The sequence below is a fragment of the Argiope bruennichi genome, chromosome 2 (assembly GCF_947563725.1).
Source record: "Argiope bruennichi chromosome 2, qqArgBrue1.1, whole genome shotgun sequence".
In the NCBI taxonomy this organism is placed as follows: Eukaryota; Metazoa; Arthropoda; class Arachnida; order Araneae; family Araneidae; genus Argiope; species Argiope bruennichi.
In genome coordinates this window covers 137,087,580-137,664,295 of record NC_079152.1, presented here as the reverse complement: position 1 = coordinate 137,664,295, position 576,716 = coordinate 137,087,580, and the positions used below count along the sequence as shown (strand labels likewise).

At 29.7% G+C, this 576,716-nt stretch overlaps 4 protein-coding genes across 7 annotated transcripts; 2 read left to right on the top strand and 2 right to left on the bottom strand.

The window, feature by feature from the left end:
* Positions 1 to 1,918: 1,918 nt before the first annotated feature.
* LOC129961949 (PRKR-interacting protein 1 homolog) lies at positions 1,919 to 15,603 on the bottom strand. Its single transcript, XM_056075597.1, has 7 exons — positions 15,059 to 15,603; positions 14,171 to 14,249; positions 12,906 to 13,006; positions 12,047 to 12,132; positions 6,527 to 6,567; positions 6,230 to 6,400; positions 1,919 to 2,084 (listed from the first exon to the last, which is right to left on the bottom strand). Exons 1-7 carry the CDS (start codon positions 15,311 to 15,313, stop codon positions 2,071 to 2,073), a joined length of 747 nt encoding a protein of 248 aa, XP_055931572.1. The 5' UTR covers positions 15,314 to 15,603; the 3' UTR covers positions 1,919 to 2,070.
* A 104,711-nt stretch (positions 15,604 to 120,314) lies between these two features.
* Positions 120,315 to 428,861, top strand: LOC129962354 (titin-like). Its single transcript, XM_056076101.1, is given in 165 exon segments — positions 120,315 to 120,694; positions 147,746 to 147,868; positions 153,039 to 153,230; positions 154,509 to 154,617; positions 156,225 to 156,484; positions 156,643 to 156,762; positions 161,813 to 162,004; positions 167,681 to 167,845; positions 168,735 to 168,848; positions 169,504 to 169,626; positions 170,253 to 170,444; positions 174,770 to 174,931; positions 175,871 to 176,047; positions 177,434 to 177,559; positions 178,511 to 178,699; positions 178,802 to 178,978; positions 180,503 to 180,652; positions 180,786 to 180,908; positions 181,692 to 181,883; positions 184,938 to 185,121; positions 186,053 to 186,201; positions 187,408 to 187,617; positions 188,374 to 188,554; positions 189,804 to 190,106; positions 190,971 to 191,134; positions 195,235 to 195,386; positions 196,610 to 196,739; positions 197,382 to 197,562; positions 197,794 to 197,821; positions 199,827 to 200,019; positions 200,930 to 201,199; positions 201,306 to 201,489; positions 201,675 to 201,717; positions 203,818 to 203,884; positions 204,208 to 204,520; positions 205,165 to 205,365; positions 206,977 to 207,176; positions 210,065 to 210,223; positions 211,075 to 212,262; positions 230,354 to 230,621; positions 256,471 to 256,501; positions 265,334 to 265,507; positions 265,898 to 266,046; positions 266,267 to 266,469; positions 267,713 to 267,943; positions 268,232 to 268,461; positions 269,407 to 270,092; positions 271,049 to 271,219; positions 271,539 to 271,664; positions 271,782 to 271,851; positions 272,717 to 272,946; positions 273,508 to 273,651; positions 273,986 to 274,243; positions 274,417 to 274,560; positions 275,257 to 275,529; positions 277,053 to 277,196; positions 277,682 to 277,939; positions 278,042 to 278,185; positions 278,601 to 278,855; positions 279,750 to 279,893; positions 280,611 to 280,865; positions 281,442 to 281,585; positions 282,390 to 282,644; positions 283,164 to 283,307; positions 283,413 to 283,488; positions 284,273 to 284,451; positions 284,564 to 284,707; positions 285,523 to 285,777; positions 286,099 to 286,242; positions 286,786 to 287,043; positions 287,211 to 287,354; positions 287,609 to 287,863; positions 288,565 to 288,708; positions 289,297 to 289,548; positions 289,757 to 289,900; positions 290,624 to 290,878; positions 291,219 to 291,362; positions 291,696 to 291,950; positions 292,129 to 292,272; positions 292,645 to 292,899; positions 293,522 to 293,665; positions 294,237 to 294,488; positions 294,760 to 294,903; positions 295,416 to 295,664; positions 296,262 to 296,408; positions 296,777 to 296,874; positions 297,046 to 297,220; positions 297,871 to 298,014; positions 299,266 to 299,532; positions 300,475 to 300,777; positions 301,046 to 301,189; positions 302,069 to 302,329; positions 302,555 to 302,698; positions 303,088 to 303,357; positions 303,793 to 303,936; positions 304,465 to 304,731; positions 304,832 to 304,975; positions 305,551 to 305,820; positions 306,400 to 306,543; positions 306,782 to 307,039; positions 307,730 to 307,873; positions 307,985 to 308,075; positions 308,679 to 308,847; positions 309,587 to 309,773; positions 311,923 to 312,054; positions 312,590 to 312,681; positions 312,821 to 312,906; positions 313,226 to 313,433; positions 313,815 to 313,973; positions 314,263 to 314,392; positions 314,723 to 314,862; positions 315,887 to 316,052; positions 316,256 to 316,402; positions 316,797 to 316,985; positions 317,725 to 317,888; positions 320,558 to 320,704; positions 321,581 to 321,776; positions 326,953 to 327,312; positions 332,934 to 333,227; positions 334,617 to 334,758; positions 335,467 to 335,639; positions 337,001 to 337,309; positions 337,512 to 337,609; positions 337,688 to 337,895; positions 338,595 to 338,847; positions 339,221 to 339,441; positions 339,811 to 339,870; positions 340,864 to 341,160; positions 342,229 to 351,215; positions 352,884 to 353,046; positions 353,177 to 353,361; positions 354,382 to 354,613; positions 355,971 to 356,260; positions 357,642 to 357,771; positions 360,049 to 360,090; positions 369,120 to 382,883; positions 383,708 to 388,054; positions 388,933 to 388,974; positions 389,164 to 389,183; positions 390,205 to 390,448; positions 392,293 to 392,465; positions 396,039 to 396,171; positions 396,832 to 397,013; positions 400,076 to 400,271; positions 400,368 to 400,503; positions 401,502 to 401,668; positions 402,541 to 402,638; positions 402,822 to 402,990; positions 403,824 to 403,940; positions 404,053 to 404,202; positions 404,816 to 405,091; positions 406,062 to 406,328; positions 408,119 to 408,397; positions 409,678 to 409,869; positions 410,704 to 410,817; positions 411,783 to 411,894; positions 413,329 to 413,501; positions 414,129 to 414,413; positions 416,519 to 416,670; positions 418,172 to 418,319; positions 420,972 to 421,277; positions 422,309 to 422,614; positions 423,274 to 423,428; positions 425,239 to 425,389; positions 427,902 to 428,861. Coding segments are annotated over 165 exon segments (57,942 nt in total). The 5' UTR covers positions 120,315 to 120,319; the 3' UTR covers positions 428,090 to 428,861.
* Positions 428,862 to 440,674: 11,813 nt separating this feature from the next.
* Positions 440,675 to 461,749, top strand: LOC129962027 (titin homolog). 2 transcript variants are annotated; one of them, XM_056075704.1, is made up of 15 exons: positions 440,675 to 441,079; positions 441,168 to 441,330; positions 444,934 to 445,227; positions 446,134 to 446,242; positions 447,244 to 447,422; positions 448,403 to 448,690; positions 450,807 to 450,937; positions 451,619 to 453,712; positions 454,343 to 454,463; positions 455,608 to 455,734; positions 455,819 to 455,994; positions 457,827 to 457,935; positions 459,250 to 459,317; positions 460,247 to 460,451; positions 461,574 to 461,749. In XM_056075704.1, exons 1-15 carry the CDS (start codon positions 440,927 to 440,929, stop codon positions 461,662 to 461,664), a joined length of 4,308 nt encoding a protein of 1,435 aa, XP_055931679.1. In that variant the 5' UTR covers positions 440,675 to 440,926; the 3' UTR covers positions 461,665 to 461,749. The 2 variants fall into 2 exon arrangements, with proteins under 2 accessions (XP_055931679.1, XP_055931678.1); XM_056075703.1 differs by having other exon boundaries at positions 460,244 to 460,451.
* Positions 461,750 to 462,602: 853 nt separating this feature from the next.
* LOC129990133 (twitchin-like) lies at positions 462,603 to 573,939 on the bottom strand. Of its 3 annotated transcripts, XM_056098128.1 has the most exons (19): positions 573,908 to 573,939; positions 532,399 to 532,507; positions 531,182 to 531,239; positions 528,022 to 528,195; positions 524,955 to 525,064; positions 521,595 to 523,514; positions 514,715 to 514,818; positions 512,943 to 513,082; positions 510,605 to 510,827; positions 496,859 to 497,024; positions 485,296 to 485,440; positions 483,990 to 484,174; positions 476,392 to 476,473; positions 472,283 to 472,486; positions 471,702 to 471,882; positions 470,247 to 470,407; positions 468,977 to 469,129; positions 465,033 to 465,153; positions 462,603 to 463,575 (listed from the first exon to the last, which is right to left on the bottom strand). In XM_056098128.1, exons 3-19 carry the CDS (start codon positions 531,214 to 531,216, stop codon positions 463,381 to 463,383), a joined length of 4,299 nt encoding a protein of 1,432 aa, XP_055954103.1. In that variant the 5' UTR covers positions 531,217 to 531,239; positions 532,399 to 532,507; positions 573,908 to 573,939; the 3' UTR covers positions 462,603 to 463,380. The 3 variants fall into 3 exon arrangements, with proteins under 3 accessions (XP_055954103.1, XP_055954104.1, XP_055954105.1); XM_056098129.1 differs by lacking the exons at positions 528,022 to 528,195; positions 531,182 to 531,239; positions 532,399 to 532,507; positions 573,908 to 573,939 and adding an exon at positions 525,166 to 525,244; XM_056098130.1 differs by lacking the exons at positions 524,955 to 525,064; positions 528,022 to 528,195; positions 531,182 to 531,239; positions 532,399 to 532,507; positions 573,908 to 573,939 and adding an exon at positions 524,860 to 524,939.
* Positions 573,940 to 576,716: the final 2,777 nt, after the last annotated feature.

Below are 576,716 nucleotides of genomic sequence, written 5' to 3'. Positions count from 1 at the left end.
GTGAATAACTCCGAAGGTAAGAATGTTCTTTTCCCATCTTTCCAATAAAAACTTATTATTCACCCATCAGAGAATTTATCAATGATTTGATGACGCTGATTATTTTGAATCAGTGTATGAATAAAGAGCTCTTTTAGCTGAAGGAACTTCATATACATAGCACAGAGCTCTCATGAAATCAAGGATTTTCTAGCTCTGTTTTACCGAATCTTCAGAGCCTTCTTAATATATGATGTCAGTTCTTTAAAGAATATGAAATTGGCAGTGGAGCCATACATTGATTCCTGGAATAGTTTTTTCAACTTCAAAGGTGAAGTTACTTCTTGAAATGCATCAAATAAATTCTCCGCCTTTGTTGGTCGTAAGTGCTCAGAATTCAGATATCTCATTAGCAGCAAACATTAAAGTCTGAGATTCAAGCCCATTTGAGAAATTTAATTCAAGAATTCATTAAATCCAATCACAAAGTACTCGTATAAAAGCAATTCCTTCTTAAAACTTTCTTTAAAGGAAGGGGCTATCCCCAAATATTAGGAAATATGCCCTTTTATCCTTTCCTAATTGGATACATTTTGTGATTTCACTAGCCTTGAACATTCCAGAAAATAATTTTGCATTTCAACTGACCTCGATGATGGGTTATGGCAAATGCCTGCAGACACCATAAAACTTCAAACATAAAAATATCTTCTTTTAAGATATTTTTTAATTCCTAAAGGAAGAAAATTGTAAGATTGTATGGGACTTGACGGTGGAATATGGCTGTCCTGTGTTCCTGCAAATTCTGGTACAACACTCACATTTGGATTAGCATCATGCTGACTTTAAAAATAAGTTAGGACTTTTGGAGCACTTCCCTTGACGTACAATAGTTCTTGATGACAGATCTGCCTCATATTACTAAACTGTTTTTTTGCTGTACAAAGAACAATAACCTGAATATCTAGCATTAAGTACTTCTTACATACAATTTAAATCTTTTATCCACATACTGTTAAAGAAACATGTCACAATCTTCCATTACCTGGATGAATAAAATATGAAACAAAAGTAAAAGAAGAAATAACTGAAAAAGAGAAAAAATTACAATACTGAAAAATTGAAATATGTGCTTGATAGTTTTTTTTTAAAACCTAAATCATCAGAATTAAACTTAGAAGCAAAATTTAATTGGAGGAAACAAATTTAATTTTAATTCATGGTGGTGTCTATAATCCAAAGATAATATATGTCATGAGATATGTTACTTATGACATCCCAAAATTAATAAACATTGATAAGAGCCGAGTGAATGAAAAGTAATAAATAAAAATAGTAAAAATTGATCTTGATCAAAGTTTCATAAGAGGTGCTATTTACCATATCTATCAACTTATTGCTCGTTTAACTGTAATGAAATTTGAAAAAAGTCACTATATCCTTGAAAGAAAGTTGTCCCTGGTTATCGCTACAATGATCATTTTGAAAACATTCAAATAGAAGCTATTTGAATAGCTTCATTTGCTAAAAAATTTGAAAAATAAAATAAATATTCCCGATAACCATATTGTTTATAATAATGAATTTCCATTCAAATAATAAGACATAGAAAATATTTAAATTGAAAAAAAAAATCTACTTTCTAAATACACTAATAAAAGTGTTTTTTTCAACATTGATTCATATAAATTTAAATTTTCTTTCATCAAGTTTTTAAAGAAAATGTTATGCAATTACAAGCAGGAGACAATGATATGGCAATATTTTCTTTATTGAATAAAAAACACATTATTTAAATTTATACAACAAAAAATATATATTTAAGATTAACAAGTAGATGCCTATGATAATTTAATAAATGGAATACTGTTACAAAGAAATTAAGTTGTTACATTAAGATGTTAACATTGTCGACAACATTTCATTCTGTTATTTAAATAAAAACAGAATATTTTGGTGAGCTTCAAAAGCATGACTTTATAATACATATGGGATGAAGGATGTAGAACTCAATATGAGTTATTTTTTAATGAAATAACTGCATCCATTAAAGAGAATGTAGAAATACAGAGACACACAAAAGGATGAGGATCAGCATTCTTGTTCTATTAAAAAAAAAAAAAAGATTCAACATTAATATACATTATAAATAAAAATATACAAAAAATCAAAAAGAATACTTTAAAATATTTATTTAAGCATATATGCATATATTCATCAATTTTTGTTACAGAATATTTGCATTTGATTATAAATTAATTGTCTTCCATTTTAAAAATTCATTTATAATAATATTACAAGAACTAAAAAAAAATTTCATTAAGAAATAAGTAGCATTCACAGGTCAAAGGTTTAAAGATTAACTTACTCACGATATGATACTTGCATACAGAGTATAAAACAACAAAGATTCCAATTTTATTGACAGGTTACATAAATAAACAGATTACTATTTCATGCTGCTATAAATTTTTGCTTTTCTAAAAAAATTCTCTATCACTTAGCCAATTTCAATATTTTTAAATATATGGTGTTAAAATATTTTCAAAATCTCATTTGTAATGACACTAAAGGATTTTTTAAATCAAAAAATAATTTTAATGTAATTTTATTTAAGAATTCTTAAATCCTCCATGAATATTATATAAGATGATATCTGAACCTTCAATATTTGATCAATCAAAAAAAATTTACATTTGTGACATCTACATTTTTTAAAGAAATATTTATTGTTATTCATAGAAAAAATATTTGCCTGCAAAATTTCATTAATAGTATTTTCAAAATATCTGACAATATTAGCATTTTTTCCATTATTAAATATATCTTGTATCAGCTGAATTGCCATCTGAATTCTCTATAGTTCGTATTCACGAGGAGGTAAAATAAATAAATACATAAATAGTAATAATAATAAAATTTGATATATGAAAAAAAAAAAAAAAAAAAAAAAAAAAAAAAAATGAAAATTTACTAACTGAACGATTTTTTCCCATTATAAAATAATACCCCCCCCCCCACCAAACACACTGATATTTAAAATAATATCAATCTTTAAATTTCAAGTGGGAATTAAGATAGCTGTGTACTCAGTGTTGTTTAAACATTTAACAAGTTCAATCTAAAATATTCCTTCATTTTAGTTATAGCAGCCAGCAAAACACCATCCTTTGCAAGTTCTATTAGTGGAGAGAAACAGCTTTCCCAGACAGCAACCAATTGTGCAAGTCCATCAGTAGTGGATGGATTAACAAGTGTGGCCATGGCACGTTCTGTTTCTGAAACAACAGAACTTGCACAGAAAGAGAACACAGATCCAGGTGCAAATCAAGAATCTCAAGATGTTTCTCAGAAACAATCAACATAATTTAATGGAAAATAACTGCTTTCTACTAGACACTTGAACAGCTATAGCAGCTATACAGTGCTACTTTGTCTTCAATATTAACATAATGGACAACTTCAATGTTTGATTAGTAACTAACATTTTTATTATATACTGCCTAAGTACATGCATACATATGCCATTACCTACAATTGTTATTCAAGATTTTTTTCTTTTACAGTTTTTTAAAATGTGTTATCTATAAGCATCTTTGAAATTATTTAGACTTAAACCTTTGCATTTTTATGCTATTTTCTGTTGATTTAAAGATGTAATGGTTTGATTAAAAATAATATTGTTCAAAAAAATTTCAGACAATAATTTATAACACTGTATTTTTAATACATACAGTTAGAAAAAGAGTTCATAATTCTTAAACAAAAAGAGATAATGAAACCAATTAAAAGATTCTAGCATATAATTTTACAGAAACCTCTGCTGATAAATAGAGCATAATTTTAATTACATTAAGTGAATCAATTGTTGAATTATTAAATGAGGAAACAATTTTAAAACTAAAGTAATTCAATAGCTTTCCTTGTTTGCAACAACATTTAGATAATTACACAAAATCATCTTTTTTATGCAAGGAAAGCATATAAAATATATTAACAACACTAGAAGATACATGGCCATCTAGGCCGATTTTTAGCCAATTAGTCATATCTCAGAATAATTTCTCAAATTTACTCATGAAAAATAAAAAAATATGCACATTGGTAGAGTGCTTAAGAATGAAATGATTTGCTTGCTTCTAGTGGGGTCTCCCATATTCAGACTGTTTATAAACATACCAATCAAAATGGAACAATTTTACTAACACACACACACACACACAAAAAAAAAAAGGGGAAAAAAAAAAAAATTGCACCTAAATAAGAAATTTTTTTTCAATGAAATCAAAATTACATTGACTTTTGCTTAACAACTATAATAATAATAATAATAAAATCACTCGCATGCTGGTCTAATGCTTAACCCACAAAATAGAGGGGGGGGGGAGATGAAAAATTAGTTCTTATTGATTCATATTCATCAAACCATATAAAAAAGCTGTCATCCTTTCTTTAAAAAAATTACAAAAGGCATGTGTATCTATAATGTATCAAGCAAATTAATTTTTCGTATTTATTTTAAAATTTTGTTGAATGTATGAAGAATTTTAAACAAGCACAAAATTAAAAAAAAAAAAAAATGGTAAAAGAAAATATTAGGAATAACATACATTTCATGCCAACTATAACATCCATTTATCTGAAGAATTTAGTAATCCGTGTTCATAATATATATATGTTTAAATATATATATATTAAAATATACATGCTTTATGGAAATAATAGCAATAACGTCTGAAAATTCAACAAAAAGATCCCCTGAGGAAAAAAATAATTACTGTAAAATACTTATTTTATTAAAATGAATTGTTTTATATAGTACTGGGTCAATATTTTAGAACAAGTTTTGAATATTAATACCCAAAATTCATACTTTTTCTCTCGTAACATTCGATATGATCAATTTGACTTTCGAAGAAGGAAAAAGGGGAATAGCTCCATTTATATCTTTTTAAATAAAAGACACCCATTAAAGTTTAAAATCATAACAGTAACAGGAGCTGGGTTTTAGTTGGGTTGCCTTTTTCCATAATATGCAAAACCATCTTCGCTAATTATGTTGATTAACTTGTCATTAAGAAAAAGAGCAAACAAAAACTTTTGATGAAAATATTATATATTTATACACAGATGCAATAAATCTCTTACAGAATCTGTTTTAGATTACCAGCAAAAGTTTGATTTTCATTAGTTGCCAACGATATACTACTACTACCAACAAATTATCAAGTTTGATAAAAATTATCAATTATAAATTTTTTTTCAGTTTTATAATAAATTTCCCTCACTTTATCCAACAATCCGAAATTCCCTGGCAATTCCCGGTTTACCGATTGGCTGACCACCCTGCAACAATTGTAATATTGTTGATATCCTATGGCAACAAATTCCTTTAAAATAAATTATAATAAATAAAAGTGAATTAAACCTAACTTTTATCAGAAAACTAATATATATATATAGCTAGTTCACTAAGTTATCAAATAAACATACATTATATCAAATGGGGGTGGGGAGCATTATAAAGATTATCATATTGCTATAAAAGAATTTTTTTTCCCTATCATATTAGGAAATGCTATTTCACCACCAAAAAGATATAAGTTAGCCAGTTAAACCTGCAGTAAACTTAATGCGCAACAAAAAGCCAGCAAATCAACAGATTAATTAGAATAAAACATCCAAGTTAAAAGAAGACAAAATAAATAAATATGAAAATTATATATCACTCTATTGTAATACAACTCAATAATGGAATTATTAAAACTAGCTGCATGTATAGAATTTTTGGAGATAATAAAAATGGTAAAAGTAGAATAATTGAGGGATGAGAGCACAAAAGTAGAATAATTGAGAGCAAGAAAGTTACACAAAATAGGATTTGGGATTACTATGCAATGTTATTTTACATTTGAAAAGCAACTATTTAATTTCTCTTGAGAAGTTCAGAATTTAATAATGATTGTTTCAAGAAGAACATTGAGGAAGAAGAGAAAATTCAGTAAATATCAATAAGATGTTTATAATTTATCATGTTTACTATTAATAATACAATTGGTATATTACTTTAAAGATTATAATCTAAATATGTGTTGGACACATATTAAAAAGACAAGAATTAATGAAATTGGTAAAAACTCATTTCAGCAATGAATTGCCATCCTGGTCCAAGTGAAATTCTACAAAACAATCGTAAAGTATAAAAATTTTCAAAATTCAGAAAAACTATACAAAAGATATTATATAATACTTTTGGATAATTCTCTCTTTTCATTTTCTCGGTTAGATTCTGATGGTTCAGCTACAGGTTGTTTCTCGGAAGTATCTTTTTCACTTTCACTATTAGAGCTTTCATTTTCAGAAGAATCCTCCTCAGAATTGTTTTCTTTCTCATCTTGTTTGCCTTTCCGTTTAAGAAGACCTATATACAGAAATAGTAACAATAAATTTCTATAACTATTGTAGAAAAATAGTAAATTATTTCTGTATTAATTATATAGCAATATAAATTTGTATTGTATAAAAAAAACTGACAAATGTTACCTACCTTCAGCTTTCAATTTCTTTAGTTTTTCTTTCCTTTTTAATCTAGAAACACATACACAAAATCAGAATTTAGAAATATATATAACAAATAATTTTTTGAGCTAAATGCAATATTAATATTCATTCAAAAATGAAATGTTTTAAATTATTTCTATAAAAGTCCCAAGATTCCAAATATCTGTAATTTGAGTTTTAAATAATTTAAGAATCTCTCCATTTTTAAATTCACAGATTTGTCAAGGCCCAATTAAATAATTAGAATGGCAATTTCTATCCTAATGCTCTTTTGTATGAAGAAAGGTGGAAAGGAGGAGTGCACAAGAATATCTTTCCTCTAGATTAAAAATTAAGTAAATTACTTATTTTGTGAGGAAATATTAACACATATTTGGCAGAAAAATTAAATACATCTTAATTCTTTGAGTTACGGTATTCCACTACATGAAACATCTAACTTCACTTGCTTCTCAAATCATTACATTTTTTATAAATGTGGGGAAAAAAAAAAAGATTCGGATTCATAATAGATGCCAATTTAAATTAAGCAGATTCATAGTTTCTAACTATAGTGTGCTATGTAAAAGTCTGTTATTTCAAGGATTTTTTTTTCCTGCTTCAAAAATAAATGTTGGAAAAAAAAAAAAAAATTTCAATCTTATTTTAGTTGACTGTATTGTAAACTATTTAATCTTTCTCTCTATTTTTTTTTAATGTTTTCAGGAAAAGCATATATAAATACAACTGTTAAATAAAATTAGGTGTTTCATCAGCTAGAACACTGTCCAGATTGTGTTAAGCAGCAGGACAGTATGACAGAAAGAACATCTATGTCTTGTTTCCTGTTCCTTCGTCCACCCCCATAAAAATATGAATTCAAGGAATATTGGGGAGGAGGGTTAGAATTCTAGTAATGACTGACCCTTACTTTGATCAAACATCTTACTTTGATTTGACATACAACTGCATGTTTTTTTATTTTTTTTATTTGAGGTTCTTGATTTTGAATTTTGCTAATGTGCATTTTATATATTTGTGTAAATATTTTTTAACTGTATATATGCATTATAATTTATTTTCTATGTTAAAAGAATTGTAATTTTATTATAAATTAATTACATTATATATATATAGTGGAGAGGTCTACTAATTCGCTCAAAGCACTAAAAATGCTTCAAGAATTACACATGGATAGCATTTATATGGTGTACCACAGGTCATGCCAAATCTGTCACAGAAGTATGAAGTGTTTTTTCATTCATATTCAAAAAATTTACCCATTTTTGTGTTTTATTATAATTCTTGCTTAGTCATAATTTTCAGAGCTTTAGTGGAGTAATATTCCAGGTGACAGAACACACACAGAATCAAAATTGTAAATACAATTCTCATGAAATACTCCTTTAGGCCTGAATAGGCTATTTAAAGTTTAAATTCAGATGAAAAAAAAAAAAGCTGTAAAGGGCAGTGTACCATAAAGGAATGGAACATGGATTCTTTAAAATAAAAATATCAAAAATAAAAAGACAAAATTTTTAACAAAAACATCTATTGCAATACACAAGTACTGAAATTTAAACTTAAAGCTTCTGTTTCAACTCCTCTCCCTCCACCATTAACTACAAAAGTTTTTCAAATTAAATTGCCAATAAAAGTCATTTCTAAGGGTAATTCTTTATGCCTCAGAAATATCCAAGACGAATTGAAACAACATTTATATAACGAATCAAAATAAGAAATATTTTGAAAACGAAACGAAATAGTTTCGGAATTGCAACTAGAAATTATTTCTATTCAAACTATAACCAAAAATGGAACAGGAAAAAAATCATCATAGTATTTAGAGAGCGGAAATGCAGCTACATCTAAAACACAGATGAATTGAGACAAAAGTAATAAAAATCAAGTTAATAGGAAATTCAAATTAAACCAAATAAAAAAAAGAATCCGGGCTGAAGACTTTTTCAAGGGTCACCCTCAGGCAGGGATTAAAAAAAAAAAGGATTTTTTTTTTGTGAAGGAATGCAGACTAAAAAGTCAAATAATGATTCCTCGTGAAACTAGTTGCGATTGTGAAACGAAATAGTTTTGGAATCGCAACTAGAAATTATTTCTATTCAAACTAGAACCAAAAATGGAACAGGAAAAAAATCATCATAGTATTTAGAGAGCGGAAATGCAGCTACATCTAAAACACAGATGAATTGAGACAAAAGTAATAAAAACCAAGTTAATAGGAAATTCAAATTAAACCAAATAAAAAAAAGAATCCGGGCTGAAGACTTTTTCAAGGGTCACCCTCAGGCAGGGATTCAAAAAAAAAAAAAAAAAAAAAAAAAGATTTTTTTTGTGAAGGAATGCAGACTAAAAAGTCAAATAATGATTCCTCGTGAAACTAGTTGCGATTGCGAAACGAAATAGTTTTGGAATCGCAACTAGAAATTATTTCTATTCAAACTATAACCAAAAATGGAGCAGGAAAAAAAAAAAACATCATAGTATTTAGAGAGCGGAAATGCAGCTACATCTAAAAACACAGATGAATTGAGACAAAAGTAATAAATATCAAGTTAATAAGGAAATTCAAATTAAACCAAATAAAAAAAAGAATCTGGGCTGAAGACTTTTTCAAGGGTCACCCTCAGGCAGGAATTCAAAAAAAAAAAAAAAAAAAAAAGGATTTTTTTTGTGAAGGAATGCAGACTAAAAAGTCAAATAATGATTCCTCGTGACCCAAAAATCCCCTGAAATTAGGCCCAATTGATATACCATTTTAACAGAAAGGATAATACAAAACAATAAATTAGAAGAATACATCCACTAATAAGCAAAAATACAATAACAAAAATAACAATAAAACAAAAATACGATATAATAACACTAAATGAAATAAGTAATGAAAGACAAAAAGGAAAGAACATACCAGAAGCAGGCAAAGAAATTTTAAGCTATCGATTGCGATTCCTGCTTTTTTAAAAACCCCAAGCCAACACATTTAAGGTAAAAAACAATTGTCCCAGCGCCATCTATTGAGTGATCTAATATGCAAGGAAAGTTCTATTTTTATTTTAGGTAAAGGATTAATCCCAAATCATATTTTGCTTAATCAAAAAGTTGATATTACAGTAGTTTCTTAGAAATTCATTATTAATTAAATTTTTAATGAGGTTATCTGATGCTTCAAAATAGGAATTTTTATTATTGCAAACCCTTAAGATCCTGTTAAATTGTGAGAAAATTAGATTTTTGAAAATTTTAGAATTTAGATTGGAATGGTAGTTACATAGTTTTGTTATTTTAAAGTTGAATTCATCCCTTTTAGCGTAGATACCAACTATTGTTTTATCATAAGCAATTTCGATTTTTAAATCCAGAAAGGTATCCTTAAGTTGATTTTTATTTGTTACTGTTAGAATTAAATCTTCTAGATAGCAATTAGTAACAATATTAGTATTGTCTAAGTTTATTAAAAGTAGGTCATCAATATACCTCCACTCGTTTATTAAATTATATTTATTTGGTTTAATTTGAATTTCCTATTAACTTAATTTTTATTACTTATATATATATATAAAACAAAACAGAAACCCCCCTCATTCCATTCCATTCAGAAACACAATAAAAAAACATCTATGTTCATAGAATTAAAATCCTGAGGAAATATTTTGAAATTTAAAAATTTCTGCAGAATAAGAATACTGAAATTATTATCTTAGAATAACAATAATAAATTGTGTTCATCTCAACATAAAATGCATGCTATAGAAAAAAAAAAAAAAAAAAAAACTGGCATAGAATTCCCAAAAAGATGCAATTTTACATGAAAAAGACAGCAAAATTTCATAAATGAGTGAAGGAGATCAGTCTACTTCAGAGGTTTTGCTGAAAAACAACTTTAAATAATATTTTTTAAAATTCAAATCATAAGCAGCTCTTATAATCATACATGGATTTAAGAGCCATCAGATGACATATTCTTAAAACAACAATATTTATGTACAGATGATGTAAAAAGAGCTCCATATACAGAATTTAAAAACTTGAAATAAATTCCCAAAACACTGTATAATTTAAGTCATTATGTATAGCATGATATAAATTCTATAATTACAAGGGCAAATAACTTAAATACATAATAAATTATAGGATATTATATATAATTTATTATATTTCACAAGTTAGTTCAATCATTTCATTATACAAAGAAACTCAACCATGCTTTTAGTAATTAACATAAATATCCAATTTTTAAAAAATAGTATTTAAAATACAGCATATTAAAAACACTCCTAAAAAAAAAGGCATTGTAAACAAGATCAAATTCTTCCAAGTATTTATTATAAATAAATAAACATATAATTATAAAATTATCATAAGTAGATAATTAAAATTTGAAGTATCTATCAAAAAAAAATTTTTTTTTTAATTCACTTAAATGAGAAAGAAGCATATCTATACTTATATAAAGCTCAATGTGTGTGTGGGTAGGTGCTCTACAGGCCAGACCGTTCGACCTATAGCTACCAAATTTGGCACATGCATACCTTGGAGGTCGGGAATGTGCATCTGGGGCGCTTTAAAATTTTTAATTAGAATTTTAATTATTAATTAATAACTAACTTTCTCATCAAAAAAATCTTTTCATTTCCCCACCCCCAAATGAGTAAGGTTTCGGTTTTTTCCCCCCACGCTAAAGAGGATAGGCTTAAGAAATTTTCGGCCAATTATTTCAAACGATTCTGTTTATTTTCTTAATGTTTGACGCATTTAAAATTAAACATTGTTAATTAATCGATCTTTCAGATTCATTCTGAAGTACTTTTGAATTAAAATAAAACAGAATAAAGGAAATTAAAAATTTCTAATCTGCATAGCGTTACCCCAACTGGAGTTGAAAATTCACGCATGCGCATTGTGTTCTGATTGTTGACAACTGGATACAGACTTGGTTTTGAAGACTTAATATGTTTTCGACAGATTATTTCAAATGATTGTTTATTTTTATAGTGTTTGATGCATTTAAAACTAAACATTGTTAATTAATCGGTCTGTTTATGATGAATCTGAGAAATTTTTTTTTGAAAACTTCTTAAGATATTATATAAATTAAGAAAAATATTCTTTAGTGCCCATAAGGTTTAAATATTCAGCGACTTTGTATTCAGTACTCATATTCAAAAAAAAAAAAAAAAAAAAAAAAAAAAAAAAGCTTTGTTTCAGTAAAAAAAATATTATTATATTTATTGCAGTTTAATAATTTCCACTTTAAAAGCATAAATTATACGGGAGCTAACAGAAAAGTAGAGAGATACATATTATGTTATGGCTGAAGGCCTTTATAATATTATGAGTGAATTACATGACCATTAAAATTTAAGTTTTAAAATATTTTAAGGAAGGAGCAATTAAAATGAGAGTTCCATAAAAAATTTAATTATTAAAATTTTAACGTGCATTAAGATTGGCGAACCGGCTGGTCGCAAAAGGCACCTAGTAGAAAATAAATTAGAGAATGAAAAGGAACCTTTTTATTCTTTTCTTTGCTGTTTTCTCTTCTATCATTCTTTGATTTTCTTCCATTTTCCTATGGAACTCTTCATCTAATCTTTCCTAAAAAGCATAAGCAAATTCAACATTTGAATAAGAGACGAATTCTATAAAACAAGATAGTATTTGGCAAGGAATTTCAACACAAAATAGTATTTCAAAAGGGAAGGATCCCCAAAAATCATATGTAATATTTGTTCAACTAATCTGGATAAAGTACAAATTATTATTACTAGAAACAAAAGCATTTAAATTTATTACTACAAATAGAATAATATTCAATAAAATTAAAAAAAAAAAAACTGTATGCAGCATGATAGATATAATATTGGTAAATATGAAGCAACATTAATGACTTATTTTAGGACCTGGGAATATCATAACCTGCTGTCTAAAGCAATATATATTTCACATATTATTATTATTTTGTTGTTATAACAATGTTGTAGGATTGTTGCACGATTGTAAATTTGCATTCCATTAAATTTGTCTCAAATATTTTAGCTAGTTTAACTTAATTCACTGTAAAAAGAATCTCCTATGGTATTTAGCATTTTCAATTCTATTGAAAAATGACTTATTTCAATAAATTATTTACTCTTAATGATCTTCTGAGGCACTAAAAGTAAAAAGTTGACAGCAAAGTTTTAAAAAAAATTTACTTTTACTATTTTAAATACTTTTTAAACAAAAATCTGCGAAGAATATAATCAGACCCCAAATAAATAAGTGAGATGGAATAAATTAAGAACAGATAAATATATATATATATTTAGAGGCATTCAAGGTTTAGAAACTATATTAAATTCTTCAGGAGGTTAAAATATTAAACTCACTTTTTCACCTTTTTCTTCGATCATCTTCTGTCTGGTATATTCTTTTCGTCTTAGATGTCTATAAACATGAAACTCGCCACTCCCAGCTCCAGCACTTGAGCCTAATTAAGCAGAGAATAATTTTTACAGAATATTCAAATCTTCACTCTTTAATAAAATACTGTAAAAGTAGGAAAAATATGCAGTTTAATATACATTTTATTTCCTAAACTATCATATCAGAAGAAATTACATAAATTATAAATTTTACTTTCATACGTAGATTTATATATATGCCCTACAAAACTTTATTTCTTTTTATATAGCACTACATAAGTGAATACAATTAGATCTTATCACTTTTACTCACATAAAGTCATAATTTATGTTTAAATGAAATTCTAATAAAGCTTTCATTTACAGTTCCTTATTTTATAATGAAAGCAAAGTTTGAATGCAATGACAACATTCAAACTTATCATACATGATCAAACAAGAAAAATGAAGATAATTTTTGCTTTTTGATAAAAAGAAGAAATTTGCAAACATTAAAATAATGATTTGAAGTAAAATCTGGTCTTATTAAGTAATAAATATTAAATTAAATGTTGAAATATAATTACATAAGTATTTAATGAAGCTACTTAAATAAATAGAATCAATTTTCAACAGACAATTTAGAGAATGCATTATAAAAAAAAGGGTAGATAATTTTCCATTAAAATCAATTTATATTCATAAAAAAAGATATATATTCATTCATCCCACTGTAACAGTATTAATCTTTATATAAAATGCAGGAGAAAATTCAGTTATCTTATTAGAAGGTATTTGATGTACTAGGAAATGTTTTCTTTTCAAAGATAAAAAGATAAGGTTTGTGCCTGTATGCTTTCATTACCAGTTTTCTTGTTTCAGCAATTAAACTACCAAAACAAGAGACATTTGAAGCAAAACAATTAACTAATTAGAGTAAAGAAGTTATAAACAGAATAAATAAAAATGGCAAAGCAATTGTATCAGGCCACAAACAAAGGCATTACTTTTGCAGGTACATTATCTGGATAACTTCTTATAACAAAACGATTAAAAAGTTGCTCTAACTTTGCAGAGAAGTTAAAAATATTATAACAATCACTATTAAAAAATTATGATGTAAATAAACTAAGCCTTTCATTTGGAACATACAGCATGATTTAACAATAAAAATTTCATTTTTTTTATTTATTATAACCCATTTTTAATTTATTTACAAATAATACAAGTAATTGCAGAATTACTCTTACCCATCACATTACGAACAAATTCAGGTACAGTAAAACCTTTTTTCTCCTTTGGCATTTCAGGAATTATCACAGGCTTTTCCTACAAATATCAGGATTTTAATACATTCATCCATTTTACATGATGTATTTAAAACATGGCCATTTTAGAATGAATTATTAAATAACTATACACATTGATTATATGCATAGCTTTTAAAATTTTCTATAACAAATTTCACATATATACTTTGAAACAATCATCCCACTATCTCTTAAAATTATATTTAACTTTGAAAAGTAAAACTTATGATAATAATACCAAACATGAGAATGTTATGTATGCTTATAGACTTTTATACAACATACCATGAGAAATTTTTATCATAATAAATAAAGCTTTATCTTTGTATTATGTAAAACTTGTAAGTTTACTATTATTTTTCCATCAATCGCCAAAATTTTTTTTATCAAATCATTATACAAGTTAATTTCAGAATTAACAAATATGAGCAGAATGAAATAAACAAAATATCTAAACCACAGTTTTATAATTTAAAAAAAAAATAACAATTATTAAAAACTGTTTATTTTGGATTTCCTATTTTTCTTTTTTTTGTTGCTAAACAATACTTATAATAAACTTCCTTCATTTTGCATCGGTTTTGAAATGTTCACATGTAATTCAATACTTTCTCTGCATTATACTACTACAATTAATTTGTTAAATTTCATGAAGTATTATATCAGTTTTATAATAGGGAAAAAGAAACCTCAAAGACAATAACGAATATATATATATATATAAATATAAATTATTCTGATATTTTAAACTACATAACCATATCAATAGTGGTTCAAAAGATTTACGTATGAAAATTTATAACAAATTTATAAACAAAATTTACTTACTGGGTTTGCCATTAATCGTTCCAACTTTAACTTCTGGAAATCTATAGGAGTCTTTGGAACGAATGGTTTTTGTTCGCTATTCATTTTACAAATGTTTTTTTCAATTCGGGCAGTTCTGACTGTTATAAATAAAACACGTGCATAAAAAATAACACAGTTACAGAACAACAAACAACGATATTTCAGTTCCGACAAGAGAGAGGAAGTGACCTCGTCCCATGTAAGCAAGGAGAAAACTCCATAGTAAAATCCCATTAGAAAAAAAAAATCAAAATATGATGCAAATTATTTTCGTAACACTACAGACAGAATCTTTACTTCCACCAATTGGTAATTTCTTAAAAAGGCGGTAATTTGTCAAATTTAAAACTTCACAACAAAAATTCCAGGAATACTTTGAAAATTAAAATTTTTTTATAGATTTCCAACAGACAATCGGGAGAACTTCTTAATGAGTAACAGCACTATGCAAGATTTGAGTAAAATGCAATTCCCTGCTCTAGGTTTTCCTGTTCTTGTAATTTTCCTGTTCTAGGATGTACAACCGGTTTGATTGGCCTTCACTGCAGGATTATTTTATTTTTAGTAAAATGGCATTTTATTTTGAATTCGAAATATAAAAAAATACTGGAAACTTTACAATAAAAATTAGATTCGCTATGATTTTGGTTACTAACTTTTATATTTGAAAAAAAAAAAAAAAAAAAAAACCTGAAATAATAAGTGGTAATTACAAAATACGTGCATTTCGATTTCATTGGTTCTTAGTAGTCACATGCTTATTGGGATTTTTTCCTTGTTGTAACAACTACGGATTCCGGTTCCGGTTGCGAATTATTTTCGACCTGAGCACAACAATGGGATGTAAACAAATGTTAAATTCATTACAACGTGATACTTTTGCAAGTAATTATTTATAATTAAAATTTAAAATTGTTATAGATTTTTGTTGTTAACTGAATGAAAATAATTTGCAGCGATATCGTTTTAATGTGTAATTCAAAAACGAAAAATCCAATTTAAAACTCATTTAAGTAAAAGTCCATTAATGCAATTTAAAAAAACACTCTATCCAGACTTAAAAATTACTATTTATTACTTTTCACGATAATTTTAACTTATTTAATAATTTTAAAATGTAAATTTTATAGCATAATTTTCATGCTGCTGCCATATCACGCTCTGTAGTTACTATAAACAGCTACATTAATTATTTTGCAAAATTTTTTATGTTATTGCAATAACCTATATGTTCTTTAAGTGACATGAACAGATTGCAGCTTGTAATGTTCTGAAAAACTTTTTGAAAGTTTTCAGTTGTAGTTGCTTAAAATAATTCCCCCCCCCCCTTATTTGCAAATGCAATAGCAACTTTAAAATTTTTAATAATCCGTAATATGCTAAGCTGATTTAAATTAACTACTATTTGAAATTAAACAAGATTGAGGGTGAAAAGATTATTTAAGTGGTTTTGAAGTATTGTGTGTTTGGGTATAAACGTATTGACAATTAATATTTATTTTTTGTTGTTGAATTTTTTCTTAGTTTATTGATGCAGTTAGTATTTATTTGCTGCTGAGTTTTGCATCTCTAATTCCAAATTTAAATATTGAAATCTGCTTTACTAATATTTCTTTGGCTTATGAAGATGAAAACATTCTCTTTTTAATTCAAGATAATGTTAATTATTGCTGAGAATACCATGAAATAGTCACATAATTGCAATTTTTATTTTAACCTCCAAATTTTTGATAAATTTTTTTTATATACCGGTATAAAACCATTTAAAGCATTTTTTTTTTTTTTTATAATTTGTGTTTGATTGTTATACCAAACAATGCATGTACCAGAAAATGCATACTAACAGAGTTTCATCAACAGTACATAAGTATTGTTGCTAGAATTAACAGAAATATTCTTTTTATTAATTTATTTTAGAATAAAATTATTTGTTGATTTTTTTGCTTATCTGTATTATATAAATCTAGGAAAAGCATGAGTTGAATTTTAAGTATTTCAACATTTAAATCTGGAAAAAAAAGAAACTAAATATTTGTAAACTATACTTAACATATAATTAGAACATGAAATATTATGTAGATATTTGTATCATTATATAAAAACTGTCATATATGAAATGGGGTCATTTTTGAACTTTTGGTTTAATTGTTTTGTTTCTCCTTAAAGTAAATGATAATTTTTCATTTTATTAAAATAAATTGTAGGAAGCTTTTAAAAAAAATATTCATAAGGAAAAAAAATAATTACCTTAAATTAAAAGAATTAGTGTTTAAGACAATTTATAATGTTTTGTTGTAGTACATTATGTAATTCATAAATACTAACCAGCACAGCTATTTATGTAAATTTTCCAGTTATTAATATTGTTTATTTTATTTATTAGGCTGAAACAGAAACTGAAAAAATTAGTCATTGTTAAGAGATTATTATCTTCAAACTATTACGATGGAGAGCATTGGTAAGGATTGTAGGGAACTGAAACAAAAATATGAGGCATGTTTTAATGCCTGGTACTCTGAAAAGTTCTTGAAAAATGAAGGTGGAGATAGTGTGTGTGAGCCACTATTTCAAGAATATCAAAAATGTTTGAAGGTAAAAAAAAAAAGCAATTATGCTAAATATTTTGTATTAAAAATAGAGTTAATTCTACAATTTCTCATTACCATTAACAAAATACAACAAATAAATAAACAGCTTCTCTGTGTAGGAGGTTGTATTTGTTGTAAACCATTTATTTTTATGCTGCAATTGTAATATAAAGTACAAATGATTAAAAGGATCCATCTATACACAGTCATTTTCTTGGCAAACAATAATACTCTGGCAGGAAGTAATACTTGAGTGAAAATTTATCATGCATAGCACCTTTCATATTATCAATAGTAACATTGAGTGGTGCAGGGTATTGTTATACAGGTACTTTACAGTTAGTCAATGATACAGTTGAAGTTTAGAAGTGCATGATAATCACAATAGCTGCACAGATATATTGTTCATTTTCTTTGTGTTTTATAGAGATAATGTGACCAGTTTTAAGAGTATTTCTGTGGCATATTTCATATTAACATATATAAGAACATGTATTTTTATATGAATTTGCATTTACACAAGAAACATTATTAAATCTTAGAAATTAATGAATTGTCTTTTATCATTGTTATAGAGGAAGACTGGTTATGAAGCAATTATTTGTTCAAGCACTTTATTTGTGATTACATTTTCTTTTCTGTAAAATGCTTTTAGCTTTATCTTGCATACAAAGACATATATATAATCTTTATTTAGTTTGTTATGTCTTTTATTTGGACTTCTGTGTAGCTGTGACTTGCTTTATCTAATTCAGAATTTTATTTTCTGTCTTTTAATTATAATCTTAAACAGCAGTGCCATTTGGGAATTCTGTGCCAACTTCCTTGTTGCATGTCTCTCTTAAAAGTTTTGAATCAATATACATATCCATAATTTTCAGTATATTAATATTATCATACATTCAGGCAGAAGCACACATGCATATAAGTGATGATTTAGATTCTTCCACATTTTCAAAATTATTTTTCTCACCACGTAAAATTAAGTATCAAAATACTTTAGCTTTTGATCTATGTGAGCTTTTGATATTTCTTGTATCTTTTGGCTTCTAATTCCTAGAACTTTAATTGATTGATATTGATCTGCTTCGGTGGATAACATCAGAACCCCATAGAACTGGAAATTCAGCAATTTTCTGTAGTTTTGCTTTTTAAATGACGAACAATTCCCATTTTGAATGCATAAAAGTCTACATCACTTTATCAAATGCTTCTTTTTGTCTTTTTTCATTGAAATTATATCTGTTAGGTTCCTTATGTCTCTTGGTCATGATAGTTTAGTATAATTTCAAAATTGGCATTTATATTAAAATTTTAGTCTAACTGCTAAGAAGAAAATAAAAGTCGATTAAATGAAAAAATTTGCTCCTTAATTATATTCATATTTTTGGGTGTGATGGGTTTTAGTGAATCAATTGGTCCTTTATGATAACTTAATCATTTATTTATAATGAACAAAAATGATTATTGAATTTTTACATACGAAAATTCTATGATTAAGAAGAAATATATGTGACATGAAGAAGGACATGTATGGCTATCCAAAATGAGCTGTTTCCACTATTCTTGTTTCATCTAATCTATCTAATCATTTCTGGTAAGAAATCCTTCTATGCAGAAATTCTTGTTTTGAGTTTCTCTGTGGTTCATCATTCTTCGAAAGCTGCACTCCAATCCTTTTCATCCAATGTGTCATAGTCATGTATTGTTCACTTTAACAGTTTGACATCTTTTAAAGGTGTCTTCTTGTGGAAATCATTTCCTGCATATAAAATCCTGCTTTTACATTAATTTGGAATTATCAAATTACCTGAAAAACTAGTTAAAACGGGAAATTAAACTTTGAAAAATATCAGGCAAGATTTTTTTTCTATTAAAAGAATTTTTTTTTCCCATTTCTTATCTAAAATCTTGCCTTATTTTAGTGTTATAAAATTTTTTTAGCCATTTTAATTATGATGTAAGCTAAATCTTCTCTGAAGAAACTGTTCACGTCCATTTAGGCAACGACATTTGAAAAGCATTTTAAAAAATTAAAATTAATAAATGTATGTTAGCTAAATTTTCTATGAATAGAAACCAATTATAAATTCTGTAAAAACTAGCCAACAGCTAATTTATCAATCCATGTTGTATGTGTTTCATTATGTTCATCTGTTTAGGCTTGAGAAGTATATGGAGAATTTAAATTAGACTGAAGATATATGATATATAAATGGGAATGAGAAACACTAACATTTAAAACAACTTACTATATCCTTTCTCTCAGTCTTTAATCTGAGATAGTTGAAAGAACTTTTTAAAAAGTTTTTCAAAAGATAAGGCTTGTTGAATTTTCTAAGCAGTGGTAATATGGCCTGATGATCTGACATATCTGAGAAGCAAGAGTACATAATGTCTAATAGCCAATTATAAAATCATCAGTTTATTGATTCATTAGAGAGAAACTTCCACTCTCATCAAAACATTTTTTTTATGAATATGTCATTTCAAAAGGACATGATTTTATAATATAATCCATTTATTACTTGAAAAATTGACCAGGGCTTTAGCTTTCTAAGTAGCATTGTTTGATACTAATTATAATCATTAAATAGCATACTCTTGATTTTTTTATAAAAGTAACATCTGTTGCCAAGAAAGCTGATGAAACATTTCCAGGGATTTAATGTAATACAATTATCCTTAAACCATGTCCGTTTTAATATAAATAATTTTTATGCTCTCTACTAACTCTCTCTATTTATGTTCTTGTATTTTTCAGATTTTAAAAGCCTTACAGAATTTAGAAAAAAATATCTGTCTAATAATTTCAGCTGATATTATTAGTTTCAGATTTGAGATTGGGCTTTCTATGATATCTTTTCAGTTGTATTATATTTTTTTATGTATTTTTAACAAAATATTAATATTTTAATTATATCTTCTTAATGATGTAAACATTTTTCTATATTTTTAATTACAATCATTTTTATGACAATTATTTGTTTTCTTATAGTAATAATTTAATGGTATTTATAATGAGACTAAAATAGAAAAGAAAGAACTTTCCTAGTTCCTTTTTATTTCTTTATTTAAAGTTATTATATTTCCTCATACTGCTGTGGCATGCTTTTATTTTAATTATTAGCAGTTCTATTTCATGCCTCTATATCTTAAAATAATATTTAATTATTTTATGTAACATTTCTCTGAAATGGATGTAACCCAAAATATTTTAAATTTTACAATTTGAGTAATAAAATTATTTAATTACAAAATGTACATTTATAACATGTAACAGGATTGGATTTATTAAATTATAATCATTGCATTTTATTCATGATATTAGTAAATGATATTAACTTGTTTGTTAATTACAGGTTGCTTTAAAAAAGAATAATGTTCCTTTGTGGGAGTTGAATGGTGGAATACTAAAAGATGCTGAAAATAAATCAAGTTGTGGCCCTACATGATTTATTTTATTTTTATTCTATAATATTGCTGTCACATTTGCACTGAGCATGATATTATGCAATTTTCAGTGTAGTTTTTCATTTCATTTGCTAAGATGCAAAGACTGATTTTTATGTTTTTGCTGATAGCATATTTATAACTAAATGTACATTGAACTTGTATCAGATGGCACAGTGAAAGGGGACCCCCCCCCACTTTTGATTTATATGATTATTGTGTTGTAAAATTCAGTTATAAACCAAGTATATTTATTATTCAGAAAAGCCATCATTATTCTAGTCTGTTATGTACTCATGTTATGTACTCTCATGTTATGTACACATAATTTATTTCCCCATTTTATCAATATACTGTGAAGTTTCCTTTTCAAAACTGAATTATAATTTCTAACTTAACATAATAGTAGTTGAATATTTAGATTTGCTATGATTGTTACTTAAAAGAAATTTCACTGCATTCTATTTTTTGCAAAAAAGGGAGGAACCTGTTTTTTCTGTTTCTGCCTGTTTTAAAATTTGATCAAAGCTTTATATTTTTTGTTATTTTCAAGAACTGATTAAGAATATTATAAGATTTTGTTACATTTATTGCAGAAATTTATTGTTTCAAGTAAAAAGGAAATATGCATAAAATAGTTTTTAACTGCCAAATAGTTTAAGTTAAATCTTGATTTTAATTATCATTCTTTTCATATGATATTCTTTGTGGTAGCTATATTATATTTTTGATTAAATTTCCAACTTTTGTCATCATGTGAAATTTTTTTTAAAATCTGAAGCTGATATTGTGTTTTTATACTTTTTGAAAAGAAAATTCAATTAAAAGCCTTCCATTTCCATGATTCTGTTTGTCTATTGAATGTTGTTATTTTTACCTATAAATCCTAGACATTTTTTATTTTCTGTTTATTGTATTTATTTTAGTTGATACAGATAAAGTCATTTATCAGACTTATTTCATTTATACTTCTTTTTGAAAGCATTGGGTAAAAAGATTGAGAGATTTAAAAAAAAAATTATATTATTAAATGTTTTTAAAGAAAGTGTCGTAAATAAAACTAAGTAACACACATTTTGTTGCTGGGGAATTTGATTTATGTGTATTTGGTGCATTTTCATTGCTTCATCATTGCTTTTCTTTCTTTACTTGCTTCAAGATAATTGTAAATTCTATTTTTCTTAATATTTATTATTTCCCAGAAATTTGCATTTTGTTATTTTTGTATGTTTCAATGTCCTATCATATTATTTAACAATTTTAAAAACTATAAGCAGTTATGAGAATGGTTTGATTTTTTTTTCAGTAACCAAATGTATATATTAAAATGGTATGTAAATTAATGATAAAAAATAATTTTTATAATACAGTGTTGTCATCGTCTATTCAGAAGGCTCTAAAGCCGGTTCTATGTCTCCAAACAAGTGATGCACTCTACAAAAATCGGAAAATATACAAGGTAGTCAGAATTAAAACACCCCTACTCTGAGCTCTCTATACACCGAGATGCTCAGTGTAAAGGCTCCAAAATCGTTTAGCTTACTATTCAAGACATGGGGAACAGATTGCGCAGGAAAGGGGGGGGGACTTCCAGAAACACAGCTAGGTGGAACTGTACAACAGAAAATATTCTGAAAAGACAGAATACACATTTTTAACTCATTTTATTCGAACGTATCAAACATTCAGTCACAATGACCTTATCGATGCAGAAGAAACTGCTCAATATGTTTTCCCTTCTTCAGCGCGTAAAATCTGCATTCTGTAGGAAGCTTCTTCAACTGCGAATCGTAATTGGTAGATTGTGATGCTTCTTGCATTCAGAGAGATACTGCCTTTCAAATCTGCCAAGGTCACCAAACGTTCTCGATAAACAAGATTTTTTTAAGTATCCCTACAGCCAAAAATCACAGGGATTAAGATCTGGAGAACAAGATGGCCTGGTTGTCGGAACGTTTGACTAATTACTCTATCAATAGTAAACTGTTGCTGAAGAAACTGCTGTACACGAGTCCAGTGTGTGGAGGCGCTCCATCTTGCATAAAAGTAATTGAATGAAGACATTGGCGCTGTTGCATTTGGGGTATAGCAAAATTTATGAACATGTTTTGGTACCTCCTGGCCATCACAGTGCATGTCACCCTCTTCGAAAAAGAAAGGTTCAAGAATAAATGTGGCTGTGAATCCACACCAGATTGTAACTTTCGGTGAGTGAAGTGGAATCTCTTGGAAATTATGAGGGTTTTCTATGTCCCAAATGCGACACTTGTGGGTGCTGCCTGTTTCACTTAAATGGAAATGTGCTTCATTGCTCCATAGAATCTGCCATGGCCACGATGCATTCATTTCAACTCTAGCCAGAAATGTCAATGCAAATATGAGTTGCTTCTGTCGATGAGCAGCAACGGTTGAATTTTGAACGGGTAAAAATACAGCATTTTTTTTAGTACATTCAGCACTGTACTGTTCGAAACACCCAAGTGCCGAGACACTGCACGTGCACTACTGCAGCCTACAACGTTATTCATTGATTGTTCAACAATAGCGGTGATAACATCTTCAACGACATTTGAACGAGTCGAATTGCGTCCTCGACCGGCTGAACTCCATGATCTCCACAGGATGCGTAGCGTCATGAAAAGTGCTTAAATTTGAAAGCCATTTTTAAGCTCCTTAAAAGTGCTTAATTCTTCATAATATATTATATTCTTTCTTTTGCAATTTTTTTAAGTAAGAATTTTTGCTTATAGGTTAAAAAGCAGATTTACATTAAATTTTAGGAACGTTAAACGTTCAATAGAGACTTAATACACTTTAGAAATAAGAGGCGAAAGTCAATTTATTTTTAGTCTGATCATTTGTGAACGTTGCTATTATTTTCTATTAAAAAATATTTAAACTTATTTAGAACATGTCATTGTTCTATCATCCATTTCACGGCTGTTTGACCAGGCGTATGATGATACCCATAGGAATGCTTTAGTGTTTCTAAGATAGCAAATAAAATTACTTTATAGAATGAGTGCTACTTAAAATGATTACTTGAATACTCTTTCCACCCCAGCCATGTTGGGTCTTAATTATTGTTGCTTATATAAAAATCAAATACAAAATTCGTGGTCATGCTGAGTTTCTACATTACTATCGGTATTTTCAGAAACGATGTATCTATCTGATATTTTATTTTAATTTCAAGAAATGTTGAAAAGGCTCTCAGATTTTTATTGTTAATCTTATAAAATTGATTTAATTTTTTTGGAATTAATAGGTGTTTTTTCCATTTTCATTTTTAGGATCATTTCTGTGCTTTTGTCAAATCCAAAAAGGTATAATTTTATTATAGAAAATGTTGTGCAAATATAGAAATAAATATTAAAATTTCAGAAATAAGAATTTAAAATTAATTTTTAAGAATTTTTTTTCAATAAAAACTATGCATTATTATAAAACAGAAAAGAAAAAAGAATACTATGCTTAGAAAATACACAATTTACTTATACAAAGGTGCTTCATTTTGGGGGCTAATGTGCTTAAAAAGTACTTAATTTTTGCAGAAGTTTATCACTACGTGGCCTGCTCCAGTTTTTCAGAGAGTTTTTGGAAGTAATGTGAGTTTCTCCTGAAAGCTTGTGAAAGTAAGGATCCTTTGCGTAAATTCTTATATCGACGAAACTCTATAAGTGCAACTGTAGCATCTGCTTTGCTTTTATAAAACAACTTCACGAGCCATCGCTGATAGGAATGATATTTACCTTTTTTTTATTCCCATTTATGCGTAGAACAGTAGCTGCAAACCAAGGGTTAACTAGACCTCAAAGATAATTCGTACATAAGTATACGGTATTATTGAACCGATCTTATCAAATATAAATGGTATTTTATATGAAATTTATGACATTATTTATATGAAAAATAGGATGCTGAAAAAATTCTGGCCCAACAAAAGAATACTGTTTAGATTTATCAATCAAATCATCAATTAATTTTGTAATAGCTCAAATTTTTAGTTTATATAACTGAAAATGTGGATAATTTTTATCTCCATATCGAAAAGTTTATGAGCAATGTTTTTATTTTTTTTATAAGTTTTAACTTAAAATGTTAGACAACTTATTATTGTCATACTTTCAGAAAATGAGTTTAGGAAAGAATAGCAGTAACGAACCATTAATATATTAAAAAGAATTTCCAAGTTATTAATAATTGCTGAAATCAGAAAGAGTAATATTTTATTTCAATTTTGCGAACTTACTATAAAAAGAGTGCTGCAAAAATTGAATATTTTTAAGTATCTTAACCACAAAATTGAAGCATCTTTGTGGTTCTTGGCATATACGTTTGTCTGTCTAGTAATTATGCGCAGTTTTTATTGAAAGATACATACAACTTAGTTTTAAATGTGCATTTTTTAAGTATTTATTTCTGTATTTTCACAATGGGCTCTGTTGTAAAATAAAAAATATTTCAATTTGCAAAAAAAAAAAAAAAAAAAAAAAAAAAATGCCTTAATTGCTTTACTAAAAAAATTAAGTCAACTTTTATAAGATTAATAATAAAAAAAAAGAAATATCTGACCTTCTCCAAGCTTTTTTTAAAATTAACAAATCATCATGTAAATTGGATTGGGTTGGCATCTTTATAGAAACATAACGTTAATCCAATATATAAAATTCTCGTGTCATGGTGTTTGTGTTCGTACTCTTCCGAAACGGCTCGATCGATTTTTATGAAAGTTTTTATGTGTATTTGGTAGGTATGAGAATAGGCTGTAAAGTATATTTGACAACGCTAGGTAATTAGAGTGTCCCTATCCAGAATTTTAACGATTACATTCAGCGACGCTATGTACAATGAAGCATTGATTACTGTCGAAGATCTTTGCGTTGTCATTGCCAATTAACCACTCAGTCATTTCGGTATGGGTTTGCCAAATCGAAGTGCATCTGATTTAATGGACACCGAAATGAATCGTGAACTGCAGTACGATACTGCAAAAATGGCAGCGATTGTTATTCGCAATGTCCCACTACTGACGCATGAACGAAAAATCATTTACGACGGCATTATGCTGGCAGTTTCGGTGGGGCAAAGTGCATTCATTTTTTTTTTTTTTTTTGGATGCACCAGGTGGAACTGAAAAAAACATTTCTCATTTCGCTAATTCTCGCCGAAATACGATCTAATAATGGCATCGCATTGGCCGTTGCATCATCTGGCATTGCAGCAACTTTATTGGATGGAGGCAGAACAGCTGATTCAGCATTTAACTGTAACTGAATATTCAAAATAACCCAGATGCAGTGTGCAACATAAAAATACAATCGTCCATGGCCACGGGACAGAAAAAATGCAAAATTATCATTTCGGATGAATGCACTATGGCTCACAAACATTCTCTTGAGGCGTTGAACAGAACACACCAAAAATAAATAAATAAATAATAATAATAATAAAAACATATTTGGCGGCACTCTGTTACTCCTTTCAGGTGATTTCAGACAAACACTTCCCGACATTCCACGTTCAACGTGCGCTGATGAGATCAACGCTTGCTTGAAATCATCGCCACTGTGGCGTAATGTTGAAAAAGTCCAGCTAAAAATAAACATGCGCGTCCAAATGCTAAAAGATCCATCTGCTGATACACTCGGACCAATTGTTAGATATCGGCGATGGAAAAGTTGCTGTCTATAAAAATACTGGATGCATAAAATTTCCCACTCATTTCTGCACTATCGTTGATTCGCACAATGCTCTCATTGACTGCATATTTCCCGAAGTATGCACATAATACATAATTCATGCGTGGCTGGCAGAAAAAGCCATTTTGGCAGCAAAAAATGTGGACGTCGACGATTTAAACTTCAAGATACAACAGTCGTTGCCAGACGACTTGGTATCATACAAATCGATCGACACAATTTACGATGATAACGAAGCTGTAAATTATCCAACAGAGTCTTTGAACTCGTTGAATTTGCCAAGCATGTCACCACACCTTCTACGTCTGAAAGTTGGATCTCCGGTTATTTTACTTCGGAGTTTGAACCCACCACAGCTGTGCAATGGCAAGCGATTGGTCATTAAAAATTGATGAAAAACGTTATCGAAGTCACCATTTTGATGGCAAATTCCGAGCCGAAAATGTTTTGCTGCCGCGAAATCCAATGATTCTCACAGACGTGCCAATTGAATTCAAACGCATTCAATTTCCTATTAGATTGGCATTCGCAATGACAATCAATAAGTCGTAAGGCCAAACGATGTCTGTTTGCGGCTTCGATTTGGACACACCATGTTTTTTACACGGACAATTTTACGTGGCATGTTCTCGCGTGGGCAAACCATCGAGCTTATTTGTGTTGGCTAAAGACGTACTGAGAAAAAATATCGTACACTCAATTGCTCTTCGAAATGAATATTGATTTTCTTTATTTCATTTTTATACTTTAGGATATATTACTTTTTTCACTTTACGTTTAACTTTTAAGAGATCAAACAATGTATATGTTCGTTACTTTAATGAAATACATTGTATTGAGAAAATAATCGGTTGACGTTTTTTTTGTTTTTATCGGCGATCATCGTTTACAGCGCTCCATTCCTCTTTCTGTCATAGATCCCATCCCCACACACTTACAATACATTCGTTATTTCTTTAATTAACAATCAAAATATTCACTAGAAATAATTTATATGGCAGAACAACGTTTGCCGGGTCAGCTAGTAAAAAAATAATAATCATGTTCCTATCAAAAATCAGAAAATAAATTTTTGAAAAGATTAATATTATATTTTATCTTGTATTAAAACGTATCGAGAAACTTTATATATAAAACATTATTTTGTTTGTAGCAGAAGGCATTTTTGAAGACATACGCGAGATGTTGTATTTTTAATTTCTTTTTATTCTCTCTCTACCACCATCCAGGAAAGCATAATTATTTACAAGAAGACGCAGCGTGGTACAAAAGCAGAAAGTAAGAAAAAAGGGACGAAACTTGATGGTTGGGTTGACGGGGCACCTAGCCCCGGCAGGGGCTTATCCCCTGTAAGGAGAGACTTCATAGTGTTTTGCTGTCTATACTTTGTCGTGGCCGTAAGAAAAAAGGGGCGAAACAAATGTCTACTAGTCTTATATAACATGGAATTTCCGGCCACGCGCCAATTCAATACATGTGTTGACCGTCAGAAGGGCAACGGAAGTATCAGTTTCGCTCGATACGTAGTACTGATGGTGCATTATTTTTACAAAGGAATGAATTAAACCAAAAGTGGAATTTAATCAAGAAATAAGAGAATGAAATTACTATGGGCTAAATTTAGATAAGACTTTGTAAATTAATTAGAATTGAAATCAGAGTTTAAAATATCATTACAATTTTTCCCCCACAGCAAGACGTGGAAGTGTATCGGGGCCCTCGACACCTCAGTTTCCCTTGCCTTTACATTATATAAACATTAATCAAGATATCCCATTTGTCATTTTATATTAGAAGCATACAGTGACTTAAATAAAAATATTAAATAAAAATCTTAATAATCAACAGTAATAACAAAATATTAATAAATTAAACAGTATATTGCACAAAGTTATTTTGACTATTTTTCTGTAAAAACTGAATTGATGAACTTCATTTAATGAAGACAGTCTATTTTATATTTTCCTATATTATTCTTAAATGCTAGGAAGTTCTTATTAGTTATATTATTCTTAAATGCTAGGAAATAAAGTATTAAATTATTAAATATAATATCAATATTGCTATGATTTCACCCAAATGAAATATCAGAATAGTTATGATTTTAAGTAAAGTATTTTAGTTATAAATAAAACACAAGATTCAAAACTCCAGGTAAAAAACTTGGATATGAAAATAATACTTACAAAATTGAACTACTTCATATTAAACACTTGGAACTGAAACCATAAATATAAGATTCAAAAATATCTAATTAAAATCTTGGAAATAAAAATAATACTTGTAAAATTGAATGGTTTTATATAAAACTTTTGGAAATGTAAATAAATGCAAGATTCATGTACTTCACATAAATCATTTGGAAATGATAATAATAATTGTAATATTCAAAAATATCAAATGAAAAACTTGGAACTAAAAGTAATAAATGCAAAATTCAAAGATTTTAAACAAAACACTTGTAAATGAATAGAACAAACACAAGACTCAAAATACTCATAGGATTAAAAGTTTGGGAAATATATAAAAAATATTTGGTGATTGAAGAGGGGAAAAAAACCCATTTGTATTTTGTAAAAAACAAGTATTTGGACACAGTGATAATAGAAGGCAGCTTAATAACTGCAGGGGGTGTAAAAATTTCCCCTGAGGTATTTATTACCTTAGTCTAATTATCATGTGCCATTAATCATTAAGTATATAAGAATCCTGGCATGTTACTTTTTTCGTTCACAAGGTCTGTATGCATATTTTTTTAAAAAACTTTGAGTTAGATAAATTTAATTAAATTGGGGAAATCATTTTTTCTTAGTTATTAATAGCATGCACATAAATTTCAAATTCAACAAATTGTAATATTATGAATAAATTTTAAATAATAGATATGAAAAATTTTTAAAAGCTAAATATTTTAAACTAAAACTCATGATATTTTGAATAACAATATAAATAGATTATTTGCAATTATATTATAACAGAAAAATGCAATTCAAAACAAAATCAAAAGTTCAAAATATAAATCTTGAATTTCATCCGTTGAGTCAGTTGATGGAGGCTTTTCTTTTTAACACAAATAACTTTTTGATGAATCATGGCACAGGTTGGAACTTCTTGAAGATATAAGTAGCACGCACATGACGAAATTTTGAGTACTGTTTAACTGGAACTTCTCTATGATGACAAGGAGCACAAATATACAAACTGGAATGTCGGATGAGGTCATAGGTTACGGCAAGAATGCAGAGGATATCTCATCGGTTGCGTGGAACGACAAGGCCGTAGGAGAAAACCATCGGTGTAGGAGAACTGCAGCGTAGCGAGAGAAAACGCGGCCGAGACAGCACGGAATCATCTTCAGAGTAACGGCAAATCCATAAGCCGTACCGTAACATCAAATTGCCTCTCATTCCGGAGACTAATTCTTTTCATTCATTTGAAATTTTGTTTTCGCAAGAAACTATCCTTGTCGACTAAATATTATGTAACATTATTTTGTTTGAAGCAGAAGGCATGTTTGAAGACATAGACGAGACGTTGTATTTTTAATTTCGTCTTATTTTTTCTACCACCATCCAAGAAAGCATAATTATTTACAAGAAGACGCAGCGCGGCACAAAAGCAGAAGTAAGAAAAAAAGGGACGAAACAAATGATCACTAGTCTTATATAACATGGGATTTCCGGCCATGCGCCAATTCAATACATGTGTTGACCGTCAGAAGGGCAACGGAAGTATCAGTTTCACTCGATACGTAATACGTCTGCACGACCTTCGTGAAACTACGTGTATTAAACTTCGTGCATTACGATGATCGTGACTGATGGCGCCATAGAGCTGATATATAAATGGAGGGAGCTAGTCGCTTGTTTTTTTTGTCTAAACAAGTGTAAGAAACATGAGTCACTGCATGAGTAAGGTGACCATTTTTTTTAACCTGAAACCAGGACAACATGAATTTTGACCAGCCACGTCCAAATTTTATAAATTTTTATCAAAAATTCACCCAATGGCCAATCTGTATACCTAAGTAAATAAAAAACTTTTAGATATCAAAAAATGTTGCGTTTATTTAAACACAAGAAATGTGAAAACTAAAATATGATTTTACAATATAAAAATAAAACATAATAAACATAACATAACATGATAAGCTATACCTAATATAATAACATAATAAAATATAAGGAGTTATTTAATTTAGTTTGTTTTTTTATATTTTTCTGAAGAATGAATTGCTTTTAACAAATTTTTGTTTTCCTGTATATTTTCATAGAATTTCATACAGGTTGCATTTAAATTATTTTTGACAATCAACAAGGATTTCAAAGTTTCCACTTTCAATTGGGTTTTCTCGCTAGTCCAGATGTTGTTTAATAAAGAAAAATCCCGTTCGGTCGGTGCATTCGTTCCTGGCATACAGAGGCAATACTCTACCAATTTGCCAATATTATTGGACACAACATTTTCTTTAAAGTCTTTAAAAATTTCAATCCACTTATCTCGTGGTGGTCCTGCTCATGCGACACCTGACGATATCACATGAAATTATCAGGGTTGCCAGTTCTAATTTTATTATTTTTATTTTAATGTTTTCTAATCTAAAACCAGTACTTTTCGTGTACTGGTTTTGTTTAATGACTAACCAGGACTTATGCCCTGCAAACCAGTACTGTACTGGTAAAATCAGTACGAATGGTCACCTTATGCATGAGTCAAGAAAACTGCCGCGCAACATTTTGCTTCCCGGCATTGGATCCGGTCGGTTTTCATTTCCGGTTAACATTTCCTAAATAATTTATATATATATATATATATTCATTCTTCGAAAATTAAGCAAACTGGTTTCGAAAATAATGTTTTCTTTTTTTCATAAGTAGCCGAGTTTGTTGATTTAAATTTTGTTTAGTTTTTTACTTTGTTTTTGTGCATTAATTAAAAGTGAGTATTTTTCTTCTTTAAGTAAACATTTTATTTCTTTTCTTTACCTAAAAACATCTTTTAATTTTACATTACATGTTCAAATACTTTTATCATTATCTCATACAGATAAAAAAAACTTTTAATAAAAGCAGATTATAAAAGGGATCTAAATCTCTTTTTCCTGAATATTCTGAATAATATTTATTTTTGGATAAAAAATGCAAAAGATATTAATTAAAACTGTTAAATTATTTTAAATAATTTAGAAAGAAAAAAAATCACTAGCCCAGAATCGAACCCAGGTATCCTGAAAGCTACGCCAATGCCCTAACCACTACACTACTCGAGCGTTCGTTCGAGTAACACATTATTAATATATAAGCTAATTTGAAAGTTTTAAGGTTTACTTTGAGTCTTAATATTTTCATTAATAAATATTCTAAATGTATACTATCATTATACAAAATCTCATGCTGAATTCAGTTTTAAACCTCGTGCCTTCTCCTTGTTAATATCAGTTTTAAATATTTCGCTTCTGGTTTATAGTGTTGGCAATAAATTTGCTTCCAACTTTCGCAGAAACAAAATTAAATCATTTTTGGAATCTTAAATCTGTTGATTTAATACAAAATAATAAGGAAATTCGAAATTTTTACGAAAACGGTGATTTTAGGGTATGTGCATATCGCAAGTTATTAATGAATGTTAACATTCAGACAAAATTTTTATCTGTAAAGATAGCATTTCTTTCTTTAACAGTTTATCTTTAGAATATCCACTAGTTTCTTTTTAGATCTTAATTAAAATTTATAAAAACATGCAATTACTGCTAGCACATTTATGAAATTTTACTATATAACATTTTCAATAAAACATACTTTTTAGTTTCACTATTTCATTCACAATGATTATTTAATATCTTTCACGGTATAATACGATTCGAATATTTATGGTAAAAATGAAACAACACATTAGAAATAATAAGGAACTTTATTTGCACTAAAATTAATACACAATTATTAATCGGGCAATAATGTTTATGTAAACACATGTATTGGCGAGAAAAAATTACTCCAAACTTGCAACCAGGCACTTGCAACACATTCGAGATTAAAATAAAGCAAGTAACAAAATATAATGCAGTTACATCAGTTTAAATGAAGCTTAGTAACAAATTAAATAAATTTAATACAATATCTAAACCAAACTATGAAATATTATTCAGTTATAACACCAAAATCACTGAGTGGTGGAGGTTACGAAATTTTAAATTGATTTAAAATGGATATAAACAGAATATGTTTACTGTACATACCTGTGAAATGATACAGGACAATCCTTAGAAATTTTTTCTTTGCATCCAGTTAACCATGGCTAAAATAAGTTTTCAAATCCAACAGTTAAAAGTGAGAAAAAATCTGCCTTTGAAATATAATGGAGAACGGAGAATGCGGTTACAGTGAACACAAATGCTGTCCCAAGGTCACGTGATTTTTATCTTGTCCTACACCAAAGTAATGTTGCACTCCCTCTATCAGTATCTCAGCTCTATGGATAGCGCATTATTTTTACAAAGGAATTAATTAAACCGAAAGTGGAATTGGATGAAAAAATAAGAGAGTGAAATTACTATGGGCTAAATTAAGACAAAAATTTGTAAATTAATTAGAATTGAAATCAGAGTTTAAAATATCATTACATATATATATTGTTAAAAACCTGTAAAGCTGCTTCCCAGCACGGCTAGCTCTATCATCGGAAAGACTGATTTACAATCATCTGTATTGGATGCTGCTCGGGTACCGAGCTAGCAATCTCAGAGCTTGGCGACGAATTTGGCATCAAAATAGATAATGCTGGAAACTTCGAGAATTTTAACGATCCATCCAGTAGGAACTGAGATACGCCTGATTAACCCAGAAGGTTCTCGACCTGTCTCCCGAGAACTATAAAAGGACGGCTGTCTCAAGCTGCAGTGAATCGCAGTTAGAGTAGTAGTCAAGTATCGAGTCTTCGAAAGGATAGTGAAGCAGTGGCCTTGTGCCAGCGTTCTGTGGAACCCAAGCTGTTGTTGAACTGAGCTATATGCCAAGTCCTTGCGTTTATTGCGGAAGCAGCTTCGTGTCATGTGTGGAGTAGCCAGACGTGTAGAAGTGAATCGGCAGTTGGATACAGCTAAAGTGAGGAGACAGTGGAGAATTTCAGCCGTTTGGAGACACCGTAGAGTGAAGCTCCGAGGATCCCCTCTCCTGTTGAATTCTGTTTGGCCACATTGTATGCTGTGGTCGATTTCTACTTGAGGACTATTGTTGTTGTAGTGTGCTGCTGTGTGTTCGTTTTGGCTGTACATATTTGTAGTCTTTGTATTAGTGATTTCGTGTTAAATAAACGTCGTTGTTGTTTTCTACTGAGGCTTACTGATTGTTTTCACATCATACATCCACTACAAGCGAACCCTGTAATTTTACGGACTTGATCGTAGTAGTGGAATCCGTAACAATATATATACATATATGTGTGTGTGTAATGATATTTTAAAATCCAATTTAAACTTACAGTGCGAAATTACAGTTACAACGACAATTTAAGTTTATTAACTTTTTTTGTCTTTTTTTTTCATTATCTGTAATAGAAATTAAAAAAAGGAAAAATTCCATAGTTCATTTGTTTTTTTTTTGTTTTTTTTGTGACTATTTGTCTTTTTTTTAGCATATTTTCTGTTGCATATCGCCATCTATTAATTTTTCTCGAACTTTGTTTTTTGCGTAATCCGTTTCCCCATTTCTTGAATAGTACGTTCAACTATTTTAAAGCCTTTACACAGAGTAGTTCGCTGTATAAAAAGCTCAGAGTTTTTTTTTTTTTTTTTGTTTTAATTCTGACTACATTATATATATATACTAGCTGACACGGCGAATTTCGTACCGCTTAATAATCAATGAACAGTTTAGTTACACCATTATAACTCAAAAAGGGCCGTTCCGATTTTAATCATATTTGACTTGTTATAATAATATAAGGTAAAAAAAAAAAAAATCAATAAAAACTTCAAAAATGAGTATCACAATGGTTTTTCAGAAAGATATTTTCTTTATTCAATCTATATATACATTCGGGTTTATTTTCTTCAGTCAAGCACCTTCTCATATACATTTTTTGTTTTGTTATCAGGCTCAAGAACAAATAAAGCGGATGGTTTACCAACATGTGAACATGCCACATACAATTGACCATGAGGAAAACATGGGTTTTCTATATTCAGACCACAAATACTCAATGACTGGTCTTGTGACTTGTTAAACGTCATCGTGAATGCAAAACTAATTGGAAATTGAATTCGTTTAAACTCAACGGGCATATCGCTTGGGATCATGGGAATCCTCGGAATGAGAACTTATTCATCTTTGAAATTTCCTTTGAGTATAGTCGCATGAATCACACTGATCATCAGTTTTTTTTTCCCATCACCAAACGCGTTTCATTGCATAGTTTTGGTTGGTTTAGGTTTCGAAGCATCATGACCACCGAGCCAACCTTCATCTGTAAATTGTGCGATGGTAAACCGGCACATCCGAGGAATTTAAAAATTCAGATGGATAGTTGGTGACTTCGTCTTCGTTTGTTACACAGTTAATAGATTTGAATGAATGCAGAGTACTAACGATTTGATTCTGAAATGCGAAGTTTAAGTCATCCACATCTTTGTTCTTAGCCGCCAAAATGGCTCGATCACTCAACCATTTGTGATTTTTGTGGTTATCAAAGATGTTCGGGAACACTTTGTTAATGAGCTCATCTTTCGATGAAACGAAATTGCAAAAATTCCGAGGAAATGAAATCAATCCGCTCGATACGTCGACAGGAACACGGCCATTACCGATAGTCAACAATTGCTTGGAGAAATTTTCAGCAGATGGATCGTTCAGCAATGCAACTCTCTCATTTGTTGTCAGTTGAAGTTTCTTCACGTAGCGCCACAAATTTGATGATTTGAGGCAAGCGTTTATTTCATCGGCAGCAGTCGATCTTGGAATGACTGGCAGTGTTTGGAGGAAATCGCCAGACAGTAAAATCATTGCGCCTCCAAAGCATCTCGAGTCATTGCGCAGATCTTACAATGTGCGGTCAAGTGCTTCCAATGCGCGTTTGTGTACCATCGTGCACTCTTCCCATATGATGATTTTAGATGCTACTACAATTTTGGCCATTGCGGATTGTTTTGAAATGTTACATGTCACTTGTTCAGAATTTTGTAGGTTTAACGGCAACTTTAGCGCTGAATGAGCCGTACGGCATCCTTCCAACAATCTGGCCACTATGCCAAAAGAAGCAACTGCTATCGCAATGTCCGATCTCGCACGAACAGTGGCTAAAAGCAAGGATATGAGGAATCGTGCAATCGTATAGAAACGCTGCTCGATTCAAATCAGCACTTGAAGCATCGTGCCGAATATTATCTCGCTGTTGAAATCTACGTCGAGCTCGACGATTTCTCATTGCCAACCGGGCTGTTTCACGGGCTTCCTCTCTTTGCTCTTCTGTTTGAAAAGTTCGAAGCCGGGCCATACTAACGCGGTGTTCTTCGCGTGCGTTTTCTCGTTCTTCTTTGGTGGATTAATTCGCAATGTTTCGAAGCCTATTTGCATTAAGGGTTTGTTGGGAAAGATGAGATCTTCTGTGTCGCGGCATAATAATATAAAACAAACAAATTGACCGGTAATTTAAATGTTTTTTCTCAACAAATCTCAGACAACATGAAAAAAAAGACACTGTAGTGACGTGTCAACTCGAGCTGAGCTTAGCTCAAATTTACTCGAGTTGAAATCTTAATCTATTAAAATGTTTTTAATATTGTTACGAAACTCAGTCATTAAATTGAAAAAAACAACAACAAAGCAAATAATTTAGTAAGTAGTTTTGACAGTTGTTGCAGTGTTGCCAACTCCTAAAAAATACCCCTAAAATCAAGATTAATTTTGATGCGATTGTAGTTTAACCCCTCCCCCCTGTTTGGCGCACTTTTCAAAAATCGCCAACTCGCCAACCAAGAGCTTAGGCCGTGTTTTCGGAGGAAATGGAAGCACTAATTCAGAGACGAAAACCTATTAGAGCATCTTTTACGCGAATATGCAATGGAATTAAACTTGAAATAGATAAAGAAAACCCGGAAGAAGAATTTGTAAGATAAAAATTAACAACTTTAGAAAGTTTATCGGAAGAACTTCGTTATTATGATATTCAAATTTTAGATTCAGAATATTCTTCTGAAGAGCAGTTTAACAGTGAGTGGGAAAGCGTCGAAGAATACAAAGAAAAATTAGATTTAATTAAAGTTAAATTTGAAATGTTCTTTTCCCGCCAAATTGCGCAATCCGTCGCCAGTGTGTCTCCAAACTTAAACAAACGAAAACTCAAACTGCTTGAAATAGTATGAAATACAATTCGGTGGGGACATTAAGGATTGGTTGCCATTTTGGGGGTAATTCCAACGAATTCATGACGATAAAGAAATTCAGAACGAAGATAAATTTCACTACTTGATCCAAGCTACCATACCTGGTACTAGACCACATGACATTGTAAATAGCTTCCCGGCAACCGCGTAAAATTATCACAAAGTAATAGAAAGCGTGAAAAATAGATTCGGACGAGGAGAGCTTTTAGTGGAATTTTATATCCTAGAATTGTTAGGTCTAATTATTAAAAATGTAACTGAGCAAAGAAAAAGGTGCAGTGTGTCCGAGCTGTACGACAAATTAGAATTCTATTTGCGTTCGTTGGAATTAATTGGAATGACAAGCGACAAATACTCTGCCATGTTATTTCCACTAGTTGAATCATGTATTCCCGAGGAGTTATTAAGAGTTTGGCTGAGAAATCATGCATCAATAATAACAGAAGAAAATACTTATTCCGAAAAATTAAAACAATTATTGCTATTTTTGAGAAATGAAGTTGAGGGAGAGCAGAGAATTTTTCTGGCAAAAGCTGGGTTTAAATTTGATTTTGGTGCACGAAATGAAGTTAGAAGGGATAAAAGGTTCCAAAATGAAGATCCCGTGCCTACTGCGAATGAATTATTCTCGGGCCATAAAAAAACATTTAACCTTGGAAGAAAGAACTCTTGCATTTTTTGTGAGAAACAACATGAAAGCCATAATTGTTTTGTGGCTCAAAAAATGACTTTAACTCAAAAGAATGATGAAATTAAGAAGAGGAATGGATGTTTCATCTGCCTAAAAATTGGACATAGGGCCAAGCAATGTAGATCAACTGTTCGATGCTTGATATGCTTAAGAAGACATTGGGCTGTAATGTGCCCAGACTTACAAACATGTAAAAAGGAAGATGATGATAAAATTAAGGAGGAGGATACAGAAAAGGTATCTTTAGCAAGTACCAGTTTTAGTTATCCAGATGAAGTGTACCTTCAAATTTTATTCGTGAATATCGAATCTAATAAAAGGCAGAAAACGATAAGGACACTTATTGACACTGGGTCACAGCGTTCATACATATTAAAAGAAACGGCTGAAGATATTGGGTGCCATTCAAATGGAACAGAATCTTTGATTCATGCTCTTTATGGAGGAGCAACAACAAAGAGAGAAACCCACAAGCGTTATGAAGTGTCTCTTAGTAGTCTATATGACAATTATTCCAGAAGATTAAACTTTTTAGAACAATTGAAGATTTGTGGACCAGTGACCATTTTGCAGCCTGGACCATGGATAAAAGAAATGAAACAAAAAGGTATCACTGTCTCTGATGTAGGAAGAAAAGATTTGAAAATAGAAATCCTTATTGGAGCAGACGTCGCAGATGTATTGTTAACGGGAAAAGTTCACAAATTAGAAAACTAATCGGTTGCTGTGGAATCTTTGCTCGGATGGACAGTTATGGGTAGAATAAATTATTACGCTTCAGAAAGTAATGTGTCTATGTCCTACTCGATAACGTCCATGTTGGTTCACAGTAGCGACATAGAAAACTTGTGGAAACTAGAGGCATTGGGAATTACAGATTCCAAAGAAAATAGAAGTGATGTCGAATTACAAGAAGCAGTATGGGATCATTTTCACAAGACCCTAAAAAGGACAGGGGATAGATATGAAGTCTCTTTACCTTGGATGAATGAGAAAAACAAGTTTACCAGTAACAGAGAAGTAGCGAAAAAAAGACTAATTTCCATGACAAAGAAACTCATGTCAAAAGATAAAACAAAAGCTTACAATGCAGTGTTCGAAGAATGGGTTAAATCCGGAATAATCGAAGAAGTACCAGAAGAGGAGAAAAGTGTGCACAGCCATTACCTTCCACACAGGCCGATATTCAAAGAGAACTCTACAACATCCATAAGACCAGTTTTTGACGCTTCGTGTAATCAGAAGGAGTTTCTTTCCCTTAATGACTGTCTCGCAAAAGGTGAAAATTTAATTGAATTAATACCAAGCGTGCTTCTTGATTTTAGACTAAGAAAAATAAGAAGTATATCAGATATCAAAAAAGCTTTTCTTCAGATATCTATTCAAAAAATGATCGTGATTTTCTAAGATTCCTATAGTGGAAAGACTCTGAACAAAAGGAAATAAGAGAATTTTGACACTTCAGAGTAGTTTTTGGACTAAAATGCAGTCCATTTTTATTAGGTGCAGTGATTAATTCGTATTTGGATCAGTGATATTTCTCTAAAAGAAACAGCTTCAAAATTGAAATCTTCATTTTATGTTGATAACTGTGTCACCTCAGTCAATTCGAATGAAGAAGCAAAAGATTTTATTATTAAGTCAACTCGATTGATGGCAAGTGGTAATTTCGACTTGAGAGGGTGGGAGCAGACAAAGATCAATATGAAATCGACAATAAGTGAACCACTAAAGGTTCTTGGTCTTATGTGGGATAAGTTTGAAGATTCACTGTTTTGTGACTTACCTAATGTCGACTTAGATGACATCATAGTGACAAGACGAAACGTGTTATCAATTGCACAGAGAATCTTCGACCCAATCGGTTTTAGCTGTCCTTTCACGCTTCGACCAAAGGTATACTTGCAAAATAGTCGGGAAACTAAATTGAGCTGGGATGCAGAGCTACCTGAGGAAATCAAAAGAAAATTCTTGAAATGGGTGAAGGAATTGCCCTTGTTTGTGTTGTTCGTTTCAAAACCGCTTCCGGAAAATTAGTTCGACCAATAAAGAAAATATTCCCCATCGAAATACCTTCATCTATGGAGTCAGATGAGAAAAATGGAACTGAAACACTTGAAAAGGAAAATATAATTTCTGAATCGCCGATGAACAATTCTGTTACAGAATTGTCCCGGAAGTTCAGAACTATCGTGACTAGATCTGGAAGACAAACTAAACTCCCATCCAGATTTATTACTTGAACTCTAATTAAGTAACTTCAAAGTTTTAATACTAAGAATTGAATTTTTAACTATTTAACTTTATATAGCTTTATAATTGTTTCATTAGTCTTTTGATTAATTTAAGTGTCATTAATCAAAAGGTGAGAGGATTGTTAAACAGAGACTGAACTGATAAAAGCAAGCTTGAAACATATCTTATCCTGTCGCGTATTGTAGTATTTTCACTTTTTGAAAGTGGCAACATGTAAAAAATCAGAGTCAAAATAAAAGGATAGAACGACGTTGCTCTCAATTTAGATGTCTGATCATTTTACTTTTTAAAAGCTTTATTAAGAGAAAGGGAAACAGTTTCTTTCTGCAAATCTCAACACTAGGGAATGATTGCACACAGCGTTCTTTAACAGCAGGAGGTTGACCAAAATTATCAATTTGGTCATAAAATAATGGAATAATAAATTGAACTCAAATAATATTAAAATATTGACATAGTTAAGATTTTTTTTGTAAAACAATGGAATATAAAAATAATGAATAGGAGATTCAAATTACTCTTATTATAAACATTAATACTGAAATACATGGTTTAAAAATGCAAATTATTTAAATTTGAAACAAAAACATTTGTCCTACTAGGTAGCTAAATAGCATTTCTAGTGGGTGACACTCAATGGCCTAAAAATTAGGACAGCAAGAAGGGGAGCGTAATTCTTATTCTCTTTCTACTACCATTCAGGGTTATTTGTTTCCAAAGAGGAGAACTGAATATCTAGAGGGAAAATAGAAAGAAATATAAATTAATTGGGAGGTTGACCCCATACTCACTTCTCAATATGACTGCTATGTTTGAATACATGTGATGTGATGGCATCTATCCCAACAACATCAGTATGGAGAAAAAGAAAAAAAAGTAACTCTTATGAGCGGAGACACCGGGGCAACCTAAGTTGGGTTTTATGGCAAATAAAAGGAATTTTTAAAATTATTATTCATGACTTAATTTTAATTTTTCTGGTGGGTAATAGGTTCTTAATTTTGACACATGGACAACATCAGTAGCTTTGTTCATGCATTTGGTTTAATAATTTCATAATTTACATCTGAAAGTTTCGTTACTATTTCATATGGACATGAAAAAAAAATGGAAATAATTTTCTACTATTTGGATAGTTAAATTCCTCATACATCACGGTGTCACCAGGTTTGAATGGAGAATCTATGAATCTAGCATCATACCTTACTTTGTATATTTTGCTAATTTTCTAGCTTCTTCTTCTGGAGGATAGAATCAATTTTCAATTAAGGGAGGAGAATAAGATAAAGTGCCAAATAACATATATCCAGGAGGAAATTTGTAACAGAAAGGGGTGTTAAATTATATTCATTGTTTACTTTTTCTAAAAGTCTAGTCCAAGGAATTTTAGGAAGAAGAATTGTCCTTACACTTTAATTTAGCTACACTTTCCCATTAGTTTGTGGGTGATGTGAGGTGGTTAACAGATGCTTGACACTGTAATTTCTGAGGAAATACTTGAATTCAGATGAGGTAAAAGCACCATTTCTATCAGTTAATAACTTGGAAAGTACTTGAATTTGGATACCTGTTTTATTATATCAATATAAGTTTCAGAATTTTCATTTTTGGAAGGAAAAGCCCAAACTTATCTAGTTGCACGATCTATTACTATAAGAAGAATTTTCTTAGTTGAATTGTAATAATTAAATCCATTGGCAGTATCGACAGAATGGTAGTCAAAAGGACGATCTGTGTGTGTTGGGGACAAGCTGTGCAGAGCCGGCCTTTTCTATGAAAGCGCCCGGGTGCAAGAAGCCATTTGGGGCCTTATTTTTTTGTGAAGTAAAAAAAGAAGGGAAAAAAAAATACGAACACGAACACATATTATTGATGCATGCTTATTTAATGCGTGTTTTTGTTTTTGCTAATACATCAATTACTTCAGAAAAATTGCAATTTTTTGCTATTTCTTTTTCGATGCTTAAGTGCATTTAAGCGTTCTGAACACATGCTTGACCGAAGATAATTCTTTTTTAAAGAGCGCTCAGCACTTGCTGTAGTAGCTGGCAACGTAAAAAAAAAGTTTTAACACAGTTAATACATTTTAACTCATTACAATTATTACTTAGTATATATTGTAATATGTCTTGTGGGTTATTTACATCTCTTTCATTCAAAATTAAATCCCGCAACAAATAAATTTCTTGGATTAGGTTTTCATTTACTTCTGTGTTATAAAACTTTACGAAGTTTTTGGAACATTTCTCTAATTCATATTTTGTGTCTTCTGACAAAGCCTGACGACAGCTACGCAAACACCTTCAATAGCTCTTAATCTCTCACTTAGAATAAATTTCAAATTTTCAGGCGTCTTTGTGGTTTCTAAGGTTTTAAGACTGAAATCATGTATAAAGCTTAAAGGATAAATGCAGGCAAAAGGTATATAAATTACATATATCGTCCTTTTTCAAATTATTAAGTATTTTCATGTATAAAACAGATTCCTAATTAAAGAGGAGTTTAACAGAAAATGAAAAAGGCTACAAAATTCTAATTATATGTAATACATTCCATATTATTAAATTTTAACAAAATGAATGATTGCATTTCACTTCCAAGGTTTTGAGCATTATTTATGCCACTTGAAGCTTCAATTCAATTTCTGGATACTTTTTATAGTAAGACACAGTCATTAAAGGTTCGGTAAGACTTCAGATTAATATCCAGTTACTTGCAAAACATGACAAAATCGTGCCAACTTTCTAAAAACTCGTCACCAGTAAATCAAATAAGATTGGGTTTGACGGTGTGCCTAGCCAGGACTTATAATAGTTAAAAAATATAGTTTATAAATAATAGTTTAAGTATATAGTTTGTACTTATAATAGTTTTTAAAAAATTCGAACTTCATAGTTTGATGAATCAGTACGTTTTAAATCTCCCAGAATCTCAGAAACTTATTTTTTAAAATAAAATCACGCCTATGAGTGAACACAATTATTCAAAAGCATTTTCAGTTTGATGGATGAAATTTTGTATAGGGTCTCTACTTCAGATTTTTTAATTTCTATCAAATTTTGAACGAAGTGCATTCAGAGGAAATTTGTCAGTTCGGTGGTACGGAAGTAATTTAACACGATAGCAACAAAACGAAGAACGCTAAATGAATAATATTTGATATACAGATTTAACATCTGATGATGTCGTGTCCGCGTTACAACGGAAAGAGGGGTCCAATAGCTTCTGAGGATAAAGACCCCTGAACACCCGAGGGCAGAAGCCTGACTTCTTGCTCATATGAAGATGACACTTACACATTCGCTTGCACAATCCCTTTTCACAGGGGGCTCTTTCACACACCTCACAGATAGAACACAAGGGGAAGAACAACCATGCCCGAACCAGGACTCGAACACGGGACGCCCAGATCACGGGGAAGACGCGCCGATTTAACATCTAAAGTATTTCAAATCTAGATTGACCGTCTGTCTATCTGCTCGTTCACAAGCGTGTAAACGCAGTAACAGAGATTTAATATGATAATTGATCTTATCATTAAAATAATTTGGTATGAAATTTTGAGTTTCATTTGGTTGACGAATGAGCGTCCAGAATGCATATTTGATTTTCTTCATTATTCTACGAAGCACTAAACGCTCATGTAAGGGATTTTGAAAATGGGTGCTTCTTGAATTGATGCTTTTTCTGCATTAATTTCGTTTTCATTTTATCTTTCAGTATATTTTTGTTTATTTCTTCTCTTTAACTTTTTTTTACCTTCCACTTCCTTTGTTTAACTAATTACTACACTAATATGAAAAGACAATTTACCTCAAATACAGCATAGGGCAGAAACTTCTTTCTTAACATATTAAGTAAGAAGGAAATTTTTTCTAAAATTTTACTCAACACATTTTTTACAAATTTTAATAAATTTCAATCTCGATCGATAATATTCGTTTTAAATCCCTCATGAAAAATCTAGTTAATATTCGAAAAAACATATAAATTAAAACCCACATAATTTAATTGAATATTAACTCTCCTCTTTGCCCCCCCCCTCTCCTCTAGTTTTATATGCTTGATTATTAGATTTATTCCATTGTTAACTTGATAATAATCATTGTTATATTTCAATTGTTATTGGATGCAGAAGGTTTCAACAATCATTCTTATTATTGTTAGCAGAAATATTACTGTTTAATGTTAAACAAACGCACAAAATGCAAACAATATAATAGATGAAACAATGAATCCACTTTCTGCTGCTCTGTTAAGAATCATTTCTCTTTTTGAAACTGATCGTTTTGTGACTTTTTGTTGCTGAGCTATGCTTGGTGCGTTTTGTGAACATCAATGAGGCTACGGCCATCGTTGGATGGATCGTCCTATGGAAGATCTGGGAACTGTTGAAATATTACATGTTCCCTCACTTACCCTCAATCGGAGATCTGTTTTTCGATCCCGATTTGGATCAAGATGTTGATCCACCATCTGATCCACCTGCGACTAGAGTAGAATCCGTCCCAGTGGTTCGCTCCTACACGGTATTTAGGATTTGCCAGGCTTTAGAACTTCCATCGAAACTGGCTTCATCTGCAATCCAGTCTGATATCCCTGTTGTAGAATCCTATACGATCTACAAGCTGTGTTCTGCTCTGGGTTTGCCTGCACGGATGGCACCTTTCGGAGTGCCAGTAGTAGAATCCTTTGCGATCTACCAGCTCTGCTTAGCCTGCAAAAGGACCAAGTTTAACATCAAAACTGTCGTCGGCTGCCCGATGCAGTTTTCAGATCAGAACTGTCTTCGGATGCAGCGACGGAGGGTGGGTGGTCGGGGAACAAAAGTAGCCCACCTTCACGTGGTGTTCCCTGGGCAACGGTGCAGTTCTTTGGAACTGCATCGGCTAAAAGGCTACTCAAGTATGGAACAAATACAGTATACAACAACAGTATACACAAATACAGTAACAGTATTGTGGAAAACAGTATACAACAAAAACAAAACACGTCTTGCGTTTTTGAACAAATTAATCATCTGCAAAGTTGGGTTTCACCGTTTCGCATTATTTTAAAGTAGTACGTAGTGGAAAATGATCTACCTTCAGCATTTTTAGCAAAAAATCCCTTGTGTTGTACAGGTCCGATTTTAACACAAAACATTCTAAACTTATGTTATAATACTTGGCCATAAACCAGGATCATTTATACTCTCCTGATCGTATTTGTTATTGTCATTTCCGTCTTTATTTTCTGATTCGGTCATATTTGTATAAACACACGGTTCTTCAACAAATTTCACCGTTTCAACATTTTCATTGCAAGACTGTGTAGTTGGAGTAGAAATTTCTTTCCCAGTTGAAGTTTGAATTGTAATTTCTGAAGTTGAAGCAATTTCTTTTCCAGAATTACTTCAAAGCCAAAAAAGTGATCTACTTGTGACTTCTTGTTAAGTTAAGCTTTTCTTCTTTTTTCTTTTCTGATAATTTTCTTTTTTGACACCCAGAGCGATATTTCCTTGGCATGGACATGGTTATATATCTAACAGTATTAAGCAGTTTATTGAATGAATTATCAAATTAATATATGCTATACTATACGCTATTACCTAGTAAGTGAGATAAGTGACTGTAAATCTACTTACCTTATATTAATAATATTTGCACACTTGCACTAAACTATAATATATACTGCAAACTTCGTATATTTCAAAATCCGTCGACTGCTCCATTTAAACTTCTTCCCTAATTCTTCTTATTCCGGTCGTGTCCGGTGAAGAAGTAATGCAGTGTGAATTGCTAGGAGTTGATTGTTTAATTTATCTTCGTTTTACTTTTTGTTTCAACAACTTAATATAAACAAATATGTACAGATGCACACATAAAATATATTACATTAGATGTAGAAAAAAGTAGATAGTTGATGATTTACAAATCCATTTGAACCCAGCCTCATCTTCTAATTCTGGGAGCCGCATGCACCCAGATGTCGCGCCGCTCTGTCTTAACATGTCTGAATGGGATCTCCTTATTCATAAATGAACTCCCCCCTTTTATAGGTATCACTGCGATCGTTACCCAATAATAGCGTAAGTCGAAGCTCAGCCAGCCACGTGGAAACAAACGTATACGTTCAGTATGTGTAAACGCTATTATTGTTCAGAACACTACTTTAATTCTTGATCAATCGCGGGGCCCGGTGCATAGAATCCATTGCACCCCTCAGATGACCGGCCCTGAGCCTGTAAAATGCCAATTAATCAGCCTGTAAATGCTTTTTTTTCTTTTCTTTTTATTTAGTTGACAAACAACACAATATTTGACAAAAAGTGCAATATCTTGAGTAATATGAGACCAAAAATATTGAGGAATAATTACATTAAATTTTTTTAGTGCCTTTGATGCCCACATTGTTCATGAGCATTTTGTAAAACTTTTCTCCTTAGAGAAAAAGATACAACTATTTTAAACAAAATTTTCTTTTTATCTACAAGTACATCATTAATATTTTACCTTCAGTTTTCCTTAGACAGTTAGTATTATCCAAACTGTCTAAATTTTGAAAGTATTTTATCTTATCCAATTCCAATAAATGCACAGAATGCTGGAGATATTGAGCAGTAGGATGCCTTGATAACATATCAGATTCAACATTAGCCATTTCCTTTAGATATTTAACTTCAAAATCAAACATGCTTAAAGACTAACGAAATAATCTCCCCCTTAAATTTTAAACATTTTTAAGCTAAATAAGAGCAGCATGATCATATGAATTATGATTTTTTTCCAATGTAAATAGTAATAAAATTTATCAAGAGCATCTACTTTTGCTAAACATTCCAACTCAGTTATACAATAATTTTTTTTATAAGGGCATAAAGTTCTTGAATGGTAAGGTGCAGGATGTAATTTACCAGAATCGTCAAGCTGTTTCACAAAAGTTCCAATGGCTACCTGAGATGCACCTAGGGATTGCAATACCGGACCAAAATTCAATACCGGTATTCGGTATTTTTTAAATCATAATACCGGGATACCGGTTTTAATACCGGTATTGGAAATTTTGGTAAAAGAAAGAAAACACAGGTGTTTCTTTGTTTTATTTGCCACTTTTGTTAGAGAGTGTAAATATCACAAAAAAATAATTTGTAACTTATAAATTATAACAGTATATAATCACAAAAAAATAAAGAAACATCTTATTTATTTAAATCACAAAAAAAGTGTAAATATCACTATTTAGTCTATGGTACTATTACAAATTTTTGAAATGTGATCTTAAAAAACATAATGCATCAATTGTTCAGTCATGAAGCCTGAAAAGTAATTTTGTGTAAAAATGACCAGCTGTCGAAAACGCTCTTTCGGCATCTACGCTACTTGGTGGTACTGTCAGCAATGCGCGATATACTTTTTCCAAGTATTTACCTCTAAATCCCTCATCTTCAAATAAATCGATTTTTCGTCGGATGGTTTTGGATATAGCTGATTTCTGCATTGTATTTTGGTTCGTTGAAATTTTTTTATTTATTGCTAATTCTAATTTTTGTTCAAGAGACAATTCATTTTCACTATCGACAGTAGTGACATCATAATCTTTGATAATTGAACTGAATTCTTCTGAATGTGGATAGGGTTGTGGGTAAAAAATTTTAAGAAAATTTACTCTAAACTTAATCAGATTTGAATTGGTTATTTTCTTTTCTTCTTTTTCATTTTCATTTTTAAAATCATTATAATTATATAAATACCATAAGACATTTTCTATTTGGGTATGCCTTTCTTCTGTGCAATTTTTCTATGTAATATATAATTCTTCAGATAGTGATGTGTGCTGTTCTTTCAGTGACTGCAGCATGAAATGTATTGTTGCATTAGCTGTTAATAAATTAGAATCTCACCGACATAATGAATCAATAGTCAGTTTTATTGGAAGTAGAGCTGATATAGTTCTGGGTATTAAGTATAATTCACTATCTGAAAAATTAATTTACATGTTTAAGTTGATTATTGCTTTTTGGATTGGATTTCTCAGTTTCAAAAATCGTTCCATCATTAGGAGTAAACTTTTCCAACATGTTTTAGAATCTAATATTAACATATATTCTGTTTTATTTTCAGTTAGTATATATTTTAGTAAAATATCCTTTTTATAGGGGAACGTTTCAATATCTTAACAATTTTTCGAACTTTATAAATTATAGGAAGCATTTCTTGATAGGTTAATATTTCATCCTCATTAGCAATATCTTCTTCAACAATTACATTGTCATTATCTTCATTGTCAATATCACTCTCACTCTTACTCTTTTCGAAGTTGGAATCCGAAGTTTCTATATCCACAGTATTTGGATTCTTCTGTTCTTTATTTTTTTGGTATAATACATCTCTTACTCCTAATTACTCCTCCATGTGCATAGCACAACTGCTGATTTTCACCAATCAACTTTCCAATTTTTTTCATAATTGTTGATCACAATATTTTATGGCTACAATATTTTCTTTCAGAGATAATCCATGTTTCTCTAATTTATATTTAAGCAATTAATTAAGCCTTTAATTAATTAATTAATTTCGCCCGTTAGGGAGACATAAAAACAAAAACGTATGCTATTTTGCTATGTTGGCGATCCCTGAACATATAGTGGAGACAATTTTAAAAATTTCTAGTAAATACCGAAAAACCGGTATTTAAACTTGTGAATACCGGTATTACAAAATTGTACAAATGGCTCAAAATACCGGTATTCGGTATCCCGGTCTACCGGTATTGCAATCCCTAGATGCACCACAAGAAACATGAAGGGGTAAATTAGGGTTATATAGTTGTAACACTAGTTTAGTTATCAATTTATTTTGTAATACTTCAAAAGCTTTTTGACATTCTTCAGTCCACTGCCATGGTGAATCTTTTTTAAGAAGTTTATTTAAAGGTTCTCTAATTTAAACATCAAAATCAATAAGCTTATACGATTTCGTAGTTTTGGCTATGTAATCCAAAAGATAATCGATGTCTTTGCTATGCCTCTATGCCTCTCTTAGCCAGAAATACAGGGTGTTTATAAAGTCCTGGACCCATTTTGATGTTTAATAACTCATAAAATAATAAAGATAGATTTAAATTAATAACATAAATGGTTAAATAGACTCAAAAAGTTTCATGACCCTTGTCAATGACCTTCCACGTGTGCCCACTTCGTCGCACGGAGAATATCAAGTCGATAGTCAATTTCACGCCAGGTAGCGACAAGCATGTCGGCATCCACAGAGCCATTTGCGCACATTATGGCGATTAACAATGCCAGAAACATGAAAGGATGCTTCATCGGAGAACATTATGCTCTTCAGAAAATCAGCAGCATCTTCTATCCTTCTTAGCATATCTGTTGCAAAGGCCATCCTCCTAGGCCTATCGTTCGGTTCCAAAACTTGAACAATTTGAACTTTGTATGCATGCAGTCTTAATTTTTTCTTAATAACCTTGCACACCGTCGAAATTGGCATATCCAATTCTGTTGCCGCTGATCTCACAGATATTCTAGGATTGTGTAAAAATGTCTCTCTGACACGCTCAACATCAAAATCACTTGTGCAAGGACGTCTGGAACGTTTCTTATCTGCGATACTTCCAATTTCTAGAAAATTCTTTTTCCACCCTCAAGATGCTGTTTTTGGATGGAGGATCTTTTTGGTAAATTCTTCTGAAATTTCTCTGTGCTTGCACTATCGATTTCATTTCTATGAACCACCATAAAATCTGTGCTTTCTCTTGTGGTGTATGCATTCTCCTTAATATCCGTACAAAAGTACTACATAGAACAATCACATCAAAAGTAAACATAACAATGCAATAGTTGCCAAAAACAAAAGAGAGAAAAATGCAATTAATAAGCAGACAATATTTAGAAAAGTACAGATATTTAGACTGGAAAATGAAATTATCTGAAATTAACCACACGCGCAGACGATATTTACAAAAGTAAAAATATTCAAACCTGAAAAGGAAAATATATGAGTTATTCCATCAATAAATGCCACAAGTTTGTTTATATCTTTATTATTTTATGAGTTATTAAACATCAAAATGGGTCCGGGACTTTATAAACACCCTGTATAATCTCGTCCATTAAGTCCTTGCTCAATCCTCTCAGAGTCGCTTTCCATGCTTTTTGCCTGTGAGGCGAATCACTCGTTATGAGAAGTGTTTATTAAGAGATGTACGACCCACAGAAGAAAATTTTGTTTCGAATTCAAATTAAAACATTACTAGAGTGCAGATTTTCTCATTTTAATCTCAGTTTTGTTTTATAATTGGTAAGATTAGGTCAAAATATTTTATTCAGGTACGAAGTCAGAAATGTTGTAGAAGAAAATTTTGCTTCGAATCCAAATCAAAACATTGTATGGTATATATTCCCACATTTTTCTACACATATGTGTATACACCTGTTGAACAATAACTTTAATTTTCTTCTGAGCCTTTAAGCCAAAAGTTTCAGATTTGTGAAAATTTTGAAATTTAATTGTACAGTCATGACCAATAACCGAAGAAATGTCTTTCAGTGGACATGCCAAAAATAATAAGATATTCTTAGTAACCCATCAGAGGCTTTAATACTCGAGATGGGATTTTTCCCTCATTTGGAAGCTGAAGCTTCTGAAAACTGTTTAATTTGCTATTTCTCTCGACTAGATCGATGTCAGACAGTTAAAATAACGATAATTAGATTTTAAATGGTGTAGGAAAGAAAAAAAAAATAAACATTCTGAAAATTAGAAGTTAACATGAAAGTATTTTTAAAATTGAGTTTAAGTAGTGGGGAACTAAAGACAATGCGATAAAAATTTTCCAGTAACTTCCTTATACTCGTAATGAACTTTTCCAGGATTACTCTATGATCGTATCTCAAATTTTACCGATACACCGTAATTCTATCTAAACGAATTCCTTTAAAAAACGCCTAAATTAATTTATTACACTTTCACATAGCTTTTTTTAAAAAGTTTCAACACAATTTTTTTTTTATGTAATCATCAAAAAGTTTGTTGATAAGTTTTTATCTAATTCTTGTCTTACCTTTTCTCAAAGTGCAAATCTGAAAAGCAATTTGAATGACATATGTATCGAGCTTTAATTCTTTTGATGTATTTAACAATAATATTTAGATCAAATTTTTTTCACCTTTTTGTCATTTATAGTACGTGAGTATTTTTGAATAATAATAATAATAAATCTTGAAAAATTAACTTCTTGTTGACTTTTTTATTAAATTTCAGGGTTTGTTGAAGCTTGTTTCAAGGATTTTACATGTAGGTATGAATTGTACACTTGAATATGCTTTTTCCTTTTTTTTATTTCTAGCTGTTATAAATATTTTTTTAAATGATTTGAAAGTTAAATATTTTTTTATTTTTCTCTTCTTTCCTCAATTAAATTTTTTTTAAAAGAATGTAATATTCCGAATTATTTCGCTGCTAAAATGCAGGGATATTTTTACGCTTTATACATAAGAAATTATTTGTTTTGTTTTTTTACATAATAATTTTGATAATGTGGCTGGAACTTCAATTAAAAAAAATCCATTGCTTTTTAAACTAATTTTAAAGAGGGTGAAAAAAAACTGTGACAGCAAATAAATCAGTTCGAAGTTTTTATTATCATGTGAGAACATAATGTTACTTTGGTTTGGGGTTTTCGGACCCTCAAAATGCACAGGCAGAAAAACTGGCGTTTTATCGCTTTTGAGACATTAATATTTCGCTATTAAGATTATTAGAAAATGATAAAGAAGGTTCCCCCATGAATCCGTTTCTCTTGTCTGGAAAATAAAGGGCAGGGTCGTAAGAAGTTATCGACCGAAGATGCAGAAAACGGGAATCGACACGAAACAGCAAGGATATATATACAGTGGCTCCCAAAATTGAGTATACACTATACTCTTTTTTCTTTAATTTTATTCTTTTTGATCTTAACGTTTCTATTTATGGCTAATATTTATAAGAACGACAAAATATACATTAACAAAAGTATTAGGCTAAAAAAAAAAAAACCGGCGGAATCAATAATATTTTTATTACAGTCATTTTTATGTCAAAGTTACAAATTCCAAAGTCACAAAATTGAGTATACACCTTATAAAATATGCGACTTGACTACCATTATTTATTTCCAAATGAATAAGTAAAACAGTTTTGTCTTTAATTAGCAATCATTGATTTCCAAGCGAAAACAAACATCTTGGTCATCATAATGAGCTCCAGAAATGAAACAAATGTTGAAATTCGGAAACTTGTTATTCGATTGTCTGAAGATGGTAAATCTCTACGAGAAATTGCAAGGGAAATTAAATGGAGGCACGGATGCGTTCAAAAAATTATCCAGAAGTATAAAATGTATGGGCAAATTGCTAATGAACTTGGAAGAGGAAGAAAAGAAATCTCAGTGCCACGACAAGAGAAGAGTTATTCGAGATTTAGCAAACAATCATAAGGCGAGTGCTACAAAAATTGCTACATCTGCTTCGAGAACAATTGGAATGTATGTTTCTGCAGAAACAATTCGAAGAGTAATCCGAAAAGCAAATTATAATGATCACGTAGCCAGACCAAAACCATTCATTTCAAAAGTAAATCGAGAGAAAAAAATTTCATTTGCTAAAAGTCATATTCAATGACGAAAGTAAGTTCAATGTTTTTGGTAGTGATGATCGATCTTATGTTTGGAGAAAGCCCAATTCTGAATTTCTTTCTAAAAATACCAATCCTTCTGTCAAGCATGGATTGGTTCACTTCTTGTATGGGGCTGTATGTCTGCAAAAGGAGTGGGAAATTTAGTTTTCGTTGATGGAATCATGGACAAAATTAAATATTTGTTGAAGAACAATTTAAAACAAAGTGCCTAGAATTTGGGTTTAGGGTCAGGTTTTCTGTTTCAACAAAATAATGACCCGAAACATACAGCTAAAATAATTAAGTTATGGTTGTTGCATAATTGTAAAATGCAATTACACACCCCTCCTCAATCTCCAGATCTCAATGTGATTGAGAATTTGTGGGCACAATTAGGAAAATCGGTTCAAAAAGACAATATTAGGGGCAAGGAACGCTTAAAAAAGAGTATAACAAGAAGAATGGTCAAAAATATCCGGCGAAACAACTTAAACTCTTGTCAACTCAATGCCACACCGTTTACAAGCTCTTCTAAATGCAAAAGGATATGCAACAAAATATTAATTTATCGTTTTCTCTTTTTGTTGACAGATTTTGCTAGATGTATACTCAATTTGTGATTTTGGAATTTGCAACTTTGCCATAAAAATTACTGTAATAAAAATATTATTGATTCCTCCGTTTTGTTTTTTAGCCTAATACTTTTGTTAATGTATATTTTGTCGTTCTTATAAATATTAGCCATAAATAGGAATGTTAAGATCAAAAAGAATAAAATGAAAGAAGAAAGAGTATAGTGTGTACTCAATTTTGGGAGCCACTGTATATATATATATATATATATATATATATATATATATATATATATATATATATATATATATATATATATATATATATATATATACACAGGGTGATCAAGAAGTAACAGGTGGTGTTCAGAGCCCTGTTGCTTGTTATGTACTGGACGAAATATAACAAAATTTGATCACCATACACATTCAAGTATGCTGTTTCGATTTGTCAAGAAAAAAAAATTAGTACCGAAAAACGCCGATAGGGAAAATTCTGGAGCTGCGATTGAAAACTTCATTCAGTAATTTGAATATAAGGGTACTTTGTAACACGATATCGAGGGTAAAAGGAAGGGTTGCTGAAATTGAAGCCATTCTGGTAGAATTCGCCCGCAGATAGCGTTGTCACAACGTGAATGTGCCTTATTAGTCAAGCTTGTTTTATCAATGAGATGAAAATGCCAGTGCTGCTTTTCGTGAATACCGGCGTTTAAAATAGTTACGTAGAGGACCGATGACCATAACTAACTTACGAAGAATAGTTGAAAGATTTGAAACAACAGGAATTCCTGGTGTATAACCAGGCCGAGGGCGTAAATGTTTCTTCAGGCCGTGGACTATTTCTGGTTGTGGGGCTACTTGAAAGCTTGAAAGGCGTTGTGTATGAAGGACATACTCCTGACATTCCTACTTTAAAAGAACAAATAGCATTACATATCAGACGAATAAATACCAATATGCAGCCAGCCACCGTAGAAAACTTCGTGTACCGCATGCAATTAATTATTGGAACGTCAGGCTGGTGGTCACCTTGAGCCAAATTCGAAAGTTCCTATAGTAAACATTTTTCATTGGTATCTGGTGCGTTGTTATTTACTGTTTCCCTTGGCAGATATGTATTCTTTTTTCTCACTCCCCAAGATTTCCCCTATTGGCATCTTTTGGTACTATTTTTTTTTCCTTGACAAATTGAAACCACATACTTTATGTGTATGGCGGTCAAATTTTGTTATATTTCATCTAGTACATAACACGCTACAGGGATCCGAACACCTCCTGTTATTTCTTGATCACCCTGCATATATATATATATATATATATATATATATATATATATATATATATATATATATATATATATATATATATATATATATATATATATATATATATATATATATATATATATATTGGTACGAAGATGCAAAGAATAACAAGTAACACTATATCAAATTTATCAGCTTTAAGCAACTCGCAACATGCAGGCGAAGAATTGATTCCATTGCTTGTGGAACTCATAATTTATACCTTTACAGAATAATCTAGAATTATAAAGAAGGTTATAGAAAGTTCTTTAAGCTTCTAGAACATTAACGAATGAATAATAAGAAATTCAAATTAAAGTTCAACCTTTAAATAAATACAATTTGGCTGGGATTCGAACCCCCAGCCTTGTACTTTCCAAGCGCGTACTTTACATCTGAGCCATATTGAATATGTGCAGAATTTCTTTTTGAGACAATATATATTAATTTGAATTTGAATTTTTAACTTCGTTTTATTACATTCCGGGAGGCATGATTTATGAACAAGCAGCAGCCACGAGCACAAACACAACACAGAACGACACAGAGCGAAATAAGGAAAAGCTAAAAACATTATAACCCTGTGAATATATTCTGTGAGATTTTAATAGGGATTTCCTACATGTGGTGATCACAGGCAAGGGAATCACAGGGATATTTTAGAAGAAGTCAGCAATATTTTTAGTTTAAGTCAGCAATATTTTATCCCTTCATTCGGAGCTTGGAAATCGCTGACGAAAGCATTTTTACAGAGCTTTTTTAGCATTAATTAAATAGAAAAAGTGGAATGGGATCAAGAAATAAGAGAATGTTTTAGAATGAAGTTAATATGTGCTGAATTGAGCTAAAAATTAGGAAATTAACTAAGTTTAAATTTGATTTTAAAATATCATTACACACACATAATTAGATCTTATAAATCAGTTCAAATGTCTTATCTAACACCTAAAAACTGTGGAACAGAGTGTAAACCTTCCTCCAGCAGTTGCACTGCTATTTATCAATACATTTTTAGAGAAACAAAGCGATGGAAAGAAAATGCATCGCTTTGATAGGAACTTTGTATACTGCAATACAATCATCCCAGCGTTACTTAATAGCATCTCGCAGTGGATTAGGGCATCGCATTGTCACATGATACAGGAATACGTGATTCATTCATAGAATGTGCAATCAGCCATCCATGTCGGCCCCTACCTGAAGTTTTGCTTTCGGTACACTAACTTTTATAGTACGAAACCTGTTCTTTACATCGTTATTATTTTTGCCACTTCCTTTGCATTAAAAGCATCAAACAGATTGGGCGGAAGGATGGATAAAAAAGAAGGGGGGGGGGAATAACAGAATGTATAAAATTTTTCATTAGCTCTCTCACCCAATTTAGGTTGGGACGTTTGCATATTTTGCTCCTTTTTCCAGAATTTTTTTTCTACATAATGCAGGTATTAAACATCTTGAATTATTCATTAATTGAAAGAAAATGATGATTGAATAATTTGGAGGTGGGGGGTGGTTTTTATTGTATTGTGCGCTATTTGAGAAATGGATATTTCGAAGAAGCTTGAACAGGATGATGAGAAAGTAAGTGCAAACATTTTCTTACTTACTCTCGTGCTGATCGTATGAAAAATCTTTAAGGTAAAAAGATGAAAGCAACGTCAATGAATGTCATTTGATGTTATAGCGCGAATCCTTATTAATACAAATCAGCAAGAGTGCCCTTTCGATTTTTCCTTATATTTGTCTATTCAATGTATAATTGTCCTTCCATAATTCTAAAGATAGAATCGAACAGGAATTTTGAGCCTCTTTCTTTACATAGATGGAGCCCACAATCTAATGTAGATCTAAAGTTTTGATGCCAAGATCACATAGCATTTCATTCGTCTCTCTTATTACGTTTATATATATATATATATATATATATATATATATATATATATATATATATATATATATATATATATATATATATATATATATATATATATATATATATAAAAGCGAGTACAGACAGACAATCGGTTTACCAGTTGATCGAAATTAGACACAAAACTGCTGCTTTGATGTTAAAATTATCCATCAGAATTTACCCGTCACGCTTGCTGTGATTTCGAGTTATCACGTTCACATTAGCACAAAAAACCAGATTAAACTCATCTCGGGTTTGCAGCAAAATGTGTTGTGGGTCTTCCATTTTAATAATAACATGTATCAAATTTCATTTCTCCATTATTTTTTTAAGTTACGCTTAGAGACAAACTTCCTGTAACAGGTTTTCGAGCCAAATTTGAAAGGAAGTTACAATTTTGGTGTAAAGTTGGCATACCAAATTCGATTCGTGGAGATGATTTTTTTAAATGGAGCTATTGTTTTCTAACAGATACGATTGCATAAATGAAATAGTCCTTGTGGTTGGAAGTTTCTTGCTTATAACATCTTTCATTCTGATTCAGATTTGCTAAGTTGAAAAATAGTTTTATATTTTATCAGCTAAGTTGACTCCCCCCGAAATTATATTCTTCTATCTAAATGACCGAAGAATTTAGATTCATCGATAAAAACATTAAATTTTAGCATAAAATATCCGAGTTTTTTTTTCTATTATGAATAGACATTGCTATACTCTGCTCATTTTTTCGATGAAATGATAGTTGTTATTTTGCATATTAAATTCATGATTATGTTTCAAGCTGCGCTCTAACTACATTTATCACCTCTTATTTACATGTTATTAAAAGCTATTGTTAATATATACGTACTATTTTATTGAGTGTATGGGCCAAATTCCGAACTTAAATAAGCGCAACTCTTTTTTACTTATTTAGGTTATTTCAAAATATTATAAATTACTTTTAATATATGTAAAAAAGAAGAAGTTTAAATATATTTTGTAAAATTGCATTTATTAAATCATCAAAATATATTTCAAGAGCTTTATTTTTTTTCTGAAGTATGGATATGTATTAACGATTTGTTCTTTTGTTGTACTGAAGTCTTTTTTTTTTTATCAATGTTAGGTTTCGATTACTTTTGTTTTGCTTATTGCAGAAATATGCACTTTATATAAATAGTATATAACATATAATATAAATACATTGTTTTATATAAATACATATAAGTACATTACTGAGCACTCATTAATAAAAAAATTGTTTTCGATTTTTGAAATAGGTACGAAAATAATACTTTAAACGAAATACAAAGTTCAAGCTGTTGCTTAATTTCCCTTAGAATAAGCAATCAGTACTTTATTACGACAATCAGCATATTGATATGACATTCTAGAGTGAAACTATAATTTATTCTACTTATCACATAGATTCAATGAAAACAACACAGAATATGTTATCATTATAGAAATAAAAATTTGCTGATTCGGAAAAAAAGTCATTGTTGGATTTAAATCTTTGAGAACAATATATCACAAATATATCTCGGAAACAAAGCTACCAAAACATGTTAAATAACATTTTCTTTCAAATTTCGACTTCATAATTTCAAAAATTATACGCACTGTTAGCTTTTAGTCATCTAACACTTCTTTTTCTGTTTGTTAAGAATTCAAATTATAATTTAGAAAATTAAACTGAAAAGTTATATGATTTTCTATAGCAGCCTTACTACCGTTGTTAAGAAAATACTTTATTGTTTTCTAAAATAAGCTAACAAAATGAGGAAAAGTCTATAAATTTCTTAATTAGTCAATAAAGAAATATAATTCATAAAATTACTTCTTTCCTTTTAATATTTTTATTTTTGGCAACACCTGAACCTTTTTATTTTCAGGTTTTTGAAGAAAAAAAATCAATCATTTTTATGTTTAATTAATTTAAACTCCTTACTGGAGAAAGCATAATACACATTCTCAAGACGTGTCGAATGCGAAAGAATTTTATTAAAATTGCTCGTTTTGTTATTTGCTTATTTATTTTTATTTATTTAATAAATAAATAATCTTTGGCAACCAGCCGATTCACCAGTATTAATTAAAAATTATTGCTTACACAATAATTTATTTGATAGTGAAGATTGTTGCATGGGTGAAATGACTTGAAGACACACGTTGTCTTTCATGTGGTTTATTGGTAACATCAACCACAAAAGGCACATGATTACGCCATAGTGTAGTAGGCCTCGAGAACTACACATAAAATTTCTCGGCAGAGAGAGAGAGCCGAGATCACACTCCCCCTAGTACAGGAGTTCACGTTCCCTTCTACTGGGAAAAAAAAAAAAAATGTACTAACAACAACAGTAAGACCACGTGATATTTACATGATTGGCAGCTAGCTCCGCCCAGGAAGACCACGTGGTTAACTGAATTCTTAACATTAACGATTGCTAAAATTTTCAATTAAATATTATATGTAACTTGGTCTCTTAATAGCTTTATCTGCAAAATATTTTTAAGCTTCAGATTTTGATAGTTATATAATTCAATCATACTATTGTGTAGGCCTTAAACAGTCCTGTTTATTGTACTACTTAATTCTCTTAATTTTCGGTCAGCGCCCATAAAATTTCAACCTTAAATTAGAGTGGAAATGTTAAACTGCAATTAATATAAAAACGTTTTACACTGAAACCAGCCATGTCTTTTTTTAAATATGAGAATTGAAAGCAGAGTCGTCCGGCATTGAAGTTATATGTGCACTGCAGAGTAATTTTCGCAATTTATATAATATCTTAAAGAATTATTCAATAAAAATTTCTCTGATTCATCGTAAAATTCTGATTTTACTTTTACCTTCAAAACATTTAAATGATGTAAATAAAAATATGTTATTTTATTTCAGTCAATAAAAGTACTTATGAAAAAATTATGAATTTTACACATTTCTTTTGTCCTAAGGAATCATATTCTGTGAAATACTCTTGACACTTCAACTTTTAAATAAATAACGTTTCTATTTTCTGCGAATAAATCTGACTAATTTATGAAATTTAATATATCAATTTTAGAATAATCAACATTTTCATAATCATAGGCCAATCATTGTCGCGAAACTCGGGCAGAAGATTAGCGTATTTTCTTTAAGACGGTCAATGAAGTGGTTTGAAATCGCCAGTTTTTATAGAAGAGTGATATTCAAATTTTATAAATTAATCAGTTTTAGTGATTGATTTAGTTGAATGGAGTTCAACAATTTTTATTTAAAATATTGGTGTCTCAAGAATATTTTTTATAAAAATATGATTTAAAAAGCAGAGTACCTTGGAAAAATTTAAAATGCGTAATTTATCGGAGCATTTATTGACCCAAGTTACATAAAATATAATTATTCAGTTCATTTAGATCATTTTGTTAACAGATGCATGCCCTAAAATAGCTAATGGGCGCTGATTTAAGTGATTATCCTATGTATATTAAACAATGTTTGTCTTAAATTAAACTATTTCATTGAATTAATAATATATATATATATATATATATATATATATATATATATATATATATATATATATATATATATATATATATATATATATATATATATATATATATATATATATATATATATATATATATATATATAAAATAATAGGACACTTTTGTTTGCCTTAATATAAACTGTTTCATTGCATTAATAATATAGATACTGCAAAAGATCATAGAAAATTGTTCCTGCATTTACATTTTAGAAAATGTCATATTTCAAATATTTTTCACTTCATATAGACACGTGCTGAGAACTAAACTTTTATATGCTTAATTTAAAGTAATTGCAATTGATTATTTTTTTTAATTTGAACTTCTGTTAAAGTGATAGATAAAACTCAGAGTTTTTTCTAGCTGGCAAAAAAAGTTTTGGAGTTCAAACGATTTGATATAGGGAGAAAAAAAAAATTTCGCTCTTCTAAAAGACGATGACTGCGTAATGTACTGATCTTGATCACATAATCATTCCAAACCAATTCAAGCAAAAAAAAAAAAAAAAAATCTGGCCTTGAGATAAACGTTTAGAATCCGAACGAAAGGCGGGGAAAAAATCATTTTTTAAATATCGATGCATGCATAATCTAATAGTCAAGTGATTTTTTTACCGGTTTAAACTGGTTAATGACTTAAATTAATTAAGACAAACAATGATTTAAAAAGTAACAACGTTCTCATATGATAACACAGTGTGTTCAATAGGAGATTCCAATTTTTTTTTTTATCAATTTGAAATTGATCTAAATATTAAAAGTTTTGTACAATAACGTCGGAGCGTATTATCACGCAAAAACGTTTTAAACTCTATTATACAAATAAAAAATTAGATATTCAATGGTATCTATTTTATTTCTGTCATATTTTCTTAAATGATTATAAATTTTCAAGATTAAATTTAAATGTTTTTGCTTTATGTAACTTTAATGTGTTTCTTTTCATACTTATTTCATTTCATAGAGACGCGTGTTGGAAATGACACTTTTATATGTTTAATTTGCAATAATATTTGATTTATTTTTTAATTTGAGCTTCTCTCAATATGATGGCGTCACATTAATAAAAGCTCATTTTTTTCCCATTGACTCGTAACTTGCACGTGCAGGTTACATTTTATTTTGGGCGAAATAAATAGTTGAAAAATATAGTTAAAGTATTTTTTAAAAATTCGTTAAAAATAGAAATTTAATTTATATTTTAAAACATTGGTATCACTCGAAAGAAAAATTTTTGAGCTTTAGCTTGATGTAAAGATCATTTTTGTGAGATAATATGTTCGGAAGTTATAGCGGGATAATGCCGAAATTTCGCTTAATATTTAATTAATTAAAATTCTAGTTAAATATTCGAAAAAATCGCTCCGAGGTGCACATTCCCGGTCTGCAAGGTATACACGTGCCAAATTTGGTAGCTGTTGGTCGAACGGTCTGGGCTGTATAGCTTCAGATTTTTGGCCGATTATTTCAAACGATTCTGTTTATTTTCTTAATGTTTGATGCATTTAAAATTAAACATTGCTAATTAATCGATCTTTCAGATTCACTCTGAAGTACTTTTGAATTAAAATAAAACAGAATAAAGGAAATTAAAAATTACTAATCTGCATAGCGTTACCCCAACTGGTGTAGAAAAACTCACGCATTTGCGTTACCGTAACTGGCGTTGAAAATTCACGCATGCACATTGTGTTCTGATTGTTGACAATTATTATCAACGGATGCTGACTGAATTTAAGTTATTTTTAGGTTAGTTGCATGCTTTTGTAATTAAATTGCATTTATGTTAGTTATATATTTTTTGTATATGCTTACATCGTTTTTTAAGTAGTTTTTTTTAACCTGTTTTCAACCGATTATTTTAAACGATTCGTTTTATTTTCTTAGTGTTTGATGCATTTAAAATTAAATATTGTTAATTAATCGATCTGGTCATGATGAATCTGTGAAAATTTCGTTAACAAATTCTTGAAATATTACATAAATTAAGAGATATTCTTTAGTGCCCATAAAGTTTAAACGCTCAGTGATTCTGTTTTCAGTATCATATTACAAAAAAATACTTTGTTTCAGTAAAAAATATTATTATATTAATTGCAGATTAATCCTTCCCACCTTAACTTAAAGTATAAATTCTACGGGAGCTAACAGAAAATTAGAGAGATACATATTACGTTATGACTGAAGGCCTTTATAATATTATGAGTGAATTAATTATATGACTATCAAAATTTGAAGTTTTAAAATATTTTGATGAAGAAGCTATTAAAGTAGGAATTGCATAAAATATTTAATTATTAAAATTTTAATGAACACTAAGATTGGCGAACTGGCTGGTTGCCAAAGGCGGGTAGTTTATAATAAAGATGAATGCACGTTTGTATATTTTTGGCGCTCACCAAACCAGACCGTTGAACTTAGAGCTATCAGACTTGGCAGTATATACTTTATAGAATGGAAATATGCACTTTGGAGCGATTTTTTTTTTGAAATTTCAATTGGAGTTTTAATGAATTAAAAATTAAGTACAATTTTGACATTTTCCCACAATAATTTCAAAAATACAGGGTTCTTATAATTAAAGTTTGCCTATTCAGAATTCTCTAGAGCCAGTTCTGTGGCTTCACACGAAATAAAATTTCACAAATATGTAGTATGAGTGACTCACTCGGCAAAAATCGAAAAAAAAAAAAAAAAGTTAACATTTTTGATAACAGGCGGCGTTGCGTCAACGTCAAAGAGGATTTTTGACAATTTTTTGCAGAACACAAAATAAAGGAAAATTTATTTCGTAGTTGTAAAATTAAATTTCACTAATTCATAAAGTTCTAGAGCCGGATCTATGGCTCTAAACAATTCAGAAAAAATGAAGAAGATTTCATGTGCGGCAATCTGCGTCAACAAAAATAAAACATGTCGCCCAGAAGAGACGAAATCAAGAAAAATGGCATTATGCATGCTCAATGAACTCTCCATTATTTGCAATCACGCATTCCATTCTCAGAGCTGTGTCTTTAGCCGCAGAGTCTTTCAAAAATCCCTACAGCTAAGAATCGCATGGTGCAAGATCAGGAGATCGTAGTGGGCAGAGTATTTGAAAATAACTACTTATCAAAGGTCTTGTATGAAATGGCGTTGTAAGAAGATTCGAAATGTTCAAGTAATATGAGGTGGAACACCGTCTTGCACAAAAACGGTATTTTGAATGCTGACTCGCTTTTGCAACTCGGGAATCACAAGAACTGAAAACATATTGAGATATCTTCTCCCATTTATGGAACATGTAATGGGTCCAATGGGTGTTGATTCCCGGAAAAAAAATATGGCCCCCCTAACATACACGTAGCTGTAAAACCGCACCACACTGTCACTTCAGCTGGGTGCAGTGGAACTTCTGGAATCATATTAGGATTCTCTATCGCTCAAATCCGACAGTTGTGTGTGCTCAGTTCTCCGTTTAAATAAAAATGCTTTTCACCGCTACGCAGAATACTCCAGGGCCAAGAGTCATTCACATTCATTCGTGCAGTAAAATCTAGTACAAATGTTGGCCGCCTTTCTGTATTAGCTGTTGCATCCTCTGAATCTTGTATAGATAGTAGCGGAAAATTTGAAGCACCTCTTTTCTCTCGATTTTATTTACAATAGCTGGTTTACTAAATCTACGGCAACAGTAGCAAATCTTCATCGCTAGAAATGCCCACTTGTTTTCTTCCTCTGCCAGGAAGAATGTCGAGTCTTTCTGCTGCCTGAAATATTTTAATCATCTTGCGAACGCCGCCATCCGACATAGGTCCACATCTAACATTTTTCTTTTTCCGGAATTCTCAAAGAGCTGCAGCTGCGTTGCTGTTATTTTGATAAAATAAATTTACGAGAAGAATCTTTTCTTTCAAAGTTACCATTTTTCTCAAAATGTAGATTCGAATACTTTTCAAAAACAAACTCCTCCAGTATCAAAAGAATCACAGACACAGTTTGTTGCTTTAAATCGTCAGTTGATTTGAAGCGTATTTCGGAGTTTTGAAGTTCTGACATCACTACCATTTCTGCTCAGTTCGTCGTAGATTTGAATATTAATAATCTTCCCTCGTTTGTTAAAATGTTGTAATTTTTGGTGTTTCTTCTGGATTGACCGAAACTGATAGAATGAATCTGCAAAAATTTACTTATACCAACTGTGAAATAAACCTTCTTTTATTTATTTATTTAAAAAAAAAACACGTCTTAGATGTTGGCGCAGCGCTATCTATTAATAAAAATTTGTACTTTTTTTCAGAGCGCATTATTTGTACTACTTACTAGAGAAATTTTATTTCGTGTGGAGTCACAGAACTGGCTCTAAAGCCTTCTGAATAGGCGAACTTTATTTATAACAAACCTGTATTATAGTATAAAAAATATTTTTTCGTCCTCTTAAAATTCAAAAATTATCCTTTCAAAGATACGAGTCTTTTTCGGTTGTTTTTATTTTTAATCAAATATTTAAAAATATTTTAAGTATATATTCTAACAATTTATTTCAGAAAAATAAAATTACAATTTACCTACACGAGCACAATACACGTGCATTGAAAAAATTAGTTTTTATCGACGTGTTATCATCACATTGACAAAAGTTCAAATTGAAAGATTGAAATAAGTCTTACTGCAGATTAAACTTTGAAAGTACGTATGAAATGAAATAAATAAAAAAAAATATGATATTTAAAAAAAAATAAATGCTTGAAAAATGTTTCCATGATCTTTTACGATATCTACATTATTAATTCAATATTATTTAATGTTGTTTTATTTAAGGCAAACCCTGGCTTAATATTACAGGATACCTACTCTAATCAGCGTTGATAGATATTTTGTGAACCTTTATAACAGACATACAGCTGCTAAAAAAATGGCCTAAATGACGTAAATAATTATGTAAGTTGAATGAATAAAGGCACTAATAAATTTAAATTCATTTTAAAATAACTTTAAATTGTTATATCGTAATCGTTATACTGCGAATCGGATTGAACAAAATATTCTTGAAACACTAATATTTTAAATAAAATGAATCGTATTCTAATAAACTAAATTAATCACTAAAACTGACTATTTACAGAAATTTGAATATCACTATTCTATAAAAATAGGTGATTTTAGATCACTTCGTCAACTGTTTGAAAGAAGACATATCATCAGAGCCTAGATTTACTCAAGACTAATTGGCCTAATATTAAGAAAATGTTGATTATTCTAAAATTGTAATAAATTTCAAAAATTACCAGATTTTATCGCGGAAGGTAGAAAACGTTTATTTATTTATTTATAAGTTGTTGTGTCAAGAATATTTCTTAAAATATGATTCCTTAGGACCAAATGATTGTATAACATTTAGACTTCATAGTTTTTTTAAGTATATTTATGGACCGAAAAAAATTATTATTAATGCCATTTAAATCTGTTTGAATATAAACCTAAAAACTGAATTTTACGATGATTCAGAATCATTTTTGTTGAATAATTCTTTGAGATATTACATGAATCATGAAATAAATTATATTACATAAATTATGAGTGCATATAAGACTTCAATGCCGAACGACTCATATTAAAAAAATGCTTGGTTTCAGTAAAAAATGTTTTTATGTTAATTTCAGTTTAATAATTTCCACTTTCATTTAAAGTTGAAATTTTACAGGAACTGATAGAAAATTAGAAAGACAGATAGTGCAATGTATAGAAAGGCTTAAAACTTCCATAACAATTATGTGACTATCAAAATTTGAAGCTTAAAAATATTTCCCTGAAGAAAGTATTAAGAGACCAAGTTAAGTAAAATATTTCATTTTAGCGAGCATCCACTGAATTGGTGAATTGACTGATCGCCAAAGGTGGCTAGCCTACAATATGAAATCTAAGAATGTAAAACAATAAATAAATAGAATGAAATGAAGTTAGATTTAAATATTCTGATGCAAAACATCGTGCCAAGAAAATATTTTAGGCTTGGTTCATCTCTTGACTTCGCCTGGCTTGATAGCATCTACTGTTGCACTCTGTACGTAGAATTTTTTGCATCATGCAGTTAACGAGAAGAATGTTTGTATGTCCTTCTGTCTTAGATTAACTTTTACGTTAAATTGTAGCTTCTTTTCTTTCTTTCAGAGACCGATTTCCGCATCACTCAATTTACAGACTTTGTGTCAGTTATCGTGATTATTAATATTTTTATTTATTTATTCATTTTTATTCTGGGCCAAAGGAGGGCGATGCTTACTGGAAAAAAACTTTGGAGTATAATTTACGTATAAAGCTTGATTATATGATTTGCCTTCTAAATGGTGCCCTATCTTTTCCGACAAAAGTTTTTTTTTTTTTTTTACTTTCTCGAATACGAAGTACACAGAAAATATTCTAATCGTCAAAAAATATGAACTGGAGATTTTGAGGATTCTCGACGTTTTATACTTCTCTGAGTACAAAGAACACATTTTTGGAAAATGGCTGTTTGCGTGTCTGTCTGTCCGATAGTCTGTCGGTCCTTGATAAAGATAACTCAAAAACGCTTTGAGCTAGACGAACGAAACTTGGAATATAGATTTTACACCACATTTGCATATTTCTATCGAAGTTTGAGCAAAATCTGTTTAGTGGGAGTCTGTCTGTCCGGCTGTCACAATATAAATTAAGAAACTGTTACATAAATAATATAAATGAGAAAACTGTTAAACGAATAAAGAAAGATAAATAAAATTCGGCACACGGATTTGACATCTATAGCATAGGTATCTATCAAATTTTGAACCTAATTCAACGATTGTCTGTCAGTCTGTATTTGCAGAAACATGTTAACGTGATAGCTGAAAAATGCAATGATTTAAGTAATTACGTCAAAAAGTCGATTTTTTGCAAAATTGTATTTTTTTTTATTTCTCTTAATGTTTGAACAGTTTCTTTGAATTTTGTTTTTAAGTCTGTTTTGGGGGAAATTACATTGATTTTTATATTTGCATTTACATGTAAATTGATACTATTTTATATCTTCAATTATAAAATAGCATCGATTTCTGTTTTCACAAATTCTAATCTCTGGTAGAATTTTCTTATGTAAAACTTCCTAAATTAAAATATAAGGCATCATTTTGTTCAAATTTGGTATAATAATTTCCCAACATATTCTGCAGTTTCGGAGCTAGAAAATAAGTCATCTACGAGTATACACTTAGAAATATTTTATATTGTTTTAATGCTTGACAATGCTTTCACGTTATTTATCATTTGAACCCGTATATTTAAAGAATGGATATAAATACAGCTTATTTTTTAGTTCAGAAACTAGATAATATATTTCTTAAGCTATCTTCAAAATCTGAAGCGAATACTTTGATAACATCTAAACTTTATATCTCTATATAAACTATATATTTTTGCTTTATATCTCGTATTAGCTAAAAAAAACTTTTTTGCAATATTTTTTTAAATTGTTCTTTAATTTGTATATTTTGGTAGCATAGATTTTTTTTATGCAAAAATTCAAAAATATAACTATTTTAAAGCGTTTTTCAAAAAACTCATTCCGAACGTAGATGCATATTTTAAATATACCAAGTTTTGTGATTGCAAGCGTAATTTTGAGTCAAAATTTTGTTTCAATCGGTAAGAAAAAACACATCCAAAACACAAATGCGATATTCGGATACTATGCCAGGCATTAATAGCCAAAAAATTGCCTAGGATGACTCGATATACCAAGTAAAAAAATGTAAATTCATGTGAAAAATTATTCCCGCTGGTTTTCTGTTTTAAAAATTTACATAACTTACTTATGGTTACTATAATGGCAACTGAAGAATGATACTTATTTTTGAAGTAAGCTTTTCAAAGTTTATACTACGATTTAAAATAAGAAAAATAATTCCGTATTAATTAGAAATGATTTTGATTTTTTTTAACCCCAAGGTGAAAAGTGGAGATACCAAAGAAGCCCCAATAAAATCTTATTTGGAACAACTTTTGACTTTCGTTGCTTTTAAAGAAAGTGTGTGCCTGGTAAGAAACTATTCAAAGAACTATTTTATGTGTTTTATTTAAAATACTTTGAATTTTATATTTTCTAGTAACTCTTGATGAACAATTCGTCAACCGAGAATATCAGTTGTGTTATTTTTTAATTATATCTGCTATATTCAATTTGATAATGGCTGTCTAGGCAAAATAGTTTTGAACTACAAATTGTTATAGACATTCAACCCGTGCTATTTAAGAAACTTTATACCTATTCTTTCCCTTTTCCCCTCCTTAAGTATGGGCCCATAACTCTTCTAAAAACTTGAATTTTAATTAAAAATGATGAAACAATTAATCTAATGGCTTGATAGCTGAATTAAAATGTTCTCTCAACAATGCAGAGAATATCATTCATAAATATAATTATTAATAATTGAAATGATGTATATGCTAAAGCATATGTTTCATAATTTAGTTAATATTTTAAACTTTTTTTTATTACTGACTCAATAAAAAAAATTTCATGCATTACATTAAAGAAGCAAAACTTCTATTTAGCAAAACGTTTGAAAAAAAATAGATTTTTGAAAAAATTTCAGATTACTTTACAAAAGAAAAAATGATATTGATACGTATAAAATAAAAAAAGTTTTCATTATTGCTTACTTCTAAAGTTAAAAGTTAACTCTAGAATCATTTCAAAACTTAAAAAAGGAAATATGAAATCTTAACAGAAATGAAGTTTATAATGAAAGTTCATCGATTCGTTAAAAATTATAGGTAATTAGGATGTTTATGTCGAAGCTAATATCAATGGAAGAAGACGCTCTATTAATTATTTAAAGAAACAAAGAAAATAATTTGAATTTTATTACCACTAAATTAAAGTATTGTGAATTATGAGGTTTTACAGAAAGCAAGTTTTCCGAGCGCCATAAATAGAAAGAAAATTTTATGAAATCATTTAGTGAAACATATACTGTACATTTTCGGATTCGGAAACCTTCCGCGCGTTTGTGCATGCGCCAGGACGCACTTATTTAGTCAAAAAAAAAAAAAAAAATGGTGGGGGTGAGAGGAAAGAAGAAAAGAGGTTTTAGCGATAGGGTGAATTCAGATTATTCTTGGAATTCGGAAGCATAACAGTTACCTCTCCCTATTAGCATAAGATATTGTCTAAGATCTCCACGATGTTATTCGATATTCTGAAAGTGACAAATAGAGTGACAATATTGCAACAATATTGTTGAGAATTTTGTATTAACAGAGATCTTTCTTCGTAATATCCCTTAGCGAAGTGCAGCCATCGAAAAGTAATAGGATCCTGAAATGACCATTACTACAGTCGTTGAGCTACTTTTCAATAAATTCATTGCTGAAATTACTTGACCTGTTATTGGATAAAATTCTACATTCCTGCATTGTAGAAGTCAGCTGCCTAGGACTGAAACCAGAATATGTACAGTGCATGTTAGATTAGTTTGCCTGTTTTAGTTTTTAATACTTTTTGAAAGCATCAATACTTAGCTATATCATACTGCATGCTTCGCAGCATGATAAACTGCACACTTTTTAAATAATATTTTGTTTCAAGTATTATTTTTAGAGCCCTTCCCTACTCATATAAGTCTTGTTAAGTAATTATCTTGATACATCTGATAATTACGTTTCGTGGCTTATATTTAAAAATGTATCATTATTATTGCTAATGCAATATTTTATCAATTTCAGGTAATTAATAAAATCGCTCAAATGAAAAAGGAAATTCAAGTCGATTTTGAAATTGGATATTCTCTTCAAGAATGTGAAGAACTGATGCATCAGCAAAATAATTTAGAATTTCAGTGTGCAGCAAGTATTATTTTTTTTCATGCTATTTTTAGATGGAAACGAACTAATGAAAAATGGTTTGTGATGTTCATCGAGGAGACCAGATATTTGCGTTTACTTTCATTAATGGTAAAATAATGGAGTGTTTTAAAAAGGCAGTATTATCAATAATAAAGTATATGAAAAAGAATCTGAACTAAAAAATTCTAGAAGAAGAAATTAAAAAAATTGAATAAGATGTCAAATTAAAGCTAAAAGATTTGTTTCTTTTCTAAAAATAGAAAATTATGTCCAAAGACTTTACACTTTCTTTTTCACTTATATTATTAGCAAATATTTGACATATTTTTTGTCAACTTTTCCTCATGAACCAGATTTTGGGTTCTTTACCTACGACTTAGAATTATTTGGTTCTTTCTTTGCCCTATGTTTTTTTTAAAGCACCAAGTGTGCTTATTAAACATAAAGTGATGCAAATTTGTAAAATATCATTTCATGCATTAAGTATGTAGTGTCTCAGATATTTCAACTTTTTTTTGCATGTTTAAAGTTAGTTCTATCCTACGTAGATTTAGAAAAATTCCCAATTCAATTCGAATGGCAGTTGTGTTAAAAATTATGTAATTTGTGAATTTTATTTTAATAATAAAGTGAATGGGAATTTAGTTTAATCTTTTCTTCCCCGAATTTTATTTAACATTTTTGTGCCTTCTAGAAAAATTAGAAAAGAACAATTCATTTATCTTTTTAAATGGTGCAATAAATATTAAAATAAATATATTTCATTTTTAAATTTTTTATAAGAATATGAGAAGTAAATTCGCTTCTTTCTTAGTAATTTTATAGTCATCGTTTTTGCAGAATCATAAAAAAATTTCTTCAAACTATTGTGTGCTTTTCTTTAGGATATTTATGGGAAATATTCATCCCTGAAGAACGAGGCATCAGTTGCACTGAAAGAGAAAAATTTCCTCTCGAAACAAATCAGCGAATACAGCAAGATTCTGGACGATTCCTCCCAATCATTAGCTACAGCAATAGGAAGAAGAAGAGATCTCTTATCCGCCTCCACAGAGTTCCATCGCTTACTCTTTGAAGTATATTTTGCATAAACTTTCATTATTTAGAGTAAATTGTAGGCAAAAATCATAGTTAGAAATGCTTACGACAGAAAAATGGCAGTACTTAGTCTTTCTTGACATTTTCTACTTTAAATTTGACTGTTTTCTTTTTATTTATTCTAGTTTCGAGGAAAAGCCCAAGAAATCAGGGATTTCGTCTCTCATTTTGATAACAACCATGGGTTTCAAAGAGAAATGAAATTCTATATCCAGAAAATTCAAGTATTCATTGATGAAATTTGTAAGATGATTGTTCATTTTTCAAATAAATTAAAAATGGCACGACATCAAAATAGTTTAAAAATTCAGTAGAATAACGAAATTCTTCGAATTTGGAGAACAACAGCTGGAGTTTTTTTTTTTTTTTTTTTCTAATTTTAGATATTTTTCCTTCATTTCATTTTTTCACATTATACACGATTCATTTATCCCAGATTTAGATATATACTGAATATCTGAATTCGGAATATCCCATCATTTTTCGGAAAAGAAAAAATAATACAGTGGCTTATTTCAAATCACATAGGACTGCATTTCAGTTTTGAATTATAGTAAGCTTCTCTGAATAGGAAAATTTATCTTTTCTAAAAATTCTTTTCTATAGCAGGATTTTAAAATATTTTGTAGAGAAATGGACAAATTCAAATTTTTTTTAAATAATAATTATAAAACATTTAGATTTAGAAAATATATAAAGATAAGAAAGATATAAAGAAAGAAAATATAAGTATGAACCATTGGGAGTGGTCTCTCCAAAACTTTCTCGTATAATTTCCAACATATGTCTTATCTCCTTCCCCATGAAATGGCGGACCAAGGCCGTGAATGCCTTGAAAGGTACTGGCGAAAAATAGCTACAAGATATAGATATTTAGTGTGAAACTGACATTTTTACTGAATTTACCATGCGACTATTATTATGGACGCTTTTTTCCCTACAAATTGTCATCAATTTAATTCATTGTGTTTCTGAGTTATTGAGTTCACGTGCATGCGAAAGTATAGATGGATAGATTATGCACTTTTCGAAACTTGGTTCAAAATTTAAGAAATTACATTTAAGGACTAAATTTGTGTATCAAATTTAATTTATTTAGCTTTCTATCTTTTGAGATGATCGGATTAACGTTCTTTTAATCAAACAGGCAAATTAATTTTGAATGCATTTCCTTCAAAACTTGACAGAAATATGCTAATTTTTGTCCAAAATTCATACTTCAAATTTTCAATCCTATAGCTCAAAATTTTTTTTTTAAATAATGTGTTCACAGATAGTCAGGCGTAATGCCAAACATGTGTTTTTCGACCTCAAGGAGGTCAAAATCTCATTGATTACTTTACTTTCTCTAAATTTCGTATATAAGAAAGTGAAACGAAAGAAAAAGTTTCTTAACAATGGATTATCTAAGAGCAATTTAGTATGATTGTCCTAATATGAATTTTTTGAACACACTAATATGGAGACAAGCCATTTCAACTCGATAAATAAAAAGAATTGGGATGTAAAATTTGACATACAGTTAAAAATCAAGCCTACTGAATAACTTGAATTTGTTTTTAAAAAGTTTGTGAAGTAGTAAGAATCGATCCCTTTGAGTCATTCTTTGAAGATGAGGCAAGAAGGATTCTAGTTACTGAGGTGTCCCGTTGAATGAGTTCAATGGTATACATGTATACGAGGAACAGCTTATAATAATATCTTTATAAAGACGGAATGTAGATTCAGACTTGATTCTTATTTGCAGGTTACATATCTGTAACGGTGCTTTCCCAGGGACTTCATCTTTTACAAGTTCTCACCAAATTAAATCTATCTGGCACTACCAGAGAAAAGCATCGCCATCATGTTGGTGGTTGGTTGGCCTTTGTTGAAGTGGAGCGGGAATTCAGACTGATGGAACTGAACCGACTCTCTATCAAAATTCATTTGATGTGGCAGTTGCAAAGATGCAATCTCGGCATAAGGCAGGTAAGGAACTCTTGATGTAAGTAAACTCATTGAATAAAAAACTGTTAAATTCACGGTTTTCTAAACATCTGGATAATTAAATCGTAATCTTGAAAGATGTCTGCCCCATGAAAGTTTATTTCGCTGTACTCGATACCATATTTAATAATAAAAAGAATATGTTTTATATTTATAGATGAATCTAAAATCATTGGATTAAAAAATTGTTGAAAATTAATTTTCTTAAAATATAATGGAGTATTTATTTTGGAAGAAATATTATTAATGCTTTTACATGATAGAACGTGTCAAATATTTATTGAAATTCTTATCAATGTCATGATGGGCACTTCATTTATCAAATTATTTCTCAACTTTTTATGATAGATCATGAAATTTTAAATTATTGTAGAAAAAACTTTATTCTGGGCGCATTAAATTTTTATCGAGAGCTAACCGCGTAGAATACTTAGGAAGTTTAGTACAAGATTAACGTGCCATTGAAAAGATATACGAGACCTATTTTGAGATTTCTTGCTTCTGAGCAAGAATTAGTCTCAGTCTTCAGTCAGACGTCTGAAATAGATTTCTTTTCCACTAACTTCCAGGACACACATGCAAGAATACTCATTCTAGGTCACCTAGATAATTTCTGATAATTTAGGAGTTTAAAAAATGCACTGGAATAAAATTGTGAAGAATAATTTTAGATTGCATGCTAAGTTTTAAGTCATCGAATATTTAAGTGTTTTCCTATAAATTAAAAGATAACTGTAATTTTTTTTCCTTTTTAATCCGAATTTTTATTTCGTAATAAAATCTATGCAAAACACAAATAAAAATGCGTACAAAAAGTACCTGGAAGACTGAGCATCGCACGGCAGTTCTTTTCTTTTTGTGAAAAATCGTGCTTCTTCTGGAGAAAATATTTAGATATGAATCACATACTGGTTACATTTGAATATTTTTCCATCTAACCTATATATGAACTGGTCATTTAAATAAAAAAAATCATGAATGTACTTAGTTTAGCATGTTATTTGAAACAATCTGCTATATTACAGTATTCATTTTACAATTTCGCGACCATTTTGGAGAGAGAAAGCTGTCTTCTCTGAATGAAGCCCTTAAAGCAGGATCGAAAATTTAGGCACTTGGGGGTGGAGAAAATGAATTTTATTTGGACGCATCTGTTTGTGTCCGATGTCAGTAGACGTAGGAGCTAATGTAACTGTTGGAAGGGGATTTGTCCCAGAGGATGAAGGGGCAACCTGTTTAAAAGCGGCATCTCCTTGCGAATTGCTCCTGATGAAGTCTCCGTATCGGGAATAGTTGATCTTCATAGTCTCGATCTGGATTTCCTTCAAGAATTCGGCTTTGTTGTGGATCTGAATAGGAGTGTGAAGCGAATAGAAGCCGAGGAATCTCCTGTGTATCCGGACAAATTACGTCGCCGCAGAGGAACTTTTCTCGCAAAGGCAGATCTGCTCTTTGAAGGATTCTGTGTTAAGAACTACGGACAGTTCTCGAGTGACGATAATGAGCCGGGAATAGGCAGAAAATTTCCCGTGAAAGCTCTGGGGACAGCGGCGAAGAATTCCTGGACTTCAAGTAGACACCGAAAGGCCCTTTTGAAGCATCCTGATATTTGGTTGGCTCGATGGAGCAAATTGAAAATGATGAATCGGCTAGCTTGGTTAGAATTTGTCCCGCAGAGGTCTGTTATAACACGATATTTGGTTCCTTGGGTCACCTTGCATCTTAAGAAGCGGAATCAAATCTGGATGTACAATCCAAAACGAAGAGGTCTAAGCTCCAAGCAGTGAGAGGGTTCAGAAGGATCTTTTATTATCGCCAACACAGTGAATGATGTCGTCAGCGCAATGGCGGATGTACGCAAAAGTTCAAAGTGAGGACCAAAGTTTGTTCACATCAGTCGGTGGCCTGTACCAGTTACTGATTGTAGCGGGACTGCCGTCAGTCACTGAAGAGGTAAGCAACGTTACGAATTTGTAACTCGTCTTTCCAACACAGTTCGTTCCATTAAAACTGGGTGATTAGTTTAATGTCTGAACTTTAATAAAACAGCTGAAACTAGACCTGAATATGCCTTCTCTTAGCTAACATTTTTCCACCCAATGATACGGTAACTCGATATTGGTGACAAAATTATTAATTAGTCTAAGACAGACTAATTGATCCTTTTAAAAATACCATCCCAAATTTTTAAAATTTCTTGATAGAAAATGAAAAGCTTTTTAAAAATATGTCTTTAATAAAGAAATGTGTAATTTTGAAAATAATGTGACGATCTGCTTATTAATCCGAATGCTTGAGGTTAAGAAATGTATGAACAAAACTGAATACCAGTAATGTAGATGTTGTTATACAAAGGATTTTTTTTAAAGCTGTAAAATCTGAAAACACAAATTTAGTTAGAAATGTTGACAAAAGATAATGCTGCATGTATTGTTACAATACATTGTCCAAAAAATGCTTATATGTTGTCTTTGGCAAGCACTCATTACAGTCATATCACAGTTGATTCAAAATGCGAACCTTCCTCTGCACGAAAATGATGCAGACGAATAAAGGAATTTTCAGCCATTCACTGAAATGAACGAAAGTCAACGGAAATGGAAGCAAATATCTCGTATATCAATTCTTCAAGCTCATCCAGGAACTCAGAATTGTTCTAAAAAAACCATGTTATCTCTTCCTCAAAAAGTAATTGCAAGGAATAAGACTAGATGAGTATGGTAACCAGTTCATTTCTGTACCAGCAAATGTGAACTTGTTCATAGCAATGACTCTGTTTTCGTACTGAAATCACTGGAGTTACAATATTCTGTTCTGTATAAAGCGCGAAGTTCCTGATCTATCCTGTAATACTTGTAGCGTGGCAATTAATTGCTCCAAAATAGTAACTACCTTTCAGTAGTGATCAATTCTTCCAAGAAATACTTCAGTAGGAATGCTCTTAAGGAATCCGCCTGTCGGCGGTGTATAGTGCAGTCGTAGAAGGAATTTTAAACTAATTTTGAAGATTCTATATCAAATTATTTTTACGGTTTTCAAAATAAACATACTACCATCTTCATTTTTTCTTTCGATTTCTGTTTCCAAAGTATTCGATTTTAGAATGAGGGTCTGCTTTGTTAGAGGAACCTTATATTTGTTCATACATCAGAAAATCAACACAATAAAACTGAAATGGCTTTTAAAAGAATGAGAAACTAGTGATGTTATAAGACCTACATTGTGCAATTAAATAAATAATCTAATATTATATAGGAAATAAGTAGTTTCTATTATAACAATAATGAAAATGTTCTATTTTAGTAAGGAACAAATCACATTAATTAATCACATTTAATAACAATTAATGCAAGCATTTAATTGTTATTAAATGTTTTATTCCAATACTAAAATGATTTATTACATTTTGCTTTTCTAACTGACTGGCTTGATGGCACAGCAAATCTGAGGAAGTCAGGAGGGAATCTTACCCTGGCAAGTGGTATCTATAGAACCTAGAAACGGATTAAGCATTCATTTTCTGGGAAGATGTGGAATTTTGAAGAGTGGGATGTCATCTATGTGTCAGCTTATATATCAAAATTACAAGATATAATGATTATTGGTTGCAAATTCTTTCAAGAGATGATATTTAACAAATAATATCAGTTTTCTAAATGTTGTGTGCATGATGAATTTGCATTTGAACTTTCTTGTTTAAAAGTACGGTATTGTAAAGAAGTATTTCGCAGCATTTTTCAATATTTTTTTTATGTCATTTTCAGGCAATACAGTGGTTGAAAGATTTGATTCAGAGCATGCTAGTTAGAAGTGAAGAAATTGGCGAAACTGCAGAAGAAGCGGACAATTTATTTCTTCTTCACATTCGATTTCAAGAAGCAGGAAAAGTAATAAAATTATTATTATGAATTTTTTTTACATGTGCGTTGAAATAGAAATTTTAATTAGGATATAATAAATTTCACATTTAGAAAATACTTAGGCTTAAATTCATAAATTTATTAGGTTTCAAATGATCAGTTAAAAAATAAAGTGCTTCAGGGACTTTATTTTTGAATATTTTAAGATAAATTTTTGAGAAAGTGATATTGTATGCTGAAAAAAATTGTACAAGTCATCCAATAGCAAATGGAAAAATTTGCTGTTTTGAAATTTAAAATCTTAATTTATTAAATGCTTTAAAAGAACTTTTCTCAGTTTTCAAGAATTTTGTTGTTTAATTACAATGCTAAAAAGGAATTCAGTTGTAGGTAAAATAAACAATTTTCATTCTTTCGAAGGCTTTATAAGTTAAAAAGAAAAGAAAAAAAAAATCGAAAATTTAAAGACGTTTAGTATTTTTTTTAACTGTTGTCTTGTAGAAGTCCGCGCAGTTGGAGTAATTTCACTGAAAAGGACAATATCACTACTGCACGCCGGTTAAATTTTAGACACTGAAAGCTTGAATGTCGGCTTTACTTCTGAACGCATTGTAGGAGAGGAATTCTTGTTCCGATTGTTTTCAAACCATTGTGTGTGTTTTATTTTATTGAGTAAAAAATGTAGAACGATAGCAAACGTCTTGTAACTTCTAAAACAGGAATATGTATAATAAAAAAAAAATCCTGCAAAATAGCGGAATCGTATCGCACTGATACCGGCTACAACCGGAACTCATGTTCACAGATCACCGAGTGGTTGGCGTATATTTCCAGCGTTTGTTTCCGTGATTCAAATCGCGATATCTTTATATAGCTGGTTAGTCTCCACTAAAGTTACTACTAGGAGCGAAAGAGTGAAATAAAATTGCCGTAACTCTCAGGAATCTTTTACATTCTAATAGAAATTACTGATGAAATTTGAATTAAAAAAAATGCACAAATATGATTTTAAGACAAGTTTCTGGATTTTTTTTTGTTTCTCTTTATTTATTTATTTTGTTTAAAAACCAATATGTCACAAAAGTTTTCGATTATTTGTCATTCAATGATTGTGAAAGTTGTAGAAAGAGTGCTTGATAATAATTGCATTGTATCGTCACCATATGTTTAGTAATCTCCAATTCCTTCATGCTGAGATCTTAAAATTACAAGAATGACATTTACAAAAGGAGACACGAAAGAAAAGATTTATGTAAGAATTTATGACCCTTTTTGTCTGTGAAATGAATATTTATTCAGAGGTTCCTTTTATTAATTGCTCCACAAAGGATACTGAAGAATGGCATTATTTTTTTTCTGTCTCCCAATTGAATAGGGGTTGAACTATGGTATTTGAAAAGAAATATTCTTAATTTTGACTTTTTCGGTTCCCTTATTTACTCAGTGAAAACAAAATTTTGACTAAATTAATAAATTTTCGCTATTTCTTTCCTTCCTTTTCCTTATCGTATTTAAAATTTCCTGAATCACTTAGCATGCAATTCTGTATTGTTAAAAATAATGTAATAAACTTAGTTATTTTGCATCAATGAAATTATTTAGTCTCTCCTGCACTGCAATGCTGTTTAGTTTTTCATTCACAGTTCTGAAAAATTGTCATTTATGTGATTATATATAACAGGAAAACTTCGTAAATATGCGCATATTAATAATAATATTTCTTTCCAAAGTTAAAATGAAAAAGCATGCTCTAGGATATCTTTAATTAAAACTATTAATATGAGTTATTATAGTTTGTTAATTAAAACTATCATTAACTATTAATATTTCTAAAAATAAATAAACTGCTTAAAAAGTAAAATAAAAAACACAAAAATACCATTTTTGAAGCAGTATAATCTGTAAATCAATGTTAAAGGGGTTTAAAAAAATTCTTTATGTACATTCAGTAATGATTATGAATGCTGGTCCAAATGTGCCTGTTTAGATATTTCAAAATATCACATACTATGTAATATTCGGCAGATGAACTATGCAGAATTAATTTTAACAAATTGCGCATTTCACATGAGAAAATCCACAGCTCATGTACGTTGACTCTATCGCTGAATGCTATAAAAGTAAGAATTAAGTGCAGGCAGGGCTTCTCTTTGACTTGGGCCGAGAGGTCTAAATAGAATCCTTCCCCTAATATAAAACTTTGTGCGAGAAGAGTTTCGCGTTAGAAGAAATCGGGTTAAGTCTTTTTCCTATTGCGCATGGCATGTTGGTTTCAGGTCACAATTGCCGATTTATGATCTGTCGAAACTTGATAAGTTCCTATCAGCGCAAGATGTTGTACGGAATCTTCTTGATATTATTCAATATCTTGAATGCTGGACAATATTCTTAAGATATCGTACTAACGTATTTAGATATCGTAATGGGCAATGCTTAAGATATTGTAACAATTTTTCCCACTGGGTTTATACTGGACAAATTTTGAGTAGCCTCGAGTGAATAGCTTTTAACCAATACATGACTGCCAGATGTTTTCCATTCATTTCGTTTGCTTTCAATGCTAAATGCGCTCAAGTACTTATTTCTGAAAACATTGTTCAATAATAATTGAATTTATAAATCTGATTATGACAAGAAGTAGCGCGTGCGCCTCAATAGCTTAAGTGCTGTTGAGCGGGGTCTCAGTACACTATCTGTAAATAAAATCACTGTATTTGAATGAAAAATGAATTTCCTCAAAACTAGATTTGATGTATAACTTTCTTCTTTCAATCAAGATAATTCAAGATATTGCGTAAGATTTGAAATTTTATAAACAGTTTCTTCAAAAACTTATATTAAGTGTGCAACTTTGCTTCCACCACTTTTTGATAGATGGCTGTTCTGATCAAAATAGACAGATCAAAAATATCACACAGTAATGTTGGACATATAAACATTACGGTAGCACCACATTAGTGAATTTGTATTTGTATCATAAATTTATTCTCTATCGTAGAAGTCAGTTTTCAGTCAAATTCTCATCATTTGCGAGAGGTTATGATTCTCTGATTCCATTCGAAAAAATCTGCGGCTGAGGCACATCGAGTGCTCTCGCGTGCTTACGTTGAGTCTGCTCTTAGTGAAAATGCATTTTGTGGGTTATTTCAATGCTTCAAGAGTGGTCATTTTGATGTTGAGGACCAGCATAGTGACGAAAAGAGAGAATTTTCGAAGATTCCGAATTGGAGGTATTTCTCGTTAAAGACTCGTACCAAATGTAAGAAGGCATAATCATTGGGAATGACTCAATAAGCCATTTCGATATATTTTGCATCATTGTCTTTCATTTAAAAAAACAATTTTAAATATTTGCCCGAAATCTATTGATAATTGTTTGATTCAATTTAATCCTGATTTTTTAAATAAAATTTTAAAATTATGCAGCCTGAAATATACAGTTTATATATGCATTAATTTTATTTTTAATTCGTATAATAGTTTGATCTCTAACTTATTTAAAATTTTGAAAGCATGTTTAAAGTTGAAAATGTCCACAAAAAAGCAAATTATGAATTTTTATAAAATTATGATGATTTATGTAAGAAATAATATTTTAAAATTAATCACAGGTAATTCTAAACAAGAAAAATTATTGCGGCGTTTTCGTATTTTATATTTTAAAACAAAGGGGCTTCTAACTTTTTCGGATACCTTCATTTAAAATAAGAAACCAAACAAGTCATTTTAATCAGCTTTAAAATTTCGTATAAGCAACACTGACAGTGATATTCACTTGAATCATATTTGCAAAACAGTGTACTTTACAGATTCAAAAATTCCCTAATTACATCATTATTCCATTCCGTAAATTATTCAGAACTGAAGTTTTTCTTAAAAAATGCGGAATGGAAATACATATCTATTTTTTACAATCTCCCTACACAATCAACAACAAACCACTGGGATGAGCCCTCTAGCCGTTTGGAAGTTCTGTCATCCGCTCCAAGCTTTGATGTCAATGACTAAATTTCACTGGAAAAGCTTTGATTCCAAAGTCTGCTGCTGCCAGATCCGTCATATGAAGTACACATATTACAAAAGCTCGATTCCTTCGAGAACCCTGTAAATATTTCTTTTAAAAAATCGATTGTGGATGTATTACAGCAATCTAATTTCTTACGCTGATTGCTGTAATAAAATATACATATAAATTCCATAAATTGCCAGTTCTTCTGGAATCTTCTTGATGACTCTGATTTCTTTAGGAGTAGCTTTATTCGAACACAACTCATTAAAAAAAGGTCCGTGAAATCCTGTTATATATCCGTATAAAAGAATTAAGAATATGAAAAAATGATCTTTACAAAATTTAATTACAAAAAGTAATTTCAATATACTGTAAAGTGTATTTAATAATTTGACAACGATTTTTTTTTTATATTACTGAAAACACTCTTCGTCTTTTCCGATCTAAAATTTTTTTGCTAAGTTGTAAATCCTTCGTATATTTTTATTTCTCGTAAATCATTTAAATCATAAATGCTACAATTTACTATGCTGCTCTTATGTTTCCAAAAATAATAAATGTTTTATCATTTCAATGTGAACGCTCAAGAATTCAAAAACCCATTCATTTCAGAAATTTTATTTGTTTATTTATTATTATTTTTTTTTGGAATAATTGAACATGCTCATCATCTCAAATCGAGAGAAAAGGCTTTTAACCTGTTTAAAAAAGTTAATGGAAGGAAAAAAAGCAATGAAATTGAAATAAAAGTGATTAGTAATGATGAAAGGCTAACCAGTATTAAAATGCGAACAAATCTTAAAATCTGCCAGAAAAATTCAAAAATAAATATGTATTGTAACTTATTTAAAATATGCACAATATATTTTATAACTGGCTGAGATTTTTTAATATTCATCATTTCGGTTCTTTAAAAGGCCCTTTTCTTTCTAGTCATGTTATATCAAAATATTTTTTAAATTGAAATGATTTGAGAGAAATAATTCTTTTAGCTTATTAGATAAATTTAATTTGATTTATTAATTAATCTGGTTAATTAACGATTAAGTAACAAATCAAGACATACCATTCTGTGTGAGATAAGAAACTGAATCATCTATTTTCTGTCTTATGGAAAAATTTGTAAGAACAACCTACATAACTTCACACAAAGATTGATGAATTTGATGTTAAGCATACTTCTCATGGCCCTAGAAAGAGTTAAATAGGAATTTTAGGCGAAGGAAAATGTCAGATAACTTCATTGCAGATTTTTACAAAAACGGAGAGTCAGAAACAAAAACAGGAAGAAAATTATAAAATTTATTAAATAAAATTTTAAAAACTACTTTTAAATTATGGTACGCCATGAATACAGAAATCTGATAAGTATTTTCTAAAGAATTTTTTTTTTTAATATTCTGAAACAAACAAACAAACAAAAAAAACCCCAGAAAGTTGTTTTATTTTGCTGCAATCATTAACGTTTTCCATGTACTATTGAGAATTATTTTTCATTTGCAATTAGTTGCGTTTTATCCGCAAATGATATTTTGATTTTGTTTTTAATATCAAAAAAGCAGTTAATGGAAAACACAAGGTCATTTATCAAAAATTTTATTTAGTCACGTGAGAATATTTGCTATACGTAATAAACGTTAATATAGACATAGTTGCAGTAATCTTACCTGTACAAACAAAATACACTAGATCAATACTAGGCAATGCTTGTTACGGTTCGATTGGCATTTCTACAGCAGCATAAATATAGATATGGCAGTACATAAAAGAAAATGCAATGACAAACATTTTGAAAAAAAAAATCTCGCTCGATAAAATAGCTTTATTTGTACTTTTTACATTAACTTTGATTAATTAACATTTCGAAAGATTTTAAAAAAATTTATAGATATATAAATACACAAAGATTATTAAAGATTAAGTCAAAAAGTACTAATAAAATATTAACAATTTTAATTATCCATTTTTGTTTCATTAACATCTGTTATTAATCTGAAGATTTGTCCTACTGAAAATTAACCCTGTCCTTCTATTTCCTTACCCCTCCCCTCTAAAAAAATTATCGAAAAATAAATTCAAACTAAAAAGTTCTCTTTCAAAACAACGCTAGAAAAGAATTCGCTAATTAATAAATTTTTGAATTTTTCCCCAACTATAAATTATAAAAAATGAGAATTTTTCAATTGAACTTTTTAAGATATAAACTACAAAAGTTTTCTCATTTTTTATTAAATACCCTGAATGAAGTTTTCGTCTTATTTTTCAATAAAGTCTCAATGTATTGAAATAAAAACAAAGAATTCACTTCACCTGAAAACTATCAAATAATTTAAAAACAACGTGCATCTCTTACACCTGAAATATTTACTTTTATTTAAATAAGCAAAAGTAAATCAAACATCTTTTTCTTATCTAAACTTCCATATTATAATTATTGAAGATAATTTTTATTATTATATTCAAAATTTACAAAATAATTCCAAGTTTTACTTCACTTTACATAAAAGTATTTATAAAAATATAATTACAAAACAGTTTCTTTCTAACTTTTATAAATGCTCGTTCTTTTTCTTTCTCAGCGTGAAATGTTTTAAAGTCGATCTTTTGATATGAATTAAATTATTAATTAAATTCTTTTCTCGAATAAGTTGATGCTCATTCCTAAAATTTAATTTTTTTTTTCTAAAGAAATCCTATCAGATTGGTGTGCAATTAACAGAGATTGAAGATGGTCTGTGTAAAAAGCTGGAAATGCCCAAAGAACGGTTATCAAATAGTACCTCACTCCACGTGGAACTGGAGGAAACCGCTAGAGAATTTTGGAAGATATTCCACGGCATCGCTCAAAGACTGGATTTGTGCCAAAACTTCTACAGAAATACAAAAAAAGTACATTAAACTTTTGTTGTTTATTTGCTGTTCTACATCCATAGTAAAGATGTATGCTTTAAGAATAAGAAGTTAAAAAAAGATTAAATTGTTTAAAGTTGAACTAAAAGTAAAACGAATTATTTTTTTATATAATCTTTTTTAAAAGAACTGCGACAAAATCTGTGAATGCTGTTTCATTCTAACTAACGATATTTACAAAGGTTAGAACGATAAGGTCACAAACTATTTATCCTTTAGAAAATTCTAGAAATTGCAAAAAGTTTAAGCAAATCATTTCTTTTTAAATGTAATTTAACGTCTATTGAGGATGAGGGGAAAAGAAATTTTCTGTTATGTATCAGGAAATATAAATTTTAATTAAAATTTATTTGATGTAAAAGTCTTACTTTCAGAGTAGGAGTACTTTTCTACTGAAAAAGTGAAAACGCAGTCATCCGTTTTTTCATTTAAAAACGCCATTTTGTAAAACGGCTGAATCTCGTAAACCCAAGGAAGTAATTATTTAAAGCGTATTTTTTAAAAATAAAACGATTGCTTTATCTAAATTCCATTGAAAACTTTAAAAAAAATCTGTGCAAAGAACGTTTGCCCGATTAAACCACTTACATAACACAACTACGCTTATGACTTCAGCAAGGAATAATTTTCTCATGAGAGTAGAGAAAAATAAAATAATATTGCTAATCTATTAGAGACCGAATTTGAATTAAAATTTGATTCGAGATGTTTCGCATTGTTATCATTTTGAAAAATCAAGAGATATTTATATCTATACTTATATAAAGCTCAATGTGTGTGTGTGTTGGCGCTCTACAGGCCAGGCTATTTGACCTACAGCTACCAAATTTGGTACATGTCTACCTTAGAGTTCGGGAATGTGCACCTGTGGTCCCTTTTTTGAATTTTTAATTAGAATTTTAATTATTAATTAAAAACTAACTTTCCCGCCAAAAACTCTTTTCATTTTCCCCACCGCCAAATGAGTAAGGCTTCAGGTTTTTTCCCCAACAGTAATGAGGCTAGGATTAACATTTTTCGGCCGACTATTTCAAACGATTCTGCTTATTTTCTTAATGTTTTATGCATTTAAAATTAACCATTGTTAATTCATCGATCTTTCAGATTCATTCTGAAGTACTTATGAATTAAAATAACACAGAATAAAGGAAATTAAAAATTTCTAATCTGCATAGCGTTACCCCAACTGGCGTAGAAAAATTCACGCATTTGCGTTACCGTAACTGGAGTTGAAAATTCATGTAAGTGCATTGTGTTCTGATTGTTGACAATAATATCAACGGATGATTCTTGATTTAAATTATTTTTAGGTTAGTTGCATGCTTTTGTAATTAAATTGTATTTATGTTTGTTATATATTTTTTGTATATGCTTATAGTTTTAAATACATCTTTTTTTAAGTAGTTTTTTTTAAACCTGTTTTCGACCGATTATTTTAAACGATTCATTTTATTTTCTTAGTGTTTGATGCATTTAAAATTAAACATTGTTAATTAATCGAACTGTTCATGATGAATCTGAGGAAATTTTGTTGACAAATTCTTGAGATATCACATAAATTAAGAAAGATACTCCTTAGTGCCCATAAAGTTTAAACGCTGAGTGACTCTGTTATCAGTAATCATATTATAGAAAAAATACTTTGTTTCAGTAAAAAATATTATTATATTAATCGCAGATTAATTCTTTCAACTTTAATTTAAAGCATAAATTCTATGGGAGCTAACAGAAAATTATAGATACATATTACGTTATGACTGAAGGCCTTTATAATATTATGAGTGAATTATATGACTATCAAAATGTGAAGTTTTAAAATATTGTGATTCCTATTAAAGTAGGAATTGCGTAAAATATTTAATTATTAAAATTTAAACGAACTTTAAGATTGGCGAACCGGCTGGTCGCCAAAGGCGGCTAGTATATATATATAAAAAAATTATAAAATTAAAAAAGAAATATTTTTGAAAAAATGATGCATAAGCTATGAATATTTTTCTCTGATGCTTTCGCTAATATCATTGATTATTTTGTTTTAGCAATTGGGTGTGATTAAGATTAAAACTAAATCATTGCAAATTATTAAGTTCCCTCTTTCCGCCTTTTCTCTTACCAACCAAAAAGCAGAACCATTCAACTATATTAAAATATATCAAATATTGCTTCCATGAAGATATTCTAATTTACATAGAATTTTTATTTTTATATATTAAGTACTATTTAATAATTTTCCACGTTTTCAGTTGCTAAGAAGATTAGATGAACTGGTGAAATGCATTCAATCCAAATTGAAAGCGTTTGGAGAAATTCGCCGAGATTTCGTTACTCAAAAATACAGAAAGTCTTGGATAGGAATTTATATGGAATTCCAAAAGTGCCGAGAAATTGGAAATCGGCTTTTGGCATCTTTAACCGAACCACTTACTGACCATCATAAGTAAGTAAAAGGAGCAATTGCAATCTGTTTTCCGAATTGTGAAAAAAACATTGCTAAGAAAAAGTTTTAATTAAACATTATAAATATATATACGATATATTAGCTAGAATTAGGCATTCTGCTTTTTAAAATGAAACAAGTAGTTTATATCTCATTATTGCGAATTTAAAATTATAAAATAGATGATTTCTCACCTTTTGTATTGAATATCACGTTTCATGACATCTGTTATGATGCATTTTTATGGATATGTTTATCAAGTCGAAGATAAATTGAAAATGATGTCTGTTTTGACGTGAATATGATTCACTGTTAATTATTAGACATAATTATTAAAAAATACATTATAATATTACATTACTGAACGTGATATTTGTAAAAGAGTGCCTTGTTCAACATGTAATCTTTCTGCTGTTGTATCTGTGCTCTTCTGAATATTGAAACAAAAGTAACAACACACTTTGCCAAATTCATTCACAATTTCTTTGAATAAATTTTGACAAAAAGATTTAAAAGAAAAATATTTTTGGCAAAATATATTCACAGAACTAGGTTTTTTTTTGTTCAATTTATCGAACTTGGAATCTTTTTTTCAGCTTTTTATTTCATTTTATTTCTTAAATTTGTGTTTAGCGTTTAAATGGGAATCAATTTATATGTTCATCAATACAATTTAATTATTAACGATTTAATCCATTCATTTCATTAGAGTTCCGGTATGTGAGTTGGAAAATTCCTTTAAGATTATAAATATAATTGCAATCAGAGGTGGCGTTAGTAAGGAGGCCCCACTCACTACCCATCGGCGAAAAGTTGAGAATTTTGACGGCAAAAGTGTTCACTGCTTAGGAACGATGGTAGAGAATTGGATATTAATGAATATGATAATTAAAAAAAATTTAAAATTAATATATTATAAACAATTGAAAAATCGAATATTTAACAGCATCGATTGTAAACAATCAGAAATTTAAATCGGAAGAATAAATACATTTAAACAAAATACCGACAGATGACAAGTCAATGGAATATCGCATTTTGCCTTTTTTTGACGCATTTGCATTTTGGTTGATCGACTAAGAAATCAATGCGATGGACGATGTCTGTATATCTTTAGATATCTCATTCAAATGTCGTTCATTCAGCTTATAATCTGCACTTTCCTTGGCTGTATAACCGAAAATGTGACAGCTGAATATTATAATCTGCAGAAAATTTTTGATGACCAAATTTGGTAGCCGTAGATTAAACGACCTGGACTATAGAGTGCCAACACACACGCACGCACACGCACGCACACACACACACACACACACACACACACACACACACACACACACACACACACACACACACACACACTCACTCATCTTTATTAATAGAGATGAATAGGCGATAGAGTTGTTTTCCCTGATTTTGAATTCTGACCGTTCATAGATAACATCATATTTATGAAAGAAAAAGTTTTTACTTTCATCCACTGTTTCCATCACTTGTTGGTGAAATTATCAAGAAAACTAAAGCATTTGAATTATACATAAATAATGCGAAGGGTTGTTTTCCCTGACTCAGAATTTACTGAACAGTTCAAGAAAGAATCGCAATTTTATTCTTCAAATGGTTGATTTCTTGGCAATGGATTTGTAAATTTTTCAAACTTATTATAATCATTTATTTATGATAATTCCCGGAATAAAATCTGGTTCATGGTTAAGGTAATTTTTATAAAAACATTCAAATATTGGCGGCACTCTTTTGCAATACGCATACTAAGATTAGTTGTTTTGCTGTTGCCAAATTATGTATATTCACTAAAAATCCATTGAGTCATTGTAAATTAAGTTTTTTAATAGTAAAATATCAGCATTTTGCCATCATTTATTAGACTGCAATTATTATTGACTGTAACTGATGACAAAAAAATAAATATATGTGTTATCTTTAAACTATGCCAAAAGACCTTTTCCGAATATGTCTAAACTTGTTAAATAAATTAGTACCAAATTTGTTCAGGTTTTACATTCAATATTATAATTATGGAATCGGAGATTGTAACTTTATTATTCCATTGTTCTTTCAATTGCTCTTTATGGCAAAAACTATATAATTGAATCATGTTTAGAACATTAAGAAAAGTCAAAACACGCAACTGAAAAAAAATCTTTTGGGAAATATTAGCTTGCAATATCTCTGATTGAAAAAAGTACGCAACGATAAGAGCATGTGCTGAAAAATGAAGATAAAAGAGCTCAAATTCAAGATTTATTTATTTATTTTTTAATAAAATTCAAATTTTAAATCTAAATGTACTCATTTAAATAAGTACATGGGAAATAAAATCTGATTTTAGAAGTTCATTTTTCCAATGTACATTCTTTTTTATGTATTACTATTACATATAAGAATAAGTTTGTAAATATATTTACGAAATATTTTCTCCGCCCTTCTTAAAAAAATGATATCCTCGTATCTTTCTATATTACTCTTGTCCGAATAATATTAAATTTTTATTTATACACGTGAGCATATTCGCCTCAGATCTCAGGAAACACATTTTCATTGCTGCTTGCTGCAATCCTTGTTAAAAAATTCTCTTCGGTAGGTGACTGCGCTAAAAAAATTTTTTTGATTTTTTTGCGAATTGGATATTTTTTAGTAATTATTTCGAATTCCAGAAAAGTTTCTTTTACAAAACTATTCGAATTTAGTTTCCACGTTCATTTTTTATAGCCTCCGTAAAAGCATACATTCGTTCATTTAGCATGAAAGGCTCAATCGATACAAAATTGAATGCATTGTTTGACACTGAATACGCTAAAAGAGTGCGAAGCATCCCAAATGAATAATACAAAATCGAGTAAATCTGGTTTTAGAAATAGGAGTAACAAAAATTAAAAATCCCTGGTAAATTATTTCATTCGATTTTCTTGCCGCGGAGGCTTGGTGGTAAGGTCTCGGCTTTGGAACCGGTGAGTTTCAGGTTCGAGACTCCATTCCATGGAAGAACCGTCGTGTAAGCGGGTATGGTGCACGTTAAATCCATCGCGGCTAGAGTCCTCCCACTGGAATGGTGTGGAAGTTTGGAGAAGGGGGTACCAGCTCAGGTATCTGCTGGTCATCCAACTCATCAAAAATTCCTCGCTTAAGATGATGGAAACGCTAAAATTTTCTCTAGGGTACATGCCAAAGTTAAATGGTTTTTATTCCTTTCTGAATTGGAGGGAGTTTATAAGAATGAACATACGATTTATTTTTGTGTGTGTTTTCTTTTCCATCGGCAGTGTCTTTTGCATTCATTATTTCTATATAATTGTATATTGTAAAAGTATTATTCACTTTCAAGAAAATGAACTGAGAAAAATTTTTGTGATTTTTTTTTATAACATTCATTTCATTTTATTATTATTCACTATCCAATATAAAGCATTTATGAATTACTGTGGCTTTGTTCATTAATTTATTTTTGTTGTAACTGAAATGTTATAAAAGCATTGAAAAAGATCCCGAAGATTAAGAATTTTGTTGAATACGAACCAAATTCAAAGCAGTATTTCCATGATCATGCAACAACAAGTTTAAGTGATTTATTCCTTCAACCTGTATTTCGATCTACACATGAAAATCTAGAAAGAAATATGACTACGTTATTTCCAGAATTAGATCTCAGTCCTATTAAATCTTAACAGACAAATGTTGGCAATCCTTTGATGGTCAATAAAATAACTTTCGCTTATAAATATCCCAGAAACTTTGTAACAATTAGAGAAAAATTTGGTTCAGTATTTGCATAAAAAAAGTTAAAAATGTGAAAAATTTTATTGTACTAATAAATACTTAATTGATTTTAATTGAATGTAAAATTAATTTTTGGTGTTATTTAGAAGCTAAATTAGAGAAATGGGGCTTTCCCTCAGTTGGGATGGTCTTGTCCATCTCCCCGAGTCGGTAAACCAAAACAGATTACAAATGTCCGTCATCTGATTTGTATCACGAATTGAGAATAAAATTCATGATAATGAATCATTTTAGAAAAATAAGTGAATCTAAAATATCTTGCAAAAAAATTATAAAATGAATAGTAAGCGTATGAAGTATCTATTCTATATTGTCATTAATATCATCCATTAAAAAACAGCCCCATAAAAAAAATTCACTGATAATAAATATTTCTATATTTTTTATTAAAAGATTTTAAATTAGGTTTACATATCTCAGAGAAATAATGTCACTATTTCTTTTTAATACTTACTGCTTGAGAACAACTATGGCAATCTTGTAGTGCAGTTTTTTAGACAAATTTAGCACTTCTCATGTGAAATTTCACTTAATGCTTGTTTTCGTCATGTGGTTTTCTTATAACTACATAAATAAAAGCACTTCCTAAAATTGTTATGAAACATTTGTATGTGTAAATTTTATTATCGATTGAAAGGATACTACTTCCTTACTTTTCGTAGTGTTCATGGTATAGAAAGTTAAATAAGATTCGAAATATAAATACTGAATGAAATAAAAATTTGTGATTCAAAATGGAACATCAAAACAAACAAATTTCATCCATTTAAGATAGTTCTAACTAGCATTATTGTGTAGGTAAGATTTTTAATTTTAGGATGATAGAAAAATTATTTTCTTTGGTTACAGTTTCCGAAATGATCGATGGTATAAATCAAAATTTTGAAATAAGAAAACTGCAATAATACATCTGTGAATTAAATTAATAATTTTTAATAATTTCAGACTTTCATGATGGGAGATGTAAAAAATTTGGTTGTACAACACACTGGCAAAATCAATTTTTGAAGGCACGTGATAAATCATATCCGTATTTGGATATAGTATACGAGAAAAGTCAAGAAAAGAACAATCACATCGTTTTCGCTAAAAAACATGGTATGAAGTTCATTTCGACGCCAGTCACTTTTGCGACCAGGAATATTTGATTTTAATGCCCTTACGCACGACCCTTTAACAATATACATATTTTTACTTCCTCGTATACATTGTGTAGAGAAAATACAATAATCGTCAAACAATTCAAAAACGAGATTTTGACGAATCTCCACGTTTTACACCTCCCTGAGTTCGGAAAGCACATTTCTGGAAAATGCCCGTCTGTCTGTGACAAATAAAACTCAAAAATGCTAAAAAACATATTGTGAACACTTTCAATAGCCGTAAGGTTATAAAAAAAGCTAGCTCAATGAAATTCGAGGGTTTCCATGAGAAAGATCGCACATGAACTGAAAATAAGGGACCGATTAGCGCAACAAATAGCAAAAACAGAGCTTGGACTAAAGCTTTACAAGTTCCAAAAAAGTTCAGCTTCTCACTGAAGAAAACAAACTCGTGCGGCACCTAAGACGCCGCAAACTTTTGAAACAGGCCGTAAGTCAACGCTGAGTGAAATTCCTTTACACGAATGAGAAGCTCTTTACCGTCCAAAAGCTCATAACTCCTAGAACCGTACGATCTAGTCTGTAGATGCTCCAAGCACTTCAATAATTGTTGAACACCGCAAAAATCCAAAGTTGGTCATGGTCTGAGGCTGAATTTGCGCAAGCGGCAAAACATCTCTGGTTTTTGTGGATAAGCGCGTTAAAATAAATAAAAAAGTGTACCAACGGCACATTTTAGAAGCTGTTGTATTTTCGTGGGCCAAAATGCACTTCGACAATGTAAAGTGGGAATTTCAACAAGACTCCGCACTTCACAAGGCTAAAAAGACAGAAGAGTGGTTCAAAGCGCATTTTCCAGACGTGATAGCATCCGAAGAGTGGGCACAATACTCACCGAATCTCAATCCCATGATTAAATTGTATGGTACATTTTGGATTCTATTGTTTGCACTAAACGACACAAAAGTTTAAACTTTCTAAAGCAATGGCTTCGGCGGGAATAGGATAGATTAAAGGTAAAAAACTTGTGACCCATTGCTGAAAATTTCAATAAGCGTTTACGCCTCTGCATCACTGCAAAAGGCAGTGCAGAGGCGCTACTTTGAAACAAATTAAATTTATTTATTAGTAAAAGTCCACTCTTAGTATTATTTGTTATATTTTGTTAATTTATTTATTTTTAATCAAATTATATTAAAAACTGTTTGTCCGGGTTTTTCTGCCGCACCCAGCAGATTTTCATCAAATTTTAAAGTAAATCTTTCGTATGCATGCAAACACAATAACTCATAAACGCAGTGATTTAAAGCAATTTAATTCGGCATGTTATCTCGTGCAAATCCCGTGCCAAATTTAGGTTTCAATCGGTGAGAAAAAATGCATCGAAAATACATATTCTCGCGACAAATTCAGTAAAAATGCTAAATTTACACCAAAAATCTAAAAAAATTTTTTAATGCCATGCAAGGATTTGCGGCCTTACACAAAATGTACAATTTTATGCTGGGGAAACGGAAAACAGCTTGAAAAGATGACAGAAAGTTTCGGGAGACCAATCCCGTTGGTTTATTGACAAAAATACGCAATTGATTCTAACACTAAAATCGTGGAGTTCCTTTTATCTGTATTATATGAGCACCTACATTAGGTATATTACAACAAAAATTAAAAATAAAGAGTAAATTTCGTTATATCAGATATATTACTTAACACTCTTTGATATATGAGCCGTTTATTTTGAAAATGGGGCACGTCCATTTTTTGTTATTGCTAGATATTTAAAGGTTTGCGTTTCAATAAATTAAAAAAATATTGGTAAGTATTAATAGATATATTTTTTGTATTTTGTGGTACCAGATAATGTAGGTCTATAATCCAATAGTGTTTACAGTGCTGACTTAAAAAATAAGAGATCCATTACAACTAAATGAACTTGCCTCACTTTCAAAATTGAGCCGTTTATTTTGAAAATGGGGCACGTCCATTTTTTGTTATTGCGAGATATTTAAAGGTTTGCGTTTTAATAAATTTAAAAATATTGGTAAGTATTAATAGATATATTTTTTGTATTTTGTGGAACCAGATAATGTTAGTTTATAATCCAATAGTGTTTACAGTGCTGACTTAAAAAATAAGAGATCCATTACAACTAAATGAACTTGCCTCACTTTCAAAATTGAGCCGTTTATTTTGAAAATGGGGCACGTCCATTTTTTGTTATTGCGAGATATTTAAAGGTTTGCGTTTTAATAAATTTAAAAATATTGGTAAGTATTAATAGATATATTTTTTGTATTTTGTGGAACCAGATAATGTTAGTTTATAATCCAATAGTGTTTACAGTGCTGACTTAAAAAATAAGAGATCCATTACAACTAAATGAACTTGCCTCACTTTCAAAATTGAGCCGTTTATTTTGAAAATGGGGCACGTCCATTTTTTGTTATTGCGAGATATTTAAAGGTTTGCGTTTTAATAAATTTAAAAATATTGGTAAGTATTAATAGATATATTTTTTGTATTTTGTGGAACCAGATAATGTTAGTTTATAATCCAATAGTGTTTACAGTGCTGACTTAAAAAATAAGAGATCCATTACAACTAAATGAACTTGCCTCACTTTCAAAATTGAGCCGTTTATTTTGAAAATGGGGCACGTCCATTTTTTGTTATTGCGAGATATTTAAAGGTTTGCGTTTTAATAAATTTAAAAATATTGGTAAGTATTAATAGATATATTTTTTGTATTTTGTGGAACCAGATAATGTTAGTTTATAATCCAATAGTGTTTACAGTGCTGACTTAAAAAATAAGAGATCCATTACAACTAAATGAACTTGCCTCACTTTCAAAATTGAGCCGTTTATTTTGAAAATGGGGCAAGTCCATTTTTTGTTATTGCGAGATATTTAAAGGTTTGCGTTTTAATAAATTTAAAAATATTGGTAAGTATTAATAGATAGATTTTTTGTATTTTGTGGAACCAGATAAAGTAAGTTTATAATCCAATAGTGTTTACAGTGCTGACTAAAAAAAGAGTTCCATTATAAATAAATGAACTTGCTTCACGTTCAAAATTAAAGAATTATTGCAATCATTCATTTAATTGGGAAATAATATTTCAGTTGCATCAGGCTTTTTTAAGAACAAAAACAAAATACTACTCAATTTTTTATAAATATTCATTTGATAAAAAGGGAATCAAAACCAAGAATATTCTAGTAGAAAATATAACATAACAACAAACAATTCAGTTTTATTAAGAATTTTAATGAAATTATATATTTCAGCTTATACGTAGGTATAATCAATTTGAATTTTATTCAAGATTTAACATTTTAAAAAATTAACGATGAACGAGAGGTATATATGGTAATAAATCCATCATATCCTTGTATTTTTCAGATGTAATAAATCTCCTTTTTTTCTTACGTAAAAGATAATTTTATATTTCTGAAATTACTTATTATTATGAATTATTTACCTTCCTTGTTGTGTTGACAAATCGATAATTTTAAATTCAAAATCTCGTTCTATTGAAGTTTTGTTGAACATTTTGTATGGTGCATCCCTTGTAAATCTGATCCAGCATATAGTTAATCAATTCACGGTTTTTCCATCGGAATTTTTCTTTCTTTTTAAAACCGCTTTTTCCAGAGGTTGGGTTGAAAATAAATTTCCATGTTTAATTTCATGTACTAAAAATTTATTATGTTTTCGACAATTTTGTATTACTTTATAGTAATCCTGGGGAATAGGCAAGGAACTGGTTTCTGGATTGAATAGTTACTCGATAGTTCCATTCCAAAATCACGATCGTTCGGTAGAAATGAACGCCCTGACAATAAAAATTTGTGATCAATGATATTTATTTCGTTGTCACTGGACTGAATAATCGGTGACGGAAGTAAACATTATTATCGACACACCAAATTAAGATATAATTTATATTATTTATAAAATACTTTACAACCACCGTTTTTCAATATCAAAAATAGATAAATAGAAACACCCTATATTTCAGACATGATGTCAAACGGCCACATTTGCTTCACCATAGAGCAACCGGAGCTGAATTTTGGTGTAATATATTCGGTCAAATATAATTTCAATCTAAGATGGACTTGCACCACTTTCAAAATAAACAGATTTTCAATACTGTTAAGAGCTAAAACTGCCATCTCCAAAATACTAGAATCTAAATATTTTTTTACTATAAATTTTTGTAAACATGTGTAAAGATCATGACAAGTTTTATCTATAACTGCCATTATCTCCATTTTTTTCAAAAATGGACTTGTTTCACTTTCAAAATAAACGGTTCATATCTATTAAGCAATACTTAATACTTCTTGATATATCTACTAAGCAATATGGGATATATTATTTAAAAATTATTGTCGAATCGTGTTACTAGATCTCACAAATATTTTGATGGAATAAAACAGATATAAAAATTCATTTCGACAGTATAAAATGTTACGCAGAAATAAACTCAATCTTCATTCCTTAGCTTTCAATAATCGAAGAAAAATAGACTATAAAATGCTTACAGGTACGATGAAAAATGTTGCTACAAGTTAAATATAAAAAAATATTTTTAAAAAGTGTCAAAAATCTGTAATTTTTTTTAATGAATGAAAAATTGAATGTTTAGGTAGTGTGAAAGTTGTTGTTTTTTTAGATAATATTTCTGGAAATTATCGACGAAAAGCTTTCAAATTTGGGATTGAATGATTGGGATTTTTCATTAATAAAAATTCTAATAAAAATTCTCAAAAAATTGCCTGTGACGTATACATTTTCAGCAGAGGGTCAACAAACAGACACAGAGCCATATTATTATTAGTAAAGAATTTTGGAGAGCATTATACTATTTAAGTATTTCCAATGAATAATTCATTCATTATTTAAGTGCTGATGCTAAGCGTTCGAGCCTGTTAGCATAGTGCTTTTAAAAATAAAAGATGCAAACGAACTTTGGACAGTTTTTCTAAACAATCAAATCCTCTTAAGTGGCGTTGCACCTTGTTATGAACGTGTCCGACCCTGTTCCATGGATTGATTCCATGTTTTGAACGCCACGTGGCTGTTACAGATGTAAAAAATCCACCAGTTGTCTGCCGGGCTTCATTAAAATACCGTTTTCTATGAGGGAAAAGAGGGGGGGGCAGTGTGTCTTGGAGTGCAGCCCAAGATAGAAACAACGTCTGGCAGCTATCATTCTTGCTTCCGCTGCCTCACCACGCTGCTCCCTTGCTTTTATAATCGGTGTTCATCCCCAGGATGAAGCTTTGAAGAAGTAAGTACACCGGTCTTTTGAATATATAACCTCATCTAATAATACATGCCTATGAATGCAAGCTTTTTCATCTTTTTTCACTGAAAAAGCCCCCTTTTTTTTTCTTCTTTAGCAAGTGCAAATTTTACAATTTGTCAGTCCCTCTGTCTTCTGATCAGTTAAATCTTTGAAACTTAATGATTAAAAACTATAATATTGGAGTATTATTTTAAAGCTACTTTTACAACCCTTTCAGTATTTAGCAACCAATTTTTATTCAAATGCGATTTTCCCTAAACTTTTTGATGTCTTTTGAGTGAATTTTTTTATTGAATTTCAGAATGTTTTAATGTCAAAATGTTTTTTATGTTAGTTACATATATTTATAGATTTTAAGATGATATTTTATTTTTGAATTACGAATTCATATATTTTCTGATTTTGGAATCAATAAGTAGTTTTATCGAATTTATCTTTGTGCCAAACATTTCTCTTTTTTTATTTCATTGTCATTCTCTATAAACGTGCTGACCCATAGGTTGAGAATACAAATTTTGATATAAGCTTATTCATTATTTAAGTAATTAAGTATTTGCGAAATTCAAACATTTCTGTCAAAAAATGAATCGATTAATCCTAGAATGCATGACTTATTATTATTTTACTTTAAAAAATATGTTTTGAATAACTGGATATAATACAGAAAAATTATTAAAAAATTTTTTTAATTTTTTTTTTGAAATTAAAATACGCAAAATGGCTGCATTATGAATTAAATATCTCAGTGGCACAAATCGCATTATAACAATTGTGAAAAAAATAAATAAAATCCCCTTTTCAATAATGTTTCCTTTCAATGCAAAGCATATTTTGATAGTATTTTTTATGTAAGGATTATTTATACAACAGCCATCTTGGTATTTTCCCAAGTTCCAATTTAAATCTAATTCTAGACTTCTATTACTACATATCGGTCTTTTTTACATACATTTATCAAAAAGTATTTAAAAAAGGATTTCTAAAACAAATTGTAGCCCTTTGAAACAGTCATGTCAAGCTTATAAATGGAAATAAAAATGTGTAACCAAATAGCTCTATGGTGTACTGTGACCACTGGCTATAACAATTCTTTGAGTAGGCATTAGCATTTGCATTATTAAAAAGTGTGACAATGGTACGAAAATTTCCGCTAAAAAATATTATTAAATTATGCTGATATGTCTGGAAATAAAATTACCAATTGCTGCACATTATTTGAGCTATTTAACCTCCAAAGCATTCACATTTTTTATTTTTTGAAAAAAATTAACTATTTTTATTACTTTTTAACTTACTTTTTATTGCATTTTAATTGATTTATTTCAGTCCTTGAAAAGTTATTGAAATTCTTTAAAAAACTGCCTTAAATTAAAAATTACCAAAAATTTTTTTTGCCTGTTTAAATTTTTTTTTCTCTATTTAAGTATAATTTTCGTTTAATATATATGTATTTGCTATATATATTGATCCTAAACTTAATTATGTGTTCACAAAAATTCAAAATGATAGAAACAAAATTAACAATAGAAGCAAATATTGTGTTCATATCATAATTATTGTTATTTTGAAAACGAAACAAAAATTAATCGTAGATAATTTCGTAATCGTAGAAAACATATTGTTAGCGATATATAACCTATTATACTAACAATTGTATATATTTATCTGCTTGAAAAATGGAATTTCTTCTGTGACAAAATCTTTCTCAAATTCTGCTTTTCACTTCTACATTGCGGATCAGACTTGAGACAGTGTTATTTAGAATGAATTTTGCTCTAATCACAGATTCGCATTATTTCTATATGTTGAGCTAACGACTTATGAAATCATTCATAATCAATCGCATTCAAATTTTTATTTTCAATAATTAATAATTCGTTTAACATAATTAATCCCTGCGATTGTATAGCTTGTATTCAATATCAATCAATCCTAATTTAATGTATCCAAACACCAAGCCTATTTGCAATTTAATTTTTCTGCTGTAAATTTTTAAGTACCTTATATTGTAAGGAATATAAGACAAAACTTTGTTTACTTTTTCAATCGCATTTTAAGAACTGAAATGTACTTATTTTCATCTGTTTAATGATGCCGATTAATACGATTTTCTTGAAGCTCAATTCAATAAGAAAAACAAACGGTTAACCACTTTAATTGAAATTCAGCAGTGATACACTTTTTAGAATTATACGGCAGTTTTTCATTGATTTCACTCTTTCATAAATATTTGAACAACTGTTTTGACAAATTAAAATTCAGATATTCGGTGAGAGGGGGGGGGGATGCTGAGTAATAGATAAAAAGGAAAGAAAAAAATCGGAAAATGCAAATTTGGTAAAAGAATTTTTCTCGTAGATGATAATCAAACGCTTAATCAAAATACTAAAATCGTAATTCATTAATATTTTGTTTATCAGAGAAAGGTTTGGGTGAAATGTAACACAATTTTATATGTAAGAATGCCCTGATTATGCTCAAGTTTGTGTTCGGTTTAATCAGGAGAGGAAGTTTTCTATACTTAAAACGTTGCTTTGAGGTGACGTCATCTAGTATCGTAGTTTGGCCTTCGATTTGATCGGTATTTGTTTATCTTATCTTATACTTAAAACGTTCAAATCAATAGTTAAACAAGATTTAAAAAGACCGAAAATTATGATTAAATATATTTAGTTAAATAAGTTAGAACAAAAATATTTTCAGTTAATATTCGATCATCAGAACAACACATTCTTTGCAAATTTTCGAATGTAAATTGGAGATGATATAATTTTTGAATTTTAATTTCCTTTCATTGTTTGAAAGTAAAAACCATTTAGTAATTAGTTGTTAAAAGTCATTAAATTATTAAATTATAACTAGTCCTTCTCGTATTTTTGTGAATTTACAAATAAATTAATCAAAATATGAGAAATGTTGCGTTTGAGCTGTGCCGTAATGAAAACAATTAATTGATCAGTTTTCTTAAGCAAGTATTGAAGAATTATTGTGGCAGTCTTACCTGAATTATGCCTGTATGATTTGATACATAAAAACTTGCATGGAGCCAGACTATCATCAGTAATTTTTTGTATCTCAACCAAGTAAATACAGTAATATACAATGACTAAGGTAAGAGATTGAAAGTGCTCTTCTTTGTCATTGAAACCTTTTCATTTCTCCCTTGCTTTATCACAGGTTGAATTTAAAGCACTGAAGAAGATAATTTTAATTTTGATTTTCAATACATTCCAAAACTGAAAAAAAAAACACAGAGATAAATGGCGCAAGGTTTATAAATACAATGCATGCATGTTCTTTGCACAATTCAAAACCTAAATATATATTAAATTACATATTTTTTTTTATTTGTTTAACTTTTCGAAACTTTCGAATATTTTTTTTTATGTGTTGAGTTGAAGTGTTACAGCGCATGACATATCTTTCCTCAACAATTTTCAGTTTATTTCATATTCTCCATCTTTTTCATAATATCGATTAATGAGTGAAGCGCGAATGATAATGCGTGTGCTCGAATGCATTTGTGCTTAAATTAAACTTTTTGAGCAGATAAAACTTTTGAGATAATGAAATATTCTTTTCAAAATTGGCCAGCTGCCTAATGGCTTAAAAAAACGAGAGATAGATAAAGAACTCTAAGAGAGTCTTGATTTCTATTATTAACCATTTTAGTAATGATCAAAATGTTTGCTTTTTAAGTCATAAACCGATTCAGTACTTCAGTACTCGTCAGTACTTTAGATAAAAGAAAAGAGATAAGAATATTGCCATGTATAAATAAATGAACATTTGTTAAGTTTATTACTATTAAATAATTTGATGGTTCTTTTTTAAACATTATAATAAATTACTTTTTTAACATGACATAATTTTTACATAATAATAAATGACAACTGAATTTTTGAAATACTAATTTTAATTTACTTGCATATTTGAAAAACATACAGTAAATTATTACCAATATATATTTTTAAATTACAAGACAAAATAAGTGTATTTAAGAAATTCAGATTGAATGCTTAATATCAGCAATTTCATCTATGGTCCATATTTTTCATGAGGTAAACGTCGAATAAATTAGGTGAGTATATACAAAAATGCTATAGCAGAAAGTAAATAAAAAGTCATAAAGCATACGAATTTTCTCATATCTTTTGGGTTATATTTTTTTAAAAACTGTATGTGTAACAAGCGCGAAATTCTAATCGGATAATACATTGTGTAAAAATAGCAGTACACTCTTTAGATAAATTATCATTGTTATCTAAAAAATTCAAATGCTTATTAAATACTTGATCAGAATGATCAATATTTAGAGAAAAATTATACCTATTTTTACATTGATCAGAGAGAAATTATACCTATTTGCTACATTGACGGTTCGTCAACTTAGAAATTAACAGTGCTGCAACAATTATCTATCAAGATTTAACAATTTCAAAAAAGTAGTTTACCCATAAGTATGTTAAAATTTTTAATTTCAAATCCATATACTAATTTTATTGCAGTTCAAGTATATGCAGTGATCGTAGTTTTGGCAAAAGAAAATGATGAGAATGTTGAAGTAATAATTCAACAGATAAATGTATTAGAACCTTCCTTCCTACATACTTCCATTTTCGCCCTGTCAGTTCGATAATATTCGTCCAAAAATGAATATCAAATGCGATCTGTAAGAAATGATTTAGAACATTCATCGTTTTTCAAGTGTAATAATTAATAATAATCAATCTCTCATAAAAATTTTCATCCAAATAACCTTTAGAAAAGTATACATGCACTTTTCCGAAGAGGACAAGAACAACAAAGGAAAATGAACATTTAATGAATAGATGTGTTGTTGTCAAAGTAACAAGAAACAAAAACTCATAAACATTTAATGAAAGATATTAGGGGGAAAAAATCATGCGCTCCAAACCTAGTTTGCTTCTGATTGCAGCTCCAGTGTCTCTAAATTCGAAGAGAAAAAAGGGGTGCATTTTATATCAATTAATCTGCTGTATGTGCAGTGGGCTTTCATAGACTGCCCAATAAATCGCTCCGACCAGTGTTTCACTTGCTCTGTTCCCTCATTTCTTGTCTTATTTTTAATTTTTAAATATTCGATAAAAAGAAAATTTAACTCTTGAAAATAAACTCAAGGAGTGCTAAAGCTCTGCAGTCCTAATGGACGAGAAGCCACTAAGGATAATAAAATTAATTCCTCGGTTTCGACATTCATTTTAGTAATTTTCTTCTATGAATTAATTTATTCGTTATATTCACTATTTTGCATTGACTGTTAATAAACAAATATTTCTTCATTTAATTCCAGGCATTGTTTAAACATGTGTTTCAGCTAAAAAACTTTTAACATGTACATAGTAGGGAAAAGAATGAAAAACACTATTTTTTTAGTATTTAAAAAGTAAAATGTTCGAAATAAAAAAAAGCATTTTAAATAATAGAAATGATATATATATATATATGTATACGTTTTCTGTTTTAGGATTAATTTATTATCTAAGAGTGCTGTGATTCAAATTGCACGAACCATGTCTCAGACTGACAAGACTGTCCAACAAGTACAGAGCGCTTATTTCAATGAGGAAGCTCCTTCTGCAACTGAATCTGCATCCGAATACGTTTCAGCTCGTTCTCCAGAAACTTGGAGAAGTACGAGCATATCTGGTGTCGAGGATTGGTGCTCTATAGGCTCGGAAGGAACTACATTAGATGATTTCAAATCTCTTGATGATGACCTGGCCGAAGAATATTGCTCTGATGACAATGTAGAGGAACTGCCTTTCAATGATCAGCCAGGAGTGACAGAAACTGCCACATCCACATCCCGACGTGGTAGTGGCACAAAAGAATATACTGCCGTCAGTGGTGTTCAGGAAAGTAAAGGTAAAAAATTCACTTCTCACATTCAACCTGCAGCTGGCCGTGAAAAAGTTGATGTGCATTCTGGTGTGCAAGCAACACCCAGCTCTACCTTCCACAGTGGTGCTCATAAAGCAGGGCCATCTTCAGAAAAAGTATCGAAGGATTCCACAGAAAAAGATTCAATAGTCGCTATTTCACCTAAATCGTCGGTGTGTTTCGAACCTCCCAAATACTCAACCCTTATTTCCAAAACGCATACTGAAGACGTTAAAACCGAAGTTAAAAAATCATATGAGATAAAAACGGAAATCAAATCTGGTGGAGCTAGTGAAACTTTTACTTCATACAAAAGTGAAGCTATGCAATCAGGTCAACCTGATACCAAAGTTGAAAAAATTCATAAAATTGAAATTGCTGATGATACTCAACGAGCTTATCCCAAAGTATCTGTTACAGATAATTTTCCGAAAGGTTCCGCTCTCGGATCGTCTAAAGCGGAATTATTTTCTGAATTAGAAGGTTTGAAAACAAAATGCTTCAAAGAACCACCTGGTTCTGCATCTTCTTCTGGAATTAAGACGGAAAATGTCAGTTATGGGTTTTCATCCTTTTCTGGTGGTCAGCCACCTTCTGATGAAAGCGGCAGGGCAAAAACTGATGTTTCCAAAGTCCTTTATTCCAAAGAAGTCACTGAATCACACAGCTTTACGAGCATATCGTATCAACAGCAATCTTTCGGTGCCACACGTTCAGAAAAATGGCAGAGTGTTACTCCTCAAGAGCAAGAACCCCTTAAAAGCATAGAAGCACCACCGGGAATGGATGTGATATCCGAAAAATTCAAAAAGTTGGAAGAAGAGATAAAAAAAGTATGTTGCATTTTGATTAATTTTTGATATTTAGTAATATATTTATATTTATGGCTTGATAATTTATATTTTCAATGCTTTCACATTATTAGAGTTCACAATTTTCGTCAGGAAATAGGATTTCATTGCTTGATAACTAAAGCGTTTTGAAAGTACAATTTTAAAATGTTAAGAAACAACAACAACAACAAAAAAAGATATTATGTTTTACTATTTATGAGTCATTTAAAAAATGATGTTGATGCGAACAAACTTCGACCTTGATGTCGAACTTCAAGGTCTCTTCCGAACGCTGTTGTTAGGATTATATGATTATTTGGAATTTTCTATCTACATGATGCGAACATTTTTGTTTTTCCGTATTTATAGATTTTTTATTTTCAGTATAGTGTTTTTTTCCCTTAGAAATCTTGAGACTTCAGTATAACATTAGGTATGAGGTTTATTCCTTTTTTTAACTGACGTGCTGAATGTTATATAGTTTAATTTTTTTTTTTGTGTGGCTCAGGATTCGGCGTTTAATTTTTGTTTTAAAACGATAGACAATGGTTGTATGTACTGTAACCGTAATTGCTTTGACAACGCTCTCCCTTTTTTCATTGTTGTGCAGTACTCCAGCATATAAACTTAAATTGGTTCTTGTGAATCATAAATTTACTGAACTTGATTCGAGAAATTATGGTGAGAATAAAGTAATTGTAGCAATCACAATAAAATAATTCTTACCTGCCATTGCCAAAATTATATTGAAAATTGGAAAGTATTTTTAAAATTAATTAATCTGCTATATTATGTACTCTATACTTACTTCTTTTACTGTTGTTATTTATGATACGGCAATATTGCAACTAAAGAATTTTGAATTTTCAACAATTGAAAAAAACTAGTATGAGAACGCCCACTTTTATACATTTCTATTTGATCAGCGTAGTGAAAGGCATTATATGGCCTTGGAAAGTATGCGTAGCGTGCAGAAAAAGACAATGATAAATATCACCCATTTCCCTCACGCGAAATGTCATCGTGCATGAAGTTAGGTTCTTAGAATCTTGTGGGAAAATTAATTTAAATGTTTTATTTTGATGTCGCGTTCTGTCCTTTTGTATATTTCCCTTTTCGTTTCAGTTTCGTCTTATTCTCGTGTCTTCGAATACCGGACCTATTCGTAATTTTTCACTGAGTCAATCAGTTATAGCTATGCGTTAAAAAAAACGAACTTGCTTACTGTATTTTTCGAAATTTTGTCATTGAAATCCTGTCATGTTTTGCTCTACTTTTCTTCTCACACTCACGAAATATTTATATCAAGAATTTCGTTCGCATTCGTTGATTATTAACTTGCCAGAAGCTCGTATAAAGAAAATTTATTTTATGACTTTATTTAAGCAGGTTTTTGAAATTTGAATGAGAGCCTTAATACAGTGATAATTTTTTCAAAGAAATTTAAAATTTAAACTTATGATTTTTAATTTTCATGAAATATTCTACTTATGGTGGTATTTTAGTGATTCAGATATAATATCACGTCTTCTACTACCAGCTTTTTTTCAGATCCTCACAATAATTTGTGATGCAAATGATTTGATTAGTCTGGATTCTTGCACTGGCAAATTTTTATTTTTTAGGAGAGCAATTAATGCTAGCATTGGAAAAAAGGCTTATGTTGTAATATAATGATTTTTTTTGGTTAGTAAAATTCTAATAATGTTCTAATTAAAAATCTAATAATATTCTATTTAACATTCAGAAATTCCCCCTCCCCATTTTTCCGAAGGGATCTCTCGAATTTTAAGCATTTCCTTATGAATATTTTTTTTATAGTAAAATTTCTTTTTAGTTTGAAGTTATTTTTAATTTATCAAATTCTCAATTGATGTTTAGAGGATAAAATTATTTTTAATTTAAGAGTTTTTTTTAAAATTTATTATTATTAATTGCATTACTATTAGTATGAAACTGCCTTTAAATTTAGAAAATATTTGGCTTGCATTTTAAAATTCGAAACACGTTTATATAAACACTAATAAGTGGATTTCAAGTTCTAAAATGTGAACAGTACAGAAATACATATTTTTTGCACTAACATTTAAATAATTCAAAACAATGTACGCAACAGACCATACTTGTTGATATTTACGGCCTTCGGTACATTAGTACTTGGCAATTTTCAGACTCAAGCCAAACTCCGTTTTACACAAGATTTCGCCAAAATTATGGCTTCAATTTGTTGACGAATTATCGCCGACGATTTCAGTGGGCGTTGTTTTTAATTTGTTGACCATATGTTGTAGGAACAGTAATTATCAACCAGTATACTATAGACTATTCGCAATGCAATAATATTTTAGAAAAATGGAATATTATAATTTTTTTCCATAATGTTTTTTTTACAAAAACCATTAAATAAAATCTCCTTTATCCGATTATAATGGGATTCCGATGCTGGCGGAATAAAAATTTTGAATTATAAGAAATTAACAGGATCGCATTCTTTCCATGTAAAATATTCTGTACCTAAGTATTAAAAACAAAAGCTTTCACAATGGTCTGCATTTCAAGATAAAACTAGTATCAGCTTCAAATCATCTAGGCTTATAACATCAACAATCTATAAAGACAAAAAAAAAGAAAAAAAAAAGTGATATCTCTCTCTTGATTTGTGATCATAAGTTGCTTCCATGCAAGTCGAAGATTTATAGCCTCTATACGGCATCATTTTATGAATAACCATGTCTTTCATATTTGCAGTTTCTTTTAGATATTCGGTTGAGTTTTCTCGTTGATATTACAAATCAGCTTCGAAAATGTTTAGTTCATCCATATGTTTCGTTTTAACTTCACTAAACTCATTCAGCTGATTTTCAAGCTCTTTCCAGTCATCGTTTAAAAAAAATATATCAAGTTTCGTTCCTTTCGCACTGTTTATCAGTCCTGCTGCTTCTCGCATCGAAGAATATATTCGAGCAAAAATGAATGGAATGGAATTCTAGCTGTTTAAAACAAATGTTATTAATTACATTTAAATGTACCGGATGCTATCTACTAACAAACATATGATAAGCCATAACTGTTAAATAGTACATGTAGCAATGATCTATCGAGTGAGTATATCTATGTTCTTTGAGAGGGAAACCTGTATAGTTCTGAGTAATTAAAGCTTTCATTAGGCATTTTAAGAGTAGAGAGAAAAAAAATCAGTGGGCTGGCGAATAAGTAGTAGGTGAGAAACGCGATCGGTGACCGGCATGGTTTTCAAAGCAATGTTAAATGAGCATTGTATTTGACATATCCTTTTTGCAGAAAAGAAACTCCAGACAGATGTAGATGGGTGGTCATGTTACAGTAAGGCGAAGGTGAAGAAGATTTTTTTCCGATCGTGGGAATAGCTTTCTCTACGGATGTATCACCTTCCACATGGAATAATTACGAATGAAATGCAGTCGATAGTAATTCGTTTATTGTATAAGTAGCTGCCATTGGTGACCAAGCTGTTTGGCAGGTATATTAGTTGTTTTACTTTCAATTAAATCATTTATGCTTAACTTAAAAGTTATTGATTCGCCCAAGGAAATATTTTTAAGCATCATATTGTGACAGACATTAAAATTGGATTAGTTTAACAGCCCCGCATATGTTCTGTTCATTGTACATATAAATCATCCTAATAAAGTCATTTCCTATGATATCTTAGCACTTAAAAGCTTAATTGTCTGGTTCATCTACCTGCTAATTTTCGCAGTACTTAACTTGCTTATTCGTATATAAACTGCTCAAATATTAGACAGAATCCGACATCTTTAAATTCTATTGATGGAAGAAAACCCCGCGATTCGACATTTAGTAAAACAATGAAAATAGTACGAATTTTAATGCAACAAATGTAATTTGTGGTTGAAAATTGGGCAAAAATCATTTATTAAAATTCAGAAATTTTTTTGTGTGACCTTTAAAGTGGTATGAACTCTAAATTAAGTGGCATGACAACTCATGTGGGACAAGGCCTACAGTGGCCATATCTGCTTTCTTGACCTAGGGCCCTGGGGTGCAAGGCATATGTCCCGGTTAGGTAGTCAGCCTAACGCGGAGCCCCCAGCGTTTAGTTCCCAAGCATGCTTGGTCCTCAGTTTATCGACCCACTGAAGGGATGAAAGGCTCAGTCGACCTTTCCCAGCCAGAGGATCGAACTTCGGACCTGTGCGTTGGAAGCTCTACCACTACACCACCGGGCTTCTTTAAAGTTGGTATAGATTGAATGATAATTTTTTGATGGGTTTTAAGATGCCACTAAAATTTTATTGTAATATAATACTTTTGTGAATCACAAAGGGAAACCGTAAAAGTTTCACTTAATAATTATAAATTCTATTTAAAATATAAAAAAAAGCGTTCCAAGATTCACATTTATAACTTTCAAAGTATACCCGTGCCAAATTTGGTATTCTAAGTTTGTCGTGTAGAACGCTAACCTGTAGACGCACACTCGCCTTCATTATGAACCAACTTTTTTGGCAACCTCTGGAAGTATTGGCTATGTAAAATTTCAGTTGAATCTTTTTTATTTGATTAACTCGTAATGGTTGCCCCATAAAATTATTTTTAAACTTCAGATTTTAACGGTCATGTCATTTGTACTATTTCAGAAGGCTTACACCATTCTGTTCAAAGTGTTATGTAACTTTAATTTTCTGTTATCTCAGATAAAATTTGTACTTTAAGTTGAAAAAGAAAATGATGGCGTTTCAATTAATCCAATGTCATACTTGCTTAATTGAAATCGTTCGTAAAAAAATATTAAAACAAAAAGAAGAAACAGTCATTGAAGATTTGTGTATTCTATAAAATATATTTCAAGATTGAAGTAATATATCAGAGGATTTATCAAATAAAAATCTGCCTAATTTAATAAACAATATTCCGTGAACTATAATAAGAATGCAAAACCAAATTAAAAGAGCAATTCACCAAAAATATCTAAAAATACTCATAAACCAAAATAAAACCAACATATACTCATTTCCACACACACACGCATCTTTATTATTATTGTAAATAGAGTTGAATACAGTTACTTTTAGAGATTAATTTGTAAACAATAATTAATAATAACAATTTAAAATAATTTCCTTTGTTGTTTGATAAAATTAGCAATAATAAATTTAATGAAATTTGAAATTTATGTGAAAATAAAGTACTGACTTCTAAGAGTACTTCGAAATGAAGCATCTCAGTATGGACTGACTTTATTGAGCTAAATACCTAATCAAGACTAAATTAAATAGTAAAAAATGAATAGGGGGAAAAAGTTGTTAAATACCTAAGTCATCATTTATATTGGATGAAAGAAGATAATTATAATGATTATAATAACCGAAAAGTGAAATAAACACACATACACACATCTTTATTATTAGTAGAAATAAATAACATTAAAACAACAAATATCTCTATTAAAGATAAATTCGTGTATATGCAAATGTGTAGAGTGGCTCAAACAATTGTGAGTACATCTTACTTTTACTTGATAAATCTGACTTTCAATATAAAATAACACATTACCAAAAAAATGCAAACATGTTTTTATTTTTATACATCACAAATGGTTTAATTTAAAGTAGAAATAAAGAACAATCAGTAAAAAATTTCTAAATTGAAAAGTTTCAGAAACATTTTAAATTAACATATGCAGATTTCTGCCTCAAAAAAATGAGGATAAAGAAATTTTTGAAATACCTCATATGCGAAAACAGTGCCAATATTTAGTTCCATGTCTTTTGGCTTTTATAATGGCTTCTATACGTAGTGGTACTGAATCGAGTAATTTTTTGTGATATCTGAAGATATTTTACCCCGTTCTTCTTGCACCACTTGATTTAAATAGATTTTGTTTCTAATTTTGTGTTTTAGGACTGTTGATTTGAGTATGGCCCTCAGATTATCAATGACAATGATGTCAGGGGACTGTGGTGGTGTGTGTAACTGCTGTTTACAATGAAAAAGACACCACATTTTGAAATTAAGTGCAATATGTTTGGGGTCATTGTCCTGCTGGAAAATTAAATTTTCATCTAAACTAAATATTTAGCACCACCCTTCAGATTGCCGCGAAGTATATAAAGGAAACCATATGGTTCATAATGCCATCTATAAAAACAAATTTTCTTACCCCAAATGAAGCCATACAATCCCAAACCATGACGGAGTCCCCACCATGTTTAACTGTAGGACGTAAATTTTTAGGATTCAAAGCAGTATTGGGCTTTCTCCATACGGTGCGACGGCTGTCACTGCCAAAAATGTTGAATATATTTTTATCACAAATATAACTTTCTTCCAAAAGTTATTGGTTTTCAATTAATGAATTTTCGCAAACTCCAAACGCTTTTTCTGATTTTGCAAACTGATGAACGATTTCTTTCAAACAACTCGATTTTTATATCCATAATTGTCTAATAACATTTGCACAGTTGCAGCTCTTGCACTTCTTCATATGATTTAAGAAATTTCTGCAGGTTTGACGAACCATACGGTTTACTAGGATATACTTTGCAGCAATCTGAAGGGTGGTGCTAAATATTTGGTTTAGATGGAAATTTAACTTTCCAGCAGAACAATGACCCCAAACATACTGCACGTAATTTCAAAATGTGGTGTCTTTTTCATTGTAAACAGCAGTTACACACACCAACCACAGTCCCTTGACATCAGTGTCATTGATAATCTGAGGGCCATACTCAAATCAACAGTCCTAAAACACAAAATTAGAAACAAAATCTATTTAAATCAAGTGGTGCAAGAAGAACGGGGTAAAATATCTTCAGATATCACAAAAAATTACTCGATTCGGTACCACTACGTATAGAAGCCATTATAAAAGCCAAAAGACATGGAACTAAATATTGGCACTATTTTCGCATGTAAGATATTTCAAAAATTTCTTTGGTGTATCCTCAATTTTTTGAGGCAGAAATCTGCATATGTTAATTTAAAATGCTTCTGAAATTTTTCAATTTAGAAATTTTTTATTGATTGTTTTTTATTTCTACTTTAAATTAAACCATTTGTGATGTGTAAAAATAAAAACATGTTTGCATTTTTTTGGTAATGTGTTATTTTATATTGAAAGTCAGATTTATCAAGTAAAATTAAGGAGTACTCTCAATTGTTTGAGCCACTGTATGTGTTTTTGTCTGTCCTTTTGTGTGTTGGCGCTCTATATTCCAGGCCGTTTGATCTGAAGCTATATAACTTAACACATACAGTGGCTCAAAAAATTGAGAGTACACCTTACTTTTACTTGATAAATCCGACTTTCAATATAAATAACACATTACCGAGAAGAGCAAACATGTTTTTAGTTTTACTCATAACGAACGGTTTAATTTAGAGTAAAAATAAAGAAAAATCGACGAAAAATTTCTAAATTGAAATATTTGAGAAGCATTTTAAATAAACATACTCATATTTTTGCCTCAAAAAATTGAGAATACACCAATGAAATTTTTGTAATATCTCGCATAGAAACAAAGTGTCACTATTAAGTTGCATGTCTTTTGGCTCCTATAATCGTCTCTAAACGTCATTGTATCAATTCGACCAATTTCTGGCTGTATCTGAAGATATTTTATCCTATTCTTCTTGCAACACTTGTTTTAAATAGGTTTTGCTTTTAATTTTGCGTTTTCGTGCCACTTTTTTGAGTATGGGCCACGAATATTTGATGGCATTGATGTCGGGGTACTGTGGAAGTGTGTGTAATTGCTGTTTACGATGAAAAAGGCACCATATTTTGACGTAACAAGCATTCTGTTTGGGATCGCTGTCCTGCTGGAAAAGGGAATTTCCGTCTAAACCCAAATTCATAATACTTTCCTTTAGATTGCTGCGACCATATGGTTCTTCCAACTTGCTGCAGAAACTTCTCAAATCATAGGCAAAAGTGTAAGTGCTGAAACTGTACGAAATGCCATTAGGCAAGCTGGATATAAAAGTCGCATTGTTAGAGAGCAACCGTTCATCAGCTTGCAAATTCAGATAAAGCATTTAAAGTTTTCAAAAACTCATTAATTGAAGACCAATTGCTTTTGGAAGAAAGTTATATTTAGTAATGAAAGAAAACTCAACATTTCTGGCTGTGACAGCCATCGTACTGTATGGAGAAAGCCTAATACTGCTTTGGATCCAAAAAATTTACATCCTACAGGTAAACATAGTGGTGACTAAGTCATGAATTCAAGTTGCATGGCTTCATCCGGGGTAGGAAATTTAATTCTTATAGATGGCATTATAAATCATATGGTTTACTTGGATACACTTCGCAGCAATCTAAAGGAAAGTGCTAAAATTTTGGGTTTAGATGGGAATTTCATTTTCCAATAGGATAACGACCCCAAACAGAATGTTCCTATCGTCAAAATGTGGTGTCTTTTTCATTGTAAACAGCAGTTACACACACTACCTCAGTACCCGACATGAATGCCATCAAATATTCGTGGGCCATACTCGGAAAAGTGGCTCAAAAACACAAAATTAAAAGCAAAACCTATTTAAACAAGTGTTGCAAAAAAATGTGATAAAATATCTTCAGATACCGCCAAAAATGGGTCGAATCGGTACCATGACGTTTAGAGGCCATTATAGGAGCCAAAAGACATGCAACTTAACACTGGCACTTTGTTTCTTTGCGAGATATTGCAAAAATTTCATTCGTGTACTCTCAATTTTTTGAAGCAAAAATAAGAGTATGTTTTTTTAAAATGCTTCTGAAACTTTTCAATTTAGAAGTTTTGCGTTGATTTTTCTTTAGTTTTACTCTAAATTAAACCATTTGTTATGGGTAAAAATAAAAATATGTTTGCCCTTCTTGGTAATGTGTTATTTATGTTGAAATCAAATAAAAGTAAGTAATAAAATTTATCAAATAAAAGTAAGCTGTACTCTCAATTTTTTGAGCCACTGTATATATTCTGAAAAATGAGAATTTGAATATCGGGGGAGAATTTTTTTTTCTTTTCTTTTCTTTTTTTTTGAAATTTTAATTAAAAATGAAGGGAATCTTCTTCCCATAACTTCCAAAAATATTACAGCACAGAAATTATTTTTTCATCATCGTAAAATAAAAAAAAATTATCTATTTAATGAACTAATTTGATAGACGTGCAAAAGTTTTCGTAATTTTGGCAGTTTTTTTAAGGATTTTTTGCTTAATTTTCAACTACAGATCACACTTTTGCTTAGAAATTCAAACCGCTTTCACTGCTTCACCAAATAATGAATGTCGTGATTTCCTTCCTATGATTAAAGGTTAAAGAGGAAGGACTCTCTTATATATAAGTTTATAAGATGAATAAAAAAAGTGAGATTGCAATATTGCGAAAGTTAGACGATGGATCCATTGGACATTTATGTTTTTAATAGAACTATAACGACATAGGACTGCTTCCGATTAGAAAGGTCCATGTATTCAATGAAAAAAACATTTAGAAGACAATATAATACGGTTTTAATGTCTGACAATTTGGAGGAATGATAGATATAAAAATGTTTAAACTATTTAACTTGAATTTAATGTAACCAATATCGCCGGCAAACCAGTTGGGTGTTGAAAACGATTAGTTTAAAAATAAAATACCAACAGGCTTCATACAAAATTTTTATCATTGAAAAGCTTTGAAGAAAATGCCAAAAGATTATATCAATCATTATCGTTTGCATTTTAAACATATTTGTAGAAATGAACTATCGTTTTCAAAAATTCTTCTTTCAATTAAATGTAGAGGTTAACGTTTTGTGATATAAGCTAAGAATTTATCGTTTGATTTTTCAATTATATTGCGTGGGGAATATGGCTTGCTATGTTAAAATTAATATTGGAATTAGAATTGTATGAGTTGAATTCTTCAATTATAACGCATTTTTGAATATAATTCAATTATAATTATTAATTGGAATAAAAGGAAATACATCATCAGCTTTTTAAAGATATTTGTGTTAAGGCTATAACAGTCGTCATTTTTTTTTTCATATATGATACTTTAATGCGGCAGAAATCAGATTAGAGGACCGTCAGATTAATAAAACCTCCGGATCAACGAAGTTCATTTCAAATATACATTCAAATAACAAAATATAGGTTTAGTGAACAAAATATACAAAAATAGAGAAAATGTTTCCAAATGTAATACTTATTACAAAATAGAATTCAAAAGCTGAGGAGTAGTTTATTTTACATCTTGGAAAAGTAACCGATATCTGTTTCGTTAATTGGTTGGCCACTGTAAAAATCAGTTTCGTGGAAAGATTTTTTTTTTTTTGCAGAGCAAGTTATTAAATTTTTCAGAAAGTATTTAATTAAATTTTAAAAAGTAGTCAACTACTCAAGAAATAGATACCTGAGTAATTTCAATTGTCTAGTTCTAATAGAAGGAGGTTTTTGCTTTTAAACGTATTGCTACGAAAAAAAATTACAATTTCAGAAAATAATTTTGTTTATTTTAAAGAGTAAGATAAAATCAAAATGAATACGCGCACGTTCTCGCTCATATAAAATATCGTTTATATCTCGTCATTATAAAATACATTCGAAAGAGCCTTCTACGTATTTTAATCTTTTGATATCTAATTATTTAATTTCAATATTAGAAACAAATTTTATAGGTTAATATTTTATAGGCGCCAATTTTTAGGAAATTAATACATACTTCATTCGTGAAAATTTAATGTAATGAGCCTTCATGCCTAACAATAATTTATTAAATTATTTTTCATAATTGTATAAGTTTATACAGTATATTACAAATGTTTATATTTTATGTCATTCGTAAAATAAACGTATACCACGGCAGAAGTTTCTTTTAAATATACCTTTTCCTTGCATGAGAGTAGATTCATTTTACTTAGATGTTTTATCCTGATCATATTTTTAATTATTCACTGAAAATTCACTATAATTCGAATAACATAACAGAATTATAAATTAAATGTTTTCAACTGCTCTCTTGACAACGTAAATTTTAAGACAAGTTAATTCAAAATTTAATCTAAATCTAAAGATAATTACTGCATCCCACTTTTTTTTAAATATTGTTCTTATACATTTAAAAATATGTAGAGAAGAAAATTACTTATTTCTGCATCATAATACAAATCACATGAACAAAAATAAGACTTTTAAAATAAATTATCTTGCATTGTAAATAATTGTTTGAATTTTCATATAAAGTTTCAAATGCAGCCTTTTATAAAAATAATAAGTTTAATACTTACAGATTTCTTATATCATTATTTTACAAATCAGCATCATCTCCGTACCTTTTAAGCATTCCATCATACTTTTACGCGTGTTGCCAACGCATATTTTTCAAATATAGTACTATAGAAAAAGTTTTAATTCGCGCCCATGAATTATCAAAGTCGGGAGCACACGTGACATCCGTTTCATTGATTGCATAGAAAGAAAAAATGTGTAAATTTTTGTTTATATAGTATAGAAGAAAATATTCTGTAACTTCAATAAGCAACAGAAATGCAAAGAAAGAGATTTTTCGCTTAATATACATAATTTTTTTAAAAACTAAAGATGCATCTTGTACTATAAATTGACAACATCAAAATGCTCTTCGTTATTCTGGCATGTTACACTGTTGCAACACTTTGACATTTAAAAGGGAACAATACTGTGTAAAAGTCACAAGATATTTAAACCTTAGAAATTTCTGTGATTTTTGACATCATAAATAAATTTACAATCTTAAAAATAGAACGTTTATAAACTGTTGAATTTTTTTTGCAATTATATTGATGTTAAATAGTTTTCATTGATATTTTCTTACTTAAAAAATAAACTGACATAGAAATTCCGAGTTTCCTTTCATTTACACAGATTATTTAATATTTTTTCAAATACTAAAGTTGATTTTTTTTTTTTTTTTACTATTGATTTCATCTATGCATTTGATGAAGATATTCTAAGTTTGAAATCTTAAACATATTAAACTAGTATTAAAGTAGCGACGGTAAATTGAAAATCCTAATTTTTATTTGTTATGAAAATTAATTAGAATTTATTAAAATGAAAACAGATATAAAAAAGGTGAAATTTTATGAATTAACTGAAGAAAATTATGGCAAATGATAATGATTTTCTTACATAAATATAAAAAAGTAATTAATATTTATATTAATTGCTTATTAATAAAATATTATTGCATATTTTATTTCAGTGATCTCTGGTTTATAAAACACTATTATAAATTATTACACGAAAGATTTTGTCTGAACCCTTTTTTCATTTTTAATAACTAATTTCAAAGCGGTATATTTTGCATTAAAATATCAAACAAGCTTTTTAAAGGCAGTATTGGAAAACTTTTTTCACATCGGATTATGCGATGGGCTTTTAAAGTTTAGTTTTTCTGGCACACAAACACACATCATTTAGTACGGAGAAAACTCAATTTCATTTAAGCGATGTATAGTTTTACATAATTACATAACATTAGGTGTATATTTTTACCACCGCTATTTTTTCCCAAGTTTTTAGGCTTTATTCTTAAAAGCGATTACATATTCATAATTCAAAATGCTGTCTTTCGCGAACTGCTACTTTCATCCATCTTCTTGCAATTATCGAATACCATCTCAAAAAAAAAAAAAAAAAAAAAAAAACGATGCATTTTTTGAAGTGGTGCAGTGATTTTTTAACTTCTTCAAAAAAGTAAAAATGCTAATTTTCTTGGCTGTTTTCCTCCATCGAAATAAATGGTAATCGGAAGAAGCAATGCCTGGAGAGTACACCGGGCAGACACCGGATGAGACCTCCCATTTCAGTGTTTCCAAGTATGTCTTGACCGTTTTTGAGACATGTGACCGGACATTGTTATACTGGAGAATAATTTTGTAGTATTTTTATTGGTGCTGTCACTGTATCTGCTTCACTGCCTCGATTGGAATGCACCAGTTAAGTTTGATACCCATCCTCTGTGATCGTTTCACTCGGTTTCAACAGCTTATAATGTATCACATCTGGTTTCATCGACTGCTGAGCATAACCTGGTCTTAGTGAACCTTCGGTCTAGCCGTCGAAGTGGAGGTATGTTTGGGCATTCTCCATGATTTCCGTAGTGGATCCATTTTTAATGCAGGAACCTCTTCCGGCTTTATCTTTGAAACCACAATCAAAGAAACGCCGTTCATCTCATACAAAATCCAGTTTTTTTTCTTTCCCAATGATTACACCGATTCTTCTCGCATTTGGCTCAAGTATTCATCAAGTAAGGCCTTTAATTTTTCATGTCGGTCTTCGATGTTAAATTCTCCGCTCTTGAAGCGTTGAAACAAATCACGTCATTTTCTTCACTAAGAGCCGATTCACCATAAGTATTCTTGAGAGCAGCTTACTATACAGCCGCAAGTTTCTTCAAATGGAAGCAAGAAATCAAAACCTCCTGCAAATGACGAGCATTTGACTCGAAAACTGACATCTTCGATTGATAATAAATTTATGATGTAAACACATATTCACTGATGTTATGCTGTCGTAATGTTGACAGATGTCTAAGCTTACTGAGCGATATTTTTTATCTGCTCATTTCAGTCAGCAGTTACCGCTGCCGCTATCTCTCAAAGAACGGCGAACGCAAAGTTTTACACCTAATAGGTAAAATGAGTCAATATCTGAGATGATTTATCAATACTATTCATGAGTTTCGAAAATATTGTTTGATGATACAGGTCAATACTGATTCTGACTTTTTCATAATGATATTCTGTTGATGTTGAATGTATCCTCTTGGATTTAAAATGACATTCGTTTTGCCCTATAATATGACAAATTCATATTTTGACTATTCATAGTAATAAAACAAAATAAAAAAAAACTATCATCTGTTAAGCATAAAGCAAATTTTGCTTGAAAGTAAATAAACTATCTAAGGTAGTTCATTTTTAATCATTTAATTATTTAAATGTTATATAATAAATGGAAATATTGTTATTAGACATGCACAGGGATAATTCTGAAATTATCGAAGAAATATAAACAAACTTAAGTATCAAAATGAACTGAATAGGCTCTATCAACCAATGATCAGCAGAATTTGTGATTTTAGCGAAAGGGTCTTTTCTATTTGATGCTATATATTAGTGTGTTTATTCTGCAGTTGGAAAGAAGTATTTGAATGGTCTAAACACGTTTTGTTATAATCTTGTTCATATTTGCAAACATTTATTGATTGAAAAATAAATCCTAAATATAACCTCATTTCCTAACAATGATTTTAGGAGTGAAACTGGGGAATCTAAAAAAATCGTCAAATTGTATATTATTTGTTTTTCAAAATGAAAGAAAATGGTCACTAGAAATAAAAGGAATTTCGATTTTCGATTTTTAATGCTATGAGAGCAAATTTAAGCTTTTCTCTGTCTTAAGACATGCACATCACTAGTCCCCTCTTTTAATAAAATAATCAATTTAATTTCACATTTAAACACATTATTGCAATATTAAGGATTTATTTTAGATGAACTTTATTTTATTTTATTTATTGTAGCTTTATAAACATGTTTTTGTTCTTATTAATCTAACATGGCTCCAGATGGGTCGTTGTTCATGTTTGTGCTAATCATTATTGAAGCAGGCAGTTCGGTTTTATAATTATTCTAATAATTAAATAAACCGACGAAACATATAGGAATTTGACCAATCATTCTTGATAAAGCGTTAATGTTATCCAAATATTTTATCATTCATAGAATTTGTATTTTTTCCAAATCATTTATTCAACAACTATGAAAATGATAAAACTGCTTGCGGTTCTCTCTCAGACTAGGGGCCTAAGGTAGTGAGTTGCCTGATTTGCCTAGCAAGAAATCCGCCATTGAATGCGAATCATGTTTCCTCAGGTGCAGAGCTTAAAAAGACATTTTCTTTTCATTGATTTAAGCAAGAGAAGTTTAAAAGCTCTTAAATCATTCTTATATCTCTATTTATAGAACTTCTTTCTGTCCATTTTAAAGACGCACGCGGAGGTAGGGGCAATGGACAAAGCAGTGAATTCTTCGATGTTCAATGGAGTCTTGCATCACCACATCAAAATGAAAAACTTTTACATTTCAATAGAAGTTTTAGTTTTATATATGCACAGGAGAGAGAACACGGAGAGTTCATTTTTACTAAAAAGGATCTTGGATTTTGAGAGAGGAAGAGAAAGAGGTCTAAGAAATGCAATAGTTTGTAAAAATAAAGTATTCAGTCAATGCAAGGACAACACAAATTATAGAAACGTTCAATGGATGATTTACAACTATTTGAAAATGCACATTGTTAGAACTATAAAGAGGTTTCTGTGAATGCTTTTTTAGCATTTTGGACGGTAAAGATGAAAAGATCTGCTGGTCAGTGCGAGAATATAGGTCAGTTCAAACATAGACTGATTTCAAATATTAAGATTTTTTTAAAAATGTTCTTTCATTTACTTAAAGCGGCACAGATTCTGTTGACTGAACTGGAAATATATGAGTAATTTTGTTTTAAAATCTATATGTTCCAGTAGATATTAAAGTTATGCGTTTAATACTTTAATATTTCATATTCTGATATATGAAAATAAATCTTAGTAATATCCACAACACCCCTATGGATTTTTATTTGTTGAAATTATTATTCATCATAATGAAGAGTTACATTAATGTATGTTTTTCAAAATTTAACTGCAAAATGTATGTAGCTATTTTTTGATTTATTTGATTTTTGAGCCTGAACTGTCTTTCAGAAACACATTGCTTAGTTTAAATTTTAGAGACCGTTATTGCTCTTAATATCCAACTATATGTGTTTCTAAGGTGAACCAAATTTTTTTATAATTTATTGTTTTCTCTAACAATGTGCAAAATTGAAAGAATGTTTTAGAATTTTTATTACCATATTATCCATTACCGTGAGTCTTATTTGGTTCACGAGAAGAATCACTTACAATCTTTCTTCTACTTTCTCTTAAGATTATGCCTTTAAGTTAACTATTCTGCGAAACATATTTGCAAAGTTTTGTTCTCCCCCTTACCCACAATACATCAAAGACTCCCTCTGCATTTGCAGCAACAACAACACTTTTTTTTTTCTTTTACAGATGAGATTACTTAATTTTTTGAAATTTCAAAGCCTAAAATTTTGTAAAAATCCTATTTTTTATTCTTACCATAAAATATTTCTTCACTGATAAGGCATATCACTAACTTGTAAACTGTATCTCGAATTTGATTTTTTAAGGGACTCTTTGTTATGTCTTCTTAGTAAAGTAGTTTTCTTACCGTAACACTATATTAATATCTTGAATAATAGCCAACTACATGTTTTATTTCAAGTCAAGGTTTTTAAATAATGGCTGTGATTCCATATGAGAAGGCGGTTACGATTTTGAATTCATAGAAAGTCTTACAAGAAATGTTTTGTTATATTCCTCCATATCAAGATACAAATATGACGAAGAAAATTATTTTAACAGAAAACTAAAGAACTTATTTACGCAATAGTTATAAAAATTAAATTTGTATTAATAGAACCACTGATTAGTGCTTTTTTAAACGTATTTTCCTTTCCTATATGTGTGTTCTTTTTTATTTATTAGAATGGTGGAGCAAAAATCAGCTGTGATCGAAAAGGAATTTATGAAAACGGTTTACAATGGAATAGGAAAGGGAGGGATAGGCGGAGAATTAAAAAAAAAAAAAAAAAAACTTTCAGTAAACTATAAGCCATTTGCACCTGAAAATTCTTTCTTCGAAACATTTCTTTTTGTTTGTCCCTCTCACAATCAATGAAATCTTTTTTTACTTCCTTTAATTGCTTCATAGGAAAACTACAAATGAATTGATTTATGTACTGTCGTCAAATCATAAAAGAGTTCTTTTCTTAAGCTTTATTATTACTATCATCATCGGTGACGCATTTCAAAGATATGCTTCGTAACTACCCGAGCTCATCATTCTTAAACAGTCATGGAATGTATGGTTTTTTGAAGGTCAGACACCCTTCCTCCCTCTTTACTCTTCTAACAAATCCCCCCCCCCCTTTTTTTTTAAATCTCGGAAGCTCGATAACACCCCTGCGCCGAGTCGCCTATGAATAGCTCCTATTTTTGTGGGCGACAAGGAACGGGGGAGCCCATCCAGGCATCCCGTGAGGAGAAGAGGCATCCTGAGGAGGTGCAGCACAGCAGACGATTTTCTTTTGCTTTTTTCCCTCTTCTTCCTCCACACCACCTTCCCGCGAGCGGCGCTCCTTTCCCCCATCTGACCTGCTTTAAATCTGCTCCCAGCAGTCGTTTGCCTGCTCTCCTCGCGTGGGGCATGGCGGCTTACTCCTCGAGCCCCGAAATCGTCTGCCGTGATGGGCTGGGCGATTTGGTGCCCGGGTCCGGCACACCCGCGACCACCACCATTAGCACCATAGCGGTACAGTCCGGCAACACGAGGATTGTAATAGCCCTCCTACAAGTAAGTTATTGTTGCCTCATTCAGCTGCACGGGAATCCGTGTGTAGACATATTCGAGCAACTTTCTTTCCCTAAATGTTTTCCCTGTAGGGAAACGTATGCGCACGCGCTGTCGTGTGTTGGTATTCGCTGGTGCATTTGACAACCATGTGGGAGGCACGGCGCATCAACAGTTTTTTTAGATGTATAATTAGGATTGTTCGGATGAAAAATATTTGCCATTTGATATTGTTGCACGTTGATGATATGCTGTTAATTAAAAATTTTATTTTCAAAATGTGATTGATAGGCGGAAGGGGAATTTTCCAGTTGAAGAAGCTGGATGAATTTAAGTTTTTGTTTACTTCTTTTTTTTTTGCTGCTTAGTATTGGCACTGATTAATTGCGTAAATCTCATCTTTCATCAAAGAGATAAAAAAATATTGATGAATGCACCTTTCAGTAAGAGATGTAAACATTAGATACATAAATGATAAATATATAGAAATATAAAACTTTTCCCATTACGTGTGTCCTTTCTTTTTTTCAATTTTATTTGATTACTTCGAATATTTTTGATATTTTAAGTATAGTTTTCGGAAAAGATTAATAGTAATAAACATTTTCCACTCATAGTAACATGTTTGATAACATAATTGCTATGACTTATCAGAAATGTTTTATCATTTTATTGTCAATTTGTTTATGTTTGCAAACTTATGGGAATATACTGGAGAAAAGAATTCACTCATTTTTTAAAAACATTTTAATCAGTTTTGATCGTAAAGAAAAAATTTTTCGTGCCCTAATGGCTTTATATTCTATCAAAGTAAATAAAATATATTCATTATAAAATCTTTCTTCTTTATTAATAATCAAAATCAATACTCATTTTACCTTCCCAAAATTGTATTACTCATTTCCTATTCATTTTATGAAATTGAATCCAAAAATATCCATTTGTCACTTATAAATTTCTTTCTATTTGTAATAAAGAATCTAATAAAAAGCACAGAATTTAATGAAAAATAAATTTTACATAACTTTACAATCTTAGTCATTCACAATATATCATTTTATTATTCTAATGAACATAGATAATCGGTTGAAAATATTTTCAACTATCATAAGATGAACAATAAAATGATATTGGAATTTATAATGAAAAAGTTTCAATAAATGAAACATTTGTTTATACATATATGAAAAGGGAAGAAGTTAATAATCTGTTATCTATCTAGAATATATTTTTTGCAGATTTATCGTTTTTCATACTTTATTTCTTGTGAGATTGGTTAGTCTTGTTTAAATTATTTTATTTATCAGCTAAGAAATTATTTTAAAAGGTACAAATGCATTTTGTTTTATTGATAGGCATTTGAAAACTGCAGAAACCATAATATTTTTTTACGAAAACTGTAACCTTTCTCGTAAAAAGTATAATTTTTTGTTTTTGGCGAAACATAATTGAAAAAATTATTATCTTTTATGACGATGTTGTGAAAAATGTAGATTTTGATTATTTTAAAATGATACTTTGGACGAGGATAACAGAATAAACCGTAGGCCCCTTACGGAATGTGTAGTATTTATCTTTGTCTTTGTGGCTTAAGAAAATCAGAATGAATTGTTTTTAGGATTCATTGAATGATGCGAGATTTTCTTGTAGAAATGACAATTGTTTTAAGAAATAAATATTTAAAAAAATATTTTATATTTTTTCATAACTATTAAAATGAAAGAGTTTTTTTTTTATCTTTGCATTTTTTGTATCGTCTTTAATATTGATTGGAACGGATTCAATGTTAGGTTAAATCACCACTGCGGCGGTATTAATACACGGCTGATTTTGCATTGAATTATCAAGATTTGTTAGGAGAAATGAGATTAAAAATTACTTTTGAATATCTCGCTATTTTAAATTACTTCCATTAGTTTTGCTTGAACAAAGTTGAATTTTTAAAAGTAGTTCAGTAAGGCATGTCATCTTAGTAAGCATAAAAATAAAACTGTGTGCTTGGACACTAGAATTCCACCGGAGTAGGCTGGCAATATGATGTTCTATGCTTCTCCTTCCCCATTCTAAATGATGGCTTGCTAACTCCGCCAAATTGGCCTACCTTCCTTTAATATCTTCTGAGAAAAACCAAGTCTACCTTGTCAGTCGTCTACCATTAAGTTGCCCCAAATTTATGCTTGTAAACAGCTTTCCTTCTTTTCTTTCTCCGTTTCAAGGATATTTGACCTCGTGAACTTAGTTTAACGAAATCACTTGACGTTAGAGTCCCATGGGTAACATGACAGCACGTGTCTTCTGTTATCTAGAGAAATGTTTTCTAACGGTTTGTTGTGAACAGCAAGTCCTTACTCCTTCAAAATTAAACTGAGGCGTGTCATGTGAATCTGAATGGATACCATTTTTTCAACTAATTCAATAAAAAAAAAATTTAAAATTAAAAAAAAAAGCAATTTGCTTTAAAATATCAAGATAATATTTTCCTAAATATTTTAACTTAACTAAAAAGCTTTTGAGCTTTTACTCAACATTTTCGCATAATTCATCTAAGAATTTAAAAAAAAAAATTAAGGTGGGAATTTTAACCAAAAATTCGTTTCAAATAATCAGACACTTTTAATATTCGCAGTCATGTTCTTAACCTCTATAATGTCGTAATTTCCGTTACAGAAGAGTAGGAATAAAATATTCTCCTTGCTTTATTCATTCGACGTTTATAGCTGAAATTTCGAAACTTTATGTGTATTGTCTTCAGTCTTGTCTGCTTCTTTCAAAATTTTACTCGAAGGAATAGACGAAAGTTTATCTACAGTTTCACTTTTGCTTCTGTACTTTTTAGAAAACGTTTTAAGGTTTGTTTTGATTGGAAAACACTCGAAGTAAACCGACGGTTGGTATCGAGAAAACCTTTTTTTTTTTTTTTTTTTTCGCTATGTCTATTCTAAGCAAACAAAAACTTCCAAACCTGAGCAATAACTGTTTTTTCTTACCTTATATGTGAAAGCTAGGAAAAGATTCAATTATTCCTTGCTTGCATTCAGTAGGGGATTAAAATGGTTCGCATATTTAATGTGAATTTTAACAACTTTTCATTTGCAACGATTCTAAGTATTTGTTTAGCTGTAGTAAATAATGCAAACTTAATTTTAAGTTACAGGCATTTGTTGAAATATATATGATTGAATTTTATCTCCTTACAATGTCAATCAAATTTGCAAATATTTTTGATATTTGCTAGAGACTACTAGACCCATTCAGATTCATTATAAGAATAAAATTTAAAGTCTCGATTTTAGTGATGATTCTTCTTAAAACTGCGACGTCCGACTGTCTTGATATTGGTGAACTTCGAAGTTTCAAGAGTGGAGTGACACACGAAATATCGATTGATTATGAGTTGATGTTCAAAATGATTTTGTTTCCCCTTGGATTGCTCTTGTGTGATTTTAAGCGATACGCTAATTTAGCAAATTAATTAACTGCAGTCTGCAAGCAATAGAAGCAAATTAATTAAAAGCAAAAGACTACATTAAAAGCAATCTGCACGAGTCATTTATATAAATAAAAAATGTCTTTCATTAGTATATAATTGCCAAAATTTTAAATTATTCCTACGTGATTTTGTAATAATATTTCTTTTTTTACTCCCCCCCCCCTTTATTTTTATCAAATGTCTTCAATCCAGAATTAACAAATCATTTCATTACAGAGGAAGAAAATAATTCGCTGGTTTATTGTCGAATTGCATTATTTCAGGTAAAGACTGCATTTATTTGAAATAGGTATGGTTCTATAATATTCAGCAGTTTTCTACTCTATTTATGCCAGTATTTATATTCTTCTCTAATAATAGAAAGATAATTGCGGTTTAATTTTAATTTAACCTTTCAATAAATACAGTACATTTCTTTAAAGAAAATATACATAATGTTGAGTAATATTAAGTCGATGAATTTTCTTTCAGTGCTGAAAAAGTATTAATTATACTGATACTTTTACTGAAAGAAACATTACAAAAACTCTTCGTGATTTTTCATTGGGGTTTTTCTATATATGAACATTTTGCTTTCTGCAAATGGTGCGATCTATACGTCATTGATTATCTAAAAATACTTTGGTGCTGATACTAACACTGACTAACTGTAGACCAGCAGTGGTGTAGAAATAGCATCATCTGTGCCTTTGTATTGGATTCTATTAATTTTTAATGTCCAAACGAGCAGCAGTGATTTCCTCGGAACTTTCCCATACACTCTCTAAGAAATGTACTTGTATATTATCAACCGCGTGTAGTATTTAATATAGAGTCTAATGGCCCTCGATCTGTGGTGATTATTTTAGCGATTCATCTCTGGAATGCGGCGATTATCCAAGCACCGGAATCCAGATGTTTATTTTGCATTTCTTTTATCCGACCGATTGAAACCAATATTTGACACAGATCAACACAATTGTAGCTGCAAAATCATGAACCATTTTTTTACGTTTTAGTCAACATGTTTTTGAATGATCGCGTTTACATGCTTGTGGAAAAATAGATCTATAGACGATCAATCCCTTGAGGAATTTTATTCCAAATTTGATAGGCATTTGCATTTTAGGTGTTAGATCTGAGTACTAAATTTTATCCAAATAACTCTCTTCGTTTTGTTGTTAGCGTGCCAAATTATATTCGGTCAGACTTCTCCTAAATGAATTTCGCTGTAAGTTCGATGGAAAACCATTCATCTGGTGTAAAGATCACAGCCGTCTAGATCAGAGCATTTCTGAGGCTATCGTACTTACAGACAGACATAATATCAAAAATACCATTTTCAGACTTGGGAAGGTATGAAGAACATTTTGATTTAAATTTTTTAACGATTCCCTGTTTGTGTTCTTCGTATACGAGAAAGGAAAAGCGATATTCATCGACTTGAAATGACTTTAGCTTGGAAATATCTTAGCATTTATGTTACCTTTTCTGGTCCTGTGAAATAATAAATTTTAAGCTTCTGAAGTAGTACAAAAAATTACTCACTTGAAAAAGGACTATATTTTAACTTATTTACATTTAAGACAGCTTCATTTTTTTACCATTCTTTGTTTAAACAAATTTAACTTAATGTTTTAGAAATAGATGGATTTTCAAGTAATTTCCTCCAATAAGTATTTATAAGAAAATTTTAAATACTTCCAAATAAGTATTTATTTCCACATATTGTATTTAATTAAGTATTTATTTCCATACATGGAAGTAAATACTTACAGTCTGTGCATTTGCAATCATATTTACTTTCGACCGTTTTAGAAGTCTTTTCCCGTGAGAGCATGAAGTCTTTTATTCAGATGTACGTCTAGCATTCAAGGGTTAATGAGTCGCTGTCCTTGTTAAAAAAAGAACTCGGGGCGTGTAAATTCTGTCAACTGAAGCAGACGCGGTCTACAGTGAGACACCACGCGATTTCATTCATTTTCTTCGAGCTGCGTGAAAGGTCGCTTTCATCGTCCATTATTAAAGGAACCGAATAACACCTTTTTCTACAGCTCCGAACAGTTTTATTGTTACCGCATATGAACTGAATCTTGAGTGTTTTCTAGAAAAATCAAAATATTAAATTATTTTAGAGGATTCTATTTCGTATTGAATTGTTTTCATTAAATGAAGTATTTAAATTTTGTGTAAATGGTATTTGAGCTTTAAATGTTTAAACATTATTTAAAAAAAAAAAACAATGTGAAGGTCTGAAATACACACTATACGTCCGTTAAATTCATTTTTGAACCTGTTACATTTGGATCTATCTGATCAGTCATCCATTCTTACGAGTATTATTTTGAAATATCTTGATTTCTATAGTTAAAAAAAAAAAAAAAATCTGTTAAGTAGATGCAAGAAGACGAGATGGATTGTTTTCAGTAGATGTAAAAAGATACAGACTAGTTTTCAGGGGGAAAAAATCAACTTATATAATAATATTTTTTTACTGCTTTAAGCAATGAAATGAACTCTGGTATTCTATGATTAATTGTGCATCTGACTGCTTTTCTGAATGCAAAGGGTTTAATCGGTGGTAAAAGTTATTAGAAATGAAATGCTCTTTCTATTACCCTATAACTCTTTTTTAGTTGAATTAATCGAAACATTGAAAATTAAAGCAGCAACTAATATTAATATCGCATTTTAATAATTCGTTTGTTTTGATCTGCTAGGTTAATGTTAAAAGTGCTTGTAGAAACATCTGGGAAAATATTGTCTAAAAGTAAAATATTACAAATATTTGAATACTGAAATATATCAGACTAATTGCAAATACTGGATCAGATCAAATCTTATAGGTGTTTGCATACTGTGTGGGTTTCGGACCTACATACTCCCATTTTGAAACAATCATTTTCCTTTTATCAGTTTTAATTTACTATTTATATAAGCAGCTTTTTAGCAACTGTATATGTAGAGATTAAACTAAACTACTCTTATGCCTGGACAAATTGAAATAATTAGATATTTACGCATTGGTTACTTTAAGAGAATATTTTTCCAATATTTCGCACACATAGAATTAAAATTCAAAAGTAGTTTTAAAAGAAATATTTAAAAAAATGGTACAAAGTTTTTTAGTATAATATAAATATTTTAATAGTAGTATGTATAATAGTTATGTTAACTTGTGAATCTTTCAAATACAAAGGAAATTGGACCAAACCGAACTGCAAGTGGATTGAAATAAAACATAATGCGTATGCAGGCCTCATGTGTCTACTCATCATAATTAATAACCGATAGTCTACTTATCCTAATTAATAAAGGGTAAAAACGAAAATGAGTTCACAACTGATCCTTTTCACGAGACTTAAAACACTAAGACAAAAGAAGAAATCTGACATTACTAAACTTGAGTTTAAAATTCTTTGTTTGATGTCTGCAAGTTCAGTGCCCTTCCGACTGTTTATAAATTTTCCTCATGCTCATACGTTTCTTAATACATTACCATCAGATACTGAAAACTGTGCGAAAGATACGAGGAAAAATAATTATTATGCCTTTCACAGTCAGATAGGTAAAATAAAGATAAGAATCACTAGCTCATCAAGAATAGGAAATGTAAGAATAAAAGCTTTCCTTTCTGTTTCCTAGTTCACATTTTCTTCTTTTTATTTTTATGATTCCACAAAATATTATAAAAATATTTATTATGTGAAAATTTTAGTAAACCTCGTTGCATATAATAAATGCAGAATTTCATTTATAATGAAAATTGTCCGTGTTAATAATGAGATATTATTTACGAAAGTTTTATCTCTTCTTTATTTAATTTTTTGTACTGCATAAATTCAGACATAGATCTATTGTTTATCGAAATAATTAATATTACTACACCAAAAAATAGTATGAATAGAAAAAAAAATCAGTTTGATTCCTAATTATCAATATCTTCTCATGATTTTATAAAGAAGCAGAATTAAACTCAAAATTAATCAAGGGTTACAAATAAAGAATTTTTCCAGTCATATTTCTTTAAAAGTACCTTAAAAATACCCATTCTAAAAATTAATAGTTCCAGGTAAAAGATGCATTGGAAGAAAAATTACAAAATACGCTTTTATTCTCAAAATTAAAACACACACACACAACAAAAATTGTTTTATTATTTTCTTTCATTATAATAGATTTTACAGATTTTATAGAGGATGTATGTTTCATTTTCTCATTCAGAAGTTTTTAAAATAATTTCCTGTTCTTTCTTTCTACGAAGAATAGAATATCTGTGGTATGTTTTTATTTATTTATATTTAAAATAAGAGATTGGAATCCTCATACGTTTTCATTGCAAGTTATGCGAGGGGAAAAACTCTTACGTATGAGTGACGTATGAATTTGCTAATAACAGAGCCATTAAAATTTGTGACTCGGAGCTTCTTTTTTTTATGAATTATAAATGTCCAATTGGTAAAAATCTTCAAATGAATATGCGATGCAGGAAAGGTGAAAAATGCATATTTATTGTAGATGAAATATAACATGATCTCACTTTGTTGTAAATGTTGCTTCACCTGCGCTCTCATTTTGTGAGAACGAATGTTTTATTGCTCTCAATTAAAAAGCGAACAAAGCTTTCTTTCACTGATCGCGCTTCATTTTGTTTCGTTTCCCGTCAACGCCGCGCTGCATCGAATATTTTCCCTACCGTTTCCCCTGTGCGTGGAAGCAACTGGTCTTCTGTGACGTCATGGCAAGTCACTTTCTCTGTCTGTCCATGTATGGAGAGCAGCCGCCCTCCTCCCCTCTCCGAGGAAGTAGCTTGTGGGTGTGAGTTTACGAATCACGCTCGTCTCACCGTCTGTTTTGTTTATTTCTCGAGTGCCGACAGTTAAGCTAAATCGAGCCTACGTTTTGTGAGAACTGCCTTCCGTAACGATCGAATGTTTGGGATTTGTCTTAGTTTTCGGAAATCGCTGAAAATGTTTTCCTGTTTGTTCTTTTGAAATTATTCTGAATGATTTTTTTAATAGAAATTTTGAAATATTGAAATTTACACACACACATATATATATATCAATATATTTCATAATCAATATAAATAGTTAAAATTCGGAAATTAAGTTGCAAATAAAATAAAATATTCTAAAATTCTTCTTAGATGAAAATTTAATAAAGAAAATAATTCTAAATTTTCAAAATTTTCTGTTGTCTTAAAAGTAACATTATTTTGCTCCATGAAATTTCATATATATATATATATATATATATATATATATATATATATATAATATGTATTAAGGTGTCTTCATAATATAAATGTTTCTCATAAATTTAATAAGAAAAAAAAAATCTAAAATTTTTTCTGAAAACAAATTTTCTATGCTGAAAACATTTAACATTGTGTTGTGAATGTTAAAAAATATTCACATTTCATTTCTTTTATTTATAATCCACATGGCAATTTCAAATACCCTAATTAATATTTTTAAAGTTGATTTTTTAAGCTGTTTAAACAAAACGATTTTTTAAATGACACTTATGTTTCATTATGTTAATATATGTTATTCTTATAGGATATTTTTTTTTCATATTTTTTTCATCTGATAGAATATTTGTTAATCTTCCTTCAATTTTTATGACAAGAAATGGTGTCGGAAAAAAAAGAAAGTTGCTTATTATCATGAAATATTTTATTTTCTGGTTATTGGGAACATTTTTATGAGATTTTTTTTATAGTTGATAAAAATAAATAAATCTTTAAAAAAAAATGGAGTTAACCAGCTAAAGTATGAACAATTTTTTACACAATATATATATATATAAATTGACAGATTTACTTCGAATCAGTATAAAATCACTAAACATTGCAAAAAATACACACGAGGGCGCTATGTGATTAATGGAAAAAATAGATGAGCAAATTAATTTACTTTTCTCTGTAATTTTAATTATTTAGTAATAAAAAAGATCGCGTCTATTGTCATGAATTAGTTTGTCAATCAAGTTTTCTTCTTTACATTTTACCAAATATTTTTCCTTTTATCGTTTTCTAGAATTCTTGAATGTATAAATTCTAACCGTCATTTTCTCAGCAAGGTTGAGAAACAATTTCTGACAAAACTTATTCCACCAAATTTATTGCTTTTGTGCTATTGTTGTAAATTTCCCAGACACAATGCAAACTAGAAACATTACCATCAAAGCTCGATTCGACTTCCCCTTACTATTCTCTACATTCTGCCTTCGCCTTGATGCGCCCGCGATGTTTTGGCGAACATCTTAATGCCATGCAGCTGCCGACATGTACTTCGAAAAAACTAGTTCTCGTACCGGTGTTTCCGGTAGGTTTCTGTTTGGTTTTCATGAATGGCGTTGCGAAATGCCTCACCTCTTGCATTAATAAGAATGATCGAATGAGCAATTTACCTTCTTGTGTTGCCACTTTCATACTGTAGTTGTAATAATCGTAAAATTCGGGGTTTTTTTTTTTGACAGATTCTACCGGTTTATTTCTTTGAACCAGCACATATTTGCTAATTTGAAAATTGTAATCATTAACCCAAAAAGATTCGTAGCACGATAAAAAAAAAAAAAAAAAAATCCAAAATTGCTTTATTATTTTTTTACAAAAATTTTGTCCAAATATTTTTTTCCTTGAAATAAAAACAAGGTATCTAAGCATAATTAATATTCTAATTATATCTTGTGAAATAAAAAAAATTTCAAAAGTATATATATAACATTATGAGATTGACCGCAATTGATATCATTTTTGATTCCAGTTAGAAACACAAACAGTGAGAACATAAGTTTCTGCATCTTCTTGAAAGCTGATTATTAAAAAAAAAAATAATTCATTCTCTATTTGAGGTATTTCAATGATTTTACCCTACGTATGTATTTAAATTGGATTTCTTTAACCGTTCATTTTTTAACTGTTATTAAGAATTATTATCGATTATTGCATTAAATTATAATGATGTTATTAATAACTAACGTATTATTAATTACTGTTGTAAGACTTATAATTAATGTTAATTTTTAACTATAATGAATGTTTTTAACAATGATTAATAGTTATTGTATTCTTTTCAAATCAATGTTTTATTGATGCTATCCTTTGAAATAATTTCCCAATTCTCAACCGAAAAAAAAACCCGTTTCGGTTAAAAAAAAAAAACTTACAACGATAAAACCCACTCAAATTTTCTTTCTTTGTATTTCTTGTTCATACTTGGAACGGAAACAATACAGTAGGTCACTACGGCGAAACTGGTAGGAATAAAGAAAAGTGAAAACTCAATAAAACTGCGGCCGCATCAATCTTATAAAACACTTATATGTGTCAGCCGCTTATCTGGCTGTCTTTAACTCAACCCCACGCAGTTGACCACGAAAAAGAGATAATTTCTCTTTTTCTGCGAAAGGAATTCCGCCAACGCATTTGTCAACGAGTTTATTTTCACTGCATTTTGCTTTTTCTTTTTAGTGATTTGATGCGTCGTTAAAAATAATGACTCGTTATTATTTCTGACCGAAACTGGAGGGTGTCTGTATTGAGATGTAAACTCTCGTTTTTGAAAATGACCGGATGTTTTGAATGAGAGGATAAATCCCTATTCTTGTCCTGAAATGCTAAAATTTCCAAGCTTTGTCCCGATTTTAATTAAAATAATCCATATAGACGCTTTTTTACTTATAATTAAACGAATCATATTAAATTTAGAATACCCGAATTTAATTTTATTTGAATCCAGAAATGATGCTTTACTTTTGAACTTTTCCCGCCATACTGTGGTTTTAATGTTTAGTTTAATAGTATAGTTATGCAAAATGCATATGCATTTTGGAATATGCATATTTCCACTGGCTAATTAGGTACAGAATTTGCATTAGGTACACACCTGCAATCGGCCAAGGTAGCATACCCAATTTCAATTTCTTGATTGTTATATTCTTGAGTTATTTTGCTCACGTGCACATGGGCTGATAATCAAATACAGAATCCACCCTCTGTTATGACCCCATTGTCATCATACAAGAATTGACAATCAATCCGTACCATATACATGGGTAGACAATCCATTTTTACTATGCACACGAATAGACAATCAATATGTACCATATACCCGAATAGGCAGGCAGTCCGTTTACGGATTTGATACAAATTATCAATTCAACAATTTCATAGTTATCTTTTAATTCTATTTTAACCTAGAACTACCAAGGACGTTTCATTTTTAAGTTATCGTGTTAACATACGTAAAGATAGATGGACAGGCTTCCCGTTGGCGGACATAATTCAAAATTAGATAGAAATTTTTAATTTTGATGTTAAGACCTTATACTAATCTGTCGAATTTATTTCATGTTCTTATAATCGCGATACAGACAGATATAATTCTAAAAATTGTTTTTTTTTTCCAAAGAGGTCTAAAGTGTAGGGATTCATCAAAATCTGGATGTGTCATTTTTCTACAATTAAAATACTTCTTATTCGTATTCGTATTTTTTCCCAATTTTTATTCAACACTTTTGGCGATCATCTGGTTCGTCCATATAATTAGTAATAAAATTCTAAAATTGTTTTCAGTAGTCCTTATTGTACTTTGCACCAATAATTTGAAATTAAAATGATCCGGCGAAAGTAATTTTCAATGTATATAATATAATATAAATATATTTACTAAACCACTGATAACGATTAAGACGTGTAAAACATGTTATGTCCTGACTGTTTCTTTCTTTCGCTACGCCACTCGGTTTCTAGCTCAATTTGCAGAAAAGGTGGATTCGGTTTATAATTTGAAACGAAACTAAAGATTTGATATGAAATCTCACAAAAAGCCACATGTTATGAAGTTTGATATCATTATCAGATCAATAAAGAAATTCAATTTTCATTTAAAAAAACTATGTTGTGATAGTAAATGAACCACCGAATGGGCCTTCATCTCTCATCTTCTGTGTATTTTTTTTTTTTTTCCCTTTTGCATTTCGTGTGGAGTAGCGTAAAACTTTCTCTTTGAATGACCTGGCTCATTAAAACAAAATATTGAAATGCTTAAAACATCTTGAAATACTTAAGTCAGTAGAAAGAAAAAATATTTGTACTTAAAATAGTATGAAACTGATTTTAAAAATAATTTTTAATAATTTACTTTAAAATGGTATAAGTGCTATAATTCTGCGATACGCATTCCCACCATCCAATTTAATATCTATCTGTGCCAAATTCGGAAGCAGTAGGTTCAGCAGGCTACTCTGTAGATTTCCAACAGACGTTCGGACTTATTAGTTTTGGAAAAGAAAGTACAGGTACACGAGGCTAGAATATTAAATAGGCAATTATCTAGGAGTCCCCTCCAACTTTGAAAAGCTGGACATTTTTAAAAAAAAAATGTTTTAATTTTTGTGCTTTTAATGGATTTACTAGCTCCGTGTACTCGATTTTATTCATTCAATATCAATAAGTGTTTAAATTTAATCACTGAACATAATTTTAAAGATTTTTTTAAACAAATGTTCCTAATATAAATTTACAATTTTTCAGAACTATTGAAACAAACTAAAATATCTGTCATTAAATAATTTATTTTTTAACTTATTAAAAAATATATAGATTATAAATATAGTTTAGAAGTTAATACATATTTCTGACATTCGTTACATAATATTAGAAATTCTAATTATCTGAGTAACGTTTCAATTATTAATCATATCTTTCCTTGCTTTTTATTTCTATGCAAGCTTTCCGCCTTCCTCTTTAAGAAAGAATCTGAATTAAAAAAAAAAATATTGACCTAATTACCTCGTAACCTTTCGGAAATACCGTTCCATGTCCAACCTCCGAATTCCTTCTACGGTAATGAAACAGCTGCGGATAGACTGTTGCTTCATTTCTTTTCATTAATATTACAAATGTATGGTTTCTTTTCTGTATGGTTTTTGAATTTATTTGAAATTTATTGAAAAAATATTCATGACGATGGAATAATTTAAATAAAATCACTACATCGAATAAATTTTTATGCAATTACTTTTCAGCTTTGGAGAGCAGCTGGTTCGCCGATTTTGATTATATTTAGTTTCAGTTTAATCGCTTAAAATAATTTCAAGTCCATGATTCCGTTAAATTGTCAAACATTGGAGCCGCGTTATTTTAATTGTTTTATATACGTTCTGCTCATTGTGAACCTTTGTAATGGAGATGAGTCTCCTGACATCACAGCACTATTGAAAACGTTCATGTCCGGTTCATCTATTTTCTAACTTTCGTGGTCTTACAACTTCACTCGTTTATTTGTCTTGTAATATGCGTAGATATTAAACAGAATCATTATTCTTTAGCTTTCCACTATGGAAGACAATTTCAAGATTAAATATTTGATGAAACTATGAAAACGGTTTGAATTTCAAGTTGATAATGTAATTGATTGTTGGAGAATAGGTAAAAAATTTATTTTAAAAAAGTGCCAAAATTCAGGAAAAATTTGCAAGGCAATTAAATAAATGTCATTAAAAAGACAAATTTTTAAATTCTGAAATGGTGTAAAATTCATTTTTGTTCAATAATGTTTTTCGTTTGTTTCCGTGGGGAAACGCTAAAATTCAGCATAATTTTTATTCATTAAAATTCCAATCGAAATTTCAACAATATCGCTTCGAGACACACACTTTATTCTCCAAGGAATAGATAGCCTAAATTCAAACGCTCGGACTTTAAGATCGCAACACGCACATGTTATACATACGGGCAACCAATGTATAACCAAGGTTTTCTGCTAGTAAAACCACAAACCGAATTTCATGCATCTAACTTGTTTCGTTTTTTGACTTATCGTGTTTCCATCTTAGAAACTGACATACAAATATTATATTGAAAGATGTTGTCTAAAATAGAGTTTGATGGAAGGTTTATATACTCGCAGAACTTATGAGCTATATAATTCTTTCGGACTCATGGTAACCCGAAACTTATATATTCAATTGAATATAAGTTCTTCTTTATTATAACTCTTTCGTTTTTTTGTTGCATGAAAAAATAAAAAGCTAATTAAACCTGGGTAAATATAAATCATTATAGGTGCTAAAATTCTGTTGGATAGGTCATAATGAATAGTCTCATTTAAAAGATTTTTAAAAAAATTCCCTTTGCATGGATACGATGGACGTTAAGAATGTGACATTAATGGCATTTTGGTTTTAATCTCTTATTGACGAATACAGTTATGGTTAGTACTAAAAAAAAAAATCAGATTTATTTTCAGGGAACAAAAGAGTTTATGTAAATTGCACGCACGCACGCACACACACACGCACGCACACACGCACACGCACATACACACACACACACACACACACACACACGCACACAATTGCTTGCTGTTTATTTATTATTTTTATGCTTTAACACCATACTCATTTCTCTTCATTTCAAAAAGTACAAAAGGAAATAATGATAAATCGATCAGTAATATTTTTATGACATTCCACGCGCATGAAATTTTTAGTAACTCGATTAAAGCTTTTTAAAATATATATTATTTTTATTTGTATCAACAGAATTCCTGAATAAAAGTGCAACTATTGTATATGTTGAAAATTTTGCGAATATCCGAAAAATATTTAGACCTATAAAATTTCAAATAATCGTAGTTTTAATTTCAGTCATACGTAACTGGCAAATTACATGCACTGAAAAGATATCAGAAACAAGAAATATATGTTTTGTTTTAAAGTTATAAACACTTTGGAACAATGTAATATCTTCATAACCTTTGTAACTTTTCAAATGAATTAAAATTTGTAATGCATCCAAACGAATTTATAAACATTTTTTTTAAGAACGTTATTCTAAAAATATAAGTAAAATCTCGATTTAAAAAAAGAAATTGAAAAATCGTTTTAATTTTGAATTGTATCTTTTAATTAAAGTTTTCAGTAGTTAAGATACATTTTAAATTTTTCAGGAATTTTATCATTGCTTATTATGTTAATTCGAATTCATTCCAGAAGACTATCCAAAGCTTCAGCTTAAGCTTTATCAAAGAAACGCTTCTTTAGAAAAGTAAGTCCATTGTATCCTTAAAACTTTAATTGGCGAAAGTGATGGATGATAAGTTCTTTGACGTTCATGTCATGTATATATTTTTCTCCCTTTCTATCTATCGTCTGCTTACTCACGCAAATCACAAGAGACCCCCTAATCTATGAAGCAGACGAACAACGATACCATCTGTGTGGTTTCGGATTACAACAGGAACCCTGCCACCATCTCGCTGCGTGCCTATTAGGTTGAAGCCTTACTCCGTGCTGTCAATTCAATTTCACCGACATGTAATGGAGAGTAGGAAAGGGGCAAAAAAATTAGAAAAATAAAAAGTTCGTGACGCCACGTTTCTTGATTCAATTACTGAAGTCACGGTTCATTCATGAGTCTGCAACTGTGAAATATATATATATATATATATATATATATATATATATATATATATATATGTGTGTGTGTGTGTGTACTTTACGTGACATTAATTTGGATTTTTAATTATGGTATCCACTTTTTAGTTTATTTCGCTAAAAGCATAGAATTACCGCTATCTTGCAGAAAGGATGGTTTCGGTTGATACAGATAAGATGATATCAGCAGTTATAAAGTTGTTTTGTTGTATGATTAGAGGATCAAGGGCATTTCAGAAAGGGGAAATGCAACAGAAGAAATATCGATTTGAAAATTCCAATGATTGAGATTAACAGTTCAAGCATCATTAGAATTTTATCACATTGAAACTTAATTAATCGAATTAGGAATTACTGTTAGTTCAGCTGTTGGAGATAGAATTAATTATATTTCAATATATTTTCAAAGAGAGCTTTTCGTGAGATATCTCAGACAATTCTATTTTTTTTTAACAATTATTTGAAGCAGCGTTATGATAGATTTTAGTCATTACATGAACACATGAAAAAATTCAAGAATAGCCAAGAGAATTTCTTGAGTAAAGTCGGATCATATGCTTTCTTTAGTGGACTATGTCAGCTTTGTTCATGACAAACTTAAGTTTTTCACACGTCTGAAGTGTCAAAGTGGAATATTCGTATTTTAAAACTTATAAAATGAAATTAATCCACGAAATTCTCATGGTCTCTTAGTTGAATGACTGTGATAGTATATTGCTGAAACAATAGTATATTCCTGTATTCGGATACATGAATACAGAGAAGTTAAAAAAGTTAATGCGATTTTTTAATAATTTAATTTAATTTAATTTTTGGTTTTAATTCTTAATTAATTTTTAGATTTTAATTCTATTTGCAATTTATCCTTTATAAACTAGAGATTTCATGAAAAAGGATGCACGCAGTCACAAAGCAGGCCCATTCCACGGTAATGTATGTGACAATCGGACTAAAAGATATGCATAAATATCTGATAAATTTATGTACAAATGTAGTGAAAGTCAAAAATTTAATTTTGTTAGACAATTAAAAAAGAGTTTTAATAAATGGTAATGAAAAATATATTTGTATTTAAATTTTGAGAGACCTTTTAAAATTTTTTTTAGATAGTCACGTATGTGACAAAAATTGGAACTGTGATTTGATAACACCAACTTTCTTTAAAAAAATCAGTGAATTATATGCATGAAACGTGCTTAAAAAAAGTTTCCCATAAGAAAAAGGTTTAATGAAGACAAACTAATAAATGCATTAAATATTTCTTTAATTTTTCAATTAAAAAAAAAATGTAACTTTACAGGTCATGTATGTGACAAGTAGTCATGTATGTGACATCGTTCAATTTCACATAACTGCATTTTGAAATATTACAGTATTGCGACCGTTAATTATAGGTGTTGGCAATACTCTAATTATGTCATCCCGCTGAATAACTCCTATATCATTCTCTTGATAAATGAAGTTGCATACGGATACCTGCTTTAGGAAAATAACATTGATTTCGGTGTTATCTAATGCAGACACCTGTGCTACATAAGGCTTCCAGGACTTTTTTCCAAACACTTTTACAAGTAAAAACTTGCCAAGTGAAATATATGCAGAAGTGTGATTTTGTGCAAGTAATGGAGTTCTTTTCAAACACTGTTCTGTATTTTTACAAAAGCATAGCTCTTGCACAGTTGTATCCAAATTTTGCTGACTTGTAAATAAACAAATGTGTTCATCCAAACATTTAATTATGTGGGCTTTTTTAATTCCTGGAACATCCTTAGCTAAATTCCAATCAATTTGAGTTTTATCTATATCCTTTTGCAGCATAGGAATGACAGTGATATTTTGTACTACTTTTGCAGCAACTGTAGCAAAATCAACTGCATTCTGTACTATAGCTCTTCTTGCCTTTACTTCCGCATAGACTCGGGACTTTGCAGTACCTCCTATCCCATCAACAACTCCCTTTCCATGGGAAGTTGCTGAATATTTCCATTCGAAACTAGAAAAATGCTTTTGTGTTTTGAATAAAATAAAGAGGAAGTAACAAATAAATTTGTTTTTAAACTCGCTGGATGGTCCATCGCTCCAAATTATTAATTTTGGTTTATTTGCCTGAAATTTAATAATTTCCAAAAGCTTCAAAATGAAAGCAGACACAGATAGCTTAGATTTATCTTTAGTATCACTTACAATAAGATAACTCTGTGTTTTATGATTCTTTTCAAATAATGCAGCTGTAAACAAAGTTACGTTTTCCCGGCTCCATAGTGCAGACTGTATTTCACTTTGCCACTCACATGAATAACTCATAGCAAAATCTACTTGCAATACAACAGTATTGCTTTGCTTTATATCAGATTGAAAGGCAGCAGCTTGGATTCGTTTAATTTTTACATGCTGCTTAAAACTTTGAAAATTTTCTAAAACATTATCAGTTAATTCAGCTATGCAACCTTCATTGGTTTCTTTATAGAAGCGCTTATTTTCTGACTTAACCCATTGGTGCCATTGTACATTAGAAGCATTATTTAATCCTTTTTTGCCAATAAAATCTAAAAGCAATTTTCCAGCATTACATTTATCACATTTTGTTTCCCAACACTTTGATTCCAAGTCTGAATTGCACAGCACTTCTTTCCAAAAATCATTGTTATAATCAATATTTAATCCTTTTAACAAAAGAATGAAATTCTCATGACTCTTGCATTTACACTGATCACTAGGTGTGTCTTTAAGAAGAAGAACATTTTTAGGTCTTAAACTGCAAAATTTTGAATATCCAATATTAATGCTTGGATTTTCTTCCTTAAACAAAGCATGTGCTTCTTTCATATACATTGTAAGAAAATGTTTACGAACACGTTTTTTAATGCCATTTTCCCAAATTATCATTTCATCATGCATTCCTGGAGCAGTGTAGACTATGTCTGCTCGGCACAAGAAGTCTGCCACAAGTTCTTTGTTTTGATTATTATCACTGATATTGGACTCTCTTTCCTTTTGCAGTTTTAAACCTACCTTTTCCACTAAATTGCTGACTACAGCCATTCGTTTTCGAGGTGAGGTTGGTAAGGCTTTCAAAGTTTTTTTAACTGCTTTGCCAAGTGTCTGGGGAACTGTATAAGGAGAACATTCTGGGGTAGTCGCAATAGAAGAATTCAAACTTGAAATTTTTGTAGAATTACTTATCTTTTTGGCTGCTCTGCATTTCCTCTGCCTTTCTCTAGCTGCTTGCTTTTGTTTCTTTTTCTCCTTTTTTGTCATAGTTGCTGCTTTTAAATCTCTTATTTTTTTCTGCCTTAGCTTTTCTTTCTCTTTAAAATCAGGATCATTTCTTTTTTTCTCATAATATCTCTTTTGTTTAGTAGCATTTTTTATTCTTTGTTCATCATCCATATTTTAAGCTTAAAATAGCAAAATAAGACTAAGATGCTTAAAGATAGCAAAATCTGACTTGCAGCATACTTCAAACACAGTGTGCTGTGAACCTTTGCTTAAAAACAAACATTAGGTTATAGCTGGAGAAGTAAAGGAATGTACTGCCATCTGGTGAGATGAATTTAAAATAACTGCTTTGGATTTTATAATTCAATGTCACATACATAACTGCTTGAAGTCACATACCTGACCATTGAAAATTATAAATTAATTATAATATTTTTTAAATTTTTAAATGCAGTTTCATCAAATAGTATGATTATATTTAGAAAATAAAAATTTAGAACTTTCTATTAATTTAATGATGCAAAAAATAAAAAAAAAGTTTTAATGGTCATGTATGTGACACTCCACAATCTTCATTAGCTTTGATTGTTAAAACAAAGCCAAAATAGACATTAATTTGTAATTTTTTGATATAGTATTACTAAAAACATATTAACAATTGAAAATTAAAATTCTATAGGCACCTTATGAAAGGTGAAATAATTATAGAAACCTTTAAAAAATATAATAATGAAACAGGCCATTTACAAATTCTCAGCCAAGGTTTTAAAAAATGCAATTTTTGATGAGATCTAATATTTTTACACAAAAATCAAGTCAACAACAAGCAAAATCAGATATTTTTCATTAAAATTATGTGTTATAACCATGATAATAGATTAAAAAAAAATTTGCCCCTTGGTTTCAAAATCCATGGAATGGGCCAGCAGGTGTGCACTTTAATATATTTCAAGTCATAGTTTTGCAATTTCCAAAAAATGCGACACGAAATTTATTCTGGAGGATATTAGTTATTGTTTTGAGTTATAATTTTAAATATAACTAGCAATTAGCACAATCTTCATTATTTTTATTTTTAAACTTATTTTATTTTCTATCAATATAATTTATATAATAATTTATGCGTTTTTAGAGTTTGCAATTTCGTTAGCTTCTTAGAAGGTTGAAACGATAAGTTTACTTATATTTTAAAGAACTTTTTGGATATTTTGAATTACTTTTCACAAATCGAGCACTTATATTTTTAATTATTCACCAATGAAAGAGCTTTCAAAATATGAAAGATTTAGATATAAAATTCTATTAAAAAAAACAAATCTCTTGGGAAAATTGCTAAAATAGTCGGGAGAAATTCATTTTCGATTTTTAAAACGTTGAAAATGGAAGAGAGTATTCGAAGCAGCCAAGAGCAAGACAATTATTCGTATTCTCGAATTGACAGATTCGGATGTTTGTAAAGTATGAAAAGTTAAAGAAAATAACGCCAATGAGCATGCAAAAATTAGCATCTTGTGTAAAAGCAAATTTTCAAAATCATGCAGTCTTGACACAATTCTTCATGAATTACGAAAGGCAGGTTTTCATAAGCAAACACCATTCGTAAGGAAAATTTCTAGCATTAAAAGAATGCTTTGGGAAGCAATGTGAAAAGAATTGCTAATGTTGGAATTATGCGCCTTTTTTCGTATGAAATCAATGGACTGATTTTTGATGAATTTTTGTTTTTCAGATGAACATAAAAAATTTGGAAAAAAGCAAACAACGGCAGAGTTGGAAACAATGATGAGGAATTGCTCAGTATTATTTTTTGGGGTTGTGTAGCAGCTTCTGGAGAATTTAATTGTAATTGAAAAAAGGAATAGATACAGCATTTTGAATATTTTGAAAAGTAATTTTTCGTCAAAGCACCTTCATGTATAGTCTTGGTCAATAGAGCAATATCCAACCTATCCTTTACTATTCATCATCATTTCCTCACATTCTTTCTTCATCGGACTGGATCTAAGATAAATTAAGAGCTGTGCAATGAACTTTACTGGGAAACTTCCTTAATTTGGATGCCCCTCAAAAGTTTCAAGCACCATTGGAAAGATTAGACAAGTGTTTATGAACAAAAATATCCTCACTATACTTAATACTTGAAATGTTTTCAAGAAGTGATCATTTTTTTTTCACGTGCGTCATCATGTGCTAAAGACGTCTTTGTAAATCAAATGTAATGAGCCTATATTCGATAGTTAAAATTCTTAACACTTTTGTTTGGTTGTATGCCAAAAATGAGGTTTCGTTTACTTGACACAAGAAAACGGCGCGCGTAACAAGATAAGAGATATTCATCCCAAGAAAAGATCCGTTTATATCTAACTATTCGAAATCTAAATTAGTCTTTTTTTAAATATTATTAGTTTTTAAAAGTTTGGGTCCGCTGCCACAGGCGGGGGTGGCACCATGAAGGAAGGGTGACAGTTTTATGACCACATCTGTGAAGATCATCCGGTCGTTAGACTGGTCTTAGACAATAAACTCACTTTTAGAAGTCATATTAACAATAGTAAAATGGAGCTCTGGACTAAAGTTCACCTCATTATCCCAATCATTGGCACTTCACTCCCGCCGTAGTTTTACAGTTTCTTATCTTTCATTTATTTATTTAGTTTTTGCATTCTACATCGTATGAGGGAAAAAAACATTAAAGACGCCTGACATTGTTTTTAAAGTATCAACAAATTATTTTCCATTTCCCTCTTAAGAACGTGTCCTAAATAAAGGGTATCTCAAAATTAATACAAGATTTGATTTTGCCATCAATTGTGCAGTAAAGCGTAGGGAACCCTATTAAAAACCATTTTACAGTTGATAGTTTAGGGTTAGTAAAAATGGAGCGTTACCCGATAGAACAATGTGTTAACGAACGATTCAAATTAAATTTTTAAAAAACACATACAGTTTTTTTATTTAAATTTTTATATTTTATTGAATTGTAAAGTACACAGGATAGGGTTACGTATGGAATAGCACATAGGGCAAATGGTCACCACGGCTTTGGTGCGCATACGCATTTATATGTCGAAATTTCCCATTTCCATTTTGTATAAATGCGGCTGAATTTCGTTGATACAGCGTTGAATTTCCTCCTTCTATGCGTACATGCTTGTGGGCTTGTTGGCATAGACCTATGATTTCAAATAACCCCATAAAAAGAAATCCAATGAAGTTAAATCACACGATCAAGGGGGCCAATTCTCAAATTTTCGAACTGTGGCCGCCAGACTTTCATTATTCTTGAAATATTGTTCAATAATGAAAACATGTTTTTCTATCTTGTAACTCTCCATTTTTACTAATTATAAACTATTAGCTATCAAATGATATTTTTTTAATAGGGTTGCCAACAATTTACTGCACGAATGGTGGCAAATTGAAATCTTGCGTTAATTTTGGGGCACCCTTTACAAGTGGAAGTCTGTTTATGATACTTTTTATAGCCCTTTTAGAAACCAAATATAGTCCTTTAAATATTTTTAAACATATCCATTCAAAAGAAATATCAAGTTTCCTTCATAAACCCTTCTTCATTCTACTCAAAACAGATTCTTTCAGCAATCCGGTCACACCCATAACAACAGCAGCAGAAAACAACGTTTTGATCCAGCGGAGCAACGTACCTTATGCAACAATGAGAAACAACCCGGCTCTCTATTACACCGAGATGCGGTTTTGGAAAAGGATCTCGAGGTTTATTTATAGCCGAGATGATCGAGACCGGCGGCTGCGAGGATGTAGTCGTACTGAGGGAACGACATGCATAAAAGTGGCAGCAGACTAAATGTGCTAGGTAGGCGAAAAACCCCTCTGCTACTTCCGCCTGAAAGAGTGGAGGTTAAATTTAGAAGGGAGACCCGTTAAGGCACCAGCGACGACAGACAGTCATTACACTCCTTTCATTCAGTTGGATTATCGTTTTCGAGTGTTTTATTGGACAGTGTAAATAGGATGGAGCTAATGAAGCGGCATCTTTGATTGGCTCGCTCTTGAACTCAGTAAGCCTGACGTAGGGTGAAATCAAATTGAAAGAAATACCATTTAAAGAAAACTTGGACTTAATGAGGAATACAGCCCTGTCTATTTCGTATTAATTTTGCATGTGGATAAATTAAAAAATAAATAAATAAAAGAATACAACAAGGTTCGGCTTAATTAGATGGTTGTAAAGTAATTCATTTCAATTAGATGGCTGTAAAGCATAGAGCTCAATGTCTGTGTTTGCTAAAATTCTACTTTTTAAAAGTTGTACCGAATCTTAAGTCAACTAAGCGCGTTTTAAAAGATAAAAGTAGTTCCTTGTTACAAATGAGCTACAAGATAAACACGTTGATATTTTTAATTTTGGAATCTTTTTAAATGACTCCTGGCATTTTATTAATCTGCATTGACAGAATTTGGAGACAAAACTATTGTCAAGCATTTTTATAAACAACCAATATTTAACATTTGGATTCATTTATCTTCCTGAATTCCGTCTTAACTTTTGGATGTAATGATGGATTTTGGTAGTAGGAAGCTACAACGCAAAATTGTTTTGAGACCTCTCTTCCTGTTTAATGTATAAATTCTTCCATTCATTCATTATAAATTCGAATTCCATTCATTCATTCAGTATAAGTTCATTGATTTAGTATTACAATGTACGTTTAATACATTTTGGTGCCCTTTATCAGGATATCGAAGTACAAAGGGAGAACCTTTTAAACTCTTGCAATAAACGGCCACTGTTACAAATAAGAACATATAGTCGGCTAATGAGATAAAAATATCCTAAGATTAAATTTCTTAATCTTACGCGAGTACAGTTAAAAATTTGATTGCAATGTTAAATATAAAAAACTCTCATATAAAGAGAGCGTTTCTTGATGTACAACTCCTCTGTTCTACTACGATTTCAAAAGCCTTTAAAATTGTTTATTGTAAAAAAAAGATTTTTTTTTCTTTTTTGTGTACTAATTATGAGAAAAAGTGTTGTAATTGTTAAAAATTTCGATCTAGATTCTTTGATTAATCCCCACGTTTAATATTTCATAGAGCTCGAAAACCACAATCTTGTAATGATATTTGTGTGCATGTGTTTTTTTTGTGTGTGTATATCCACTGTTTATAATCTAATTCAAAACCAAAACATGTTGAGAGGTGAAATTTATAATGTGGTCTTAACAAAATAAATAAATAAAATTTCAAGTTTGTGTCAAATTTCAAATTAAATCTGTCAAAGGCATTGCAATTTTAACAAAATTTCATTGCCATTCATTTGCCAGAGGAAAATATTAAATACATTTTTATTTATTATACTTAGTTGAACGCATCTTTCAATTCGTATTCGGTGAAATATTATTTACATTTCTAATTATTGCTTTGTTCCCACATTTGCTTGAAAATACTATCCTGTAATACTCCTTTGGTATCGCTTCGGAGATAATGGGTGACATACGCTTTATACATAACATATATAACATATAAAAACATATATAATATATTTTCTTACACAAACAATGTGCACGGGAATTGACTGCGATCGCAAATACTCATTTCGGCTGTCAATCAAAGTAGTTATTTGTCTTTTAAGGAATTGAACTGCCGAATGCGAATTAGAAAAACCTTATAAATAATTAAACAGCTTTTGGTTATTTATAAGGAAGCCAAAGTGCGTTAAAAATGAAATGCGTTTATTTTTGTGAGCAGCGTTGTAAGTATAATTTAAAAAATTCGGAAATTTGCAATCCGTCAAGTTTTTTTTTTCACACAAAAATTCTTCGGTAATAAATTAAAGTATGATTTTTCTCAAATATTCTAATATGGAGTGAATTCCATTGATTACCTTTCATCCAAAAAATATTTTAAGTTACGAAATAAAAACAGCAGTGACAAATCATCAGTGTATGTGCTATCTTCGATTCTTTTTGAGGATTTTTTTTTTCTGATTTTTCTACAGAGAACACTTTGCTTCATGATACACCGTTACTGTGATTTCAAAATGTAAGTTATAAATGGCCCCTTTAAGTAAAACTGTTAGAAAAATTGGAGGCAGAGAGGACTTCGATAAGTTCTTAACGCGATACTTGTCTTTTATGCTGCTGTAACAATAAAGATGTAGCTTTCATTATAAATACATTGTTATTTTTATGAAACTATGGAGCTATTTTTTGAAAACATTCTCAATAAGAGGTCCGCCATTTGTAGGTAGTATTATTCCCTTTCATTTTGAGTTTTGAATTTATTTAAAAATGCATTTGGATTTGTTTGTTTTATTTACGTCTCATTTTGAAACGACACAAGGATTATATCAGGATCCATTCCGAAATTTTTAATTGTTGAAATGTCATTTAAAGGGTGCATTCAGTATGATTTGCTTAATTTTATTTAACTGTAAATACATGCATAAGCTTTTTATTGAGATATTTTTTTAGAGAAATTTTAACAAAGCATTCCCCCCCCCCCAAAAAAAAAAACTTGAGATACCAACGTGATAGGATATAATAAATAGATCATATGAGATAGAATTTTCAAAAAAAAAAACAAACAAAAACAATTAAGTTGAGTATTGAATAACTCCTTTAAAAAGAATTTATGGAGTTAACTTAAATTCATTCTCAAATTTCAAACATGCCATTACGTATGATTCAGAAACTGAATGAAGTTTGATAAAAATATGTGAAATATGAGCAAACTTATAAAGTATTGAAAAAGCGTAGTTCATTCATTTTAGTATTTTCAAACACCTGAAGAAGACAAACATTTTGTTCCAAACTGAAAGAAAATCTAAACTAGGTGTACTTTTATTTTAAGATAAAAGTAGAAGTTTTAAAATAATAATGAATTCATTCCGATTAGAAATTAAAATCGGATATTAATTTTTAATATGCCAATAAAAATTGAACTTTGATTACATATGTGCTTAATTGTAAGACACGCATAGGTCTTGTTTTTTATATCCACATTTTGATATTTCTATTGCATTTTTGTATATAATGTATATATTTTTAAATTTATAGTATTCTAAATTTTGTTTGGAATTATTTACGTTTTTTTAAAATTGTGATAAGTTTAAGTTTTAAAAATATGAAATGGATTTGAAAATCAGGTAGTTGCACTTCAAGGTTATAAATAAATGCATAAATAAAACTCTAGTTCAGTTTAAAACGAATATTGCATAGCTTTCAGTTCTTTATTAATTTCATATAATTATGAGGTGAGTTCTTCTTTATTGATAATTTAGATCCAAATCCAAATTTCCTTCATTCCAAAATTCAACTTTCATGCAAAAAGAAATGATCATCAAAAAAATAATCTACATGGACTCAAAATCGGGGTGGTTGATCTTTGTTAACATGCGTAACATGAATTCATTAACTGCCCCATTCTTCATTTAAGGATTTTGGAATTTTTCGTACATCACTCGACATCGAAAATATATTTGGTAAGCTTGAGAGTTTAGTTTCCTTCTGTATATATCAGCCAATATTGTGTGTAGTGAAAAGTGTATATTCTGTGCTTCGTTTCTGTACAACAAGCAAACAAATTTGAAATTCTGTATAATGTACGAAACCGAATTGCCATATTTGAAGCATTATATTCTTGGTTTCTTTTTTTAATTTTATAATGAAATACCGTACATAAATATCTAACCAAGAGATTTTAGTTACGGTCTGTTTCTTATTTAGTATTATATTTTCTATTGATCATTTTATAACAATATTCTTTTTCAAAAGAATATATATAATTTATCCAGCCAAAAATTTCAAAAAGCAGTTAATGGGTTATGGGCAGTTTGTCTCTTTCAAGAAAAATAGCATAATTTTATTTTGATATGAAAACTAGTTTTAGAAGGTATTTCACTGAGTTATGTTGAAATATTTTATTTCTAGAGTAAAGAATGGATCCAGTTGAAAATTCAAGAAATGTATCCCGCCATGACAGATATTGGTACCAACCTTCGAGAAGTGACAGATCTGTATCAGCAACACGAAAAAGTACTAGAAAAATTGCAGGTAAGATTTTAATGAGAAAAATATTTTTAAAAATTTCAAAATTATGATGCAAATAAAAGCATAAGATGAATGTTTCTAAATGGCTGAGTGATTGACAAGAAAATGAAAATTTGTATTTTTGGGGAAAATACAATTATTTGTTTATGTTATGCGTATTAATGCACCGGCATAAAAATGCTTCGATTTTAACCCCTTTACACAATCTGGGCGACATAATTTATTTCATGTTCATTGCCTTCTAGGAGACGTCAAGAACTTTCTACGGCGAATGCCGAGAATCGTATATTAATATTATATATACATTGCCCATTTTAGATGCACTGTCCGTCAACTTTATAACATCAACCTGATTAAAGTTATATAACAATGCAAATTTCAGAAATAAAAATCTTGTTCCTAAGCCTTCAGATGTTCAGTTGAGCAAAATTAAGTAGTACTTTTCGGACGTACAAAATTTGGTTCTATTTGTATCTCAAAGGGTTTACTGTAAAACTTATATATCTGTATAACAATCATAATTTAAACATTGTTCAAGATTTCACAACCTAAGTTGCGATTTAAATATCCAAAAACTCTTTTTCTTAAAAAGAAAAAATCTTTATTTGATATAAAATAGCTCAAAATACACTTTTGAATGATATTTAAATAACAATATATTATTAATAATGCTATCAGACAGATAAGCCGTTATTGCTTTAGGTAAAAGAAGGGCTATTAAAAGATAAAGAGTGGCTAATCAGGATACATCATTTTCAGTTGCTCCGGATGTTGAAATATTCAATTAAATATGTCTATGTATAACAAATGATGATTGGATTAGATACATTGTGAAACCGTTTTATGCAAGACAGAGATTAGAATTAAGACAAAGTCAATTGTATAATATATATATATATATATTGTTACAAACCTGTAATTTTGCTTCCCAGCAAGACGAATAGTGTCATCCTAAGAAAGACCGTTGTACGATCTATCCTGTGTGTGCTGAGCGGGTGCCGTGTCAATGAACTCAGAGGTTGGCGATTAACTTGGCGATCATTTGGCGACTTGGCGTTGAATTTGGCGAGTTAGGCGACTAAATGGATAATACCAGAAAGTTCGAGAAGCTTCACGATCCATCCAGTAATAACGAGGATACATTCAGATACGCCCTGATTGGTCTGAAGATTTAGCCCCGCCTCCCGAAGCTATAAAAGACGGGCACTCGGAAACTGCAGGGAAGAAGTTGTGGTGTAGATCGTCAGAGAAGTTGGTGGATCGGAAAAAGTTGTGTGTGTGTGAGAGGAGTCGGAGTCGCCGACAACTAAGAGAAATTAGAGGACGAGACAGCAAGAAAGTTGCTGAACTATAGCAATTAAATGTGCTGTGCTATTACAATTGATTAGCGGTATTTGTTGTAGAAGAAAATAATTTTGTAACAATATATATATATATATATATATATATATATATATATATATATATATATATATATATATATATATATATATATATATATATATATATATATATATATATATATATATATATATATATATATATATATATATATATATATATAAGAAACTGTTCATGGCAAAATTTTACAGAAGCGAAAATTTTCTTAGAGTCCGAGCGATAGATATTAATAATTCTTTCAAAATCTTGGAGTGGAAAGGCGTGCCACACATGACGAGATGCTTTTGTCAGAGAACTGCCAACAGCGTGCCACACGCATCATCAGGCTATTTTCACAGAAGTAAAAAGGATGTTCGCGACCGGTCGACTGAGACTGTTTGCTGAAGCACAGTCTTTGGTTGAGAATTAATTCATTTAGAAGATATAAATCTTTTTCCAATTTTATCGGTACTTTGTGTGACTTCGCTGCGACTGTTTTGGCACGCGCACCTGTGAATTTCTTGCCACCCCAAGTGGTTAAAAAGATAGTTTATAACTCTTATGACAACAGTCGCTGACTCGAATATATTAAAATGTTGTTCTGAAAATTGAACCTAAAATCTGCCTTTGGGACTTACATCAAAGAAATATAGCAATTTTGCGCGTATCTTTCCAATCACATCTTTGCTTCCTAAATGGCTGTTCGTGGCATCTTTCGGGTTTTAATCCAAGAAAATTAGAAAATACATCGAAATTAAGTTCCATATATAACTCGTTTGTAAAATATTCAATAACTAATGGACTAAGAAAAGCATACTTTTTTTCATAACATAAAATGTGCATTCATTACTATATATTTATGGACCATTTCTGAATACTCCTTGAAGACTGAAGACTCTCACTATAGCGATTGCATAAGCAATTGTAAAAAGTGGTCACAACGGAAAATCAAGATTTTGTGATCACTAAATTTATTACAAATCTTTCTGACATATATAATTCCGCATGTAGTATCTGCAAATTATTAGTAAAGACAATCAGCTTAGAAAGTGTTCTGAAAAATGAGGATATCTTCCTTCATTTCAATTTGGGATCTCCTAATTAACTAAATTCTTTAAATTTTAATCTGTTGTACAGCTGTCATATATTTGTTTTGATATTGAAAAAGTATTTATGTAGGATTTTTTATCTGTGCTATTTCTAGTCCCCCGCCCCCCCCCCCAAAAAAAAGCTTATTTTCATTCTTTTAAAAATAAAGTTTGTTAAATGCTGCAGAGTTGGAACGCTTATTGAATTGTATCAATCGTATTGCACTTGTAATTATTTCATCTCCTTTTCCGTCTGTTTCTGGATACTTCTGATGTGAGTACTGGAGTTATGAAAATTAATATAAAAATATCACATTAAAAAGACTTCACATTTGTTTCTCGAATTCTTCATGCACTATTGGGTAGTAGATTAACATATCAACTATAGAATATCTGGACTTGATTTTTAAATTTGATATGATGACGAGAAACTAAGAATTATGAAAAATTTGGTGCCAAGTTCCAAACTTTAGCTCTTTTTTAATTAGCAATGTTTTCCTCATAATCTTAAGAATTCAAACGTTTGTATTTAGCTCAGAAGTTCAGAAGAAAGATTAAAAACAGTTATAGGCGATGCGAATTTCAACTCAAATGTGTAAGCTAATAATTTATAATAACATGAAGGTCGAAGCTTCTGTTTTCTTAATTCGCAGAAAGATTCCTTCTGTTCAGAACTACTTTGCACCGAACTAAGTAATTGAAATATGTGTTTTCTTTGTATTTGGATACAGTGCCACTTAGCAGCGGAAGAAGATTAAAATTTTTCATTACACCGAAGAAATGAAAGAACAGATTTTTGGGTGGAGCAGGTCGTTCTATTTTTTTTATGGGGTTATCATTCATTCCATTTTTCTCTTCTTCTTTATATAACGTGTTATTACAAGTCCAATGGAGGAGTTTGATCTCCAAACAAACAGACAAACAAAAAACAGAAGCATAAAATTGAAATGTTCTTGGCTACTTAAGTGGAGTAACAAGCTATTGCTAGTGGATTGTTTCCACTTCTATCAGCTTCGTTAAGTGCTTGTTGTTCTGTACCACTAGACTCATTTGAGAAAGGTCCTTGAAAGGAATTATATCATTCGTTTACACCTCATTAGGGAAGGAAGGATTAGATGCAATTTCTTTTAACTGCAGCGGCGGAAAGAGCAGCTGAACAAAGCCTTCTTTTTTAAAGTTCACGCTTACGAAAGGGAAGAGATAAACTATTTAGATGAAAAATGATATTATGGTTTTTCTTATTTGATAAAAATAAAATTAGCCTCTTGGTGAATTAGAATTTTCTATAACTGTGATTATTTTCATATCATAATGACGATTATGATAGAGATCTTGAAAATGTGATACCGAAAATAATAACAAAAAAGCTTAAATCAATGAGAACGGAATACTTGAATTCAGTAGGTTAAACGTTCATGCACTATCGCAATTCATATTGTTTTTTTTATTATTGTTCATTACAAAAACAATTTATTTTACAAACATTTACTATTTATCCTTATTTGCATACGAAATGTGTAAACAGTAAGTCAATTTATTTAACTTCGAGATTAAGAAGTATTTTTTAATAATTTGCCTGTATGTTAACATAATAATTCAAAAGTGGAAAACAGATGGCCGAATAAAATTTAATACGCGGCCACTTCACTAAAGTTTTAGATAGTTATAAAAATTTAGATGAAATGTGTCAACAGCTACCAGGCTTGTCTGTCCAACCACATACTTATGAATACGATTTCTACAAAACGCTGATTACTAGACCAATGGAATTTGGCATATTGTTTTGTCACCAAAAATGATTAACTTCAACTCATTTTTAGCAAAATCCGTCACTTGTCTGTCAGTTTGTCTATTTCTGAGTATGTGACTCAAAAACGTAATAGCTGAAATAAATGAGATCTTAATGCAAAATTATATGTTTCTTTAGTCGTTATATTTCATTTTTAATATTTAATTATTACAGTTTTGCAATATATTTGATGACTTTCCAATTCTAAATTATTTTTTAACATTTTTTTTTTCATTTTATAACTGAGTAAGATTTGTTTAATATGCAATCCATGCCTGCGTTGTATCATAGTCCTTATATATATATAAACACTTATTAACTGAAACATGCTGCGACTAGTTATACAGCATGTCGTTGCATTTAACAATATATTTATAATATATATATGTATATATATATATATATAAACACTTATTAACTGAAACATGCTGCGACTAGTTATACAGCATGTCGTTGCATTTAACAATATATTTATAATATATATATGTATATATATATATTTAATTTATCCGTTTTTTTTTCTAAATTATAACCAATTTGGACCTTTAGGTTGAATTATTTTGAGAATAGCATTAACAGCAGGTCATGATTTTATAGGCATTTGGGGTATACCATGCCTTTATTTTTATTTAAGATTTCAGTACTTAACTATATAACAAAAAAATTTTGTTGGACCGAAAATTGTAAATCTGTAAATTCATTTCCCAAAGTAGTACGGCATTTTGTCGTGCTGTAAATCAGTTGAATGAATCGATGACCTTGGTAGCTTTCAAATGAGAATACATTTTAATAGAAGAGAAAATGTTTCTATCTATTGCTTTATTTTGATTTGTTTCTATTGTTTCGATGTTTTATTCAATTTTAATGCAGAAAATATGAGAAAAATTGACAACATTTGATCCATTTTTTTTTGCAGACAAAACAGAGTCCTGTAGAGGAACTCCTACGACAAGCAGACGACTTGATTTCCACCCAGAAACCGAGGGGGGAAGTCTACTCTGCGATGGCCGAAAATTTAGGATTGGCATGGAAAGATCTTAATGCTCAGTTGGAACAAAGGAGGCAAATATTAGAACAAGCAGTGGCATTCTATACCAAAGCAGAAGAGGTAAGATAAGTTACACTTTCAAATTATTGTATACCACAACTAAGACTGTAATTGATATTTATTTTGACTGCAAGGTACGAATGTATTTCCCTAAGATGTTGAATGGATACAGGAACGTCTCCACTGAAGTATCAAGACGTACGCTTGTACTAACGCACAAGAGTCTCCTTCCTCAATTGAGCTTGAAGTCATATGATACTTTGAGGGTTTGTAAAAATTACAGCCGTCCTAGATACATAATCATCGATGTTTCGTTTCCATCATAAACAAGCCCAAAATACATCTTGCACTGATAATGGTAGTTCGTCTTATATTATGTCATTCGCTTTGCGATGTTTCTGCGATGATTGTCGTATGAACGCTGTACCTTGAGGGTCATAATTCCTTCAGTGGAATACTATAGGTAGAGCACTGATATCATGGAAAATAAAAGTTTCGACAATTTATTAACCTAGTGTATCGAGTTCCAATTTCATTATATAATCAAATTCAGTTAATTTTTGTCAAATATCCATTATTAAATCTTTATAGATCATGAATCCAAGAAGCAGCAAGTTTTTCCCCTCCCTTTCACTATTAATTGTAATATTAATAGTAAATCAGTATATACTGCTGTGTTATGACTTTCGACTTTTAATGTATTGTCTTGCGGTGTATGTGCCGCACATTTAATGTTACGTTGATTCCATATGAAAAGAGTGTCTTTGTGTTTAAAAAAAATCTATTTACAGGTTTATAAGATTAATTAAGATAATTCTAATCATCATTTTGGAAAAAAGAAAAGAGAAATATCTGATATTTTCCATATTAATTCGTAATTAATAGAAATTAAAATATATAAATATTTATAAATTAACAAATATGATTTCCATAAATCATTATCATATATACCATTTTTGATTCAAAACAGTTGTAGTATTTATATATGACATTAGAGATATGTCTTTGTGACAAATAGGTAAAATGCAAAAGTATTTAAAATTGCACTTTCTTTTAGGATAAATTTGCAAGCATTTATTTTAACTACAAATACAAATTTGACTGTGCTCAGAGAGATGCGAATTTCTATGTAATGGCTTCATTAAAAAATAAGATATTTTAAACACTTTGTTTTCCGATGTTTTAGTCTTTAAGCTAGAATGAATTAAGTCTTTTAAAATTCTTAAATTTCTTCTAGTCTCTAAATTCTTCTCTTAATCAATTAAATCGTTTGAAATTCTAGAATCAAATATGAGAATTTTATGATGATATCTAATGGTTTACATATTATTTTTTCAGTTTTCGGATGCCTTAGAAGTTGTCAAGAAAAGTGTCACAGAAACATTCCTGCCCAACACTGTTGAATCGACGACATCCATCTTAAATCGAATAGTCGAAGAAAGAAAAAGTGCGTCACTTTGAAATTATATACCTTTTTTGTTGCTAATTTAGTTTTCTTTTCAAACGGTGATATCTTGAAATTTATTACGAATGACTGCATGCTTACGTCATTTCTCTTAGAAGAAGAAACAAATATAAAAATGGAATCATAAGAAAGAAATTGAATAGAACTGAAAAGAAATAGTTTAAATTAACATAACGATAAAAGATAAAAAATTAAAAAGGGTAAATTTGTTCTTAAAATCCCAGAAAGTAATAATGTGAATGAATGTCCAACTATTTAAGTCAAAGTAGAAATTTTAAATTTCATGATTAAAACAGTTGTAGTTTCTAAAAAAATCAAAATCCTGATTATGCTCTGATCTCAAATGAAAATGATATTTAATCTAAGATCATTAGTATTAATGTTGTACAATTCTCAAAGGATTTGTACAGAGAGAGGGAAACGGTCTGAAACCAATCTTCTTCAAGTTGAAAAAAACTTGGCATGATTGTTTATTTATATGCATGTGTATTTACTTTTTGATTTCTGGCAACCCATCCACATCTAAGTTTCTTAAAAAGAAAGTATGCATTTCCGTTCTTCGAAAGGAACACTTCCAGATTTAACTTATTGACAAAAAATACTGGAGTGTCTTTTTTTTTTTTGTAATGTACGTGCAACCATTGTTTGAAAGCGTGTCTAAACGCTTACTGAAAATAATAGCTCGTAACAAAGATCTCCAAACATAATTTTTAAACAGGTCATTAGGAAAGGACAAAACTTATATTGCATTTATCTTCTTAAAATAGTAATTCTGAATATGTAACCTTTCTTATCTGAAGTTAAATTCACATTCGCTATTAAGATGCTTGTATTTATTTCCACAATTCGTCTGAGAATTTATTCGATGAAAAACTATGTAGCCACACTTTTATTTCTGAAACCTCTTTATATAGCAAATTGATGGTGGGATAGCATTTATATTGTAAATATTTTGCGTAACAAAGGCCTCATGTGAGCATGGGTTATTTAAAAAATGTATACATTTTGATTAAATCCGCATCATGGACTCCATTTATATATATAAAAAATCTGTTTATAGTTTTATATATTTGTTCTATATGTTCATAAATTTAGGGAAAATGTATAATGAGTTCGCTATTTTTTTATGTAATGCATTTACTTTGAATTACTATATGCCTCACAGACATTGGAGCATGGTGATGACATGTGAGATCTGGCTATGTATCGTATTCATCTGAAAGAAAGAAAATTCAACAGAATCGTAAAGCTCTTACTGCCCGTAACCTCAGGCATGAGTAATTCATAGTAGTATAGTGGATAAATTTACTTCTAACGAATCTTATCAGAAGACCTTTGCGAATCTACTAGCAGTTCCGATCTAATGCTTTTAAAAGCCATAGATCTCAAATTGATTTTCTATCAAAAAGTTTTTTGTGGGGATGGCTGGTAAGATAGCTACTCATCGAAGATTGTTAAGCAAATTAGGAACGGGGTGACAGATGGAAGAACTTTATTCTTTTCTTCAGTATAACCATAAAAGCAATAATCGGAAGTTTAGTTTTAAAAATAGGGAACAAGCATAACGAATCAAATCTTTCGTTTTCCAGATGTCCTGTCTTCCTCTATGCGCCTTTTAACAGAGGGTCAGTTATTGCTGGAGCGGTTATGCGAAGTGGCTACTCACAGCATGGGAGATTCCAGGCCTCAGCACATGCAACACGCTGCCCGGCAGACGGCCTCCGCCGTCGAAATCCACATGGAATCCCTGCAGGACAGATGGAGGCAGCTCGAGAGTCTGTGGAACCAGAGGAAGTTGCTGCTGGAGCAATGTCTGCAGAGGTGTCGGTTAGAACTGCAAATGAGAGAGGTTAAAAAATATCCATTTTTATATTTATGATTATTTAAATGTGGAAAGTTTTATTTTTCCTTTAACTTTGTTTCACATCGAGGGAAAAGGGTACATCTGATTTTAAAAAGTCTCATTTCTTTTGTTTTCCCAAGACATTTTTTTTTCTTTATTTGCAGGTTGAGAATTGGCTTCACACAAGAGGTACCGAATTCGTCAATGAACACAATCTCGGCGATTCCTTAGCATGTTCAGAGATCCTTTCCCACGAACACCAAAAGGTTGAAAACGAATGTAAGGTAAGAAAAGTTTCACAACGAAAAATTTGATCTCTTTTATCCTTCGGAAAATATTAAGTATTTCATTCTAAGTGTAAGTAGGCCTTTACTTTACCTTTCAGCACTTAAATAATTATTGCTGATTAACATTCTTTTCTTCTTATTTATTCCTTCAAAGGGAAATAAATGTATCTGAAATTCGATGCAACTTTTGAGAGAAAAATGCAATGCGGAATCATGCTCAAACCCATGCTTCCTATGCTCAAAATAAAATATAACTATGTTGACTTTATTGATTTAAAGAGAATAAATAATTATGAAACAAATAAAATTGGAAATGTGTGAAATTTGTGGATTCATTTAAGAAAAAAATTATCAGATCTTTATAAATTAAATTTAGTTTAAAGATAGTGAAAATTGTCTCCGCGACGCTTGTGTATTGTTAACCGCATGACAATAGTGAACAAAGCTACGAAAGAGCCTATTAGTCTTGAAATCATTTTCCAGACAAATTGAAACAATTTGTCATAGAGCTACAATGACAGTCACAAAATCACTTGCCGAATTTCATATATTTAGATAATTGCGTTTTTGAGATACCTGGTTGTGAAAGTACAGACCGATTTATGGCCAATCCAAATTTCGTTCCGAATTCGATAGGTATTTACACTTTAGATGTTAACTCTGTGTACCAAATTTTATCTACTTAGCTCTCGTTGTCATTTAGTTGTCGCGTTAACATATTCGGACACTCAGAAGGATATATTTCTTCGGAATGGATTTCATTCAAAGCGTGATGAACATCTCCAAATTTAGAGTATGCTATACCAAATTTCATCCGTCTAGCTCAAAGCGCGTTTGAGTTATTGTGTTCACAGATAGACAGACAAAATTCTAAAAATGTGATTATGAATTCTGTGAAATAAAATTCTTTTTAGATTCGAAGAGATTTAAAACTTGTAGATACGTCAGAATTTTGAGTTTGACGATTCATTTTTGACCATTTCAATCATTTTTCCTTTTAATCTTCATATACGCGAAAGTAAAAATATAATTATAGAACTAAGAAGATATAGAAAAAAAAAGTCCGAATAATGGAATGACTTAAAGCAGCTGTGGAAATATGAGAACTGTAACAACCAAAATTTAATAAATTATATGCCGATTGTACAAAATTTGTGTTGTTCGACAATGATAACTGATAGATAGAAAAACCTCAAAAGTTTGATTACTCTTTCAATATTATTTTTTAATTGAAACTTCTTTTCAAGAGTTTTGAATTATAAACACTTCTAATGAAAATCAAACAGAAATGCTACTTGCAAATGACACTTGCGAAACTAGTTATTTTAATAGAGTTGCGTTAGATGGCAGATGGAGAGAGAGAATTCGATGTGAAATAAGGATCTCAAAAACATGCAAAGCAATGATTTTGAATGACCGCAGTTGATAAATCTTTGAAAATATGAGAACTTAAAAACTAAAATTCATTATTTATACTTTTGTATAATACTCTTAATAATTGTGTACATCTGGTATTAATATTAATTACATTTTGCATCTGTAAAATAGTCAAAACCTGGGACAGAGGGGGTAAGGACCATTTAGAAACTGTATATAAAATTCTGGAAATTAATAAAACAAGAATTGGAAAAAAAAAAAATCCGTATTCAAAAATATTGGCTAAGATGTAAAAAAAAATCAAAAGCATTTTTTGAATAAATTTTACTTTTTTTATTGCAAATAATTTGTAAATTTCAAATGATTTTGATTAAACTATTTCAAAATGTAAACATTTTTCGAGCAGGGTTACTTTTCACGTGAGTTCCACTTTGATCACGCGTTAGTATGAGTAAAATATTCCCTGATTTTTTTTTCTTTACTTAAAAGGGTATTTTACTGTGTCATTTTTATCTTCACTTTATCCAGAATTATCTGTGACGAAATACTGCACCAGAAACGAAAAGTCCAATATCTGAATCCCCGATCCCCGAGTGCAATATCGCTATTGCCATTGGATATTTTAATAACTGTTATTTCCTGTTAAACTTTCAGTTACGTGGACATTAAATATTCCTGAGTCGGCGTAAAAAAAAGATATCTATCTTTTTAAAAAAATTTAAATTATATTCCTTCCTTGAATGCATATGCAAACCTTTACTCCTAAACACAGCAGATTAATTGTGTTTTGTTTATATCAAAGAACCGAATGGATGGAAAACGTGCCGTGTTAACAAAATCTTTAAGATAAATGGTCTCTTTAATGGTTTCCAATAATAAGCGTGACTAATGATTCAGTTCACCAGTCTTGTGACTCAAAACAGCTTCAAGTAGGAGGTGCATATTAACCTTCAGATCAGACGATCTTGATTCTCGTGACCTACTAGAGAAGGAGATTTCGAAATAGTTTGGGGAAGAAAACCTGTTAGAAAATCATTCTAGCCCTTGAAATTTAGGTTCTGTCATTTATATAGAAATGAATACAACTGTTCATTTTTTTAGGTGGGCCTTTATTTGTGAGATGTATAAGATGTTTGTCTGTATAAAAAAGCATAAAATTCTCATATTCTGTGTAATATTCCTTAGAATAGTATTTTTCACCATTTCAATTTTATTTATCCATTGGATTGTTTATTCTGAAATTCAAAATTAAACTTTAATGTAAAAAATTAAAATTGAAATATATCAATATATGTATTTAAAAAAAATCTTAGAAAATCCAATTTTGTTTCAGCGAGTCAATTCATTACAAACGGGTTATCTATCTAGCTTTCCATATTTTGTAGTTATCAAGTTATCTCGTGCTAGAATAATCGGAAACTTCTTCTCAATAGAATTCGTGTAGAAATTTACGAATTCGGTCTAAATTTCATCCACCTAGTTCAAAACGTTTTCGAGTTATGTTTACTGACAGACAGACGTGTTGCAAAAATATGCCTTTGGAACTCAAAGAGACCTGAAACATGGAGATTCGTCAAAGTTTTGACTCCGAATCTTTTAACGATTATACAAGACTTTCTCTATACTGCGTATATGAGATTAAAAAATCCTATCAGTAGCTGTGCTATTTCACATAAAGTCTTTCAAAACGTGGGAATTTTCATATGAATTGTTTATCTATAAAATATAAATTCGAAATCTATGCACACTGCCAGACCTGAAATGAATAATTGCATTTGAATTGTTTGTCTAAACAGATATGTTTAAAAGAAAATGAGTAAAATATTTTACTCGTGCATCTTTTTAATTTCACAACTAAATAGGATATATTGTTGAATATAACAACCCATTGTTCAATAATTTGCTCTCCGAAACTGTCCTTCTTTTTGAAATTTCTAAATATATACATTTTTTGTATCTCATTTGAAGCATGGGAGTCAGTCGTGAATTCAACGATCGGAATGATCTTGACATTTTTTAAAAGATGCATCGAATTTAATATATTATAGAAGTAGAATCGGTTAAATTATATATATATATATTTTATGTTAGTTGGGTAAGTTTGTGAATTACAGTATCGATTCATTTTCATTTAATTCTACCAAATCTTCGATTTCTTAATTAAATATTTTTATTATTTAGTGACGTTCTTTTCAATCAATTATTATAATTACCATTTGTTTAGTAGAAAAATAACCAAGCCGTTCCTGTATTAAATTTTATTTTCCTCGTGATTCTCTTCTTTGGAATTCTTATTTTTGAGCACTCTCAGATCCTTCCTAAATGCCTCGAAGATTTTAACTCATTTACTTTTTACATACAGAAGTGATTTTATGCTGCTGCATTTTTTAGAATATAAATATGTATTAAATGAAAACATACTTTTCTCTATACAATTTAATGAAATTTTTGAGTTTTTCTTGAATGAACAGGCTAAAATTTCGTTATATAGAAACTACGTAAACTTAATGAAATCATAAAAACTTAATAAAAAAATGTGGAGTTGATGATTCTTTTTTTTTTAAATTCTAATTATTTCTTATTGTACTATGCTTGTCCCATTTTCATTATCATGGATCAAAGTTTCCCAGAAATCCTCAAAAGTCAGTTCTTTAGCCGCCTCATCGTTTTGCATTTTACTGTGAATACATCCAATGATACCCCCGGATGACTATTTTGCTTTTCATGACCAGAAAGATATCACAGGTTGCTAAGTTAGTGAATAAGAAGAAGAGTGAAATGAGTGAATAAAACACGATCAAATATTTGTGCGACAGTTTTTATTGAATGACTGACACTTTAGACAATTTTTGCAACATTTTTTCTTTACTCCAAATGTTTTGCTAGAATCGTGTGTTCGGATAACCCTCCACCCCTCAATACTCCATTAATAAATTTCCAAAGAGTGAAGTGGCGATCTTAAAGCAAGAAAACCGCATAGATTCAAAAGTTCATCATCACACAAGGTCAACATTCATGTTGCCCTCTAGTGTTCATGTTACGCATTAAAATGTTTAAACCATTTGAGAGAGCTGTTTCTGAAAAGAAATGGCTTCGGGGCGTTATTACCGTATGCAACCCTCAAAATGTCGTTCATTTCTTGAGAGTCTTTCCCCAAAACTTTATCAAAAAATGGATGTTGAAATGTTATCCATCACTCTCCATCGACAAGAGAGGTAAAAATGTCGCAAAAAATATCCTGCTTTCTGTTGTAACCTTACTTCGATGATCTCATGGTTATTGATATTCTGGTGGATACCTCAGCTACAGAGCAGAAAATCAGAATGAACAAGAAGCTCATAAAGGTCATTGTAGTCAAATTTAGATTTCATGAGACTCTAAGCTATTTGAGATAAAGGGGATCGTTATAAATCCATTTTAGTAGCACCTTTAATATACTATATGACGCTCACTGGGAGGATTTTTAAAGGTTCCTTATACTATAATTTTTGTAGTTTATATACAAATCCAGCATTGACTCTAGAGGTATGATTTATTTATTTATTGAAAAGACTGCATATTTATGTAGAAAAAATGTTTTATTGTGTTTAACGGTTTACAAATAACTTTGTGCTACAAATAATATACTTGCTATTAAATAAAATATAAGTATATATTTCTTGTTTTATAGGAAAAGCAAGAAATTTGCTTGAGGATCGTTAAATCCGCAGAAGATTTGCTGCAAAAAGGAAACTATGCAGGAGAAGAATTGCGAAACCGATCCTATATTTTGTTGTCCGAATGCGCCGATCTTCTGTCGGCGCTCGAGCAAAGAAGACAACTGTTGACGGATGCAATCCACTTCTTTACCAGAGCTCAAACGGTATGTTGCATTTGACATCGATTTATCGTTATATCTATCTAAATTATCTCTCTGCGTCACTCGTGACTAGAATGGAAATAGTCTCTATCAAATTATTATAAAAATATCCGTAATCGAAGATAATGCTTTTAAAGTGCAACTTATTCCTTGCCTGAAATAATTTTGTACTGTTCCTAAAGTCTTACATTTACATGAAAAAGAAAAAAAGAATAATACCAAAAGTAAATGATTTTTTTTAATATAAAAATATTTTATACAGTATTTTTTAATAAATATTTGCGAAATGCCTTAACTAAGATAATGTTCATAATTATATTTGAATCCTGATATTGAAAAATGGGAAAGAAGGACGCAGTGCCAAAAATTTCTTAGTTTTAAAACTAATCCCTTTTGGTCATTTTCACAAGTTTGTTGGTATTAACAAATAATAATAATATAATACTCAGTTTATCCAGTGCAGATTTATTTCGAAAATTTTAATGCTATAAGATCTTATAGATTTTCTATCTATGTTATTCTAATTGCCAGCTTGTTGTCCAGTTATAGCGACTGCTTTTAATTAAAATTGTAATTATTATACATAATTTGCTATTCATTACACCTTAACCAAATATTTCTGTGATTCAAATTTGCGATAGAATATTGATGTGTTACTGTTGCAGCTTTCCTTTTATTCGGTTTATTGTGTTCATTAATATCCCTAATGAAGCCAGGTCATTTGTAACAATCCGCATTGTCTGATTTTTATCTGCACATTGTCAGCACCAACTTCGTTTCCTTATTCCTCATGCAAAATGCGCAGTTAATTCCAAAAATAAAATGATATAACGTACTTGACATCCATAATATCATAAAAAGGAAACGTGTTGATGAAGAAAATAGGAATATGAAACGGCAAACATAATTATTTAGCTTGAATGAAATATTTCTAAAAATATTTAATATCTTAGAAGGCTTCATTTACAAAACCAGCATGGAAATTCATGAAATAAAAAAGAATTACTATTATAATTTTATTAAAAATATGAAAAATAAGCTGTATCTTCATTCCTTAGCTATAAACTATGAAAGAGAAGTACACAATTAAATATTTATAATAATAATGAAAACGATTTGAATTTCAGTACAACAATGAAAATTATTGTTGCACATTATTTAAAAAAAAATCTTAAAATTAAGTTGGGAGAAATAAAAATCAACTAAATTTATAATATTGAGAAGATTTCTTCTTCTTCTTTTTTTTTTTTTTTTTTTTTTTTTTTTTTTTTCGTTTTAAGGTATAAAGAAGACTCGGGCAATAATAATTTTGAAAGTTATCATCAAACAAAGCCCAGTTTTTAATTGTTACTGAACTAAAAGTTGTATTAAAATTTTGAAAAAAAAATTCGTTAGGATGTGTACATTCGCCTTTTCAAATAATATCTGTGTCAAATTTAGTAACATTAGACCAAATGGCTTTTCTCTAGTGTACCAATAGACAGGTAGACAGACACAGTATTAAGAGAAGAAATAAATTTTGTATTCCTCCATTTTTTAATATTTTAAGTATGGATTTTAGCACTTAACTGGTAATGTCCTACAACTAAAAATAAATAAACAAAACTTTGATTGTCCTTCCTCCTTTCGGCTATCCAGTTTCTCTTTGCAATTCTGAGCCATGTGAAAAGAATGAAACCCTTTCTTATTTCGAAGTTTTGTTAAAAGAATATATTTTACCTCGCTTTACGTTTAAGGAAGTATTACTTCACGATGTTGACATTATCTCAATGGTTTCCTCATTAATACACTACTACGATTTTTTCTAATAAGGAAATGCGGTTACATCTATGCATGTATATGCTGTTGTAGATCATAATGATGTCTAAAATCTCTTAATATGAGATATACTCTTTTGTCCTCTCTAGATAATTTAAAATGGAAACACAATTGCTTTTGTTGCATCGTTTTCAATTACATCTAAAAAAGGAAAAAGTCGAAAAATTGCGCCTGAAGTTATTTTTTATCAGTATTTTTATATGCTACTATATAATTTAAAAAAGCTTCTAGTTTATTTTTTAAATTATATAGTTATTCTTATATGCTAATATATAATTTTTAATAATTATATACTTTAAATTATTAGCTTTAATTTGCATTCACGTTAATTAAAAATAACCGAATAGAATATCTATATATTTTTTTAAATAAGTAAACAATTTTAAGCTAACTTTAGATAAAATGTCAGAGTAGTTTGAATGAACCATAAAACTTATCTCTAGCATTCTAATTTAATATTTTTTAATTCATCTATGAATCCTGTGTGTTCAGCATCCATACGCTGTGGTCTTTTGCTTAAATACCCAATGTGTGGTTTTGTTTTGTAATCCCGTGTATTTGTTGAGCATGCCAATATTTGCGGCTATTTGACTTTGTGGCAATTGGTTATGATTTTATTTGTCTTTAAATTTCACAAAGAATTCTGCTTTTTGACTGCATATATGGCTATTCAATCGATTTAGCGGTTTTGTTTCAATTTTATTGACAGTTTAAATAATTCATTAAATTTCTGAGAAAATTATCATTATGTGCCATTAGCATCAGACTTGTTTATATGATGCCACAAATCACTGATGCATTCTTTAACCATATACCTTTCAGTATTTTTCAGATAAAAGATTACATTAAAATTTTTATTATTATTATTATTATTATTATTATTTTTGCAAAAATAGAAATTTTTAAAATTTAGTTTTCTTAATGTTCTAACAGTGTTCTTTATAAAACCATTTGAATTTTGTTTCTAAATTCCTTTTCTGGGAAGTTACAGTGATTTTAAGTATGCATTTATATACATTTTACTATTATTTTACATCTTTAAAAGCTATTTTCTCAAGTTCTTATCTTTGGTAGAATTTTCTTACGGAAAATAGTTACTTTTATGCTTCACAATGCGAAAAAAATTGAAAATTTCTTGTTATTCATTAGTTAAATTTTAATTTTTTTAAAGAGTGAATTGAAATATAGATAAAAAGATTTTTGCTTTATACCTCTTCTTAGGAAAAAAAAAAAGCCTTCTTTTTTAATTTTTTAGAAACTTTTCTCATTTATTTTGGTATATTCTCGCTTTTTTTAATCTTTTTTATACAAAAATTCAAGTAAATAACTATTTTACTTCATTTTTCAAAAAATTAATCTCGAACGCATACCTTAAACGCTTATTATCACTTTTAGTATATTTGCCTGACTTTTGCCTTCTTAGACGCGTAAGATATGTATGTTTTCTAACTGAAAATAATTTGTTAAGCCGAAAATCGAAGTAAATTGCAAACATTTTTTTAGAATTATGAATTTACTTTTATAGCATTAAATAAATTAAATACAAGCTTAAATATTTAGTAAAATATTTTTATTTCATGGATGCATTAAATTACATCTGCATTATGACAGTTAATTTTGTTTGAAATGAAATTTTTTTCATTTAATAAAACTAAGTTCTTAAGAACAGAAAAAAAGATGCGAGAGATCCCATTTAAAGAATTATATAATTTTTCAATATTCTTTCCTAGAGTTCATGCTTTCATATAAATTCTTTTTTTTTTTAAATTGAAAAGTATTTTGTGATGTTTGAATTTCTGCAGCCTTTTATAATTCAAGGAGGAAGATTTTTTTTTAGTTGTAACACAGATTTTTCAGTTGAATTGTAGTTATCTTAAAAATTAATGCAATACCTTTTAATAAACGGTTAACGTTATTACAAGTTCTAACTTCTCCAGTATAGTGGCGTACTGAGTAGGCAAATGTGCACTCAAAGAGAAAAGTCAATATATATTTTTAAAAACATTTCAATAATGCAGGGTATTTCTGAACTTCATGTACTAACTTGCAGGGGAGATAGAGAACATCAATAAAAACTAAAATCACATAGGGAAACATGTCCCGAATACCGAGTGACATAAAGACAAAAGCAGGGACACAATAAAGAAAACAATATCAAGCTGTTTATTACGCACGCACAAAATAATGCATTAGTTAGAAATATCAGAGGAAGTGTTCAAAATGCGGGATTCATGCACGACTGATTACTTCGCTTCTTGGATAGGCGAATATTTCCAAAAAAATAAAAAATAAAAAATGAATTAGCTAACTCGGCGTAAATGAAAGATTTATATCACCTCACTCGCATTCTGTAATGAGAGACCCTGATGACCTCGAGACCTCGCTTGCAGCGCCACCTGTAACTCGACTGTTCATTTGGAACTGTTTTCCAATGCGATTCTAATTCATATTGATGTTTTCTATATCCCTTACAATTTGCACGTGGAGTTCAGATGCACTCTGTATATACAAATTATTACTTCTGAATTTTTATATATTCCCTTATCATTAATAAATTCCTTATTTTATTTCCTGAACAACTACATTTCGCTTTCAGTATACTTAATAGTTTAAAATACTAGATGTACCATGTTTTTCTGTTAAAAACCAGGCAACGTGATCAATATGCTTTCGAATCCGTATGCTGTAAAGATGTCTCCCTCTCCTGTTAAGTTAGCGAATGACAATAAAAAAGTGCGATTCGGATAATCGAGTGTGCCTATTTACCAAATAATGGAAGTCTTTAAAATCAGTAGGGTAATCTGCAGTGCCTTAATTTGGTAAAGGGGGCTTGCTTTTGAAAGTTTTAATGTCTTTGAATTGTTTTTATCATTTGATTTCTATATTGTAATTTTTGACTCGCTATTTCGGAAGAACAATCATTTTCGTATATTTTAATGTTGTCATGTTTTGGAATCTTCAATTTTATAACTGGACAACTATTTATATAATTTTTTCAAATAATTATATTGTAACTGTATATAATACATTTTATTATGCAGAACTAAGTAAATAAGCAGTCCCGATGTTAGGTGTTTGAACTATGAAACCACCCTTTCACCCCACTGATACAGGTCGAATAGATATAGTGTTTCATTTTTTTAAAATTTATTTATTTACTGCACCTTTGGGTACTATCACTTCCCAAAGGAGCTGCAAAAAAATGCGTCCCACCGTTCTATATTGGACTTTTATATTAGGCCTATTTTATTGTTTGGATGCGCTGAATCAAAAAGAGTTATAAAATGTACATTTTTGAATACATTTAAAGAAGTCCTACTTCTTTTTTCTACTAATTTGGTTTTTTTGGAGTATTGATACAAAAACCGTTTGATAGCTGTACTGCGTCTGACTAAATGTCACATTATTGTTTGTTTGAATTTTAAAAAAATTCAAAATAAACAAATTGAAAAAAATGTCAAAAAGATTCTGTAATGATGTTTAAAAATGGTAAAAAAATTACTATTTAAATTAGAGCTTAAAATTCAATAAAAAAGGAAAAAGGTGATTGCATGATATATATTACTAGTTACTGCGGATAGTTTATGGAAGCTTTTGAAAGAAAAGCAAGCATTGTGATAGGAGCAATAAATTTTCTATTAGAATATGAAATGCAGATGCAGTTATAGTGCGGGTACAAGAGTCAATATTGCATTATAGTGCGGGAGCAAGAGCCTATTGCTTACTGTATCAATACCTGGTACTTTCAAATGGATTCTTTGGAATTTCCTATGTGGCATACCCATTTTAAGTAATCCCCTCGTGTCATTTCTGCAAAAAAACAGTCTTGATCATAATGTTGCCTCATTTTATTTTCTCCAGGCTGAAACAAAGCTCGATCAGTTGGAAATCCAGCTGTCGACCAGCGATTCCACTTCACTGTGGTCCACCGTGGAAGACGTTGTTAATTCTGCCATCCAGAGCGGTCGGCAGATTCTGAGTGCGACTGGAATGACCGAGCCTGGAGCACAAGGAGTGGCGCGAAAAGTAAAACTCTTTTCACATAGACTTTGAGAAATAAAATTCTAGCTAAGACTTTTAAATTCATTTCAGTCAAAAATTTCATGTCTAATCTTTGTAAGGTAGAAAATGATTTTATTATAATTTCGCTACGAATTATTATCAGTGTATTTAAATATAAAGTGATTATATTTATTGTTCTATTCAAAACATACTAGATTTAAAATTTTAAAGTTTTAAATACCAAAGAGAATTTTTCCATTCATCATAGAGAAAACTATGTTGAACACAAAATTTACAGATTTACACACACACACACAAAAGTTTCATTAAAAATGTAATGAATTAAGGCCTCATTAAATTAAAGGGGCCCTTAGTTCATTAAAAAGGCCTCAATAATTTAATAACATTAAATATATAATAACTTAACTACGTAAATCTCAAATGAAATTTTTAAAAATTCATTTTAATCTGAGCTTTCATTAGCTCACCCATGGAATGTATCATAAGGGACGTCGAGGATCTGATAACGATATTACTGACAACGGAAAATACAGAGGTGCAACGTCACTGTTGTTAACACAGTATTTAAAAATTTCCCGGATTCTTTAGTGCTGATTTTCAGCATTTTAATTAATTGACGATAATTGAGTTTATAGAATGCAAAAATTCAAATAATTGGGTAATAAATTTAATTTTTTGTGTTATTTTTATAAATAAAACATAATATTTTTTCTTGTAAAACAAAAATATTGATAATATTATTTTTCCCTTCTTTTTCACGCTTTCTTTACAAGTACAGTAACAGGTAAAAAAAAAATCAATCTACTTTAGTGGCCAAATAGTATGAAATTTATATAGTTTCAAAATAAAGAATATATATATATTATTCTAATAATATTTGATATTCTTGTAGGTGGATGAACTGGAAAGAAAAAAGAGAAAACTTGCGGATGTCTGCAAAGCTAAAGAATCAGCTGCTTCTGAAAAAAGCGTGGCATTTAGAAAATTCTGTGAGCAATATGATGAGGTAATATAAAAAAAAAAAAAAAAAATTGAAGAAATTTTTTTATGTAAGAAATTTTCCAAATATTTTGCTGATTTTTATGTTCTAAAATTTTAGATATCTGATATATTTTCAGAAATACAAATGTGTTACCTATGAGTTCCGTAATTGAAATTTTACCTGCATTAACTCTGTTTGTTTCGAACTTTTAATTCAGTTCCATAAATGGTAATACAGAGTTATTATATAAGCATTACAAAACATATAATCAAAGAACAATATAAAGCTTTCAAACGGATGTATGCATTTCCTAACCGAAGTCTTAAAATCAAGGAATCGATTCTACAAACAAATAGCGATGATCATAAATAATTTTTTTCATAAATAATAATATTTATAAATTAGAAATAAAAAATCATGGCATGTATTGCCTTATTGTATTTATTTGCGTATAACAATTTGGAATTTAATATTCATTCGTCTAAAATAAATTTACATATTGATGATGAGTTAATAACATATAGACATATATAGTATTTCTTATGTCTTCTGCCAATGCCGTCATTCTCTGTTTTGTTGAGCCTAAATTTTTCAATAAATTAAATGGAATGCTAGAAAAAGAGTCAATTTATAAGTAATATTAATTTTGTATCGTAATGAATTTCGTTTTGTTACGTAGCTTATGAAATGGCTTACCAACAACGCCCAGTTTTTTGTACAGAGGACGAGAGATATGGGAACAACGCAAACTGCTGCGAAAGCCTTCTTGGATCAACACGAGTCATTGCAAAATGACTTAAGGGTAAGTTTATTATGGCTTGCGTTTCCTTTATGACTGCTGTAAATAGCATCAGTAATTTATTAATAATATCCTCATGAGAAAATAGCAATTTGTTCAATAACTCTCAACTATATTTCTTGTTGCTGCACTATTCAAGATGCATTCCTTTATTTTATGCATAATGAAGTTAATTCATACGAATCAAATGCTTTGTACCAGTTTAATATTAGAATCCATTGCGCATCTTGCAGAAAGAAAAAGGATTTGAGTCACAGTACTACATAAAACAACGTGTACTTGGATAAAATACAACCCATTTCCCCATTTAACTATAACGTTATATCATTTGACTCTTTTGGCGCTGTGAATAGAAGAGTTGTTTAAACTTGCTAAAGTTATTAAATGTAGTTTTAAAATAAACTATAAGCGAGAAATTTCAATATATTAATTTCAAATATTTATACATAACTAATTTTCCTTTACAGAATTGCGATAATAGTCTAATCCTTAAATTATCCTCTCTTATAATGTCGTTAAGTATTTACAAAATGTGGAATTCGGGAAATCCGGATATAATTTAAAAGAATTCTATAGTTGAAATAGTAAAAATATTTTCTTACAAAAAAAGTGTCATTTTCCATTCTCAGATGAAAGGCATGGAAATGGAAGCCTTACTGAGGACTGTCCCTAATCTTGTTCGCGCCGGCGGTGAAGAGGCGGAAGTTGTTCACAGCAAATCAGAGAATCTGAAGCAACACTTCTCTGAGCTTCGAACTATTCTTGATAAAAGAATATTCATCGCCCAGCGATATCTAGCTTTCCTTAAATTGTCCACGAAAGTAAGTATTCAATAAATATTTATATATTTATTGAATCTCTCTTATATATATATACTAGCCGCCTTTGGCCACCAGCCGGTTCGCCAATCTTAATGTTCGTTAAAATTTTAATAATTAAATATTTTATGCAATTCCTACTTTAATAGCTTCTTCATCAAAATATTTTAAAACTTCAAATTTTGATAGTCATATAGTCACTCTCATAATATTATAAACGCCTTCAGTCATAACGTAATATGTATCTCTCTAATTTTCTGTTAGTTCCCGTAGATTTTATACTATAAATTAAAGTGGCAAGGATTAATCTGCAATTAATATAATAATATTTTTTACTGAAACAAAGTATTTTTTTGTAATATGATTACTGAAAACAGTCACTGAGCGTTTAAACTTTATGGGCACTAAAGAATATCTTTCCTAATTTATGTAATATTTCAAGAATTTGTCAACAAAATATTCTCAGATTCATTATGACCAGAACGATTAATTAACAATGTTTAATTTTAAATGCATCAAACACTAAGAAAATAAAACGAACCGTATAAAATAATCGGTTGAAAACAGGTTAACAAAAACTAAAAAAACGATGTACTTAAAACTATAAGCATATACAAAAAATATATAACTAACATAAATACAATTTAATTACAAAAACATGCAACTAACCTAAAAATAATTTAAATCATCCGTTGATAATGGTTGTCATGTCAACAATCAGAACACAATGTGCATGCGTGAATTTTCAACGCCAGTTACGGTAACGAAAATGTGTGAGTTTTCCTACGCCAGTTGGGGTAACGCTATGCAGATTAGAAATTTTTAATTTCCTTTATTCTGTTTTATTTTAATTCAAAAGTACTTAAGAATGAATCTGAAAGATCGATTCATTAACAATGTTTAATTTTAAATGCATCAAACATTAAGAAAATAAATAGAATCGTTTCAAATAATCAGCCGAAAAATCTTAAGCCTAGCCTCATGACTGTTGGGGAAAAAACTGAAGCCGTACTCATTTGGCGGTGGGGAAAATGAAAAGATTTCTTTGTCGGGAAAGTTAGTTTTTTATTAATAATTAAAAATTCAAAAAAAGGTATATCCTATCTTTTAAGTTAGATCAAACTGCACACTGTGTGGAAATTTGATTAAAATCGGTTAAGTAGTTTAGGAGTCCATCGCGGACAAACAACGTGACACGTAATTTATATATATATATATATATAATAAGAGATGCATTTCTAATATTTGCAGAAAAGATAAAGTAATCCTGGCATCAACCTAAGTACTTTTTTTATAAATATTTCCTGCTTACTAGAAAAATTGATTCTGATATTTGGTCTATTTTATGACATTCTTTGCGCTTTATTTCTATTGAATACTAAGTACGGAACAATTAGGTAATTGCAGCTTTTATGGTAGCAAACGATATCCCACTTAGCATAAGAGAATTTTCAAATGTTCTGTTGTTTTACCTCATTTCACAAAACTGTTTTCGTGTATGTATTCACTACTCTGCATCAACTACATAAATAAATTCAACAAAGCGCCCTAAGCAGTGAATATGAGTTGTAATACATTGCATTCCTTTTTTATGTGATTTAGATATATAAAGGGTTAAAATTTCAAAAAAGACATTTTCGAAAATTCGAAAAATTCGAAAGTTTCGAAATTTCGAAAATAAAAAGGAATGCAATGCATTTAGCAACGGAGGACATTTTTTTATGGCTGAGAAATGGCATATGTTTAATAAATTAAATTATTTGGCTCAAACAGTGTGTATTCTTTTGTTTTTCTTTGATCATTAATTCTTAAATTTCAATGATTGCTCTGTACGGGTCGGAAATTAGAAACAATTCCATTAAAAAGTTCTGCAGTGTGTTTACTGAATTTGCAATCAGAAAAATAAAGTAGCCGTTTTAAGATTTCTCAAAAAATTATTTGCTGTGTTCGATTAATGTGATATTTTGAAGATTTGACAACTTTTGGGGAAAATCTCGCGGGCACATGACGCAACCAAATGCTATTCGATGTTAAAAGCACCTGCCGAATGATACAGTAAGACTGATTTAACATGTATTATACCAACATTTTAATAGATGTTAGATTTCATTCTTCAACTTTATAAAATTTTCATCATCGACTATATTACATTTTTACCATACAACAACTGCCTTTCAAAATGGCGCAATAAATAGCCTCAAATTATTATTTTTTTCGTATTTGATAAAAATGAAATTACGATCCGATTCATTTCTACTTAATCAGATTTTGAACTAGCTACTTTATAATTTTAAACCCGAAATGGTACCTCCAGGTCACTATGGTTCCAAAAAATAGCAAGGGTTATGTATTAAAATAATAAATAATAATAGAAATAATGCAAAAAGTAATTTATTTAGCTTTTTATTTTTATCTCCTTTTTATTTTTAATTTGTACTGATAAAATAATGTAAATTTCATATCAGTCAAGAATCTGACATATTTGTTAGATATTTTATATATATACTAGCCGCCTTTGGCGACCAGCCGGTTCGCCAATCTTAGTGTTCGTTAAATTTTAATAATTAAATATTTTATGCAATTCCAACTTCTTCAGCAAAATATTTTATTCTTCAGCAAAATATTTTAAAACTTCAAATTTTGATAGTCATATAATTCACTCATAATATTATAAAGGCCTTCAGTCATAACGTGATATGTATCTCTCTAATTTTCTGTTAACCCTCGTAGAATTTATGCTTTAAATTAAAGTGTAAAGGATTAATCTGCAATTAATATAACAATATTTTTTACTGAAACAAAGCATTTTTTTAATAATATGATTACTGATAATAGAGTTACTGAGCGTTTAAACTTTATGGGCACTAAAGAATATCTTTCTTAATTTATGTAATATCTCAAGCATTTGTCAACAAAATTTTCTCAGATTCATCATGAATGGATCGATTCATTAACAATGTTTCATTTTAAATGCATCAAACACTCAGAAAATAAAATGAATCGTTTAAAATAATCTGTCGAAAACAGGTTTAAAAAAACTACTTAAAAAACGATGTACTTAAAACTATAAGCATATATAAAAAATATATATAACTAACATAAATACAATTTAATTACAAAAGCATGTAACTAACCTAAAAATAATTTAAATCATTGAAAACAGGTTAAAAAAAACTACTTAAAAAACGACGTACTTAAAACTATAAGCATATATAAAAATATATATATATAACTAACATAAATACAATTTAATTACAAAAGCATGCAACTAACCTAAAAATAATTTAAATCATTGTAAACAGGTTAAAAAAACTACTTAAAAAACGATGTACTTAAAACTATAAGCATATACAAAAAATATATAACATAAATACAATTTACTTACAAAAGCATACAACTAACCTAAAAGTAATTTAAATCGTCCGTTGATAATGGTTGCCATGCCAACGATCAGAACACATGCGTGAATTTTCTTCGCCTTTTACGTAACGCAAATGCGTGAATTTTTCTACGCCAGTTGGGGTAACGCTATGAAGATTAGACATTTTTAATTTCCTTTATTCTGTGCTATTTTAATTCAAAAGTACTTCAGAATGAATCTGAAACATGGATTAATTAACAATGTTTAATTTTAAATGCATAAAACATTAAGAAAATAAACAGAATCGTTTGAAATAATCCGCCGAAAAATCTTAACCCTAGCCTCATTACTGTTGGGAGAAAAAAAGAACTAAAGCCTAAATCATTTGGCGTTGGGGAAAATTGAAGATTTTTTTGGCGGAAAAGTTGGCGGTGGGGAAAATGGAAGATTTTTTTGGCGGGAAAGTTAGTTTTTAATTAATAATTGACTACCCCTAACATTTAGGGGGATGAAAAATAGATGTTGGCCGATTCTCATAGATACCGGATAAGCACAAAAAATTTCATCAAAATCGGTCAAGCCGTTTCGGAGGAGTATGGCAACGAAAACTGTGACACGAGAATTTTATATATTAGATTTTTCTAATGTAGCTTGTTCAGATTGATATTCTAGTCTATAATAAATTTAGAAGAAAATAATTATAAAATGCATCGCAAAATTATTCCACAGTATAGAAAAATTATTGATCCATGCATTGACCATAATGTAAAATTCTATTTAACGCACTTCACTTTTAACTAGACTTTCATTTGATGCATTTATTAACATATGAAAGCTGCCGTCTACTTTTATCTCATCGAAAAGTACTCTACAGAATTTAATTTTTACGAGAATTGTTCTTTAATATTTGCCTTTGGTTGATTTGATGCAGTTATTTTGAAAGAATCTCAATTCTTATATACTTCAGGTATCGAAAGAAATGGATGAGCTGGAAGCACTCGTGAAGCAAACCGTGGAGTCGCCAGACCCGGGAAAAATTCGCCAAACTGAAGAAAAACAGCTGGCGCTTCGTCAAGAGATTCTGCAAGTCAATAACAACGGGAAAAATTTCTTGGAGGATGCTCGGAAAGTGAGCGTGAATAATTATTTTTAGAAGTTTTCATTTTTCGTGTCTGAGGAAGGATACCTTTTTAATTTCTGTGCATTTTATTTGGGACTAGGGAATATTTCAATGTAAATTAATCAGCCTTACGCAGGAAGAAAATAATTATGAAAATGGATTGAAGATTGTGAGATGAATGCCTTTCTTTTGTATATATAGTTTTTGAACTAAGACCAGCAAAGTAATATGTCTCATCACATCCAGATCTAAAAACGAGAGGTTTAGTCAAAACTAACCTCAAGTTTTTTTAAACTAGAGGTTAGTTTGGTGTTTTTTCTAGTTTTTTAAACTAGAACTTTTAGTTTTCTAGTTTTTTAAAACTAGAACTTTAGTCAAAGTTCAACAAAGTAATTTTGCTTGGGAAAAGTCTTTTTCTCATCCTCAAGTTCATTGTTCCGTCATACAAGGAGAGATTTCCTGTTTGCTGCAATTAGTTATTGTTGGAACCTCTCTCCAAGCGGATGTGTACTTATGCCTTATCAGAACGGAGGGGAGTGCCTTCAAAACTTTCAACTAATCTTTTCAAAATTTCAAAACTTTAACTAAAACTTCACATTTTATTTTTCATTGCAAAAAGAATATTAGCGATTTTTGCTTGTATTCCTCTGTTCAGTTTTATCTTTTGGACTAAAATGTGCATGTACCAGTAATTGGAATCACTATTCCTATTCTTTAATAGAAAATAATTAATTTCTGCATTTAAGAAATGGTTTTAAAGTGTTCGAAATTTGAGGAAGATTTTCTCTTTTTATACTAAAAAATACAAATAGATTATATAAAAAAAATCTCCTGAATTTCATAAAAATTTCTGGCATTTGAAATTCTTTTGCATATTAATATCATTGCTTTTTTATAAGTGATTAAATTAAAAATCAAAATGTTTTATTTTTGAATTCTCGTTTGTAGGTGGATGATATGCATCTGAATATGACCCAATCTTGCATGACTGTGGAAGACATCTTGAGCCGACTTGAGCTCCGAAACGTTTCCTTGACCACACAATGGCTGAATTTCCAAAATGAGATCACTGCTACAAAAGAAACCCTCCTGCAATGGGAGCATCTCATGAAAGATGCCAATAGGGTAAGCGAAACTTTCTACCAGTTTCTGATATTTTTGTAAAGGTTTTTATTGATGTCACTTTTGGCCACCAGTTTAGTTTTGTTATCCTGCGCATGATTTTATTGTATCACTTTTTTCTAACTTTATTTTGGCAAATTTATATACATTTTTCCTTTATTTGAGTATTTGAGTAATTGAGGCCGAAAACTTTTACAGTATTCTTTAAAATATAGATATCATTTGTTTTTTCTCAATATATAAGTAAATTAAATAGTATCCACTACAATGGCACAATCGCTAATTTCGATATCGTAAAATAGGCATGTACATTCAATTTTTTTTAATTGTTCTAAATGATATAAAGAATTATGTTTTATGCTGCTTGATTCTATACGTTTTTTGATGATAGAATTACGGTTTAATTTCTTATCCAATTCCTCAGTTCTATTAATCTTATTAGAAAATTATTTTTGCCACATTTAGTATTTTAAACAAAGAATCCCGCTTTTCTGCTGCTGAAATTGTCTGAATTATGAAGATAAGAATATTGCTATCGACAATTTTAGACAAATTAAATGGCCACCTCAAGGAAGATCTACCAATGAATGCAAGATGGCCCTTGATTATTCTCAAATAATGAAATTCAAAGCTGCCTAACTCGATGAGTTTTGATTGCAAAATAATATCTTCTTTTTGAATAAAATATTAATGCACCGAAAATATTTTATTAAATATGACTCATAAGACTGAGATAGAAGACTGCATGAAGACTTAGGGTTTACAGTTTTTTCAGAAGTCACTTTATTCACTCAAATAGCATATAATCTAACATTTTGTGTCACTTAGAGTGTTCTTCAACTGAAAGTTCATGCCTACCTCTAGCGTTTTAAAAATTAACTGTGGTTCTCGGTTAGAGAAGATATCCTGTATATAAAAGGAGAAAAGGAATTCAAATCTTGTCCGATGCAAGTTAATCAATTCTTGACTTTTTTTTTTTTTTTTTTTTTGTCTTTTACCTTTTGAAGAATGCATCAATCTCTAATCCAAAATAGTTACCCTAATATCTGGAATATTTTCTATTTCTTATCAAAGGATAAAACTCATTATTAACAACTCTGTAACAATAACAATATTTTTAAGTATTATTTAGTTGTATGATCAGGAATTTTATTATTTATTTAGTCTAGGCAAGGATCTGAAAATGTTATTTTTTACCATTTACTGTGAATAAAAAATAAAAAATATTATTATCCAATAAATATTTCAGATTGATTTATTAATGGGAAATAACAACTCTATGAAATTAAAAGTGATTTGAAAAATCTAATTATTTGTGAAGTTTTATATTCTTTTCTGATTTCGATATAACTATATTGTTAATGCCGATTTTCATTCTTTTAATTCTAGGTTCTGAAAAGTGCTCATGGCATAGAAAATAAATTGTACCCTGTCATCCCTCAAGAATTAAATAGAATAGAATCAATTATATCTTATCTAGAGAAAAGGATGTCTGATATCTTACCTCAAATTAAAGTAATTTGGTTTCTCTATACATAAAAATAAGAAGATTATAAAAAGAAGTTTTAATAACAATATGCATCCAGTATAGCTTTTAGCTCATTATTTTGATAATACTGTCTTTCATTAAACTAATGGTACTGATTTTGATTTTTGTCCTGGCTCATTTTTTTATAGATTCCATGGAAGTTTTCCAACATATTTATCATTAATTAGTAATGTTTGATGATAAAGCAATTTTATATTCCTTATATATTTAAGAAGTGTACAAATTGCTGATAAAAATTACCAGAATAATTTTATTCATTTTTTAAACAAAAAATGTAAATTAAAATTCCTGAAAACGCATTCCTTATTCCTGAAAAAAGAAGCTTTTATAATTTTTTAAATTGATAAAAGGTTTTCTGAGCTTGAATTTGTATACCAGCCATGCAGTTTTTTGATTAGAAAATAAACCATTGTTCATTATTTTAAGTTTAATTAGAAAATAATTTGTGTTAAAAATAATATTTATGATCACCACAATAATTTTTTTGTAAATAATAGTATAATCAGGGAATTTAAGCCTCCACAGTGCGCTTACAATAAAACATTTTCTTTTATTTAAAAAAAAACAACGTTTTAATTCTTTGACAGGAACTTGTTTATTTTCTAGATATTTTTATTAAGACTTGCTAAAAAGAATTTCTATTAATATTTAAATTTTTGAAGATCTTGAATTTAAATATTTATAAAATAATAATAAAATTTATGTGAAAAAAATTGTAACTATACTCCGAACTTGTATACTATGTAATTATTTAATCCTCTTTCTTATATACAAATTTAATGACATACGAAATGAAGTTGAAATCTACAGAACTTGAATGCGTTTGATTCTAAAGAGTTGTGTAACGAATAAGATTCAACTTATTATTCAGTTGTTGTTTGAATGAATTTAATTTGCATCATAGCATTCTTTTGCAGTCCATTCAAGATGAAATTTCAAACATTCTGAAAAAGTCAGAGGTAGCTCCGCCGAAAGATAACACACGTGCTGAAGATACACAAGTTCTTCGAAATCTTCGAGATATGAACCAGACAATTCAGAAACGACTTACTGATTATCAAATACTGATTCCGATGATGATCACCTTTTTCAAGAACTATGATGAGGTATCATCATATTAATTATAGGTATTATCAATTTACGTTAGATCGTTAACTTGAGGTTGTTGCTATATCTTCCTTTTTTTTTTTTTTTTTTTTTTTTTTTAGCTTGAAAAATTGGTGGACATGCAAGAATCTCAATTCCGAATGACATCATTGCCAAACGACGTGGCAAAAATGGAAGCATTAATTCACGATCACGAAACTTCCAAGCCTACCGTCATGGAACTTTTCAAATTCAGCAACACAGAAGCGCAGCAACTCATCCAGAAAATAAATGAAGCTGTATGTTGTGATTTCTTTGGTTTTTATGAACTGTATTCTTAGATAGAAATATGCTATTTTTAATTTGTAATTTAATGACTCTGTTCCAGCGAAAGAAGTATCTTTTAAAATTTCTGTTAAACAATTAATGGATATGAAAATGCAGAAGAATTGGTAAAAAATGAGCACAATAACGATAAAACAAAGCAAAAAATTCTTTGAAATAAATCAGTGAGGGCAAATATAAAATTATGCAGGAATTAGATTGAACTATTTTTACTTTTTCATATGCAAAGAAAAATGTGGTTTGAATATACAGTACACTCCCGATTATCCGCGGAATTGGGTGGCGCGGCCACCGCGGATAACAAAAATCGCGGATAATCCGAAAAAAGCTAAAAACGGGTATAGCGAAAGAGAAAATAGTCATTCCAACTTTGAAAAATCGTTTTATGTACAATAAAACGTAAAATAAACAGCAGGAAATGTTTAACTAACGCTTAATATTTTAGTATATCACTCAAAACTAACCTAAAATGCATTTTGTTAATGAAAACAGAAAAGTGCTTAGTACTTACGAGAGGCGTCAAGGATACACAGAATAATTAATACATATGTACTGTTTTAATACTGTAATGTATTATGTAATTACAAAAGCATAACTGTAAAACTACATCTTTTTGAAGAAATCAGTCATTTGAGTTTGCTTCATGCTTTGGAAGCATTTTCTCTTTACTTGGAAGCAAAAAATAAATAAATAAAAAATACTTAGTGCGGCAGGCGCGGATAACCCGCCCGCGGATAATCGGGAGTCTACTGTATATATTGATGTTGAATTCTGAAGAATTTAATTTTTTTTTAAATCTCTCCGAGTCACATGCGCCCGAAGATGTGAACTCGTCACTGAGAAACGCAATAGGATAGATAGAGGAAATTACTGGCATATAGTTTGATTACTAAAAATTGCAGTTTTGTATCAAATTCTTGCCTGTATGTGTGCTGACATGATAATTAGAAAAACTAGATAAATTAAATGTGATATGTAGTCTTGTATCTAAAATTTTAGGTTAATACCAAATTTTAGATACAATCTGCCCGTATGAAGAGGTTCAAAATGCATATTTTGTTCAAATTATTATATATCAAATCTGAACTCAAAACATATATTGTTAAAGCATTCGTGGAAATAGTGGAGAGAACGTTCTCTATGGTTTCTTTTTCGGATCAGCAAATTAGGATATAGATTTCAAAGAGCTGCGTTTTAGAAAACGAAACATAGATGCAATCTTATCTGACTTTGAAAATAAAATTTTCTAATAACAGTTTTAAGGGAAAACATGTTAATTATTCTGTTTAATCCTAACTATTTGGTCTCGAAAATAATAAAGTAATCTGTATTTTTATTTGATTTTTTTAATTACATTTCTTTTTAATTTTCTTCAGACAACAAAAATATCTAAATGTACATAACAAAGATATCACGGAGCTTCGAATACTCGAAATTTTATTTTAAGAGTATAAACTTATTTACGAAATATATTTCAGGAACCCCCAGAAGCAGCCATCAAGGATCGGGAAAAAGTATCATCCCTTCACAAGACGAGGAAATCCTCTTTCGAGAAAGCGTGGGATGAATTCAAGTACAAGCTGGAGCAACACAACCAGCTTTGCATCTTCTTCAGAGACATGCACTTGGTAAAGAATGATGCTCTTTCATTTAGTTTCACCTGTCTGATGATAATTTCTAAATCTGCTCAGTTGTGATAAATGGCTTTTATTTCAGAGAAGCTACTGCTGTATTTTAATGGGTAAACATTTGTTTTTGTAGATCAACAAACAAATTGAAGACCTGAATTCACAACTTGCTTCCATTCGGCAGAGTTATGGAGACTCCTTACCATCAGCTATGCACACTTCACAAGCTTTCTTGCAGTTCGAAAAAACAATCGAGGTAAGGGTGTTGCCAGGGGAGTAATTATTATTGAAAGGAAATTACCTATGAAAATTATTCAATTTTTTTCCCTGTTGCAATAAATTATTAGGGAAGAAGATTCTACAAAAAGGAAATCATAACTTCATTAATTTTGAATATTATTCATTATTAATTGAGAATTCTCTAAAAAGACCAAAACCACAAAGTATTAAAATCAAGTTAATAGGAAAATCAAAAAAACTAAAAATATATATAAAAAAGAATCCGGCCTGAAGACTTTTTCAAGGGTCACCCTCAGGCAGGGATTCAAAGAAAGGGATTTTTTCTGTGAAAGGAAATGCAGACATTTGTCTAATAATGATTCCTAATAATATTGATTGATAATCTAATAATGATTATATATATATATATATATATATATATATATATATATATAATCGACTTTCTGAAAACTTCATTTCAAAAAAAAAAGAAAAAAATTATTATTTACAAAAAAATTATTATTATTATTATTTAGTGATTGCTTTGAAACTGCCAATAATATAATATAATGTTATATGATGTTTAAATATATAATGTTTAATATAATATATAATGTTTAACTTTCAATATAATTTGAAATTTAAACATTAATAATAAAAATTTCCTATTTTATTCTGTCTAAAAAAATTGATTGCATTTCTTTTTTGATATCTAAAGTGAGCATTTCTTTCTTGATATCTAAGTGAGCGATTTTCGATCAATTTTCATATTTCATTTTTGAATAAATAGTTTCCTAATTTTTCACTTTTTCCCGTTCAGATTCTGCAGATCCGAATCTACGAGTTCGTGAGCACCGCAGAGAGACTGATGCGTGACCAGAGAGTGGACTCGAAGCAGATTCCCACCGAAATAGAGACCATGCAGAAGAAGTGGTCCACCTTCAGGACAGAAGTGAACAGGAATCGAAGGCTGATCGATGTTGCCATAGAATACTATAAAACAATCGAAGAGGTATTTGCTAAAGTTCAATTTACTTCCTCTTGTCTTTAAGCCCTTTCGAAAATAACTCAGTTTATATGCAATTAGCTGATATGTTTTAAATAAAAAGCAATAAAAAATGTAATGAATTATACGTTATGTGGCGATGAATATCATGAGCACTAATATAAAATTAAATAGTTTCAACAAATTAAAACGACAAAGAGGAAGAACTGATGGAGTTTCCTATATTTTCGCTATCTGGAGCTTTATTTAGGCGCGTAACTACTTTAGATCAATTTGATTGCCACATTTATAAACCTAATATTTCTTTTTCTGTTTGTCTGCTAAAAGGGCTAATTGCAGTTTTCAACATTAGTTTTAATATAATTCAGGTAAAAAAAAAAAGCATTTTCTGATAATTTTTAGCGTCATAAATACTCATAGGGTCAATTAAATCACGCGGTTATGATTGTTTAATCTAATTTTTTTAAATCTCATTTTGTGATCTGAGTTACATTTTATTTGGTATAAACTTATTGTTTAATTGTCATGAGCCAGTTTACACACCAATGACATATACCTGTTTCAATTTCAGTGCCTTTCTGAGCCCAATATAAATACATTAGAATTGAATACTTTAAATATATTAATATTTAGAATTTATACTTTTCATCAGATTTCTCTGTTTCTTCACGATAGCATAGAACCTTTGCAACTGTTCAGAGAGTGGAACTTTCATTGGGAAAAAAAAGCTAAAAACTGTTTATTTCTTAATATACTTCTTTTTACTTTTTAGTATACGAAGTATAGAGAAAATATTTGAATCGTTGAAAAATTTGAATTCGAGAGTTTGACGAATTTTCATGTTTGAAACCCCCAAATTTAAAAAACATACACACGTTTTTGTCTGTATTTGAACATAATAAATGGTAAAATGCTTTAAGCTAGACGGATGAAATTTGTTTACGAGCTTTAGGTCAAATTTGTAAATCTCTATTAGATTTTGCACGAAATCTCTTTAGCGAAAATCCGTCTGTCTGCTTATTCGAGTACAGGAGAATTCGGTAACTACACAATATAAAGAACTAGGTAGAAAACAAAAAAAAGCTGCACAGATTAACACATAGATTCTTATCGAATTTTGATCCACATCTATCAATAGGTTGATTGTCTCTCGGTCTGTATTTTCGCATGCTTGTAAACGCAGAAACTTAACTCAATGAAAATTCTATTTGTGATTTTGCGAATTTTGTTAAATTTTTTTCTGAATGAGAAAGAGAAAAAAAGGCGCTTAAAATATATATTCACTTTATAAATTCATTAAAAATGATAGAGTTCACACCAGAGATCTTTATTTCGTGAATACTGATCGCCGATGCTACGCAAGGCATTTAGGCCTTATCCAAAGTCCATAATTTTATGCGGGGATAAGACCTTTATCGGAGAATATGTGAGAAAATTTCAGGGAGACTACTTCCCTGGTGGTATATAATTTTCAAATTAAATGTAATTTATAGAAAAATATAACTAAACTTTTTTCCTTCTCAGCTTGTTAAAAATTTATCAAGAATATTTAAGAGATCTCAAGAATGAATGAACATCATTCTAAATTTTTTTTCAATTAATCTCTCAAGTGAAATATTTCATTTGAAGACTGAATTTTTTTATCTCAAAATATGCTTTTAAAAATCTTTCTTGTCATATATTTTCACAAATAGTTGAAAGTAAATGCAGTAATGCGTCTGGGATTTGATAGAAATGTGCAATAAGAAATTTTAATAAGTTTGATATGTGCATAGTGTTTGATCAAATAAACACCATTTTAATACAAAAAAAAACCCAAATAAAGATAATTTTTTTTTTCTAATCACATTCATCCCCGGAGAAAGATTACTTTATTCAGGGTTGTTGTAAATAGAACTTATCAAATCTTTACGGCCTACTGGCCTTTTTCCTTAAAGATAAGCTTCACCAAAACAGCTTAAAAAAAGAATGAGCTAGAAATAGAAAATTGAATTGAAACTATTTTAATCGAATTTTGTGTTTAATCAGACAGTGATGTTTAATTTAAAATTTTGAGGAAAATCGTAGTTAAATTCTATATCACAAAATACGTTTAATACCTAATGTTTTATTTCTATGCTGACACATAATTATGACTTTAAATTTTGTAAAATGACGGCAAGTTTGTATATCTTCGTTTTATTTTAATTATTAAAGTAATCAATAAAATAGCATCATTTCAGAAAAAACTTTTCTCTTGATTGTCTTGAATTTAAATATTTAATTAATTTTCTTAAATATTCAATTTTCATTAGTTTTGATTAGAAAAAGATAGTTTGATAAGATACTAAAAATTATAAAAAAAATTTTTTTTGATAATATACATAAAACCATTCCATATATTTTTGAAAAGAGAAAAAACGACAATTAATCTAAAAATTCGTAATAGAATTTCAATAATAACTGCTTACCGAATGCTCCTTAGAATTGTATTATATTCTAAATATAAAGGTTTTTACATTCTTTATAAATGAATCAACAATTTAAAGAAGAGAATGTGTCAAAAATTGGTTTTCCTGGAAAATAAAAGAAAAAGTCATTAATTTTTTTTTGTTTAATATCTTTTCTTACTAGAATTGTATACGTGATTCCTTACTTTAGATGCTTTAGTTAGTAGTTTCCATTCTATATTCACAAATTATAATGATATATATATATATAATATTGTGCGAAAAGCGAAAAAAGTTCTTATTTTTTAACACCTAATCCTTTTTGTAAACTGTTGGTTCAATAGCAAACCGTTAAATCCCAGTTCTTATTGCTTAGTAAATAAAGATATTCGAAACTATGCGATTCAATCTTTTGATTACTTTAAACCCACGGCGATTTTCTTATTATTTCGTTTTCGAGCAGATATTGTTCCCATATTCCTTCAATTTCCCATATCCACTTTATAAAATACTACTTGAAGACATTATTTATGCTCTTCTCTTCATCTAAAGTAAAATATTCAATTATTTTTATAGAATCCTTGAGATAAAAATGAATTTAAATACATTCCCTTTTCATTTGATCTTTCAGGCTGAGGAATGGCTGAGTGAGGGCAGCCGAATGCTGATTTCAGTGGCTCGGAAATCGTCATCTTGCAACAAGGAGTCTGACGCCGAAGGACTTAGAAGAGAGATCAGGGATTTTTTGAACAAAGGAAAAAGCCAACAAGAAGAAAGACTACGAAAAATAGCGACTCTATCTCAAGAACTTTATGGTAAAGCATTATATTAGTTGCATATTCAAAAGAATTTCTCTTTCACAGTAATAGAATGGTAAAAAAGAGTATTCTTTTGAGTTTTATATTTTATTATTTAATAAAAATTTTGTTATATAAACCGGAGAAAAGAAGTCTGGACCGACGGAGGATTTCGGAACTAATAAGTCCTAAAATCAGATTGCTTTGGGGGAGGCTTTAATTTTGTGCTAGGGAAATATATGTGTAGAAGACTTGGACATTTATAAATAACTATTTTCTTCTATTAATTAGCGAGTATTTCTTTGTTTTCATTGATAACACAGCAGTTGGCAGATTGTATGAGACCTCATTTGTATTTCCTATATAAATAGATCTAACATTTTAAGAAAGTTATTGTTTACCTATTTATTAAGAATGAATGTTTTCTCCTTTTAAATGTTAATTATTTGATTTTTGGAGAATTTAAATTTAAAAAAAAATTCTGAAGTGACGATAATCTTTGAGATATTTTGATATATTAAGAAACTTTCGCTTGCAGCAGTCTCTATTTTGCAAAGCCCGTAGAATCACAAATCTACTCTTCTTTTTACCTTACTCATATTTTACTCATCAGCATATTTTTTATTATTACTGCAACTAAATTTTTAACTCTTTGAGAGAAAAAAATTTTAATTTCAAAATTCATTTCAAAATATTTTATTTCTGCATTAAACATCATAGATTTGGTTTTCCTTATTTTTTAAATTATGAATTCAGTTTCATTTAATATTTGTGAAATAAAGCCTAAATTGTTATAGTAGAACAATGTGAAATGTTTGATATTCATGTTTAATAGAAATCGTTTGTTGGTTTTTCAATTTGCTTTAGTTTTTTTATGGTCTTTGTGTATTTCTTAAACTCAGGCTTTACGTTTATTTAATGTAAACGCGTGTTTCTTTTTTTGAAACAGGAAATCAGCCGCATCCTTCTTTGAATTTAGTCACAAACAAGAACAAAGATATGATAGATTCGTTCACCGTCATAACTTCTGAGCTCGAAACGCTGACAAAAAATATCAGAATTTCTCAGCAGACGAAAAAGATGGAAGAAAAAGGAAAGGTATAATCCTTTTTTTATTTGCGGTAATATTTAAATTTATGTTTCTAGATATTTGCAATAAAAAATTAAAATATAAATTATTCTAAAAATTTGTTTAGCATGCCATTGCAGTCTACAAAACATGCAAAATTTTAACATTTTTATAAAATATCCGTCCTAATAAGAAGGGGGGGGAAAGAAAGAAAGAAAGGAAGTTAACAAATCGAGAGGAATAATATAAAATATGTTTTTTACGATCTCAAGGATCACAAATAATTTTTTTTTTTTATTATTTAATCTTGAGTATTGATTTATGGGAAAATAATTTTTTTATCCTTTATTTTGATTTTTCTATCTTATTGAATTATACAACGCAAAGTAATGCTATACATTTTATGAGCAGCACATTACGTATTTATAGATAAATAATATAATAAAAATTAAGAATATTGTTAGTATACATCAAGGACAAAAATTTTGATTGAAGGCAATAAAACAATCGATAAAAATTAGAAAAATATGTATGAAATAAATATGCCAAAAATTGAAATTTAGTAGAAAAAGTAAAAAACAAAAGCTGAAATTTAAAAGAAAAATTTAATTGAAAAACTAAAAATATCATCACAAATTAAAAATAATTTTTAAAAAAATTTGATGAAGCTGAAAAATGAACGGAGCTTTATGAACAAGTCAAACTGTGATCTGAGCACTAAGAAAAAGGTACATTTGATGATATGCTGAAATTTTGTTTTTAATTGTTCCATTTCACGATTTTCATCGATTGAACGTCATTTGCAACACCATATTCTATTAAAGTTTTATTTTTCTTGATATATGTTAAAATTCCTTTGAGTTTGCTGGAATATCTACAGAGATGGACTTTGGATTGAGTGGAGCTAGTTATCCTAGAAAATGTAACAACTGAATTCATGTATTAATTTATCAAATGTATTAAAGCAATTTTTCATCGACTTTTATTTTAGGATAACATTGTTTGTTCGTTTTTACTTTCTCTTATAGAAGAGAAAATATTATAATCTTCGAAAAATTCGAACTGGAGATTTTGACGAATCTCCACATTTTAGGCTATTTGAGTCCCCCCCCCCGAAAAAAAATGAAATTCCTTTCTGTCTGCGAAGACGATAATTTAGTATTAATTAGTATTAAAAAAAGTATATTTAGTATTAAAAAAAAGATCGTTAAAACTTATACATTTTTTGTCCTCAGGCGGAACTAGACGCCATGCTTCACGCCGCTCAAGCAGAAGCAGAAGCAGCTAAGGCTGCTGCTGCCGCTGCTCAACAAGCTGCAAAAGCAGCTGAAGCTGCCGCCAAACAGAGACCGCCTCGATTCGTGAGGAATTTAATGGACGCCGAGGTATCTGAAGGCACAAAGTTCACATTTGAATGTGAAGTAGAGGGAGAACCTAAGCCACAAGTAAACACTTTTTTTATGTTCTCCATTTTTCAAAATTTAATTAGTGTATTTTTTTTATATTTTTGCAAGTACAAGCATTTTTTCGCTTTTAACAATTGAATATTTAAGAAAATCATGCGATTTAATATTATAAAGTTGGAACATTGATGGCTGAACCCTAGGGAAAGCATTCTCTAGATAAACACAATTCCTATTAAATTTGAGGCTTGGAAGTTTGCATTTGAAGATTCTCTCTTCTAACATAATTGAAAAAAAGTATACCGAATGTATCCTTAAAATTAATTACCATACTTCGAATAATTTTCTTAGCCTTACACAGTAGCAACACGAGATAAATTCTTTTGTGAAGTTACATACGGAAGTATTTCCTTTCTTTCCTGAAAGAACTATGCTTATTTTCTCATATCTCTTCTTAAATAACCACCGTTTCTATGATGTAGAAAGAAAAGTAAAAAGTATTGTTATGCTATAAATAAATTTAATAATAAAAGATACATAAGATCAGCTGAACTTGATGTAAAAGATATATTCAAGGAATTCTCGCAAAAAGCATTATAATGATGGAAAGGTTAACTTATAAAATAGGATAAAACTCTTATGATATTTGTGTTGATATTCACCTTTCCAAATAAATAAATAATTGAATTGGATATCTTCTCTAGTTTTGATTATGTGTGTTTATAATTATGTTATTCTTTTGACCAGTAACTTCTTTTATCTTTTAAAACTAACCAAAGATACTTAATCATTTTGCAGGTCCAATGGTTTAAAGATGGCATTCTAGTCGAAAATAATCCTGATTATCAGACATGTATGGAAAAAGGAATTTGTAAACTAACAATCGAAGAAACTTTTTCCGAGGATACTGCTAAATTTACTTGTAGAGCTACAAACCCTGGTGGAACTGCTGAAACACAGTGTCAACTGGTTGTAAAAGGTTGCTTAGAATTCTATATATCTCTTTATTTCAAGATTACATTAAAAAAATTTGTTTGATAATGTTTCTAGACTTACCTCATTCTCATCTATCTGCATTCTTAAGAAAATCCATGTTTTTAAATGGATTCTTTCATATTGTTTGAATAATTTCTTTAATAAACCCTAAATTTAAAAATCAATTAGTAATTATGTGCTTGCACACATTTCTTTGATATGATATTTTAGAGAAGATGAAAGTGCATGATAATCTTTAAGTCGCAGAATATAATGGCACGATATTTACAAATTTTACAAACATGATCTGATAAGTTTTTGATTGGCAGACTTTTTCCGAACTCTAGTGTCACTAGCGACTTTTTAAAAAATTATACTTCGAAGAAAAATTTCAAAATTTTCCCTTCTTATTTCTTATATATACTGCTTTAAAAAATGGATATACTTTAAATCTTTTTAATGCGTGACGTTGTTTATCTTATTTATTTGGTAGCCTTTATTTATTAATGCATATACGGAATAGATTTTTAAAAATCTTGATCTATAATAAGTGAGACTGATTCAATGTTTGCTTCATCAGTTAATTGTTTCTATTTCCCACAGGAGTTTAATGTGCTTAAATGCTCCTTTCCATTTAAAAAAAATTTATTTTAACTATGTTAAGACATATAAATTCGTAGTTTTTCTTATTGTATGTCGGTCGATATAACCGTTTCTCTGAGTAATGGGAAGGCTCCCTAATTTCAGTCGATGTCTTTGAATGTGTCTGAGTCTTTAGTATCTAAGTTGAATCTTTCACTTTCCTTTTCTAGGAAATTCAGTCTTTGTCGGTTACAGAGATAGTTTACTTTTACTGAAATGATATATCTTATCTATAATGTTATTTTTTTTAAAGTTCTCTTTGAAATTTAACATCTGCTAAATGAAATGATTTTTGAAAATTTTTATTTCTTTGACTGGAAAGATCATGATTAGTGGAAATAAACTATTTATTTCATAAACAACTATTTGTGAAAAAAAAATATTTGAACTTAAAAAAAAAGAAAAAAAATTACCGTAGATTTCAGCTTTTTAAATTTAAAAAAAAAGAAAGAAAAAAAAAAGAAACTTCATATGATGTATTTCTTTTAGTTATTTCCTATAAGTAATTAATCACCACCAATGTCCTTATGGAATGGATTGGAAATACATTATATATATTTTGTATCAATCATTTTTTAAATTCATTTATAAATATTCCTTATCTTCTGCAGAATCACGCACTGCTAATGAACTTGTGCCTCCACATTTTGTTCAAGAACCTTCGGATGCAACCATTCTAGAAGGTACGAAACACCAAATCGAATGCCAAGTTTTCGGAAATCCATTGCCTTTGGTGTCCTGGTTCAAAGATGATGTCTGCATTGATTATTCCACCGATTATTCCACCATCTATAACAACGGTTATTGCTCCTTGCGAATTGATGAGGCCACTCCCGATCATCAAGGGCAGTACACATGCCGGGCTGTCAATCAAGTCGGGCAAGCGGCTTGTAGTGCCAATCTTAAAGTTCAAAGTAAGTTCTAATTTATGTAAGTGCATTCCTATAACAGATAAAATTGCGTTAGTATACATAAGTGGATAATTTAGACAGTCATTCTGGTGATGCATCATTTGAAATTAACCAATATAATATAGGATTATAATTACATATCTGGAATCACTTGCATTGCTATTCTTATTTTTTGACTTTTTGAACTCGGAAAAATTGAATACTCTGTACACGTCAAAAGTTTTTAAAAGGTGATCATTGATATGCTTTGAATTTGTTAAATGCAACATTTATTGGATCCTTTTATAATATTTGTTATAGTCTCCAATAGGTAAGTAAGAGTTGATATGTGATTGAACCGTTTAAGAAACTAAGCTGACAAAATTGTCATTATCGTGGATTGGAAAACGCTTTAAGTTAAAAAAAATAATAAGGTTTTAAAATTATAATAATCTTTTTTTAGATCCAAAATTCCGAGCTTAACTATTTTTTTCTCCACTATAGGTCCGATACTGGTTACAATGTATCGCTGTTTAGTCTGAAGGAAAGCTGTTATTATATATAAGCATTTTTATTTCAAGATCTATTCATAAAATACATGCATAAAAGAAGAATAAAGCAGGATAATATAAAAAATTAAGAACTATGCAAAAATTAAAGTAAAAAATAGTAAAGGCAGTATGCACAAAGAAAAATTAAAGTGAAATACAGATGAGCTTAAAAGATCTCAAAAGCATTTGTCTTAACTTAGAGGAGAAACACAGAGGAGTAGATGACAATGGTTTTATTTTATTTCTTTATTAAGGTGCTGATGTTTCCTTCTGAGACACCTTTCTTAAAATATATCTAGAGCACACCTTTTTTTAATATTTAATTTTCATTTTATAGCGATTACACCTTCCGAACGACCGAGATTCATTTCTCCACTTTCAAATGTCATGGCTCGAGCTGGTCAAAAATTGAGGCTGGAGTGTTCTGTTACCGGTCAGCCGCAGCCTGATGTAACTTGGCTGCATAATTCCAAATCCCTTAAAGAAACTAGGGATACAAAGGTAATTTCTTTCTTCAATGATTAGTCAAGGATTCTCTCTTAAAATATTTTGATACTGAGAAATAACTCTAATAATGATTCGATTTATTGTAAACTTAAATACATCTTCGATGGACCTATATTCTTTCAACAGGAAAGATATTACTGGCCGTACGAACCATACGTCATTGTACAGTTTGTCCTAACATACTGTTGCAATGTAATTTAGTAAATAAAAAATCTATTTATATGTATATAGAATTTTATCCACCATCAAATTCAGTGATAAGAATGTATGGTATGTATGGTAATATAATTTTTTAAAGAATCATGCATGCATCAGTTCTTTTTAGAGTGAAAATGTGTTTTTAATTGTTAAGACTCACGTTCTTTTGTTTTTATACCCAACATGCTATATCAGATAAAGTTATCGTCAAATCTCTTCTTCAATTGTACTGAAATATTTTAAAACTATTTCTTTTGAAACTTGCAGTAATTTCTGAATCGAAGTTAAATGTATGAGCTAATCTAATCGGGTTTCCTTCATCCAATACCTCTAATGAAAGTAAACGAAAGACCTCAGGTCGTTTTGAAATCTATTAATTTATAAAATGAACTGATATAAAATAAATGATGAATAGAATTTTCATTTCAATACGATACTGATATTTTGGAAATCTAATTTGTCAGAATTTCTATGGTGACCGTCTCAGAACGCACCCATTTCGCTTTTGTTAGCTGACATTAAATATTGTTTATGCCTTTACAGTTTTTGTGAAGAATATCTTTAAAATCTTTAGTTTTATTGACAATATTCAAAATTATTATATCGTTTAAAAATTATACTGCTTAACATAAAAAACACATTTAAGATACAGCTACGACAAGAAATAAGAAACAACTTAGAAGTAATTTAGATGGTCAGTAATATGCATATTTCTAACTTATCCTATGTTTTAAGATTGAGATGTTACGTTTGACAGAGAATTTTATATCGCTTCCTAATATTTCAAGAACGCTTGAACGAAATTTTATTTTTAAACATTATATTTGCTTGAACGAAATTTAAGAACTCTTTTACTCAAATCAGTAATATATTTCCAACAAAGTACTTGAAAACAATTATAAAAAAAAGCATTATAATACAGCTGATGCCAGTGCTTTATCTTTTTTTGATTACATTAAATCAGTTTTAGAACTATTGAAACTGATATACTGAACTATAGATGAACGACAAGTTTAGTGTGGCTTGTGAAATACTGCAAATCTTTATTTTTAGCTTCTTTTAAATTTAATGTTATTGCCGTTCTCTCTGAATATTCTGCTAAACCTGTCTACTTATGGCACTGCACAGTTTAATATATTTCCTTTTATGACTTTATTTTGTTTTAATTATAAAATTTGTTAAAAATTAACATGTGTTCGTTTAAAATCTGTAATTGATCAAGATGTCAATTACATTTGAATAAACTTCCTGAATTCATTACCATATACCTAAATACAGGGTATCATCACACAATAAAGTAGAGCGATAATTTAGTTCCTTAAATGCTTCAATCAAGCATACACTTCCTGTTGCAAAGTTTCATTAAATTAGGTAATTAGGTATTAGGTAAATTAGGTATGAAATTATGCAACCACTTTAGCTTCTGAAGAGGCTGATAACAGCATTATAGCTTAATAAAAGAATACAGTATTTACAAAAATTAAATTTTATGCATCCTCTATAGTAGCATATAATATAAATTGCATTTTTATCCTCTCATGCTCTTCCTTAAGATGATAAAACTTCATTAGTGTATCTGCAAAATTTGCTGAAATATTAAAAGGCAAATTTATTGACTTAGGTCACTTTTTTTTTACCTTTGATTGATGTTTTAACAAGTTTTCATTATACATTTCAGAGATAGTAAAACACATATTACAGTAGGTTATTAAAAGGATGAAAGAAGCAAAGGCAGAAAATAAGAATGCATTTATTAATCCTTATAAACTTTTAAAAAATATGGTCAAATAATTCATTAATCAAATTGTTCACAAAACTTGTTCAGCGAAGCAGCACCTTCAATATCTATACAAACTTGCATTCTTCTAACAATACTTGCATACACGCAATCCATTCCATTACTTGTGCCTTGAATAACAAGCCTTTTGAATTCATCACCTAAGATCTGTTGTACTATTGAAGACGTACAGAACAACCAACGAATTCCTGAAAATGCCAAAACACATATTTATAGAAAATTGCCTCCGATGATAAATTTTTCATTCGAAAAATGGATATTTATCATTTAATAATAATCGGTTTGACAACTGATGCTTCTAGCACGATTAAAAGTGTTATATTTCCCATGGAAAAAAAAAAAAGAGAGAGAAAAGAGTTTTGTTTTACGTGAAGGGGGAGAGGACCATTGAGAATTTCTAATAATCGGTCATGATTTGATTATATCCTATTAGCACAACTTATTGTTCGATATCTTGACGATATTCAAAATGTTGGCAATATCTTGAAAATATCGTAGCAGCGTCGTTGGACATTTCGTTCTAATGATACAATGACAAGCAGGCATTCCATGTTCATGAAGTTCACAAATACTGCACGGTTGCCAGTTTTACGTTGAAATATTCTCTGTAACGTTGTTGAATGATGGGTTCTGAACTTATTGTTCGTGCACTCGCACGAGGATAATTTGAAAAATAAGACAAAATGTTAATTATTATTTCTCTAGCATAACTCATCATATTCACCATTCTTCCCTTGGGAAATAAAGATTCTGTAATTTGCACTTGCTGAATCATTCTGTAAATACTCTTCCTAATTGGATGTAGGAAATTTGGGAAAAAATATTCGCATTCTTTTATATCTTGTTCAGTATTACCGATTCATATAACATCATAATTTCAAAATGTTCTTTGTTATTAAAACATAACTTTTTTTTTTTTGAAAAGCTTAATATTACGTGCACAGTTGCAAACAAAGAATTTTCCAGACAAATACTCATCTTTGTTTTTCGAAGAGATAGAAACAAACTTTGTGTGTGAATAAATGAATATAAGTAATTATAAATGTAAATGGTAAATGGCATATTTGCTAGCATTAATGAGTTTTTTTTTTTTTTTTTTTTTTAATTTTTGACGATTTGACTAAAAGTTCAGTTATTGTTGTCTTATGACTTGCAATGACTTCTTTTCTCTAGAATACTGGTAGTTTTCCTTTTCTTTTCAAACGGATGTAAGATGCCTTAATCTTTATTTTCACTGAAGCTGAAACTGGACTAATTAATTTGAGATATATAGAGATAATCTTTGACTTAATGGCCCCAAATATTCTTTTTCACTTCTTTATAAGAAAAAGATAGAGAAAAAAAGTGAGGTTGTCAATTTGTTATCAGTTTGAAATTTTGTTATTTCAATATATTTGTGAGTAGATATGATTAATTCTCAAATAATACTGTGTAATATAATCAGACGCAAATCTAAGGACCTGTGTAAAATCCCTTGCTAATATAAAGTTCGTTTTTATCTAATTGCCCTTGAAAACAACTCTACGATTTTGTGACTTTTGTATTTTTAATTTTTTTTTACCATCATTTTAGCTGTAGGGCTTTTTAACTTTTTGTCCTATGAGGAGAATTTTGATTATTCCTACATCGAGATCCGATTTCGGAACTCTTTTACTCACAGTAGAGGAAAAAAAGCTTGCAGTTTCTATTTAATTATTATTTCGTTGTTGTACGATGAAGCTAATACCACAGGTGATTCGATAATCTTATATTCATCATACATGCTAGTTCATTATAGTGATTTACAAAACGAATCGAAGTGAAACTGTAATGTTTTTATTTAGTTCGCGCGCATTTTCAATTCATTTTTGGTTCGGCACCCAGGAGACAACAGCCTTTGTCGCTAAATCCCGCACTGTTTATGTTGAATTTACTTTTTATCAATTTGAATTAAAGCAATAGATGTGCACATATATTTAAATTCACACTTTATACTTGCGTTTTTATCTCACATGTTTATCTATAATTAAGATGTATAATACATTCTTTAATAAGTAAATTTCGTATTTGCGATTATAATCATGTCTTTCATCATCTTTAATAGTTAGTGTATTTTCAGCTGCATTTTGATGGAACCAATGCTACTCTTATCATTACCGAAGCTTTTCCAAAAGACGCCGGAACTTACACTGTTATTGCTCGAAATAAGTCCGGTGAAGCTGTGTCTAATTGCAATGTGTCTGTTAAAGGACGTTTACCCTTGGAAACATCGTAAGTATTTTTCATAAATATTGTCGAATAATGTGTGTGCTTTTCCCTAAAATTAATAATTAGCTCCTTTATCGACAGTTATTATAATGTAGCAGTTTTATCAAACTAGTATTGAGAATATACTGAAATCAGAAAACAGGATTACTAAAACAATTATAATAAATGACAACAAATATAATCTAAATCTGTAAGAATATTAGAAAGAGAGTTTACCTTTAATTGATTGGACCTCAGTAGAATACTATCCATTAATGACTCAGTTTAGGGTAAAGCAGGTAAGTCATGTGACAAACGATGAAAAATTAAGTTTAATAATATAAGATAGCCACTTTTCAATTCCTACTATTAGTTCACACTCTCCCTATATATATATTTATATATCTTATTCAAATTTTCAATCGTTAATAAGATACTTTTTATTCATCCACTCAAATTCAAATACATTTTTTTAAAATTTGTAGTGGCTGACACTTGATGTTAATACAGTTTTTTCAAATATTAATTCATTAACGAAATTTAAGTAATTTTAATACTTTATATACAGTTTTAGCAGTTTGTAATGAAAATTGAAATTAACAGGCAGCAGCTCAATCGGTAAAATGCAAGGATTTCATTATTTTTCACGTGAAGGTGAAGAATGCGAGTTCAATTCTTGCAAAAATCAATAATTTTTAATTCTTAATAATTTTTTTAATAATAATTTAATAAAAAGCAACTAAAATAAAAATTTTCTTTGTTGACCTAAGTAGGAAATGAATTAATTTTTTTTTGTATTACTTGTTATTTTTTACTAAAAATGTTTAAAATGAAAGTATTGTAATCATCCAAAGATTTTATCCTAAGATTTTGATGATTGAACCATACTCCACATATATCTCTGAACCAGACTCCACATATATCTAAGTCAAATTTTGCTTTAAAAGGAATATTAGATGTGCTATTGTAAAATAACAATATTTATGCTGATAATAATAAGCATTTTTATTATTAGTTTTGCTTACGGTACTTTCCCATTTCTTCGTTGTAAATCTCGTCGAACAGACTTTCTTGGCAATTACACACAGAATATACATACAAAAAAATTGTTAATAGTGCTGTTGCCAGTGAGAATATTCCATTTGGTATCGGTTGTATAATTTTTGTGACTTGAACTGGTGAGATGGAAAAGTACTTTGTTTTATTTTCTTGATTAATGTTTGTAAAATTCTTTAAAATATTTTTAGTGATTCTGAAATTGCATCAGACATAGAACCAGCAAAACCTCAAGTAAAACAACATTTAGAAGATCAAACTGTAGTTGAAGGAAATAAAGTACGAATGGATTGTATTATTGTTGGACAACCAGAGCCAGAGGTATTTTGAAATGTTTATAAAGAACTTTTTCATGAAGCAAATTTAAATAACTGCCACAACCACAATTGTAATATAAAATTTTTAGTGTTTGACTATAAATTTAATTAATTAAATTTATTATAATTAATAAATCTAATTACTTAAATTTTTTTGTAATCAATAAAGATTAATGTTTTAACGAAGTGAATTAAGTTTTAACAGAAAAATTAACATCTTTTTATATCACATTGCTCGTCTTAATCTTCCTCCCTCCCAGTTCTTGTTTACTATGAATTTAACATTGTTTTTAAGCTGTTCTTTCTTAGTTCAGAATATATATATATATATATATATATATATATAGTTACTAATCTGAGAATTAGAAATATAGTTATTAGCATCAATATCATATTTTGTATTAAAAGCATGAATGATGAGTATTAAGACTCTTTACATTAATTTTTTTTTATTAATGTGTTCAAACTTCCATTTTTTAATATATAAGAATTCAAAACAACTTTTCAAATCTTTTTTTAATTAAATGCTATATTTATTTTAATTAACTCATAAATATTTAAATTACATTAATGAATTACTTATTTGGGAACTCAAGTCATGTTTATGAGCATATTTTATTATGATTATTTTTAACATTTTGCTTAGGTGATTTGGTACCACAATGGGAAGCCTGTCAAGGAATCAGATGATTTTCAACTGCTGTTTGAGGGTGATCGCTGTACACTCATTATTGAACATGCTTATTTAGAAGATTCTGGAACATATAAATGTGTTGCAATAAACTCTGGTGGTGAAGCTTCCAGTATTTGCCAATTAAAAGTTGAGCGTAAGTACTATTTAAAATTATTTTAATCAGTAATTGAACCTAAGAATGTATACAATTTGGGAAATTCCTTTATATATTAATATTATGTTAAATAATATTGATTAATTTATTGAAGTTTAGTAATTTTATTAATTATAATATAGATTTCAAAAAGGAAAGAGTTAATAAAAGATATTTTGAACCTGATTGAATTTTGTTGTATACATTTTAATCATTATTTTCTTATTCCAGCTGTTGTATCAGAAGTTATTCAGAAGAGGTAAGTTGAATATATTTTTACTTCTTAGATGTATTGAATCTAAAGCTTAATCTAGTTTTTTTTTTTTTTTTTTTTTTTTTAAACATATGTTTAAAAATAGTAAGAACATAGATTAAATAACATTGAAAAATTTTATTGTGATCTTTACTATTTCTAATCTTGTATTTTGGTGTTTTGTTTAATAGCATGTTTCAAATAATTATGAAAAGATTTACTTTTGAATTAAATGCTTTCTTGAGCATTATAAATATTGCTTTATATTTTACTTTTAATACTTAATCTGAAATAATGTAATGTTAATAATAATATTTAAAATCTATTGTATAAACATTTTTGATTATGAACTATTACTGAATTAAATACTTTAAAGTTTAAAAAATATAGTTAGTAAATATTCCATTTTAAGTAGATGCTAAAAAATTATCTGAAATCAAAGAACTTTTGAATTCAGAAGGTTTGATGATAACCATTAACAATATGTCTATGATATGTATTTAAAATGTTGGATTAATAATACTAAATTAATAATTTTCACCTCATTAAAATGTTGAATTTTGTGTTAATAGAACTCAGTATTTTTGGGAAATATTTCTTGTATTACTTCATTATTTTATTCTGATGAAAATTGCTATATTTTCTGGTGGAATTTAATGATGATTATGTTCTATCACATGAAATGAGCACAAAAATATTCCAATTATTTATTAAGTAAAGTCTGCATTTGAAAATAGTAGTTTTTGATGCATGGATGAAAAAATGAAGAAAAATGAAATGAATAAAAAAAAAAAAAATGAGAACATGAACTGATAGCATTATTGTATAAAAATATGTGCCAGGCACCAATAATATTGATTACCTAACCTTGCATTTCACCATATCTGCTTGCAATGGACAAATTTCAAAAGAAGAGAATCTCATATGGATTAAAGCATTTAAATTTAAAATGCTAAAAAAAAAAAAAAAAAAAAATATTGTGAATTGTTGCTTAAAAAGAAAAGAAAAAAAGCATAGCATTTTTATAGAAAATAATGATAAAAATGAGTTAAAACAAAAATTGGCTGATTAATACAATCCTAAATTACTTAAAATATGGATGCATTCAGAAAATTAGGTTCATCTATACTGTTATGGAGTATTAATGGAATTATTCTAAATCTGATAGGGGTCAAAATGCCATAGTCTATTATGAACTTTTTCAACTCATCAAACAATTCGTGGTGGACGTTACAATTATCTTTCAACTTTGCAACTTTGTACCAATAGTAATTATTACAAGTAATAATTAATAAATTTGAACTTAGATATAGGCAAACAACACTTCTAGAATATACCTAAATATATGACTAATTGTTTTTAAATCTGATTATGTTCAGTTACATATTGCAAAACCAGTCAAGAAAAGTTTAAAAAATACTTTTTTGAGTATGTGTTGGACTTTTTAGGTACTATTTGTGTAAGAATCAGTATTTAGATATTCCTTTACTATTGATTCTTACAGATTACTTTCTGGGGACCAGCTCATTTTTTATGTAGTAATTCAGGTATTGACATAATGATTAAATTTCTTGAAAGCAAAAACTTCTCTTTTGTCGTGTTGATAATTTTTCATTTTTTCTCAACCATTCTTTTAAACTGAAAAATGAGGGAATGGGATAATTTCTTTAATTGCTTTTCTTTATTTGAAACAGGATTGATTCATACTTATAATTCCAATAGATTGATTTTAAGATCTATATATTCAAAAAATTATCACTCCCCATTTAAATTGGTAAAAAGAAAAGTATAATCACCTAAATATACTGCTTTATTTTTAAACATTAATTTAAAATAGAATAATTTTTTAAAAAAAATTTGAAATGTTTAAACTGCATTTCACTATTTTTTACTCTTGCAATCATTATTTATATGCCTGAAAAATTTTATGTTAGCAAACACATTATATTACATTATTGTTTAATTTGTTACTAAAAATATTGTTTTCAAATATGTATTATTGATTTTATAGTGAATTTATGCAAAAGGATATCATATTGAGTGTTGAAAAATTTGAGTCACCCAGGTTTTTGAAGCTTCTAGAAAGTATGGCTCTCATTGAAGGCCAAGAGCTGGTACTTGAGTGTCAAGCTGTAGGAGAGCCCAGTCCTAATATATCTTGGTTCAAAGATGGGCAGCAATTATTCAGCACTCCTGAATGTCAAGTAAGTATAAATGATAGTGAAAGAATCTTCTCTTATGCGATCTTAGCAATATATTGATGCTGATTTTAAATATGATGTGCAAATATGGAATTTATTATGTATACGGGATAAAAATGTAAGAAAAAGGACAGTGAAAAGATAAACAAATAATTATTTTATTAAAACAATGATAAGAGAAAAAAAATACATAAACACATAAAAACAATCTCATTACTGTGACAAATAACGACTGAAACAACTCTGCAAGTTGACTTTTAAATTATATTACTTGATAATGCTGAATTTGAAATTTTAAGATAATCAAATTTAATCTCAATGATATATACACAGTATTTTTCCAAATAATCCAATTTATTTTATATTAATTCCTTATTTTAGTGAAGTTTTAATTAACTATAGATTCACAATTTGAACCTGCTTGTGTTTATTGATTTGTTGCTGTCTTCAAACTTATTATATCATTATTTATGTTAATTATGGTTGATCTTTATTGTAATGCCATTAATCTGTTACACATTGTACATAATTTCTATAAAATTATTTTATAACATGCAATTAATATAAATGACACTGTAAATTAACCAAAAAGTGAAAAAAGGTCATTTAGAAAAAGCAAAAAAAGAGGGGAGGCATTTCAAAAGCCCATTTCTATGTAGCTTTTTATAATAATGATTAATATAATAATAAAGTATTATAAATTTGAAATATTATTACTGGCTCTAGAAATTCACTTGTGTTAATATAAATGAATAATTAGTTTTTTTTTGGTTATTGTGCAAATCAATCTTAAGAAATTAAATTTTAAGTATCTTTTATAGAATCAAAAAGACCTGATGTTTTAATTCCAGTAAAAGCTTTTATTTTAAAATATGGCTTGAAATTTGAATTCATGCATCTTGTTTGCCTCTAGATATTTACTGACACAACAGGTGTTTCAAGATTAACAATTCCAAGTGTAAAGCCTTCAGATCGTGGCACATATTCAGTGAAAGCTCAGAACAAGGGTGGTGATGCACAGAGTATTTGCTCAATTTCTGTATCTTCTACAGCACCTATTAAATTTGGGCAGATGCCACAAGAAGTGCCACCATCTTTCTTACAACATGTAGCTAATCAGACTTTATTGCCTGGAAATACAGCTCGATTTGAAGTTACTGTTGATGGTTCACCTAAACCTTCAGTAAGTGAATAATGATAATATTAGCATTTAAATGAATATTCTTATATTAATCATCCCCTTTTATGTAAATAGAAAATAAAGGAGATTAAAATGTTTTATTTTTCAGGTTAGATGGAATTATCAAGGTAAACCTGTTCCAAAAGATCAGTACCATGAAATTGGCAGTGATGGCAACAAGAAATACTGGTTGTTAATTCATAATATCCAGAGTAATAATTCTGGGCGATATTCAGCAATTGCTGAGAATAATGCTGGAATTGCTACTTCATCTGCTTTGCTGTCAGTCGAAGGTAGATTATATAACTTCAAACCATTCTTTTAGATTTTTTTTTTTTTTTTTTTGTTCTCAAAGTTTCTACCTTTGCTTATAAAATATCAGCATTGCTTTATCAGAAACAGTTGAAGAATTTTATAAAGAAGTGAATTTAATTAAATAAGTATTTTAATAAATTGATGTAATTTTCTTTTATTTCAGATTATTCTTTAAGTAAAATGGAACCTAGTTGTGAAGAATATAAGTAAGTTACAAATTTATGAATTTGCTTAGATAGTCAATATTATTTTGGAGGCCTTAGTGAGAATTTTGTTGTTAAGATACATTTTTATCTTAATTAAGAGTTAAAAAAAAATATAGAAAAAAAATCTGAGGACAAAAATATTTAGTATTGTGTTAAAGCTCTTTTAATTGCATGTTTTACAAATATAGTGCTCTGTAAACTACAACATGCACATTTATACATTTGCTTCTATGATTCATCCAGTAATTTGGGTCTTCTGTTATTTGGCAATAGAAGTAAGAAGCTCTTAACTATAGTTGGGAAGAAATAATCTAATTAGATATGAGGTGTAGCAATAAATGGGGTTAAAGTTACTTGAAGCACAATCTTAGAGAGTGCTATGGAGACAAAACATTAGTACATACATGTCACTTTTTAAAAAAAAATGTGATGAAGGAGGGGGAAAAAATGACCCCATCCTTAGGTGCAGTGTATACTTGCAAAATCACTTATGGTAACTAGGAGCAATATATAGCAGATGCTATTTATTTCTACTACAATTCTCATTAAAAAGTAAGTGGCATTACATCCATGATTCAGATGTTAATGACAATTACTGTGTTAAAAATTCAGTTTATAAAGGACAGTTTGCTTAATTGCAGAAGATGTACAAAAATGTAAATAAGATTAATAAATAAGATTTAAAATGTAAATAAGATTATTGACGGTGCTGGTAGTATAATGGGTTATCTTAATACTAAAAGGCTTGATATGTTTGAAAAATTCATTTTGTCTGTTTTTATTTTTAAAGACTTGGGTATTGCAATGGTAACATGAAAATTGAAGATTTTAACTCTGCATAATTTTATTACTTCAAAATAATCTTACTACCTTACTAAAAATATTATAAGATAAATAATCTCTTAGTTAATTTAGTTAAGAATTTTCCAATTTCACTTAAGTCAGAAATATTCAATATCTTGCATTGAATAGAAGTTTTTAAGTATTTGTATTCCAATCTTTGAGAAACAAATGTTGACTCTGTATTCATTTCTAGCTTGTGAAGCAATTTAAAAAATATATTTCTGTTATTATTATTATTTTTGCCAAGCTTTTGATATGATTTTCAAAATTTGAATATCAATTAGAACTGTATACATCTTTACAACAAATCAAAATAATTATACATCAGAAAAAATTACTTTAGCAATCCATAATAAGATTTCTCTTATATTAAAAAGCACTGATGTTCTTAATTGTTAATATGTTTTTTTTTAAAAAAAACATTGTCACTTCTTGCCACAATTGACAAATACATTTTGTTAATTGCATACAGAATTAACTAAATTTTGCAGTGTCTTTGATTTATAAATATGGTATATTTATATTTCTAGTTTCCCTTCTCTGATTTTAAAAATGTGTCATTATTAAATTCAAAAAAGAAATTTACAACTTCTTCACAAATAACATTTTTTTTTTTTTCAAATTTGAGAATTGAAGGAAAATTATGTAGATTGTCGAAAAACCATCTATTATAATTTAAGATTAGGTTGATTGTAAGGCATTTGTATGTGTCCATGATGCTGTCTTTATTTCCTATATTTAAAATTGTTTAAAAGTATTTAAAGATCACTGTAGTGCTTAAAAAATTTTGTACTTGTCGCATTTACAGTCAAAACGTAACAGAAAAAAATTATTAAATAATACAAAAACATGTTAGCAGTTAATGTTTTAGATATAATTTAAAGACTCTAAATTTATTTTAAAGCTTTGAAATCCTTTAAAATGCTCATAAAAAAACAGACATGACACATTTCAGTGGAAATGCAGATTTCAGCTTTTCTAGAATCCATTAGTTAAATTAATTTCCTTTTTGTAATAATACTGCATATTTTTTAGCAGTTGAAGCATTTTTTGTACAAATTTATTCATTTTATTGTGCAATTATTCATATTTTACTTCTCAGTATGCTTTGCACAATATATCATTTCATGTAGCTTAACTTTTTTTGTTTCAAGCTTATGTCATGTCTGAAAAATTGAAAATTTTTAGAAAGTTTTTGTTGTGCGAGTTTTTTCTTCCTTACATTTGTTAAAAATTCTTGACTTTGATTCTTTATAGGGCACAATCTATGATAATGACCAGAAAAGCTATTGTACAAACAAGTACATTAAGTTCTATGTCTGAGGTAAGAGATTATTTGGCTTTATCTATTTCTCTGACTCAAATAAAATAAAAATGAAAAATAGAAATGTTTATAGAATGAAAATGTACATTTCTCAGAATGTGCAGAATAAGAAGGTACATTCCTAGTCAAGTAATAAATAAATTGTATGGTTTGATTGCTTCCAGAAAATAAGAAATAGGCAGTTTTGAAAAATATTTATTTCTATTTAAAGTTGCCAAATTATTACAGTTTTTTTTTTATATATTTTTTACAACTTGTGTATACTATTCAATTTTTTCTTAATTATCATTTATTTTTTTCTGATCCATCATTTCTCTATTTAGGTAAGTGATGTGGATTATCAGCCACCAGAATTCCCCTCCTTCTCTTCCTTGCAAAGTCAACAATTAGTCAAAAGGGAAGAATCAACCTTCAATCAGTATTCAGTTGCAAAGTCAGCTCAACCACAACCGCTTGTGATTGAAACTCCCAAACAACCTACTGTCCAGTTTCCTATAATGCAGGTTCCTGTTATTCCACCACTTCCTGTAGAACAGCCTCTATCAGAAAATATAGTACCACCTAAATTCATCAAACCAGTATCCACTGCAGTTGTTACTGAAGGAGAAAAGTTATTATTAGAAGCTATATATGAAGGTATTTTTCTTTTGTAGAAGTTTAGTTGTTTTAATCATATTAAATTATATTTGTTTGGAGTAATGTTTAGCATTTTAACTGTTGGAATTTAGAATTTTATTATTATTTCCAGCTTAATAAATTAAAAAAGAAAAAGAGATAATATTATGATTGAACCATCCCTTCTTTATATGTTTCTTAGATATATAAAAGATATATTTTGTATTTCTGAGTGTTAATATTAGCAAGTTAAGAATATATCAGTTGGATTGACTTTCAAGTTAATGTTTTTTTTTATTCTTTTATTTATTCTTAATATTTATTCGGATAAATTTTTTATTTCGGTAATAAAATAATAACTAAAAAGGACATTATTTTTATGAACTTTTTGCAGGAATACTTTAGTTAAAAACTGACTCTTCTTTTGAATTCAAAATGAATTATTAGTTGTATTCAGAAAATCTTTATTGCATTAAAAGAAGCAGAAGGAATTTTTTTAAAAAATTTAAAAATTAAAATTTTTATAAAATTTTTAATTAAATTATATAATTTCTGTGATGATCGATCAAATAATATAAGTATGATTGAAAGTTATTCTTTTATACATTTTTAGAACATTTTTAAAAATTGATAAATTCTTACTTAAAAAGATTAAAAACTTTTAGGAGTTCCTGAACCTACCATCCAATGGTTTAAGGATGATAAAGAGTTGAAGAATAAACCTGGTCTGCAAATAACATGTTCTGGTGGTAGAAATACATCTCTTTTTATTTTGAAAAGTGCAGAAGCAGACAGTGGTCGCTATTCGTGTGTAGCTTCCAATACTGGAGGAAAAGCCACTAGTATTGCAGATGTGAGAGTAAAACGTAAGTATCTAGTTTTGAAATACAAGATCAATTTGATTTGTAAAACTAAATTTATGCAGCAAGATTTGCATTTCAACTTCTGTTAATGAAAGACAACTTTGCAATATTTAAAAATATAAATTCTGTTAATTTCCCTGCTAATATGAAATTGTAAAATTTTTTGTATTAATATTTATAGATTTGGCCGTATCTGCTATGTGAATTTTTTCATTACCTTTGTATGAAATAATAATAATAGAAAAGAAATTTATTAACGGTACATATTCTATCAACAATGCTTTAAAACAGCCAAATACATGATAATTATAATTTTTCATTATTTTCCGCTTTATTTATTTTTGCTGAATTATTGTGTAAAGTGAATAGGATAGATATGTTGAAATTGGCTTATATAAAACTGATTTTACTGCACTCCTATAAAATAATTTATATGTATTTTAAGATATTTTTTAACTGCAGCCAAATGTTACAGAATTATAAATGACTACTAGAATGAGTGAGAAACATTTCATTATGATATTTAAAACTGTTGATGAATACTCAGTAGATTGACAGTTTATTGCTATAGCTTGACTGCAAATAAAAATATACATATGCATCCTAAAATATTGTGTGGAAGTTTTGTGTTTTGGTCCTCGGATCATGATGAATAATATTTAAGTTATGTTCAAATATGACATGATACAGTATCATGAATCACAGACAATAAAAGTAAACTTTTAAGTGATATTAAACATGACTGTATTAACGCTCTAAACACACTAATGCATTTTATAGAGAAAAGAAAAATCAAAGACAAAACATTAAAAAATGTTTTTATATGCCTTAATACTAGCTTTACGATTCCAATGCAGGGGTTTTCTTAGTAATCTGAGAGACCAAAATGTAAAGTTAAAAAAAAAAAAAAAATCATTTTAGACATCATGTATATAATTAAAGGCATGTTTAAAACCATTTTCATTTATATTAAATTGGTAAGGTGTATTTATTACATAAAATGTTTTTCATGTCTTTCACTCCCTTTCTCTTACTTTCTCAGAAAGGCATTTTATATGCAAATAATATTTTTGATTATATGTTTCTAATGGTTTTTGTCTTTTTAGATAACTTTAATTATCATTTGATAAAGAAAAAGATAAAATATCAGATATTATTGTGAGATATTGCAAGGAAATTAATGAATTATATCATGTGTAGTAGTTAACTGTACAGGTATCTTAAATTTCTGCAAACAGTTCTTATTTATTTTATAAGTTAATTGCTCAAAATTTGTGATCAGTTGCATATATTATTTGAAATTCAAAAAAACAAAGTATTTATTCTTCCCTTTCCCATTTTTTTAAAAGTTCCATTAGTTTCTTAATGTAAATTTTAAAAATGTACTTTTTTAATAAAATACCTTAAGCTTGAAGAGATTCAGATTTTTGTAGTAATAAATATGAGGAACATCCATTTTATAATCCTGTCCATGATTCTAATAAGACCACAATCTTTACAACTTATTGTAGTTCATATTAATTTTGGATGGAGATTTTTATTTGTCTGTGTAAGGTGTAATTCAGCTGTATCATTTTAATATATGGCTATAAAAGATTTATCTTTTAATTAAAGCATATCGTGAAGCTCCAAAATTCAAAAAGAAGTTCCAGGCTGCTATGGTAAAATCTGGTAGCAGGCTTGTATTGGAAGTTACTGTTACTGGAGTACCTAACCCTGATGTCAAATGGTATCGCAATGGGAACCTCTTGCAAAATTCTCCTGATTTTCGAATATCATCAAATGGTAATGAGCACTCATTAGTGATTCCAGAGGTAAATTACTTTATTTTTCCTTATTTAACCCATTAACGCCCAACTTAATTTAAAATTTAAATTTTGTTAAAAACTTTTAAAATTATGTTCTAAACACTTAAATATAATATGCAATTAAACTCCACACCATTAATTTAGGATCCGAGATAATTACTGTCCTATAAATAGGATGCTGGGCGAATATGGAAGTTTTTGAACTCTTAGTACTTCTCCTTTGTTTTTAGTTACTTGATTACGTTTCTGTTCCCAAACAATTAAACTTTAATATTTAATGCAAAATAAAATGAAACACAAATAAATTTGACATTTTTTATTAAGTTTAAACATATTCACATTATTTATGGTAATTTGGAAAACATTTGGTACATAGGAAAACATTTGGTACATTACATTTCATTCAAAATGTAAGAGGTTTTCCCGAACAATTTTGCATTTGTCTTTGTTTTTCTCTTTTACCTATTATATGGCCAACTCCATCACGTCTAACAGTGTCTATTTCTTTCACTTGAGATAAAATTGTATAACTTGGTTTACCGATTTGTTTTTGTCCTGTGTTGCCTTTTTTTAGATAGGCTAGTGGAATATGTCTCCTTATTTCTTTGATACTCTTTTTCTATGCATTTACCATGTTGTAAATAACGCAGGTATTTACAACAGCCATGTCTACAATTCGGGTAAAAATTGGCCAATATCTTTTTTTTCCCACGGATCTTTATGGTATGTTTCTCTAAAAGCCAATTATGAGAATCAACACCACTCAGGTTTTTGTTATAATTATTTACGAGACATGGCTGTTCGATTTTATTTTTTTTCAGCTTTTCCTTTTAACACGCCTTGAAACAGATGTTAGTGGCTCAATTATGTCAAAATTTGTCGCAAGTGTAGCGCATTTGTTATCATTCCATTTTACCACAGTAATTTTATTTTTCACATCAAAGTAGAAATCATGTGAACCACGGCTAGTCTTTTTGAAAGTAGAGTCAATTTCAAGGGGACAATGCTGTATTCTGTCACTTCTTATTGTACCTGTTGCTCGAAATCCACTCTTTCTTAGGTCAACTAACACATTTTAGGAATTAAAAAAAAATATCAAAATAAACTATATGACTCTTGGTATCAGTAACTGGCTGAAGAATTTTTTTTACAACTCGAGTTCCCAAGGACTCTTTTGAAAGAACCACGGTAGAAGCAGCACCGGCAACTTCCTTGCCGCAATACAAATCAAAATTATAGCAGTAACCATTGTTCCCACATAATGCCCACATCTCATACCCGAGTTTCAGTGTCATCAAAACCTTCTTCATCTGTTAATTCATCTACTTCAGGTGGTAAAGCAATCATTTCGGACTCTAATTCCTCCGAAAATAGATATTCTACAACTTCCTTGGCAGTTTAAAAAAAAAATTCCGCGACATCTTGAGCACCTATGAAATAAACTACATATCAGAAAATTGAACGAATCCGCCCAGCATCCTATTTTTAGGACAGTAGTTTAAATTTGTAATTAAAACTAATAAAAGTAAAAATAATTTTAAAACGTTATATCTGATAATAGAATATCTGAAATATAAATTCTGAAAAAATATTTAAATTTTCCTTTAAAACCTTTTCGTACAATTACATTGAAATTCAGCAAAAAAAAAAAAATCATGAAAATGGCAAATTTTACGTGTCTGCAGCTGGCGGAAATTGCTTCCATCTGGTCCAAATCGGTTTAAGTAGGGTGAAACCCTTACTCTTCAGGAGGCAGAAAAAGAATAGACGAAACTTAGAATAGCTTTATTTATAATGGTGAAAATGAACTGTCCTATAAATATGACGCTGGGCGGAAACGGGTTAATGTTTGTATGTCCAAATATATTTACACTGCTCCCCTATTATATAGTTCAATCAATATCAAATGAAAAGAAATTAAATGCAAAAAATCTTCTAACTATTTGAAAATAAATCATTTTATTTTTGGAAGATTTCATGACAATTTTTGACACTCTTTATAGCATTTCTTAAATTGAATGATGGGAAATATTCAACAGCAAAGAAAAGAAAAGAAATGTCCTATTTTCTACTTTTAAATATATGTACCTTGCCTGAATAAATCAATATTTAGTTAACTATTTAATAAACCATTTTTCTAATTTAATTTTTATAATAATATAAAATATCTGGGAATTATTTAGTTCATTTCTGGATTCCTGTTCTGGTTCAATTGAAATGTTATACATTTTTTTTTCTATTATGTATAGGTTAGAAAAAAATTGCTGTATATTTTTAAATCAAACTCATTTAATAATTAATATAAATTATATAATATTACATAATTTTATTTATTTAGAATAAGTTTTAGAGGATAGGAAACATTTTACAAATATATATATAATATAATATTTTTTTCTAATTTTAATATCACAATCACTCACTTGCTTCATTGTATTTTCTCATTCTTCTTAAAAACTTAATTTATATAAAATTTTTCAGATATTTCACAAATTATACATATTATATGCTTTTGGGAAGCAACTTTTGGATATTTTACACTGTCTTGCTTTAAGCAATCATTAGATTGCACTTTTTAAATTATCCAATGGCTTAGTTATATTTTAACAAATTTTATATATTTAAATTGCTTTTTAGTTTACAAACAATAAAATATTTAGGATATCATATTGGTAATTATTCTTACTTGATCAAATTTACAAAAATGTCTATGTTTTTAAAATGCACTGTTAAAAGAAGATATTTTGTGTCTTAATGTAGAGGTTTGCATAAATTTTCTGTATGTATAATATTGAAATTTGAATTTTTGGTGTCATGTATTTTACAGAATATACTATTAAAACTATCATCATATTTCAATGAAACTGAAAGTAAACTTTTCATCCATATTTTAGGTGTTCCCAGATGATTCAGGTACTTTCATGGTTGTTGCAAGTAATTTGGCTGGTGAAGCTAGATGTATAGCTGATCTTGTTGTTGAGGAAGATCGCAGTCCAGAAGTAGAGAAGAAAATAACTTACCAAGAGTTTTCAAGCCATCAACAAAGTACACAAGTAAGTGAATGCTTACTATTTCTATTTTTGTATAAGATTTATAAAATGGATGCTGCAAGTATTGATTAAAAAGATGTTACCAAATATCATGATTTACAAATTTTCTTCTCATTTCTTATTTCGAACTAAATTTTTTGCATTTCTTTCCATTTATTTATAAAAGCTTTTTTTATTGAAAAGACAAGTGTTTATTGTTTGAAATTATTATGAATTTTTATTCTTTATTGAATATTGTTTGAAGCTGTTGTAATCTAACTAATCCATTATTTCATATATTTCTTAAACATATAAATCTATATTTTTAATATCTGTGTACAAAATATTTTAGTTTTATCACTTTGGAAAAGAAAACGATGTTTTTATAGATATTGCTTCACCACATCTTTGGGAATGTTAACTTATTTAAGTGTATTGCAATTTTTTTAGTTAAAATGTTTGCTTTAAAATCAACATCTCCCTTGTTAAATCAGCATGTTTGTTTTTATTTATAATTTATTCAAAAATGGTGATTAATTAAATCTTTTAACATCCCAAGTGGCTAAGTATGGAAATTATTTAAGGAATTATCTATGTGAATAGGTTATATTGCAATATAATAATAATAAATAACTACTTAAAGTATTTTTATTAATGAATTAAATATTCTATGTTAAATTCAATGATTTTTTTGAAAAATTAAAATTAATTTTGTTATGCTAAACAAAAATTCTGTTTAAAATCTTACATTAGTTTCAACATTAACATCTTTTGAAAACTGAACTGAATTAAGTTTTAATAATAAAAATAGGAAAAAAGATTGATGTTATATTATCTCTATCAAATATTTTTTTTAACAATTCTGTATATTTTAGATGTTTACCAAAATTTCTTCTGGCAAACCAATTGCTCTTGAACCTTACCAACCTGTATCTGAAGTCAAAGCAATAGAGCCTGCACCACCAAAAACACCATCACCTCCTCCAATGTCTGCTGCATCTGTTAAAGTATGGACACAGCCTAAACCTGAGCCAATAACTCCAGCAATCACAGAAATTCAGGAACCCATTCCTGTGCCACCTTCAGAGATTCAAGAAGTCATACCAGAAGAAATAATTACGCAAATTACTGAAACAAACAGACCGTCTTCTGATTTTCCATCTTTTTCTGAAATGAGTAGGGTTGAAACTTTGACTAGTACAGGGCCAATGATTTCAGCTATGTCTGAAAGCTTTGTTAAACAATCGATTATGAAGTTTTCTAAACCTGATACTACTGAGCAAGACAAGACCAAAGAATCCAAGGTTAAGCCAGTTTTTAAGTCTCCAGTTTTGCAAAATGGTTTTGATAAGGAATTGAAATCTTCTGAATCTTTTGCAACTGTTAGCAGTCAGAGTACTGTCATATCTGAAACAAAGGCAGTATCAGCTGTCCAAACAGTTCCTAAATTTGTTCCGAAACCCATAACTCCTTTCAAATCAGAAACAGAAAAATCTATACCAACTCCTGTGTGGCAGCCGAAAATAAAATCTGAAAAAGAACAATCCATACCTTCTCCAGTATGGCAACCTAAGATTAGATCAGAATTTCAAAGTTCTGAACAAAAGATGACATCTTCAACTAACATTTCTGATAAATTCCAGTCTAATAAATTGGAGAGTAAAATTCCATCCAAAATACCATCTTATGTTACAGGAGACAAAGGAACTATTACAGATCTGAAAAGTACTTCCACTGCTTCTTGCCAGACATCAACTCCAACAGTTTACTCTACTGAATCATCCACTACAACAAGGACTTCTTATTCTACAGAAGAAATATCTATTACTAAAAAGTATGAAATGGTCGTGGAACGTTCATCAGAAATTGTTCAACATCCAGTTGATTCTCCTAAGGTTGTACCCAAGCCAATTATCAAAAAAGAAATTCAGGATGGACCCAAAGTTACACACAAGAAAGAAGTTGTGATTGAAGAAGAGCCAGTGGTTGGTGCTGAGGTGAAGCCACCACATTTTTCTAAGGTGAGGGGAGCTGAATCATTACGGAAGATATACACTGATATTTAGAATTTGTTGCACTTCTAGACCAGTGGTTGCCAACCTTATAATTTTTGGATTTGTTTGTTTTCATTGTTCTTAATTTGACTACAGTTTTTTTGAGGGATTATGAAATAAAAGTCAGATCCTGCTTCATTTCTGGTTGTAGTTTATTAGTTGTGTATTCAAGCACATTATAAAAAATAGTTAAAGAAGAATTTAATTCTTACATTTAAAAATTACATTTATTAGCTCTAAGTCTATTTGTGAAAGTATATTTAATTTTATTTACAGTAATTAATGCTCTTGTTAATTGTTTGTTTCTTAAAAAAACTTCGAAAAATTTGGAAAAAAAAAAAAAGCTATATTTAGGAACTTTTAAAATTTTTGAAATGGGTCTTATTTAATTCATAAATGATTTTACTATTATAATAATTTTCATAGTTCTTTCTTAGTAATTTTGATTTAAAAATAGTATTAATCTTGTATTTAAACTATTGTTTCTCTTTTTTAAATTGAAAAAAAATATTTTAATTAATACATTAATTTTGCATTAATTCATTGTTTATTATTACAATGTTCCATTTCTAAAATATAATTAAGAAATATTAAAAACTGATAAGTAATATTTTCTTATTTTTCTAAGGTTAAATTAAGCCCTGTTGATTTTAAATGCATGTTATGTGTCAATATCTGAATATAAAAAAATAATTCAATAAAATATCTGAAGTAAATGAAAAAAAAAAATAATAACTTTCTATTTTTTTTCTCTCTCATGTCAATATTCAGTAGCATGTTTTTATTGCAAATTTTAACACTTTCCTGTATAATATTGTTTGTTCACAAAAAAAAAAAAAAAAAAAAATGCATGTCGGAAAATGTTGTCATAAATTTTTGCCAAATAATGGGAATAAAATATGTAAGTATCAACTGAGCATTTTTTGTTTTTCCTCTTGATAAAATTTAACATAAGTAATGAGCATGGGAATTTATCTTCTGTTTCAAAATTAATGTTTTGCATGTTTTTTTTTAATTTGCTTATTAATGTTTTATTTTTGATTTTAATAATGGTTTTAACACTAATATAAGCATACTGTAATCTGATATCTAAATTAAAAGACTTGAAATGAGATGCAACAAATAAAAATGGTATTCTTTTATGAATTTATATATTAAATCATTATTTTTTAAAAAAGTGCAATATGCTTAATTTTAAGATGTTCTTATAAACATTTGTAAGAAACTGAGCTTTTTAGGATTATTTTACACTTAGATCTTAAAGATAACTTTACTCTAACATAAGTTTTAAAATATTGTTAAGCTCTAATTCAATAGTAATTAATTCTTTTCAATGTATGTAGGTTTTTATTTTAGATTATATTTTATTTAAAATATATCATAACATTTTTACTTTTTAAATCATACTCCTGTATAATTATTAATTTTTGTAGATAATATTTCCAATTTTTTTTTGGTGCATGTAAGATATGGGTGATAGATTAATTGCTCAACTAAAAATGGTTTTCTGTGCTTCTATCATGATTATTGTATTCATTCTGAAAAATCTGCTATTTTTATTTTATATTTGGTTGGGAATCACTGATCTAGACTTCTGAAACTACCTGAACTTCTGTTATTCTAATATTGTTTATGTAATACCTTTCTTCTTTCTTTGCTTTGAGATTACTGTTTAAGAAATAGGTGGCTTAAAATATTTCATTACTAATTTCTTCTTCTCATTTTCAAATACATTTCTGGAAAAAAGTTGTCTAATCATATAATTTGCCTCTAAATTTTTCACGAGTCTCAATATTTTATAGTTTGAAATTATCCGACTCCACTGATAATTTTGGAAATTTTAAAATCATTTATTAAAGACAAGTTAAATCATCATTCAAATTATATTTTATGTATCTAAATGATTGAGAGTTATATTGTAATGCACTCTGCATATCAAGTTTTTAAAAAAATGTTTTTAAATGCAGTTTTTAGATGGTTTACAAATTACATTAGTGAAAATGTGCACATTAACAATATTGGAAAATCCTTAAGCTGAAAGTAAAACTCTTTAGTAATCAGGAATAATAAAATTTCTAGGAAATATGGATTTATTGGAAAGTGTGTCAGAATTTTAACAACAGATTTTCTAGGGGGGTGTTATACACATCAAGATAAATAATTTTTGCAGGCTTGCAAATTCATAAGGTAGCCACTTCAAGACTGTGTGTTAGGGAATTGAGGAAAAGAGATGAGTACAGCAGAGATTTGATGGAATGAACAGTATCAAAATTTCTAGAACAGCAAAATAAAAGGGCATACGCAGCATGACAGATACAATGACAATTAGAAAACCGTATCAATAAAATACCATTGGCGTAATATAAAGTAAGTATTCAAACGATTTGCTGATCGAAGCGACTCATATTTCGTCTGCTGTTATTTGTACAATTATGTTGTATTATCGAGAATTTATATTCCATTAAAATTGTATATTTTATATGATATATAAGTTGTATACTCAATGCATTGAGTTCCCTGTAGTAGCCGACCTTTGCTTTAATAACCTTGTGTTTTACTGCAAAAGTTGTTTATATTTACGTGTACCATCGCCCCTAGAGGTTCTGTTAACCACCTTTATATTTCTGAGCACATCCGTCTTTCCTATCGCTGCCTCAACTTTAAGAAAGTTTTTGCTATCGTTGGAATAAAAAGAAAGAAAGAAAAAGTCAACTTTTAAATTAAAACTCGATAATAGAGGCTCAAAAATAACGAATATTTTTATTTATTTACTTATAAGTTTGTGATTGAACTCAAAAGCGTCTACAAATTATATCCTGTATTTAATTGTTATTTAGAAAGTGGGAGAGATATTTTTTTGTCATATTTTAAATTCATTAATCTCATTTGTTTCATTTTAATTCTGTTTTAAAGTAATTAAGTAAAATTCTTTTGACAGTTAAAAACCCTTTGAATGTGTTTGCAACTGCTATTTTCAGGATGTGTGTGCTGGAATGACTTGCTTTGAAGTTTCGTTAGAGCAGTGCTCACAGGGCATAATGCATGAAATTTTTTTCGTTCATTGGATTTTTAATCGTTTAGCTTACAGAAGTTATATAACGAAAATTTAAAACTCATTTTTTTTTCTATTACATTTTATAATTTTTTTCTTAAATTTTTTCACATTTGTCAAGATAAATTCTTTAATTTTAAAGTTGAGAAAGTATTAATGAACTCGTACTACTGTTTTTGATGGATTAAAACGATATTAAATTGGCAAATAGATTTTCAGACATCTGTTCACAAAATTACTTCTCTTAAATCTAATAAAAATAGGAATGAGGACATTAGAATGTAACAAGGTTCGATAATAATTCTGTACTAATTGGAAACAATTTCAGTATTATATTATAAATAGTTCTTTAAATATAGCTGTTTTTTACTATATTTATTAACTTATTTGAAAGTGTCTTCTTTTTCCTTTTACACTTAGGCGCAAAATTTTGATGTTATCATGTTCCGTATGAAATACGATCTTAGTGCATATACCGTTGTTTTGCTATTTGTAACTTATTTTATAATAGAATACATTTGCTTTTAGAGATTTAAAATATTAATAATTAAGATTTTGTTTTATTATGATGTCTGTCATCTCTTAAATATCATATGAGAATGAATTAGTTTTCCTTTTTAAACTTCCTTTAAAAATATTACTTTGTTTTTTTGTAAAAAGGATTTAATGCCATTTAATTTCAAAATAAATTTAATTTCAATTAGAAATAATTTCTGTTGTGAATACGAAACAGAGTTACATTTTTTACTGACGCTTCGAAATATTCCTGTTGCAGTTTGAAAATAACTATTTATGATATAACAGCTTTTAAACATCTAATAGTTTTACATACAAAATGGTAACATTTCGTCGCACATCATCACGAGATTGATTCACAAATAAAATTATATGAAAGCTGGAAAAAATTTCATAGATCATGTTTTATATATCGCTGTAATGCAGAAAACAACTTCAACAACTTTCACAAATGAAAACTGCACTTTATATATATATACACTGTTATATATGTTGATGAATTTGTTTAATTTTATGTGAAAAATTAGGCAACACTTAGATCGCAATAAAGTTTTGCTGTTTATTTACTATAATGATATATAAGAAAGACTATAAAAGAATTCGTACCTTAAATTTAATAAAAAATTTCTAATAATACTTGCTAATTAATCGAAGTTGAATAAAATTGTATATATTTTGGAAAGTATTAGAAATTAATGTTAACTTTGGAGCAGAAATTTTCTTTCTCATATTTAAAAAAAAAAAAAAAAAAAGCAAGCTTATATATAAATGGTGCTAATCAAAATCGGTAATCCATTTAAATAATCAAGTCGGTGTTATTCCGATTTTAAAGCAAAATTTCAGTGTAACTAAGGTTCTTGAATTTTACAGTTAAGAGCAAAATTCTAAAGTGAGATTATTTTTATAATTTGAAGTACTAATCGGCGTGAGAAGTTATTTACTCTCAAGAAAGAAGATAAATCAACGAGATCCAAAATTACTGGCATTCATTCTCGTGAGGTTTATGACAGGATCGTTGCGAACAAAACAGTAGGAAAGGTGATAGCAGAGAAGCAATGCCAAATGTCACGTTAATTTTATCATTTCTACTCCCTCCTTTTCTTATTATGTTTTTCCAAACTAAAGAATGTTTTTATAAACCTGTAGGGCACATGTGGAATTATACCTTCTAAGTTTTTGAGTTCAATGTATTAGATTCATCTGAATTGAATATTGAGCAAAAATGATATTTCCAAATATGCTCGAGAATTTCGCAATTAGTTCCAGCCTAAATGCAAGCTTATACAAATACTCAATGTATTGCAGTTCTTCATACTTTTTTTGGAGCTTAGTCTAAGATTAAAAATTTTGGCTTTTACTTGAGCAAATTATCTTGTTTTTCGTTACAGCAAACTTGAAAATTTCGTTGTGGATATGTATGAGTTAGGATGAATTATATCCGCTTTGATCTCTTAATTATATTCGAGATTTTAGCATGGCTTGAGCCAACTGCGTTTAATAGTTGGGCGGAAAGCCAGTGAGAAAATATTTTTACGTTAAGACTCCGTTAAACCGTTACTTGACATACTTGTTAAAAAGAAAGTCTTGTAAACGCTGCTAGAAACGTTACTCACATTTCAAACGTTATTCAAATTTCATGAAATAAAATTATGGAGTTATTGAAGATAATTTAGCCTTCCGAAATGGCTCTCAAATGCGGAACATATTTATTTTTCTTTTCTTAATTTCATCGTATTTAAAGCCATCGTGACGCAATAATGAATAATGAATTTCTATGAAATCTGGGATTGCAATGCTTCAAAAATATTAGAGAGGATTAGTTAACATAGTGATAAGAGGTGTTATTTGTATGATGCAGTTCATTTCTAAGTACAGTAAAGTTTTAAGCGGAAAGCGCAACCAATTCTAGGATTCAGCCAAATTGCTGATGGAATTGCCTGTATATTTAAATGGAAATAGTTTTACTAGAATTTAGTTTAATGTAATAAAATTTACATTTGAATTTATCTCACTTTAAATATTTATAATCATAAAGTAGTTAAAGGTTTTTTTTTTTTTTTTTTTTTTTTTTTTTTTATGTATAGAGAATGCCCCGTGAAAAGGATTTAAATCGTTGTCTGTTTTACAAAATTTAAGATCGTGATACTGCTTTGCTATTTACATCATTTTGAGAACGGAAAAATAAAAGGTTTACATAAGGTACGTTATGTAAATGACTGTTAAATCTATTATTTAATTTAAGATTTCTATAGGTATAGGCAGGATCTGTCATACTGTCTGTAGCCGATTGGACTAGTCGCTTCTATTTCATCCCTGTAAGTTCTAGAATGTCTCTTATTTTTTGTTCAATTCGTAGGCATAATTAGATGTAGGGATGCTTTGGCTGTCATTATTAGCCAAAGCATACCTACATCTAATTGGAAAATGAAGTTTAAAAATTTATTATTGTTACTTAAAAAAAAATTCCTGTAGATGAAGTATGCAGAGGGAAAATAACGCAATTATCAGGAAATCCGGTCTCGAGATTTTGTAGAATAAGCACATTTGGGGAGTAGACCGTTAGATATTTTTAAGCACTGAATTAAAAAAAGACATTTTTTAATTAATTAATTTTTTTAAGAATTATGTTGATCTGCTTGCCTTTCTATGTACCGTATCTCAAAGACGCAAACACTTTGATGAATGTGGTTTGCTACGTGATCTTAAATTTCTGTTAAATTTTGGATGAGAAACTAAGAATAGGAAGGTCTAAATTTATTATATGGTTTTATCAACATATTTATATATCTGTATCAAATTTTGGACTATATTCATCCGAGAGTTGACTGTCTGTTGGTCTATTTATTCGTAAGTATATAGACATTATAATTCATAAACATAATAACGTGTTAAATAATTGAAATTTGGAACACGGTTTTGTCACAAAAATTATAGAAGCAATCAAATTTTGATTCCAATCGGAAAAGGGGGGGGATTCTCCATTTGATTTGTTTATCATTTAACCTACAAAATGTGGAATATTGCATTAATTATAGGAGAAGGTCAAAAACAGATCCTTCTGATTTATTTTTTACCTGTTTGTTTTGACAGAGGATCCCTTAGCCTGTTAATCAAATAATTGTCTTTTATCATTTTTTATTTTATATTTATAAGTAATTTTCTATAATTCTAATAATCTGCATCACATTTAAATATTAAAGAAGGATTTTATTTGATCAAAGATTTTTTTTACTTTTTGCATCAAACCTGGTCTTCATTACTTAGAAAATGCATTATCTTTGAGATTCCTTTTGCTAGATGAAGCAAAGATACCAGCTATTTTTGTTCTTTGCTTTGTTTTCGCTTCAAATGAAAAAGAAAAAAATAATTAGAAATGTAAGGATGGCTATTAAAAATACATTGCTGTGCATTTACTATAAAACAATATACATATTTAACTTTCCTGTGTATGAAGTATAGAGAAAGTATTGTAATCGATTAAAAAAAAACAACCCTTGAACTCGGGATTTCGACGAATTTCCACGTTTTAGATCACCCCGAGTTAAAAAAACACAACATATTTTTGAAAAATGTCTGTCTGTCACAAAGATAACTCAAAAGCGCTATGAGCGACAGATGAAATTCGGCAAAGAGTTCTGTGCGCCAAATTTATAGATTTCTGTCAGATTTTCAGCAAAATCCTTTTTGAGGAAGCCCTGCCTGTCCGATTGTTTAAATATTAGTTAACACGATAGCAACAAAACGAAGGGAGCGAGATAGATAAAAATCGGTATACTCTCATGAAGATACTTATAAAAAATTGAGCCATATTCAAGAAAAGATGGATCGCTTGTCATTCTTTGCTTTCCGAAGCATATAAATGCGATATTTCAAAAATGTAACGATTTAATATATCGAATTTGGTATGATATTTCGTGACTAAAAGTATAGTTTTGAGCAAACTTTTGTATCAATCGGTTGGGAAGAACGCATCTGAAACCCAAATTCGGTTTTTGGATACTATTAATTGCATACTAGGGATTAATCGCCAAATAATTCGCCAAGGATCACTCGATATATTCAGTAAAAATGCTAAATTCCCGCCAAAAGTTAATATTTCATAACTATTGTTGCAAAGCGTTGTCTGAGATGAATCTTTATTAGAGAGTATGCGAGAAAGTTTTGGGAAGACCACTCCCGCTGGCTCAGTACTGCATTTTGTGTACTTAACACCATTTCTCAACATTTGGTTCTTGAACTATTATGGTTCTTGTTTCAGGTTATTGTACATATAATATAATCATTTTGAATAACTTTTTTCTAGAATCTATACGCCTTTTTTTTTTTTCATCCCCAGGTCACCTTGAAATCAATAAACGATTTAATTATACTTATGAAAGGAAGTACTTGTATATGTGTCTAAGTACCTAGACAATTCTGTAACATTTATAGCCATGAAATTTGTCACATAGATAGTTGCAATTGTAAGTCAATGCATTTCGAAGCCCGAATTTAAAATTTATTGTTGAAAATTTGGATCTATGACATAATTTAGTAGATTTTAAGAACATTTTAATGAGTCACTTTTCCCGAAAAAAAAATTATGCTAAAATTCTCGCATGCAACATTATATTTTTAACAATTTTGAGGTCAATTTTGAAAAGTTTTTCTGTAATTTAAAGCAAGAATAATCAAAATATAATTATTGATTTATATTTAATGAATTGTTTTTAAAATAAATTCAAATTTTTTTTTCGCCGACGTTTTATTTTTTTATTGATTTCACAAAATGTCAAATTAGAAAACCGAGAATCATGAATATTATTTTTATAGCACTTTTTATTTTTAGTGCATCTTCATTTAGTTTTTTTTTTTTTTTTTAACATTTTATCATCTGTAGTTTGCTAAACGCAAATAAATGAAAATAATCTCACAAAATCCAATATTATCTTTTATTTTACTTCGTTTTCATAGTTTTATTTTAGATTAATGCGGTTTTGATTTCGCTTACATTCATCATGTCAAGAACAAAGACACGCAAGTTCTGCTAGGAAATGAAATTTAAATCATTTTAATCATCATAACAATTTAATCATCTTAATTAATCTCTTTCCACTCAAGCATTAGTGTTGTTCTGGAATTCATTCTTTGAAGAGAGAACTGTCCCAATTAAACTGGTATAATAAATAGAATCAGAAAAAGAGTTCTTGATAATTAATTTAAATTTAATTTTGTTTAACAATTATTAATTGAATGCTTTAAAACTGCGCATTGAAATTACCTGGTGTCATCATATCTCATATTAATCTGAGAATTTGTATTTGCACATTTTATTTCGTTTCTTCGTGAATTTCTTATACCGGGTCCTATTTTTTTAATCAAAAAAGTAAGATCGTGGATTTTTTTAATATCAAACTATTACTTTCTATCCTCAAAGTGTCTTGTCTTAAATTGTCACATTGGAAATTTTATCTTTTTATTATCAAAATGATGACAGACAGTAATGCATAAATAAACAGTAAGTGAAACGGAATTTTTATTTATTCTATTTAAACAAAGAATTAAAAACAGAATCAATTCTATTTTTATTTCAAGAATATGAATTTTTATGAGTATCATGTTTGATATTATGAAAGAGAGAGAGAGAAACCGTTAGTGTGAAATGTTTTCTGATGTACAGAGTGTCCGTCAAATGAATGAAGTGAAACGAAATGTAACAAAACTCGGTACGCTTGCACAGTGGGACGTGTGATTTGATTTCTAAATAATAAATAATATTAATATCGCCGCCAGTGATAAATTCTGCTTTTTTTATACCTTAATAAATAAGCATAACACTTTCGTACTGAAGTACCATGAAGCTGAAAGGAAAGGAAGAAAGTTGTTAGAATTCTCAGACTTCAGAACTGCCATTCGATGGCATTTACTTCATGTGACTATACTTTTTTTTTTTTTTTTTTTTGTCTGTCTAAATATCTAAAATGCATTATGAATCAGGGGTTGTATTCCTGATATCGCAGTTTTGAAAAATCTACACCAATCCTTTAAATATAATGAAAATTTATTAATCATTATATTTAATAATTATGATCCTCTTAAATATAATGTCCTGTTGTCAAGGTCGAATTTTTTGATGACTGCAACCCTAAAAGTTCTTTGTTCCTATTTCTTGAAGCCGTCTAAGATAGTAACTTTTTGGCGAATTTTTTGCATGGTTAATATAATTTTATCGTGCTTGCCGAGAAACTAGACATTTATCTTACCTTTTACGAATTTCCTGTAGAACAGTGTGATATTGTTCAATATAATACTAATTAATCAGGTTAATACATCTAGTCGCATTGGCTTAAAAGCATGGTTGAACTTTTAGCTTCTATTGTTTTCTGTAAAACATTTCTTAAGATAAGTCTGTGAATATGCCAAAAAAAAATAAATAAGAATAAAAGCAAAGAGAAAAATCACGTTCATACTGCGAATTTGCGTTTCACTTTGTTTGGTGGCATTCGAGATCTTCATAATTATACTTTCATTATTTTCTGCGATGTACACGCCATGGTTGGTTCATGTGTCGAACCAACCTCAATGAATGAAAGAAATTGAACAGCAAAAATATTACTTAATTCCTAATAACAAGAAAAACTATTAACTACAATGAATCTAAGGTTTTAAATTAAATTATAGAGTGCAATTCGTTCATTTAAAACCCACCCAAAATATTTTTGTTTTGTTTTTTTATACAAACTATAACTATTAGTAATTCACTGCCACTTTTAAAGGAGACATCAAACTTTGTGCACACTTTAAAGGTAAAATGTATATCATTACGAATTTTTAATATTTCTTCCCAGCGCAGTAAGTTTTTTGGTAAGAAAGATAATTTCACAAGTATAATAATGGCCGCTGAATGGATGCAGAGTCAGTGATTCCTGACATTGCGACCATTTGGCGACAACAGTGAAGGGCATAGAATATTGGAGAATTTTGGTTCTCTGTTCAGTAAGTCTCCTGTTAAGGAAGATAGTAATGACTGCTGATTGGATGTCTACTTATTAGATTAATGATCCCCGACTTTGATGACAAACTCCATTGAGACTCGAATACCGCCATTCGTTCTATAACATTCCATGCCCTTTCAGGGGAGCTATAAAAAACAAAGAGGAGTGAATAATCAGTAATCGAGTATGTGAGTGAAGTTTCTTTTGTTAATGTTGATTTACAGCGAGTTCTCTCCAAATGGCATATGTTATTGTGGTTTTCTATTAATAATCTGCTGCTTGCGAGTTGTTGACTTCTGGAAGTGTTTTTTTTATATGCTTCATCAGTGTTGTGTTGCTTGTGTTTCGCGTTTTCGTACATAATAGGACGTCACTATTCTTTACCGATACTGTTGAATTTTTTATCGTACACCCACAGAACGAACTTTTCTGTAACAATATAATATATATATTTTTAAATTCATACGATTTACATAACTTTTGTTCATATTATAACTACGTGTACTAGCTACTAATCGAAATAATTTCGTTGCCGTTTCTTTTAAATTAACCATCGAATTCTACCAGCAATGCAAATTATTTTTTTAGTGGTAGGGGTTTATTGTTAACTCCAATCTTATCTCTTATTGCTAGCAAGCAATACTTAAAGTTAATTACGAAAATATGCAACTTCAGAAACTTGTTACATGCTCTCCTTCTTTTGCAATTTGGATTCCTAATGCTTATAATATTTTAAGACAATCTGTATTATATTTAGTACCATAGCTCATTCTTTTAACGTTCTTTTTCACGATTTACGTTTTTTTGTTACGATTTTATTCTGCAATCTTTTATTTTCCTCTAAGATGATAAGAAAAAAAATTTATGATTAATATTGCTAGACTGAAATTTTTAAATTGCTTCAAAATATTTTTGAAAATCATGCTGGAATGAGAAAATCAAGCTAAACTATTAGTTCATAAATTTCTAAAACAATTACAATTTATTTTTTGAATAATTTTTTGACTAATAATAGATATAATTGTATCTTATATAAATTCTTAATTTACATAAACATTTATTTTTCCAAAGCAGTTGGATTTTATACTAAAGAATCTAATAATTGAATTTAGTACATCGAAATTAATTGGGAATCCAAGTTAGTGAACTTCCTAGTAAGCTGTTTTCTAAGAAAATAAAGTCAAAGTTCGAAAAAAAAAAAAAAAAAAAGCTTATTTCTTTGTTAAAAAAAATTATATGTAAAACCGAATAATCTCAGCTGCTTTAGCTACGATATTGCGAGTATATGAGCTAGTTTTAACATAATACTGTTTATAGGCTGAAATACTATCTATTAAATGTGGCAGGAATAGATGCTTTCTAAGAAAGTGCTTTTCAGAATTTTAATTAAAATTGAATCAAAATTTTAACTGTTACTTTAATAATCTTAGAGCATATGAACACACAACTCTTTAAAATCGGGAAATAAGCTTTTCAATGGTATCAATTTGATTTAAGTACATTCTTTTAAATGTTAAATTAAAAAAAATTATGTATATTCTTCGAAATACTTTTAATTACTTTAGTCACCTAATTTATATTCAGTCGCATTGCGGCCATGTTAATTTCTTTGTATACTCGTTTTCGATACTATATTATTAAGAGCAAATTTTAAATAAAAGAGATAAAAATCAATTTTAAAATTTTATAAAACTGCATACTGACAGAAATATAATAAAAAAATTTTTTTTAGTAATTTTCGTGTCATAAACTAAATTTTAATAGTGTCTATAAATTAAGCATTTAATTTTCTTTTGGAATGCGGAGGCAAAAAAAAGGGGGGGGGGTATCCTAAAATAAAACAATAACATGAAAGCTTCTCCAATACATTTAGGAAGGATTTGAAATGTAGCAAGAGTTTTAGTCGTTACTTCTTTTCAGTGAGCGGTTTGTAAGCATTTATGCTGATGGATTGAACGTGCTATTTAAGGTAGTTTTTTTCTACACGTTATTTATAGCTACTGAATCCAATGGTCGTTTACTTCTTTAAAAAAGTTTTTATTTTCAACAAACCGTCTCCGTTTTTTTATAACACAACTCTTTTTTTAAACTTAATCTACCTTCTCTAGGAATTTCAATCGCTAAATCAGCTTATTCCTTAAAAAAAAAAAAAAAAAAAAAAAAAAAAAATGCTTAGATTTTAGAATAATGAAAGTGATTGGACATTTTGAAAAGTAATTAAATTTTGCGATTATTTTCATTCAGAAATAATACTTGAAATGGAATGAATTTTAAGCAGAACATTTTAGACGTTTGCTCGTTGAAACATGTATAACTTTTTTTTGTTGCATATTTATAGAAAAATTATTCTAGAAAATATAATTTTAAGCAAAAATTAACTTTTCATTAAATTTTTTTTCGTTTGTTCTTTATAGCATAGTAAAAATTTGTTTAAAAATAGATTAATATCGATAGTTATTTAAATTATTATTATTTTCAAAGAAATTTGTACAATTTTAACTATTTATAAAAGTGTGTGTGCTTGAAAGAAAAGAAAGAAAGAAAGGAAAAAAAAATAGAAATGCACTTTTCTAAATACAATAAATTCAGATAAGCTTACAAAATGTTTGGAAATGAAATATTTTTGTACTTTGAAAATAAGGTTTTGCAGGACAGTAGAAAAATGAACTCTTCATTTTTTTTTCTTTTTCTACAAAGCATTAAAGAAGAAGACAATACCATGAAACAAATACAGAATATTTATGGAAACATCATCATAATTTTATTTTCTTGATAACAGACGGTAAAAAATCCTGTATAATTATATTTCAATGTGTTTGAGGATAAACATGGACTGCCCTGATTATAATTAATTCTAACATGATCATTGCAAGTTGTCATACTATCTACAGATTGCTATTTATAGGATAGAAAAATTCTTTAAAACATCGCAGATCATTCCTATCAAATTTGATATGTTGCTACGTCATTTGTATTAGATGTTTACAAAGGAAAAGTTTTTCAAATTTTGATTATTTTTTTTAGTTAAAAACTAATCCAAGTTTTAAAATTTTTTCCTCGACTTTGGAGTTGGACTTACAAAAACTATTTTTACCCATTTTAAACAGGTAGTTTGACATCATACAGAACGTAATATAAAATATATACAATATAATTTAGGTAAAATATTTATTATTAAATTGTTCACTTTTACACGAATTCGATTCGAATAATCTCTTGAATACCGTTTTCTTTATTCATACTTCATGATAATCCCTGACGCCGTCCAGAAATCTTTCATCAGTTTATTAAAATCATCTTTTAGTCTGATTAATCAACGATGTATTCGCAGATATCATTTTTTTATTTAATTACAAATAAATTTTACTACTAAATAGCCATCAATGGTTCGTCAGAAGTCGTGTTGGATAAAATTTTCAATTGGACATTCGTGTTACTTGGTCTCTGAATAGCTTCTTCAGCAAAATATTTTTAAGCTTCACATTTCGATAGTCACGTAACTCCTATTATTACAGAACGATACTTTGTCGCGAGATTTTGTTCATCGTGTTATATATTTCCCTAATTTGCTATCAGCTACCGTAAGAGTTGAATTTGAATCTGAGATGGAAGAGATTAAACTTCAGTAAATAGGAAAACGCTTTTGCTGAAACTAAACATATTTTTAAAAATATGACTACAGAAAATCGAATCCTTTCAGTATTATATAATCCTTCAGTAATATTATGTGTTCTACAGAATATATTTTTAATAATTTATGTAATATTTCAACGAATGATTCGATAAACATTTCTTTGATTCACCATAAAATTCAATTTTATCTTCAAAAAGATTTAAATGCGGTAAATAATATTTTATTTTATTTCAATCGATAAATGTACTTCTGAAAACAATTTTGTAGTCTAAATTTTATACAATCCTTCAATCCTATAAATCAGTAAATTTATTCAGTAAAGTTATCTTGACAATTTAACGTTTCAATCTTCTACAATCAAGCCTGGTCGAATTATAAAGCTTTGAATATCATTATTTTAGAACCATCAACAATTTCCTTCTTCTAGATAATCAGTATGCGCTGATTGGCATATTTTCTTCGAGACTGTTCGATGGAGGGATATAAAGTGCTTTTTTATTGAATAGACGAATTCAAGTTTTCATAATTCAATAAATTTTAATTGCAAAAGAATGGAACGTTTTTATTTAAAATATTGATGTCTCAAGAATATTTTATTAAATATGACTCACAGAACAGAGGAATTTTATAAAAAAAATGACATCAAAACATTTATTGATTCAGATTACATAAAATATAATTATTTATTTCATTTAAACAATGTTTTATTAGATACATAAGATAAGTTTTAGAAATTAACTATTGATCTCTGATTAGAGTGGATCATTAGAGTGTGATTAGAACCTTGATTAGAGTATATATTAAACGTGTATGCCTTACTTAAAACTGAATTAATAATATAGCAATTTTAAATCGCCACAGAAAACGTTTTTTCGTATTTTTTTTTATTTAAGAAAATATTACATTTCATATTTATTCCATTTCATCGAAACACGTGCTGAAAATGACACTTTTCTAAGTTTAAATTATAGTAAAAGTTAATTAATATTTTAATTTGAGTTTTTGTTAATAGGATGACAACACGTTGATAAAAGCTAATTTTTCCCCTTATACACGTAACGCGTAGATTAAGTTTAATTTTTATTTTGTGCGAAACCAATTGTTGGAAAATATGGCTCAAATATATATTTTTTAAATTCCTTAAAAATAGAAACTTAATTTATAGGTTAAGGCATTGATATCATTTAAAAGATAATTTTTTTGAACTTCAAGATGATTTTAAAAACCATATTTGTGTTGGAATATACATTACCATATTTATTTGGAAGTTATCGTGGAAAGATGCCGAAATTTCGCTGAATTTTTAATTAATGAAAATTCTAATTAAAATTTTTAAAAAATCGAACCGAGGTGTGCATTTCCACCATCACGGTCTGGCATGTACAGCGCCAGCACTATCTCACTCTCTCTCTCTCTCTCTCTCTCTCTCACACACACACACACACACACACACATGCACTCACGCATGTATCTTTATTATAAGTAATGATTAGATAAATAATTTCCGTTATTGACAGTGAAAAATATCAGTATGGCTTTTGGCTCTGAGATTTTATTCAGATTGATCTAATGATTGTTGCGCCCATGGGGGGGAATTATCATTTTAATTGTTAGAAAACATGCATGCTTTTTAAAAAATAAAGCATTTAAATTTACTGCTTACATAATATATTTAAAAGTTATCTGGAAATAAATCTTAATTTATTGGTAGTTATTAGATTAATAAAATAGCATATTAATTTGTTCATATTTTCATTTTATTTGAATGCTGAATATACTAAGTAATATCGCTGATATGTAATATCATAGTAAATCTAACAGAATTCGCGAGTTTTTTTTTTTTTTTAACAAAAGCTGAAAATTTAAAAAATAGTTATTCCAACTTGGTTTCTTTTAAATACCTTATAATTTGCAATATATAAAAGCCAACTTCTCTAAATTAATCTTTTTTATATATTGAAAAATTTCTGTGAGTAGGTTGCCATAATGAATAATTTTTGATAGTAAAAGTATACATAAATCAAGTACCTTACGTATTTTTGCTTTTAATTTATTATTACTATTATTATTTGCTATTAATTTATTATTAAATATATTGTAACACAAAGTAGATTTTAAAAACAAAAAGCATGAATAGTTAATATTTCTTTAAAGAAATAATTTTTAAATTTTTATGTCATTAATTTTGTAGCATGTGCAATACTTTTCTAATTGAAAGGATAGTATTTACCATTAAAAAGAATTTTTTAAAAATTAAATTTACTTAAAATGTCCAATGAAAAGTGATTTATTTATATTTATTTTACATGCATTTTACTGGGTATTTTTTGCATTTCCAAGAGGAAAAAAGTACTGGAATCGCTTTCAAAGTTTACATATCTAAAGGAAAATAAAATATAGAATTTCCTGGAAGTAACTCCCGATTATCCGCGGAATTGGGTGGCGCGGCCGCCGCGGATAACAAAAATCGCGGATAATCCGAAAAAAGCTAAAAACGGGTATAGCAAAAAAGAAAACAGTCATTCCAACTTTGAAAAATCGTTTTATGTACAATAAAACGTAAAATAAACAGCAGGAAATGTTTAACTAACGCTTCATATTTTAGTATATCACTCAAAACTAACCTAAAATGCATTTTGTTAATGAAAACTGAAAAGTGCTTAGTATTTACGAGAGGCGTCAAGGATACACAGAAAAATTAATACATATGTACTGTTTTAATACTGTAATGTATTATGTAATTACAAAAGCATAACTGTAAAACTGCACCTTTTTAAAAAAATCAGTAAAAAAAAAAAAAAAAGAACTTTGTGCGGCAGGCGCGGATAACCCGCCCGCGGATAATCGGGAGTCTACTGTATTTATTTTGCATGGTAATGTTATAAAATTACGAAAACTCTCAAAACTTTTCATGTATTTTTTGGAAACAACTGAAGCCACTTTTGGATGTTCCATTCTGTTTTGCAACATATGTTATGTAGCATTGTATAACTATCCCATGGTTACATATCATGTACAAAAATAAAGAGTTTTGTTTCTTAACCATCTACTGACCAAAAAGTCATGTGTTTCTGGAAAAGTGAATTCCAAACAATTTTTTATATAGATAATTATATTTTTGATATAAAAGATCTATTCCATACATTTCATGATTAAATCCTTATCATCATGCAAATGATTAATTTTCTTTATACTTTTACAATTTTTCTAATATCGATTAATATTTATTTCTCTGATATTGTTTACAATAAGTCGAAATGGAAATGCTATTTAAACAAAAGCAGAAGAGTTATATTCAAAATTGTATCATTCCTAATATATTATGATGCTGACTCTCACAAAAGCATGCGGGCAGATTAATATCATCATAATGCGCGCGTGTAAAACGCAGCAATGAAAAGCATTATTGGAAAATCCCATTAAAATATATCTGAAAAATTTGTTAAAGTTAGAGAAAAAAATTACTCGCTAATAAAATTGACATGATTGGCGAGCTATTTTTTTAAATTTTAAAGTAATGTAAAAACAGCTTTTATTTAATAATATGCTCTAAATTCAACGAGGAAAAAAAATTTAAGATTTAAATTAATTTTTAATTAGAAATCCACGTTAAATTTTGAAAAAAATATATATCTTAAAGTCATCGAAAAGCAATTATTTTCTCATATTTTTAGAGCGAAAAGTATCACGATGTATTCAATCGTATATACTGAGTCTATAATCTGTTCAGAAAAATGCTGTATGAGTTTTTTTTTCTTAATTTGATTAAATATACAAACGTAAAATATATATATAGTTTCTTGAGAAAATTATAAAACTTTTTTAACAAATATTTTTTCTTATAAATGGGCTAAAATGAACATTGATTATTATCTTTGTACGGATTTATTAAAAATCAATTTCTTTTAATGTCTGTATTTCTAGCCACTTGAAGACATCGAAGCCGATGAAAAGGACTCTGTCCAGTTTGAATGCATAGTGGAAGGGACACCGCAACCTGCCATTCGCTGGTTCAAGGACCACAACATGATCGCCGCTTCCGAAGACTACCAGATGTCCTATTCCAAGGGAGTGTGCATCCTTTGCATTCCAGAAGCTTACCCGGAAGACTCCGGAAAATACACCTGCACCGCCACAAATATCGCAGGCTGCAAAACGACGTCCGCCTACCTCGCAGTCAAGCCGGAAGAAGGTGAGAGGATTTTAGTTTCTGAATGTTTCTTGCTATTGATAGTGGGTGTGCAGAGAAAATAGTTTTACAGTTTTCTGAAAAGGCCTTGTTCTGAAGAATTTGAGACGAAGTAAAATAAGAGAACTATCGTTTCAGTTTTTAGAAATATTAATAAATAAATTACTGACATGTTGAAAGATAAACGCTGAATACCAGAAAGAAAGAGAAGAAGTACTAAAATTTATTTTGCTTAGTTGCAGATATTACAATTTTTTACTTTAATGGCACAATTCTAAACTTTAAATTAAAATTGTTTCTAATTAGATGCTGCTAAAATAAAAGTAATAAAAATTATTATTTTATAAATACTGAATCCTCTTATGAAGTGATAAATCATTAAAATCTAAAACATACTTGTGTTTTATGATGCAAGCATAAATTATAAAACTGTGTATCTCAATAAATAAAGCACAAAATAATAAACATGAGGTAAAATAACCAAGAAGTTTTTTTTTTTTTTTTCGGGAATTAATTTTTATAACTAGGTTAAGTTAAAGAAATTTCTTGCAGTAAAATATAAAATAATTAAATTACTTGGACGTTGAAATGTTTGAGTGATCTGAACAGAAAAGATTTAACGAAAGGAGGATATGGCATTTTACGAAATATGTGTATTGTAAAACAGATCGGTACTTGGATCGTCTATGAAAAGAATTGCATTGCTATTTTACAATATAATTGTTTATCATTGATTTATTTATCGAATAACTAATTGAAATATTTATTTTTATGTTTTTAATGTTTTTATTATTTTACTTAAAAAAATGTTAGTAATTTTAAGAAATGATTAAATTACGCAGTTTAAGCATAAACGCATTAAAATATAATTATTATTATAAATTAAAATTATTTCGAGATGTTTGCAAAAGCGTATGAAAATATGAATAAAAATTGCTCATAATTGTTGAAACTGGGATAAAAAATCAGAGCGGATAAGCATTCAGATCTTATTTCGGAAAATACAATATCTATTGCTATCTTATAAATGGAACAGAGATTTTATTCCAGTTTTTTGGCAGATTTTATAATGATGTTAATTAATAAAACTGGATTAAAATTTACAAAAAAAATTTCAGGGTTGGTTTAGAAAGAAGTTTATAAAAGATTTTATGCCGTGAAATCAAAGTGAAAAATACTTTATAAACAAATAAATACATGAAGAATGCATTGCAGCATTTCAACGAATGTTTTTTAAACCAATTATAATAGTACATTTATATTTATTATTCATTTCATACAGTTATTTTTGCTTAAAAAATATTCTCTTGTTCAAGCGAAATAAAACTACGATAGAAAATTAATCACCTTTCTACTTTAAAAATAAAGATAATTTATTTTTACACAAATTAAAACAAATAAAAAATTGGAAATATAACTTTTTTACTTGACAATTTTGCTTTTTATCCTCTGTCTTTTCTTTTCCAAAAATAATTAATCTTAAAACAGAAGTCAGTAACCTAAAAAAAAAGTTCACATTTTCTATGTTTTTACCAATTAAAACCGCTCCTTCATAATTCAACCTGCCTTTTACTAATAGACAAATTTAGACTACTTAATGATAAAAAAAAATGCTTAAATTCTGATATATCGTATATCGCATTATCGCTCACTTTAAAAATCATCAGTATCCCTTCTAATTTTTGTTATATAATAAAAAGAGCTTTATAAGGAGATTCCTACCTTTTTCTCGGCGTTATATAAGCTGTTCTTCCTTTTCTCAGTGTATCGCTTTCTTTTTCATTATTTTCTTCCTGAGTAAATTTTTACGTAAACCACCGAGGGGAAAGTCTGCTCTGCGGTAGACGGCCAGAGGAGAGGATATTTTTGGAATGGTATATCTTCCTCCCACTTCTCGGGTGATTCATGCCATGCCTCATGGAATTCAGAATGACACAGATTCAAGCAGAAATAACTGATAAAAAAAACATCTTATTATCCTTTGTCTCTAGTCTCCTAATTATCTTTTAGATCTTTATTACGTTAAAAATAGTATGCATATTAAATGCATTGTATTCATCTTATCATTGTTATTTATCCGAATGTTTTCGGAGGGTGAACGTGAAACTATTGTGAACAGAGGGTGTGGTATTATGCTTAATGAGGACAATCAAAGACAGAGAATGCTCGTTTCAATTCATTTGGGTAGTAAAAAATAATCACCACATAATATACAGTTTCGAACAGTTTGTGATTTTTTTTTAACATATGCTTGCAGAGAAAGCTATAGAACGATAATGATTCATCTGAGTCAACACAACGAAGCTTTTTATTATCTCAGATATTGATTATACTATGTAATATTTCAAAGACTATTTTGAAATACTTGAAAAAGCTAAGCGATTTTTTAAAATTACTTTTCCGCTAGAAATGCGTTGAAAGTAAAAAAAGTGACAAATGTATTGAAATTTTTTATGAACCCAAAAATATTCTAGGAAAAGCAATATTTGATTTAAATTGCTCTTGAATAAATTTGAATTTTCAAATCATTCACCTCTTCCATTTAACCTTCTATTTTAATACACGATATTCAGTTTTTTTTTTTTTTTTTTTTTTTTGTATACAGAAAGCGACAACTTATGTTTTGAAGACAGATGCATTTATGAAATGACAGTAAATGCTTTAAATATTAGTGGTTAATCCTGAATTTTAAAAGTGCGCAGAAATAATAATATATTAAGAATAAATATGGTGTTATAATGTATATGAATGGGATGTAAGTGAAAAGCTTTATTTTGCACTGAAATCTTCAAAGACTCTTAAGATAAGTTTTTCTTGAACTTTCGTATGCATATAAAGATCAAAGAACATCAAAGATAGAATGAAGACATCATGACACACCGTGCTTACTAGAAAATCATTTTTTATTAGATTCTTTTTACAATTCCACTTTTATAGAAAAACATTGAAATATTTCAAAAATTTTTTTAAATGATTCATTGCTTCTTATTATAGCAATTTCAAGCGGATTCTTCTGGAATAATTAGGTAAAGCTTCAAAAGTATTGCTCAAGATCGGTTATTTCTTTGTGGAATTGTACTATAACAGGACAATTATTTTTATATTGGGAAAATTAATTACATAAGTCATTGGTAATAGATCCTTTCAAAAGGACAAAAAGTAGAATTAAATAAGGCATTAACAAGAGATAAATATGCTTGCCATATATTGTTTTTCTAACTTTTATAATTAACTAAGATTATCCCCCGGAAAATGTTGTTGAAGGATACCCATATGATTGGAAAATCTCTGTATAACTTCTGTTACTAAATATTGTAGAGCATTTAAAGAACGGAAGAACATTGATACGCTTTTATAATTTTGGAAGAGGTCTATTACATTAAAAGAAATAATTTTTTATTAAGAGTAATTCATTTAATTGGTTCGAAATATTTATATATGCGCGTGTATATATACAGCATTAAAGTTTGATGAAAAATTCAACTATGTAAAATTTCTTTTCGTCAAACTTAGGTTTTCCGTTTAAATTTTATCAAAAAGCAGATTATGCTGCATCTAAATGTTTTTTTCTTAATCTGTGTTGTGTACCGATAAAAATTCTGGAAATTTCGTGCATCCTAACTGCTATGTTTATAAAGAATCGATCATTCAGTTTGTGAAATGCGTGGCGAATCTCTTGTATCGAATGAATTTGTATCTTGTTAACGCAGCTGCCATTCCAACAAAAATAGCCATTTATTTTGAAAGATGTTTGCGCTTCCTGTTTAGTCATAAATAGTTAAGCTTAGAAATTTTAACGATGATTTGAAACAAGTGAAAAAGTCTGTTCATCATTTTGTGCTTTTGCTAACGAGTTTTATTTTTAATTAGAAACTACTACTCGAACAAATATTTTTCTTCGAAGCCCGTTCTTTATTAACATCCAGTGAAAAGTTAAAAGTTTCCTTTGTTGGAACCTGACCAGATTATCTTAAAAAGCATAAAATCCTTTCGAGCTTTCCGTCACACATCTTTTTCCATACCATGTATAGATTAAGGACAATTTATCTAAAGTGGGGAGAGAGAATAGAAATAATTGAGTGTTGCAAATGCTTTACCTGCTTGCATAATACTTGAAGCCTAGCTTCGTACAAAAAGATCTGCCTTATAAAAACCAGAGATCATTTTGCATAGAATGATGGAAAGAGTTTCTTATCGAAATACTGTTTATTGAATATTATTTTTTATTATTTAAGAACGAAGTGAAAAAAGGATTCTGCATGCCAAATATAATTTTTGGCCAAATTTCCCCGATTATATTGAGCATTTAACTCAAAATTATCCCGAAATTACCAAAAACATGTTTTTATCGATAAGCTTTAGAAATAGTATCATTTTCTTGTAAAAATATAATTTATAGCGACTATTGAATTGAAAAGAAAAAGATTGAACACTTTTTTTTTATTTCGAATGGCAAATTATATATTAATGCATGTTTTCAATTTAATTATTGCTTTTTCAATCACATATAAACCATGAATACAAATAAACAGAGCCAAATACAAAGAACAAATTCATAAATACAAAGAACCAACATGTTAATATAATAAAGTTTAGTTTAATGTTGATGAAATGATTTCTTTCTATATAACATTGTGCCATTAAAAAAATGTAATACCTATAGTTTTAAATTTCTCCCAATAATTATTGAACGAAATTTATTTTTACTCAAGATTTTTTGTTCAAAAAACTTTAAAATTTGTATAAAGAATCATATTCTGAGTTTTATCAAGATAATAATCATCCTTTTAAATAAAAAAAAGAATGGAAAGACTTCTTTGAAAAGAGAGTTAATATTTTAGTAAATAAAGTGTGATTAAAATGAAATTTTCTGATTTCGTATTGCTTCTTTAAAAGTCATTTTAGTGCAACAGATTTTCGTTTAGAATACAATAAATCCACATTAAAAAAATTTCCCTTATACCAGGGTGCGTAGCGTCATGAAAAGTGCGTACATTTGAAAATCATTTTTAAGCACCTTAAAAGTGCTTAATTTTTAATAAATGTCCTTAAAAAGTGTTTAATTTTCTCGAGAAGTGCAAAGAAAACTTTTGAGGTGTGCCAGCACATATTAAAATAAAATGAAACAACTTTTTTCCCCATCCCCCTCTTTCATCAACAATGTGCATTGTTGTTTATTGAAATATTGGGAAGTTTATCCCGAAGGGGCAATAGAAAGTGCGTACTATGTTATACTTGTTGCAACTTCGAAAAAAGTTCTATCTTCAGCAGAATTCAAAGAGGGTGACGTATTGCTTTTTTTATGCTTGATATATGTATGCTTAACCTTTTTATATATTATTAAAGAAAAATAGACAGATTTGTCCAACAGACAGAAAATATGAATACAACAAGATGGTGCCCCAAAGAGATCTAAAAACGCTTTCAGTGACGCCTGCTTAGTTCCTTACACATTTGATCATTGTTCTCGTTAATATTTCGTTTTGGAGCAATGCCTTGTACAACTTATTAAAGGGATTTACTATACAATGTATATTGAGTTCTTAATCATTGCGTTAGTCGTTGCGTAAAATCCGAATAGGGTGAGATTTTAACTTGAAGCCATAGATTTTCAATGATCGTGATTTCTTTCATGGTGTTTTCTAAATGTCCTCGTCCATTTGAAAATCGTTATTTGTTGGACTAATCTCGACAAATTTCAGTTTTTAACTGTATAAAAAGTCTATTAGATCTGGTGCTTAAAATTTCAATCAAGAATTTACAAGAAAAAAAAGATTTTAAAAACTTTTATGCTTTAGGATTCAGATTCTATTATATTTAACAATTTTTTTTGTAACTCATATAAATGTATATATATTGCTTCCGATTGAAATCTCTACTCTTAGGGGTTTATCCTGATTGACAAATTATTGAAGTTAGGAACGTGAAATATGGCAGGAAGTTGCTTCTGGTATATTAGAAACTCACTAAGAACGTATTTTTTGAAATTTTAATTAGAAGTTTAATCAAAAAATAAAAACAGGATTTATTTCCACCATATCATCAAAGCATACTATTGAATATAAAATATTTTAAACCCGTTTTAAAGGTTTAAAAAGGTTACTTGAATTCCAATTTCGCTTGAGTGAATGCTACTTCTTTCTTTCTTTATTTTTTTAAATTTTTGGAAAATTAATCTTGAACTTAATTTTAACGATGAATTTTTGAAATAAAATTCAAAATAATGTCATTTCTTCATTGAATTATGTAGTCACATTAAGAGTTTAATGTTATGATTTTAAAAAATGCGTTCCTTGCTTTTCAAATTCAATAAAAAATTTTGAAACACAATTCAAAACTTTAAAGCAATTTATTGAATAAAATTCTTCACTTGAAATGTGTTGTGAAATTTTAAGTCAATGCAGTATTTATTCTCGCACTAGCTTCAAAAATTACTATTTAAAAAATGCATTAACTATCATTTTTTAAATTTTCATTTAAATTGTAACTACCGAGCTGTTTTTTATCTTCGTGAATTTGTTTCCATTATGAAAAATAAGAATTGTGAAATCATTTTCATTTCTACCTAAAATATGTAATTACATTTTTATTATCTTATTTTTTTAAAGCTAAAATAATTAAATTTTATTTATTTTTGCATAGAGGTTAAAAAGCAGATTTTTCTTAAATTTGCGAAATGAGAAACATTAAAAAAAAGTCTTTTACTAAGCATCAGAAATAAGAAGTGATAAAACAATTTTTTATTTTTATTTTCTATTACATTTCTATTATTATTTCTGCTATTTGTATTATTTTATCAGTATTTTCTATTAAAAAATTTGAGCTGAAAAATTCATTTAGAACATTGCATTGTTCTATCGTCAATTTCTGGCAGTTTTGCCAATCTTATGATGGTAGCTGTCCTGGTATATTTTAGCTCTTAGCTTTATAAGGCAGCAAATAAAATGTTCTAAACTGCTAAATATGGTGAGTTAGAGCAGGAGGAAATTTTAATTTATATCCCAACCATATCAAAATTTCATTTGTTGCAGCATGTATAAAGTCAAATTCAAAATTTTCTGTCATGCTATGCATCTTTATCAATGCCAAAGTAAATTCAGAAATGATATATCCATCCAAATTAACTGGTAATTTGTTAATTTAAAAAAATGTTGAAAAGGAAGTCAGATTTTTATTGTTAATCTTATAAAAGAGTAAAAAATTTAACTGATTGATTAAATCTTGATTTAATTTTTTGTTAATGATAAAACTATGATCACTTCTGTTTTTGTCAAAACCAACTATGTTTTACATTAGACGTCTCTGCAGTGTTGCAGAAATAATTATAAAAATTACAATGTTATTGCAGAAATAACTTAAAATTTCAAAAATACACATTTAAAATTAATTTAAAAAATTTCAATAAAAACAAAGCTTTATTATAAAACAGAAAACATCCTATGCTTAGAAAATAAGCAGGCTCTCGTATGCATGAATGTAAAAAGGTGCTTCATTTTTTGGGGTAAGGTGCTTAAAAAGTACTTAAAAGTGTTTCATTTTTGAAACATTTTCTCACTACGCACCCTGTATACACAAAATAATTGAATCTTTATGAATTCGGAGAGGGAAATGAATGCCAATATCAATTTAAATTTGTGTTACAAATTTCTTAAACATTTCTTTAATTCTTTTCTGGGATTTAGTAATAAACATTTTTTAACGTCACGATCGATGTTTTTTCTGATATATGTGATGCAAGGCTTACATCCTGTTGTTATATTTAAAAAAAATGATATATAAAATTGAAGGGGATTTCTGACCATGAGTTGCAAATTTACCAATGCAAAGAACATGCTAATGATCTTGTATTATAATCTATCTTTACGCCATACGATTTTTAAAGATCTGAAATTTTAATTTGTTTTCTTGCTTACGAAAACCCGATAAGGTTATCTTTCACAGATGTTAATGGTTTGATTGATTATATAGTAGTAATAAATTCTGCCTAAACTTTTTAAAATTACCTTCTGAAATGATTTCCAAAATTTTACAAAACTGACAAAAAAAATAATAATAATAATTTTTTTTAACAACAATATTGTCATATGTACATTCAGTTTCATGATATAAACTACTTTCTAAATATGTTTTCAGTAGTTTTAATTTAAATGAATTTTGAAAATCGAAATAGCTTTTTTTTATTGAATATGTATTTTGTATTCTTTAAATATTATTTGCATTGATGAGTTGTTAACGATTATCTTATCATTTCAATTTAGGCACAAGTACGTTTTTTTTTCTTCTGTTATTTTCATTCGTCATAATACTGTCTGAAATATTCAGAAATGTGGCAACAGAGTTGCAGTGTATAGATACTTGACTACATGTTTACTATATTATTTGTTATTGCACGGGTAAATGCAAATGTTATTCTCATTATCTGAATCAAAGTCTATAATGAACAGTGCCCCTGTCATCCGCCTGTGTCATCGATGTGCTGTCTTAATCGTTCCTGATTCAGCCCGTTAGTGTTAAATATAGGCCGCATCTGCCAAACATAACTAAAGTGATCCCATGCGTATCAGAGACACATGCGAAGACATCGTTCATCCCAATCTCTATCTCAACGACGCAATCTAAAATCTTTTGCCAAGATTCACGCTAGCCAAGAAACCGCCCCCGACCAAGCCCCTGATAAAACCGCAGCGCAATAATTTTTGTTAAGTGCTAAAGTCTCCTGACGTGTCACTCGCTGAGTCCAAGCAACGTGGAAGACCCTAGAAATAGTCTTTTTCCTCTCTTAAAATGAGTAGTATTTTCACGGTTGAACAGATTTAGTGATATGAGTTGAAATACGGGATTCACAATGCGTCCATTTCGAATCCGAAAAGCGAAAAGAACCAGATCCTGGGAGCAGTTTTAGTCTTAAAATAAGAACACACCTATGCCACTTTCTTATTTTAGTTTTTTTAGGCTGAATTTCTCTTTTTTGGCACAGTTATACTATTTTTTTCCCTCGTCCTTTTTACTCATGATAACTTAGCAATTCTTGTTTAGATTTTAAACTGCCACTAATCTTCTTTTTTGTGGAATGTGGTGGTGTCTAAAAAAAAATAAAAACTCCTCATTTAAGTTTGTTATTGATTGAAATTTGTATTTTTAATACCTTTAGAGATTTTCACTGATATGTTAGTTGAAAAAATATTTTCCAAACCTCTAGTCCGAAACATCACAATGCGTCAATATTTTAGACTTGATTAATCTGACTCATCTTCATCTGACTTTAGAGCATTCTCCATATATTTCTGTTTATTTCTGCTATTATTTGACGCAATTTACATGAAACGTATCTGCCCTTTCGATTGTCTATGCCTTATAGCAAGTCATTAAATAACTCATTTCTTTCTTTTTTCCTTTAACGTTTTCAACTTTAATACAGTCATGTTTTTCACATTTACAAATAATATTTCTGTCTAAAGAAGCTTCTCATTTATATATATTTAAAACCTGCATGTGACAATGGAGAACAATTGGTGTGTCAGTTAGTTATAGGATACTTGGATTTAATTGATTTTTTCTGGCTCAAGATCTCTACTTTTTACTACGCTGCGCTAAACCAGAGGCAAAATCATATCAGTGTAAGTTATAGGATGGTAAACTGATCTGCAGAAATATACCGCAGTGAAATATATAAAATGCTCTTTAAACCGTGAAAAATATTTTTTATTAAAATATAAAAAGGTTTTTTTTTTAAAGAAAATTTTGTTTGGTAAATGAAACTGCACAGGAGTATCATTTGCTCATTTCACTCAGCAAATTAGAATTTTGTGTAATATCCCTGATTTGAGGATGATTCTTATAGGAAGTGTTGCCTTTCTCATAAAAGCATTTTTTATATGTCACTACTGGTTAAATAGTGTTGCATTTAGTGAAAGGACGAATTATCTATTATTTAGGACTATCTAATTATCTAGATTGAGAAATGCTAGTCGACTTTTACGAGTGGATCTGTTCAGTAAAATCAGACAGTACACAGAGCGAATTAGAAAAATAAAGGACACGTTCTGAAGGGACGCATTAATGAAGGAGGGTAGCCCCGACCTCATTTAGGAACTGTGGCCTCTAATACAAAATAGTTCTCTTGTAGAAGGGATGCCAGAGCATCAGTAAACGTTTGCTTATATTTCTTCCCATTAAGTTCGAAAATAATGTAACCCATCTATTAAAAAGAAAGAAATTATTATGAATATTTATGATGGTTGATGTGTGTTAGGAAATTCAATAGTATTTTTTTCAGAAGTAGTCTTTTCTGGTTTTCAAACTGGAATTCATTTATGACAATTTATAATCGGTATCTAGATGCGATTTTCCAAGAAATTCGAAATGAATTAGCGGTGATTTCACAAAATTTTACATTTTTGACTATTATTAGGCAATAATAGTCAATTCGTAAAAGATTTTCATTTATTACACTGCCATGCAAGGAATAAAAATAAAATTCTATACCTATACACATACACTTTTATGCAGTATTATATTAGGTCGTAGGTTTTCCAAAATGGTTTAGGAACATGCGAGTACATTTTTTAAGAAGTACAAGTGAAGTATGAAAATATTGGCATTCATTAGAATACATAAACTTCTGAAACAAGATAAAAAATTGAAATTTAATGAATTTAATTAAAAATTTGAAATCTGAAATATAGCAGTAATCATAGAAGAGTTAAATAAAATTTATTTCCAGTAAAATAAAGCTACATAAGAGGCCTTAACCTACTTATATTACCAGTAGATATCTGACAAGGCGAAATTTTGATGAAGAGCATCCGAAAGAGAAGCATTGTATTCCAGACTGGGGACTTAGTGTGTGTGCTTTAGATTTGGCTTTAATCCATAGTGCTTTTCAGTTTTTGACTCACATTTGAAACTTAGTGTTAAGACAGGTTGGATGGCAAGCATCTCATTATTCTGTGTAAACACGTAAATGTACAAAGCATTTACTAAAGAGTGAATCACATGTTTATCCAGACATTACAGTCATTCTTTTTATGCTCTTATAAAATTTTCTAAGTATTAGTAATTTATCTGTGGTCACTGTAATATATTTAGAATAACATAAAGTCATGTTGTGGCCAATTATTGTGCAGCATATATATGAATGTAATATTTTAAAACATGTCCATATCTGCAAAATTTGTAATTATAATAATAAAAAAAAAAATTAAAGCTTTTGTAACCCTATATTGCTTGTGTGTGTTTATTTATATATTGACGTTCTACAGGGAAGACCATTGGACATAGATGTACTTAATTTGATCCAGTGTTTGGTGCTTTGAAGGCTGACCATGTGCATATCTAGGATAATGTTTCCAAATTTTAAATTGGCCTTTTAATTAAATAAAGAAGTAATCGAAATTATTATAAAAAGAACAATATTGCCAACGAAGGCAATTTTTATACCATAAATTTTATTATAAAATTCAGAGAATCAATTTTTTATTGTTACCAATGCAATATTTCCCTTGGTTTTAACAATTTAAAAAGAATCTCTTTAAATATATTTTCGAAAATAATCTTTATTGTTGTAATAAAATTTAATTTATTTTCATCACTTCTGTATATATCTAATGACGTGCTTCTCTCAAACAGTGGTGGATTTCTTACTAAGAAAACTAGGTAGCTACCTAGGGCTGTTTGATTAGTAAGAAAACACATGTAAATTAATTTGAATCCATTGCTATGTGCTTAAATGCTAAATGAATCGATAAAAAATACAAATTCTATGATTTGAAAATATAAGGCTAATTGTAAACTTTGTCAAATGTGCTCAAACTCTGAACTTGTACAAGTTTCTATCTATTTCATTACATTCATTTATTTATTAGAGCGCTTATAAACATCTTGTGTCTACTTAAATATGTGCATGTTATTCAGTCATGATTCCTAATGAAATAAATAAAAACATAAGCATTTTTTCAAAGAAACCTAAAATGAATAATTAATATTTTTAAGTAAACATTTGAGAAGTGTGAAAGAAAAAGGATCAACAAAGAGAAACCTCATAACACGCACTGACTAGGATCGAATAAATCTAAATACGCCTCTGTTCTCAATTATGTGAAAGCTAAGTTATAAAAATATAACATATTTTCTGCAAACTAAACTGATTTCAATGCCAGTTATCGTTTCATTGAAGTTTCAATTAGCTTTTTTGTTAAGTATTGACAGTTAAGATTTAATTGAAGAAGAGAGATATGATTAGCATTTTTTTTTGTGTCTTATATCTAAGCATTATTCGTATTTTCTCTCATACAGTGTGTGTCTTACAGTAATACATTTCTTTTCCGAGATCAATGCCTGTTTCGTGATTCAGTTAACGAAAATGATTAAAATTTGGTATATCGGAATATATTTCCTGTCGAAAGACAAACTTGTAGCAGTCAAGATACTACCTTAGAAGGAATAAATGACAGTTAAATGTAATCTTTTGAAGTTATGAAATGTTTCATGTTAAATTTAATCAAAAGATATTGCAGAATAGCCAAGAAACGAATAAATTTGTAACTCTATTAATCTGCAATAAACCATCATTTAACATTGAACGTATTATATCTCGTCAAAATGACTGGTTGTAGACTTGGATAGAAAATACTCATAAACATTATACTTTTTGCGCACTTCGCAACTTTCCGTATTAAACAGATATAATGAATTTAAAAAACAATTCCCTTTTCTTCTTTATTATTCTGATAAAGATGGGTGGTCCACCGTTATTTACCGCGATAGGACACTTTTGACCGCGAGAAAAATTAAATTCTTTATAATATTTTTAGATAAAAAAATACGTACATGTATTCATTTTAAATAAACCTCTGCCTGTCTTTGAAGTTGATAACTGAAGTTTGAATTTCTACTCCGAAACTATGCAACATCATAATGTGTTAGATTTGATTTGTTTCAATATCGGTAAGAGCTCACATAATGATTCTTTTCTGTCCATGGAGACGATAACTTTACAGAAATAAATGAATATGTTTTTTTTTGTTGAATGATTACTATAAAGTTACTTATGAGTTACATTATTTTACTTTAAAAAATGACTATTTCCTTATTAAAACCAGTTTTTTTTTTAAAAAATTCAGCCAGGTAGAATAAAGTTTTTGCCCCAAAATGTGGACCGATTATTTTAGTTGCAGTTTCGAAAAGTGTCTTACGTTTAATTCTAAGACGTTTTGAAATATTTGAAGCTTTAAATGAAAACGAACAGCTCTTTAATCGAATCAAAATATTATCTATATAAATAAGTAACTTTTATACATCAAAATATATAAGCCTTTATATGATATACAAAAATATATTATACAGAAACGCTTAACATACTGTATATCCGTACGGTATACAAAAGTAATCTGTATAAGATATAAAAGATATACAGCTGCATGAAATTTATTGAACTAGCATATTACTTTAATGGAGTATGTCATTTATTAGAATCATAGTCTTTTATAGTCTTTTTTGCATCTGAATTTTCGGCTGTTTTTAGCAAATTAATTTTTATGATTCATTTGCTCATCCTTTTTCAAACCTTTAAATGATTTTCCGTGTTTTCTTATATATATATTTTTAACGAAGAACGTTACTTAATTGATCTATGAATAATATGAATAGACCATTAAAAAATTCTAAAACTCAAAACGAGTATCTTGCAGACTGTACATGTTCACCAGGAATTTCATACCAATTATGTTGTTAATGTAAATATTAGGCCAATCGAAGTACAAATTGAAAGAACATAATTGCAATTTTTTATATTCTTTTTAAATTCTTAATAGGATTCTGCTAAGGAAAAATAAAAATAATAAATAATTTTTTTCTATCATCAGTTTCTTCACATTTTTTTATTTCTTTAGAGAAGAATCATTATTCAATGAAAATATATTGATCTTTAGTTGCATCTTCTCACTTAGAATTTTTCTTTACTATTTTCTTTTCATAATTAGGACTTAGTTTATTTAAAAAAGATTAAAATCACAACTAAAGATGCTTTGACGGAAGTACGGAGCCAAAGATATGAACTAAAGAGAAATCTTTGAAAGAACCCTTGGATTGTATGAATGAGAATGAATTCTGTTCCACGAAATGCTTGTAAGATAAGTTCAAGATCAATGAATATTTATGTAAATTTAATTTATATTAATTCATATTTAAAAATTAACGAACATTTACTAGTATCAATATTAAAGCTGGATTAATTGTATTTTTATTTCCAATAGGGTTTTCTGTATATAAAATTATTAATATTTTGCTTTAAATCATTTCGTAGTCTGCATAAGAGTAGTTGTATCGTTATCTTACTTTTGTCTCCTTACATTTTAAAACCTTGATTAGTTTTCCCTCTTTGTTCTGTTATTCATGTTTAAATGATTTCTGGAAGAGGATAGTGAAGTTTCCGGAAGCAGCTTTTGTTTCAAACCAGAGATCAAAAGTTTAGATTTTCATGCATAATTTCTAACAAACTTCCATTTTTATAATAGCTTATAAAATTTTCAACATAGGAGTAGTTTTGTTTCTTTTTCAATAATCAAATCGTCATTAATATTTCTTTTTAATGAATGTGAAAAATAATTAGTATTTTGAAGACAAACACCTTTTTGTCGTAAGAACTTTAATGAAATAATTATTAAATCTTTAAGTAATCAACTTTTTAATACTAATTTTGTTTACAAATGTATTATTTGTGTTTTTATCCTATATATTTAATCTTTATCCATTTTATTTAATGGAAAATTATTAATTCGTTTTCCCATTCTGTGTCGAAATATATTGAATAATAAAATTATTACAATTTTCCCAACCAATTTTTAGCACTGTTCAAGTCTTTCTACATCAATAAAATAAAAGAATTTACTGACAATTCAATTTTTTGATTTCATATGATTTTATGAAGAAAAAAAGTGACGAGTTAATTTTTTTATTAAAATAATGCTATGCTAAAAAATGAAGTATTCAGTTCTGGAATATAGATTAGAAATTTTTATATTCATGTTACATTGCCATCTTAATTCGCACAATACATTTTAATATATCACCATCACATTTTGTAGTTTTACAGAAACATAAGCATCGATAAAACACTGCATCTTATAAGAATAGTGAAAAGTGACTGATATTGAGAAATAATTGTAGTTTTTCCATCTAAATTCTAAAGAATTCCGAAATTTATGTAACTTATATATTGCCATTGTAATTATTTAAAAAAAAATATCAAATTTTTGAGCATTAGCATCTGATTTACAGGGAAAACAGTAAAAATGTAAGAATTTAAAAATTAACTATCTACTCTGAGGCACCAGAAATGGCGTGGAAGTTTCGCAAACTACATTTTTATTTCTCATTCGTGTGATTAGCATTAAAAAATTTTTTTTTACCCAATGTTGGCGTCAGGAAATTTCCTTTTAGTGATTTCATCGATTTCCTAAATTTCTTGCACTTTTGTGATTGCGTAAACGTGCCTACTCACGAGGGGTGGAAGGGGGAGGGCTCTTGCTCCAAAAATGGCTCTGGATACCCGATCTAGAATCATCCTCTGACTAGTAGGCAGTCTAAAAATAAATTAGTTGCGAGAAGAGCGCACAGTTGGGATAGTTGGATCAGTGGGAACTGCGAAGGAAAGCTCTCTTAGCTGCCCGTATTCGAAAAAAGTAGAGCATAGTTTTGCACCGCGCGATTTTTTCCGGAAATATTTTGTACATAGTGCCGACAACAAGTGATATTTGGTTTTTTTCATATATTTTTGCTGTATTGATGCTAAATAATAGGTAAGTGGTCAGTTTCACAGATATTTAATTAGCATATTGTGCATATAAAATAAGGTCACGTTTAACTTAGTCTTTAAAAAATATTAATTTTTGTTTTCTAGGTATAATTTTACTTTCAAAACCTAGTAATTCTAGAAAGCTTAATGCAAGAAAGTTTTTAGATGAATTTATTTTGACACTTTAATGAAAAATTGAGAATAAATAAAATTTAACATTCGTTTGAATTTTTTTCTAAAAAAAAAACTTTTATGTGCTTAATATTTTTTTTAATTTTAACTGTTTCGCATATTTTGTTATTACACTAAAATTATAAATATTTTGTGTCTGAAAAAAAATTAAAGCAAAAGTTTACTGAAATGAAATTTTGGCAAGAGTTGATTATAAATGCGAATTTATTTGTTTATTTTGTTTTATTTGCCTTTGATATGAATGAAATGTCTCTATTTTATACTAAAATTCTATTGAAAATTTCATGTGCCTTTATAATTTTTAATAGTTTATATATTTAAAAGATGAACAGCCAACTTATAAGTTTGTATCATTGTTCTGCCATTTCACTGCAGAGCATGTCACTCATTTTCTATAATGCAGTGTTGTTATATAAATTTCAATTATCTTCTTTTTACGTATATTTCAAATATAGTTATCAGAACATTAAAAAATTGACCAAATTCTTAATTTAATAATTTAGTTATGATATTAATTACAAATCCTTCTTCATTTTAAACTTGCTGAACTGTCCACTTTCATTCAATGGTACAGCTTTAATTATGTTCCGGTGTTTGAACCTCAGTTTGATACTTAAGTGCTAAAAATAGAAGCACTAAAATAGAAATCTGATTTTTTCGTGAGTCGATCTTTTATACCCTTCTTATTGGTAAATATCATAAGCTAAAATTAAGCATTTCCCTAACAAGCAGCGTCTGTAAAATTTCATTACAATTTTATTTTTTTCTTATATTTTTTTTTAAAAAACATTCTTAAATAATAGTAAATATCTGTAATATAATTGTAATACGTATATGTTTATAATTTAATGAATTTATTGGATGAATGATAGTTTATAGACCTAAATAATTCTATTAACATCAAAAAAATTTATTTGCATCGATTTAAAAGTATTGTTTATTTACTTATCATGTTTCTTCGCTCAAAGTAAAAGCTTGCTTCCTTTAAAGCAGCTTGAAATGTGAATGAGTTTTTTTAAAAACTTCTAAAGAATTCTTCATTAAAAAAAATATTTGATTGAGACTGACGAACTAGAGAGTTTTTGGTTTTTTTTTTGTTTGCTGAGGACTTCTAATAGTTTCTGTGGAGTTTCTAAATGTGTATGGTTCATGGTGCAGTTTTATATCAAGTTTTCACTGCTTTTTAAGAATGGTTTCTTTAAAAAGGCGCTGTATTAGTTGAAACATTGATTTCAAGTTTGGCCTTGTTTAAATATTAGTCTTTTATAGGAATTGTATTCTTTTCTAAATAACTGTCAAGTGCGAATATCCTACCGTAGAAGAACTTAAATGAATATATTTTTGATCTAAAGGTCTCAATGGAACTGCAATACATATTTTCAAATCGTAAATAATTGATAAATTCGTTACATAGTTATAAAATTTCATTCTTTATTGAATTTGTGTGTTTCTATTAACAATAAGTTTAGAAGCAAGTGATATGCGTGCAAGACATAATTTTTAATTGTTGAAAAACGTTTTGTGACATATAGTTAAACATCGTTATGTTACTAGATAAGTGAAAATTCATCAATCCAAATGTTATAAATTTTTTTCTATAAAATGCAGAATATATTCTTATAAATAAAAATTTGTTAGACATTTTTTTTGTTGTTGTTATGAGTGATGATTGTAAATTTATTTCATCCTGAATATTTGAAAGTACGATTTGCTCTTCTGATATTTTCTATAATCTGAATTAAAATGCATATTTGCATGATGTGAAAGATGATAAGAAGTTTCAGTATTAGTTACAAATTATCTGTTCTTTGTTTCTTTTATAGAACGAAGTAGATGATTTTTTATAATGATTTTTAATAATTTAATTTTTATCAAATGCTTGTGTGGTTAGTATGGGGTATAAAAATTATAAAACTTTTTTTTTTTAATCTGCTGTCGCAAATTTCAAGTTATCATATGAAGCATTATTTTTTTAAGTAACGTGGTGTCAACCCGACAGAAAAACATCATGTTCTCATATGACTAATATTTCACAATCACCAACGTTTAGAAAAGCGATGGTTTTTGGCCATCTCAAAATCAATTGAGTTCTAAAATTTTTTTCTCCAGGTCAGAATTTTTTTTCATGAAAAACCAGTTTAAACTGATTTTAAACAATCATGTGACTATCATATTACGCATGCGTTTTTTTTTCCCCATCACAAAATTGTTCCAGATCCAAAACTTTTTTTGCTAGTTAGAAAAATTATATATATATATATATATATATATATATATATATATATATTTCTTATAACCAAAAAATTGATGCCTCAAAATCGATTAATCGCCAATTTTGTCCGTGAATTTTGAGTCTTTAAAAACTCCAAACCAAAACAACGTCATATTCTCACATGATAGTAGTATAGTTTTACTGTAATGGAGCACTAAAATAATATAGTTAAATTTGTAAAAAGAGAGAGAGAGAGAGAGAAAGAAAAGACAACACGAAGTTTCATCTGACATGCTTAATTTTAAATTTAAATTGAGAACAGTTATATTTAGACCTAAAGGAATCACCATTCGTAAAGATGCTTTTTCTCACCCAAAAAAGTGCGAGCCTGGTTCGTGAAAATTATTAAAGCGGATACGTATATCATTTCAAGAAGAAAATTTCGGTACGCTAGAGCTTTTCTTCCATCTGAGTCACTAAATGAATCTTTCATAAATTGAATGTAATGTATTGCTATGACAACTAGTTATTGAACTGAATTTGCTTTAATTAAATCGCTTTCGTGGTTATTTTTCACAAAATATTATTAGTTTTTTTAAGGAAAATATTTTTTATGTAGACTTAATATTACAAATTATTGATTTTTGAAATTTATACTTTGATGTATGTATTGATTTTGAAAATGTACGTACCTTATATTCTCAACAATTTTTGCAATAATACGAAGAAAATTCGAAGCTTCTAAGAAATTATTTATGTCTGGGTTTTTCGGCTTGCTATATAAAATATTCTTCCATCCGTTTATTTGAAATAAGCTCAATTTTTGATTGACGAAGTAATTGCCAATCATAATAAAATAAACAATGGTATTAAAACCTAAGATAAACACAAATAAACAGAAATATCTTTGGAATTTCAAAAATAAATTTCAAATCCTTCTAACGAATAGCATGTCATTCTTAGATTGCTGTTTAATGATCTGAAATTAAATAAATCTATCTATAATATTTTATATATAATACATAAATTGTTCTTCAATAATATTAGTTATCCAAAGCAATAAATTTAATGATGAAATTTGACACATATAGATGATTTTTTTACCACACCTTAACGCTTATTTTAATTATTTCGTTATGTATTAACAATGATTGAAAGCAAGATTTTATCGTATCATTTTCCTGTCAACGACATTTATTAAAACATTTCAATTTCTAAAAACACTATTTAAAGTAATAATCAGCTGAGATTATTTTATTGGATTAACAACATCACTACATTTGATATTTTATAAATAATATAGATAACATGAGCTTATTTTTTTTACTGCAATAATAATTTTCTGGAGAAAAAAATGATCGATGGGCTCTCTAATGGTGTGATGTGATTGGCAATCACAATTTTAATCTACAGTAGCTACGATAATTGCAATGAAATTGTTATTCAAATGCCAAATCTCATCATTATTCGAAAACAATGATATTCTCTTATTGCTTCATTATTATGGCATTTTATTAACAGAATATCAGTTTATTTAATAACACCTGGATAATGGATCTCTAAATAATTTAAAAATTGAAAATTTCATATTTATTAACAGATTACTTTTTAATCACTATCAAAATATAGCAAATTGAGTTTTGATGAATCCTTTCTTCAAAGATAAGCGGAATACCTTAATTTTTAATATTTATTAAAAAATATTTCTTTCTTTCAATTCAGTATTCACTACTTCCGAAAACATAAAAAAGTTATTTTATTATGTGTCATCTCAAAATGTTTCGGAAATGAAATTCTATATTATTATAATTATTTTAATCTACAGTTAAAAAGTAAGTTAATCCGAGTTTAAAATATAAGTTAATCCGATATCAAGGAAATTTCTCTTTTGAGTAAACAGCTAAAATCGAATTACTTTTCCACAATTCTCTACGTTCCACTTTTCATAAGCCTATTTATGATATGTGGGCTTTATGCAGTACCTTTTGTTTTCATCCTTCACATCTTGATCTTTTCACATAATATTTTTTTCTAGGTTTTGGAAAACAAACATTAAAAAAAAACATGCTAATTTTCTTTTTGTATCTTTATGCAGTGATATTACACACGAAGAAAGGTTGAAAAAGTAGTACCTATTTGTAACCATTAAAGGCCATGCGCTATCCTATGACATGGCAATCCCAACACTTGTAGTGACGATTTGTCGATTTGTTTACTTTACGGAGTTTTGCTCAATAAAGTATAACAGATTTTTTTTTTTTTTTTTTTTTTACAAAATTATAGAGTATCACTGATTTTACCTAAAATGATCCTTTGATTACAATGACAACTTAAAAGTAAAAAAGCTACAACAATTTCAAAGAAGTATGATATTTTAAGATGGATGGAATTTAATGAATGAAATGAACATTTTTATAAGTAATTTCAGCAACAGCAGGGTATTAAATAAAAGAAAATTATAAAATAATGTTTTTTAATTATTCTGTATAATAATTAAAGTAATCTGTTGTTGGCAATAATTTACGATTTCTACTTAAGTTTTTGGTGTGTATATAAGCTCATTTTTTTTACTAAATAAAATAGGTAAAGCTATTTAATTTTAATATGTTTTTTTTTATCTCTATCTGTCAGGGATTTTGAGAAATAATGTAAATCAAATCAAATGACCTAATAATAAGCCTGGCCACCTCTACTATAGAGGAAGATTACTTTCTGCTTTCTTTGTTGAAGTATTAGATTTACTCGGCGAAGAACTGTCAAACCTAATGTGTTTACAATTTGTATGGATCTTGTGATATGCTTTCACCGTCTTAATCTTTTTATGGTCTTTATTATAGTAGTCTCTTACTAAATGTTAATCTTTTGATGGTATGCGAAGTTTAGCGAGACTATCAAAAAATGAAAAGTATTTGTCTGAGATTTTTCAATCAGAAAGTTAATTTTTTCGAAGTGATGTCATTATATCTTTCATAAGATAAATGTAGGGGCAATGATATGACGAAATTTACAATGCCGGTGTATAGTGGTCTTTTTATTTCAGTTTGCTTGAACTAATCAGTGTAATATAGCCTATATTTTGAAATACAATTACGCCTTTATTCAGGAAATTAAGTAGGGGTAAAAGTAAAGAAAGTGATTCCATGCCATCGAATAGATAAATTTTGAAGGGAAGTGAGCAAGTTAATGGATGATACGCAGGTAGAAAGCACAATTGGTATAGCTCAAAGATTCGTCTTCCTCCCAGCTAATTGTGAACGGAATCCTCCCTTTCCAGTTAATCCCAAGATTGTGAATGGAAATATCCAAGTCAAAGAAAAGCTTTAAATTGTAAATATAATGTTTTATATAAGAGATTTTCATTGTAACAGTAACCTTGTATGATATACTATTCATTGTGATATGTAGGACAAGTTCAGAAAGATAATAAAATCCAGTTTGTTACAGTTTCTCTTTAGGTATTAAAATTCTTTAACATATTTGAAAATAAAATCCCTAACTAATTATATAAATTCATGGCTCTTTTGAGCCCCAACGAAAGTTCAAACTGCGGTCACAGTTCACGGGATGTTGTGCGTAAAAACAAATCAATAAACCTTTTTCCACCCTTGTCCACAATTCATTATTCTTGCTGAATTGCCACTCAATCTTTTCCCAAACAATCCTTCCCCTCCTCCCGTATTTTATATCTTCTCGAGAAAGGGGTGGAGAATTGCCAGATGAGCTTGCCAAATTACCTACAACGACTCGGTTTGTTTAATGTGATTCGACCGTGACAGGCTGAATTATTTTTAAACACCTTAAGGCTGCACTGGATTTTAATTTTTGTTATCTGAAAGCTGAAGATTTGTTTGAACAGATGTTGTCAAAGAATTCATGCGAATTTGTTTGTTTTTTTCCATCACAATTAGCATATTTTTGGAATGACTTATCAACTTGTGGATGTTGATTTTTATTTCAAAAATTCCTGTAGCATTTGTTTTTATCAAGCCATTGAATGTGTCAGAGGGATTTGAAAATATAATTATTTTGCTAAAAATAAAAAAATCTTAAAATGGCATTAAGATTACATGACGGATGAAAAGAGTGCGAGTGACTGCTCTCGAAAAGGCTTTGAGTAATTTATGCACATTATAATGAATAAAATGTGCAACAAAACTAAACGGAAAGGTATCATTTTTATTTCTTGCCTAACCGTGAAAGAAAAATTAAAAATTTAAAGAAATTAAACGAAAGTCGCATTATTTCTTTTAGCCAGCGTTTTTGTATAAAGATAACAATATATTATATTTGTTAATAATTACATTCTATTTTCAAAATATGATAGGTTGAGAACAACTTAAATATATTTTCATAGCCGAATTCCAAATGTTTGAATTCATAGATGGGTTTAATGAAAGTAATTTAATATAACACTGCAGTAAAATTTTAATCATGTCGTTGCTACTTTCCACTAAGACTTTGTATGATCAAAGGGGAAAAAATCCCATTTTACTTCAGGTTATTCATTTTTCTTGTAAAACTTAGACTTAACAATTTCAGTTATAATATTTTTTAATTCTTCTTGAGCTGGCTGAATAAGTATTATTTAGTGAGAGCACGAAATAATATCCCTTGTGAACTTGTACTTCTTAAATACACTGAATTTTTTCATCGTAATGTTCGGTGATCTTAAAATTATTAAACTTTTCGCATGATTTATGATAGAGATTTTATAACCTTCATAATACTGTGATGCTAAAACTAATATACTACTTAAAAAATGTAACACAAATAAATGTTCATTTCAAATCTATATTTTAAAAAATTGAGCCGAAACCTCAACTCATCAGATCCAAATATTTACTTTTTTATTTCCATTTATAAGTTTCTTTGTTATGATACCATCTAAAAAATTAGGCTAAATAATAATATGAGAAGTAATAAATAGTAAGACGTCGATACAGATGCAAACGATCAAATGAGAAAAATGCCGTTTTTCAATGACACTCTCTAAGAGTTTCTTCAGAAAGACGAGTATGGGAGTAACTGTATGAGCCGCAATTTTCATTACAAAATAAGTAAAAAAAAAATAGCAATTTCAATCTATTGAAAACTCATAGTCTATTATTGATATTCCATAGCTAAATTAAAAGTAATTTTTGCAGTCTATAAATTGCATTTATATCGACAATAGAATGGATGTTTTCCAATATAAAGACTATTTTACGCGTTTGCTTAAATAATTTATTTTTTTATTTTTTTAAAACAATCGTTAGGTTATTAGTTCGGTCAGAGGGCAAAAATAGGGAAATGTAGAAAAAGCAATTTTTATTGACATAAGTTATTAAGGTAGGTATCCAACACAGGTCTGGAATTTATTAAGCTTCAATGATGTTACCGGATGAGGGAATGTGGTGGAAGTAAGAAAAAATGTGAATTCAGAATTGTAGACATTATAAAGACTTGTAAAGTTTAATGAAAACGTAATTATATCAGGAGTAAATTTAAAATAGCAAAATTTTGAAAAAAATATTTTTTTATTCATTTTTTTAAAATTTGTGCGAAATTTTAGAAATGACACTTAAGTACGTGTGATATAGAAGACAATGACTGGTAAAAAAGTTAAGATCGATGTCTCCATGGACTTTTTTTTTTTGAAAAATTCGTCTTTGTTATAAAAAAGGCAGGGTTGTCGAAAAATGCCTATAAGTACTTTTCTATGTCTATCAGTCGATCTTATTTCAAAATATCTATAAGTAGATTTTGAAAATAAAAAGTGAAAATTAAATTTAAGAAAGAAAAACTCTTTATGTAGAGTGATTTTCGGAAAAATATTAAAAAGGAGTATGCACGCCGAGCATAATAGTCATTATAATATGAATTCAGTATTAAAATTTATTAACTTCATCAATAATAACGAACTGTTAGCTTATTTAAATATGTTAACTTCAAATTTCATTTTCACCACTTTTTTTTTTCGAAAATCGATCCATATGACACCATTTGAAAATATAGAATAATGATAAAAAGTGCATTCATGCGTTTTTTGATGATTCTGTATTATTTTTTCTTTCTTTCAACAAAAAATACTGCAGATTTCTGTCAGAAATTTTTACCTGTTATTCTCTTCCCCATAACACGCTTTTAAGTGGAATTTCAAAAGTTTCACTCTAATAATTTTTTTAAAGTAAAATATTTCCCAAATTTTCACTCATTTTAAATTTTCCCTTGATATAATAGAATTATCGTTACGTTTTCCAACTAATTTTATATTATCTACTACTTTTTAATTTACTTTTTCCCTTTAAGATGTTTCATTTGCACACGGAAAACTGGTGTTATACTTCCACAGCCTCATTCTCTGATCTGGTAATAACTTAGAGGCAAGATTTAAATAGCCAATTCAACAACTTAAAACTATAAAATTGCTATTATGCATTCTTTTTGGGAATGTTTCTTTTTTATTTTCTGTCATGAATTGCAATTTGATATTTCGATTTCATAATGACAAGTTCTTTGATATTTCCTTTACTTTGTTACATGCCGCAACATCTTGATTAAATAAGTAATCATTCGTGTGAGAGAGAATTTCCATATTTACAAACGAGTAAGAATGTTTACAAAAACATATCACCATATAATTTTATTGTAAAATATAACAAATTAATATTTCTAAACGTTTTAATTGCTGTTTTAGACAGTATTTCTTCAGAAACATATAAGGACTGGTGTTCAAGTATTCATCTCATCAGATTCATATTTTTGGCACATATTCATTTTTGTACCACAAGAGCAATCATTTTAAATAATTAAAAAGTTTGGATTGATATTTACTCCTGAGCTATTGAAAATCTTTTTTAATTGTATTTCTATTGTTATTTTACATTTTATATTAGGGTTTTCTTTACCCATTCTTTAATCTTTAAAGCTTAACTTTTTCAAACGATTGAAATTCGAAATATTAATTGGATAAAAGGATCAGCGTAAAATTTTATTAATAGATTTATTGCATTAAAATTTTTTTGAATAAGTTATGAAATACTGCAAATCATGTATTGCCTTGCTGTATAACATCCATTTTTAACTTCAAGCTAAAAGATATAAGGCTAGGCTGTCAGTAAAATTTTCCTCAATTTGGAAACACTTTAAGTTGATATGACTGTATTTCTAATATGAATGAGATGAAATTATACTATTTTTGTATAAGTCGGGAAAAAATAGAAAATTTTCTGCCTATTCATTTTGTACCTTTTGTATTTGTGCCGTGATATTTGAATGTGCTGACTGTATTCAGTGTTTCATATTATCTTGATTGAGCCAATTCATGTTTACTGATCTATCTCAGAATCTTAGAAGAAGGAAACAAATAGGACTAATGCTTTTCGAAAAATTTCTACAAATGAAACATTAAAATTGATTGCATAGCATATATATATATATATATATATATATATATATATATATATATATATGCATTCCGCAATTAAATATAAAATGGTATGATAAATATAAAAATGCCTCCATTTAACAATTTTGAAATAGGAAGCGATTGTTAGTAGTAATATGCATGTATATTGATTGCCATTATTTTAATGTTCTTTTTTATTTCTTCTTTCTTATTCTTATTCTCTCTTCGTTCTTATTTTAATGTTCTTTTTCTTTTTTTTTTTTTTCAGATGAAAATATGGTGATACAACCGCCTTCTCCGTAAGTTTGTTTTCCTTTCAACCTAACTTTCTTGTTTTGATATATTTATAAATTTTAATTTTATGCCTATAAGTCATAGTAATATGCATTTTTTTATGAGTAAACAAGTTCTAAGCTATTTTTTATTCCACTCTGAGATTTATTCACACACACACAAAAAAAAAATAATAATAATTAACCTTTTTTTTTGGAATCTTAAATGTTTTGTAAAAATTGTATTTCAGTCTTTTCTGTCAATTATCATTGAATAAAAAATTTTATTCGATAGAATAAAAAAAAAATCATACTTTTTTTATACAAAAAAAAAAAAAACTTTTGCTAAACGCACTCTAAGCAAAAAAAAAAAAAAAAAAAAAAAAAAATCCATGCAATTTTAAAAAATATATTTTTTATTGCTTATATTAACGATAATAAAAAATAAATAAATCTGTCATTTGTCTAACAGCTTCATGACGATTACTAAGAATTCAGTCGTATTTCGGAAATAAATTGTTTTCAAAGGATATTGTTATCATTTTCAAGTCATTTCTGTTTAAATAGGGCACATTTTTACTATTACCTTCAAAAAAAGTATTGTATAAGTATTTCGAAACATGTTTATCTTACATTTTTTTTGTCTCGTTATGAAAGACTTTACACTTATATGTTTTTGAATTTCTTCTTAGGAGCAATCCTCTTACATATTTTCTGACAAATGATTTTGGGTGAAATGCACGTATTTTTTTTCTTTCTCATCTACGAAATATGCAAAGAGAGACTACTGTCATCATCTTTAAAATTCAGACTCGACATCTTCAAGTTTCAGACCTCCCTGACACCAAAAAAAAAAAAAGCTTTTGAAACTGTGTCTATTTGTCTGGGAACACGGTAATTAAAAAATGTTGTGGGTGAGATGGATGAAATGTGATATATGATCTTTATAGCAGATGTGTAGATTTTTTAAAAATCAAACTTCGAATGAAATCTATTCGGAAATCGGGTTGGCCGTCTGTTGATCTGTATTTTCACAAGCATGTAAGCGCCGATCACTCGAACAGGCAATGAATTAAATAATGACTTAATTAACTTAATTTTGTGAATACGTTTGTAGTTCTGTGTGAAATTTTGGTTTCAATGGGTCGGGAAAAAACACCTCCAAAATTCATGCTCGGTTTTTTTGTTGTTTGTGTATCCATTTCTTGAGATTGTATGCTAATAGTCTTTTCCGTAACTATTTTTCGACAATGGTATGCGGATCATAACTTAAAAGTGCATTCATTAGTGAGTGTGCGTGAAAGTTTCAACCCCGCAGGTTTAGTTTTATAAAAATAAATCTTTAATAGGTCATTATAAAAAGGATTGTCTTTTTCATTTCACCTCTATCCGTAAAGAATTCATATTCCAATTCACAAATCGGTATTCTTTTTTCACGTAAAATTCAGAAATATAGTAAAAAATTTAGATAGATTTTAATTTTTACGACCATCCCCCCCCCAAAAAAAAAGCATTTTTATGGAAATAAAAAGATGAAGTGATGCATTTACGACTGATATTTAAAGAATAAGAAATGTAATTCTCGCATCGATGATGGCTCCATTTTTGCAGACAGGAGCCGTAGGAAGTCTAAACACGAAGGTGTAGTGTTAAGATATTTAAGATTGAAGATATTAAGACTGAAATATTAGAAATGATAGAAAAGTGAAACGATGACATAATAAGGTAAAGGCGAAACATTAAAAAAAATGAATGGTTAAAAATAAAATAATGAATGGTTCATTCTATTATAGCGAAATTTTCAAATGAATTGAAATTCCAATGGATTTAAATTTTGAAAAAGATAAAATTTCGCTTTCAACAATAATTAAGTATTCGTAAATAATCTAAAGGTGTTTTCATATTAATTCCAAATTTCATCGGAAATGCAGCTGACTTAATTGAAAAGGTAATAACTTTTATAAGGGGAATTTTTTAAAATTATTTTTAAGCAACTAAGTCGCCATATAACGAAGTCTCATCGTCGTTTCACAGAATAGCTGTCTTATAAAGAGAATTTCCTAAATACTAATTAGTAAATTAAGTTAAAAACAGGAGAAATACAGGGGCTGAACTTTTCTCTTTATCGAATGTTACACAAAATTCTTGTAAAAGGTTTGTAATCTTTCTTTGGGTAGATTTATTACAATTTTTATGTAGAGATTTAAGGAAATAATCAGTCATATTTTTTTATGAAACTATAGTCAGCTTCGCATTGTATCAAAGCTGATATCATTGACTTTTTTTGCCGAATGAGTGATTGTGATACATAGTAAAAAAGAAGATGGAAAAAAAATGGCTTAGTCAAAAAAGTTTTATTGGATACAAATTATCTTTCCTTATATGGAGATTAAATAACACGCAGATGTCGTTCAAATTCAACTATCCGATGAAAGCTCATTTTTAATGGAAAACTACTATTGTTAAATAGTAGTTGGAATGGAGACTGAATGTAGTTTAAAACTGATTCAGAAAATTAAAAACCTCTGCATTAACAAGGAAGAAAAACTGCCACTGTCCGTTACAGTTCATTTTTCTTAATTTCTAAAGCATTTACTTATTTTGACATATACAGTTGACACATACTGTGCAACGTGAGTTTCTGCAGTATGAGTTTCCATTATGCGTCAGAGGTTTGAGCAACTTCATACAACGCGATAACTCGCTGATTAGTAAATTAATGAAATTTTTTTTCATTTACACATGAATGAAAGAAAAATTAAATGTTGTTTGCAAGTTAATATAATGCACCGCATAATAACCGCGTTATTCGTAAGTCTGATAATTGGGACTTGTAGAATCTGAATCAATTCATTTCAGCTTTATTTTCTATCAGACTAAAGGATCAAAGGAAATAACATTTTATAGAATTTTTTTGAGTGTTTTCTACAATAATGACATGAAAAGGAAATATCGTGTTATTTGTCGTCAGTTTTTGAAATTGTGCTACCCCTTTCCCCAATTAATTCGAAGATTTGTTATCATTCTTGTATTCCAATATTTATTTTCGATTAGAATCTTTTAAATGGTCTCTTTTTGAGTGTCTATCAAAAGCTTATAAAGAAATCAAATAAAAATTAAGCGATAAACTCCACTCATTTTAAGACGATAATATTTGTTGGTACAACATACTTCTTTAAATTGTGAAATGTGGAATGCCAAATGTATGGTTAAAAATCATGCAAAACGCCAGACGCAGACCAGAAAGTTAGATCCGGAGCTACGATGTTTGGCAAGTATTTACTTGTTCGGTCGGAGACGCCCAATCAGAAAGTTTTTTAAAATTTCGACAGATTTTTAACTAAAAAGTTTTTCTTCAATAACTTCGAAGCCTATTAGAGCACAAAAATCATTTTTGCGCAGTTTTAAAATTAAAAAAAAAATACTTGTCTGTAGTATAAATTTTATTTCCGTATAATTTTTATCTCATTTTAATAAATTTATCAAAATATTTTAAGTATATTTTGAAATAACACTTTTTATTACTTTAGTTATTGAATTTAGGCACAGGCGTGTTGTAACGATTTTAAATATATATTTGTATATTTTTGTGCGTACGTAATTATTGTTATAATTAAATGTAATTTTAAAAATATTAAGTTTAAAGAATTAATATAAAAATATTCTCTGTTACGACGTTCGAAAAATTATTTTGATTCGTTTGATGCATTCTTTAAAGAGATATAAAAACGTATTAAAATACAATTTTTTAACAGTATAGTAGGGTATCTTCTGATAAAATAAACTGAAATCATAATGCAGTAATAATCTTGAAACTTAATGCTAAATATAGCAATATTATGAAATCTGAAAGAAATATTTTAGAAGTGTTATATTTGAACTTCGAAATTCGGGCATTTCATCTTTTATGATGTTTTTCTATATTTTCAGATTCATTATTCTTTATTTTGAATAAAAAAAAGAACTTATTTTTATTTAATATAAATAGAGATTTCGTAATCGTACAATTTTCATGGTATGGAGCTTTGGTCTTACCAATGATACATTTTACGCAAATATATGCTAACTTTATAACGCAATTTTAACCAAATCAAAGATATTTTTCAAATTGTTAAAATCGGATCATTTGCATATGATTGCACATTTTTAGCTATAGGTTTGTTTCAAAATCAAATTAAATTTAAAAAATGGTTTGCGTAAGCTATGATCCGAATAAAAACAGGTCGCGATTTCTTCAATATTCAATATTCTTTTTTCTGAAAAAGAAAAATGTTTTTGATGGCCTTTGCAAAACGCATGTTATAAAATCACGCTCTCATCCAGTACAGTGTATCAAACTATCCGCATGTTTTTCTCTTCGTTATATAAACGCAGATCTTTATTTATCGAAAGGGTGAACAGCTTTTTCTCAGTTGCAAATAAGCTTAAAATATCATTTGCCGTTTCTACTGAATCAAGATTCAGCATCAGAGGCACCACTGCAGAATTTGCGACTGCAGTGCTGCATGTTGCATATCTGCAATTAGGTCGAATAAATGTCGAATCTTTTTATCTTGCCGACAGTACAGATTCCTTTCTATGAAAAAGAAAAGAAACTTTGCAATAGAAAAAGCTGACGCATTGTGAGCCCACTTGGCAATCATTCTACTGGGGCGTATTGTTCCAATATTTTTTTTAACCTTCCCAGTGTTGATGAGTCAAATGAATGGAAAAGAACAAAAACAAAATCCTCACTTCCGCTGATTTGTACGACCTTGCTTTATCCACGTGTGTGATGTTGAATTCTGCTGTCCCCTCATGGATGGCTGAAATCCACATTATTTGTTTCAATTATTGACTAATCTAACACCTGAGAGAATTATTGCTCCAACTTTTCCCGTTAAAAAAATTATTCCTAAACTAAAAAGTATTGTGATGTGATATATATATATAATATAAAGTATGATATATATATATATATATAGTAAAACATTATTAATTTACCATTTTATTATAAATATTAAGAAAAATATGAGAAAATAATAACTGTATACTTAATTTTTTGTGCAAAATTAAAGGTTTGTTAAAATAAGGTTTTAAATATGCAATAATAATAAAATTTCCACTTTAGAATCCTTGAATTTAATACATTAATTGTTGCAATTGAAGTGATGCTTGTAAATTTTTTCTGCATGAAAAATTTTAACAAATTATTCTCGGTTTTATAAAGGGATGGTTTTGCAGAAAACATTTTCTGCTTTTTAGCCAACGAATTTCATATATTAACCTAAATATTCCAAATGAGAATACAAAAATGTTTTATATGGAATAAAGGTCCTTGCTCTGAAGAACTGAATTGAAAATATTTTCTTATCTGCTATTCAGATCTAAAATTCTCAATTAAGAAATGTCAGATTTAATTGTGCTCTAATTTAAACCCCCGACGAATTTAGATGGACACCTGAGCCAGAATAAGAGTACCCATACAAATTTTTAAAAATTATTTTTCTCTCTAAGCATACCATTTGATTTAATTTTAAATAACCATCTGCAGTATATTAATACTCCAACATCATATTTAGGAAAATAAAAATAAAATTCGTGAGTATTGGGGTTCTTTTTACAGTGTCCTTATTGAAAATATCCTTTGATCGTAAAAATAGATTTATCAGTTCAAAGAAATTAAATTTGACATACTGATAAAATTGTAATTTAGATCTCATTTCAAAATATATTTCTACTCTTTCACCAAATCTATAATTTAAATTTATTTTATTTAAATCTAAATTTTTAAATTAAAAAAAGTTCGCTTTAATTGTTTGTTATTATTTTTATATTGCCTGAATTTTCAGCCTCAACTTTGTGTGGGGAGTGATTGGACCAGCCCATTCTTCTTTCTCCTTTGCAAATTATTATTTTTTTTCTTCTGTGCAGATCCTTAAATTTTTATTCTCCTAATTTACAAATCATTACTAAATTTAATGCGTCATCTAATTAATTCCTAGTTTATATGTGAAGTGAATTTTGAAGAAGGTTGGCCATGAGGGTTGTTCAAAAATTTGTAATTTCAGTAATAACATATTTTCTTAAAACCAGCGGATGTATTTAATATGTTGTTTGGCGGATGTCTAACCTTCTCATCCTTGAACTGAACAATCATTTATTTGTTGGCTGGGGGTGCAGTTTTATGCCTTTTTTACATTCAATCTCTGAACACTCATACATATGAATTGTAAATGCAATATTTCGAATGATTAGATTTACCTGTGGTTTATGTGAGATACTACAGGCGTCATCTTTATGCTTTGACAGACAATTTTTATCAGATGACAGGCATTAAAAGTTCATGGAATGTTAAACAAATTCTATTAAAACATATTTTTTTCTAATTCTGCTCAAAATCTTTGACAGAAATAAAATGTGCAGTAAAAAAATTGGATACCAAAAATTTCTATTTTCAGAGTTGAAAGAGGCGCTTTTTCTAAATACTCTCTAGTGTTTCTAGTTAATTTTAATTGCTTTCTATTTTCATTCTTTTAACCTAATAGTGCGAGGCATTTCAAAATTACCTATATGCAAATTAGGAATTATATTCATTCATCATTTCTTTTCGAGTTCCTGACTCAAAACTGCAACTGATAGTGCAGACAGATGGAAGTGGAAGTTGTAGTTGTTTTGTTTCTGTGGATCTATTTTTGAGACGACGTGCGAGGCTTTGGAGTTCGTCACCGGGATCCTTGGCAGCTCCTTCTCCTGTCCTATTTGGGAGTGCGTTAGGCTTATTCTCTAAATATTGCCTTCACTTTTTGCTTTTGCTCCACTGAATAAACATCGCAGTTGTGGAAAAATTGGGGCTCTCTTTTTAGAATGATTTTAAAAAGTAGCAATGAAGAAGCGTGACGATTTATGGACCGATGCATCATGTATTTAGACGGGGAGAAGATGAGGTGTCTGAAAAGTGACACATGAAGAATGCTTCCTTTTTCCTGTTCTTCGTTTTCAAAGCTAAATAAGAATTATAGAACAGCTGGATGGGGGACTTGAGGATTCAACTGCATGAAATTTTGGGTACTGATAAACCAACTATGCTCATTAATTTTGATGTATGGTTTGAGTGATAAAGCCTTTCAAGTCGCCAATATATTTTTAAATTTAATGTTGTTATAAAAATTCACATGACACGTTGTTTGGACAAATGACTCCGAATATTGATTTGACTTGCTTAAAGAAAGGAAAAATCACAATAGTTTCCAAAATCAATAGTAATGTAGTTTCTGCGCTTAAATTTCGAAATTTTTAATTAACTGATTATAAATTAATTAATTAAATAAATTATGTAAGGAACTATTATGACTTCGAAGGCATTGAAAGTATTCATTGTATTTTTTGAATACCAGTCAAAACGCGAAGACTTCTTTTTAACGCTAAAGCGAAATTAATTGTTAAGAATTAAACTTTTGATTTTCAGAAATGAGAACATTAGTTTTTATTTTTCGGTATACCATACAAAATTTTGCTTGATGCCGAGTTCCGTGTTTGCTGTTTCATAAAACTGATGATCGTTTGATATATCATTTGGTTTCATCTCCAAGAAAATCAAAGAACCTTGATAAATCAACTAATCTTATTTATTTTCCTTTAATTTTTACAAAAATTTTCTTCGGCTATTCTTAATATTATTAAGCAATTTTCAATTAAAAAGGTTAAATAAAAGAAAACGAATTATATTTTTTTCAGATTTTTTTGTTAGAACACATAGTTGCACATATAGGTATTACAAGATGTATTACACAAATATATTTTTAGAATAGGTATTTAGTTGACAAGATAAATCATTTTTAATTTTGCATATAATTTTAACTATGAAATTATCAGATGTTATGCACTAGTTTATAAGACGAGTCTGTTGAAATTTTATCATTTTTGTCCAATTTTTTATTTTAAAAAAACTGGAAATCATATTAAAGTATAACATTGATAGGCATTTTACTGAGCATTTACAACACAAAGTGTAACAATTGCATATAAACGCATATCTTGATGCAGACTTTGGAATAAACTGATTGAGAAAGAAAGAAAAAAAAAAACTGTATTCTAAAATGTTTTTTTTTTTATTTTTTTTTTACGAAAATATTTTCGTACATGGTCACATATTTTTTAACTGTAACTTTTCAAAACACTAAATGTTCAAAGAAAGTGTCTAAATTTTGTTAGATCTATCAAAATACTGATAAAATACGCAAATTCATAAATAGATTTTTTTTTATGTATCAAAATTTTTCAGAACGCATTTTAGTGCGTGCAATGCTAATCCATTAAAATTCCGTTTTTTTTTCTCCCAAATATTAGTGGTTATTTTTTTTCAAAAATTGAAGGATTTTTTTAGAACAAAATCTGCTATGAAATATGATATCAAAAGGATAACCTCATTAATAAAAAGTTGGATAGAATAAAAACAGTTAATTAATATGATAAAATCATTCTCGAATTCGTTTACAAATATTGTTCTTTTTTTTCTAGACTTATTATTACGCATTAAAATGCATGGATTTTAAATCAATTCGTTTACAAATATTGTTCTTTATTTTTTTTAATTTTCTAGACTTATTATTATGCATTACAATGCATGGATTTTAAGTCAAAGAGAAATTCCAATTCATAACCTCTTAGTTAACTTACACATTTTATAATTTGAATTGAAATATCGAGTTGATATTCAAAAATATTTAACTATGGGAGATGATTTTCAATTAACTCTCTGTATTTATAATCAATAAATCGGGTTTTGTTGGTAATTATAAGAATTTTTGATTGTTTAAAGAAAATGATTTCTTTTATTAAATATCTCAATTTTATATAAAAAAAAATTGTCTTTTTTAGTCAACTTCAGGGACATCGCCCCTTGAATGCCACTCCACCGATATTCGAGAAGCCCCCGACGATTGGCCGGTTCATCGACGGAGGCAATGCTCACTTCGAATGCAGAGTCACAGGAAATCCCCCTCCAGAAGTTGTCTGGTCAAGAAGGGGGATGCCTATCAAGAATGATAATAGGTTTGTGTTTTATGCGCTTCATTTTGAGAGGCTTGATACGGTGGAAAAAATTTTACCCTTTTATTAGAAGCTCCCTATGAAAACTGCCTTCTAATCATTTAAAAAAAATGTCCACTATTATCTTGATTAAATATTTTTTTTCTTGAGGCTTGCTTTTATATTTTTTGAACTGTAGATCTTAATGATTTGAAATTATTAATGCAACTTATTACATTTTAATCAACGTCACGTCAGCACAGAAAAAACAGTTTTGAAGCCAGTTTTATTGGATTCTTTGTATGATAATCTTTAAATGCTTATTTGCTATATATTCTTCTAAATCATAATGTATATGTATATTTATTTTGTTGATCTGAGTAAGACATTGGTTTTTTCCTTTCCTTTTCGCAGGCGAAATGTAACATATAACCCAACCACAGGGATGTGTATTTTTGATATTAAAGGACTCACAGCCGATGATGATGGAGAATACACTTGCACAGCAGTTAACTGTGCTGGAGAAGCATCTCTTACTGTTGCCATTAATAGAGATGTGAAAGGTATGCAGTATTGATAATTTAGCAAGAATTATCCAGATTTACTAGCCATAATTTTTACTTTACAAGAGACAATAGAGACAGCATATTAGCTAATCAATTTGCTATTAAATATTTGTCTTTAAATTTTTTTTTATTTCAAAAATGTATTAATTTCAAATATTATCATATCGATCTTTCATCCTATAAATAATAACTAAAGTAAATTTCTTTTTTTATTCAGGAAAACTTGTGTCACAAGACACTTTCCGACAGGTTCAGGCACCTATGACTCACATACAAAGTACTCAAATAGGCCAACAAGTGAGTGGTACTTATGTCCAATCTTATGTACAGCAACAACACATTGACGGTATGTACCAGAGGACCACTTCAGCAGATTATGATGTCGACCCTAGCTGTCCCATGTACTACAGTGGTACTGAAGTAAGTTTATAAAATTTAAGCATCCCAAACTTCTTTAAATGTATGTAAATTCATTGAATTCATTTGAATTCTTTCGATAGAAGAAAAAACAATAATAATAAAAAGATGAATGTATGTAAAACTTAAAGAAAGTGTCAAAAATTAATATTTGTGTATCATTTTAATATTTTTTTTATAAAATGAACTACTATTCTTGTATTATATGTTAAAGATGGCAATGATAAGCACATTTATAGTATAGCAGTTGTTACTTTTCTTCCTCTTTTAATCATCAGTGTCTATTTATGTTAAAAGCATTTAAAATCTCTTATTCATTTGAATTCTTTCGATAGAAGAAAAAACGATAATAATAAAAAGATAAAAGGGCAAGCTTTTACTATCTATATAAGTTTATATTTTATTAATTTATAATGATAAAAAATTGTAAAAGGCAATTTTGTAAATGTAAAACTAACAAAAAATTATAGATGGAATGTATTTTGTATCAACCTTTATAATTAAAAAAATATTAGATAAAACTTTTTATTGGAATAAAATAGCTAAGATGAAACATATGCAATAGCGGATTTTCGACTACGCAAACAAGGCAGTTACTTATGCCAGTCGGCAGAAAGGTCTCATAGAGAGGTCTTTGGAAACTGTAAATAACTTTATCAAATAAATAAATTTGTTAAATATACGTTTTTTTTTAAATTATAAATTTTTAGGACTGCAATTAATTTTTACAATGAATTATAATAATCATTCATTAAAATATAATTAATTATTTATTTCTGTTGCAAAATATTTTTTGTAACATTTGATTGAAGTTTATTATTTATTTTTTAATCTATCTTAATAATAAAATGTTTTTAATTTTAAGTAAATTAATCATTAACTATTAACTGTGTAAAAAGAGTGTTTAAAAGAAAAATGGAAATGTGTAAAAAGAATAAAGAAATGTTTTTTAGAATTTTATTTTTTTAGTGTATTAAAAGAGATAAATAAAAACATTTTTATATAATTATTAAAATGAAATAAAATAAATCATTAAGGTGTGTGAATTAAATTCAAAATGAGTTTAAATGTGAAATTAAATTGGTCAGGAATAAAAGAAGGCATCGTAACATGTACTGCCTATGGCCCAGATTCACTTTTGAATAAATTCTAAAATATATTCTAATATATTTTGCTGTCATCAATATGCTCCTGTAATAATTTTGCAATTTGACGACTCTCTTATTTTAATCGTTTTCTATTCCAGAGTTTCCGGGTTGACACATTTGAATACCGGTTGCTTCGAGAAGTCGAATTTCGTGAATCCTTGTTCAGAAAACTACCAGGTGAAGACGTTACAGCTGAGAAACCTGCACCACTAGACAAAGCACATCCTCCCAGTGCTCCACAAATCATAGCCAGACCTCGCAATAGTAAACTATTGGAAGGTTCCGAAGCTACATTCCAAGCCAAGATATCTGGAAATCCTAAACCAAAAGTAAGACTCGCCTGTGCTTCTTTCAGAAAATAAAATATTTAAATGAGCTTAAATGCTGAATGTTATTCATTTAAATCCTAATTGTAGAAATGAAAATATTTTTATTAGTTCAATTAACTAAAAATGAATTGGCATTTATATGAACGTCTTTACTTCTGTTAAGCTTGCTTAGTGATTTTGATGTGCGTCATAATGGATCATTATCATATTTTAAATCTTCAGATTTTTTTTTTTACATGAAGAACATTTAATTCGAAATAATAATCATGAACACGTTTTCCCCCTCAGATTACATGGTTTAAGAATGGTCAGAGGATCATTGCCTCTCAGCGTTTTAAGATGACATACACAGATGATGTGGCTACTCTTCACATTCACATGGCACTGCCTGAAGATGCAGGCTACTACACATTGCTGGCCGAAAACACGAATGGACGAATTGCTTGCTCAGCCCATCTAGTCATTGAAGGTGTGGGCACGCCAACAAGTTTCCAACAGCAACTTCAAACACAGAGGAGGTAAAATATCGTGCTTCATACATTTGGAAGATTATTATATCTTTATATAGTTAGATTTTTTTTTGTCAGATTCGTTTTTCCTGCAAAATAAAATTAAACTATCCCCATAATTAAAAAAAATACAAATACGTAAAATTTTCAGATTGGTTTTTTTTCTTCTTTTATTTATTTTAATTTTTTATGCATTTTTTTTTCTGATTGCCACATGCAATTTTCGTAATTTATTTCACCTATGCTTTTGTCTTATTACCAGTAAAAGGTGATTCGATGATTAATGAACAAAATAAGAGAATGTCTATTTAAAGTGGGAATTATAAACTCAAGGAAAAATTATAAATAATGATCGCTGATTAAACATATTTTTAAAAAAAAAACTTAGTAAAATAATCTATTTATTACTTGTTAAATTTAAAAATGTCAAGAAATAATATTTTCAAAATAAGGTTTTAAATGTGAAATTAAAATTGTATGTTTCGTTAATGAAATGCCTGATAAGAAAGGTGAAATTAAATTTTAGAATGGCAATTTTCATTTTTTATTGTCATGAAAAATGTTTTTTCAATGTGCTTCTAATGCTTTTTGGCGAAGAACTTTCTAGTTAGGAATTTGCTTTGCTCTTTCTTCTCATGCTTGAAAGTAACATCAATGAAATGATGACTTTTCTCATGGATTTTATGAAATATTAATTATCATTATGAACTTAGAAGCGCTTCTTAGTTTGGATACTTGTTTATTTTTTTCAGTAATAGGGCTTTTAACTTTCTGTTTTATGGAGTTATTTATTAAAATCTAATCAGTCGTTATGTAGCAGAATGAAGAATGTACATTTGAGAATTCATCATTTATTTGCTTGCATTTTTTGCTTATATATGTTTAGAATAGTATTTAATTTGAACTTTCTTTCTTTCTCTTTGCCTCTGCCTTTTATCTTTTTTTAATTCGCAGCTATGCCCCCGTAACACCTTCCTCACCCTTACCAAAAAGTACTCAGTTCGGCTTTCAATCTGAACAGCAGCAACAACTAACATATTCGAAAAAAGTTTCGCAAACCCACATTCAGTCCCAACAAATGGTGTCCACTACTAACCTCTATTCACAACAGCAGCAACTGCATTTGCAACAACAACAGCAGCAGCAGCAACAACAACAAGTATATCAGCAACAACAACAGTTATACCAGCAACAGCAGCAGCAATATGCCACTAATAATATTAACCAAACACAATTCATAACATCTCAACCCACTTCCTTTACCCTCAGTGATGGTGCTGCTACTACTACTACCACCACTGTGAGGACAGTCCAAGAGAACGACGTGGACACAAGCTCAACAGGTGCCAGCCGAGCCCTAAAGCCCAACTTTGTCAAAGTTCCAGGCGATCGGGAAGTCACTGAAGGAAAAATGGTCAGATTTGATCTCAGAGTGAGCGGCCGGCCTTTCCCTGATGTTAGTTGGTATCTCAACGGTAAACAAGTTATTGATGATGCCACCCACAAACTTTTAGTAAACGAAGGTGGTGTTCACGCCCTCATGATAACGACAGCAAGCCGAACAGATGCCGGCACATACACTTGTGTTGCCAAGAATAAAAGTGGAGAAGTTTCTTTCAATGTCAACTTACACGTGATAGGTAAAATATTAAAGAATTTTAAACAATGGTTTTAAAAGAAATATAGTGTAGTTTTGAAAGAATCTATTGCAAAACTAATATGTTATTTGTTCAAAAATTTATATTTCACTATTTACTACACAGTTTTTAATAAACTTAACACATTTGTTGGCATTTTAATGCAATGTGTAATACAAAAAATATACATATAATTTAATTTTAAAAAATGATGTATTTCGTAATAATATATTTATTATTTCTTTTCTACATGTTTATGACTGTCAATACTACACTTTTTCTTAAATTGAAGGCGTTATTGTATTGTCGTTTTAATTACGTTGTATTCATTAAGGTTTTAAAATACGTATCTTTTTAACGCTTTCATTTAAGTAACTTCTAAATATATAGATAATAAATAAGTTTTCTTGTTATTTTTTTACTAATACTTTTGTAAATGATATTTATCAGATTTAGTTTCCACTTTAGAAATATTTAATGCTATGTTAAAAGTTGCTATTTTAGTAACACGAATAAAAAAAGTGTCTCAACATTTTATTTAAATTTTAGAAAAAGATTTGCTTAGAACGATAAATCATGAGATTTTGTTTTTGTGAACAAGCTAATTAGAATAATAACTTATTTTGAAATTAATTATTTATAAAAATTTCTTTTATTTAACTGGAGATTTATTAGTAATAAATATTTTCTAGCATACTAAACTTTTGACCCAAATGCAAGTATTGAAATAATTTGTATGTTGTGAATTAATATTGTCACAAAAATATTGCAACGTATTTTAAATCAATGATAATATGAACTGGCATCTTCAAACTGAATGAATGTTATTAATTTTCATTAGAAATGTATGTCTATATTTTAAAAAAAGAGCAAATTTATAATTTGAAAGAGCACTTGATAGGGTGTTTATAATATAAATAGTCTATGACTTTAATATATTTGATTTAAAACATTTTCAGAAAAAGAACAAATAGTGGCTCCAAAATTTGTCGAACGTTTCCAAAGCCAGCATATTCGAGAGGGAGAACCTGTGACGCTGCATTGCAGAGCAATCGGCACTCCGATCCCAAATATCACTTGGCAAAAAGATGGAGTTCAGCTACACTCCCAACCTCCTAACGTTATTATCGGTTAGTAATTAAAATAAATTTTATCTCTATTACATATTTATTACTCTTTTATAATGTACAACATTTGCTTCTTAACTAATAATCTTTGCGTTTTTAACTCTTACATATTTATCTGTTCGTTCATTAAAGCAAACTATTTCTTAAAAAGGGTCTTAAATTCTTTTTTTCATTTCTTCATTAACCTTTTTATTAATATCAAGTTGAGTGTGGCCACTGGGTGCTTCTAAAATTATTTTTTATAATTTATTAAAAAAATTGTGTGTTTTTTAAAACCTTACTTGAATGAAATTGTAATAAACTCTTGAAATTATTTTACTAGAAACCAGCGAGGGAGCTTCAACGATTTATTTCAATAAAGTGACTATGTTGGATTCAGCTTGGTATCAATGCACTGCTCAAAATCAAGCTGGTAGTACTGCTACTCGTGCTCGCCTTTATGTTGAAAGTACGTAAAAGTTTGATGTTCAAAATCGGTCGAAGATGTTAGGCTACTTCATAAACAAACTTTCCAATTTTGTTGGCTAAGTTTCTTAAATGATTTTTTTTTAAATTTTTGTTGTAGGTGAAAGTGCTCCTGCAGCAGAACCATGGCGACTTCATTTACCAAGACCCCAAAAAGTTATTTGCCCAGAGTAAGATATCTTGAATTTTTGTCTAGAATTTTTTTTTACACTTAAGAACTTATATGTTATTAACATTTCATTTTTTTAAAATGAAGCTTAAAATAAATTATTTACTTTTACGAAGATTCTTTAACTGTGTTCAAAAATTTATGAAAATAGTAACTTCGTCTAAATTTTGATTTTATCACAAGGAATGTATAAGATTTTAAGTTTTATGCTGTATTTCTTTTACTTTTTTAAAGAATAATTCGAGAATTCAGATATTATACAAATGTTGATATGTATTTAATTATACTGAATGTTCATTTTTTTTAATAAATATTTTAATTATTTGAGTAATGATAAATTTAAATATTTTGAGCCCCTCTTTCAACAAATTGATCAACTGATTTCAAAACATTTTTAACTTTATCATCATATCGATTATTTATTTTAGGCTAATTTTTTATTTTAAGAACTTAGTGAAAATGTCGGTATTTATTGTGATTCATGACATCCACATTTATACAAATATTATTTAAACAGACACTCGGTGTTCTTAATTGCTGTAATAACGAAGTGAAGGCAATTAAATAGATAAAACATAACCAGTTATATTTGGTGACCGTTAATATAATTCGTATTTGCGACAGATTTATTTCCTTTACTATTAAGTAAATAGCATTTTTTGAATCAACATGACTAAGATTAATATTTTAAAATGCTAAGATTTGAATTTTCAGCTAAGAATTTCCACTGGTAGAATAAAATAGCCATAAATTTTCTTCATCTTTGTTATTAAGTTTTCCTCCTCAAAATAGTCTATTAGCAACCATGAATCCGAAAAAAGTTTCGTCATTGAAAATTTGACAATGCACCTGCTTTTGTTTTGCAGAGGCTCTCCGCCTCGCGAAGTGGTGTGGTTGAAGCCAGTGGAAAGGGCAGCTCCGAGAGCCAGAGCTCCTGAAGAAGAGAGGCCACCTCAGAAACCTGCCTTCACCACACACATCCGGGACTTGACTCTCCAGGAAGGAGACCGGGCTCACTTTGACGCCAGGCTCATACCCATTGGTGACCCCACAATGGTTATTGAGTGGTACGTGAATGGGAAGCCAGTCGAAGCAAGTGAGTATCTCTGAGATTTGGCAGGTTTTGAATTACGAACAGTTGATCACGAACTTTTGTTAATAAATATTTGTTGCTGCAGTGTATTTCTTATTTCAAAACTATGGAATTTTTTTTCATTTTCGGTTTTTATATAGTACTATTAAATTTCATTTGAACAGTAAAGACAAAAATCATTAAAATGTTTTGCTAAAAAAATTCAATCTATTTTCTAAAGTTAAAATATAATTATAAATAATAATCTTTATATTAGAAAGATTATAAAATTTAATAATCTTTCATGTGATATGCTATGGTGTTTTGTTTTTTCGTATGAATTTTTCTATTCTGATTAAACTGAAACAATAAATCAGATAAATTATTGTAAAATTTTAGATTTTCATAAAAGAAAGGGCTGCGTATATCACTTAATTTTTCATTATTTAAATGTTGGCGAATATTTTTAAAAGTATTTTGACTTTTTTTCTTTCAAAACTGATATTATAATATACAAAATTTTTTTCTTCGTTTTTATTATTTATTATCATAATTTTGCTGAAAAATTGTTCTTTTCTCTTTAAGGTTCTCGGGTGATGACAACGTACAATTTCGGATATGTAGCCCTTACCCTGCTTCATGTTTATGCTGAAGATTCTGGTGTTTACATGTGTAGGGCTGTTAATGAGGCTGGAGAAGCTACTACCACAGCTACTCTGCGATGTGTTCGTAAGTATAATGCTCTTTTTTCACACATCCTTTTCAACATTTAAAAGCTATTTTTGTTTTCCAAGAGTTTTATGCCTCAATAGTTAAAACTTCTGGATTGATACATTAAATTAATTTTATTTGCATAATCTAAAAAAAAAAAAAATAAAAAAAAAAGACCTTTGATTGTTGACAAACCAATATATTGTTTTTTATTTTATTTTGTTTTTTTAAATCAGAACAGAGAATTTATTGGCGGTGAATTACGTGTTTTGAATTAGATAAGACAATGATTCTGATATTATCGATAATTTGTTAGCTATTTAGTTAAAATAAATGAAATTTTTCTTTACAGCACGAGCAAAAATTGAGCGGGCCCCGCAACATCCTGAAAGCATGGACGCTATTAGACATCTTGAAGATTATGAAAAATATCAACGTCAAGAATCCATCGAGGAGATCGTTTCACAAATTCCTGTTTTTGTGAGGCCTCTCCATTCTTTGGAAAACATTATGGAAGGAGGCTTTGCTCATTTCGAAGGTCAAATTACGCCAGTAAGTGATCCTACGATGAAGATAGAATGGCTGTTCAATGGAAAACAACTAACAGCGGGTAAGTGTAGCTTGATTTCTTTATAATGTTTTTATATTATTACTTCATTTCGAAATAAATACATATAGCAATGATCCCATTTAAAATGCATGAAATTCTTGTTCTTAAATATATCAAGAAAATAAATTATATTTATTTTCTGGTATGCGATTTATTTTATTTATCATATTTAGGAACTCGTATTAGTACTACCTTCAGCTTTGGCTACGTCGCTCTGAATATATCTAATGTCAGAGCAGAGGACTCAGGCGTATACATGTGCAAAGCTACGAATCAAAAAGGCGAAGCAATATCAACTGCAACTCTGAAAGTGAAAGGTAATTTGATGATTTCATTTCTTTTCAAATATTTATTTCGTTGACTAGTTGCAATTTAATAGAATGCATTCACGATTAGATGCAGATTTTAATAGATACATTCGTTATTATTTGTCCATCTGTTTAAATTTCAGTTCTTCAAACTCACGCAAGAATTTAACGGTAGAAATTAAGAGAATTTTATTTTACTTGACTATTAAATGCTGTTTTATAATTTTTTTTATTATTATCTGTTATATATTCCCTATTCGAATATTTAATAACATTTAGTATTATTTTACTCTTTATTGTTTATATATTTCATGTTATTTCGTATTATAAAGAGTATGTAAATAAAATGGCACTACTATTTTATATTCAAGTCTACACTTTTTGGAAATAACGTTTTATTTAACTATGAATGTCTTAAATTTAAAACCAATTAGGAAAATTCCCTCATTTTTAATATATCAATTTTATTATCAATGTAGTTATTATTTCATAATTTTACAGTGAAAAAATTTTATTTAGAATAACTCGCACTTTAAAGATGTAAAAAGTTTGATAATATCGTATCGAAAAAAAAAATATATATATTGTTTTGCGAATTTTAGGGAAAAAAATTATGTTTCGAAGTTTATCTATCTTTTAATTTACCATAATATAAATAGTGTTTAGAAATCTTCTATAACATATTAATATCTTCCTTATTTGCAGTGACTGAACAAGTGACAGGAAGCTTAGGTATTCCTGAACAAGAAAGCTACATCCAAAAGACGCAAGAGCTTGAAGCGTACCAAATGCTTCAGCGCCAAACATTTGTTGAAGTGGATGAGACAGTAAAACAAAAGCCTTACTTCAAAACACAGCTCATACAGAAATTAGAACTAAATGAAGGCAAGACAGCTCATTTTGAAGCACGACTCGAACCTTCAGGCGATTCAACAATGCGAGTGGAGTGGCTGAAGGATGGAAGACCCGTAGAAGCAAGTAAGTAATTAATTTTAGATCTCATTGATCACAAACATGTCGTATTTGGTGATCAGTTAGTTTGCTTTGAGCATTGATTTTTATTTTTCTGTTAAATTTCTTGTGTGTAACTGGATGTCCTTGAATACCTTAACAAAACATTTTTAAGCATAATGGGTGAAAGACATTCAAATCATACTTTGTTAGATAATATTATTGACCTTTTCCTTGTTCTGTTTATGACTTCCCTGAATTTTCTGATGGAATTATACCCCATGACATCATACTGCTATTAGAAATGTAACTGCTGGTTTATCTGTTTTCTCATTGCATAATGTCTAATGCAATAAGTTCATTTTCGTATTCCTAAAATAAAATAAGCAGATAAATTCTTCCTTCATTTTCAAAAAATGGAGGAAAACAATGATATTAAATATTTATTGAAACAATGAAAATTATTTGATTTTCATTGAAATAATAAGAGTATAATTTTAAATTATGCAAAAAAAAAAAAATGTTTGAAAAATTATGAAAATTAAGAGAAAAATTGTATGATATCATATAAAGGATAATTTTTGGAATTTTAAAAGGTGTACAAATAATTTTTGTGCATTTATGTTTTTGGAAGTTATCATGGAAAAACATCCAAATGTCGCTTGATTTTTAATTAAATGAAAAATGAGAATAAAACTGAAGTTGAAAAAAAATTGCTTAAAGTTTCTCATTTCCAGGCTTCAAAATATACTTATGTTCTATGTCGATCCGTCTGACTTGTAGAGTGGCAGCAGATGCACACAGACACAGATTCTCTTTTGTTGGTAGTAGTTACAGTCTAAAGCTGACATTTCTGGTTCTATTTACAACCAGTGGGATTATTTAATTCTGATAAAGCCTTTATACAATATTTTTGTTTAACAAAATGAGCAGCTTGAATATACTCTTTTAGTATGATTTGAGTGAACATAAAATTTATTTTAAATCAATAAAGATTATTTGCAACGAATTCAGAATTTGTTTCTTTAAAATTACAGAATTTATTCTGAATGAAACACCCATGCTAAGATAGTAAATGACATTATTTATATTTAAGTATTTGTTCTCTACATATTCATTCTTTAATCTCTTTGCTAATACTTTAATTTTTTGTATTACAATTTTGAAATATTTTTTTTATATTTCTGAATTAAATTGTGCTAACTGTGTTCAGAGGCATTGATTTAGCTTAATTGTGCTAAATGAATGCCTCTGAACAATGATTTACATATACTTACATATTTCTTAATACATCTTTTTTAGTACATAATGAAGTCTAAATCACAACTTTGAGGTGTTAAAAAAAACTCATCCGTTTATATCCAGAAATCCACGTTTATAGCAGTATATTTCATTTGCTGCGAATCCGTTTTTCGGAAACGCAAATTCAAACTTAAAGATATCGATAATTTTTTTCAAATGTTATTTAATATTGGTACTCATCGGAGTGAAACCTTGCTGTAGCTATTGTGTAATTAGATTATTCTTAATGTCACAATTTTATTTTATAGGTTCTAGAATTACAACTTTCTTTAATTTCGGATACGTGTCACTTACTATTCGAGGTGTGGATACTAGAGATACGGGAACTTATACTTGTGTTGCAACCAATACCATGGGAACTGCACAAACATCTTCAAGTTTAATTTGCATAAGTGAGTATCATGTTATGTAGTTTTAATAAGCCTAACCTCTGATTTAACTATATCTGAGGTACAGCTATACAGAGGTAATTTAATTGTGAACTTTAATGAATTGATGATTTTATACTTATTTAAAATACTATTTTTGTGTTGAGTTAAAGAAGGGGAAAAAGAATTTTTCTAAAGTACATACAATAAATTTAATCTTATTCATATTGTTCATTAATTTGGTAGAACATATTATTATGCTAAATTTTTAGAATACAGTATATATTGTGAAAACTAATTGCTGAAAGAAAATTATTAGCATCTAGAAATTTAAAATTTTTTTCTAAAGGAAAATTAAATTCGGTTTTTAATTGTGATTTTTGTTGTTAAAACTGTTTTAATTCTTTTTCAAATAATTCCAAAATTGATTTTGCAAATAATGACTATGAAATAATTTTTATAAATAGACCAAAACATTTATGGCCATTAAACTTAATGTTTTTTCCCAGGCAAAAAGAGTATCGTCGTAGAATCTCAGCATCCTGAAGGCCTCGAAAAAATTCAACATCTCGAAGATTATTCTCACTATAAGAGAGATGAAAGAGAAGATATCATTTGCACTCAAAAACCCACTTTCACTTCAGAGCTTATTGGAAAGAATCAGCTTGTTGAGGGACAGAGCTCTCATTTTGAAACCAGACTGGAGCCCATGGGAGATCCTACTATGACTGTCGAATGGTACTTCAACGGACGCCCGCTTACAACTGGTGTGTGCTTATTCACAGTGATTCGAAATTTTGTGCAATCGAGATATTCGCATTTTATGATGTGGAAATGTAAAACTTAATAAATGCTACTTTTATTTTCAGGTCATAGATTTAAGACGTATTTTGATTTTGGATATGTTGCCTTGGATATTTTATATGTATTCCCTGAGGATACGGGAACTTTTACTGTTGTAGCCAAAAACGCTTTAGGACAAGCACAGCTGAGCAAACAAATACAAGTTCAAGGTAATTTCAATTGCCCTTTAGTCTATCTAGTATATACATTTAAATGATTTTTATTATGAATATCAACAATTCACAATTGTTTTTAATTTCTACTTACTACATCGTTAAAAATTTTGGCGGAAAATTGACTTAAAATCATGTTGTTTAATATTTGTTGTGCTTTTATAATAAGTTATATCTTTTGCTTTGGAATCTGATTTCTGTAGTATTTTGAAACAGCTAACTAAGTTGCGCTATTAATGAATAAAAAAACTGTAATATATCTGTTTTCATAATATGATTGCATTGTATTCTATTTTTTTAAAAAAGATTTTTATTATTATAAGAATAATCGTTTGACTTTAAATTAAATAATATTTATTTTCATTTAAGATTTGTAAGATTTATTAATGTCGTTTGTTTCATCGAATTGCAGCTAAGAGCTCTGTCGATACATCAACCATTCATGAAATTGATGAAAAAATTAGCTATCTCGAAAGGCCTGCTCACGTGGACCAAGATCGCTTCATTGAAGAAATCTCCAAAAGTAAGCCATTCTTCCCCATTCCTCTGCACAGCCCTAAGCCCCTCAGAGAAGGAGAGCGGGTGCATTTGGAATGCCGAGTCGAACCTGTTGGAGATCCTACTTTGAAGATCGAATGGTTTTTCAATGGAAGAGCGCTGCCTACAGGTAGTTAATTTTATTTGATAAACTCGTGAATTTGATTTTCATTTGCGATAACTGAAAATGTGGGAATATGTATATTTGTGTAATGATAGCTGCTTTTATCAAATCTATCGAGAATGTAAGCAATTTAATTTTTGCTGGATAAACAAATTTTTTTCCTGCATTTATTTTTAAAAATTAGTAAATTATTTGCTTTAGCAAATAAAGAAGCCAATAATGAATGCTTTTGATATAATACTCTATGTGAAAATTTAAATCTATAGAATCCTACTCTAATAGCACAGTTTTATAAATAGTTTACAGTTCACCAAGTCTTCAAATTTATTTTCTGAAACATTTTATTTTGTTTTGTTTGTGAGACTTAATGATACTTCTTATAAGAAAGGCATAATCTGTGCAAGATAAGAATTGTTTATCCTTTAGAATTAAAAATCATATAAAGCTTTTATTTTAGGAAATAAATTCTTAACATTTATAAAACATTTTTTTTTTTTTTTTTTTGCATAAACTTATCCAAAATAAATTTCAATCAATATATTAAAATCGATAACAATTATAAAGTCTTCATCACTCATTATTAAATCTATAGATTTCTAAAAAAATTTAAAATGTATTTTTTCATTTCACAATTTTGTAATGTATTCAATGCTATTTGTTATATAAATATTATATTGCAATATTTTTTTAACAAATAATTTTATTTTTCTAGGTGTTAAATGTGTTTTAATTTTTAATAATATGCGAAATATTTCCCTTAAATCGATAAATTTTTGTATGATTTGCTTGTAAAAGAATTCAAATACGTTTATTATATATATATATGGCTATTTTTGTATGATTTGCTTGTAAAAGAATTTAAATACGTTTTAATTATGTACATATATGGCTTTTATACAGGTTCTCGCTTCCGGACAAAACATGAATTTGGTCTTATTATTTTGGACATCACCACTGCTTATCCTGAGGACACTGGTGAATATACAGTGAGAGCTACAAACCACCTCGGATCCTCACATACAAGTGCATGCATTACAGTCATTGGTAAGATGAAGTAGATGTTGCTATTTTTAATCAAAGGTTAATAGTAAAAGAACGTGTGCATATATTAAACATTTTTGTTTTGTAAATAGATTTAATTTTGCTTTTAAAAACTATTTTAAAATTATAAATCAAGATGTTTCAAATCAAGAATGAAAAAATAAATGTGGGAATTATGGGGAAAAGGGAAAACTTAATGGAAGGGAAAAAAATTAATTATATTTTTGTGCTTTTTAAAAATTAATAGAGAAATGTTGATTTACAGGCTTGTAAACTATTAATCAATGAATATAACGATGGAAATAATATATATGAGAAATGTTACATGTTGAGATATTATTAATTTATACATATCAAGATATTAGTAATATGAAATATCAACTCATTAAAAATGTCAACGAATTCATCTAAATAATTTTAAATTTATTTATTATAATCTGCTTTTATTTTATTATGTAAGAAAGTTTCCTTACGTGCTTAACTTGTATTATTATTTCATCTTTATAAACTTTTAATGATAAATATGGCTTGTTGAATTAATATTCGAGAACTCTTTTGAATATAAATATGTATAATCTCTTTTGAGGTACCAATGGTAAAATTTTCATAGAATATTTTATGGTATTTGCTTTTACCGGAATTAGAATATATGCTCATATTTTAAATATTAATCGGTAAAGTGAAGTATTTGTTAACCACAGAATTTTTTCACTTGTATAGGCAAAAGTGGTGTTGTTACTGAAACTCAACATCCTGAAGGTCTGGAGAAAATACAACATTTGGAAGATTCAAGTCGCTATAAGAGAGACCAGTTTGAAGAAACCATCATCACGCAGGTTCCCACTTTCACAAAACCCCTGCACAATATTGAAACGATTGAGGGCACCAACATCCACTTGGAGTGTCGTCTTTCTCCTGTAGGCGATCCTACCATGAAAATTGAGTGGTTAGTCAATGGTGCACCCCTCAAAGTTGGTGAGTAAATCTTTTTTCTAACTTTTTTTTTTTTTTACTCCTGAGTTTATCCTTTTTATCCGTTATAACAAGAATTGCATAATTTAAACAGAAAGCCAGAATGGATTTTTGTTTAAAAAAGTCATAATAAAATATAGATGATGCTGTAGTATATGTTGTACTAAATATATTATCTACATTACCATTATTATTTGGGGAAATGAAAAAAAAGGTTCTTTTTTAATAATAAATTTATCAAACATTGTGATTTTGTCTTCGATATTTTGGGGATATATTTATATTTATTGATACAATTTTTGAAATGGCGATGAATCCTTTCTATTGTAGTTTTATTTTTATTTTTTAAGATAAAATCAATTCAATAAGTTTTGTACTGTTCCTTTATATTGGAATATTATTAATGTAACTGTTTATATATATGTATCTATCTAATAAAATTGAATCATAGGACTTATGAATTTGATTTTTTTTTTTTTTGTTTGTACTAGAAAACTGAATCGACTTTTTCTGTATAATTTATTCATTTAAATTTTTTAAAGTTTTCTTATTTACATGTTTCTTGTAATTATTCAACAGGACATCGATTCCGACCCGCATTCGAATTCGACTATGTCGCTTTAGACATATTAAGTGTGTACCCAGAAGACAGTGGTGTTTACACTTGCAAAGCTATTAGCAGTCTTGGACAAGCTGTGACTTCATGCACAGTAAAATGTAGTGGTAAGTAATCGTATCTAAAATAAAGACTGATATAATATAATATAAGAATTAATATGAAGTCCAAATATATATAATGTCTAGTTATACATATGCATGTTTATATGTTTTTAGAATGTAATTATATTAATTATTCTTTCCCCAAAAATGGGCTTTAAAAATTGGAAAAAATTTTGCATTATCAGCAGTCAGCTTTTCTTTTGAAATAAATAAATAATATATAGATAATGATATGGGATGTTTTTAGATGATGTTTTCTGTGTTATTTCAAATTTTTACGACTTAATTTTAATGATTCTTTATTGATTTGAAATTTATCAATTTTATGTCTGCTATAAATGATATTTAACTAAACATTTAAAAAATAAAATTCGAAAAGTTTTAATATCTATTACTTAAATTAAATTTTTTTCATTTTTGAAAGCAGAATTTATGTTATTCATGATATTTCAGTTCATAAGATGCACATAATGAATTATTAAAGCCTAATACTATTTAATAGTATCTTCAAACGTAACAACTTATTTTAAAGAGTGATTAATACTCATTTTACACTGCACTTTTTTTATTTATATTTCATAATTGTATCTGTGTCCACGGAATGTGTTTGTTTGGTTCAATGTTATAACATTGCCTTGAAATTCTTAAATTTATTATAATTTGGAATATTCTGGGGCATTTTTACATATTCTAGAAATGATTAGCTGTTTTCCTTGAAACAATGAAGCATAATTATGGAAAGGAACAACTTTTCTTTATTGACGTGTGACGTGCGATGTCTTTTTATTTATGATTCGACTTTTTCAGGTCGAAGCGAAATTATTTTGGAATCACAGCATCCAGAAGGACTGCAACAAATTCAGTATTTAGAAGATCAAAGTCGTCACCACAAAGAAACTTGGATTGAAGAAGCTGTTAAAATTCCACCTAAATTCTTGACTAAACTAAATAACTTGACTCTAAATGAAGGCCAACTTGCACATTTTGAATGCAGGCTAGAGCCTGTAAATGATTCTTCTCTTAGAGTGGAATGGTTTAGGAATGGAAAATCTTTACCTGTTGGTAAGTGATATCTTCTTGACTTATTTCCTCTCTTCATTGCATTAAAGTTTTTATAATTTTTACATTTTGGAACTTTTAATCTTTTTTAAGTGTTTCATTGTTTTCATTTCATGAATGTGCATGCCATTTTAATTTTTATTGCAGAGCATATGCATTATTTCATGTAATTTTTCTCTTACATGCATAAACTAAATTAGATTTCATTTTAATAAAATAAGTTATGTGATATTTTCAAAACATTCCATTTTCCTTTTTATATTTAAATTAAAAAACTTTCCGATGTAAACTGAAAATAATGATTAATAATGTAATTAGGAGGGCTGTTCCTTTTCTTCTCTATTTCAGTTCTGGAAATAAATTATATAATGATAATAGATTTGCTGTTTTTGAATGCAAAATGCTGACATATCATTTAATTTCTTCTGGATATTCATTTTTAAAATTGAAGAAGTTCTATGTTCTATTTTACTAATCAATTAAATGTTCAAATATTGAGTTTGCTTAATATTTTCCTTTTAGGACATCGTTATCGTCCATTCCATGATTTTGGATATGTGGCCTTGAACATTTTATCTGTGGTGCCTGAAGATTCTGGAACTTATACTTGCAGAGCTGTTAATACAATGGGATCAGCTGAAATTCAGGCAACACTGACTTGTTCAGGTAATAGGAATTTAATATGGAACCTTTATTTATGTTGGTTCTTTAATTAATTAAATAAAATTATATTTTTGGAGTTGAATAAAATAATCCATTTCATTTTTTTAGGAAAATCCGCAATCATGTCAGAAACCCAACATCCAGAAGGATTACAAAAGATCCAGATGCTGGAAGATTATTCAAGGTTCGGAATTTTTTTAGTTTCTTTACACGAGATTTTGTGCTGCGATTTATAAACTGTTATTAAAAAATATAATTTGTTCAAAACAATACATGAAGTATAATTTTTATATTATAAAATTATTAGTTATATAAATTATTAGTTAGTATAAAATTATTAGTTATTTTACTTGAAATAGCATTTATCTAACACTTGGGAGGTGTTTTAACTCGTTTGAAGTATTCTAAAAAGCATGTACCATATTTATTCACTTGATTGATAGCTTTATCTAAATTAATTGGTAAAATTTTTTACGACATTGAACTTTTCTTAACTATGAGTCAATGTGCGAAGTCATAAACGCTTCCCTTATTAGTACAAGATGTTTTACGATATTCTGAATGGCCACCAATGCTACGAAAATATCGAAACAATGTTGTAGATATTTTGTGCTAGTAGGGCCTTTAAACAGCTTGGTTTGTATTTTAAATATTATCAGTGCTGCCCTTATTAGTAATTTTTCATTAATATTTTCAAATAGATTATAAAAGCTGTTTTCTGTCTGAAGTAAAAATAATCTTTCTTCATTACTTTTGCTGGTCAAATAAATTGCATTTTTTTGAAAGATGAATTAAGATCTTTTATACATACCATCTAAAGTAAGTTTATTATTTTGAAAGCTTGTTTTAAGTTCGAAATAATTTTGTTATAATAGGAAAAAGTTATACAGTTATTTTATCTGTACAATTAAACTGAATGTACTGTAATGGTTTAATTATTTGTAACTGTAAATTACTGCCATTTTTAGATATAATCGGGAAGTCTTCCAAGAAGAATTGACTAGTCAAGCACCAATATTTACCAAGGCACCACAAAATGTTGAGATCAAAGAAGGCCAAAGAGTTCATTTTGAATGTCGCCTTATCCCAGTTGGAGATCCAAAACTCAAGGTTGAGTGGTATCATAATGGAAGACCTGTTAAACAAGGTTTGAATATTATTTCTTCGAAATTCATGTTTTTGAATCCCACAGTATACCATGTTTGTTTTATATTCTATTAAAAATTCTATAATTAACAGAATTTTTTATTCTATTATAGGTACTCGTTTTGTACGAACCTTTAACTTTGGCTATGTTGCTTTGGATATCATGTATGCATATCCTGAAGATTCTGGAACATACACATGCAAAGCTGTCAATACGTTGGGAGAGGCTGTGACTTCTGCCACTCTGAAGTGCATTAGTAAGTTTATGTTTAGAATTTCTCTCATTTTACTTTCACGTTCATTTTCATTTGCAATAACTTGAACAAGCAAATTAAATTTACATTGATCTGATTTTAAATCTATTTGCGATCCAGATGTTATCTTGTTAAAATTCTTGCTAATGTGAAGCTTTTGAGGAAAAATTGAATGAAACAATTTTTAATTGTTTTCATTGAAAAAGAAAAGAAATTTAAGATGTGCTACTAATTTAAAAAAAGAAATATCTAATTTCTACTATAGAATACGAATCTCTTCTGTCAAGAATTTGAAAATTTATCATTTATTGTTATATCCCTTTAATGCATAAATATAAAAATAAATAAAGTTATGATAACTTGATGGTCGAACACGATGCCTCAGAAACTGATCGGACTAAACAATTGAAATTTTGTGTGGCATCTTTTTATCAAATTGCACAAGTTTCATATTTTAGACAAAATCGATCAAAAAGTGAAGTATCGCTTTATTCGTTCATATATGAACAATAAGATATAACAAATTCAAAAACAGAACAAAGTAAATAATTGAAATTAGGTTAATAGTTTCATCACAAGAATAGTAACGCCACATTAAAACAAAATCCGTGGTTGTTTTCTAATTATTGAATGCTTCTTATTGGTAGGCTGTGTCTGTGTGGAGAAATAAAAACAATAATATTTTTACGTTTATGAAAATTTATAAATTTTTAAAGCAAAATATAATTGTTAAATGGCTCTTTTAATATATTTATTAAATGGCAAAACCTATTCATTCATTCTAACATTGAAGAATGACTCTTTTTGATTCGACACAGGCAAGAGCAGCCTTATTTTGGAATCCCAGCAACCAGAAAGTCTTGAGAAAATTCAACAGCTAGAGGACATGAGTCGCTATCAAAGAACCAGTTATATTGAGGAGGCCACTACACAGGCACCTGTATTCACACAGCCAATGAAGAACTTGCAGCTAATGGAGAACCAGAGCGCGCATTTTGAGTGTAGGCTGATACCTGTTGGAGATACAAAACTGAAAGTGGAATGGTTCCATAATGGAGTTGCCATTATGCCTGGTAAGCAGTTTCTAATTGTTTTTAGAAAAAAATGAATCATTGCAACTTCAAACGATTTAAGATAAATTTTCTTGTCTGCTTTATAGAAGCATTTTTTTTAAACACGAAGTAAAAATTTGCTATAGTGCAATTTCATATTATTTTTATAGACATTTCAAGACGAGATTTTTGAATCTGCCTCTATAGAACCATCATTTTTCTTATATTATTTTCCAATAGTTTTTAAATAGAAATTTTTTTCTAATTGCAATTTGATAATTTAAATGATATATTATTAAGAAATAATGAATAGTAATTAATGTATAAATCATAACTTTGCAGCTTCAAGAGTGACACTGACTCACGACTTCGGATTTGTTGCATTGGACTTAGCATACGTGAAACCTGAAGACAGTGGAACATACACATGCAAAGCAACAAATGAGCTTGGGCAAGCTGTCTGCTCTGCAACTTTGGCAGTCAGAGGTATATGACACTTTTTTTTTATTTACAAATGTTTTATTTAAAATCTAACTGCTATACCTTTACTTTTAAACAAATTTATTAGCTGATAATGATCTGTTCAATTGTAAGTAAACAAAATCTTTTTCACATCTAATGTAAAATTAAAATAATGATGGATGAATTTTCCATGAATTATTTTTTCTTAACATTTAAAATATCTGACTGAATTTTTTTAGTTTTTATATATGAACATCTTCTATGTTTTTTTTTTCAGGATATTGTTATGCCATTGTGCATAGATTATCAAAAAATTTTATATTTTAGTAAATTTTCAAAGTTTGAATTATGATTTATTATTGTGTTAGGAAATTTTAAATTTGATAGAACAATAACCAGTAAAATTGATAGTTTTGTTTTAAGTTAATCTATTAGTAAAATATAATTGACTAAAAAATTTTTTAAAAATGGTAATTGAAATTATCTTTATTACCAAACAGATAAAAATATATCAAACTATTTAAAAGTATACTTGATATTAGACATTTTTTTCTTTTAACCATGCAGGCAGCCATTCCCTTCTGTTGGAGACTCAACATCCTGAAGGTTTGAAAAAGATCCAATATCTTGAAGATACTAGTCGCCATCAGCAACAGGCATTTGAAGATGTCAAAATTACCTCTGGGCCTATCTTTGTGACGCCATTATCCGGTCCAAACCAGTTAGTAGAGGGGAAGAGTAGCCATTTGGAATGCAGGATTGAGCCATATCCTGACCCAACTATGAAGATCGAATGGTTCTTCAATGGAAAACCTTTGCCTTCAGGTGAGTATTTTGCGGTTGTTTTTTAAAAGTGGGGTTTTAATGTTTTGAATTATATATAACTGTATGAATATGTTTGGATTTTCTGACACCTATACCATTATTTTATATCTTTCTGTCAAAAAGTAATTTGAATTGCTTTTGATACCAATGCTTCATACTTTTTACAGGCTCACGATATCGCACCATGTTTGATTTCGGTTTTGCTGCCTTGGATATATTGACTGTATATCCTGAAGACTCTGGCGAATATACCATCAAAGCTACTAACAGTCTTGGAACAGCCTCCTCATCTGCTCGAATCAATGTCTCAGGTTGAATATAGTTTCTAATTAATATATTTGAATTTATTACTTGTGCTTTATCGTAGCAGATTCCATTTTAAAATTCTTTTTTATTTGTAAAATTTATTTGTATTTGAGATTTTCAAAGATATTTCAAATGTCTTATTTATTCAATTATTTTTATGTTAATAACATTTTTGTCATAAAACAGAAAATGACTTTGAGTTATTTCCGTCTTTCTGTATATTATTAGTTTCAAGAAATTAATTTTGATTACTTTTTAGCCAAGAAGAGTTTGATTTTGGAATCCCAACAACCCGACAGCTTACAAAAAATTAAATTACTTGAAGATCACAGCCGTTTTGCAAGACCCGAAGAGCCCGAACAGATATTTGAGAAACCTAATTTCGGAAGGCCTCTTTATAATTTGGACAATTTAATAGAAGGCCAAAGTGCGCACTTAGAGGCAACCCTTACACCAGTTAATGATCCTACAATGAAAGTTGAATGGTTCCATAATGGTGTTCCCATCAAACAAGGTGGGTATTTTTTAAAACGTAACTTTACTTCTCGAAATGAAAAGGATTTATAATATAATTGTGTGCAAATAGGAAATATATGTAATGATTGTACTTTTTATGTAAATTAATTTTTTTGTTAAGGTTAAAAAACAAAAGTATGTTTTAAAAATTAACTTTTTTTTTTCAGATTTGTGTGTAAAAGTTTTAATTGATGACATTACAGGAGTTTGATAAGTTTTTTTTAAGTAGGAAACTACTCAGTATGTATAGGAATTGACCCTTTTGAGCTAGAGTTATTGTTTGTGAAAATAATGCAAATATAAAAGGATTTAACTTCTAATATTTCAGTTATGTGCATAGTATTTGGGACAGAAATCCAATGTTCCAGATATTTGTTTTTAGTTTGGAGGGTTTTAGATCATTAATTCTATCAAACTACGAGGAGTTTTTCAATTTCATCAATTATTTTTTAAAATTATACATTTAAATGTTATTAATTAACTGAAAATGATCAAATAATTTATATATTAGTTTGAAGTTTCATTATATGCTATTATTTTTACATCATATAATGCGACTTATATATTTCATCCTTTTTATGTAAATTAATCTATATTTCAGCCCTACTCCTTTTCAAAGCTTATTATTAAATGTAAAAAAAAAATGTTGAATAAAATTGCATATCATTTTATCTTTGTATTCTTCCTTTCTTTCCTAAGCTCATCGTTACAAGACCACTTTTGACTTTGGATATGTTGCATTGGATATTCTATATGTGTTCCCGGAAGATAATGGAACATACATGTGCAAAGCAACTAATAGAGCTGGGGAAGCCATTACAACATGCTCAATCAAAGTACAAGGTAAAATTTCTTTTCGGAATTTACTGAGAAAAGTTATATGTTCTGTAAATTTGTTTTCTGTTCTTTGCTATAATTTTTTACTTCCTTACTTTTAAATAATATGAAAATATATTGTTTTATTCATACTTCTGTCTTATTATTTTCTTTGTAAACTTCTAAAAAAAAGGCCTTGATTGCTGGGTTTTTTCTTTCTCGTTTACTTGAACAATTTATGAATTAATAAAAAGAATATAATTAAGATCTATTGCATTTAAATTTGTAATAAAGTTAAACAACTAAATGAAATAATTGCATACGATAATGATGAATTTCTTATACATTGAAGTATGTTAAATTATAAGTGTTGTAAATATTACGAATACATTTCTTTGGAATTTTCTGGATTTTGAGCGTAATGACCTTGATAGATATAACTAGCATTTTAAAAAAATGTTTAACAATTGAGAGTGTAGGAATCCATTTCTTCCCAAAAGGAATGCATCGACTGATATTTTCATTTTTTTTTCTTCTTTTGTGTATTATGATTTCCTGAAATGAATTTTCTATTTTTCCGATTTTTTTCTGACTCTTGATGAATTTGCTTTTCAGCCAAAGGTTCTATCTATACTGACACTCTACATGAAGAAGGTCTTCAGAAGATTCGCGCTCTGGAAGAACAATATCGTCCAGCACCTGAAGAGACAGTCATACCAGTCACAAGACCTATTTTCATAACTCCTCTCAGAAGTCAAGAAAATATCATAGAAGGACAGCCCGTGCATCTGGAATGCAAATTAGAGCCTGTGAATGATCCCAAACTTCGCGTGGAGTGGTATGTCAATGGAATCGAAATTAAAGCAGGTAAGATGCTCAACCAATGAATAGGGCTTTTGATATTAGTGAAATTTATTTTATAATGTAAAATTTTAAGCGAATTCGTATCCACAAAAGTGGATCCTAAATTGTTAATTTGTTGGTTAGAAAGTATTTTTTAAGTATTATTTGAATATTTTAAACAAATCGTACAATTTCATAGGGCATATAAATATTTTGAAATTTTTTTTTATAGGGCATAGATTCAGAACCATTCACGATTTCGGTTATGTGGCCTTGGATATTTTGTACAGTTACGCTGAAGACAGTGGTACATACATGTGTAAAGCTGTTAATGAGCTTGGAGAAGCCGTTACAACATGCTCTGTTAAGGTTGACGGTAAGTTCTATTTATTCCTTATTACAACTTTTATTTAATCCTAATATCTAATATTGGAATGCAAGGAATATAATAACTTCAAAGTTATGAAATTTTTTCTTTTAATTTTAGCTGCAATTGAAAAGTAGACTTTATTGTTGCGTGCTTAAAATATATTTTTTAAATCCTATGAATTTTATTGACAAATGGTTTATTTAAGAAATCAAATTAATTTGTTATTAAAATAATTAATCATGTTAATTTTAATTTAAAAATCCGGAAAAGTTTATTCTTACTTTTTAAATAAGCGTAAAGAATAGTGTATTTAAATAGAACGAAACATGTTCTGTAGTTTGGTAAAGTTAATTTATTTGAACTTTTTTCCATTTTAATAATGCTGCAAGTTTTCTGAGATATAAATTAGAATATTATATATTATATATCAAAACGATTACTGTATTAATTAGCATTTTATCTTATTATAGAATTTCGCAAAATAAATTTTGAAAAAGTACCCTTTATAAAGCCTGTATATTTTTGTAATGACAACTTCGTTTGAGACGTAGAAAATATTTTTCATGACCATTTAAATTTATGCGATGCGTTTTTGCATTCGATTATTTTAAAATTATGGCATAGTAATTATACTTTAGCTCATTGTTACTGAAGGAAAAATCTTTATACGTTGTATCAAGAAGTACTATTTCAATATAAATTTACATTTTGAAATTATCATTTTATTAGCTCGAAGAAACATCTATTATGACACTCAACACCCAGAAGGCTTGGAAAAGATTCGTGAACTTGAATGCCGAGCCAAATATCAGCCGATTGAGGTTGATGAAAAACCAATTTGCAAGCCTTATTTCGTTTCTGAATTGCGTGGCATTACAGAATACATGGAGGGCGAGAGTGCTCACTTTGAATGTCGCGTGGAGCCTGCACACGATTCAGAGTTGAAGATAGAATTCTTCCATAATGGCAAGCCACTTCCTGCTGGTAAGTGAATAAATAATGACGTAATTATTTGAAGTTCCTTTGTGTCTTCATGTGTGTTTTATCATTTCGAAAAGTTTTTGAACATTTTCCATTTTACCAGCTTACATTTCTTATTTAATAATTTCTGATATGGAGTTTTAAGTTTCATTTTTGTTATAATTTTTAAGAAAATACGAAACCTATCATGAAGTAATTTTATTTATATTTTCTAATCAGAAAATGAAATTTTAAAATAATTGATGGATTTTAATTACTACTATTATGTGTATATATTGAGATAGAAGTATATATATTTGGAAAACTATGAATTTTCATATAATTGTTTCTCTTGCTTTCATAGCCTCTAGATTCCATGTCACTGTGGATTTTGGTTATGTTGCCTTAGACATAAGTCATATGTATCCTAAAGATGCTGGTCAGTACACTGCAAAGGTTTCAAATAAATTAGGAGAAGCAACAAGCAGCATCAATGTTACGGTTAAGAGTAAGTTCTGGTGGTTCTAATTTGTAACTATAATATTTTTCGAAGCAATGATTTTTTTTTATTGTTTTAATTTTAATGCATATATTATTCATTTACAAAAAAATATTAATATATTTTAAGGGCATTTCCATTTTTGAAACAAATGCTGATAGTTAATTGTTTCATCAAAAAAATTCTATGAGTGTCTTGTTCTATATTCAAAAAATAAGAATCTTGCTTCGATTAATATTTTTTCCTAATTTTTTTCAGGAATACTTTTATATGATTTTACTTTTTTGATTTTTAATTGGAACTTTCTTTAAATCGCACTTACTAATCGTTGAACATTCACAGGTAAATCAGGTGTCATAACTGATACCCAACATCCTGAAGGACTTGCTAAAATTCAACAACTGGAAGACGAATCCAGACGACAAGCTCCGGAATACGTTGAACAAAGAACTTTCCAACGACCTGTTTTCACAGCTCCATTGCAAAACCTGGAACTTGTGGAAGGAGAAAGTGCTCATATGGAATGTAGACTTATTCCAGTCGGTGATCCAAAACTTGTTGTTGAATGGTTCTTCAATGAAAAACCTTTGCCACCAAGTAAGAGAATATTTTGTTTTATGTATTTTAATTTGATTCAGTGTATATTCTTAATTTTTTTGATGACGTTTGATTTTTTTTTTGGTTTTTGATTATTTATTTTTATTTACTTTCATTTTTATTTAACTTTCAGATAACATCTATTAAATACAATAATGTTTTTTTATTTCATTCTTAGGTTCCAGAGTACAAACTACTCATGATTTTGGATACGTGGCCTTAGACATCCAGTATTGTCGTCCAGATGATATTGGTATTTATACTTGCAGAGCAAGAAACGATCTTGGTGAAGCAGTGACCACTGCTTCTATTAAAGTGCAAAGTAAGTTTTTTTTAAAGAAACATTGGTTTTAAAAGTAAATCGGAACATTTTTCTTAAACTTATCAAACTAAAATCAAGCAAATAATATATATCTGAAAATGTATATAATTTTTCACCCATTATAAGTTTTTTAATTGAATTTCAAAGTTTTTACATTAAAATATATTTGTTGGCATATGGATATAGTATAATTTTACAGAGCTCTTACGCAGAATTGTAAATTAAATTTACTTATTTTGACGATGTGATTAAAGTTGTGTATGGCGCAGTATTAATTTTAATTGCTTTATCTTTAGTGTGCTTTTTAGATATTTATATCATCAATTTTTTTTTTTTTTTGCTTTTCTTAAATTTTTTTCCGTTGTACAATAGCTAAAGCCTTCATTGAGCTTCAGAGCCACCATCCAGAAGGCTATGAAAAGATCCAAGAATTAGAGAACTACAAGCAAGCTCCTTCGATGGAAGAGCCAGAAAAAGTATTTGAGAAACCCGTATTCACCATGCCTCTCTACGGACCTGCGGAAGTTGTTGAAGGCATGCCTGCTCATTTCGAATGCAGAGTTATACCTGTTGGAGATCCAGATCTGAAGATTCAGTGGTTTGTGAATGGAGTGGCTCTTAAACCAGGTAAGGTGTTCGATCAGAATTTTTAATAAGTTGCAAATTTAAAATAATGATTGTAAATAATCTTAATTATATATGATTGTTAAGTGAATTTTCTTTAAAAGATATATATCATTATTAGTTTGGACTTCATTGTAAAGGAGGAATACAATGAGAATAATATAAGTGCATAATTTGAATATTGTTATTAAAATAGTCGATATTGTTCATTGCTTTTCTAATATAGACTTTATAACATGCTATTAATATTAGTATTTGTCATTATTTCGTATGTGGTTCAAACTGAGATAGTCTTTTTTATTATAAAAGTCAATTTCTCAATTTTAGCAAAACCTTTCACGTGAGCTTTCAAATTAATATTTTAATGAACTTACATGGCATATTATTAATAGTACAACTGTGCATTTATACATTAGGTTAAATTTTTAGTTGCTGTCGTTCTATTTTGTCCAGTGTTATTATGGCTATCAAATAAGCTGTATAAAATTACTATAAAAGTTACTATAAAATTACTATAAAAGTTACTATAAAATTACTATAAAAGTTACTATAAAATTACTATAAAAGTTAATATAAAATTACTATAAAAATGCGTTTCTTTACTTATGTCATGAGTTATTTTCAGCTTCCCGCTTCCGAGACATTCATGATTTCGGAATGGTATCTTTGGATATAACATCCACAATTCCAGAAGATGCTGGCGTGTACATGTGTAAGGCTGTTAACAAAGCTGGTGAAGCTGTTACCTCTACATCTATGATAGTGAGACGTAAGTTTTAACATGAATATGTATACATGCACTCATTATTTGGTGTGCTTTATCATTAAATTATTTTAAAAAGTTAATAGTATATTTAAAAAAAAGTTTATTTGAATATTTATAGAGATCATCGAAAAAATCAAAACAAGATTAAAACTCATAATAAAACTATTCCAATTTGTCTCTGTCATTTTTTCGGGATGACTTTTTTTGAAATTAAGTTTTATTTTAAAATAAAGTAAAATTTTATAAATTTTTATATTTAATGAAAATAGATAATCTTATTAGTCAAGTAGTAAACAGTTATAAACTTACAACATTTAGACAGAAAAATTGCAATAGCTAAATATTATTCTATAAATTAGCCTATTAGAATATTGATTTCTCTTGTCTTGGATATTTTAAGACTTATTTGAATATACAAGTTAATTTCATTTGAACACAGTTAATTCACCGTTTTTAGCAAATGAGGCTTTGATATTTAAGATTGTGGGATGGAACTGCTTAACAACATTCTTCCATTTTTGATAAATTTAAAGTATAAATTTTTTAAATCTATCGTTTTCTCCTTTCCTTAAAGCTCGAGGTGGTGTATTGGGTGAAAGCCAGCACCCTGAAGCTTATATTCAGCTGCAGAAACTTGAGATGGGTGCTCCCCCACCAGCTGAACCTGAACCTGCAGCTCCAAGAGCTCCATTCTTTACAGAACATCTTGTGAATCATGATAAACTCATTGAGGGACAATATGTGCACTTGGAAGCTCGTGTTGAACCTGCTAATGACGAGAAACTGAGAATTGAGTGGTACAAGAACGGCAAGACATTGGTTTGTGGTAAGTTAGACTTTTCTCAATAAAACATTACTGCTTCAGTAAAGAAGAATTTTTTTTTTCAATTGCCCCTGTCTTAAAAATTACTCGTTTTTTATGGTTTTCAACTTTCTTCTTTGAAATTAAATTTTAAATGTATAAATTTTATTTATTTTTCTGCTAAAGCAATAATTTAATTCAAAAATCTTAGGCATTTGTTTTTGTGTATTTATTTTGTTATTTACAGTACTACAAGAAGCATTTTGAGCGATATTTGAAAAAAAAATTTTTTCAGGTACTCGCATTCGCACAACATGCGATTTTGGCTTGGTATCTTTGGATATTGTCACCGTTCGTCCTGATGATTCTGGCATATATACTTGCCGTGCAGTAAATGAAGTTGGAGAAGCAATTACTACATGCTCAATGAAAGTTGAAGGTAATAAATCATAATACATTTCTCGACTGTAAGCAGTTTTACAAAGTAAATCGATATATTTTTTGTTAGTTTATGCTGCTGAGAAATATACAAGATCTTATAAAAAAAATGTGTTATTATTTTGAAAAATCATTGGAAATTAAATCAATTTTTTTAAATAACTCATTGATAATATAACGATAGTATCCAATGTCAATTCAATGATAGTATTTAATATTAATAGGAAAGCTCTAAAGACTTTAAAAAAAGATATATGCTATAAATCACCCTTATTAAAAAAATTGCTGCACTTAAAAATTGAAAATTGCTTAAATAATTTCTTTCTCAATATAATTAACCGCCATGCTTTAAAAATATATGAAGGGAATATTTTCTTACTCATTGTATACAACAAAATCTAGAATCATGAAATCATCTCCATAAACAATATCATTACAATTATTGTTTTCATGTAGACTGCTATATGAAAAACTGAAGGAAATTGAAATAAAATACCTATTTTGTTTTCACAGATCGCGAAAGCATTATTTATCGATCTCAACATCCAGAAAGCTTGCCTAGAATTCAAGAACTGGAATCTATGCAGCCAACAAGTGTGGAACAAAAAGATATTGCATATGATAAACCTATTTTCCTTTCTCATTTGAACAACATAGAATTAAAGGAGGGTGAACCTGCTCACTTTGAGTGTCGTGTAGAATCTTACAGAGATCCTACATTGAAAATTGAGTTCCTACTTAATGGAAAACCATTGCCAGCTGGTAAGTAGTATCACATTTTCATTGAGTAACAAACTATTCAAAATAAATGAATTTTGTGATAATTGTGCTTCTTATGTAATGTTGAATTTTATAAAGTATTTCTTTAAAAAAAAAAAAACATCGTTACCACTTCCCCCCTCCTCCAATGCTGTCACATTTAATAGCTGATTTACGTTTAAAATAAGAGAATCGCCGAATATTAAACTATGTAGTTACACATTATCTTTAGTAGAGATAAAAGTTCAAAAATAACAGTTTAGAATTCAGTGTCTAATTCTTAAACAATAACTGCTACTACTTCTACTTTCTCTTGAGTTAAAATTTTTCAATAATTTTACCAACTGTAGCAAATTTATATGGCTGATTTCACGAAAACTTTTTTGTTAAGATTTTTTTTTCTTTCAGTTTCAATTTCACAGGATTTTATGCTTGGACTTAATATTAATTAACTTACTTTTAGATTTATATCTTTCCATCATAATCAGAGTAGTTTTGACTGATTACAGTGTTGTACTTTATGAAGTAACCGAATTCTTATGCTTACTCATAAAGTAATATTTAGTTGATGAAAAAGGATTTTAATCTTTTCTTTTACAGCTACTCGGTTTACTGCAAGCAAGGACTTTGGATATCTTACTTTGGACATTTCACACACTTTGGCTGAAGATGCAGGCATTTACACATGTAAAGCAACAAACAAGAAGGGAGAAGCAGTTACAACTGGATCTTTGAAAATTATTGATGGTAATTTTTTTTCTAAGTGAATGATATTTCTTTGTAATAGATAAACTAAAATTTTACTAAGTTATTACCTTTCCGAGGTAATAATAGTTTCCAAGTTGAGGATTGAAAAGGTTCTAATTAGATTAGATTTTTTTTTTTTTTTTACTCTTACTAATTATTGTATTTAAAATGTTAAACATGATTTTCACCGTATGCCTTTCATAATAATTTAATTTGTGCATTTCCTAAATTGTTATGAAAACTGTATTGTGAACTGTCTATAATCCACTTTATATGTAAGTTAAAATTTTTATGTAATTAAAATAAAAAAGATAACTTATTGTTTCAAAAATATACTTTTCTAAATTTGACATCATTTTCAATTTTAGATAAGGAATACGTCATTGAAAGAACTACTCATCCAATGGGTCAGGAGGGTCTTTCTAAGGTTCGTGAAGTTGAGCAGATGTATCTCTCTAAGTACCAGGTGAGGCTTTTTAAAATTTTTATTCTGAAATCTCTATATTGTGTATACATTTCTTTGACATTTTTCATTTTCTTTATTCCATGCCTTTCATGAAATATATTTTTGCATAATGTTTTCATATTTGTATGTAACATTGTATAATGATTTTATATATATATATTTTTTATGAAGACTCACATTGAAGATAAAGAGATGCAATATCCAAAGCCTTACTTTGTTGTACCTTTGCAAGAAAAATATACAGTCAACGAAAGTGAAAGTTTGCGATTGGATTGCAGAGTGGAACCTGCAGCTGATCCAAAACTGTGCATTGAATGGTTTTTCAATGGAAAGCCTCTTAGTCTGGGTAAGAATATATATATGTATATCTGTAGATTCTCAGAAAATATTAGCCAATATAAATCAGACGTTCAAATCCTTCTTTATATTTTTAAACTACTAATATTTTAGATGAAATTAGTTTTTTTATTTGATTCCTTACAAAGCTTTAACATATGAAATTTTATAAACAATTTTTAACCAAGCGATTGTTATTGCATTTTTTATACTCCATCTACAGACATATTTGCCATTTTCTTACTTAAGTGGCTTCCTTTTTACACTTTAACTTTTACATTAATAAAAAATATATAAATAATATTCAATTAAATTTCTTAATAATATTTTTCAAGTTCTAGAGATTATTTTCTATAAAACAAATCTTGTATAAAAGTACTTACTCTGCTGTTAAACTGTCATTCCTCCCGTCATTCGGAATGAAAGAATTGATGTCATTTTAAAATGAAAAAAATGTTCTTATGAATTCTTTTAAAAATTTTATATACTAATAATGAAATTGCAAAAATGTTTTTATACGTCATTGTTTGATTGAGAATGTAAATTGAAAAAAAGGAGAAGCTAAATTTAAGGATAAAGGAAGCTAAATTTAAATAAATTTCTATACACTTTGAATAGAAATTTATTTACATATAATTTATTTATATATTCTTTTTACAGGCACTCGATTCCAACTCACAAATGATTTTGGTCAAGTTGTTCTGGCATCTACTGATATGTGGGGTAGAGACAGTGGCGTTTATACATGTCGAGCATATAATGCAATGGGCGAAGCTTTTACTTCTACTACGATCCATTGCATAGGTATGTTTGACTATAGCTTCTTTAAAAAAAAAAAAAAAAAAAAAAAACTTATATAGAGCTGATGATTTTATTGAATCGTTAAGAATAAATAAATTTTGAAGTTTCAAAGATTAATGATACTTTATTTCTTGCTACTTTTAGATATACTTTAGTTAATTTATTATAAAATGTATTTATAATGAGTTATTCTTGTTTGTTTATCACTAACACTAATGATGTCATTCTACCATTTTCAAATACCTTGAAAAATTTGAATGTATAGTATTTTTTCCAATTATATTTGAAAAGGTAAAAATCTTATTGTGTTAATATAAACTAGAAATTTTACAGTTTATAAAAATAACTATTTGAAGTGAAGAGAGCATAGAAAACTTGATTACCGGGAGAGCAAGCTATCGATACTCCGAGGAAAATTTGACAAGTCACCATGGTGACAAAAAATTATGTGTTATGCCTGCCATCATTTACTCTCACTGAACTGCTGATCAGAAAAGGGACGAAATGATCGTATAATGTCCTAAGCTAGATTTGTCGTCGCTATGCCACTGTTCTCTTTTTTTACAACTCATCGTCAATTTCGATGCTATAAATTGAAATAAATTTATTATGACAATGTCTTTTCAGTTTCTTCAACTCTAATACTCAAAGAAACTATTATATTCTTCCCCAGTACTTCTTCCTCTTCTCCATTGCTATATACTGCGCATAGAATCAAGTCCTTGAAGTAGTTAATGTGGGTAACTTTAAGCTTCAAAGAGTTGAGTGGGTTGTGCTGGGTAATAAATGAAATACTTAGAATGGTTGCTCTTATTAAAAATGTGTCTTAAAAATTGTTTTATGTGAATTATTTTACATCTAAAATCTTTTAATACTTTAAAGTAAATTGTCTAAAGATACAATTTAAAAAAAATATGCTTTACATGATAGTTGTTTGAAATTGAAATAGTAAAAAATATAACAAAAAAAATATGTTATTAAAGAAATCAAATAGAAATTTCTTTGGTATAAAAAATAACTAACTTTAAAATATATAGATTGAACATTCTTCTTTTTATTTACAAATTTAAAATGCTTCTAAATATAGAAACATCCATATTTTTTTTTTTTATTTCTCTCTTCACATCATTTATTGAAGCAAAAAAGTTATTCATTTAATATTTCGATTTATAAATTATTGAAACAAACTGTATAAATATATGGCTACTTTCCTTGCGAAAAGATGTTGTGCTTAACCTCATATTTCTATTCCAGCCAAAGGATCCATCTATGAAGGAACTCTCCATCCAGAAGGAGAGAAAGGTTTGGAGAGTATCCAGACCCTCGAGGAATCCCTCTTGAGACCAACCGATCAAGCTGAGACTGAAGAGAAGGGACACCCACCTGTATTTACATCACGCTTCCAGAACTTGATCAATTTGACCGAGGGTGACATTGCGCACTTTGAAGCCACACTTGCTCCTGCTGGCGATCAGACTATGGTAGTAGAATGGTTTTTCAATGGAAAAGTTCTTAAAGCAGGTAAGGTATCCTTTTCTCCCCTTATCCTTTCATTTTTTGAAGAGAAGATCTTTATAAAAATATTAAATACACAAAATGCCCGTAAATCACAATTATAGTATAAGGACATCCGTCATATTAAGATGTTCGCTGATCTTTAATTTTAAGTATGAGAATTAATTATTAAATTTTAAAAATCTTCTACAAGTTAAAAAGTTTTTTTTCTCAATCAAATTCTTAATATATATAACAATAAACATAATTAGGACTTAATTTTTAGAAATATAACTCTGAAAGCTATCAAGTTGTATTTAATAGTATAATAGCCACAGAGGTTTATTGGGTTGCCATACAAGGCGAATGCATGAGAGTTTTTGACTGTCTAGAGAAGCAAGCAGAGTGGCTGGGGCTTCTCTTACAGATCGTTATCGCTTTTTGTTGATAGACAGTAGGAAAAAAAGCCGAAATGGAAATTCAAGGGGGCGACATAAAGAAGGGAAATGTGATCCTAGGTGCTTGACTAAAATCGATAGACTTCTTATATAAGGAATTAAAAATGCAATTTGTGTATTGTGTTCCCTTCTTCTTTTTTTTTTTTTTTAAAGTTTATAACTTATAACCTTTTTTCAGAGAGAAGCTCTGAAAGTTCTTTGATGTGTTCCGAATTTTGAACATTGACACTTTTGTAACTTATTGAGTTACTTTATTTTATAAGTGCATGTATAAAGCAATATATTTTTACCAGGCAGATAATTTATTATAGTATCTAAAATCAAAATAACACGAAATAAATTATCGAATGATTTATTCTCTTATATGCTCAATGAATCATCTGAAAAATAGTAAAAGAATTAGTTTAAAGCATGAAACATAAACATCTTTTAAGAGAGTGCAAAACTGGCTGCATAGAAGCAGCATCAAATCAAATAATAACACATTTATGTATTGCTTTTTTCCAAACAGGTCATCGTATTCGAACTGTGCATGCTTTTGGAATGGTAGTGCTTGAGATTCTGGGTGTTGTTATTGAAGACACTGGTGAATACACATGCAGAGCTACAAATAAGTGGGGAAGAGCTGAAATAACTGTGAAATTAGAATGTGTTGATAAGTTGCAAGGACAGAAACCTAAATTTACAACACAACTTCGAAGCCTCACTGGTCTGAAAGAAGGTGAGAGTGCTCACTTTGAATGCCACCTCATACCTGTTGGTGATCCAGCGATGAAGATTGAATGGTTCCATAACGGAGTGCCTATGAGGCATAGTAAGTATGATTCTATTTTTGATTCATTATTTTAATTTGAAACAACTGCAAGCTGATGGGAAAAATTTATATATATATATATATTTTTTTTGGGGGGGGGGACCTTTGTTGTGTTTTAGAAATTGTCTTTAAATTTATTTTATTTTAAAATAGTTAAAGTTAAGTTTCATAAAAAATAATTCGTAAAACTTTAATTTTCTGTATTATTTAAATATCCGATTACAGGTTTGAAATGGCTAACATCTGATTCTTTAACATTGAATTACAGGTTCACGTATTAAGACCTTAAGCGACTTCGGCTATGTAGTTATGGATATTTCATTTGTCCATGTTGAAGACTCTGGAGAATATGTCTGCATAGCCACTAACAAATTTGGCTCTGACACAACACGCTGTACTATTGAATGTACAGGTATGTGAATATCCTATTTTTTCCCCATTCCATATGTTCAAGTATTAAATTTTAAAACCATGCATTAATTATAAAAATTATATATATATATATTTCCCGGTAGGGTGAAATGTAGAAAAAAGGACTAACGAATACCAATTATTTTTATAAAGGGGAGAATCAGTATATGAATCATTTAAGAATATTAAAAATTTAAGATACTCTAATGTGCAGAGTATAGAACTAACTTTTATACTTATTTCCTAGAATAAATTGCCACAACTATAAAGGATTATAAATTTTCATCAAAAAGAATATTTCACTTTTATATATATATATATATATATATATATATATATATATATATATATATATATATATATATATATATATATATATATATATATATATATATATATATATATATATATATATATATATATATATATATATTTAAAAAATACCTTTTTGAGGTGGTGCAAAAAAGAATCTTCTTAAAATGTCTTGAATTTTTTTTTTCATCTCATTTATTGCTAATTTTAATTCTCTAAATCTTTAGTCACTTCTTAATTTTTTATATTTCTCTGTGTTTACAAAAGTTACGATCTGGAAATAAATTAAATATCGCTTCAATGTCGAAGTCTTATATATACGAAATTCTTAGGAAATAAAAATCTAAGCATAATCGTAAAATAGCATTAGTTTCCATTAGTATTCCAATAGCATTAGTATTAGTTTCCAAACTTTTTTTTCATAGTTTTTCACTCATCAAATAATGATAGGAACATTTTGTATTCATTTTCTAGAAGAATATTCATAATTTTTATATTTGTAGAGTGAAATTTAGCTTTTCACTTTTTATTTTTGCTTTATTTTACTTACTTATTTTTGTAATTTTAGGTCATGGTAAGATCTTCCGAGATACTTTGCAACCCCAGAGTTTGGAGAAGATTGCCGAGTTGGAAGGATCTCAGGCTCTTTACAAATCTCAAATATCTTTGGACTCTAAAGTGCGCGATGCTCCTAAGTTCACCCAGCATACTAAAGATATCTCCAATCTGGTTGAAGGACAAAGTGCTCATTTTGAGGCTTATTTGGTGCCAATTAATGACCCCAACCTTAAAGTTGAATGGTATTTTAACGGAAAACTTCTAAGTGCAGGTAAATGGATTTTTGTGAGATTTTGAGTACAGTATTTTAAAGTTAGACTGCTTAATGTATACTATTATTTATCATAATTTAAATCATTATTAAATTAGACATCTGCACTTAAGTTTAAATAATTAAAATGATTAATTAAAGATTTTCAAACTATATTTCATATTTGAAGTTTGACAATTCTAGTGGTACTGTAGAAATTGATAACAACTTCTAATTTTCTTTCAGGACATCGTTTCAGAACTTTCCATGACTTTGGTATTGTCATTCTTGATATCCTGTATTGCTACGGCGAAGACAGCGGTGAATACACATGCAAAGCTACAAATAAGTATGGTACTGACATCACAAAGGCAACCTTATCATGCCGATGTAAGTGTATATTCATATTATAAATTAGTTATGTACATTTTTACACTATGCAAAACGATTATATGTTAAACATTTTAAAGTAACTTTTTAATAATGAATGAATTTATTTATGATTAATATCACAAATGAAACAGTATAAAGTAACTTTTTAATTAATCTTAGTTTTTATTGTTACTGTAACAAAAACTAATTCGGTATAGCAAATGCAATTCTCCAGACGGTATCAGTTATTTAAAAATAATGTTTTTAAAGTCATATAATAATCGTTACCCTATTTTTTAATGAATTTTTCAAATTGTTAATCAATGAATTTTGTTGCCTCCAACGACTTTCTCAGCTGTCTATTTATTATTGCACATTTTCTGAAAGAACATTCATGTCATTTTCAGCCAAAGCATCCATCATTCTGGATCCCCAACTTCCAAAAGAAATGGCAGATAGCAATCGCCGTATTATGGAGCTTGAGGAACATTTGTACCGATCTCGTGCCGAATACACCGAGGAAGTACATTTGGAAGCTCCTCGCTTCACGGTGCCTTTGGAAAATGTCACTGATCTGCGAGAAGGAGAGAATGCTCACTTGGAAGCTCGTCTCATACCAACTGATGATCCGGATCTTAGGGTTGAGTGGTATAAGAACAGCAAAGCTCTCAAAGCAGGTAGAAGTTCTTTCCTTTTTTCCTTTATTTTAAGATCACACTGTATTAACACAAAATATCCAACAGCATTAATTCAAATATCGTTACGACATAGACCCACTTTCAGACTATCGATTCATACAATATCTTAGATATCGTACAATACCTTATGCTAATAGCGTAGAAATGAATTTATACTTTCAAAGAACTTTTAACTTTTATCGAATTCAGAAAAGATTTTAATTTATTCATGTTCTAGATTTAAGTTCGTTCATAAACAACTGATTATTACATGAATTTATTGTATGCTTATTTGAAATTTATTATTTGTATTTTTACGATTTTTAAAGCTGTATTATTTTTTTAACTTCTGATTTCCTCATAAGTAAATTATAAGTACTTGTGCTAAAAGGACTCATTATTCTCAGAAATTAATTTGTTTTCTGATTTTTTTAGGCACTCGAATTCGAACTATCAATGATTTTGGTTTTGTGGTATTGGAAATCAGTCCAATCTATCCAGAAGACAGTGGACTTTATTCTTGCAGAGCTATTAATAAAGTTGGGGAAGCTGTTACTACTTGCACATTGAAATGTTCTGGTAATTATAATTATTATCGATGCTTAAAATTTAATCATGCTTTTAAAATGTTTTTTGATTGATTCCAGTTTTAAATTTTAGGTTCATAGGGTTAACGATTTCATAGATTTTCTAAACAATTGTAGAGGTTATTACAGTTATTCAAATGTACAAATTTCGAATTCAGTGTGGATTTTAATGACATTTATAAAATTCCAATAAATTGGCATTAATTATTTATATTAATTAAAAATATTTATTTTCTTTTACTCAATACGTCTCTTAGTATTTAAGAAATAAAAATTCTTGTCACTATATGTTGTTTCTGCAAATTTTCATAAAGTCTTAACTTTGTATGTTTATGCCAAAATTGTCTTCATTTTGTATATAGCTAATTATATAGCAAACTATAATGATTTTCAATTTTATTTTATATTGATACATGAATATCTCTAATTATTCATATATCCATTAAAATATTAGGTCGAAATAAAATTCTCATGTTATCAAAGCACTCTGAAAACAAATTATTGCATATTTATACTGTAGGAAAACGCAGTATTATTATGGACACTCAGTTACCATCAGGAATGGAAAGTATGGAGAAGATAGCACGATTTGAAGATATTTCTTCTGCTCGTATTGCTGAACAATGGATGGATGTGGAAGTGCAGCAACCACCCAAATTCCTCACCAAACCACAGGATCTGGCATTATCTGAAAACACTCTCGCTCATTTCGAATGCAGACTCACACCAGCTAACGATCCCACAATGAAAGTTGAATGGTATCATAATGGCAAATCACTCATTACGGGTAAGTTTATAATTTAATTTATTCCCATATTGATTGTTGATAGTGCGAAAAAATTACATAAAATTCTTTACAATAATCGTGTATTTGTTTTTCCAACTAGGAACCCGTGTAAAAACCATTAGTGACTTTGGTTATGTTATTCTGGAAGTGGCTGGAGTATTCTCTAGAGATGCAGGAGTGTACATGTGTAAAGCTACAAATGCTTATGGAGAAGCTAGTGTTAGTTGCAAACTTTCAGTCAAAGGTAACATAGTTTTCATAGTTAATGGCTTGTTTGTTATATCGATTTATTCTATTGTACTATTTGTAACATATTTTTGAATTTTTTAAAAAAATATTTCCTTCGGTTTAAAAATTTGTAAACCTATGATAGCATTATTAAGTATTATTTAATTATTAACTTTAAAGTTTTATTTAAAGAAATAGTATTAAAATATTATTTAAATTATAATTACATATAATGAATATAATAAATTAAATGTTTTTTTTCCTTTAAAAAACTTATTTGGGCCCTTGATGAAGTTTTGACATCATAATTATTTTCCAATTAAAATTCCATTTGTATTCTTTTATAGTAGATTATAATTCTCTTGCTATATATATATATATATAGATGTTACAGTACATGTGATTGATTGGGTAATTACATATAATTACCGAGTATTATTTATGATTTCCTTTAAACGCATTGGTGATTATGGATAATCACCGGTAATTGTACATAATTACTAATTTATTATATTTACCGCAACACATAATATATCTGATTTATTTAATGATTTGCTTTATCTAAAATCCATTTCTTGTTAATGTTTTTAGCCAAAGGTTCAATCATCATGGAACCACAATTGCCCACTGAATGGCGATCTGGCACAGAGAGCCTCCAGAGGCTGGAGGAAGCCATGCACCGAACAGAAGAAATCATTATCGATGACGATCGCAAATTGCCACCCAAATTTATTACGCAGATTCAGAATCTGGAGAACAAGGTTGAAGGAGAATCTGCTCACTTTGAATGCCGACTGGAACCTGTGGGCGACCCAACAATGAAAGTAGAGTGGTTCTTGAATGGAAAACCCTTAACGTCAGGTATGTAGATATTAAATTATAATTTTAGAAGAATTTTTATACTGTTCTGTTTCTAATTTCTTTTTAAAAAATGCATGTTTTTTGTGTGATCTGTACCCATAAACGATTTTTAATTCATTGTAGTTATTATAACAATTTATGTAAGAACATATAAAAATTTTAATGAATGCAATAAAATTTTGATTTTAAGCTAATAACAGAATTCTTTATTTGTTTTTCAATTTGAGTTGCGACTGGAGATGGTAAGAATCGCTAATGCTCATGTCCTGGTATTGTCTGAAAAATTAATTTATGATCCTGTTCGTCATGTTTGCTTTCCAGGTGGATAAGTCATGTATCAAAATCTTGGTAACATGACTACCGGCGAAAGCATTGTCCATATAAGTTGAAGTATAATAAATGACAATAATGTTCAGACGTCTTGCAAAGAGCATAACGTCACGTAATAAGTCAATTTTTCTGATAACTTTTGGCCTCATTTGAATTAAGTCATTTTTTAAATGATGTTTCAAATGTTCGGTAAAACATAGTATATCATTTATGAACAAACGCTAATGACATGGCATTTCTTGATTTCAGGAACCAGGGTTCACACAGTTGATGACTTTGGCTTTGTAGTGCTGGATATTGATTGGTTATTCCCTAGGGATGCTGGTGAATACATGTGCAGAGCCACTAACAAATGGGGCCAAGATACCACAAGGGCAGTTCTGAAAATCAAAAGTACGTTGAAACAATTTATATTTCATTCTATTTCAATTTTTATCTTTAAAAAATCATTCCAATGCTAATCTTTTTTTTAAAATTAGTTTGAAATCCGATATAAGTTTGGTAAAAAAAAGTGTTGTTTTATAGCTATTACATAAGCATAGTAGGGTGCATTAGCTTTTTATGATGTTTCTGTATATCTCAGTTTGTTAAACTTTAATGAATTACAAATTAATAATTTTTTTCCCCGTAGGCAAGCGTGATATCATAATGGACACCCAATTGCCAGAGGGTATGTCTGCCGACAAACTCAGAGAACTGGACTTTCCACCTCAGCAAGAGGTTCCACGGGAAGAATTCGTTCCAATGCCACCTAAATTCATTACTCAAATCCAACCTCAGGAAAATCTGCAGGAAGGAGACAGTGCGCATTTCGAGTGCAAACTGGAGCCTGTCAATGACCCCAAGCTCAGAGTGGAATGGTACCACAATGGAAAGCCTCTGAAATCAGGTGAATGGAAATTCTGATCTAGCTTTATTTTGCATTTGAACTATAAGAACAGAAAATTTAATGATAAATTTAAGTTTCATTGTTTTCAAGACAGCTAGTCTTTTAACATAAGATGACTTCAATTAATTAATTCAATTTAATCAATGAATGTTATTAAATTGTATTAATTAACAACAGTTCACGCAATGAAATAGGAAGTTTAATTTTGGGAAGTAACTAATGCAATGATAAATTCTGTTTTGTATTAAAAAAGCAAAATGCTATTAAAGATTTGAATCTTAGATTTATATCACAAGCATATAAAACATTTTGTTAATTGATGATAAGTATATGAAATTAATAGGTAAAATAGCTGCTCTTAAAAGTTAGATCATTAAAAATATTGGCCAAAAATAATAAAATCGAAATTTATATATAACATCTCAGAAATTAAAAAAAATATGTAGTAAAGTTATTTATCAACCATTCCTCTTTTTAATAAAAAGTTATTTTGTTTGTTTATTACCCTTTATGGTGACTATATTATTCAGGTATAATTTTTTACAGAAAAGCAATAGTAAAACTTTTTTTTACCAGTCCGATTTGTGTCTCTAGACATTTTAAATACGATTAATTTGTGCTAATTTTCTTTTTGTTAAAAAAATTTTAAGAATTTTTTTTTATTATTTTTTTCCTTGTTAAATCAATTAGGCCATCGTTTCAAGACAACTCATGACTTTGGTTTTGTTGCTTTGGACGTTTTATATATATATGCCGAAGATTCTGGTGAATATACTGCCCGGGCTGTCAATGATTACGGCGAAGATATTACTAAGTCGACCCTTAAAGTCAAAGGTATGTATAATATCTAAGCAATTAAAGATATCCATATCTAAATTACCCATAAGGATTCCATATTTTTATTTCCTATGAAAATATGCTCATTTCTTTATTAAATATTTTCAGCTCAAAGACTTCTGGAATATAAAACACAACTTCCAAAATCCATGGAAGCTGGTGTTCAGAAGATAGCTGAAATGGAAGCATCTTGGCAGAGGTATGCGTTACTTACTTTCAAAATTCAATATTACATTTCATAACCATTAAGCAGTTTGACAATTAGAGTTTATTTATTATAAAGTTCTGAATGAAAATTACTTCTTTTAAAGCAAAAGAATGAGAAAAAAAATATAGAGATCTGTGCTTCAAAAATAATAAATAAATGTTTTAAAATTTTAATTTAAAACTCTAATTTCGAATCATTATTTGTTTACTGATATTTTTTAATAGTGCATAGTCTGTTTGTTTGCACTGATTATTTTCTAAATTTGTGTTATATTAGAAAAAAGGGGGAAATATAAAATTTTTCTCTTTTTCAAATTTTAGCAGTGGAAATTCTTTTTTGTAAATTTTAGCAAAGGAAATATCCAATATTACTTAATTTTCAGCTTTATTCATTGATTTGGTAACTTTTAGACCATAGTGTAAGATTTTGAAACTATTGTTTTGAGCATATTCAAGTAATAATATTTTTATATATCATTTCTACATTTTATGAAAGTACAAATTAAGTAATACGGAAATTGAATGAAATTTATTAATAAAAAATAAGTAATAAAAATTAGCAAAATTTATATATTTTTTAAATATTTTTCTGCAGAGTGATAACAGAAGAAGAAGTACCACCTGAGAAATGTCGCCCAATGTTTGTTATGAAACCTGAACCTCAAGTAGTCACTGAGGGAGAATGGGCCAAGTTCTGCTGCAGAGTCATTGGAAATCCGAGGCCGAGACTTATGTGGATTCTAAACGGAAAAACAATAGGACCTGTAAGATGTCATCATTTATTCTTTAGTTCAACAGCAAGAAAGAAATATAATTGTATATGCTCAGCTTTTTTACGTGTTTGAGCATCTTGTGTTTAAATACATTACCATACAAAAACCTTGCTAAAAATTGGTAAACCTTATTGATAGCATTCTTTATAACATTCTAATTAATTCATACTTAGCATTTGAAAAACTAAAAAAAAAAATTATTCGATCCTCTACTTGTTTGCATCAGTATTTATAATATATCAAAATTAATATTTCCAGATAATATATTTTCATGTTTTCATTCTGCCAAAATAGCATAAGCTTTTGTTGCAGTTAATAAAATTGCTATGATATTTTTGAATAAAATCGGACAGATGACAATATTATTTTTTGAATGTAGCTCGGAATTTGAAATCTAAACTTTATTACTGCATATTTTAAAGTATCGGCTTAGGATGTAAGAATATTACTCAAAATGCTAATCCTGTCAACATGAAGCAGTTATGAGTCTGCTTTGGTAATTTTAAATAATACTTACTACTACAAATAATATAAATTAATTTATCGAGAATTAATCTAGAGCTTGAAGCATCAAAATCCTGTATATATTTCATAGATCATGTATGTTAAACTATATTAGTTCAAATCAATTTTTTCCTCATTATATGATATGAATTTTGTGCAATTTTATTGTTTTATTTTACATCTGAAATACAAACAACAATCTTACAAATCGAAACCTTGTCTCTAGGGATCTCGTTATAAATTGACCTATGATGGCATTTACCACTTAGACATTCCCAAATCAAGGCAATACGATCAAGGTAAAGTCGAAGTATTTGCCCGTAATGGAATGGGCGAAGCGTACTGTTGGACCACATTAGAAGTGAGACCAAGGCACGATGACTACAGAGTTGTTCTTAAAAACTCTCCGAGGCGTAAGTTTTTTGTCTTTTTCTGTATAGTATTTAATACAGAAAAATGAACAGCAAAATATATTTATGTTGCTATGGAAAAAGAGTTTAAAAACATTTTTTTTAGTTTATTTGAAATTTTAGCATGATAGTTAATATCTGCAATGAATTTTTCGGAATTTGTTACTTTTAAATATCTAATAAATATATGATTTATACTATTGTATATAATCATTAATCTAAAAACCAGTTTTAAATTAATTCTTTCTGCCAAATCCTCAAAGCATTTTTCTCTTCAGTTCTCTAATAGAATTCTTATTTAAAATTTTAAAAAAGTGCTAATAAAATTTAATATGCTACTAATTCTTGCTTTTTAGTTGCTTTTAACTGACTTATTATAATTGATTAATTCTGATTTGTGTATATCACACATTATAAACAGATATCTAATATGAATTAACATATACTTAATTATCATTCTTATAATTAACATATGCTTTATATTTAAGCTTTTGTTTTCATTATCAGACCTGTAGCAAACTTTATAATCAAAGCATGAAAAATTTACTTTCACTTCTGAAACAACAACACTAATGCTTTATCGTAATGCTTAGAAAATACTTTACACTAACGCCAAAACTATTCAAATGAAGTTATTCGTGTGCGTTAATTAAATAAATAAACACCAAAGTTTACATCAAAAAACTTCGCAATACTCAATTGATGATGCTGGAAGATATATGCTTCATAGTTCCATTCCTTGAAGAGAGGCAGCCTGCTGAAAGGGAAAGCGTCGCCTAACAATAGGTATGGTCTATCTGCTTTAACTGCTTTTAATAACAAATGAATACACATTGTTTAAGTCATATTCAGTTTCCTTTTTACAGAATCTAAGAGTTATCGAATTAAAGAAATTATGAATAAAGACATGATAATTTGGATTTTTTTTTATTATTATTTGTGAATCCATTATTGGAATGATTGAAATGATCTTATATTGTCAATTATGAATGGATTTCGGAATATGAAACTTATTCAGAACAATGTGTCTTTGTTTGTTTTGCATGGCTTTGCATGATTAAACTTTTAACTGATTTAACTAATTCTTCTTTACATTAATTCTAAAGAAAAAACTATATGTTTGAAGTTCTATACTTCAGTAAATTGTATTACTTATTTTTACTTAAATTTTATTACTTAAAATTTGTTTTTGCTAATTTTATAAGTGTTTTAAGTATACTTCATGAATAGATAAATGATGAATTCTTTACTGAAAAGAATTTTCTGAAGGCATTCTTTCCTTGACTTCACTCTTTTTTTTTTTTTTTTTTTTTTTTTTTTTTTTTTGTATATGGCAAAGCCCCAAAACTTATATAAAAGATGAAATGCTTTTTTTCCCCACTTCCTTCAACTGTTGGATTTATTTATTACTGAATCAGCAAATAATTTTTTAATTCTATATTTTAATCTTTTAGATGAAGTAGAATATAATAATTTGTTTTAGAATGTATTAATATTATATTGATTTATAAATTATTATATTATTATAAATATTTTGTGAACTTATTTAAAATTTGCACATATAAATGATGGAAGAACTTTGAGTATCAGAATTACTGCTGCCAGCCATTGCAATATACCTTGGTTATTGTTTTTTTTTTTTTCATTAACAGTATTAATATTATATTGTTGATTAAAAATACTTCAGGCCATGTGATAAAATTTCATAGTAATTGGTCACCTTAATGTTTATGAGCTGATTACTCTATAAATGATTTTTTTAAGCTTTTATTGTTACATTTTTTTATATTTTCTTGTTTTAATACGCCATATTTTAATATTCTATAGCTAATTCTGCAATAAATTTTTTTCTTTTGCTTTTCTGAATATTTTTCTTTATTGCACACTTTTTCTTTTTTTTTTTTAGAAAACCTTCTATAAAAATAAATTTACAAAAATCCATTTTAATATCAAACTACACAAATTCTGTTTATAAAAATTTAAGCTTTTTATTTCCATTTCCCTTTTTGCCGATTTATTTTATGTTCTTTTGAAAATTACAGCTTTCACGAAGTAATTCTGAAACACATATATGGAATAAGAAGATGCAGGTTAAGCTTCTAATGTTTTTTTTTTTCCTATTTAATATATATCTTATAAATTATAATTTTAGCTTGGTATGATGCTGAAATCAAATCCTATCAGAAAGTTAGAACAGAATGCGAACTGGAGAAAGTATTTGAAGAAAAACTTACTCCAGGTGGTACTCGCATAAATGTATGGCAAACAAAAGAAGATGAAGAAGGTACGCAATTTCTTATCGATTATCTAACTATATTAATGTAATTAATAGGCAATTAATTGATAAATTAAATTTAAGTTATCGTTACTTTACTCAATATTCCAGCAAATAAACATTATAATTGAAATACCTTTGATCTATTTGTTTTTCCCCCTTTATTACTTGGCAATGAAGTGCTCATAAATTTCTAATATATTTTGTTCTCCTAAAATTTCCAAAAAAAAAAAAAAATGATATTTTGGTGATTATTTAAGCTTTTTAAATATATTTTAGTGTTTTTTCTATTAGTTATATGAATGTATCTACTTTATTTTTAACAATATAGGAACAAATAACAGAAATAATATAAATAAAATTCATGTTTCAAAAAATACATAAAAATTAGCAAATTAAAGAAAAGATAATTATACGATGCAAATACCTGATATAAATACTATATTTCAATCACAATGCGTTAATTCGCAATACTTTTTTTTTTGTTATCAAACTGGTGATAGAAAACCTTTCTGACGTTTCTTTTCATTATTAAATTCTTTAGGAGATCATGTAAAAGAAATCAAAAGGCTAGAGGAAGAAGACACGAAAAAACTTATTCCTGAAGTCAAACGGTACAAAAGTGAAGCTATGTATGTAAGTACACATCATTATAAGGTATTTTACAACATAATTCCTTATTAATTTGTGAGAAAATTTATCATTTTCTATCATAACGATTTTAAATGGCTGTGAGTTTAATTTCTAAATCTTTTTTTTTTTTCCTCTCTTGAAGATTGACCCAGTTACTGGAGAAAAGCGAACTGAAGAACAATCACAAGTCTTATATTTGGCTAAAACTTATCAGGAACAAGCAGAAATGTATGTATCAATCAATGCTTTTGTGATATTTTTTTCTGATTCAAGCCATATGTATCTATACATGTATAGTGGTATTGAAAAGTGTTTTCTTAATAAATATCTATATTTTAATCTTTCGAAATTTAAAATACAATTTCTGTTTTTTGGTGTTCTGGATTTCTATTAGCCAAGTAATATGTAACTCTGTACCAAACTTATTGAAAAATACCGATTTTAATGCCTTAAGTGCAATTGTTATTATTATTTAGTTTGTATATAGAAAATGTCTGAGGGCTCCCCTCTGGGACTGTTATTTATTTATTTATTAATACATTTGTAGTGACAGCCAGAAGGTGAAAGTTCCTCGTTTGCCATCTTCCCCACAAGAAAGCTCTGTCTACGGCAAAGAAGTTCACGTCTCAAAACAAAAGCAAACTCAAAAAGAACACAAAGGAGATTTAGAAATAACTCGTCATAAAACTGTGACCGAAACAAGGGAACAAGAGCACAAGGCTGTCACAAAGGAAAGAAAAGTCATCGGTGTTGTAGTGAGTGTCTGATTTGCATTTTTATTTATTTTATAATAATTTATGAAATTAAAACTGCGTCTATTTGTTAATGGTACTGCCATGTTCATAATGGACAAGGCATAATTTTTAAGGTAAATATATGATTGATTGTAATTATTATAAATCGATTCATTAATATAATCTAATTGAATATAATTAATCTATGAAAAACTAAAACTATGGTAATAACATAAAAATAGAGTAGAAAATATATTAAAAAATTCTGATATTCACTTTGTTATGATAAAGTTAAAAGTTTTTCCCTTTTGATTTAGTGTGTTTCTAATATTAATGTTCCTTTTGATGGCTTTTTTTAATTAATAATAAACGAATTTTTCTCTTTACTCCTCTCTACTCTAGCCTGAAACAAAACCGCCCATGTTCACTAAGAAAATTGAGCCATGCCGTGCATTTGAAGGCGAATCTGGAAAATTCGAGTGCGTTTTTACAGGATCTCCAGCACCCCAGATCACATGGTTTAGAGAAAACTTTCCCATTAAAGATTCCCAGGACTTCCAGGTTATTACATTTCTTTTGCATATAGATTACTTTTCTGAGTACCTGCCAATTATTTCATTATTTTGAATGCATCTTTTCTCCTGGTTACAATATGGAATGCATTGCAGTTGTTGCAGGCACACATATTCAAATTTTTTTCTTAAAAAAAAAGTTTTATTTCTACAAAATATATCTGTGTGTATTTGTGGGAGGGAAAAGACTGTGAAATTGCTTTAAGAAAAGTTTTAAAAAATTTACTTAAATGCTTTTAATTAATCACTAAATTGAGAATTCTAAATGTCTTTTACAGATAACAACAACTGATACAACATCCACTCTTATCATCAGAGAAGTATATCTGGAAGACAGCGGAGTATTCAGTGTAAAAGCTGAAAACAGAGGGGGATCAGCGAAGAGCTCTGCCAATTTAGTTGTTGAAGGTAAAATTTTCCCATGTAATACTATTTTTAAATTATTCCACTGACAAATTGAAATTAACAAATTATACATTCTCATAATGAATAATGAATGATGATAACTTAACCATAAATCACAAAGCATATATATTTTTTATTTACCCATTTCTTTAGACCAATTAGACGATTTTTATGTACTCAATAAACGTATCATTATAGTTACCAATATCAGATAAAATGATACTTTTTATTGGTCTTTTTTTCCGATTTATTTTTATCCATAAATGGAGTCTATTATAATTAATCTCACTAGATATGCATTTTGTTTTAATACTTTGAAATATTCCACTGCAGAACGCAAAGAAGAAGTCCGAGGAACTATTCCTCCCAGCTTTGTGAGGACTATCCAAGATACAACAGCCAAAGTTGGACAGCTCGTCAGGTTAGACGCTATAATTGCAGGATCAAAACCACTAGATGTTTACTGGCTCAAAGTAAATTTTTTTTCTTTTTTTTTCAAAAAAAGTACATTGAATACTTTTAAAATGATTAAATGAGTTCCATTAATTTCTTCAAATATTAAATGTACTGTGCAGTTACCAATTAATGTAATGCATGTTACTATTTCATGAAAAATTTTAATAAATGTAAAACGTATATTTCCTATATGAACATAAGGACCACTGTGTTTCCTTGTACATGTTTTATTTTTCTATGAATTCTTGATAATAATATTTGATATTCATTCTGAAAATAAACAGATCAGAGTTTTCAAGCATTCATTATAGATAAGATATACTCCGCCAGTTTATGAGTTATTTAATATAAAATTGATTAAATGTGCTTCAAAATGCATGTTCTAACTATCTTTAAAATGAAACAAAATTTCCAAAAAATAGACATAAAAATTATGATTTTCTAACAAAATTTTATTTTTAAAGAAAAGTTTTCAGATTTTAACATATTTAATCAAACAAAAATGAAAACCACAGTACATTCTAGCATTAATTTACTTATTAAATATAAACGAACTCGTATTCATTCTTCTTATTACAGTGAAATTTCTACCCTTTTTATGAATATCTCAGTTAATAAAAGTTACAATTTTAACAAGATATTGTTGTAATTATCTTTACGAATTATTGTTAGCCGGTTGATCATTTACAAACAATAAAACTCTCGGAGAAATTATTACTTCTGGGAAATTCTTGTGGAGTAAAGAGAATTATATTGTAATAATCAAAATTATTGTTACATTGCTTTATATTTTCTCCAATTTTTTTTTATTGCTAGATTTTTAATCACCAATATTTAAACATTTTTATCGAGGAGAAGATTATAATTTTGTTTTACAAGTGAAACTTAAATTTTTATCTACTTAAAAACTGTTACATCACTTAAAGTTATGTATATAATAGAAACTGCCAAGTTTTCTCATATTAAAAAACTTGATGATCTCATTGAAATGAATGAAAGGTTTGTTTTGAAATTTATATATAATGGTGATTCGTTTTTCAGAATGGCAAGAAAATCGTTCAAGATATCACACATAAAACTTTAGAAGAAGAAGATAAATATACTTTGATGATTTTGGAAGCAACTACCGAAGATGGTGGATCATACGAATGCGTCGCTATAAATAAAGTTGGAGAAGCTCGTTGCCAAGCCAGTGTGCAAGTTCAAGGTGAATCTGACTATGCAAAATATAATTAAATCGTTGTATTAATTTAATATAATATTATAATAGCTGCTGAACAATTTAAATATAAATTACAATTTAAATTAAAATCTATTTTAAATAAATTAATCATATTTTAAAAAGATACAAGTACAAAGTCGGAATTCAGAATTGAATATTTATTGTATTTTTTTTTCTTATATGTTTAGCTGCTCCATCTGCTAAAGCTAAGGCTGCTACTCCCAAAAAGACAGATAAAAATGTAAAAGCACCCGAATGTGTTGAGCCTTTAAAAGATGCTACTGTAAAAGAAAGCCAGCCAGCTGTGTTCCGTTGCAGATTCTCTGGCTCTCCAGGTATTTTATATTTCTACTTTAATTCGCAAACCTTATTTCCTCTTTGTTCTGTGTGTATTCGGAGAATGAGGTTAAAAAGTCTGTCAATGTCTTTTGCTTTTTTGGCTATTTGTCTTTACTTGGCATAACTATATTTTTCAATTGGATATTTAACAAATTAAATGCATCGCTTTCTTTAAATTACCTTTTTCAAAAACTTTTACTTTTCCTTCAATAAATGAATATTCCAAATTTAATAATGCAGATAGTGTAATAAATGTCATTTTAATGTTTTATTAAAACAATTTCTTTAAAAATAAAATGAATTATTTTTTTAACATGCTATCTTTAGTGAGAAATAATATTTTTTTGTAAGAACTTATTTTTCAAAGGCCTTTTATTTTAATGTTTTTAGCACCTCAAGTCAAATGGTTCCGAGGTGAAATCTTAGTAAAACAATCGCGATATTTCCGAATGTCTGCGGAGAATGATGTCTACACCCTTCGCATATCGGAAGCTTTCCCTGAAGATGAGGGTCAATACAAATGTGTAGCCACCAATTCTGCAGGAACAGCTTCTACAAGTGCCAACCTTCGAGTTATTGGTGAGAATCCTTTTACAATAATTTTATATAAGCATTGTCAAGTATTTGGGAGAAAATTGGAAGAAAATATCATATATAGTTTAAGCTATCAAGATTTCTTTCAAAATATAAAATGAAATTATTTTTAGTTCATCATATCAAGTTGTCTTTCTGAATAGGAGTCAAAACTTTCAAAGTAAAATGCTAATAGTAAATAATGTAACTAAAGGTGAAATAGTAGTTTTGTAAACTTTATCTCTTGTAATGTCTTGCCATATCTTATCATGTCTTATAATTTTAATTTAATGGAAATAAATTACAGAAACAAGAGAAGAGGAATAATATCAGAAAATGTTGTCTGAAAGTTGAAATGGGTTTTTCAAGTGAGGTCTTTGGATCCAAATTTTTTTCAAGTTAGGTCTTTTACAAAATTTTTTTTTGGATCCAAATAACTTTTTTCAAATATTTTCAATTTTCAAAACATTTTATGCCATTTTCACTTGCATTGCTGAATTATTCCATCTTTAATCTAAATGCTACTTATAATGTGAAGTTAAGAAAGATATCTATAAACATATAGCTTCTTTTTTTTAAAAAAAATTATTATTATTATTGGTGTTCTAAGTATGTTGCTAGAGAAACTGTTACCAAATTACCTTTAATCGCATAAAATGCTTGAACTTATTGTCTTTTTTACTGTGCAATAATTATTAAATATAATTCAAATGTGTAATTAATTTTGTCTGTATTTTATTAACAGTTCCAGAAGTAACTGAAGTTCCTCCTGCTTTGAGTCCTTTGGCTGATCTAACAGTACCAGAAGGCTCACCAGCACGTTTTGTAACTGCGGTTACAGGAACTCCTACACCTAAAATCACCTGGTACAGAGAAGGAACTGTAGTGAAGCCAAGCCATGACTTTCAGGTAATTAATTTTTTCCAAATTTTTTAAATATTCTTAAATTGAATAACATTAAAAATTTTATCGTTTCAGAAATAATTAATAAAAAATGTAAATATTGTGTTTCTAATTTACTATTAGCTTTACTTAAATTTTTAATATTAAAGTTCTAAATTAATTATTAAAAAAGAAAGTACTTTTCTATAATGCTTCTTTCTGATTAGGAAATTCTAAAGCAGAATTTCATGGATCTTGTGAAATTATATAAGATGAAGGAAATACATTAAAATTCGCCTTATGAAATTCGGGAAAGTCATAGATAAATTGGTTTTTGTTATTATAATATTTTCTGTACAAGATTACCTCAAAAACACTTGTTTTATAAACACAGCTGCATAAGAATATATTTATCGAAAATTAATAGCAGCTCATAATTTCTTTATACCTATACACATCATAAGATTTGATGTTATGAACTATATTAATATATTAATATTAAATGTAATTAAATGCTATTTGTGGTTTTTTTTTCTTTTTTTTTACTTTGGTTTTAAATTTATACATTAATGTATTGAATTTCTATTCAAAATTAATATTTGAGCTTAAACAAAATATATTATTTCAAAAATTAAATAGCCTAACTGAATTTCATATGTTTTTTGTGACAAAATTGAAATAAAACATGAAACAGATAATTTTAATTTTAATGGTTTGTGATGTGATTGTACTTAAAATTTTTACCTAGCATACCTTTTTTTGAAGCTGTTTATTAAAAAAGAAAAGAATAAAGATAAGAGATCCAAAGTCATATTCTGATGATTTTTTTATGCCTTGTGAAATAAATAATGTGATATTTTCTGACAAAAATACTGTCTCATACTGGATGAAATAAGAAAAAGCAAATGCATTATATTACTTGAAACTATTTTGGAAACAGATGGCTGGATATTTCTGAAGAAAACTGAAAAATATTTTATAAGCATATAGTTACATTTATAGAAAATATATTCTTTCCTGTGATTTATTGTAATTGATTTTAACAATTGGCTGAGTTTGGCATACAGATTTAAATTGATTACATTAAAAAAATACATTTTGAATATGATAATTACTTATAGGCTGAATGTAGGCAAAATTTCTACTAAAAGTTACATTCAAAAGTTGTTTTAAAAAATTATTTGATCAAATGACAAACAGAGCTTAAAGAACCAAAACGTTTCGACCGGCTACTGTTCCTGTAACGATGAGCCTATAGTACATATTCAAATATTGTTAATTAATAATAAGTTTTAAAACTGTGCAAGTGATAATGAGTCTTTTAAAAAAAAGTATACAATTCCTGGAAAATGATAATTTGATGTGGATTTTAAGAATTTGAATGCACATTTTATGTGAATATTGAACTTATGATTTTAAAATATATAATCTTGTCAGCAATAATTAATATTAATCACACTATATGTAACAGATGCAGATGACAGATTTACAATGGGACTTACATTTAGTTGTTTGTTGATAGCAGCTTAGAATTTTTCTTTTTTATTTCTATATAGTTTAGCCTTTCTTAATGCGATTTCAAGAAACATAAAACTCTTGATTTAGCTCGATAAAACAGGAATCCCAAATCATCTAATGAAATTTAAATATCTGCTGGAATCTGAAATTCACACGGATTCATCTCACATTGATTAGAAGCTTTGCAAGGATTTGGGACTCAATATGTAAAATTGAATTGATGTCAGATGACGAGACGAACTATCAAGTCAATTTTCAAGCATCCATGACATAACCATGAGACAGGGCCTGATCAAGCCTTCCAGGGGCCCTTAGGCGATGTAAATCTCTGGCTGTTTTCCTTCCGAATTATCAAAATCAACTAAGTATTTTATCGATTTTAATTAATTCCTATATATCTTTCCTATATATCTGACAGCAATAACAAAATGCTTCACGGCAAATCACCTTCTAAAAAGTTGATTTCAGCAATGAAAAGTAAAACGAGTCTTGTTTAAAAATAATTTTAAACAAATTAGTAAAAAAAAATTATAAAATTTATTTTTAACAAAATCTAAATAATATGTTGTAACAAGATTAGACTTTTCTTAAAATTATAGAACACCGCATTTTTTTTTAAAAAATTTATAAAATGACATAATATTGAACTTGCAAATGGTAATTAATCAGGAATGTTATTAGATTAAGATTACAAAATTAATATAAAAAATACTTGATTTTACTTTGAATAAGTCCAATTGTGCTCCACTATCATAAAAGGAAAGCACAAAATGAAATAAATTTCGAAAAGTCGCTGAAAATCTCGAGAGCGTGGGCATTCCTAAAGCTTTAACAGCCCTAGGCAATTGTCTATTTTGCTTGTTTTATAATGCAGCTTTTCAGTGACGGAAAATGATATTTCACTTGAATAGACTTTAAGTATAAAAGACCCACATAATGAATCTTTAAGGGAATCCTCCGGTTCTGAAATCGAATCGCTGCCATCGAAATGCTGACATCTACAGAATTTTTTTTTACAGACATCCATATCTAAGAGAAAAGAGTTATATATGCACATGTGTATCATCATACATGACATATTTTCATAGATGTAAAAAAAAAAATCTAAAATTTAATTTTATAAAAAAAACACACACCCTATTATTTGAATAGTCAAAAGCTTCGAAATCTCCTTTCAGATGTTCCAAGACGGTGGCTCATGCTCCTTAGTCATCAGACAAACTTATCCGGAAGACGAAGGAGTCTACACTTGCAAAGCCACCAACACCAGTGGTCAGGCTGAAACTTCTGCTCGCCTGACTGTTGAAAGTAAGCGCTAGACAGCAGTTTGGTCGATTTTTCATTCAATGCTTGCTTAATTTAAAGAAAATCAAAATTTCTCTTATACTGTGTACATATCTGTGTGGCCATTTTTGTCTATTTCATCAAGTGTTACGAATGCATGTGTGTATAAAAACTGTCAACGATCTTATAGCTTCCTAGGTCTAGATAAAGGAAATCGTTTTTTATGTGTGTGATAATTTTTGTAAAATAAGCGCATGTCTTAGAAATCATTTTATTTATCATTATTATTTAATCTGGCATTAAAGATAGATGAAGATGTATTGTTTTACTGAGAATGAAATGATTATTAAATAAAGATTTCACAGATTGAATTTTGAATCACAATTTTACGATCGTGTGAAAATTTCATACTATGTAATTTGTTATTTTAAATTAATTATATAAATTAATATCATAATTAATTTAATCTTTTCTCCAAATTTGAAAACCATGCTATTTTGTATATAATGCCAAATATATATTAATAATCCTTTAACTTCATTTATTGAAGAAATTTCTTGAAGAGACTAATGTCAAATTAAAATATCTGTTTCAATTTCAAGATAACTTTTATAATGTTTCTTTTTATAAAATAAATAGAAATATTTTGCATATATAATCTACATCTATTTTTATTATTAATTTTTTTCTATAAAAATATTTATTAGTATTCAATATATATTTCATTCTCAGTAAAAGAGAGTTGAACTATCTCTGAAACGCTCGACAAAAATGTTTAGTGTTTTTGTTTCCTGTTACCTGAGATTCTCTGCTATAGAAAGTTACAGCAGAATCCATAAGGATAATCAAAACAGACTTCAAGAAAATGTATATCTCATCAGATAGTTGATAAGTTCCTGATTATTTGTGCTTCGAAGAACATATTTCTCGAGATGGCATTTGGACCAACTTATACGTCATATGAAGAAGCAAATTATGTGCCATTATGTCTTAGCCAGAGAAAGAAAGTTGGAATTGGTGATTACTGTTTGAAAAAAATAAGAATCGCTGCTGCCTCATTCATCAAAGCAATGAAGCTGCTCGAAAGACGTACTCCAGATCTTTCCAGGGAACGTGCAAATCTCCTGCGAGTCTGCTTGCTAAATTTAGATGCTGGGTGTGAGCCAATTTTGGACTTCGCCTGAAAAGACATGGTTTCGAATTTCTTTATGGCTCCTCTTTTGCTGATGTCCAGGATCTTCGAAGCATTGTCTGCTATGAAATTGTTGATGCCAAAGATTTTATTTTGTTAACCTGCCTTCTGCTATTATGTAATGTGAAATGCAAATTAAAATTTCAATTTTTTAGAACCAAATTAAGATTTTGTCATTATTTCTAATTCGTCTTTTTAGTTATATTTTATGTTATTTAAAAGAGAGAGAGAGAAAGAGGGAATAATTTAGTAGCAGAAAAAAATTGAAATGCAGGATAGGGTTTTATTACTTCTAAAAATAAAATGATTTTTTACTTTCAATATTATTAACGAGGTGAAATATGTGTAAAGTTTAAACTTTAATATTGAAATTGTTAATAGATCTAAAACGCACATTTAACACACATTTAAATCTGCGTCATTATTATTTTTTATGGTTAAGAAGTCTTGAGGATTTATTATAATGCAGCAGGCTCTCGTGAAAGAAACGGCAATTCAGAATGCTTTTAACATAAAATATATATAAAACATGCTTTTTACCTAGTTTTTTTCATGACTGTTATGCTTTTTCTTTTGGTATTGAAAATAATTGAATATGTCCTATTTCATTTGAACTACGCATTCTCATTTGAGTTACTCATTTTCTTTGAAACTATTCATTTCTTTTTCACTTCTATTTTAAGGCAAAAAAAATTTGTCTTTGTTCTGAATATATTAATATATTGGTCTAATTTTCTTTTCTTTTGTGGCAATGATGTTTTCTTTTCCTACTTTTATTGATAATTTAATTTTTTCTTACTAATATTCTTTGAATTTAATAGTTTTCTATCATTTATGAAATGGACATGACGGCTTTTTTTAAAAAATATACTAATCTGATTTCTGTTTATATGTGTGACAATGGTGCTTCTTTTCCTATTTTTATCGAAAGAAATTTGATTGATTCATATTCTTTGAAATTCCTATTTTTTTCTCATTTTGAAAGGCTTTAAATTTGATGGAAAAAAAATTAATATATTCAGTTATAAACTAGGCTTATTTTTTAAAAATCTTTATTATTAAACTGGCATTGAACTTGCAGTTGATAAATCAGAATTATTATTCTGTTTTCTCAATAATTTGTCTGATACCATAATGTTGAAATTGATAGATTCTATTAACTGTGTTTATTGAAAAGATACAAAAAATACACAAATAAGAAAAATTCCTTTATTTATTTTTGATCGATATTACACAGAAAAATATAACAATTTAATAACAATATTATGGTATATAAAGATAATTCCACATAAAATATAATAAATACCATTATAACAAATATTTAAAAAAATTTGTATTTCTAAAAATTAGAAAAAATAAGTTACTAAATGAGTACCAGATGATAAAAAATATGAATCAGATAGAAGTGATTTTTCTATACAATCTATGTAACTGAAAAAAAAATGAAGATTAATTTCACAATATTTACTTTAAATTGAATATGATTTTAAAAGGAAAGGGAAAAATATTGAACAAATCCTTTTCAATGAATTTAGATTACTGAAATAATTTTATACTGAATGTCATTTTTTTTGGTTGATTTGCATAATTTATTGAGAAAAAAAATCACTTCATTAAAAATATGCCTTATTTTTTAATTAATCAATATTTAAAACTATTAAAGCATTATTATAAATTTTCAATATTCAATGAAAAATATGAGTTCAAATTCCCAAATATTCCAGGTCGAATAATTTGAAAAGTTTTAATTTTAAATACCTTTTTTGTAAGGAAGCTAAATTTTATTTAATATTTTGTTTCATTAATGTTCATATTCTATATTAACTTTTTAAAATTGGATTGTTGTAATATATTCTTTCACTATTCGGTTGTTGCGAAACTAGCTTAAATTTCAAATCGTTTTTCTTCCAATTATAAAAAGAGAAAAATTTAGTTGGCCAGTCATTAGTTGAATCTCAAAATTACGAAAAAAGGTTAAACAAATTATCTTAACATTTAAAATTTAAAGAAATTATGCTTTGTGACACGTTCTATAATTTTTATTATTCCAACTGGTAGGGATATTTTAAAAAACTAATCAGAATGGGCATCGTTCTAAATTTATGGATTATACTGGATACTTACCTTCTAATTTTAAAACTCGTTAAAAGTTTGTTTTTTCTTACTTTTCATTTTTACCACTTTTCTTTTGTTCAGGTTCCTTCTTCTTCATCCATTCCTGTAAATAAATAAAATCTTTAATATGTTCTTATATAATGTCTCATGCGCTATTAAAAATTAATTGTTATTAAAAAAATTCAAGCTGTTTTTTTAGTCTTGAAATTATACTTATAATTTTGAAATTGGATCCGGACTATGAATAGAATATTTTCACTTAAAAAGAATATTGCAGCGAACTAATTTTAGGTTATCTAGATTTGCGACTTCTTGCAGTTGACATCATTTGTCTGGTAGTTACGAGGAACTCCCTCACTTGTTTAGTTTTATTTTTCTTAGCGGTGAATCACTTTGGAAAGAATTTTGGAGGAGTTCTTGCCTCTTGGCATGCTTCTAATGAATTGTAGCTATTTTTTTTTTAATTTTGTGTGAGTCATTACTGTGAGTAAGAAATGTTATTATAGTTTCTTATGTCTTCCTCTAATTCTTTCTCTCTAAATGGAGGTGGTTTCGGTTCACTTCTTTTTGTCTTTAGAGCAACTGGTGTTGCTTTCACGGCCTCTGATTAATGAAAAAGAATTTCGACATTTTTTTTTATATACTTAGACTTTAAATATTTTATATTGTTTCAATCGATGTTACTTCCTCATTTTTTCTTTGTTTTTATCGATAATAGATAACCTAAGTCAATAAATATATTATTAAATTAGTCCATAAAAAAGGCATTATCTTTGATATTAGAAGTAATTGTCTTCGGTTACATTTGAATTCGATATAATTATTTTTAATTTTTATGAATATTTTAGTTTTTGATTTTATCAATAAAAGGATTTTAAAAATCTCCTCCTGCATTTAAGTTGTTTCTGCTATAATCATCTCTCTTTCGAAAAAAAAAGTAAATATTTATGTAGCGTTATATAGTTTCGGATTTTTTCTTTTATAAAGCAACTGAAACTAAGCAAAAAAAAAGTTTCTAGCTATATATCTTGAGCGTTTCTCTTATCTCCCCTATCAGCTTGTGAACTGACTGTGTTGAAAATAGTTTTATTGTGCCTCTTGTAAGTGATTTTAATGAATGTTGCTGAAAGCGAAGATGATTTTGAATTTTCAGCTAATGAAGTTTAGTTGTACATTGCTTAAAACCTTTTGTTATACTATTGCTGCTGTTTGAGCATAGAAAAGTGAAAACATGAATGCATTTCGCTATTAAGTATAATATACCTGCTTGATAGAAGTTGAGCGTTGTTGCTAAAAGTCGATAGACATTTGTGAAATATCAAAAAGTCTGACTTAAAGGGAAATTCATGCTAAAATTTGGCGCACTAATTTCTAATTATATGTATATATAAATTCTACGAAAAAAATTATTACATATGTGCAGCATTTATAAAGACAGAAATTTAAACTGTAACTCTAAATCCTCTTTAAAATTTTTTTTTCTCATATATAAGAAAAAAACGGGAATGATGGAAAATTTAATCAGCTTTGAAGTAAATGCAATTTTTGTTAAATAACATTATGATTTAAATTTGATTTCTAACCTGACACTCCATGAACCAAAAATAAGTGATGTTGAATGTTTATCGAATTTATGATAATTGCGTGAAATGAGAATAGCAAGAATTTCAAGCAGGAAAGAACTTTGTCTAATCTAGATCAACATGTTTCCTTTTGCTGTGTCTTCGACTGTCCATAACATGGTTTCGAAAAAGAACAATTACTTCATTAAGATTCTCGATTAAACCGTGAAGATAGATGTTGTCTTTTTGATTAAAAGCCAACTCCAAAAATACCTGTAGTTGCTCCCTTTGATGCTGTCACACGTGTTACAGAAGACAGATACACCTGTCCTAGTTTCATTACCTGTTTTCATCACTGGCAAGAGGAACCAATTATTTTGTCACGCACAGTCCAAACACACAAAAAATAACGCTGTTCCATGTTATCACTCTTAGATCTTTGAAACTTTTGCCAAATAAATATTTCAAGCATAAATATTCTGCTTTCATCCGAATATTTTAAGGTGTTCGAGAATCATGCAATATCTTTAGCGATCATTACTCATTTTGAGACTAATTATTTTGTAACAATTTTGCAATAACAGATTTTTAAATAAAAACTATCCCCTTCTTATCATTAGAGTATTATGTTAAATAGTTATGAAAGATTTATTCTACCTTATATATTTCTATTCTAAAATATATTAAACGCATCGATAATATACTTTTGATTGCATTTACAATTCCAAAAAAAGAAGGCTCGTCTTTAAACCGTGAAGATAATATAATTTCCATGTAATTCGAAAAACCAAGATATAAAATGTAGATAGCTAATATATAATATAAAATTTATATATTTTTTACGCTAAAAGCTAAGAATTTTTTTAAAAATATAAATAAAGATGCGATGATTATAAGGGCTAAATTATTCACTTATTACCTGTAAGAAAATGCTCTCTAAGCAAAAATGAATTTTAAAAATCTGACAAATGAAAATTTAAAATGTTTCTGTGAATTAGCTGAAGATATGTAACGTGAAGGGAAAAAAATACTTAAAAATCTGGTGACAATTTATAAACAAAAAATTTTTAAAGAGATCCTTGCAATATAAGCATTAACATCTAATGGAATAAATAAATAAAATTAATTTTGGAAGCATCTTAAAATATTCGCTTTATATTCATTTCAAATATAACAGTTTTGGCTTCTACAAATAAATAATAAAATTGAAAGTTTTCAAAAGAGTAATGGTTAAACAATCATGAAATATATGCATTGTTAGACAAATATAAAGAAAGTTTCCTTAATAAGTAAAATGCATGAAATTAAAATAAATTTATCAAGTTATGAAATAGGAGTTATTGATTTCTTATTTGAATATGAAAAATTTTGTTATCAAATATATTCTTTTCCATGACCATGCAACTTATACCTATTTCAGAAAAAATCCCTTTGCAAGAAGTCGTGCCTTCCAAAGAGAAAGGGGCGAAGAAGCCAAAGCCGAAACCAGCGGAGGAAAAACCTACTCCACCTAAATTCACTAAGCAGCCAAAGCCTCAAACAGTTAAAGAAAAAGAGAAGGTAGTTTTAGAATGCAAAGCAGTTGGTTACCCAACTCCTAAACTTACCTGGTATAAAGATAATGTCCCCATCCAGTCTTCGAGAATATACAAGATCACAACAAAGGACAACACCAGCACCTTAGAGATACCAAATGGTCAGCTCACTTCCTGTGTTTACACATGCAAAGCAGAAAATTCGGTGGGGCAAGCTGTCACTTCGGCCACTATTAATGTGCAAGGTACGTTCTTTGGTCCTTTTTTTAGATGTTTTATCTTTTAGAAGTCGAAAGAAATGTCCACCCAAATAAGTATTTTGAAGTTGTATCTTTAATGACGGTAAAGTCTTCTTTCACAGATCACAGAATGATACTATATGCGAAATCAGAAATTTATTCATAATGACGATTTTCCTGTAATTTTGTAGTAGTTCAGTTCAGGGATTTCTCTACTGTTTCATAATTTGTTTTATTCGATGTCTAATTAAATGTTAATCGTTGAAATTTAAAAGCTACAACGTTGCTTTATGAACACAAAAGTCTGAATTTACAATAATCTTGCTCAAATAACATTAACAATTGCTTTTTAAAGAATTACAATATTTGTCTTTCAGTTCATATTGTTATGGTGAAGAAATTGTTTCCTTTTTCCATCTAATTTTCTCAAACTGAATTATGCAATTTCTACTTGATGATGATTACAGATTTCAGAATCGCACATCACTATTTAGCAAAAGCACTTCACATCAGAAGATTTAAATGAAACCACTACAGTTCAATAAAAGTAACTTACAGTATTTCTTTCGCAAAATGCATCCTCGGCACTAGGAAAACTCGTCGCTATGCAGTCTTCTAGAAAACTCTATGCGTTGTGTTGGAGAATGTTAGATAAACTTGTTAAAGCTCGATGTACTTCCTTATAATCCATCCAATCCCTTCAAAAAATGTGAACAGTCTTCAGAGCACAATATAGTTTCACAGTATCATTATTACGATGATTTCCAAATCTTTCTTCTTCGGATGAACTGTTACAGAACTCAGCAGAAGTAAAGTTTTGCACCATTAGAATGTAACTACTGATTCTGAGACAAAATGAGCTGTAATGTTCAAAATGCGATTTCGAACGTCGCGCGGTTAGAGTACCCACAGGTTAGGAATAGTTCCAGAAAGACAGCGATTGGACTGCTCACGAAGAGGAAAAATTTTCCAACTCTCCGGGCGCGCCCTCCTTCCCATCAGGGGAGAAAATGACAATTTTCATGACCATATCTGGTGAGATCCAAAAATAAAAATCTCCTGCCCTGATTCACGTCATCCCCTGCTCCCTAGAGACAGAAATAGTGCCGAGATCCGAGAACTATCTTTAACTTTCAGCTTCTCCTTTCTGTGACTCAGTTTTTGCTGTAATCGAGTGATTTATTTTGCCGGGAAGAAGGAATGATATTCTGTACGACATTTTTTTTTCATTGCATTTAAGGTGAGGCAGAGTTACTTTAACCGTTACTTCATCCGTCTTCATTGCTCCAACGCTTTTCGTCAAGGTTGACTTGAAACTTTACGATTCCGATCATGGCACACTTTTTTAGGTGATGTTGCTTTTAGAAAATTACTCACATGCAAAAAAAAAAAAAAAAAAAAAAAATCATTTGTGCATTTAGTTTCACCTAAGAAAAATATTGCAGTTATTATAATATTCTTTCCTTTTATTATTATCTTTGGATCTTTTCCTTTTCATTTTAGTACTTTCTATCCTCTTCATTTTAGTATCTTTTTAAAACAAAAGCATTTTCTTCTCCGATAAAGTATTTTGACCAACTTGTCTTTGAGATTTTATAATTTACTTCAAAATTATCATTAAGTGATACAATCTGCCCAATTCCTTGATTTGTCTGACTTCAAAACTCCTTCACACCATGGGAAAACATATAATATATAATTTTAAAAATTTGTCTTTAAAAATATTAAGCATCTTTTTTCATATTTAGAATTTTTTTTAGTATTTTAGAATCTTTTTTCATTTCATTTTACTTAGTATTTCATACAGTAAAGACTTATAACATTTAGCAACTGTCTGCTGTCAGCTGCATGCTAGTTGGATGCAATGAAAATGAGTTTCTGTTTCGTTTTAAATGATCTTTATATTGTTCTGTCGCTTTATTGAAATTCTGAATTTGTCAGTAAGTATTGGAATACTAGTAAGAATGTTTAGAAATAAAGTGTAACTTACATCTTTTTCTTCCTCGATTATAATTTTAGTAGAGTAGCTTTGGTACAATCGAGGACTTTCGACCTTCATTTAAACTTTGTTTCTGTATTGGCTCTAATTAAAATTTCATTACGTGTTTCTGTAATTTTTGGTGGGCTTGGCGTAGTATTAGATCATCATTTACTGATTTTCAGTATATTTTCGGAAGCATGAGTCGACCTTTCAAATTTTCTTCTATTAGATCATGGCATTCGCATGCAGTTAGTTGCCAGTATGTTTAGTCACTTAATAGCGCAGTCTACTGTCCTCATTTTTATACTTCCCATAAATTCATTCGCTTCACTTAATTCACATACTCGGGGAAAGAATACGTGGACTATTCAGGTCGGGTATTTAGATGATTAGAACATTTAAAAATTTGGCAATAGTCCGCTTGTGTTTTACAAAAGCAAGAATCGAATGATAGTCTCGGCATGAATCTAGCATTACGAAATAATAATGCCGAAGCACCTTCCGAATCGAACAAATGATTATTTTTTTTATATATATTTAATTGGTTTTACATCAAAAATTTACAATAAGAATATGCATGCCGAAGAATTATATTCTCATTTTATATGGATGTGTTTAATTGTGTCACCGTTTCTCCGTACATTCATTTCTCTATTTCGATTCCTTGTAAATTGGACAAGCTATGAGCTACCGCGATATTTATTCGCCTCTTACACAAGAAACTAGCATTACAATATTTTACCAAGTTTTTCTTTTATATAATTGCATTTCGGGAAATGAGTCACTATAGAGACGTGTTGGAGTTAGAAATTTTGAAATCTACAGCAGCTTAGCAAGTTTCGATATTACTTTCTGCAATTACTTCTCCTAAATAAGCCGCTAGAGAGAAAAGAAAATGAAATAGCCATATTTGTTGCATACTCTTATATGTCTAACTATTATGTTGATATTTGAAATCGATTTTTAAAAAAAGTCACAGAGGACATTTATAACCACTATAGTATCATAAATGAAGAACAGACTTAATTAAAGGAATGGATTCTTCCAGCATGTAGATAAAGCAGAGGGTCTCAGAGCAATTTAAACTCTAAATGTACACCTGAAGTGTAGTAAAAATTATATGCTAAGTATTTATATTTCTTTCTGCAATTTGTTTCATAGAAATAAAATTTTTTGAAAGGAAAAAAAAAATTAAATATATATATATTTTTAAATTGATAAAAAAAAATTGTGTTTTTCTGAATTAATCATTTTTAATTCTTTCTTCTCTTTCACCGTACATTACTTAAAAACTATTTAATTATAAAGCTTTGGGACACAAGAAAATGCAGCTAGGACTGTTTAGCTTCATTTTTACACAAGTGACTTAGAAAGAGATAACTTGAGAAACAGAGCTCTTTTTGAAATCAAACAAATTTTCATATAGTTTAGTTAATCACATTACAATTTCCTTTGCTTGAAAAACTTTACATGAAGTAAAAAATTGTATGATTACTGATTATTATCTGTGAAGTAAGCTATTTACAATGGGTTTTTTTAAAAAAATAATTACTATAAATTACAGATTTTAGTTAGATTTATGCACTGTTACACATGAGCTACCTATACACATAATTATGATTATTTTTGTCAGATGATATAGATATTAGATATGTAGATTATTATTTTGTATTTTTGTCAGATGATATAGATAAATCAGAACTCCATTCTCCTAACTTGTTCCGCCAACTATTTTGAAGCTACTAGATAACCTACCTCCACTTTCACCGAAATGCATCCCATAAATAGGAAAGAAAGACTTCTGGTTGATTCTCTCCATCCTGGTGTGATTCATTACCTTCCGCTAATGACGGGACGTGTTTCCTGAGAGGGAAGGGTTAAACTGTGACCGACGATGGCTCGGATTCAACCATGATTCCCACCAATACTGTTATAGTGTCCAAATAATTCAGTTATTTCGTGTACCTTAGGGCGGTCGGAAATAGCTAGTTTATGGTTATCCCTTCTTACTACAGATTTAATATGTGCCGCTTAAAATGTGCAACGGGTTTTAGTGGAATCTGGTCTTGAACCTGTGAGCTTTCGACTTCGAAGGCGAGACACTCGCAAAGCGCGACTTTGGGTTACGTCATTTCATAGAAAAGAACTCTCCGCTTTTAAAAAAGCCACAATTGTACCTAATTTTATACTATTTAATTTTAAATGTATCTAAATTTTAAGTCAGACACGCTGAAAAACTATGTCTCTATTGTGGAGTTTTTTTTAAATTTCAGAATTACTAATTTGTAGCATTTAGATGGATAAATAACCCGTGTTCATCGCTTAATTAATCTAAATTTAGAAGTTACTTCTTGTCTTTCCCTAGGTTTTCAGTTTGTCCAGAAACAATCGGAGCTTGCGCTGCTTTTTTTTTTTCTGCGGTCCTTTCCTGTCCGCATTCTAAATCTTAGAGTTCATCTCAAAATAACTTGCTTACAATAGCACAAACTTGCTGCATCTTTGTGTTGAACCGTGTTTTTTTTTTTTATTGCTGTCTTTAAAATAAGCAAATAAATGCATCGATGAATATTTTTTTAGAATGTCAAGGTAACATAGCGATACTGAAAATGAGAAAATGAAATTGTAGTGAATTTTAATGTTGAGTAATAAGTTTTACTCTTAATTGTATGTTTTACTGTAGATTGCAAATAGTCCAAAAAATATTAGAATTATCATTGAGATTATGAATAATTTTTTTCAACTTTAAAACAAGTAAATAAAGGTTTCCACCGTTTCATTTCAAAAAAGAAAAAATGGTAAAGTTTTTCAAAAGAATATCATCATTATTTTTCAAGTACTGAAATCAATGGGAAAACAGATTTCCGGCTCTCTGTATAGTGGCTTTCCGTGTTATGTCAGTACTAAAGCAAAGAAGCAACATTTACAGAGACTAAAAGCTTCGTATTCAATTCCACCTTCCAGTCATCTAGTAACTTTTTTCAAAGTTAACTTAGGAAAAAAATAATCAATTAATCATTATACGCCGATTTATTAAAACAATGCACAAATGAATTCAAGAAATTTATATAAAAAATCGCTTAGTTAATTTTCTTCATTCGTTATTTACTCTATAATTACTATCAAATGCCATTAAAATTATTTTCTATACTATTCAAAGCCAACAATATTTAAAATTCATTCCATCGAATTCTATAGTGCTGCTTTTTAATAGTAAGAGTGTTGTACTTTTTTGATCTAGTAAAAAAGGTTTTGTCATATGCTCCAAATAAAAAAATGTGAATTCTTATTCGAATCAGTCGCTGAAACTTAATATTATTAAACACACAAACTGTTTAAGAAAAAAAAAAAATAAATTCACAGCCTGTGTTTTACAATTTCTTAAGGATTTTTTTTAAAAATTCCTTACTTAGTTCTAATTTCTTTTTCATAACATGATATTCCGATATGATATAATGATGATAATCCGTATTGTTTTTAAATACTTATTTTAAGATGGTGAATCTTAGCTAATTATTTTTTTTTTCACGGGACGCAATTTACCTTGAAGAAAATCCCTTCTTACCGTTCAAAAATGAAGCGAGATCCCTGCTTCATTCTTCAACTTGTTGCATTGACGACATTTACTTAAAATAACCTTTCCTTCCAGAAAGCGGGAAACCGCCGCAATTCACCGAGCCCCTCCTACCTGTCACTGCTGTCGAAGGCACGAAATTGGTGCTGAAATGCACGGTCACAGGCTCACCCGTGCCGGACATCAAGTGGTACAGGGAAGGCCGAGAACTGAGGCCTACCAGGGACTTCCGGCCCACTTACGACGACCAGACTGGGGAAGCAACTTTGACCATACCGGAAGTGTTTCCCGACGACCAGGGAACCTTCACGTGCACTGCCATAAACAAATATGGCAAAGATGCCACGACGGCACCACTGACTGTCACAGGTAACTTTACTGTGTTATGATTCGAGTATTTCTTAGTTTTAGTTGGAATAAGGTAGTTTCGAATTTTATGTTATGTTTAATGTTAGAGATAGGAATGGTTCATCCATTCATTTTTGCATACTCTGATTTAACTTGAACTTTTTTACACTTTTAAAGGTGAAATTTGTCGCTTCTTGCTGTACTAGAGTTTCTAAGTTTCTCACATTTGTATATTCTGTATAACAGTTCAATATCTTAATATTTTTATTACGTAATTGTCCTTTGATAGATTAAATTAATTAGAGTTTGTTTCGATACAAGTAGCTCCACTCATTAATAATTTTGTGATTCTACTCCAAAATTTCACAATATTTGTAATAACGGATTATAAATGAAAGATTGCAAATGAAAAATAGTTTTAATAAAGAAATTAATTATTAATACAATATTAATAATGTGTTTTTAAAAATTGTATTTTAAAAAAATTATTGTGTTATGTTTATTTATTATTTTTTGTTTCATTTTATTTAATCGTGTTTCAAATTTTTTCCTAACAAAAATTTTGAATTTCAAAAGTTTATAATTAAATTAATTGACTGATTGTATTTTATTGTATATATATATATATATGTATTGTATATATATATGTGTGTGTGTGTTTGTGTGTTTAAAAACTTTTATATATTTTTAAACTTTAAAAAGATTTTTTTTAATTTTTAAAAAATATGAATTTAAAAAAAAACTATATTTTTTGGCGTTGATTTCGAAATGATTTTTGATTAGTCTCTATGTAAATCCTGGATTACGCACAAATATAACATGATAAAATTTTTGAATTTTTTTTTTTTAAATTTGTGATTAAGTAAATGGAAATGTAACCGAAAGTAGTAATATAACCATACTAATTCTTAATTATTATTGTTTGCTTCTAAAGAAAAAATTGGAAATAAGCAATAAGTATTGAATGTGATAGTGAAACTTTTTTCAATACAATCATGAATGAATAAGAATGTTCTATAAGAACTTCTTTGAATTAACATGTTGACTGTTTCGCTGCATTTATTACAGTGTAATTTATATGGGTCCCCCTGTCACCGGTGACCCCACGGCAGTGAAGGTGTTAAGGAGAAATGATTAAACTGAAATTCAGAAATTATGTGATTACAGGATAAGTAACCCCGAATGAAACCATCAATTTTATTTTGTAATTCAAAAAGAAAAATTCTTTTTTTCCGTCAATGAGGAATTATTTAAAATTCTGAAAACATTGATCATCCTCAATATTATTGAATATAAGAATAATAAAAAATGGAATTGACTCTTTGTTGTTCTAAATTCTAAAAAAAACAAAAACAAAAACAAAAAAAAAACATTAATTTTTTTTACATTTATCTAATGTTTTTTTTTCAGAGGATATCGTAATGATTGAGAAATCCGATTTATACGAGGCTCCTAAATTCATTAAACCTCTGTTGCCTGTCAGTGCTCCGGAAGGTGAACCTTTGGAAATGACCGTTGAAGCCACTGGTACTCCTATTCCTACACTACAATGGTTAGTAGTTTTTTTTTTTTAATTTTAAAAATCCTTTTCTTAGATTTATTATTAGGTTTATTTAAATCAAGGGATTCTGAATTTTAATAGTCTGTGGTGAAAAATGTTATGATTTTGTACAAATAATAGCTTGTAATGGTATGAAAATTATTGAAGGGTTATATGTTTCGAAAACTCAATTAGAAAGTTAGGAATTTAAATTATATCTTATTGGAGTAAATTACAGCAAAAAAGGATATTAAAATAAGTGATAGCGCATGAAAGTTTATATATATATATGCATTCAAGAAGTTTCCAAATAATGGGCAAAATTTCTTACATGACAAAATGATACATGTAAAATGGCAAATGTTTTGCTTGTTTCCATCACCTTTTTTCATTATTTAGCGAATAGTGATCATGATGAATCGTCATTTACCATTCAAAGAGATAATAGGCACACGTTTCCCCTTTTTTAGCCTTTTAAATAAAATTGTTTTATATGCTTCAGAATTTAATTAAGAACAACATATAAGAAATTAACATATGACGGAAAAATACTCTCAATGTATATTGTTGAAATGAAGATCTAATATCTGACTTTCAGTGCAAAAGTTTTAGTGTAACAAATAAAAGTTGATGTTTTTATAACAGTGTTTTTTTTTCAGACAATATGTTCACTATTTCATTGCTATTATAAATGTTGAAAATATTGGAATAATTTTCTAGGTTTCACAATAACCAAGAATTAAAACCATCAAGAGACTTTAAAGTAACAACTGAGGGTGGAAAATCGTCTCTCTTTATCACCGAGGTATTTCCAGATGATGCTGGTTTATATACTGTGAAAGCTACCAATAAAGCTGGCCAGGCCTCTACAACTGCTACGTTAAATGTTATTAGTAAGTTTTCAGAAAGTTAAAAAATTATAAAAATTTGTTTATAAAATCCTTAGCTATCAATTTTATAATGCTTTGAAAGTTAGTTTATCATCATAAGTTTCTGATATCATTGCTTATAATGGCTAAACTTTCATTGCTCTTTTTATTTTCTGATGTTATATTTATTGGCACTGATTTGAAATGTGTAAAGTGTAAGCAAGGATTTGAATTTTATTGAGACAAATATAAAATTTTCTCGCTAATCCTTCTTTCATTTTCCTTTTCTTTTTTAAATCAAATTTAGTTTAAATTTTTAAATTATATTTTTAAAAAGTGAACATATTCTTATTAAAACTTCAAATTATAATTTACTCTATTCATAATTTTATCGACTTTCAGGGGCCATTTCTTAATTCTTAAAATATTTATTAATAATATAAAATAATAAAGAATAAATTACTTTTCTCGAGAATTTCTTGTAATTGTTCTTTTTGAGGTAGTTTTTTTTAGGAAGAATACAGTGAACATTTCCCTTAATACAAATATCTTACCTTCTTTGAAATGTAAAATATAAAAAAGGTAGATAAATTCCTGTTCAAATTTCAGACAACAATGTTATTTTAGCGCAATCTGGATAAAAATCTTTCTGTTCGATCATTTTTGAATGAGAAGGTACTTTTACGAAGAAAATAAAACAATTATTTTGTTACATTTACTTCCTTTTGTCGTCTAATAATAAATAAATAAACAGTTTTTGAGAAATGCCATAATTTGCTTCAACATGAATTGGTATATTACAATGTTTGCCTTGCTCAATTTAAAAGCTTCATCATTCAGAGTAATTTATATTATTGTCATGGATTGAATTTTAATCATTTGGTTTTAAGGACATACCTAAAATATTTTTAACTTTATAATTGCTTGCTGCAGACAAGCTTTATTATCTGATGATTCTGAATGGTAAATAAAGAAAAACTCTAAGCTGAATAAAATAAAATTTATCTTTTTTTATATTTTAAATTAATTACTATAAAACGGTTTGTGGAATATTTAGAAACTGAAGAAACAATGAATTTATTTTCTCCTTGCATTTTTATTCTGTCTTCTGATCTTGGTTTCTAGAATATATGTTACACTGTTATTAATTTAGCAGATTAATTAATAGCTGATTTTTCTGCTATATCCTGAGCTTCTACAAATTCTCCCACATAAGCATAGTTCTTTTCTGCTTATTTTTACAAAATGAAATTTGACCTATTATTACAAAACTGAAAAGTAAATGTTATTCTTTGATCTAGAAACTCCAGACTATAATTCAGAGTGAATGTTGAGTTTAAATATTTTTTCGTATCAACAGTAACGTATTCTTATTCTTTTCGCAGGTGAAGTAGAATCTCCAAAACCCGAACCCATTCCTCCAATCTTCATCAAACCTCTTATCTCTCAACTGGTTCCGGAGGGAGAACCGGTCAGGATGGAAGTAGAGGTTATGGCTTGTCCAGACGCCACCTTCACTTGGACATTCAAGAAACGCCCCATCAAATCCTCTCGAGACTTCCAAATCACGAGCGATAATAATAAGTCGGTTCTTCTCATCTGCGAAGCGTTTGCTGACGATTCGGGAGCTTACACATGCAAAGCGCAGAATGAAGCTGGAACAGCTACTACCACTGCAACTTTGACGATTGAAAGTGAGTCGATGGTTTGATTAAAAAGAATGAAAACTTAGCCTTTTTTTTTAACTGTGAGAATCGCTAGAAACAGTTTTCAAGAGAGTTACTATCTGTCTGAAACAATACTTTTATAATGAATAAGAATTAATCTCAAATGAATGAACTGGACATATCAGCGACTTCAAACAAATTATCATAATAAATTGTGGTGTTTTGCCAGGTCCTCCTGAAGATGAAGTGACAGATGCTCCCAAGTTCACAACTCCATTAACGCCTGTCAAAGTAATGGACGGCGAGGAAGCCAAACTCTCTTGTGTTGTAAGTATTCGCCAAGTTCGAGTTCTCTTTTTTCACTCACTCTTGTGAATAGTCGAAGTTATAAGTGCTTTGTTCTAGGTCACTGGTGAGCCCATGCCGAAAGTCACTTGGTTTCACAATAACAGAGAGGTCCGAGAAAATTCAGAAGTTTGGACAACGTATCGCAAAGACGGCTACTGTGAGCTGTTTCTTTCGGAAGTTTTTCCAGAGGACCAGGGTGATTACGTCTGCAAGGCTGTCAACAAAGCGGGAGAGGCCATCACTCGAGCAACTCTTTCCGTTGAATGTACGTTCTCGATTTATGTGGCGGAAAGTTAACAAAACAGCTCTAATAGGCGGACAGGCGGAAGAGTCTAAAACAGCTCGCCCTAATGTGGCGGAAGGGTAACAAAACAGCCGGATAGGCCGGAGTTCTATGAACTCATTTCTTTGCCCACTAATAAAAAGAAAAAAGTTTTATACCAAAACTCACTGTTATAACACTCATTTTCTCACTTCTTATTGAGCACTAAACCCTGTATTTATCTGAAACCAAGTAGAATGTGAACACGGCCCTGTGAATCATAGAAGCACTTTCCAGTTTTTGCTGTTACACCAGAGTCTAATCGCTGTATAGCGTGTAATTTCTCTTCCATAGTCACTACAATTTTCTTTTGGTTATCACCCATTTTGAAATCTTCACTGTGGTACGCTTAAAAAAACATTAAGCGTACCCCAAGAACAGTGCACGAATACTGTACGTACTATGCAGCTATAATCAGGAAGAGCGGCAACAACTGAAGGCCGTTACACACTGACGAAACAGTGAACAACGAGCAGAACGCTGCTCTTTCCTGTCATAACTTTTATTATAATCCTTTTAGTTTACCAAAGGTGCAGTCATCACTATTTGCAGTATGATTTTCTAATAAGTAATCGGGAATTATTATCTTTTTTATATGTATTTTTTTAATATTTGATTCTCATTCTTTTTCCAAAATTGCAGCTTACGAATATGTCCCCGACTCTGAAATAGCTACTCTGAGCATGGACAAGACAACTTCTGCAGATGCCACCCTGCGCAGTCTTTCAGAAGAGTCGAGTGCAGAGGAATTTGTCACCATTCCCGAACTTCCCGAAGAGGAAGTAGCCCCAGATTCACCGGCAAAGAAAACACCTCCTAAACAAGATGTCGGAACGGCACCACAATTTATAGTTCCTCTGAAAGATGTTGAAGCAAAGCCCGGGACTACAATTCGGTTAGTTGATTCTTTTGCACATAATGATTCCACTGCACGTCCCTTTCATATGTAAATGCTTCATTTATTAAGCAGGGGCAAGCTGATAAACTGGCATGCGTACGAAAAATCGAGCAATATCTAGAAACACCAGAAGGACTTTTTTAACGAGAAAAAATTGAAGTATAAAATCTACTTAAGAATGTTTTTAATGCTAATAAATTGAATTAATTCCAAACATTTTGAATTCTTCTTTTTCAGGAATATGTTGATAATGTCTGGCAAACATTTTGAAAATTCCTTTTTTCATTCTTATTTTCACTTTCATAATATTTTTGTGATACTCAACGCTGGAAAACAATTTATTCATTTTTGTTTTGTTTTGTTTTTCTAGAATGCAATGCAAAGTTACTGGAATTCCCAAACCAAAAATAACATGGTATAAGTCAGGTAAAGTACTGAAGCACAATCCTCAGTACCAAATATTTTACGAACCAACCGGGACGTGCAGCCTGACAATAACAAGATGCACGGAGGAAGATACTACTGAATTCAGTTGCGAAGCACAGAATAGAAATGGTGTCGATCTCACCACTTCGAAAGTTACGGTCGCAGGTTGGCATATAAATTTGAAATTTTTAAAGAAGTGTACTTACCTTAAAAAATTATATATCCATTCATTCATTTCTTTTTCTAGCTTCTGTTTCATTCACGATATCGATTTTTTTTTGGTTTCTAGGTTGGCTTCATTATTATTACACAAACACAAAACCATTCATTTTATATTAACTATATAGGTTGTTTTATTATCACATGCATTTATGTTTCAAATACCGAATTTTGCTACAGGTCTGATCGCTTTATATACTCATATATAAATATTATTTTATGCAGATTATAGTAGTTATATGAATATTATTTACTTTTAAAACGATATTGCATTTCGTTTTAATTTTACTTGTTTGTTTCTAAATGTTTCTACAGAATACAAACCTAGGAAACCCGATTGGGCTGTGGAGATGGAAGCTAAACAAAAAATTGAAGGTGAAGGTTTATTATTTTATTTCATTTTCTCGTTGTACTCTCATGCTGCTCATGTTTAACACTTAAGTGCTTCAGGTAATGCTTCGAATGGCAAATAATTTCAGTTGTTGCTTTTTTTGTGTGTGAAGACGTTTTTTGTGTGTGAACAACGTTTGAATATTAAATTATTACATTCATTTTTTATGAAACATATGTCACTCTGCTTGATAACCTTAATAATATGCAAAAGTCAATACTTTCACAGTCTACTTACCTATTGTACTTATTTTAATATGATTCGGATAAAATGACAAATTCAGATATCAGAAGAAAAAAAAGATGACTCAGAAATATTAGATTTGTCTAACAAATATAGTATTCATTATAATCAAGTAATATTGCTCATTCTAGAATGTTTTTAATATTGATGCAATATGTTTTATAGAGCTGTCTAGAAATGATGCATTCTTTTAAAAAAATTTCTCAAGTAGTATTAGCAAAATAACATTGCAAAGTCGTAATAGTTGTTTAGTGTAAATAATACTATGCTTTGTTTAAAAAAATTTTTTTTCTGTGTACTAGACATTGTTCTTTAATATTAAATCTTAGAACTGGTGATATTGAATGTATGATCCTTTTGTGACTTTTCTATACAAATATTATTAATTTATGTAGGAGTGTTTTATTTTATTATAATTCTTTCCTATTTAGCAAATAAAATTATTTGGTCTTACAATTTTAGTGTCTTTTTATTTTCATTACTCGGTTGCAATTTCGTTTACCACTGAAGTTAAATTTCCTATTTTACTATCGCAGCTATTTTTAATTTACTGAATTTTTTGAAAGTGCTTTATTATTAATAATAAAATATTATAGCATCTTTATGAAATCAAATATTATTAATTAATTAGTAAATTACATAATATTTTAGTCATGAAATTTAAAAATATTTTTATCACAATATTCTCTTTGTAATACAATTCAAGCAAACAAACATGCTGCTTCATTTTGCAGATGAAAGACCTAAATCTCCTAAATTTGAAAAAGTTCTTGAAGATATATTTGTGAAAACACCGGGTAAAAAAACCACCTTGGAGTGCATCATTAAAGGCGTCCCAGAACCAGAAGTTACATGGTATCACAATGAAAAAGCCGTGGACGTTACAACTGGATACTATTTGGTGACTCGTGAAGGAAATCGATCTATTTTAATCATTTTGAAAGTCACAAAGGAGACAGAGGGAAAATACACCTGCAAAGCTGTCAACGAATTGGGAGAGGCAATCTCAACAGCTTACCTCTATGTTGGGGGTATGTATGCAAGTTTTTAAATCTGGCTGAGGTAACTTGAGTGGAAAGTAAAAGGCAGGAAAGAGTTTTGTTTTGCAATTATAATATCATTTCAGGAAGCATCAGACATCATTTTTACAAAACATTCTTCGCTTTTCTTACATAAATTATTTTACACAAATTTTAATAACCGCCAAAGGAAATTTCTTTAGTACTATGTGCAAATACACAGGTGCTTATTAAAAATAAGCACAAATTAAGAATAATTTTTATTATACTAAATACTTGATTTATAAAGCCGGATAAAAAGTTACTAGAAATTTCAGTTTTGATCGATGAAGAAAGTTATTGGATGTAGGATTTCTGAATACATTGTCTATATCAATTTTAATAAGGCTTATTTATTTTTAATAGCGCTTACATAAACACATATCAGTTATCATCAATCTAGATTTTCCTCACATCATATTATAAGACACATACTGTCCAATCTGCTTCATATTTTAAGACAGGAATCTGTATAATCTGCATCATAGTTTTTGCATCAACAAATTACATATGCTAAAATTGTAATATAAAACAAGTTTATATTATAATGTCTATCGCAGTGAAAGTTTTCTGTGATACCAAGAATTATTAAAAATATTTGATAATTTCAAGCGATGAATTACTGAATAAAATAATAAATATATTCAAAAACAAAGCCCAAACATAACGTCTACCATGAATAAAGTTTAAATTTAAAATCAAGGCAATACTATCATTCAGAAATTCTGTTTATTTTTACTAAAAATTTATTTTTAAAAATTTTAGAATGAATCTTAAATTAGAAATGTGGAATATTATGAATGAAAAATCCTTTCTTTTCTACATTCGCATAAGGTATTTATTAAAAATCAAAACATTGTAGTATTGACAAAATTAAATTTTAGTTTTCTAAAAAGAGTTAAATTTAAAGTTAGTTATTATTATAAGCATTTTTTTTTATTAAAGAATGAGAAAATCGCAATGATTTTACATAATATTTTAAGATTTTTGATATTTTTATGGAAATGAAATAAAATTTTAAACAATATTCTCTACTTGTAGTAACTAAAGAAGAACACGAAGCAGAAATTCGAGAGAAGGAAAAGAAGCCTAAAAGGCCCACAGTTAAAAAAGCGGTTGAGAAGATAGCTCCACTGCAGCGTACCAGAGAACTGAGACCGACCAAAAGCGTCGAAGAACAGGCAGAGACATCTCTCTGGACACAAGAGCACATTTTAGTGCAACAGGTCACTCCTCAAGAACAGCCTTCAGAAGCCGTGCCTTCTCCAAGACCACAACCGGAAAAAGCCGAGGTAATGAAAAGTATCGATGTTCGTGATCATTCTGTAAGTATAAAACAGGTCCCCATTGAAGATATCCCTGAACAGGTGTCTTTACAGAGAGATGTTAAATCGTATCAGTCTGTGACTATGAGAGCAGAACAAGTGAAAACTCAGAGTACGATGATTTCACAAATAAGACCCATGAGAGGGTTCCAGCAACAAGATATTTCCATGCAAACTGTTTCTAAGCAAGGAATTCAGCAAATCTCTCAGCATACAGAAACTATTATAAGGGAGAGGACAGAGCCAGAGGATATTAAAGGAATAGAAGTGACTCTTTTACCTAGAGAAGGGAAACAAGAAATTACTTTTGATAGCCGAATGTATCCAAAGCAGCCCAGAGAAAGGGAAACTATCGTAATGGACACGCGACAGAAACCACAAGATGTTACTTCTTTTGGTTCATCCATGACTGTTTCGTATAGCCAGCAAAGGACAATAGTGTCACAGCAACCTCAACCACAACAACCTCTTTTAATGTCTCAGCCTGAAATGCCAAGCATCACTCCAGGCATACAAACTTTGAGAAAAGAGCAAGCTAAGCAAATTGTCGAGAAAAAAATCGAGGAAGCAATGCAAAAAGATAAGCCACAAGTTGTTGAAATTACTGCTTTGCCTTTGAAACCAAAACAGGAAATTATATATGAAAGTAAGTTAGTTCCAAAACCAGTTTCTGAAAGAGAATCTGTAGTTGTTGGTGTATCTAAAAAAGGAGAGGAAGTTTTTCAGCTTGAGGAGCAGACAACACAACAAGAACAAACATTCTATGATTCAACATCTATGCTAACATTGAAGCAACAACAACGGCAGCAAAAAATATTCCCAAAACCATATGAACCACAGATGCCTCTACCAGAAGCACCAAAAATCGTGTCTGATGTACAAACTTGGAGAAAAGAAATTGCTAAGCAAACAGTAGAAAAGAAACTTGAAGAAACAATGACGAAAGAACCAATAATTGAAATCACTGCTTTGCCAATGAAGCCTAAACAAGCGATAACATATGAAAGCAAAGAAATTCCTAAAACAAAAAGGGAAAGAGAACAAGTCGTAGTTGATGTGCATAAGAAACCTGAAGAAGTGGTTACTACGTCTGAGTTAACTTTTAAACCTCAACCAAAGGAGAAGGAAGAGCCCAAAAGGCATGAACCAAAACTGGCTAAGCCAGTTGAACCACAATTTAAAAAACCAGAAATGGAAATTGATTTTACAACCAAAGAAAAGAAAGAAATTGCGAAACAAGTAATAAGCGACCGTTTGACTAAAGTTGATCACACCCAGGAAGAAGATTATGTGGTTGAAATAACTGCATATCAACATAAGCCCAAGCAAGAAATCACTCTTGAAAGTATCGAAAAACCCGAACCGATTAGATTCAAAGAAACAACTATCATGCAGAAACCAACACCAGAAATTCAAAAAGTAACAGACACAAGTGTTTCATCTTCCACTACACTTATAACGACACAGAAATTTAAGAAACCAACAGAAATTAAGGAATTTACGCCAAAACCAGAGGTTCAGCAACCAGAATATGAATCAGATTTTGATATAATCACCAAAAGTAAACCTAAAGCAAGAGAAACCATTGTTAAAAAATTAAGTAAAACTGTAAAAGACGAAGAAGAACAGATTGAAATTATACCTGGTGTATATAAACCAAAACAAGAAATCACTCTTGAAAGTATTGAAAAACCTGAAACGGTTAGATTCAAAGAAACAACTGTCATGCATAAACCTACGCCAGAAATTCAAAAAGTAACAGACACAACTGTTTCATCTTCCACTACACTTGTAACGACACAGATAATCAAGAAACCGACTTTAATTGAAGAAGTGAAGCCAAAACCAGAACAGCAGCAACCAGAATATAAATCAGATTTTGATGTAGTCACCAAAGGTAAGCCTAAAGCAAGGGAAACCATTGTTAAAAAATTAAGTAAAACAGTAAAAGATGAAGAAAAGCAGATTGAAATTATACCTGGTGAATATAAACCAAAAAAAGAAATTACTTTCGAAAGCATTGAAACTCCAAAAGTAACCAAACACAAGGAAACAATCGTTGTTCATAAAACTACTTCAGTTCCAGAAGAATTGCCGAAAGAAGAAGATATCCCGAAGAAACCATCATTTGAAATTATTAAGCATGATAAAAAAGTTGCGAAAATAATTGGACCCAAACCGTTTCAAACTACACCAGTAGAATTATCTTCAACAGATACTAAACCAATGCAAGCTGTTGTGTCGCAAACAATCACACAGTCTACAGTAATTTCACAAGCATCACAAATAGTTCAAAAGGAAACTCATATTGTGCAGTCTACCTTTGAGACTAAAGAGACAAAGCCACAAACATCCCAGGTTGGTTTACAACAAGTGACTTTCGACAAAAAGAAACCTGAAGAAATCAAGCCTGAATTTGTGGATTACAAATTGAAAAAATTGACTTTTGGTCAAGAACCTAAAACATCACAGGCTGAAATATCAGACTTTACTCAAGTACGGTTACAACAAATTACATTAGAACAGCGAAAACCTGAAGAAATCAAACCAGAATTTGTGGATTATTCCCTAAAAAAGTTTACTGTAGATGAACATCCTAGAACTTCACAAGCAGAAATATCAGACGTGCAGAAATTAAAGCCCAAAAAAGTAGTAAGTGAAGAAAAGGTTGTGGAAGATCAAACACACATTACAACAACAAAATTTGGCCTGAAGAAAACTGATAAAAGTTTCATAAAACCCAAAAAACTTGAAGAACAACCAGTTGCAATCTTGAAACCTAAAGATATTTCCATAAAAACCACAACGACTCAAGTCATTGAAACAACTACAATGAAAAAAGATGGGCCAAAGAAAGTCGACGACAAAATTGAAATCGAGGTTTCTTCTTTGAAACCTAAACAAGAAATAACTTTGGAATCGATTGAGAAGCCTACAGTTTCTTCTGAGAGTAAAAAGATAGTATATGAAGATATTTCGCATACTGTTAAAACAGCTGAAATGATTAAATTGCAGCCTTCAAAGTTTGAGAAGAAAGAAATTGTCCCAGAACGACCACTCTTTGCTCAGATACAACTCCAACCCGCTAGAATAGAAAAAAGAAAACCAGAAGAATTTAAACCTGAATTTGTGGATTATCAATTGAAAAGCTTCACTCTTGAGGAACTTCCTAGGCCTCTTCAGGCACAAATATCAGAGTTACCTAAAGTACATTTGCAACCTGCTAAGATAGAGAAGAGGAAACCAGAAGAAATTAAACCAGAATTTATCGATTACAATCTGAAAAGTTTTACTCTTGCAGAACACCCTAAACCTCTTCAAGCACAAATATCAGAACTGCCTAAAGTACAACTTCAACCTACTAAAATAGAAAAGAGAAAACCAGAAGAAATTAAACCGGAATTTATCGATTACAATTTAAAAAGTTACACTTTACAAGATTTGCCTAAGCCACTTCAAGCAGAAGTTTCAGATTTACCTAAAGTTCAACTTCAGCCATCTAGGATAGAGAAGAGAAAGCCTGAAGATATCAAACCTGAATTTGTTGATTACAAACTGAAAAGCTTTACTTTACAAGAAATGCCTAAACCTCTTCAAGCACAAGTATCTGATATATCAAAATTGAAGCCTAAAAAAGTAGTACAAAAGGAAGTAAAAAAAGAAGAAACAGTTGTCACATCTTCAACTACGATTGGAATGAAAAAACCCGAGAGACCATCTGAAAAAGAAACGAAGCCTCAAGAAACAACAATTACTAAAGAAGTATGTCAAGAAGATGTGTCTTTTGATTTAATTACCAAGAGAACAGAAACTCAAGTAGAGAAGATCCAGAAATTAAAGGAAGAAAAGACAGTTGATCAAAAGATAGAAATTGATGTGTCTTCTCAGAAAGGTAAGCAGGAGATTGTTACGAAATCTTTTAAAACGCCTAAATCCTCTACAACTTTGAAAGTTGAGAAAAGACAATTAAAGGTCAAACGGGTCAAAGATGAAGAAGAAGAAGAGGAGGAAACTCCTGTTGTCAGTACTGTTACTATGTTGGAATATAAACCACAAAAAGTAGTCACAATCGAGAAAAAACCTGAAAAGGCCATAGTTCAGGAAATAGAATTTATTGATAAAACTCAATTTAAACCTGAAATAACACTAAAAAGTGAAGCAAAAATTAAACCAGAAGTAGTAAGTAGGCAAGAAATTCAAACAGAATTTGAAATATCTTCCAGGCGTAGAATTTTTGAAGACGAAAAAGTAATTGAAGTTAAAAAGATTGAATTTACTCCATTGCAACCTCAAATACATGAAAGAACTATCCATGTATCTTCAACAGCTGTAGAAACACCAGAAATTGATGTGACGCAAATCAAGAAACAAGAAATTATTGTAGAAAGTAAAGAAAGACCTAGAATGCAAACCGAAAAGGAATTTGATATATCTACATCAGAAAGAGCTACAGCGAAAATTACGATGGACAAAAAGGTTTCTAAAACTGCTAAAGTGACTAAAGAAGCGAAAATTACAAAAGATTCAGAACAAGAAATTCAATTATCTACAAAAAAGATGGGAAAATCTAAAATGGAAATAAAACAAGTAATCGAAGCTGAAGAAACAGAAAAATCATCTAAGCGTTTTATTATCCCTGAAAAAGCTCATGTTGAAGAAATCTCTAGCACTACTGAAGAAGTGACAAGCATTATTAAACCTCGTGTCAAAAAAGAAGAAGCAATTTACAAGATGTCTCCTCGTCAATCTCTTATTATTTCTGAAGTAAGAGATGAACAAAGTCCAACTGAAATCATTGTTTCAAAACCCAAAGATGTCCATGCAATTGTTAATTATCGTGTTCAAGAACCTCTTGATGTAGGAGCTGTATTGCCTGAAGAAAAGCCTAAAGAATTCTTACCTGGAACAGTACCAGGACAGGTTAAAGCGAAAACTACAATAAAAACAAAGGAATCAATTTCAGTATCTCAAGTTCGCACAGAAATGACATCCACAGAATTGCATTTGGAAGAAACACCGAGTGAAAAACAGGCTGCTTTAGATATGACTTCAAGAGAAACATTTCAGGTATCTCAAGTATTACCTGAAGAAAGGCCTGGTAGCTTTGCACCTGGAAAATTGCCTGGAGAAGTTCAAGCAGGTGTTCAATGGACTACAAATAAATCTCTTACCGTATCTGAAACTTCAGTACAACAAGCAGCATCCCTTTTACCAGAAGCAATAAAACCATCTTCTGAAAAAGCCCACGTAGATGTTTCAAAACAAGAGTATATTCAAGTAAGTCAAACTACGTTTGAAGAAAAACCTGGCCAATTTGCTCCTGGTAAACTGCCTGGTGAAGTTCAAGCTGGTATAAAATTAACAACAACAGAATCAATTTCTGTATCGGAAATATCGACAGAACAAAAGTCTGAAGATCTTCTATTGCAAAAGAAGCCTGCAAAAGTCCAAGCGCAGCTTGAAATTTCTCAACAAGAATCAGTGGAAGTATCTCAGGCTGTCACTGAAGAAGCCCCTGGAAAATTTGCTGCTGGTAAATTACCAGGTGAAGTTCAGGCAGGTATTAAGTGGACTACCAACAAACCTTTATCTATTTCTGAAGTATCCACGGTACAAAGTTCAGAATCATTAAGTAAAGAAGAAAAGCCGCTGGAAGCTCAAGCTAAATTAGGACTTTCACAGTTAGAATCGCTGGAGATTTTACAGACTTTAACTAGTGAAAAACATGGACAATTCGAAGCAGGTAGACTACCAGGCGAAGTACAAGCTGGAGTGAAAATAACCACAAAGGAATCGTTAGAAGTATCTCAAACGTTATCAGAAGAAAAACCTGGGCATTTTGCCGCCGGTAAATTGCCAGGTGAAATTCAAGCAGATGTCAGATGGACAACTAAAAAGCCTCTCTCTGTGATGGAAGTAGCCGCTGAGCAGCATTCAGAAAAACTGGAAGAATCAAAGCGTCCTCTTGAAATGCAGGCTTTAGTGGAAGTAACTCAACAAGAACCAATACAAATTTCAGAAATGATGCCTGATGAGAAACCTGAGCATTTCCCTGCTGGTAAATTACCTGGAGAAATGCATGCTGGTATAAAAATAACTACCAAGGAATCTTTATCAGTTTCGGAAGTTTCTACTGAACAAATGTCAGAAATACTACCATCTGAAAAGAAACCCGTATCAGCTCAAGCACATTTTGATTTATCTCAACAAGAATCTGTCCAAGTATCTGAAATGCTTCCTGAAGAGAAACCTGGACAATTCGCTGCTGGAAGGCACCCTGGTGAACTTCAGGCTGGAGTCAAATTCGTAACTAAAAAGCCCCTTTCGATATCAGAAGTAGAAATACAGCATAAATCAGAAGAAATTGAAGTTCAAAAGAAACCTTCTGAAGTAAAAGCGACTGTTGGTGTATCGCAATTAGAGTCTTTGGAAGTACTACATGCCTTAGCAGAAGAAAAACCGGGAGAGTTTAGTGCTGGGAGACTTCCAGGTGAAGTTCAAGCAGGAATTAAATGGACAACTAAAAGTTCTGTTTCAGTTTCTGAAGTTTCTACGGAACAAAGTTCTGAAGATTTGCCATCTTCAAAGAAACCTACTGAAGTTCATGCATATTTTGGGATCTCTCAACAAGAAGGATTAGAAATATCTCAAACATTAGCTGAAGAAAAGCCTGGTCAGTTTGCTCCGGGTAAATTACCTGGTGAAGTTAAAGCTGGAATTAAATTACCTATAAAAGAATCGTTATCAGTTTTAGAGATAGCAACTCAGCAAGAGTCTGGTGATTTAGCAGATCAAAAGAAACCTGCTACTGAATCAGCAGTTATTGGAGTTTCTCACCAAGAATCTGTTCAAGTATCACAGCCCGCATTAGAAGAACAACCTGGACAGTTCGAAGCAGGAAGATTACCCGGAGAAATACAAGCTGGAGTAAAATTAACCACAGAATCTCATGTTTCCGTTCTTGAAGTATCTACTCATCAAGAATCCGAGCAGCTAGAATTGAGAAAGAAACCTACTTCTGTAACAGCTTTAGTTGATATTCCCTTCCAAGAGAGTATTGAGGTTCAACAAACAACTGCAGAAGAGTTACCTGAAAAATTTGCTGCTGGTAAATTACCCGGTGAAGTTCAATTAGATGTCAAATGGACCACAAAGAAACCATTAACTATTTTAGAAACATCATCTCAGCAGACGGCTGAAAGTTTAGAGCCTGATAAAAAGCCATTACAGGTGCAAGCGCTGGTTGGAATTCCACATCAAGAAAGTGTTGAAGTATCGCAAACCTTAGCTGAAGAAAGACCTGGCCAATTTGCTCCTGGTAAATTGCCAGGAGAAGTGCAGGCTGGAATAAAATTTACTACTAAAAAACCTCTATCAGTTTCTGAAGTATCTGTAGAACAAACTCCTGAACAATTAATTGAAAAACCAAAACCTTCAGGAATACAGGCATCTGTAGAGCTTGCTCACTTGGAAAGCGTGCAAGTTTCTCACACTCTTTCAGAAGAAAGACCAGGGCAATTTGCACCCGGTAGACTCCCTGGAGAAGTTCAGGCTGATATTAAGTTCACGACTAAAAAGCCATTGACTGTTTCAGAAATTTCAAGCGAACAAACTCCATCTGATATTGTAATAGAGAAACCACAAGAAACAAAGGCTGGGGTGGAATTAATGCTAAAAGAAACTGTTGCAATTTCAGAAGTTCTTTCAGAGCTGAAGCCTGATGAATTTGAATCGAAAAAATTACCATCTGGAGTAAATGCCGAAAGCAGATTTGTTGCCAAACAAACAGTTTCAGTTGAAGAAGTTGTTTCTGAATTAACTACTGGCGATCTGAAAGCCATGAAAGCACCAATTACTAAGAAGTTGGAGTTTGAAGTTATGAGTACCGATTCTATATGTGTGTCCGAAACAGTTGTGGGTGATCAGCCAAAAGATCTTGTGCACAAAAAGCTACCTGCTGGTGAGACAGCTGATGTTAATATTCCTTGCTTAGAATCAGTTGCAGTTTCAGAAATTACTTCTGCAGATTTCCCATCTGAATTGAGTTTAGCCAAAAAACCTGCAGAGTTCACTGCGCTAGCAAACTTTTTGCCGAAAGATTCTTTAGACGTATCAGAGGTGACAACTGGAACCACAGCTGCTGAGCTTGTACCAGATAAATCACCAGAAAGTGCATCTGCATTTGTAAGTTACACACAGAAACAATCATTTACAATACAAGAAACTAGTGCAGAAGAAACTTTCGATGAATTACCTGAAGATCAAAAGCCTGTAGAGAAAAAGGCACAGTTTGCTCTGGCAAAGAATACTCATATCAATGTCTCACAAATATTTTCAGAAACGCACACTGAAGAATTATTGGTTGAGAAATTACCCAAAAGTAAGAAAGCTAATATGTCATTAACAGCCATTGAACATGTTTCAGTATCAGAGATTACTCCAGAGACCAAAACTGAAGAACTGAGCGCTGCAGAAAAAGCCATTACTGGAGTTGCTAAAGTGGCTTTATCACCTCATGAAACCTTTATTGTGTCCGAAGTGATTGAGGAAAATAGAGCTGCATCGTTAGAACGAGATCAGTTACCAGCAGAAACAAGTGCCAAAGTAAAATTCATTCCAGAAGAGCATGTTGCCGTATCTGATGTAGAAACACAATCCATTACTGCTGAACTTGTGGAGGATAAAAAACCGGAAGGCCAACAGGTAAGATGAGGTTTGAATGACCTCGAGCTTCACAATGGATGACTGTGTGACTGCTGTAACTCGAGCTTCTTTTAACGCAAATCTAACCATGAAGATTGGACAATAAAGTCACTGATCCTGCTGCTAATGATTCAAACGCTTGCTCTATTGTGAAATAATGCATTAATTTTTATGTCATTTTATATAATTCACTGACTCAGCTTTTTAACACTGTAGGCCTCTAACTCATTACTACTATATAAAATTGTGTTTAGCACTAATGTACTCTTTATTTTCAGCTCCATTGAATTGTTTTATGTGGAATTTTATGTGCTATAATATACATATTATCTTTCATATCTTAATATTTATTAATCAGTAACGATAAGAGGCTTCTTTTTGATATTTATTTTGGTTGAAATATTTGTTATTATAACCTATTTTTAAATACAACTAATATGTAGAATATCTAGACAATAGACTCGGTTTTCTTTCAAATTCAATCTCCTATCAATTGATTTTTCTAGACTTCTATTACCCCTTCAGGAACTGAAGAAAAAAAAATTATTTTCGACTATAATTTATAGCATGTAACTTTAGATGCTCTTTATACTATTTGAAAATTTAATGAAATTAATTAAGAAAATGAAGCTATCATTCAGATCGAATTTTTCACATTAGATATGTTTCATTAGTGATAATTCGTAAAATCAAACATTAAACAACGATACAACTAAAAAAAAAAGTGATGCGGCTACCTTAGACAACTAGACCTTTTTCTCTAGTAATGTATTTCAAAGAGGTTTCCTTTCCATCAATTTTTCGATATTTATGCTTACAAAATATATTTTAGGGACCTTATTTGATGGGCTTTTATCTTATTGTATACAAATGATCTTTCGGGAAAGTATTCATTCTGATCTCCCGAATGCCTTTAATAGTATTTCTTAACTACACGCAATCGTCTCTTATTCTTTGATATTCAACAATAATGAAACTGTTTGCTACAACGAGTAATCTACATGAACTTAGCATTTTCCTCGCAACCTTTTTGTGGGTTTATGAAATTACTTTAGAACGAGTCTATTGTAAAGATTTTTACTGTGAAATCTAACTTATATTTGTGTATCATGATTTTAATATCCTAGTCATTTTTAACTCGTCCTTTATGTAACTAATTTATGTTGATTTTTATTCAATTTGATCAATTCTTAATTGAATTATTTCTTTAAAACCTTCTTTTAGTTAATAAAAGATAAGAACTAAAGAAAAGATAAGGCAAATGTATTATGCAACATTTCTTAATTCTAAATTTTGCATTTTCATATTTTTGTTATATATTATAATATCTTAAAACTGAGATTAAAAATGTATAGCATTCTTGAAATTGAATTGAATCATGATGAGAATTATTTTCCATAATTGAAATAGAAATCATGGAAATTCTATCATGTAGAAAAATAATTATCTTTAGTAAATATTTGAATTCAACAAATGGTTTTTTTAAAAAATCTATCGTAATAGAAAAAATATGTTATCGTAATATGTGTGCAGAAATCATTCTCTTTTTTTTCTGTCATAGAAGCGAACTTCCAGCATTTATCATTTCACCTAATGCTTCTAATTAACAATTTCAATGTCCGATATTAAGTCTTCGTGTTCCTAATGTGTGTCATCTATGTCCTCCAGGTGGATTTCGTTGTATCATCGCAACATACCCTGAGTATATCAGAGATTCAAGTTCAAGAAAAAGAAAAAGAATTTAAACCTCATGAACTTCCTGGCTCTAAACAATTGGACTTCGAAATTCCATCAGATGTTGTAGCTGAAGTATCAGAAGTTATAACTCAGGGTATTAATGTCTAGTTGTTTTTATCTTCTTAATAGCTCTTTAGTGCACCCCTCTCTCATTCATTTGTGTTAATTTTTGCAATGAAATTTCAATGTTCTATTTTTGTTTATTTGTTTGATTTTTCCGTCAGATTCTCTAAAAGAATTGGAGAAAGGAGAATTACCGACAGAAGTCGCTGATGTATCAATTCCTTTCGATTTGGCCATGCAAGTTCTGGAAGTGCTCGAAAATAGTTCTTTTAGCGATATGAAGCCAGATGAAATACCTGGGGCCAAGAAAGCCGATTTCTCTATTCCATCAGAACTGGCTACCCAAGTAAGAATGAATTGGCAGTTGACAGATTTAAGAAAACCACCTTGCATCAATTTATTTCATTCCTATTAGCACAAAATGCCGAACAACATTATTATGATAACTTCCTGACATTGACTAGCATTCAGAGAACATCGTGAGAATATCGTACGATATCTTGTGCTAATAGGGATGTTTACTGAGTATGAAATACTTGTAAAAGGAATGCAAAATGCAAAATCTCTAAAATTATTTCAGATGTAAACTAAATTAAAAATTTTCTTTTTCCCTATTTTTTTTTTTTTTAATAATCAAATCAAAACAAAGATGCTTAAAAATACTTCCCAAATATTTTTAACTTCTTAATGGATATTCAATTTTTTTTATTGTATTTTGATACATACGTTTTTTTTTTTTTTTTTTTTTTTTACTTTGTTTCGATACATTATTTTTTCCAATTGCATTCCTTCAGTTTCTTTTTTTGATCAGTTTTTTTAAAGTTTTGGTATTTTTATTTATTAAATTTATGATTTAATTATTAAATTTTCTTTGTCACATCGATGTGTTTACTTTATTTTTTACCATATGTATTGTACAGTTTAGCCAAGAATAGTTCTTGCGCCAATTGAAACTCCTACCAAACCAATCTTTAAAAATTTTACCATTCTTTTATTTACAAAAAAAAAAAAAAAAATCTTTTTAAAAATCAAGGTAGATAGATATTCAAGAATGAATCGATCTAATTTTTGTTGTCCTTTCTATTGGCATAATGAAAAGTGAATAAGAACAAATAGATACATGTTTCGAACAACGTAAAAAGAATTACAAAAATCAGCGTATCACGTTCGTTTCACATTTTTTACCAGATAAAACTGGAATGGTACTAAAAAATTTACCATGATCCCGGAAACACTTGATATCGCTATATTATTGATACCTAAGTAACTTGTAACTTGTGTTTTATCTTACTTATTTAAATTACTGACTACAGATAATGAAAATTTCTAGGGTATTTTTTAAAATGTGCTTTCTCAATGAATATAGGTATTTGAAGTGCTGGCAAATAGTTCCATTGGAGATCTAGCAATAGCTGAGAGACCAGGTTCCAGGCAAGCTGGTGTAGAAATCGCACCAGATATTGCTGCCGAGGTTTCTCTTGTCACGCCTCACAGCTCTGTGATGGATTTCAAACCTGGCGAATTACCCGGGACACAAGAACTTGCTTTTTCAGTGCCTTCTGATGTTGCGATGCAAGTGGTGGAAGTGACTACCCAAGGTAAAGTGAATTCCACTTTCAAAAAGAAAAATGCCGATAACGGGGTGATTAAGCATTTGAAATTATTTCAGAAAGTTGATATTATATAAAATTGGCTATTTGATTCTGAAATTCAGGTAAATTTACTTTAGGAAGAATTTTATATAAAACATTTTGAGAGACGTAGAGACTCTTTTGTAACTCTTTTAAAAATTATATAAAGAAAATGTTGATTTTCAATAGAATATTCATAATCAATAAATTTATCAATTGGAAATATGCATCTACTAATTTTGAACAAAGTTACTTGTAAAGCTTGCTTTTTAAATCAAATTAACTTGATAATATCTTCAGAACTCAATTATGAAATTTTCGATGCGACTTTATCAAAAAAATGTCACGTTTCTTGTTAACAATTATGATACGAATATCTTTATGGCGAAATAAAATGAAGAATGAAATAATTAGGCAAAATCTTGGATTTGAAACTGTAAAATAAATTATTTAAAATAGGATGTGCAATTTTTCTTGAAATTGTTTAACATTTTTCTTTGTTAACAAAAGTTGAATTTCAGTAATAATTATCAATCATGATAGTGCAAAAGATAATTCACGCTACCGAAAAAATCTAATTTATATCATTTTTTTCATTCAGAACTATTTAGCGCTGTATTTATTGATTTTGCCAAGTTCAATGGATATAACTTTTTATTAGTTTATCCAATTTTCTATTTTATAATCTTATTTTTTATACAGTTTTTTATTTTATGGTTTGTCTTCTTCAAAGGATAAATTTCTCTCATCATTTAAAAAAAAATACTAAACTATTATTAGTTTACTTAACTGTAGCGAAAATTCTGATAGTTCTGACTGCTCAAATTATTTTCATCGAAAGACGAAGAAGCTCTGCTTCGGGCACTTCATTAGCTTTGAAGGGAGGTAGAAATCCCCAGTAAGTGATCAGTTCATACAGGGAACTAATTATCTAAAAGGCAACATGTGAAAGTATCATGCTGGAGGTTTTACGACCTCAAACTGCAGAAAATAGCATGGGGAAATCCATTTCATACCTCACGTTTTTGCTTTGAAGACTTAACGAGGATTTAATATCGACCTCACTCCGCTAGTGAAGAGTTACTACAAAATTTCTCTTCAGTGTATTATATTTGTGTCGTATATAGTATTGCCTCCTTTTTTTTATGTATAAAAAAACTAATTTTTACATTAAAAAGTTGCCATCTTTTCTTCCATTCTCATTCAGACTTTTCTAATGCAGTGGTTTTAAAAAAGGCATGCATCGGAAAGAAACGATGTCATGATTTTCCATCTCTCACTAAAATAAGTTCGCATGTGCCTAAAGTTTCTGTTTTCCCCTTAGGGTCATTACAAGAGTTGGCCGAGGAACGTCCTAAAGAAGCAACTGCAAATGTCAGCTTACCATCTGAACTGGCCACACAAGTCTTGGAAATATTAAGTGCCAATACCGTAGCAGCTCTAACTGCAGATTCCATGCCGGGTGCTAGGAAAGTAGATGTCATACTGCCTTCAGAGATAGCTATGCAGGTGTATGAAACGCTGGCTCACAGCTCTCTGTCTGATATGAAGCCTCAAGAAACGCCTTCTTCTGCCACGGCTGCTCTCGGTGTAGTTGAAAAAGTTCCTGTGCAGGTAGAATTAGAAGTTCAATTTTCCAATGACATTTGCTATGGTTCCCTCAATTTTTATATTAGCCACTATTTTACTGCACAGACTTGTTTGCGAATGATAAAGAATAATTACAACATCGCTTTTGCGAAGGGTGTTCTTTTAGTGAAAAAGTAAAATTGTGCAAAATTATTTATGATTCTTGAATATTACCCATACGTTAATATTTTCGAAAAATAAATTTAAAGTTGAAAAGTTTAATTTATTTGAAATATATAACTTCACTTGCATTTTAAACTACATATTACTATGCTTATAAAGAATTATGTACGACAAAATCTATGAACAATTTTGAAAATTATCCCATATTACTTTTATACATGATTAAATAAATTTGAATTTATAAGATCATTAAATTTTTATATTGTTTTAAGTAATAACATTTAATTACATTATATATACAGTTATTGATTGCAAAATTCAATCCAAAATTGATATACTACTATTTTATCTATTTTTGTGATGGGATACATTCTGCTTTATAGAAAAATGTTAATGTGATCAGATTCTTATCAACATTTGCCATCACACCATTTTGTATATTATAAATTTTGTTTTTAGTATACTTATATGCGTACTAAAGTATTTAAATGAATATCGTTTGGCGTGTGTTAGTGTATTTCCTGTGATTTTAGAGACCCAAGTACTTCTGCTTAAAGATAGAAAAATTTGATTTCTTTAGAAAAAAAAAATAGAAAATTTAAATAGCTTTATAATTAAAAATTAAACTTGATTAAAATAAATAAATCAACAATCATAGCTTGAAACAAAAGTAAGCAGATAAAAATATTACATATTCAGTATCTAGGCCTTTTTCATAAGTGATATAAACCAGCAATAAGCTTGAAAAATAATCACATAAAAAGAATTTAAGATTCTAAAAATAACTATTCTTAGGACTGAATTTTCCTCCTTTTTCATTGAATACTCATTTTGTTATTCCTTAAAGAAAGAGAGAAACATACTTGAAAATGGCCTATTAAACCGTTCGACTAAGTGAAATGTATTATAACTTTTTTTTAAATATTGGCGCTCGTTATTTTTTTATTCTGAAATATTGACATAAAAATATGAGAAATCTAAAAGTAGCAACTTCTGCATAAATATCCTAGATTTTTTCTAACGGTATGATTTAGAGTTTTAAGAAAGTAATTACAGCCGTTTTCGATTTGCTTCTGTTCATTATAATTCCATTTCTGAATTAAATTTATCATAAAACTTTGGTTTAATTTTGAACTATGCATTGATTCCATTATGGACTGAATTGTATAGCAACAGTCTTAATCGTATATTATATTTAACCCGAGGCAATGGACAATGCAAACTATGTTTTTGTTTTTTTTAGGTAAGTCAAGTAACTCCTGACCAAGGTTTGGGAGACGTCACATTTGATCGACCTCTGGAAGTCAAGGCCAAAGAAACTGCCAGGCCAGAACTGCCCACAGCCCAGACTTCTGAAACCATCCAAGTTTTAGGTATGTGTTTCTTACTCTCAGCTATGATTAAATATTTTCTTAATCTTTTTTTTATTTACAGCTCAGCTACTTCAATATTTGCTAAAATGCAGTTTTAAAAAACTCATTTCTTCATTCGTCATAATAAGATACTCTTTTTAAATATCGCTAACGTATAAAAAATGATACAAATAAAATCACGATCCTCTTATAGGAAATTATAAATATCAGACTGTCTGATAAGGCGCAATGACCTAACGGACTCAGAAATATCAACATATTCAAATTATTTCGAAGAATTGCTAATAAAATAAGTCCAAGGATAAAATGAAAAGTAACTGATAATTCTGCATTTTATGCAGTAAGTATATGGATTTGCTGTTATTTGTATGTAAAATGTAATGTAATGTTGTACGTATTTTAAATTCAGCGAACTTCGCTCAAGCCCTCTATTTGATGTATTGCCGAGTTATAAGTATTCCAAGAGTATTCATTCAAGTGTTCGGTGACATATTTTGCAATCGAATGAAACAGAATGCAAAAATCCGATGTTAAAAAAAATGGCTTCAGGTTTTCAGAATTAGAATGATATTAATGTTATATTAAAATTACTTTCTTCAAAATATATATCAATAAATGTTAAAATTTAAAAAAACCATTTAAATGAATTTTAGAATGGGGAATACGTAAAAATCTTTAAAAAACAATTAAACAAAAAACAATCTTCTGATGACAACTTACAGAGTGGGATGGCTACAGCTGTAACTTGCTTTACCTTATACTAATTGTACAAACGCTTATAAACTAAGAGCATATTCATCATTAATTATATTTAGAAATACAAAAGCAAAAAGAATATTCAAATATTTCTTATTAAAATTCCATTATTATTAATCCTGATTTGTAAATTTTTATGATGATCTGATCATAAATAAAAATAGGAATCGAAGGCATATGAATTCAAAAAGTTAATGAAAAAGAATCAGTAAAGTGTCTTTTTGATACTAATTACTATAAAGTTTAATCTGATAATTAATAAATATTCTTTTTGCTTTTAAGAAAGATTTTATGAACCATCTCTAATTGAGTATTCAAAATAATTTATTTAACTTTTGCTGCTTTACATTAAAACTAATGCTATTATTATATGCATACAATGTATTTCAAAACAATATTTATATAACTTCTGTATAATGCTTCTAAAAATTAATTTTTAACATGAATTATCTCATTTATAAACATTAATTATAATTCTTTTGTATTTTAATTATCATAGATGTTAACTTTAAATTTTCATGTTAAATATTAGCTTTTTTCATATAATCTACATGCTATTATTTTTAATTTACTACTGTGATTCATGTGAGAAAAGCAAATCTAATCCTGGAAACTACATAAATAAAATGTAATATTTTTAAAATTCCAAATCAATTTTTGCTTTTGCTGATAAATATTAGTAACTTTTGTCTTCTGTGACGAATGTTTTTAATACATTTTACTTCTATGTGTGTCTATGTATTGCATGTTTTATGTGGCTATGATTAATGTTCAATCCCACTCTGCATGATTTCTTTCCGTGTTCCTCCGTGTCTTTTCTATGTGACATTTGTTGAAATTTTTAAAGATTATTTATTTTTACATAGAATTAATAACAATTTCCATGTGAATTAGCAACAATAGCTTATCCAGAAATATTTTAGCACAATCAGTATTAGAATTTTATTAAAAAATTACTAGTATGTTTATTCAAAAAAATTAAAGAAAATCAAATTTAATTGAAATCATCATGAAGTTAGTACAGATAGAGGAAGCTACAAGAATATATTTCATTGGTAAGTATGCTCATATTCTTTAGTTTCATTTAGTTTTTCTGTGATTTTAATTATTTTCAGTCATATAGAAGTTTTTTAATTGCATTTTAAAACTAAAGTGATATTTTGAAAATATTGATTTTTAAGAACTTTTTATGAATAACAAGTTCCTTGTATTTAAAAATTTGCCATGAAAGACTTTTTCTAAGATTCAATCATTATTTAATACAATCTTGTTCTTTTTTGACATATCTTAATTGTAAAAATGTGCAATCATTTATACTTTTTAAAAATTTTATTTTCTTGTTTAATATAAAACAAATCTTTTTGTTACTAAAAAAATTGATGAAGAATGAATCAAAACTTGGTGTGATCTTTCTTTTCAAGAATTATAAATACTTTATTTTCAATGCTATTTTAATTTATTTTGAAATGTCATTTTTTATATTTTTTCAAATATGTTAAGTATTGTTTTTACATTCTACAGTCATGGAAAGGGACGAAAAAACCGCTGTAAAGAGGACAAAAGGTTCGAGAAACAGTACCTGTCATTTTATTTTAGCTTATTAGCTAACATGGGTTTTAAATTAAACAGTTAAAGCTTTGATTCTCAGTGTGAGAAGAGCAATTCTAACTAGTCATTAACTATCACTACTCTCGAAACTAATAAGTAATTTTCTTTCATTACCAACTGGTGTTTCGGAGTGGGAAGAGATTAATGCAGTTCTCATCTTTAACATAATACATTTTAAACAAAAATAGTCACTGGTTTATTCGAATTGCATAAAAAATATTTTGCTTTATTGTTTTAAGTTTTCTTTATTTCCTCTGATTTTTTTTTAAAAACAAAAGTTTTTAAAAATATATTTTTGAAATTTTTTCACCAGATTTGTTTTTTGGAGAAATGAATGCATTTTTATCTAATCAATTGCTCTGATGATTATTTTACAGTACTTTTTTTAAGTTTCAAAGGCAATAAACTTTCTGATCACATTTTTTTTTTTTTTTTTTTTTTTGCTTTTATTGTAGAAATTAACAGTCAACATACAAGTGAAAAAATGCCATATGAACATTTAAAGCAAATACATTTTACAATTAATAGCAAATTAAAGTATCACAATTTGAAGATAACATTAATGAATATGCATACATACTGTTTGAAATTAAGTAGCTTATAAACACTTTTAGCTTCTCTTTTCAACTATTTAGGAACTTCAAATGAACTAAGGAATATGATTTATATTTTAAAATTTTTTAATTATGCTTTAAATAAATTTATGCAATGGAATACACCAGTGATTATTTTAGCATAACAAAGCAAATTAATGCTCATATAATGCTATTATTTTAATGTAATATTACAAAAGCTCTGTTTTCATTAAGTAAACTACTTAATCATGCTTAATATTACATAAACAAAGCGTTTAAATACTCTAATGCAATTTTAATAATAAAAGATCTCACGCTTTTTTTATCAGAAGCTTTACTGGCCGTATCATCTGGTTGTGTTCAAGAGAAACTTCTAATCTGGCTCTGCTTCTAGTGTCTGTGGATGGAAGAAAACTACTTCAACTTCGACTTACAAGACTCACTCAATCTAATATAACTGGAGTGTAGATAATAATCCTTCAGATACTTTTAATAATTACAGCTTCGTTTCAGCTAATATAAAAATTAATCAGAAGCTAGCTTTTGTTTTAATACGTCATATCGGCATCTCGCAAGAAACACCTGAATTTCAACAAATGGCTTTTCGTTCTCTTTTTTTAAAATTTATTACGAATAAATCGCTGAAGCTTTTTATAGCTGGCAATTTTAACCATTTGGATTAACAAATTAAAAATGTGTGCTCTCTTTGCACTAAGTAGGGATGGCAAACTATTCTGTAAATAAAGTAATCATTTCAATTTAGGAAAAGGTAAAAAGAAAATTCAGCACAGTTTTGGTATTGATATGGTTTTAAATTATTTCTAAACAACACTGGAACATTTTTAACCAGCTTCTCACTAACTAATTAGTTATATCAATTTTTACTTTCTTCAAACTATAATAATGTGCTAATATTTTCAATCTCTTGCAAACCTCTAATAATCACTTTTTGTCCCTCAAAAAAAATTAATTATGTATCTTTCATTGTAACTCATAACACTTTATTCATTAAAACTGTTAATCTTTTATATTGATACAAGTCTTATTTATGCAATAAATTAAAGATAGCTTAATTAACCAAAGAATATGTAATTTTATTCTTAAAGGTATGGTTTACATATTTCAGCAGACTGTGAAATATGCATGTTAAAAGAAGTAAGTTATAATAATTAAGTTCACGTAAACGAAGACCGAGTATTGGTGGAAATACTTGGGCATTTTACCTGCACCCACCAACTCTAATAAATTTTGATTAGGTTCCAAATAACGTGACTTCAACTGAAAAAAGAATAAATTAATTTTAATTTAAATATTTTTTTAATTTCTGCCTAATTGCTGCCAGTGATGCCTAAGATTAAAAAGGATTTATAAATATAATTTCTTTTTATACTTGAAATTAATTATTTTTTTCCTACTCTAATATTTGAATGACATAAAAAAGTATCTGTAAATATTGCAGAATAGTATGCCATCTTGTTAACTTCTCGAATTAACCAGATTTTTTTAACAGTTAACAAACTATTTTTGTATATTGAATATTTCCTTGACTGCCTCCTCTGATGTGAAATATTTATGTATTTATTTTAAAATTATATATATATATATATATATATCATTAAAAGAATTAGGAAAGAAGGTTATTAATGAAAGATTTTTTATTCAGTAGATTAATTTTAGTTTAATTTATTTTTGTATTGTGGACCAACTTTATAAAATTTAAAAAATATTTAGTACCTTATGTTTTATGACATAAAATATAAACTACTTTTATAGTTTCAGTTCACAATTTTATGGATATATGATTGCATTTACCATCCTTTAACAAAGTGCATTCCTTACTTTGTTTTTAAGAGACCAAGCACTCACATGAAATAAGTTAATACTTAAGTGAAAAAATATCAATGGAGTGCTCAATCTCTAAAATAATTTAAATTTTAATATCATGCATTGATTTTATTTTATTCCTATACCACTATTTATGAAATAAAGTAAATAAAAAAATTTTTATTGTGTTAAATTATACGCTTTAAATTGTTATTATATGCTTTAAATCGCCAGAAAAGGATTTTATTTCTCTTTTACTCTTCGTTTTTAAAAGTAAACCAAGGATTAACTCCTCTTTGGAAGAAAATCAACTCTTAAATTGACAAGTTTGAATCAAATTTCTACAACTAATGTTTTCGGCAGTAAAAGGGAAATTCATTTCTCTTAATTTTATACCTTTTGATCAGAATTTTTAAAAATTTTGGTTAACAGCGAAAAAAAATTTTTTTTTAATATTTTTTTTACATTTAAATAAAAAGGAAGTTCTGATGAAGGAATACGTATAATTTTAAAATAAAAATAATTAAAGTTTAATTCATAGTTTCTAAATAAGTTAAGGTTTTTTATAAATGCATCTAAGATAATTTTGGAATTATATAGAAAAAATATTTCCTTCGAAAAAAAAAAAATTAAAAAAAAAAACATTTTATAAATTGCTGATGAAGCATCAATGAATTCCTTCTCATATGAAGCACGTTAATAATCTGATAAGGTTAACAGGAAAGCGGAAGTACGGTTTTTATCAGAAAAATTGAAACGTTGCAAATAAAAGACACGCATCATTTTAAATAAATCAAGTGATCAGTTTTACGATTTTATTGTGTTTCAATTTTATATTGCATCCTGAAGAAATGTCGCTTTTGTTCCAATGTTAGTTGAAATTGAAATCGTCGAATCATTGCACGGCTAATCATTGTTATTAAATGCCAGTGCGGGAATTTTTTTGACTCACGACCACTCTTATTTTAGATCTAAGGCAATCTTTCCATAATGCAGTTCATTTTAAAATATATTTCTATTTTTTGTATTAATCAATTTATTTATTTTATATGTATGTATTATAATTATACACATTGCTTTAATATTTTGAATAAGTTATAATGTTTTGTACATATAAAATATTATTTAAAGAATATTAGAAATTCTCTTATTCGTCCAAAACATAGCATTTTCATTCATTATTTGCTATAGCAAATTTATATATATGGTTTACGCTATATCATAGTTTAGAGAGATTTATTTTTGAGAACAGCAACAACGAAATCTTTATTACTTCCTTTTTACAGGAAAAATTGCAAAGTCTAGTTCAGAAGAAATGTTGTACGATATTGACCGAGTAATTAATATTAATGGTGTAATAATTTATAAGTGCCCTAAAATTAATCACTTGACAAACAGATATAAAAAAAATTGAAGAAACATTCATATTGTGGTCTGCGCATTATTAAATGTTCCACGATATTACAAAAATTACTTTCTTACTGGATAATTTCTTCATTTAAAAAGTAAATATCTTCTACTGTTGCAATATATGAAAATAAAAAATATATATTAATCTAATGATTTTATACTTTTTAAAACTACAGTCGAGTCTTTATTTAACAGGGTTCCATCGTTCCATATGAAAACTTCATTATAAAGAAAATTCATTCAATAAACATTTGGGATGTAAGTTGTAAAAGCGAGGGGGGGGGATGAACTGAAACTTAATCCTCCCTTTATTTTATTGATTTTTACACGTATCCAAAGCTTTAAAAGCTTAGTTCTTATCTTCTTGACTTGAAAAAGCTTAGTTTTTCTTAGTTTTAATTTAGCTCTGCATTATACACATCAATTATAAAAACGCATTTTTCATAAAAATTTTCACATTTTCCAGGTTTAAGGTTTAAATGCATCATCCATAACATTTTATTGAAGCTTTTTTCTCCTCATGACACTGTATCAAATTTTTTTATAACTTCTTATGAAACATCTTTTAACAGTTTTTTCGTTACTGCCATTATATTTCGTAATGCTCTACAAAATAACATGTTCCGTTGAATAACTAAGTAATCACAAGTCATTAATTAATACTTATTATACAACTCTTATTTTCAAATCCTTTTTTTTTTTTTTTCAGATGTTGCTATTTTTTGCGAGAACTGATTAAGTGGATTTTATGAAATGAGAAATCGTGAAATGTTATAATGAAAAATAGACGACAAATTTAGTAGGAAAAACTTTATTAAATAGAAACTATCGTTCATTATATGGAGAAAAAATGACACATAAACAAGTAATAAATCAAGAATTCTGTTGAAAAATTTTATTTTTTTTAATATAGTGTATTGTTTATGGGCAGCCTTTGTTTGTTATTATGAAGGATTTCTATTTAAAAATTTTAATTAACTGTTAAACCAGTGTAACATAATAAGTAATTTTAAATAAAATAAAAATTTAGGCGTTCATTTCTTAGAAATTTAGTAAAATCCTTAGTTCATTTGCTATTTGAATCGAAAGTGTTTGAATATTAGAGAGTTTAGTACACCATTTAAGCATTCATTTTTCTTATATCTTTGTTACAAGTATACGTTAGATTTAAACCAATTGATGCGTGTTAATTCATAAAGTAATACGAACAGCTAGGGTTGGAAAAATCGCTTTTAGTAAAGCAGAGAATTAATTCATATGTCTCATAATATAAAATGTGACCAATTTTGGTCAATTTTCGAGATTTTTTTTAAATTTTATCCTGTATGATATATGACTATAGTTGATTTACTTTATTGTTATTAAAAAAAATTCTCTGCATTAATGTTACACCTGCAGCTTCATTGTGATTTCGATTGCTTCGTTAATTTTTAAAAATTATCGATTATTGAAAACAGTTTTTATATTTAAGGTGTGCCTTATAGCACATCAAAGTATATGTTAACATTTGTTTTAATAAATCAGATATTTGCAGCTGTTATTTCTAGGATTTTTTTCCTGACAAATTTTTTTTATCTGCATATTGCGTACCTCATCAATTAATAGTATACAAAGCAAAATATACGTTTTAACTTGCATTCGGCGATAAGTAACTATATTTCATAATATTAATATTTATATATAAAGTAACATATTTTTTCCTTTAATTACAAAAAAAAAAAAAAAAAAAAAAAAAAAAAAAAAACTGACTCGTTGCTATCACATTTTACATAAAATGCGATTATAATCTATTTATTCATAAATGTGATTTTCTTTTGGGGTTTTAATATGTTTATATAATTTTAACTAACCTTTCAAACATTAGAAAATTTTTGTTATTTATTTATTTCTGTGTTTGAGAATTTAAGTTACAGCTTTATTTGTTGCTACATTATAAATTTGAAAAGCTGTTGCTTGTGAAGGTGATTTTATTTTATTTACATTGTTTATTTACTATTTTTATAGTTTTAATTCGGTGGACCTCAGTTAACTTTTTATTACGATTTTGATTATTACGAGCCTTTATTTATTTTTGCATAAGGTTTTTAGACATTTAGCTTTTATAAACTAGTTTTGGTCTTATTGTTAAGATGCAATTAAAGATTCAGTAGTAAATTCTATTTTCCCCCCTATAGTTTAATGCAGAATTTATTATTTTTTAGTATTTTAATATCAGAAAACGCACTATTCTTTTTATCATTCCATTTTCATATATATAGCTGTTAATCGTACTTTTTATTTGTTATTTATTTAATTTTGCATTATTGCAATTTTTTTTTATTTCCATTGTTTGAAGTAATATGTTTTTAGTAACTATCTTGAAACAATTGATTGAATGGATTTATAGTAATATGAGATGAAAGCTTGCATAAAAAGTGTTTATATTTACTGTAAAAATACTTTTTTCAGCAGTTAGTTTTTTTTTTTTTTGATAAATAATGAATTACTGATTTCTTTACTTTTAGTTTGAAATTCCAAATTCATGATGATGCTAATTTCTCGTGAACTATGCTGCTGCAAAGACATTCTTTTAATGTTAGCTAAGGGGAAAATGAGATGATATACGACTTTTTATTACAGTTTAATTCTTTATTGAAAATTAATGTGTGTAAAAATTCTTTTAAAATAACAGCTCCTCTCTCCTTCCCCAGTGAAAGCGAATATTGATCGGCTTTTTTTTTAAATAATATTTGTTGACTTTTCCTTATTCGAAATCCGTTTATTTCATTGGAATTTAGAATATTTTTTTTGTTGTTGTTGTTAAATCCATTGAAAAACGACTTTTTCATTGAATTAATCCATATCATTCCATAAAAGCTCAATACAATAGAAAAGTAAGAAGAAAAAAAACTTTTTTATTTTTGTGCTAGAAGAAAATCCCTAAAACATCTACAGCATCGTTTCGAGGAATAAAAATCGGAGGTAAAATAATGTGTGCAGTACTGGCAAAATAAAAATGAAAAAAACGCGTTTGCGCTTTTTACGTGTAGGACATTATACATTTAAATTGTGCAAATGCTATTTTGAAAAGAAACTACTTTAATCGTTTTTCATTTGGAACATATAATTGCATCCTAGATTCATCCTAACAAAATCTAGAGCGATGTATTTTAATTGCCAATATTGTGTAAAACGAGAAAGTGATGTATATTTCGGTCATTTTTAATTTTTCAAACAATGAAATGTTTGGTATTAAGCCCACAAATTCTTTTTTTTTTAAATTTAAACTCCTAACTCTTTTCATAAGGGAACATTTACGAATTAATATAAAAGAGAATTGCCGAATCAGGAGCCAGTTCTGGTATGGTATCCTTAATTCTATTAAGCTTTTTAATTTCGACATCCGTTGGAGGTGTTTCTTCAATACATTCATTCTTGTGGGAATCTCCAGCATTTATTACTTGACCTAGCTCACAAAAAATTCATACGATTTTTTTTTTAATTTACAAAGACTGTTATAAAGATTTTAGATAAACTTCCATACCTGTTAGGAATTTCAATTTTGTATTTATCATTCGAATTAGTTCTTTTATTTTACCCATTTTGCCTTAATAATTCGATTGTATTAAGCAGTGGTTTATGAATGTTCAACAAATTTCAAGCTAGGTCTTGCAGCGTAGATATCCATTTAAATCAATCCATTCCTTTCTAGACTAGATAAAGTAACGTGAGCCTCAAGGCATGAAGAAATTAGCCCTAGATGTTTTCTTACAAGTGGAGCAAGAAATTCCTTGAACATCAATTAATATCCTTCGATTCACTACTTAAAACTTAATAACATTAAACGATGTAATGATTACACTAAATAGATAGTTTTGTACAACTGAATTTCGGATTCAGTTTACATTAATTTTCTGATAATGTAAAGCGAATGATGACATTAACCGCATTCACACTAAGCGGCAGCTATTGTATAGTGAAAAAACGCAATGAATGAAATTATTGGTGGACTAAACATAGATTATACTGGGATATTTTTAAATGATTCCATTTCACGGGTAATGACATTTTCATTTGGAGATACTGCCCATCTTGAGCAATTAATTCATAGAAAAATCTCCAGAGATGATTATACAAAATTTCTTAGGACAGTAACATTAATTATAATTATTTTATGTTCATTAACATTTTAATATATATTCTAAGAAATTCAAATCTGTTGAAATATTAAAAATACACATTTTATATATTTTATACAAAAAAATTATTTTACGCTAAATACAAAATGTGCAAATTAAGAAAAATAAAAATCATTGCAATTTAAAACAAATACTAACAAAAAATTAAAATTAACAAATGGATATGCAAAATTAATATTTATTTTATTTAAATTAATAAAATTTAATATATTTATTAAACATATAATTTTAAATAAAAAAATATAAAAGAATAAAAATAGCTCCTTATTTCGAATGTAATTGACCAATGAGCAAACTATTCACTAAATTATAAACCAACTACTTTTGGAAGTTAAATTGTTAGAGACTTATACATATAATCGTTATTTATTGTTTTAAGTTTTATGACAACTTCTTTATAAATGGAATGAAAAAAAAATTGTTGTTGTACAAATGTTGTTGAAAGCAGTTTTTCAATGCTTTAATTAAATGAAGGCATGCTTCGTTCCATATATTGCATTTCAAACTCGCACTCATTACAATGGCACGTCTTTGCAAATTGTAAATCATATTCAGTAAGATTTTAATAAAAATTGCTTTCGAAAAAATGCGTATATTGCAGTACTGATCGATTTTTTTATTGGAAATTTGAATATTGAAAAACAGAAAGTGTATACTTAAAGCCAATTTTTTCTTTAAAATTATATAAATTAATGTACAACTAGAATATTTTTATCATACGTTTCACTCTTAAGGATATCTGGATATTCTAGAGTAAATGCATAATTGATCCACTTTTTATGCAAGCTATATTTTATATATCAATCTGAATTACCAAATAGGCTCTACATGATGAGTAGAGAAAACTAATAAGCGTTGTTAAGCAGATGCAGGTGCATTTTTGTATGTGTATGTTAAAAATTGGACTATACTATTATTTTCTCAAATTCCATTTAGAGGAGGCAGTCAAACGTCGCGTTGAATTTTTATTTATGTCAAGAAATATCTTTTATTGCAGAGGAGGAATCTAGGGATGAAGTTGTTCTGCGAAAGAAAGGAGTTAAAACAAAAGTGTCGAAAGGCAAAAGTGTAGAACAAAAAGAATTAGACGTCGATATCCAAGCAATAACTCGCGATTCTGTTGGGGAACTAAGGACGGTCGATACACAGACAGACACAGAGTTAGACATTGAGGTTTCATCTAAAAAGATCATGCCCATTCATTTAGATTCGACGAAGGTCGATAAACCTGATTATTCATCGAAACTTATTGTAAAGAAAGAGAAAATAGATGATACAGAATTAGTGACTGAGTTAGTAAAAGATACTAGTGTCGCTGAAAATGATTCTAATGCCATGTCTAGTCTAGAATTAACCAGAGAAACACCAAAAGATACCGAAGATGTTCAAATCGATATTGAAATGACTCGCAAAGAAACCATTCCTATTGAATTAGATTCTAAAAAAATCGACAAACCTGAATTTTCAACAAAAATCGTTACTCAAAAGAAAAAAGCTAAGAAAGTTCCAGAATTGGTAACAAAGTTAGTCGAGGATACTGAAGAGACCCAGGAAGATTCAACATCAGTTTTGACTCTTGTTAAAGATAAACGTGATATTGAAGTAGATATTGAAGTTAAAGAAATGCCGCGAGATATAAAAGTAAGTAGCAAGAAAACTACGCAAGAATTCATTGAAGAAGTTCAGATTGAGACTGTGCCGGAAGAGAAACCGAAGGAATTTCAGGAGAGTATTGAGATTAAAAAGAAGAAGAAACCCAAGCGTGAAGATAAAATTTTAGACATTAAAACGCACTCAGAAGTTGAAACCGTGGATCATGAGCAAACTTCACTCGTAGTAAGCAAAGTAAAAGAAGAAAAACAACCAGATGATGAAACTTTTGAAGATTCAATTACAGTTACTAAACGAAAGAAACCAAAAAAAGAATCCGAAAGTCTGACTGTCGTCAAAAAGGAAATTGAGGAAAAATTTGAAGATGAATTAAAAACCGCCGAGGATTCAATTAGCATAACTAAACGAAAAAGGCCAGAAAAGGAAACCGAAAGCGTTGTCATTGAAACAACTCAAGAAACTGAGACAGAAATTCAAATGAGTATTAAAGGACAGAAAAAATCTGAAAAATCAATGCTTAAAATACTTAAAAAGCCAAAAAAAGAATATGAAAGCGAAGCTCAGTTGGATTTTAAACCGGAAGAGGAAACTCTTTCTCCCGAAGAAGTGGCCGATATAGAGGAACAGGAGGAAGTCGATAAAACAGAGGTTACTCTTAAACGTAAAGTTAAAAAGCCTAAAGATGAAAAAATTGATATTTCTGTTGAAAAGAAACCTTCAGACGATTTAAATGTAACGTTAACATCTAAGAAAACGGAAACAACATCAATTGAGGCTCTTAAAAGATCTAAAAAGAAACCAGAAAAAACAAAAGCTTTTATTTCGAAGAAAGGTATCGATTTAGAAAATAAAGAAAGAAGTGAAATTGAATTATTTCAAGGTGAGGTTGTGGAAAGTGTTCCTGAAGAAATTCATCCAGAGAAAGATATCGCTCAGGTTTCATTTGTTACGCACAGACCACTTTGTGTAAGTTCCGTGACAGCTGAAGGTAGGGAAGAGATTACCTCTCCTTCTGTCCATGAATCGATAGTTGCTAAGAGCCGTCTAGCTCCACAGGAAGCTTTAATAATAACCGTGCCTGATTCGAATACTAAAGAGGGGTTGCTTACTGTAGAACAAGAAGTAACCCAAAAAGCACGTATGGAAATGCTGACAAAACATTCAGTTTTAGTTACAGAAACAGAATCGACAGACATGGAGGGAAAACTTGCTGAAGTTCCTGTTGTAAAAGTTCTTGCAAGACAATCAATTTTACCAACAAAACCTGTTGTTGTAGAAGAAGTAAGCATTCAAGATACAGTTTCTAAATTTAAATCTTCAGAAGTTGTGAAACATGAAGGGGTTATTAGCTATCAAACTCATCATCCTATATCTGTGGAAGAAGTTATTTCTGAAGCGAAGGAATCCAGGTTATCACCTGACAGATTCCAAACGCAAAAGATTACCTCTGATATAAAACCTTTATCATATATTCAAGTCTCTGAAATATATTCAAAAGATACCTCTGAAGAATTAAAACAAACTGAAACTGTTTCAACTACTGCAACTTCTGAAATAACCACCCAAGAAGCTGTAATTATTGAAGAGGTCGATGCTTCTGGAGCTGGGAAAACAATTGATATTGAGAAGCCAAAGAAAGGTAAAGCATCGGAGAGAATGATTTTAGGACAGGAATTATCAGTGACTGAGATAATATCCGAAGATAAAGAGGAAGTATTTAGAACGGAGATTATACCGAAATCGACAACAGCTATAGAGGTCTTACCTAAAGATATCTCAATTGAAGTAAGTGACACTGTTATTCTTGGAGCTACTAAAGAAATTGCAGAAAAAATACCGTTTAGCAAAACGGCATCTGTAACTTTCGAAGCCAGAGAAAATATATGCATAACTGAAACTACCCCTGCTCACCTCGAAGATAAGCTGGATGCCAGTCTTGCGATGCCTCAGGTATATCCAAACTTATCTGTCTCCCCAAGCCAAACAATTCAGATCTCAGAGATCCAAGTTCATGATAAAGAATCAGCTTATACTCCAGATACTTTAACAAAGCACACCGCAAAGCCTCAAATGATTCATAATGAATCTATTAATGTTACGGAAATTTTGATTGGGGATCGAGAAGAAAATTTGATTTTACCTGAAAGTAAACCTGCAAGGTTTCCAGAAGCTTCTCTGCCATTATCTGAAGCCATTATAGTATCTGAAAATAAATGTATTGCTAAAGAAGATGAGCTTAGCATTGTTGAAGCACCAAAGGCATCGCATGCTTCATTTGTGCACTCGTCAAATTTTGCTCTTTCTGTTATAGAAACTGAGGCGTCTGAAACCGGTGCTTTACTTCACGAAGATAAAGTGCCTCAAGAAAATGTTAAAAGAACTTTTGTTCCAGAAGAAGCTCTTAGTATTGTCGAAGTAAGCCCAGTAGATAAGGAAGGTGTTGTGAAAACTGATTTTCAACCTATAAGTAAAACTCTCACTGCATCTTTTGTCCCTGAAAAGGCTTTGCAAGTAGCAGTAGATGACACTTTTGATAAAGAGAGCTCATTCGAGGAAAGAAAGTCTAAAACTTATCAGGCTGAAGAAACTCTCCAAACAACATCTGAAGCTCTTGAAGTCAAATCTGGAGAATTTACTAAAGAAGAAAAACTTGGAGTTGTTGCTGAAACCTTAAAATCCTTTGCAATACCTGAATATACACCGTACCAAGCTGTTTCCATTTCGGAAACGGGAGCAGAGGTGAGTGAAGAACCTTTGTCGCCAGATTCGCAAGCTGTCGAAAAGATTTCTGCGACCGAACGTATTTCAACTCAGAAATCCGCTATTGAAATTTCAGAAACACATACTGTGGATCAAGAAGGAGCATGGTCGAAGGATTGGAAACCTGAAGGCAGATATGCTGAAACAAATTTACAGACAGAAGAAGCATGCACTGTATCAGTTATGGAGACCAATTTAGCGGAAGAAAGTTTAACGTTAGAAACAGCTCCAATATGTAGTAAACCTCGATTTGATGTTATTACTCAGCAAGCTATGACAATATCTGAAATCACGTCGCACATAAAAGAAGGAGGTGTTCAATTAGAATCGATTCCGAATAGTATGAAAGCCACCAAAGCTATAGTTGAAGAAATTGCTGTTGAAATTTCAGAAAATGAGCTGGTATCTAAAGAAGAGGAATATAAACCTCTTCCTTTACCAAGTGGCAAGAAACTCACTATCCGACATGAATATAAGCCAGAGAAAGCTGTAACCGTATATGAAATGCAAACTAATGTAATGGAAGGGACTCTAAAGCCTGAATCATTGAAATATGATAAAGTAAATGTTTTGTTAGAAGAAAATGCTGCCTTAGATGTTAAAGTCGTGACAGATTCAGGAGAAGTTAAAGAAATGATAGAAATAAAACCAGATTTCAAAACTGCTGCTGTAGAAATTTCTCCCACAGAAGCCATACAAATAACAGAAGTAAAGAGCAAGGACAAAGAAAATATTTTGGAAATGGATAAGAAACCAACGCTTCAGACAGCAAATTTAAATGTTACCACTAAATCTGCGGTGTCTGTTACTGAAGTTGAATCATCTGTTAAAGAGGAAGAAATAACTGAAGTTTCCCATCCACATTTTAAAAAGGCTCAACCCACTTTAGATGTCGAAGAAGCTTTAACAGTTGAAGAAATAGAAACTGGTGTAAGTGAGATGATGTTGAAAGAAAAAGTGCATCCAATACCTTTCCATGCGGATTTCAGTGTCATGGAAGAAAAAGCGATAGAAATCTTACGAGTTCAACCAAATTATTCTTTCAGTGATTTACCAACACCTGAATCTTATCCCGATACTAAGAAAGCTTCTAAATTGGTAGAAACTAGTGAAATGCTAATTATTGATGAGGTTACTTTGGCTGGAACTACAGAGGAATATGAGGGTCTTTCAATAACTCCTGATTCTAAATGGGCTTCTGTAAGTCTTGAGCAACAGCAAACATTTTCTGTTTTGCAAGTGGAATCAAATTTTAAGGAAACTCAAATGAATGACTTCGTCCTACCTCTTCAAAGCCAGATTACGCCATCTTTGCAAGTCACGGAATCTCTTGAAATCAGTTCTGTAGAAACTACTGAAAAAGAGTCAAAGCTGAAGTTGTCTCCCATTCCTGCCAGTAACCGAGCAGAAATATCTATTCCAGAATCGGTCGCATTTGCGTTAAGTGATATACAGACTAGTGGCATAACTAGTGATATTGTAACTATTCCCGACCATACCACCGTTGAGGGAACAGTTAGTGTTGTGTGTCATCATCCGATCAACATAACTGAAATTGAAAGCATTCCTCAAGAATCGCCTCTTGATGTTGGTGGGCTAAAGAAACCAGTCTTAGCACAAACTACATATAGCACTCCTCATATATCACTCACGGTAACAGATACACTTTTAAAATCTAATACAGAAGTTTTACGGCAGGCCATGCCTCATACCGAAAATGTACAACCGAATGTTATATTTGATGAATCAGTACAAATTTCCGAAGTCAGAACATTAGAAGAAACAAATATTGTTGACATAATCGACACACCTCACGAAGTGGAAGCGTCATTGTCAGTTGTTCCTCAACAGGCATATGATGTTTCCTCGAATGAAACCTTAATGTCCGAAATCAAATTTAGACCTGAAATTGAAGCTACAAAAACTGTATCAACTTCCTTAATTCCCCACAAAGCAGTTCAGATAAATATTGCTAAATCTATTGTTAGTGAATCCGAATTTTCACCTGAAGTTTTGCCAGATAATAAAGTTGCCCAACAGATACTTTCGCCTTTCGACCATATTCAAATAGAGGAAACTCTTGTACACCAAACTTCTGGACCATACGCTGAGAAGGAGAAACCTGAAACTAAAGAAGCAGATTCAAGTCTTGTATGCCTGAAACAGTTGGCTGTTATACAACAACATACGTCAGGTACCTGTGAAAGTGAGCTGATTTTGGAAGAAATTCCATCATCTCATTCCGCGGATGTTCAGATAATGTCAACACAGCCCATTGAAGTTTCTCTTACACAACCAGAGACGAAAGAATCGGATTTCGTGGAAAGAGTTCCTGTTGTATCTAAGACTGCATCATCCTCATTCCCAACAACTGAAGCTTTGGTGATGGAAGAAGTAACCATAGTTAACCAGCTTGGAGAATATGAAATTAAACAACCTTCGACCCGTAAAGCCGAAGTTGGTATCTCAAGCCTAGAACATCCTTCTGTTGCAGAAATTGAAACTGGCGAAGTAGAGTCCGAACTCGAATTACCAGTTCAACCAAGCACCCACAAACCTCATGTTAATGTAGCACCACAAGAAGTTCCGATAGTTTCTCAAATTCAGGTAGGCGATGTGGAAGATATTTTGCAGGAAACTGTTATTCCACAGACTCACAAAACTAAAGCTGTCTTTACAACTCTCGACTCTTGTATTATCGAAGAAACGAATGTGTCAGGAAGTGAAAGAGATTTGGCTGTTATTGATCAACCTCGAATGAAAGCTTTTGAAACCTACAACCCTCATGAAGTTGTTTCAGTTTCCGAAATAGTTTCAGAATTTAAGGAAGGCTTTCTAACGGCGGAAAGTCGGGTGCCTGAAAAATCAGCTACAGCATCATTTGCTGGGCAACATAGTGTTCAAGTTTCCGATACTATCGTAAATGAGCAGGAAGCTCCTTTAAGCGATTTAATTATGCCACAGGCTCAACAAGCAGACAGCCAAATTCTTTCGCAAATAGCTGTTAGTATTAAAGAAAACACACCCCATGACTCAACAATTCCTGTTGAAGTGTCTGATACAAGTAATCTAGAAAAGATACCTGACATTCAAATGATAACTAATTATCCAGTTTCTGTTTCAGAAACGGCTTCAGAGCTTCGAGAAGTTGACATTCTTTCAGAGGAGGCTGCGATGTCTAAGAAAGCAACTGTATCAATTCTTGGTAAAATCACAGCTTCTGTTGAACATGTGTCGATATGTGATACTTCAGACACCTTGAGACTTGATATCTTGCCGACACCTCACAAAGCAGATACTGCACTTACTCCACAGCAATCAATCATCGTTCAAGAAACCAGATGGGATCAGAAAGAAGAAGCATTTGAACAAGAAAAATTCCCCCTACACGATGCCAATACAGATATATCCTTAATGAGAGCTCTCGAAATTTCGGAATGCACGCCCGGTACGAAAGAACAAATTCTTCCCCAAGAAATTCTGCCAGACACACACGAGGCTCTAGTGGATATACCTGCGGAGGAGGCTTTGTCCATAATAGAAGTCAACATCGATGATATAACACGAAAATTGTCTTTACAGACTGCTCCAAAAGAAGATTTTGCTACTTTACAGATGACCTTGCATGAAACAGTTCTAATTGAACAGCAAAGCCAAGCTGAGAAAGAAAGTGATATGAAAGTAAAATCATTGCCAAAATCTATTACAGCAGCTTCATCTCTTCCGACGGTGAAACATCTAAATGTATCCGAAGTAACAACTGCTACATCATGCGATAAATTACGTCCTGATGAGATTCCTTTTGAAACAACCGCTGATTTCTCCATAGATACCCAGAAAAGTCTGATTGTTTCTGAAGCCACTTTTGGAACTAAAGAAGATATCTTTATTCAACCTGTGGCACCTAAAGAGCATGTGGTTCAACCTGAATTTGTACCTATTGAGCCAGTTTATGTCTCTGTCGTCGACAGTGAAACTAAAGAAGATGAAATGGTTGCTGAAAAGAAACCATCCGAAAGTCAAGCTAATCTCAATATTAGCTCTACAGAGAGCGTACAAGTATCAGAGGTCCAAAGCCACTTGAAAGAGGGAGTTTTTGTTACCTCAGCACTTGCTCCGGAAATAAAAGCCCCTTTTTCATTAACAACTGAAGAATGTGTCGTGATTTCAGAAGTGGAAGTTGCTTCCAAAGAAGGCGACTTAAGTTTAAAAGAGAGACCAAAGCAAGTTACAGCAGATTTCTCATTTTCATCTAAAAAGCATGTAACAGTTTGTGAAATTGAAACACAGTTTAAGGAGGATACATTGATTCCTTCGAAAATGCCTTCTACCGTAAATGCTAATTTGACGCTACCAGAAGAAGAACATGTTTTGGTTACAGAGGCTAACGTCGATATGAAAGAAGGAATTTTCAAACCGGAGAAATTACCCTCAGATACATTTGCCCAAGTATACATTCCTACTGAACAACATGTAGTTGTAAGTGACGTAGTATCTGAAATGAAAGAAGGGTTGTTAAATGTTGAGAAAACCCCACTTTTGGAATCAGCAAAATTTACTGTTCCTACGGAAGAACATATTAGTGTATCCAAAGTTATTACGTCTCATAAAGAAGGGGAGCTTAAAGAAATGAAAAATCCAGATTCAATAACGGCACCATTTTCGATACTGACCGAGAAACACGTAACTGTTTCACTTACAGAATCTTCGATAAGAGAAGGAGAATTGGTACAACCAAAATTGCCAGAAACTACAACTGCATCGTTTTCTATACCGACGGAATCGCATGTTGTGGTTGTAGACACTTCTTCAGGTGAAATGGAAGAAAACTTGGATGTTCAAAAGATTCCACGAGAACATCAAGCCGACTTTTCTATTCCAACTGAAGAGCATGTGATAATTAGCGAAATTCTCGCACCAATATCTGAAGATACTCTCTCTCCTGACAAGAAACCTTTAGAATATTCTGCAGAAACTAGTTTAGTTTCAGGTGAGCATATTTTAGTATCTGAAATTGAAACAGCCACCAAGGAAGCTGCTCTTGAAGAAATGAAAAAACCCAAATATGATACAGCTGACATATCTGTTGACATGGAGCAGCATCTCCTTGTTTCTGTGGTACAGTCAAATGTAGGAGAGAAGGAATATATACCAGATAAGAAACCAGTGGAACAGAATGTTAAAATCAGTATTCCAGCCGAGAAACACTTGACAGTGTTTCAAGTTACATCTAATACTGCAGAAGAATTCTTACCAGAAAAAGCAAAACCATTAACGGCTTTGGCTGACTTAAGTGTTCTAACAAAAGAACATGTTTTAACCTCTACTGTCGAAACGGTTGTGAAGGAAAGCACTTTAGAGAAGGATAAATTTCCTGAGATGGCTACTGCAAAAACAACACTCCCTGCTGAAGAACATGTCATTGTTTCTTGTACTGATATAAAAGATAAGGAAGCGGAATTGAAACCATTGAAAATGCCTGCAGAAGTTCAGTTAGGCTTCTCTTTCCGTACACTAGAGCATGTCGTAATCGGTGAAACTCAAAGTCAGGCATCTGAAGAAGAACTTCTTCCTGACAAAGCGCCTAAAAGCTTTGTTGCCGACCTGTCTGTTCTTAAAGAAGATCATGTTACAGTTTCCGAAATTTTGCCGGATGTCAAAGAAGGTGAAATGTCAGATTTCAAAACTCCTGCTGGTATAACAATAGATTTCTCTCTTGGAACTGAGGAGCATGTTATAGTTGATAAAATAGATGTTCAATCTAAGGAGAGAGAATTTCTACCTACAAAGGCGCCTCTTTCTACTGTTGCTGATTTCAAAGTTTCAGAACAAGAGCATTTAGAAATAACAGAAGTTCCTGTTCAAATTAAAGAAACTGACCTTGTACCTGATAAACTACCTGAAACAGTGCAAGCAAAGGTTACTATACCATCACACGAATATGTGTCAGTTTCAGATGTCCAAGAAACAATCGAATCCGAAGAACTAAAGACTGAACCTACTCCTAAAGTTGCTGAAGCTGATGTTAACGTACCTTCTCAAACTCATGTGATTATTTCGGAAATGGTTGTAACACAGAAAGAAGGATTAGTAGCTGAAATGAAGAAACCGCAGGAGTTGCAAGCTGAGTTAACTATTCCTGCAGCTGAGCATGTTATTATATCTAAAGTAATAACTGGTAATCGGGAAGGTGAATTCGTCAAAGAAAAATTACCTTTGCAAGAAACCGCCGATTTCACTGTACCAAGCATGAAACATGTAATTGTTTCAGAAGTAGAAACGGTGTCCTCTGAAAAAGAGTTCAGACCTGACTCCAAACCTGTATCCCTAAAAGCGGATGTTACTTTGCCAACTGTAGAACATGTGGTTGTTTCTGAAGCAAAGTCAATTATAAAAGAAACGGAAATGAAAACTTTCGAAAAGCCTAAGGAATCAAAAGTAGATGTTACTGTACCATCAAAGGAACATATTGAGATCAGCATGGTTGAAACTGTCACAAAAGAGAGTGATCTTGCTCCTGATAAGTTTCCAACAACTGTTCAGGCTTCTTTCACTGTACCGACGGACGAGCATGTTGTTATTTCTGAAATATCCAGTCACCAAAAAGAAGATATTTTGCAAACCCCGCGACGACCATCTGGAGTTAGTTTAGATTTTAGTGTTTCTTCTGAAAGTCATGTACTCGTTTCAGAAATACAGACAGTAACAAAAGAGGAAGAGTTTATTAACAAGGATGTCCCGAAACAAATTAAGGCAGATTTTACTATTCCTGCTGAAGAATATATAATCGTTAGCGAAACTCAGATCCAAACTCGCGAGGGTACTTTGAAACCTGATAAGACTCCTTCAACCGTGATTGCGGATTACAGCGTTCCGACTGCAGAACATTTGGAAATATCGCAAGTCCAATTTGAAACTCAGGAATCAGAATTAGTGCTACCGACAGCTCCTAGAGAAGAAACAGCTGGTCTAACAATACCTACAAAGCATCATGTTCAAATTTCTGAGGTTGAATCAGAAATAAAGACCGGGGAAGTAAGCGTAGAAAAAACACCGAGGTTGGCAAAAGCAGATGTAACTGTACCAGCAACCGAGCACATTATTATCAGTGAAACCGAGAGTAATTTGCAAGCAAAAGAATTTTCAGCTATTTTACCTAAACCAGATAAAGCTAAGCAAACATTAGCTGTTAAAGAACCAATAAAAATCGATGAAATTCCCGGGGAAGTAAGCATTGAACAGCAAATTACGCTGTCACACAAAAAAGAAAAACCAATAAAGAAAGAAAAGGAAAAGTTAGATTTCATTGACGTAGTATTTGAAGAAGCGGCTGAATTTCAAATTAAAAAACCTGAAGAGGAAACAGTTAGACTTACTGAAGAAACATCTTCTTCAGTCAGTGTTGTGCAAGAAATTTCTAAGCCTCGAAAAGTCACAGAAGGAAAGGCCCCCGAAGAATTTTCGCCATTTATTGTAACATTACCGGAAGACGAAGAAATAACAGAAGAAACTAGTGAAGCTTCTTTGACTAAGAAACGTACAGTAAAAGTTGTTCATAAGAAAATGAAAGATGGTAGAATTGCTGAAGTCAAAGAAATTGTTGAAACATTTGCATCTATTCCTAGCAGAGATTCTAAACCAACTATTGAAGATGTTACGGAAACCGATTACGTAGTTTTCGAGACTGAAACTGGTAAACAGCCTATCATAGAAGAATACGAAGATCAGCCTTTGAAACCAGAAGAATCAGAACAACCTGAAGAACTTCAAGCTATTGTTCAAGAAGAAACTCTGCAGGAAAAAGATGAAGTTGATGTCATCTTGAAGAAAAAACCGAAAATTAAAAAACAAATTACACCTATAGTGAAAACAGAGAGTACAGATGAGGAAACTGAGGAGACAAAGATCACTCTAAAAAAGAAAACAATTGTTGAAGAAATAGATGTAATACCTGCAGTAAAAGATGATGCAACCACGGAACAAGAAGAACAAATTATATCGATACCTCGAGTCGAAAAGTTTACTGATGATGTAGAAATCCTTATTGAAGGTGCTGAAGACATTGTGCCAAAAGCGGAAGCTAAAGTTCGAAGAGAAGGCCCTGAAGTGTTCATATCTGAAGTTCATGAAACTAAAACTGAGCAACCAATTGACGAAAAGAAATCTAAACCTAAGACAAAGATTTCTGAGGAAACAACTAAAGTTACTATAAAGAAACAAAAGAAACCTAAGGCAGATACTACATTAGAAAGGCCTGAAGGTGAAGCGCCTGAAACCATTGCAATCGTCAGTCTTAAAAAACCAGAGGAAGTTTCAATCGAAAAACCTTTTGAGGAAACAAAAATTGAAGAGAAGAAAATAGAATCTATTAAGGAAGAAAAGAGACCTGATGAGATAATTGAGATCACTGATGAAAAGAAAGAAAAACCAGAAAACGTTGACGAAACTGTTCTTAAGATTAAAAAGAAACCAAAGAAAGAGGTAAAACCTGAAGAAATTACTGAGATTTCAATTAAAAAGGAAGAGAAGCCAAAAGAAGAAGAAAAGCCTGAAGAAGTAAAAGTAGAATTCAAGCCTGTAAAGCAGGAAAAGAAACCTGAAGAGCTCACTGAGGTCTCTCTAGAAATGAAAGAAAGACCGAAAGAGGAAAAACCAGAAGAAATTGATAAAGCTATACTTAAAATTAAAAGGAAGTCTAAAGAAAAACCTGAGGAAATCACTAAGATTACAATTAAAAAAGAAGAGACACCAAAAGAAGAAGAAAAACCAGAAGAAGTGAAAGTAGAATTAAAGTCTGTAGAGCAGGAAAAGAAACCCGAAGAGATTACTGAAGTTACTATTGAACAGAAAGACAAACCTAAAGAGGAAAATACAGAAGTAGTTAAGATTAAAAAGAAGCCAAGGAAAGATGAGACACCAGAAGAGATAACTGATATAACAATCAAAAAGAAGAAAAAACCAAAAGAGGAGGAAAAATTAGAGGAGATACAAGTAGAATTAAAACCCGTAAAAGAAGAAAAGAAAACTGAAGAGATTACTGAAATCACTGTTGAAAAGAAGGAAAAACCAGAAGAAATTGATAAATCTGTTCTTAAGATTAAAAAGAAACCAAAGAAAGAGGAAAAACCCGAAGAAATTACTGAGATTACAATTAAAAAGGGAAAGAAGCCGAAAGAAGAAGAAAAACCTGAAGAAGTGAAAGTAGAATTAAAGCCGGTTGAGCAGGAAAAGAAACCTGAAGTGATAACTGAGGTCTCTCTTGAAATGAAAGAAAGACCAAAAGAGAAAAAACCAGAAGAAGTTGATAAAACTGTTCTAACGATTAAAAAGAAACCAAAGAAGGAGGAAAAACCTGAAGAAATTACTGAGATTACAATTAAAAAGGAGGAAAAGCCGAAAGAAGAAGAAAAACGTGAAGAAGTGAAAGTAGAATTCAAACCTGTAGAGCAGGAAAAGAAACCTGAAGAGATAACTGAGGTCTCTCTTGAAATGAAAGAAAGACCAAAAGAGGAAAAACCAGAAGAAGTTGATAAAACTGTTCTTAAGATTAAAAAGAAACCAAAGAAAGAGGAAAAACCCGAAGAAATTACTGAGATTACAATTAAAAAGAAAGAGAAGCCAAAAGAAGAAGAAAAACCTGAAGAAGTGAGAGTAGAATTCAAACCTGTAGAGCAGGAAAAGAAACCTGAAGAGATAACTGAGGTCTCTTTTGAAATGAAAGAAAGACCAAAAGAGGAAAAACCAGAAGAAGTTGATAAAACTGTTCTTAAGATTAAAAAGAAACCAAAGAAAGAGGAAAAACCCGAAGAAATTACTGAGATTACAATTAAAAAGAAAGAGAAGCCAAAAGAAGAAGAAAAACCTGAAGAAGTGAAAGTAGAATTAAAACCTGTAAAGCAGGAAAAGAAACCTGAAGAGATCACTGAAGTTTCTCTTGAAACGAAAGAGAGACCAACAGAGCAAAAGCCAGAAGAAGCGAAAATCACAATTAAAAAGAAACCGAAAGAGGATGAAAAACCAGAGGAGGTAAAAATAGAAATGAAACCTTCCAAAGATGAGGAAAAACCGGAGGAGATTGCTGTGTTCACTGTAGAAAAGAAAGAAAAACCAAAAGAAGAAGAGATAGTTTTTGTAAGAAAACCGTCAATTAAAGAAGAAGAAAAGACTGAAGAAACAGTTGTGAAGTTAAAAAAGAAATCGAAAGATGAAAAAACAGAAGAAATATTGGTAGAAAGAAAATCTTCATTGAAAGAAAGTAAAATACAAGAAACTATCGAAGAAACAACTTTTGTCCTGAAAAAGAAAGCAGAGGTGGTCGAAGCAACAACTGATATCCCCAAATTACCTTCAATTTCTGACATTCCAAAACAAGAGAAAGCTTTAATTTCCGGTAAGTATTATAGTATACTTCTTCTAATGATTTATTTGTAACATTTTCTATTTATTTTTAGTAGATAGTTTTCTTTTCATAGAAATGCACTTTAGTGACTTTTCTTTGTTATAATATTAACTATTTATTTGTTTTGCAGACTTTAACAAGTACTTACATTTTCTGTCGTCTGACGAAAACAAGCTGGCTGTGTACTACTTCATAATGCTTTGGATACTCATCAATTAACACTATTTTTTAAAAATACACTTGTAATTATCTAATGCATAATTAACAAAATTACGAACAATATTGATTTTATTTTTAATGGATGCTTAAATAATATTTTTTTATAAGAAATATGTAATTTTACTCATGAAATCGAGATTCCTTTACTTACAAATATTGTTAGTCTTTCATGCTTTTTATTTAATTATGTGCAACTAAAACTTTAATACTAGTAACGGTATTTATATATGTAGAATATTCTACTAAGGTAAGTTTAAATAACATTAAAATTGTGACCAACGTAAAATTGCTTAAATTTTGTATTCTTTGAGGCGATGAAAATAATATAATCTAAGACATTACTACAAAAATGTGCATGAAATTTTTTTTAACTTTTCGTTTTCTACTAATGAAATCATTTTTATTTATTGTGTCTTCATCCCTTGTTGTGATGTTTACTTGTTTATCTGTGTGGTTAATTTTATTCCTGTGTTTCCATTCTAAATATTTCTTACACCTACTTTATCGTTTGTTCTTTGTACATTTTGTAACGGAAGATTTTTTATTAGGTATCTTCTTAAATCTGATGTTAATATCTCCATTGAAATTCATTGCAGAAATACCCGAAGAACCTGAAAAACCTGTTGCTGAAGAAACAGTTGAAAAGGCAGTAGTCAAACTGAAGAAAAAGTCAAAAGAAGAAGAGAAGCCCGTGGAAATCACTGTTGAAAGAAAACTATCTCTTGATGAAGTAAGTAAGACGGAAGAAGTTACTGAACAGTCGATTGTAAAGTTGAAAAAGAAACCAAAGGAAGAAAAACCGTCTGAAGTCGTTTTGGAAAGAAAACCTTCACTTCAGGAAGAAAACTCTGAAGAAATTGTTGAAAAAGCTGTCTTAAAACTGAAAAAGAAGCCGAAGGAAGAAGAAAAACCTGTAGAAGTTACTGCTGAAAGAAAACCATCCATTAAAGAAGAGGAAAAACCGGAGGAAGTCTCTGAACAAGCTGTCTTGAAAATAAAAAAGAAACCTAAAATCAAAGAAGAGAAAGAAGAAACTGTAACTAGAAAGCTTTCTTTGAAAAAAGAAGAAACAGAAACAACTGAAGAAGCAGTAGTTACCATAAAGAGAAAGTCCTCGATAAAAACTGTGGAGCATGTAGAATCGGTTGTGACAGTGTCCGAGGAAGCTCCTTTGAGACCTATTCAAACTGTAACTGAGACTACTACTGTCACAATTGTACAGAAAGAAGAACCAAAGACAGCAGACATCAAGAGGAAACCATCAATTAAGGAAGCAATAGAAGGTGATGTAGAGACTGAAGATGCAACTCAATTTGCAACTGAACCTATTACTTCTGATAAAGCAAAGGAAGAATTCGTGGAACAGACGCTGGAAAAAGCTGAATTACATCCTGAAGTAAAAGTTTTGAAATCCGAAGAGAAAGTAGAGAAAATTAAATTGAAAAAGAAGCCAGTTATAAAAGATGAGACTCCGATTGAAAAGTTCGAAATACCATTAAAATTAGAAGAAACAGAAAAGCCAAAGGAAGAAACAGAATCATTTTCTGTTGTTTTGGAACAAAAGCCTAAAGAAGAGATACCTGCTGAAGAAGCTCAAATAGTAATTCAGCAACCAGAAGAAATAAAATATACTGTTGAAGAACAAACAGTCGACTTAACTGTTAAAAAGAAAGTAGTGATTGAAGAACCTGAGAAACATTTACCTGAAGTATCAGAAGTCCCTGAAACTCAAGAAAAAGTAATACTGAAGCGGAAACCGAAAAAGAAAGAAGAACCAGTGTCGGAGGAAATAACAGTCGTAAAGAAACCCGAAGAAAAAACGGAGGAACCTGAAGAAGTAACGGAAATAGTTAAGTTAACTCCTAAAGCAGAGAGAAAGATTGACATCACTGAAGAAACAAGCTTTAAACTGACTACTTCTGAGATAAAAGAAACTAAATTCGAGGTGCATGAAGAAAAGGCTGAAATTACTGTGAAGAAAGCTGTAATTGAAGAAAGTAAACCTGAAGAAGAAAAGCCTTCTGAAAAGACCGAACCAGTCGTAGAAAAAGTGAAATTAAAGCGTAAACCGAAAGTTGTAGAAGAGCCAGCTGTTGAGAGCGTGCATATTCCACAGCCTGCCAAATTGGAAAAACCAGAAGAAGTGGAAGATGTTCAACAAGAATTTAAAATCGAGTTACCAACGAAACCTGTTAAGCAGGAGGATGTTGAAGAAACAACTGCAGAATTGTCTGTACCAGAAAAACCTGAAAAATTCATAGTTCAAGAGGAAACAGCTGAAATTACAGTAAAGAAAGAAGTGAAGCCAGTTGAAAAGGAAGAAATCGAAACTACAGTTGTAAGGAAGAAGAAAGTTAAGAAAGTTGAACCAGAGAAGCTTGATGTTGTGGAATTCAAAATAAAGCCTCAAGAACCAGAAGAAGCACCTAAAGAACCAGAATCTGTTGAAGAAGTATTCGAAGTAAAGATGAAACCGAAAGAAAAAGAAAAACCGGAAGTTCAAGAAGAAACTGCTGAAGTTGTCGTTCTTGAGGAAGAGAAACCCAAAACATATGCAGTTGAGGAAGAAAAGGCTGAAATCACTGTGAAGAAAAAAGTCGAGGTTGAAGAAGTAACCGAGAAAAAGATTCTTAAGAAAAAGAAAACTCCTAAGGTCCAAGAACCCACAGAAGCTGACTTCAAAATAACATTAGACGAAAAGAAACCAGAAGAAGTGGGACCGGAAACCGTAGAAGAAAAATTCACAATTAAACCTAAGAAAGTTGATAAACCTGAAATTATTGAAGAAGTCCAAGAAGTTCTAAAATTAGAGCCACAACCTGAAAAGCAAAAATATACTGTATCCGAAGAAGCTGCTGAAATAACTGTTAAAAAGAAAGTTATCGAAGAAGATGTGGGCGAGGTAAAAATTACTCCCAAAAAGAAAAAGCCGAAAGAAGCGGAAGAAGATAAACCTGTGACTTTTAAAATTCCTGTTGAAAAAGAAAAGCCAGAAGAAAAACCAGAGGACATAGAAGAAAAGTTTGCTTTAAAAATTTCGAAGAAAGAAACTTCTCAAGTGACTGAAACAGTGGAAGATGTGGTTACTATAAAAGAAGAAATACCAGTACGGGAAGAAGTAGAGGAAGCGGAAATTACTGTTAAGAAAGAAGTTATAATTGAAGAAAAACCTGAAACTGCCGTGATTAAAAAGAAAGCTAAACCTAAGCCTAAACCAGAAAAACCAGAATCTCCTGTTAAGGAAACGTTCGCTGTGCCTTTACCTCAAAAGAAAGAGTCTTCTCCAGAAGACACTTCCGTAGAAGAGAAAATCACTTTAGGCATTCAGAAAAAACCAAAAGAAATAAAGGAAGTCGTTGAAGAATCCGTGAAACTCACTATCGAAAAGGAAGAAGTTAAAGAATACAAACGAGAAGAAGCTGAAGCTGAAGTTACAATTAAGAAAGAGGTCATCAAAGAAGAATCACCAAAGAAAGAAGATATTGAAGTTACAAAGAAATTGAAGTTGAAAAAGAAACCCGAACCTAAAGAACCTGAAGAACCCGTTGAAGAAACTTACAAAATTCCATTGAAAGAAGAAAAACCAAAAGAACCTCAAGAAGAAGCTCCTGTGGAAGAAGCATTCTCGGTTAAATTAAAACAGAAAGAAAAAACAACCATAGTTGAGACTGAGGAGGAATCTTTTAAACTCACTTTTCAGAAAGAAGAAATTAAAGAATATAAGCGTGAGGATGCTGAAGCTGAAATCACTGTCAAAAAAGAAGCAATCAAAGAAGAATCACCAAAAAAAGAAGATATTGAAGTCACAAAGAAGCTGAAACTAAAAAAGAAACCAGAAGCTAAAGTTCCGGAAAAACCTGTAGAAGAAACTTTTGCTGTTCCACTGAAAGAAGAAAAACCAAAAGAACCTGAAGAAGAAGCTCCTGTGGAAGAAGCATTTTCAGTAAAATTGCAACCAAAGGAAAAACCAAAAGAAGTGAAGACGGAAGAAGAATCATTTAAACTTGTGGTGCAAGAGGATAAACCGAAACCGAAGATAGATGTAGCAGCAGACGAAGCAACTGTTGTTCTGAAACCAAAAGAGGAGGAGAAGCCTAAGTCTTCTGCTACTGAAGAGGAGCAAAAGACGACACTAAAACTGAAACCGAAAAAGAAAGAAGATAAAAAGCCCCAGGAAGATATTAAGGAAACTTTTGCTGTTCCGCTGAAGGAGAAACCGATTGAAGAAAAACCCGTTGAAGAAACGTTTGAGGTTTCTGTTCCAAAGAAAAAGAAACCCGTTCAGGAAACAACAGAAGAAGCTAAAGTAGTCCTTCCAGTCGAGAAAAAAGAAGAGTATAAGATCACAGAAGAAAAAGCTGAAGTCACAGTAAAGAAGGTGGTAGAAGAAAAAGAAGAAAGGGTTTCCATCAAGAAACGTAAAGAAGAGAAGAAAAAACAAGAAGAAGTGTCTGAAGTATTTAGTATCTCTAAGAAACCAGAAGAAGTTAAAGAAGACACCGAACCTTCAGAATTCAAAGTTGACTTACCAAAGAAGTCCAAACCGAAACTTAAAGAAACACCAGAAGAAGAAGAATCCTTTAAGCTTACTATTCCTGGGGAAGAACGAAAGCCTGAAATCACTGAGGAACATGCAGAGATAACAGTGCGTAAAAAAGTTCCTGTAGATGAAAAAGTAAAAACTGAAGATGAACAACGCATTTCTATTAAGAAACCTAAGAAGAAACCGGAAGTCGAAAAGCCTTCAGAAGAGACTTTCACTGTTCGTCGAAAGGAATCGGTTGATGAAAGGATTACCAGCCAAGCTGAAGACGTTGAAGAATCGTTTGCTATAAAAACAAAACCAAAGAAAAAGGCACCACAGGTACCATCAGATGAAGAGGAATCCCTTAGCATTTCTCTCCCATCCGAAAAGCCGGAATACAAAGTTGAAGAAGTGGCAGGTAAATCATAGTTCTATATTTCTTCGAAAATATAGGAAAACTCTGCTTTGATGAAATTCCCTTGGATGGAAATTTAATTATTCAACACATACACAATTTTTTTAGGCCTCCCTGCATTGATAAATTCTGAAACTTCAGTGCAGTAAATATCCCATTGCACTGAAGTTTCGGCTTTTTGGTTATGCTTTTCTTTTACTTAATATTTTACAAGGAAAAATAATAATAGCAAAAATACTACCAACAAAATCTATTTTATATGAAAAAAATGCGAATTTTCTGGTAACAAGATTTTTTTTAAAAGATAACAAATTGCTTTATCATCATTGTTCAACTCTTTTATCTACAGCTGCTTATGACTTCGGATTACAAAATATGCTAAGAGATTTTTTTCGATCTTTTTAACCAGAAAGATTGATTGAAAACAATTTGAATAAGCTTTAAAGATGTTCTTAATAAAACTACTTATGTCTCAGGACATCTCTCCTTTTCTAATAGCTGGCATCATATCCTCCCCTGTTTTGTAGCATTTAAATATAAATTACTTACTTGCAAATATTTTTAAGACATAATAACTTTTCTCGCGAATAAATTTTGGAAATTTTTCTTTAAAATTGTCCTATGAAATTGTTATTCAAATTATGTTCGACTTACCAAATGTGAAAATTATTAAGATATTCAACAATGCAGCAATTTATCAGCAAATATGAGAAAAAATTTCTTCCACGCACAGTATGGATACATTTTTCAAGCATACCATTTTTTACAAGTAGAAAAGTAAAACTGTTTTTCTTCTCTTTTCGTATAAAAGAAATATAAAAATAAATATATAGACAAATTTATATATAATTTTATTCTAATAATTACTTATTTTATTCCAGATGAAACAAAGATAACATTGGAAAAGACTGTAGAAAAAGAAAGTAAGTATCGCATTAATGGATTTAGATTTTTTTAAAATGTTGAATATGTTGTGCTAATATCCTACTAAATTGATTAAATTTTTTTAATTAAATATTTAATACTCTTAATAATGAAAGTGTTAAAAAAATTTGAATGTTTAAATGCAAATACATAAGTAAAACTAATATTTACTTTTTTTTTCTTTGCAGCTGAAGTTGAGGAGGTTGTGGTAAGTATATATATATATATATGATGTCATTCTGAACGTGCAACTATATCTAAACTCGCCACCATAAATTCGGCACTGATTGACCAAAATAGTAAGAAGATCTGCAGTTAAAATTTTCATTCGTGTACATTTATGTGTTTCATACATCCGATGAAAAAAAATTTTTTTCTTTGTCATTAATATAATTTAAAATTGCAGTTCACTTGTTTGTAGGGAAAACAAGAGATCTGGTCGTTCCTTCAAGGAAAACAAGAGATCTGAGTGACTTTCAGGTTCTAGCCCTCATAATCGTCCTGATTATGAAGGCTAGAAATGGTTCGGTATTTGCTGAACAACTTATCTCCGCGTATTTTGTCATGCAACACTATTCCTGATCTTTAAAAAGTTAAGCCACGCTAAAATAATTCAAGAAAAAAGTTTAATATTGAATGAAAATGCTTCTGAAAGAAAGATTCCAGTCGCGGAGATGAAGCAGTAGAAGAATTACAATACAACAAATTGCAGCGCAATCCGACGCAGAGTCATAATAAAGCATATCTGTACACATTGCACAACCAATTTAGAACGAATTCATTTTTACAGCCATGATCAAAAGAAACTCCTTTAATGTGGCATTTACGTTAAAAAAATGTGGCTTTAGTAGGTTAAATAGCACTGCATCGCATATTTAATGAGCAGGAAAAGATTTTCTGGTCTAAAAGTCGAGATTTTATCTCGCTAGTACATTTCACGCTCTCTAAAGCCATATGTTTTTTAATAAAGTAGGTAAAATTTTCAAAGCTCTATAAATCCATTCCCTCAAGTAAATCATTTATGTGAGGGAATTAAAAGTTTCCTTTTTCTTAGTATGAACTAATATTACTTCGATTCAGTTTCATCAGTTTAGCGAATTCATGCCTAAAAACTAATATCAAATCTATTAAACTCGATCTTGGCACTCTATATAGTATTTTCCTACTATTTTGGTCATTCAGTGTATTTCGTGCATTTTAATTTACCAAACTATTAATTTCCTACTTAGGAGACAGTTGAATATGTGGCCATCTCATCTTATGTTTCCGAAAAGACGGATTCTCTCACTCTGGTCGAAGGAGAGCGTGTGCAGGTGATTGAAAAGACTTCCCAGGACTTCTGGTTTGTTAAGAAAGTGGTGACCAACGAGAAAGGATATGTGCCTCCCAGTGTCCTCCAGGACTCAGATAAATACACGCATTACATGAAGGATACGTTGAGTAAGAAAATGGAAAAATTGCCAGTTCTGCGTTGTAAGTAATAATAATTTTTTATTTACTTTAAAACAATATATTTTTTTATCTTATTATTTGTTGAATGGAGACAGGAGGAGCTTCAGTACAGCATATGCAATCTTCTAAGATGGGATAATTACTCTCATCAGAATCATACTGCAACTCAATGTCGGCAACACATCGCGATACACTGGTCAGATAACACAAAAAATAAATACTCTGCATTTTATTAATAGCATTACATTTGGCAGGTCGCAGTAAGTGTTTGCAATTGTTCCGGCAAGATGAAACACATACCTTGGTCTGAACATGGAATTCAAGACATTCTGGATTTATAGCGTATGTTAGAAAATTGAATTAGCTGCAGAGATGCGTGTCGCAAAAAAATTCAGTTTGCCCAGATGAATGTATTTCATCAAATCGTTCAGGTGACTCCTAAAAAAAGAATAGATGTAATATAAGCCTGCTATGGTATCGACATTAGAAGAGAAAAAAAATCTATTCCACCTTTGTCTAAATGCCACAATCATTTGACGATTATCCTGGCTGAAATAAATGAAAGCACCTATGTGCTGGAATCAAATTTTCACGGCGAAGTCCTGCTGGACCTGCTGTTCAGTTTACAGTTCCTCCAAAATTTTCAGTAACTCCAGTTGATCAGGCTTGAGATGTGGATCTATTAAATGGTCTACAGTAGTGCCAGACAAACATTTACCACAGAATAGTGCAAGGATTTTTATTATCTGCTGCATAAAGAAAACGATTTCCAATTCTGCATGGATAAATAATTCCACAATTTGCCTTTGAACAATCTATTTTCTTAGAATTGAATGAAGCTGTAGTGAAATGCTCTTCTGTAACTTCTGTAACAAATATTTGAAAATGTTCTAGATTATGTAGACAAAATGGTAATGTAAAATGTCAGATAAAATGTTAATTCATGTCATTCTTTTACAAACATCATTTATATTAATATTTACACTAACAGAACTAATCATAAACTGAAAATTTCAATTTCACTTATTGGCCTATTAATCAAAATTTTATTTTGAATTCATTATAATTTTCTTGTATTAAATCAACGAATAAAGAAATCAAGAACATGTAAAAGTCATGGCAAGATTATTTTCAATTTTTTTTCCATTAATCGTCGACTCAATTTTTAGGTAAATCACTAAATGCACAATTTTATTTTGTTTTATAGAATAAAACATAAGATTTGATTTCATTTCTTTATTACTTCATTGAAATTTTGAGACATAATTTACAAAATATCAAAAAATATTCAGAATTGAATATTAAACTATAATTCATAAAATTTTATTAAAGTGTAATTCATGAAATTTTATTAAATTATAATTCATGAAATTTTATTAAAGTATAATTCGAAAAGTTTTAAAAGTATATTACATTTAAAAAATTTCAGCATAAAGGATTTGACTGCGATTATTTCTGTTTTAACTCGAAATACGATACATTAAAAAGCAATGGCTTTCTTGGAGCTTATCTAAATGTGCATTATTTTGATATAATCTTCTAAATAAATGAGTTAGTCAGATGATCCTGCTGTTAGTAACTCATGGAAAAATTTTAAATCATTGTTCAAAACACACACACAAAAAAAAGGAAATATTTGATATAGCTATAAATACCATACATTCAAAATATGTGAAATGGAAATATTTTCTTTTTAAGATGACAAAGAGAGAAAGCAATACTATAGTATCTTTAAGAAATAAAACATAAATTAATATTTAAAAAAGTACTTAATTATTTTCGATAGATTGTTTGATTGAAATTTATTAAGTATATAAATAAATAAAATTACATACCAGCTATATAAGGCTTTGCATCTTTTTCAGTGCCTAAACCTGGCGAGAAACTACAGGCACCTAAGATAGTAAAAAAATTGTCCATGGTTAAGGTGTTGGATGGACAAACGGTGGAATTATCTTGTCAAGTCACCGGAAATCCAAGACCAACAATCACTTGGTTCAAGCAAACTCAAATTATCAAACCTTCTATGGAATTCCAGGTGAGATCATTGTTAGCGCATTGCATAGTTTTTTGTTTGTTTTTTTTTACCCAAAATTGTCTTTCTCGAAAAAATAGTAAATAATTATTAATTTCACTACGAACTTTTTATTGAATTAGCTGCTGGCAAGACAATTTATTCTACAATCAAAGGCCCACCTGCAAAAGTTACAACATTAAGAAATATATATTATAAAATTAAGTATTAAATTAATAATATTTTTTATTAATTTACTAAAAAGCACGACTCATTTTGACGACTTTTTTATTTTTATAATATAATAATCGATCTCTAATATAATATAGCATATTATTTTAAATAATTCTACGTTGAATTTTATGTATAATTCATTTCATAAACTGACATTTTTATTTCTCTCAGTCACCATAAACTAATTCAGTTCTTCAAACTGAAACAGTTAATCCTTTCAGTAGCTCTTTTAATTTGTAAATATCATAAATATCTGACTGCCCAATAAAATATACATTTTGATAATTTTATTTATTTTTGTTTTCCGATTATGACTTTAGTAGAAGGAATCATATCTGTTTGCGGCATCAAAGTATTTATTTTTAAGTAAAATTACTGATACTGTTAAAATATAAAAGTAAAAATTTGATTAAATATTGAATTACTACTTCAAAAATTTTATATATATATATATATATATATATATATATATATATATATATATATATATATATATATAGTAACCAATCTAAAGTAAGAAATATTTTGAAAACGAAACGAAATAATTCCGGAATCGCAACTAAAAATTATTTCTTATTCAAACTAAAACCAAAAAAGGAACAGGAAAAACTTCATAGTATTTAGAGAGCGCAAATGCAGCTACTTCTATAACACAGATGAATTGAGACAAAAGTATTAAAATCAAGTTAATTGGAAAATCAAATAAACCAAATAAAAAAGAATCCGGCCTGAAGACTTTTTCAAGGGTCACCCTCAGGCAGGGATTCAAAAAAAGGGATTTTTTTCTATGAGGGAATGCAGACAAAAAGTCTAATAATGAATCCTAGTGACCCGAAAATCCCCTGAAATTAGGCCTAAGAGATATACCATTTTAACAGAAAGGACAATACAAAACAACAAATTAGAAGAAAATAACACTAACTCTATATCTATATATATATAGCTGACCCGGAAAACGTTGTTCTGCCATATAAATTATTTCTAGTGAATATTTTAGTTGTTAATTAAAAAATAACGAATGTATTGTAAGTGTGTAGGGATGGAATCTGTCACAGAAAGAGGAATGGAGCGCTGTAGACAATGATCACCGATTAAAAAAAAAAAAAACATTCATTTTCTTAATGCAATGTATTTCATTAATGTTGTTGGATTTATTAAAAGTTAAACGTAAAGGGAAAAAAGTAATATATTTTTTGTCCTAAAGTATAAAAATGTAATAAAGAAAATCAATATTCATTTCGAAGAGCAATTGAGTGTACGATATTTTTTGTCAATCCGCTTTTAGCCACAAATAAGCTCAATGGTGAAAAACATGTGTGTCCAAATCCAAGCCGCAAACATTGCGAATGCCAATCTAATAGGAAATTGAACGCGTTTGAATTCAATTGGCACGTCTGTGAGAATCATTGGAATTCGTGACAGCAAAACATTTTCGACTAGGAATTTCACACTCAAAATGGTGGCTTCGATAACGTTTTTCATCAATTTTTTAATGCCCAATCGCGTGCCATTGCACAGCCGGGGTGGGTTCAAATTCTGAAGTAAAATAACCGGAGAACCAACTTTTAGTCGTAGAAGGTGTGTTGACATGCCTGGCAAATCCGGTGAGTTCAGAAACTCTGTTGGATAATTTACAACTTCGTTAACATTGCAAACTGTATCGATCGATTTGTATGATACCATGTCGCCTGGCAACGACTGCTGTATCTTGAAGTTTAAATCTTCGACGTTCACATTTTTTGCTGCCAAAATGGCTTTTTCTGCCAGCCACGCACGATTTATGTATTATGTGTCTACATCGGGAAATATGCGGTCAATGAGAGCATTGTACAAATCAACGATAGTGCAGAAATGAGTGGGCAATTTTATGCATCCAATATTTTCATAGACAGCAACTTTTCCATCGCCGATATCTAACAATTGGTCCGAGAAGGTGTCAGCATATGGATCTTGTAGCATTTAGACGCACATGTTTATTTTTAGCTGGACTTTTTCACCATTACGCCACAATGGCGATGATTTCAAGCAAGCGTTGATCACCTCATCGTACGGTGAACGTGGATAGGAACAAACCAATTACCTAGCGTTATGAAATATATTTTACGACCTATATATATATATATATATATATATATATATATATATATATATATATATATAAAATAATCGATGACCAGAATGTAAAATTGTATAATCTGGGTAATCAACGTTCTCAACAAATGAACAACAACAACACTTACATCTTAGAATCGATTATTGACCTTTATCCAAATAACTGTCAAATCTAGTTTCGCTAGAATATTTCCGTCACGCTCGTTAAAATACAAGCCCGCTGTTCGAATATTTTAATGAAAACGGATAATTGGTGATTTTGTCAAATAGCATGGTTCAGTAGATAGATAAGAATTATATGGTTTAATTTTCAACTGTTGCTGGCATTGAAAAAAATTAGTTAAAAGTTTCTAGGAAACGAAGAAATGTGGCATTTAACAATTTAATTTCCTTTTTTTTCCTAGAAAAAACAGTACCTTTTTTTAAATTTGAAAATTAGAATTTGCATATTTTATGAACTGAAAGTAATTTTGTAAGCTTGGTTTCTGAAACTTTTTGTGAAGAAAGGTTCAAAACTTTTGTTAAAATTTTTGTTGATTATTCTGATTTGAAACGCTTATAGCAAAGGAGATAGAATTATAAATCTATAAACCTGCTATCTATAAATTCCCCTTTATCGGTTTATAGAAATTATGCTCTAGTTTAAAATTCAACTTTAGTATGATATTACATAAAAGAATTCATATGGCCCACAATATAAAAAAATAATGCTCATAATAACAAAGATCTCAACTTTCTTATTATTTTCGTTTCGAGTTGTATAGTGTTTGGAAGTTTATAGAAAACAAAAATTTGTTTATCATACTTCTATAAATTAAATTGCTTCTCAGAAACTCTATAAATATACTTTATTTACATGTGGCAATGGGGCTACTAGTTGGGACGTTTTCACATTAAATTTACATAAAAATACTTGCTGAACTCACATCAAAGCTATTCGATCTTTTTACAATATGTTTTCGAAGAAACTGGTGTTTCTGATTAGCTGAGCAAATACACAAAAACATATTTCCAGAAAACAAAAGTCTAAATAAGTTTATGTATAAACCTGACACATGTCTGAGTGCAAATTATTGTCTTTTTTTTCCGAATCGCATTTGGAACTCAATCAGATTCCTTTATCAGCAACGATTTATTGAGTAATGCTCGGACGTTGATAAGAGCTAAGAAGAGCTGAAAAATTAACTTTTCACTTTTAGACTATCGCCTTTCATCCTTTCAAAGAAATGATGATCACTTTTTCTCCTTTAGATTTTCTATGACGATGACAATGTAACAACTCTCATCATTCGTGAAGTGTTCCCTGAAGATGCAGGGACGTATACCGTCGTCGCTAAGAATGCTGCTGGTTTTTCATCAACATCGGCTGAACTTGTTGTAGAAGGTAAACGAATTCACACTTCCTTCGACGTGTGACGTTCGAAGTGAATAAAAATTTTTCTGTTATATTTCGAAGTCTAGAGAATGAAATCGTCTAAAATTTAAAATATTAATTTCGTAATTTTTTTAATGACAGACAAGCTGTTAAAAGAGTAACCTTGTTTTTTCTCACTTTGACACACTTTTTTCTCATCATATATAAAGTTAATCTTTTATTATGTTACATTTTTTCTTATTTATAGCGTTTTAAACGAAATCTAGGCATTCTTTCAGTTTGATTTTTAATTTTTGCTCTGTCGTATTTCAGATTGATTTTGAAAGATTATTGTAAGTATTTAAGAATCATGCTAATTCTGTATATATGAAAAGAAATGTAAACATTTTCTTAAAATTTGTGATATATTTAATGCGCAACATTTTACTGAACTTATTTGCTTTCTTAGGCAATGTTATTTTTAAAAGTATTTTTTCGTAATAAAATTTTAAATGATAGGATGTATTGAAATTTAAAAGTTTCAACAATCAATCGCGATCCATCCAAATGCTGTTAAAATGGCTAACAAATTTTCATGACGGACTTCATCGTTATCTTACAGGCATCTGTATATTTGTTTTAAAGCGTTCATTTTTAGTTTCTTAAAAAAACCAATGCATTTTGTTTCAGCGGCTGATCACGGCACGGACACCTATCCATCCTCTCGCCTCAGTCTGTCTCGGCAATCCTCTCTGACGGACATCTTAGAGGGAGTTCCACCGGTCTTCTCAGAGAAGCCCAAGGATAAAGATGTGGACGAAGGAAAGCCCGTGGAACTGGTCTGCAAAGTCACCGGCATTCCTGAACCAAAGGTGAGTACTCATTTCCCTTATGCTTAATTGGGGTTTATTCTAGTCTTTTTCCTGTTGCTAAAGAACGTGTTAACTTTTTTCTATAACTATTGACATCGCTTCAGCCCCAACAAAACATCTGATGATCAACTTGCAATTGAAGTTGACATTGTCGGGATTAGTTCCCCTTAACCCCAGATGATAACTGTCTTGAAAATTATACAAAAAAGAGTTTTTTTTTTTTTGTTTTTTTTTTTTGTTTCACAGTCAAGAAAAGGAGACGTTCACCTGGAGTTTGAGCGATCAATAGCTCGCGAGGAAAAGCAGAGCAAATTTATTTTAACGATCACGCGGAAACCTAGAGAGTTTCTCGTGAAATTAATATTTTATGATGAAAATAATTTTTATTCTCTTTAAGAAATATTCGCAATCGTGATATGAAATTGTTTATCGGAAATGGTATAAAATAAGGTGCGGCTCGCTGTGAATAAATGGATGACTCAGCAAGAAAATTGTTTCCTGGTTTTGGGTTAATTTTTTGCAAACAGGAGCACAGGGTATGTGCTCACGAACAGTGCAAAAATACTTAGTTAAGGAAATGCCCCCTATATTCGACAGACATTTTATAACTATGTACTCTTTATATAACTATATTCTACATCTCCTGCACTCATTGGAAGGTTAAAATATCTTGCTGCCTTTGACAATGCACATTATGGAACCCTTCTTTAAATAAATTGATTCGTTTAATTTATATTTTAAGACTTTTTTAGCATAAACAATACACTAATAACTTATTTTAGATTAATTATTTGTGTTAATATTTTTATGGAAATGTATATGCTTTTAATTATTTATTAATTTACTATCAGTCATCAATACGACGCACCCATGACTGATGACAGTTTGTGCGCAATATTATTTAAGCATATATTAGATGTTTATATATACAGTAATAGCTAAGTGAATATAATGAAATAGAAAGAGGTCTGGCTAGTTATATTTGACCAAGAATTAATATTTTCCTAATGCTTTAGGACTGATAGAAAATATATTTTTCTCAAATTTATTTATTTGGAAATTATGGAAATAATATTTTTCAATCAGTCTATAACTGCCCTTCTCTCGACACAGCGACTCTAGGCAACTGCGTAGTCTCTTTAACCAGCAATCCACTATGGTACAATCAAATTGAGTTGTCAATTTGCTGAGAGGCTGATCAAAACAAGGGAAGAGGAGTAGGCTAACGGCGAAGAGAGAAGATGTAGTCGCAGAATTTAAAGAAAAGAGTTCTGTTATCATGAAAGAGAGAAAATATTCTATTCAGATCACTATCTACCGCACCTTACATAAAATGAAAGGAGTAAAAATGAAACAATTTAAGCAGAAACAAATGAGTGCTTTATATTTTTAAAAAAAAAGACTAATGAATCATTTCATATAATATAATTTAGAAATAAGTGAACACTGAAGAACTTAGTCCATTGTCGACGTGATTTATATCTAAAACTTTTGAAGCTAATGAATATTTTTAAATTTTATTCTTTTTAACAATACGCTACTTACGCGCTGAGTAGCCAAATAAACAATTAGAAGAGTGCAAAAGACGAATTTCAATTTTCATTTACATTTTAATCATGCAGCATATACTAATGTTTATAGAATATACTTATGCAATTGTATGCTACAAAACTGACAGAAATTTGATTTATGAATCATATAACTAGACTGATTAAAAAATATTCAATAGAATTGCTTCACAAATTTTGACCTTCTGACCACCCAATTATTTTGATCAAGTAAACAAAGAAACTGAACTTTTTGCGCTTAATCATACCTCTGAAACCCTAATAGTATTTTTTTTCATAAATAAATTACATACATATTGTAAGTACAAACTATCTGATTTTGAAATGAATATAAAATTCCGATTCTATCGCTTAGAGAGTTAATATAATGCTCCAAATCATTACTAAAATTTCGTGTAAAAAAGTTTTCTTATGTATGTTTTATCTGAATGTAAGATCTCATCAACAATTTGAGAAAATAGTGCAAAAAAATGTACAAGTTCAATATCCAGACATTTGTAGAAAACGAGTCAGTTAATTAAAATGCATAATTTATTCTGATAAAGCTTAAACTCTAATAAAATAACTCAATCTTCATTTTATTCTTAAAATTTTAATAAATTAAAGATGCATTTCAAAATGGCAGATTAGTTAAATCAATTAAATATAGTATATAAGGAATGAAAGAAGTTTATTAGTTTACAAAATATGTATCAAAAATGAATGACAAGAAATACAACTCTAATCATTAATTTTTTTATTCAAATATTGCTGGCGGATTTATTTATTTTTTCATTCTCAAAAATGATATGAAGCAGAATTTCTACTGGAAGAAACTGAAAATTTCATTATGAACGTTTTATTAAAATATAATACTAGATTTTTCATTATTCACTAGACCCAAAGCAAGTGAAGTATTTTTATTTTTGATGAAATAAAAATATTTCACTTGCTTTGGGAATATCGGTGATATCATGAAAGCTCTCATTATCATTTCCAAAACATTACTTTGAATGGTGATATAAGGATTGATGTGCCGGCGTCTTAGCAGAGGGGTAGCGCGTCTTCCCTGTGATCTATCTGGCTGTCCTTGGTTCGGGCATGGTTGTTCTTCTTCTGTGTTCTATCTGAGAGGAGTGTGAATGTGCCCCCCCCCCCCTGTAAAAAGGGGTTGTGCAAGCGAAAAAAACAAGAGACACTCGCTCGGCTTAAATCGCTGACAGATAACTGTCAGCGTGGTTGTAAAGTGCCATAAGTCACAACAAAAACGATTGATGTTGACGATATAGTTTACTTTTTTGTTTAATTTATGGAGAAATTTACTGAATTAGTATTTTTTCAAAAACAGTAAATAATTAACTTTTAGGGAATTTATTATTTATTTTAAAATGTATTTAAAAATCGGTATAATATTTTTTATGTGAAGATTTATATTTTTATGTGACCTACGTTTTATGAATATTTGCATGAAACAAACATTATTTTACTACTTTTTTTTTATTATTTAAATTATAGATAACCTGGTTGAGAAATCAGAAGCCTTTGAAAGAATCGGAGCGCATCGAAATCACAACCACCAGCCAAGATCTCGAAGTGACCAAAGGAACAGTGACCATCAAGAAAGTCAAGCCGGAGGATGCTGGCACTTACGAAATCATAGCTGAAAACACGGAAGGGAAATCGGTCACTTCTCTCATCCTGAATGTTAGAGGTAACTTTCGTTTCACTCATTTCAATGCCTGCTACTTAGTGATGTTCAGATAAAAGTCGAGCTATAAACATATTTTTTAAATATTTCTTTTCGTAGGCAAACCTCAGAAGCCAGTTGAAGAACCTCCTACTTTCACCCAGACTTATAGTGATATTACTTGCACTGAAAAAGAAACAGTTACTTTGACAGTGAAAGTGCAGGGTAACCCTCCTCCAGAAGTAACTTGGTACAAGTGAGTATTCGATAAATAAATGGCCTTTTTTTCATTGTGTGTTCGTTTCATTGGAAGCAAATTATGTTTAATCAACTCTCCATCTTCATAATGTTATTGAAAAATTGTATAACCTTTTTCTTCAAATGAATCAACCAACAATTGTAACGTCAAAACCGAAAATTAGAAATATTTGTACTTGGAATATAAAGTTGCTCGAAATTTTCACTGGTTTCTAATCCCTCACTATTGAATATGGAAATATTTAAATCAGTAGACGTACTCTACTCTCTTCTTTTCATTTTATATGCGAGTAATAAGCAATGACTTGATGGTAAAACAAGTTTCGAAATAATAATTGAGAAAAAGTCAAGAGCTATGTGATTTATCTTATTTCTTCCGCATATCATTTTTATATTCTTACTCTCTCTCGTATATTCGTATCAAGGCTGAAATTTTTTTTAAAAAAATATTAATATGAATTGTTTTATTGTTCAGAATTGCCAACAAGGAACTCATTTCAGTTTCTCCTCTTTTAAACAACAGCTAATTGAAAATATCGAGTGCATCCGCAATAAGAATTAAACGAAGATTTTAAAAATAATTTGAATGAAAAAAATAAGCTGGCTGCATTTACTATATAATATTATTTGTTAATAATATTTTATGTCATTAAATTGCACACACTATTTTAAAAATAGCATTACTTTTTAAATCTTAGAAAGAAAATGGAATAATGAAAGTTAACTCACCTGAAGCGGAACGCTGCTGGTGTAAACTTTTAATTACATGATTTTCATCTGCTGTTTGCAGAATTGGAGAAAAAGAAAAAACGATAATATTTTTTAAAGATAAATGTTTTAAGATTTATTATTAAAGATTCTAAAATGTATTTCAATGTAAAATGTGTCTTTCTTAATATGCTCTTTCTTAAAAATTGTGTCATAGTGTTAGATGTCTGTGTTTTTTTAATTTCCTTTAACAAAAGTTTAAAAGAATCTTTTTAACTTCTTTTTTAGGAACGGAAAAGAAATTAAGCCATCGAAGAACGTGAAGCCATCGGTGAACAAAAATGTACACACACTTGTTCTCTCGGACACGAAGAAACCTGACTCTGGCGATTACAAATGTGTTGCCAAAAATCCAAAGGGAACCGTCGAACATGTTGCTAAAGTAACTGTGCAAAGTAGGTCTCGAAATATTTCACTTATTCACTAAATTAATTATTATTATTATTTGTGGCGATATAAATTTACATCCCCCCCCCTCTCATTCGGGTTTGCGATTCATTATTCTCCCTCGGTCCCAATTAGCTGTTTATTTCGCTTTTTAAAAATCTGGAAATTCATCCTTTATTTTGAAAAATTTAGAAACTAAATTTATTTATATATTATTGCATTTTAAGGTTAATAATTAAAGATAAGGATTGCAAGTCGCGTCTTAAAAATGAAGAACAAGCCACAAAATACTGTTGACAGTTTTATTCTAAATTGTCTTTTGCTATTGATACGAAATGAAGTCGATTATTTGCATCCGTTCTACTATATGTTGTTGGTGAGTTATAAATGATTTGTCAGCATCTTTTATTCACATAGGGGCATAGTTAAATTTGAAAACAAACTAAATTTTTAAAATATTTCAAAACTTGGTCCAAATAAAACTTGTAAATCAACTAAGTTGGAAAACGAGAACGGAAAATCTAATATGACGTTCTAAAATGTCATTTTATATTTGGAGAATTGGCAGGTTAATGTAGATATGTTTAATAAATGTATTGTTCAACAATCGAAGCTAAATATTCTTTTCTGAATTTGTGATTAATTTCAATGATCAGTGACACAATTGAAACAGATGATGGGGTTATAATATAACCACTATTTTTCAGTCGTATAGATAAACTGCGACAATTTCTTGGTTAGTAAAGAATAGCGTTTCCATAAGATTTAACTGCAGATTATAATGGTTAAATATGACCAAATAATATGATCCAACAAATACTGTGAATTTTATATCATTCTAAAATATCTTTATTTAAATAAATTTGATATTGTTCTGTAGAAACTGGAGTGGAATTTACGGAGAAACTGTACGATGTGGAAGTGAAAGAAAGGGAACCAGCAGTATTTTCTGTGGAGGTATCTCAACCAGATGCACAGGTAAATTTACACAAAACTTTCAAGTTAGTTATCACACATTTGTGTAAAAACTCACTCTTTTCTTTGTAAATTAGGAAACTAAATGACTGTATATCATTCTGAATTTATCTTATGTATTCGTAGGCTAAAGGTAATTTGTGTTTCAGAATATCTAGTTATTAATGCAATATTTTTGTTTTGTAGGTGACATGGCATAAGGACGGTGAACTCGTAAAACCAACGGACAGAATAAAAATTGTTGAAGATGGATGCACTAGGAAGCTTATTATTGAAGATTCTATCGTCAATGACGAAGGAGAATATACTTGTGTACTGGGAGAAAAGGAATGTACTGCAGAATTAGTGGTTATTGGTACGATTCATTTCATTTCTTTTTTGATTGAATTAATTCCAACTTTTTTTTATCTCCTTAATTAGCTTGATATATTTCTAATTTGTAACAGTTCGTAGCATTTTTATTTTATAATAATTATTTATTTATACCTAAAGCCATTTTTTTTGTGTGAATAGTAAACTGTAAGTAAAATTTATTCTTTTGAATTTTTGCGATACATTAATGTAAATAAATTCATTAAAATTCTTAAAAATCAGTCATTTACTGAAAATCGCCTTTATTTAGTCAAAAATTTAATAATAATTGTATATTAACCAAGTATTTAATTATTCAAAATAATTGAAAAGTATTTAATTCATGGTATGCAGAAATCGTCATGGGAAGGCATCCTTGGTGATTTAGTATGACCTGTCGCTATTGAAAACAATCAAAATATAATCAGTATTATTTATGCAAATAGAACTCTTTTCTAATCTGAGTTACACTACATTACAATAATCTGAAAATTGCAAATTACGTCAGGAAACTGCTCATATTTCAATATATAACTTAAATGCATTTTTTATATTAGATTATATGTGATTACGATACCATTTTGTTTCATAGGCAACATAAGATACGGTCATAAACATATTACATTATGATAAACTATACATGGTTGTAAGTTACCAAACATATATGAGATTGTTAGGCTTATCTTTCAGATTTTTATGCATGGAATTTTTTTCCATAATAATCAGCCGATTACAAGATAACTTTATTGTGTATCAACAGAAATGGAAATTTCCGTTTTATTGCAATTGATATAATTCTCTTCATTATGAAAGGTGACAAATCTTTTGTTCTTTCAGAGTTGCCTCCTGACTTCAAGGGTGACATGCAAGATGTAACCGTAGCAACGGAACAGGTTGCAGCCTTCCAAGTAGAACTTACTAAAGGCGACGCCCGTGCCCGGTGGTTTAAAGATGGTATGGAATCTTGCTCTTTTGTTACTTTCACTAATAATGATGTATAGTGATTTTTTTTTAATTTCTCCACGTTATTGTATATGTTTCAAGCGTTTAAAAAATTCCATTTCAGATAAGGAGATTGAATACAGTGAACATGTAATGCTGAAGATTGACGGCAAGCGACAGAAACTCATCATATACAATGCAAGCTTCCAAGATGCAGGAACATACACCTGCGTTGTTGGCAATAAAAAGAAGTGTGCGAAATTGAAAGTTGAAGGTATTTGCATTTTTTTTATCTACTAGGCATGATATTATTAAACAATTTTTAGCTATAAAAATATATAGTAATGAAAACAAAAAGGAAAGATTTTTTTAAAAAATTCTGAAGTAAATTTCAATTCAAATTAAATTAATTTAAAATGTGTGGATGCATACGAATTTTAAAAATTAAATTCTGAGCCACTCCACATAGTTAACAGCTACGTATATAAGGTTGGTTGAAAAACAATAATTGAAATGTTTGACGAATCCTCCAATAGTATATGATGTTTCTTTTGTCGGAGAAAGTATTCTATCTGGATCCTATAGCTATAACCGATTTAGAAATCAATAGGTCGAATGGTTTCTTTATTTTCCCCTCTCTAAAGAAGTATGAGCTCTTTGACACCCTAGATATTTTCTGAATGAGACCTCAGTAATTTTGCACAAACAATAGTATTAATGCTTTTAATTTTTTCAACGAATTATCGTATTGAACTATGAAGTGAGTAAAATTTTAGATTCTTGGATATCTTTTTATATTCACTTTTATGATTGTGAGTCCCGATATTTATGCTGCAAAGGGGTTGCTTTAATTCTTTTTAATAATTCCTCTGTATTTGTTTCATCAGCGCCAACCGTCGAATTCACTGCCAGGCTTCCTGAAAAGATGACCGTTCCGCAAGACACCGACGTGAGCTTTACCGTTGAGCTCTCCCGTCCAGATGTGCCCGTGAAATGGCTGAAGAACGGCGAACCTGTACCAGAAAAAGAGAAGGACAAATTCCAATTTGTTAAAGACAGGAATGTGTACAAAATGGTCGTCCGAAGGGCACAAAAAGACGACGCTGCCGAGTACAGCTGTGTGGCTGGAAATGTTAAAACAACGACCAAATTACAAGTTCAAGGTAACCCTATGGAAATTTTTTCCCTTGCAAGGCTTTATTTTTAAAGGAAATTTTCAAATATTACTAACTGATATTCGTAAAATTTTTACGGTTTAGTTTGATTATATTAGTGTTACATTTTGAAGAGACGCTAGGGCAATTTTAGGATAGACCTCGAAATTTTGAACAACTGTTAAATGACGAGATTGACATCTGAGTTGAAATCCCTTCTCCAAACTTCCATTAATCACATCATCGAGAGAACACCGGTCCCAATAAATTTAACATACACCATACCGCTTACCGAGAAGTTTTTCGGTGAAGTCGGGTTCGCATTTGAAATCTTCCATCACGAAAGCCGAAGATTTATCATCAAGCTACCCTGGTCCGTGGAATTGTACTTAATTTTACATTCTTATGTTCAATTTTGTGTATGCAAGTTATAAATTGCATTCATCATGACATAAAGAATATTTAGATTGAATAAAAATTATTGTTCGTTAGTGTTTTTCTATTATGTTTTTGGATTCAAGAAGTATTTCATTTACTGCTAATTTAGTAAAAAGAGTTGCAGTAGTATTTTTTTATTAATTTCTAGAATGAATCGAATTTCTACCACTCAGCTGAAAAGAATTTTTTAACTATATTATAAGAACTACAAAGAACCCGTTTGCTTAACAGAATTGCGGCAATTTCAAATTCAGCTTACATGGTTTTGAGTTTCAAATCAGAACGATATAAACTGTATGTACCTGATATTTCAAAACTTAATGTATGGTTATTTGAGTTGGACTATTGTAATACGGTAATTAAAAGAAATGTTATTGATTCTTCTGGTATATGTATTTATTTATTTTACTAGTTTAGAAACAAGTGTAGTGTTTAGATTTATGCACAATCAATAACTTTGATTTATCTTGATTTTTAAGTACTGATAACTATTTAAAAGACTTTTCCGTTCTCTTTCGTTTAACAAGTTATTGCATTGCAGAGGCCCATGCCGAGTTCACTCTGAAACTGCGTGACGTGATCGTCCGGGAGAGCGACACGGCCACCCTCCTGGTAGAAGTGACCCGCGAGACCTTCGAGGTCCGCTGGATGAAGGACGGTCAGACCCTCAAACCCACCGATCGAGTCGTCATGGAGAAGGAGGGATGCCGAAGGAGGCTTATCATAAAGGACACCTCGCTGGACGATAGAGGCATGTACACCTGCGTCCTGGAGGAGAAGACCTGCTCGTCCACTCTCACTGTCGAAGGTATGGGTGCTTAGCTGAGATCATTTAGAAAAGTTTTCATTGAAAGCTCGATACTAGAATTTTGATTATAACAGCAGATTTATTTGAATTATTCGGCACTATCCGCCTTTGATGACTAGTTGGTTCCCCAGGATCAGTGAAATAGTTCTTTCAACAAAATATTTTTTTTTTCAAATTTTGATCGATTTTCCCTGTTTTATCATGCTATCTTAGAAGCCTTATGTCTTTCTATTCATGGTGCTGTGCATTTTTATTACATTTATATCCATAGGTCTAGCCATAGATCAAACGATCTGATCTTTAAAGTGCCAACACACAGATACATGAAAAACACATATTCTCCTTTATTATTAACAGAGATATGTGTTCTCTTGATAGCTACACGGTATTTCAACATGTATAGATTCAAGCGAACTATAAGAATTTTTTAATTAAAAATAAGTCGATGTATAAAAAAGGAAAGATACAAACAAGTCGCTTAAAATGATTAAAAGGAGTAGGATTGTAATTTAATAAGAGCAACGACTATGTATTGTGCATTGATATATATTCAGCAGGGTCTGGAATAAAAATAATGGAATTAATAACAAAAGTTTCTTCACATCATGAATTTTACAGCCATGTCTTGAAAACCATTCTCTTCTTTTCGGTGTTTCCAAGCTTGAGGAGCAAAACATCATCTACTGTTTCTTCTTTTTCAGTGAGAACGGGTCTTTATAATTTTCAATGACCTTATTCACTTATGATTTCAAAATTTATGCACCGTGTCTCATAAGAATTAGATTAATATCAATGGATTGCCGTGGGCCCTTATTAAAACATGTATTCGTACGAGTTAAAAGCGGAAGTAAAAATTTGGTTTGAATTTTAGATTCAAAGAAGCAATATTTTTATCGTATCATTTTATCAATAGCCAAAATAAGTAAGTTAATAGTATTAAAATATGGGGAAATGAAAAAAACGCTTTAAATTTAATTAAAAAATTAGAAAATTTTGTTGAAATTTGTGCTTAAAATTAATTTTGAAACGTTTTTATAGTTAAGGAAGAATTGAATTGTCGTTCAACTTTGTATAGTCAAAAGGATAAATATTTACTTTTTAAAAGAATATGTCACTTTCATACGAGAAATTATTGATGAAAAACACAAAAGTTTGATTTAAGTTTTGTTATTTAATTATATATTTCGTTAATAATAACGCTTTTGATAACTGAAAATTGCGCAGAATACTTAGTGAGGGAGAATGGGGAATGCAGATTGCATGCCGCTGATGACCATCATTTCGGAAGATGAGAAAAAGGAGATATATCCATTTTTTGCTTTATGTATCTGGAGTAATGAATTTGGATTGCCTTTTTTTTTTTTTTTTTTTTTTTTTTTTTTTTTTTTTTAATAAAGTCTGGCAAATAAATTCGGAAAACTAAAATTATAACTATCAAGTACGTATCAAAACATTTTTAAAAAAAAAGAAAATAAGGACTTCTGACAAAATTTTTGAAAATAAATTATTTTTAATTTACTGTGATTAAAATGTTACTTATAGAAATTTCGCCCGCTTTCTTACTTGTAGGTATTCAAAGATGTAAAAAAAACTTATAGTTTGTGAAGTAAAAATGAAATACATCGAAAAATTCGTTTTAAATCTCGAATTTGTTAAAATTTAATTCAAATGTTTGCGACTTCTCAAGCTAATAAGACAGCGAATGTACGTTTATGGATTCTCCTCAGAAAATGTGAACCCTTTCGTTGCATACGCGTTTATTTTATACTAAATAAATCTTCATTTTTCAGCAACACCCCGGGTTGTTTCCGAAAAACGGCACTTCAAAGGAAAACGTGGTGGCAACGTTGCGGTGGATGTTGAATTCGTTGCTCAACCCCCGCCAAAGATAGAATGGCTATACAAAGGAAAAACCATCAGTCCGGACAAAAAGCGTACCATCGAAAATTACGGGAACAAAACAGTTCTCACCATCAAGAAGCTGGAAGATGCAGATGTGGAGAACTATACTCTCAAACTGACCAACAAATGCGGAGAGTGCAAGACGGACTTTAAAGTGTCCATCATTGGTAGGCATTTTTCTTTTTTTTTGTATATGTTTTTATTTAATGAGATAAAAAAATTTCTTTTTCGGTTTTGTAATACTTTAATTTTTTTAAAGGAAATGTAGAGTAAATTAGTGTGGTTGGAGAAATCTTAGATCGGATTACTTAATTCAAATGTTCTTAATTTTTTGAAAAAAGACAGAGGTTGTTTTATTTTGTCGCGTATTTATTTTTATAAAAAAATATTTTTTGCTTCATTACAAGTGTGCATGATTATGACCCAGGTAAAATGAAAAATGCTACTATAAATTGCAGATAAGATTAATGATAAAATATAATTGGGTGATAATTTTTTTTATCTACTGTAATCTTATTTTTTTTTTTTTTTTTACTATTTTGCTTGTTAATGCTGAGGAATCCCACAGAAACAAATTTTACAATTTTTTTACAATATCAGTAATTTTTTTTTTGTGACCCAAGCTGAAATTCGATATCCGTAGTAATAGAAGATATATTAAGAACAATGAATCCAGTGAACACCACAATTAAAATGTTCTAATCAGAATGATAATTTATTAAAACTCCTTGTGTTGGATGGGGTTGGGAATATGAAAATCCCAGTTTTAAATGTAATTCGATTATTTAAAAAGACTTATCTCTATAGTTTACTATTCATGTTTTGAATTTTTGGAATATAAACACATTCTTAAATGGCAAATCGGCTCCTATTTTTTTATCTCTTTATAATGGCTTTTTTAACATGTAACGTAATTAATCTTAAAACATTATAAATTTTCATATAAAAAATTCAAATGTTTAATAATCTGATGTTGTTTTGTATTCTGATTATTTAGTTTTTTTTTCTTTCTTATTTAGATGCATTTTGATGTCACAAAAGGTTTTTTTTTTTTTTTAATTTAGGTGCATTTCGGTTTTTTTTAAGTATATTTTTCTCACATACTGAAAATAAAAAACCCATAAAATTATATCGATAATATTTATAGTGAATTAAATGGTATTAATAAACATTTATCTAATAAATGAATATATATATATAATTTTATTATAAGTTTTGTTTTACCGATTATTATAAAATTTTATTGTTTTCTTATTTATAATTATCTGTTCTTTTCATGATATAATAATTATCTGTTCTATTAATTCCTTCATTCTTCTAAAACAATGTAATTTTTTATTATATTCAAAAATTATTTTAAACATCTTTTGTATCGTTGTGAAAATTGAATTTTTAAATTTTTCCATGTTATTAATGGAAATCTGTCTTTTTTTCCCCCTTTTTTTAGATAAACCAAAACCCCCGGGTACGCCAACGGCATCCGAAATCGGCAACGATTCATTGACATTGAGCTGGAAACTTCCGGAGAGTGATGGTGGCTCTCCCATCACAAATTACATCATAGAATTCCACGACAGAAACACGCTCAGGTGGTCCACATACAACGAAAAGTTCACGATAGAACAACCTTTCACTAAAGGTGAGTGAATGACTTTGTTAAACTTACATATGAAATAAAAATTTCAAAAAGATAATAATGTTAAAAAATACTTCATTTCTTTATAGAAGTTCCTGCATAGTTTTTACAAACTGCAAAGAAACCATTTGATTCTGTGAAACCTTTTGATTCATCACAGAAGTTCAATAAATTTTAATATCAAAGCTAATAATTGTTTTTGGAAAAAAATATTATCCAGTTACATTTATTTAAATAAAATTACAAAGAAAAACTGTCTTTCAAAATGGTTACAATTTTTGTAATAATCTTCAGGAATATCAAATATTCGAAGAAGGAAATTTAAATTTTTATTTTAATTATTATTTTTATAAATTTCGTTAATATCCGTAGCTAAAAAAGAGTTTCCTGGTGATCATTTTTTGTTCAAGTAATGTCTTAAATTCATTCATAATTAAATTAACCTTTTTTATTTGTCTATTATCATATCTGTTCATTATTAATATTATAAATGACTATGTTTAGTATCCCATTTCTTTGCATACATTTTAATACATTATTAAAATATTATATGCTTTTCTTTATGCTTCTAAAAATAAATAAATCGTCTCATTGGCCATGTCTCATTTTTTCGGTTTCTTGAGAACTGTAAAACGGTTTCTTGAAATATTTATATAAAAACTGGAGATAATCAAAAAGATATCCACATAAATTTAAAAATAAATGTCTTGATGGGACAAATATTAGTAGTTAAATATACTGAAATTTAACATTAATTTTAATTCAAGTGCTATTTTATTGCCATTGTATGAAATAAATTAGACAGAAATTTACATTTTTTTTTTTTTTTAAATTTAGTGACCAACCTGAAACAGGGCGAGGGATATATGTTCCGCGTCATAGCTGTCAATGAAGTGGGGAAAAGCGATCCCTCTCCTGGCACCAAATACATTCCTGTACAGGAGCCCAAAGGTACGTCCCTGAATGGTGTCAACCAGTTTTATGGTTCAGTGATGGTTTCTAAACAGCAAAAACTTCAAATCTTATTTGAGTTTTTTTCAGTGCAAATTAGAAAAATTTTAAGATTTTATTTTTTTTATCATGGAATAATTTTCAGTTGATAGTCTAATTCCATAAAATATCACATGTGCAATATCTATTGCTAAAAGAAGAATTTTTAAAATGTAGCATACGGATACAAAATAGACGATCATAGGTTTAGGATTCATTAAATAGCTCAATCAGTGCAATATTTAATAGGTTTACATCCCATACGGATAAATTAACTATATTAACTCCATAGCAGGGAGATATTATAGATTTCGATAGCAGTGTATTGATTTCTCGTTTACTAAATATTCACAATTGCCGGGGCCACCAAGAAAGAGCACTTTTCTATAAATTTTTTATTGCTCAGTCTTTCCGCGGATATACCATAATTAAAAGTCACAAGAATAATTAGAAACATTCCCTCTGATTTTAGTCTTTTGCATTTTTAATTAGATATGGGTTGAATGGTTAGGACTGTTTTCATATTTTTTTTTTCTAACTGGAAATAATTTTCCGTTTATTAATTCAAAAATTAATAAAATTTTGTTAGGAAAATTTTATTTTCTGTTTATACACGTCAGTTTCTTGCATGAATTAATAAGTTTCCATCGAATTCGATAGGAATCTTTAAAATGCTTTTTTATATAAACGTTGAATCTACTTTTCTAACAATGAATTAAACAAAAGAATATGCTTCCAACAATTTAAAATTTTAACGCAGTATTCAGAAATGTTATAGAATGCGATTCACTGTATTTTAATTAAAGTTAATGCATAAAAATGTTAAACGTTTTTGAAAAGAAATGGATTTCTCGTTTAAGTTTTGATTTGTGCTTCATCTATTTTCATACTTAATAAATCTCTGTTGTGTCCTTTCTTTTTCACAGCTGGTGAACCACCTGCAGTTGTGGAACATCTGCAGCCTGTAACTTCTGGTCTGAAGAAGCCGACCAAGATGACTTGTAGAATCAGTGGCCAACCACCGCCTACAATCAAATGGTAATTGAGGATACTTTTTTGAAGAAAAAAAATATCAAGATTTAGGGGAATTTCTCTGAAGACTTAAATTTTTCACAGTCTGCAGCTTCAGCATTTTTTCAACATAAAGTTTTTTTTTTTTTTTTTTTTTTTAATTTTAATCATTAAGTTTTGCTCTTGAACTCGAATCGGTAAACTGAGACTCTTTGGTTTTGTATGTGTTGTTTTGAAGTATAATTAAAAATGGAAATTCAACTATCATAGCTACACTTATGACATTTTTTAAAGATATTTTTAAATGAATGCTTTCATTTATATTATATCTAACAGAATAGTGAGATTACATACCGCTTACCTGTTTTGTAATTTTATAATTGCCATCGAAACAAATTTATTCAAATGGAAAACACATTGTGCTCAAAACAGTTCCTTCTGAACCACACTACGTAATCTCTCACTACAAAATATTCTCGCTCAGTTCGTGTTCTCAGTATTATTGGGCCTACATTATGCGCAGTAGTGTGATGACGTGAGTTTCATGAAACCTAAATTTAATAACTTTGAAGACTTAAAATTGTCTCAATATGAAAGCTAGTTATTAATCGGATATGCAAGAAACTTGTGAGAAAAGGCAAGTGCATCATTTAAACCTGAAGAAATTTTTCAGGGGGTATTATTCTTTAATGATATATTTGATGTAATAGATCTTCTTTATTTTCTTTTATTTTAATAATGATATATTTGATGTAATAGATTTAAATTTTCTGATTTGTGAAAAATTATTAACAATTTTCGAATAATTTTTAAAATCAGTGAAGAGTTTGTCATAGGTAAAATTTACTGACTCCTTCTTTAGAATTTTGAAATTCCAAATAGAGATCACATTCAAAATACTCTTAGAAAAGCATGTGTTAAAATTCACTGTATTTTAAATGCATTTAGATTGTCCGTGGCTGTATTTTCTTAAATTTATAATTTTTTTACATGTAATGGTCGGTAGAGCATACATTAATGTCATTAAATATTGTTACTTTTCCAGAACAAATTTGCTTTTTTTAATATGAGCCCCATATTAAATTATTTTAATAATCATTAGACTGGTTTTTCGTGAATTTAAATTTGTGTCGATACAATATACAACCATTTAAGAATTTTCAGCACATCACTTTTATATTCTCGATTTTTTTTTTTTTATATTGTACGAATACCGTTCAAAATAGTGTAATGAGAGTCAGTTTTGAATACATGCATTCGTTGTTTTTACATATATTCTGAAACATTGAGTAAACTAATATTTGATTCAAAAAAATTATCGTGGAATTCTGTATATGAGTTGTTGTTTTTTTCCGCTTGTAAAACTCTTTTCTTTTTAGTTATATGGGCATTATGTTTTTATTTTAATTTCCCATATAATGCATTATGAATTTATGCAAAATATGTTTGTATTGAACGCAGGTTCAAAAATGGAAAGGAATTGATAGTTATGAAGAATATGAAAACGACTTACGAGAATCAGGTGGCCACATTGGAAATTAATGAAACAACGGAAAAGTCTGCTGGCACGTACACATGCAAGGCTTCAAATAACTTGGGAACAGCTGAAACTACAAATGAACTGAAGATACAAGGTAAGTTTTAATGAACTTACTTTACTAAACTAACAGACAATGGAAAATAATAGAAAAATCTCTAAAAATAAATCTTTGAAGTGTGCAGAATTGTATTCTCTATTTATATTATTTTTCTGGAAAACACTAGCAATGCAGGAAAGGAAGATAGCTGTTTTCCTTTTATGGAATTATGAGTGTTTATGACATATTAGAAAAGTTTTTGAGATATCTTTGCAATGAACATTAAACTTCCTTCATTTTTTTAAACAGAATAAATTATAAAAAATAATTAGAGTTAATGAAGCTTGAATGTTTTTAAGTTTGTAAGAATTATTTATTTTCTTTCCTAAAGATTAAAAATTTTAAGTGAGAATGATAAAATGAAAAATGATGTGGAATGAATGAAAATTAAAATTTCGTTCATTTAATTGAAACGGATGTAAATGATGCTTTTATGTAAATGTTTTTATGTAAAATATTATTTTTTTCATTATATAAAAAAAGTGAATTAGCAGTTGTGAAATTATATCCGCATGATACGATGAGTTGCAGCTATTTTTATTGCGTAAATATTATTTAATTGTAAAATTAATTATATACAATTATATATAAATTCACTTTGTTTCCTTTTTTCAAACCTTTCAGAACCACCATCCGTTAAATATGACGAAAAGATGAAGAATGTTCGTCTAAAATCCTACAGCGAGTACATTCTGGATGTAAAAGTCTTTGGCTATCCTGCGCCGGAATTGGTGTGGCTAAAGAACGGAAAGGTTTTAGAATCCACTAAACACACCTTGGTACAGACGAGGGAAGATTCCACGACGATCACCATTCGATCTGTGGAAAACACTGATAGCGCTACATATACTCTGCAGCTCACCAATCCTGCTGGCACAGTCAAGCATGACTTCAAGTTATTTGTACTCGGTACGTATATCAATAAAGTAATCGCCAGATTGTCAGTTCTCATGCACGGAAACCTTGAATCGTTTTGCGTTTGCGCCAGAAAGTTTTGATTTCTCGAAAATAGTGGTGGGTTAAAAGATGAAAGAGAAAGAGATATTTACATTTAAGACTGAAGTGAACTCAGAGTATACATGGAATTTAGAAACGTAGTAACCGAGGATATTCGCAATATTGTCGATAAAGGATACGAACGAACACGAAAATATTTTAGAATAATTTTTACTTACTGTGAGTGACTTAAACATGAAATGATGCCTCGATAAATAATAGCATTTTGTACTTAAAATCTGTTCCTGTATTTCTTTACAAAATAAAACACACTTAACGTTAAAATGTCCTTTTTTTCGAAATGGAGGCAATTTAATCAAGAATTTTTCCCTTAACATAAGAATTATGCACAGTTGGTCTGATAATGCTGCATTCAACTCATCAATAGATGATTTTTCAGAAATATCATTTTTACCTTTTTAGGTGAAACAGAATTTGGATTAAGCTACTCTCCTATTTCTAGGCAAATCTTTTAAATAACGTTGATAGATTGACTAGCACGATTTGTTGAATGTGTGAGTGGAATATTTAATTCCCGGTTTTTTTTTTCTTCCACTTACACTATTTTATATTATATAAAATATACTTAGCACAACTCTTGAAAGATTTATTGTTACTTGAACTAGCCATATGAGTAAAAAAAAAAATATGTGTCGAGTTAAAAGGAAATAATACGATTGAAAGGGGGAAAAAAGTGAAAGAAAATGCATTCAAAAGGATGGAAACCTAGCAAAGAATTCTGGAAATGCGCTCATTTCACCATATACCATGATAACGCCTAAAAGTGGAACGAAGAATAAAAAAGTTGGGCCTCTTCTGCTCTGCCCATGAAAGTTAAATAAAAATCAGCATAGGCCCATACAGAATTAACTGCATCGTGAGTATCCCTTGAAGTAAGAAGAAGGCGTGTCATTCACTGGAGTAGATTGAAACAGAATTTGCGTTTTGAATATCGTCATGCTTTCTTGTTTTTAATGCTGCTGCCCAACTAACCATAGATAAAGCTATAAGTTCGTGCCTTCAAAAGGGTTTTCAACAATACATTATGAACTTTTTAATATTTTTTTATATATGATACGGTTTATATATATTTTATTTAATATGACGTATAATAATTTCTTATTATACACTGTAAATTTGTAAAATAGTAATAAAAAATACGATTAAAATTATTTTTAGAATGCTTAGTGAATATTGGTTAAACGAGTTATTGAGTACGATATAATGCTGCATTTTTTCTGCCTCGATTCTTAACTAAAGTTTTTAATAAATAAGTAAATTTTGCACATTTTTATTTGCCTACACTACATATCATTAGTAAATTATACTTCATAATATTTCATAACCTTTGCATTTTAAATGTTTTGATAATGAAAATTGACTTTTTTTTTAGAAAAAAAAGAAAAGAAAAAGAAGGAATTTCAGGAAGATTAATGTAAATTTAATATTTTCATGTATAGATTAAGGAATATAAAATAACCATCTTCTTGAAAAGCTGTTGTCTATATAGAGTATCCCTCTTACTTGGTAGCATTCCTTTATATACAAGACCGATTTCCTTTGTTCTTATTCAGACGAATTAAAAGGGTTCTTTTCGCTATTTAATTCTTGCATATAAAGATCTAATAGTTGTACAAATAAATGCCGCCAAATATTTTATATCGTCCTCTTCAAAGTTAAGTTTTTTATTTGATTATGATTTGCAGAAAAGTATAACCCGAAGAAAATTTATGAAATGACTGCAATATTGGAAATAAGTAATTTTAAAAAAGAACTTCTTTATATGGATTTATTAGATTTATTACCTATTTCTCTTTTCTGTATAATTAATCATGTAAAATTCATTGTTGCGTATCACTGAATATGAAAATTTTCGTTTTTATTGTGTAAAATCCACAAGTCCAATTTCCATTTTCGTTTTTTTCAAAATCTGCAAATATATTTATTACACAAACTTGTATGTGTGATTTCATTTAATAGTATGCTTCATTTTTACTAAGGATCCTTCTGCGTTTCAGACAAACCCCTTCCACCCGAAGGGCCCATTGCATTCCACAAAATCGACAAGAACTCCATCACCATCGGCTGGCAGCCGCCGAGCATCGGCGCCTCCGAGGTGCAGTCTTACGTTATCGAAAAATGCGAAGTCAGGAGGAAGATATGGATGGAGGTAATGCATTCTTCTACTAAGTATGTGTGCGATCTTACAGGAAGTTTTTGCTCGTAATCGTGGGATAATGCTGTTGCCATTCAATGAAAATCGACTATATATTCTACCTTTAAATATAATTTTTAAAGAACTTACACTTTTACCCTGTAAACATTTTGACTTATCAATAAACGTTTAAAAAAGCAAGAGAGAAAGTGCCACATAATAATAAAAATAATAAATTCAGAATGGAGAATGGATTCAGAAAATAAATGAATCATTTCTCCCATTCTGCTTATCTTTTTCATGTATTGCTCATTATAATCAGAGTATGTATTGCTTAAAAATTTTATGTTTTAAATATTAAATTAATATAATTGTGTAAAGGAAATGCTTGATGTTTAAAGGTGTTTATCGCCGATATCAAAAGAATGGATCCATCCTATTTTCTATTTCCAGCTGACCAAGAGCATAATTATCATTTGTCTTCATCATTAAAATTTAATTAGCAATGCTTAATGATTGCTTTTAAATTTAAAAACAATTATGATCATCTGAAAGTGCCATTGATACTTTCTTGTGTTTCTGCTAACGAAACAGGTCTTTGTATGGGAAATGTAAATCATCAAATATTAAGCAATTTTGCATTACATGACATTATTTTAAAGACAAAAAAATTACTCTAACAATTTTTCCTTTGTTAAATTGTTACGCTGAATACCAGGGTGGACCAACACACAATTTTCATTAAACTGAATGAGGCATCGTACTGTATAATCATTCAAAGAGAATTACTTGACAGTATCTGATATATGGTAGCTCATTTTATAGCACTAGCTTTCCATTTTAGTATGATGCCAAGCTGAATGTATCAAAAACTGAGGACTAGGTTACTCTGATTCTCAACGTCTTCATTCCATTTTTCATCATCATTTTTTTCCGCTCATTTTAAAATATTAATTGTCTAGAATAGAAGCACTTATTAAGCTCGAAATTCTTTTAATAACGTATTCTAGATATGTAATCTTTGTTTTTGAAACTTTTAAAAATGAAACGAATTATCTTTCAAATATTATAAGTCCTTTAGATTTGAGCAATGATAGCCATGAAATAATTCTTTTATTAATACTTCCGAAAAAAATAAAATCTTGCAATCGCAGATATTTTCAAAATCTAGCTTCTTTACGAATGTACAGTTACAAATAACTAAACAATTAAATAAATAACTATGAAAATATAGAATTTGGGGGCGTTCTTTTAATTATTTATGCATAGTATGGGACTGAATCTATTTTAGTTAAAGTTATTGTTACTTAAATTAATCGCTGATTATTTCAGCAATTTTTTAAATCTTGAAAAATGTAGCGATTCATTATCTTTTAAACTGTATTTTTTTTTTTTTTTTTTTTTTTTTTTTTTGTAAATTCTATTCAATGATGTCATCTCTTTCTAAGAAATTTATTGTAATAAATAATATTCAAATCCTATGTCAAAGAATTCATTACTCTTTTCACCCTTTCAGGTGACAACAGTGAATTCCGATGTCCTGACTCAAGAGATCCAGGATCTCAGCGAGGGTATTGAATATGCATTCCGTGTTATCGCCACCAACGAGTACGGCCGAAGTGATCCTTTGACCTCGGACCCAGTCACACCAAAGAGCTTATTTGGTAAGTCGCTGCATTGAGGAGGAATATACTTTTAATCAACATAATTTAAGAGAATAATTGCAATTTATTAAATTTTATAAGATAGTCAGCAAAATAGATCCATGAAAAATAAAAAGATATGTAAATGTTTATAATTTTAAATAAAATTCATCTTTAAAATGATATAATAATACCTTATTTCAAATATTCTTCTTTATTACATATTGACTTCCTTATTCTTTAGAATTTCAATTAACTGTTGTAAAATGTAAGCACAGAAAATCAACTATATACAAAAATAATTAAACCATTTATGTTATGCATAGTAGTATGTGGTTATAATTAAATACATATGTTTTCTATAAAGTATATAGTATTCTTAAAAAAGAGGGAACATTTTAAAAAATGCACTGAAAAGACTAAGTATAAGAATGTATGATTTTTAGTTGCCAAATTTTAAATGAAGTCTAGATAGTGCTTTTTTTATAAGAAATAATCACTTCTAATACATAAAATGAGTATCGCATGAATCGAGGATTTATTTTTAAAAAAACTTTTAATCACTTGGTAAGGTGATGTATCAGTGCAATATATCGTTAATTTCTTTCGGCATTTCTCAGTTTAAAATAAAATCATTTAAATGGAAAAAGATAGGTACAATGAAAATATCTATTGAGTTCTGGTTTGGAGACTTAAATGCTCAGAGCTTGTAAATACAGGGTGATCAAGAAATAACAGGAGGTGTTCGGAGCCCTGTAGCGTGTTATGTACTGGATGAAATATAATAAAATTTGGTCGCCATACACATTAAAGTATGCGGTTTCGATTTGTCAAAAAAATAGTGCCAAATAACACCGATAGGAGAAATCCTAGTGCTGCAAGCGCTTAATGTGTGAAAAAAGAATACATAACTGCCATTGGAAACACTAAATAACAACATACCAAATACCAATAAAAAACGTTCCACGAGGTTAAACTTTAAAATGCGGTACACGAAGTTTTCGATAGTGGCTCGCAGCATATAGGCATTTATTTGTCTAACATGTAACATTATTTGATCTTTTCAGATGAAATTGAACTTCATCGCTCCATAATATCCACCAAGGTCATTCGTCATCCACTTCCAATCGAGCCAAAAATCTCAAAGCAAATTCAAATCCGGTATTTCTGTCCCCTGAGAGAAATTTTTGAATGAGTGTTATCTTATACGGATAAAATTTCAGGATCTTACGCAATATCTTCTGCCTAGTTGAGAACGGGGTATCTGCTTGTCGTGATATTGAACGTGCACTGCTGGTACCCTACTTCTTAACTATCGCCTGATCCATAACGGCAGTTGCAACTTCTTCCTGCTTGAAACCTTTACATCCTCAGCGCGGTTGCACATCAGGAATTCCTATTGTTTCAAATTTTTCAACCATTCTTCGTAAATTAGTTATGGTCAGGCCGGCGTCCTGGCATAGGGGTAGCGCGCCTTCCCCGTGATCTGGGCGTCCCGGGTTCGAGTCCCGGTTTGGGCATGGTTGTTCTTCTGTTGTTCTATCTGTGAGATGTGTGAATGTGCCCTCCTGTAAAAAGGGGTTGTGCAAGCGAATGAATGATGCGTGAGTGGCAAAGTCGTACTCTTGGCCCTAGTTGGCGCTGCTATAAAAATAAGAGACGTCCCCCCTCAGGCTTAAATCGCTGTCTTCGTAACAGCGGGCTTGTCAGTGGCAAGTGCCATAAGAAACAAACAAACAAACAGTTATGGTCAGTGATTCTCTACCTAACTGTTTTAACCGCCAATATTCACGAAAAGCAGCACCCGCTGAAACAACTTGACGAATAAGGCACGTTCACGTAGTGACAACGCCATCGACGGACGAGTTCTTGCTGAATGACTTGAATCCCTGCAAGCCTTCCTTTTATCCTCGACATCGTGTTATAAAGTACCTGTATATGCAAAATAGATATTGAAGTTTTAGATCGCAGCGCCAGAATTTTCCCTATCGACGTTTTTTGGTACTAATTTTTTTTTCTTTATAAATCGAAACCCCATACTTTAATGTGTATGGTGGCCAAATTTTGTTTTATATCGTCCAGTACATAACACGCTACAGGGATCCAAATACCTCCTGTTATTTCTTGATCACCCTTATTTAAAGATTTTGAGTGTTATCATCACTCTCAACGAGATAAATTCTACATAATAATAAAAGAATGTTTTTTATATACTCTTTACCTTTATTCTTAACATCTACACGTTTCTGTATCATCTGCATTGATGTGAATTCAGGAGACCGACTCCACACATAAAGAAACCAGGCTCACATTAAGTGATGCTATTTTATCGAAATACTACAAGATGCAATGCATCGAAATACTACAAGATGCAATGCATCGAAATACTACAAGATGCAAGGTACAAGATGCAATTTCAGCTCTTTTCTTTATAATCTAAAAACCTTTATACGATTAAGAGTTTAGAAAATCTCATAGAATTAGGCTTTACTTTGTTCCTCGATGATATAACAAAGATTTATACGTAGAGTAGAAGATTCTTATTTTTCAGTATTTTTTTTAAATCTGAAATTTTTTTAACGTTTATTTTCCGAATATCCGATCATTCATTTAAAAAAATGAAAGTTATAGCCATATATTTTCGCCCTTCTTACACCTGCTCTTTTCCTTTAGACAAGCCACATGCTCCCAAGGGACCGTTCACCACATCCAACATGACGGAGAGCTCGTTCACTCTAAGCTGGCTCGCTCCGGACAACGACGGCGGCAGTCCCATCATCGAGTACATCGTCGAGAGGAAGGAAGCTAGCCGAAAAGCCTGGCAGAGGGTGGGCACGACGGACGCGAAGTCCCTCTCTATGGAAGTCATGGGGCTCAAGAAAGAAACACCCTACCACTTCAGGGTTTGCTGCAGGAACGAAGTCGGCCACAGTCCATACTTTGCACCAGAAGAGACAATTACAGCTGGCTTGCGAATAGGTGGGTAAAAGGATAAGTCATCCGAACTTAGTAATCGTTTTATGGTGGGTTTGGAATTTAGATGCCCCTCAGAGGACGCAGGCAAAATGTGATATATTTTTTCAAAAAATGTTATCTCAAGAAGCTAATAATTTTTTTTAATTTTCAATTTAATGCTCTTTAAGTTTGTAAGGTAAACTTTGTGATTATTTATTAATTGAAGAAGGCGAAAGTGAATTGAAGGGGGAGGGATGGGCCAGCTTTTAAGAATTGATTTTCTAGATTTGATTAAATTAAATATTTCGTTTCTTAAAATTTTAGGAATTTGAATTTCATTTATATTTTATTTTCAGTCATTGTAGTTAAATTTGTTATTTCTTAACCCCTGGATTTCCACATTTTTTTAATTGGATGACAAATGTCATTTGGGAGTTTTCATTCTTTTTTCACCCTCGTAAGATTGGAAAGAATATCATGTAAGAATGTTAGCGTGTTTAAGTGATTTTTGTCTTCTAAATTAAATACTACTTTAATTTAAATACATATTTAAATGTTAAATATTTCGTTATTTGATGTGAGCAACATTTCATCCCAAAAGTTTATCCAAAATTCAGTTACAAATAATTTCTCAAATGACCAGACTGTTAAATTTTTAAATCAAATTTCTGAAATCCTTAGCTGCAAAATTTTAAGAAAATGACATCTAATGAAGAATTGACTATTTTTTATTGAACTTGAAAAGCAGAAAAACTTCTTCGCCTTCTAAATTATCCGTTTAATTTGTATAAACTTGTTAGATTTAAAGTAATCTTTTATTTGAAAAGTTTATGATAATTTTTCTTCTTTAAGCAAATATAAACAATAAAATCCTCATTAGTTCCTCATTTTTAGGCGTGAATCTTAGTCACTGGATTTTTTTATCGTCTCTCCATTTTAAAAATAGCGAAATGTTCGTTTCCTTTTCGCTGCTTAATGCTGAGTATATTTAAAAAGGAAAATAATACTGACTCTTTCTTAAAATCTGTGAATAATTTTTTTTTTCTTTTGAGTAGCTCCTCCATCTTCACCCGTGGGTCCACTCATCGTGTCGAACATGACCAACAAGACGCTGACACTCAGCTGGAAGCCTCCCGCGGACAATGGTGGCGCAGAACTCACCGCCTATATTGTAGAGAAAAGGGAATCCAACAAGAAGGCCTGGAACCGCTTAGAGACACTCCAGCCGCACATCAGGAGCTATACTGTCCACAATCTGACGCACACCAAAGAATATCACTTCAGGGTGTTTGCCGAAAATCCGGCTGGACTCAGCGCGCCCCTGGAGACGGACAAGCCTATCAAACTCACTTCCACTGCAGGTAAACATACGAATCGATGCATTTTTATTCGAACTTATTTTTACATTATTTATGTTAATGTATCCTTCACTTATTTCATTTTCTGCCACTTCAAATATAACTCACAGATGTGCATTCAAATCATTGAAACGATGTGAAAAAAAAGGACGGTTTTCAATTGTGATAGAATGCTGAAATTATGTATCTGAAACTCGTGCAGATGAATATGAAAATTGACGCTTGGCGTGATCGATACAGTGGACCTATACTAATTCCACAGTGATTAGCTTCTTAAATATAGAACATCCCACGAATGAGTTTTCCACCAAGCTAGTATTCCACCAAGAAGTTACTATAGGCTAAATTAAGATAAAACTTTGGAAATTAATTAAATTGAAATTAAAGTTTAAAATATCATTATATATATATATATATATATATATATATATATATATATATATATATATATATATATATATATGCATGGATTATAATATGTAGTATCCACTTAGTAATTCTGCAAGCCTTTGTTTTCATATATCCTTTGTGAAATAAGATTATCCATTAGGGATAATAAAACGATGTTCCATGCATCCAATTACAGACACGAATGCAGACAAACGTCCCAATATTTATTTTTTTTCTCATGCGAGAGATAATTTTTTCCTTGTCTCTCTTAGTGCGTCCATCTCCACCTACGGGCCCCTTGGAAAAGGTGATCACTGGCCCCAGCTCTGTCCTCCTGGCTTGGGGCAGACCAGAAAAGGATGGTGGATCTCCTATCCTGGGGTACACGGTGGCTATGAGGAATGTCAGGCGGATCATGTGGATGGAGGTGAGTGGTTCTTTAACAGATGGTGGAAAGATTTTGATTGCATCTCTTAGGTAACTGTAATTTTTCCAGAATTATGAGTTGCCATTCTGTAAATATGGATGAAACTTTACATCTTTTGATTGTTGTATATCAATTAAGTGTTTCAGTATTTAAATCTTAACTGTTGGAAAACTTATTATAAACATATTATTAAGTTTACCTAAAACATCTTAGAATATACAAGCAATTTCTGCCAATTTTCTAAAATAGAATTTATTCTGTTTTGCACTAAGATATATTCAGTATTAAAAAAGAAATGTGAATTTAAGAATAAGATCAGAATTTTGATTCGTCAACATTCGTTTTCTGAAGCACGAACAATATTGAATTGTTGCATAATTCATAGTACAGTTATGCATGCTGTCGAGTTATGCATGCTTATGAAGAAGAGGAAGCTCTAACGATCTGTTGTCCATCTACTCAAAATTTTGCATGTAAATGAGGGTATTCACATGGAGCATCTTTCCCTACATCACTCTGGACATGATTAACAACTGCTCCTCTTGTGCGATTGCGTCCTAATCTGTTCTTGTTTCTACAAACTGAACTGCTTTTCTCAAACAGCTTGCTGTTATTTTTTCCTTGCCTTTACTTAATATGGTTCGATGGCAAGGTGATGAGAAACGAGTCAATAAATGTTAATATTGTTTCTTGTTTCCATTTTGGTCGTTTATTGAGTTAAAATTAATGTTTTTCAGGAAAAAGCGCCCGCTGGTGGACATCTTTAAACTATTTTTTTTTCTTTTTTCGAAATTCTTTGAGCGCATCTTGTGTATAGTCTAAATACCGAATTTCTTTGCAATCCGTTCACCCGTTTGCGTTGTAGGATGCTGTTTATAGGGGAAGTTTAATTATAACCACTCTGTATATTGGAAAATGTAATTTTAATATGATAATGTTTTTAGATTAATATACTTTCTGTAAAGTATGTGTTGAATGTTGCAATAATCATTCAAAACGTTCTGAAGGGCAGATTGTTTGACATAAAGTTATCATATATGGTACATAGTTACCTCTTAGTAAGGATTTTCAAAATTGTATTTAGATTTTTAATTATTTTAAAATTTATCAGAATGTAGACTTTTTCTCAATAACTTTGGAGTATATTATCTCCGATGCCATGAACCATGCATGTGATTCGGACCACTATCTAATGAGATGCTTACTTCTTTACTGTCTCTTAATAAGAGAAGAGAATATCTAATTATATAATAGATGTGAATAATACACATCTATTATACTATGCACACGGTCAACACTAGGATAAAGCATGGATATATTATGCGAACATAGGATCTACTCACATCAAATTATATACTGAATGAGAACTCTTGCTGCTACGAGAATATGGATGGCATGGCACTCAACTTGTTAAAATTCAAACAGTTAGCTTTGCAATGTTTTTAATTTCACTTCATGCAATGTTTTTAATTTTTATAAATTTTTCCAGATATGAAATACATGATGTAAAATTTGTTACGTACATAGAAATCAAGTCAAAGATTATCATGTTACAATGTTCAGGACTAGATATTCAATTCTTTTTTTTTCTTTTTATCTTTTCTAGGAAAAGATTATCTGTATCATTTTTGAATTATTAAATATTTTATTATAGTCATTTCTGTTATTCTAGAAATATGAATTGAGTATCCTATTCATATTCTGTTACTCGCTTTATTAAATACATTTTATAGAAAGAATGAAACGTTATAATGCTGCAGAAGATTGAACTAATGGCTATGTACCCTGTTGCTTCTTTTTTCACCCCCAGGTTGGTCAGACAGACGGCGAAACACAGAGGATCCAGATCAAAGATCTCCAAGAAGGTGCTGAGTACATGGTCCGAATCATGGCGCGAAATGAAGTCGGAATCAGTGATCCACTGGAACCCGAAGAGCCCGTGCGCGTCATTCGACCAGCAGGTGAGTTTATTTGTTCTACAACTTCATATTGCGAAGCTCTGCTGTATTCTATAATGTAATTGTTGCCAAATTATCTAGAACAGTATTATGAATCATATATTCTCTAGAATTTTATACAGGAATAAATAAATTGTAAAAGCTAAGCAGTGGTAACAGTAACGATACCGAGACCAAAATTATTTTTAAAGTATTATTTGGCACTTCTTTTCATTTCAGAATAAAGTCGTTTAACTTTTGTATAAGTTTAGATTTGTTCAACAATTGCCTCAATACTGCATTTATCTCTTTACGTATATACGACTAAAAACAAGCCCTAAAAGTGCAAGATACTAGGCATTACTGTGATAAATATGGAACAAAAAATTAAATCACAGGAATTCTGTACTGAAATTATATCAATTCGTCTTTTTATTTGTTAAGACTGCTCTAGATTTGTCTTAAAATATAACGTAAATATTTTTAATCACTTAACTGTTTTATTTTCTTTACTATCTAATAAGATGACACCTTCTATATTGAGAATATTTTCTTATTTTTATTCTCATGGAAATCCATTGAATACTTGACTTATCTAAGTATTCGAAGTAATTTTAATATTGAATTATAATCGTTATGGATGATTTATTTTTGGCTTACAACTATCAAAATTCGATAAATCGATGCACTCGGGGAAAGCAGTTAAGCGATTAATACATTCTTCCATTCCAAACAAAAATAACAATTTATTATGAAAACGCCTCTTTTCTAATTATATATAATTAATTGCAATCATAAATAACTCTCGAATAGTAGAAGTTGCTTTCTAAATGCTGTATAAAAAATCACTATTTCTAGTTAATTTGGCAATACATCATAATTGAGAATTCAGTTGCTTCTTTTCACATAATTTCTCAAAAACTCATGCTTGAAATTTAAAATATGTAATAAATATAAGAGCACATATAATAATTTTCGAGTATTATTTAAATATTTAGAAATTTGTCAGTTTTCCCAGACTGTATTTAGCCCTTAGAAATCTTGTTTATTTATGTTATCTTGGACAGAATAGTAAAAAAAAAAAAAAAAACACCTTTTATTTATCTATTTTTGTTTTTTATTTAAAACTAAGTAATTTTTAAGTGAATTCTGATTAGTCCTTTGTTAGGTTTTTATTTATTTATTTATTTTTTGTTATTTACAAATAACCAATTATTTTAAGTAGTTAAATAATGAGCATTTCAGTAAACAAAGTTCATTCATTTTCCAATACAAGAGCTAAAAAATTGCTCCATGTATTATAATAATTTTGCTATCTTTAGTAATAAATACATTTTTAAAATTTTTTCTCATTACATGGAATTTCTAACATGCGACATAATTTATAACATACTTAAAATAAATGTCAAATTTTGCTACACTTTTCTAGGTTCCAGAATTGCTAAAATAAATGTATCATAAAACAGTAGAAATTTGCTTGCTTTGCTGCTATGGGCTTTAAATGTTGATTCATTGCTTTTTATATTTTTGTTTGCTTTCTTATCTTTGATTATAGACTCTTTTGCTTATAATAGCTTTCTGATTTTTATGCTGCTTGTATTTTGTGCAAAATTAAGATGGAAATTGTAATTTCTCGGCTTTTTGCCGCATAATATGAAACTTAGAAGTTTCAAAACTTATAAGCTGCTTATTTATATCTGATAATTACGTATAAACGCTCATGCGGTAGAATAAGCTCTGTGAGTACACGAAAGCTTGAAAACATAAACTCTTAAAGTGCAGGTAACACTTCAAATAAGATATTAATGTTCTTTTTTTTAAAAAAAAATGTATACTGTGTAATTATAAAATAAATTTTTCTCTGAGCAGATTTTACTTACTTAAATTATTTCTCGTCCTAAAATAAAATTTAGTTTCTTGTTCAGAATCTGCTTAGTATTTGATTATAGTCAATACACATTCGAATCTAATGTTGATAATTCAAAAAAAATGTTGATAATTCGAAAAAAAAATGTTGATAATGAAAATAATTTAAAAGCTTAATGAAAATAATTTTAAAGCTTTAAAAGCTTAAAGATGATGAAAATAATTTAAAGCTTTAAATAATTAAAAGAAAATATATTACTTAAACCTCTTTCTAAGAAAAAATTATTTTTTACTTAATATTATTGTTTGTCGGGTTTAATGATTTTGCAATGTTAGAAAGACTCCCCCCCCCCCTCCCCGTTTCGAAGTAGGGAATAGCAGACGCTAGAACATTTGATTTTTTTGTCTACATCGTGCGATTTCCATCCATAATTTTGCCATAATAATGCAGTTTTTAGTGGTGTGTTCAGGCCCGCCACATTTAAATATTCAACCCAGAAGAGCATTTTTTCTAATTGCTTCTTTCTGGCTTTGTGCCACTTCGAAAAGACTAGATTAAGTTTCTGCCAAATGGACCCAAATCTGGAAGTCTTGCTAATGTGGCGGGCCTGGATCTGTTCGCACTTGTTTGCTTGCGAATCCATGATAACAGCCCCTGTCTCTCCAACAGGATTCAAAGAATCCGACATCGAGGTGGACGACAAGACCATCTCTGTCAGCTTCAGCACCACCTCATCCTCTTGGATCCGCGAAGCTAACGTCGAACCTCTGCTGCGTAGTTACACGAAACACATACTGGCCGGCAGGAATGAATACTTCTTCCGCATATGGCACTTGGCAGAGACTCTGTCCAAATAGACGCTCTTGTGATACGGCGGGCGACTTCGAAATCTGGGATGGCAACGTCGAACGAAACATTTGCAAAATCTTCTAAGAAAATGAGAGATATTTCTAAAAGGCAATTTTTTACTACAAATGAAGTATGGTTGCTTTTAATTACATTTGATCATAAATAAACAAGTATTTCTCAGGGCTGGGAATATATCATTTTCCTGCCGAGTTTTCTTTATCAGGAGACACTGCATGTCAATCCTTAATCACACATGTGATTTGCCGAAATGAAATTTTCGTGTGCATAACTGTTTACAATATTTCATTGTAGCTATTTTGAATATTTCGGATAAAAAAATTTGAGTTGTATGCAACTCCAACCCTAAGCTTTAAAAATATCCATCCCAGATTTTGAATTTGCTCATAACTTTTGTGCTTGGGTAGCTCTGGTAGTGGCCCGAGCTTGTACAAATATATAAAGTGTAAAATATTTTTATTATAAGCTTTTTGAAGCTTTGATTATTTTTACCAAAGTCAGGACTTTATAAGCGTTTAGGTACCACTGATAGCGTACCTATGAACGAACTCTACTATTCTCAAGTGAAGTATGTCTTCTGTGTACACACTGTACTTAAACGATGTTTTTGTTTTTATGTTCCTCTGCATCCACCCGGATGCTTCTGGATGCTTTATATTTGTTTGTAGAATGTCTGTAGATCCTACGAAAATGTGATATATGGTTGTGTTATGTTGCTGTTTAATGTTTATGTCTATGTGCAATAAATTAGTTGATCCCTTAGACAGAGCATTTGTTCAATATTTCTTTATTTTGAATACATTTCGTTCATTGATACATGAGTAATCTTCTGCATGTTGATAAATTCCTTCAATCGTAAAAAAATAAATATTTTGATCATAATTATTCATTTTCATCTTAAGAACATATATTACTTATTTAAAAATAAACTTTTAAATGAGTTGTTAGCATAATTGGCCTTAAGAAATTTTCAAAAGTTTTTAAATAGTTGAACAAGAAAAACTGGACATAAGTATATGTGAAAATAAAGATGGATTATAAGCAAAATGTTAATGTGGATAGGCCAAATAAATGAAGAGATATGTTGTAACTTTAAAACCGATTTATGTTGAAAATTAAAGGGGAAAAACTCATTCACTTTATGCTTCAAGTAAAGTAAACATTTGATTTTTATGCTTTTCATAATTATTTTTGAAATGACCAGCTGTGAGTGTCATTGTAATCAAAATTTTGTCAATAACTGCAATCGGATTATATCTCATTTATGCTGTGCCGTATGGATGGTAAGTGGCGCCTGCATAGTGGTTTTTTTCCCCCAGTCGTCAACATTGATTTAGAAGTGCAAAATGGCTTCCGAGTCCTTATGTTATTTTCTTATCATCTCATCCTATTTTGCTTTAAAATATTATATGAATGCACTATTATCTTGCTTCCGTAATCCAACCTAAGACTTGCGCATGGGACATTTGTGCCCTTCTAAGCTACTGCATTGAAGTTCATCGTTGTTCGAATATCTTAATAGAAATATGTCGCAGTTAACTCTAAATGAAAGCAAATAGAACTAAAATGATGGCGTTGCGTTTCTTGTGATGCAGTGCAGGACAGAATTATCAAATAGACAATGTAGGCAACAGCTTAGAGGTCAGCAACTTCTGGAGACCCCAGGGTCCCAAGAGTTTTCTTCAATATCGTCAAGGTAATTCGACTTTTTACTTTCATTTGATTAAAGAGAGCTATGAACTCGAACATATTTAAGTCAAAATCAATTATAATTTAAATTTGGGAACATTATTCACAAGATTTTTTTAAATTGTTTGATTGTTTCGAATGAACAACCTGGACAAATTCTTCTACCATTTTGTTTAAAATTATTTTTTAAATATTAACTTTATTTTTTTATACAGAAGATACTGAAACCCACTCTTAAACGTGATGTACATTTAATTCTTTTTCTATTTTAGTCTGTCGCAATTTTTTTACTTAAACACCACTTATATCGATATTATATTAAAATCGATTTTAGAAAGTATGGATTTGGAAAAAGGGGAAAGGAAAGCCCTAAAATCTGTATTGTCTAATGTCCTTTATAAAGCTAAATTCGGCCCTGGTGCTACAACATTTCCAACAATTGTTTCAATTTTCTTTTCTTTTGATAAAATAAGTCAAATTATTCTTACAGAGAATTAAATTATTTGATGAAAAGTCGTTAATCGTAACTGTAACCAGATATTAGGTACGAGCATTTTATTGTGCTACTATACATGCCTCTCCGATTCCAACTCGAAATCGTGTACAAAATCGCATGGCGCGGGTGATAAAATGATATGTAAATAATGTAAATGATATACAAATATCATTTTGACATCCTGTATTGGCTGCACCTCTTACATGTCATAGGGATAGTATGCTAATCGGTGGGAATCGCTATTTAATAGTTTTTTTCCACCGATCTCCTGAGAAGAAAACATCAAAGAAGGAAATAAAAATTGTTTCTGTAGAAGAAAATTGCTATGTATTATATTATCTTAACCCTGTTTCCAGTCGTTCATTAAGAATGGTTATCAATTGACATGAATCTTTCGAATAATCATGATCACTAAATAAATTTTTATTAAAAAAATTGCTCATTTTTGAGTTGAAAAGATAAAACTGATTCCACAGAATAGAATTTACTCATACTTAAAAAATTGTTATTCATTTTTTTTTCTGTTGGGAAATTCATTTTTAAAAACTATATTGAAGAAATTTTTTGGTGGAAAATATTCCCTTGCAGTGGAACATGATTAAATGCATGAAAAGAAATCAATTTGATCAGTGAAACAACAGAAAATAAATTCAATTTTTTGTAACATTGTGCTGTGTACCTATGAAGATTTACTTAGAATTATGGCAATTAAATGTTTTTATTTGTAAAGAGATTTCTTAAAAGTCGTTGTATTAATACTATACATTAACTCTCCAAACGCGTATCTCGCGATTTCCGCGGTTTGGCAATCAGTCCATTTTCTGTTGCATCCCGCGTTTTTCTCAGTTTAGAGTGATTATTTTTACGATTATAGATTTTTATTATATTATTATAGTGTAACATATAGTATCAGTTCACTTTCTTTGAAAAATATTTGAACTTATTTGCAAACATCATATCTAAATGATAATTTCAAAGAATTGCGTAGCCAGAGGGTTAAAATAAGTTGAGTTACATCAAATTTTATTCAATGTTCTAATGGATAAACGTTATTCATCATTCTAATGGATGGAACAAATAAATTGGGTTGAAAATTTCTTACGCAAATATTACATAACAGTAATTTATAGAGTTATAAAATGTGTTTATTTTCTAAAATTCCACTAAACAAGTATTTATTTTTGTGATATGAGTTTTATAATTTATATTATCCATAGAAACTGTCCAGTTGTGACCAAAATTCGAAAGTTTCCAAAAGAATTTTTTTATCTCTTCCGGGCTACTAATTTGATAAAATCAGTTTACATATTTTTCTTGCTTAATTTATATATATAGACAAAATATACAAAATAAAACCAGTACTTAAGAAACGAAGGAAAATCTTTGTTAATAACGGTGGAAACAGGAAGGAATATCATATTTCCCTCGTTAATTATATTTGCTACATGGAATGGAAGCATAGAGTTTCATGCTTAATAACTACTTATCACCAATCTTATTTATAATTGTTATGAATATTTGATAAAGCAACGTACTTGAGCTAGAAACTGTCACTGTCAACTAGTTAAATATTTGTTTGAGTAATTGAGTGATTTTTTTATTTATTTTAAACAAGAAAGAAATTATACAATTTAATAAATAATATTTTCATCGTTACTTTTTACAACTTTCCCTAATCGGTTGATATGTTTTCCTGTACCTTATCAACAGAAAAATTCACACAAAAATCCTTCAATCAACGCTTCAATTCTACTTTATCAATTATTTGTTTTTCAATTTTATGTTTTACAGGCACAACTTATTAGAAATATATAACAAAATTTGGAGCACAAGAAATATTCCTACTGAATAGCAAACGGCTGAAAGCATTCCTACCCTGAAACTTGGGAAGGATAACACCAACGTCCAAACCTACCGCCCAGTTTCTCTTATTCCTGTTCTATGCAAAATTTTTGAAAGGTTATTTATACGAAAAGTTATTAATTTCCAACACGGTAAGGAGATTTCATCCTAATCATGTTGGATTCTTGCGTCACAGGGACTACAACTGTCTTCTGCCCATCTTACAACCCAAAATTATTAAAGCAAAAAATTACAAATAATTATTTTACTGCCATGAAACTAGATATGGCGTCAGCATATGACTCAGTTTGGAGGATTGGGTTCATCTACAATGTCTCCATTTAGATATCAGAGATACGGTGGCAAAATGGCTTCAGAACTATTTTAACATTAGGCACTTTTTCAGTTTTTGAAGAAACTCTAATTTGAACATAAAGCTTTTTTTTTTTTTATGATATTCAGAAAATCAGAGTGATAAGTCGATTTCTCTTTTCAGTCTATATAATGGACATTTTATAAGTTATTCAGCCTCAAACTGAGTGTCTCTTCGGCTCTAAAGTTTTGCAGCAGTTCAAGTCTCTTATCAGCTCTAAGGAAGTTTGATTTTAACAAAATAATTCATTGGTGTACCACTTGAAAACTACAAGTCCAACAGAAAAATTCGGAATAATGTCAAACCTAATCATCGCCCACTTCCCTGTAATAGAAAAAAGAAGGCACGTTTTCGAACTAAAATCTTCCCAGCCAAAGCGAAGCGTTTCGTCATCACCTCATTTCTTCTCCACTGTGCTCTACTTGCAGGCAACATGAAGATCTGATACACATCAGTTTTCAGTGCAGAAAATAAGAACACAGAAACATTCTAAGAAAACAGTTTAGAGGCATTCCACTCTCTTTTAATTGAATTTTGAACTCCTTAGTCGAAGCAATACAAAATTAAGTATTTTCATGAAATTTCTTCGTTGCAACCTCTGTTAAATTTGTTCACCTTTCCTAATTTTAATGCCTTATCTAATTTTTTTCTAAAATTTCCTTTAAAAGAAAAGTTATTCCGAATGCACTTTTAGAATGTCTTGACAACATACCGGTGGATAATTTGCGTTAAAGCAACTGAAGTGAGTATTTTCTCAAAAAGCTTTCAAACTAAACTGAAACTATACTCGGACAGCTACATTGAACGTTTATAAAACTGTACTGAATTCAATGCTGCACTTAGGTAATTAATGAAACTGAAAAACTTAAATGGTTCTAGAGTTGCTTCGCCGCGTCACCAAAAAGTACATTCAATCAGAGAAAAGAAGATACAGAAGTCAAGAAGGAGGTTTCAAACAGAAAGTTTATTTGATCGCCAAAGTAGGCTTAACCGTTGCCAAATAGATAATCGTTATGACTTGCCTATGAGAAATGATGTTCCAAAACAATTATCTTTACAAAATTGTCTTTGTATTATATTAAGCACAAAAAATTAACTTTTCATGTTATCTATATAATAATTTCATGATATCTATATTTTCATGATAAACTATCTGTAAAAATATTTATAAATGCTAGGATAGTAGGGTTTTCACTTCCGTTTCATTTCGTAATATGTCTTATGCTTTTTAGTTTGCAGTAAACTGATTCAATCGAGTTCACTTCCTTCAGTGGTATCAAATAACAGAATGAAATGTTTTTTAAATGCATTTCACATTAATCATTCAACAGCCTAAAAAGTCAATAATGTGGGAAAACAAACTGATCACTTGTATTTTATTTCATTATTGTATTTTCTTACGAATTAATTTGTTTAGCAACTATGAGAATAGATTCTTTAGGCGATGCCTAGCCCTAAGCAGCTCCTTAGTTATAATTCCGTTACTAGACCCATATAAGTTTAATGTTACGAAGCATATGTACACAGAAGTCTCGCTCCTTCAATTTTTCAATTCCTAATTTCATTCAAAACAGCGGGCGGTTGATTCTTCAGATAATAAATTTTTTTTCTATAAATTTAACACTCTGTGAACGTTGATAATAATCCGAATTTTACCGAAATCTTCAAATGCTCTATTTTTCTGGGCTTGCTGTTAAAAAGAAAATACTACTAAAGAACCTTTAAAACATAAGTTACATATAGAGGGTGTTGCCAAATTCAACCGACAAATTCAGAGGGGTGATAGTAGGCATCAAGAGGATAAAGAATCTCCATACAACATACGGTTCCAAACGACGTTTATGAGGTGAAAATCGCAGAAATATAGGGAGTCGGAGAATTGTTGGAAACAGTAAAAAATTAATAAAAAAAATAACAAATCGTGTTCAACTATGAATTTTTTTAAAGTGAAAGCACATTCTTAAAGGCTATTTTTCATGTAAGTAACATGCCGATTTGATGAACTAGGGCGTCGTAAATTATTGAAAGCGAAAAAGTAGTTTAGAGCCCTTATCTGCAAAAATATTAAAACTTTAAGAAAAATAAAAGCTTGAAAAGATAAGGAATTTTATATTCTTTAATTTGATATAAGTCCATAGGGTGAAAACTGAAGAGGTTTTAGGATATTCAAGAAAAACTAAAATGTTTGCCAGGAAACGTAGCTGCAACATTGGTACCAATGTTTACAGAGGGTGTTGCCAAATTCGAAAGATAAATTTAGAGAAGTAATAGTAGGCATTAAGGAGATGAAAGATTATCATAAAACATGGGATCGCAAGAGATGTTTATTCTGTGAAAATTGCAGAAACAAACATCGAAGAGACATTTAGCCTGACGAAGAGAATGACCCTATGAATGCGAGAATTTGGAACAAGGTAGTCGAGAAGAAGAAGTTTTCTCGTTGTAAATTTTCCATGCGTTCGAGGAATATAAAAGCAGCGAGCATTGCAGAATTGATCGTTCGAGGAGTATAAAAACAGCTTGCATTCATTAAAGATCAGTGCAAAATTGATAGTCGATAAGTTACATTCGCAAAAAACGTGTCAGATATCACGACTGACAAATATGCGAATATGCATTTAATTTACGGATGAGCGGATGGTAATGGACGCCTAGCACAAAGAATATACCACGAGCAATATCCAAGTAGGCGTTGTCCACACCACAGCACCTTTGCACATATTGATCGGCGGTTGCGAGAGACAGGATCCTTAAAAATAACGAAGCCAAATGCAGGGCAAAAACGCAGTGTGCGCACACCTGAAACAGTAAACCGAGTTTTGCAGCGCTTTGCCGATACCCCATCGACAAGCAATAGATCAGTTGCTGCTGAATCGAGTATTCGACACAAAATGGTGTGTAAAGTTATGCGTGCTGAAAACATGTACTCCTTCCATTTGCAGGAAGTCCAACTCCTATGTGATGACGATTTCCCACGTCAGATGGAATTCGCACGCTGGATGCTTGGTGCCACACAAGAAGATGCACTCTTTCTTGCAAGAATTTTATTCTCAGATGAAGCCTGCTTCACTATAGAAGGCGTCTTCAACACGCACAAAATTCCCCATATCACTATCTCGTCGAACGTGCAACACAAATTTAGTATTAACATCTGGGCAGGAATTCTCGGAGATCATCTGATGGGACCGTATCTTATGCCCGAACGCCCCAGTGGCACAAAGTACCTTGTTTCCTTGCAGCACGTCCTTTCGGATTTACTGCAGGGAATACTGGCCATTGCACGCCAGAACATATGGTTAATGCATGATAGTGTACCAACACATTTTTCGAATTCTGAGCGTAGCTACCTAGATGATGAATTGGACGCGGTGGACCTGTTGATTGACCTCCACGTTTTCCAGACCTCAATTCCTTGGATTTCTTTTTCTGGGGCCACATGAAATTTCTTGTTTATCAGAGACCTTTGGATAAAATGGAAGATCTCGTAGCATGGATCGTCATCGCTACTGGAGAAATCGCAATCACAGCTGGTATGTTTGAGCGCGTCCGGTGGTCCTTTAAACGTCGGTGTCGGTTGTGTAATGACCTTCGCGGCCGCAACATTGAGCAGATTTTATAAAAGTTTCTCATTGTCTCCCTTCTTAGGTTAAAATGCCTGTGCTGTAAATGTATTCTGTATCTGTATTCCACCAAATAAATTTTCAACGTCGTTTGCGACTTTATATTTCTTTGGAAATTATTATCTCCTTGATGCCTACTATCACTTCTCAGAATTTTTCGGTAGAATTTTGCTATACCTTCAGTAAACATCAGTGCCGATGTTGCAGCGATGTTTCCAATCAAAAATTTTAGTTTTTCTTGAATATCTTTAAACCTCCTTAGTTTTCATGCTACATACTTATATCAAATTAAATAGTATAAAATGTCTTATATTTTCAAGCTTTTATTTTTCTTAAAGTTTTAATATTTCTGCAGATAAGGGTTCTAAACTACTTTTTCGTTTTCAATAATTTACGACGCCCTGGTTCATCAAATCGGAGAATATGCTTTCACTTTTAAAAAATTCGTAGTTGAAACACGATTTGTTATTTTTTTATTAATTTTTTACAGTTTCCAACAATTCTCCGACTCCCTATATTTTTTACGATTTTCACCCCCTAAATGTCTTTTGGGGCACCGTGTTATATGGAGATTCTTTATCCTCTTGATGCCTACTACCACCCCTCTGAATTTGCCGATCAAATTCGGCAACACCCTCTAGACCAGAGGTTCCCAAACTTTTTTTTCTCGTGAACCACTTTTAAAGTTTTACTATTTTCGGTAGACCCCCTGTTGCTACATTTCTACTGTATTCCCAAAACTCCTAAAAAATATCACCCTAAATTGGGGGTGTTAAGAAGGAAAAAAAAGTAGCGCATTTTCTTGTGTCCTATTTATTAAAATAATACTTGTGGTTATACAAAATTATAAACATTTATTATTACAAACAATCAACAATTGACAAAAAATCAACAATGAACTCTGAAATGTAAATCAACAATAAAAAATAGTTATACTTTTAATGAGACGGATGTACTTGACGAATTGACAGCAAATTATCAATATTTGGCTTCAGTTTTGTAAGAAGTAATCTCAAATCTCCCCGTTATGTGATGTTCAATCTGCTCCTTTTTCTTTTTTTTTTTTTTTTTTTTTTGTTAACAGGTTGGTAACGGCACTAAAAACTTCTTTCGACGAGATATGACGAGGGAAACGCTATCAAAAATTTTCTCGCAATTTCCCACAGCCCAGGATATTTTTCGGGGTTTCTGCCTGCAGCCAGAACTGATAGCCTCTTTTAAATTTCACCTTCAGTTCCTCGTTGATGCTGAGCTCAAATAGCTCCTCTTGTAATACCACATTCGCCTCTTCCGTTTCATCAAATGGGATTATGATCCATGGTGGTATTTCCAGAATATCTTCGTCAGAATATCTTCAAATCTATTTTTGAAGTCATCATGCAGGGTATTTAAATGTTGAGCGTATGTCTGAATATCCTCATCAAGACATTCTATCTGTGACAAGTGCGGAAACTGGGAGAATTCGCGCCGACTAATATTTAGCTTCATTAATTTCAATTTACCAAGAAAAGACGAAATTACACCCTTTGTTTTGATTAAATTAAGGCTGTCCCCTTGTAACTGCAAGTTAACGTCATTGAATTTTATGAACAAATCTGTTAAGTACGCAATGTCCGCTTTATATTTGATTTCTTCTTCAGATATCTTTCTTCTGATATCAGATTTTCTTTTGAATCTGGTGCTTTAGTTTCCAGACACTATCACTGATTCGAAAAATGAATAAAATCTCGATAAGCATGCACCTTTCGACAACCAGCGTACTTTCAGTATGTAAGAGCAGTCGTTGCAAATCTTCATCACTTTCATCGCACAATAGTGCCAAAATTTTTGTTCTTTATTATGAAAACCAGAAAATTTTTCGTGGACCCCCACTTATAACTTATGAACCCCTGTTTTCTTTTCACGTCTACGTGGACCCCCGTATGGTCTCCTATAAACCCCTGGGGGTCCACCTGGACCACTTTGGGAACCTATGCTGTAGACTGTTCTCAAGTAAAACTTCAGTCACGCCTTTTGGAATTACAAACTGTTATATTAATTCGGAGTGCCGGAATTCTAAGTGACATTCTTTTCTTTAACAAAGAAAAAGTTGCCAAAATATTTTTCAACACGTTTTTTAATGTTACCTTTTTCTTTTCAAATCAATTCTAGTATTTTGGCTCTGACGATATCCCTCCATCGTTTAGGCCACAATAGAAAGGCAGAAACAAAACATTTCTGCATTTCTCTACGAATTTCTGCCCGCATTGAACAAAAGCATTGTATGAATTTAAATTACACACACACACACACACACACACATATATATATATATATATATATATATATATATATATATATATATATATATATATATATATATATATATATATATATATATATATATATATATATATATATATTATTTCTGAATGTATGTACGTATAGCTGAATGAATTTATGTACAGGGTGACCATAAAATAACTTTTCCCGTTTGTAGGCTTCTACAGATAAAACGAATGAAAGAAATGAAATCACATTTCATATACAGACTTGGTAGGTATGGGAAGATGAATTCCGCAGAAGAAAAAAAGAATAGTATTAAAAGCTGCCGATAGGGGAAATATTGGAGTACTGTCAAGAGAAGATTTTCATATTGAGATGGATTATGTAAATTTCCTAGTGCTTGCATGGTAGCAGTTCCATGAATTCCTTGTAAAAATGGAAAAGCAAAAGACTTGTTAGCAGCTCCTTCTTGACTATTGATGTGTTCTAGACTCTTGTTCGTGATTGACTGTAATGTGTCCTGTATGGAGCTCTAACATGTCGAATGCTGGATACTTCAGCATGCTTTACTGGTAAAACTGTTCTGCACTAGACAGTGTAATTCCGTGACTGCTCTTAAACAAACCTGCATGTCTTATGTACAGAACATAAGACGGGCTGTTAAGAACATCAAAACTGACAGTTTACTTTCAGCAGTGGAGTACACCATACACTGTATGCAATAGGTTGTGTACAGGGAAGGTAAAAATATTGAAAATGTTCCACAGCGTCCAGGGGACCCAAATGTTTATGAATAAAAGATAACTTTCTGTGAGCATCATGAATTCGTTCATAATTGTACTCCCATAGCGCTAGTATTTTCCCAGTCGGCAAATTTTTGTCCTTTTTTTTTTTTTTTTTTTTTTTTTGCGAAATTTATTTTCCCGTACTTTCCACAATTTGCATATGAAATGTGGCTTCGTTTCGTTCATTCGTTTTATCTACAGATGTCGCCAAACAGGAAAAGTTAATTTATAGCTACCCTGTACATATAGCTATAGATTTATGTACCTATGCCTTTATATGCCTGAATTTAAGTACCTATAGTTGAAAGTAAATTTTTAAAAGTTATTATACGAATTACAGAAAATAATTTCTTGCTTATCAGAATGACATCACTGGATGGGGCAGTTTTTTGAAATGTTTTCTTGGAATCAATGGCCCTCTTTCGTTTGTAGATTCAGAAACTAATCGTCCGAAAACATCAAAAATACGAAATCCAAAAAATAATGAGTAGTCATTAATGGAAAGCATAATTTTGCATAATTATAGAATAATTTTTATTAACACCCTTCGAAATCATTTAATTGTAGAGCACACAACTACGATTTTATGAAAAATTCGAGGCAAATCCCGATTTTACATCGTTTAATTTTTAATACATGTGTGATACATATATGATATGTAAAAGAAAAATTTTCTTAAATAATTTTTACAGAATTTTTAAAGTTCAAAATTAAATTTTGTAGGTTTTTTTTTTTTTGCTAACTTTTAAATATATATATATATATATATATATATATATATATATATATTTGTTGAAGGATAAAAAGAACATTCTAAATAGAGTTATAGAAAAGGAGGTCCTTTATTCTTCTAAATGGATTTTTGATTTCAGTATTGCTTAGTTGTCCTTGCTTAGTTTAATCATAATTTGGAGCAATGGAGGTTCACTTGATCTAAAATATATCTGACAATCAATAGCGAATATCTATGTATTTGAAAAGCTAACATATATGGCACAGAAATCGCTGTTATTGTCGATGGCAAACAACCAAAGGCAAACAAATTATCGTACGTATTTTAGACTGCTTCATTGAATACGTTTACATTTGCAATGAACTGCACGCTTAAATTATGAATTATTTATTACTGCAATGAATGGAGTTGCAAAATGAATTATTTGAAGGATTGGCCGTTTTCACCAACAAAACCCCCCATTCAATTAAAAGAAAGATACTATAAAAGAAGTCTGAAAATAAGCTTCAAACATAAGATTTAATAGAACTCAAAAGTAAACTTAACCATCACCAGATAGCGACTTGTTTATTGAAATGGATGTTCATATCTTCCAAAACATATATCTTATAAAAATTGTTTTTTTTTATCCTTTTAAGTTACCTGTTAAAAAATGACCTGTTTTTAGTAAAATAAATTTCCTATATATTTTTTTTAATTTTAATAATATTGTATAATTTCATACATAATGTTTTTAAATGTTTACTGCAATTCAAACTCATCCATCAAAACATTCAGTCGCTTGCTTTTGTCAATCATTCATTCCATGACAGGACTTCCTCTTCCCCTTTTATTTCTTTTGAAATCCCGCTTTTCATTTGTATGAAATGACAAGGCGAATTTAAATAATACATTCCATACCAATTCTTTACAGCTTTAAAAGTCAATAATTGAAGAGAATAAACGGGTCGCCAAAGATGGTTCATGTGAGGAAAAAGATTAAATCCTGTTTTAATATTATAAGCACGTTTTATTTTTCAAAGGTATGATATCGGAGCCTAGTCGACCAGAAGGACCACTACTTATCAGCAACATAGAAGCCAACTCTGTTCATTTGTCGTGGAAACCACCCCTGGAAGACAACGGTGGACCCATCCTGGGATATGTCATTGAAGCAAAAGATGTTCTCCACATGGATGTAAGTTGATCTCTCTTCTGTTATATCCCCTCTTCTATATATATATCAAAATTATATGCATCAGAATCAATCGTAATTCTGTCTTCAGGTGCGGAAGACGTATGTGTGGTCAGAAGGACCTGGAACAGAATGCCTCGTTCCTGATTTAGAAACGGGTCACATTTACCAGTTTCGAGTTTACGCTCAAAATGAAGCTGGAAGAAGTGAAGGTCTGCTGAACAAAAGTCTGGTACGGATCAAAGCTAAAAGCAGTAAGTAAAAATAAATGGGAAATTATATGAAAATTATACATTTAACGACTTGTGACTTTTTAACGTATTGATCGCCGTAGGATTTTATATAAAATGGTTCGAAAACGAATATTGATTTTCAGGCTTATTTTGTGGATAGTATTTTATTATTTTAGTTCATTTTTAGCATGGCGATATTATTTCTTTTTGGACCGCGGCCTCCACAGAGGTTCTCTATGTTTAAGTTCAGCTTACATACAAGATGTTTACTGTGTTTTAATGAAATCCATTAAAATATTTTGACAAGAATTTAGGATTAATTTATTAATATATTATAATTTAGTTTTGTTTATATCGTATTTTATATTGTTAGTCACCAGCATTTACCATTTACAATCATAAAATTTAACATGAGTCCCCAGTGACTGACGCGGCACGAACGGACACTTCAGTGTCATTTCCCGGTGACACCTGAAGTGGCACATAACGTATTAACAAAGTTTAACGACATGTTTTTATGTGTGATGACCGGCGGTGTGAATACTTGTGTGTGGAATAATTTGATTATAAATGAGAATGACTTACGTTTCTATCAAATCATACTCTCAAGCTATTTCAAAGAATATGCAGAAGGATCACATCTGTCTCTTTATACAGAGAAATATAAAATGGCTACCCTAATGTGTAGCCTTTTTATCTGCAATCAAGCAATGTTCTGTCCGTATAACAGAACATTGCTTGATTGCAGATAAGTTTTACAAAGTAATTTTCATAGAATTTCAGGTGTAAAAGAAACAATGGAAAAACTTGATAATCTTAAATTTAATGAACTAAACAGGCTTTACACTTTTATTTATAAAATGAAAACATTGGCAATTCTAGAAATCGGTTCGTTCAAAACATATATTTATAATATTTATTAATGATGCGTCACAAATTTGTGGTACTTAATTAATAAACATAAAAGATCTTTGCAAAATAAATTAAAGATAATTAGAGGTAAGACGAAGATAATAAAGACTTTTCAAGATAATTAAAAAGAAAAAAGCTATCTTTTATCAAAATATGAGGCAGGGTTCAACAAATAAAAGTTGACCAAGACTGTACTGTATGATCAAACATTGCAATAGTAGCTTTTTGCATTAGACAATGCATTGTTTACAACCAAACATGTTACTTAAGATTGCACACATTATCTGATTTCAATTCCAAATAGATAAATTGGGTAGAGTAAACTCGGCATTTGGTTGTCAAATGCTTCAGATCTCTCATGCCTCTTTTCCCCCTTGCAAATATCTGAAAAGCGTTGTTTAAGAAGCGATCATTAAATTTTTAAAAAAATTCTTTTCACTGGAATTTGCGCTATTTCTGCAGAAGTACCTGACATATCGTAGTATTTTAATTGACGATTATTTATACAAACATTTCTGGTAAATACTAAAAATAATTAACATAACAAGTAAAGTGAAATGATGTATTAAACGCATCTAATACCAAATACACTGCTTAATATAATCATCTTACAAATAGAAATAAATTTATTTACACATGTAATATGTTCATAAAAATAATAAATTATTTTATTAAGATATGTTAAATTATAAGTTGTTCATTTATTGAAGAAGATATATCAACATCCGACTTTTCTGTAGAAAATGCAGGAAATGGCATCCTACGGATGTGATGATATTTTTACTCAGGGTCACACGCAACATTTTACAGAATGGAAAATAAAACTAGAGTTAGAAGACTTATAGATTTCCAGTTGCAAATGCTAAATTAAAAATAGAATACAAGATCCTCAGAAGATACATTTTAAAATAAAAATCATTTCGAACAGTGTATAACTTTCTGTAAAACATATTTGTTTGCAAAGCTGGATATAAAAAGATTTTTTGCATAAATAAGTAGGAAATTTTTCATACATATTCCTATGTTTAAAAATTCATTGCAAATTCAATGGTACATTCTTGTGAGGTATTTGAATTTCTTTTTCTTTCACATTTAATGAATCCGACTACGTTCGGAGACCTCTTTTTAAATAATGATATTTCAAGCAATATTTTTCTATTTGCAAATGACATTTATTCAAAAATGTAATACACCACGTGAAAATACTATATATATATATATATATATATATATATATATATATATATATATATATATATATATATATATATATATATATATATATATATATATATATATATATATATATATATATATATATATATATATTATTTCATTTTGAAGAAGCAGGCATATGTACAAGCGATGAGCACACAGAAAAGGAATGAGGAAAAAGCCTTTGGACATTTTATCCCTGGTCTTATATAACCTATGAGTTTGATAGGAAAAACATTTCTTCATAGTGCTAATATATTACGAGATTTCGATAGGGATTTTCGTTACACGCGCGGAGAAGGTAGGGGAAACACAGGGAGATTTTAAAAAAGAATTTGCCTCATCAACGGTATTTTGCCTCTTCACGCGGAGTGTGGAAAAATTAGACTTTTAGCTGATTCAACAATTTAACAAAGCTTCTCTTTAATTAATTAAGTAGAGAAAGTGGAATTGGATCCCGAAATAAGAGAATATTTTTAGAATGAAGTTACTATGGGCTAAATTAAGATATTTATTTATATATATATAAATGGTGGCCTCAAATTGAAATTTTTTCAAACGCTCAGAGTCAAAAATAAATGACCGGAATGATCGGCATAGTTCTGTGTATATATATGTATGATCATTGATGATACTGGCTAAGAACTAAAGCAAGAGTTTATAAAGAAATTTTTGCATGATTGCATGAGTTGTAATGTAAAATCATGATTATTTTTTTAATTTGATCTTTTTTCAAAGCGTAAAAGGCGCATCACTTCGCAACAGTTCATCATTGATTGGACGTATAATTTGATTCATTCACTTGATATATACTAAATGACTGAAAAAATTCAGAGTAATAGCATTTTAATAATCGTGTTTAAAAAATGAAAATGTTTGGAAAAATCACATTTCGGAAAGAACGAATTTAGAGTCTTTGTTTTTAATTTTCAAGGATATGAAAATGAAATTTTTGTGAAAACTTTCTGTATATGTAGACTATTTCTTATTTTTCTAGAAGGTAATTCATCTTTTTTTTTTAAAGTTGGTTTCGAAATATATCTTTTTCTCCACTCTAATGAGTACGTAGCTATTAAAATAAAAATGGTTTTTAGAAGGTGAAAGAACATGATTTTTAGATAAAACATTTTAAATTTCATTTTTATTCAAAAGCGTGTTTTCAACGTATGCGAATACCTTCAGCTCAATTGAATCATAACACAATGTATAAGAGTGAAAACAACGTTGCACATCATACCCCAGAATTTCAGGATGCATTTATTTTAATTCTGATAATTTTATTATAAAACTTAGATTCCTTTGAACACTGTATTATAACAAATGACAAATTTTAAAAAGGAATAGAAAAACAAAAATATTTAACTTTACTTTCTTAACGTTTTGAAAAACAAATAACAAAACTCCGAAGGGATATTCTTCTTCAGAAGCCTTCATTTTCTTTTTTAACTTAAACATCATTTATTTTTAACTGAATGCTTTTGCTTCGTTTGATTTCAGAGAAACCACCCAAACCCTCCAAGCCTTCAGCTGAAATACTGGGCGAGGACAGTGTTCTTTTGCAATGGACAGTTCCAGAAGGCGGTGGGAATTTAAACTATCTGATTGAAAGATACGAACCGAAAAGCGATTTGTGGTTTCAGTGCAACCGCGAAATGGTGATTGCGACGTCCTACTTGGTCACTGGTCTGAACCTGGACAGAGAATACATTTTCCGAGTGAGCAGTGAGAATACGCATGGCGTCAGTTTGCCGAGCGAAGCTTCAGATCCAGTCAAGTATAGAAGTGACGAAGGTGGGTTTGAAAAAAAATGAAGGTTATAAAATGATGAAGACTGTAATAAACTAAACAGCCGCCACTGGCAGTCAATTGATACATCAAGAATGAATGGTTGCTACAAATTTAAACGTTTTGTATGACTTGGTTCTTAATGGCTTCCCAGGTAATATGTTTTTAAACTTCAAATTATCGGAGGCCTATACCTCATGCCATTGTTCTACTCAATGTGCTATGCATTTCCATATTTTTTTTTGTTCATATTGTTGTACAACCAACACAACATCAATATAAAGAGCAGTAGCGTTTCAAAATAGGCGTATTTTTAAAAAAATTCACCATTGCTTGATTCTGAAATTAAATCGTAATTGCAAATACAATAAAATTTCAAGACCCTCATTAAAAAAGTATCTTATACCAAAACCTTCTCAACACAGAAAAATCAGCCAAATATTCGTATCTTGATCACAAACAATAGAAAAAGAATCTAGAATGAAATTTCAGTAGAAAATCGAAAACGATTTGACTTTCATTTAAACTATGAAATATATTGCTTTAGAATATTTTTAAATAATTATAAAGAAAAAGAAGACCGTACAACAAAAAAGTTTTTTAAAGGAATAATTTTTTGACTTTACGATGATGTATTAATCATTTTTGGGTCGTAATATTCTCGGAAGTTATAGTAGGAAAACGTCAGAGTTTTACTTAATTATTAATTAATTAAAATAAATAGAACTTAATTTTTTAAAATTCGTCACATGGGGCCAGTGGGATCCTTTAAAGTATATATTTGTGTAACGTTTGGTAAATGTAGGTCTCATTTTACAGCCTGTAGAGCGCCAATAAACGCACTCACGTTCATCTATAGAGATTTATTTAATTAAGTCTCTTTTTTAATTGTGTGTATGTTGTATATTTCAGGTGAAGCACCATTTGTGATAGTTCCTCTAGAAGACTGTTTTATCAGGGCGTGTCAAAAGGCTTTCTTTAAATGTGAATATTCTGGAACTCGGCCAATCCAAGTAAATTGGTAAATAAAAATGTTTCTTAAATACTAGAAGTGTTGATAAGTTTTAAGAAAACAATAGCATTAAATTAATATTAAATTCTAATAGAAGTCTTAAAAGATTATTGTATCAAATGATTTTAAATGATCTCCACTATAGTTTTACATTTTTGTTATCTAGTTAGTTCTATATACGTGAATAAATGTGTGTGTTTTTGAAAATTTAAAATGCTTTAGAATAAATTTTATTTATAAATCATTTGACTGCGGTTATTTTTAAAGGATGAAAGTTAGTATAATAATTTAGACCATTGCTTTTTGAATTTTAGTCAGATATTACTCACAGCTCAACATGAATAAAAAATCAACAAATAGGTTTAACTTCTGAATTACATTTTTAATTCATGCACTGCAGTCCCTTGACACCTGATCATCTTGAAAATATCAAAATGTGAGGAAATTAAACACTGTTTGATTGGTTTAAGTGAGTGAGTTTGGTATCCACAACAGACCACTGTGTTTGATTCCAATTATTAGAATGGATCATATTGGATAAGAGGAGAGGGAATGACTAAGTTGTAACATCGATTTTTCGCGTTTAAATGAAAGATTATTAATCTGATGAAAATATATAAATAAAAACGGTGTAGGTGTTAAAATGCCCTTTGCATTGTGCCGTCTAATGTTAAGATGGCTTCATTAGGTCAAAAATAAATTTAAAAGACATATATTTGGAAAAATATCTTTAATTTCTTTTTGCACTTTTAGCGAAACTTTTGTAACTAGCCGCCTTTGACGATAAGCTTATTCAACCAGTTTATTGACTTTTTGGTCTGTTAAATGATATTATATATCTGCATATACAAAACAACTTTAATGATATTAAACACGCAGAAGACTGATTATTTTTGGATTGGAAACCGATGGATTATTAGTATGTTTTTAGTGTCATTTTATTGGGTATAGGAAACTTAGTATTTAATTTTTGAATGTTTTGAAACACACTTTCACATTGTATTTTTAAGGACTAAAGATGATATTCGAATTCGTGAGGGAGTCGGTTCTGTCGTTACACTTGATGACAGCGGGAAATCTGAGCTCACCTTGAACGAAGTGGATTCCGATGACGAGGATTGCGAAGTGCAATGTTCATTACAGAATGCCTTCGGAAGGACAACCTCAGAAGCTTCCATTAGAATATTGAGTAAAATATTTTATTATTTTTATTATTTACATACTAAGATATTTTTGAAAAGTATATTCATTATGTTTGTAATATTCTCGAAATATAAGTAACAAATTAGGAGCAAAATATAACTTGTTAGTAGAAATGCTGGTTGTTTTTCTAAAAACAAACTTTCCGCAAAACCAAAACATTTCAATGAGAAAACAAAACCTACTTGTACTTATCATTAAAAATACAATTTATAAATACTTCTTAGATAGGATGTAATCCATTTTCGTAAGCTAGGTAATACTTTACACCGAGGTTAAACTATAGTTTAAACGTTACTTGATTACAACTTTATCAGATCCTAAAATGAATCTCTTAATATAGTGACATCGTAAAAAGTAAATTCGACATTTTTTTATGTTTGAAAAAAAGGTATACATTGCTTTATTTTATTTAATCCTGTCATTGTTTTCTAACTTTCAAAAGGAGATTCATATTATTTTATTGTATTATAACTTATGCATACTATAATTATTAAACTTGCGTTTTAAATTTAAGATTAAAACAACGAAATGATATTGGCTTGATGACAAGGAAATTTGTAACATTTTCGAATATTCCTTTGCTTAAGTATTTCTTCCCTTTTTCATTTAATGAAGCTCAGTCTATCTTTTAATGCATGTTTTCAGTATGCATAACTTATCAAAAATTTCTTTATTTCAGTATGAATCATTGAATTGGCAAAAAGTATTTATTGTGTTTAAAATTGGGTGTCTTGTTTTTGATTTAGTTGTTTTTCCCTTTTTAGCCATAGTAATGGCGATGGTCCTATTAATATACATTAGCAAAACTAATAGGATAATTTCTTTATGATTCATCTTATTTCATAGAGAAATTCTGAGATATTGAAAAAAAATTAGGAAAAAGGGCATTAAATTTCATTAAATAAAACCCTGATAGAAATAGTCCAGTAGGCTATGAAAACAAAATCACTCTTGGGTTTCTTTTAGGCATGCCTCAACTTGGATATCCTTCCTCCTACAAAGAAGACCTAACATTTGATTGCGGTGATGCCGTGCGACTGAGGGTCACTTTTTCTGGAAAGCCTCCGCCCACCATCAAATGGTTCTTCAACGGCCAAGACCCACCCTTAAATGACAGAGTATTAGTAACCCAGCTCTCTGATTCATTGGAAATTCGCATCCAGGACTTGACAGCTGAGGATTCTGGTGTTTACACATTCGTTGCAAGCAACGTGATGGGAGAGGACTCTATTGATGTGAGAGTCGTCATTACAGGTAAAGGAATTTTAACGAAATCTTTTGAGTTCATCACCCAGATACTTAACAATATTTGTCCATAAAATATACTGATTCATAAGTCTCATCGCTTTATTGAAAATGCAATTATAGGAAGCAGTCATTCATTTATACTCTTCATACATACTTTACTGATTCAAGTTTAACCACGTTCATTATTTCTTAATCAAGTTTAGTAGATAATATTAATGAATATTCTGTATTCCACTTGAGACGAATATGCACTTTAGCAGAATTAATTAGCTTGTTGTTGTTCAGATTGCACCAATCATTAAAGAGACAAACAGGCACTTGTCAGCCACAAAATGATATTTCTATCTTATATCTACCGTTAAATTTAATCTTCTCATGGCAGTACCCAGTTGGTGTATCTATTAAATAAGATCTATATCATAATTAAATATATGTGTTAATATTTTTGTCATATATATATATTGATATAAACATTTTGAATCCACACTTCTTTTAACTACAGGGTGGTTATAATTAAACTTCCCCTATAAACAACATCTTAAACGCAAACGAATGAACGGATTGCAACGAAATTTTGTGTATATACTATACACGAGATGCACTCACGGAATTTTGAAAAAAAATTCCACCAAAGGGCGCATTTTCCTGGAAAACATTAAATTTAACACGATAAACGACCAAAACGGAATGCAGAAACAATATTAACATTTATTGACTAGTTTCTGATCACCTTGCCATCGAACCACATTAAGAAAAAATAATAGTACGCTGTTTGAGGAAGGAAAAAACAAAACACAGTTCAGATTATAGAAATAAGATGCTGTGGCTTGTCCTTGGGTATGTTGGATCTTGTATGGGAAATAGTGCATTATATTTCTGAGCATTTTTCGGATGATAATGCAAGAATATCCCGTCTGTCGAGAAATTGCACGTGCGCTACTGCCTCCAAACTATGATGACTGTGTCTGTGCGGCAACAGCTGTCTTGACGGCATCAACAAATACCGGAGTGATAGGTTTACGCCTCTTCCAGGTTGAACTCTTACTGTCCCCGTCACTTCAAATCTCTTAATCATGGCCCGGATACCTTTAGTAGATATTGTTCCACGCCGTAAGCTCTTTACACGACGAAATTCACGAATTGCAGCAGAAACATTCCTCTTTTTTTCATAAAACAGCTTCATCAATAACGCACGTTCAGTTAAAGATACCGTCATCATTACAGCAGGAAACATCGACATAAAACATGAAAGTATCTGCAAACGTTTCACACCCTAACATGTTTCGCATAAAGTTTCCTATTCGTCGCAAGCATGCAAATCTGGACATTATTTTCTTAGAACTGACAGCTTTCCCGGTTTTACATTTCGTTCTCATAATTCTTGTTCTGGATTGTTAATATTGTTTCTGCATTCCTTTTAGATTTTTTTTTTTGTATTTATGTGTTAAATTTAATGTTTTTCAGGAAAAGGCACCCTCTGGTGGACATTTTGGAATATTTTTTTTTTCAATATTCCGTGAGCGCATCTCGTGTATTGTATATATACCAAATATACAATCCGTTCACCCGTTTGCGTTGTAGGATGCTGTTTATAGGGGAAGTTTAATTATAACCATCTTGTACTTTGAATTATCGATCCATTTGTTTCCACTGAAACAAATACTGTAATGGATTTCTCAGGCTACTGAAAATAAAAGAAAACTTAAAAGATGTCCCTGCAAATGCAGCTATTAAAATATGTGAGTTGAGGATCTTGTGACATAAATAACAACAATATTAAAATCATTACTACTTTGAATCCGAGAAAATGGTATAATATAAAAAATATTTATTTTACTAAAATTAATGCAATAGTTAAGAAATTTTTTACATTTTTTTACAATTTGGAGTAAATACAGAGGATAATTTAATTATCCTTTGATTTTTCTCCATTAATTTTATTTACTACGATTATTTTTAATAATTAATGAAATGATGATTCAATTAACTGATTTTTTTATGAAGATGAAATTTTTTTTTTACTTTTAAAGTGTACAGGAAAAGTGGCATTTTTTGTGTATTTTTGTAATATTTCTTTTCGCCAAAATGTTTTTGTATCATCTTGTAATATCTTCGTTTATAGGTCCACCAGATCCTCCAAGCGGGCACCTTAAATTTGAGATTGGAGAAGATGATGAAATTGTCCTGGAATGGGCTAAGCCTTTATGCGATGGTGGCAGTGAAATCTTCAACTATATCGTGGAAAAAAGAATGGTAAAAATTTCATGATGCAGTGCTTGTTTTCTATTGCTCCAACAAAATTGTTTTCGTTTCATAATGTTAATCATATAATGTACTTGATTAAACAAGAAGAATCTTTGCTTTAAATAGCGATATGCAACTAAATTGAATAAATAGATATCAGTTTTACTTTTTGATTTGTAGTACTATGAATCATTTGAAAGCTTAATGATCAGAAAGAGCGCATTTCTTCTCGATTTTTTACAATATTGATTATAAATAAAGTATACTTTAAAAAGGGAAATTAGATACTACGTCTTTTTCTTTATTAAATGAAAATCCGTATTGATAACTAAAATATTATTATTACCTTTTCGTTGAAATCGGAACTCCGAAATAAATTTCTATTTATCTATTTTGGAACTTGAAATTTAAATGCTCAGCAAATACAAGTCAATTCCATCAAATTCAAATACTGAACAACAAATTATTGTTAAAGTTCCTTCTAAAACCAATTTGTATAGATATTGGTCTTTGTATTTAAAATAATTATCTCTTATTTGTAATCATTAACCACTTTGAGCATTTTTAATTTGCAATTATTTTATTATCTCTAATTGTATGCTTTGTATCAATTTTTTCTTCTAAATTTTGTGCCATTGTATTATGCCATATTTCACATTGAAATAGTTGATTATGAATGTTATTTTGCAGTCGGAAAAGGAATTATGGGTAAGATATGAAACTACTCATAAAACAAGTCTGAATCTTGGTAATTCCAACGAAATTGAAGGCTGCGTGTTTCGAGTGAGAGCCACCAACATCTACGGAACCAGCGAACCTAGTGAGGAATGTAAATTTCAGAAATCCGGCTTAGATGAGGACGTAAGTGAAGAGTCTGCGAAATCTCTCAACAACCAACAGCAAAAAGATATTCTGAGCTTAATGCAGCAATGTAGTGACGAAAAACAAGAAGAATTCGTAATTAAATCCGAATTACAACATGAAGATTTAGAAATTGATATTCTTGAATACGAAGAAGAAGATTTGGCTGAAATATCCTCAAATGCTCGGCACATTGATTTAATAATTCCACAATTTAGTTACTTCTGCAACACATGCACTGAAATCTTTTGTCAGGCACCTAATTTCGCAAGCGAAATAGCTCTGCCGGCTTATTGTCCGGTTTTCGACCTTCACTGTGATTTTTTTTACCAGGTATGTTTCTCAAACATATTTTTTGAAACAGTAAGTACTTTATCTGAAAATGAATATTTTGCTTCAAATTGCCTTTGTTCATGGATGTTTCATGAGAATTTTCTGGAAGTATATAAGCCTCTTTGTTTCTTGGATATTTCGAAACAAACAGACTTATTCGATTCTTCCTTACGAAATAAATGCCAATGGGAATCTGATGATAGTGATACGTTTCGGTATTTCGCAGTACAAAATGAGGAAAATCATTCCACTTATTTTCAGGAGACTTCTATTCCATGTGAACTTCATCAATCCTCCAGTTCAGTAATAATATTATGTCCTCCTCTGACTTTTGAAGTTCTGTCATTATTCGAAGTACAACAGCCGATGAAGCAACAATGCAGGGAATCATTCATCTGTTATAAATCAATTCGAAATGTTGTCATTAATTCGCTTGAAACATTTCAGAATTTAGAGTGCTTCTGTCTTTCAGAAAAGGCTACAATTAGATACCAGTCTTTTGAGGATTTCGAAGATATTATAAGCTTATGCTCAACACCCATTCGAACTTGGAAACCTGCTATGAGTGTCCTTCCAATTAAGCGTCAAATAGCGACTACTGATTTATCAAGCGAGTCATATCCGAAAACGAAAGATTCCAAACCTTTTGATAATTATCAAGAAATTTCTGATGGCAGACAGACTGAAATTGAATCATTTTCTGTATGTGAGAAAAATTTTCCGGAGGAGACAAAAGAACAACTTTTTAGTTTCAGTGTTCTAAAATCAAATACATATGAAACTGATACGTCAAATGAAACAGATACTGAATTTTGGAACAACACAAATTTTTTCCCAATGAATGAACAAGAAATTGAGTTACCAATTAAAATAATCGATGATTCAGCAAATCTTAAGACTGCGTCGAAAAGTGTGAAAGATAACAAAATATTTGACATTTCTACTGAAGATTCCAATGAAAATCCACAGATAAATAAAAGGGAAATTCCAGATTGGCTTATCTACGTGTCTCCCTATATTTTTCCAAGTACAGAAATTAATTTAAAGGAGAGTAATTTGAAGCTTGAAGATGAAATAAAGACAAATGAAATAAAACCTACTTCGGACAATTCCTTTAAACTTAATCTCAAAGAAAAAAGTGTAGAAGAGTTGCTACAACTTGCCGAAGAAGTGGAGAGAAGCTTCAGCCAAAAAGCGGAACAATTTGAATCTTTGGAATCTATTCTGCAAGTTGAACTTACCTCACTAGAGAAAGATCTGGAAGCAGTCAGTGATATTCATAAAATTTTGGATGATCCTTTTCTTGATTCTTACCCTTGTGACGAATTAAACAAGCATTCGGCAACAGAACAGAATGCTGTGGAAGAAAACCTCATTGAATTCACCGATGTTCCCTGCAAGTATCCAGGGGACCTACAAACGTCTGGTTACCCTCCAGAGGTTGTGATGCATTTGCAGAACAGAGTAATACAAAGTGGATGTCGGACGAGACTTTATTGCTCAATTATGGGAGATCCAGACCCAGAGATTGTATGGATGAAAAACAGAAAGCCCGTTCCAGAGAGTTCTAGATACATTTTCAGCAATTTGGTGAGTCCAAAAGCAATTAATAATGATTTAGAAATACTCTAATATACTACTCTTTATGTTAAAAATGCAGTGTTTTTATTTATTTCATATCCATACAATGCCAACAAAAAGTATTCATGCAATTTCAGTATACATCTTTATTTCTTTTGCATAGTATTTTCTGTTTGCATTCTCATACTGTCTATTCTTCTTGATTGTGTCATGGATGTCACTTTTTCAGTATTAATTTGAATACAGATAGGTATTAATTATGTTAAAAAGCAACAAAATTGAAAGCAAATGTTCGTTCTTTGTAGTTACTAGTTATTGCTTTTAAAAGTTAGCTCTTCGCAAAGATAAAATAAGTGAGGGTTTTTTTTTCCGAATTTCTTCTATCATTTTTGATAAAATTCTATTTTCAATCTTTATTTTATTTCTATTAGAAGGAAATAATAATGGTTGAGGTGAGAAATTTAATACTAAAAATAAGATTTCGTGATTAAGTTATTTAATTTTAAGATGTTATATTTTATGACGCAATATTTGTATTAATATTAAAAGGTTTCATGTTAAGGTTAAAACGTTTCATTGTTTAATCCTATTTAGCTGTAAACTGTGCATTTTAGTTAAAATTAGATACTTCTTTCGCAGGTCGAGTTCGGTGTGTATATGGACATCTTCAACGCAAAATCTACTGACAGTGGAGAATATACTTGCATAGCTACCAATTGTTATGGGTCGGCGCGAACTCAATCTTATTTACAAGTGGTTGGTAAGTGTATGCAAAAATTCATAATCAATATACAACAAATAAAATTAAAAATGAAATTATTTTTACATTAAAATCTAATTTAAAGCCAGCCTCTTGATGAGAAAACAATCCATGAGATGTATCAAGAATGTATTCTAACATTTCACCTTATTTTTAGATATGACTGAAAAACTTGAATTCAATGGAATCAGATTTTTTGTAGTTAAAAATTGTTCATAATACGAAATAAAAGAGGAAAGGAAAATTCTATTACAGAGTTGAATGTTTTGATTGCTGAGTTTGAATTTCATCATAGCATTTCAAAACTTTGTTACATACAAAATAAGAAATCCAATTAAAAATATGAATGAAAGTTCAGAATTGCCGACTGCTTGACGCAATTTTCAATATCTCGCATCCGGTTTCCAGGAATTTGATTATCCAAATGACGGCTATCAGGAAACGCGCCAAGTAGGGGATTCTGCACTATCATCAAAATATTATCAAAATTAAAAAAATCTATGAAAATGAAATTAATATCATTAAAAAAGTAATTTATTTTTATTCTTAAGACAACAGAAAGACTTTTTTTTATAAGATAATTGTTTTGGAACGCATGAATATTAATTTCAATAGGCAGTTCATAACGATTACCCATCTGGCGACATTTCATTTTTGAGAATTTTCAACTAAATTTTCTGTAAGAGGTACATTTCTAAATTTTTTTTAAATATTTTCTTTTCTTTGACTGAATGTACTTCACGAATAAAGGCGAACCGTCTCCAGAAAATCTTTAATTATATTTTGCAACTCCGTCAATTAACCACGCTAAGCGTTGATGTTTCTTACTAAGCTTATTTCTTATTGTCATTCGATAATAAGAAACTAGAGCAATTTCTGTGACACGTACGTTAATGTTTTATATATATAGATTTTTTTCAACTATTGTGTCATTTTCTTGTGTAGAATAATTCAGAAGTTTTGAAGGCGGCATAACCTCTAAGCCTTCAATCGCAACACTGCTCTTTAGACCACACTACAAACTGCCTGCCATTCTTCTTTGAATACTTAATATTTGATAGTTTAGTTAGTATGCGTTATTTTTGAATCGCACCCTTGTAAGTTGATTTCAACTTAATTAACTTTTATTTCTTTAAAAACATAGGTAATCGTGAAGTTAGTCCTGAAGAACCAAAATTCTTGAAATCACCTGAAGACATATCATGCAGTCCGGGAGAATCTGTCGTCATGGAATGGAGAATAACTGGAACACCAATGCCTCATGTCATATGGTGAGTACCGTACTTCAAATTTTAATTCTAGCCCCATCCAAAGTAATTCTATGTTTCTCTGAACGAAACTTTTATTTGCTGTAGGTTCAAAAACGCCGAAAGAGTTGAAACAAGCTTGCGGATGGATGCTTTCAGTAATCATAGAGGCTGCTGCCGCTTATTTATACGCGACGTCGATGTCACCGACAATGCCATATATACATGTTACTTGGAAAATGAAACTGGCTCTGCCATATCAACTGTCCAGCTCTCCGTCGAAGGTACTGAAAATATTATTCGCTTCAACAGTATCGAAATATGGGCCTTTACTCATACACTCCTGGTGTGTTATCTTAAATGCGCGATATCTGGAAGGCTAAGTTTCGCTCTGCAGTTATTTTTTAAAATCGTGTTTATTTCGGAGAAAATATTTAGATACGAATTACATACTGATTATATATGAATATTCTTCAATCTTATTTACATATGAACTTGTTATGGAAATAAAAAAGTCACGAATACACATCACAGTTTAACATGTTATTCGAATTGGTTAACACAATAATTGCATTGTTGCTATTGGATGTGGGCCGAACGTATTCTTATTCGGATAATGTCATATAATGCCATCTCACAAACTTTTGAGATACCAGTAGGTTATCATCCTATGACAACAATGGAAGTACCACCTAAAATTTATGGCGCTCTATAATATTGTCAGCATGAGAACTGACAGAAAAAATCTTTAATGGTTAGTTATAACAAAAATGGTTTTTTTTTTTGTTTTGTTTTGTTTGTGTGTGTAAAATAACGTTTTTTCAGGAAAGGCTGTAAGATAAATTTAAAAGTAAAACCTTATCAAAATAACGGTTTGGATCAAATTTTATATTTGATCCAAATCGTTAGAGCCGTTTCCGAGATACACAAAATAAATTTTATATACTATATTTAAGAATTGCTTGCTGAAAGTTGTAAGATGATGTTTTTTGTTTCAAGCTGTGAAATTTTTAAGCACTTCTAACTTGCACTTAAACTTGTTTCTCGTTATTAAGTACGGAACTTTGTAATCTATTTCTGCTAGAAGTTTCTACTACATTTTCAAATTTCAAACAGTTGGAGATGCACTGTTTCAGCATTTTCAGATTTAATTAAATTTTTCGATTCATAAGAAAAGCGCTACCTGGTAGTGGTTTTTTTTTAATTATTTCTAGATCCCATAACATGCATAATAATGAATTTTAAATTCAAGACTAAAAAGAAGGAAAATAATGAAATAAAAAAATTTCACTTTTTAGTAAGCTAATTTAAATGTGTTCTTAAGAGCTAATTAAGAGCTCTTAGAGCTTTACTAAATTTATTGTAATTGTCGTTTTGATATAAATGCGTAAGTAAATTAAATGGCATACTCTTTTGGAATATATACACATGTAAAAAGGAATATAATAAAATGACTCATTCATTTGTAAAAGAAAATTAAATAAACATTGACACGAAATGCTTACAACTTATGGAGCATAGAACAAAGAGAATAAAAATAGTTTCTTCGAAAAGAAGTGTAGAGTGTCATAATATATCCACTCTATATTCATGAAAAGGATATTGTGTAATGACTTGATCCTGGTCGATCAAGTAAGAGGGGGGCGTTTTTAGACAATTTCTTTATTTACAGCCTTCTATGTACACAAGAAATAAAAAATATTTTATACAGTTTTTATTTGCTAATTTAACGTATCACTTCTAAGCTTTGGAAGGGCACTCTCACATTAATATGATGAAATGAAGCATGTAGCATTTTTACTTATTTCTCTTTTTCTTTACGTCTTCTGGGAAGAGTGCGGAAGGATTGCTTTTAAGGTCCATCGAGACTATTATTGGCAATAAAAATAAACAATTAAAACGTTGTTATTTTAACACGTTGGAAATTCAAGTGAAAGATTTTCCCATCCATTTTTTTCAATTCAAAAAGCAATTAGTTTGCTCAAAAATGGATCTTCAACTTTATATAAATTAAACGCTATTGTTATGACATGACTATTACGTTCCACGGTGTTGTGTTTTTTTTTTTCATATCAAAGTTCATTTCTATCTAAGCTAACTCTGCTTTTTGTTGTAGATCCAGAGAGCACAGGCAGTTTCCAAAAGAGTTGCAAGAACCAACTGTTGGCTGGTGAAGAATCGGTTCCACCTAAAATATCATCGTCTCCTTTATCTGTGGAAGAAAGGTTTACTTTCTCCTTATCTCTTTAAAAAAAAATTTTCCTTAAAAAGTAGAAATCATATATTTATTGCTTATAGAATTTTTGAAAAGTTTCTACACATTTTTGACATGGAAAAACAACATTCATATTGAATAACTCAATTTTCTCATGCTATAATCTTATTCGAAGCAATACAAATGTAATTCTCATATTGTAATATTCTAGTCTTTTCGCAGTCGAAACCCACAAAATGGACAGACCCATCCAGTTCAGCTCAGATAATTGGTTAGAACCATGAAGATATTTCCTTGGTATAAAAACATTCATTACAAGATGAAATACTTCTTAGTGTCCTTGATTGTAAATTTGCTGTTAGAGTTTGTAATTATACCTCGAAAAATTTAATTACAGTGCTGTAGAAAATAATTGATTTAATGATCACATGAATGAGTATTAATGCGGACATGAGTACTAAAACTGTAACGAGTGTAGTTCTTGTTTGTTTGGTGACGATTTTCAATGCTATAATGTCAGGAAAAGCATGATAGCTTAACTAGATAGAAAGATAGAAAAGCTTTTCAGTTGGAACTTCAGTTTCAATTGATTGAATGATGAATAAGAAAGTGTTCCTTCTCTGCTGCAGCCATAAAACAAATTGGTCTGTCCACTGGCAATAAATAATAAGTTACGGTTAAGTGGTTTATTCTCAAAAAAATTAATTACTTTATTTTGAACAGTGTGTATCAGACTTCTTTTACAATGATGCGTGACTTTTAATAACGTATGACTGATATTCCTCAAACTGTGACTGTTAAATTTCAGTTAAGAATACACTTATGTGTAGTGGCTGATGACGATACAGATTCAGCAATAGGCATTCAATTTCCTCTAGTGACAATCAGTTGCTCCCTTCTAAATCGTTTCGATGTAGGGTTTTCTGAAAGGTTAATAGTAGCTTTTTTTGTATTTTTATAAACACTCTCCTGATCACTGTACCATCAAGGGGCTCCTACCAAATATAGAAAGCGACATAATCTACTTCATAATCGTCTAGGGACGAAAGTGATAAACAAAAGGCGCTAGTGCACTTTCTGTTTTTAGCATTCCCTCCGCAAGATCTGGGCAATCTAGCATCTAAGATTTTTATTGATCTTTTATTTCCCATCTTGATTTTCTTTGTACACAAATAAGGATAAAAGTGTAAATGAAATGTTGATGAAAAACATTAAATCTTTGTCAATAATTTGTATTAAATTTCTTTGTTTGTTTTTTTCGATCAATATAGCATAGTAATATTCAGTGCCCTGCATTTTTCTAACTCTCATTCGTGTTTTTCAGAGACTGCGGCGCAATAAGAGTGAAGCGGAAGGCTTATTCATACGAGAAACACTGCCGAAGAAATGAACGTATGATATAAAAATTTGGTTTTATTTTAATTTTAAATTTATTTTATTTCATATTCCCTAATGGAGTCGATTCAAATTCACATAATAAGTGTTCTGTGCTAAATCAGATTTATAATTCAATACGCATTATTCAATTGTTGTTCACGACATTAAAAACAACACTTTTATCATATGCTTTAAATTTATTGCATATCCGGCTAGTTTAATTTTTTTTAATTATTTCTTTTTTATTTTCTCTTATTTAACTATTAAATTTATTCATCAGAGAATTCGTACATCCTTTTTTTTCATTTAGGGGACATAAAATAATAAACTTCGAATTTTTTTACTCTATATTATTAATAATGAATCATTATTAGATGGAAACTTGGCTAATACGATAACACCCATCACTTTTTTTGTTTGTTTTTTGCATTATAATGAATGCTAAAACTCAAATAACATCGTTTTTTTCATTTGAAAACTCTACTTGAAATACAAACAGAGCATCATAGCCGAACGAAGGCAAACATGATGTTTCCTTATAGAAATCGGGAAAAGATTTTTGTAATGAATTAACGACCCGAGACCGTGCTTCTGCAAACAAACTCAGTGAGCATCATTTTTTTTACCACTGAAAGTGGTTAAAAACATCTGCATAGAGCTTTCCACCAGTTTCATTATAATTCATTTGAGTCTGCAATTTACAAAGTTATCTGTCATTTTGTCATTATAAATATATGTAATTAATTTTACTTAGAGAAATATATACAAATACAAAATTTAAAGAAAACTTAAGCAATCATAATGAAAGGATTCACAAGTCGAAGTTTCAAATAATGGTGGTTATTCTAAAACTTTAAAAGGCAGCAAAATATTTAAAAATTGAATTATATCTTCACATTTCAAAGCCAAGACGATCAACTTATAGAATTGTTTTTGGATAGCAGATGAGAATCCTGTAGGATCTGTTGCTGCACCCCATGTGCTGAGTTCAGGACAGACGTGGACGATTTTGACATGGTCACCACCTTTGGAAGGAAGAGGCAGATACGAGTACTTGATTGAGAAGCGCCTTTTAAATTCAGACCACTGGACCGAAGTCGGTCGAACATATAACACTTTATACACCGTGCATGGACTCAAGAGGGGGCGGTAAGTTTCACCTACTAGGAATAAAGCACCGTAATAGTTCGCTTTGAAAATATGTGGCTCAGATTGTAAAGATCCGAGAGTGATTGTAGTCTGGATTTATTTGGAACTCCATAAATTTACACTTTTTCAAATCTGGAATGTCCGCTTATTTTTAAGGATACTCTTTCTCACAGAACAAATATGTCATTAAGACACTGCAGAATATAAAACTTTTCGATTATATCCAGTTTATCGAAGACGGCAAGCTTCTTACTGGAACTAGTGCAAATACGCATGTTCAATGTTCATATATGTATCTGAAACACATTAACATTCCAGATTATTTGAAAATGTCGGACATTTGCACCCCGATAGTTTTGGGGTGTTTAGAAATGGAAAAATAATTAGCTATTTAGTAGAAAGGTTTATATCGTAATACATCCCTTTATAGTGAACATGTGGCCTGAAGTTCAATGGATAGATCGCATAAAAAACATTTTCATGGTCATATTAAGAAACATCTAAGAAATTTTAGATTCTAAATAAATATATATTTATTTTTACATTGTTAGATATTTTACCCCTTAACTAATACGAATACCAGTTAGCAAGATGATCCATTCTGGAAAAAACATGCATATAACGAGAGATTTTCGTTTCATGCAATATTTACAATTCTCGGTATTAAATCTAATGGTATGATGCTCCCATCCGACAACTTAACATTTTTTCAAAAAATTATTTAGTTTTTGTACTTTTGTGTATCGTTTTCAAATCTCGAATTTTACATAATCTCCAAATAAAATATTAATATCTTAAATATTTCATTGAAATTTTCAATGACTATTAATCCCGGCCAAATAGCTCGTCGCCAAAGATGGCCATTATGAAATAAAACGCTGCAATACGCTAGAACCCTTTTTATTTACTTTTGTAATTCGTTTTCTGTATTAGTATTGAATGCAATTTCCTTTTAGTTTATATAACTTTTCTACAATTTAATATTCGTTTGAGGAAACAATTATTCATATTAGTGTAATTTGTTCAGTTTTTTTATTGCTATTCTGCGAAAAATTGTGCCCCATGCGTTTAAAATAAAACGTCTGTAACTACACATTAAAATATAATTTCTTTTCCTCACAGATCCTACGTATTCCGAGTGTCGGCGGGGAACAGCAGGGGCTGGAGTTTACCTGCCACTGTATCCCAACCGGTGCACACCCTGCCAAGGTGACTCGCACGTTCCACCATTTGGGACCCATTTTCATATGCAGGATCCAACACTTTTGTACAATTGTTTAATAAAATTTACTAAATTACACTATTGCCTTCTTGTACGGATGTCGGGCATAATATCCACAACCTCATTTTCCATCATCACCCTGCTTTTCAGTATTATTTATCGTTTAAAATAATCTTCTCTTTTGACTTTCAGGCAAGGATTCTTTAAATTCGTACATAACTGAAGCGAATTACATCATTTAAAGTAAATTATGATATTAGTAACGTTTATAGCTCTCAAATATAATAATTTTGTTTTCAAATAAGAAGTGGATAAGTTTTCGGTATGTAAAGTAAAACCTGAATTCGCAATTACTAAGAAGAGACTCGCAACAACTGAGAAATAAGACGAAACATTAAAATTTTGCATTTCAAAGAAAGGCATGCTCAGAAAAATAGTTAAAAAAATAAAGAAGTTACAAATTAATAACTAAAAAAATTTTATTTTGACATACAATATATTTAATTATGTGAGAAGTCACTGAATTTAGCAATTACATAAATAGTTTTATTTACATCGGGCAACGTAAATAAATGTTAATGCAAAAAGAATAATAAATTAAAGACAAATCTTATGATCGTCTGATGCTAAAATTGTTGAATTCTAAACGTAATTAGAAAATATAGATGTAAAATAATAAGTGTGCATAGTTGAGATATTCATTTTTATCGAACTATCAAGATAACGTGGGTTAATTTTAACATTAAAACGGTCTTGAAATACTATTATTTATTATTTTAAGCAGTTATGTAAAGGAATGAAGTCTTATTTGTCAAATCTTTCAAGATATTAAGGATCATAAGTTTGTGCAAATGCTTCAGAAATATATATAATACTTCAAGATGAAAGTTACTATTACTGTACTTTACAACACAGTATTAAAACAGACAAGCGTTCAAAAATCTTTTATGGTTGAATACAAATGAAACAGTCTCGGCTAGCGCCATCAAATTTCACAAGCATGTATGTACACATGTAGAATAGCGACATATGTATTCGAAATCTCTCTCAAAAATACAACTCGGCACTGAAACTAACAAAGAAATTCATTTTAAGATCGCCCAAATATTTTCTGACTGTAATAAACATATAAGTAATTTATGTTCCATTCCAATTTGAGAACTATCTCGTTCTGTTCCTTTTCAAGAAGGACTCGAGAAAAAAAAATGTAGAAAAACGTGAAAATTTAATGCTATTATTTTTATTTCAATTCAGAGAAATTAATAAAAGTGATTTCGTTTCCGTTTAAGAAAACATAGGTAGTTCTAGGATGCCTTAGAGAAATAACTTTTGATATTTTTGAATTCGAATGGTACTGAAATAGTAGGATAATCTCTGAAATGTCCCATCACTCAATCCTCTATATGTATGAACTAAATCTGTGTCAGAAGAGTAGGAATTGCTCCAAAAAAAGATTTTTTTAAGGCGAAAAAGGAAATTATTCTTTCATTTATGGACAGATTTCATTTATAGATTTTACAGAGAGGTCACGAATTCCAATGTTTCCCAGGCGATCGAGGAGTAAATATGAATTCCGCTTGAAAAAGGTCTCAGTGCCAGTTGTCGATTTCAAAAAGAAGCAATAATCTCTTCACAATCCCCATTTTCCTGGACATTTTTCCTTTCTGATTCTAACGACTTTAAGAAGAGTTCTCAACAATCGGCCGGTCACCTGGAGAGATCCTGAAACACATCACTCTCTGCAGACTCGGTGGTCTCACTTCGCGAGATAATGGATGACCTCGATCGGGACCGCGAGCTTGTAGGCGAGCCCAGAGGAGAATAGGAGTCGCAACTGCTGCCGAGGGAAGAACGAGACAGAGACACCATACGGCCGAGAGCTCGAATAGCCGTACCAGATTTCTGTTGGCAAGAAACATCCAGAGTTAGTTTAGAATGAAACATTCACAAACTTCAAAACGATGAAATAATTTCATTTTAAATAATCTAGCAGTAATATTTTTTTCAATTCATTTGCCGAAATTCGTGTAATACCTATGAGCAATTCAGTAGCTTCAAAAGAAAAAATATCGACTTAAATCGTTTTATGCTAACTATGTCTTTCATTAAAATGCATTATTTTTGTAAACTAGAGGAAGGCAAATAATTGTTTTTGTTTCATGTAGAAGTTAGTGAGCAACTTCCCAAAATACAATTTGTAATAAAATTGAATAATATTTGAAATATTCAAACTTCCGATAATATTTTCAATTTAGTAACTACTTTAATTTCAGCACATAGTTACTCAAGATTCGGATATCTATATAGAAACTCAGTAAATTTGCATGCACGCGTATAAATAATGCGAAGAATTCTGGCAATTCGTTTTGTCAAAGGTTGCCAACATAAATTAGAAGATTAAATTCACTTCTTGAATAATTATGAGAATCATCAGTTTTGTTTACGGCTTATAAAAATTTTTCATCAATGGATCAACTGCACTATCCTTTTTCTCGAAAGAGATAAAAAGCAATGAAATTAAATCCTAATTTTGTGAAAATTAAAAGGTTTTTTTTACAGCTATCTTATTCTTGAATATTTTTGAGAATATTTTAGATTTAATTTAGATCTGACCTTTCATGGAAATAAAATTCAAGATACAAGAAGAAAAAAAAAAAAAATAGGTCTAAAACAAAAACGTACCTTTTCCTTTTTACTCTTTATGTTATATTTTAAACAATAGGTTTTAAATATCAGACATTAGCTCCTAAATATTTGTTTTCCTACTAAATATTTTTAAATTAAAAATTTTCAAGTATACGAAATGAAATATGAATAAATACAACCTTTTTAAATTTTTATTTCAAGTTTCACGTTTTAGTAACAAATATAATTTGGGATAATTTTTCAAAATTATTCAATTTATATACTTATTTTCTTAGATACAATTTACTGTATTTATTATTAAAAATGAAAATATAGTTACAGAAACAAACTTTTTATTAAAGAAAATATTTTAAATTTTATTTTCCAAGGAAGAAAATACATTTCTGCAATTTCGGGATTTGAATATTATACACCAATATATACTCATAAAACTAGGTACAATTAAGCTCAAGCCACAATAAAGTATTTTGTAAAAAAATTCATAGTATTTTGAAAAGATAAGAAACCGTCGCCAGAATTCCCGTTTGTAAATATTCATAGATCCATTATGCCCACAAGCAAAATTTGAAACAAAACGGCCTTCGTTTCCGTCGAGTGCCCCTCAGCTATCTTAATCTCGTCACTCACTGTCACTTTCCAAACCATCAACTGCCTCGCGGCAGATCGCATTTACTGAGGACTGTTTTGAGTCATAAGAAAAATGGAGCACTTACTTGCCACTTTCGGCGGATAATAAAGCGCTTCAGTTTCTCCGTGGAGAGCGGCCGCTTCTGCGAGAGGCCTGCCGTCGCCAGCCAAGGGTGCTTCAAGCACTGCTCGGAACTCATGCGATTTCTGAAAATGCAGGAGAAAAAAAGGGATTACCTTTAAAATATAAATTTTAAAACGGTAGAAGTGTCTAGCGACGATGCAGTTAATTAGGTGCAGTTATACACTATCAGAATCCAACTAGCATTTTAGGAATAACGGGAGTTTTACCGAAAATTGTTCTACATGTGGGTACTCTGCAGTTTAAATTTTTAGTTAATTTCAAGAAATAACTAACAATGCAGGAGAGAGTTTTGAAATATATACATTACAGTTTGTTTAATGTCTTGAGGAAGTAGCTATTTCTCAAAATATATATTTTGAAATGAGTCCCTTCTACCATAATTGTATCCAATTGCAAGTCATGTTACCATTACTAAGAATTCACATTTTGTTAAGACATCAAATATGATAGTTAGAAAAGTAATGAATAGACATATAAGGATTTAAAATATTATTACGTCCGCATTTTAAGATTGAACTTTCAATTAATTTATCACATTCGACAGTCGATTTTTAATAATGCAGGCAATATGAGAATCGTTGTGGCAAACATTTTGAATTTTTTCTTCTCCAGATGAGGAGTTCTTCGAATTCATTTTATTTGACACTATTATTATTTTGAAATAAATTTTCCATGCCCTATTTTTGACAAATTTTTCAACTTCTATTAGAAGAAACATTTGTTATCCGCTGCCTTCATTATTAAGTTTTTTAGTACTATAAAATACATAGATATCCGCCTACGTTAAAAATCGATTTTAGGCCAAATTTTAAAGAAACTTTTTTTTTCTCGTTTTATTTGAAAGTCCATACTTTTAAGGATTTATCTCTAATATAACTAGAAAGAAAATTAGGGCATTTTATGTAAAGGTCGAAACCAGAAGTTCCTTTAAATTTGACGGAAGTGAAACGATTGCAAAGAAATTTTCAGTATTAAGGGAATAAATGAATATTCGATTAATTTTTTTTTATTTCAATTATTTTATTAGAAGACAGATGTAGAAAACTTATAAGTTTTCTACATCAATCTTTTTAACTTTAAATACTAAAGTTTGGGAGGAAATTGAAGTTTAGTTATATTAACGTTCCATTTTAAAGCAACACTAGCGCTATTTTGGGCTGGACTTCTTAATGTTGAACCGCGGTCAAATGACGAGAACGACATCTGAACTGGCACTCCCCTCTCCAAACTTCCACACTACATCAGCGGGAGGGCGTTTGGCCCCGACGGATTTAACGTGCACCAGACCCGCTTACACGACGGTTCTTCAGTGGAATATGGCCTCGAACCTGAAACCCTCCTGTTCCGAAGTCTAGACCTTACCACTAGACTACGGCGTCCTAAAGTTTGGGAAGAAAGAGAAAGCTCACAGACAATTTCATATAAAAACTTTGAAACTACTATGGGATAGTCAAAATAAACAACACAAATGACATTAAATTCAATCGAAAACTCTGAATAAGACGTACGTTTCATACGTTTGCTTTCATACATCTGAACTAATTTGTGGACAAAGGTACTGATAGTTGGTACAAGTATCAGGTATAAAACACCAAGATAAACCCAAAAGGTTGCCAAAAATCATAATGAATATCAAAGATTTTATACATCAAATGATCTATGTGATTGTGAATTTTTTTTTTTTTTTTTGATATTCAAAATGAATGCAGAATTAAAACGAAGAATCCAATAAACTCTTTTGAAAATAAATTCCGACAAAAAAGTTGATGAAATTGCAAACTTAGACCTTGGGTTTCTAAAATGGCAGTTACAGAGCTTAGCAAAGGTTTTAGTAGATTTAAAACTTTAATTTCAGAATTAGATATGACAAAAAACTGCTATTGGGTATACTGTTCTTGATCAGGAGGGAATGAATGAATAAAAGCGTCCCTTCGTTGCCTGCAATAAAATGGCTCGGGAAAAAAAATGGACTAAAAAGTGCAAAATCAAACGGAGGAGAATGAAGAAGGTGAAATATGTAAATGTGATGCATTTCAAATGAATTTTTCCATAACTTTATATTAAAAACATATTTTTTGTATTTATGATACATTTTTATCCAAATCGATTATTTCATAAAACTCCCGTACCCATGTCATGATTTTTCAAACTCTTTCTGTATTACAACTTCCAAACTTGGCAAGTAGTTTTACATATCCTTCTCTTGGGAATATACTAGAATAATTACAATTTCATCACAATTTTGAATTTTATGGCCCATTATTACGATAACAGCTGTGCAAATAGTAAGAAATTTCTATATTATTCACTTCAAAAATTTATAAAAATTTACTTTTGAGAATTTATGTAAGATTCCAGTACATCTTCTAGACAAACGTGTTTAAAGTATCTCAACATTCTTTATTTGCAGTTTTATTCTTTTCATTTTGTTTTATTGTGTCGTGAGTTTTTGTCAGATTTTACAATAAAATTATTTATAAAAACATGTGAAAGTTAAAATAGTTTTTATTGCTTCCATTGGGATTTTTTATGCAATAATGACTATAAAATGCAATTAAAATGTTTATTCTAATGATATTTCTCAAAATGATCTCTGAACGTATGCGGATACCTTAAATCTACCGAAGTGACGGAAACACAAATTTATAAATATATTTTAATTTCAATGGCTCGAATGTAGAAAATTATTTATGAAACTCAATAAAAGTTGTGATTTACATGATTCCCAAAGGAAGTGCAAGGATGGGAAAATTTAGTTTGCATATTAGTAGCATAATTTTGGAACGCTTGTTCATTAAGATTCTAACGCACAATAATCAGTCGATTCTACATTGCAGGAAACGCTGTGAATTTGCATTTCGTGCAAACATTAGATCCTGGAACCATGTCTCCTTCAGATGAATCAAATTGGGGAGTGTTGAGGGCATTTGTCGTAATGTATTTGAAAAACTTCCAGAAACCATTGTTGGAAGGAAACAAGGAGACAGTATGACGGTCTGACACATGGTGTTTTTTTGCATGCTATAGGTTAATTAATTTATGTGGAAGGCACCCTCAACAGCTGTGCATACTTATACATTACTGCCGATCAGGTGCATATTTACTTGGCAACTGTATATCCTGCGAATGATGACGTGTTTAATAATGCTACGTGCCATGTGTTCAAAAGCGACTTTTTAAAAATAAAGCTGAACTTTTATGTTTTTCCTTTATACCATCCCAAACGTAATTGCCCAAAATAAATTTTATATTGTTTCAAAATTTGAAAAAAATGATCCTTTTAGTGATATTAATTTAAAAGTCATTCAAATTTTTGTTGAATTTTGACAATTATTAAAAAAATATTTTCTCTCAATTTCCAACAATATATTACATTGCTGCCCTGAAATTCAAATCATTTTCAAATATTTATTCGCGTGATGTCCTTCGATTGCTTCATTACTAAAGAAATATTCTATTTAATATCTGCATAGATGATTAGAAAAAGTGAAGTGATAATATTGCGAAACTTAGAAAATATATGAACCGGATATTTACGTTTTTGAAGTCAATGCCTGTATGATGTATGATGTCATGGACAGGTCGCGATTAGAAAGATCCATGTACGCAAGGAATATATACAAAACAATTAACATAACAAGGTTTTAACATCTGGTAATTTCACAGAATCATGTCCATGCAGTTATATCTAAACTATTTAAGTGAAATATAACCACTATTTCTGGCGAACTACGTGGTCACCAAAGGTGACTAGGAAGCATTAAGATATACTCAATAACGTCATTCTCAGAAGCAGTTCAACCCGCGAAAGTTAACCTGTCTTTAATAATGAATATTTATAAATGAAAAACTGATTAAATCCGAGAAAAAGTTGAAATACAATACCTGACATTTTTAACCAACAATTTTGAAATGAAGTCCTTGGCGTCGTCTGAAATCTCATCAAAAGCTTCGTCGTCAAAATCCATCTCTCCACGAGTAATATTAGCGAATGTTTCGGTGTCGTTATCACCCATGAATGGCGATAAACCTGAGAGACTGCAATGAAGGAGGGAAAAGAAACATTTTCACACAAAATAGTAAGCTCATTTAATACATTTCTAAGTCCACATTTTTTTGCAGAAATTAATACCTACTGCGCTACTTTGAAGTATACTTTCCTTTTATTATAATGCTATGACTATAGTTTATTAAATTAGGATCGTATCATTGCACATCATATAGGTCAGAATTACAGCACATAAAGCGCGTTTCTTCATTCTAGCAAGTTATTTCATTTTGACACGGTACGGTTTACGGTAGATTTGATTTGGTTCAGTTTGATTAATATCCAGTTTTGAAGCTTTGAAAGAATTACTAAGACAATGGCTTAGGATGAGTAATCAGCGCCCAAGTAATAAGTTATTTTGCGCGTGTGTATGCACAGTCGTTATTTAGGAATTGCAAAAGGCGCCTGGGGCATTTTTTTATGATATTTCATTTTAAAGAGTAGTAAAAACATATTAATATTTTCTCTGTCTGGGGCCTCCGTATATCTGATGACCGGGGCATCTATACCTTTCTTGCCTCGACGGTTGCTGCGTTACTGTATTGAAGGTAGATTCGATATATCATTTGCTTGTGGAATGACAACTCTGTAACAGAATATATATTCCATTTTACCAACCCTTTATACTTGATAAGTAAGTTGACCAGATTTTGATTTCAAACCAGAGTAGAAAACTATGCTATTTAGAAAAATAAAATAAATATTTTTAAAAATTACATTTTTTCCTTTTTTTTTTTTTTTTTTTTTTTTTTTTTTTTTACTTTCCATACTTTTTATAAGAGTATTTTAAATCCCATCTATGGTGGAAGTATCGGGACGGATTTTTGAAAGCTTCTTTGCATTTCCATATCTTCCGAAAATACGTCGTATGCAACTATTTTATTATAAATAATTGAGCAATAAAAATGCTATTCGTTGAGGCATTTCACGAGCACCTAGTTGCCAGATTTCTTCTTAATGATTTGTTTAGTTTATGAAGTCAAAGAAAATCCTTTTTTTCCTTCGTACTTAAGGTCTTTGTTAATATGTTAAGTTACGAGCTTCTGCGACACTTTCTTACTTAAATAAGTTTTACGAGTTGTAAGGCAATTACAGAAGATGACTTACAGGACATAACAAATGACGCCAACACTCCACATGTCGCTGGCAGGACAGACGGGCTCGTAGTTGATAACTTCAGGAGCCACGAATTCGGGTGTACCAAATAAAATTCGTAGGCTATCATCCTGTTGGTAAATTCTTGCGAGTCCAAAATCAATTATTTTGATCTAAAAAATACAATTATAAAATGATGATATTATAAAAACATGTTTTAATAACGTAATAATTGGCAAGATGTCTTTATGGCATATTTTTATAATGAAATTTAATAGCAATATTTCCATAGGTTCATAAATACGCTCATCATAAATACGCTCAACTATTTATATGCATCATTTCGATGCCGCTTGATTTCTCATATGTTGTAGGAATTTTTAAAAATGGATATACAAAAAAAGCAGCAGAAAGCCTCATTAAATTTTACATATCAGAATAGACATAGATAATATCTTACCGCAATTGTTAATAAAACATTATAAAATTTATGAAAACTATTATAAGAGCATTCTACACGCAGGATATTTAAAAAAATTAAAGTACATTATTTTAATCGTTTGATAAACACTTTCGATCATTTTTTTACACTTAGAATGCCACATATATAACTGTCTATATTGCATATTTTTCTAATAATGTCTTCTCTATTCTTAAAATATATTGTGTGAATAAGTTCTTGATGCAAAAGCTACTTTTAATACGCTACACTCATGGTTTTAAATGATTTGTATGCAATCTACAATTTATAAAACTGGAATATGATATGAGTATGAAATCCAAGTGCCTAATAAATTATATTAAAACAGAAAAAAACACAAAAATCAAATTTTGAGCTCCTTCTGTAACTCATATTTTTTCATATTTCTTCATGCATTTTTTTAAAATTACGTTCATGCATTTGATTAATAACCAGCTTTGAAGCTACCTGATGGCTATTGAGGATGCACATTGTAATTCTTAAACACAGTCAGACGAAAAGGGCGAACATCTGAATCGTATTCATTATTCATAACACAATGTCTTTTTTTCCCTTAAATTCAATAAATTTAGCGAAATAAATTCAAATTAAAGTTTTAAAATAACTTCCTAAATAATAAAACGTAATCCTGCTTTGAATCTAAATGAAAACCTTAGAAGAATAATTGAATATTTATAGCAAGAAAAGTCGCAAATAGTTTCATAGCAAGTAAAAATAAAGCTTAAATTTTAAAAATACAATGTTTGATAATCAATCAATTATTAATTACAGTTGCACGAAATTAAAAAAAAATATATTATCCAGTTGTGGTGAGAGAGGCGGCGTACTAGCAGAATTTACTAAGTTGATGATTCTGAAAAGAAATGCCAGAAGAAAATCAGCTGAAAACATTCATTGAATTAAAACAAATACTTTTCAAACAAAATAAAAGAAAATATAAATATAATAACTATAATAGTTAGAACCATAATGGAGCTCTCAAGTACCTTATGTGAAGTGCGCGTTTTGCACAGAATGTTTTCTGGTTTCAAATCTAAATGGAGGACATTATTCCTGTGCATATAAGCCACTCCATCACAGATCTGACGCATAAACAGAATACAGTCCTGTTCAGTCAGCACAAAATCGTCTGCGATCACTCTTTCAAACAGTTCCCCACCAGAAATGCTAGAATAAATTTTAAAAAAAATGTCAAATAATGGTTCACTTAGCCTTAATTTTTTAAGATAATTTAATTTAGATTTCTTCAGTATGTAATATGAAAAATAATAAATGTAACTTATTATTATGTGAAATAAAAGTAAATCAACATGTATGTACCATGTCATACAAAGAATTATTCTTAGTTTTTAATTGCATTTTTACATTCCTATGGAAACGATTTTGAGATGATGCTCATGAAATAAGTTCATAATGAGCTAATTTAAGATTTTGCACACAACTATTGAATGAAGTCATGACAATTTGTGACTCGGCCATATATTCATTCATAAAATCAATTTATTACAAATAGTTTAAAGATATACAATTCTTTTATAGTATAAAACGTAACACCATTGTGGCTTACTATTCCATGACCATGATCATGTTTCTTCCGCTCTCGAATGCTGCCAGCACCTGCATTAGCTTAGGGTGATGGAGTCTGCTCATGATTTCGATCTCCTGCCTAACTTTTTCCTTGTCTTTGACCTTTAAACATCGAATCACTTTTGCGGCTCTCGGACGACTGCACGACCTCTCCACACAGCGATACACAGTTCCAAAGCGGCCCCTATTGAGAAGAGAAAATTGCACACACTTTAGAAATTTTCTTCACAAGAATATTAGAATTTTATCTTTAGATGTTGTAAAGAGATGCCTTTGTAGATATCGATCTCACTAAATATTCATACATAATGAGAATAAAAATGCTGTTTTAATAGAATTCATTGGATGTCTTGAGACATTTTCTAAATTCAAAAATTCCTATCCGTTTTTAAAGAAAGATCATTAAATGCATAGCTTTTCTTCACATTTCAAATCCAGTGCACAGTTTCTGTTGCATTCATTCAGATAATTAAAATTTTACAGTTGTCAGAAACGATATACTTGTAATCATCTAGATATAAAATACGTTTTACATAAAATATAAACCATTCAATAAATACCGGACTCTACTCAGAGGACATGCCGGAAACTTGATAGGGCCACTGAATAGCAACCCCGTCCATCACGAAGGAACAAACGACCTTGATGATATGGGGAATTTGCAAACAAAGGACCCTCTAGATAGAAACACATATCGGTCCAGAAAAAAGCAGAAACATTACATTTTTACATTACATATTAAATATTATGACATTAAGAATGCAATAAATACATTTAAAGTAGTTAACGTCTTACATTAGGAGAGAACTAAAGACAAGAGCTTTGATAAAATGTCCTGAATAGAAGATCTAATGAAATTTAAGAGTTCTTCGACGTCAAGGGCCATGCCATTTCTTAGGCATTTGAATCTATGTTCTTGTCGTAGTACATAGGCTTTGATCACGTGATTGACACAGCCTTCTTCGGTGCTACACTGGCAAGTAGAACTTTCGACAAAGAAACGACTTTGATGTACAGAAAATACATCATGTTCAGTATCTATTTGGTTAAAATAAAAATCATTCTCCATTCTGTTAATAAAAACGTTTTTAAAATATTGATAAATAGTTCGTCCCTTGATGGACTTATTCCATGTCTCCTGCCATTTCTTAATAATTAAAGGTTTTGGCTTCATTTCTGAATTGGATTTTGGACTCATGAAAAGCTATTTATTAGGTTTCTCAGTTTAAAGCCCCCTTGGCTAGTGTATCCGCCTTTTTTTCCAATATACTCCTGATGTGCTCTGATCCAGATCATTTTAACACCATGTTCAGCAACTTTTTCTTTTATATCCAATTATTAATTTTTTTGTTTCGCCAACGGAATCAAGAACCCTTAAAGCCGATCTTGATTCAGAAATGATTTTTGCCCCTTTTAAATTGTGTTGAGCGACAAACTCCGGAGCATTTCTGACTATCACCACTTCTGCCATAATGACAGTTGCATTGTCATTCAAGCTAAATGTTCTAGGTTCTTTTTCTTGCTCTTTTTCATACCGTACAAAAGCACAATTCATTTCCCTCCCCCCATTTTTGATCCATCTGTATAAATACAATTACCTTTGGCCATAACATCCACAGAGTAGCTCCATGAAATTCTTTTGACTTTCCATGGTGATATAAATACTTCAAAATCAAAGTTCCGCCTATTGTCTGAATATTATACAGTCTTTTCTTCTCTAATTTAGCCGCCTCCCTTTCTCTTTTAATAATTATATCGACAGGGGAACAACCACTGAGAATTTGAAGTGCCCCTGTGGATGCCGTGCTATAGGCATCTACAGTTAAGATTCTAGTTATGGCAAGCAGTGGAATACATTGTAGCTGTTGAAGTTTATTTATTTGCCCAACTTTTCTAATAAACCAAATATCAGACCCATACGTTATCCTTTTTTCAAATACATTTTTACATATTTTCTTAGCTGTAAGGGGAGTAGAACTCCAAGTTGTCTTGGTCAGTTTATTATTATTATTATTATTATTTAAGTTGTCCTATTTCGTTCAAGTGTGGAATAAGGGATAGAAAGAAAAATTGATTCCCAAGTACTCTAAGTTTTTGGTGTATGGTATTCTCTTCCCATTTAATCTAATTTCTAGAAAATGACTTCTTTCTTTTCTATATTAAACTTGATATATTTGCATATATTTGTGCAAAACTTTTATACATATTTTTTTACTTAATCTTCCATTATTTTCATTATAACTTTGCATATATAGGCAAAATGAAAAGATGCTTTATTTCTTATCATATGCAAAAGCTTGTACTCTAAATTCAGGATTATCCTCAAATGCACAAAGACTCGTTCATAATTAACAACCAAGAATCTGGACCGTAATTTGAGACCTAAGGAACTCCCCGATTATGTTAAGTGAAAATTAAAACTTATAACATCATGCGAGGTTCTAAAAAAATAGAAAAATAAGGGGGAAACTTAATAGCACGTAGCGAACAATTAATTTTTATAGTTCAGTTAAATAGTAGCTGGCTGCTAATTTTTCAGTTATAAGAAAATATAAATCAAATTAGCTTACTTTTCTTTGCAAATTATTGATTTCATGCATTTTTGTTAATGTACCGAAAACTGCAGTGCGTTTCTCCGATCAGTTGGGTCAACTGTTTGCTAACATCTCCGAAATACAATTTCCTAATAACAAGCATTTTGAAGCTTAATGTACATTTTCTTGTAAGTCTGCAACTACTCATTTTTTGCCTTCTAACACTGATGCTCAAAAGGGCAAATTAATTGGGAATTGTTTTCTCCCGAATATTTTAATTGCTCCCTCTATTACTCTTCATTCTTTTAATTTTTTTTATAATTAACGGCTCTAAGAAATTTTAAAAACGATGACACAATTGAAGAAATCTTACTGAAGTAATAAATAAAACTTCTATGTGAGTAAATCATTATGCATTCGAAAGATTGAGCTTAAAACTTCTACAAGTTTCAGTCTCTATTTTCCTGAGAATTCTTCTCATTAAGATCGATAAAAAAAAGCATTTAATGAAATTGACTTCAAGGTATTCTACAGATAACTAACGTTCAGTGCCATTCATTCATTCTATACATTATGCGAATTTTACATCCACAGAAACGAAGAAAATTTGTTTTACCAGGATCATTTCGCGACAAAACAAAACAAAAATTGAATAAATAATAAAATCCTACAGACACGGAGATACTTTAAATAAATAGAGACATGAACTAATAAATGATAAAATTTTCAAGCATTTAAAGTATTTCATAAGAAATGGAAATATATGGCAATGCAATAGCCTCCTCTCGAATAAATTCAGACCACTTGAGAGAGCAGTGGATGCGCGAGACATATTTTTACGTCCTTTTTTCGCTGGGAAGCCAACGTAAAGCAACCGTCGACGAGAAATGGGAGAGGAGAGGAATGTTATTTGATCAGCCTTCGGAACCTCTCCTCTACGCCTACGCGGGTCATCCCTCGCACACACCACTTAACAGATACCGCTTGGAACAGCTGTCTCAGAAAAGAACACTTTGCATATAAAAAAATTATTTTTCTCAGAAAACTTCGCATGTGGAGTACGTGTAAACAGGGATATATATATATACTCATTCTTCAGCCTTTATTGCTTGAATTATCCAATTCTCAATATATATTAAATACAGGTGATAGTTTCGCTATATGAATTGTCGCAGAAAAGCTCAGTTTACTAATCTTTATAAATAATAAAGAAACAAATATTGTCATTTCAAGAGAGAGCAGTTCAGCGATAGAACCATTTCCCATATCAAAAGTCTTCGAAATGTCATAAATCTAAAAGAGAATTTTGAAAGTTTTTTTGCTGTTATTATTGTTTTATCAGTATGAGGCAACAGATTGTGATTAAAGAAATGTATTAAGTAAAAAATTTAATATTTTTTTAAGGTGACACCAGAAATGTCGAATCATCGGGCCTATTACTATTTTCTAACTTAGAAGTCTCTGGTGGTGTTAATGTGAATGAACTTAAAAATGATTCTTACAGACTTTTAAATTTTAAGCTATAAAGAAGAAATAAAGCATTATTAAAACTTACTTTCCCACTTCTTCTTTGAGATCGAAACGTTCTGTGAAATTGTTTCCGCTTTCTATTGTAATTGGAGCAGACAACTCTTCAGCTGAAAATAAAAGGCCTGGTTTTATTTTTTGGGAAAAAAAAACTGAATAAAAATTCAATAAATCTGAAAGAAAATGATATATGATAAATAATAAGGATATGCAAATGATTATGAAAAGAAAAATTTCATTCATTTTATATTAAAAAACTATTCCTTATCAGTTAAGGCATTTAAAAAAAGGTTGTCTATTTAGATTGTTCTGAAATACTCCAATGAAATAAAAAAAAAACATCATTATAAAAAGTAATAATAAAGTGAATATTTCCCTTTTGCAAACAAAAGAGGACTACAACACATTATGACACAAAATGACCTTGGTATGTGCGTGTTGCTGAATCTCTCGTGCTTTACCCCAATGTTTAATAGTTTGAATTGCTCAAGAATGAAAAACGCGTTTTATTCTGAAACCGGAAAAAGCAATAATGGACACGAAATAACGCAATGAATCAAGTCACCGTTCGTTTCTGAAAGATGATTGTGACTAAACAGTTTTAACTCTTAAAACAATAAATAAAAAAAAGCCTTTATCAATCTTTTAAAATAGGAAAACATTTACCACAAATCTGGAGATAAAACCTAAATGCTATATTGCAATTGCAATCACATTTATAATGGATTTTATATAGTAAAATGTCTTTAAAAAATTTTTTTTCATGACTTTATATTCTTTTTGCTTTCTGCTCTTCACGCTTTCAAGTTTTCTATTTTGGCCCAACAAAAGCCAGAAAGAAAAAAAACTATTTTTATTTTTTAGAGAAATGATAGAAAAGTTTTTAAAGATTTTATATTCATTACTAGCTGACCCGGCAAACGTTGCTCTGCCATATAAATGATTTCTAGTGAATAATTTAGTTGTCAATTAAAAAATAACGAATGTATTGTTAAATGTGTGGGGATGGGTTTTAAGGTTTGGGTTAATTATATTAACGTCCCGTTTGAAGCAACACTTGCGCTATTTTGGGACGGACCGCGTCTTTTTGAACCGAGGTCAGCTGACGAGGAGGACACTTGAGCTGGCACCCCCTCTCCACACCACACCAGTAGGAGGACGTTTGATCAGGACGGATTTAACGTGTAACAGAAACATCTCATTCAGCGCACGTTGAACGTCGATAGGGATACCCTAATTACCTAGCGTTATGAAGTATACTTTACGACCTATTCTCATACCTACCAAATACACATAAAAAATTTCAGAAAAATCGATCGATCCGTTTCGGAGGATTACGAACACAAACACCGTGACACGATTTTTATATATTAGATTTATCCATCTTTTATCTTGACACCAAAATAGTTATTACCAAAATTAGTGAAACTTATCCTTTTTTGATCTACAGGACTGTAGTAGCACTATTTTCCACTTTAAAAAATATTTAGCTGGGAACCAAATTCGAGTCACTATGACAATATATCAAATGATACAAATCTACAAAAAAAATTGAATCCCTTCCATGGTATTGGCAAACCATAATTATGAAACATAGATCTTTGGCTCGAATCTCGCGATCTTACGAAATTTATCGTGCACACCTGAGGATTTTTTTTTTTTTTGCAATGCCACGAGATTAAGAGTACCCCAGAATCAACTTTGAGCTTTGGATGTGGGTTTTCCAATCAATTGAGTTACCACCAAACTTCATATAATATATATACAATTTACCGCGTTTACATGCTTATGAAAGCATATACTGATAGACGGGCATTCCCTTGTCGGATCTGGTATCAAATTTGATAAGTGCCTCCACTTTAGAGAAGTTAAATGTGTACATAATGCAGTTCTCTTGGTTATCATGTTAACCCATATTTGGATACCCGGATAGACAGACGTCATCAGAATGGATCGTATGCAAATTTTGATAGAAATCAACAACTTTGATGAAAAATCCATCTCTAATAAATTTCATCAGTTCAAACTCAAAGCGTTTTTGAGTGATCGCGTTCATAAATAGACAAAGAACCAAATATGACGTCACAAATGTGTTTTTCGATCTCAGTGAGGTCTAAACATGAAGATTCGTCAAAATCCTAAATTCGAATTTTTTGACTATTTCAATACTTTGTATAGAAGAAATGAAAAAACACATTTAACAGTTAACTTAATTCTCTTTTCGTATTAATAATATGAAATTTCATAAATATCGTTTTCATATTTCTTCTGAAACAGCTTCAATTTTTGGAAATGCTTTGTTGTACTTTAAGTAAGGTGAATGGTAATGAGAACTTTAACCCTATTCACTCTTATATCTCCTAACAGACACCATTCAAGACAGTAGATAATTTTGATGTCTTATTTATTTGTTTTTTAATTTTGATAGTTAAAAATACCTACAAAATGCTTAGAAAATGTGGATTATTTTTCTTAATTTTTTCAAAAGAATAAAAAAATATTAAATACTTAAGTTTTCTATCGGAATTTTATCGGTACTTTATTATTAAGTTCTTTATCGGATACTTTAAGTTTATAATTTAAAATTAAACTATTTGTAACATGAAACAAAAATTATTAGAATACCTCTTTCATGGACTAGTAGCAGAATAAAAAACGGCAAAACGTTTTCAAAATAAGAGATTTTTCTAATTACACGATACGCAAAATTCAATAATGGATTAAATATTTCAGCACGAATTCTGTTAATTTCCGTCATTTTCTTCATGTAACGTCCACAAGAAGAACTGAAATAAAAGTTCGAAGAATACAATTATTCGAAAAAGTCAGCTTTATTTTAAAATGTAGGGTTTGTTCGAAAATGAATCCGAACATTTCAATTTTGAAACTCTCTAAAAAAATAATTAACAATGCAATGTACAAAAAAAAAGATAAACGTCTGCTTTCTGTATGTAACATAAAAGAAATTAGTGATCAATTGTAAAATCATGGATTTCAGTTTATTTTAAGATTAAAAGTCAATTTCTCTCTCGATAGCTATCAGAATTGAAAATATTGCTTTCAGTATTTTCCAGCACAAATGAGTAAAACTAGATGAAAGTTATAAGATATTCAGTAATAAATAACAAATAGTGTCATTCCATGTTTTGTACGTGCAATTCTTCGTTCGGTTAAAGTAGAGGTAATTTTTCGAAATGTACTGTTCTTCGAATCACTCTAAAATTGAAAATCATGAAAATCAAAGCATGTGGCATGTACGAGTATGATTAAAATATCACAGCAATTAAAACACTGAAAGACAGTGAAATGGTAATGGAAAGTGTTTGCACTGAGCAACAGAAAAAGAGTGTTCCATATTACACAAAAAATGGCTGTTTTTTAAAAACATTTCTCTTTGTTGTGATGGTAGTAACACATTTGTAGCATGCCAGAATTATTTCAAACCTGTCACAGAACCATTAATCTAGTTCATTCAAAGAAAAAGAAACTAAGAATAAAAGCATCCATATAAAATATTTCTTTAAAAGAATGCACATAAATTTCACAAGAAATGAATGACTTATTCTTATTCAAAATGCGATATATGAGAAACAATATACAACTGAAACTTTCTAATACTGATTCTCCAGCGGGAAATCGCAGGAATAAAAACATGAAGACCTTGATAACCACTTATAGCGAAAACACATTGATGATTTTATTATAATTTAACATCTTTATTCCTTTAAAACTAAATTTTGCTTTCACATAAAACCTAATCTTTGTAAAAGCTACGATACATGTTAAAAATAATTTTAATTAAAGTTTAACCTTTGCCCATTACCTACAAATAAATATTCTAATTCCAACGCTGCTGGTATTTTATTTTGAAACGAAAAATGAGACATTTGAAACAGCGTGAACAAACGGTAAGTCTTGATAAACTTACCGAGGCATCAGTTTTAATTAAGAAGCATGTTTTCTTTTCTTTTTTTTTAAAAAAAGAGATTTTTAGTTTGGCTGTCTCATTTTTGATAGCAACAGTTAACAAAAGGTTCGCTTTAATTCCCTAATCTTTGCACCTCCGCGTCACACGAGCATCGAATTATAGCTTCTCAAATGTATAAGATGAAATTAAGTCACTCAAAAATTCACCCAATCTATTTGATACAAAAATCACGTATAATCCGCAAGCACATCAAATATTGTTTGGACTCTTAATAGAATCAGTAAGACAACGCATTCCAGAAACGGAAGGTGTGATTTAGTTAAATTATTAAAAAAGCAATGCAGTTCAAGAGTCACTTTAGATACTATTGTCTATTAGAATCGTGCAAAAAATTTCAGATTTATATTTTCTCTATTGCACAAGGAATGTGCGATTAGTGCATGCTTCAATAACAAGACAAAAATATCTGAAATATGACATGTTTTGATCTTGAAAAGCATCCAAATATTTTTTAATGGAGAATCTCACTGCTTTTTTAGTATTTTTTTTTAAGTTTCCCTATTGTATTGTTTCATATTCTATAATACAAATGTCTGCTACATAAAAAATTATATAATTTGAAAATGTCTTCAAAATGTGCAAATTCCTTAAAATTTACGAAAAAAATGCAATATTTTGACGATTTGAAAGCTTTGATTTATTTCAGCGTTTCATAGTTTTTATGATTAAAATGAGGTCGAAACAGGTTGAATAACTGAAGTCTCTTAACATGTTCGTTACTTCGACTTTCCTTCCATTAAGCACCTCCAATTCAAGTCATTCATGTAATGGAGAAAATTCCTTTGATATATCATAACTGTAATAGCAAAGATGCCATTCAAATTATAAAATAGGTATGAATCACAAGCGATTCATATGGCAGCCAAAGTGTTTAAATTATCAAATATATTTAATAACGTGTTTATAATTTAGTTCACTGGCATTATTTTTCAAAACTTTACTTGTAGGAATAATCTCATTTATGGACACCATTGGCACTGGAAACACCCCTCCCCTCGAAATTCTCACCAATAGGCCCACAAAGTAATCTTTAAGTCAGCTATTGTCCCATCCAAATGCTGAAGAACAGAAGAAGGTGACAGAAGAGTAAATTAATTGAAGTAAACAGACAGCCCACTGCAATGATTATCCGCCATCTCCTTTCCATCCATTAATCCATCCATCTCCACTCTAATATTAATATTGTTACCATCATAGTCATCGACGTCTAAGTAAAATTCATTTTTCATGTAGGAAGCATAATATATTATATTAATGAGTCTGGCAGATATGGAATTCGGAGACACAAGATCATCACAAACCGAACCAGGATCTTTGATGACAGAACGATGTTGCTTCTTCATTGTTCGGCGAAATTGTCTTGATCCATTCCATTTTGCAACGAAATTGCTATCTTTTTTCCGTCAAACCAAATAAATCACTTCTATCTGTAACTCTTTTCATTCCTAATTTTATAACAATGAACACATTTGGTATTATTCATTTTAGTTACTAAACCAATGTCTTGAATCATACTCAGTGCTGTAGCAGATGCTATATGTTCCAAGATTCCATTGCGATCACTATTTTATGCTACAGCTCTTAGCTTTATTCTCACTTGCTATAGAGATTTCTTCGTCAAATAGGTTGCCTTTTCATCAATAGGTTTCATTCATAGGTTTTCACCAATAACTACAGGATCGAGCTCGTCCCTATCGACCCTTACGGCTAGAATGGGTTTAAGAACTCCCCACTTTGAAACGTAGCTTTTTCTTTCCTCCTTTTGTTGTGTCCTTTGTATCTAAAGTACCATTTTTTTCTAACCCATGCTTCTCCAATAAAGGTAAATAAATATTTGCCCGGTGAGGGGAATTTTGTTAAGTTTCTTATATGCACAATTAATACAAATGAGACACTCGCAGAGGTCTACGATCTCTTTACAAAAGCAATCCATTTCATTTTAAATTTACCTGCAAAGATGTTAAAAAGCCTGTTTGGATTTCAAACCCAATCCTTTTTTTTATTTTTTATGGATTGGTTTCTTTTTATCTCCATGGTAAGACTGCCCAAGATAATAATATTTAAGACAGATAATACCGACGAACTGGTCAAACGTATAAAAAGAAACTGTAAAATTTGATGCCTTATGAAAAATAGTTTCTACTTATTTTAAACACTAAATAATTAACAACTGAAATGCTATTTTTTCCTTTGTTTTTCACCATTCTTGCTATTTTCAAAACAACATTGGAGCACATTTTCGCATGTAAGAAGTTTCTTTGGAAGCTGATCGTTTCCAAATGTAGAACATTAAAAAGAATGTGTCATAATTTTTTGGACATTGACGAATGCATTCGCAAACGAACTGAGTAGAATAGATCAATCAATATCAAACGTTATTGAGAAATTCTAATGATAAACATAACGTACAGGGAATTCATTCATAAAACGGTGATTGATTCTCAGACATTTAAAAGACAAACACAATAGACAACTATTGCAAGATAGAGGTGTCAGTGAGGCGTTAGACACCAGAATAAGTTGCATGAACAAACGGGAGTTGCGCGCGCAGTTGCCAGTTGAGCGGCGGGTAATGAATTCAAAACAAATGCAAGGCTTATTCTGACGCATCAATGCTGCTCTATTTTTAAAATTGCTTAGATGTTGTTTGATTACCTTTGTGGTTATTGAGGATCCTTAAAGACTGAGATAAATTTGTTTTTAAATTTTATAAAATGTGTTGTAATAAATGTAAAATGTTAGCAAACTTTTGTGTTTTGAAAGGGAGTTGCGCGATAGGAAGATATTCTTTAAAACGATTTTCCTTTTTCACGTAGTCGTACTCAATGCAATTGTTTTCAAAATAGCATTAAAAAATGCAGAAGCAAAACTTTAAAACTACTAAAAAACAATGAAGGAATGAAATCTCCTTTTTTTGTGAATATTTGGACGCTTTGTGCAATTGACGTATATTATCAGATTTTAATATATTTTTTTCCTTTTGTTATTTAAATACGTATAGTCGTCAACAACAAAAAAAAACATCTAACTTTATTATTTATAATAGCATCTTCATAAAATTAGTGGAAATGAATTAAAGGGGCAGGTTTCTGATTATGAACTAATTTACAGACTATGAAACTGATTAACCTAGTTTATTAACTACCATCTCAAAATTTTTCCCATGACGGAAATTTTTCATTCATTCGATTCAGCAGCTCTTTTTTATGTGTATGTACCTCATTTCTTTCCGAAATTTATAATAAATCTTCAGGCATATTTAATTTCGTTTCCTGAAAACTCCACCAAAATAGAGGCAACCCACCTGGCACTATATATTAAATAAACCACTACATATTAATAGAAAAAGACTTTTCAAGTTTTTATCGCAAGAATAACAGAGCAGCAAACAACTTATTATTTTTTTATGCAATCCATCTCCATGTCATAAAAAAAAATGTTTTTTTAATAAGTTGTAAAATATTATTCATTATAACTATTTATGAAGTTTATGAATAATTTTTTGTGCAGTTTCTTTTGTGCGATCTCCATTTACCGCACAAAAACAATTTTGACTATTCTTAGTGTAAAAGATTTAAAGTAACGAAACAAAGAATATTTAGCACATCACAAAAAATTAAACTAAATCTCGAACTCACCCGGTTCTTCTTCTTCTGACGACTCATCATTAAGGAAGTCATCAAGGCGGATAATTTTAGATTCCTTGCTGGGGTGGCTGGTACCATACCTGTTTTCGGCACGCACCCGAAAGATATAGCGCTGACCTTTAGACAACCCAGGAACCGAACAGCTGGTATTGACCGAAGAGGCCACTTTATGCCATCTACAAAAGTAAAATAGAAAGTGAGTTTCACGAATTTTTCACAACTCATGTCTTTCGTAACGATCATGACGACCGATTTTAATTCCTTAACAGCCCAGCTCCATGTAGCAATTTTTTAAAAGTTAGGTAATAAAAATATCATAACAATGAAATGATTGTTATTGGATTTTAATGACTAGATTTAAATCCAGTAGTAAAATTATATGATTCCGTTGCTGGTTAAAATACAGAGACACTTCGTTTATCAAATCTTTGCACAATTTAAAATTCATGTCATTGTCCATATGTTTTGTATTTGCCAGTGCAGTATGAATGAGATTCATATTGCTAAAAATTTCATGTTTATTTTATTCACTTATATCTAATTTTTGAATTCTTTTTCTATATATGAGGTCAGTGGTTTCGTAGGCATTTCCAGAACATGAATTGAAAGCAAAAATTTGAATCCTGTATTAAAGATTTACCACTTTATTCCTCTGAAGTAATAAGAAAAAAAATATATAAGTTTATTTTGTTTCATCAATGATATTCTACCCAAATTGAGTGTATATTAAAGATTATTTGTAGAGATCAAACCATCCTTAATAGATCAGAAATTTTCAAAACTTTTGAAATTTATTTTGCAGACAAAATATCTCTATATTATTTTCCACTTTCAATTGGATTTCTATATGAAAGCCAAGTTACAGAAATAAACTTAAATCAGAGATTCAAATTCCAGAAACATTCTTGTATCCTAATCTTCATTTCATTGCGGAATGAAAAATGGTTCAAGACTTTTAGAATAGAAGTTTTGATGATTTAAAAAAAAAAAAGAGTTTTCAGAATTATTCAATTTCAACAAGAATTTAACCATCTTATTATATGAAAAAGTGAGTTACAAACAAGATAAATTTAGTAACAGATAAACTGTAAATATGTATGTTTTTAAAAATTATAAAATATTTATCAATATCTGATTATGCTGATTCGATCAAATGAATTTAACTGATAATATGAATGAATTAATTTCAAGCAATTTACACAATCCCATAACCGTTCCCGTAAGTTATCTTCTGGGATTTCAAGTTCAGCACATCCAGTTCATGTTACGCAATGCATATAATTAGGAAATGTCATACTTTTTATCGGGTAGCGTACACATCTCCACAACATATCCCGTGACCACGCTGCCACCATCATACATGGAGCCATACCAGCTGAGAACAAGAGAATGGTCGGTGACTTCACTGGCTGTTGGTTCTCCTCCGGGTGGTTCGGGAAAACCTGACGAAGCAAAGAGAGCCATGAATTATATCTCAAGGGAAAAAAGTGACTGTTTAATTGTTGCATTAAGTTTGAAATGTAATTCTTGCCAAATTTTGTGCAGCATGTCTGTATGCGAATTTTTCCTATGAAGATTCCGTAAAAGATCGTATTTATGTGCCTCCAGGTCCAGCGAGCATGACTGATTTGAAAGCCCGTATCACAGCTGCTACCGCCAGCATCGATATAGACATGCAACATAAAGTCTGGCAAGAATTATATGTCAGACTTGATGTACGCAGTATAACAACACACACATATCGAGCATTTGTGAGGCGTACATTCAAAACGTGCTTATATTACCTCTGCATGTATGTACATTTTCAATGAATGCATTTATTTTGACTTATCTCGTTTATTGACTAAATACAGAATCATACCATGACTTGCAAGCAGTATACAATCAAGAATTAAACATTACTTGCAAGGCTATTACCAAACATAAAAGTTACTATTTTTGTGTCATTTCACGTTAAGAATTTTATCACAGCATAATATTTATTTTAAAGAGAACTCAAGCAACTGTAATTAAGTCATGAACTTCTACAATTAAGTTAAATTTATTCTATACCGGAAAATTGAGCCATTGAATTGCGAAACGCGAGTACAATTTTGCATGCATTATAATTATCAAATTAATACGTTTTAAAACTTTACCATTGGTAAATAAACAATGTATATTAAAAATAAAAAATGTTCGAATCCGTTCCAGAGTGGACAAAGTAATAGTAATTGGACCGAATACAATATTATAATGTGTTAACATGCCGCCGACAAGATTGCAACTGCCGGCCGCTGACATGAACCGCTTCAAATTAGAACAGTTAGCTCTCAGTGCATTAATATAAATTATAACTACTTAATTAACTATAACTAATGTCTTAATAACTTTTATAACTCCTTATTTCCTAGAACAGTACTTATTTCCTTAATGAGACATTTTAACTTTTCAGTTAGGTATGTTCCCTAAAAACTTTTTGGTTAATCTTTGAATGAAATATAATGATATGAAATGTTTTTTCTTGTTTTTGTTTTTCATTTGAATGAAATGTTTTTATGGAATGGTTTGGATCAGAAACTTATGTAAAAGAAACTTCTCAGTTATACAGATTTCCAAGCGAAGTTATAAATTCTATCAATTACTTGCAACCATCATATTTTATTTACTTTTATTTAATTTGTCTTGTTTCACACTTGTCGAAAAAGAGATTCAGTGGCCGACTTTTTATCTTATTTCTTAATATCTAAGGTTTTTGAAATTTTGCGCTCTTCGAATTCTTCAAGACAAGATAACACTGGAAATTTTTTTCAGAGCTTAACTGCGTGCTAATTGCTTCATTAATTGAATCTTGTTTCTTATACAGTAAGATTCAAGATGGCACAAACTTTAGTAAATTTAAAAATAAATCCATGTCAACATGTTTTTTAAATGAATAAAAGAATTCAAGATATGAAAAGTAAGAAATTGTATAAAAACATATGCTTTTTAGTATATTGAAAAGTTCGTGCGTTTAAAAGCTTTTTTTATAAATTTATTTTCCGTTATGCTTTGAAAAATATGATACATTTACTTCGATTTTTTTCTTTTAATTGTAGTATTTTTAATTATTTATAACAATTTTTATGCATTACTGAAGTTGTGTTTCCTACCATTCATTACAGTAATTTCTACAAACATCCTGAAGATTTATGAATAATTCAGGGATTTTTTTCTTTCGTATTTTAAAAATTGGAAAGCACATTATTATTTATTCATATGATAGCATAAATGAGCTCAGTAACACATTTCGTACAGCAGAAATAGGCATTTTGATAAGCAACACATCGCCATTTTTTTTTTCAAGTGGTAAACAATATGGATTGAAACAGAAAAGTGTTATGACACGATTCGAATAATGCGTAAAGAATTATTATTATTTTTATGTCTCTCCCAATTTTATGACCGTCTGATTCTAATGGTAGACATAAGTAATAAATACAAAATAAATCAATTTTCTTAAATAATATTTTTCTTATTTCATTGATTATATATCAGAGTTGCTTTTGATTAAACGGCGAAGAAAAATATCGAACATTGAAGAAAATTAATGATTAATATCAATATAAAAAATATGCTGAATTGCATATTTTGATGAAATTTCAAAAATAGAATCTGAACACAATTTAAAATATCATTGGAATATCCAAAAGAGACGCTAATTAACGGGCATGCCCATCTTTAATTTCATTTCAAAATGTTGTTTTTGTTGTTGTTGTTGTTTACTTGTGAAGAATGCACTGCACATATAAATTCGTTTTGCGAGATGAATAAAAGATTAAAATATACAAAAAAATCATATTTCCAAAGAAATATGCTGAATTAAAAATGAAACGTTACACGTGTCAGAACACCAAAAATTCGATATGACTACTCGAACTTCACAATACAAGTATATCTTTAAAGGTATGATGATATTTCATTTAGATTTAATGCCACAGCAGTACGTTAAATAACAAGAAAACTTGAATGCCTCATCTGTTCTCCCAATACCGTTATTTAATTGGATGGTACCTTCCGATTCGGGAATATTCAGGTCCACTGATTCAATTGAGTATCCGAACAGTACTCGAGGTGATATTGTGATTTTTGCATCGAATTACAGCGTCTTTGAGTGGGAAAGTCTTGAGAATTCATAAAGAAGTAATTCTATGCCTCTAAGAAGCACAAGCATGATGGTTATGGAATAAAGACATAAATGTGAAGTTAAAGCAGATTTCCTACAGACTAATTTGAGTTTTTTGGTTCACTAGAAGAACTGATCTATTTCAAGAGCAGCAAAATAAGGCAGGAATAGCAGTTTGGCCTGATTATTTTGATGAATAGATTAGTTTGATGCTATCTGTCGATGATCCAGTATTATCCGATGAAATCATCAGTTGGTCTAATTAAATAGATCAGGAAATTAATCTCAATATGGAATATGAAATACCTCAAATAATCTGATATGAAATCATTTGAATTTAAATGCATGATCCGATGTTATCCCCAGATAAAGTGAAATTAAATTTGAGAAAAGAACATTAAGTAAAATTTCATCAACTGTTTGGATTCATTCACTTTAAAAGTTGTAAGTTAGTAAATCTATGTTTTCTTTCAAGAAATAATATTTTATAATATATATTATTTATTATTATTTGTAATTCATTTATATATTATTTATAATATATTTTATTGGAATATTTTATATGAAATTAACAAGAATGGCGAGCATAGATGATATGACACCAAAAATTCCCTTCATATTTGCATCTCAATGCATAAAATCTGCTTATTTTTTAAATAAGGAAAGTGCATCATGATTTTGTATTACTTTTTGACTTCATTTTTCGAGGTGAAAACTCGGACGATATTTTTTACAAGAAATTCTGTTCTACGCTTTTTATGTTATGCCATTTGTTTTTTAAAGGAATGAAAATCATGAAGATCCCTTAAAAAAAGGTGCATATTCATGTATTATAATTTTAGGAATTAGATTTTAAAAAAAGAATCAGTTATGCACTTTCATAATTGGTATGCTATTGAAAAAAAAATCCTTATCCGTCCCTCTAATATTTTTTCAAACTAAACTTTTTGTATAAAATGACGCGTGCGATGGTCATTGTTCTGAGTAATACTAAGAAATAATTGAGATGCACGTTGCAATTGCTATTTTTGAGTGGTAAATTATGCAACAAGTAATCTTTTTTCTTTTTTTTTCAAATGACACGCAGTTGTAATGAAAACAAAATACGTCAAAAGTGGAGATTCACTCTGTAGTTGGATAAAATATCATATACAGGTGTAAAGATATTTGTATAATTTTTTATTTGATTTCTCTTCCTTGTGATAACTTCATGCTTTCCTATTCATAAATCTCTTTGTCAATAAAGTAATCTATTGACTTGTCCATTTTATAGCGTAAGTGAAACGAGTTATCAACTATAATTACTTCCGTGTTTCTTGGTATTGACCTAGCATTTGTTTACATTTATGCAGAGGGTGCATACTTGATAAGCAGGAATCAGCGTCGAGACTGCGTTTCTTTTAAATTTAATATTATTTATAAATAAATAGTTTTCGATTTCATTATTTATCTTGACGTGTAAGTGTGAGAAACTGAAAGAATTTTTTTTGCTTGCAGTATTATGCCATATATCTTATCCGCACTCTCTTGATCCTTGAATTTCCTAAAAGGGAAATTCAGGAGATATACTGAAACGGATATATGTACAAATACTATTAAATATATTTTAATCTTAAAAAAAAATAGTGTTCATTATTCTACTAGATCAATATTTTATGAAAGGTATCAGGAAATGATACCTTTTTTAAACTTCCAAAATGTTTTAAAATAACATTTATGATAAACAGCTCAGAATAATAAAAAATAAAAAAAAAGAAATGATTCGTTTTATTGACACCTTTTTGTTTTTAATATATTTAGTTTTGTAATTATGCATACTTGACAAGTTGAATTTATGATAGCATACTAAAAATGCCCTATCATTCGGAGTATGACAATCCACGCATCATTAATGTTTCAACGTTTTAAGGACTGCTTTTATATTTGTTACTAGCAGCTTTTAGCAATGGATCGTGCAAAGGAAATGAATCGATTTGGACTTACTTTTTTAAGAAAATCAATCAAGCTGAGTGTAACTCAGGAAGGAAATATTGATTTTGGAAGTATCCAGTTCGAAATCATATTTCATTACTAACAAAGTTAGCTCATTATTAACACCTATCAAAGACCAAAATTGTGATTCAAATTTGAAACTTATGTCTCGTACACAATAATATTATTATTATTATTTTGAAATTTTTAATTTAATCAGTTAGAAAGTAGGAATTGTAGTGGAAATCGGAATAACGGTTTATTTAATTTTTCAATTTATTTCAATAACTGTATGTAAAAATCCTCCAAATAAATTTAAAGGCGATTCGAACCTCTAGTTTGAAATATTATAATACCATATTGTTTTAGAGGTTTATTTCATCTATTTTATTTTTTAAATTTAATCTTAATTATATAAATGTTGAATGTTCACAAAAAACGATATATTTAATATTGTCTCAGCACGTGTATGTATATATGGTGTTACTAAAACAATGCATACTGTTTTTATAAAATAAAACTTCCAAATATTTTTAAACACACACACACACAAAAAAAAAAAAATTAGAGAAAATTTTTGAATGGAAATGAAGTCGCCCGAGCAGTGTTGAGAAGGTGTTTAGCAAATGCATATCCCGATTTACAAACATCGTATGAATACACATGAAGATGAATCCAAATTCACTTACAAAAGAAAGCTGCAAAAACAGAAATAACGAAATAGGGAAAAGGGAGTGGGGGATTTTTGGAATTCAGCTTCACGGTCACAGCTTTTCTTCCTCCCCCGACCACTTCACGACTATGGATAAAGTTCACACCCCTTCGCTTAGAAAATTACGGTACAGACAACCTTGACCTTGAATTTCCAGACGACTGATTCTGGAGAAAATGTAAATGGGGACCAACCTGCGAATTAAAATGACAATCCTATCATTTTCAGGAAATGTTTTTTTTTTCCTCAGAACAAGTTTAATCGAACTTGTAGATTGGAAAATGATTTATCGTTGCCTTTTGAACGCAATTTTAACATTTTTCACTTCGAAAGGTAATGAGTTTTAGTACATATATGTGAGTATAAAAATTCTCTTTAGTGCTTAGAAATCTCGGAAATATTTGTAGGTTTGTTATAATTCCTAAAAATGAATGCGAAAGTCTTTGCTATTCTATGGCTTTTATAATAATCATTCAACAAAAATGTGGAAACGATGCATCAGGCCTGCCAGATTGGGTATATGAATAATAAAGTTTAAATCAGTGGTTCTTAACCTTTTTAAGCCGCGACCCAAATTTGAGTAAAAGTCAAAATTTTTTCATTGCTTTATTTTAGATCGTATTTTTAAAAAATCTTCAATCCTACGATGATAATTTTTTTAACTTACAAATTTTTTATTTATTTTTTTAATAATAAAGATAAACAAAAGTACTTTTCGATCCAAGGAAAATTTAATTAATAATCAAGTGTTTTTAATAATTTTTATTGACCAAATTAAAATATATTTATAACTTTTTGAAAATAATTGACATTTTAATTTATTCCTAAAAAAAAAAAAAAAAGGAATATGAATACATAGGTTGTCTTTTAAATTTTAAATGCAAGTCATACAGTTTTAATGAGAACCTTGTGCTTGAATACATTTTGAAAGATCTTCAAACCTCGGTTGAATGCTTGTCAAGGAGCACCTTATATCTATTTCAGGATTTAACTTGTTCCGGTAATTGTTTTTGATTACACACAGAGCCGAAAAACCAGCCTCACACATATATTGTTGCAAAGGGCAATAATATTTTTAGGGCTTCTTTAACAATTATTGGCTTTTCGGTTTTAATTTTAACCAGAAAGCACATAAAGATTCAGTGTTTTTGTAGAAATTGTATCGAAGTGCTTGGTCACTTTGTATTTCTATTAATTGTTCTTGAAATTGATTAATATTAACAAATTCCTCATGCAAATCACTTACATCAAAATTAAATGGCATTCGAACCCAATTATATTTGAAAACATCGTCTGCAGGGAAATATCGATCCAAGTCTGCTATTAGTTTTTCTAAATGATTAATAATAATTTTCTGTATTTCAAAATCTGTGATATCAATATTATTGTCTTCAACAAGTAAATTAAGAGTCGGGAATGAAGCAAGTATCTTTACTTCAACCTTATTTCTCCATAATTTGAGTTTATTTTTAAAACATGTAATTTTTTCAGTTAATTCAATAATAGTATGATTACGTCTTTGCATAGACGTATTTAGATTATTTATTTCAAATAAAATATCTGACAAATAAGCTACTTGAGTAATCCACTTCAACTCGGAGAATTTAGATGCTAATGGGTGTTTCTTTTCTCTAAAAAATAATTCGACTTCTGTCCGTAATGATAATACTCTTTGAACAACTTTGCCCCGGGACAGCCATCTAACTTCAGAATAATATAATAAATGTTCGTATTCTGCACCAAATTCGAAACACAGTTCGCGGAAAATTCTACAGTTAAGAGTTCTTGATTTGATAAAATTGACTCCATTTAGTTCTCACCGTTATTATCATCACACGTACTTTTTTTGCTCTCGCTTTTTAATCAGCTGATATTTTTTGATCTTGTTAATCGCATTCATTTTCGATTGTATATTTATTCAAGTCGTCATTTCTAAAATGTCTGAAATTTGGTGTATTACTAACTTTTTTGGTTCGACTCAGCGCGACCCAAGAAATATGCTTCGCGACCCAATTTTGGGTCGCGACCCAATTTTGGGTCGCGACCCATAGGTTAAGAACCGCTGGTTTAAATCAACAAAAAATTGAGATGCGATTTCTTTGGAAACACTCAATAATAATGCAGCCTGTAAACTAAATTTTCATAGAAACTGAATTTATTTATTTCTAACTCTTGATTAAATCTCTCAAACATGGATTAAACCAAGAGTTGCTTATTAAATAAAAAATAATGAATGAAAAATTTTTAAGATTCGTGGAATTTTTTTCTTTTATGATAATTTATTCTGATTGAACAATGACAGGGATTTTTTTTATCAGTCTCCGCGTTAACAGTTTACAAAATAGATGCACGTCTAAAAAAAGTTAACTCTTTAAAAATTGTTTTGTATAAAAGTAATAAATAAAAATATATTATCATCAAACATACATAAATATGTTTTTCTAAATAGCTTGCAATTGAAAGTCTAGAAATTAATTATTTATAAATAACCGACATTTATAACGCGCACAGTCACATCCAAAAGAAGTTGTTAAAATCTATCGTGTTTGCAAATAACTTTTTGCAAAATAATATGCTTTCTGAAGTTTTCAAAGGTAATGCATAAGAGAAATCAAATTATGGCAGGTTGTACTTGCTATGAAAGAAAAAAAACTTAGTTCTTTTAAGCATCAATTGAAAATGGCCATTTCAGTAGGTCTTATTCATAAATGCTACTTTTAGGTTTCAATTATTGCTTTACTTATATACATTTTTAAGAGCTAAAACATATTTTCCTTTTAAGTCATGGTTCTTTCAATTTCGTGGGTTTTTTTTCCTTCCGTTAACATTTTTGCGACACACCCCAAAACGCTCTCAGTTTATTATCATAAAGAGAGCTCCATTATTATATTCTAATCTGAATTTATTTCATATTTTAGACGATTTTATGGACGACCTACTTTCGCGCTGAGTTTATTCATCGTTTCAGTCTCTACTCATTGATAAAGAGTAAGTAGAACGAAAAATTGTTGCGGCAAATACATGCATATGCATCTTCTGTTTGAAAAAAACAAATATGTTTATCTGTGAAAAGAAAGTGGAAAAAGAAATTTGACTGGAATTTTTTCCGTCCATTATTTCAGAATAGTTTCTTTCACTTTATGAATTTATAAATATTCGAATGTGGTGACGATTACAATACTTCTTTATTTCAAATGAAATTTTATAATTCTGTTTCAAACTTAAGTATTTGACTCTGTCTGATTTTCTGTTTGTTAGGATAAATAACATTCCACTGTAAATGACTTAGTCATTTCCTTCATCTTATTGGTAATGATTTTTATTTAGTTGTAACAAATTTTCTTTTCGTAATATTTTTTTTAAATCATTGTGACGTTGTTTCGTGTATATAAAATACAACGAAATCTAATCTCTGAGGAGGTATGATATGGAAAAAAATTCAAATGTGATATTTTCAGTTAAGAATTTCATATAAAATATGTCTAAGAAGTTCTAAATGGATTTAAAACATTTGGATGAGTGTAATCCCGTTTTGGAAATGCATGGATTATATTCAGTTGAAATCCTATTCATACAAATATCTCAGTGGATTATTTCAAATGACATTTATAAGTTTGTTTCTAATCTCATAAATCAGATCAACATACAATGTCTCATTTCAATTAAGAGAAGTCAGAGCTCTACTTCTAGCTAAAAAAACATTTATCTATTATTTGCCATTTCATTTTGCCTGTATACGCTATATCTAATTAAAGAATAATATTATATATATCCTGATTCTTAACATAATCTATACAAAATTGAAATTTGAGGAATTTAAAACATTTGCCACACATGCGTTAAAAATGAGAAAACTATCAACAAGGTGCAAGAAAAGAATTGTTGTAAAAACAGACTTGTTTTAGAAACACTATCTGAACAACATGGGCATGAAAATCCAAAACACATGATGAGATTAGAATGTAAACCTAGATGTTATTATACATTCCATGCCTATAGGAATGAGGAAGTTTAAGCCATCAAATCTTTGTGGCAGTTTATTTTATTCAAACGAGGTTATAAATTCTCAAAAGAGAAGCATTCTTTAAAGAAAACGGGATCCTTCAGCGATAATATTTCATTAGTTTATGACATTGAGTTCGAAATATTCATGCTTCTCGCACTCGTTTAACATGCGAGTTATCCAGTTTTTATAAATATTTATTAAAACTATAACATTTTACGAATGAAAAGCTCATTTTGCTGCATATATTTCTGAAATTGTGTGCAAGATAAAAAAAAAAAGTGCTTTTGATTTTTCTTAACAGTACAAAAACCTTTCAGATATTCTATTAGACAAATATATTTATAAGCAAAGAAAATCACTTTATCGTCTTACAACAAATACAAAAAAAATATCTCCTTTATTCTTCGATCCTGGGAGATAAATGATGTTTTTTTATACTGAAAATAGTTTTGGGATCTGTTTATTTAGTCTTTATTCAAAATGAATTGAATTTCTCTAACAGGCGAGACAAGAATTCATCTAATATTCAAAGAAATATCTGCAGAATATAATTCAAATTTTATCTTAAATGCTTCAGATTTATTATTTTACAAGATCTCTATAAATACAACGTCAACTTATTTTTTATTATCTTATTCCAAGTTAATTTCAAAATCATTTTAATTGCTATAATACAATAATATAGTTTTAAAAATATATGTGTATATATATTTTTGGTTTACATGTGCAATGAAGAAAATATTTTCTCCTCCTTAAAATCGATTCTTTTAATATTAATAATTGAAACAATGATAAAAATATTAATATTTCATAGTGCATAATCCCTTTTTTTATAGCAGAATCCATTTTGTAATGTCCTCTTCGACGAAGTGCATCAAAAATGGGGAAACAATTTTGCGGAACATCTCAAACAGAAAAAAAAAAGAAGTTTGTAATTGACTTCTAGTTATTGTAAAAGAAAAAATGCAAGGTTTCAACACATTCTTTTAGAGCAGACATTTTTAACAGCTGAAGTGAAGCTATAGTCTACACATAATGAAACTTATTTCCCTTCTCCCAAAAACTGAATAACTTTTGAAAATATTACATCACAATTGTATTTCAAATGCCTATGAGGCAGTTTTTTTTCTGAGATGATTGTTAGTTTTTATTTCAATAGCTTTGACTTGAAATCTGTTTATTCAACACCTAGGAGAGCCAGTTTGTTGTTGAAATGATCACTAACGTCTCCATCAAAACCCCTTTCCTAATTAATGAACGTCCTCTTTTTGCCATAACATGAGAATTGAGAGTAGATGTCGAGTTAAATATCATCCCTTTTTCATTTGATCATAAATTAAAATTTAGTTGTCTATTCCTAAATGGATCATGCAAAATTTCGGAGAAAAAAAAGTTAGTCAAATAACTAGAAGAATTCGCCTCCTTGTTCCTCGTTCAGAAAAAAGATCGAGTACACTCTTCACAAAATTAGCATAACGATTAAAAACATGTCATTTTTTTAAGTACATAAGTTTTTTAAAAAAATGTATAATTAATAGGAACATTAATGTTTCAACTAAAAGAAATTGCTTCTTGGCCAGTAAAAAAAGGGCCTTCAATTGGATGCACGAATATTAGTTGAATTAACTGTCTTAAAAGAATAATAGTTTTGTTTTTAATACTTCTTTTGCATATAAATTGCATTTTTCTACAATAAATACTTATTTTGAATTGGGAATTTTGTTACATACATCATACTTCTTTCTATTTATAAGATTCTGTCATTACAGCATTTTAACGGACATCTGCAATGATAGGTTACTTCAGATAGATTTTTAGTTTCACAATTCATTATACTAAAAAAATAATTTTCATTTTAATTACTTTGAATGTAAGAAACCGAGAAAAAGAAAACTTTTAAATTATAAAGGATGATATTAATTTTTATATACGGATTGATAGACAAAATCATTCCTTCGTCTCTTTGAAATAAAAAAAGAAACTTACAAATTATTCTTCACAAACAATAATGAAATTATGACACTTACCGACCACAGCTACGGAAGCAAAGCAGGAATCCCCACCTCCTTGATTTTCGACGCTCACCACGTATTTGCCGCTATCATCGGCCGTCACATCGTTGACCGTCACCACCGACATCTCTCTCCCATCCAGGATGGACAGTCGGCCGCCTTCGTCCGACAGCACCCGGCCCTGCGGCAGGGAAAATGACAGGGAATTAGCGGGAACACTTTTTCCCTTTTCGTCACTTCTACCCTCTTGACAGGAGCAATGAAGGAGTCTCTCAATTAATTGGATTCTCCGGGTTTGAAAGATCCGTCAAAGATAATAAGCGACGGAAACAAAATAACAGCTAAAGATTAGAGTGAAAGCTTTGTTCTGGCAACTTAATATCCTGATGTTTTTAAGAATCGCGCCGCAGTGCAAAACTTGTTACCTCGTGCAATGAATGAGCAAAATGTCGATCAGTTTTTAATTAAATTACTTTTTACTTTTATTCTATAATCGGAAAATTTTTTCTTGCTACATTTATTTTCACTAGAATTTTAATCCTTTTATTTTCAGACTTGATATTTCGTTTGTGTAGGAATGAATGCAAAATATTTTATTTAAATTTTTTTAGATAAAATAAATTTAGGTATCTATGTTTTTCAGAAAAATTCTATTTCGTTTCAAACAAAGAAAAAGAAATAATTATAAACACAGAAAATTTTAATGCTAATGTTTAAATTGTGCTGTGACTTGTCATTACTTGTAATAAGCATGTTCTTTATTTCAGTGTATCTGAAATAAAGGACTACACCGGCCACTGGCCTATTTTCATTCGTAGATAATAACAAATTGATTCAAGAAATTGTTTGAGAATTTCCGAAAACAATGCTATTCATGGATGCCGATTTGGAAATGGGATCCGGAATTCAATCATACTATTGGTGTCAAGATATGTTCATTAATAAATGCTTCTTCTAAAGCTTCACAGTAACTTTTACAAACAATGCTAAGTTTAAAAATGTTATAAGTATTGGATTCTTGATTCGAAAGTATCCCATTACAATCTTCTATCATTTACCCTATCATTTCTCTTAATTGCATATTTCTCTTAATTGCATTAATTGCATAATTTTAGCATAATGATTGAGACTTCGTTATTTAAATTCGCTTCAGAAAAAGATTAACATTTTTAAATTGCTTAATGAACAATCATATGATATCACAGACTAGATAAACTGATCTTTATATGTTATTACGTCGGTTTGAAAATGTTGTTTTTTTAAATGAAAGTATCAAAAATTCATTTAAAAACTGAAAATTGTACATATCAATATAGATCACAATAATAAATAAGTCTTTCATTGTTTAAAATGAAACCATCTGAAAAATGCTCAAGATATACCAGCAAAACACGTTTACATCTAATGATTTAAATTGCAGCATTACAGAAAAAATATTATATAAAACTTATAATAGGGCTTTTTATTGATATTCATAGTATCCAAAATTCAATCATACATATTACGTATAATCACTTAAGGAAATCAACAAAATAGAGCCAGTAAAATGCGTTGAACAACAAAATTAATTACGTTTACTAAAATAATAGAGAATCCGTGATTTTATTTACTGCCGAATATATACTCTCAAACACTCTTAAAAAAGGTGCACCATTTTGACATTTATTTATTTTTATCGTTAATATTACCGTTGAGAATACTTACTGAGTAGTAAGAAGATAAAGATAAATTTTTGGGGAAAAACAACTATATATATTTACTTTTCAGGCCCCTTGACTAGTCCTTGCATTACGTGAATGTTTATAAATGGAAACCCTTTCCGAAATGCAAAGGGTTATTATTATAACGATTCTAACAATATTTCCTGATCAAGCAAAAAGTACTTGATCTAAATATTTTTTATTTTTTCCTAAAAAATATTAATATATCTTGTTCTTTTAATCCAAATTGTCTCATATACAATTTTGATATACCTACTTTTAAAAAAATGCCTACAGCATGGAAATGCGAGAAATAAAGGACGTGCAACTGGCAAATTCACTGATTGCCCACGTGGCTCATGAAAGTTGTAAATGCGATCGTTGTACTACAACGATCAACAATCGTAATTTCAATTTAAAAAAATAAAATTTTGCATTTGGCTGTGTTGTCTTGAAGATGCAAAAATCACAGAATAGCTTTTAATTTATTTTATTTGAAATAAATATGCTATTTATTTGTTTTGATTTTATTGTAATTCTTGATACAATTGTTAATTGCCTCAGGATTTGAGACAATCAATGTAAAATTATAAATAAATAATATGATATTTTATTTCTTGGAATACTATTTTAATCCATCTTTTCTTAGTTGAACTGAATTTTACAGGAAAATGTTAATTACTAAAAGTGATTGTAACTGTCACAATCGAAGAAAAGGGGGACGGTACTTTTATTAATTAGAGACTTTTTTTTATATAATAATGTAAGTAAACATATAAAAGAGCTGCAAAAATATTTTGAATTATTTAGATGCGAACTATCATCTAAAGCAGAATATAAGCTGTAATATATTGAATTATTATAAAAAGGACGTGATTTTTGTTCTCATAGGATGTTTTTGTTTACTTAAGATATTTGGTGTGAATTTTGTGAAGGATTAGAGCATCGAACTTCACCTAGTTTCTATCACTTCAGCATTTTCTGAAACAACTCCGAAAATAATAGAACAGCGGTGAAGAACAGCCATTTATTTTTGATTTTCTAAGAATTAACAAGTGTGAATTCTAAAAAAAATTGAATGTTAATATGTAAACAAATCACACTTATGTCACATTTCAGTTTAATTATTTTCCTTCACTTTATTTGAGAAGTATGAAAATCTGTATCATTCTATTAATGAAAAAAATTTGAATAAAATCTTTATTTATTGAAAGATTGATAGATTCTTTAAACCCTATTTTTGAAAATGGCGAAAACCAATGCGAGTGACCTTCTCAAGTCTTTTTTGCATACTTTCTAAAAAACAGATGTTATCTCCCCCTTATAAAATTATAATCTTTGGTTCAGATAGGCCGAAAAATGGCATTGCATAGCATTGGCGAACAATATCTATGAAATATTGATCTTTGGTGTGAATCCAGCAGTTTTACTGAATCTGCCGTGTGAACTTCGGTGGTTCATCTCTGGCGTGCGGTTTACAGTACCCGAAAATCGAATTAATATTTGGGAAACCTCTTTTTCGACTGATTGAAACCACAATTTGACAAAGAACTGCAATTGTAATCAGATCACATAACAGATTTCATTTATTTCAGTCATTGCGTTATTGAGTTACAGTATTTACGTGCATGCAAAACTAGTGACAGGCAGACGATCAACCCTTTGAGAGATTTGGTTTAAAATTTAATAAGGATCAACATTTTAGATGTTAAGCATGTGAGCAAATTTTAGTGATCTAGCTCTTTACATTTGAAAATTATCTTATTCACAAGTACTCAGACATCAGGACAGTTTAGTTATATTAACGTCCCGTTTTAAAGTAACACTAGGGCTATTTTGGGAAGGACATTATCATTTTAAATTGTGGTCAGATGACCAGGACGACACCCGAGCTGGCACTGCCCCTATCCAAATTTCCACACCACACAAACGGGAGGACGTTTGGCCCCGACGGATTTAATGTGCACCAAACCCGCTTACACAACAGTTTTTCTTTGGAATCGGGTCTCGAACCTAAAACCCTCTGATTCCGAAGCCGAGACCTTATTAGCAGGCCACCGCAGTCCCAGACATCAGGACAGATAGACGTCATCTGAGTGGATTTCATTCAAAACTTCACAGATATCGATAAATATGATGTAACATCTACATACCAAATTTCATACGTCTAGCTCAAAAAGTTTATGCACAATCGCGTTCATATAGACAGTTGAATAGACATCATTCCAAAAATGCGTTTTCTATTCTTAAGAAGATCTGAAAGTAGAGGTTCGTTAAAATCTCTCATTTGAATTTTTTAGTGATTACAATATTTTTCTTTACACACTTCGTATACAAGAAAGTATAAACACTTCGAGTATCGAGTGAATTTTTCCCAGGGAAATAAGCATTGTTACTAATTAAAAGGCGTTTTATGGTAGTTTGGATTCATTTAATACCCCAAAGTACAGTTGTAGGTGATTGATGATCTACATAGTACGAAATCAAATCCTCCAGAAAAAATGATCCATTATTGTTCGGTTGGCAAAGTTCACGACTACTTATTAAGACTAAATTCCACCTAATTGGTTGAACGGCACATATCTTGCTCACACCCAAAAAAAATGCACGTCAGTGACCTCAGAGTTCATGTAGTGATCCTTATTGCTAAAAATTCTCACAGTGAATGTCGATTTACGATGATGATGCCCTCGACCACCTCAATATACCATATCAACTCCTACTTTCCGCATAAATATTGCTTTTTTTTTATCCCTTTACAAACTAATTTTTGATCATTTTGAATTACATCTGTAGTTCAAAAGATTGAGTAAAAAAAAGTCAATCATTTTTGTTGTTAGTAGTTTTTTTTAAAGTCTGACGACTATTAACTACCGTCATTATAATATTTAAAAATTTTGGAAGCCCTGACAGCTGTCTGAGAATTATTCGATTTCTTTCCATGGGGAAGATCACATTCTGTGGTTAACTAAAAATCACATCGAAGAATATTTCAGAAACTTTTTGGAAAATTAAATCCAGTTAAAATATTGTGGTATGAACTGGAATAATGTGGAAAGGAATAACTGGAAAAACCAGAAAGACGGAATAATGTCATTTCTTTAATAAAAATTTAAGATATAACTTTAAATCTGGTACACTCTTCAGCAAAAAAATGAGAAAACTCTGTAACTTTTTTATTTATAATCGCATCTTCACAAATTTGGTGTCAATGGAAATGACTCGAGGGACAGATTTGTTGAGATAAACAAACTGTTTAACTGGCTTAATAAACAGGGTTAATTAACTACTGTCTCGAAATTTTTCTATTACACGATTTTCTAATAATTTGATTGAGCAGATCTTTATATGTATGTGTATCAAATTTCGCTCCAAAATTCGCAGTAGTTCTCGAAATATACTTCATTTTGTTTCCTGAAAATTCCGTCCAAAAAGAGCCAACCCACTGGGGACCCTATATGAAGGAACTCTCAGCTTTTTGATAACTTCCAGTATTGGTAAAAAATTAATTAAATATTTTTACTGTCAATCTGTCCTGCAATCAAATTTTATATCGTCTGAGTAGAAAGAAAAACATTCGTTTCTTTAAAAAAAATTATATAAAATTACTGAAAATAAATTTATTACGGTCTGATCTGAAATTAAATTTATCATTTAACTAAAATACGATATTATATTGTCGTTAAAGCTTGCGCTTTATGTAGAGTAGATTTATAAATACAAATAAATTTAATATACTGTCCCTTAAAAAGTGGGCGTTGCAAATCCATTGTGGGAATTTGACAATTTTTGTGAATATTTCGAATATATATTTTGAGATATGCGCATAATCTTTCGAATTCCGGCATTTTAGCATATCAGCTTTGCTCCCATGTAAAAATTTTACTATGTTATAATTCATTTTTTTCCACGTTCATGTTTAAAAATACATAAAAAAACATTAAATTTGTGTTATTTCTGCATTTATTACAAGACTTTATGAAATATAAACATTTATTTTGGGTAAGCAAAAAAAAAAAAAAAAAGAAATATATAATAGTTTCTGAGATATCGCAGAAAGTTTAACATGGGAAGCGTCCTTTTTCAAATCCCTATAACTCTCGAAATTATCGTCAGAATTCCATAATATATGATTGAGAAGTTAATATCATTATGGCTGATCGATTCAGGAAAAAAATTGACAGCCGTAGTAGAAAAATTTGGAGAGAGTAGTTAATTAACCCGGTTAATCAGTTTGTCAATTTCAACAAACCTGTTCCCTCGAGTCATTTCCATCGCACCAAATTTGTGAAAATGCGATTATAAATAAAAAATTACAAATGTGTCTTTTTTTTTTTTTTTTTTTTTTTTGACGACTGTACAAAAAAAATTGAAAATTTGAGATTATACAAGCTAAGTCGGATCACCTAATCAGCTTAAACGTATATAAAAAGTTAGAAATTTATGAATCTTTTAAAAAATGAAATGATATTTGTGTACTTTAATATTACTTAAATTTACTAATAGATAAAATTCAAGACAATTCAGATTATTTAGCCCTCTGACTGAGCAATTTTAAAAATAAATATTTAGATGCAACGTTTTCAAAAAAGTCAAATATTTTTCAAACAAAGCGGACTGCTTTGTATGCTACCCGATAATAGTACGATAGGATGAATATCAGCAATCGTAAAATATGAACACACTAAACCGCGAAAAACGCGGAATGCAATAGAAAATAGATTGATTGAACAGATCCTAGGATTTCCGCGGGAGGGCTAATGCAAAACCGAAACTATATCAGTATGAGAAAGAGAGCCAAAATTCAAATTGTACCGGATTCTCCAAATTTGGAACATCTAATTTTCTCACTTAAACAATTAAATTCTAAGAAGATTTTTTTCTCAAACATATACCGTTTTCTCAGACACTATTTAAAGTCAAACGAGCAAATGATCTTGTGAATCATTTGCATTTTTTACGAGAATGATCATTGTTTATTTATTGATGATTGGGGATTAACTGGCGACTTTGGGTGAGGAAACAACCGTCCCTTTGGTAATCGCCCCCATCTCCTGAATCGACGATTGAAAGAATACTCATCAAAATTCTTCACCTTCTCGAAAGGCAGGTGTTGAAAATTGAATATCAAAAAACTTGATAATTTAAATGACAGTTTAAAATTAAGATAGTTAACAATCAAAATAAGCGAATTTTATTTGTATTTAGCGATTTGGTTAGTAACTATCAAGTCAGTATAATATTTGACATCGAATTGAGCTGTTCATCCTGTAATTTGCGCAACATTAGGCAGAAAACCGGCATGCGATAGCTCATTGAATTCTTATTCTTCCTATTGAAAAACGAATTATAAAACGAAGAAGAACTTATATCGATCGTTGTTTTCAATGACTATATCGGTAACTTGTCGATGAAAATTTTAGGAAAAATGAAAGTATCAGTGTATTTCAAGAAGGGTCGTTAAGATAATGCAAATAAAGTGCTTTTCGAATTCTTTTTTCTGTTTAAACCTTTACTAAACGCTTAAGAAGAGAAGCGACATTCTATTAATCAAATTATTTCTTTTTCGCCGCAACAAATTTGCAAGATTTTCTAATTTATTATATTCTATTTCATTATGATAATGCCTTGTTTGTTAAATGGTTAAAATCAGTCAAGTAAGAAAATAAGCGTATAAAAAGAATATAAACAGATACTAAGATTGTGATAAACTACGAGATGTGTATTTGTACTGTAGATTTGTATAACATAAATATTTATAAATGGATAATTCACAGAAATATTGGATTATATGTATAGTTGTTTCTGCTCTTTATATTTTAGTGTTAACGATTTGGCCTAAACGGGTCATCTTTTCACAACTTTTTTATATTTCTGTTTTAAAAAATTAATGTGCGTTTCTTGAACAAGATACCAAATATTCTTTTAATTAAAAAATGTTTCATTACGATTTGAGATAATTTTTGTGTCATCACGCATAGTAAAATCGTGGAAAAGGGAATTTTTCTCAATAAAATACCAAACCGCATGCTAGAAATCCCTACAAAATCTCTCACAAATGCAGCTGCGCAAATAATTGGAATGCATCGTGACTTCTCTCCGTTTTTTTAGATTCTCAAATGGCAATGTATTTTTTCTCCGCTATTCTAAAAGGAGCCAAAATATGTTTGAAGTATGAATTAGGATCGGTTATAATTATTTTAGGAGATTGAGATCTTAATATAGTCAGTCTGTATCGTGTATCGAGGACATTCTACAAAACTCAAAGTCTTAGTATTTGCAATTCTGCTGCAAATATAAAATAATAAACGTTTTGCCGATTCAAAACAAATGTTAATGTAATGAAAATATTGTATTTTCTAAAAACATATAGCACAGAATGCATCGAATTTTCTACTTCATTCAATATAGCAGTCCTACAAGATAATAAAACAAAAGATATGTTATTGAGAAAAAAAATAATTATAAAAAAATGACAAAAACATTTACTCTTAATAATTATAAGGTAAAGTATGTTTTAAATTAATTGAAACAAATACTTTAGTTCAGAAATAATTTTAATAAGAATGAAAATGTTCGTAGATGGGTTGTTCGATGGCAAAGATTCAATATCCAGTTTTCAAACAAACATATAGTAAGGATACTGATATAAAATCTAATAAAATTATTTTGTGTACATTCACAGCTTTATTAAAATCATGTAAATTTTCAAATATATAAATCAAGATTAAATTTCAGTCTTTGTTTCATCTCTAAGAAACTTCATTTGTAATGTTTTAAGGGAACATTTTGCAATAATATTTGCATTCTTCCTTATTTTTCTTCATTTACAGATTAAATCCAGTAAATCCTGTTTAAAATAATTTCCATTAAGGAAAGTAAATGTCTTAAAAATAGTAAATCTTGTAATACAATTATTTTTATTTCATATGTCATCATGCTTACAATATACACTGCAGTAAGTCATAGCCCGGCTACCCCGACCCGCCCGAAGGCATACGGAAAAACTTGACTGACCGGACCGCCGCGAGAGCAACTCTGGCTAAAACTGTGGTTGAGTCCTATGGGCCATCGCCGGTCACGGTACAACCCTTCCCTGAGGAAATAAGTCCCGTCATCGAAGGAGGTAGCCACCCCCACCAGTTCGCGTACCCTCAAGGGTGGCGAGAACCAACCACCATACTAGAAGTTTCTCATCCTCAATTACGATGTGCCCTTCCCGAAGGATTATGCACTGCAGTAAATTTACCTTCCTATTTTTCGATTGATGATTTTTATACATATCTCCTTATTACCAAGAAAAAAAATACAAAAAAACTCAAATTTATTACAAAAAATTATTAATAAATTTTTTTTAACTAAATGTTGGTATTCATGAAATTATAACCATTCGTAAAGAACTGGAGCACAGCCCTTAAGCGTTATAGTCAAAGGGTCTTTTCTGAAAGTGCAAAATTGGAAGAAAACACATCATTTCCGCGGTGGGTCTGAGGAGAAAGCACTTCTCTTAAACTTTCCGGAATCGAGTGCGGAGGATGTCGGAAGAGGGCATTCATAAATAAAGGGAAAGATCTTTTTTTTCCTTGGGCACTGTCAAGACTTATTAAAGAGGTTTTTTTTTTTTTTTTTTTCCCTATCTCCATTATAAATGAAAAGCTGTTTTAGAAAAAAAGGATGAATTATTTTCAAGATAAACTATTCATTTTCCTTTTTGTCCCCGTTCGAGATTAATTTCAAAAAAGTTCTTTTAAGCTTACGTCAACTTCCTTCTTTTCAATGCAAACGCCGAATGACAAATAAATAATAATTAATAAAATTCGTTTAACTCTTGGGGGGAAATTCCTTCCTTAAAGAAAGAAATAAGTTAATTTTTTTTTAAAGTTGATCGTTATTTTTTTACTTTATCTCATTAACAGTTTCTCTAAATATCATCGACCCCAAAAAGTTTGTTAATTAGTAAAAAAGCAAATTTTACGACTTACAGCCTGACACATTGCATCAAACTGCAAAATCGAATAAAAAAACAAGAGACAAGTACAGATGGTCGGCAGAATGATCCTGTCGTGGTTAAATATTCATTCCTTCAAAATGTGTTAATAATCCGAGTTTGAGTGCTGCATTACGCGCCTGTGCGTTACAGCCAATATGTAATTGTACCAAACCATCTATCTAATTAGATGACCCCTTCTCTATTATAGTTAAGATATAGCAAAGAAAGGGGCATCTCATTAAATAGATGGCTCGAATATCAGGTGTGAGTCCTGGCAGCGAACGCGTTAAGAATCCGCGTTTGAGTTCTGCGTTAAATGTGTCCAAAATTCAGTGAAAAAGATGCCTCTTCAATTTCAGATTTTAAGATCAGTTGACGTGCAGTGGTATTTCGCGGAAAGATTTTTGCGAATGCGAAGATCATAGACTGCATTGTGAAATCAATGACAAATAAACGAGTATCTCATTGGAATCGTATTCTATTTGCAAACTGGAGAAATGTAATATTTTTGTTTCTGATGGTCGCATAATGATAGAGAGAAGAAAATGTTATGTACTTGGAATGATGACACCAAATTCTGGCGAATCTCTGGTGAGAACACACGGCACATCAAATTTTGACTATTTGTGCATATTGATAGAATAACCTTTTACTTCATTTAAATAGTTTAAAAGTCAGTTTAAATATTGTCGGCACTTTTCTAGGTATCAGAAACAGCATTCTCTTCTGTTTCGATAATGACCCTAAGCATTCGGTATTATAGATTCCTTCTAATGTCTCTGCAAATTTCTTGAAATTCTGTAAAGCACCATTTATTTAGAAATTTTTTTAAAAAATTGCTGAATTCTGTGCCCAGATATTTAAAAGCAGTTTTGGATGTTCAAGGATAATCTACGACTCTCCAAATTCTAAAATATTAATTTGCTGAATTTTTTACTTTCTTTAAATGTTTAAATGTCCGAATACTTTGAGATGTAAATAATGAATAATGTTTGATTCTTAATTATCTAAGAATGTTTTGCTTCACATTCAAAACGATATGTATAATTCAGTAAAGAAAATGAAATAATTTTAAAAATGGCTGCATTAAATAAGAATTTTACTAATAGAGAAAGTATTATTTCAAAAGATGTTCACCATTTTTAGAGGAAATTTTTACTGCGGATTTAATTTGATCTTATTGAAGAATTATAAATCGAAAAATATTTTGGAAATATCCTTTAATATTTAATAAGAAACACTGGACTTCTTTTTATAAGAGTCAACTGAAATCATATTGTATGAAAAGCAAATGCTAAAATGCAAAAGAAGAAAATAAGATCTGCATGATTTTTTAACTCAAAACATTCAATGTTGCGAAGGATATATCTATGGATCCTTCTTTTCAGCGCTTTCTGGTATCTGAATCTCTATGTGTGCTTGAAGAAAAAGCAGTTTCAAAAAAAATCCGACAATATAAAGCTACAGTGTTTCAACAACAAAATTATTTAAATATGCTATTGCAACATACATCCCTACTTTTTTTTAATCTTTTCTTTAATTTGTAGGATAGAGAAAGCAGATATTTGAAATGGAAGTATGATCCATTAAAATTATTAAGCAATAGTGACTGCCCAAAATTGTGGAAACCTTAAAAAAACGCATAATAATGAGGTTATGGCTTGCTACATTACTTACTTTTTAAATAACACGACAGAATTAAATATCATTGAAAAAACAGTACAATTGAAAATATAAAGCAACAAAGATAGCAACAAATTTATCGACATTTTTGTAAAGATAACTTCCAAATAACCAACAAATAAAAAAGTAAAAAAGAAAAAGAAGGAGGAGGAAAGAAATGAAAGGAGAGGAGAGAATTTGCTGAAAATGAAATAATGTAGATTTCCTTCAGTTAAACGTAACCTATGAGCTCGCATGTTTTTAAAAAATATTAGTTTTATGCCATTTTCTGTTGGAGAATTCAATTGATGCTGATTTTATGAACTGGAGCTCTAAAGACAGACATTACTTTTCAATGGTTACTTTTTTGTTTGTAAGGCTGTTTTTATACTGAATTCTATCAATTATTGAATTTTTAAAACAAAATAAAATTAATTCAATGGTGCAAAAAGTTAATCGTTTTCAAAAAGCGATTTAAAATATTAGTGTTGAGCAAGCAAAGTTACAATTATTAAGACATTAGAAGAAAAATTACTAGAAACTTAGCAAAAGGCGATATTTCTAAATTTTTAAAATAGTTAAAAGGCATTCAACTATCAGACAGGAACAAAAGTAGAAAAAAAAGTACAAAATTACAATGAGTGACAGAATTGAGACATAATGCCTAGGTAGCAGAAGACAATTGTTTGATTGAATAAAAAAATGAAATGGTATACAGGTCGTCAACAACAAAAAAAGGGAACACCCCTGTAACTTTGTTATTTATTATCGCATCGTCACAAAATTGGTGCCGATAGAAATGAATGAAAGGGATAGGTTTGTTGAGATAGACAAACAGATTAACCGAGTTAATTAACTTAGCTACTATCTCGAAATTCTCCATTTCGGAAGTCGAGATTTTTTTAATAATTCGATTCGATTTTTAATAATTCGATTGTGTCAAATTTAGCTCCGAAATTCGAAATAATTCTTGAGATATACTTAATTTTATTTTCTGAAAACTCCCCCTCCCCCCCCCCCCCAAAAAAAAAAACTGCCAACTCACCAGGAACCGTATATTAAGTAAATCATCTCAACTTGTCAATAGAAAAATAAGAACTTTTTCGCGTTTTTATCGCAGGAATTTTGGAGGAACAAACAACATGGCTCAGATTTATTCTAAATCTGAGAATGGTTTTTTTTTTCAAAATATTAATATTTGTTTTTTATATGAATATTGAAGAATTTCCATTGCTTTTACAATCAATTCATCAATTTAGTTGATCTCGCCCTGAGAAATTAACAAATATCGTAATTTTTTATGATGAATTAAATATGTTGTTTAAACCCATTTTTTCCTTTTAAAATGTCACCTTACTGAGATAGGAATACCGTAAAGACATTTCAAGCCAATGAAATTTCCGGTGTTTGTTGAAAGAACGGACTTTTATTTTCAGGAGGAAACAATTATAATTTTGATAGAAGATTTATTAATTTCATTACTGTAAACTATTGTAAGAATGGAGGAGTGATGGGCATTTTTTCTGTTATGCAACGGCTGATGCAATCAAGATAAATAAGTATAAATGAATTGAGCCGATCCCATTATCACGCTACAATATCTCATACTACAAGTTCGTAAAACAATGTTTTTTTTTTTATGCATGCAATTGTAAAATCAATAATTCTTTTTCATTTTTATATCATAACAGCTAAGTAATTTTACGAAATTAATTCACTTCACTGAGAGGCGTTGTAAAATTATAGTTAATAAATTTACGGAAATATTTGAGGACGCATGTTGAAGATTTTTATGTTGCTTTTCATTTCTCTTCTATATGCTTTAAATTTTCTTATTTATAAGTGCTATTTTAATGAATAAGAAAATGAATCATATATTTAATTTTTATTAAAAATTATCTTTTCATTAATTTATTATAGCAATACTTCAAAAAATAAGTTGTGCCATAAGCCACCAAATTCAAAAACGCACTTTTTCTAAAAGTATTCAATAGGCTATTATAGCTACTTGTGTAGTTTTTGTCAGCGTGTAGTTCTAATATAATGTATTCCTATATAGGTAATATCAGACGAGAAATGATTGAAATATTGCAGTAGCGTAGCATGCAGATAAAATTTGCTTGCTTGGAATTTGAAAGCATGACGAGTACAAAAACAATGATGTACGAATATAAAAAAATCTGGACTTAAAAACTCATCTAATAACAAAAATTATGAATTTGATAAGGGACTTATATTTTTAGGGTATTTATAAACTCGTATCACAAATTATTGAAAAAATGCAAGAAATGTAAATAACGCCAACCGCACATTTTAAAAAAATGCTGCAATGAAAAATTTATTTTCTCCGATTATTTAAAAATAAATAAAAATATTTTCTCGAAATAATATTTTAAATTTCATTCTTACCCCTTTCATCCAGGTGACCTTTGGTGGAGGATATCCGTTGAAGCAGATCGCTAGAGTGACCGATTCTCCTCGAAGGACGGTGACGCTCTGGGGCCCCTTGACGATTCTGGCCGGACTCTCCACGGGGGAGGAGACTCGCTGGAGGTCCGTTTTGAGCGTCAGGGTCTGGGACTCCTCGTCCGGAAGATCCTCGCACTCTTCCTCAATGAGGGGACTCGAGTAGCTGAAAGAATAGTGCTTTTGCAGTATTTGAAAGCAAAAAATGGCTCGAACCTTCATTTGAAAAATTCATTTAATTCCTGTCGGGTCTTGAACACAGAGGAAGAGAGAGAAAGTGAACGTCCTTTCAGTGTTTCAGAATGAACTCTACTGATGTTATTACAAAAAAAAAAGAGAGCTGATTTACACTCAAGGTCAATCTTTTATTTCACATTTTACTCAATGGTTTGACGGAATTTATACCATTTTCCTGGTTGACATCATGCTGGTACATTTGATTTATGGGAGCAACAAATCTTCCATTTTGAGAATGAAGGACTTTTTTTAACGTTTTCATTTTTGCAGAGTCTGGGCAATGCCGAAAATATTAGCAATTCTATCAGTATTAAAAGCTTCATTGAAATTTTTAAAATAGTTTCGGCATTTCATGAATTTGGCGAGGTATTTTTCGATACTTTGCCATTGGCTATAAATGTAGACATCAATTCAATATGTTTTAACAGAGCTCATTATAACACGCAAATAAATGCACATAGCTATCAAATATGTTTCCCGAAAAAAGGCCATATGATGTGTAGTAGGAATAAAGAAATTTAAATGGAATTTGAAACTTAGAACTTTCAAGGCGTGCTTTAAAATTTCTTAAGTGAACAATAGCTAAATTCAAATGATTAATATTTCAATAGGTCCCCTACATTTTTAGCACATAGCAAATGTTTTTGAAACCGAAGATAATCGTATAAGAAAATGTCACACTGGACTTGATTTATTTATCTTGAACTGAATGTCTGAAGTAAGCTTTATTTGTTAATGAATGAACGAAACTTTCTTGCATGAAATTATTTATATTTTTATGAAGTTATTTAATCAAAAAATTATAAGTTAATATATGACAACTGAAAAAAATTATAAAATTAATATAATACAACGAAAAAAAAGTACATCTAATCTCATTTTTCTTTTATATACATTTATGCACCTTTAAAAATTTAACGGATTTAAACCATTAGAGGAGGAAATATTCAAAAAGAAAACATAAATCATTGCAAAGTGCAGAGGATAATGTCTACTAAATTGTTTCATCTCCTTGCCAAGTAGAGATCAGATTTTTCTTCAACAACTAAATATAATACGGCAACTTTAATCGAAAATCTCAGTACATATATATATTTTTCTCTCAAGAAGCAAGTATTATGCATATTTGCAAGTGGAATAATAGAATATTTTTTATACATCAATAAGTCTTGAATATCTTATGCGTGCATATATGTATAAATACAATTGTAAAATTTATATAAAATATACTGTTTTGCAGGGGGACCTTGTGGTAAGATCTCGACTTCAGAACAGGGGGTTTCAGGTTCAAGACCCCATTCCACCGAAGAACCATCGCGTAAGTGGGCCTGGCTCACGCTAAATCCGTGGAACCAAACGCCACCCGCTGGTGTGGTGTGGAAGCTTGGAGACGGGGTGCCAACCATCCTCGTCATCTGACCGCGGTTCAAAATGACGAGGTATGTCCCAAAATAGCCCTAGTGCTGCTTTAAAACGGGACGTTAATATAACTACACTAAAGCCAAACATGGCATTGATTCCTTTGGACTGTTCCTTGTAGACGCGCACCTAAGCAGACAAAAAGAAGAAGTTTTCAGAAAAAAACACAATTTATCTAATTCCGGAAGGTGTATTTTGTACACGGGGACGAAGATCGATAGTAAAAAGACGCGTCTGTTTACATCTCGACTCAGAAGCAAAGTGACAGAAATTTTTTCCTTTATTGATTTCTTTAAAGAGATTCTGATAGGGATTTCTTTGATACATGTGAATTTAAAAAAAGGAATCTTAAGTATCGTTGAAAGGAATGCCTCAGTGTTAGAAATTTTAATCCCTTTGCTCGTGATGCGGGAAATCCCAACACTCAGCAATTTTTTTGAGTGCATGCTAAAAATAATTAAATTTTAAAAAATGAGATTTGGGTCAGGAAATAAGATAAAATTTTAGAATGAAGCAACATGGACTAATTTAAGATAAAAATTGGGAAATTAATTAAAATTTTAATTAAATTAAGATATATCATTATATATATAAAATGTTTTCCTTGCATTTAAAAAATCCTTACCCTATCCTTCCCTTAAGAGGTTTCTTAATGGGTAGAGATCGTGGCACCTGTTGGTCATCGACCGTTTCTTCACAAGGTTCATTGGAAATCGAACCTTCTACTACATCCTCTTCCAATTTAAAATCATCATCGCCATCTTCCTAAGAGGAAGTAGAAAAAGAATTATTAAGTAGCGAAGTAAATTTCTGTACTGTTTTATGAAAGTATCTTCTCTCCGGAATTGATACAAGAATCTCACTCAAAGCGACTGGAAGATAAAGCTTGCGTAGCGCATATTTTAAAAATTATTATATCTTTTTTTATGTAATTTTTTTCGAATTTTTTCTAGTGTATTAAAAAAATATAGAATAATCCATGAGTCATCATTTGTTTTCTTTATATTTGAAGAATGATTGATGTTTTGAGAAAACAATTGCGATCTAATGTATGACAAAAAAAAATTCAATTTTTATCTTTTTGTTGTAATTATAATTGTGTGTTTCTGGGAACAATATATATATATATATATACAATTTGCTAATTTGCTCTTTTTTCTTAATCATGGTACTCACAGAAAATTGAGATGTTTTTAGAATTAATTTTACAGGTTTAATAAATGGAGCTGCAGCAAAATCTCTAAGTAGAATTTCTTGAAGTTAAAAACATTTTCTTTTTCTGTTGTACATATAAGAGAAAGAAAATGATTTTAGTAGCTGTAAAATGACTTCTTTGTATAGAATTAGCATTCATCCTGCTGAATTTCTCCAGCAGAATATATGAAATCAAATTTGAATACCACTTTTTTTTATCCAGTATTAGTTTAACTTCTTTTTGTATTTTGTATTTGTATTTAAAACAGTATGTAAAATGTGGGTAGGTAAAAATTGATAAAAGAGTCAATAAAATTGATAGGTGCATGAAAAATATAGCACAGTAATAAACAGTAATAAATTATAAATTACAGTTATATTTAATTTCTATATTATTAAAAAAATGACATGCTTCGGAAGCTTCTGTTCGTGCTCGATTTTAAAATATTTTTTACGACTGTCAAAAAGAGAAAAAGACGCGGATAAATCTTCTGAACCGAATTAAATAAAAACATCTTTTTTCTTACTAAATGGTTATAAATTTTTAAAAATAGTATTTACATCTTTTCAAAATATGTACATTCGCTGAAACCATGCACGCACTTACCCCATATTATCCTGTATAAAAACTTAATGCCGTTAAGTGTTATTAAAGGAGACCTTAGCCTTCGAACATAACAAAGTTAAAAAGAGAATGAAATTCAGTTGTAGAAGGTATGAATTTTACATAAAAATTAGGGCGTAAAATGACAGAAAAAAAGATGAAGAAAATTTTGAACAATCGGGAGAGATAAAAATAAAAAAAGGGAGGGAAAGTTAAAGAAAGGAAAAGATATAAACCGAAAAATGAAGGGTGATATTAGTTGAAAATAAGTTGTCATGCCCGTCAGTTGCTAATTAATAAAGGAGGAAACAACCAGAATGCTTATCTGGGGAAAGGAGTAAAAGAAATAAAAATTTACGGCATATCTGTTATCATGTACTACGGTTTAATATGAATTGCATTTTTAAATGAAACAAATTTTTCACACACAAAAAATTTTAATATCATCCTTTTTTTTTAATAAAAGTAAAAATAAACAAAAGAATTTATGTTTTTGAAATACTTGAGATGACATATTTTTTAAGTGCAAAAAGTGATTCTATATTTTGTTAAGCTTCAAGTTCCCCGTTATGTAGGAGCATTATGCATTCAGTACTTACCTGTTCAATGTGAATCAAGGGAAGTGCTCTTCCTGTCGATTTTCCGTCGCCTTGAAAGGACGCTTGGGAGCCGGTTGTTGGATAATCGTTGGAGCTCTCTGAAACTAATAAACATCTGTTTTGAACTGAATGAGCACTTCCTCAATTTGATATGCGCGCAACTACATCACCTTTCAACAAAAGGCTCCTTTTCTTTTAACGCTTTCCATTGCGAACGCGCACAGCATACGAATACAAAGATGAACAGTACTGGGAATTCAATAAAATGTTTATCTAAATTGTTGTTGTTCTTTTAAAATTACTTTTGAATTCCGAAATATTTATACACCAGTGACATCCAGATGAAATATAAGTTTATTTATATTAGTAAAGAATTTTATTCAAGAGATATTCTCAGAAATTATGTATTATAAAACTAGTTTCGAAGTGCGTCATTTTGTTTAATAATTTATATAAAATGTTGTAATTCTTAGAATTATTAAATAAGAATAATAATTCATACCACATTTTAGTAAAATAAATTGTTCACATTTATTAAATTATTTGAATTTAAGAAAGGTTTTAATTATTTTCTAGCATAAACATAAGTGAAAATAATTTGTATTGCGCACACAATTATATATAATATAATTATAAGTCAACTATTTCGTTAAAACTGTCTGACATTTAGAGTCAAATAGGAAGGAAAATAATGATACTTTTCCTACAAATAAATAAATTTTTCGAAAGCAACATTGAAAATAAAAAAATGTTGATCGTTTGTCAAATCGATTTTACTCAGAGATGTACATAAGTAAAATATAAATGTATTAAACCCAAAGTGGTTCCATTTTTTTTAAAATTTCTTCTTGCTCTATTTTAAAGAAAACACAGTAGAATCTCATATTAAATGACATGAGGAAGTTAAATAATCTCATGTCAAATTTTTTTTGAGATTCTGATATTTATCTTTCTTTTATATTTTAATTATTTTTCCATAAAAGGGAAAAGACAATTGACCTGAAGTAATTTTGTGATGAAAAAAATACTTTTGGCTTTCTTGAAAAAAAAATTTACAGAAAAAATTAATAAATTTTAATAATTTTTTTATTTACATTCAAAGCTTTAATTCATTTAGTAAATTATATTAAAGAAATTTTTTTATATTATTAGAGGAACATTCCAAAACATGCGAAAAATAATATTTTTAGTCAATGTTTTGCTAAGTAAATAGAAAACATCAACGTTAAGATAATTGAAATCTCTTTTTACATTTTATGAAACAAATGATCAATTTTAAGAGTTGTTCTTGAAGCATACTTACAATGAGATCGTAAATGAAGAGCGCCGTGAGTCAAGTCTTGTATGTCCTACAAAGTATTTAAGCGAATTTCTATAACCCTGTTTGGAATTTTTAAAGTACACTTTTAAGAAAATAGAGAACTCTTTGTTATCCCGATACAGTCACGATCCATACCAGTACATGCATCTTCACACGTAAAACAACACTGGGTTCGAAATCATCCCGGAAGAATTAAGATTTTAAAGATAGCCGAAGAGTACGTGCTTCTGCGGTTTAAAATAAGAAGTTAAGAAAATAAAAATAGCTATTGAAAGGATGCGATGATGTCTTTGGTTAAACTTGATCGATTAACAGGCCTATCATCGAAATGTGGAGCACATGGTTTTGTTTATAACAGAAGGGAGAAGTCTTGTATACACAATTCTGTCGACACGACACTTCGGAAAACGTGAACGGAAAAATGCCCTCCGATAAAGATCTCTCTCAGATTTGTGTTTGTGCAGCGGCCTTGCTATGATAACACACGACAACTACACTGGGAAGGACATTCCGCTGGGGGGGAAGGAAGGCAAATTGATTCTCCGCGCGTGGGAGTGCTAAGTTACAAAAAAACAACAAGCATCGTTGTGGGAAATCACGTGATTAAACCAACCATAATTTTTTTATTACTAAAAAAAATTTACAGTTTAGGTATCAATGAACTTTGCATCACTTGTGTATGAAATGAATACTATAAAGAATCGTAGTACGCCGTTCTTTGTAGAATAATTTAGTTAACCTTTAATAATTTTAACATTTCTCTAAAAAGTTTGACGCTAAAGTATTTTAACACTTGAAACAAGAAATGGTGAAAATTATCTTTTTAAATTATTTTATATTCATAATTTACTTAAATTTTTAGCTTACAAACCAGTTTAAAGAAGAGTAAATATTTTAATAAATGTATTATATTTGCGATTCTTCATTTCAAGTTATTTCATTTATGTACTGAAAGCATAGCTACAATTTATGTATTTTTGTGCACTTTGAATATCGCTCACAATGCTTAATATAATTTCTAAAATAATGATTTTATTATTCAGAGTATTCATCATTTCTGCTGTTTGATTTCTCCCTGCTTTTTTCGGGTTTATGAAAAATTTCAATCTCTTTTTTAGGATCTCCCAACATCGTCAGAATGATATCACTTCATTTCCTACCTTTTATTTATTGTACATTACACTCTGAATAGTATGTAAAAAAATAGTTCCACTCTTTCTAACTAAACTCAATGTAGAATAAACAAAATTTACTGCTCAGGAAAGAAAACAAGAAATCATTTTCAATTACTAAGTTGCAAAATTTTTTCTAAAAGATGTCTAAGATGTGTCTGTAAGGGTCTAAAAGATGTGTCACTAAATGTCTTATACTAAACTTAACTATCTTATGCTAAAAGAAGTGTCCCCGTCTAGTTGAAATTTTAGCCTTCCAATCATATCTCTGAACTACGCATCACAGTAGCACAAAAATGTAGCACAAAATCATGTCATCACAGGTAGAATACTTAAGCATGAAATAATCTGCTTACTTCTTGGGAATCTTCCCAATGCATGCTGTTTATTTACGATCATATTAAAACTAAACAATTATTTCACTAACAGCAAAAATCATAAAATAAAAAACATCTGGAAGAAAATATTAGTAATAATACCACAGATCTTTAAACTAAAATGAAGATAGTATCAAAATAAAATAAATTATTCAGTGACACCAAAAGTGCATTAACCTTTAGCCCGCCAACCCTTGTATCAAAGTCTATTAGAAAAATGTTACAATATTTTTTCAAAACTTTACACATTCATATCCTTAGTATTATTTTAAAATTCAGAAGTAATTTGTTTAGAATGGGGAGAGGACAAATTTTAAGATACATAGAATAAAAAAATTTTGAAAAAAATATATATTATTAACAACGTGCATCCAATATTAAAACGATGTCTTGATTTAGCAAAACATTCATATTCGTAATGCTTTCCGATACTCAGAGAAAAAGAGTAAACTCAAAATAAATAAAAAATGCTTAAATAAAATATTAGCAATAGCATCGGATACTTCATAATTCGACAAAAAATATCCAAAAAAGAAAAAAGAAAAAAAAAGTAACCTATTCCGAAAATAATAATTATTTTTTAAGAAATAATCAAAAATACAAACATTATGAAATTTCAATTAAAATTTATTTCTGAATCAAATTTAAAAAAAACAAAAAAATTATTTCTGAATCAAACTAAAAAGATGCAATTGTATTTAGAGAGCGCTAATGCTGCTACTGCTAAAACACAGATGAACATAACCAAATGAGTAAAAATATTGTTAATTTCAGGGGATTTTTGGGTCACGAGGGGTCAATATTGTTGGACGAAAGTCAGACCCCTCACAGAAAAAAATCCCTTGTTTGAATCCCTGCCTGAGGGTGCCCTTGAGAAAGTCTTAAGGCCAGATTCTTAATTCTTTTTTATCCTTTTTGCTTATATTAACTTAATATTTTTACTAATTTGGTTAATTATTTTTTAAATATATCAGTTTTAGAATAAATTGCCCTATTTTCCAGATATCCTGGAAATTCTAGACCATTCCCGGTTTCTAGGTAAGCTAGCCACTATGTTATTAAAAATGTTTCAATCATACTTGAATTGTTTTACACAATAGTATGAATTCTGCGTGTGTATGCATTTTATATATAGTTATTACAGATGCATCTGCATCATCGTACATATTTTCATTGCATTATTATTTTTATGAGACTGTAATCCTTGGCTGTGTCATAAAAAGATGTGTTGAATATTATTGTATACTTATTGTAAAAACATTGTAAGAATATTTATATGAGGAAAACTCAAAAAGACATTGCTTTAATCTTTTCATGCTTAAACTTTCATATCTTGCAAACACATGTATAACATATTTCATAACATTAAAAAAATTTTAAAATGTAAAAAAAAGCTAGATGTATTTTATCTATTTAATTCTACAGTTACGATTTAAGGTAGATCTCGTATATTATTTTATTTAAATACATATCTTAAGCTTATTTTTTTTTAATTTAAAATTTTTTTATTATTAGATGCATTTCTATAAAAAAATTATTAAAATTGCAAAATTTAATTATGCATAATTTCTCTCTCTTCAAATGCTTTTAAGATACTTTATGCAGTCTTTTGATAGGATATGATTCTTTGCATCTTCTGTTGATGAAATTTATCCTACGTAGCTAAATGTAAAACACTTTAGCTTTAGTTAACATCAGAGATCTTTTATAAAATACGATGCATTGTGAATTTTTTTTCTATTTCATTAAACCTTGTACACGAATCTTAAAAACTATAATAATTTTAAAATTAGTCATAATTCTTTTACTTCGAACTATTATATATATGTATATTATAAACCTTCTCCCGAAATTTGGGAATATCGAAAATTAAAGTAATGAAGACAAAATCAATGGCTTTTTATATTTTATCTTTTGTTTACCATTTTCTTAAACAAAACAGAATTTATCTTTATCTTTTTGTTTTTCTTTAAAATAAATTCGGAAAAATTACATGAATTTGCGTGCACTTGCGCATTATTTTATAGTTGTTAAAGTAAAAGAGTCGATTTATGTTCAAGTACTATTCATTGTATAAAACCAAAAGCGTAAGTCCTTGCTCATCTTACAAAAAAAAAAAAAAAAAACTTTTATTTCTTTGTAAGAAAACATAAGTGGTTATTCTTGTAAAGAATATCGAAATGACTCCATGGAAATTAATTCCATTAAAAATTTCAATATCTGTGCAAAGTATTGATACTATTTATGCAAAATTATTCAAAAGTCTAAATAAAGCTATAAAAAATTAATAATTTGTAACAAATAGATATAGAAATACATTGTGTGCAAAAGAAATGATAGAAATTAAAACGTATATTTCTTTTCTTCGTGGAATTAGAATTTTGTTTACGTTATAAATAGCATAATTTGCATTATAAACGCTCATATGCTATTGCTAGATGGATGCATTCTACAAGATTGTTGTTGTTGTTTATAATGACACTTGCCATGGACAAGCTCGCTGACGAAATTATATTTAACCTAAACTATATTTTCAAACAACTGAGACTAAAAGTAGAATTACTAAATTTAGTAATTATTAAATTTTGGAATAATAGTGCATTTTAAGCGCCCCCGGCTGAGGAACTTTTATATAATATTAAACTATTTGTTAGAACTAATTACAACCGTTCAAAACTTTTTCAATAATTTTCATCTTGTACATTATAACATATTATTCTAAATTTTGAAAACTGTATATGGCAACTAATTTTTATATCCATATTTTTCAAAAATTTAAATATATCTAGTATATGGGCCTTACAAAAAAATCCAGATTTAAAATACAAGCAAATAAATTTTAAGTGTAAATGGATATATTTTGATTCTATGACCATATAAAAATAATAGTAATTGGAATTAAATTAAAACAGTATTAGAATAAATATTAAATATAAATAGGGCATCACATTTCCGTCGTTATTAATTTACAATAATTACAGTAGTAAAATATTAAATCACTAGTTAACAACTTTTTTCAAACTGTGGCTTATTAAATCCTACACAGCGCATCAGACTTGTTGATTGAAGTTTCCTATAACTTTATTCTGGATGCCTTAGAACAAAAACTGCTTACAAATCTTTGCCTGCCGATGTTTTTTGATAAACTTAATCACTGTTCAACATCAGGCACAAACTTCAGAAATTTTATTGTTTATGAGGCATTCATTTTGGAACCAAATCTCTCAAATTTACTAATAACTTGTTAACTCTACTTCTTAGAGAGTCACAACATAGGCTCCTTTAAAAAGTTATGCTTTTTTTAAGTTTCATTTTATATGATAGAGAAATTCTATGGCCTGTTGTTTATTTTGTTAAAAAAAATAATAATTTTAGTGTTGTTTCGTTTTATACCGGTGAACCTTCGATGTATTGCGAGCATTTGAAATTCATTTTAATTTAAGAAGGAAAAAATGAATTCATAAAAATAAAGCCTTAGTTTTGGCCGAAATATTTCGTCTACATTCGACTTCATTGTCGTCCGTAATGCGTTTTAATTCAATCGCTGCAAATTCCTTTTTATATCGTTTTTTTCCTTTAAAAATACAAAAAAATTCAAATAAAAACAATAATTTCAAATTTCCAAAAAAATCATAAAATAAATTATCTAAAGCAGCTTTAAAGCATCCATGACAACTATCATGCACGTCTTTGTCTTTAAAAATGCTTAAAGAATTATTTATTAATATTCGGATTGACTTAAAAAAACTTTAGAGAAACTTTTTTTTATTAAACAAAAGAAATTACTATTCCTTATCTTTATATTGGTAATATATGTCAAAAACACTAACAATATGATTCACAGCAAATAATTTGTGATATAACAAAGTTGGGCAAAAAAATTCAATGATTGTATTTTTAAAAAAATTTCAATAAAAATAGATCATTTCTCAAAACTGAAATCCATTTTTTTAACTAAGCTGAAGAATGGTTACACAAAAAAAAAGGGTGAAATGCTTAAATTTACTTACCGATATTGTCATGGATATCAGGATGGTTCTGATCAGCACTCTTTAAATCTTCAAAGGTATCCAAAAGGTTAGTATCAATTGGCTCAAGAGCCCCTAGGTCCAAATCACTAGAACTGTACAAAGATGAAGTATTTTTAATTTCTTCGACATTTTCATCGCAATTCCGTTTATTACTAGGAACATTACATTTAAGGAAGACCACAGGATTCGAATTATCAGAATCATAGGCACTATTTGACTCTGCAATTCTATTTACGTTTAAAACCAAATGACTTGCAGAGTTCTTTTCTTCTACTTTTGATTCTTGATCTGGATTCGATGAGGAATCCTGAATTTTTTTTTCTTCATCATTTTGCTTCTTAGAATTATCGCTACTTTTTCGTCTTAGAAACTTGCTTAAATTAAAAAAGCTACTGTCAGCATCCTTTCTTTCGGAAGTTTTGCCCTCCTCTACTTTCTCAAGTTCTTTTTCATTACATTTCTTCTTCACTTGAAGGGATTCATTAATGTTAATCACACTTTCAAAGGCCTTTTCATTCTCAAGTATTTTAAATTCGCGGACATCTTTCACAGAGCCATTCTTAAAATCAGTTGAGGTGTCTACATTTGTATTGGAACTCGGTAATGAATTTCTGTGCTTTGCACTAGAATTCACTGCAGTTACATCAAGTCTGACATCCTCGGAACTGTTTCTCTTACTACTGTCACTGCTCTTCCGCCGCATGAATTTACTGAAACTGAAAAAGGTTTTGTCATCTACACTTCTCTCTGCTTCATTCTGTGATTTGTTTTCGTTACCAACATCTTCCGGTATTGTATTTTCTCTACCAAGTAAAGCTTCATCTTTGGAATTTTCTACCATTAAATAGTTTTTTGTAGGAATCGATTTCTCGGCCACAATGCTAAAAGTATTGTTTGGGACAATATCTACATGGCCGATAGCATTTTGTTTATTTTGATCTTCGTCTAATTCCATAAGATCACCAACTGTCGAATTGTTGCGTTCTTTTTCATTTGAAGTGCATTCGAGATCTAGTGATGTATTTACAAGTTTGACTTCAATGAAGCTGCTTTCATTTTGTCTTCTATCACTATCACAACTTTTTCGTCGCATAAATTTACTGAAATTAAAAATGCTATTATCATTTTCACTTGGGACCAGCAATTTATTTTCTTCCTTTTCAGCAAGCTTCTTTTCATTGCTGATATTTCTCTTGAGTGACCTGCTTTTTTCCAGCGTTTCTTTTGACTTAACTTTTTTCATTTCTAACTCATACGCTGTTTCCTTGTTTCTGCCAGTTTTCTGTTGGGTTTCGAAACGCTTCATGTAGGCAGCTATTCTCTCTCTAGTGGACAGCTGAATGGGTGCATCATCAACTGCCGATCTTCCCCTAGAACAAACTGAATTGTTTGGAACTACACCTTTAATGGAATTCTTCGAATTATGTTCTGTTATGATTTCACTATTTTTTAGATGATTTTCAACATCACTTCCGTTAAGAATATTTTTAAATGGCTCCGATTCCGTCTCAGCTTTTTGTGCGCTGAAAATATCTGGTATTTTAACACGGTTTAAAAAACTTCGTTTGTTCTTTCTGCAATCATCCATGGATTTTGAAAGTTGCTTCTTGCTGATGTCAATGAGTATTTCACGTTTTTGCGTTTGTGCTTCTGTTGGTGGCTTTTCCACTGAATGATCGTTTCTTTTCCAAATATGATTGGCAAAAGTAGATATTCTAGATTTTGGGGGATCTTGCTTGGATTTGCGAGAGCCGCTTTGTGAACGGTTTCGTGAAACACTTTGATGACATTTTTCATCGGAAAGAGATTCTAAAGACCTTTCCATGGATCTAGATCTCACCGGTTTCTTCACTGCTGGGCTCAGTCTGTGATTCGAAGTGCCATTCATCTTTTGAATGCCTTGAAGAAGAAAGAATTTAGAAAGGTTTAAAATTCGCATGCTAAAGATGCATTTGATGATAACAAAAGCAGTTTCTAAGCACGATTTTAGGTTATACCCTTAAAAATGATAATGCTTTAACTTTTAAAAATTATTTGTTCCACATAATTGAGTGCTAAGCTTGGCAGTAAAGCAAGTGTTCATTAAATGCAACTCATTGGTATACAGTTAATAAATTTATAATAAGTTTCCTTATAGAAAAGAAGAAATCCGAAAGAACATCGAGTCGTTCATGAAGCAAAAAAAAAAATGCAGATACACATGCAATACATTAATTTAATTTAATTTAATTATGTAAGCCAAAAATAAGATATATACCTTGTTATTGCTTTGCTATAACTATATTCATTATTCAAACATAGTTTTAAAAAATTTGTATTTAAATAGGTAACTCAAAAATAATGTAGCTTTTCCCACATTAGTAACTAAAATTGTTAATGAATATGAAATAATCAAATTTGGAATAGCAACAATTTAACATGAAAAATATTCTTTTTTTAACATTTCTGAATATTACCGAAATAAATATAATTGAATTTTGATTAACTCAAAAAATTAAAGAATATTACAAAAAATTACCACTAACCTAAACTCATTTTGTTATTTATTGTATTTTAAATATAAAAAAAAATTCGAATATCACAGCTTATTCGCATTTTATGTTTCTCATCTCACACAAAATTTCGAACTAAAAATGCAAATAGTTAAATAATAAAAAATATTTTTAATAATTTTTACTTTTAAATTTCGTGTTAATATATATATATATATATATATATATATATATATATATATATATATATATATATATATATAATTTGCATTCACATTCTTACAACTCAACACCTTAGCAAAAACTTTTAAAGTTACAAAGATTTTTATATTTCGCTTCATTATTTAAAATCATTTTAATAAAGGAACATAAATATTTTAGCTTAAAAAAATGGCAACTTCGTCAACTTAAAAAATTTTGCAGTCGTAAACATAAGATTAAGATTTTATATGCATTGAAAAGTAGTAAAGATAAACTAAGAGATATATGTAGCAGTCTATTTGAAATAAATACGCTGGTATTGCTTGATAATGGGATTTTTAATCTCTTTTATATATTTCTAAACAATCCTATTCCCTTTCGAATGGAATAAAACAATTACTCTTTCAATGATTCTGAAACTTTAATGGCATAATGAAACGACGAATATTTTTCAATTTGAACATTAAATAATTTTAGAACTAAAATGTCATAATGATTTTCAGTTGTCAAATGCACATTCAAACATGACAGAAAGATGTATATAGTAATACTTATTTATGGTCGACTGCTATAAAATCTCCACGTTTTCATCATTACTGAAAGAATGCGCGCCATTTCTATAAAGAGTGATATAGCCATTTCTCACCTGCAGATCCCACTTTAAACTGCGTTGTTGCTGTGCCCACAATATTCGTTGCAATGCAGCTGTAGACACCCATGTCTTCGATCTGCGGCATCCTGATTTGCAAGAGGCACCTGGAAAAGCAAACAAAGTTCTGACACTCTCAAAAGCACAACAAGTGAATAATTTATTTCCTGTACGATAAACACGAACACCTGCAGAGCAAATGGGTTACCTGGTATTCTATCGAAGATATCAGGAACGGTTTCATGGGAAGGGCGAATAAATTGTTACCGTTTCGAATGCACAGATTCGGAAGAATGTTTGCTTATTAGGCAAATGAAATTCCGGTGAGAAGACCGGAAATGGATAAACTTCCTAAATGCTCAACAAGGAATTTGTCTTTGGAATGATAACGCTTTTTATACGTCGCTATTTTTTTTTCAGTGCTCTTATAGTGCGATGGAATTAAAAATGTTAACAGCAAAAGATAAAATTTTAAATAATTTGCATTATTTTCTGCATATATATTACAAAAAAAATTAAATTTAAAATTCGTATAAAAATTTAAAAAATAAATTAATTAAATTCATAAATTACCTAGTTTTTATTAATATGTGAGATGATTAATACATTTTCGAAAGCATAAATTCATAATGAGTACACAATAATTTCGCTATATTATAATTATTTCATAAAATCAAAATATTTCTGACGTCATTTATAAAGAATTTTTTATCTCTACGTCTTTTGAGTTTCATTCAGCTTCAATATTTTCTACAATTTTTTACAGCACTACTAAGTATCAAACCTAAAATTTAACTTATTTTCAAAATACTTACTTGTTATATAAACAAATTTTATTTCCTATCAAATTAGTACTTTTATTCAGTTTTAAATACATCTTTAAAATCTTTTAAAACTAAAAATAAAAAAATTTGATAAAAAATATTTCGAATTCAGTCTCTGGCATAAATTTACATTAGACTTAGTGTAATTTAAAAATAGTGGGGAAAAATAAGTTTTCGTTTCATTTTTCCAAGAATGCAATCTCGACATTTTATTCGTTTTTAAAATTTTCATAATATTATTTTAAATTATCGCTGGCTTTATTTCTCTCTTTTAATCATTCACGCTTAAAACGTAGGGAATTTTGAGTATAAATGTCAAAAATAAAAAGATAAATGCAACTTGCCATTACCACTCAATCGAAAAAGCTCAGAGAAAGTGGAACGAATTTTTCAAATTTTCCCGTAAATTAAGAATTAAGAAGAAAATTTAGAAATTCCAAGTTGTGAAAATTCCCGTTTAGTACATTTTTCAAATCATGTCAATTATTATTATCGTTGCTAATTATTTTTATTGTTGCTGAATATGTTTGAATTCACTTAAAAACATGAAAAAATAATTTTAACATGCCTTTTTATAAGTGGTAATTTTCTCCTATTTTAAAGTTTCTTTACAAAAAAAAAAAAAAAAAAAAATTCTATTACACTTTTTGTAACAATTTTTATGGTGAAATTTTTCACAATTATAATTTAAATAGTTTCTATATTTTAATAGTTTTAATTCTGGCAACAGCTAAAATTTCTCTATTGTTAAACAGATGAATATATTCATTTGAATTTAATATTATTTTATTATTAAAAAAATTCGTGTTCCATTCATCTTTTAATGGAAAATATCAGAATCATTAAGCTTCAGTCATCTTAGAATCTTCAGATTATAAAATAAGATAAGTAAAATTAAAGTAAAAGAAATATGTGACTTGTTATAAATACATAGAGCATTTAAGCGTTGCAACTTTAAACTGAGTTGCTGATGCTATATTTATACAATCGAATATATATACAATCGAATATTTATACAATTTTCATCGAAGCAAATAATATTTACTAAAAAACATTACAAAAATTCATCTTGATGTGAACTAAAATCTAAAATTAAAGCGAAATAACTTTTAAAATCTCGTGCTGCCATCTTTTGACCATTGTTTGAAACATGATTTCCTCTTCTCTCGCCCATAAGCATTTTATGAAAAATATATCGTTTCTATAAGTTTCTATTCTTGGTATATAATTTTGTCTTTAAGTTTTGGATAAATATATTAATTTCATTCCAAGGTATGATAGAATAAGTATAAAGAATTTACGAAGTTCCAAAATTCTCTTATTTAACAAAGGAGATTATTACTTCTAAGTTCCTAGATTTAGAAAAAAAATAGCTGTGATCTATCAAACAAATGTACAGCAAGTTGACATAATTCATATTACTTCATGTATAGAATCGGAATCCTCTCATAACGTTTGTTCCATATTGATAAAATAAGATAATTTTTCCTCTTTTTTTTTATTGCATTATGGCCATAATAAATTTTTGTTCAAAAGTTTCTCGAACAGAAAATAAATAAATTATAGAATATTTTACTTTTCCAAAGAATTGAAGTATTTTTCTGTTACATCACTGAAACTTGAAAAAACCATTTTTCTTTCGCTAATTCACGCTTCATTTTTTTAAGTATCGAAATATAAATGTCAAAATTATGTCAATTATTAAATACGCTTACAGCAGAACAAGTTTAAGAAAAACCATGAAAATAAGACTTCGTTATAATTTAATTATAATACATAGTTCCCCCCTTTTTTTTATTGATTGGGCGCACTAAAAAAATCTTCTTGAAACCTTTTTTCATTTTTTGATATTATGGCAGAATTATTTATTAATTTTAACATGATAAGATGATAAATCGCAACTTCTATAATCTGACATACAAAATCGTTCGCCCTGGAACTACCTCATTTGTAGGTTATTTCTTTTGAGGTTCTAGACCACTAAAAAAAATTCTTCAAAATTTGAACCAAACATAAGTGATATTGCAACATTTACCTTCAATAGCATTGAAGTATATTATTGCTCAAACAACAACTAACTCCCAACAAGTTGGTTATCTATTCATTTAATTTCTAAAGTAAAAGATGCAAAGGGAAGCAGGTTATTGCATACGATGTATTTATTCACTGCGATTTGGAATGCTTTTCAATTTAACAGCAAGCAATGGAACTTAAAAAGAATCATTTCAGTCGCCACCTACTTGTCTCCAGATCTCGTCATATGGACTCGTCTGGATTTTCCAATAGGTCTCCCGGATTTCTCCCATCGTATGTCCGGTCTTGGGTATCCATCCACATGGCATTCGAAAACACGAACTTCGTTCTCATCTCGCACCTGCAGGGACTGCAGGAACCGGGGAGCACAGGCTCTGAGACTGGAAGAAAATAGAGAAATCACATTACTTTGAAAATACTTATTATTTTTAAAACATGAAGAGACTCTCCTGGTATCACTTCCACTCTGTTAAAGATAGGTGACCACATTTAAAAATCGATTTTTTTTTTTTTTGCGAAATTATGAAATGCTATATATATATGTGTGTATTCACGCTTCTGAATTTTATATTTTTATTCACATACATTTTAATGCTATTTTACATCTTTAGATGACCCCCCGGGGGGCACCTCGAAATGAGGATGAGATGCTTCCGGCATGGTGGTTGGATCTCGCCACCATGGAGGGTACACTAATAGGTGGGGGATCTGGCTCCTCCCATCGATGACGGGACGTACTTCCTTCGGGGAGGGTTGTACCGTGGCCGGTGACGGCCCTTAGGACTCAACCACAGTTCCCGCCAATGTTGCTGTTCCGGTCATTCAGTTTTATGGTTTAAATCCGTGTGCCTTCGGGCTGATCGGAGAGTTAGATGGTTGACTTACATCTTTAGATGATATTTTCTCAAATTCTAATCTTTGGTAGAATTATCTTATGGAAGCTCTCATAAATTAAAATCTAATGTTTACATCAAATTTGGTATAATAATTGTTCAATAAGTTATGCAGTTCCTGAAATAGAGAATAAGTAATATATTTATTTAAAAATACTTTATAGTTGTTTTAGTGCTCAATAATATAAAAAAGTAAAACAATTTCGTGTTATTTATTGGTCTACTCCAAATGGTTAAAGAATACATAGAAATACAGCTTATCAGGAACTAGATAAAATGTTTCTTAAGTTATCTGCAAAATTTTAAGCAAATCCTTTGGTTAATCATGAAGATTTTTTTTATACATTAAACAAAATAGTCCTTTCTTTAGAATTTTTGAGACACTTTTGCCACTTAACTAGTATATTTCAGTTTTATAGAGTTATTCTGTTGTTGTTGTTTTTTTCAGTCTGTTATATGCAAATATTCAAAAATATAAACGGTTTCGAACTTTTTCAAAAAAATTCAACCCGAACTTAACCACATACTTAAAGTGTCCATTAAGATTAACCTTCACAATAACAATAAAGAAATCTAGAGGCATTCATTTGTCTCTTTCATGGAGAAACGAAAAGTTTGTTTTCTCTTATGGACACTTTTATCTCGATAACATCTGTATTGAGAAACGGCGCAAAATTAAAGAAAATTATAATCGAAATATTTTATTCACTAAATTATTCCATTAAATAAAATCTTCATTTTTTAAAGGAAATTATGTACAAAAAAATTCTTAACTTATATAAAATGACAGAAACAGATAACAGTAAGTACAATATTGTAAAAGTGTCGTTCTTTCACTTTTCCTGTGAGAATCATACCATTCTGAAATTGTTCGTGAAAGAAACTGATTTTCGGAGTAAAATCATGTCTTGGACATTTAGAGTTGACATTCAACTGACTGATACAATCGAAAGATGTGGCTATTAGAAGAGAACAAAGACGACATAGAACAAAGACGACATTGGTGCATTGGGCACCAATTTGGGGGAGAGAATGCTGCTAAAACAAAATGTTAATGCTCTTAATTTTCTTTTTATACTCCAAAAGTAGCATTTGGGATGTCATTTTTACATTTTATGCGAATGACAAAAAATAATGGCAATTGACAAACAAAGCCCGATAATAAAGTGCAAAAATTCTAAAAAAAATGAAGATTGCTATTAAAAAAGCAGGAAAATATTCATCTAGTGAGCAAATCTGTGCTTTTTTATGAAAATAATGTTTAATACTACTGCTATAAATAAAGATTTCAATTCAATAGTGATTTTAATATTATGGTAATTTACGGATGCAAAGGTACTTTAAACATTAAAGAATATTTTTCAGTTATCTGATGAATTATATTTGTATTATGTACAGTTTCGAGGAAATTTAAGCAGACTTTTATATAATAATTGCCACTACAGTAAAACTAAAGGAATGTAGGTTAAAAATTATGTTTGTTATTAAAATGAATATTATTCAAATGAATTTGTAATTAATCCATCGTTATATTTCAAATCAAGTGACATTATTTTTATTCAGAAGCAATATCGAAAGAGTAAAATTTAAATTCATCAAATAAATACAACAGTTTCATTCGTTAAACATTAAAAAACTTTCCCCGTCAACTCTTCAAAAAATAAAAATTACTTTGCAGCTGATTCCTTGTCATAAGTTTTGTCACAACTCACTCATCAATGGCCTTCAAAGTTAATGATTATATTTTTGAGGTAAGTCTGGGGTCGACTGACGACGATGTGGTGACAGCCCTTGGCAGTCATTATTGCCCTAATTCAACTAAAAATTAACTAAGCTATCTGTTTTGAAAAAAATTATCGAAGAATTTTGTCTATATAATCTGGAATATATTTGAGTTGAAAAATACGTAAATGAACAAGAATAGGGTTTTGTAATATTTTCTGAAAAAATGTCAGCCCCTGTCTAACTGCTTCTTTCAGCCTTATTACATCTGTGATGTAGAAATCAATAATTATAATAGTAATGACAGAAATTATATTTCTTTAAAAGAATAACCTCTTGGTGACAACATAGGGGAATTTTAGGTAATTAATATCAAAAATAATATATTAAAGAATTTAATTGAATGCAGTAGATTTTATTAAAAATTATCGCCAAATAATGTATTAATGAAACTTTTAAAGCGGTTCATTTTGCATATTTAAATCTGCATCCTAAATGGTAAATTTGGCTCTGAATTATACAAATAACACACACATAATTGAGTCACAAGTATATATACATAGAATTAAAAAATACAAAAAAACGAAACATTTTACATGTTTGGGGAGGTAAGTATACTTATCATTGATGTATAAAGGGTTAACAACTAAAGGTAGGTTGTTGCTGTTGTTGTTGTTTTCAAGAAACACGATCGGACATTCATTGAAATTAAGTTATTTGATTATTTTTAAGTGGCTGAATTCAATCTCACCTCCTGCGTGGGCTTGGACAACTCCTAGAATTCATGATGCTTATAATCTCTTCGTCGCCTGTAAGAAAATTGTCGAATTCGTGAAAAAATGTCCACAGAATAGAAAAGATTTTGCATAATAAAGAATCCACATTTATAAACACATTTTGAATACCTTCTGCGTGCTCCCAACAGCTATCGTTCTCGCTATCTGACTTGATTCAAAACTATGAAATCAGTTCAAAATGTATCATTCATTAAACTGCTAAATTGGATTTAAACTAAATAAATTCTACACACACTTATTTTATCGTGCTTTGTATTCGTATGTCCCCTTATGGACAGTTTAGTTTTCCTAATAGGAATATCCAAATATTAATCGATTAAATGCCTTAAACAAAAGCAAAATACGTATTGAAAAGTTTCTCATTCATAATCAGTGACAGGGCTTATAATAAAAAATTAAATATTTTGAGAATTATTCATATCATCCAGTGTCATAGCAAACTATGTCAATATTATTTACTACTATAAATATGAAATAAAATCTTATTTAGGCTACATACCTAATACTATCCATCATTTGTTATTTTACTTTGAGTCTTATTTTTGTTAGCAACATCGCGAATCGCATTTTCATTGCATATGAGTTTTTGCGAACTTTTTCATCGGCCTTCACTGTTGGAAAGGAACGCTTTCACTGTTTCCAAAAATTGAATGGCTTTTTTGTGGAGGGAATTTTATGTCCGTTCATAAGCTGGAGAAGAAAGAAATAAAATTGCTCTCGCTCTCTTTGAAAAAATATATTTGTTTCATGGTAAATTTATTTCATTAATTTAAAAAAACCTGCTTATTTTTAAAAATTAAGATTTTTCAAACAAAAAGTAATAACATAATTTACAAATACCAATTAAATGTACGAATTCAAACTACAGAAACTGATACTTAATGCTAACTAAACAATAGAAAGAACTAGATAAAGTTCAGCATACATGAAGCAAACTCTACAAGCTGCAAAGAATATAGATTTTTAGGAACCCTTTATGATAACCTTTTAAGTTAGATGAAAATAATGAAATAAAAAATAACCGTTGTCATCAAAAACACATTTTTTTTATTTGTTTTCAATAAAATGTTTGGAAAATAAACTTTAATGAAAAAAATGGCTGCCTACTAATAATAAATAGCCAAGTGATTCATTCAATCTGAAAAAGCAAATTCAATCCAATAATACAGGCCTTTGTTTTCAGCAGCAATCACGCAACTCCTTTCCGGCAGATAGGGTGTCACATCCTGTCATTTTTGACCTCAGAACCATCTTCGGACTCTCTCTGTTATTTCGTACCTCTGAAAGAAAGGAGTCAAAATATTTCTTCAAGAGAAAAATGAAAGCTTCCCACTGAAGCTGTGCTAGTATATTAAAAAAGCTTAATCATTACATTCGTTTATCAAAATGGATAGTGTTGGGTCAATATTATTTTTTAAATACGAAAAAAAATTCAATTTTTGAAACTGCTAGTAAATGTTTATTAGATAGTTTTTTTATAGTCATTGTGAAAGATGCCTGTTAAAATGAGTGTGTTATTTTTGATCAAGACATAGTTTTACTATAATTCATGTCATAGCAGTAGAATCTTTTCTCACTGGCAAAATCAGAAATTGATTATATCCGCGTAAAAGGTTTCATTGGATAAGTGACTAAGTGCAAACATGCTGGTGGTTTTTTTTTTTTTTTTTTTTTTTTTTTTTTTTTACATATGGGGGAAAATAGCGTATAACGCACTATGATTTCAACAGGCAGAAACTACAAAAGGAATAACGAAAACTGATGGAGGCAATTTCATCCTTTTTTTTTTTTTTATCTGTGAATTCATTTGGAATCATGGGAGTAATATGTTTTCCTTTTGCATTTCCGCGTTTAAAAATAAGCTGTAGAGGGTTTGGTGATGTAACATAGTTTGAATACTATTGTATAATAACTGGATATCTTGATAAATTAATTAATTAAGAGAATATTTAATCTATAATAAATGAGCAATTTGAGATATTAAGTTTTTAACTTTAATTCTTTTCACTAAAAATAAAAAATAATTTGAACTGCGGAAGGTTAAACTAAAATCCTTTCCCATATTTCTATAGTTAACGGAATAAAATGACTTTTTAAAGTACATATTATCGCATGAGAATTTTATACGACCAAATCCTTCAAACAATGCAAATTCCCAAGTAAAGTAAATGTAGATGAAAGAATGATTTTTTTAACAAGATTTGCCCGGCATACTATTTGTGAATTGTGACATGCCACGCAAAAATGGCAAAAAAAATCGTTCAAACGCACCAAATTTAACACATACTTATTTGTTGGTTACTAAATATTCTCTAAGGAAGGGTATTGCGATATTTGAATTAGAATTTTAATTAATGTATGAAAATTAAAAACTTTTTTGAATAACTTGAAAGCATATCATTAATGCATAGAAACTATTGTCTTATTCACTTTGAAATGAAAGTAATTTTTGAGTGATAGCAACGTTATTTCAAAACAGTATTTTCACTAAATTTAATAAACATGTAAAACTGTACTGTACTTGCTGGATTTGTACTGACACGTACTGAGACGCTAATTAATCTATCTTTTACGTGTTCGTAATCATGGCCATATAAAAAAGAGCAGAACAGATGAATAAAGTCTAAAGTAATATCATGCTGCGATGTTTTGGACTAAAGGTTAGAATTTCCTTTAATTTTTTTCCCATCAAAACATTCAAAGTTTTAGATTTAATTTTAATTAAGTCTGAGTAGTTGAAAATACCAAATTTCTAGCCAGTTTGGTATTGCGAAAGATATCAATCACACAGACAGCTACTAAATTCAAAGCGAAATTTCGAAAATTAACTAGAAGCAATAACAGATTAACAGGATAGTCGTGTATGTTGTTTTGTGTTTCTTTATTTCTATTGAAGGTGGTGTATAAACAAATTTTGTTTAGAGTTATTTTGTTTTTCAAAAAAAAAAAAAAAAAATGTTATCATTTGCTGTGGATTGAGTAAAGTTTCCATTTATCACTTTTTTATAGTAAACATCAAATAAAAAAATCATATATTATCAGATAAAATAATTTAATTTGTATAATTTGAAATTTTTATAAATGAGTTTTAGATTCACTTATCTGCCAAAAGTGTTAGACCAAGAAATGTAATTTCACCATTTTTTACGATGTACGATTTATCCGGAGTATTTGCTTAATGTAGAAAATGCAAAAAATGGCTAATATATTTTTTCAATGCATTTCAAAACTCTATAAACCATTGAAAATAGCAAAAAAAAAGTCGCTTTGAATATTACTTACTCCACCAAGTAAAAATGCAATCTGAAGATTATCCAAAATAAAAGAAAAAAAAACAGTTCTTTTATTGCACTCTCAAAACGAACAGAAAATTCGTCTCGTCAATTTTAAGAGGCGTCATTAACGTGACGTTACGAAACACTATTTAAGTGAAGTTGAGTCATTCACTTTAACTGAAAATACACTCGGTCTTAAGAAATAAAAGTTTCCAGCAATATTATAATTACAACAGTGGCATCAACTCTTCAACTTAAGCGGAAAATGAGTCGTCTCAAATCTAAAGTCAGAATTCCGGATTTTTAACATTTTTTTTTCGATCACAGCAATTACTGACCAAAAAAATTCATTTTGATAAATATTTGAATTACTATAAATAATAAAGGAAGCAGAATTAATTTCCAAGGATAGAATCATATTCAGTAATGTCGCAATCACGTGACAAACGTATCTATACATGCTATGAAATAAATCGTTGACTTTTATTTTCGTATTCTTTTCCCTTCCTTGAGTATGTACGGTAGATTTCAAATTGAACCGGAGCCGCGCATTTAATATTCATCACTTGAGATTGATTTAAATTTTTGCATATAAACTGTACAATATATAATTTTGCAGTTTTCAAAAATGGATTTTAAAAATGTAGGAAATTATTTTAAAGCAAAAAATTATACGTTGCAATTAAAGCTGAATTTTTTTTTTCTATTGAATTTAAACTGTCACTCTGAATCATAAAATTTACAATAATTTTTTAACGAAAAGAAAATTACACGATATGTAAAAAATGCATTAATAGTTCAAGAATCGATTATCTCTTTTACAAAATGATACTTTTATTTCTAATCCTAAGAAATATACAAATTTCGTATTAAAAAGAGTATCAGTCCAATGTAGCTTTTCTCCGCATAGACACTACAGCACTCTTGCATCGAAATGATAAATGGAGATTTAGTTTAGTTTAGTTTTATTAACGTTCCGTTTTAAAGTAACTCTAGGACTATTTTGGGACGGAACTCGTAATTCCGATCCACGATCAAACGATCAAACCACGATCCACGATCAAACAAAGAGGACGGCACCTAGGCTGGCAACCCCCTTCCAAACTTCCACGCCATACCAGCTGAGGGACTTAAATCCCGAAGAATTTACCGTGCACCAGCCTGCATACGCATCGGGTCTTCTATGGAATTGGGTCTCGAACCTGAAGTCCTTCGGCTCCGAGGCCGAGATCTTACCACCAGGTCACCGCAGCCCGCGACAAATGGAGGAAGAGAGACTAAATTTATTCGCTGTTCATCGCAAGGGCAGAAGAGACCTCAAAATAATCTTGTGCCTGTAGCCTAATGATATTCAAATTCTTTAGAAAAATCAGAATTTTAGCAATGTTTAAATTTTCAATTGCAATAAATTGAGGTTTTTAAAGAAATATGCGAATTCATTATGTGATGAAATTCCATGAAAAAAACTACTGATACTGTCACAAACAGATAGAGCTTCTTTGTGTTTATAATACGTTAAACATGTTAAATAAAACTGAATAAAGAGAAAGATACATCAAAAATCAAAAAATAATTGCAGTTGGAAGTTTACTTCTATCTAAATTTGATAACCCCCAAAAATTTAATAACACTGTTCGTTATTCTGGAGACGCAAAGATATCAATTAGTTCTTGTGCCTGTAACCTAATAATATCCAAATTCTTTAGAAAAATCAGAATTTTAGCAATGTTTAAATTTTCAATTGCAATAAATTGAGGTTTTTAAAGAAATATGTGAATTCACTGTGTTCGAAAATTATTACAATGATCTGAAAACAATTTGATTAAAAAAGGCATCATAGAAAACTAGATGCTCAGTTGCCACCATGCACTGAATAAAGAGAAAAATACATCAAAAATCAAAAAATAATTGAAGATGGAAGTTCACTTCTATCCAAATTTGATACCCTCAAAAGGAGACGCAAAGATATCAGTTAGTTAGGTCTTTAATTTGAAAAACGAAATGTTGCGAATTTCTGCATAAGGACAAACAAAACTCCAGAAAAAGTTTATTTGCTAATTGCGCTCATACCAGAATGTCTAAGTGAAACTACAGAAGCACAAAGGGATTCCCTCTATTATGAAACTGAAAATAAAAATGAATATTTTTTTTTTCATGCAAGTTATTTTTTCTGAATGGAAATTTATTTGGCCTCAAATTTCGGCCACGTGTTTGGCATGACTTAAAAAATATTTATATCTAAAATTTTAGCTTTATTTACATAAATAAATTTTATGTAGATGTATTATTAAGTTAACAAAACTTTTATGTTATAAAAATGTGATTATATGATATGTTGTAGGTTAAATATTTTTAGACGCTTTGTTTAGAACGAAAATTTTCTTCCTCCAATTTATCTGCGCTTACAGTTGAATAAATGATCGACTCTGTGTACGTATGCAAGGTGAAAGTTGTGCATGATTTGAGTCACCCAACTTTATTTATTTCTGATCTGGTCATGTTTCAGTGTCTCTTAGAAGGCGAAAAAAAAGTTCATTCTCCCTCAAGTAACTCATTTCTGGGATGACATAACTCAAAATTACAAGTTCGAGGACATCTTCAGCCTGGCTGATTTTTTTGGAGACACTGTCAAACGGTCACTGAGATATAAATTGTTCGGAACCACGTGCGAAAATTTTTATTTGTTGACCTTCCAAGCAGACAACTGAGACAAGCTAGTTTATTGAAATGACTCTAGTGTTACAAACGGCAGAAGTGTGGACCGTATTACGATTAATTTATTCTATTAATAACATTGCAATAAATTTTTCATGCAATTTAATATTTGAATGCAGCTATTTATCACGCTGTAATCATCTTTCCCGGCGATATATCTTTGTGGAGAATAAAATGGCTGCTAAAATGTAGCATCACCTGAAATTCCCGTATTTTAGATTAGGATATATATATATATATATATATATATATATAAAGGTACTACTGAACTACAAGCATATACATATATATTTATATTATTAAAAAACCAAAAAAGATATCAAAATTGATATTTAATGAGCATTTTTTGTGTGTAACTTCCGCTTTACGTCTACTGTTATAGAAGTAAGTTAATAATGTTTAAAAATAATCTATAAAATATTGAAAAATGTCACTATTTAGAATTTCTGGGAAGTATAGCAACTATATTTATAAAATACTAATGTACGCTGCACAGAAATCATGCCTATTACTTATTGTTGAATGGCAACAGTCAAATGTAAAGAAACAATTTCAGACTATTCCATCGAACGTTTTTACAACCGTATTGAATCCAATGCTTCGCTTAGCTAATTAATGCAAAATATTATTAGAAATAATTTGGAGAGAGTTTGCCGTGTTCCCAAAAAAAAATTCAGTCAAATGAGATTTAAAGAAATCAAGAAAAAAGTTTCAAACAGAAAGTTAATCGAGCGCAAAACTAGGCTTAAACGATGCCAGATAAAAAAAAAAATGTTATTATTTGTCTTTGTACTAAGATTCGAAATATTACCTTTTAATGATATCAATATCAATTGTGCAATTTTTTTCTTTTTCTTTTAATAATTTTAAATAAAAAATGGCTATTTGATAAGCAATCTGTAATGATGTTTATAAATGTTATGTCCGAACTCTCATTCCTCCATCCATACATTCAATCGCACGGTTTTACTTATCAGTAGTTGGATTTCCATTGTCTCTTTTATTTCGTTATATATACATTCTTTAATTTGCAATAAACTGATTCAATAGAATCAGAAATAATAAGATTTTCAAATGCATTCCATATTAAACATTTTACAGCTCAGAAAATCAAGAATCTGGACGAAAAAACGGGTCGCCAAAGGCAGATAATACTTGATTAAACCACAGGACATAGTAAACGAATCTTCATAAAGACAGTGAAAACTATTGCTATTCGTAATGTGAGGTGAGAACTCTAAATTGCTTGTACGTAGAAGTTACCATCGATTGTATTGCAGTAAACGATGTAAAAAAAAATGTTTTTATATATCTCAAAATAATTCAGTAAAAAAAAGAGTTGCTTGTAATTAAAAAAGAAAGCATAGAGCTTTGCTACACAGAATATGAATCATTGATGTTAAAAACTTAATTATATTTCATTCATATTACATACTTTTAAGCGCAGCAGATTATATTCAAAATATTTGATAGGATAGATGTTTTCTCGTATAAACAACTTGGGATGTTCTTTAATTCATTTTTATATAAATAAATTTAATTTTTAATATCGTCCTTATACCAAACATAAGACCAATATTATTGAATAATACCAAATAATATTGCCATATAAACATAATTAAATATTGTAGAATTGCTGAGTCTGAATGATCCGATTTAAAAACTGAATGAATTTCTGATAAGTGTCTAGTCGTCCCTCCCCCTTGCAGATAGCAAATACCCTCCGGATTACTATAATTTTTTTTTACATACTTTTCGATAAAGATACAATTTTTTAATTTTAAATTCAAAGGAAAACATAACCTGAAATTCACAAATGGTGCTTTAAATAGGGGGAAAATGAGAAATGGAGACGTTAAGTATGAACGAAAGAAAAGGTGCGGATGAGTTCATTTGCAAGGTCGTAATAGTACAAAAAATCTTACTTATGTCCTCTAACTTATGCTGAACTGAGGAATCACGTCTTCTTACTTTTTGTAACAAACGCAATGGATTCCAAACTAAATGATATGCGAAGAGCTCGGGGTTTTTACCTTTCTATTAATTGAAAAGTCTTCTCGTTATTTCAAACGAAATGTATCTTACCTTTACTTGCTATTCTTTTCAATAATGCAACAAATTGTTCAATCATTAGCTCTTTTCTTATTAGAAAGATAGAAGAACTCGGCACTTCTCATTGCACTTGTAGTTTTCCTATTTTTTTAAAAAAATCCCTGAACTTAGTGTCTTTAAATAGGCATATTATCGTCTCTTACAGCCGGGCAGAAGGTGGGGAGTCCGATCGCCCACGTCATCGGATCTCCGGCAGCCTTGGTCTGTCATCTGCGTCAGTTAGCCGGTAGGCCACTGAGTGGGGCGGCCATATTTGGAGGAGACGCATTCTAGACTTTTCTCTCCAAAAAAAAATCAGTTATGTTGTTTGGTATTCACTCCAAATGTTTAACAACAAACTATGCATTGTTCTTTTAGCATGCAACCGTCGTTTAAAGAAGGCGGCAGAGTTAGCATAATATGCCCCGCAAAGGCTCATTTTTTCAACGCATGAGATTTAAAAAAGACTGACATGTATTGAAATCTCAAAAAACTCTTATTTCCTGAAGGACAAAAAGACACTGGGATTGAATATACGTCTTTTATCATGCGCCTATACAGCGGTGTCGTCCTGGAAATTAAGGTCAGCTGTATCTGAGGTGGGGGGGGGGGCACATCTGTTAGCGACATGGACGAAGAAACATTTTTTCCCCCTTCTTTTATCCCTTCTATTCCTGATCGGGTTAGAGTAGAAACTTATTTTTCTTTTTAAAAGTTTCATTTAATGGATATAAATTAAGTTTTCATTTAACAACTATGTTTAATGAATAAATTTATATTTGTTTTTAAAGAAATTCGGTTTCCTTAAATGCGCTGACAACTAGTAAAACTTTATTTGATAAAATATAATTGAAGAATAAAAAAGCAGTCTCCAAATATAGGTATTCTGAAAAAAAACTAATGATATAAATTTATATAAATCCGTTCATTTTTATCCATTTCAGTGAAATCAAATTGTTTAGGTTATAAGTAAAAAGTGAGCAGTGTCGATTTCAATTTCGAATCGATTGCATATCTTACAGAAGAAAAATATGAAGCAAATAGTGATGATTTATTACTCGAAGATGACATGCACAATTACTTTTAGTATGCAGCTGTGGCATGATATTACTTAGATACATTGTATTAGCAGAACAGTGCCATTAAAAGAGATTGGATAGTTGAATTATTGAATGCTATGCATCGCATTTTGTATAATATTTTTAATTATTAGAATGATTATAAAATATGTTTCTATTATGAAGAAACGAATAATCCGCAGCGTATGCACATACTGTATAAACACCCAGCAAAACTGGCCTGATGAGGGTGTGAAAGCATAACGTTCTTCGATTCTAAAAGACTCACACAGCCAATTGATTTTGAAAAATGAAAATGTTTTCTATTTTTGTTTTAATTAGAATATATACATATATTTGATTATTAAGGCCGAAGAGGATCTTCTCAAGTACTTCAAAAACTTAAATGCAGATTTTCAATAAGATAACAAATTCAAAATGTATCGTTAACAACATTAAGACTTATTGAAAAATAATTCTTTAAACTATATCTAAATTTCATTACTGTTCTGAAAATTGCACTGACTTTACCAATTACAATCACATCTGCAGAAAAATATTTTTCAAGGTCAAAAATAATTTTAAAAAATGACCTGAGATCTATTATGTTAAAAATGACCGATTTTCCTCTGTAGGTATTTTATTTGCCGATTATAAAAAAAGTCGAAAAATAAAATAATTATAATATTATAAACGAATTTTATATTAAAAAATGTAAGAAAATAAAACAAGGATCATTCATTGTAGCTTTATTCTGTTCAATAGCTTACCAAATTGCACTTTATGAAACAAATTTATGAAGCAATCAACTCTGGTTATTTTACTAATGATTATTTACTTGATTAAAGCGTTAAATTCATAAACATTTAATTATTTATTATTTTCATGCCGTTTTAAATCTCTTCTATATCATTTTGTGAAAAATAATAATCAGTGAAATATTATGATGCAGAGCGAAATTTGCTTCGAGATCCCGTTTCTGTTCTGGCCAGCAGTGAAATAGGATCGAAATCATTCTATTTTCTTTTGAAAAAGAATGCTATCTTTCAAGTTGGAGCTTGTCGGTTGCTTTCATTGTGAAAAAGAAAAGAATATTCGATTTTAGATCGCATGCAAATAAGTCCTATTTAATTCATCTAAAGAGCCTATCATACAACAATTAATTGTAATTGGTGAAATAATTTCGAAAAAGGTCGACGCAATCAGGAAGTGTTCATAAAAAGGATAGCAGGAAGATGCAACGTTTTCAGGAAGGTTATTAGGTAGAACATCCTGAAAATGAACGGGAAGAATGGATTAGCATTTTTGTAATTGACCGAGAAACCATTTTTACAAGCGAAAATCACTAAGTGAAATATCGATAGCATTTCCTTTCTTGGAATGAAGGTTTTATTATGAAATTAATTTTCCGTCAGTGAATCTGAAAAAAGTTTTCAGTGTAAGAGAACAGACAGTATTCGGCGAACTGAAATTCCTTCAGTCAATGATTCTTCTTTGAAAAAAATTCTAATAACTAAAATGGCATCTGTTGTCAGTTCACAGTTAGTAAACAAAAAGAAATACAGACTCTTACAAAATTAACCTAAAAAAATCAATATATTTTTTAACACTAAATTATTTTTTAATATGAGCTTAAATGTTTAAAATGTTGTGGTCAAAAAATAAGTAATAATCTGGAACTTAATTACACTATTCATTTACTTAAAATCTAAAAGAAGACTTAATAAATAAACTTTAGATTATGATTAGAATTTCCTTTTATTTAAGACTCCCTAATTAAATTGTATAACGGCTGAACCAGATTCTAGATCAGAGCATATGAGGTCAGTACTGAATAATTACAGCTTACTTCGAAGTTAGTTGTTAGCTTAAAATTCAAAAAGGTTTCTTGATTTTTTTTAAATAATTCTAAACAGTATATAGCAAATAAAATAATTAATTTAAATTTGATAATTTTTTTCTATTAAGAATGAAAGTATATGGATATGCAAGATCAAAAATGAAAGAACATAGTTGCATGCAATTATTAAAATTCCCATTTTATTTAACAATAAAATTGAAAGTATATTTTACAGCTTTATTTCCATAAAACTCTAGCTCAGCTTTAGAATAATAAAACAAAATTTCCAATAGAGATCTTAACATATGGAATCGGTATTTTTATGCAATTCTCAGAAAACGACACCTTAAAAAAACTCTTTACGTAATTTCCCTAAAATGGAAGGATTTTTAGAAAACATTTAATTAGACCGAAAATATTTCATACAGTTATGGGTTTATATTATATATATTTTCGTATGTTAAGATGTTAAATCCTATTTAACAGCTATTCAATTTTGATGATTCGAGACAAAAATGAGTCGTATATTCAAATACCATTTTGAATTCAAATGAAGTATTCTCCTAGAAAATTTAATTTCAATTAAATTATCTCGATTTGTTTCCATTTCCGCACAGTTAAAAATTTGGTATTTTTATTTAAAAAATAAAAAAATTTTGGTTGGAAACATTTTTTTTTGTTTCTAAATTTTAGAATGGCATGGTAAATTAATTTAAACGTGTGAATTGTTGTATTTGATTACTAATTTATAAAGCAGAGCTCCAGCCGTTTGATTTTACATTGATAGCTAAATGACACTCATTCAATTAATTCTGGTAGTGTATTTCTAAAAAAGTTATTTTCTTTTGTCAAAAGAAGTAGTATTAAATCATAAGATAAGGAACAGCATACATTAAATTAGCTAATTAAGAACTCTAAAAGGGAAAAGATAATATTTACATATGAAAAACAGTAATATTCTATTTATCCAGAATTCACATATATTCATAATAAGTGAATTAATTTCCAACAATAAATAAATAAATTTCTTAAAAATCAATTTAATCAGAAAATCACGTTTCCCTATTTTGTTATTTACACACATTTGAAGAAACCAAAATTCCACCCCGAATTCCTGCATCTACGCACGGTAGACTTTCATCTTGAGTTATCTATACAAACAAAATAGACCAACAAAAATAGCCCCTTTTTTCTTGAAACAGTTATTTGTACAGAGCATTCGTGAGGCTCCGATGAATATGCTAATGGAGTGACCATATAGGTGGTATTTACATTCTCTGCAGAAATACTTTTCAGTAAATCCTAAGTCATGCTCTCTCTCTCTCTTAACAGATATAAAAATAGCATTAAATTCTTAAGTTAAATTTTATAGCATTAAAATAATGGCATGACGAAATCTCCGGTTATTTTGTAAAAGACAAGGAGTTTCTCACAAAGAAGTGGGAAAGATATTTCTTTACTTTTAGAATCATAGGAAGCTGAGGCCTTTTATATCTTCCAAATATGGATTGAGTTATTATTATTCTCTTTCTCGTTTAGTACTCAGTCTACTCATCATTATATGGAGTGTGTTTGTGAGCATTACAGATTAGCTACAGGAAGGAAATAATGCTCTCATCGAGGGAAGCACTCTGCTGACACAGCATCTATAATGTCTAAAAAGATTTAATTTAATTATATCAACGTCCCGTTTTAAAGCTATACTAGGGCTATTTTGGGAAGGACCTTGTAATTTTGAACCGCGTTCAGATGACGAGGACGACACCTGAGCTGGTATCCCCCTCTTCAAGCTTCCACACCACGCCAGAGGGCGGGCGTTAGTCCCATCGGATTTAATGTGCACCAGACCCGATTACACGACGATTCCTCTGTGGAATCAGGGCTCGAACCCGAAACCTTACCAGCAGGCCACCGTGGTCCAATGTCTAACAAGGAAAAGTTAATTACTCCCAAAGCAATATTTTATAAATGGGGAAATGGAATATTTTGTTAGTGATGCAGCGTAGAAATTAATTAAAAATATATCCCTGCATCTATTCAAATTCATTTTAATAATCACATTTATTGCTGAATGGAGAAAAATACAAACAGTTTTTTAAAAATATAATAGAAGATAACTAAATAGAAATAATAAATGAATAAATAGAAGAAAAATGAATAATGAATAAATAGAAGATAAACAAATGCATCGCATAAACTGCATCCGTTTCAATCACAAAACAAATAATATGCATATAAAAGTCAATGCTAATCATAAACCATTTTCTGAGTGCTCTCCTTGCCATATTTTTGTGAAGAAGAATACTCAATCTAGAATTAACTATGGTTAGGTCAGATAAACAAGTTCTAAAGTGTGTGCAGTTAAACCTTCATAAATCCAAATCTGCGACACAGCAACTTATTTTAATTATGGAAACATATAATATTGACTGTGCGCAGGTTCAGGAACCTCATAGTTACAGGAGATCTCTTCCGGGTTAACCCAGTACTTATAGACTTTTTTATGATCCTAATTCAGACATTATTAAGGCAGCCGTTATTGTTTGTTCACGTGATCTTTCAACTTTTCTTGCTTATAAAAATACTGATTACAATATGATCACTTTAGAAGTTGCCGCAGGCACTGCTGTGTTTACTCTTTTCTCGTATTATTTTGAACCTTCAAAAAACATTGATTTGGATCTTTATAAAAGTAGCTAAGTTTTTCGTTACAGGAATCTCAATCGACTGATTTGAAGTATGGACTGCAATAGCAAATCTGAATTATGGTTTAGTCCCTATTCAGATGCACGGGGAGATAAGCTGTGTGAATTTATTTCTGCCAACAATTTATTTATTATTAACGAAGACTGTGGGCCTACTTTTCGTGTACCTCAGGGTACAAGCTATATTGATGTTACAGTTGTTGGTTCGGATCTACTCCAGGATATTTCGAGTTGGTGTCTTTCTGAGAATGAATCCCTTTCTGATCATGTGATGATAGAATTCGAGTTTTGTCTTTCCACTGTCCTGCAAGATACATCAAGAGTTCCTTTTATAATATTCAATACAAAGAAAGCAAACTGGTGTCGTTTTCGGGAATTTTGTTCTTCTCGTATAACTCGTATATTCGATACTCTTAACAGTTGTACTGATTGTTCTTGCCTAAATACAGTTATTGAGGAACTTGGTTCTGTTCTTTATCAGGCATGCTTGTACTCAATACCTATTAAGAAGCCCAGCAAGCATAATGCCTCTTGGGCTGTGTGAGAAAGAGGCTTGATGCCTTTAGACTTAGATTTCAGCGTTATAGGAGTTCAACTGTTAGAGAGTTATATAAAGATAAATATTTTGAATACAGAAAAGATTATAATCAAATGCTTACTAATGCTAAATCTGATTCTTGGAAGAAAATTCTTTGGACCATTCATGTCCAAAATGTGTGGAAAAAGGTTTATACATATGGTGTTAAAAGAGAATTCATGAAAAAAAATTGAAATAACTGGTATTAATCTATAGATAAGACAATAAATTCTGTGCCTCAAAAATCCTTCCCTTCTGATTCAGAGGAAAATGACAATTACTTACAGAAAGTGTATCGTGAGACCGCGCGTACTGCTTACCCTTCCCTTATTTATCCTTCCTTTTCCTGTGATGAAGTTAATACAGTTGTTTCTATGCTGAAGCCAAATAAATCCCCTGGTCTGATTCTATTTCAAATGAGATTATTAAACAGTTTCACTTAGCATTCCCTTCTTTTCTTCATAAACTTTTTAATGCTTGCCTAGATGCAGGTATTTTTCCACGTGTTTCGAAACTCTCCCACGTGATTCTTATCCCCCAAAAAAATGAATTTAGAATTTCCCCATTTGGATAACCTTAGATGCATAAGCTTACTTCCAGCTCTTGGTAAATGCTTGGAGAAATTTTTTGTCAAAAGGATTTGCGCCGTGTAGACTTTCTTTCTAGTGATCAGCGTGGTTTTACCTCTCAAAAAAAGTACTGAAGAGCTCTTTTACGTTTGAACGATATTGTTCAGAGAGGTAAAAAGAAACATTTACACTCAATCTTGGTTTCTCTTGATATAAAAGGTGCTTTTGACAATGCATGGTGGCCTTGTATTCTGAATCTCCTCAAAAAAGCGAAAATTCTGATTAACATATTTTTTACTTTTTGCTGACTTTTTTGATGACAAAATGGCCAAAATGCAACTAGGTTCGACTTCTGCAATCCGTCTTCTTGAAAGGGGTTGCCCTCAGGGATCAGTTTCTCGATCTGTGTTTTGGCATATCATTATCAGTGCTCTCCTCTCTAAACTTAAAAATCTGGCCTGCTGTGACAACATAGCTTTTGCTGATGACATCCTAGTTTGTTTGCAAGGTAGGGATTTTCCAGCGACTTTCTTACACGCACAGGAAACTTTGAATCTCGCTTCCGAATGGTCAAAAGGGTTTAAATTGGACTTTAATCATGATAAAACCAGAGTCATGGCTATTCAAAAACGAAACATTTACTATGATGCATTTCAGCTATATCTCGACGGATCTCACTTGACTATGGTAAAACAAATGAAATATCTTGGGGTTCTTCTTGATTGTAAATTTTCTTGGAAGCAACACTTAATTTATGTATCAGAAAAATGTGACAAATTACAGCGTGGATTAAATCGGATCGCACGCAATACGTTTGGTACAAATTTCAACGTACATTCGCTCGTTTATAAACAGGGAATCGAACCTTTCATAATGTATGGTTCTAGAGTTTGGGGTGCTGCGCTTAAAAGGAAGATGAAGTCTAAATATCTGCGACGCATACAAAGATGGATACTTTTGCAGGTCATATGCAGATACCGTACCATAAGTTACGAGTCAGTTTACGCAATTTTTGGCTTCCCTCCAATTGTTATTGCTATTCTTTATAATATTGCCTATAGGAAAAATCTGTCTTTCTAATACTAAGACTGGCTCTCAAGGACATTAATATAAATTGGCCTCAGGATTGTCACCAACTTATTTTCACCAGAAGTACTTTTGAAAATTTCTGTCAATTTATTGATGATATCTGTAATCCTTCATGACTGTTAAATGTTCTTCTTTTTTTTATGTAATGTGTTGCATACTTACTTCTGTATACCCCGTGTGATACTTTGTGGTGCACGGAGGTTTTATAAATGTTTCAATAAAAAAAATGCGTCTAACTCAAAATAAAATTTAGGAGAGATTACAGAAAGTCATTTTTTTCTTTTGAATAACAGTTTGAATAGTTTTTTTTTTTTTACTTCTTAAATAGAATAACAATTTATTAATATTCTTATTATAATGAAACATTTGCGGAATTTCACTATTACCATTAAACAACATTCAAAACTGTTATCTGATTGAATTGATGTCTGATTATCTTTTTGTTTCAATCATTCAAGCAGCTAAACCTATAGATAAAAATTTACTACGCCTTCATTCTTTTCGTGCACTTTGCGTGCTATTTTCAATAAGGTACTTTATTTGAAAAATGAATTTTACAAATACAGCCATAACAGGAATATTCAAATAAGCCGATTAAATAAATTCATCTTAATAATGTTATTATTTTTTAAAACGTTTTTGCTTTCTAAAATAGCTTGATGAGAATATGAGTCACTCTATTAGCTTGAAAGGCGTTGGTTTCACATATAGTAGAACAAGAAAACTAATATTTTAAAACCCTACAATCACACACACAAACAACTATTTTAAATAACAAATTTTAACCTTCTTGACTTGCATAAAGTTGAAATCGGGGCTCGATTAAGCCATATAATTTCTATATTATATTATTTAATTAAAAAAATTAATTCGCCGCCCTCCTTTTACGACCGTGCCCCTTCAGGAAATAGCTAAATTTTTAAAAATATAACAAATAAACTTTGATAACTATTTTTAATTTATAATTTATTTCAATGCAATAAAATATTGGCTTACTAACTGTATTATATCGAAATGAGCGGATCACAAGGTGTAATGATGTTTGCCGCCGACAAGAAACTGGTGTCTAAATAATTTTTAAAGCATCCAGTATTAAAAATATTATCTTTTAAGGATTAAATTCGTTTTTATTATACATACAATCGCGTGCGCACAGATGAATGTATTTAATTTTTTCTCCTGAACAGAGTAACAACGATCAAAACTAAAAATAAACTAAAAAAATATATGATTTCGAATTATTTTTTTTTATAATTTTAAAAAGCAATATTTTTAAATTCCAATTGCATCACAATCAAGTTGATAAATTCTGAAAACAGTTATTTCGTACTCGTTTACAATTTCTCGAAAAAAAATGTCATAAAAATGTTGATTTTGATTTTTGTTTTTGTATTGAAAGATTTGCATGAAATAAATCATACAATATATTAAGCCTTTTCAGTACGTCATTCAAATAATCCCTCATGAAAACAACGAGGTAACGAGGACTCTGTACTATCGAATCTTTTTTCAATGAGATAAACCACTTATCTTAACAATACAATATAAAAATATAAATCAAACTTATTTTTGAATATTATTATGGTTATAATTTCAAAAAATACTAATAATATAAAAAATTTAAAATTTCAGACATTTATATTGTACAAATAATTGAAAACCATACGATGATAATAAAATCCCTTTTATTGGAATAAACTTTCTTGAATAACCGCATGCAATCGAATCTCTTTTTATCGAACTTCTATAAATCAAAATTTTCTATTGATCGAACTATTCACCTGCATCTTAGATTTATAAAGGAAAAACAGTTTCTGAACACCAAAAGAAATTCTACAAAACAAACACAAATGTTCATAAAATAACTGTGCACATCTATTTGAATGGAAAACATTCATGCATTTTATTTAAAAGAAGAAATATAAATTAAATAAGGAAAAAAAAACATTGATTTTTTTTACGTTAGAAATTCTGGATGACTGAAATGGTGTTTACGGAAGAGATAATTCATGTATAATTCTTAACTTCTGTTCCACGAATCAGTTTCTTGATTTAGAACGAAATTTTTACAGTAAATTCAGATTTGCTTTTAATTTTTTACAATGAAACGGCTTCTAAACGGAGATCTTTAATGTGAAAGAGAAACTCGTATTGATTAAAGACTTAGAAAGCAGTATGGAAAATAAAGTTTGATGCGGCATAACCGCTTGAAGAAAATATGGTGCTAACAATTTTTAAAAATTGTAATTCATTTATAAGACATTTAAAAATTTTAAAAGAAGTTTGAAAGAAAGTAAAGAAATTTTATTCCTTAAAATTTGGCAATATAGATGAAGCAGTTTTTAAATATTTTAAAAAAAATATTCTGTCCTTAATTATACAGCTAATCTATAGTTATAATAAAACTCAATGTGTGTGTGTGTGTGTGTGTGTTTGTGTGTTTGTGTGTGTGTGCGTGTGTGTGTGTATTGGCGCTGTACAGAAAAGACCTTTCGACCTATAGCTACGAAATTTGTCATGAGTATATCTTGGAGGCCGGAAATGAGCATCTCGGATCGAGTTTTTTGAATTTTTAATTAGAATTTTAATTAATTGAAAATTAAGCGAAATTTCAGCGTTTTTCAACTATAAGTTCCGAAAATATTATAGCACAAAAATGATTTTTACATCTAATTGAAGTCCAAAAAATTATCTCTTGAATGATATCAATGTTTTTACCTACAAGTTTTAATTTCTATTTTTAATGAATTTTTAAATAAATATTTTTACCATATTTTTCAACAATTTATTTACCATAAAATAAAATTTAATTTGCACTAGCATGCTTCGCGAGCATGGGAAAAAATTAGCTTTTATCAAAGTGTTGCCATCACTTTAACAGAAGCTAAAATTAAAAAATAAATCAACTATTATTGCAAATTAAATATATAAAAATGTGATTTTCAACACGTGTCTGCATTAAATGAAAAAAAGGAAATATGATATTTCCTAATATGTGAGTGCAAGGAAACGCTTTCTATGACTTTTGACAATATCTGTACTTTAATTGAGTAAAATAGTTTAATTTAAGAGAAACATAGTTATATATATATAGGACAATCACTCTAATCAGCGCTCATCATCTAATTTTGGGCATACAGCTGCTAACAGTATAATCTAGATGAACTAAATAATTACATTTTATGTAACTTGAGTCAATAAATGATCTGATAAATTACGAATTTTAAATTTTTACATAGGTGTTCTGCCCTTTGAATCACATTCAACCAATTATTCTTGAGACACTAATATTTTAAATAAAAATTGTTGAACTCCAATCAACTAAATCAATCACTAAAACTGAGCAATTTTGAAAATCACTCTTTTATAAAAATTGGCGTTTTTAGACCACTTTAGCGACCGTCTCAAAAAAGATACGCCAATCTTCTGCAAAGTTTCTCGACAGCGATTGGCCTATGATTAAGAAAATAAAATTCATAAATAAAAAACTTCATAAAAGGATCAGATTTGATCGCAGATGGTAGAAACGTTTATTTATTTATTTAAACGTTGAAGTGCCAAAAGTATTTCGCGGACTATGATTTCTTAGGACCAAAAGACTGTGTAAAATTTAAACTTTTTCTAATAAACTAAGAATTTTTTCATAAGTACATTAGAGACTGAAATAAAATAAAATATTTTTATTTACATCATTTAAATATTTTGAAAATAAAACTAAAAATTGAACTTTACAATTAATAGATATTTTTGTTGAATAATTCTTTAAGATATTATATAAAATATGAAAATTATTCTGCAGTGCATATAAAATTTCAATGCCGAACACTTCTGCTTTCAATTTTCATATTTAAATAAAGATATAGTTGATTTCAGTAAAAAATGTTTTTTATATTAATTACTGTATTAATTTAACCTTTCCACTTTAATTTAGAGTAGAAATTTTACGGACGCAGACAGAAAATTAGAGAGAGATATAAGTAGTACAATGAACAGGTCTATATTATAGTATGACTGAATTATGTAACTATCAAATCTGAAGGTAAAAAATATTTTGCAGTAAAATTTATTAAGAGAACAAGTTACATAAAATATTTAATTGAAAATTTTAGCTAACATTAATACCGGCGAACCGGCTGGTCGCCAAAGGCGGCTAGTTAATAATAAAACGACTGACCATATTGCAAATCAAGAAATTTACAGCTTTCTATTCAACTCTGGATTGCTCAATAAATTCAGAAAAGGATATGAATTTTTTTTTTTAAATTGAAACATCGGGTGAAAAATTAGCTATATTATTTTTATTGAAGTTTCTATGGTTCTTTTATCTTCTGTTTCTATTTTCACCCAAGAACCTTTAAGTTGGATACATAAGGTTTAAATATATACGTTTCTTTATTTTTCTGGAATTTGTATTATAAAATATGCAGCATATTACTCTCCTTTTTAGGTGCATTGCAATAATTTTCATAATTTTATTACAACAGATAGAAGACCAAATGAGTCTTGGGTTTCTTTCTAGGGAATAATTTTAAAAAAATCAAATTTCCACCAACATTCGAAGAAAATCTGTTTCCATGATCATGACATTTCATTTTGGATCCTAATCAATTTCCGTAGATTGAATTTAGACTTTTTTTTAATTTATCCTATTGTCAAACACGCTTTCAAATGCTTGTTATAAAGATTTTTAACTCTTAAATGAATCAAAAACCAGACGAAATGCCATTACGAACAAGACATGTATTAAAGTGATTTCTATGTACTGTTAGTGAGTTACATTCAGATATAAATTCGTTGCAATGTAAAAATATGTACCTATTCGATAATCTTGAAATTCATAACCAATGAGAATTATAAATAGTAATTTTAAAGGAGTTAAATGCATCAAAAGAAATTTTACATGCGAATTTCATAATTTGTGAAAAGTACGCATAAGGAAATCGAGAACAACGCTCGGCGGTCACGATTTAATACACCTCTTTTCGAGTCGCATAAAAATTGAACAGACAAGATTCTTCAGTGAGCGAGAACTTGACCGCGCGGCCAAGTAGGACAGGAGCTCAGATCGGGCCGTATATGGAGAACCACCTTTCAAACATTTCACCCGATTGAGGCCAGAGGCATTTCAAGAAATCCATCGAGCGGCGAAAGGGAAATATTTTTATAACATTTTAAGTTCGAAGTCCTTACAACACGGTTGAATATTTGCTCATTGTTTGACAGCAGTTATTTCGTAACAAACAAGCAAATAACTTGATTTTGAAGAGAATTTCGATTTAAATATTGGAACCTTTAAACCTTCTCAATCTTTTACCATTTGGGACCTAACTTTCGGAATTTGTTTAGTTTTTTTAAATAATTCGTAACAAAATAATTACTAGCAGGCTCCTCTGAATTATTTGATATTGCCTTATTTTTTAAGAACCTTTTATTTATCTATTTATTTTTGCATTCACATAATCTATACTTTGTTATTTGATTTAAAAATCAGCTTTCGATTTTCCGCCTTTTTTATTTCTCATATGTATATCTTATAAAAGAAAATCTTATAATTGTCAAAAAAAATTATCATTGGAATTTTGAAAAATTTCAAAAATTATTGCTTTGAAAACATACAGTGAAACGATTTTAAGTTTTAAAGTGCGATTTCAGGTTGGGATATAATTAACAGTTCTCTTTTTTTTTTTCTGTCAAAAAGCAGAATGGGTGAAAAGTTTACTGCAACGTCATTCTATCCAGAATATGATCTTAAGGTGTTGTACTATCTAATTCAATTACGAGCAAATTCGTGGAAAGAAAAATAAGTTTTCGAATACGCCTGCTTGGGTTCCCTCACTTACAGTAAAACGGATAGATGAAAAAGGCGCCATATTTACAATTAGTTATTAGTGTGAGAATCACCGTTCACACTGAATGAAAACTTTAACTTTTAATTTAAAACTTTATTTGTATTTAACCCTATGATCCCTGACGGCCCGATATCGCCCCATTCGACAGGGGCCTGACTCAGGCGCTTTGGGGCGATTAAATGAGTTTCAGGGGTGAAAGGTATTTCTCGACGAGCTCTCATTTATACTCATTTAAGCGCCCCAAAGCGCCTGAGTCAATCCCCTGTTGAATGGGGCGATATCGGGCCGTCAGGGATCATAGGGTTAAAACTAACGTTCTTATTTACATGCGCATAGTCCTATTTTTACATATAAAAAAATATTTCCATTTTTAATCATTACTTTCATTTTTATATTGCTTGCTACTTTGTTCAGAGAAAATATTATGTGCCCACATTTTTGAGACTATAATGAAATTTTTTTTAAACTGTAGAAACAGAGATAAAACAGCTCGTCAGTCATACAGACAACAATTTTAAAAGTCTTTTTCTTTAAATAACTTTAACTGAAGTATTATTCCGAAGGGAAACTGTTGCAAAAAAAAAAAATCGTGACAAGCCGTTAGAAGGAAAAGAAATTTAGAATGTTGGAGTATTTATATTGATGTCACTCGAGAATTATTATATAACGCACGGACGCAAATATTTTGTCCATACATTACGAGAGACATTATAAAATGAGAATGTGTGAGAATGTAGAAAAAAACACTACCTGTATTTTTCTTCTCCTTTTCATGTATTGATGTTTCATATACGAATGATTTAGACTCGTCGTTTTAACAACAGATTAGACACCCAGAGCTGTTGAGCCGCTAAGTGAATATTTTAGAATTGTGTTTTTCGATGAGGTGGTTCGAGTAAACATCTATGTTATTTATTTATATCTGTTTAAAATTTAGGATATGGAGTTAGATTTCACACAATAACTGTTTGCTTATACACAAGACATCCTAAATCATTAGCATGTGTTAGAGCGTGATATTATGCATGTTTTTTTTTAATTTTATACATGCATTCACGTTAATGAAATAAAGAGATGATGAGATCTCTAATAAAAAATTAAGAATGCATGAATCGCATGTTTAAACTATGAGATGCAATTACATCATTTTGTTATTTTTTATTTTTTTAGAAAATGGTTCTTCTTAAAATATTTTATTTCTCGACTATTTCGCAATCACGCTGTTATGATTCCAAAATTGCAATTATTGAATGTTGTTACAATTTTGAACAGTTAATAGTACAATATATAGAATTAATAAGGAATATTTAATTAAAAATAGTTCCTCGATAAACTTGAACCAACAGATTAAAAAATTCACGCCTTTAAGAAAATCTTGTCTCATATTTTAAAAAATCTAAAGAAAGGTAATGATGCGATTAGTTTTGAAGACTCAAAGCTGTTGTTGAGATTGTGATTCAGTGTTTAAAAATTCTTTAACAGAATCATTTCAGAAAAAACAATGATTCTTTTTCCCTATTTAAAATCGCAAATAATATTTATTATTCTCAAAACTCATTTTTTTTCTTGTGAATTCTCTTTTGTATAATTAATTATTTAAATAAAGATTAAAGACGATATTTATTCTATTGACAATGCGAAGTATTTTGGTTTTCTAAAATCAAAGTAATTCGTTTAAAACAATATAAAAACAACATTTCAAATTTCATTCCAAATTTTGTCAGCAAGATATTAGCGAAAAAGAAAGAAAAAAAAGAGTAAATGAAAAAAAAATACCACTCGCGATTGCCTTCTTTATCTTATAAATTTGCTACGTTATTCTAAAATTTCCTTGATTTTTAAATTTACGTTTATATTTTAAATAATTAATGTTATTACAAAAAAATTAGAAATCTCTCAAAGAGGAAGACATTTCGAAGCTCTTGGTATACAACAGTGATGAGAAATTTTTTTTTTTTTTTTTTTTTTTTTTTACACAAATCAATAAAAAACGACTGACTTTTCTCTTTTGTAGATTTATATGTCCGTATGTCATTACTTCATATATATCAATTTATAGTGATTGATTATAGATTTACGATGTCGTCTAGTTTTTATTTTATGGTACTATTTATTTTTAATGCTAGAAATATAAATTCAAATTTCTAATAATGATTTCTTTTTTTAAGTTTTCTCCTCTAAAATGGAATTATTAGGGTGCTCCATATGGTTCTCTCGCATCATGGTAGGAAGGATTTTAACGGGCTGGTTAGTTTAGTTATATTAACGTCCCGCTTAAAAACAACCCTAGGGATATTTTGGAACAGACCTTGCAATTCTGAACCACGGTCAGATGAGGAGGGCGATACCTGTGATGGCAGCCCCCCTCCAAACTTTCACACCACACCATCGGGGGAATATTTGGCCCCGATGGATTTAGCATCCACTTGTACGACGGTCCTTCGGTGGAATGAAGTTGTGAACCTGAAACTCTCCGGTTCCGAAGCCGAGACTTTACCCCCATGCCAAAGCGGTCCTTTATTGGGCTATGCTTGCATATATAAAAAAATGAAATCTTGTCTGTTAACAAGCTACATTCTCTATTTCAGTTGTTCTTAAGTTCTTTTAAAATAAATTTCAGAGATGACTTAATCCCCTTTAAAAAATTTTTATTCATCGTCCTCATTATTCAATGTGGAGAACCAAAAGAAGCATTTAAAGAATTACGCTTCATTGCTTTAAAAAAAGGAATAGTGACTAGTGCAAAGGAAACGTAGATGAGATTTGCACTGTTTAAGGGGATTGTACTAAGACCATTATGACCATTTGCAATTGTTTTAAGAGCTCTGGAGCTGACAATTTTGACTTGAAAGATGAAGATCGGAGCTTCCACCCAGCATCGATGAATACGAACCTTATCAATGCCACTCTCACTGAAGGTCAGCGAGATATCAGATGCCACTAACATTCCCAGGACAACGATACTTAGTAACCTAATTAGGATGTAATATGTCAACTGATGTGCAATTTGGGTCCCGTGCCTATTGATAGAAACCGGCCTCGAGAACTGTGTCTCTTCTCGCTACTTGCTTCTCCAGCAGCGTGAAAGAAATCCTTTCTTAAAGCGGCTTGTCGCCGGAGAGGAGATTTGATTTGCTATCAAAATGTGCATCGAAGCGCTTTGGATCCAATCATAACAGATTTTCAAATTTCGAGAAGCCTGGACTTTACTTAAAGAAAATTCTTTTGTCCATTTGAAGGGACTGGAAAAGTGTCATCTACTGCGACCTTCTTCTTCAAGGTGAAATTATCCGTTTTTTCAAATACTGCAATCAAGTTGATAAGCTGAAAGCCCTATTGCGCAAAATTAGGGAATCGCTGAGGAATTGCTTTTCATAATGACAATGCAAATCTTCTTGCTGTAAGAGAAAAGCTGTTACAGTTTTATAGGGAAGTTCTACCCTATCCTCCAAATTCTCAAGATCCATCCCGCCTTTACTCATTTCTGTCATTAAAAAAAAATTCTTTCTGTGATAAATTATTCCAATTCGTAAGAAAAATTAAAACTTACTCTATTTTGCAAGTAAATGCATATTTTTTGCAAGTAAACTCGCAACAATTGGAAAGAGGGGAGAATGAAAGATGGAAAAAGGTTATAAAGCAGAATGCATTATCACCTTAAAGCATTTATAATGCAATAATTCATCCCTTAAATAGCAAATACGTGTATCATTTTGTTTCAAAAAAGTAAAGAAAGGTACGGGATATTTTAAAATTTAGTAAATGATGTTCGTGTATTTCAATTCCATGTTATTCGTGTATCATGCTCACGATAATTTCTTACGATATTGACTTACACGTTCATTCGTAGTTATTGTAGGAAAAACAAGCTAAAAATAGGAATTGCAGTTTTTTAAAATTTTAAATCTTGAGAAAATAAGTGGAATTTCTTATAGATATTATTTCTAATCATTGCTGAAAGATTTCCAGCGGATTTCGAAGTACAACAAATATTAGCATTCAAGTTTAGGAAACTTCAGTTATCTTTTCTTCGGGTTAATGTTTTATTATTACACATCGTTCGCTCATTAAATTTCGTTAAGGATGAGCGACCTTCACAGAGATCCTTCAAACAGCCAATATACAACTCAGACAGAACTAAACAACAGTACTTAAAGATCTTATTTTTCTAATTAACTTGTTTAAACTGCAGAAATTATTCGGCAAAACAAATAAAAGTGCATCTGTCCTTGCACGGGATATTTATTTTAAGGATGGTAATGAATAGTGAATATTGGCAAATGGAGAAAGTGAAGAGGACCGAAGCAACAGTTATCGCTAGTGAAATCCAATACAGGAAATAGGAAGAGATCAAGAGGGTATTTTTCTCCTGTCGGTTCTTTTCTTTTTCACTGGCATCTTGCTGGCAGAATTATGATTCTGTTAACAGCGTTATTCATTAAATGACGGTCCGTTTTTACGGAGGAGGTTTTCATTCATATGTGGCCTGTGGCAACAGCATTTGTCTTCTCTCCCCCCCCCCTCAGGTTTCTTTCTCGTGTACGGGCTAAAATTAGCCATCTACTCACTGAGACATGTAGCATTTTATTTCGGATATTCACGCACGCATCTAAAGAACATCCCTTTCGAACTTTTTTTTTAACTTTTTCTATGTATTTAAAAAGTAGTGGTCATCAAAAAATCGACTTCGAGACTTTGATGAACGTTCATGGTTTAGATCTCCGCGAGTGCTACAAAATTATACTTCGAATTATATCTAAAGAAATTAAAAATAGGAGATATAATTTACGAGCATCAATAAAAACGTTCGCAGTTCCCCATGAAACTTTGGAAGAAATGCATTAAAAATATCTGTTTATCAGGTATTGAACTATCAAAAATACGCGGTGACCATTCTAATCATGACATAATAGTTTCTAAACCATTAAAAATATTTGTACTTCCAACTGGAAAGATGCTTTACACAACAAAGAATTACATTTTATGCTTTTTGAATCAATAAAGCTGTTTCTTATAAAGTAATGAAATCTTATTTTTTTTTATACAGTCCTCCGGTCCTATTAGACCAATTTAACAAAATATTCTTGACACACGAAGAGTTTTACCAAAAAAAAAAAAACTTTTCCATATACTTGCGATCAAACTTTCCCCAGTTATGAAACTTGAATATCACTATTTTAAATCATTGCATGGCATCCTCATGGAAGATTATTCAATGAATGAATCCCGGTTGCTCGAAGTAAGGATTGATTGGTCCAGAACGATGAAATGGAAAAATCGAACGATTTTAAAATGAGCTGTTAGGTCAAGATTAGAGTGATCACCTTATGTAATAATTTTTTTCTTTGTGGTAAAAAAGTAAGAAAAGCTATATGAATATTTTATATGGGGCATAAATTAATTTGCATTTAAGAATATCCGTCTCTTTAGCAGGAACTTTTCAAGCGCTTTTATTCACATTTATAAGGTATATATTCTATTTTTAATTTCATTAATATCTACTTTATATCAAGTTCAGAGAAAAATGTGCTTCATTTTCAACAAAAGCTGGATAAGGTCAGGCCTATAAAATAAATTGGATATGAAATGAAAATAAGAAGTGAATTTTCTTAATGATATGTTCTGGGAAGTAAATTGAAAGCAATTGATGGTAAGTGGAAATAAATTTCAGTACTTGGTTTCTTAACATTTTTAATAAATCTGTGTCATTCCATATCACCAAAAGAACACCGTGACTTGGTGGCAATCTTGACTTTATAGCTGAGCTATTGAGAGGTCAATAGAATCTGTTCGTTGGTGCTTTATATGGCAGAATTAATAAATTTGGCACTTTATTTGGAGGGTGGGAAAGTGCAACATTTAAAAAAATTTCAATCATTTGAAAAGTGGAATGTTGCAGTTTTTCTGCGATCATCGCCAAAAATATAACTACTCAAAAATAATTTTTACACGATATAAAATTCAAAAAATAACTTTTTCGATAATATTAATTTAGTCGTCACAACATTTTTGAAGAATTCTAACGATTCACGGATTTCTGTATTAAAATTGCTTAGTAGGCGTTGAAGATGATGCGACAGAAGGCGTATTTTACTTCCTAAATTGCTTCACAAACTTTTTTAACTGTTGCATAAGACAAACCCAGTTATTTTGTTATGGTTAGAGAATGACTGATTCATTCCTTATTTCAATCTGGTTTTCTCATGTTCGGTGGCTGTAACATGTTCAGCAACATGCAATGGTGTCATTATACGTTTTCGACATCGTCCTGATCGAAGCGTATCAATCTTTTGGAAGCTTGGAACCATTCCTTGATCGATGCTGAAAATTTTAAGTATTATTTCAAGTATTACTACCAGTAAAATATATATAATATAAAGCATGATCAGTAAATGGGGTCGACGAACAAAAATATTTTTTCAATGTATTCAAATGCATTTTTATTGTTTTAAAAGGATGTGATCGAAGCGAAGCCCTCTTTTGTTGATGCCAGCTAAATATTGTCAGGGTGCTTCCCTAAGTTTAATATTCAAGATTTATAATTATTAAAAGCGCCTGTATTTTTTTAGGATTCGCAATATATATGCATCTTAATAATTCAAAGGAATGTTTTCAGGGCTTTATCTTCACTTGGTTTTGTTTTTGTTTGTTTTTCAACTTTTAAGTCATTTGTCTTCCCGTTTTGTGTAATACTATTACACAAATTGGATAATCTTATGGTCATTAGGTTTCTTCTCTATAATGCTTTAAGCAGGATATTTTAATTCTAACTGGCCGGACTGTATCAAAGTTCTTTGAACTGAAAATTATTACAAAGGCAACATCTTTTTGTGTTTAGAACTCTTTTTTCCATACCAATTTTAATCTTAAGTATTTTAATATAAAAAAAAATGTCCCAATGAATTTTGGAATTGTAAGTCAATAATATTTAAATAACTTTTGGGTTATTTATATGTAATTACCTACTCATAAGAATAAATTTTTAGTTTTATATTAAAATGCATCGTTTCTTAATTTTGAATTCAATGATTAATTTATTTGTTACCGCTAAAAAAGTAGGAAAGAAGAGCAACAAGTTGCATTGTGCATCTATGAAGTTCGAACCAGGACAAGAATGCGGGACCTCCAAATCACGGGAAGACGCGCTACCCTTAATCCAAGACGCCGGCAACAACTGAATATAATATATCTAGATGAAACATCTTCATTCATTGCAGATTAAAATAACTATACCTGTCCAATAACGCCTTATCATAGCTTCATTCGTTCTCTTAGATGTTTATCTAATTTTTAAAATCAAATAAAAGATTTTTCAAACATTTGATTTAAAACTATCGATAGCATTACATTATAAATTATATATCAGAACCATAAGTATGGCAATAAAAGTAAACGTAGCTTTCATAAGTACAACATTACTGTACTTATGAATGTCTTGTGAATGTCTTCGAATTTTTGAAAATCAAGGAATCGATTTCCTTATTATTTATAAAAAATATGATCAAAAACATTCACATCGTACAAATACATCATTAAACCAGCGTCACAACAAAACTCCCGCACATTTTCTAATATGCAAGGTTTCTAAATGCTTTTTTCACAATCAAAATATTGATACAGAACTGCTGATGCTAACACAAACTCACATGCTAAATTTGATTTGTTTAAGTCACTGCGCTTTTGAAGTATCGCGCTTACATGCTTTTGATAGTCCATACTGACAGACCATCAACCCGTTAACCAGTTTGGCCCCTCATTTTATAGGTGGCTATAGTACAGGTATTAAATCTGTCTGCAGAATTTCATTCCTCTAGCTTTCTTCGTTTTATAGTTATCATGTTAAGTTATATTCGAAGACGTACCAATAGACTTTCTTGAAATGGAGTTTGCTTAAAATTTGAGAAATCTACAAATATGATGTAAAGACCATATACCTTTGTCATGATGTAAAGACCATATACCTACATATATCTTTGTCAGACAGACGGGCAGACATACATTTTCCAAAATTATGTTTTCAAACTCAGGGAGATCTAAAACATGGATATTCGTCCAAATCTGGATTTCGAATTCTTATTTATTTATTTTTTTCAAGATTACAATACTTTCTCTAGACTTCGTACTTGAGAAAGTAAAAACCGAAAACAAAAACACATTATTTTTTGAAAACGGATATGCAAAAATTATTGTTTACAACATCATATGACAATTTTAAAATGCTGATTTATGAATAACTTTCATTCATATTCGTTTGATAAAGTCAAATGCAATTTAGAAAGATTTTACTTAATCGTTTTCATGTCTTCTTATACAAAAGAAAGCATAATAATGACTTCAGGCTGAAACAATGAGCATTCAGCTTGACTGCACTGGTAGAAAATAATATAATGATGTTTATTCACATTTTAGTCAACAAAGTTCGCTGTCTGAATTTCAGACATCAGCATACTGACAGATCGTCATCCACTGCAAAAATGGGTGCCGTGATGCAATCAGAAGACTTATCTGAAATGCAGTTCAGGACATTGATTGTTTCCTCAGAGTTTTGCATTTTTCTCACATTAATCATGGCAATATTAAGTGAAAGTTGTAAAACGCATTCGAGTTAGCTCCATTTTTGCATCTTTCCTCCTTACACTTGGGGATATTTTGCAATAACAAACCCAAGATTCATAAAATGTAATTGTTTTCTGATTGCATCTAATTGTATCGTATCTTCTACCAGAAAGTTGTGGTTATGACTTTTCAAAACTCATTTCAAGATCATCAATATTTTTCAAATCACTCATTGAAAAATGCTGATTTATGGAAATGTGTACGTTTTCTGAAGATGATAGCAGTGATGATTAATACTGTTTTTAAATTTTAGACTATTTAGTCAGTATAACAAGATAAAATTCAACTTGCATTCGATTCTTTAAAATTTCTCACGCTGTGAAAGATGCTTCAGACTGCTTACGCAATCTGCTTGAAAGGAGAACGAGCAAGGAAACAGAGATGGCTACAACGGATCAGCTAATTTTGTTCTCAAAATTTTAAAAAAAATGGATTGGAAATATGAATTTGAGTAAGTGTATTTAACTAATTCAGAATGATTTAAAGCATTAATATAAAACAACTTTAAAATGTTTAGGTATATTTCGAATGGTAGCCACTTTTCCTGGGTCATTTCATAAACCCTTTTGAAATCTGTGAAGAACGACAAAATGATGCAGAATCGTAGCAAATATTATGAGCTACTTAAAGGAAATTTCATATAAAATTTATGTTTTGCGTTGGAAAGAGCTATAAAAATCAAAAGTTTTCTTTGAGCACTCTTCTTCATTTTGATGACATCAAACAAACTGACCTGAAATTTGAAGATGACATGAAACTAATAATTTTGTTGAAACTTTTGAGCACTATTATAATTTGATACTCAAGAAATTATTTTTTTTCTCTCTGTTGTAATATGCACTATTCTGCTATTGGCAATATAGTAATATTATTCTATTTCCATTAACCTAGCAATATTACATTACCTATCCTTTTTTTTATGAATCTTTATGACCGTGGCAAAGATATAGTCAGGCAAAATGAGCTTTTTCATTAAAATTCCGAAAAACAATTGTTGAAATGAAAAGCATTTATTATTGTAATTTTGTTTATTTGTTAAACTCTATGAACTTTCTCACGCAGAAAGTGAACTGAAAAAATAATGAGAGAAATCAGATACTTCTGAGGAATATTAAAATGAGGCACGCTTAAGCAAAGCGTGCCTCGTGCCAATTAAAGAATAAATTAGTATTCTACAAGCGTAAAACTCAAATTCAAATGAATCAATTAATCATTAAATGATATTTTATTGAAATAATTATATATATTGTTTTATTTTATTTTATTCTAGAACGTTTTCTTAGTGGTATATGTATGCAGAGGAAGAAAATAGTCCGGATATTCTTTTTCTTTCTTTTTTTCTTAGTTCCTACGCTTTTCTAAAACGCGTAGGCTAACTTTGCAGAAACTATGAAGCCAATGACATCTTGCATTTCATTTTTTCTCATCACATGCTAAAATAAATCTCGTCAGATATCAGCATTTTATTTAAAATGCGTGAATATGGGCGCAACGAAAGCATTTTTTATTCAAATGATTTATAAACGATGGATATAAAACAAACCATATGACTGTTTCAAGGAGAGAATTCGTTGCCTTTGCATCATTGCCAATGTGACTCGACATCCCGTATTAGCCAGGATAATACCGAAATTTCATTGTTGGCCCTGGACTGAACGAAGCGTCCTGTGTTTGTCCCAATTTTACTTTATCAATGCATAATGGATGGCATTAATATTAAATACATTTATATTTTTAATAGTTAGACAAAAATAATTTTTTAATCTAAACTTTTGCTGTACATGATTTTTTTTTTTAAATGATTTTTTAGAATAGATGGTATTGTCTTGATCTCGATTCTTAGTCCTGAATAGAAAAGAGATTCCAGAATTTGAATTCAAAACCCAAAATTGAATACGTATTCTGAATTTGGATCAAATGTTTCAGACTATTCCATTTTTACTTATTAATAAATAGTTCAAATTTGAAAAAAAGAGACATTCAACTTGATTCAATTTTTAGAAACATTAACTTCTGAAGTATACTCCTTCGTCCTTTTTAGTAAATAAGGAATATCGTCACCTTCTAATATTACCTAAATAGATCAATCAACCTAAAGAAAAAATAGTAAAATCAAAACAACCCAATTTTTTCTAAAGTTATTAATTATTTCGAATTTTCTCAAATTTTCTTTTCCTCCATTTATTTATTTACACATTTTATTATTATTTCCCATATATTTGCCATGGAATGAAGAAAAAATGTTGTAATTAGTTATGAGATGAAGTTTCAAACTTTTTCGGTATTGAATGCTTCAGGAATAAAATATATATAAAAAAAAAATAATGAGCAGCCGTCCCCGATGAGATAAAAGAATCCTGATTTTTGATTTTTTCTGATCCTGATTGACTTTTTTTTTTTGTCTCGAACTGAAACATTCATAACAAAATTTAATTCCCCACCGCTTAATCATTCAAATACATTAATTAATCACTCTTGGACCTTTGAAAACGATTTTTATGTGTGCTCATACGTAACAGAAACGCTTTTCTTCTCTCATTGTCTTAAAAATGCTTCGCGATTTATTTATTTAAAAAGAATGTAAATCCTGCATAATATCATTATAATCGTCGTTATTAATTCTAAATTTCTTCCCGGGCCTGTCTATTGGTTTATTATTAATGTTTACAGATTTTTGTTTCATTAAAATGAATGTGTGTAAATAATTATTACGTGCAGAATAATTTTTAATGGGCTTATATTTATATTTATAATTTTAAGAGGATTTTTTTTTCCTTAGATGCCGTGCATGTGATGTTTTTAACGCATAAAAATAAAAAGACTCTCCATATGTACCCAGGCATTTTAGAAATCAGCTATTCTGATTCTAGGTTAAGGGTATGAAGTGATGTTCTGTTTCAGATTGAAAAAAAATTTTTTTTTCAAGTTATTTCATAGTTTTTTTGAAGAAAAACAGATTGTCGGATTAAAGCAAAGTCACTCTCCTTAACATAACGATTTTTTTTTTATCCAGACATTTTATTTCCCTACATAATAAGTTCGGACAGTTTTTACGAATGATAAAAAAAATATTTATGAATCTTGGAAAAAATGTGAGACTCGTGCAAGCGTTCGTTATCAACTCATATTTTCTCAGACGGTACAAAAAAAAGTAATTTTATCGGCTTAGTTTTCTCTTAGGTTCCATGGAATTGGGGAGCCAATAAGGGTGCGAAAGTAGGTCAGCTTGTGGGGAATGAGAAACTTCGCAGTGAGGAATGTGGGCGGGGATTAGTGGTGATAGAGGAGACACCAGGACTAAAAAACGTTTCGCAGAAAACTCCCCTCTCTCCGTTTTGGCAAACAAATCCATTTTTTTTGTTAAAAATTTGAAGTAAAAATTCTGCTTTTAACAAAATTAATTTGTATATGTTACTTAAATATGAAAATACAAGCAAGAAGTAACCATATTCGAACACTTAATAATTATAAAATTATGTTGTAATCCCCAAGAAGATATATAAATGAAAATCGGAAATAAATCGACTTTTTCTTTAAAGTCATGGAAACAGTACCATTTCGTCCAGGCAGAAATTTTCAACTCCATCAATGACAAGCTCAAATAATAAGGATGTTTTATTTTTTAATTATATCATTTTTAAACTCAGTGGGGGAAAAATTTCTCATAAACGATTATTGTTTTCCAATATTTCTATCGGAATATGAAAATTCGTATTATGGTGATTTTTAGTATAATTTAAAGTAAATTTTACCTACCGGAAGCAAAACTCTTTTTAATAAACTTTACTTCACAAATATTATAAGAATTGCTTTTGTTTTTGATTAAGCGACCTTTTATTCTTTCTTATTTAGGGGTCATAAATATATTTGGTTTCATTCAGCAAATTATAGCATTCATAAGTCATACCATGCCAGAGTCTTTTTTTTTTTTTTTTTTTGTTGTTATTTTCGTACGAAAAGGTGAAAATCCGGGTAATGATTTCAGTGCATCTCTTTTCATCGATGGCATTGATGAAGCAACACATCTTTAGTGTTATTTTAAAATAATTTTCCATCTATTTAAATAGGAAAAAAAACCTTTTTTTTTGTTTTAAAAAATTAGTTATTTTTAATAAAATGTATGCTATGAAGTTCTAAATAAACTATCAGAATGTAATTAAGCTGTAACAATTTAAAAAGTTTTGCAAGACCGTATGAAAATAAACCATATTAAAGTAAAGAAGGCTACGTTGAAAATGAAGCTTCTACATAAGATTCCACATCCAAAATTTCCATGCGATTTTAAGTATCCTTCAAATACCAATTTTAAATAAAAATTTGGGTTCCTCAAAGCGTTTTTTTTTCCTAAGAAACATCTAAAAGTTCACAATAAGTAATTATTTAAAATTTAGAAAGTTTGTGTATTTGTTTACTTAATTCAATATTCATAATCCTACTAAAATAAATTTAAATAAAAAAATTTAATTAACAATCTTTAAGCATCTCCTACAATTATCAAAGATAAGCCTTCATGCTATTTAGTTTCAACTGAATAAATATTTATTTCAATTATAATATGTGAGCGCAGTTTTTTGAACAACGCTCGAATATATTTTTAATATTATATATAAAAATTCAGTTTAATATATATATAACTGAAATATATAATTTATTTTAAGTGAAAAAAGAAAGAAATGAGACCTATGAAATCATATCTTTTTTATATGTCATATATATTCATTCAGTTAACTTAAAATAACTAATATACATATTCTGAATGTCTAATGTATATCTAATCTGAAAGCACCATGCACAAAATAGAAATTTCCCTATTGAATAAAATGGACAATTTTTTTCTACTGCGGGTGGCAATATTGATGACATTGAAAATCGTTTAACTATCGTTTGCTCTTAACATCATTAACAAAATTTGAATTGGCATCACTTTAGAGTTTAGTAAGTTTGAGGCTATAAGTTTCTGAGGTTTAAATTATTTTCTTTTGCGCTTAATTATAATTATTACAGAATTCTGAAATGTAAAAATTGAGTATGTATGTAATTTTCGATGAAATTTTCCTTTTATACTGCTTGACAAGAAATAGAATTTAACGGATTCTAATCATGTAAATTATAAAAGTACATAAAATTGTTTACATCCACTTTTAATTTACAATCATATATAATATAAAAGAAAACGAATGGTACCGGTTTGATTTACTTCAACACATAAAAAAGACAAACTCAAATCTATAAAAGACAAGAAAAAGCATCGCTACAATTTACTGTTAAAAAGTAATGTATTCTTAAGATCACAGCACGAATTCCTTTAGCTAATTCCGTTTGACGTAATTAAAGCCAAAAATGATTTTCATCACTTAGTTTTGTTACATTTGCATAATGTATTCTGCATCATGATCTAAGCCGTGTAATTTGATAAACGCATAAATAAATGATAAATTACTCTTATTCTATCATTACCCTTCATTTTCAGTAAGATTATCTTAATGTTTTTTTGTTTTTTTTTTAAATCGCTTACAATTTTGGGGAAGAGCTAAAAATCTACAGATTTTTTTTATGTATGCTTGTATGAAAATGTTTACAAAAACACAGTTTCAGAACACCATCTAAACAAAGCAAAGAAAAATAAACAGTGATTTCTTTTAGATTAGTTACATTAACATCGCCATTTGAAATCGGCATTTTGAATTCATCACCATGTATGTTTAGTTTAAAATTTTTATAAGGTATAATTTTTTTTCTCTAAGTGAGGGGAAAACTAGTGTTTTCTTCCCCCTTCCTTCTGGTTTTGTCCCTTATAAGAAGATTATTCAAGTGCTCTGCAGAAATATACAGTTATTCAATGCTTGAACAATTAATCACGCAACATACGTACTATTTTCTGTTTAGATTTGAGTTAGAAAGTCGTATTTGAGTGCAATGCCCAGTAGAGACTCTGAACTCATGATTTCAGCGCTTGTGATTTGTTTGGTGCGTGTAAGTGCGAATGGCCCGGTCTCTGTCCCTTCCCTTCGTGTTTGTTTGGCACAGCTGATCGCATGTCCTATCATTGCCCTACAACCAGACTCTCTAGTAGACCATAAACGAAATAGGGGATCGGTCAGTAAATTCTAAATGTCAAACACCTAGTTTTTCTGAAATTGATTGATAAAATTGTATAAAACGAATATATTGCCATATTAAATTCTGAATTTGTTTTGCTTTAATTTATTGTCCTTTGAGAATTCTTCGTAAGAAATAATCCTAATTTTCATGCATTATTTTATCTTTTCAAAAGCATCATTTTGATTTGATAATATTAATTTTATCAATTGTTTAATATATTATTTTCATTATTATATGATAATTATTCATATTTTTAAGGAGCGATTGCGAAAGAAAAAAAGACGAAAGAAGGCCAAAGAAGATAAATAAATTGAAACCCAAAATACAAAAATGAAATGACTCGTAAAAACAGATGATTATAGTTTAAATTACATTTGGTTTTAATAATCCGAAAATTTGCTGATAGTGGAGTAAAATTCAACAAAAAACATCTGACAGGAGTGGATTCAAATTGTGATGAAAAATGGAGGTCTAATTATAGAAAAATTGATTTTTTGAAAGAAGCTTTTCATTCGCAAAGATTTGAAAATAAGCTCCTCGTCTTGTTTTGAGATGAAACTATAATTATGATGTACGCACATAATGAACGTACCCAAATAATTCGTGTAAGTGCCGGGGGCAGTTTCGTCATCAAATTATGTTTTCATTCCCAGTTTTGTTACCATGAATGTTGCATCTTCGAAATTATATATATCTTTCGACTGCTTGGAAGAACGCCGCATGAGTCATTCCCAATCACGAAATGAAATCTAAGCTTCTACATTAGGATTATCTGAGATTGCTTTTAACATTAAGTTACGCTACAGATTAAAGTTTAATTCAGATACCAGAATTTTGCTGACTCTACGCAATCGAGAGACAGGATAAACGTTAGGACTTTTCCGAAGTCGTATTTTATTTAATCTTAAATTCTTCAAACACAGGAGAGATAAAGAAATGTTAAATTGACTTTTTCAACAAATATTTAAAGCTGAATAAAAGAAATTGAATGCTTATCTTAGAATTTCGGTTCTTGATTACAAAATGTTGAGTTGGAAAGTCATATCACTCTAAACAGGGTCACTTATAGTATTTGCAATGAAAGTAATTGCAATGAAAACTCAGAATTATTCTCCGAGAAAACATTGTTTCCGTCCCTGTAGAGCCACATCGGGCATCAGAAAAGGAAATCAAAAAATTTTGGAGGTCGATTCTTAGTTTTGAGGTAAGACATTTAAAGAAGGAAGAAATTAACGGTATTTCCCCTTCTTATTAAACTGATTGCATGTATTTTGTAATTCCACCCCCACCCCCACCCCCCGTTTCCAGATAAGCTGATCATTTATTTGTGTTATTATCAGCTCTCTGGCTTCTTTGCAATATATGCTAGGCCAATCAATATATTTACAATTTTATAGTTTATCCAGGGGCAGATACCCGACTAGATAGACTAGGCAGCTGCCTAAAAACACTGTGCTGCGGGATCGATTAAAAAATATTATCAGCCTATTCGATAATTGAATTAATTTCGAAAGTATAAATTCTGAGAATGAAAAAAATTTGGGATAATAGTAAAACTTTAATCAGATTCCTATCTATTTCGTTACGTTCACTTTTTATCACCGTGTTCCAAGCTCTGAACACCTGCTTGAAATAATATTGTTTAGAAATGTGTAAAAAAATATGCATATTCACACATTTTTTAAAATAGAAACAAATTAATTTAAAATTATCATTAATATGTTAAGTTAAAAACATGCTGAAATGCGAAGCTAAATCAGCCATTTATTAAGAGAGGGGCTTCATTATGCCGGCTGTTTAGAATCGCAAAAGGGTTAAAACCGCTACTGGACCTATCCTTAACAGCGTATAATGCAGTTTCACAATGTTCGCCTACAGGTAATAAGTTGATGTCCCATTTCTTTCTGAAACAGCATGAGACCTCTCGAAAATTCGCAATGCATTCAATCGCGGCCGGATGAGGAGGATGAAGCCACTTTCTCGAAATCCTACTACAAGCTCACAATTGTTTCTTATGGCCTCATATGACGTGCCAAGCCCAATGTCTCAATGAAAATTGCAAGAAATAAGTTTGTGAAGTGCAGATCCGTTTTTCTGCAATACGAAATATTATGCTGAATTTCTTAGTTGTAATAAGAAGGCACTTTTTAAGACAAATTGCTTTCTTTGTTATATAGAATCAATGATTGAACAGATTTATATTAGATACCCTAAAGTACATTACGTTCTTTTAAACAGAGATTACTAACCTGAGGGCAAGCGTATTAAAGCAAGAAGGAAGGTTAGAAGATATTTGCTAACATTTGAGAACATTTGCCAATACCTTCAGAGTAATTATTCGGATTTCACTGATAATATCTTTTATTTACACAACGTGAAAAGGTGTTTTTCAAAATATCAGAAACATTCGCACTGAAAGAGAAAGCCAGACTCTGAACGGGTACAACGGTCGACTTTTAAGAAATATTGGATAATTAAATGAGATTTATTCCAAAGCTATATTAAAGCAATGCTATGGAGATGGGGAAACGACATAATTCCAAGATACAAAAATGTGATGAAAAATAAATAAAAATTATAATTAATAAAAATACAAATTCAATATGCATATATATATAACATGTACAAAATTCTATGTCGCTTTTCTATCTATATAGCTTCTGTTAAATATAACGTTTGGGATGAAGACAATATTTCATTTAAATGCCTGATATTATTTGCAAAAAATAGTATGATTCCTTTTTCGATCCGCATTCATTTCATCCTTGAAATCAATCCCTGAAATGAATGCGTTATTTTTTCGTTTATTATGTTCTGTTTTCACTTTTAATATTGATTCACTATTTATTTCCTCAGCATTCCTTGAATTCTAGCATTTTTCTCATTTGCTGTCCTTTTATCATATGTTTTGAGTGCTTTTCTTTACTCAGATTTTCCTACGGTTTGCATTTTACTAGCCATTTTTGTTGTAATATTTTTGGCTATTATTGCTTTTTCTCTTTTGTTTGTAATGGAAGAATAAATCTTATTTATCAAAAGGTTGAAAGCCACTAATTTAAAGTAATTGTTATTTTCATTCTTATAATAATTTAATAATTTATGTATATATATATATATATATATATATATATATATATATATATATATATATATATATATATATATATATATATATATATATATATATATATATATATATATATATCCTTCAAATATAAAAGATATAAACAAGTTATTTTAAAAGCATATAGCAGAAACAGCACAATATTGAGTGAGAAATTTGATAGATCCATATAACAATGAAGCCGATTTTCACATTGTGTCTGATTTCTGCGTAATATTATACCTTCGAGTAGAATTACCGCCTTTTATTTCTTACTAACTACTTATAGGGAGAGCCGGTCTGACGAGATCAATGGTTGCTAAAATTTTCAATTAAAGGTTTGGAAAAGCTTGCTCTTAATGATTTCGGCAGTAAAAAAAATTTGTAACATTAAATTTTTATAGCCATGTAACTCATATTAATTTAGAAGCCTTATATCATTTTGCTATACTTTTCCCTTTCTAACATTTTACCTAAAATTTCAACATTAATTTGTGGCGGAAGTAATTAAACTTCAGGTAATGCAATAACTTTCTTGCTAAAATAAAATGTATTTTATAATAATTGAAGCACAAAAAGTAAAATAAAGAAAATTTCAACTCTGAAATTGCATCGTTATGTGTACTATAGAGTATGCTTCCTAATTTACATTGCATCTCAGAGAATAATTCAATGGAAATTCTCTGTTTCAAACAAAATTCCGTTTGCTACAATAAAAAGGAATTTTCAAGATATAAGGACGATAATATATTATCATATATCTAGACATATTATAAGAAAGAGCAGGAGTGTATTAAAATGGACGCACTTTAAAAATTGCTGATTGGCTAGGTTAAATCTTACTTTTAAGAATTACAAAGTTTTAACAACATACTTTAAATTGAATCTTACACGGCATGTAAAAAAAGAAACCTATCTTCATAGTTTCGTCAACATCAATGGAAGAAAACTCCAGGTTGAAATATTTATAGCAACCATGAAAATGATTTCAGTTTCACACCAACAACGAAATGCATTATTTTAAAATAAACTTAAAAGTATTTTTTGATGCTTATTAAAAATAGGAAAAACGTTTTACTTAAAATTGACATCACTGAATAAATATTTTTTTTAATTTATGGTTGCGTAAAATTCATCCTCCAAAATATATACTTGTTATATTCGGTGGCTGTTGATCTGAGTGTGTGAGGTGTCCAACCCACACATACACGCAGTCTCTATCGGACTCGGAATTATAAATAGATATCAATATTTGGTACTTTTCCGTTGGCCAAGCGCAAACAAAAAATCGCCAAATAATGTAGAATTCCGCCAAATTTCTTAAGCCAAATTCGCGTTTGGTTCACAATTAGCGACATTTGCACCCGGCTAACAAAAAAGTACCCAATATTACAATAATATGTGTGCAGGGTTTAAGAATCAAAAATTTTTTTTCTACGTTAATTACAACTTACCTAGCAAATTTATATATATATATATATATTCACATTTTTTTCACTTTTACAAAATAAGTTATGCTAAAGTCAAGAATGACATTTGCAAGACATTTGTAAACGATGTCCTTCCTGCAGGACTCTAATTTCCGAAAAATATTGCAACTTCAAATGAATTAAGTATAATGAAACATTAAGAAAACTAACTTTTTAAAAAAAGTTATTAAAAATATTAAACAGTGCGATATTTTAAAAGCAGCCATATTTAATAATCAGTATAACTTTAAAATGACATTTAAATAATTAATTTTATATGATTTTACAAGTTTTATCAATGAAAATATGAATAAAAAAACAGTTACATCTCATTTTTCTGACGTACATTTTCAAGGCATTAATTGTATTATTTTTTTATCTATAGCAACAACTGCATTCGTTAAAAAATAACATTTAATAAGTCTCTCATTTTGATCTTTATAAACCGCTAGTATTTTAATTAATTGAGAATATCCTGATTTTTTTAAACATTCTAATATAGTAATGTAAGATAATAATGATATCAGTACGAAAACATGTCCAAATAATATTGATACCAGTATTGGTGTTTATTAATGCGTGAGTACGTGTGTGTGTGTGTGTGTGTGTGTGTGTGTGTGCGCGCGCGCGCGCGCTTTAAATATTGACTAAATGCTATTTGTGCATATTTAATCACCGATTGCTTTTCAATAGATGATTAATTTCTAAAAAGTAATCAATGAAAAAGTTTTGAACCGACATATTAAACCGAATTTCTTTATATTAACTAGGCCGTGTTTTAATTGAGATGGCAAAAAAAAAAAAAAAATTACTAAGTATTTTCTTCAGAATTTGTCTACTTTTGTTGAATACAGTAGCATCCGATGATTAAACTTGATGGTTGCGTCGATTTTTTTAATAATATTTTTTTATAATCTATCAAAAGATAAATGAGAAAGCACATTAAAAAAAAATATCATTTAGTTCTGTTTCTACTAGAATTACTGGAATATTATTGGAATCCAAAATCAATTTTTCAATCTTTACTTTAAATTAAGATCCTAACTATAGGACTAAAATAGCTGCAGAAAAAGAAAATTCCAGAATTCTTTTTAGCATTATCTCTTGAATCAAATATCGTCTTTAATTTTAAATCATTTGCGATTCTCTAACTTTTTAACAAAAATTACCTATTCATTCGAGTTTATTTTTAGCATGTTAATTTTGTAAACTGTACTGCGCATATGCATGATGCGATATGCATGCGATAAAGCTTAAAAATATCTTGCCTTTTATACCAAGACGTTTTGGATAAAAATTCAAATCTCCTTATTTATTTACAACTTCTTTAAAAAGAGAATGCTGTGGAAATAGAGAAAAGTACTTTCTCTGGTAATAAGAAAATATCAAACTCTCTTAGATTCTTTTTTTCCTTTTCGTTGAAAATATCACCAAGTCCGTTATTTAACATTATCCAAAGAACAATAATACACCCGGAACACTACAAAAGTTAAACTCGACCACCAAAAAAGTGCAGACATAAATATCGCTCATTAATCCCGCAAAAGCACAACATTTCTCCGAAAATGCATTTCAAGTTCAGGTGAATCAACAAGTGTAGATAAAGGAATGAGTATGCTTACCTGCGCAGCGCTGAGTTGTCGGCGAGTGCTCTGCCGGACTTGGGTGCTGCCTCAGAGTACGAATCGGGTCAACCAGTGACGTCACACTCACCTGCACGCGCCCGGCACCCCGGCACAGGTGAGACGGGACGCCTTGGATTCACTAACTCTGGGGCACGATCGAAAGCACGTGTTCACCAAAGGAATACAATGTTCCACAGCTAAATATAGCTTGCATGCATTGTTTGTGGATGATACATTTAATCGACGATATTAAGATCGGTACCTTTGAACGCTTAAAATTGTGAAATTCAATTCTAAATCGTCAAACTGTAGTTCAGAACAAAGTGGTACATTAAGTCATAGCACGTACTCTGCTTCTAAATATCCTGCCCTGCAGTAATATGTTGCTGAAATCATTTGTGAAGATAGTTCCATTTAAAAACTTTTTTTCTGCTATTGATGTACAAACAGATAACATAAGAAATCGTCTTAAACAGAATTCTGCATTTTCTAATAATTTTAGTACTATTTTTATTTGAGTTTTACCTTGCAAGTGTCAAACAATTCAGAGTTACCATGCTTATTTCTTATATTCTCAGAACTATCTTTTAAAATTCGAGTAACAAAAAAAAAAAATGTATTCTTTGGTTATTCTGTATATTTCTTTATTTCGTGAAAAAAATTATTCCATTGGTGACGTGATTGGCATGATTTTAAGAAGCATACATAGAATTTTTTTAACGATTTTTCCCTTTAAAATTTCAAGGAAAAAAATTCAAATTTTTAGTTTTTATTAAGATTTTTTTGACCAAACCGTGGCGAGCGCAGCTCAGAGAAAACAACATGGAAAAGCAGAAAAAAGCAAGAGTAACGATTTCTTTTTTTTTTTTTAATTTGGGGAAAAGAATAGGCCGAGCAATTTATAACTTAAAGTTACTGTGAACACAGGGTTCTAGTAATTGGGATATTATTTTTAAATACATACATTTGCGGTGTGTTTGTAATGATAAATTTTTTCAAAAGTAAGATAGGTTAGTTATGGAACTGATAAATTGGCTGTCTCTTACACAAAAAAGTTACTAATATATTTTTTTTAATTTTGCGCATTTTAAAAGCAAAACAGCAACAATTAAAATTCAATCTAGTTGTTTTCCTCTCTATTTTAATTTTCCATGTAATATTCTTGACGAAATTTTGTAAACACAAAATGCTTGGTGTTCGTGAAACTTGGTTTTGCAATCCTTACGATAATTGTTTACTCAAATGATTCTGTCTCAAAAGCACTTCTCAAAATTTCATCTATAACAGATGACTTTTTTTTTTCATAATAAATAATGACTTTACTATTAATAACTTGCTATTCATTTCGAATAAACGCACTGTGATTAAATTCAATTACCTCCTTTATTCATAGAAACTTTATTCACTTTCACCGCCATCAGGTGAAAATATTAAATGGATTTATTTGTCTCTGAATTATCGTGGCTATAATATAAAAGAAATTTTTAAAAGTAGCGTGAAAATTAAAGAAAAAAAAGCAGGTTATCTTTAAACTAGTATCATTGTATAAATAATGTTTTAAGTTTTATGATAATTTAGAAGTAGTTTTCTTCAAATAAAAGTGTTTGCCAGAAAATGTCAAACTTATAAAACATCACTGATAATTCGATCAATGGAAGTAATTATGGACATAGTTATAAGAATTTTATTTGAAGTCTGACATCAGGTTATTTCATAACATATATAAACATTTTCACTAAAGATTATAAATGGCATGGAAAAATCAAGAGTAAGTGTTCCATAACTTTTATTAACATTTTTATTAATAAATTGGGATTCCAATTTGAAATTTAGCTGTGTAAATCCATGGTGAGTATATTTATATGAAAGAAGTTACAGATTGTTTAAGCTTCTTTAAAAAAAACTGCAATTTTAATAGGGCAGAACGAACCAGCTCTGTTAGGCCAAATAAATTTGAAGAGCTAGAATTATCATTGAAATAATTTATGCCAATCACTTAAAAACGTATCGGAAGCATAAAAATTATGAATCCGACGAATTCGGCAGCTGCATGGGAATAGGATTTTCCATCGGCACTTCTAAATTCAGGAATTTTTCTACATCGGAATCCACTCACCGAAGAAATCTTCTGAGATTGTGGTTTTCTTAGAATTTGAAATAAATAATTATAAAATTCTTTGTATTTAATGAAAAGTCTAAGATTTCGCCTTTCTTTTTTAATTCCTATATTAATTGTTATAACATCGATGGGTGATGGAAGTTAAACTACTTTTTAAACTAAATTTAACTACATTTAGATATTTTGCAATAAAACAGCATTCATAATTTCTGAATACTTTCGTTTGAAAGCAATTCTAATTGTAGACAAGCAAAGGATAAATCTATATTTTACTTGAAAGTAATACTTTTTGTTTATTTTATTTATATCTCAATCTGAATATCGGGAAAAAGTGCAACATGTCAGGCAATTATAAACATTTTATCTTGATCAATTATTCGAATTATAAAAAAATCTCTCTTATTCTGTATTTTAAATGTTAATCTTTAAAATATTTCATCTATATTCTTATTATAATAACCTTTCTCATTACATTCTCAACAAAATTTAAGAACATTCTTGCGCAGTCCTAAACCATATACTTAAAGTACAATTAATATCTATTGTGCAAACATTTCCTTAAAATTCCTACATCTACTGTAATAATTTTAAATGAAAAAAATCTCTGTTAAGAATGAAAAATGTAAAGCAAATCTGACAGATGCTCAATTTTTACCTTTCTTCAGATGATTCATTCATTTTTATTTT

Coding starts and splice junctions, on each gene's coding strand:
- LOC129961949 (XM_056075597.1), bottom strand. CDS start 15,313: ATGGGATTTTACTATGGAGTTTTCTCCTTGCTTACATGGGACGAGGTC. Junction 14,250..15,058: donor AACGATTAATGGCAAACCCA/GTAAGTAAATTT, acceptor TGATATTTGTAG/GAAAAGCCTGTGATAATTCC. Junction 6,401..6,526: donor AAAGAAATTGAAAGCTGAAG/GTAGGTAACATT, acceptor TTCTGTATATAG/GTCTTCTTAAACGGAAAGGC.
- LOC129962027 (XM_056075703.1), top strand. CDS start 440,927: ATGATATCGGAGCCTAGTCGACCAGAAGGACCACTACTTATCAGCAAC. Junction 447,423..448,402: donor AGCTTCCATTAGAATATTGA/GTAAAATATTTT, acceptor GGTTTCTTTTAG/GCATGCCTCAACTTGGATAT. Junction 454,464..455,607: donor ATCTTATTTACAAGTGGTTG/GTAAGTGTATGC, acceptor TTAAAAACATAG/GTAATCGTGAAGTTAGTCCT.
- LOC129990133 (XM_056098128.1), bottom strand. CDS start 531,216: ATGAATTCTAGGAGTTGTCCAAGCCCACGCAGGAG. Junction 510,828..512,942: donor CCTCTTAAGGGAAGGATAGG/GTAAGGATTTTT, acceptor CTATTCTTTCAG/CTACTCGAGTCCCCTCATTG. Junction 471,883..472,282: donor ATGATCATGGTCATGGAATA/GTAAGCCACAAT, acceptor AATTTATTCTAG/CATTTCTGGTGGGGAACTGT.